Source organism: Hemicordylus capensis, chromosome 2 (assembly GCF_027244095.1).
Source record: "Hemicordylus capensis ecotype Gifberg chromosome 2, rHemCap1.1.pri, whole genome shotgun sequence".
Taxonomy (NCBI): Eukaryota; Metazoa; Chordata; class Lepidosauria; order Squamata; family Cordylidae; genus Hemicordylus; species Hemicordylus capensis.
The window spans coordinates 415,762,603-416,197,013 of NC_069658.1; the positions used below are offsets into that span (position 1 = coordinate 415,762,603).

Below are 434,411 nucleotides of genomic sequence, written 5' to 3' on the forward strand. Positions count from 1 at the left end.
GCTGGTCATGTGCCAACTACAATGCAGGAATTGTGCATGCAGCAGCATATCTTCCACATCCCTGTGATTGGTGCAAATGTACTCTGTAAGGCACAGGCCAATAAGAAGAGATTGGACTCTAGTGCTTCATCCCCCTCCAGCCTGTCTCTCCACTGCTGTCAGTAACCCTGGGTGTGCCACGGTGCCCTTTGGCCACTCCCCCTCCCCCTCTCCCGGCAGATGCCCTGTGCCCAATCCCATGACATTCCCCCAGAAGGAAGGCAAAGTCCAACCCAGCGGCCCCATGAGATCAAAGGCTTTCTGAGTCCACATTGTAGCCCTGATGAAATTGCTGGCATTGCTTCACTGGGAGCAAGCCGAAAGGTATGTGGCTATGGTGCTGGAAAGGCCGTTCAGGTGACTGTCACCAGATTTGCACGTCTCAGATTTCTCCTGTGGGCCCAACAAGTGGTGAGTCCAGTCTGGATGGATCCAGCATGTGGAGGTGTGGAAGTTCCGGGGATAGAGAGCACAATGGAAATCCTTTATCATGGGGGTGGCTGGCCCTGGGGAGGCATGGAAGAATCTCCCAAGTGTGCAATTATTAAGGTCAAGAGAATCAGTCTGGCCTGGAGAGCTCCCGCCAGTCCCTGGTTTTCATTCTGTTGGGTGCAGAAAAAGAAATTGCAGGTATTGGTAGGAGGGAGAGGGGCACCTTGGTAGGAATTATAGTCACAAATCTGGAATAATGCCCTGAACCCAGCATGGTCAGGGTGCCTGTTCTTTACATAACGATTACCTCTCTCTCTCTCTCTCTCTCTCTCTCTCTCTCTCTCTCTCTCTCTCTCTCTCTCTCACTGCTTCAGGACTCCTGGCAGCCTGTGAGATGTGCTGAGGCCGAAGATGCTGTATGTGTTCAAGGCACATCTGGTGAACAATGGCCAAGCGGCTATCGGTGGCTTTTGTCCTCTGGGCTCTGGGGGGCCCTGCTGGGCTCCACCATCTCTATCTGGGCCGGGACAACCACACCCTCTTGTGGATGTTGACTTTGGGGGGCTTTGGAGTAGGGTGGCTTTGGGAGCTGTGGCTGCTACCTAGTTGGGTGGCGCAGGCTAATAGTGCCACAGAACAGCACCAGGATGAGCAGCCACCTTTGAGCCCCGTGCGCCTCCTTGGTCAGGCCTTGGTGGGCATCTATTTTGGGCTGGTGGCCTTCATTGGCCTGTCATCCTTGCCTGGTTTCTACTTCCTAGCTCTGCCCCTGGCAGTGGGCCTTGGAGTTCATTTGGTGTCTGAAGTCGGTGACCAAGCTTCAGATCTTCAGGGTACCTTGATGGCTGCCTTCATAACTGCCCCCATTTTCTATGGTCGTCCTGTGGCCATCTTGCCCATCACTCTCACAACCACCATAGCAGCCCAGAGGCACCGGCACTATAAAATCCCCAGGGGCACCAGTGAGAAGCTTAGTGCACGACTGTACCGACTGGGTCTGGCTTACCTGGCTTTCACCACACCATTGGCCTACTGTGCCTTCTACAACACAGCAGCCACTGCCAGTTACATAGCCAGCACTATGGGGACCATGCTGGACTGGCTCAGTGTATTTCCATCAGTGGGCGGCATTATGGAATCAGTGCTTCTCCTTCCCTACCATGGCTGGAAGACATTGGGCTTCAGTGGTGGCTACTTCCAGGAGTGGGAGAAAGTGTTTGCATTTGTACAGTCTTTCCAGAGTGAAAGGCAGCGGATGGCATACCAGGTACAGAGCCCTTCCTTACTACTCAGCTCAGTATTTGTGAGAAGGTACACTGCAAGGCAGACCTCGCACTAGTGAGGTGGGATCACTATGTTTGTGTCGGGCTAAATTGTGCAGGATGCAGGAGATCCATGAATGGGTCTTGTTAAAAGAACCCACAGGGAGAGTGAGTGAGTGTACAGTTTGGATCAGGGCCACAGTACTGGATGGGGTCACAGATCCTCCCCACCGCCCGACCAATGCTACAGCCTGATTGCAATTGTCTTCCGGATCACCAGCTGTATGTTTTCAGGGGGGTGCTTTACGTTTGAGAAGCGGTATATAAAGAATATTCCAGAAGTGCAGAATTTGCAGGAGCGGGTAGAGTTAAATCCCTGTCTCCCAGTGGTGTGACTTTGGTGGTCCCACTTGGGACCCCCCCCCAAGTTGCTTTTGCGGGGGGGGGGTGGAGAGGATATCAGGAAGGCCATTCCTGGACCTCCTGCATCATGTGTACTTCACCCCTAAATGTATTGTGTTGGGTGAGAGAGGGAAAGAGATGCCAGATTAATGGATTCTTCAGCCCAAAGGGCATACTTAAAAGATCCAGGCCCTGGGCCCACAACCCCACTTTTGATAATTAAGCTTAATCACTCAGCTCAAGAATAATTATGTATGTTTTGTAAAGTCTCTAATATTACGTGCCACAGTATGAAGGTGGCAGCAGCAGAAGGCCCGATGAGGCTAGACGCTCCCTCCCATGCTCTGTGCAGGTGCCTCCACTGCTGGACTTCCTTTGTGGGAGGTAGCTGGCAATTTGGGGCTCTGAGCAATTCACTGGGGGCCCATGCCCCATGGGGCCACCCACTAATGATGCCCCTGCTTCAGCCCAACACAGGGATGGGAAAGGGAGGTTGGAGTGGGCTTTAGGGTAGGCAAGGCTCCTTGGCTGCCCCATTTTTCAAGTGGGGCTAGGAAATGGGGAGCCACAATTCATAGATCCTGACTCAGAGATAGATTTTACTAATTATAGAAGCCAATGGTGCCGTTATCAAAACAAAATAAAAACAAGACATTTGTAACCCAGACTAAATGATTAGACAGAATACAAGTTTATTAAAAAGTGACACAAGTAGTAGTGGGACATAAGAATCTAATTACAGCAAAAGAAATAGAAAATGGGAAGTCTTTGAAAAAGCTAGTTATTCATCTCATTATTTTTTCTTCTGTTTTTAGCATCTAAAGCATAAAATGTGATTAGGCTAGTAATTCTGCAGTCTTTAAATCATTAGTAAGTAATTTAAAATGTAATAATGTAAACATGAGACCATTCAAAACCAGGGCTAACTCTTTAGCTCTAACCAGAGAGCAGAAAGAGCAAAAAGGTAAACAGTGTGGTAACTTCTTGTAAGCTGTCTGCTGTGCATAGCCTGGGCCAAGCCCACACTCTGATCTCTTTCCTCTAGATCTTAGTCATTATTTTCTGAAATCTTAGAGGAGAGAATGCCAGCCTTAAAGGCCAGCAAGTTAAAACTGAAAACTATGGAGCAAAGACGTCTTTTTATGATTTGGCAGTTGGAATCCAAGGCACCCAGAGATTGCAAACAAGGAGGGAAGCATCTTCAGCTTTGATACTTTTGGGACAAGGAGAAGGGGAAAATGGGGAAACTAGGCAGCTCTGAATTGCACATGAAGGGAAGTGAGTGCAGAAATGCTTGGCTTCCCGAAGTCCTATAGAACTTCATGTGCTTATTACATATGCTGTGCCACTAGTTCTGTTAGCTATTTCTGTAGAACTGCTGTTGTGTCATTAGCTAGGTCTTTACCAGGGGTTCTCAAATTTGGGTTCCCATATGTTCCCATTACAACTCTCATCATCCCCAGCCACAATGGCTTCAACTATTGTGGCTGGGGATGATGGGAGCAACTCCAACAACAGTAGGAACCCAAGTTTGAGGGTCCATGACTTACACCAGTCTTGCAGCAACCCATCATAGCAGGTTAAGCTGGACCATTGTTCTTGGCTCTGCCTACTCCAGCACTACCCATGCTCATGTCAAGGGCTGCCTGATCCATTTGAATATCCCTTCTACCTCACAGCTCTGATAGATTTTCTGCCCCTCCCTTTCTTAGGTTTTAGGTCTCCATGATGATGCCACAACTGAGGAAATCAACAAAAGCTACCGGAAGCTGGTGAAGCTTTGGCATCCAGATCACAATCGTCAGCAGGCAGCAGAAGCCGAGAAGCGTTTTATTGAGGTTCAGGCTGCTTATGAGCTCCTTACACAGATGAAGAAATCGAAACCTGTATGACCGGACTCCTGGATGTCTCGCTGGAGATATAACAGCTCTGTGTAATATTCTGCTGCTGGGGGTCAAAGCCTAACTTTGGAAACCTTGGTGTTTTAAAATTCATTTTATATTGTTTTGTTTTATATTGTTTAAAATATGCTGTAAACTGCCTTGAGGATATATTAGCAAAAGGCAGTATAGAACTACAAAAATAAATCAAAATAAATAAAATAAATGGCTCTCTGCTGCAAGGGGCACTTCCCTAAGAAGCTAAGGTGCATGCTTAGGGTAGTACCTTCTTTATGTGTCAAATTGATCCAAAAGATAAATACACATGTGGCCAACCTGAGGCTCTCCAGCTGGGGTTGTACTACAGCTCCCATCATCCCCTGCTGCAAGAAAATGCCCCCTGGGACAAGGTTGATGGGCTTCTCCCCCACTCATCTTGATGGGCCCCTCCCCCGCTCACCTTGCCCCTCTTCTTCAGAGAGAGGCAAGGAGGAGAGCAAAGAGCAACATTTGAGCACATTTATCCCCTTTGCTCAATTGTTGCTATGCCCCTATCCAACACATAGATTCAGTTTGGAAGCTTCACATAGGTTCCTCACCTCCAGTACTGACTTTTAGACACCTGCCTGTTCTGTTTACCCAAGCTTTAACAGTAACTGGAATCTCTTGGTTTGGACTTCTATTTGTATTTTTATTGCTGGTTTAAAAAAAATATTTTGGATTAACTTTTAGTTTGTTTTAATTATTGCTGTTGGGTAGTTGTGATATTGCTTTTAGCTATATTTGTCAGCCAGCTTGAGGGCTTATATAGAAGAAAGGCAAAATACACATGTCTTTGAATAAATAAAAAAGCAAGCAAGCAATTATTTCTGGGTTGTGATTTAAAATGAATTTTCTTATACTTCAGTGAGATTCTTTCTAAACCTTTGCTCCGGAAGTAACTTTTAAATGTAAAAAACAAAGAAGAAGAAAATCCTTACGGAAACCAGATAGCTCCTGTCCAATAAATCAATTTTAATTGCTTCTCTTTGGACCTTCCAAATTCTTCTTTTGTGTGCCTTATGATTTAGGAAACATAGGAAACATAGGAAAGGCTTCATCCCCTGAAGGGAATATCTTGCAGTGCTCACACATCAAGTCTCCCATTCATGTGCGACCAAGGCAGACCCTGCTTAGCTAAGGGGACAAGTCATGCTTGCTACCACAAGACCAGCTCTCCTCTCCAAAAAAATTTTTTCCAACTGCCCCGGCGGGGAATCGAACTCCCCACCTTCAGCTTCCCAAGCAGACGCTTACCGCACTCTGACATTAGACTTGTTAAAATCTATATATAGCCATATACTGAGTCAGACTATTGGTCCATCTCGCTCAGTATTGTCTACTCAGACTGGCAGCGGCTTCTCCAAGGTTGCAGGCAGGACTCTCTCTCGGCTGTATCCTGGAGATGCCAGGGAAGGAACTTGGAGCCTAGATGCTCTTCCCAGAGCGGCCCCACCCCCTAAGGGGAATATCTTACAGAGCTCACACTTCTAGTCTCCCTTTCGTATGCAACCAGGGCAGATCCTGCTTAGCTTAAGGGGACAAGTCATGCTTGCTACCACAAGACCAGCACTCTTTTTTCTTCCCCCCCCAAGACCTTTTTTTCTTTTGTTTTTCTGTGTGTGCGTGCAGAGATGTACCTAGGTAATTTTGGAGTGCCCCCTGCCCAGCTGCTGGACGTTAAGCATCATTTCCCTACACACACATCCCATGACACAATATTTTTAACATGCGGGTTATTGAGGACACAAATAGCAAGTGAACTCACAAGAATATAAAACAGGTATGTTCATGCAAATATGCATTAGCAGAAACATTTCAACATGCAACTTAACATATTCCCATCCCACATATTTATTTCCCCACTCTCCCCTCTGTCTCTAAAGCAGAGGTCATGCTCAGCCGCCCAGCGCAGGTCACAGTCACGCTCGGCGGCCTGGCACAGCATGGGCCACCAACACAGCAACCACACCACCCGGGACAGACTAAAGAGGATTTGAGGGGTGGGGAGGCCCTGGACGTAGGCCTGGAAGTCCATGGGTAAGATTGCTTCTGTGTGTGTGTAAGTAAAAGACAGCTACATTTCACAGGATTCACATTAGGGATTTGTTTGATATACTTACAGTGCCAGCTGGGCCCAGCAGGTGGCTCTGTATGGCTGTTAAGAAGCAAAGAGAGAACCCAAATGAATAGAACCACTGTTTTAATGCAGGTTTCAAAAATCTCCTGGGGAAAGAAAAATGATCCTAATCCAAAATGGCTTTGGACATAGAAAATATGTGTATATAAGTTTCAGAACAGCAAAACCATTGTACATGCTGTGGGCATGAATGACCATGGGCAATGGGTTCAAATCTACAACAGTTCAGACAGGTTACCGGAGACCTGGAGGAGGATGTTTGGTTGCCACAAGGATAAATATAAATATTTTGGGTTGATTTCAATCATGCATGTTCAGATTCTTAGACTGACCCAGGATGCACTAGAACTCAGCTGTGGAACATGTTTGCAGCATCACAGCTCAGAAAAGATTTGCTAAGGAATAGAAATTCTGAGTATATTAAGACGCAATTACCTCACTCTCAAATAGCCACTGTCTACTGCTATTCAATGAAAAATGATATTCAGTGCAAAAGGCCAATTCCATGCTAGGGATTGTTAGGAAGGGGACTGAAAATGCATTACACTTGATCTTAGCCAAAAGGACGAAAATAAAAATCCTAATGCTAACGGGGCAAAGAGGCACCTTTTACCGTGGTGGTTCTCTTTATTTAGCAGGGAAAGAGTAACTGGCCCTATTCACCCCCAGCACAGTACTTCCAGTGACTGTTGCTGGTGTGTGTCTTATGTTTCTTTTTAGAATGTGAGCCCTTTGGGGACAGGGAACCATCTTATTTGTTTGTTATTTCTCTTTGTAAACCGCCCTGAGCCATTTTTGGAAGGGCAGTATAGAAATTGAATTATTATTATTATTATTATTATTATTATTATTATTATTATTATTATTATGCCCTTATATAAATCTATCATGCGGCCACATTTGGAGTACTGCGTGCAGTTCTGGTCACTGTATCTTAAGGCGGACATTGTAGAACTGGAAAAGGTGCAGAAGAGGGCATCCAAGATGATCAGGGGCCTGGAGCACCTTCCTTATAAGGCAAGGCTACAGCATCTGGGGCTTTTTAGTCTGGAAAAAAGGCGACTATGGGGGAGACATGATAGAGGTGTATAAAATTATGCATGGAGTAGAGACAGTGGACAGAGATAAATGTTTCTCCCTCTCTCACAGGACTAAAACCAGGGCTCATCCCATGAAACTTATGGCCAGGAAATTTAGGACCGACAAAAGGAAGTACTTTTTCACACAGCACATAATTAATCAATGGAATTCTTTGCCACGGGATGTGGTGATGGTCACTAGCTTGGATGTCTTTAAAAGGGGCTTGGACAAATTCATGGAGGACAGGTCTATCAATGGCTACTAGTTTGGTGGTTATAGGCCTCCTCCAGTCTTGGAGGCATGTGCCTCTGAATACCAGTTGCAAGGGAGCAATAGCAGGGAGCTTTCCAGATTAAACCCTACAACACTGTCACTATGGATCTGCTAAGTGTGCTTCAGTACTTCCACTGCAGTCCCTGAGCTGACAGCAAGGGGCCATTCACATTTCTGATGCTTTATTTCGGATTTTATCTTTGTGTTATAGTGCTATAATGTTGCAAGTCCATTGCAGAAAAATAGCTGTGTTTTCCCATTGTAGGAGATTCTGAGGATTGTTTTCAATACAATCCTGCCAAGCCGAAGCATTTTACCCCTGTTGCAGCAGCGGGTAATCTGGAAAGCACCCAGGAGAGAGGGTGTGTCTTCACTTCTTGCCTGTGAGCTGCCCAGAGGCATCTGGTGGGCCACTGTGTGAAACAAGATGCTGGACTAGATAGGCCTTGGGCCTGATCCAGCAGGGCTGTTCTTATGTTCATCTTTGACAGCAGAGAGTAGTGAGAAACTACTGAACACAATAGCACAGCTGCTTTGAATATCAGGCCAAAGACAGGATGTGGGGGTTTGGATGAGGAGAGGCATTTCCCATACACACCCCATTTATCCAGCTGGGGCCAATTGTGATCTGACTTCTTGCCTTGAACAGCTGTGCCCATTTGCAGCCATTTCGCCTACAGCCAGCCAGCCAGAGATATTGATGAAAGTTTAAATGTGTATATTAGGGTTGTGTGTTGTGTCAGATCTGACATTGGCTATGCCGGAATATAGTCATCCTTCACCTACCGTGGTTTTCCCAACTGTGGTTTTGAGTATTCGTGGCTGGGAAATTATGACTGGTCTTGCCAACTGCAGCTCGAGTATATGGGATTTCTCATGGAATTTTGTTCTGCAAGAAACACAGTTTATGCTTGCAAGAGGCAGGAAAGAGTGGAGGGAAAGATGGAGGAGTGAGAGAGACACTGGAGAGGAGGAAAGAGAGAGAGAGAAACACACACACACACACAGAGGAAAGCAAGAGAGACAGCAGAGTGGAGGAAAGAGACATGGAGGAGAGAGGAGAAGTAGAGGTGTTAGAGAAGTGTGTGCGTGTCCAAGTGTGCACACGTGTACCTGTCCTTTGCACAGTGCATGTGTGTGTGTGTGTGTGTGTGGAGAATGAGGAGAGAAGGGTGCTGTGTTTTTACTGTTTTTTTCTTTGCATGTGCTGTAGGGTGGAACTGGGGAGAGAAGAAGGGTGCTGCATTATGTAAGCTCAAGGGTGTTTTCTTCATTGTAGGTAGGGGTGTGCAATTCGGATTTTCGGGTGATTCGGCTCGGACCCGAGCCGAATCACCCCCGTTCTGTTTTGTGCCCGAATCTGGGTCACCCGAATCACCCTTGATTCGGTTCGGATTCGGATTTAATCCGAATCTGAATCCGAATCGATTTGGGGGGGTAAAAAGGGGCCCAGGGGCAAAATTTTGGGATGGGGTGGTAGTGCCCAATGGGTAGAGTCTACCACCCCAATTTCAGGGGGATTGGGCAAAGTCCTGATTTTTTGTGAATTTTTAAAGTTTTAGTGACTTTGGGGCAGTTCGGGGGCATAGCATGGGATTTGGGCAAAAGGAGTGGGGTGGGGTGGTAGCGCCTAATGAGTGCAGGCTACCACCCCAATTTCAGGGGGATTGGGCAAAGGGCTGATTTTTGGTAAATTTCTGAAAATTTCATGTCTTTGGGGCAGATTGGGGCATATTGGGGCAGAAAGTGGGGGCTGGGGCAGAATAGTGGGGTGGGGTGGTAGTGCCTAATGGGTGCAGGCTACCACCCCAATTTCAGGGGGTTTGGACAAAGGGGTGATTTTTTGAGAATTTTTGAAGTTTTGGTGACTTTGGGGCAGTTTGGGGGCAGAAAGTGGATCTGCCCCAAAAGAGTGGGGTGGGGTGGTAGTGCCTAATGGGTGGAGGCTACCACACCAATTTCAGGGGGATTGGGCAGAGGGCTGCTTTTTTGAGAATTTTTGAAGTTTGGGTGTCTTTGGGGCAGATTGGGGGCAGAAAGTGGATCTGCCCCAAAGGAGTGGGGTGGGCTGGTAGATAGTGCCTGATGGCTGGAGGCTACCACCCATCCCCAATTTAAGAGTGATTGGGCAGAGGGGTGAATTATGGTGAATTTATTTGTATGAGGTTTGTCTTCATAAGGTGAAGTGTGCTAAAGTGATTACTTCCTCATATTATTCATAGTAAAGGAAAGTGTGAAAAAGTGAAAGTGGGGTCATGAGAGTTGTTTAATTGAAAAAAATCTCATTTGCTATGATAGAATGAGAATTCACACCTCAGGTGTGAATTCTCATTCTATCATAGCAAATGAGATTTTTTTCAATTAAACAACTCTCATGACCCCACTTTCACTTTTTCACACTTTCCTTTACTATGAATAATATGAGGAAGTAATCAATTTAGCACACTTCACCTTATGAAGACAAACCTCATAAAAATAAATTCACCAAAATTCACCCCCTGCCCAATCACTCTTAAATTGGGGATGGGTGGTAGCCTCCACCCATTAGACACTATCTAGCAGCCCACCCCACTCCTTTGGGGCAGATCCACTTTCTGCCCCCAATCTGCCCCAAAGACACCCAAACTTCAAAAATTCTCAAAAAAGCAGCCCTCTGCCCAATCCCCCTGAAATTGGTGTGGTAGCCTCCACCCATTAGGCACTACCACCCCACCCCACTCTTTTGGGGCAGATCCACTTTCTGCCCCCAAACTGCCCCAAAGTCACCAAAACTTCAAAAATTCTCAAAAAATCACCCCTTTGTCCAAACCCCCTGAAATTGGGGTGGTAGCCTGCACCCATTAGGCACTACCACCCCACCCCACTATTCTGCCCCAGCCCCCACTTTCTGCCCCAATATGCCCCAATCTGCCCCAAAGACATGAAATTTTCAGAAATTTACCAAAAATCAGCCCTTTGCCCAATCCCCCTGAAATTGGGGTGGTAGCCTGCACTCATTAGGCGCTACCACCCCACCCCACTCCTTTTGCCCAAATCCCATGCTATGCCCCCGAACTGCCCCAAAGTCACTAAAACTTTAAAAAATCGCCAAAAATCAACCATGAACCGAATCACCCGAATTTTTTTTGCCCGAAATTCGGGTGATTCGGCTCGTGTCCGAAAAAATTTGGGGGACATCGGGGGTGATTCGGTTCGGCCCCGAATCACCCGAAATTGTTCGTTTCGGGCACAGATCGTTCTGTGCCCGAAATTTTTTGCACATCCCTAATTGTAGGGAGAGGTAGAGAAGCGGAGGTCGGGGTGGGGGGATTAGTGGTGAGAGAGAAAGAGACCAGAAAATGGGTCCAAAGCGTGCCAGAAAGGGAGAGGAAGGTGCTGTGGCCAAGGCATGTCATGTCCCTGCAGGACAAAATCAAAGACTTGGACTGCCTGAGGGAAGGCCAAAGCAACAATGTGGTTGGAAGATTGTTTGGGGTCAATGAATCGACCATTTGCACCATTAAGAAGAATGAGACGGCCATCAGAGGCAGTGTTGCCAGTGGGATTCAGTCCTCCGTTAAAGTCTCTTGCACGCCACGAGACCCCAACATTGAGAAGATGAAGACCATGAACATTTGGATGGAGGACCAGGCACAGAAAAGGTCCCTTCTTAGCACCTGCATGATCTGCATCAGGGCATGAAAAAATCTACAAGCACCTGGTAGAGAGCACTGGAGAGGGAGACCCTGAGAAGTTTCAAGCCAGCAAGAGATAGTTTGAGAACTTCAAGAAGCAGTTCAGCCTTCACAGTGGGAACCTTGTTAGGGAGACTGCCTCTGCAGCCACTTTTCCTGATGAGCTGAAGAGACTGATAGAGGAGAAGGGCTGGGCTATTTGCCTGACCAGATGTTCAATGAGGACAAGACTGGACTCTTCTGGAAGAGGATGCCTAACTGCACCTTCCTCACCAAGGAGGAGAGAGGATTCAAGGCTGCAAAGGACAAGCTGACCCTTCTGTTCTGCTCCAAGTCCTCAGGTGGCCTGATGGTGAAGCCCATGATCGTCTACAGGTCCCTGAATCCACAGGCACTGAAGCGGGGGAAACATGAACCACCTCTCTGTGTTCTGGAGAGCAAACACAAAGTAGAGGGTAATGTGCACCATCTTCATGTCCTGATTCAATGACTGCTTTGTCCATGAGGTGGAGCACTACCTGAGGAAGAAGAACCAGGCTTTCAAAGTGCTGCTGTTGTTGGACAATGCCCCAGGCGCATCCTCTGGATTTGCTGCATGCCCACCCCCACGTGGAAGTGGTTTTCATGCCTCCCAACACCACGTCACTCATCCAGCCTCTGGACCAAGGCATCATCCAGGCCTTCAAGAGCTATTACACCAGGCGCAACTTCGAACACATTGCTGACCTGATGGATAGCAACCCTGACATAACCTTGAAGGAAGCATGGAAGGGCTACAACATCGCACATGCTTTGACCATCATTAAGGAAGCGATGAACAAGATAAGGAGCAGCACCCTGAATGCCGGCTGAAGGAAGCTGTGGAAGGAGGCCGTGAAAGGAGGATAGTGGCTTCTGCCAGACAACTTGGCAGTGAAGGATTTGTTGACATCCAGTTGGCTGCTGAGCTCCTGGAGTCACACACTGAAGAGCTCACTGAGCAAGACCTGGAGGCCCTGATCAAATCATCCCGTGATCAGGAAGAAGCTGGGGAAGAAGAGGAAGACTGCAGGGCTACTTGAAAAGCAGAAAAGGTTCCTCAAACATGCCTCAGAGCTGGCAGACAAGGCAGTGGACATGGACCCCTTCATGCAGTGCAGCCTGACATTCAGGCGAGAGATTTCCATGGCTTCCCTCCTCCTTTGAGCAAAGAGTGAGGCGATCAAACTTCCCAGCCCCGTGCCAACTGGATACTAAATGAGAGGCCCACTTTTTATTTTATTGTAATTTCTTAAAAGATCAAAACTGACATCCAGTTCAATGGAATTATATCATCAAACTCTTTCTAGGGGTGTACAGGAACTTGCACTTTCTAATTCCAGTACTGAATAAACAATACAGTATCTATCTAGAAACAAAGTGATCTGTTGCAGTTATCTTCACTACAGTATTCTACAACTTTTTCTCCCGTGCACAGGCCTTGCATTTATTGTTCTTTTCGTTAGCATTGCAACCAGCTTTGGGAACTCGTGTTGAAAAACAGGATAAAACAAACAAAAATCAACAAACATTATAAAAGCATTTCAGCTACACATGATGGCCATTCTGATGCTTAGAAATCACGGGTGGTGGGGGAGTGCTACAGGAATTTGGCTGCACAACAGCATTGTCCCGGACGGGCTCCCGAGCCGCTGAAAACTGCGTGACAGGCAGAAATTCAATCTTTTCCGGAATATAAATGTAGCGGTGAGGAAATGGTATTTACTTATTAAATTTATATATCTCCTCTCAACAAAGCTGCACAAGTGGTTTACATAACAGTGAAATGGGGAGATGGTTCCCTGATGGTTTGTCACCCTGCGACAAACACGGGGCGGGAAGCTTCATCCGCTGGATTTCTGCCTGCTATGTACCAGTTCAAGGATAGGAAGCTTGCCAGAAAAAAAAGGTGGCCATCCGGTAGAGAGGAACTCCTCCCAAGATCCAGCTCTGATCTCCCATCCTTGGGTAAATTCCGTCTTAAATTCCATCCTCGACTCATTCCGAACTTCGGCTGTTCCCGGAAAGAGTTCGGATATTTTCGCCTGCTTAAGGACGGCCTGAGCCTTAATTCATCCAAACGGTAGAAAAAGGGGCGGGAATTGTTCCTAGGCGCTACGTTATTGGCCATTCGCAGCTTCTCGCCACACCCTTCGCTGATGGAACGGCTCGTGCTCCGGTGCCTTTGTCAATTGGTTGTCTGTTGCGCAGGGCTGTCGTGATTTGGTCGAAGGCAGCCTCTTTAGTTTTATCCGATTGGCCGTTCTTAACGCCCGGGCCCATTGGGTAGCAGGGGAGGGGGCTTGGGTGGCTAGAGCGGCCCCGTTGTTCTCGAGCCGAAGTCAGCCTTCCACCTCGACAGATCGCTTCTCATTTTCTCCTATTGGCCGAAGTTCTGAAAGCCAGAAGACCCTCCCCATTGGTTGCGGAGGAGAGGCTCCCCCTGCACGATTGGCTGCGGGGCTCGTGGGTGCTTCGTTGCTGCTTTCTCAGTCTCTCGCTGACTGGTGGGCGGGGCTCGCTCCCCCGGTGCTTTGCGGCTGCTGCGGCCTGAGGTGAGGCGGATGGGGCGGAATGTGGGGGTTTTGACTGTGGCTGAGTTTTTCGTTTGGGGTTAGGAAGGGAGCTTGTATGGTTGGGGGTGATATGAAGGGGGCGACGACCGGGAGAAAGGGCGGGGGTGGGGGGAAGACGGGCGAGTCGCCGCTTGGAAAGTGGGTGGGTGGGCTTAGAGTTGGGCCAGCCGGCAGGCCACTGAAAGGAAGAAGGGGTAGAATGGGCTAAGGAGCGCAGGAGGAGGTAGCTAGCCAAGCCTCAGCCGTCGTATTTCTCTTCGAAGCTGCGCTTAATCCTGCATCATATACAACAGGACTGTCTATTGCTATGTTACCTATACAGAGATGGATAAGAAAATGCCCCGAATATGTTATACTAGTTTAGCAAAGGAGTGTTGGGGGGGGGGGAGGGGAGGATGCTGGCCAGGGGGACATGATAATATGTACAATCATATATGGTGTGGAGAAAGTGGAGAGAAGTTTTTCTTCCTCTCTTATGAGACTCAGGATCATCCAATGAAATTTATTGGCAGGTGATTCAGGAGAAAGTACTTTTTCATACCATATGTAATTATTAATTATGGGATTCCTTGCCCCAAGATGTGCTTGCTAGCTTAGAGGGCTTAAATATATTCATGCATAACAAGACTATCAGTGGCTACTGAATATGATAGCTACAGTCCCTCCCAGTTCAGAGGTGGGATGCCACAGAATGTCAGTTCCTGGGGGAGCAAGAGTGGAGAGGGCTGTTGCCTTCATGATCTGCTGGATGGCTTCCCAGAAGCATCTGGTTGGTTGCTATGGGAAGCAGGATGCTGTACAAGCTGGACCTTTGGTCTCATCCAGTAGGACTGCGCTTACATTCTGAGTGCATTTCCCTTGTCATTGAATAAATGGAAGGAATTGCCACACATCAGGGCTTGGACTTCCAGATGCTCTTTTGTCCCAGGATCTTTCTAGCACAGAGGAGGGGGAATAGTGGATAAGGCCATGGATAAGAACAGTAGGGAATAGAAGAGCAAATGGGAGGTGGTGGTTCAGAAAGGTGGTGGGGTCATGCAGTAGCAGTTTCATGTTACTTTACTGCTGATTTTGTTCCTACTGCTGTTGGGTTTGCACCTCACCAGCAGTGAGTTTGTGTTCAAAATGTTTCCTCATATAAGAGTAGCAGTAGTTTTCTCCTGCAGCGGTAGTATGATCAGTACAGAAGTGAACTGCTGGAGGGAACTACTGCTGTCTTGAAAAGGTTGGTATAAATGTATCCTAAGTGTTATAGAGCGCTTGAAAGGATAGGGGGAAAGAACTTGTGGGAGATGAGGAAATTGGACAGAGTAAAGTGGAAGAAAAGGTTGTGTGGGAATGGGCTGTCTTCTTGTTGCTTTGTATGTCTACCACATATAATCCATAGTAATGCTACTGATTGAAAAAACAAAGTTGTAGTTCAAGCCTACGTATCTTAATAAATAGTCTGAAAATAATTCGGGTTTTGTACAATGGATTCTGTGTTTGTTTGGGACTGACATGGGTTCAAGTAATAGCTTGACTGTGAACTTGGATGATCTTTGGGAGGTCACAGTTCACTTCTCTAAAACGTTTATCAGCAATCTCCCACCATACAACAACCTGGTCTTAACCATGTTTAGTTTAAACTAAGTCCTGTTGATTTCAATGGAACCTTCTTTCAAGCAATAGTGTTTAGGATTACAGCCTGAGTGACATAAGGATTGCTTTGCACAATTAAAGTGCTGTATAAATAATTATATTTCAAATTCTAACTGTATGTATAGTTGGTTAAGTTAAAATATTACAAGCAAATACATTTTAATTTGGTTTTAATTCTGAAACTTGTACTTTAGTTTCTTGGTTACAAAGACATGGGCTGACATCCGGACTAAATTACTCCTGAATACTCCTAGTGAAATTAAGTAGTCCTTAAGAATAACGCAGCAGGAAAATGATTTGAATAGCAAGCCAGAGGTTCCCGGTTCGAATCCCCAGTGGTATGTTTCCCAGACTATGGGAAACACCTATACTGGGCAGTGGTGATAAAGGAAGATGCTGAAAGGCATCATCTCATACGGCGCAGGGAGATGGCAATGGTAAACCCCTCCTGTATTCTACCAAAGACAACCACAGGACCCTGTGGTAGCTAGGAGCTGACACCGACTCGACGGCACACTTTACTTTAGAATATCTATTGAGTAACTTAATATAAATATTAGTCATGGTGTATAACTTCTCTGGGGCACTTGGTACTTGTGTGGTAAACTTACTATCTTGTAAAATTGTGTATGTCTATGAGAATAATTGTTAAGTTACAAATTGTGCTCCTTGCAGAGATCTTCATGTACATGATCAACAAGACTAAAATAGCATAATAAGGGACTGGAGTACTCAAAAGCCAATTAGCCAGCTGCTGCTGCATAACATAGATGATGTTGTTCAGGCTTGGAAGGAAGAAAGGTCGTCCTCTGCATGGAATCTTAGAAAGCAAAATAAATTATAGATTTGTTCTCTAGGCTACAAGTTTTTCATGGTGATGGTAGGTGTAGTTCATGCAGATTCAGTGGAAAATTTAATAAAAACACTTCATTCTTGTGTGCCTTTTATCTAACCATGAAAACACATACTCAAGTGTGAATTTGTCACAGAATTCTTTAGAATTATTCAAAATCTGTTGGTAAAATCACCATTATTACTTACTTCATTCCGTCCTACCCTTCCTCCAAGGAGTGACATACATGGTTCTCTCTCTCATAAACTCACAACAACTCTGTGAGGTAGGTTGGATTGAGAGAACAACTGGAGGAAGGTTATCCACTGAACTTCCTGGCTGAGTGGGAATTCAAACCCTGGTCTCCTCCGTTCTGTGTGCTGACACTAACCACTATATGATGCTTACACTCCTCAGTAAACGCTCAAAACCATTGTCGTACTGAGTTGTGGAATAAGCACTGATTTTCCTCTTTATTAAAAAAGAGGAAAAGTTTATTTAAAAGAATATAAACTTTATTTAAAAAGTTTGCTACTCTTTGTCCTAGAAAGTGACAGGCCAGTTAATGCTTCAGATGATAGCCTCTGTTGAACTAGTACTGTTGGTAGAGGAGTGATATTTTTAGATTAGTAGATGCATTGTAGGTAAAAACTGTAAGCACAGTTTTGGGGATAGCTTAATAGTTGCAATTGAGGTGGTGTGGGGATGGAAAGGGATAATAGAGTTCTGTGTTAGAAATACCAGCATCTTTTAAGAGCCACCCCCCCACTCGTATGGACATAGACTGGCTGATGAGTTAGTTGGCTTTGCTTTACAGGAATGTGAAGAAATGAGCAAAACTTACCTACCTCTCATCATGCTGCATTGCTTCTTATCGTTATACTCTGCTCTCTTTCCAAAGAGTTCAGAGTGGGTTATATATGATGTCCTGCAGATCTGCATGGTTCTGGCTCAGAGCTAGACCTGCTTATTTTCAGCAGTAGAACTGCCCTATCTCTTCATACAGTGAGTATCAATGGATAACATAAAATCTTCCCTGATTTAATCTCTTCAGGGATACTCTAAAGGCCACCGCAATCTACAGCCAAGCTGCCATTTAAACCTCAGCCTCCCAGATTGTATGAGCCGGAACTTTTCCAGATTTTTAATTAGATTTGCAGGCCTAAACGGCAATTTTATTTTTGGACCAAAGATAAATGTAGCATCAAGTTGCTAAAAATGTTTTTAATTAAGAAAAACAAAATCCCTTTTAGTTATAGGTTTCCAAACTAAAATTCTGCTATGTTTTCCTCTGACAGTAAAAGATAAAGTTGTGCCATCGAGTCGGTGTCAACTTCTGGCAACCACAGAGCCCTGTGGCTTTCTTTGGCAGAATACAGGAGGGATTTACTATTGCCATCCCCTGTGCAGTATGAGATTATGCCTTTCAGCATCTTCCTGTATTGCTGCTGCCCGATATAGTTGTTTCCCATAGTCTGGGAAACATACCAGTGGGGATTAGGGATGTGCACAGAACTGGTTGGCCTGGTTCAGTTCGAGTCTGGACTGGACTTGAACCTGACCGGATCAGTTCGGTCCGACACCCCTTAGAACCCTTTCGGTTTGGTTGGGCGGGGGGGAAGTTTTCATTAAAACATTTTTTTTCTAAAAGTTTTTTTGTTTACCTTTAGCCCCTTCGGGGGGGCTTCCTCTAGGCTAAGGGGGGGATCTGCAAAGGTTCCCCCCCCCCCACTGGCCTCAGTCATCACCGCCGCAGCCTGTTCTGGCTTTTTTTCAGCCTGTTTGGGCCTTGGTTTTTTTGCACAGTGGCTATTTTGCCCACCGCTGCACACGTGCAAATGGCCTCTGCAAAGCCTGGCATGGCCCAGGGCCTCACAGAGGCCATTTGCACATGTGCAGTGGCCATTAAAAATTTTTTTATTAAAAAAATGGCTGCCGTGCTTGCGTAAATGGCCTCTGTGAGGCCCTGGGCCATGCCAGGCCTCACAAAGGCCATTTGTGCATGTGTGACAGCGGGCAGAATGGCTGCCGTGCAAAAATACAGAGGCCAGAAGGGGCCGTGGTGGTGATGATCGAGGCTGGCGGTGGGAGGGGGAACCTTCACGTACACACACACACACACACACACACACACCCGCCTAGAGGAAGCCCCTGAAGCGGCTAAAGGTTTTTTTTAAAAACCCTTAAAGAAATCGTGAAACCCCCAAACCGTTGGGCGGGTGTTGGTCCGAGGTCGGACCAAATGTGGGGGTTTGGTTCGACCCTGGAACTGTCAAACCGAACTGGTTCGACGTACAACCGAGCCCCGCTCGAACTGTTCATACATCCCTAGTGGGGATTCAAACCAGCAACTTCTTGCTCCCTAGTCAAGTTACATCCCCACTGCACCATTAGGTGCCTCCTCTGATAGCATACAGGTTATTTTTCTCATTCATTAAAGATAGAAATGGGGAAGTAACTTGCCTAGGGAGCAAGAGTTTGCCGGTTTGAATCCCCGTTGATATGTTTCCCATACTGCATGGGAGATGGCAATGGTAAACCCCTCCTGCCAAAGAAAACCACAGGGCTCTGTGGTCGCCAGGAATTGACACCAACTCAACAGCACAATTTTACATAGACTTGTAAATAGCCACTTGCCCAGTTGCCTGTGGTGAAAAAGATTTCCCTCCTGGTGGTCAGATGTTATCTTCTCAGCTATATGTCATTAAGGTAGATGCAAATGCATAGGTGGGCTATTTGTGTGTGTGGTTTAGTAAAATTTGCGGGATTATCTGCAAGGCTAGGATAGACTGTTTTGTAAGCAGACATGTCAATTAAATTTTTCTGTTTCTTTTTTAATACAAGCACTTACAAAAGGGTTGTCTTCCAGATGTTTATTTGGAAGTCTGGTGTTTATAACTCAGAACACACACAGTTCCCAAGAGTAACAACTTGTTTGTGCAGGTTGGTGTTTGTAAATTGGGGATGTCCTTAATGTAATGTTACGGAGTTCTATTTGTAAATTGGGTGTTTGTAACTCAGGGAGTGGCCTGTATGTATTTAGGCTATTCTTTGCCAATTATCATGACGACCCTATATTGCTGCCAATCTTTGATGTGTGACTGTATTCAGAAGTGCCTCTAAATATCTCTCTGCAGCTCTGAATTGTGTTCTTCTAGATATTATGCAGACTTTTCAACTGACATTAAGCCTCCTTAGTATATGATGATCTTGTAAAAGCTGTTCTGATATTTTTGGCTCACCAACATCCTAAAACACTATGCTTATTTTATGTTCATTTCTTCTGCTATGCTCAGTTGGTATGGATTCATATCCATTCGTTGTAATTCAGGTTTTCTTTTCTTTTATGAGATCAGAGGTCTTCCTGTGAAATTTGTGTTCCAAAATCTCATATTTGTTCACAGCTGTTCAAGATTCATTGCTTGGATATATGTATACTGTGTTGCTTTTGTTTTTCACACCTTAAAGCGGTGATCTTCACTATTTTCCAGGCAGGGGTCAGTTGGATTAAAAAAAACCTTTGATGTGAGGGCGATTTCATATCACTTCTGCTTTCCCCTGCATCGGGAAGCCCTTTAAAGGGTTCTGTCGAGCCCCAGTGACAGGAGACAAGTATAGTCCTTTGCTGTGAGGAGTCCTGGGAAGAACGACATTTTCTAGCACTCTGCACACACTTTCCAAAGTGGTGCTAGGGCCTGAGAGGGCTCTGTTTCCCTTAAAGGAGCCCCACAGCAGTGCATGGTGGGAAAGGTTGCTGCTGTGTGGTGCCAAGAGGGCTGTGTGGAGTATTCGTCTTTGGCTTTGCACAGGTGGCCTAATGATTAGGGCATCTCATACAGAGTTGGTGGGAGCTGCCACTGGCTTCCGGACCTTGAAATAACGAACACTACCTTAAAGTATAGTAGGGCTCATTTGTCTGACATTTAGATTAGTCATGATATCTTCACTTGGGTTTGCCTTGAAAGTGAGCAAGAGGAAGGTACACAGGTGTTCATAGGTGTGTTCTTTAGAGACAATATTTGGTGAGGTGCTCAGAAAGCAGTGAAACGATTGCTGCTTTCCAAGTAGCTCCAAAGCAATGTGAATGTTCAAAAAAATTCCATAGTCATTATTTATGACTGACCCAATTTACTAGTTCCTTTCTGCATGACAATAAACTTATATTATATCCTGTTTTTTTTAACCACAAGGCAGATAAATGATTTCACAGCATTAGCTAAGCTTCTGGCTACCATCTTCAGCCATTCATGATGAATGCCTTTGTGGCCAACAACCCCCACCCTCGCTTCCCACTACACGCACTATGCTTTATGTCATACTTTCTTTTTCTTTTTGCCTTCTCTGCCTCCACTCCTACCTTTGTAGAGGATATACACTATTGCCTACATTGAAACTGACAGTTGTGCATAAGGAGTGAACATAGGAAACTGCCATATACAGAGTCAGACCATTGGTCTATCTAGCTCAGTATTGTCTTCACAGACTGGCAGCGGCTTCTCCAAGGTTGCAGGCAGGAATCTCTCTCAGCCCTATCTTGGAGAAGCCAGGGAGGGAACTTGAAACTTTCTGCTCTTCCCAGAGCGGCTTCATCCCCTGAGGGGAATATCTTGCAGTGCTCAAACATCAAGTCTCCCATTCATATGCAACCAGGGCAGACCCTGCTTAGCTATGGGGACAAGTCATGCTTGCTACCACAATACCAGCTCTCCTCTCCAAACCAGCTCTCCTCTGTGATTCTGCACATGGAGGGGAGGGTTGATTTTTCAGCAGTTCCTTCCTCCCCCATGCAACTGCCTGTTGCTTCACAAAAATGTGCCCCTGAGGATCCCATAACCTTCATGGACCTTTTCTTCTGGAAGGCAACGTAAAGGCAGCTGCGGGGTGGTAGTGGTGGTGGTGCTTGTTGAAAATTGCCCTTCCATGCACGTGTTCAACTATTCTCCATGTGCAGCTTTTAGTCTAGATGTAGACCAGACTGTGTGTTTCTTGAGGGCATGGACCTGTCAATTTTTTTGCTTATGAAACTCTGTAAAGTGCTACTTATACTGATGGACCTGTATAATATTATTATTAATAATAATTCCCAGTAGTAATTTGCACCCTAGGTGCAATTCCAAAACACCCTGAAGAGCGCCTCAACACCATAGGGGCCACAGAAATTGCCATCAGCCAATTACAAAAAGCAACTTTATTGGGAACAGCCTATATTCTGCGATGATATCTATAATAATAACAGCAACAACAATGATAATAAAATTCAGCTGTCCCAGGTCCTTGGGAAGGATTCAATGTCTGGATAAAACAAACCAGTCAATAACACCTGTCTGACTGTGTAAACAAAAATAATAATAATACTATTAAATGCATTGCATGGGAAACACTTCTAGAACTGGAAGCTGCTTTCACTTGGTCACTTGTATCATGATTGGGCATTCCTTGTACATGATCCAGCTATGTTTGAAAGAAAATAATAGTTAGAATTGTTCAGTCTGAGCATATGCAGCAATTTTGCATGTTGTCATTTGGCCCATATATGAAAAGTTTATGATGACATGAAAAATTACAGGGTCTAATTGCAAAAAATATGTTCAGTCTTCCAACTTTGTGGAAGGGAGGAGAGCTGGTCTTGTGGTAGCAAGCATGACTTGTCCCTAAAGCTAAGTGGGTTCCACCCTGGTTGCATATGAATAGGAGACTTGATGTGCGAGTACTGTAAGATATTCCCATTAGGGGATGGTTCCAAGTTCCCTCCCTGGCATCTCCAAGATAAGGCTGAGAGAGATCCCTGCCTGCAACCTTGAAGAAGTCGCTGCTAGTCTGTGTAGACAGTACTAAGTTAGATGGACCTATAGTCTGACTCAGTATATGGCAGTTTCCTATGTTCCTAACTTCCCACAGGAGCACAGTTGGGTTCTGACAGATTAAACAGTCTCTGACTGTAGACAAAGTGGTTGCATGAAGCCTTTGCTTCCACATAATGCTTTTAGGGCTGGGCCGTTAGTTTGTTCCAGGACATTTGTTCATGGGCACAGACAAAATGTATTTTCATAGACATCTTATCCTCACGCATGTATGCGTATATGTGGTGTTTAGGACAGCTTTCCTGCTTATAACTGGAATTGCTGATCTGGGGGTCTGTTTCTTTTCAAAGCATAGCTTGTTCCATGTACCATTTATGTAAGGAAATCCAGCATGAGACTGGAGGGTCATGAGCCTGGAGGTTACTTTGGAAGGGCGGTATAGAAATAGAATAAAGAAATAAATAATTAATAAATACTCTGACTGGTGAGGGCAATCCAGTGTTTAGTTTTAACAGCTATTTGCTCATTGGCTGTGCGACCTGCAGCATCTGCATGCATGGTTCCATAATAGTAATGCTTTTAACAGAATGTTCTTAAAGCAGTTGGTCTCTTTGCTCTCAGTTTTAATATGTTCATACAGTATGACTATTTTCCTCTGTTTAATTGCTAAATGTATTGCAAGTGGAAGAGTCAGTAGTCCAGGGAAATTGCCTAGTGCCTTTAAGGGAGGCAATTAACTTGTTTTTAAAAGGCAAAGTTATACATTCTAGAAATATTATATTAAAAACATTGATTCTGCTCTGAGGGCAATGAAGTCTGAACACTCCTTTCTAAGCTGGCCTCGGTCCCCTGAACACTGATCACCTGTACGTTTTTCTTCCTGAGCATGTCTACAAGTTTCTATTTCTCTGAGTTCTGTTGCCAGCATGGAACAGAAAAAGAGAAGGGTGTGGAAATGAAACCCAAGTCACACCAGCCAGCACACAACTGTTAGGTGAAGCACCTGTTTGTACTGGCAGTGGAAATGTCTCCCCAAAGCCTCCTTTGTGCTTGATTTTTTCAGTGTGATTTTAAGGTATTTTATGGAATCTTTTCTTTTCTAAAGGCAGCAAGATGGGAAGTTTATTTCTATGTGTGTATACTCACCCTTTCTGGGAATTTTTGCTACCAGGGAAAGGAATTGGAAAAAACATATTTGAAAGTTCAGTGAGCCTTTATGGTACCAAAGTAGCACTTATAGCCTCCTAACCTTGTGCGTTGGGTTCTACAACTAGTAGAGTTCAATTTGGAAGCTCTTATTGGTATAGATAACTTAAATAAAAAAGTAGTTGAACAACATCTGTGGGTTGTGACTCTAATTTTAATATGTTGCTAATAATGACTATTGCTAGCTATAGTGCAAACAATATTGTGACATTTTGGAAGCATTTCTTTGCCAGTCATATTTGCCGTATCATATTTGATACGGCAAATATGCCACCTTGCCAGTCATATTTGCCGTATCTGGCAAGGTGATCAATAAAATTTAATATAGGCTTTGTTAAAAGATGTTGCTATTGGAAATGTGAAGACCTTTCAGATAAAGTGTAATTACTTATTAAGGAATATATATCTATCTCTCTCCACATACACCCCTTAGTAGTATGTGGCAAGCCCCGCCCACACAGTGCTTGACCAATCAGCAGTGATGTTGGAGGGCCAGTTGGGGGTGGGTGGGGCAACTGAGGCTAGTGGGCCATGGTGGTGGCAGCGAGGAAGGGCCTGGTCAACCGCTGCTACTGCTGCTTGGGGCTACTGAGGCCATTGATGGAGGGAGGGAGGCAGGTGAGGAATGGGTCCGGCCTGGGCCTGTCAGTGGCCTGAGGGGAAGGAGTGGCCATGGCAGTGGCAGAGAGGAAGGGCCCAGTCAACTACTGCTGCTGCTCTTGTGGGGATGAGCAGGAGCAGGGTTCAGGTGAGTGTGGGGAGGTCTCTGGGGTTAGGGGGCTGCAACTTGGCCAATCGGTACCGCCAGTGCCACAGAAGACAGAAGGGTGAGGGGGATCGAAGCAACGGGATGGGGGAGGAGGAGCAGGAGCACAGCTTGGGTGAGGGGGCTGTGGGGAGCAATCAGGTACTAGTGCGCAGATGCTCTGCGTGGGCGAAGCCAGTACACTTATAAAATGCATTGTTTTTGCAGAGTTTTTCCTTTACATTTAGTACCATGTATAGGAAATTCTTCTATTCTGAAAAATAAATAAATGAAAGGAGTCTCAATTAGTGCTGGAAAACCAGTGCTTTGTTTTTCTTGGAGAGTTAAACATTAAGAAACCAGAGTGGCTAGTCCTACATTAAGAATTACACCCCCACCCTCCCAGTCAGGAGAGCAAGATAACCAGAGAGCTGCTCTTGTCTTAACTATCTCCTGCTTTTTCTTTCCTTGGAGTGGTGGGTGGTGGAGTGGGGATGTGACTTCAGTGTGGAGCATAAGTGGTGGGTTCAGTCATAATGGTGGCACCAGTGGTTGTCGCCATCCCTGGAACACATGCTTCTTCCTCCCCGCAACCCCAGTGTGAGCCTCTGCTTCCATTGTCGGTTCTGATATGCCGAGATTGGCTGTGTTGTCCATACCCACCAGTCTCAGCATATCTAGCCCTACTTCACACAGGGAACCTGAGTTCTGTAACGGAAATTTCAAATAAGTGACAGGGGTCGGGTTTCTTGTGAGAAGTAGGGCAGAGTATGCTGAGATTGTTTGGGTTGGACAGCAAGGCCAATCTTGGCATATTGGAACTTTCAATGAAAGAGGCTTCTGCAGGGATGGGGAGGAGTGCATGCTTCTGGGGCAGTAGCAACCTCAGATATCACTATTATGTCTGAACACACGCAGGGAAAAACTGGTATGAGTTGCGGGAAACTAGGACCAAGCAGTTTTACAATGCTTGTAATGGACCAAAAGCACAGAAGTGAATGTGTTAATGTGACATTTCATTACCTGTAACTTCATATTAGACAGTATGATTTTGCTTTGAAACAAGTACGAAAGCACCAGTGTTAATTACTAGTTTTGTTTTAAAGGAGGTAGAAAAAGAAAGTTATACCGGCAAAAGATAACTGTACAAGGCAACAGAGCTGCCATTTTTCAAGGTAGTTCTTCTGTATCATGAGTTTCCATTTTAAATGGTAAAACGTGAAGTGCTTACAATTAAAAACAGTTTCCTTCTGAAAATGAACATGCCATAATTTCAGTAATACTTATTCTCTTGCTGCATGTTCTATTAGATTGTGTTGCTGTGCCTAAGAGGGCCAAAATTTCAAGATTTCTCCCATTCTTTTTTCCAGTTCAGTAAGTCCTTCCTTCGGAAAATAACATTTCTATTACTGGAAATGTTTAATGTTCTGTTGTTAATGAATCCTGAACATTCTCAGTTCTACTGTCTCTATATTTTGAAAAGTGTTTTACTAATACTGACTCTGTACCTGCAAATTCAGGGCAAAGTCTGACTGAGACTTTATGGAGTATCTAGATGGCTTTTTGTTGACCTCTTGTTCTGCTGCTCTTGTTAAGCAATGTGAACTGACTTCAGAAAAAAGCCCAAGCTTCTGAGGAATGCTTTTGCACAGAGACTACTAGTATGGCAGACTTCTTATAAATGAAATTCCTCTTGTACGTTTGTTTTTTCAGAATCTGAAAAACAGTAACATGAACTGCTGTATTTGTGCTTCCTGACAGAAGACTGGTGCTAAGAGGAAGGATCTGCAGTTTGGCTAGAAGGCTTTCTGGCAACCCTTTGGAGCTGAGGGTTTGCTGCCTCCAAGCAGATATTTGCCATTTCCTGCCTTGATGCAAAGCAGCACTTGAATTGCACCTGCCATCCTCTCTCACTTGCAGAAACCAATTTTTGTTTCTGTGCTATATAACTGAATGTTTTATACAGACAAGTTATTATGTCTAAGAAGCAAAACCAAAAAGGTAAGACTTATACAGGTTAGACATATAGTAAGATGTGTTGTATACAGGTAGATACTAAGCGTGGGGTTATGTCTGGTGGTGTGTTAATTGGTTGTAGAACAGAATCTTTGTAGGTCAGGGCTTCTCAAACTTTATCCCTAAATGAAGGAAGGAACAAACAAACCCACCCACACTAATTGAACCTTCTCAAATACAATTAATAAAAATGAATCCTAATGATATACCCCTTGGCATCCCTTCTCAACCTAAAAGGAGAGAGCCATGAGGGCTTCAGCTTGCTTTTAGATTCCTGGTGTGTTGGGAACGTAAACAATAAGAAGAAAATTGAGAACATTGCAAATTGTTTTCTTGATGCTTAGTGCTAACAGCTGGCAAAATGGGATGGGCAAATGGTCTCTTATTTAGCAGCAGGTCGAGGTTTTGCTTCCTGGGCCAGTTTGGAGAAGCGTACACCCCAGGGAAAAGCTGCTGCCTCTTTTGGAAATTATCTCTACCATACTTGGAGAACTGCTGCTATAAGTACCATATATATCTTTTTAGATCTGGTATAGTTTTCTCCCAGTAAGGATTATGCCAGGTGTTTCCTGATTTGCTTACCTGCATGAGCATTTCACTTGTTTGTTTCAGACAGTATGCCTAGTATCAAGGGCTTTGGGATTTGGACCTATCGAGTTACTCTTGTAAAAGGGATCTCTTAAGTTCAGAAGTAGATATTACATTAAATGTTTGGCTGCTGCCAAAAAATTGCAGCTGATTCCCACTTACCCATTTTTAACCTAACATTAAAGTTCCCTTGTCCTTATGGTCCAGTGTTGTGTATTTCTCTGCCTTTTGCCAGTGGCAGCCAATGATGTGAGGCAGGGAATTGCATAATATTACTATGTGGGGTCACAGGTAGTTTCTACTAGATGCTGCAGATGAGGAGTTAAATGTTTGGCTACTGTTTTCAGTGGCAGCCATGTATTTTAGTGCTAGTTCTGGGCTTGGTGGTGATGGCTTTTGTGTACTTTTTCAGTAGCACAGGGGTCGGTTTTAATTTATTAAAATATTTGTATCCTGACTTTCATCTAAAAAGAACTGCAAGATGGCTAACAGTTTAAAAATCCACAACAAACAAAAAAGCCCAATCAAAACAAAAAACCAAAAGAAAAACACACACAAAAGGAAACTGATAATTAGATATTTAGGGACCAATGGTAAAAGCAAACTGACAAAATGCCAAACTTGGGCTGAAAGATGCTGTTAATCTAGGTGTGTTGGATTTTTGTTTGTTTGTTTTTTGTGGGGGCACTGGTTTTGTCCAGCATGAAGATCAGAAGAAAGGAGATAACTTGACCCACAGGAAGTTCCCTAACTTTGGTATAAGTGCTGAGAAGGTGCTTTTCCTAAATGCCACTCCACCATAACCTTGATGGCTGATGGACCTGGAACAGATCCTGCAAGGAAGATCTTAAAGTACAAGCAGTTTCATATGGGAAGAGGTGGTTCTTAAATTATCTTGAACCCTTTAACGTTAAGTAATACTTTACAATGTGCCCAGAAGCCAACCAAGATTCAGCAAAGTTGCTTTGAAATTGGCATATGTTCTCTTCTACCTCGCTTGGCAACTGTCTGGTGGCAACATTCTGAACCAGCTGAACTTTCTGAAAACTCTTGAAAGGCTGCTCTGCCTAGAACACATTACAGGTTGTGTCAGTTCCACAAACCACTATAAGTAAATTCACCTGTCCTAGGCATAAATACTGACCCCATCCACTCTGAGACACCACAGAATTCCTCTCTAAAGAGGCTTATTAAAGAACAATTAAACAGGAAGAACGTGGGACAGTTTACATGGCAAAATAAAAACACAATCTTCTAGGCTGTTGCTACCCTAAGGTGGTACATTTCAGTTCCTCAAAAGCTGAGGTTACCCTCTTATGACCTCTGAAAAAACATTGTGTAAGCTCAGAGTTTGTGCCTTTATCTCTAAATATGTGCCTTGGAGCTGGCAGGGTGGGCCTCTACCATTTCTGCTGTCAGTCCTTCTCCAGCCCACTGAATCTGGGCACCATATGCTAAACCAGGGATAGGCAACCTTCCCTCTCCAACTGATGTTGAATTACAACTCTCATCATCCCCAGCCACAATTTATTGTGGCTCTGATGATGGTTGTTGTAGTTCAACAACAGCTGGAGAGCCAAGGTTGCCTACTCCTGTGCTAGAACAGAATTACTAAACTGGCCAGATTCCCCTTATTCTCAGCTGCTAAAAGGTTAGAAGAATGTTTTTCCACACTAGAGCAGTCGTTCTGTTCCAGATTACACTATTTTCCAGTGGACTGAAATGCTTAATTAAGGTTGCATTAATAGGCTGTGCTGTAATGTCTGGAAATAGGAGGCTCAGATGACGAGTTTATGCTGTGGTGTAGCATTTTTAAAAGTTACTAGCTAACTTGGATTATTTTGTATTCTTCAATTACATTTGTATCCAGGCAAAAGGATTGTGGAAAAGGCAGACCTAATTTTTCAAGCTATTAAAATGTGTTAACAACTATGTGTGTGTTACGGCCAAATTAAATGTGACATCAGTCACATATTTGACCCTTACATGTTCTGTGTCTCCCCCCCACCCCACCCCCAAGTAGAAATAGCTGCCCTTAGGGTGGAATTCAAATTGGAACTGTGGCAAGGTGATGGGCATTTTTTGGTGGTTTCTTTAAAATAAAAAAAACCTTTAGACCCATGCCACGGTCCTAGCAAAAAAATGCCTCTTCTCTCTCTCCCTCTCCCCACCGCCTTGGCTGCTATTTTGTCTTAGAATGGAAGCTGCCACTTACCTTTAAATCAAATCACCTTGTTCTAAAAATGCTTAAACCTAATGATTTGATCAGTGAAAAAGTTCCTAGTTTGATCTTGCTCAGAAAAGGTCTTTCTTGAAAGGAGACAAAGGTAGGGATGTGCAAAATGTTTTGACTCGAAACAGGCAGTTTTGAGTGTTTCGAGCTCGAGAAAAAACACCCTTTAAACAAATGGTCTGTTTTGAACTTGGAACAAAACACCACCATTTCGATTTGAAATGTTTTGACATTTTGAGAGCCATTTTGGAGACCTTCCCCGCCCCTTGCTGATTGGTTTTCTTGCACTGGCTTGTGATTCTATGGGGATTTGGGGGAAAGGTTAAACATTTGTTTAAAATGTCTGCTTGCCTATTTCTTTTGTGGGTTGGATGGTAGGTAGCACCCATCATGCTCTACAACCCAACCCACTTTGGTGTTCCTAGGAACTACCCATGGGGATCAATGGAGTGTGTTGTGTTTCCCCATTGTTCCCTATGGCTGAAACACTCAAAACATTTTATTTATTTATTTTATTGTTGCATTTATATACCGCCTTTCGTTAAAAGACAACCCCAAGGCGGTTTACAAAAGTTAAAACATACAATAAAAAGGCAATAAAAACATCAAGCTAAAAAATATAAAAACATATAAAATACAGGCATAAAAACAATACAACAGGTAAAAAAGAGCTTTAGAGCTTTGTTCTGTTGAAACAACCGGGTCGACCACTGTTTCGACAAAATGCTTTGGCCATGTGTGTTTTGTTTCAAGCTCAAAACCAATTGCAAAATCCGTTTTGTGTACATCCCTAGACAAAGGAGGTCAAATAGCCTTTATTGGGCCAGCTGTTGATGAACATCTATTATCATCCCAGAACATTTCTGCTGCAGGGGTCCAGGGGCATCTGACATGTGGGTTATGCGACCCCACGTGACTCCAAGGCAGGACTAAGCTAATTAGTGTAGCTTTTAAGGCTGGAAGGAGCAAATCCTCCTCAGTTCGTTTTAGTCCTGCAAGGCTCCAGGCAGCTCTCTCTCTCAGCGCTCTAGTGCTTTTGTTTCTTCATTCTCTCTCCCCTACTTTTCTTCCTTTTCTCCTGCCTCTTTCCCCTGTTTGGACAGACCCCCCACAGTACTCCACGTTAGAGTACTGAGGGGGTCTCAGCTAGCCAGCCTGCCTTCTCCCTTTGGGCCACCCGTGACCCTGCCTCGTAGGCCATGTTCGCCGGTGTGCTCCTTCTCCAACCAGAGGTCTCTGGAACATAAGGACACCACCAATAAGCTGTGTGGCGGCGTCCTGGAGCTGCAAAGGCATCAGGCCTACAGTTTTGGAGATGGGGAAGCTGCTCGAGCATCACCTCCACTGCTGCTTTCCCCAGTGCCCTCTTGCCAGCCGCCAGCAGCACCGGCATTCCCACAAACCCGGCTTGCCCATCAAGGCTTTCCAGGGTGCACAGACAGCCAAGCGGGCCCTCTGCCGCCGGCGATGGCATCTTCTGGCCAAAAGGCCCCGAAGAAGATGGCAGCGACCAAGTCCAGGGAATCTTTAGAGAGTGCTTCGGTGGACTCTTTGCCTCAAAAACAACCAACAGCTCCCCCCACGGTGGTGACAAGGAGTTCAGCCTTGATGGCGCCTACTGGTGAGCTCGGCCCATTCTGGGCCTCTGCGTTTATCTGACTGCCCGACCATGGGTTCTTCAGGGTCATCTAGTTTGACCCAGAATATCCCTGCAACTCAGTCCTTAATGGATGCTCCTGGGGATATGCCACCTACCTGGGTGTTGTGGTTTGAGGACTTATTGGCGAAGTCTTTCGAGAGAGATGATGCTTTAAAATCCAAAAAGCAAAAGCGGACCAGGTGAGCTTCCCCCTCCTTTTCCAGTTCCACTTCCTCCCCCTCTGAGACTCCAGCCCCTAAGAAAGTGAAGAAAAAAAGGAAGCATGTAAACAAGTCCCAAAAGGCCAGGTCTAGATCTAGACAGAGGGAACTCAGTGTTCATTCGTCTGATATCTCTGAACATGGGTCTCCAAGCTCTAGGGTTACAACTCATAGTGGTATGGGGAACTTAGTCACTGGCCCCTCACAGGAGGCCTCCCAACGGCCCCCTCCCAGCTCCATTCCGCTTGTCCCTCTGTATGGGGACCCTCCCTCACCTACTGACCCATTGGGTCAAGAGGATCTGGACCAGCATAGATCTGAGGGCAAATGGTCTGATGCCCAAGAATTGGAGTCATCAGAGGCACCCATTAGGCTTTTCCAGGTGGTAGATCTGGCACCACTTATGTCCAAAACCGTGTACGTCCTGGGCCTTAATCCTCCCACCTCTTAGGAGGTCCAACCAGTGGGGAAAAGTGCACTGGTCTTCCCAGGTTCAAAGCACTCTAGCGTATCCCTTCCACTACCAAAACAGTTTGTGGAAGTGGTCAAATCTGAATGGTCTCTAGCCACTTCCTATAAGAGGGCTACTGCTGTGGCTAATAAGCTTTATTCTTTCCAGCAAGAGGGGAGTGAAATCTTCACTACGCCCCCTACAAATGCGCCAGCCGTACAACTAATCTCTGGCTCGGTCCTGACCTAGAGACGGGGAATCGGCCCTTAAGGACCCCGCAGACAAACTCATGGAAGGGGCCCTCAAACGCATGCACGAATCAACAGCCTTGTCCACGAGGGCCTCAGCAGCAGCCTCTATGGTGGCATGAGCTTCCCTGATCCGGCGAGATGATTTATTTCAGGACCCCTCCCCCCGCCCCGGATCCAGTCAGGTTGTGCCAAATGCTATTAAAGCTGCACAAGGCGCAAGCATTTATTTCGGACACTACCCTGGATGGTCTCCATTTTCCATCTAGAGCTGCTATGGCCTCGGTGGTTGGCCGTCGCAATCTGTGGCTAAAATACTAGCAAGTAGATGCTGCATTCAAGACCAACTTGGCTGCTGTTCCACACGATGGTGAAAAACTATTCAGGAACGTGGCCCTAAATGACATCCTAGTAGAATCCAAAGATAAAAAGAAAGCCATGCCTCCTTCCACTAAAAGACAGGACTGCTTTCAAGGAAGGCAGTCTTTTCAACCCTTTCGGTCCCCCTTCGGGGGCAGAGATGGGATCAAAACCCCAACGTCCCTACTGGGGTAGGGCTAGGGCATCTAGGCAGGCTTTTTGAAGTAGGGCCTCCTTCAATGTCCAGACCAAGCAACAAGTGTGATGGGTCAGGAGAGGTGCCCCTAGGTGGTTGCCTCTCCTCTCATTGGCGCACTTGGGACGCCACTACATCAGACCTATGGGTGCTCTCCATCATAAGAGGGCTACTCCATAGAGTTGATCAGCCAGCCATATCACAGATTCTTGCCCACTCCCTCATCTTGCTGCAAACACAAACATCAGGGCCTGCAGGGGGTGATTCGTCACCTTCTGACAAGAGGAGCCATAGAACTGGTTCCGCAACACCAGCTGGGTACGAGAGTTTTACTTAATAATATTCACTGTACCAAAAAAGGACATTTCACTACGGGCGGTGCTGGACTTAAAACATTTGAACCACTTCATGTGCAAATGCACCTTCCGCATAGAATCTCTAAGATCCATCGCAGAGGCCCTACATCACCTGGACCTTCTCATGTCCATAGACCTCATGGAGGCCTACTTACATATACCTATCCACCAGGACAGTCGTCACCTCCTCCATTTTCTGTACTCGAGGGTACACTACCAATACAAAGCACTCCCATCTCCTCGGTTCCGTGCATCTTTACGAAGGTCCTGGCTCCTGTGATAGCACACCTCAGACTCCAGGAAGTGAGGATTTTTTGGTATCTAGATGATCTCCTCATCCAATTGAAGTCACATCAGACAGCCCAGAAAGACCTACGGACCACTATCCGCATGCTCAATTGTCACGGGTTCCTGATCAACGAAGTGAAGAGTCAGCTGCACCCGGTGCACCAGGTCCTTCATCTTGGGGTGCTCATAGACAGACACACAAGAGAAACTGTTCCTGCCACGGGACTGCAAACACACTCTGGAGTCAGACGTACACAAGGTTCTGGCTTGGGTGTCTCACCTCTTATGGACCTCTCCAGGCTTCTGGGCCTGATGGTGGCGAATCTACAGTTGGTCCCCTGGGGGCGTTTCCATCTGATACCCCTCCATTGGTTCCTGCTTCTTTTTCATGTGGCCATCGCAGTGAGGTCCAACAGACATGTATCTCTGCCGTGAAGGGTTCTCCACTCTCTACTCTGGTGGATCACTGCTCCACATTTGTTGGTGAGAAAGGAATTCCTGGACTCTCCCAGGATCATTGTTATCACAGACACCAGCAAGAGGGGCTGAGGGGCTCACTGCCAGCACTGGTCCGTCCAGGGCAGGTGGTCGCCACAAGAACGTCAGCGTAGTATAAACTGGTTGGAACTCAGAGCCATTTGCCTGGCCCTCTGAGAATTCAAGACCATGATCCTTCACTGCCACGTGCTCATTTGCACAGACAATCCCACGGCAAAGGCTCACGTAAACCACCAAGGGGGAACCAGGTCCAAGTCCCCGCAAGCGGGAACAGTATACTGGGCGGAACACCGTGTGGCATCCTTGACGGCCCATCATGTACAGGGCGACCTGAACACTGTAGCAGACTGGTTGAGCCCTCCTTCCAGGGGAATGGCATCTACAACCAGAAGTTTTCCTCCACATCATGGAATGTTTCAGCCTCCTGACGGTGGACCTGTTTGTGACTGCAGTGAATGCGCAAGTGCCTCACTTCTTCACAAGGTTCCCCTGCCACTAGGCGGAAGCGGTGGACACTCTATCCTCACCATGGCCAGAGGGGCTACTTCCCACCCCCCTACTAGTACGTGTTCTGAGCAGGGTCAGACTTCTGCAGGCACAACTCATCCTGGTGGCCCCGTTTTTGGCCTCGAAGGCCGTAGTTCGCAGAGATCATCAGCCTAGCCACGGAACCCCATCTGCTACTTTCCTTCACACCATCTTCTTCAGCTAGGGCTGGTCTGGCACCCAGATCCAGGCTGGTTAAGGCTAGCCGCCTGGAAACTGAGCAGCGCCTCCTTGGACAACATGGTTACTCATCTTCAGTTCTCAATGCGATGCTAGCATCCAGATGGCTGTCCACCAACAGGATATACCAGTATACATAGAGATCCTTCTTTCAATGGTTGACACACCACGGGGTTCCCAAGGGTTCCTCCTCCATGACTCACCTGTTACAGTTTCTGCAAGATGGACTAGATAAAGGGCTGTCCGCTAATACGTTGAAACTCCAGGCTGCCTCCTTGGTGGACCTAATTTTGGGGACCTTGAAAGGCGCCATGCTTCACCATCTTCACCTGGAACGTTTTCTGAGGGGTGCTACTCTTCTGTCTCCCCCAGTGGTTCATTGTTTCCCTACTTGGCAACTGCATACGGTTCTTAAGGCTCTGCAGGGTCCCCCCTTTGAACTCCTGTCCGAGTCCTCTCTGCATCTTGTCCTTCAAGTTGGCATTCCCCGTGGCCATTACCTCGGCACAAAGGGTGTTGGAACTCAGGGCCCTGTCTATCCACAAGAACCTTTGTATTTTTTCAGCAAATCCTGTCAAGCTTATTCCTGTCCCCTTTTTTTCGGCCTGTGGCTTCCCCCTTCTATGTTTCTCAGGACATTATTTTGTCCTCCTTTTGTCTCAAACCAGTTCACTCGGTGGAAAAGGCTTGGCGTAAGCTTGATGTCCGCAGGTGCTTTAAAATTTACATCAAGCGGACTGAACACATTAGAACCTCTGAAGCCCTTTTCGTTTTGTTTTTGCCAAGATCTGTGGGACAGCCCACCACCATAGCTAGGTGGCTGAAGGCATGTATAACTCTAGCTTACGAGTCACAAAACCTCAGGGCACCCACCAAGGTGTTTGCCCACTCCACGAGGGCAGCAGCCACATCAGTGGTGTCTTCTACGAACGCACCCATCCAGGACATTTGCAGAGCAACCACCTGGTGGGTGCCTTCTACGTTTACTAAGCACTATAAACTAGATGTCTTTGCATCTGCTCAGGCAGCGCTCGGGAGCAGGGTCATCCAGCAGGTCTTCCCTACACAGTAGTTGCTGGTTGGACTTAGGACTGTGGTATGTCCCCACATGTGAGACACCCTTGGACCCCTGCAGCAGAGAACAGAGCATTGGTTACTCACCGTGAATGCTCCTTCTTGTTGCGGGGTCCAAGGGCGTCTCGACCCACCAGCGCCTACTGTCTGGAGACTGGGGTGTGTTCTGCGCGTGCGCGCGCGCACACACACACACACATATATACAGCTTCATTGGTTTTTTGTTTGTTTTGACTTGTTACTATGCCTAGTCTCTACCAGGTTTCCTGCTTCATCGATGTACCTTTCGCCTCTTGTACTAAAGAACTGAGGAGGGTTTGCTCCTCCCAGCTTTAAAAGCTACACTAATTAGCTTAGTCCTGCCTTGGAGTCACGTGGGATTGCATAACCCACACGTGAGATGCCTTTGGACCCCGCAGCAAGAAGGAGCCTTCATGGTTAGTAACCAGTGCTACGTTCTCTCAAGCTGGAGCTTTAAACTTTAAATTTTTCACACTTAGAAGCAGAACATGGGCTGTTGAGACATCGGTATACCAAGTTTGTTGTCTGTTCTAAATTCCTATCCACCCCCAGCACAGTATATCCAGTGACTGTTGCTGGTATCTATCATGTTTCTTTTTAGATTGTGAGCCCTTTGAGGACAGAGTTCCATCTTATTTGTTATTTCTCTGCGTAAATCGCCATGAGCCATTTTTGGAAGGGCGGTATAGAAACTGAAGAAGATAATAATAGCAGAAGAGAAGAAAAAGAAATAGAAAAAATCACAAAATACAAAGATCTACAAATTGAAATTGAAAGGCTGTGGCAGAAAAAGACCAAAATAATCCCAGTGGTAATTGGCGCCCTGGGTGCAGTTCCAAAAGACCTTGAAGGAGCACCTCAACACCATAGGGGCCACAGAAATCACCATCAGCCAATTACAAAAAGCAGCTTTACTGGGAACAGCCTATATTCTGCGATGATATCTATAACAACAACAAGAACAATATTGATAACAAAATTCAGGCATCCCAGGTCCTTGGGAAGGACTAGATGTCTGGATAAAACAAACCAGTCAATAACACCTGCCTGACTGTGTAAACAAGACCTAATAATAATACTGCCTTAACTTGGTGGTGTGGGGGTGGCGGGAACAGAACGGAATAGGTCCTTCTACACCAGTGAGTTGTATACATGTTGATCTGCTTCAGCATTACGCATGCATTATTTACCTGACTCTGAAATTAAAACATCCTTTAAAAGGTTATGCCTGTATTTACCCCAAAGAAAGAGGCCTCTAAATGTAAGATGAATTTTTAATATTAAAGGGAAAAACTAGTCTTGGGTTCAGGTAAATACAATATTTGTCCATTCTAGTCATAGAGAACGTGAGAATGTTAACATATAATAGTCATACTTCCATTGACTTCAATAGGATCACATTTGGTGATGTTAGATGGTTGGGAGGCATTTTAAGGATGTTGAATCTCTTTAATGCTACACTGTGTTGTCCTGTTTGTTGAATATCCTGTAACTAAGAGAGAGAGACATAGTACTTCAGACCTGAGAATCTGCTGATTTCTTGGCTCAAAGGTGTTCAAAGCCTGATATCCCATCAACTGAAACAAGACATTGCCCATATATTTTGATATTTTCAAGATGACACACTAAGAACTATAAATGATTTTTAATGATCGCTGTAGTATTATTTACTTGGAAAACTCACTGAACTTGTATACTGTAATGGATAGCATCAGTGCTGCCATGATAGAGGTATATCCATGGTAACTACACCACTTAAGGAGTGATAGTCATGGGGCCCCATGCAGTGATTTTTTTTACCTGAGGCACTTGTGCTTTTCTACTTGCTGCAGCAGCAGCTCCCTTGTGCTGTATCAGAAGCTCTCCTTAGTACTCACTTAGTGTATGCATGCATTTCAGAAATTGTCTCCAGCTCTTCAGTGGAGCTGCTATTGAGAAACAAAAGGAGAAAGTTTGACTACAGTTGTGTATCTTGCAGTGGTCTCTATTGGATTGTGGCCATTTTGCAGCTTCAGATCTTGAGACTTCTGTTTAATAACTTGACTGACTTGTCTTGTTGTTCCTTATCTCTGGAATGCCCTGCTTCCTGGGATTAGAGCAACTCCTTCACTGTTTGAAGACATGTTCCTTTTCTCCTTTACTCAGGGACTGGTCAGTTCTCCATTTTCCTTCTTATTGTACCCCTTCTCTTTCCCTATCATCCATTCTCCCTCTGAGTCTAAGCCTGTGGGCAGGGTTTGCCATTCATTTTTATGCACAGCTTTTTCTTTTGAAAAATTTTAAAATACTGTTTCTGTCTTAAAAGTTTTTCCTCTGCCATTCAGATTTTTAAAGCAAAAGCCTCTCTTCTCAGTCCTTTGCAACTGGAAACACTCAACTTTCCTCTTCAAATAATGCAGCTATTTTGGAACCCATATTAGTCCACCTAATTCACCAATGAAATATTTAGAGAACAATTATGAAAATCTCTGAAAGTCGACAAGCAGAATTTGTCTTGACACTGTAGTTCCTTGTCTCACTACTCCTTTTGTTCCACATTCTTCTGTGTGTGTTTGAATTGTGACTCCTTTAATCCAGATGCAAGACTGCCTGTGGGTTGTTGTTGAATTATTCCTCTTTAAATTTATGACTAATGACTTCCCATTGGAGTTACTTCAAAACTCCATGGAAAAGCGCTGCTAAATGCCTGAAGAATGCTTCTTTGTGGTAACGATACAAGTAAACATTTTAAGACTGGCTGGTTCTGCTAATTCACTGCTGTCTGAAACAATAGCAACAGAAGCAGTAAATTTCACATAAATGGAATGCTTATGTACACAATCCAACTGTTCCTTTCTAGTCGATGGTAGAGAAGTGGGTTATGATGGCTCTGTGGTCGTCAGGAGTCAACACCAACTTGACATCACAACTTTACTTTAATAGATTATATCTTTAAGTATCTGCTGCAACAAAAGAAGCAAGATTTCTGCTTAGTCCTAGGCTAAAATTGCTAGCTGTGGCTGTATATTGCCTTTAATTGGACGGCAACCTTACTGCTAAGTGAAATTGAAGGTAATAACAGGATAAGTAATTAGGGCTGCCCTAAAAGTGTTTCCTGATAGCTCCTGGAAAGCAAAGAGCTCTTTATTCACCCAGTCTGCTTAGTCTGCATTTTATGGAAGTGTTAAGGTAGAAGAGTCACAACATGCTTGACATAATAGATGTGTTCCAGTTTGCTCCCTGTATCTGTTGCAGTGGACAGTTGGGACACTATAACGTCTGAAAACACACTGGGGTGGGAGGGAGGAGTTTCATGTAGTAAACATGAGGCTTGGAGCTGTGATTGATTGTGACGCCCCATCATCAGTCTGATGCGAGTCTCTACCTTGCATGCTATGATGGGCACTTGCTCTGTAGGCATGCTGGAAATACATCTGCTAGTGGTGTGCACGGAAACTGCGGAGGTGCAGTTTAACACCAGGGGTGGTGGTTCTTTAAGGGCGGGGGAGGCTGCGCTTCCCCCAGCGCGGCCGCTCGGTTTTTTGCAAAGCTTTTGGGGCAGCACCATCCCTCCCTGCTGCCCCTGCCCCCGTTCCTGGCCGGAAGCGGCCAGAAGTACTGTCTGTGCATGCGCCCGGTGTGCACAACATGCATGTGTGTGCGTGCGTGCTGGGCGCACATGCAGATGGTACTTCCAGCCAAGAACGGGGCAGCAGCGGCGGAGTGGGGAGGGGGGAAGTGCACCCTCCCCCACCCTTAAAGAACCACCCTCCCGGCATCGAACCTTTGAGCCGGCGCCACATTTGAACTGGTTCGGAGGCCTCTACAATGGCCTCCGGACCAGTTCATGCACATCCCTAACATCTGCTAGGCAAAATGTAAGTGGCCCTTGTGAGGTTGGAAGCAAAGACAAACAATTCCAATGGAAGACCTTTAAAAATGCCAGTGTGGCTTCACAAAATGCTTGCTGGTGAGCCAAAAAAATTAATGCAAACTTAATGGAAGGAAGGATAGGTCACAGAGGATGGATACAGATGATTAGCCTGGATTTATGGAAACGGTATGAGGAGAGCTAAAGCTCAGAACAAACTGAACCTGGCAAGGTATTCTTTCAGGTATGTTTGAAGGAAGCAGAAGACGATGGCAGGCCTGTTGCTCAGTCAGGATTACAAAATATTAGGGGGTGACACAGAATGTGGAACTGTTCAACACCCATCTTGCTGCTGCCTTGTTGATGTACTCTCTGTCTATCATCTATGAGTAGTCCTGAAAAGTGGGCAAAGTGCCAAAGATTGAAGACAGGCTGATGTCCCAGTATTCAAAGAGAAAGAAATGAGATTCTGGAGACTCAGACCTGTCAGTTTGACTTTGATACTAGGGAAGATTCTAGAACAGACGAAATTGGTCAGTCTATAAGCATCTTGATGATATCCCAGTAATTGATGGAAGCAAGCATGGATTTGTCAAGAATAAATCCTGCCATATTAACCTTTTCTCTCTCTCCTTTAAAAAAAAATTGAGTTACTAGCTTGGTTAATTGTGGGAATGCTGAGGATGTACTTTATCTTGATTATAGCAAAGTATTCGACAAAATTCATGTTTTGATCAGATGAGGATTCACAAGCGACTGAAAAGCTGTACTCCATTAGTGCTTATCGATGGCACCTTATCAAGCTGGAGGGAGGGTTTGAGTGGGATGCTGCTCAGTTTATTTCCAGAGTCAACAGTCATAAGACTTGTTCCAGCATGGTGGCTTTCCATGTGGGAAGCTAGCAGTGGTCATTCCTGAGAGGAGGACAATGTGAGTGCATTCTTCACTACCCCGCTCCAGATTTTCCTGCCGGAGCAGGAGCTGCTATCCTTTGTTAGGTAATATGTAAGCAGGTACAAATAACCTTTTACCCAGTTTATACAAATGGCAGAAGCAAGTGGTAAAGTTTTCCTGTGCACTGCAGCAGCAAGTGGTGGTTGCATGTTTGAATTTCCTTTGCCAAAAATACTCCTTGTGCAGCCTAGCTTTCTCCCCTGCATACAATTTTTTTGATACACATAATTTTATGTGCAACATTCAAACCCTTGGCACCTGCAGCCTAAAGTGGTACTGTCTAGGAAAAGCAGTATGGTACTAAGTTGTTGTTGTTTGTGCTGTCGAGTCAGTGTTGCCTGCTGGCGACCACAGATCCCTGTGGTTTTCTTGGTGGAATACAGGAGTGGTTTACTATTGCCTTCTCTCACGCAGTATGAGATGATGCCTTTCAGCACCTTCCTGTGTCGCTGCTGCCCGATATAGGAGTATCCCATATTCTGGGAAACACACCAGCAGGGATTCAAACCAACAGCCTCCTGCTCTCTAGGCAGATTGCTTCCCCACTGTGCCATTAGGTGGCTTAAAACTGGTTCTTAATTGGGAGGTTTAAAAGGCTCCCTGTGACAACTTGAGAGCTGCTGCTCCAGCATTACCTATGTTATGGAAACATTCTGTGCTGTTTTTATATAGCTTGGCAAAGAGAGAGCAAAATGACCCCGTTTTTGAAAATATGCACCCCTTCCTGAGTTAGTAAGTTGCTTGGGGGCTGAAAAGTGCAGAGTTTTGTAAGCAAAAGACAAGTGCCACCTAACCTGATGATGCTTTGTAAAGTAATACTTATCTTCTCCTCCACTCATCCCCCAATAGCCTAATAAACACTTGTCTAAATTGAAAGGACAGCTTCACTGTCGACTAGAAAGCCCAATGAATAATTTAGAGGGGAGTGCTAGTTTTTTTGCAGTGCTGCTTAAGATGCTTTGTTGAAGATTGTCTGGTTTAATCTTTCCAGAAGTTAAACTTTGTATTATAGCAGTTTCTGTTGCATTGATAGACTTATGCTGTCAATTCCACAATGAGAAGGTTTTAATTATGAACTTCTGAGGGGTGGATAAGCTTCAATAGCAAATACTTTAGTTTCCAACTTTCCATGGCTGTGTGAGACGGTTTGGCGTTCAGGGCGAAATGTTTGTGTGGGTTTGTTTTTGAATATGATAGACAGATATTAATCTCTTTTCGTTCCTTACTGTTGCAGTGTTTAGGCTGGGAGTTTGCTGCAAGCAATACCAGGGACTTTCTCTTCTTGGAGTTGGTGCCCTAGAGCCTCAGAACACAGGGTGGGCTTGTTCATTACTTATCTCTTCCCCATTGCCCATCACTGGGGCACCAGGAGTCTGAGAGGGTTCCTTCTTGGCCAAGTAATTGCCTGCCTGTTTCTTCTCAATCTGCACTGCCTTCCGTCATCTAATATGAGATCTTGTATAGGGTAGCACACATCTGGAGCTGGTTTGATCTTCCAAGGTCTTGTGAAACTTGAATTGACCTTGACATTCTCACCTGAGAATCCTACAAGATCTTGCCATAGCTGTGAACATAGGTTGCTGTGAACAGCAGCAGGCCATCTGGCTGGCCTAGAATTTGTACCTTTTACCTACTCCTCAAGTCTTGTAAACCTCTTTTCTCATCCAACACCCTTAAGCTGTGTCAGGTCTGAACAAATGACCTGACACAGCTGTCATAAATTGGAGGCAGCAGTGGCTTGTTCAGACAAAAGCAGGAGTAGTTGGGGATAGCTCCTCACACTGATGTTCTTCAGGGCTTTTTTACTGCTATCCACAGGTATTTCTGATGAGCCCTGCAATGTGGGACAGCTGGAGATGCTTATAACTGGAGTGTATTTGTGCTGTTCTTGGCTTGAAATTAGCTTCCATTGCTTAAATGGCCTTGATTTCCTACTAGCTAAGATCTGTTGACTATTGCTGAAAGAACTTGAGCAGTCACTGCTGACCTGAAAAGGCACTGAGCATATCATTGTTTCACAGTTAACCGGAGCTTCACTGGGCAGAATTTTAAGCACAAGCTTCAGAGAAAGCGCTAGCAATAATTCTATTTATAGTTTTGAGGAGCAATCTGCCACCATTCCTTAATCCATTGCTGTCTTCTCCCCAGCACCAAATGTGTGCGCACACAGTGTTTTTGGCAGTGGATTAGGCAAGGCTACCTTTTAGCACAGTGAGATTAGAACACTATGCAAGTTCATAAACTACAGCTTAACTTATTTTAATGGCATTTAAATAATATTTTCCAATATCTTGTGCAGGAATGGGGCCTGCACAAGGCCAAGGCCTAATCAGGATATGATCAGCCTGTTCTGGGTGGGTTTGCATTTACTCTGAAGGAGCAGGTTTGCAGCTTGGGGATTTTCCTGGACCCAGTTCTCCTAGAAAATCAGGTGGCTAAGAGTGCATTTGCTCAGCTTCGCTTGGTGCTCCAGCTGTGATTCTTCCTTGGGAGGGCTGATCTGGCCTGTCATCCATGCCTTAGTCATATCACGTTTGGATTATTGCAATGCGCTCTATGTGGGGCTGCCCTTGAAAAGTATTCAGAAACTACAGATGGTGCTGAATTTGGCTACCAGATTGATTTCTGAAGCCACCCTCAGTGTACATATTATACATATCTTGAAGGTACCACACTGGCTGCCAGTCTGTCTCCAGGTACAATTGAAGGTGCAGGTTATTACCGTTAAAGCCCTAATTGGCTTGGGCCCCAAGTACCTTACAGACTGTCGACTCCTAACTGAATCTACCCACCTGACTAGGTCATTTGGGAGGGCTCTGCTCCATATGCTGACACCTGCTGAGGCCTGTTGGTTGAGCAGGTGGGACTGGGCCTTCTCAGTTATTGCCCCCAGGCTGTGTAACTCAGCTGAGACCCACATGGATCCCTCTCCCATCCTTTAGGAAGAATGCCCTTTTTATTCAGGCTTTTGGCCAATGAGCTGTCCTTTGCCCTTTTAAATTTCTAGCTGCATTTCCTTTGGTTACCTGCCCTGGGCTCTTAGGATGAAGGGCAGTATATACAGTAAATATAAGTACATAAATAAAATATTGGTAATGTTACTGTAATAATTCTAGAAATTAAACTTGGAATATGAACGCCCTTGAGTTGGTATCTTCCAAAATACAATATAGGCTTAGAAGAAGGCTAGGGAAATATTACAACTCTTTAGCAGTCAGTATCTAGGTACCTGGTATCTGAGATCTTTGCCATCTTATTATTCCATCAGAGTGGAACATGATGCTTTACAGAAATAACATAAGCAAGAAAGACAGGTCTTTGATCTAAGGAATTTGCAGTCTAAATTTGGCTAGTGTGGGGAGAGTAGAGTACAGCAAAACAGAGGAATGAAATGGGAGGAGCAAGTATAAGGAGAGTTGCCTGTAAGTAAATGGAGTTGCATGTAGTTGGGCATAGTTTCAGTTGGTGATGTGGAATAAGGACAAGAGCCAAAGGCTTCATGGAAATGAGAGGTTTTGAGGAGAGATTTGAAAGGGTGAGGGTGAGAAGTGGATTAAGTTGAAGGTATAAAGTACAGCAAGGGAGAATGAATAGTATCTAAGAATGCAGGAGTGGTGCGAACAAAAGTTATGCGATGGCGATATTGCAGTGTAAAGGATGAGAGAGAATGGGGGCAAGGTTGTGGAGAGCTCTAAAAGAAAGATCAAAAGAACATTTGTGCTGGTTGGAGAAGGGGATGAGTTGCAAGTGTAGCATCATTCATGGAGGGAGCATCACACAGTCTGAATGATGAGAGAGATTAGTGGGTTTTGGTAACAGAATTCTGGATAAAAGCAAGAAGAATGAGGGCAGCGATGGGATCCACATATTTAGGCTTAGCACACTATCCAGCAATTACTTATGGTCCTCAATAATCCCTTCTCTTCTCTCAGATTCCTTTCTGGCATACAGGCAGAGAGGTCTTGTAAGAGAAGCAGGTCTTCTGTCATTTGCACTGAGATATGGAAATCTTATTAAACAGTGGGAGCCCCCTTCTAGCAGATGTCTGCTGTTTCTTACCTTCTCAAAAGTGGCAGTGGGGGCACACAGACAGAGGCGTGACCTATGACTGCTTGCGAGTTATAGAACCCAGACCTAAGCTGTTTCTGCTTTTTGATTTCCTGGACTTCACCAATTGCAACACAGCCCACTTTCTATCATACTAAACTGGAAGTAGATTGAGTTGCTATTGAACAAAATGTGTCCTTGTTGACATTATTGCAGTGGGTTTAGGAATAGGCTGAACTTCTATAGGGAACTTGGGGAAACAGGAACCCCTGCTTGAACTTGTTTATAGTGTCAGATGGTTGCTGTTGAATATTTTCTTGCTATGTGAGTGTGTGAGATTGATTATATGTATATCATTACTTAACCCACTTAGGTAATACTGTTAACACCCAATTGTGCTTCAAGGTCTGGATACTAAAACAAAATTACCGAAGTTTCCCCTAGAAATGAGGCAGCGGCAGCAAACAATGAATATGTTGATAGGTTGCTATGGTGGATGGGTTGCTTGCAATATTGCAGCTATTTAAAGAACCAATTTTGGTTTCTATGATAAATAGCAGTTAACATGACTTAAGGCTACTATACATCCTGCATATGCTTTTGTTTCTCTGTGAAAAGAAACTGGAACAATTTTAAGGTTGTTAACACTGTCTGTACAATTGGTCACATCTAATCAAAGGAAGAGCTGCAGTGTGCTGTGCCCTTCATTGAAAGCCACAAAGGACATTTGTAACCTCTTCTGCTCCTAATTGAGTTGATCATACTGTGAATGCATACTTGGTTTGGTACTCAAACTCTGGAATAGCGTGCTTCCTCTTGTGAAAGCAAAGCTTACATTGTTAGTAAGCAAGCGAAAAATTTAAGGACTTAAATAGGAGCAGTTAACTATTATCTGAATTACCTTTTCAACCATTTCTCGATAAATAAAGAGAATCTGGATTGTTCTAGGAGCGCAAATCTAAAAATTTCACACTAACTGATCCTGCATAGTTCAAGTCATGTAAACTCAAGGGTCACAACAATAAATGACAAGTTGTTCTGGTAAGAAATAATCTGTGTACTTTCCTTTCACTATAATCTTAATTGATGATTACCATCTTCACAAGTTAGTCCACTTCAGACTTAAACGTTCACATATCTGCCATCTTGAATTGGGGTGGATGACATTCAAACTACACCATTGAGGTGTCCCTGTATGTCACTTACTACAACTGCACCAAATTTGGTCCAAATCAGTTTGGCTGTCCACAAGTTACCCACTTGCGCCTCAAATGTTCATATGTCTGCCATCTTGAATCAGGGTGGATGACATCACAAACTATGCCGTTGAGGTGTCTCTGTGTGTCCCTATAGCTGTACCCAATTTGGGTCATAATTGGTCCAGGCATTGTGAAGTTGGGGGACACACACAAGGACTTGCACAGAATATTTGGGGTTCTCATAAGCTTACTTTCCTTAAGGAAAGTAGGCTAAAAAGGGAGTTGAACATATTGATCAGTCTTGTTGACCTTGAGATGCTTTTTAAAAATTCGCTTCCTTCGTGGACTTTGAATTTTAGGTATGGTGACGAGAAACTAAAACTAGAAAAAAGTACTCTAAACAATAAGGAATGGAGGGCGAACATTGGTCTTCTATAAAAACATAATTTGGCTCCCAGTAGGGTTTCCATGGACAAGATCTCAAGCTGGAGCAATGTGTTATGTATTGAGTAGTTTTTTGGAATTTGTATTAAAACAAATATGCTATAATAGCCAGTCCTGAATTGTAGAAATGTTCTTGAAAGGACATGATTCTGATCCATGACCTAAAGAGCTGTTCTTTAGGTTATGGATTTGTAGAGTAATGGACTTTACATGCATTCAAAACATGACACAGATCTTGGACATGATTCCACTCCTTGGCTCTCGCAACATTCAGATCTTGTGCTTCCTGGAGCCTTGCTCAGTAGCTGTTGAAAACCAGAGGTGAGCAGTTCTCTTGCAGCCGTGCTGGCTTCATTTGAGTCTAAAGCAATGGAGGTCCTCTTGTAGATGAAGTAGAAAAAACTGGCAGTCATGATGAATAGCTTGTCTCCCCCATGCTGCTTCTTGTAGGTGACAGGTGAGGGGTGATGGATTTTGATTAGTTTTTGAGGGGAACTGCCCGTTATTTCAACCTATAGGTTTAACAGGGATTCTCAGAGATGTGCAGACTCTTAGCTCTTCCTCAACTTGTTACTTTAGTCCCTTTAGTTCTGGGAATTGTAATAAATGGAAAGCAGTGCTGTAACCACTTGTGGTGTATGAGTCCTAAAGGCAGAATAAGCAAACATTCTGCTGGAAGTTATAATGGCATTAAACAGAACTAGCAGCTGGCAGATCTTGATAAATGGATTGCAAGGTTTGTGCAGTTTGCATATCCAGAAGGATAAGACAACATTAAATATTGAATAAAGGCTTGGTGCTGAGGTGGCTTACTCTGCATAGATTTGTTCACTGCACTTTAGCCTTGGACAGAACTACAAAAGTACCATAGGGTCCACTCTGGTTATCTTAATTGGTGTCAGCCTAGCTGTTACTGGCTACATTCCTCAGTGTGATGATTATCTGTGATCTTTCCACTCACTGCCTGATTTGGCTGATAAAGCAGAATTTAAGTAATGTGTTATGGATCTCACAAAACTGAACCAGTCTGGTGTAGCACTTTACTCCACAAATAACCACTATATATATTTTGCCCCCCACAACTTGTGGTTACCCTGTGGTAACTTTCAGCATTGCCTGCCTCTGGCAAGGTGCTTGTGTGTATGCTGCTGCCACATTCTGAGCTCAGCCCAGACTGGCAGTGGTGTGCCATGTGCTAATCTGGACTGAGTTCAGTGAATGGTAGCGGCCTCACCATGGACTGATGCAGCTGGAAGACTGCATGAGCCAACTGAAAACAAGAGCTGAAACAGTTGTGCGGGTTGGCCTCAAGAGTCTTGAATACGATACCTTTTTTCCTGTTTTGCTTCTAACAGCTTTGTCCAGCCCTCTAATGTTTGCTCTGAAAACGGAACTAAGGATTTACTTAGCCACACTGAAGGTGCATAGAACCTGATGATACAGGTGAAATAAAATCATGTTGAAAAGAAACTTCAATATATGTAGGGATATACCAGGCCGAGCTTTTAGAACTGTTCACTGGCAAGTGCTTTCCAGGCAGGCTTTGATTTGGAGCTGGTCTTGCCATATCGCTAGGGCTCTTTCTTTTCAGAGTTGTGCGTGGAGGTAATGGGTACCCATCTTGCAGCACCCAACAGTGGAACTGCTGTACCCTCTGCTACTGTGTAGGGCAGTGTTTCTCAAACTTTTTGGAGTCAAGGACCGCTAAATTCTTCGTGCAGAGTTTCAAGGACCGCTACATTCTTCATGCGCAGTTTCCCGGACCAGCAGTTAGTAAAGGGGTTTCAAGTCTGTCTATCTATCTATCCGACTTCTATACTGCCCAAAACTTGCATCTCTGGGCAGTTTAGAATGAAAATAATATAAGCATTAAAATAATTAAATTTGGAATCTTTTGCAAACATTGAATATTAGGGGTTCTTAACCTTGGGTCCCTCAGTTAAACTCCCATAACCCCCAACAACAATGGCATTTGGCCATTATGGCTGGGGATTATGGGAGTAGGTCCACCAATGTCTGGATACCCAAGGTTGAGAACCCCTGAATCTAAAAGCCTGGGTGAACAAATTTGTCTCCAGTATGTCTGGAGTAGAGGTGCTTGTGATTACTCAATGGAGAGGGGATGTTGGGCCATTAGAAAAATTCAAAAGCTACACGGGGCCAATGAAAACAACATACAAGCAAGCCCCACTGATGCAAGAGGGAAACAGTGTTCCCTCTCAAGGCGCCTCGACCACAACAGGCAGCTGGGTTTCAATCAACCAACCTTTGGCTGCAAACAATGAGCATGCAAGAACCAGCAGCCCTTCAAGTGGCGCCCACTGCCATACTTTTTCCTCCATGCCCCCGCATCGCATACAGTTTGAAGCTGTAAAGATAGGGAATAAGATAGCTGTAGGAAGATCTCAGCAGCACGTGGAGGCAAGGCACAAGAAGGGTTCCATGCCTCCGTGATACTCTTCCTCTTCTGTGCCATGTGCAAAATTGAGGAAGTGAGTGCCTTGATTTCAGTTGGGGGGGGGGTTGACTCCCAGTCAGGGACCGGCACTCAACCCTTCGGGGACCGGCAGCGGTCCAGGGACCGGTGGTTGAGAAACACTGGTGTAGGGTGTGTCTGCATGACATTGTCTTTAGAAATCAAATGCGTTCTTCTAGCATGATCTTTAGCCTGCTTATTATGATCTTTCAGTGTAACACAGACCATTCTGAAGAATTAGCCTATGAAAATTTGTATCTTGTTGGTGCCTCCTATTCTGAACATTTAACCTCTCTCTCTCTCTCTCTCTCTCTCTCTCTCTCTCTCCTCCTTCAGATTCATCAGGGTTTATTTTTGATGTGCAGTCCAATACTGTGATGGCCCAAGGAGGGACTTTTGAAAACATGAAAGAGAAGGCAAGTGATTCCTGAGCAGTTCTTTAGCGGGGGGGTTAAAATTAATATTATGGCTTGTGAGTAAAAGAGTGCTTCAGCTCCTGTGAGCAAGTATCTGTGGTGTGTGGAGGCTCTCCTGCATACTATGGGCATGCCTCAGCTCCTTTCCTGCTGCTATTGATTTCCGTGACCTTGCCGGTGGTTGGGAAAAAGTGGAATGCAGCAGCCCTCCATTTCCTTCCCCTCACCTCCCTCGCCTTTTCCTGGCAAGTTGCTTGGGCCATGCTTGGAACATAAACAAAAACTTCTGCTGTTCATTGACTTGGAGTAGGGTGGGGGGCAGGCTGGTCAAAATATAGCCATTTGGCAGCATACTGACATAGGCTTGATAACCACTGTGGGTTCATGTTGCTTCAAGCTATAGTATCTGTGACAGATGTGCTGTCTTGGAATAGGCTTCAAAATATAATGCCAGAGAAAACAGTGTCAGTGGGCTGATCCCAGAACAAAAACGAAACTGACTCCAGCTGGGAGAACAGAAACTTAATTTCCTTCCTATGTGAGAACTAAAGGGCAGTATTTGGTAGTTGGAAGCAGCTGGTTAATATGTGACCTGCATATTTCCTTTTTCCAGATCAGTGCTGTGCGAGCAATAGTCCCCAACCGCAGCAACAACGAAATCATCCTGGTGCTGCAGCACTTTGATAACTGTGTAGACCGAACAGTGCAGGCTTTCATGGAAGGTGAGTTCTTCATTAACAAAGCACTCTGTTCTGGTTGAGGTGTTGGTTTGCAGGCATCTGAATCCAACATTTGTAACTGGAGCAAGCAGTGTGAAGTAGGCCGACGTCCTGGTGCTTAACTAAATGGCAGTCTCTACAGAATTTGTGTGGTTACAAGCTGTGCAGATCTTGCTTATTTGAGGAGACTTCCACCCCCAGGAACTGGGAAATAGTATTTGGGTTATAGGTGGGCAGGGCTATCCCTAGGAGGGGCAGGGCTGGAGAAGAGTGGCACTCCTCCTTCACTGTCACTTCTATGTCCCATCCCCCCCCCGCCAGATATCCAGCACTCGCAGCACTAAGACGTTCACTTGCTTCCAGGTGCAGAGCCAGCTGAACGGCAGCCTGGGTCCGGTCCTGCCCGGCGGCCCCTCCAGTGACATCCTGTGCATGTGATGTCACACGCATGGGGTGTGGCTTGAGCTCTGGAAGAGCCCCAAGCGAACTCCCCACGCCTGGGCTCTGGAGAGCCCTGAGCGAGCTGCCTGACAGCCTTTATTTCCCTTTATCTTCCTCGAGCGAGTGGAAGTGCTGCCTGAAATGACAAGGGAGAGCTTGTTCAGGCTGTCCGGAGCTTGAGGCCATGCCCCCTTTGCACGTGACATCATGCGCAAAGGGAGCGTGGCCTCAAGCTCTGGAGAGCCCGAGTGCGTTCTCCCCTGTCATTTCAGGCAGTGCTTGCTGCCTGACGATCTCTTTCCCTTTCTCTCCCTCAGTGGAGGAAGAGAAAGGGAAATAAAGGCTGTCAAGCAGCTTGCTCGGGGCTCTCCAGAGCCTGGGCTTGGGGGCGAGGAGATCGTTTGGGACTCTTCCAGAACCCAAGCCACGCCCCTCTGTGGGCTTCGGTAGCTCTTTTCATTGGTGGCCCAGGTTCTTTGAACCCATTCACAAAATGATGGCTCCGCCCCGCTTGCTTCCCAGTGATGAGGGCAGTGACTGAACATCTCAGCACTGCGAGCTAGATACTAAAGAGGCATACATACACTCTTAATGCCTACTCAGGGTGCATGCTTGAATGCCTCATTTAGTATCCAGCTCAAGAGAGGCAACTAGTGCCACACAAGCTGGATACTAAATGAGGGCATGCACACGCCTCTCATTTAGTGTCCAGCTCAAGCAGCACTTGGGAAGTCAGCCTCTTTCCTCGTTTGAGTGAGGGGGAAAAGGCAGGCGAGAGGTGAACCTCCCAGTGCCATGTGAGCTGGATATCAAATAAGAGGCATGTAAGATGCCTGATCAGCACACATGCGTGCCTCTCATTTAGTATCCAGTTTGCATGGTACTGGGAAGTTCGGTCGCTAGAACAAGTGAAGCGATTGAACTCCTTAGTGCTGCACATGTTGGATATTGAGTGGGGAGAGAGGACAAGGAGCTTCAGCTGTCAATCTTTGGATCTGGCTGTGGGGCCTGGGTGAGTGCAGGACTGGGGGCAATCTCCTTGGTCACCCCACCCAAAGGACAGGCCTGTGGGTGGGAGTAATGCAGAGTAAATGTAGGGGGAAAATGGCTGAACTATGTAAGTTCAGGGTAAGTTCAATGTAGTTCAGGGTCACTTCACATCTGACTCCTAAAATACATAAACATAGGGTGGAGACTTCTCCCCACTCCACCACCACATTTGCAAATTATCATGCACAGTAATGGTGCGACATTAAAATAAGAATGATGATGCTTCCCATGTAGAGAAGAAAAACTTGCACAATTCCAAAAATCATTGTGTGAAAAATCTCTCAAGTATCTATCTTAACTGTGATTGTGGATTTGCAGCACCTTTCAGGCAAGTAGCATCCAAATGTGCAGTTGTGGCAAAATAGCCTATTCGTGTAGCTTTCACATGGCACTACACACTGGTATATGTGTATTCCCAAGTAAAGGTTATGATAATGTAGGAAACATGCCAAATGTAAAATGGCTCTAAAATGCTCCTTGTTTTGTTAAAAAATAAAAATTATGCAAAAACTGCCAGTACATTTTCAGGTTTTATTTTCAGCCGTAAGGACTAGAAACTTGTAGAGAGAGAGAAGCTGTTGGATTCTACATTCCACACCATGGAGCATGATGATGGCTATATAACTTCCCAGGCTTTCTCCCTGAGGTCTTTGAGTTTATATAGATTCATGAACATTTTAAATTTGCATTGTCGAACATGAGACTGGGTTTGAGCCAGTTTTGGTGGCAATCCAGGTGCACCTCATTGAATGGTATTGATTTTTTTTTATTTTTATGAAGAGGCCTTTTTGGGCAGCTTTTTTCAGAATAACTAAGCACATTAGTTTCATTCTTCTTCCTAAATATAGCTTTCTTCACATAGATTCTGAAAGAGGCTATTTTAAGACTTATGAAAGAAAATATTATTTTTCTGGTATATGAATGAGCCTAGAATTGTAGGCATAGGGTCTTAAAATGTAATCTTGTCACCATTAAGTAAAATTAGTTATGCAATGGCCTAGAAATATTAATTTAGAACACTCAAAATAGATTAGGCCATACTTCCCAGTGCCATGAATTACCCTTTTAAATGCCCATCTTTCCTGTTGATCCCTGTTCTGATCTGCATATCCAGAATCTTGTTCCTTCTCTTTTTGAGGTGTATTTTAAGTCCTCAGTTGTCTGTTCAGGAGCAGGACAGTCTCCAAAACACTGCCCTGGGCTATACCTCCGGGCAGAAAGGAATTTTACTGTATTTACCTGAATCCAAGACTAGGGTCCGTCCCCCCACAATTTTTTATATTAGAAAATGGGAGATTGCCTTAAATTCAGAGTCCTGTTCCTCTTGAGTAAATGCAGGTATAACCTGTATTTACCTTTTTAATGGGACCATTTTAAATTCAGAGTAGTCTTCGATTCAGATAAATACGGTACATGTGTTTCTGCCTTCTCTCTCATATACTGTTCTCCCCATAACAGTCAGTCACAAAAATCTAGGGTTCATAGTCTCTGCCTTTCCTTTTTAACGTCACTTGTTTTCTACTTCCTTTATCCATTCTAGCACCTCTAGACAACCACTTGCAATGGGGAGTGCAAGTCCCAGTCTTCTGCAATTCAGGTTCCAGCCTTTGAGCAAGTGTGTCTGCAGTTGCTTGAATACATCTTGATGGATTTATGCTCCTATATTTATAGCTTGGGAAGTGGGGGAAATACTGTTTAGGATTCAATGTACAATCATGTTTTCATAATTTCTGTGTTAAATTAAATATATGGCCTAGAAACTTGGAAAACCTATGTTCTCTAGATTCTCATAATCTGTATCTAGTTCATGGAAAGTGAACATTTATATCTAAGGTAGATTTGAAATTTTTGGTATATTGAATGGAATTCTTTCGCCAATCCTTTTTAAGATCTACATGAAACCACTGAGTGAGGTCATCTGGAGGTTTGGTGCTGGATCTTATCAGTATGTTGATAACACCCAAATCTATCTCTCCATGGCATCATTATCAGGAAATGACATTATCTCCCTAAATGCCTGCCTAGAGGCAGTAATGGGCTTAATGAGGGATAATAAACTGAAGCTGAATCCAAGCAAGATGGAGGTGCTCATGGGGGAGGGATTTGTAATCTGGAGGACAGGATAGAATCTCCCTATTCTCTGTGGATTTATACTCCTTCAGAAATGACAAGTATGCAGTTTGGGAGTGCTCTTGGATCCTAGTCTCACCCTGGTACCTCAGATTGAGGCTATGGCCAAGAGTGCTTTTTATCAGCTCGGCTGATGCAACCTGTTCTTTGAAGAGAATTGCCTCAAAATGATGGTGCATCAGCTGGTATCCTCCAGGGTGGACTACTGCCACACACCCTATGTAGGCTGCCTTTGTATGTAGTCTGGAAACTTCAGTTAGTCCAAAATGTGGCAGCCAGATTGATTTCTGGGGTAACTCGGAGAGACCATATTATGCCTGTTCTTGAACACTCCACTGGCTGCCAGTATGTTTTGGGTCAAAATAGGAAGTGTTGGTTCTTCTGCATGGTCTCTGATTTCATACAATAAGGCTCTTCATGCATGCATGGAGCCAGATGAACCCTATTGTGTGAAATCATAGGTGACCACTAGAAGAACTTGAGTTACAGGTAAGCAACCTGCTGTTATCACCTTTAAAGCCCTGAGTGATTTAGGCCCAGATTACCGGAGAATAGCACCTTTCTCTGCAAGATACCTACTGCTCATTAAGATAATCAAGAAAGGTCTGTCTCCAGGTGCCACGGTGGTGACTTGGGATAGGGCTTTCTCAGTAGCTGCCCCTAGGTTCTGGAACACGCTCCCCATGGGTATAACGGACCACTACCTGGTTAAGGTTGGTCTCACAGCTGCAATCCACCCCTGCAGGAGTGGTGGACCCATTAAGATGGTCCGTCCAAAAAGGCTGCTGGATCCAGCGGGATTTCAAAAGGCCTTGGAAGATCTTGACGTTGGTGCGGCTGGTGATTCTGTCGATGCCCTGGTGGGAACCTAGAACAGAGTACTCAACAGAGCAGTAGACATGATTGCTCCTAAGCGTCCCTTCTGACCTGCTGCAAAAATGGCCCCTTGGTATACTGAGGAGCTGCGGGGGCTGAAGCGGTTGGGTAGGCGACTAGAGCGCAAGTGGAGGAGAACTCGGTTTGAATCTGACAGGATTCAGCATGTGACCCATTTGAAAGCTTATGTGGTGGCAGTGTGCGCAGCAAAAAAGAGATTCTGGTCTGTGCGCATTGCAGCTGCAGGTTCACGCTCGGCGAAGCTATCCCAGGTTGTGAGGAGTTTGGTTTCTGCTCCTACTACTTCCAATCAGTCCCCAGGAGTTGCTCTGCGGTGATGTCTTTAATGGGTTCTTTGCGAATAAGATCTCCTGTATTCAGGCTGACTTGGACTCCACTATTTCTGCAAGGTCTATGGAGGAGGTATCCAGCAATCCCTCTTGCAGTATTAGATTGGATCAGTTTCAATCTGTGACTCCTGAGGATGTGGACAAGCTGCTCGGGGGGGTGCGGCCTACCACCCATTCTCTGGATCCTTGCCCGATTTGGCTGCTTCTATCTAGCAGGGAGATTGTTGGAGGTGGCCTAGTTAATATCATAAATGCATTGCTGAGGGAGGGTAGGGTGCCCCCCTGTCTGAAGGAGGCAATGGTTAGACCACTCTTAAAGAAGCCTTCCCTAGACCCCTTAGCGATGGACAGTTACAGGCCAATCTCCAATCTCCTTTGGTTGGGCAAGGTGATTGAGATGGTGGTGGCCGAACAGCTCCAGGCAGTCTTGGAGGAAACTGATTATCTAGACCCATTTCAGACTGACTATAGAGCAGGCTTTGGGGTTGACAGCCTTGGTCAGCCTGATGGATGACCTTTACCAGGGAATCGACAGAGGGAGTGTGACTCTGCTGGATCTTCTGGATGTCTTAGAGGCGTTCGATACCATCGACCATGGTATCCTTCTGGATTGCCTGGGGGAGTTGGGGATAGGGGGCACTGCTTTGCAGTGGTTCCGTTCCTATCTCTTGGGTAGATTCCAGATGGTGGAGCTTGGTGACAGTTGCTCCTCAAAACAGGAACTGTTATATGGAGTCCCTCAGGGCTCCATTCTGTCACCAATGCTTTTTAACATCTACATGAAACCGCTGGGTGAGATCATCAGGAGGTTTGGTGCTGGATGTTATCAGTATGCTGATGACTTCCAAATCTACTTCTCCTTTTCATCTTCAGGAAATGGCACTCATTCTCTAAATGCCTGTCTACAGGCAGTAGTGGGCTGGATGAGGGATAACAAATTGAAGTTGAATCCAAGCAAGAGGGAGGTGCTCATTGTGGGGGCTCAGAATCTGAGGGGTGTGTTAGATCTTCCTGTGCTGAATGGGGTTACACTCCCCAGAAGGAGCAGGTGCGCAGCTTGGGAGTACTCCTGGACCCAGGCCTCACCCTGGTATCTCAGGTGGAGACCATGGCCAGGAGTGCTTTCTAGATTCCACAGCTGCGTCCATTCCTCGGAGAGGATGACCTCAAAACAGTGGTGCAGCAGCTGGCAACCTCCCAGCTTGACTATTGCAATGCGCTCTATGTGGGGCTACCTTTGTACATAGTCCGGAAACTTCAGTTAGTTCAGAATGCGGCAGCCAGATTGGTCTTTGGGGCAACCAGGAGAGACCATATTATGCCTGTTTTGAAACAATTACACTGGCTGCCGATATGTTTCCGGGCAAAATACAAAGTGCTGGTTATTACCTTTAAAACCCTGAATGGCTTGGGTCCGAGATATCTTGGAGAGCACCACCTTTTACATGATCCCCACCGCACGTTAAGGTCATCTGAGGAGGTCCGTTTCCAGTTTCCACCAGTTCATTTGGTGGCGACTCAGAGGCGGGCCTTCTCTGTAGCTGGTTAGACCACTCTTGCTGGAAATGTACTCCCAGCAGAAATTCGTAATCTCAATTACTGACCTTCAAGAGAGCCCTTAAAACCCATCTGTTTGGCCTGGCCTTTCAGGGTTTTTAATTTGTTTTAATTGTTTTAATGTTTGCCCTGGTTCTCCAGGATTTTTAGCTGTTTGAATGTTTAATTGGTTTTATTCTGTTTTTATAGTTTTGATTTTAATTGTTAACTGGTGCAATGGATCACTATCCAGATTTGTTTTTATTCTGTTGTAAACTGCCTTGAGTCGTTTTGGAAGGGCGATATATAAATCAAATAAATAAATAACAAATAAATAAGAGCCCTATCAGGGGGACCTTCAAGAGAGCCCTAAAGATGCATCTTTTCAGTCTGGCTTTTAATAATGTTTAAATGGTTTTAAAATGAACTTTATGTTAATATTTTAACTGGTTTTATTTTTTTATTGTGAGCAACCCTGAGCAGTTTTGGAATGACGGTATATAAATGAAAAATAAAATATGCCACACACAAGTTGTGTAGTGCTAATTAAATGGAGGCAGGTTGCGTAAAATGTTGGCAAATTATAGTCCTATCTGTAGAAAGTTTCCAAAGCAAAAATAAATGGTTACCTCAGGGAAAACATGGAATGTCTCCTGCTCCCTGTATTCAGATGGACATTGCTTGGTTCATCTGTTTCTACATCAGATACATAAGGAGCTTATGAACCATCATCTAGTAACACCTATGATGTTGTCGCTTTTCCAGGAAGTGCCAGTGCAGTGCTGAAAGAATGGACAGTGACTGGCAAGAAAAAGGTAAGCATTGAGGTGGGCTTCAACTCAACCTGTGAAAGTGTATATTACCTTAGTTCAGAGATCCTCTTTAAAGACTCTGGAACCCACTAAACCCATCTGCCTGCATCGCTCCTGCTTTATTACAATGATACAGTAAAAGAATCAGTGACAGAGTCCACATCCTAGGATAATGGTTGCACATTACCTGAAAATCTCTGATATAAGAGACTGATGACATTGATTGCCAAAACCTTGTAGCTTTTGAAAAAAGCTTTAAAAACATAATTTTCTTTTGCTGTATAGTGCTGGTTATATGCAACGGTATCTTCTGTTGTCCAGCCTAAGCTCTCTGCAGTCATAGTTGTTCCTTTCTCTGCTGCTGCAGTCCAAGGGTGTCTCACATGTGGGTTATGCTCTCCATGTGACTAGAAGGCAGGACTATGTAAATTAAGCTAGGCTTTTTAAACCCAGGAAGAGCATGACCACTCCAGTTCTTTTAGTCCTGCGTAGCTCTAAGGCAATTTCTTCTCAGCTTTTCTCAGCTTCTAGTTTTCTTTCCTTAGGCTCTCTTGTTTTTCTGTCCCTTTTTCTTTTCTCTCTTTTCCTATATGTAAAAAACTCCTCCTGCTGTTTGCCTTTCTACTTTTGTTTCCCCCTCTGTGCTCCACTTGTTCCCTGCTCCTTCCGTTGCATGCAAAGAGCAGCCAGGATATTCCATGTGAGAGTACCGAAAGGCAAGCAACAGCAGGGCCTTCTAAAGGCCATTAGAGCAGCCAGGAGCCCACCCGAGATCCTTTTCACCGGCCTGCTCAGTGGAGCTCCTTGGAACGCTCAGCCCCTACCCAACAGCTGACGGGCGGCATTCTGAAACAAGAAGGAGCACTGGCCCCCATTTTTGAAGGCAGGGAAGCAACCCAGGCACAGACCTTGCTGCTGCTTCCTGCCAGCCCCATTGGCTGTCCACCATCCGCAGCTGCAGCCTCGCTACCCCCTTGCCGGGTGCATGGAGGACCACCAAGGCCCAGAAGTCCCAGCTATAGCCTTAACCAGCGACCAGAAGCCCCAGAGGAAACCGGGGGCTCAAAACACAATGGCAGTACCTGAAGGTGCGGGAGTGGGTGCAGCGACATCCAGATCTACAGTAGCGCTCACCATTCTGACCAGGAGTGCAGTGATGGCAGCAACTTCTCATCTGGTGAGCCTGGCCCAAATTGGGTCTTCTGGTCCTTCGGGGGCATCCATACTCTCCCAACCTACTCCAATGAGTGAAGCCCTCTCCCAGATGCCAGGAGATATGCCACCTATCTGGAGCATGTGGTTTGGGGACTTCTTGGCAAGCTCATTTGAAAAATATGACCAAGTAAGGTAAAAAAAGGAAGTAGGCTTCTTCCTCCTCCTCTACCATTTTTTCTTCCGTCTTTGAGGTGCCAGCCACTTAAAAAGCAAAAACTTGTTAAGAAGGACTTAGACCTCCTCTTTTTGGTGAAACAGAGGGATAGGAGCGTGCATTCATCTGAACTCTCTGACTCAGGCTCCCCCAATTGCAGGGCCCCACTTCCTAGGGAGACAGGAGAACTACCCACTGAAACCCCTCAAAGTCCTTCAGAAAAACCTGGGCAACCTGGTCCCCATTACTCCACTGGATGAGGAATCTACCTCACCAGAAAATCCAGGACTCCCTACCAAACCCATTGGTGGGGGAGAGGATCTTGATCAACCAAAAGAGGAGAGGGAATGGTTGGAGGGCGAAGAACCTGAGAGCTCAGAGGCTGTCCAGGCCATAGACTTGGCCCCGCTCGTAGCAAAGATGGTGCATGCCTTGGGGTTAAATCCCCCTGCATCTCAGGAATCCCAGCCACTGAGTAAGAGTGCACTGGTGTTCCCAGGTTTAAAGTCAAGTACTATGCCCCTGCCGATTCCTAAACAATTTATGGAAGTGGCAAAATGTGATTGGACCATTTCCACTTCCTCTAAAAGGGCTAAAATACTATAGCAAACAAACTGTATGGACACCCCTGTCGTGGCTATAATCTCTGGTTTGGTCCTGATGCAGGACAAGCAGTCTGTCCTAAAAGATCCTGCAGACAAATGCATGGAGGCTGCCATGAAATGTGCACATGACTCCACAACATTGTCAACACTCTGGTGGAGAATTGAAATAATCAACTCACCAGGGCAGTGGACACAATCGCCCCTAAGCATCCTCTCCAAGCCACTTCGAAACTGGCCCCTTGGTATACGAGGAACTACAGGGGCTGAAGCAGCATAGTAGACGATTATAGTGCAAGTGGACAAAGACTTGACTTGAATCAGACAGATTATTACATAGAGCACATATGAAGATCTGTGCTCAGGCAATACATGCAGCAAAGAAGCAATTCTTTTCCACCCATATCGCATCCGCAAGTTCACGTCCGGCGGAGTTGTTCAGGGTTGTGAAGGGGCTAGTGTGCACCCCCTTGAACCAGTACTTGGAACAAACAATAACTTGCTGTGATGTTTAATGATTTTTTTTGTGGACAAAATATCTCTTGTTTGGGCCAACTTGGATTCAAACTCCACAGTTGTTACAGTGTCTGATGCTGCGGTATCCTGCAGCTCCTCTTATGTGATGACTCTGGATCAGTTTCAGTTTGTGACTCGTGGGGATGTGGACAAGTTGCTTGGATGCTATGGCCTACCACCTGTTATCTTGATCTTTGCCCAACATGGTTTATAATATCTGGCAGGGAGGCTGTTGTAGAGGGCCTGGTTGTGATTATAAATGCATCTCTGAGGGAGGGTAGGATGCCTCCTTGTCTTAAGGAGGCAATCATTAGACCACTTCTGAAAAAGCTTGCTTTGGATCCCTAGGAGTTAAGCAATTAAAGGCCTGTCTCCTACCTTCCATGGCTGGGCAAGGTGATTGAGAGGGTTGTGGCCTCCCAGCTCCAGGCGGTTTTGGAGGAAACGATTATCTAGACCCATTTCAAACTGGCTTTCAGGCAGGCTATGGGATGGAGAGTGCCTTGGTCGGACTGATGGATGATCTCCAATTGGAAATTGACAGAGGAAGTGTGACTCTGTTGGTCCACCTGGATCTCTCGGTGGCCTTTGATACTATTGACCATAGTATCCTTCTGGAACATCTGAGAGGATTGGTGGTTGGAGGCTAGGTGGCCAGATTTGGCTCAGAAAAAGCCAAATTCTGGCTTACGGCCCATTTGACCCACGAGTATACCCCTTAGGTTCTGGCAACTCTGGGAGGCAATGCTTTGCAGTGGTTCTGCTCCTACCTTGTGGGCAGATTCCAGATGGTGTCTCTTGGAGACTGTTGTTCAAAATCTGAACTCTTGTATGGTGTCCCTCAGGGCTCCATACTGTCTCCGATGGTGTTTAACATCTATATGAAACCACTGGAAGAGATCATCAGGAGATTTGGTGCAGGATGCTATCAATAGTATAGAAACTGAATTAATAATAATAATAATAATATGCTGAAGACACCCAAATCTATTTCTGCATGTCAACCTCATCAGGAGAAGGCATAACCTCCCTAAATGCAGTTAGGGATGCAGTAATGGGCTGGATGAGGGATAACAAACTGAGGCTGAATCCAAATAAGATGGAGGTACTTATTGTGCAGGGTCGGAACTCAGGAGACTATTTTGATCTCCTTGTTCTGGATGGGGTCACATTCCCCCAGAAGGAACAAGTACGCAGTCTAGGGGTGCTGCTGCATTAAAATCTCTCCCTTGTGTCCCATGTTTAGACAGTGCCCAGAGGTGCTTTCTATTGGCTTCAGCTGATATGCCAGCTGCATCCATTTCTTGAGATGAACGACTTCAGAACAGTGGTACATATGCTGGTAACCTCTAGGCTAGATTACTGCAAAGCACTCTCTGTGGAGTTGCCTTTGTATGTAGTCCGGAACCTGTAGTTGGTTCAGAATGCGGCGCCCAGGTTGGTCTCTGGGTCATCTAGGAGAGACCATATTACTCCTGTGTTGTAAGAACTACACTGGCTGCCAATACATTTCTGGGCAAAATCAAGATGCTGGTTATTACCTATGAAGCCCTAAACAGCTTAGGCCCTGGGTATTTAAGAGAACGTCTTCTTCACCATGAGCTCTATCGCCTGTTAAGATCATCTAGAGAGGTCCGTCTCCAGTTGCTACCAACCCGTTTGGTGGCTACCCGGGAGTGGGTCTTCTCCGTTACTGGCCCTGAACTTTGGAATGCGCTCCCTATTGAAATAAGAGCCTCCCCATCTCTGGCAATTTTAAAAAAGGTACTGAATACATATTTATTCACCCAGGCTTTTAATTAGATTGATAGTTTTAATATTTTAATGTTGGGTTTTTAAATGATTTTAATGTTAATGACTTTAATGTTTAAATGTTTTTAACTGTAAACCGCCCAGAGACACAGGTTGTGTGCAGTATAAAGTATACTAAATAAATAAAAATGAGTCGCTGCAGCTGCCTCTATGGTAGCTAGAGAGTCAATAATCTGGCTAGATGACTCTATTCAGGAACCTCCCTCTGATCCAATCAGGTTGAGAAAAACACTTTTAAAGTTGTACAAGGCGCAAGGCTTTATGGTGGATGCTACTCTTGATTCCCTCCGATTTGCATCCTGGGCGGCTACTGCCTTCATGGTGGTCCGACTCAATTTATGGCTGAAATACTGACAGGTGGATGCTGCCTCCAAGACTAACCTTAAGTTCCCTTAACTGTTCCCTTAAGTTCCCTTAACTGCTGTTCCCTTCGATGGGAAAAATTTGGGGATGAGGCTCTAAAAGAGATCTTAGTGGAGTCAAAGGATAAAAAGAAAGCCATGTCATCCTCGTCACGGAAGCAGGACTGCCCCCAAGGACGGCAGCTCTTTCAGTCCTTTTGTCCCTTTAGATCACCCTTTGAGGGCAGGACAGGGGATTCTGGTCACAACACTCCTACTAGGTCAGATCTAGATCGGCCAGACAGGGTTTTGGTAGTAGGGCAACTTTCAGTCTAAGCAATCTAAGCAACAGGTATGATTTGGGTGGGGTGCCCCTAGGTGGTCACATCTCCTCACACTGGTCCGTTTGGGAGGCCACCACCTCAGACCTTTGGGTTCTCACCACCATAAAAAAGGGCTACTTGATAGAATTGATCAAGCCAACTGAGACTGGCACACCAACTTCTACACACAAGACAAATTGTTCCTGCCAGTGGAACGCAGGCGCACATTGGAGGCCGAAGTGCACCAAGCTCTGGTAAAGAGGTCTCTCCCCCTACTCTCCCTCTCCAGGCTTCTGGGTCTGATGGTGGCGAGTTTGGAGTCAGTTCCATGGGCACGCTTCCACTTGAGGCCCCTTCAATGGTTCTTGCTGCCCTTCCACCCAGAAATAGCAGTGAAGTCCAGCAGATGAGTGACTCTGACTCAGTCAATTCTACAATCACTGTGTTGGTGTATCAGTGTCCTACATCTCAGTAGGCAACACGCCAAGGGTCATTGTGACCATGGATGCCAGCAAGAGAAGCTGGGGCACCCTTTGTCTCCAGCAATCTGCCCAAGGCAGGTGATCAGCGGAGGAGTGTCAGCACAACATCAACTGGCTGGAGCTCAGGGCAATCCTCATGGCTCTTCGGGAGTTCCAGTCTATCGTTCTCCACCGCCATGTCCTTATACGCACAGACAACACCATGGCCAAGGTGCATGTGAATCGTCATGGGAAACCCAGTCAAGATCTCCTCTAGGTGAAGGCAGTCCTTCTGTTTCTGTGGGCAGAACAACATATAGCGTTTCTGGCAGCCCTTCACGTGCAAGGGGACCTAAACACAGTGGCAGACTGGCTCAGTCGTTTGGATATCCTCCCAGGAGAGTGGCACCTAAACCTGGAAATATTCTGCTTGATAGTAACTTACTTCGGCCAGCCGGTGGTGGATCTCTTTGCAACATCATCCAATGCACGTTCCCTGCTTTTTCTTCAGGTTCCCCTGCCCACAAGCGGAAGAGGTGGACACACTATCGACACCCTGGCCAACAGGTCTCCTGTATGCATTTCCACCCATGCCTCTCCTGGCTTGGGTGCTCTGAGTCAAGCTCCTCAAAGCACAGATCATAGTGGCTCCATTCTAGCCAAGCAGACCATGGTTCACAGAACTCGCCAACCTAGCCATAGAAGCATACTTCCTGCTCCCAGTCTCACCGGACCTGCTTCTCCAGGGCCCAGTGTGTCACCCAGATCCAGGCTGGTTAAGACTAGCCGCTTGGAAACTAAGTGGCACATCTTTGAAGCAATACAGCTAATCTGCCAAGGTGCTTAACACAATGCTCGCTTCCAGGTGCACCTCCACTAACAGAATGTATCAATATATGTGGCAGGCCTTCCTGTGATGGTCTACACAACATGGGGTACTACACGGATCGGCCAGCATAGTGCACATCCTGCAGTTTCTTCAGGACGTTCTTGACCAAGGACTCTCTGCAAACACCTTGAAACGTTAGGTTGTATCCTTGGTGGGGCTTATCTCAGGGACTTCTAAGCGATCCATATGTCACTCCCATCTGAGACGTTTCCTGAGAGGCGCCACTCCTCTCTCCCTTCCAGTGGTGCATCACTTTCCTACATGGCACCTACATCATCATCATCATCATCATCATCATTATTAATAATAATTCGATTTCTATACCACCCTTCCAAAAATGGCTCAGGGCGGTTTAAATAAGATGGCTCCCTGTCCCCAAAGGGCTCACATTCTAAAAAACACACCACAAGATAGACACCAGCAACAGTCACTGGAGGTACTGTGCTGGGGGTGGATAGGGCCAGTTACTCTCCCCCTGCTAAATAAAGAGAATCACCACGGTAAAAGGTGCCTCTTTGCCCAGTTATACAGTCCCGAAGGCGCTCCAGCGTCCTCCCTTTGAACTAGTGGCCACCACACCGCCACGCTTACTCTCCTTCAAACTAGTTTTTCTTTTTGGTATTACCTCAGCTCGTAGGATCTCTGAACTCAGGGCCTTATCTCTACATGTTAAAGTAGCATCTCCCTTCCACATGTCACAGGATGATATTCTTCCCTCATTTTGCCCTAAGCCGGTTCACCTGGCAGAGAAGGCCTGGCACAAACTGGACGAGTGCAAGTGCCTTGAGAGAGACACACACACACACACAGACACACACGCGCGCACACACACTTATTTTCTCTAAGCACATTAAAGATAAAGTGTGCTTTCAAGTCAATGTCGACTCCTGATGACCACAGAGCCCTTTGGTTATCTTTGGTAGAATACAGGAGGGATTTACCATTGCCATCTCCTAAATAGTAAGAGATAATGCTTTTTAGCATCTTCCTATATCACTGCTGCCCAATATAGTTGTTTCCCATAGTCCGGGAAACATACCAGTGGGGATTCAAACCGGCAACCTCTGGCTTGCTAGTCAAGTTATTTCCCCACTGCTCCATTAGGTGGCTTGCATTAGGTCTACTGAATCCCTTTTTGTTTCCTTTTTAGCATGCACCATGGGCCAGGCCGTCACTCCTGCCACCCTGGCTAGATGGTTAACAGCATGCATAGCCCCTCTGGGTGTCCACTAAAGTGTTTGCCCACTCTTCCAGGGCTGTAGCTACGTCTGCAGCTTTTTCTACGAACGCTCCTGTACAGAATATTTGCAGGGCAGCCACCTGGCGAGCGCGGTCTACCTTTACTAAATGCTACAAATTGGATTCCTTCGCCTCTGCCCAAGCAGCTTTTGGGAGGCGAGTCCTCCAGCAGGTTCTCCTTTCAGAGTAGGCGTGAGGCTCCCTCCCTGGTTCAGCTAGGGCTGTGGTATGTTTCCACACGTGAGACGCCCTTGGACTGCAGCAGCAGAGAATGAAGCATTGGTTACTCACCGTGAAGGCTTCTTCTTGCGGCTGCATCCATGGGCGTCTCGGCCTGCCCTACAGTACTGGCGCCTAATTTGCAGGGATCCTCTGAAAGTACCACTTTCTTTTTCTCAGACCTGCTCCTTCATGTTTTTATAAAAAAGAAAGAAAAAGCTCTTCTTTGTCCTACTTCTGCCTAGCCGAGGCTTCAGCCACAAGACTTTCCCTCTTTTCCATAAGTAGTTCCAGTTGGCCTGGACTAGTTTGTCCTTAGTTACCATTAGTTAAAGTAACTTTTTCTTCATAGAGGCACTCTTCTCCTCAGAGCCTAAAAACTGGAGGGGTTATGCTCCTCCTGGCCTTAAAAAGGCTAGCTTAATTTACGTAGTCCTGCCTTCTAGAGTCACATGAAGGCGCATAACCCACACGTGAGACTCTCTTGGATGTAGCATCAAGAAGTCGCCTCCATGGTGAGTAACCAATGCTCCAATTTGCACTATATCTATTGGCAGATTTTAGCTAGTGTGCCTATGTCCATATAAATGCCTCCCTTTCTGGCTGCAATGTGGTTGTCTTGCCCCTTACCCTAGTCCTAAGAAACGGTGCCTCAGGAGTCAGGACCTATATGATTTTAATCTGCCCCTTCCAGGAATATTTGCTGTCGTCTCTCCCCCACATCCCAAAAACTCTTTTTACTGAAGGATGTTAGACCAGCTGTATCTGCTTAATCAGGCCACAGTCTGTATGCTCTCTGTAGGCTGTCATTAGAGTCCCCATTTTTTCCACCACTGATGACCTCCTTCCTGGAGTGTATAGTCTCTGCTCAAGTGGCCTCTTCTACTTAATGTTGTCCCAGCTGAATTAACCTGGCAAGCTAAGAAGCCTGTTGCTCCCTTTCTTAGGTGCAAGTGCACCCTTTTCTCTCCAGCATCCAATACCATTGCTTATAACTGCTTGTCAATGGAGCAGGGCCATTGAGCCTGAGGTTAGAGAAGTTGCTTATCCTGGGACAGTTTTCTTTTGTCTCGGGATCAGATGCCTTATTCTAAAACTGTGGATCCCCAGGACAGATTGGTCTAAAATAAAGCAGATCTTGTGGCTTATTTCATATCCTGTGTGAATCAGTGGCTGACATGTTGAGCAGCATTACACAGATGAAGCATGTGACTGTGGGCTTTCAGTGGCGCCCCAGCAGTCTTCCACTTCACAAATCCTGTAGCATCATGCTCACACTCGGAGAGTGCTGGTTAAATCAAAAACATATCACTGGTCAAACATGCATGTGCTTCCAGAGTACAGGCATGCTACTTGAAGTGTTGGTGCTCTTGCACAAAAGCCATGGTTCCACTGCAAGCCCACAGTGCATAGGATGATCAGCACTGCCTGTCTTCTGCTGCTCAATGTGCCCACCAGTATTCCTTACTTCTGGTCATATGTACTTGTTCTTTCTGCCAGTGTTCCTTTTTTCCTCATTCCTGTAGAACATGATATTTTCCGGCTCTACTTTCCTAGGGTTTCTTAGCCTGTTAAGGCCCCTTGCCATTCTTAGGTTTCTTCTACCCCATATTCCCTGAGGTTTCTCACTTGCACAATCCCTCTGGAGGATCTGAGCAGCTCAGCTAGTGGCAGCTAAGGATGTGTACGAACCGGCAGGGGCCGATTCGCAGGCGGTTGCGGGGGGGGGATACCTTTAAGGGCAGGGGAGAGTGCTCTTTTCCCTCCCACCGTTTTCCCCCTGCCAGCACTGTACTCTAAAAGGGTCCGGCTGGGCAGCAGCATACCTCCCTGCTCCCTCGTCTCCTCATCTGACTAGAAGTGACAGGAAGTACCCGATGTGCACATGTGCATGGGTTACTTCCTGTCACTTCCGGTCAGAAGAGGGAACAGGGTGGCAGGGAGGTATGCCACCCTGCCGGACCCTTTTTAGAGCGCAGCGCTGATGGGGGGAAACGTGGCGGGAGGGGTAAGAGCACCCTCCCCTGCCCTTAAAGGTATCCCCCCCCCACCTTTGAACTGGCCAAACTGCCGGTCATTCGAATTTATTCAGAGGCCCATAAAAGGTCCTCCAAACAGGTTCGTGCAAATCCCTAGTGGCAGCCAGAGACTGTTCTGTCTGCCTTGCCCCTTTTATGATATCAGGGCATCTCAGTCAATCATTGCCAGGGGCTTCATCACCACTGCTACCACAAAATCCCTTAGTGTATTACAATATAGATAATTTGTCCTTGGAGCAGATCACAGTAACCTGAAGAGGTTGCACAATTTCACCATAGTAAGCAGAAAGTGAACCCACCAGAGTGCCCTTTGGAATGCTTATTGCCAATTGTTCCTGTACAATGTACAATGTTTAGGATGGAGATGGAGGAGGGTGTGACCTACTATGCAGCAGTTGAACCAGGAGGTAGAATTGCGGCATCCCTTAGTAATGCATTTGGAAGCCATTGCTTCAAACCAGTGGAAAGTCTCTCTCTGCCCTTTAACAGAAGGAAAAGTAACAATCCAGCATCTCCAGGCACTTCCCAACCTTCTGCTAGCCAGGTTCCAGCCTTGAGCAGTGTGTCAATTAGGATTAGAAAAGGTAGAAAACCCTGAATATATATTCCGTTCAGTCTGGGCTAGGATGTGATCACAGTCAGCACTATGTGTACCCTGGACTGATTGAAAAAAAGAAATCAGCTTGTGCCACTATCTCTCAAATTCTGCATAAAGAAAAGCTGTTTCTGTAAACACCTGTATCTGCTAAGCCATGTAAACAGTTCAAATGTAGCCTAGTTCATTCGGTTTCTCCTAATCATGTGGAAGAGTTAAGGTATGTGAGGTAATGAAGCCCCTCCCCTTGACCACTGGAAATCTCATCCAGCCACGTCTCTTCTCAGATTTCGGAAGGCACTTCCTTCACACTGTCGAGCATGTCTCTGCAGCTGTATGCGCTTGAAACTAAAAGCTGCGACTCTTAGGCAGCTCAATGCCACATTCTGTGCGTTCTCTGCATTTGCACAGGATCCTTAAGTATAGCAGTTCCTTCAGGCTAACTGGTAGTTGAGAACAGTACTCTTCTCCTGAACTGTTTGCCATGCATAGGATGCTTGAGACTGATCAATCTCAGTCTGTCAGTTCTAATTGTTGAATAAATCCATCCTACTTCTAAAGGATCAGTGAGTAGAACTTCTGCTGAAGCTTTTGTTTTTTCAATAAGAATGATTTTGAGTTTCGCTTCAGGAATTAAGCGTAATTTCTCCCCCACCCCCTCTTCTTGGTGGGGTGGATATGTTAATCTTTAGAACAAAAAGAAGAAAACCAAACCAAAGCCTCCTGCAGAATCAAGTGTCAACCTTCCTGACCCCAGCAAGCCAGCGTCCACTGAAGAGGAACAGTCTGCAGCTTCATCAGAGAAGGGCGGGATCAATGGTTACCATGTCAATGGCTCAGTCAATGACACAGAGTCCGTGGACTCACTCAGCGAAGGCTTGGACACTCTTTCCATAGATGCCAGAGAGTTGGAGGAGGGTGAGCCTGCTGTGCCTGAGGTGCCTGAGAGAGCAGGTTAGTTTTCTGTCAGATTATTACAAGAAGTAGAACTTCTGCATAAGTGTGTAAAAGTTGGGAGGGCCTTATTTTTCCTTCCATCAGCTGCTGTTATCTGCACACTTAAATATCTGTTAATAGCAAGACTTTTAATACTTCTGTTGCATTTTGCTGTTCAGTTTTTACAGAAATGCGGTCTAGTCCTATTCTGGACTTCCAGATAGGAGTGGGAGCAGCTTGGAGGAGACTCCAGGTGTCTAACTTTTGTAGCACAGTTTAAAGCACACTTGAAAATATATGGGTTGGAGGTCATTGACTCTAAGGACAGGAAACTAGGTACCACTGGCTAGGTGAGCATACAGATATATCTTGTTATCCATGAGGGTTCTGTTCCCGCTGTTTTCTGCAGGTAACGAAACTGCAGATGAGGCATTGAGTCGATGGGGATTGGGGTAGGGGGACGGGGCAGTGCTAAGTTCTTGCAGGGCAAAAAGGCCACAAACAACAAAAATGGTGGAAATGGGAGCAAAAAGCACCATACTGTGTTCTGCAAGTCTCCGACTGTCCAGTGATGCCCCCCAATTTTGGGGATTTTCCTCAAAAATCACATTTAAAAAAATACAGAAGAGCCACAAAATGGCTGCTTTAAATAAAATGGTGGCCAGAAATGACCTTGGAGGTCACTTCCAGATACCTGGAACCGCTGATACATGGGTATTAATGCTTTCAGTACCCGCATATACCAAGGTTGGATGCCTATTTTCAGACTGTGGATATGTGGAACCGCATATAGAGCCAGTGTGGTGTAGTGGTTAGAGTGTTGAACCTGAGTTCAAATCCCCACTCAGCCAAGAAATTCACTGGGTGACTCTGGGCCAGTCACGCATCTCTCAGCCTAACCCACCTGGCAGGGTGGTTGTGAGGATAAACATAACCATGTACTGGTTACCTCTGGGCTCCTTGGAGGAAGAGTGGAATATAGATTAAATAAATATTATAGCAAAGTCCACCTGTACTCATAGCATGTGCTATTTGATGCTATGGGTAGCAGTGTTCCCTCTAAGGCATGCACTCGCATGTTTTTTGATGTCTGCTCAGTTAATTTTAGATCCCGCTCAGGTTGACTCAGGAAAGTCCCACTCTGAATACATGTGCGCACACACTGCCTTGATACTGCTGCCCAGAACAAAACTCATTCTGCACACAGATGAAAAAAATCAGAGAACACTGAAGGGTAGAGAGCTGAACCAAACCTCTAAAGACGTGCCTGTGAGGAAAACAGTTTGGGCAACCGTGGCCTAGATTCCTGCCCTCTGCTTTGTAACATTCTGTTAGTTTGTCCCCGTGGAGTTCTTCAGATGTTTGAAACTTTTTTCTTTTTCCTCCTCAGCAATATTTGAGTTAGAAAACGGACTAGCAGACTTCAGTCCAAAGTCTGCTACCGTGCGGTCTTCCCATAACACCCAGCCTCCCAGAGTACAGCCTGAACTGAAGAGCCCTGGCAAGCCACTCTCCAGACCTGTACTGAGCAACCAGTCACGTGCGTCTTCATCCCTAGCAATGCTAGATGAGGTCCCTGTGTCTTCTGGAAACAAAAAGCTAGGTAGGCCTGGTTTGGATCTCAGGGTGCTGCCTGATTCTGTTGATCCTTTTTCTAGCTTTGCTGACCAGATCTGGAGTGGCTGCCAAAGCAAGTGATGTGCATTTGTAACTTAAGATTGTGGTGCAAGACAATGAGAACAAATGTTATTGGCCTAGTAATTTTTTTGTGTGCTTCTCTTTTTGAGTCACTATGGTGTAGTGACTTGAGTTCTGGATGTGGATCAGGGAGACCTAGGTTCAGATCCCTGCTTGGCCCTAAAGCTCACTGGATAACCTTGTGCCAGAACACTCTGTCAGCCTAACCTTTCCTACAGAATTATTTTGCAAATAGAACAAGAAGCACTAGCCTGTGTATTTGTGTATGCTGCCCTGAACTCCTTGCAGGAAGGGCAGGATAAAAATGTGATAAATATATAAACTTTGTCTACATCATTGAAATTTTGAAAACAGGGTATAGTATTTACTAGTATTGCTGGAATCTTGAAAACAGGATAATATAGTACAATATCTACAGTTTTATCCCTGGTTGCTTCTGAGGAAGCATGTAAGCCCATGGAGATGTACTGGATATCTCTTTTGTTCATATCCAGAACATCATGTTTAGGGGCACTATGCGTGATGGCCCATAGTTATTGATATTTCTATCCTCCCATTTTTGTGTTTGCATCAAGTTTTAACCTAAGAGTAAGCATTTAGAATACTTTCCAAGCAATATGATTTATAGCTGATGCCGCCTGCTAACTGAGCAAAGAGGCACCTTTTAAAACTTGTGGTTCTCTTCTATTTAGCAGGGGGAGAGCAACTGGCCCTATCCATCCCCAGCGCAGCATCCCTCCAGCGGCTATTGCTGGTGTCTACCTTAGGTTTATGAGCCCTTTGGGGACAGTGAGCCATCTTATTTATTTATTCTATGTAAACTGCTTTGAGAACTTTGGTTGAATGCGATGTATAAATATTTGTAGCAGTTAGTCCGTCACTGTTCTTTAACCTTGATATAATGTGAGCAGCATACCTGCTGCTATCTTATGTCTGGGTTGTGATCTGCCTGAGGAAGACTGCATCCGATTGCTCCTCACTCCCCTGCCTGCTGTAATGTCCAACAGCTGCTGCCACTGTACTTCTCGTCTGCTTTCTGCTGGCCCAGTAAGATCCCAGTCTTGAAGAAAATTGTCTCCTCACTGCTCTGCCAAAAAAGGAAGTCATTGGGCAGAATGCCTCTTGAGTTCCAACTCGGCTTCCATTTGAGTTGCAGAGAACTCTTGTGAGCACAGAATGTATTGGGTAAGCTGGGGATTAATTTGCAAGCACATTAGGCAGTCAGTCGGCTGAAATTGAATTTAATTAGATTGCCTAGTGGTGGGAGGATTATGAGCACTTTAATAGGAATGTTGTATCTCTGTTGGGCAGGCTGTAGATGACACCCTGTCTTCAGTCTGTCTGCCTCTTGCTGCTATAAAATGAAAACAAAAGAGTTGGTTGACCGAAACCCTACAGTTAGTTGACATCCCTATTCAGTAGCTGTCCACTTGTTCATTTCTAACCCACAACATGAACTTTTAGTGCTCTGCTAGATTCCCTCATCACAAAGCCATAAGTTCTTATCCATTTCTTTTTCCTTGGTATGAATGTGTTCCTGAGCCAGAATTTCAAAGAGAGTGCATGGCTAATGAGAAGCGGCAGCCTCTTGTGGTTTCTTCCTTGAGTCTCCTCTTTTCCTGTCTCCACCTGTCAGCAAGAATGACCTCCAAGACCTTTATTCTAAACATGGTCATTATCTATAGCTTTGGAGAGACGTGAACATCTGCCTCCTGGCAGTGGTGGTTCACCTTCTTACTATAACAAGGGCCATAACAAGCAGCCAGTAGTTTGGCTTAGCAGGGGGTGAACACTTCAGCAAGCCTTGGTGATGGAAAAAAGCATGAAGACATGCTCTGCTAGAGATCTGAGACTGCGAGGCTAACCTCTGTAACTAGCAGTTAAATCTAACATATCTTCTTTTAGAGGAAACAGCTCTCTTGTACAGCTTTGCTTTTATTAGAGAGAGACCCTCTTGGAGAAATGAAACAAAAACAAAAAACAGCATTGGATTATACAGGGAGAATGCAGGAATTAAATTTCATGTTACCTTTGGGAAGGTATTTCCTTCTAGTGAATATTTGGTTTTCAGCTTGAAAGAAATGGCATTAGAAATTGCCAAGTCTTTCCAGAAGCCATCATTTTTTCTAAATGAGTGGATATTTTGTGGCAAACTTAAACAAAGTTAAACTTCAGGATGATTTATTGCAGCTTGGAAAACTTATATAGACTAACATTATTTTGGTGTGTGCGTGTGTGTTTCTCTTTGGACAGGTTCCAATATTGAAAAGTCAGTAAAAGATCTCCAACGATGCACCGTGTCATTGGCTCGGTATCGGGTTGTAGTTAAAGAAGAAATGGATACCTCCATTAAAAAAATGAAGCAAGCCTTTGCTGAGCTGCAGAGTTGGTATGCTAATACATGAAGAGGTGGAAGTATTTGTATATGAATACATTTCAGGTGTTTTGATAAAAAGGGAACATTCTAGCTTTCTGGTAGTTAAAATGTTCCACATATTTATTGCCTCATGGCATGTCTACACTCTAAGATGCAATCATGTGACTAGTGTGTGGTGGGCTGTGTCTCCTCATTGATGGATGTTGCTTTGAAATAATGGGAAGGCTCTACCAGCAGTAACTAAAGGAGGGAAGCTTCAGATATATGACTGCTTCACCTTTAAAAAGGGGAACATATATCTCTACATATACGCTTGAAGCCACTGGAGTTTGCATATCTTGGGAGGTCAATAGCTGCCCTAAGAGGACAACCTGTCTCATCCATTTTTTAATTCTGGCATTTGAAGTCTCTGTGTTTTTGCTCAGGAGGGACACCATATACCAGCATTACATGGCTGTCCCTCCTGAGCAATGCAGAAGTTGCTCTCTTAGAATCTTGGCCGGGGAATTTCCTTCCACTTTCTAAAAGGAGGTTCACTGGCCACTTAACACCTGTTAGGAATAACCATAAATGTAGGTGCTAAACTGTTTCTGATCCTATGCGTGGTAACTTGGAAGTAAGTTCAATGGGATTTGATCCCAAGAAAGAGTGTGTGAAATTATAGCAGTAGCATATATGGGAGACCTGTGTAGGGAAGCTGTTGGTTCTCCAGCACTCTAGAATACTAAAACAGAAAAATAGAAGCCCTGAGGGAATATTGGCTCTTTATTTCTCCTGAATACTATCCCGTTATCGCCACATGTATAAGTTGCTTTCTCAAGTCAGGGATCCTCATCTTTTGAGTGGGGTGTGTGTGTGTGTGTGTGTGGTGGGTAAGAACATCTTTACCCCTAATTATTATACTAATGATTATACAATCTGGTTAATAGATAGTGGTGCAGATTTGAAAATGGCTTGTGTAATACTGAGTCTTTACTTTAAAAATCACTTTGAAATCTGACTTGGTTAAAACAAAAGACTGCACACAAGGAGCTTTCCTTCATATCAGCCAAACAAAACAATTTTCATGTTCAGAGCTCAGCAACTTGAGCTCACAGGGTCAACTGTAGAAATGTGTCTAATGAAGCCCCAAGAAAAGGGTTTTTAATGTTGCTTATTATACAGCTGTTGATAGTGTGCTGCTGTAGAATTGGGTGTCTGGGGGTATAGCTAAAAAAATTGCACCATTGGCTCAAATACTTAGTATGGTGCTCTGTCACTTGTTAACACAGCTGTAAAATGAAGTTGATGAAAGCAAGATTCTGATTCAAGACTACTTGAGTCTCTGTACACACACACACACACACACACACACACACACACACACACACACACACACACACACCTACCTACCTACCTACCTACCTACCTACCTACCTACACACCCCACATCCCCCCACACATGCCTCAAGTGTCATAGGCTTGCTGGAATGATGCAATGTTGTCCTGTGGGTGAAGTTTGAGAGTGTTCTGCAAGAAGAAATCTCAAGGAGATATTACCAGACTCCCTGTGGTTTAGAATTAGAGCTGGTTTCAGTTATTGGATTTTGCATAGAGTATAGTAGACCAGTATTTTAATTATCTGGGCAGCCTCTTGCCAACAGTGGTTCACAGCAGCCTTGCTGTGGTGGTTATCTCTGCAGAAGGCAAAGGAAGTTGTAGTTTGCTCGCTTTAAAATCTATCCTCCTATATAAATTCTTTGCTCTTTGGCTTAGTTTATTATTCACAGCCCAGTTGCATCACAATTCAGAAAAGGTTAAGGACCCCAGTGTGGTTCCACAGGCTTGCCCAGATAAGTCTCTCCATGCCCCAGTTACTATGGAAATGGAGAGGGCAGAAAGCAGGAAGTGCAGTTCCGTGACACAGGGATATGAAGTGCCTGTTTGGAACTCAGCCAGTGGAACCTCCTTCAATAAATGCCAGGTGAAGAAGGTTCCTGCAGTGAGGCTTTGTGCACAGGACTGATAAAGCATTGAGCCTGTGCTGAGGTCAGCTCAGTATTGCTGCCAAGGTTACTTGCACTTTCATGAAGATGACGCAGCTGCTAGTCCATTAAGAAGCCATCTCTTCAGAATTCCTTGTGGGCCTGGTTTCAAGGAACCATGGTTATGGATCTTCAAGTCTGTGTACACAAATCAAATCCTTTCCCATTCCCTACCAGAAAACCAGTTTATGTCCTTATGCGGGTGCAAAATAGTCATTATTATTTCTTGTTTACACAGTCAGACAGGTGTTATTGACTGGTTTGTTTTATCCAGACATCGAGTCCTTCCCAAGGACCTAGGATGGCTGAATTTTATTGTCAATTGTTATAGATATCGTCTGAGAATATAGGCTGTTCCCAGTAAAGGTGCTTTTTGTAATTGGCTGATGGTGATTTCTGTGGCCCCTATGGTGTTGAGGTGCTCTTCAAGGTCTTTTGGAACTGCACCCAGGGCACCAATTACCACTGGGATTATTTTGGTCTTTTTCTGCCACAGCCTTTCAATTTCAATTTGTAGATCTTTGTATTTGGTGATTTTTTCTATTTCTTTTTCTTCTATTCTGCTATCCCCTGCTATTGCTATGTCAATTATTTTCACTTGTTTTTCTTTCTTCTCGACTACAGTTATATCTGGTGTATTGTGTGGCAGATGTTTGTCTGTTTGTAGTCGGAAATCCCATAATATTTTTACATCTTCATTTTCTACCACTTTTTCAATTTTATGGTCCCACCAATTTTTGGCTACAGGTAGCTTGTATTTTTTGCAGATGTTCCAGTGTATCACCCCTGCTACCTTGTCATGCCTTTGTTTGTAGTCAGTCTGTGCGATCTTTTTACAGCAGCTGATTAGGTGGTCCACTGTTTCATCTGCTTCCTTACAAAGGCGGCACTTGCTGTTTGTTGTGGATTTTTTGACTTTTGCTCTTATTGCATTTGTTCTTAGTGCCTGTTCTTGTGCAGCCAGTATTAAACCCTCTGTTTCTTTCTTCAAGCAACCATTCTTAAGGCATTGCCAGGTCTTGGTGATGTCTGATTTTCCACTTATATTGTGCAAATATTGACCATGCAGGGGCTTATTTCTCCATTTTTCTGCTCGGTTCTTGACGTGTTCTTTCTTGTAGGCCTGCTTTGTTTCATTGGTGTTGAATAGTTTCTCGTTCTTGACCATTAGAAGTGCATCTTCTTCACTGTCCTTGATATATTCTTCAAGGCCTCTTTTCTCCTCCTCTACTGTTTGATGGACTTGCAGCATTCCTCTTCCACCTGAGCTGCGAGGGAGGTAGAGCCTATCGATATCACTGCAGGGGTGCAGAGCATGACTGATGGTCATGATTTTCCTGGTCTTACGATCTACCTTCTCTAACTCTGCCTGGGTCCAGTCTATTATTCCTGCAGTGTATCTGATAACAGGTATAGCCCAGGTGTTTATGGCTTGTATGGTGTTCCCGCCATTGAGTTTGGACTTGAGGATTTTTCTAACTCTCCTGATGTATTCACTTCCAATTTTTCTTTTAACTTCAGTGTGTGCGATGTTATCAGCCTGGAGAATGCCCAAGTATTTGTAATGTTCTTTCTCTTCCAGGTTCTTGATCTTGCTTCCATTGGGCAGTTCTATTCCTTCTGTTTTTCTTATTTTTCCTCTGTTCATTATTAATGCAGCACACTTGTCTAGTCCATACTCCATTGCTATATCGCAACTGAATATATGGACAGTGTTTAGCAGTGATTCAATTTCTGACTGTGAATTTCCATACAACTTCAGATCGACCATGTACAGCAGATGGTTGATTTTACTTGATGTTTTAGATGTTTGGTATCCAAGGCTTGTTTTGTTTAGTATTTGTGAAAGTGGGGTCATGGCGATTACAAACAACAGAGGGGATAGTGAGTCCCCTTGGAAAATGCCTCTTCTAATGCTAACCTGTCCAAGTGTCTCGCCATTGATTGTTAACTGTATACTCCACATGCTCTTTGCTTTTTTAAAATAAATATCTGAATGTTTTTGCTGACACCAGTTGTTTCTAAACATTTTAGTATCCATGTGTGAGGCAATGAATCGAAGGCTTTCTTGTAGTCAATCCATGCAGCACTTAGATTGGTTTTTCTTCTCTTGCAATTTTCTAAAATTATTTTGTCAATTAGCAGCTGGTCTTTTGTGCCTCTGGTGTTTGGGCAATTTCCTTTCTGTTCACCTGGAAGCTGGCTGTTAGTTAATAAGTGTTGCATGACTTCATCTGCTATTATTCCAGTTAATAATTTGAACATGGTTGGCAGGCAGGTTATCGGTCTATAATGACTTGAAACTGCACCTTTTGCTGGGTCTTTCATGATGAGATGAGTTTTCCCAGTTGTTAGCCATTGTTCAATATCACCTCCTTGCAAAATGTGATTGAACTGTTTTGATAGTTTTTTATGAAGGCTTGTTAGGTGTTTAAGCCAAAAGCCATGCAGTTCATCATTGCCTGGCGCAGTCCAATTTTTAATTTTCTTTGCTCCTTTCACTTATTAATTCTGGTATTATTATTAGATCTTGCATTTGTTGGTTACATTTTTAGACCTCTTTCATCCAGCCTGCTTTTTTATTATTATTCATAGGATTGTCCCATAATTTCCCCCAGAATTGCACTGTTTCTTCTTTATTTGGTGTTTCTACATTTCTTGCAGTTTCTCCTTCTATGCTTTGGTAGAAACGTCTCTGATTCGACTGGAATTGGAGGTTCTGCCTGTGTTGTGTAATTCTGGTTTCTTATCTGCTAATCTTCTTTGACACTGCTGTTATTTGCTGCTTTATTATTTCCAGGACTTCTCTAATTCTCCTTGAATCTAAGTGGTATTTTTGGATCAGATACTGTTTGGTGTTTTCATTCTTCAGTTTCTTGTCTTTCATATCTTTCAGTTTACTAGCATCTGATCTAAGCCTGGTGATTTTATTTTCTAATCTAATCTTCCATTTAGGTGATGTACTGCTTTCTTTTTTTTACAGGTCCACTGATCTTATATCCGAGCTCTTGTGGTGTTATTGTTGCTGCACTGTACATTAGTTGGTTTGTTTCTTGCAACTTCTTGGTTGTTATTTCTGCAAGTGCAGCATTGACATCTTTTAATACCTGAGCAAGTTGTTTTTTGGCAACTGTTTTTAGAGCTGGAAGTCGAACCCTGGTGATTGTTTGGTTCATGTGCTCAGTTATTTTTTGCTTTAGTTCTTGTTGCTTTTCTGTTAAACAGCATTTGGGTTTTTGAGGTGAAGGCAAAGGGGAGGTTGCCTGGTTTTGATTCTGAAACAGTTCAGCAACAGTGGCATCCTCTATTTCCAACACCTCCTCCACCTGCGCCTGAGCAACTGCTTCAGTTGGTGGTAATTCTTCTTCCATATCTTGAGCCTGTGTTGCTCTTTGCAGTTCTTCCAGCTCAACTCCTGTGAATACTTTATTTCTTATTATGAATCTTCTCTGGTCTGCTAGCCTTTGTTCTGTTATTTCTGTATCTGTATGCTTCTCTTTCCAAATTTGGTACATTCTTTTTAAATAGCCTTTTCTAGTTGGACTAGACTTGTAATAGCAGATCATTATTTCCTTGTTGGCGTTTTTCGTACATTTTTTTCGGTTAAGCAACGTTTCTTCCAGTAGCCTTGCAGTCTCCAGCCCTGGTTACTCAACTGAAGATCCTGAGTCCTGTTGCCCACTTGCCACCAGATGTCCAGGGACTACAGCACCTGGCACGGTCCTTGTTGACCCGGGCGACGACTGGTCCGGTATAGATTTATTAAAGTTACGTCTCACCATATTGTTGATGGGAGAGGCACTCTTTGTCTGGTTCCTCTGGTGAGAGCTGTCCAGTATGGTTGGACCTCTGGCATAGCTCTCACCTTCCTCAGAGCACACAAGCCCCACAACCATGCCAAGGTAGTGCCTCACTGGGGGATGATGATGATGATTACATTAATATCTCACTCTTCCTCCAAGGAGCCCAGAGTGGTGTACTACATACTTAGGTTTCTCCTCACAACAACCCTGTGAAGTAGGTTAGGCTGAGAGAGAAGTGGCTGGCCCAGAGTCACCCAGCTAGTATCATGGCTGAATGGGGATTTGAACTCGGGTCTCCCCAGTCCTACTCCAGCACTCTAACCATGAAATCTATGAAAGATGCCAGGCAAATAGCAGAAGAAGCCAAGCCATTTTGATAGATAGATAGATTTTACATGCTTTGATCTGTAAGAAAACAAGCTGGTCCCAATCGGCTACTAAGAGGGGTGTAGAATTCTGAGTGATGTGACACCAAATAAGTTACATTCTTCTCACAACTTCATAAACCCAGATTTGGTGGCGCAGGGGAATATTGGTATATTAAAATAGGTTTGTGATATTAAATTATGATTTTATTACAAGTTGTCAGCTACTTGGAATGTCTCATGACAAAAAAAGCAGGATATTACATTTTAATGTAATAATGTATGCTATGCTTCAGAAGTTCTGAAGCTGAATAATACACAACACCCGTTCAGAACTGCATGGAGGTGGCTTCTCCCACCACACCTGTTTCTGCACAGTACTGTGCACTTGCAGTGCGTGTGTGTGTGGCGGGGGTGGGTGGGGGGTGATCTTCCTTTATGGGAAGCATAGTCCTGTACTACCCCATTGATGGCTGAACACTAGAAGGCATAGCTCTTTCCTCATGGTGACACTATTTAATTACCAACATTAATTCCAATGGGGAAAGAGCTACACCTCCCAGCACTCCCCATGTGCATTCTTAGCTATTGTTAGGGCAGTTCAAGGCTCTGCTTCCAGTTGAGGAAGGAAGCTTGCAGTACTGCACAGAGATGGACGCACTGGGAGCAGCTGCTTCTGTGCTGTTCCAAAGCGGTGGTGTATATATTTGGCTTTTGGCATTCTGAAGCACAGCCTATCCAAGACATTGTACCCCATTCCCCCCAGAGTGCCACCTTGTAGCCTAGATTTTGTGTAGTTTCAGAAAATACCTCATTATGTGGTAGACTGAGGACCATGTGGCTGTTCTGAAGGTTCTCTCCCCCTCCCCAACAATGCACGCACTCACTCTTCAATACCTCTGGATCAAAGTATTTCAGCTGACTGTTCTGATTTTGAAGAAAGCCGTGCAACAGGAAGTCAAATTTAAAGCAGCTTGCCAGAGCATAAATGGTTACTGCTGCCCAGAGGCTCTTCCAATGCAAAGGATTTGCTAGCCTTGGTTGATTTTGTTCTCGTTGGCTTTTACAGGACTCTGAAGTATTCAAGTGCCCATGAAAGTCTTAGAAGCTGCTTTTTAAGTTGTTGTTTTTGTGTAAAGGACTGTGAATTGGCAAGATGCTTTGCTTTTTTTAAAATATAATGCTAAGGCAGCCTCACTTCTTGATGCATATGGTTTGTTCTGTAAACCATCCCAAGCAGTATGAAGTGTTGAGGTAATTGTGAGAATCTCTAGATGACCTTCCATTGGCCTCTTCCCTGGAGAACCAGGCACCATAGTACAGATACAGTTACCTTCCATGATGGGATGCCAAATCCTCTTGTTGTGCTGATCTCACCACACCTCCCCTTTTAAACCATACACTGCCTTCATGACCATTGCTGGATCCCACACAAGTTCCTGTTCTGTCCCGTCAAAGCCCTCTATGGCTGTGCTCCTCCCTATCTCAGTGCGTTCATAGCTCCTCCAGCACGGTCACTCTCAAGCATTCAAGTGTCCCCTCCTCCCCCATACAGCTCTACTACCCATTCTCCCTTGTGCCTAGAACCCCCTGAGGTCACCTGCATGATGCCTCCTCAAATCGTTCCTCAAAATCCACATGTTCTGCAGACCCTTTTGCACAACCCCTAGTCCCTATACATGAAATAATTGCATATTCTTCCCCCTTTTATCCTCCTTTTCACTCCCCTCCCCTCCTTCTGCCTCCCTTGTGTCTGTGTCTAGATTGTGAGCCTTTCAGGACAGGAACCTGCCCTCTCACCTGTTGTAAAGCACCATTTATTGACTATTCATCTAAAGCAGCTTAGAGAGCCCTAGATTTTGAAGATTCAGAACCTAAAAAGCTCAATATCAAGGTACCTACAGTTTCCAAGGAAAAGAGAAGACAGTATTGTGAAGGCCCACGTTGGGTTTCTTTTAGTTTATTCATTCAAGACAGAAAAGAGTGCACCTGAAACTTGGCAGAAAGGTTTGCAGCTTTTTGCTGCCATCTATTGGCGCTCTCTCTCTCTCTGCTGGTACTGATTCTCTCATTTTTAAAATGTAACGAACAGCAAGAAGCCGTTCTCATCTGGAAGAGTGTCTCCTGTTAGCTTCCCACCATCTGATTAGTCGCTAGCTTATTTTTCTGTCCAGACTATGTATAAGTGCAGTCAGCAGGGTTTCATCACACTTGTGTCTCTTTCCCCTAGCCTCATGGATCGAGAAGTAGCCCTTCTGGGTGAAATGGACAAAGTGAAAGCAGAAGCAAGTAAGGCACTTACATTTGTTTTTCTCATTAAAAAAAAAAAAAATCTCAGTATCAAGCAGTGCACATAAAAATGCAAGGTAGACCTTCTATTTTTCCATCTTGTGTCCCTTTCAGATAGACACATACATTATATGTTGACTCCTTTTGAAAAAGAACAAAACTCATGGTCATTTTTGTAGCCACATGGCATTAAATTAATCAGTTATGGCTACAAATTGCAGAAAGTCTTGCAGCTGTGTCAAGGTAACGAAATTTCTGTGATGCCCTCTCCCGCTTCCCCAATTTGCACATGCACTTGTTTCATTAATTGAGCCTCCATTCTGTGGAGGAATAAAAACTATGCTTGTGTGTAGAATAGTACAAATATGAAGAATATCTGTATACCGCTTTTCAACAAAAGTTCCCAAAGTGGTTTATATCAATCAGGCCTGGTCAACTTAGGCCCTTCAGCTGTTTTTGGACTACAACTCCACAGTGGCCAATAGCTGGGGCTTATGGGAATTGTAGGCCAACATCTACTGGAGGGCCAAAGTTGAGCAGCCCTGATAGATAGATAGATAGATAGATAGATAGGCTCCCTGTCCCCAAAGGGCTCACAATCTAAAAAGAAACATAAGATAGACACCATCAACATTCACTGAAGGGATGTTGTGCGCTGGGGATGGATAGGGCCACTTGCTCTCCCCCTGCTAAATAAAGAGAGTACTCTTAAGTATAATAACAATAATAAGTATAATATTATTGTAGATGTATAATAACAGCCCTGCTGCATTAGATCCAAGGCCTATCTGGTCCAGCATCCTGTTTCACATAATGGTCCACTAGATGCCTCTGGGAAGCCAACAGGCAAGAGGTGAGGTCATGCCTTCTCTCTTGCTGTTGCTTCCCTGCAACTGGTATTGAGAGGCATCGTGCCTCTGAGGCTGGAGGTGGCCTATAGCCACCAGACTAGTAGCCATTGATAGATCTGTCCTCCATGAATTTGTCTAAGCACCCTTTAAAGCCATCCAAGCTAGTGGCCATCACCACTTCCCATGGCAAAGAATTCCATAGATTAATTATGTTTGAAAAAGTGTTCCCTCTTGTTGGTCCTAAATTTCCTGAACTTAAGTTTCATGGGATGGCCCTTGGTTCTAGTGTTTGTGAGAGAGGGGGTGGTGGAATTCTCTGTCCACTCTCTTTACTCCATGCATAATTTTATACACCTCTATCATGCTTTCATGCAGTCACCTCTTTTCCAAACTTACCAAGCCCCAGATTCTATAGCCCTGCCTCATAAGGAAGGTCTCCAGGCCCTTGATCATCTTGTTTGTGCCTTTCTGCACCTTTTCCAGTTTTACAGTGTCCTTAAGATACAGTGACCAGAACTGCACACAGTACTCCAAATGTGGCCGCACCATAGATTTGTATAAGGGCATTATAATATTAGCATTTTTATTTTCAATCCCCTTCCTAATGATCTGAAGCATGGAATTTTCCTTTTTCACAGCTGCCACGCACTAATTCAATAAGCTGTCTACCATAACCCCAAGATCTCTTTCCTGGTCAGTCACTGACAGCTCAGACCCCAACTCTGTATATGTAAAGTTGGGGATTTTTGTCCCAATATGCATCAATTTACATTTGCTGACATTGAACGGCATTTTCCATTTAGTCACCCGCTCCCCCAGTTTGGAAAGATCCTCTTGGAGCTCCTCACAATCTGTTTTGGATTTCACTACCCTAATTAGTTTTAGGGTAGGGTACTTTTTAAATGAAAGTAACCACACATTCTCTGCCTGAGGAGATTGGTAGCAGTGCAGCAATGCGAGAGAGAAGGGGTGTGCACGGCCCGGTCTGGAGGCCATTCTAAAGGCCTCCGGACTGGTCCAGACACAGGGCCTTTAAGGACAGGGGAAGGTGTACTTACCCCTCCCGCTGCTTTCCCCCCGCTGGCACACCTGTTTGTTTGTTGTTTTTTTAAGCATTTGGGGTGGCATGGTACCTCCCTGCCACCCCTTCCCCCGTTCCTCGGCAAAAGGCTTCATAAAGCCTGACTGTGCATGTGTACATGTCTGGCATACGTACGCATGCACGTGATGCGCAGTCAGGCTTTATGAAGCTTTTTGCCTAGGAACAGGGGAAGGGGCGGCAGGGAGGTATCCTGCCACCCCAAATGCTTTAAAAAACAGGCGTACCGGTGGGAGGGGTAAGTACACACACAAAAAGCGGTGGGAGGGGTAAGTACACCCTCCCCCGCCCTTAAAGAGCCCCCATCCAGTGCCAGACCGTGGAGGTGCAGTTCCGTGCACACCTCTTAAGAGAAAGAGAGAGGAAATTGCTCTCCCCCCACCCCCGCCCTCAGGTTCTTCCTTCACTGGCTGTGGAAATGTGTCCAAGATGAATGGCAGCACCCTTGAGACAATTTACTGGACCCTGTAGACAGCCAATACTGTCTTGGAAAGTTTTCCCAGATCAGCAAAAGAGAAATGGGATTGTAGTGATGGAGGCTGTAGTGGGAGAAATAGATATCCCCATCCACACAACTTGCTACCTGAGGCTGGCCATAGTTTTTCTCAACATGTGAGCATATGGGGTTGGAGAAAAGAAGCTAGTAAAATGCAAAGGTCCATGCAAGCATCACCTAAGTGAAATAATGGGGAAGTTAATGCAGGAGGGAAATTGCATCTAATTACTGTCGCTTTCAAAAGGCAGTTGCAGATACAAGCAGCAAAAATAAGCTGGCTGAAGAGCATTTTTTAAAAAGCTGCTGCACCGTTGATTCAGACTTGACTTCAGGGAATGAAGCCTACGAGGAAAGAGTAAAAAATGAACAGGTTTCAGTCTAATTTATCAACTGCTTTTCTTGACTGCTATGGTTCACAATAAAAAACATTAAACAATAAAAATCTTGGAAAAATGTCTGAGCAGACAAATAACGTTTCAAAAGACAGTTATGAAAGAGGATAAAGATCAATTTCCCCTCTTCATCCTTACTTTGTGAGATACAGCCTTAACTTGGAAGCTTTGATCTGGCAAAGAATATTGGATCTTTGTCACTTAAGCCGTGAGGGGAAATACCAAGTCTGGTACTCTAGAGCACTATACTCTTCCCACTTGAGCATATGTGACTTGATAAGTCTTCTATATTTGAAAGATTGTTGACTGAGCAGAAGGAAGGAGAAGTGGAGGCTAGTATCAAGACAACACGGAGCTGACCGCTGGAGTCCTGTCATTGGTGGGATACTTGATTATGAAACATGTTGAGAGTGAATAAAAAGGTTCCAGGAACACTTTCCACCAAGTCTATCAGCAAAGAAAGCTACATATTTTGTTGTTGCTCAATGCTGGTGACCAGATCTGCATTCATGCCTTGACCCTCAAGGCAAGACTACTATAATATACTTTGTGTGGAATTGACTGTGATGACTGTACAAAAACTTCATCTGATATAGAGTGGGGCATATTGCCTTCTGAGAGGGTGGATGAGACCCTTGCATCATGTTAGACCAGCACTGTAGTGATGGCACTGGCTGCTGCTTGTATTTTGGGCATAGTTCATTTGTCTCAATGGGATTTTATATTTGTTTGCTAATAGGTTGCCTGCAAAGTACCTTTGGGGGCAAGGGGATGAGAGGGAAATGTAATAGCACCAGGCATAATCTATTGAGCTCCACTTCTTTATTTTTCAGTGGAAATCCTAGGCAGCCGACAAAAGAAGGCAGAGGCACTGAAGAAGATGACTGATGTGGCGGTCCGCATGTCAGAGGAGCAGCTGGTAGAGCTCAGAGCTGACATAAAGGTGAACTTCAGACTTGTTTTAGCTTTATGAGCCTTATTCTGTAAGACTGGACAGCTGAGGCAGAGATCTGGTCAAAGTGGAGCTAGCACAGATAATCAGAACCTGCAATCCCTAGTCTTGAATACAGGCCTATAGCCCCATATGAGCTTAATTCAATTACCTTTACAGAAGAGCCATAGCTCTTCTGTAGATCATGAGTTCTGTATATAGGTGGTGTCGGGTTCCATCTTGAGCATCTCAGGTTAAGAAAGGGTTGGTTGGTTGGTTATTTATTTATTGAATTTATACCCCGCCCAAACCCACGTCCCTGGGTGAAGAGCGACATGCCAATAATAGATTTGATGGCTCCTTCACCTATAAGGCATCCTCTGTATATGCAGTGCAAGAAATGTTCTGGTGCTCATCTCAGTTGTGATAACTATGCAAAAAGCCTGGAAATCTGCTCTTTCTGAAATATTCTTGAGAACTGGAATTATCGGGTTTTTAAAAGCATATTTCTGGCACTCATGGTTGCAAGGAGAAACTTTAAAAGGGGAGGTAAGTTTCTGCTTGATGCTAGGGACTGTTTTGGTTGAGCTCTAGAGCTCAAGTAGTAGTGGTATGTCATCACTCAGCAAATGTTCCCACCTTCCTAGCTCTACACATCCCTCAGAGTCCTAAAAGTGTTAACATTTAATGTGTACATGCAGTGTATTTCAAACACTGAATCTGGCTTTTTTCAGATGTTAGACCGCAGCATTTTTTAGCAGTCTCATTCAGAGGGAAATCTTCTACCTGTACACTTCAGTGTAGACAGGACTCTCCGAACAACTAAGCAGGAGCCTCTAGCTTTATTCGGATATTATGTCATAAGGGTGTTCAGATGTCTGTACACTCATACATATTTTTGTGTGAGTGACTGTACCTGCATTCATTTAAAAAGTGAACCATACAGATAGGAAGTGTACTGCTGTATCTGTGTTCATGTGAATAACTGTGCCTGTGTACATTGTGCACTCATTGTACAACTCTTGAGCATAATGTGTGAATGAGGCTATAGTCTGAATTGTTCCTTGGTATTTCTTATTCTCCCTTCCATCTAATCCTCTTAGTAGTAATCTGTGCAAAGACTGGTAAACTTATTGGCTTTGTTCTATGACCGTGTCGCTCTTATACTCCACCACCAGAGGGTAGAGCAAAGTTATATAAAGATCTCATTAAAATCCCAATGAACTCAGGTATTCTACATGCAACTTTCAGCGATTCCATTTCTAGACCATGCTTGTTTTTCATCCCTTGTAACTACTGCTGTGATGATGTATGAATTAGACACATGCAGACAGCTGAAGTTCTTTGCAAAACAAAACAGAGGTGCTTAGTTGTCTATAATTGTGTAAATGGTTATCCTAGCTGTCGCTCTGCAAGGCTTTGCAGCACTGGTTGAGCGTAGAAGCTGGAACACAGGATTGGCATCGGATTCATGCATTCACAAGAAACCATGTTGACAGAGCCTTAACATCCCAGCATTCTCTCTCCCATACAGCACTTTGTTAGTGAGCGCAAATATGATGAAGATCTTGGCAGGGTGGCTCGCTTCACTTGTGACCTCGATGTGTTAAAGAGGAGCATTGAATCCTTTGGACAAGGTGAGAAAACATAGACATTTGGTGAAGTGGGAAACCCACATAAGCAATAGTGTCTGCTGTCGGATAATTCTCTGAATGCTCTGGGACCACCTTTGCATGGTTGGTTCAAGTTGTAGCTGGCAAGTGGGCTAAGCTGTTCTTCCACTGACAGATTCCACTCTTGTGTGATGGTAAAGCTGGTTTGAGTGAAGCAACCGCCACGGATACAACAGCCACACAACATTTCCAGTGAAATATGTATAGGTTTTCTCTATGGGCCTCAGCTGAAAAGGCCCTGCTCAGAATCCACCTATTTTCTAGGTGGACTTCTACTTACTAATGAAATGGGGATTGTAGTACCTCCGCATAAGAGCACTGGAAGAAATTTTGCTTTGTTTTTTAAATTTGGTATCTGACCTTGATTTAAGTGGTGCAGAATGCTGCAGCCAGAATGTCAACTGGCATCAGGTATAAGAATTGTGTGACCCTATTGTTATACTGTATTTTCTATGCTTGTTGCCTGTCTGCTTCCCGGCCAAATTTAAAGTCTTTATTGGCATTTAGGGCCAAGGAACCAGAAGGCCTACCTCCAGCCCGTGTGTGTGTGTGTGTGTGTGTGTGTGTGTGTCCTTGAGGTCATGTGATGAGCCCTCCAGAAGTATAATTGGCAGAGACATATGAAAGGGCACCTACCTTTTTATGGAACTACCTTTCATATGAAGACTTTTCTATTTCAGAAGGCTTTGTCTTCCTAGGGCCAAAACCTGCTTTCTCTTCACTGATTCATTAGATTTATGATGGTTGTCTTACCATTTTAATAATCAGATTTTTAGTTGCCTTGAGCATCCTATCACTGGGATCAAAAGTTAGGACATACACTTCAAAAATAAATTTGTAGAAGGCTTTATGAATCTTCTGTTGGTTTCCAGAGAACATACTGAGTCAGATCACTGGTCCATCTATATCAGTGTTGTCTACACAGACTGGCAGCGGCTTCTCCAAAGTTGCAGGCAGGAATCTCTCTGAGCCCTACCTTGGAGATGCCAAGGAGGGAACCTGTAACCTCAATGCTCTTTCCAGAGCGGCTCCATCCCTTAAGGGGAATATCTTAGTGCTCACATGTGGCCTCCCATTCATATGCAACCAGGGCAGACCCTGCTTGGCTAAGGGTGGAAGGTCACACTTGCTACCACAAGACCAGCTCTCCTCCCTGTATGTAAATTCTTTTTTCGCTACAATGCAGAAGATGCATGAAGTGACCATAAGTTAATATAGGGGACTTTATAAAAGCTTGCTTTGTGCTCCTCTTCCAGTTTCGCATCCAAAGAACAGTTACTCAACCAGGTCACGGTGCAGCTCCATTACCTCTGTGTCTGTGAGCAGCCCAAATGATTCAACCACCACAGTGTGTGCCTCTGCTTCTGCTCCAAGCCTTACAACAGCCAATAAGAAACCACCATTCCCAGCAGAAACCCCCACCAGTGCAACAAGCCGTCCGTACCAGCCCTACCGTGAGGTAACTATCTAACCTTGCTTCCTGCTCTTGATGGTGGCATTGTAACTGTGTGGTGTTTAGTGGCCTTCACTTCTAGTGTGAGTGTGTGCGTGCAGGCGCCCCTCCTGTTATGCTTTCAGCTAGCTACACACACTCCTAGCCCCTCAGTGGAAGCTGCATAGCAGCATGGAGACTACCACAAAAAGAGCCACTTCCTGCTTGCTTTCCCATGAAGAACTTGTTCCTGCAACATGTATCCTATTTGCCATGGAGTAGACTGATTGGAAGAAATGGGGCTGCTTTATTATTGTTTGCACAGCAGCAGTACTGAGTACAAGTTTTTTCTGAAGTGATGCTTAAATCCATATTGACATTTTTAGGCCTGAAGATATAATTTGAGGGTGGGGGCTAATTAGTGGGTATATTCCATTTTTAAAATGGCTATCTATCTATTTATTTATTACATTTATATCCTGCTCTTCCTCCTAGGAGCCCAGAGCGGTGTACTACATACTTGAGTTCCTCTTTCACAACAACCCTGTGAAGTAGGCTAGGCTGAGAGAGAAGTGACTGGCCCAGAGTCACCCAGCTAGTTTCATGGCTGAATGGGGATTTGAACTCGGGTCTCCCCGGTCCTAGTCCAGCACTCTAACCACTACATCACACTTTTCCCCACTTGCTGCAGACCTGTTGCTAGGGGCCAGCACCTGTGGAACCTGACAAGAGGCTCCCCTTCTATTGGTGACATTTGTGACTCTTAGCTTTATACGGAATGTGGCCAAGATAGATGCTTTCCATATTGATCCTCTCTTTCTTTCCATTGCAGGGGTTCCAAGGTAACAGAAGACCCAATCAAGGTTATAGGCCCCAAGGACAACGCCAGAATGGGCCCTCTCACCCCAATTCAAACCGGTACAGAAATGGGTCTTGGTACCAGTCCAACTCCAGGTCCCGGCCTCCTCCTGGGAACACAAACAACCTCAGCCAGACTTGTGCCACAGGAACCAATGGAACTGGTCCTGGTCCTGAGGCAGGTCCACCAGCCCCATCTGCACAGGCGCAGTTGGGTACACTCAGCAAAGAAACCAAGGCTCTCCCACAGCGGAAACCTAGGTCAAGCCAGTCTGAGGTGGCCAATCCTTGAGGACCATGAACTCTGCCACTTTCCAAAACTGGCTAACAGGATTGTAGGACACACCTAGCTAGAGATATTAACAAAGGAAAGTTTACACTTGCTGTCCCTGTGCCACTTCTCTTCCCCAATCATTCCTTTCTGGGAAAGCAGCTTCCTCTTGCTTCTCCTGTCCTTGCTTCCTGCCATGTGACATGGGTTAGGCTTTAGTGGGAAAATGCACACTCATGCTGTAAGGCGTGGCCTTGGCAAACCTCATGGCTGCCACCTCCTTTGCACTCTGGCTCCTCTTGTGCTGGTGCCATCCTTCAATGTTGGCCGAGTCTCTCAGCCTAAGAGCAAAAGGGTGAGGAGGGGGATGTCTTCCAGGAGCCCCAGCCCTAAGCCTCTACTCTTCCCCCTCCCTGAATGCTGCTAGCTAGGCCTTACTCCTAACAGCAAAACTATTCATGCTGGCAATGAAACAAATTGCTGTGAACTGTGAGACCGAAGTCAGAGATCCAAATGGGAGGAGCCATAAGAGAGATTGCTGGGATGGATTTCTTTTTCTTTTTACATCTTATCTAAATACTACACTTGGGGAAACTGGGCTTGTATGCTTCTTCCACCAGAGGATGGGAGAGATCCGGTCCTCCTGAGAGAAGTAATGTTCTGTCTGTACGTCACGTATACATAGATGTTCCCTACTTTTAATGTTTGAAGGATGGGAGGTTTTATTTGTTTCCCTCCCAACCACAATCCCATCATATGATCCTAAACTAAATTTCTAGCAGATTAATTAGCAGTTCTAATCCTAGGTGATCTCAAGTAAAAATAAATTGCTACAGTCTATCTCTGTCCTTCTATAAATAAAAATGACGTACATGTTTAAAAGGTGGTGGTTTGTACTTTTTCTCATTAAGAGAGGGCTTGTGGGGAATGGATTCATGGAGATATGGACTGATTAGATGAATTCAGCGTCTACTTATACAAAACAAACCAGACTTGGGCTAGCTAAAAAAATCAAGTGTTAAGTGTGTAGCTAGTGGAACCGGTATATTTTGGCTCAACTCCTATAATCTAGAGGTTCTTGAGCTTAATGCAACTGTGACTTACAAGAGGAAAATTATTTGAGACCATTCAAGTATAAGGCAGATGGATTATATGAAACCTTACAATCACTATGTGAGGTAGACCAGCATTTGTTCCAGCTGAGGCTGAGAGAGTGCAGTATGACTAAGACCATACAGTGCACTCATGGCAAAGGTGAGATTTGTACTAGAGATTTCCTGATTTGGAGCTGTCTCAAAGCTACTATGCTAAGCCAGGCTAAGTAGAATTAGCATTAATGGTATACAAGTATGGACCTGCAACAGAATGTTGCAGTATATCCCTGGTGTGCCTGCCAGTATCTGTGTTATGCTGTGCCCTGAGCATGGTGAAAAAACAAAAGTTAGCAACAAAGACAGAAGTCCCTGCTGTAATTTGGGTCTTCCTTCATATGCAAAAGAGGTTTTTCTGGGGGTTTTTTGTGGCGGAGGGCACAGGTGCTCTTTCCCAGTTCCTTTTCAAATTCCTTCCCCCTCAGTCAGGAAATGGAAACGGGTTGTGACTGTCTTGAGGGAGTATTCTTATACAAGTCCTCCTCCCCCTGCATTCTCGCCACAAAGTTCCATTAGCTCTGCCCACCTGCTTGTCTGTTAACTACGCTCACCCCTTGACTAATATGGGGGCATTTTGGAGGGAATTCAGATTTTTAAAAAACACTGTCAAATCTGTGACTCACTCTGTGCCTGCCAATATCCAACTCTCCCGTAGGCACTTAGGTTATTCATCCATAAGAATCATAACATTTGCAGCTCTTTCCGAAATAAATCAAAGATGTCTAGGTGGTTGACCACTTGTATGATGAATATACAGTTTGTGTGAGAATACCCACTGGTGGATGGATCTTTGGCAGGCAGGTTGTCCTCATTGAGTAGGCTTTTCAGAAACAAAACCCACAATATATTAGAATTGTATGGGGAAGACAGTGTCATTTTTAGAAACTGTGTTTATTATGACTATTTATATATAGTGCCATCCAGGTTCATAATGCCATTTTATTACATAAGCTTAGTTATAGTGGGAGGGCGGCGGAGGGGAGAATACAGACTGTGGGATGGGATGGCAGAGGTTTAATGTCAAAGGTGATCATGAGGAATTTGAAAAGAGAGTAGAGGCATCACAAGGAATTCTGGGAGACCGTTTCAAGCACAGGGCAGCAAGGGTGAAAGAGCAGAGATGTTTGAGGGGGCAGGAGAGGTTTGGATGGCTGAGAGTGGTGGAGGTGGATATAGAAACATGTCTTTTTAAATGTATTTGGATCTACATTCTACGATCATGTAATACAGTTGGGAAATGCAGTGTAAAACCCCATCTCCTTTGCTGATTAACTATGATCTTTGACATCATGTATCCAGTGTCTCCTATAACCATTGAAAACATGGGATTTGACAGTCCTGCAATTCATGAGATATGGAATTTTATGAAAATGGTGCCATATTTCCCTAAAATTCCATTGCATTTTGGGAATGTTGGGGGAAGCCTGCTTAATGACAGCAACTCACCAAAGATGACCCATCAGTGACATGTTCACACAAAAGGATTGTAGTAGTCCAACTAATGATAATCACAGAACCACAGCTTGGTTATTCATAGCTTTATGTCATATAGAATTAAGTAGATACTGCTTTCTTTCCAAAGTTGTTACTACTTTAAAATATTAAATCCATGTACAAAGAACATAAATTGCAGATAAACAATTAACAGCATAAAATCGAGCGGTATCCAGGGCGGGGGTGGTTGGTTGGAGCGGACACCAAAACTAGTTAAGTCAAATGGAAGAAAATGTTATGAGGACCTGCTTAAAAACAGCAGGTTTGGAGAGGTCTAATGTACTTATGGCAAAGAATTCCACAAATGCAGTGCCATAAGAGAAGACCCTGTCCATGGTTCCTTCCAATCTTATCTGTGTTGATAGATCAGAAACCAGAACCAGACATGGTGAATTTGGAGCCTAAGCAGGTTCATATGGGCACAGCAGTCCTTAAGGTAACATGGTCCCCGGCTGGATATAGCATGACAGATTATAACCTGCACCTTGAATTGGGCCTTGAAACTGATTGGCAACCAGTGTCATTGGTACACGGGTGTGATATGTTCAAGGTAGGATGGGAACATAAGGTATAGTTAGGATTTTTAGCAGAGTCCTAGGCTGAGGCAACAAATGGTGATGCACCCAGTTGAAACGGATCACCAAAGGAAGAATAGTCAAAATATCACAGTTATTCAAAAGGTAAGTGTATGAAAGATCAGTATTTCTTGAGTCTGCCAATAAACTGTATGAAGGAGAGCAGACTACCCAATCACCCAGAGAAATATACAACATGACAATGTATTCAGCCTAATGAAAAGAATTAATGTACCTTATGGAAATATAGGAAACAAGGAAGATACCAGCAAGATGATCTTTCCATATTGCATTGTTTAGAGGGTGTGTTTGTCTCTGCTGTCAGGCTTAATCCATCCACATCAAATACTGGTTTGAGAAGGAACAGACATGGACTGATGCCTCTTCAGGTCATCCACCACATCCATTCAAATTTGGTCTCAAAACATTAACACGGGGTAGCATTCTGTTGACTGCAACACTTCTGTGTGGTGTTCTAATACATGCTCTTCCTTATAAGAACAAGCAGGTTTATTGTTGACTCTAGATGTGTCAACTTCCCATTGCTAGTATTCATCAATAGATAGAATTGCCAAGAGCTGTTTCAAGGAACTCTGGGTCCAAATTGTGCCTCCAGGTTTAGGCTATTTCAAAATTTAGCAACTGATTTTCCAACCTTCTGGTTTTCCACTTCCTTCCATTGCTAGGGCAGGAATTCAACAGAGATGAGTTTGTGGATTTCAGGGTAGAGAAGCACAAGGGAGCTCTACCAGTTTTCCCAGTGAAGGCTGTTAGTACCCTCATTTTACCACTATGTGGAACATGAGTTATCACATTGGAATTAAAAGATATCCACTGACTCACTTACTAGGAAGGTGTCAAGAGACGGTGAGATATTTACCACAGTGGATGTAATCCCCTGGAGTGGCTTGTTTTGGTTTAGCTTAGTATAATTAGGGACATGCTTATGCTGAAATGAAGATGAGCTGCTTGGAGAGAATCTATCAATTAAAAAAAACCTGTAGTTTTGTGAAGAGGTGTTGGATAATCCTGCCACACACAGTCCTTGATAAGGTTACAAGACCTGAACTCTGCTGAGTTTGTGTCTCTATGTTGGCCAGGGGCCATTTGGCTGAACCCTAGTCCTCTTCCTTGAGCAATGCCGCCTCCTGGTCTGTTGCTATGCAGAGACTGAATGACAGGAAGGATGAGTGGATGAACTGGAATGCTGTAGTGTGGCAGTAGTCAACTTGAAAACAGCAGACCATGCTCCCATCACAATCTCAAACTATTCTGGTCAGTCAGGATAGGACAGCCATTACTCTTAGAGTGATTACTACCATAACTATGGCTGCAGTGTTATAAGGAAGTGTGCGTGTACTTCTCAAACAGAAAAGCAACCTGGCTCCATCAGTGCAAATGGCTGCTGCAACAGACATTTCAAAGAACTGTGTGCAGGCACCTCCCTCATGTACATGTATTTATTCAACTGTGGCTTCTGCCTCATACATGAAGCAACCCAGGACGATTGAGGCATATTTTGAGCATCCTCTCTTATAGTGGTGATGATGTGCAGTGAAGGAGCAAAACTGAATTGTGGTGCTCAAATGCTTAGCAAACCCAGCATTAATAGGTGTATACAATCACACATGGATACTATATCTCAGACAACACATACCAAGTCCTGCACCTCACTTTCCTGCTTAACCCTGGACAATCTATTGACATACAAAAACCAAACAGGGAGTCTTTAAAAATGTAAAGTCTGCATCAGCTCTTACAATAGATGTTGGGTCGCCTCATGAAATTTAACTGTAAAAGCTGTTGCATGAGTACTTAGGAGAGAAAAGAGTTGGCATTCATTCACTGTAGTGTAAGTGCTGGTATTATGTTGTGGTAAAGAGCATCTAAAAGTTCCTGACTGACTGAATGTCACCTCATCAATGCACTTGCTAGGTGGCCTTACGTTAACTTCTATTCTCTCACCCTTAGCCTCCACAACAGAACAAGACTACAGAAACAATAACAACTAGCTTGGTGTACAGTGTGGTAAGGATTTGGAAATAATGTATGTGAAGTGCATTGAATGTTTGAAATGCACTGTTCAAATGCTACATTGTTCTTACCCTATCTTCTCATTGTCAGCCAGATAAGCATTACAACTAAATCCTCTCTGCTTGCTGGTGTAACTCCAGTTTACAATGGCATAGTTAAATTGTTAGGCAGTCATAACCTTAACTCAATGTGATGACCTTGCTGGTGCAGCTGTGATGATGAAAGTGAGAAGAAACTGATGGGCTGAGGACCTGAAGAGCGGCTAGCTTAGTCTGGATCCTGTCCTTCCTTAGTGAAATGTAACCCTAACCCTAACCAGCATACAAGTTTGCATGAGATCCTGTCTCCAGGGAGCAAGTGGGCATGACAACTCATTACAACGGATACCCTCCTACACTGGGGGAGAAAGAAATATTGTACATATTCATTGTGGGATTGCCAATCAGCCTCTCTCACAGTCAAAAATTGTGCGCATTGCAATTGCCCTGCCTGTCTCCCCTTGTAAGATGTAAATTATAGTTAAGAACATAAGAACAGCCCTGCTGGATCAGGCTCAAGGCCCATCTAGTCTAGCATCCTGTTTCGCACAGTGGCCCACCAGATGCCGCTGGAAGCCACAGGCAGGAGTTGAGGGCGTGCCCTCTCTCCTGCCATTGCTCCCCTGCAACTGGTACTCAGAGGCACACCCTTGAGGCTGGAGGTGGCCCACAGCCCTCTGACTAGTAGCCATTGATAGACCTCTCCTCCATGAAGTCATCCAAACCCCTCTTAAAGCCATCCAGGTTGTTGGCTGTCACCACATCCTGTGGCAGAGAGTTCCACAAGTGGATCACGCGTTGTGTGAAAAAGTACTTCCGTTTGTTGGTCCTAGACCTCCTGGCAATCAATTTCATGGAGTGACCCATGGTTCTAGTGTTGTGTGAGAGGGAAAAGAATCTCTCTCTCTCCACTTTCTCCACGCCATGCATGATTTTATAGACCTCTATCATGTCTCCCCCCAGTCGTCTTTTTTCTAAACTAAAAAGCCCCAGGTGTTGTAGTCTTGCCTCGTAAGAAAGGTGCTCTAGGCCCCTGATCATCTTGGTTGCCCTCTTCTGTACCTTCTCCAGTTTAACAATATCCTTTTTAAGATGTGGTGACCAGAATTGTACGCAGTACTCCAAGTGTGGTCACACCATAGTTTTGTATAAGGGCATTATAATGTTAGCCGTTTTATTTTCAATCCCCTTTCTAATGATCCCTAGCATGGAATTGGCCTTTTTCACAGCTGCCGCACATTGAATAGACACTTTCAACGAGCTGTCAGTCACAACCCCAAGATCCCTTTCCTGGTCCGTCACCGACAGCTCAGATCCCATCAGCATATACTTGAAGTTGGGGTTTTTCGTCCCAATGTGCATCACTTTACACTTGCTAACATTGAACCACATTTGCCATTTTGTCGCCCACTCCCCCAGTTTGGAGAGATCCTTTTGGAGCTGCTCACAATCCGTTTTGGATTTCACTACCCGGAAGAGTTTGGTATCATCTGCAAATTTGACCACATCGCTGCTCACCCCTGCTTCCAGATCATTTATGAATAAATTAAAAAGCACTGGTACCAGTACAGATCCCTGGGGGACCCCACTTCTTACTTCCCTCCATTGTGAAAAGTCTCCATTTATACCTACCCTCTGTTTTCTGTCTTTCAACCAGTTAGCAATCCACACATGTACTTGTCCCTTTATTCCATGACAGCTAAGTTTCCTCAGGAGTCTTTGATGAGGAACTTTGTCAAAAGCTTTTTGGAAGTCCAGGTAGACTATGTCAACTGGATCACCTTGATCCACATACTTGTTGACACTCTCAAAGAACGCCAAAAGGTTGGTGAGGCAAGATTTACCTTTGCGGAAGCCATGCTGGTTCACTCCCAGCAGGGCCTGTTCTTCTAGGTGCTTTACAATTTTATCCTTGAGGATGCTTTCCATCAATTTGCCTGGAACGGACATTAGGCTAACCGGCCTGTAATTTCCCGGATCGCCCCTGGATCCCTTTTTTTAGTTTTAGGTTTTTAGATCCCTTTTTTTAGTTTTAGTTTTTTACTTTTTTTAGTTTTTTAGTTATCTGGCACTTGTCATCTTTGCACCTTTCCTCCCAACCTCAAGAGTGTTGTTTCTGAAGGTAAAATATTTTCAGCCTGAACTGTGTGTTTAAATGGAACTAAGTCAGGCAGACCTTTTCTTTTCTCTCTCTTTTCTTTTCTTTCCTTTCCTTTTCAAAAAGCCTAATTTTGAGCTTTAAAAGTTCTGACATTTTTATGCTTAAATAACTCTGGGTTCCTTAAACTTCAAGCTTGCCTTCAGGCTATTTAAGAAGCCACTGCTTTGCTAAGATTTTAAATCATGTTAATAAGTAACCTACTTTAAGTGTGTGAGTGTAACTAATCTACATAGAGGTCTAGGCTGAGTTCTGTAGCAATTTCTCGCGCCGCCCCACCTCATCCGTAAGGACCATTGTTCCATCTGAAGAGTTTTGTGACATCTCATATGTAACAAAGACTTCTCTTCTCAGATCCACATTGTCTTGGTGCTCATTTTGATCAGGTTGTAATAATAAGATACTTGGCAATGCAAAACATATGTCCTCTGACTGTAGGGACAAGTTACATATTTTTGCTAGGAGATCAGCAATTTCACATTTGAGTTCCTTCAGAACTCTTGGGTGGATGCCATCTGGCCCTGGCAATTTGCTAATTTTTATTTTTTTTTCCAATAACTAAATGATTATGACTAAATGATTTAGAACATCACCTCAAATTGGCCCAGTTCTTCAGCCTCCAAGCCTGAGAAGTTCAGTTCTGGAGAAGGCATATGGTTAGTATCCTCCACCATGAAGCCAGATGCAATGAACTCACTCAGCTTCTCTGCAATCACCTTATCCTCCTTATAATCCCTTTCACACCCTCACCATCTAAGGGTCCAACCACCTCCCTGGCAGGTTTTCTGCTTCTGATATATTTAAAGAAGTGTTTGTTATTTCCCTCGGCACGCCTCTTATGCTTCTCACATTCTATTTTTGCATCCCTTATGTCTCCTTGCATTTGTTTTGCCAGAGTTTATGTTCAATTTCGGCAGGACTTCCATTTCCCGAAGGAAGTATCCTTCTCTTTTATAGCTTCCCTGACTCTACTTGTTAGCCATGCTGTCAGTGGCATCCTCTAAACTTGGTAGTACCTTTCCTCCTTCTTGGTATCTATATTATTCTCCTGTGGAACAACATCAGCTTCCCCTTTCCCCTTTTGTTTTTATAGTGCATTTGACAGTCATATGCATAAGGGATTGGAACTAGGGTTTCTGTTGTGTGTCTTGCTCTTGTATGCAGCCTTTAGTCATGATGCTTTCCTTCTTAATTCTTTTTTCAAAACACAGCTTTGTTTAAACATTTGGCTTTGTTTGCTTTAGTAAAAATAAATGAAAATCAGTTTAAGAAAAGCTGTAAAGCCATTTGGAATTGGAAAGTAGGTGCTGATGTTGAGCTTGATCCGAGACAGGGAGTTGTGTCTGTGAACAAATGTGCTTCTACAGTGACTTGGCTGCTCAAACAATGTAAATCTGTACATATCCTCACTGAGTGGCCTTGGGCAAGTCACTTTCTCTCAGCATAATATACTTCAAAAGGTTTTTGTAAGAATAAAATAACCCAGCACAAGGGCGCTTTCCACATTAGATCCTGAAACAGGGTCATGTCATATCTCGGAAGTATGTTTCTACACTTCCTGTGTTGCGACACCGCAGACCCTACGCAGACAGCAGGGTGTCGTTCACATTTCCAGTGCCTTGTTTCGAATGATATAGTGCTATGGTGTTGTCTATCTGGCGTAAAGAAGTTGCTGTTTTTTCCAGGTTGTTAGTTTCTGCGAGACTGCCCCCCCCCCGCTGTTTACGTTTTTGAACACAACTTGCCTGAATAGAGGCATTTTGCTGCTGTTGAGCAGCTAATCTGGACAGTGTCCAGGTATGATACCTGAGCTTCACCTTGGATGACCAGGAACATTTCCAGACAGTAGGCTTTATCATGGGTTTACTACAAGGGTTTATTGTGAGTTTGAATTTGCACCCAAAAAACCAATGCAAAAAGTGGATTTGTTTACCCTGGACAAAAATCGCGCTGCACTCTAACAGGCAATGAAAAACATGAATTGTGTGTGAAGTGCTCCCTGATAGCTCACAGGGACTTTGGGGTAAATCTGTCCAATATGTGAACGCACTCCCTCTATTCCCAAGGAGAAGCGAGCTAAAAGCCCCTTCTGGAAATGCCCCAGGTGCAAAAGAGGAGAAGACCGTATGAATGAATGAATGAATGAATGAATGCTAAATTGAAGGCAAGTTTCGTTGTTATCTATGGTTATAGCAGAACCAAAGGACCATCATTAACTTGAAGTCAGTTCACCCTGCACTCAATTAATATATTATTATGTGCATTGGTGAAGAACTCTTTCATAATAGGTGTTTTTATTTCCTGGACAATAATGTTTTAGATAGACTAAAAGACTAGAAAGATTAATATGAAAGCTAGACCAGATATTTATATTAAAGCTGAATAATAAACTATATGTTAAAAAGATCAAGCATTTTTGTTTTAAAAACTGAACAGAACTCGTTAATTTGATGTGGATTGTATTTGTTGGATCAGGTGGTGGAGGTTTCTACTTGGGTTTAGTTTTTGAGACAAAGAGCACTTAAATCAATTTTGTTTTTTGTTTTTAAATGGTAGTGGATAGATGGTGATGATAAAATTCACGGAGTGTGGTTTTTGAGGGTGTGTGCACTATGTCTAAAGCCATCTTCTTGCTCATGCAGCCTCAAAGAGCTCATGGTGGAGGCTTAACTTTACAGCAAGGTTAACCTTCCTTGTGAGTGGCTTGCCTAAGAGCTTCATGGCTGAGTGAGAATTGAAACTTGAGTCTCCTACCTGCACTCTAGCTGTACTTTCCTGTGTGGGATAAAAGAAAAGCCACAGCTCAGTGGCTTAGCACAAGCTTTGATTGCATCAATCCCTAGCATCTCCAGTTAGACAGGATCTCAGTCCCAAACCAGTTCTGACATGGGATCAGCAGCAAAGTAAACCCCTCCCTCAGCATCCCATTCCTAATCCTATTTGGGCCTCCTCTTAGTGGCTAGCCAAAGCAAAAAGGTGTCAGGAGGAGGAGATACAATTGAGAACCATCCGGACCTCATCTAGTCTGGCCCTCAGGTAACAGGGCCTGAAAAAACTTAGCCCTGAGATCTTGGAGAGCTGTGACAGCCAGTGTAAGCAGTCCTGGCCCAGATGACGGATGGTCTGACTTAAACCATTTTCACCATCTGTGGTGGTGTCAGAGTTGACAAGATAGGGATGCTGTGAAAATGAATCCCCTTGCCAGCTGGGATCTGGAGCAGGCTTCAAACATCCACAATAACACATCTCATGAACAGCCCGGTTGGGGAGACAGCCCACCCCCACCCCCCACCCCATTTCCCTGCTTTGTAGGGAGTCTCCGGGGATAAGCTTCAATTTCCAGGTGGCTACTGAAAACAAGCCTGGAGATCAGTGTTCCCTCCTAATAGGGATTCCCAGATGTTGCTGACGACTACTCCCAGAATCCCCAGCTGCAATGGCTTTTGCTTGGAGATTCCGGGAGTTGTAGTCAACAACATCTGGGAATCCCTGTTAAGAGGGAATATTGCTGGAGATGCTAATGGCTTGATACAGCTTCAGTATGAACGCAGCCATAGTGGTGACTGTTTTGGAATCACTGTTGGAGCCAAGGAAAGAGCTATGCCTATGGACCAGTTCACACGTACACTTTTAACTACAGTTAAAGCTGCTAGAGGTTGTAACTGTAGTATGCCTGAACATGCAAAACCGCAGTTAAGGGTCTAAAGTTAACTCCAGTTTGTCCCACAAAACTCCAATTGGAACCCGAGGTTCTCTCTAAATTTTGCTTCTGACAACCATGGTTTTGCTGCTGAAGAGGTACGTCCAGATGCAGCTGTAACTGCCCATTTCCAAACCCCAACCATAGAGGTGTTGGTGAAGACCTGCCTGAAGACGTGGCTGCTCCATGCTTTTGGCACTTCTCGCTGGCAGCCTCTCAGAGAATCAGCCACATCCCTCCTGTAAGTCATGCAGCTATGGAGCAGCCAGTCAGCAGGGACACCAACACGCCCCCATCCTGGCCAGCCTGTTAAGCCACACAGCCATTTGAGGGCAACAGTCATGGATGTCCACAAGCACTCCAAGTGGCAAACCCCCATCACGGCACTGGGAGAAAGAAGCCAAAAGGCAGAACCAAGCAGAGAAGCTGGAGCAGCCAAGTTCTTTTTTTCATTCAGAACGAGTGGAAAAGGGTTGGGGGCCAGCCCCTTCTGGGGGTGGGAATATTTGCTCCCATCGTCTTCCTCAAGAGCCAGTTGTGGGGCACAAATGCAAAATGTACAAGACAGTACTTGTGCTGTACGAGCTGGTGCTCTTGTCGCATGCTGCTGCAACATTAGCCCCTTAGTCCACGGACCACTCTCTCATGAGAGTGGCAAACTAAGGGGAGTGTTGGAGGATGCTCTATGCAGGAAAGCTGCAGGGATGGGCACTTGGTCAAGTGCTGTCCTGGTCTTGGCAACCACCGCCAAGCCACTGTCAAATTCTGCACCCTGCCAACCCACCGGCCAATGTGGAGATGCACATCCCAACCCACGGCCCCCATGGGCAATGCAGTCGCCCTGGGGAAGCTGGAAACTGGGGCTCTCTACTCCTGGTAATCACTACGCCTGGAGATACACATATGCCGCAATGCCAGTCTTGACCCAGGAATTTCAAATGGATGGGTCTACTCATTGCCCTTACCACCCATGCAAATGATTTGTGTGTGGGGTGCTATGGGCAGGGGTTGAAAGGCTGCCCCCCCAGAAGGGATTCCTGAGCAGCCAAGTTTTATTATGTTCTCAGAAAAGTTGGGAAGGGGGGCCTCAGTCCCTTCCCATTTGGGGGGGGGGTTCATGCCCCCAGAGGCTTGCTCATGATCAGGGCTAGTCTTGGGCCAACTGAGATCCTTCTTCAGGGATCTAGCCACCCGACCCAGGACTCAGTGGCTGGGTATGAGAGTGACAGGCCACAGGGACACCCCCGGACAGCTTATGAGATGGACCATCAGAGTGGAGAGGAGAGTATTGCCCGGAAACAGCAGACTTGATTCAAGAGGACAATCCATCCCCTTCTTCACCCTCTCTCATGAGAGTATCAGGCCATGGGTGCCCTGAATAGAGCAAGGGTGGTTTCTGGTTCGCAGCCACAGGGAGTGCTATCCCAGGGAACACTTTCCTAGTCTTGGGGACTGCAGACAAGCTGCTGCAATACCATGTCCCCTGCCGCCCGCACATCCACGTGTACTTGTGTCTCCTTGCCAGCATCCCAGAACGACCACTCAGCTCTCCAGCAATGTCTGGAGAATGGGGGCTCCCCGCTCCCATCTATCCCTGTGCCTGCAGATCTGCATCCAGCAGGAGGATGGACCAGGAGCAGGGAGTTTTGAGTGGGTGGAAATATCCGTGTCAGTGCCCATCACTCCACCAACACTGCGCTCGAGTGAAGACAAGGGAAGAGTGTGGGGAGGTTTGGGGGAGATCTGCTCTATTTTTACAAAGAAAGGGTGGGGAAGTGGGGCCTAGCCACTTCCCCATTGGGGGGGGGTCTACAACCCTGGCTTACTCATGAGCAGGGCCAGTGGGAAAAGAATCACTCCAGTTCTTGGAGTGATATTTTCTCTATAACAAGGATGGCTATCAAGGCCCAAGCAGACTATGCCCACCCACAAGACTGCCAGGCCATGGGTGCTCCAAGTAGAACTGTGTTGCTGTGTGTTGGGAAGTAGTGGGCTGGGGTATCCTGGAGATGGCTTTCCTGATCCCGGAGATGGTGGCTGAGCTGCCTCGGAAACAAGCCCCCTGCCTGGCCATCTGCACCTGTGCACAGGTACGCCCTTGCCTGTGGCCCCTGCTGTTGCCCCAGCTGCCCCAGGGTCGGGGGAGCAGAGAAGAGTGCCCTCTCTCGCGATGCCCCTGCTTACCTGCATACAGACCAGACCCGGGATTTTAAAAACTTGAGTGAATGTGATTTCCCATTGCCCCACACCCATGGCTGGGTGTGTGGCTCGGCTGTGGCACATGGGGTGTGAGGATGTCTTCTGGAGTACGTGCAAGGCTGAAGAGGGATTTGGGGAGAGGGAGGTTGGGGTTATCCCCCCCCTATTTTTATCAAAGATAGTTGGGGGGCCCCTTAGATTCCCTGGTGGTTAAGTGGGCACCTCAGATCATGAGCTTGAAGTCCATGGGTGGGGATAGCACCTCAGCGGGCACAGCCATATCCCCAGTAGACCGGCCCTCTCATGAGAGTGGGAGCCTAACAGGCAGCAAGCTGCTTGCAGCGGCTTTGTGATGGGTCTGCCTGGAGTGCGCTGCCGGGTTCTCCTCTCATGACATCTTCCCTGTGTTGGAAGTGAAGGACTATGGGCTGTCTCTTGTCTCAAAGACAGTGGAGGGCAAACTAGTGAGTCAGAGGGCTAGAGGGTCAAAACATTGGTCATCCCTTCTCTAATGCTCTGACACTATCCCTTTGCGATGTAGATTGCTACTCTTAGGGACTAACTTCCTTCCTTCCTGCTTTGCACTTCCTCTTCCCTTTCTCTTCCTATTCCTTCTACCTTGCAACATGTAAGCTCCTCTGCCCTGCACCATGTGTGCAGAGATGCAGAATCCAACTGCATCCAGCTAGTTAGCTAGCTAGATTAGAGACCCTCACTCCTCACTTTCCTATCCAGAATGGAGTTCTCTAATAAATATCATTTATATTGATTTGAAACTATGAACTGGCTCCAAGTTACTTTACTCTCAGCATACACACATGCCTAACCAAATTCCGCTGTGTTGTGCCTCTGTGCACTCTGCTATAATGAAAAAGGGTTTCTCTTACCAGAGAGAATTGCCAACAGGTTATGGGAGCCCAGTATTTTGAGCTGCGTGTACTGCAACTAAAGAGTTAGGTTTGTTCCAGGAGATCCAGTGAGATCTAGCCGTAGACACTTTGAATTTCTAATCTACAGGAGCTGCCCTTTCTTGGATCTCAGTGAGGATGGCAACTTACCTAGAGGGAAAGCTCAGGCTGACTATCCTGAATCAAGACAATTACTTGGAATGGAAAACATGACTGAGGCTTGCATTGAAAGCGGAAGGACTCCAAAAGGTAACTGAGGAAGACCCCCCCCCCCGCAGATGGAACCACAGCTGCTGAGAAAACTGCTAAAGAGACATGGCTGCTCAAGGATGCAAAAACTCAAGCTTTGATCATGGCTTCTGTGAGTAAAAATTATATTTCTACTATATTATTGTTGTTGTTTCTTGTTTACACAGTCAGACAGGTGTTATTGACTGGTTTGTTTTATCCAGACATCGAGTCCTTCCCAAGGACCTGGGATGCCAGAATTTTATTGTCAATTGTTATAGATATCGTCGCAGAATATAGGCTGTTCCCAGTAAAGGTGCTTTTTGTAATTGGCTGATGGTGATTTCTGTGGCCCCTATGGTGTTGAGGTGCTCTTCAAGGTCTTTTGGAACTGCACCCAGGGCACCAATTACCACTGGGATTATTTTGGTCTTTTTCTGCCACAGCCTTTCAATTTCAATTTGTAGATCTTTGTGCTTGGTGATTTTTTCTATTTCTTTTTCTTCTATTCTGCTATCCCCTGTATTGCTGTGTTGATTATTTTGACTTGTTTTTCTTTCTTCTCGACTACAGTTATATCTGGTGTATTGTGTGGCAGATGTTTGTCTGTTTGTAGTTGGAAGTCCCATAATATTTTTACATCTTCATTTTCTTCAACTTTTTCAATTTTATGGTCCCACCAATTTTTGGCTACAGGTTGCTTGTATTTTTTGCAGATGTTCCAGTGTATCACCCCTGCTACCTTGTCATGCCTTTGTTTGTAGTCAGTCTGTGCGATCTTTTTACAACAGCTGATTAGGTGGTCCACGGTTTCATCTGCTTCTTTACAAAGGTGGCACTTGCTGTTTGTTGTGGATTTTTTGACTTTTGCTCTTATTGCATTTGTTCTTAGTGCCTGTTCTTGCACAGCCAGTATTAAACCCTCTGTTTCTTTCTTCAAGTTGCCATTCTTAAGCCATTGCCAGGTCTTGGTGATGTCTGATTTTCCACTTATATTGTGCAAATATTGACCATGCAGGGGCTTATTTCTCCATTTTTCTGCTCGGTTCTTGACATGTTCTTTCTTGTAGGCATGCTTTGTTTCATTGGTGTTGAATAGTTTTGCGTTCTTGACCATTTGAAGTGCATCTTCTTCACTGTCCTTGATATATTCTTCAAGGCCTCTTTTCTCCTCCTCTACTGTTTGATGGACTTGCAGCATTCCTCTTCCACCTGAGCTGCGAGGGAGGTAGAGCCTATCTACATCACTGCGGGGGTGCAGAGCATGATTGATGGTCATGATTTTCCTGGTCTAATGATCTAGCGTAACGATCTTACGATCTAGCGTATTAATATTATTACTATTATTATTTTATTTTATTTTAATTCGATTTCTATACCACCCTTCCAAAAATGGCTCAGGGTGGTTTACACAGAGAAATAAATAAATAAATAAATAAATAAATATGGCTCCCTGTCCCCAAAGGGCTCACATTCTAAAAAGAAACACAAGATAGACACCAGCAATAGTCACTGGAGGTACTGTGTTGGGGGTGGATAGGGCCAGTTACTCTCCCACTGCTAAATAAAGAGAATCACCACGGTAAAAGGTACCTCTTTGCCTAGTTAGCAGGGGATCTATATGTGATCTTGAGACCTCAAAGGAAATGCTAAGCAAGCTAGATTCCTTGCATATGAAAAAGGGGTGGGCATACACCTTTAATTTGAGAAAGAAAATGTAGAATCTCCAGTATAAAGATGGAGGCTGTTTTACCAAGCATGTTGGACTGCTATGGGACTTTTTTGCACAATTTAAAGCTGCAAGAGAGGAATTTACAGAGAGTCAGAAGCTAGAAGCTCTGTTCCTAAGCATGCCTTCCAGCTATAGCAATATAATTGGCCAAACTGGAAACCCACACTGCTCTAACCTTTGAGAGAGCTGTAGAGGCAAGCAGAAGAAAAGTTTTGAATTCTTGATATGAAGGTGAATTGGCAAATAACTTTGCTCTTAAGGCAACAATTGGCCATACCAGAGGAGGAAGCCGAAGGTGGGGAGGGAATGCTGCAAGAGGAAACTGCATGCCCCCCCCCCACATTTGCATACAAAGAGGTCGGGCTCCGTTGCCAAGGGAACTCAGTCCAGAACTCAGTCACATGACCGCCAGCATGGAGAGTGCTCCTAGAATGAGGCCAACTGGGACTAATGCCTTTAGATGCTTTCTGTGTAACCAATTTGGCCACAAGGTGGCGAACTGTCCCAAGAATCAGACAAGAAGAGTTGATTTTACTGAGAGAAATTTAAATAAGGACTTTAAGATTGCTGATTCAAATAAGAATTTCAGTGTTTCCCTGTTTCAAGGAGATGGAAAATTCATATTAGACAGTGGTTCCACAATTCATATCTCAAATCGTTTGGATTTCTATATTGAACTGTTTGATATTCCTGAAGAGATTGTTCATTTGGGTAATAATACTACAATTAAAGCAAAGAAGAAAGGTGGAGGAATTTTGTATTGCAAGTTATTGGATGGATCAATTAATGAGTTTTTTGTGAGAGATGTTTTGTATATCAATGACTTCTCAAGCTCCTTGCTTTCAATATCCAAACTAGAGAAACAAGGCTGTGAACTGTATATTAGAAATGGACAATGTGTTGTTACCCAGAATGGAGAAGTTTGCCTTATAGGCTCTGAATGCAAAGGCCTGTACAGCATGCAGGAGCAACCTGTATCAAAGACAGACAGAGAAAGACCAGCCCAGTCCAAACCTGAAGCATACCAGCCCAATGAAGTGAACCTTGCTCAGTCATGCCTGGATGGAAACTGCTTGCAACTGTGGCATAGACACCTAGGACACAGGAGCTACGAGTCAATCCAGAACATGAAGGAAAGGGGATTAGCTGATGGCATTGATTTTGTACCATGTGACATTGTGACTAACTGTGTTTGTTGTCTTGAGTCCAAAGCAGTTAACAAGCCATTTCCTAAGCAGAATGAAAGGAAGACCAGAAGACCCCTGGGAGCTGATCCACAGTGATATATTTGGACCACTACCAGCAACCATAGGTTATTTCAAATATTTTCTCACATTCATCGATGATTTCTCACAATACATGTGTGTATTTCTACTAAAGGAGAAATCACAGATGCTCAAGAAACTCCAGGATTATGTGGCCATGGCAAGCAACAAATTTGGGCAGAAGCCAAAGATCCTGCGCACAGACAATGGAGGAGAGTATATGCCCAGCGCCACACAGCAGTTCCTGAGAGAACATGGAATCGTGCATCAAACCACAGTAACTTACAACCCGTCCCAAAATGGAGTCTCAGAAAGGAAAAATAGAAGCCTCCTGGATATGATAAGATGCATGCTTGCCGACACCCACCTCCCACAGAAACTCTGGGGAGAAGGCATCATGACTGCTACATACATACAAAACAGAAAAAAAGCCTATAGGAACAACACCCTATGAACTTTGCATGGTCATAAGCCGTCCATGACACATTTGTGTGTCTTTGGAAGCACGGCTTACTCATACATCCCAAAGGAAAAAAGGACTAAGTTAGGGGCTAGAGCCACAAAAGGGATTTTTGTAGGTTACTCAGCGTAATCCAAAGGCTACAGAATTCTGGGTCCTGACACCAACAAGATAACCATAAGCAGAGCGGTGTATTTTGATGAGAATGAAAGAGCTACGTCTTCAGAGGGGGCCTACACCGAAGCAAGCAACCAGACCAAACACCCTGACAACTGGATTATGCTTCCTGATTTCAGCGGAATTGAGGAGGAGGAGACAGCAGTTCCAGATCCAACCACGCTCAACACAGAGACCCCCAGTGATCCACCAGACGCACCTGAGATAATGGAAGGGACCACAGAGGGTGAGGTAAGGCGATCAACACGCTCAAACAGAGATGTTCCAGCCCCGAGACTGTCCTACCTCGCAAGAATGGTGGAACAACCAGAACCCTCATCATGGGAGGAAATATCTCAGTTACCACAACCAGAAGCCCAGAAGTGGAAACAAGCTGCAATTGAAGAGCTTGAGGCTCTACAGAAAAACAAAACCTGGACTCTTACTAAGTTACCTCAAGAAAGGAAAGTTATAGGCTGCAAATGGGTTTTCAAACTCAAACATGATGCTGAGATTCAGCGCTACAAAGCCAGATTAGTAGCGAAAAGATATTCACAGAAATATGGAGAAGATTATGACGAAACATTTGCACCAGTGGTTAAACATACCACAGCAAGGACTCTGTTAAGTATTGCTGCTAGCAAAGGAATGCATGTTGAACACCTAGACGTGAAAACTGCATTCTTGCATGGCGAAATAGAAGAGGACATTTACATGCAACAATCACCAGGTTTCTTAGAGAAAGGCAAGGAGGACCTTGTATGCAACCTGCAAAAGAGCATTTATGGTTTAAAACAGGCTGCCAGAGCATGGAACCAGGGGCGTAGCAAGGTTGGAGTGGGCCCAGAGACAAGATTTTAAAATGCCCCCCCCCCCAAAGTCCAGGGCCTCCGCACACCCCAGGCCCCCAAGGATTTAAGTCTGATATTCCAAAATAAGTATGCTGCCTGCAAATACATTTCACTGAATACACACACATCACAATATATAGTGATATACATTGAGTACTATACATTTGTATTACTTTTAATGCCTAGAACACACTAGAAAGATGAATTATTAAAATGGGCCCCTCGCTGCAGATTAGCAAAGGAGACTTTCAACCATGCAGGGTGAACCTATGTTTGTTTTCCCAGAATTCTGAACAAATTCAGTCAAGTTTGATTGCAGGAGGTTTTTCACAGGAGGCTTTTAAAGCCCTTTAACATACCTCTCCTCTGGAATGGAGGTGCTGCATTCACATGTTGGCCAGATTTACCCTGAAGTCCCTGCAAGTTATTGGGGAGCAGTTTACACACAAGAAAAATAAAATAAAAGCACAAGACATGCTTCACAGTTCTCACTCAGACCTTCTGGGTTGCAAAACAACTTGAACATAAGTGCATTTATAAATGAATGAATGAATAAATAAAATTAATAAAATAGTGTTCCAGAAGTTTTTGCAATTTTCTGCCATGAAACAAGCCACTTATAGGACTTTTTAGATAGTTTTTTTTTAAGTCAGCAAAATTTCCAAGCGGTTTCAAAATAAATATTCAGAGACTTCTCGGTCCCTCCCTGCCCCCATCCAAGCCCTATGGGAAGCAGATCCCTATATATGGGGGGGGGGCGGGAAAGGTAACCACAAAAAGGAGTTCACACTCTACCTGGCAAATGCTGGTCTGGGTTAAGCAGGGCAGCAAGGGGTCTTCTGCTGCAGAGAACACTCTGGCTGCCTCCTCCTTCCTGGCTGGCTTGGGCCCTACTCGAGTTCAGGCTTCACTGCGGCCTACACGGAGGCCTCCGTGGAAGCCCCGCCCACCCGCCGATCAGCTGAGAGGCGGGAGAAAAGGAGCTCTTGGCAGCTTGCCTGCTGCTTCGATTGCGGCCAGCAGAACAAGCAGGAGAGACAGCGAAGAGGGCAAGTGGCTGAGAGGCTATGGGGCTGGGCAGGGGGCAATGGGGAGTCACATGAGGTGCCCCTGGGGTGCCCCTCCAGGCAGTGGGGCCCCCAGACAACTGTCTCCCCTTGCCCTATCATTGTTACGCGCCTGCATGGAACACAAAACTAAATGATATGCTGCTTCAAGCAAACTTCAAAAGGAATGAAGCTGATCCCTGCCTGTACACGAAATTCAGAGATGGCAAATGGACTTACATTTTGGCGTATGTTGATGATTTGATTCTTGCCTATGAGAATCCAGATGACAGCAAGGAAATAATGCATCATCTGAACAGAGATGTGGAAGTCAAGCAACTTGGCAACATTGCACACTTCTTAGGCATTCAGGTGCAAAGAGAGAAAGATGGAAGTTTTCTCATCAACCAAGAACAGAAAATTAAAGACTTGATAAACCTGCTCAGACTGGAAGATGCGAATCCTACACCATCTCCAATGGAAGTGAACTACATAAAGCAAGATCAAACTGAGCCACTATCTGACAACCATAGATATCGTGAAGCATTGGGTAAGCTTCTACACATTAGTACACTCACTAGGCCAGATATTAGTACAGCAGTTGGCTTACTTTGCAGAAAGACTGCATCGACAACAGTCAAGGACTGGAATGCGATTAAAAGACTTGTTAAGTTTCTAAAGGGTACTGCACACTTTAAGCTCAAGCTACCAGCTAACAGTCAACCAAAACTAGAAGCATACGTAGAAGCAGACGGGGGTGGAGACCTAACAGAAAGGAAATCCACCAGCGGTCACATAATTTTCTATGGAGATGGAGCCATAAGCTAGTCAAGCACCAAGCAAGACACAACAGCATCATCAACCACTGAAGCAGAATATGTATCAGCTGCACACGGCTGTCACGAGATACAATGGCTGTGTCAACTACTGAAAGATCTAGGTATAGATGTGCCACAGCCCCTACCAGTGTATGAAGACAACCAAAGCTGCATTCAACTCTCCAAACAAGAAGATGTAAAGAGGCGTACCAAGCATATTGATGTGAAGTACCATGTAGTGAGAAATCTGCAAAAGGATGGACTAATCAAGCTGATCTACTGCCCAACAAATGAAATGCTTGCAGATCTACTCACTAAGCCACTACCAAGACCCCGCTTTGAAAAGCTGAGAGAGAAAATGAATCTTGTGAACGGACTCACGAGACATCGAGAGGGGGTGTTGGAAGTGAAGGACTTCGCTGTCTCTTGTCTCAATAACAGTGGAGGACAGACTAGTGAGTCAGAGGGCTTGACCCAACAGGTCAAGACATTGGTCATCCCTTCTCTATTGCTCTGACACTATCCCTTTGGAATGTAGATTGCTACTCGCAGGGACACTTCCTTCCTTCCAGCTGCTTCCTTCCTCTCCTCCTTTCTCTTCCTGTTCCTTTTACCTTGCAACATGCAAGCAAGCTCCTCTCCCCTGCACCATGTGTGCAGAGATGCAGAATCCATCTGCATCCAGCCAGCTAGCTAGATTAGAAGTCCTAACTCCTCACTTTCCTATCCAGAATGGAGTTCTCTAATAAATATCATTTATATTGATTTGAAACTATGAACTGGCTCCAAGTTACTTTACTCTCAGCAAACACACGTGTCTAACCAAATTCTGTTCTGTTGTGCCTCTGTGCACTCTGCTATAATGAAAAAGGGTTTCTCTTATCAGAGAGAATTCCCAACACCCTGGTCATGGTGGGGCAGACCATGACCTTTGCCCTCTTCCATCTGCATATCCCATTCTAGCCAATGTAGGTTTTCTCCTCCTCTCCAGCACTGGAAGCGGGATCTCCCCTCAACCAACAACCCACCCACCCCGGAACTGGAGTTGTATTGTGCTTCCAGAGTGCAGGGCCACTGGCAGGGGGCGGTGGCAGTGGCATGGCTGGCAGAAGCAATGCTGGTATTGCAGGGCATTTAAAGGGCTTCCGCTTCGCTTCCCCGGCCGAGGATGGGCGGAGTGCTCTGAAAATGTATGGTCGTGCTTGGCACATCCTGCAGGAGATCATAGCCAATTGTGGCCAAGCAGCAGATGGTGATGCTTTGCCCACAGTTTTGCCGTGGAGCTGGCTGGGAGGTCAAACAGGAGAGGGGGGGCTCCACTTTCCTTCAACTCCAATTAGGCTAATGGCGGTTTGCACTGGCAGTCTGCGGTGTAAATTGGAGTTAAGAATTCTAACCCTAGTTTGAGTTAACTGCACTTATATCAATCAATTTTTATTACAGCCATTGGCCAGCCAAGAAATAAAAATCAGAATAACAAATATAACTAAAATATGCATATAGTAACTGATAATAACACACAATAAAACAGTTGTAGCTGACCCCACACAGAGCATCTTTGCAGTTGTGCACTGAGCCTGTGGCATCCACCCGCCGCGCTCTCGCCCGCTCTCCCTCCCCCTGCATCTCTTCTCATTTGGTGGGCCAGGGGGCCAGGCCATCCCGCCACCGCCTCCCACCTCCTCCTCCCGACTGGTAGGGCTTTGCCCGCCATCTGTCCACCTCCTCGCCTCCGCCATTGTTTCTCCCCACTACCATCTCCTCTTCCTGCCCGGCGGGGCTTTGCCTGCCGTCCACCCACCTCTTCTGGCCAAGGGGCTTCATCTGCTGGTCCTCCACCTCTGCATCCTGGCCGCCTCCATTATTTCTCTGCGCTTCAATGCTGGAACTCTTGCACGCTCTTAAGCATCTGTGCGTTAGTACTTGATTGCTCCCCTCACCTCAGAGATCTTCCCACCCTCACCTGAGCTGCACTCCTCCTCCTCCTCCATCCCGTTACTTCCACACACCCCTTGCCCTTCTTGGTTGTGGCTACAGCATTGCTGCCACCTATTGGCCAAGCTGCAGTCCCCTATCCCCAGAGACCTCCCCAACCTCACCTGAGCCCCGCTCCTGCTCCTCCCCCCAGGAGCAGCAGCAGTGGTTGAATGGGGCATTCCTCGCTGCTGCCACCACCATGGCTTCTCGTTCCTCTCAGGCCGCTGACAGGCCCAGGCCCAGGCCCATCCCTTGCCTGCCTCCCTCCCTCCCTCTGACAATGGCCTCGGTAGCCCCAAACAGCAGCAGTGGTTGACTGGGCCTTTCCTTGCTGCTAGAGCTGCCATGGCTGCTTATTCCCCTCAGGCTGTGTTCTGACAGGCTCAGGCCTGTCCCTTGTCCTTCCTTCTGTCTCTTTTCCCCCTCCCTTCTTTTTCTCTTTTTCTCTCCTCCACTCGCTCTTCCCCACTCTTTCTTCCTTCTCCCTTTAATTTTTTCTTCTCCCTCCCTCCCTGAGTTATTTAATTCACACAACGGCATCCTCCTTCTCCTGAAGGGGCTCTTTGCTCCCTCATGACCCATCTTTTTGCAGACCCCTGCCTGCTATCCTTTTATATAGAGAGATTCCTCTCCTCTACAATCAAGAACATCTTCCAACTAGTAATAGTTGCATTCCAACTGACCTTAACCATCACAGGCTCCTCCTCCTTATCTGCATATGGAATCCCCACTGCCCAATCACCATGGTGCTTCTGCTCTCACAGGCTCCTTCTCCCTATCTACATATAGAATCCCCACTGCTCAATCAGGTGCTTCTGCTTGCAAACTCTGTCAGCCAATCGCCTCCTTTCTACCACATCCCCACGCATGGCCTGTCTTGGAGAATTAATAAGATAGATAGATAGATACAAGCATCCAGAATAGATTACTTTAAAAACAGTAAAACAGCTCCTAAAATTGAGACCTTAATCTCATAGCAATACAAAAAAATTTGGCCACCACTTTTGTGATCTTACAGCTTGTAACTGCAAGGCAATATTGTGTATTAAAAAAGCTCACACCTTCCAGGAAATCTAACTAACGGGGGGGGGGGGGGGGGATAAGTTCTTCTCGGACACCTCAATACAAAGAACAATATAACAGAACATGGGTAACAGTTAACTGCAGTTATAGTGGAATGTGTGAATATGGTCTATATTTCCAATTTGATCCTGGCAACTGCCATATCAGCACAGCAGTGCTCACAGGATTACAAACAACAGACTTACAATTTTTCTATTGACCGATTTAGCTGCCAGTCTTTTGGGGCTAATTTGCTTTCCTGCCATCGTGGCAGTGCCCTGGCTTGTACTGAGTCAGTGGGGGATGGGGTGGGTGGGTGGAGGGGGTGGGTTGGCGAGAAATGCAAAGCGGGACCCCCCTGTGCTCTAGCCAAGTTTGCTCCTCAGACACCTTCCCGTCTCTTGCAGTGAGGCTTGTCACTCCCACTAAAGTTTACTGATGCAAAAAAGACATGAGGGAAGGGAGGGAGCGTCACACTGCTCTGCTGGCATTAGGAAGAAATCAGTCCTGCGGTGAACCCACAAGGAAGCCAGGCCGGCTGGGGAGGCTTTCTGTTTACATGAGCAGTTGGAGTGAGGACATCTTTGGGCGGCTGTTCAAAGCACACTCCCGTCTTAGCACAGCATACAGTTTCCAACTATTTTCTTTCGCTAGCCCTGTTCCTGTACCTTTCATTCACATCTGTGCACCTGGTGTCCCACCAAAACGAACACAACCTCCTGACTATGAAGAGCAGTTCACCTGAGAAACTTTGGGTTTGTTGCTTGGAGTTTTGTGCTTTTTTAAAATTCCACAATGCCCTGTTGTCAAACACCTGGCAGGCCACATGGCTGCATATGAGGTGGGTCATAATTTGAACAGGCCTGTTTGAATGACATGCAGAAATCATGCAGGTGAACTCCCCCCTTCACTTTATCTCCAGGCCAGGAAAAGCAGAACCTGCTCAATATAAAGGTCTACCACCCTCCATATGATTAACACTGAGGTAATCTGAGGAGGCTGTTTTACAGCTGCTCCCCTTAAATACACAAGGAAATCTTATGCAGATTTAACTAAAGGTGTATTCAGCAACAACTTCATTTTCTCCTCCTCCTTTCTGACTCCTTCCCCACATCCCTACAGGATCCCCCTTGGGGAAAATGTCCAAAAACAAACAAACTGCAAAAGATTACTGGATAGAATAAAACAGATGCCTTTCCTGCATATTCTACTACTTTCTGAAATATGGTTGGTGGTGATGCAGCAGCACAAGAAGGCCATTTTTGTTATGGGGCCAAAGAACATAGGAAGCTTAGCTGCCATATACCAAGTCAGACCATTGGTCCATCTAGCTCAGAATTGTCTATACAGACTGGCAGCAGCTTTTCTGAGGTTGCAGGCAGGAGTCTTGCTTAGCCCAATCTTAGAGATGTCAGGGAGGGAACTTGGAACCTTCTGCTCTTCCCAGAGCAGCCCCACCCCCTAAGGGGAACATCTTACAGGGCACACATGTTGTCTCCCATTCAAATGCAAACCAGGGCAGACCCTGTTTAGCAAAGGGGACAATTCATGCTTGCTACCACAAGACCAGCTCTCTGCTACAAGTGGCTTTCCATGGTTCCAGACAGGAGTCTTTCCCAGACCTAACTGGAGATGCCAGAGACTGAACCGGGGACCGTCTGCATGCCAAGCAGATACTCTATCACTGAGCTAGGGCTCCCTGCCACAGAGGGTGAGAGTTTGTCCCAGCCTTTGCCCATTTACCTCCACCATTTGAAAGCATAGCTTTCCCATGCAGCTTTGAATGCTGTTCTTTATCTTTTTTTTCAAAGAAAAAAATGATTTTATCTTTTCCAGTTTGTATTTTGAATTATTTTTGTTTTATTGATTTGCTTTCTTTGTGTTGACTGATTTTGATGCAGCTAAAAAGCACTCGAACATCTCCCTTTTGGAGATGGAAATGCGGTGTGTGTGTGGGGGGGGGGGATCCCTTTAGCCAACAAACTAAGTAAAGTGTGCCGTCAGTTAGTGTTGACTCCTGGCGACCACAGAGCCCTGTGGTTGTCTTTAGTTTACAAAGACAATTAGATTACAATTGCCTCCTCCCGTGCAGTATGAGATGATGCCTTTCAACATCTCCCTATATCATTGCTGCCCAGTACAGGTGTTAGGAAAAGCATCACCTACTCACCTCCTAATTTATTTTATTTTATTTTTTGCGGGGAGGAGATATGGGTTATTAGATGAGTGGGGTTCAGTAAAATGAGAGGGGAATTCCTCAAATGCTAGGGAGGGACCTTCACTCCTGAACGAGTTAGCCCATTAAAGGTTTGGGTGACATGAGAAGGCCCTGTAGGAAGTGAAGTCCATGTGTGTGTATGCAGAAACCTCTTCTGCTTGTTCAGTGGGTCCTTCATGAATCTGTCCGCTCACCTCTTGCCTAGTTAGAATAGGACAGAGGGCTTAAAATGTGGAGCCTCAGATAATTCATCGGTAGGGCTGCTGATAGGGTCGTCAACATTTTCCCTGGCCACTGCAGCAGATCTGTGCTGCTTGATCTGCAGCAATTAGCAGAGGACAGCGATTATTTGCATCAAGCTGCTAATAATAAAGGCAGATCAGGCTGGTATTTTTCTGGGGAGCTGGCAACCATAGCTGCTGACATCTCATTTCTGTAACAGGGTTGCTTCTGACTTGTATTTAGTATATGATGTGAAAGGCCTTCAGGCAAAACCTCCTCAAGTGCAAAGTGTCTGAAAAAGAACTCTTTTTTTTTACTTCTCCACGGGACATATTTGAGTACAAATGACTGAAAGTCTTCTTGAGAGAGAGGTTCCTAGAGTCCAGATCCTTCTGTCTGCCAAATGAGGAGGGGGTGGGATGGAGGAAGAAATACAGAACTTTGATTTCCACATTTAACCTGATCTCTAAGGCTGGGAGGTGCAGAATTGTGCATATACCGTTATGCTCCAGACTTCAGGTAAGCAACAGATCAGGATTAAATGGCTACTAATGTTGCCAGCATTTCTGGAGAAGGGCTCTTGTGTCTTCAGGGCCAAAGGCAAACATAACTTCTACGCAAATGCACATTTGATCAATCCTGTGTGACAAGCTGCACAAGCCAAAATTTCCTCCTTCTGCACAACTGTTAGACGGCATGGAAATCTTGTCCTCCTTTCCACTTGGTCACTCTATCTTCTCATTTCTTCAGAATGTCCAATTTGGGAGGAGGAAGAATATTAATGTAGAGATCCAACCTAGCGGGGAAAAACCCTTGGATCAGGCCCTTCCGCTGCCCGGTAGGGACCTAGATAAAGATACTTTCTGGGCAGAGGTCCCTCCTACAGTTTTATTTCTCCTGGGGAGAAGACTATTATTATTATACAATGGGGAGAGGCGCCCAGGGCAAGCGCCCTGAAATGGCGCCCCCCCGCGCCCCCACATACCTGGGCCGGCGCCGGCGCCAATGTGGCGGGCTCGGCGTCGGCGTCCCAACTGCGCAGAAGCGACGCCGGGCCAGAAGGCAGGCTCGGCATCGCTGCCTGCACTCCGCGCCGCCGCTCGGCCACTACAGCTACACTGAGGAGGCCATCCCATCGCCGCCAGGCCAGCCACTGCTGCACTTGGCGGGCGACCCGCCGCCGAATTGCTGCCCGCATGCCCGCCACCACACTCGGCGGGCGATCCGGGGGGGGCGGCGGGGGGAAGCCACTTTTTGGCGCCCCCCACGTGACCCGCAGGGGTGGCGCCCGGGGCACATGCCCCCCTGCCCCCCTATAGTTACGCCCCTGCAACCACAGAGTCCTTTGGTTGTCTTTGGTAGACTACAGGAGGGGTTTACCATTACCTGCTCCCATGCAGTACGATATGATGCCTTTCAGCATCTTATTATATTGCTGCTGCCTGATGTAGGTGTTTCCCATCATCTGGGAAACATACCAGCACGGATTCAAACCAGCAACCTCTGGCTTGCTAGTCAAGTCATTTCCCCACAGTGCCATTAGGTGGCTTACATGTGTTTAGGCCTAGTTAAAATAGGACAGAAGGCTTAAGAGGTGGTGTCAAAGGTTTCATTGATTTTGAGGAGAGATTTGAAAGGAAGTAAAAGATACGGAATCACATGGGTATACTGGGAGACAGTTTTAAGGGCTACAAGGGGCAGCAAGGGAGAAAGGGTGGAGTTGTTGGAGGGATCTGGAGGCCTTCAGCCAGCTGAGGGTGGCATTGCTGAAGGAGAGATGGTTGCAGGCAGGAATATGCCAGGATATGTGTGGGGTAAGGCCATGGAGGGCCTTGAAGATAAGGACAAGGTGCTTACAATGGATTTAGGAGGAGACAGGAGACCAGTGAAGGGATTTAAGGGGTATGTGTGACATGGTTGATGAATGATGGGGCAGCAGAGCTCTGGACATTGATGAGGGAATCAAAACGCGGCAATGATGGAAGCCCAGAGCAAAGAAGATCGCCAGGGTAGAGGTGACAGATAGCAAGAGCACAGCGGCCAGTGCTTCCATCTAGCGGTGAAAAGAGACTCAGAGCCCGAATTAAACCCTCAACAGTTCTCCATATACATCATGTGTAGGAGGAGCCAGTTGACCCATCAGACCAAAAGGACGTTGGCCCTGCTGAATATCTGTGAAGAGGGAACATCCATGGCTGAAGCTGCCTTTGTAGAGAACAAGTCCCTCCGTGGAGAGCAAAATGCGGCATGGAAGAAATGACATGGGGTGGCCCTAGCACGGCTGGCACCTCAATCTTTAGAGTCCGTTTACTCGGAAGCCAGTTCCACTGAGGTCAGTGGCACTTATCCCATGCCTACATGCAACAGAGGCCAGGGTACTGTGCTTTTAATAGTTGTGCAAAAAGGCAGGGGCTTTGGGCAGTGTTTCTCACCACAGCATTGTTACAGCAGCACAAGCTTTCCAGACATCCTTCCCAAATCCTTCTGATGTCCCTAAGAAGCCCCTTATAGGAACACAGGAAGCTGCCTTATGCCGAGGCAGATCAATGATCCATCTAGCTCATATTGTCTACAGTGACTGACAGCGGCTCTCCAAAGTTCCAGGGAAAGACTCCAGCATTACCTGGAGATGCTGCCAGGGATTGAAACTTGTACCTTCGGCGTGCGAAGCAGATGCTCTACCACTGAGTTATCAATGTATCTATTTCCATAGACTAGCCAGATGGAAAGAAGACGGCGTATTAGCTCCCTCGCCTTTCCATAGCAATGCTGAAGAATAGATGTGTGTGGGTGGACCTTGTCTTGCCTCTTTGTGACAGGGATGCACCTGCCAAAATCCCTCCTGGGCATCTGGTCATACTGTCCTCAACACCTTTCTGGTCAGAAATATTAGCTCTGTGGGAGAAATGTGTTGGGCTACAAGCCTACACAGCCACAGCAATACATGGAAGACACTTGGACTGAAGCCAGTAAGTTACGTTCTGTCGCTGTTTGGACTGCATATTGATTTGGGCCGTCATACCTCAGGATGTGCAGAAAGTTCTAATGGGTAAGGGTGCTACACTTTGCTGTGGGCGGGCTCCTCCTTCTGTCTTGCACCTCCATGCCTGGAAACAGATCAGATTATATATTTTTATACCGCCCCATCTGTTAGCTCTGGGCGGTTTACAGTCAGTAAATGAAAGAGGACAATCAGTACAATACAAACCAGTAAAACAATCAGAAACTAAAACAATATAAAAGAGTTTAAAAACCTGGGAAGGCCTGACTTAAAAAGTAAGTCTTGAGGCTTCTCTTGTGGGCCAGTAAATGTTGTTAGTTAGCCCTCAGATGTTGTTGTTATAGGCACAGGAACTTGTCCATAGGTGAGAGCGAATGAGTGCAAGCAGCAGTGCACCTAGATAATTTTGGAGCCTGGACCTAAAGGCCTTTGGAGCTCCCCCACCTCCTGCTGCAACTTAAGCATAATTTTTTAACACGTAGGTCCTTGAAGGCACAAACAATACCCAGGATGTGGGGGCCCCCAGGGGGTGTGGAGGCCCTGGACTTTGGCTCCAAAGTTCAGGGGTAAGAGCGCCTCTGAGTGTAAGGCACCCGGAGCCGGTGTTATTATTATTATTTTACATTTTATATCCTGCTCTTCCTCCAAGGAGTCCAGAGCCGTGTACTACATACTTAGGTTTCTCCTCACAACAACCCTGTGAAGTAGGTTAGGCTGAGAGAGAAGTGACTGGCCCAGAGTCACCCAGAAAGTCTCATGGCTGAATGGGGATTTGAAATTGGGTCTCTCGGTCCTAGTCCAGCACTCTAGCCACTGCACCACGCTGTCTCACGCTGGTTAGAGTGCCCAACCATGAAGATCACTCACTGGGTGACCTTGGACCCATCCTTCTGTCTCAGCCCAAACTACCCCACACAATGTTAATGTGAGGATCAAAATGGGAGACTACCATGTGTGCTGCTCTGAGCTCCTTGAGGAAGCATAGGATGGACACGAAATAAGCCAATGCCTGCCTGACATAGTTAAAGGCAGAGGAACACATCCACAGGGACAAAGTGGCAGTTCTGTTGGCAGTAGGGGATATTTGCTTCTCCACATTTACAGTATACTGAAGCATGATTTTCCAGGACAATTTGTGGTTTCAAAAATCACCTGGAAAGGTGATGCCCCTATCTTGAATTCTTTGCATTCTTAAGCCAGGTCAAGCAAGCCATCACTCTTGAACAAAAGATCATGGTTATGCGCAAATGTGACAACAGGAGATATCAAACCCAGAAGGCATTTCATATTTGCTGAAGCCCCTGTCATGCTTGCGTAATAATGAGCAAGAGAAGGTAACTGTGGCAGAACAGAGGGAAAGGCACATTCATTCATTGGGCAACATCTAGACTAGTTAGTCATGACTAAGCATCATTGGAAGCAATCACACAAGTTAGTCATGACTAACTGAAGTCTCATTAATTTCAGTGAGATTTAGTCATGACTAACTGCATGCAGATATTGCTCATTGCGTGTTTATATGTTAGCAGAACTCAGTGGTGGCTCAGGATCTCAGGGTTCCTGAGGTAGGGCAGGGCACCAAATGCCGCTCCCCTGTATGTATCCTTCCCCTCCTCCCCCTTTTTTTTTAAATGGGGGGGGGCAAGAAGACATCTCGCAGCCTCACTGGCACATCAATAATCTACTGTCTGAGGCGACTGCCTCACCTTGCCTCATGGAAGGGCCGCCCCAGTTTCAGGCAGGTGTCCTTCCCAACCCTACCTGGAGATGCTGCCAAGGACTGAGCCTGGGACCTTCTTCATGCAAAGCAATTCATCGCTGCTACTGCAAGACCAGCTCTCCATTGAGTTAGGGGGTTGTGCATATCCTTCCTCAGTCTTCCTTCCCTCTGTTGTTTCACTCACTGTCAACATTTACCTTGTAGGCTTCTTGGTGGCAGAAACTTGTCTCTTTTTGCTGCTATTACCCTGTAGTGTGCTGTGCACCATGTACATTGATGGGGCCATAGAAATCATACCTCTACAAGTAAGCTTGGGTGGGATTGGGCTGTAAGTGCCATTCTGTACACGGCATTTAGTTATATTTTGCTTTCAGGAAAAATTGTCAGTCAGTAGTTCCCTGAGGAATTGCAGGTAAAGAATTCTTTTTCAACTCTGTGGCTTTAGAATGAATAGGCAGAAGGGGGGGGGGGGGGCCAGGGTGGCAGGGGGAGCACTTTTGAATACAGCTAGAACTTTTCTCTGCCACCTCCAATTACTAAATTTGTTGCTTTTAAGTGCCGGTGTTTTTCTTCTTCTTCTGCTTTGCCGATATGTTTTTCTCATATCTTTTCACAGCCCTCCTATAAGCACAACAATAATTGTCAGTGCATCAGGCTTTTAAGCCATGTTTTGTTCACATGGATAATGAAAGCTCATCAATGCTCTTAAAGTGCAAACCCCAAATATTCTGGGGTTTTTTTTTTCCTTTCTCTTCTCCACAAAATCACTCTTACTGTGGGTGGAAGGGGTTGAACTATTAAAAGCCACACAGATTAATCCCCCCCTTCCCCAAAGAAACTATGCTAATGAACCCTACATACTAGAGGGAGGCATATTCACAAGTCTCTCAAATGCTTCACATAGCTGAAGTAGTGTTTGCTTCACTTACCCAAGGACATAGTCAGAAGAGGCTGTTATATCTTGGATTTGCCCTTTCAAGCTTATAGTCCTAAGCACAGCACTAGTGAATAGGTTCAAATGGGGCATTCTCAATAAACATGCTTAAGGTTATGATGGCACAAAGAAATACCCCTTTCATGGGCTGTTGCCACAATTGGGTATCCTGAAAAAATGACTGAAAGTCACTCTAATGTCATTGTTTCTCCCCCCATCCCTTCTAGAAAGACTCAGAGGCTGGAACTAGAGTAAAGCCATTCAAAAGTCACTGCCAGGATTCAAGGGCTTTTAACTCTCCTCTCCTTGATTTTAGGATGATGCCATCCAGTACAGGTTGTAATGGGAGTAAACTATTACTTCTGAGTAAACTAGTTTAGGATTGCACTGCCTGTGATCTTCTAAAAAGTGGGGTGGGGACGACATAGCAAGGCTGTTTATCTCAGATGTGACTACCCTACTTGCCATCTCATTGTGCCTCCTCTCTGACCTTTGGTCTAATCCAGCAGGGCTCTTCTTATGTTTTGAGTAATTTACAGGTGATCATGTTTTTCTATAGAACTGCAGTCCTATTCACACATTTTGTTCAATGCACATTCAGTCTATGAACAGCACATGCAGTTATTCACACATTATGTTCAATGCACATACAGCACTACATGTCCTGTCTTCACCCTGCATTTGGGACTTGTACCCAAGTTCACTTGTGAAACGAACACTAGTACAAACATTCAGACACAAACAAGAACATGTGTACAGACGCCTGTATGCACAGCATAATAGCTGACCAGGACTTTAAGTCCTATTGATATGTTATTTCAATGTACAATGTGTACACAGTGCATGCATGTACAAATCTGTACATAGGTCCAGTTATTCAAACATGTTGAACTCATGTACAGCAGTATATGTTCAGTCTTTATCCTGCATTTTAATGGGACCAGTCCCCAGGTTCACTTTTAAAATGAATGCATGTATAGTCATTCACACAAAAACACCAGATATGTGTACAGATACCTGAGCACATGTACAACAAAATGTCTTAATAAGACTTTAGTGTTATGAGAATGGGAGAAAAACAGTCCACATTCTTTACACTGCACATGATTTCTGGTGGGACAATGTTATGGGGTGGGGGTGGAGAGATTTAAACTTCCATGCTGCTCTTGAAATCCAGATTATCCCCTGCTGCAGCTTTTTTCTTTGTTATTTAAAAAGAGAGAGATTGCCAGACTTAAGCACACCTCTTAATGACACGAATCATCACAACTTAGAAGCCTTAGACCCCTGTTAACTGGGCAAAGAGGCACCTTTTAAACATGGTGAGTCTCTTTATTTAGCAGGGGGAGAGTAACTGGCCCTATCCACCCCCAGCACAGTACCTCCAGTGACTGTTGCTGGTGTCTATCTTATGTTTCTTTTTAGATTGTGAGCCCTTTGGGGACAGGGAGCCATCTTATTTATTATTTCTCACTTTGGAAACTTTTGTTGTAAAGTGGTATATAAATATTTGTTGCTGTTTTCTTCAACTGCTCTTGTGAAACTGATGTGGCCTGCTAGGAGGGAAAAGGCTTGTTTGCCCAGTGAAAACACATTACAGTTTGACTGTTGGGGAACTACAATACTGTATATGTGAATCAGAAGCACTTTCTTAAGGGAAGGTGTCTGAATACCACTCAACAAATAAGCAACAACTGTGCCTTTGTTGCTTGATAAACTGACTTGTCAAGAAGGCTCATAAGTCTTATTCTGAACAGTACCACAAACAGAAAAAACACACAGATTCAGCCATTGGAAAGTCTTGATGAATGAACCTGAATCGCCTTTCAACTCCTGTGATTTATGACCTGCTTTTTATTTGCCTTCCAGTGGCTGATCCCTCAGCACCACATTTTCCAATATATCTCTGCTGTGATGAGGGCTAGAAACATACGCAAGTTTAAAATGAAAGCCAGATTCTAAGATGATCATGCAGGATAAACAAACATGTCCAGGGCATGGCATGTTGCCCCTGTCTTACCCTAAAGCCTCCTCACTTTATTCCACCTACTTTCACTGATGCCTTTTCTGCCTTCCCTTTGTACCCAGAGAGCATGTTCACAGTCCATCCCACACATGCTGTGCTCGAGACAAAGGCTTTGCTTAATAGGTCGGGTGCTCGCCCACACAAGAATGGGAGATGGTACTGGAGAAGCAGGTACACAGTGAGATAACACCCCCAACTTTGTCACTCTGTCATCTTGAACTGAAGGGTATGCACCAAGTTGCCTTTAAGTCTATTACTGCAAAAGATTCCTTTGATGATTTTAGTGCTGCGGCTTGGAAGGGATGACTCTAATCAGCTAGGGCTTGCCATCAGGAAACAGATTGCCAAAAGTAATCAATGGACCCCATGTTTATTCTGCTGCAACTTTTGTTATTGACTGTGCTGAAGAGTTTATTCTTATCACCAGGACTGTGTGATTCACAACACCACATAAGTACTGAAGTTAGTTTTGGTTAAAAATTCATATTCTAAGAATTTGAGCTTCCTTTTTTTCATCATTTTAGGCAAGTTTCAAGTGCATATGGTTATACAAAAAGGCTTGTCTGTGAGTGAGCAACATCTTGGGAAATCGGGGGAAATGAAGGAGTAGGCAAAGTGAGATTGCCAGTAGTCAAGTGTGGTTGTTTGGGGTAGAGAAGATTGGTGGGGAACTTCAGTCTCCTAGTTAGCTGCTTGACCTTCTTTATGGATAGCAGAAAAAGTGATGCAAAAAGTAAGCACCTACATACAGCCCTGCTTCGTTTGTGCATTTCATATACATAACAGAATCCAGCTTTTCTTGATGTAAAATTTGAGTTACTTGGAACTTTCAGGGCTTTTCACATCTCCACTGGAATGGAGGGTGTGTGTTCACATATTGGCCAGATTTACTGCAAAGTCCCTGTGAGCTATGAGAGCATTTAACACACAAATTGGGTTTTTCATTGCATGTTAGAATGCAGCCTTATTTAATATCCGAGCTTTAAAAATCCACTTTTTGCATCAGTTTTTAGGGGCAACTTTAAACTCACAATAAAGCCTCGCAGTAAACCCTGCTGTCTGAAAATGCTCCTGATGAAAACAGACTTTACACACAGTTGTGGTTATTGCTCTCTCTGTGATAAGCTGCTCCTCTGCAAACAAATTTTTGCATTAAAGGTAAATATTTGCATCTGAGCAACAGTCAAAGAATCTATATTGCACTGCAATTTGCAAGTGGTAGTTTGCCCTAGTGGCGCTAACCACACCAATATCAGAAACTGTCACTTTGAGGCCAAAGCAAGCAGGATTGTGGCTCAAATGAGGAGTTCTAGCTTAGTGGCAGAGCACCTGCATTGGACACAGAAGGTCCCAGGTTCAATCCTTGGCATCTCCAGATAGTTAGGAAAGACGGCTGTCTGAAACCTTGGAGAGTTGCTGCCAATCAACATATACAAGACTGAGCTAGGTGGACCAGTGGTCTGACTCAGTATAAGATAGTTTTGTTGATCACTTGCTGTTTCAAGGTTTTTGCCACCCTAGATAACAGAATAAAAAATGCATCCCAATGTCCCACAAGATCACAGGGGTTTTTGTAAAGAGACGGTTAGCCATGGCAGAAATAGCAAAAGAGCCCAGATTTTCACATTGCTCCCTGCAAGAGAAGAGAAGAAGTGTGCAGCTTATAACATAATGCTTATATTCTGTTAGAATTACATTCAGAATGCTATATTCTGTATATTCAGCTTATAACAGAATGCTCAGTTTTTGCCAGTTAGTGGGCTATGTAGTTCCCTGGGTGGGGACTGGAGGCCCCTCTTAGATATGAGGTTTCCCCCTTGGGGTGGTATGGCCTTTTGAGTTTTGATGTTGTTGCTTCACAGTGGTCACTCATTTGAGTTATTTGAGTGTTGTTCATTATGATTGTGGCTATTACCACCTTATGTGTGATTTCTCTGTGTCCCTCTGGAGCAGTTGACAGGCTTCACGGCATTGCTGAGTAGTGCCTCTGTTAGCTTTCTGAATTAATGATTGGTTATCTGGTTTGGCTAAATAGTTACTGTTATCTTGGGATACAGCTGCAGAGGTTTTTCTGCTAATCAGCATTCTGTTATAAGCTGTGGAGTCTCTTGGAGAGTTAGTATGCTTTTAGACTTCTACTTGGTTGGAGGAACATTGAGTGTTACTCTGGTTTGAGCTTGCATATGTGAGTATATTTATACATTACCTTTGATATTGACCAGCTTTTCTCTTCATGTATAGTAATTACTTTTTATGTGTTAATTGTGACTGTATTATTGTTAATATAGCAATTCAGACTGATGAAATGTGCTCCTGAAGAAGCATTCAGTGAAACATCTAGTTATCCTGGGGCAGCTGTAGTGTGCCTTTTCCAGTCTCGTACCTTTTCCAGCCTCTTCAGTCAGCATTCAGCAGACTACAGAGCATGTACTGTTTTCCCATTATCAACTTTTGAAACCTTGATTACATCCCTAATCATTGCTTCCAACTATTAGACTACAAGATAACTATAAGAGCTGTTATTGTGAATGTGAGTGAATTTGGAGCCACATATTGATGCCAACTTCTGGCTGTCAGGCTCTTTTGCTTCCACCACACTTGGGGCTCCTAGTGGGAGTTTACTATTTACTCTCTGTTTATGTGCATTGTATTCATTCATTCATATATGCTGTTTAATAGAAGTTTACTTGAATGGTTTTGTATAGTATATTTCAGTCATATGCTTTCTGTATATATACTGGTTTTTGGTATATCTTATATTATGTTTAGTATGTTATTGGATTAAATCCATTCCTATTTAATTGTTTTAGATTAATTGTCCATGGTCTATTTTTGGTTTTCTCCTTGGGATATTGTGGATCCCTCCTTTTTCCCCACCTCCTGTACCCTAGCAAGTTCCTCCTCCACCATCTTGCATGCCCCCTTGCAAGTCCATCCACCACCCTGCCACTGCTTCCCATTTCTTCAAAAGGCCCTCACTATCTCACGAGTTGTTGCATGTCCATTTTCCACCCCATCGCTTCTCTTGTGTACCCTCATGTCCATTTGCCACCCTGTTAACCGCATTCAAATAAGTTACTCCCTGTATTTGTCATTTGAAATGGTAGACTCTATTCTACTACCTCCAAACCTCCTTCTCACCTTATTGAGAACCTTATGTAGAGCCAGCCTTCCTTCCCTTCCCAGGAAATAAGGAGGGGAAAACTGAACATGAAATTCCAAAACCACAACTCCTTCTCCTCTTCTTCTCTGAACAGTTTGTACAGGGATCAAAGTCGTGCCAATTTATCCCTTTTATATAATGGATTTCAGCTCCAAATCTGAGGTTTTAAAAGTGCAGAATTCTGAATACAGGTACAAACACACAACATATCCTTACAGAGTGATCACCACAGAACCACTGGGCCTGGACTAAAACAAATGCTGTCCAATAGTGTTGCTGCTTGTGAAGTGTCCCTTGTCAAGCCAAAATGAAATTTCACACAAATCTGAAGGCTGAACAGACTTTCAGAAGTTAATGTTCAGAATTTCACACCCTTTCAATTGTTGCTTTTGAACTGTGACTTCAGAGGTATATTTTAAAAAACCTAAATTAACTCTTGGAGGTTTTCTGTTTGTTTTTACAAGAAACCATTTCTAAATACAATACTACTTTTACATCTTGGTTTTCTTTAAAAAGAAGCCCTAGATCCAACCAATGGGCAATGAAGGAGGGGAAAAGTCCATTAGTCTAAAATACAAATACAAACATATTGTGAACTGCTACCTGAGCTAGAAAAATCAGCTGGAAAACTTTCTCCTTCCCAGTTCCCTTATTCTCTAATCCCTTGTTAGGTTCAAGAGCCACTAAGTAACTTCTTTGAGAAAAGAGTCCTTGGCTCCAGTCCCAAACCATCCTGGAGGGAGCTGGTTGTGCTTCTCTTGTGGGACCTGTTGCTGAGAAACAACCTTGAAGTCCAAGTCTGTGTCTTTGTCATGCAAGAATAGAAGCAGGTGAGGCAGCAGAGTGAGACAGCTGTAGCCAACCACAGTGATAAATCAATGTTAGGATGGACATGTTTTGACAATGAGGTTGTTTATATAAGTAGATCTATTTCATCTTCTGTGATTCTGCCAATTTACACAGGGCCCATGTAGAATCCATTATCGTTGCAATGGCTTGGATAGAACAACCTAGCTTTAATTTTCTTTAAATAAATAAATAAAGAGGTCTATGCCCTTCATAATCGTTGAAATATCCTTTATAGAGGGTAAAAAAATGGTGTGCAAAACTCTAGGACCTGTTCACTGCAAACAAGATGGATGACCAGTTTGTCGCAAGTATGGAACAGCCTCTGCAGCTGCAAGCAAAGTCATGTGCATGAACCTTGAGTGAGGCTAAGAACTGGCAATTGACAGACTAGCTCTGTCACACCTCTGAGACACCAACTGGTGTATTATAATACCAATGAGGCTTTGGTTTGGGGCGGTATATGCACTATATTGTGGTGCATTATTGTACCAAGTGGTGGATTACATGCATTTTGTTTCAAGCACAAAACAAAATACAAAGTGACCAAAATGTTTTGTTGAAACAGCACTCAAACGGGCTGTTTTGACAAAACAAGCCCGAAACGTTTCAAGTGTTTTGGCCATAGGGAACAATGGGGAAACTTGAAACACCTCACTGTTCCCTTTCAGTAGCTTGTAGGATCACAGAGGTGGGTTGGGTGGTAGAGCATGATGGGTTCTACCTACCACACAACCCACAAAAGAAATGGGCAAGTGGATGCTTTTCAACAATTTTTTTTAACATTTTCCCCCAAACCTCCATAGGATCCTATGTTTCGGGGAAAATATTTAAATGGGCAAGTGGATGCTTTTCAAATTTTTAGAAATATTTTCCCCAAAACATAGGATCCTATGGAGGTTTGGGGAAAATGTTAAAAAAAATTGTTGAAAAGCATCCACTTGCCCATTTCTTTTGTGCGTTGGGTGGTAGGTAGCACCCATCAGGGCCTACCACCCAATCCACCTTGGTGATCCTAGGATCTACTCATGGGGAACAGTGGAGTGTTTTGAGTTTCCCCTTTGTTCTCTAAGGCCGGAACAAGCTGCACTCATAGAGTGCACACACAAGTTTTGCACTGTAATTTGCAATGCATTTTGAAACACTGCAGAAGCACACATTAAAAGGGAGTCTGTCCCTCCCAATACAGAACACACATTTCAAACTGCCCAAAAATGGCCCAAAAAGAATCACTGACCCAGAATCCACAGCCAGCCACAGTGCCTGTACTACAGTAACATAATTGGCACAAGTTGCTCACACACACAAAATTATGACTCCTTATGTCCCTAGCATTGCAAAAGCTGCCACAGCAGCACCCTTAGCAGCAAGCATAGGCATAAGCTCAACTAAAGCAACTTCAGCCACATTTGACTGAGTACACCTTGCAATGTACTTTGCAGAGCAGACCAGAACAGTGGGTGAAGCACAAGTTAGACTCAAAGCCAGATATGGAGCTCATCACAGCAATCACCAATAAATATTACACACAAACACAGAGCTGCCACTGTCAATTTCTCACCACAACACTATCTCACAAACAAAACAAACCAGAACTCAAGGAAGGTGGGCACCCATGCTCTGCCTTTGTCAATCTGAGATCCAGCAAAACCAAATAGTTATAGTAGCAATAGCACAGCATATTATACTCAGTGCTAAGAAAAGAAAACATAAAATCAAGCCTACCTTCCTCCTCTCCTGATGTATCCCCCTTAACTCAAGAGAAGCATACTATAAGGGCTCTCTCTACCTCCCAGTCCCTTTGAATACATTTTGAAATTCCTTCCTTTTGTGTTTCCCTCCCCCCAGCCAATGGGGGCACAGTTGCCAATGCAACACTTGATTGGTATGATAAGCCAGCCAAGAAGCAAGGAGATCACAAGCCAATCGGAAGCCAGTGCCAGAAAGCCAATCAGTAAGGGAAAAACAGGCCTACAAAATGGTTCTTGAAACATTTCAATCAAAACAGGATTGTTTTGTTCTGAGCTCCAAGCAGGCCCTTTATTTAGAGGGTGTTTTGTTTCAAGCTTGAAACACTCAAAATAGCCTGTTTCAAGTCAAAACTTTCTGCACATCCCTAGCGTGAGCGCACACACACCACAATTTGTGCATGCCTTGCCTAACCCCTGACATAAGAATAGGGTACAGGTAATACACTACAGCCCAAACATTCTAGAAACTGTTAGGGACCTGAGCAGGTCAGTTCTTCCTCTTCTCATGTCCTTCTTTTTCTGATTTTTTTTTTCCAGCTGACATCCCAGGAGTTCAAGCCCCAACTTCTTTCAACCACAGACAGAATTGATTGTTAGGTTCACATAGCCTGCCCAAGTTCTGATTCTTTCAGATCCCATTTGCAGAAGTGAAAGCCTCCCTCAAGGCAGAAGTGAAAGACAGAAGGAGCAAGTTAGGATTTTAGCGTAGCTGTGACTGGATACCCACTCCCAAACAAGAGATGGCAGCAAAGACAAGAGTTCCCTCTCGCCAGACACTGAGGGCAACTTCATCAAGCCCCTTCCTGCTAGGATCCTCTGTGTGGCAGGGGCAGTCAGAGCTGCCACTGACAATGGCCAGGCAGAAAGTCTGGCAACTCCAGAAAGGAGAGACTATCCATTCCAGACTATCCTTAACTAGACTTCAGTATATGAACTTGAAACAATCACATATTTTCCCCTGGATGTGGAAAGTGTCCCTTGTGTTGGAAGTGTCCCTTCTGTTGTTTCCCATACATTGGTTTTAGATTGTAAGCTTACTGGGACAGGGACCTATTTTTGCAGTAAAAAGCCAGGTGCACAAATGGCACTATGTAAATACTAATTATCTCTATATAATTCTTTTAAACGTACCCGTCGCTAATCCCATGCATGGCAGCTCTTGCGAGAGTTTCTGAGCAAGCTGCGGGGGGGGGGGCGGGGAAGCAACGGCCGGATGGCCGAGAAAAAGTGGTGCTGGGGGAAGCGGTAGCTGGGGAGGCGAGGAAGTGGTGGTGGGGGGGGAAGCGGCACAGGAGAGGAAGTGCTGGTGGCTGGGAGGAAGCACCAGCAGGGGGAGGAAATTGGGAAGCGGCAGCCAAAAGGGGCCAAGAACAGGGGAAGAGCTGAGGGGGAGAGAAGGGGAGAGGGATGAGAATGAGGGAGGGGGGAGAGCCAAGAGGGATTGGGGAGGGCTGACAACGAGGGGGGGAGGAGGTGGGAGAACTAGAGGCACAGATGCTCTGCACCCTGGCCAGCTAGTCGTTATTACTTTCTTATTTCAATGCCCTTATTATTCCAAAAAATCCTAAAAACTCCCTGGTCCATTTTATGGGATTTTAAATATTTATTTTTATTTCATTTTACAAACACATAATACTTCTCCGTATCTAAGGGGGAGTCCTGAGTTTGCAGAAACTACGGTCTAGTTTTTGAATAGTCCTGTTTTGCTTTCAAACAGATAGGCACTTGACTATTTAAGTTTGCTATTGGGATGATGATGATGTACATTCAACAAGGTAGCATAATTGCATTGTTCTTATGACCACAGCCATTGCCCTACCGGCTACTGCAGAATTCAGAGGCTGACATACTGCACAATGTTTCATCTGCCTTGTAACAGAACATGTGAACAGTTGTGCAACAGCACTCTTGTGCAAAATGCAGGAATTGGGTGGATGCAGTTGTGCAATGGGTGGCCACATTTCAAATGGCCATTCATCATATGACTACATTTGTGCAATTCTTGCAACTTGTGCAAGCACACGCTTGCAGAACTGCACACGTGTTCTGTTACAAGGCAGATGGAACGTCATGCAGTATGTCAACCAGAATATTTAAGAAAAGGATGAGGAAACTTCAGCAGTGGCAGCTGCATGCATTTATAATGCGAGCTGGTGCCGTGTGGTGTAATGCATAAGCTCTGAACTGGTGGTTTCCTGATATGAAAGTCTGTTATGAACTTACTGGCCACGGGCAAGCCACTATTTCTTAGCCACAGGACTTCAGCACCCTCTGTAATATGGGGATGATGATATTGGCTTATGTGACTGGATTGTTCAAGAATTACTGAGATGGTGTATGTAGAATGCTTTGAGCACTTAGGAAAAGTAGTACATAAATGCTAAATATTAGATACATTTATTAAGCCCATGTTTTTAATATGTAGCATCTCAGCATGGTATATGGCTCAATGTATATACCATGCTGTATATACCATGCATGTATATACCATTCTCAGCATGTATATACCATGCAGTATATACAGTACCATGCTGAGATGCTACATATTAAAAACATGGCACATCAATCCATTAGAGATAGATTGATGCTGAGCAGGCCCCATTGAAATAACCAGGAGGCATACAAGAGCACACCTGCTCAGGACGGAGTGTGCTTGTGGGAGGCTGTGTGTGTGCGCACCTTTTCATCTGTGCAGTATCAACAGGAGCACAATGGGGCAATGATCTTTGATGACATTCCTACCTTTTGCTTTGTTGGGTTTTTGAGTCAAGCGGAGTTAATTTAAATGCAGGTGTTGCCTTTGAAATTTCTTTCTATCAAGTGCAAGAGTGAGGAGGTGTTGGATACAGGCTAGGGCCTGCACTAGGTATTATTCCACAAGAGAGAGTGGAGGGCTTTCCTGCTGAGTTAAAACGACTCTCTCTAGGAGAGCAAAATAACAGCTGTTGACTCTCCTTCCCCCCCAAACACTTCAGGGCAGCCTTTGCAGGGTGAGCTTCCTTGGGAGGAGGGAGGAGATTTCTGGTGTATTTGTGATCAACTTCTATACTTCATAAACAAACTGTGCGCTTCTCGTGTACAGGTTGAGCAGGCATATAGCCAAGCAGTGCTAGCAGGGGCGTAGCAAGGTTGGAGTGGGCCCAGAGACAAGATTTTAAAATGGGCCCCTCGCTGATATACACACACAAACACACTTCACAATATATCGTGCACTCACACTCACATCCCCATTATGAATACAGTGAATATCTAGTTCACATTGAATCTAGTTTTTTTACTCTCTGCTCCTGCCGATCTCCAAGAGACTCAACATAATTCATAGGGGGTGCAACATGGGCGGGTGGGGAGTCATGTGATGTGCCTCTGGGGGGCCCCTTAAGGCAGTGGAGCCCCAAGACGACTGCCTCCCCTTGCCTAATGGTAGTTACGCCCCTGAGTGCTAGTCAGACGAAGCCCTCCAAATCTAATTCAGCTCTTTGCCTGCCAAATCCAAAGTGGCTTTGTTCAACTCTTCTCACGTGCACCAGATTCAGACTGGCCAAACCAGTTTTTTGTCCCCTTCCATTATGCAGGAGGATGCAGCCGAAGATGCAGTCTAAGGTGGCTTTAAAGAGCATGCAGCTAAGGGAAGTATAATTAACAACATGACTCACAATGGAGGCAGTTTTTATTAGATTTGGTTCAAGCAAAGTATAGGGCTTCCACATATATGCAACAGAATGAGCTAGTAGAACAAATGATTCCACTGATGAATCTCCAATTAGAGATTAGAGATGATGGAATACCATTTTTAATGCTCCTCTGCATAACAAATTTCCCTGCAAGTAGAAATCTAGCACATCAGGGAGAAAAGGTTCTAACCCAGCTTGATTTCTATTGTGCTGGTTTTCTACTTACAGGAAGTTGTAAGGGAGCATTCACAAATGCGACCCACCACTTGTGGTTTGACGGCACAGTCCATTTGATCACCTCATTTTGCTGCATGTGTAGACAAGGCAAAACTTTGCTTTTTGCAGAATCAAACATAGAGAGGCAAACAAATAAGCAGGCACTAATCTCTTACACAAGTGCCTTTGCCAACACCATGACTGAACAGAAGAATTGCCATCCTGCCATGCGTGCAAAATTAGGAGCGTGGGAAGCTGTTCCCAAATATGGAAAGGCACCACATCTCTCACAGAATTGTAAGCCGCCCCAAGCAGGAGTCTGCTAGGGGGCAGTGTGGGAATATTTCAGATAAATAATTGAAATGCATTGCCCTGCCCAGATGGTGGTTAGGTCAAATGAAGCCTGCTCAAGTGGATCCTATGCTTGTAGAGTATGAAGAATGGTGAATGGGATGTGAGTGAGGCTAGTAGGGGCTTGAAGATGATCCTTTTTTAAGATGGAGGCACCAGCAAATACTGCCACTGTCTCCCTGGTCCTGTGCCAGGGCTGCTGTCAATACAAGGCACCCTTGAGAAGCTGTGAAGGACCCAGGACCCTGGGGAGGGCTGCTGCTGACCCCTACACTGACCCCCCTGGGGAAACTGGACTCATCTGGCAACTAGAGGCTAGGTGGGATGGGCCCTCCTTATAGTGCCCCCCTTTACTCTGGCAGTGGATTAGGTTTTCTGTCATTCTTAGTAGAGCAGCAGCCACAGCATTAGATCCACCACCAGGCTGCCCACCATGTTTTCTTCCCTCACAATGCTCCTTGTAGCATGGCAGCTGCCAGCCACCACAGACAAGGGCAGGAGAGGAGGGAGCCACCAGAGGTCACCTGGTGGAGGTCCCCCTCAGACTTGGAGCTGGCTGTGCCTGACATACTGAAATGTGGGAAGCTTTTCATGGCATGCAATTCAATGGAAAACACTAGGTGTGGGGGTGTTTTCCAAGGCCCAGGCCTAGAAATGTAAGGCCTTTTTTCAATATAAAAAGTGCTAATCCTCAAGTTAAATACAGTAATTCTGTCCAATTGAAACACGGTGGCTTCCAAGTTGAGGCAACCAAAACCCACCTCCGTGGGGTGGCACTCCAGGGCGTTTTCCACACAGGGCTTTTAGCTCGCATCTCCTCTGGAACAGAGGCTGTGCGTTCACAAATAAGCCAGTTTTACCCCGAAGTCCCTGAGAGCTATCAAGGAGCAGCTCACGCACAATTTGGGTTTTTCATTGCACGTTAGTGTAGCCTGATTTATATCCAGGGCAAAAAAATCCACCTTTTGTGTTGGTTTTTTGAGGCAACTTGGAATTCACAGTAAAGTCTTGCAGCAAAAACTCGTGGCAAAGCCTGCTGTGTGAAAAACGCCCAGGCAGCAGTGTGGTAATATGTGAAAACAGCTCACCAGCTCATGTGGAGCTTCCACCAACACTCAACGATATCCCTGTGTTTTCCTGCTGCAGCAAGCCATTTGTGTCGCTGCACTGGCTGCCGATATGTTTCCGGGCAAAATACAAAGTGCTGGTTATTACCTTTAAAGCCCTGAACGGCTTAGGTCCAGGTTACCTTAGAGAACGCCTTCTTCGGCCTGATCCCCACCGCATGCTAAGATCATCTGAGGAGGTTTGGCTCCAGTTGCCACCGCCTCTTCTGGTGGTGACTCAGAGGCGGGCCTTCTATGTAGCTGCTCCTAGACTGTGGAATGTGCTCTCTGCAGAAATCCATAATTTGAACTCTCTAATTTGAATTGGCATTTAGGAGAGCCTTAAAGACCTACTTGTTCAGCCTGGCCTTCCAGGGTTTTTAAATTGTTTTAAAGGGTTCTTAATGTATTGGGTTTTTATAAGGTTTTGAATTGTTTTATCTTTTTAGCTGCTTTATTGTATTTTAAAATCTTTTTTCCCGATCACTGATGATTTTAACTGTTTTGTGATATTTGTGAACCGACCTGAGCTATTCTGTAAGGGCGGTCTAGAAATCGAACAAACAAATAAATAAATTTAAGACTGCATGCAGCAGCACCACGGCTGCACAACTTCAGCTCTTCTGCAGATGTTGCACTACAGTTCCCATCATCCCTTGGCCACTGTGGCTGGGGATGATGGGAGTTGTACTCCAACAACAGCTGGAGGGCCAAAGTTGTGGAGCTCTGCCACTGCAGGAAGCCCTTACTGTGGCATGGAGTGATGATGCCTATAACGGTCTACATTTTCTGGCAACTTCGACGTGAAGGCCCTAATGTTTGTACTGGCTTTTGGTCTATTTCAAAGTAACCAATAACGCCGAGTGTCTGCGTACTTGGATGAAAACTGTGGTCTGATATTGGACCGGACCGGGTACTTTCTCGCCTGCACACAGGGCGCAAAGCAAAAACAGCGAACCCCGCCCCCGTCCCCCCGCCGACCAAACTCTACAGGTTGGCTGTTCCTTTAAGGGAGAGCCACAGGGTGTGCCTTGAGTAGCTATGGCAACTTCCAAGTTGAGGATGCTGGGCCATGCTGCTGGGGCTGCTTGAAATGGACGAAGGAGGCTGCTCCGCGAGGCGAGTCTTCTTCGCCACTTCTTTGCGAGCAGCCGAGTCGCGGCCAAGGCACGCAGATGCCGCGCTGGAGCAACTTTCGGCGCGGAGACGCTCTTCTTAGGGGAGGCCCGTCATCATCATCACCACCACCACCACCACCGCGGCGGCGGCGGCGGCGGCGACGACTCTGCGCTGAAGCAGGCGGCAGCAGTGCGCTTGGAAGTATGGCCCGGGCGCCCCGGCTTGCTAGCGACGGCCGCCGTCAGTAAGGGCTGGTGGTGGGACGACCTGCCGTCGGAGTTGCGAAGGCAGCAGCGAGCGCGAGGCGAAGGAGCTGTGGGCGCTGCAGCAGATGGGGCAGCGGCAGCAGCAGGGGCGGCGGGGAGAGAGCGGCAGCGAGGGGCAGCAGAGCCCTGAGCCCCCACGGCTCGGGGGATGGCTCCGGCAGCTCCGAAGCAGGAGGCGCCGGCCGTGGGGGGCTTCTACTGCTGCCGCCGCCGCCGCCGTCACTGGGCGTCTGCGGGAGATGAGGAGCCGCCGGCTGTCCTCCGTCCTCGAGGGCTGCTGCTGCTGCTGAGCTCTTGCCGTCGTCGGACTGCGCGCCAACTCGGGCCAGGAGCTTCGCGGGAGCAGACGACGGTCCTCCTTCGCCCTTGGAGTTGATGCTGCTCTGCTCCTTCGGCGGGCTCGCCTGCCCGCCCGCCCGCACTTCTCTCCCGCTGGACGCGAGCGCCCCGCCGTCTGGGCACCAACGAGAGCTGCAGACTTGGCCCTCGCCCCCCGCACCCCAACGCCGCCCCCTAAGCAGTGGGTGGCTGGGCGGGCTGACGACTTGGGGAGGCGAAGCGGGGCCCCGCCGCGAGACTCCTGGCTCTTTCTCCTTTCTTTTCCCCGCTGGACGACGATGGAGAGGTCCTCGAGCAAGTCCTAAGATGCCGGTGATGAGGGGCCTCCTGGCTCCCCAAAACACCTTCCTGGATACCATAGCAACCCGCTTCGATGGCACGCGTGAGTTGGCTTCTTCCCACTCTTTTCTAGTCCTCCCTCTGTCCCCCGGGCTTCTGGGCCTCCTCCAGGCGGAAGCTCGAGGGCTGTGACCTCCTGGCAGTGCTCTGCAGAAGCAACCCCCCCCTCCCTGGGGCCTTTAAAACCTCCCTCCCTCCATGGAACAGCAGATCCCCCCCTCCCGGCCTTCTTTGTTGGCCCATTGCCCATGAGTTCCTGCCAGCGATGTTCCGCCTGGGACGACCTGGAGGGGCTTCTGTGATGGTGGCTCACACCTCCTCAGGCTCACAGGCCTGATGCACTTCTCACTGTGGAAGGAGGTCGTGAGGAGCAGATGCCCTGCAAGTGGCCGGCCCATTTTCAGGTGTGCTGAAGGCACCTGTATGCATGCAGTGTGCACAGGCTGGGCATCTGGATTCTGGAACTAGCCAGAGTATGCACACAGGGCAAAATACACGTGTGTGTTTCTCACATGTGACAACGCACTTATGGGTTGAAAGTAATTTCAGATAGCCTGAAAAGGTAGCCAACTTATCTTCCAGAGACAGTATAGACCCCACAAACCTTCTACACAAGCAAGGTTCTTTTTGATACCCTACCACTAGGGGTTGCCAGGTCCAGACCCAGGGCTTCTGCACCTGTAAGAGTTGTGCTAAAAGAAGCATTTCCCCAGGTGCAGCTCATGTTGTACAGCTAGAATGGTGTCGTTGTTAGAGTCAGACTAGGGCTCAAGAGAACTGGGTTCAAATCCCCACTCAGCTGTGAACTTCACTTGGTGACCTTGGAGCAGTCATTATCTCCCTAACACAGGGGTTCCCAGTCTGTTGTAGCTGGGGATGATGAGAGTTGTAGCTCAACAGCATGTTCTTGTAGCTCAGCAACATCCTGGGGGAAATGCTTCCTTCTAAGTCAAGTCCAACAGACACCTGGCAAGCCCTAGAGATCAACTCTCTTTTAGGTTAGGGGTTCTCGGTGATAGTTGGCTATATACACCTTCACCTTAGCATGTAAACTAAGGAAAGCCAGCGTGGTATAGTGGTTAGAGTGCTGGACTAGGATCGGGGAGACCCGAGTTCAAATCCCCATTCAGCCATGAAACTAGCTGGGTGACTCTGGGCCAGTCACTTCTCTCTCAGCCTAACCTACTTCACAGGGTTGTTGTGAAAGAGAAACTCAAGTATGTAGTACACCGCTCTGGGCTCCTTGGAGGAAGAGCAGGATATAAATGTTAAAATAATAATAATAATAATAATGATAATAATAAACTGTAGATGCAACACTGCAAATAGAGAGCTCAGCAGGTGCACTCATTGGGTGCACTCCTAAGGTACTAAGATGGACTGTAGCTTCCTGCCACATGTATATTTGATGTCAAACCTGGATTGTATAATCTGCGAAATGGGCCTCAGGTCTTCTACATGCACACCTAAAATATGTGAATGTGACAATTAAGTGTTGGCAAAGAGGTGAGCCATATAGGTCATAGTCCCTTACTGAGTCTATCCTGGATGACAAACCTGGATTCATCTTCCACGTAATATGTGAAATGAATCTAAACGAGACACTGGATGGAGCATATCAAGAAGAGACAGTTGGGGAATTAATGCCCTGAAATGAGGGGCAATGAGCATTACCACACTGGTCTAAACCACAAAATGACTTGATGCTTTTTGGAGAACTGAGTAAAAGGTCTTTGTGTGTAACTAGGTTTTGAAATAAGTTCAAATGATGTTTTTCTCACAGGACTCTTGTAGGGAAAGAAAGAGGTCTTTTCTGTGGGGTAGAAATAGTCCCAAAGAAGCTAAATTTTTGAATCATTATGCCCAACAGAAAATAATAAGGATGAATTGAATTGTCTGGATGTGTGTGGGCTGGAGCAGGGAGCAGGGAGTCCTTTTGGAGGAAAAGTACTTAAATTATGGGAGGGCCAGAAGGACATGACGGTTCCTTTAGCTGCCATTTTTTAGAAGGTGATGATGGTGAGCATGATTTGGCTAAAATGGAGGTGGGATCAAGGAATGGAGCCTGTGGATTTCATTAAGGGCCCACTAACTTTTCCACTATCATCTGAACATCAAGGAAGTGGCTCGTTGTCTCATAATCCAGCAATGACTTAGAGCAAAGTTCTGATTCCCACCCTTTTGAAAGGAGGCTTTTCCCGACCCCAAAGCTGGGTTGGCTTTTAACTCTGTCAACTAAACTTTGAACTAGCATGTGAAGAGAGGTCATCTGAGGGCGCATTCTCCCGATGATCCAGGCAAGTGAGAAAGCAGGAGCCTTGGATCCAAACAGTGTGAGCACTCCTCATTTTGTGTCGTCATAACCTGGAAATAAAGGACTGGCCATCAACCCCACAGTAACCACCCCAGATCAAATTCTAAATCACCAATCTGGGGTCAATATGGACTGGGTATGATTGCAAGACCTACATTTCCGGGTTCCCATGACATAAAATCAGGAGCGCTTGGATCAAGAATCCCCACTTTTCTGCCAGCCCAGATCATCATGAAAATGTACCTTGAATATGTTCATCACGTCTCCAAGTGCTGTAATACCTGTTCAAGCCTGTGTGCAAACTTAACCACACTTCATGTACTCTACAATTCTGAGACAGAAGCTACATCCATGTAGAGAATAGTGTGCATTTTGGATATTTGTAGATAGTAACCTGTGAAGATAGCATACCTGCAAGTTTTGCTGCACTGGTACCCACTAAGACTTTTGTGCTTGGATGTGACTTCCTATTACAGGTGGCTTCCCATTTCATGTATGCATAGTAAAAACGTCAGAAGAGCTTTGGTGGATCAGACGAAAGCTTCCCCCACCATAGATAACACCTCACCTTCTGTTATTTCCCCACTGTGTCTCCATCTGATTTTTCTCTTTGGGGAAAGTGAGATTATTTCCATTCTTCCTTCAACCAGAGGAGGGAAACACAGCAATACCTTTGCAGTCTATCTTGTATGATACCAATAGATGGGGTTTTGATATTCTTCTTTTTGGAGCTAACAAGTGGGAAAATGGAAAAGAAGAGGCACCAAATAAGCATCAAAGCTTGTTCTGCACACATGAAAAGCTTATCTTGGAGTAGAGGAACTTCAAGGCTAGAAATGGGATCCCTCCTTTGGTTAAGATTGTTTGGTTGGGTTTGACTTGAAAGGGAGGAAGGAACTCGCTCATTAGTCTTCTCTCTATACCTTTATGCATAGCCCTTGAGAGGGTGTAGGTTGATTTGTTTAGGGTGGTGGGGGTGGTGGCAGTCTGCAAAGTGTCCCTGGAATGAGATGGGTTGAGTGAGTGAAATCTCTATAAAGGATACACAGGCTCTGGTGTTTTCTAGAGCATTTTTCAGGTTTGGTGGCAAGAGAGGATTTTATTTCCCTGTCATGTCCACCCCCCAATATATGGTTTAGAGCCATATATTAATAATAATCTTAGCCAAGAAACTGTTGGCTTTAACTGTACCCATAATTTGTGAATTCATCAAAGCTTCTTTCAAAGCTTCTTTAACTGAAGGGCTTTAGGAAATATCAAAATGTTTGTTCACTGAAGAGGAATCCCGTGTTGAGTTACTTTTGTGAAATATGATGGAGACAACCTTTCCACAACCCAATGATTTTGAGTAACTAGGAATTGTTGATAATGAAATTTGCATAACAGAGACTGTATTGAAGTAAAGGATCTCAGACTAGTTCAAAAACATGTGTGTTGACCCTTAGAATAACATTTGCAGAGACAGAAAAATAATGGGTTTTTACTAGGACCCGTCCAACTTAACAAAATAATGTTTGAGCTTTCTAGTTACATGGAACTCCTTTAAAACAATGAATCTGGGGAAGACACGATAAGCAACTGTGCCTTAGAACAGCTGGTCGCAGAACCAACAGAGAGAAGGAAACCTTGGACTTAATTCTGAGGGGTGCCCAGGACCTGGTATGAAATGTCAGAGTTATAGAACCATTGGGGAACAGTGTAGTGTGATCCAATTCAGCTTATATGTGAGTGGAGTATTGCCAAGGAAGTCCCACATGGATATGCTGGACTTCAGAAGAGGAAACTTCCCAAAAATGATGGGACTGGTAAAAAGGAAGCTGAAAGGGAAAGTCAGGAGGGTCAAATCACTCCAGGAAGCATGGAACCTATTTAAAACCACAATAATAGAAGCTCCATTGGAATGTATATTGAGAAGGAGGAAAGGTACCACCAAGTTCAGGAGGACACCACTGCCAGCATGGCTAACAAGTAGAGTCAGGGAAGCTATAAAAGGGAAGAAGACTTTTAGAAAATGGAAGTCCGGCCCAGATGAAGAGAACAGAAAGAAACATAAACTCTGGCAAAAGAAATGCAAGAAGACAATAAGGGATGCAAAAATAGTATTTGAGGAGCATATAGGTAGAAGTGACAAGAGGAATAACAAAAAACTTCTTTAAATATATCCAAGGCAGAAAACCTGCCAGGGAGGTGGTTGGACCCTTAGATGATGAGGGTGTGAAAGAGATTATTAAGGAGATTGCAGAGAAGCTGAATGAGTTCTTTGCATCTGTCTTCATGGTGAAGGATACTGATCATATCCCCATTCCGGAACTCAGCTTCTCAGGCTTGGAGGCTGAAGTACTGGGCCAATTTGAGGTGATGTTCTAAACTGTCTTGAAAAACTAAAAATTAACAAATCACCAGGGCCAGATGGCATCCACCCAAGAGTTCTGAAGGAACTCAGATGCGAAATTGTTGATCTCCTAGCAAAAAAAAGTGCAACTTGTCCCTACAATCGGGCCCTGTACCAGAGGACTGGAAAGTAGCTAATGTAACTCTGATTTTCAAAAAGGGATCCTGGGGGATCTGAGGCAACTACAGGCCGGTTAGTTTAACTTCTGTGCTGGGTAAATTGATGGAAAGCATACAAGGACAAAACAGTTAAACATATAGAAGAACGGACCTTGCTGAAAGAGAACCAGCATGGCTTCTGCAGGGGCAAGGCTTGCCTCATTAACCTTTTGGAGTTCTTTGAGAGTAACAGCAAGCCTGTGGATAAAGAGGATCTGGTTGACATAGTATACTTGGACTTTGTCAAAAAGCTTTTGACAAAGTTCCCTGCCAAAGGCTCTTGAGTAAAGTTAGCAGTCATGCGATAAGGGGATAGGTTCATGTGTGGATTGGTATCTGGTTGAAAGTCAGAAAACAGAGGGTAGGAATAAATAGACAGTTTACACAATGGAGGGGAGTAAGAAGTGGGGCCGCCAGGGATCTGTACTGGGACCAGTGCTCTTTAACTTGTTACCCATAGAAGCTTGAGTTAAGAGAAGTGGCCAAATTTGCAGATGACACTAAACTATTTAGGGTAGTGAAATCCAAAGCAGATTGTGAGGAGCTCCAAAAAGATCTCTCTGAAGTGAGTGACAAAATGGCAAATGCAGTTCAATGTAAGGAAGTGTAAAGTGATGCATATTGGGGCAAACAACCCCAACTTCACACATACACTGATGGAGTTTGAGCTATCGGTGACTGACCAGGAATGGGGTTGTAGTGTGCAGCTCACCCCCTTGCACATGATAAGGGGCCGTGGCCTGGGCTGCCGAGAGCCCGAATGAGCTCTCAGCCCGTCATTTCAGACAGCGTCAGCTGCCTGATAGGACGTTTCCCCCTTTTTCTCCCTCCAGAGAGGGAGAGGAAGCAAAAAACATTATATTGGGCTGTCGGAGCTGCCTGAAATAATTGGTGAAGAATTTGCCCGGGCTCTCGGCAGCCCAGGCATGGGAGGGGAGAGTTCGCTCTGGGCTCCTATGGAGCCCGAGCCATGGGGCCCGGCGGCCTTTTCCCATTGGCAGCCTGGGTTGTTTGAACCCGTTTGCCCAATGGTGGCTCCGCCCCTGGGGCAGACAAATTCATAGAGGACAGGTCTATCAATGGCTATTAGTCTGGTGGCTACAGTTCACCTCTAGCCTCAGAGGCAAGATGCCTCTAAATACCATTTGCAGGGAAGCAACAGCAGGAGAGAGGGCTCGCCCTCATCTTTTGTCTGTGGGCTTCCCATAGGCACCCGGTGGGCCACTGTGCGAAACAGGATGCTGGACTAGATAGGCCTTGGGCCTGATTCAGCAGGGCTGTCCTTATGAGTTCTGTGCAGCCTGAAAGCTCTAATACTACGCAGATAATTTGTATGGTTTCAAATAAAGCCATGATGGTGCAGTTTTTAAAGAATCCTAATATATGTTCCCATCTCCCGCTTCCATCTCACCTTTCAGCCACCCCCACACTTTTGTTCTTCCAGCCCCAGAGGGCTTTTCATTTTGTCAAGGGAGATGCCACCACCTTGCAGGAGCCCCTAGAGTGTTCCTGCCATACAGCTTGTTCCCTAGGGGCTCCATTGTTTTACCTACCTCCTACACCACCTCAAACGGGAGAGTCAGATTATTAACATGTGTAGGCTAATCCAGAGTTGGGGCAGTTTTACCATGAGCCAAGGTAAGACTCCACCATAGGCAAGACATGCTGGGCACCAGTGCGGGAGATGGGCATAGCTAACTTGTAAGGCACATGACACGGAGAGGTTCTCCTGCACAAGCCCATTGCAGTGAATGGGGGCTGCACAAGAGCACCCCTCGTTTCAAAGGAGCTTGTGAATTTGTGCCTCCTACTTGGTGATTCTTGTTTGTTTGAGAATATTTCCAGAATCCCACGAAAGACTGCATCTGAGCAATGTTCTACGGTTTACAGACATTAATAATATCAAATCATGCCCTAGCCAAGGCCACCCACCCAGCTCCCACTCAGAGACCTCTTACAAAATAATTATAGTATTTATATTGTTTACTTATATTCAAATAGATGTGTATACAGTACTCAGAAAATATATAGAGGAAGACCATAGATACGGGATAAAACAAAACAACTCCTTCAGAGGGGAAAAACACAACGGAGGAGTCACTCTCCAACTGTATGTTCCTTTCTTTTCAAAGCATACCCCCCTGCCCCCCCCCAAGTATTCCAGACTTGAAGAATTGCATCTTCCTTGTTTATATGTTGCATTTATATGTTGCTTTGCTTCCACAATGAAACAGGTAGCATGCATGGAGGAATTCCCAAGCAGTCTGCCATCCATACACTTCCCGGATCGAAACATATTTAGTTTCAGCAAGGCTGCTGCATTGTGTGCCATCAGACTATGCTTGTGATTCCGGAGCTGTTTGTTTCCTGTACACAAAATAAATGTTAATCCATGATGATGTGGGGAGATTGTGTCAGTGTGCTCCATCTAGCATCCGCTATTGTGTGTCCTCCTCACAGATGTGACTTGCATAGGTTTAGGGTGATATGAGAGGGAGGCAACACACAAAAGTATTAGATAGCTAAGAAAAATTACAGTCTTGAAGTACCTTAAGGACAGACATCTTTATTGCAGTACAAGCTTTCATGGACTACAGCTCAGTGTACAAGACTCCTGAAGTGTTACCCACAGTTAGCTGTATGGTGGACTGCACTCCACAAAGGCTTGTGCTACAATTAATGTGTTCATCTTTAGTGTGCCACAAGATCCTTTGTTGCATTTGCTGCAGTAGGCGAATACAGTTAGCCCTCTGGACGATAACTAGGAGCTTCTAATACAGAACGACAAAGAGACTGGTGGCTTGCAGCTGGAAGGCAAACAAACTTATGTGATTCTTTGTAGACAGCTGAGTTCAGAGAAAGCACTCCCACCCAGGTGAATGATAGAGATGGTTTATCAGAACATCTAGAGAGGTATGTAGTGATATTAGCCTGCAGCAGCCAAACCAGCAATGTGGTTTTGTGGCACCTTGAAGATGAACACATTTATTGTAGCATATACACTTTTGTGGACTACAGTCCACTTCATCAGATGCATGAAGCATAATCCTCAGTAGGCTAGTATACGTCAGTATATATACAGAGAGAGAGATAAAACTAGAAAACCTCAGAATCCAGTGCAAGAGGAAATGTGAGGGGTTTGGCCTCATGACAGCTTAAAAGTATACAAGGTAAACATGGTAACGGTTCACAATTTGTGGAAACAACCTCCTCTTAGCAGTGCTAAGTTTATTAATACTTTACTGTTGTTTAAAAAACACACCACCCAATGTCAATTCAGGCTTGCTGTGATGGTGTCAAGTCTTGTTATATATTCTAATTCAGCTGCTTCATGCGCTAGTCTCCTGAAATAATTTGGTTGAAGAATTGTCACTCTGAGTTCTGCAGCAGAGTGTCCCAGAAGATTAAAATGCCCTCCCACTATTTTCTGCATGTTGCTACTTCTAAACTCAGATTTGTGTCCATTTATTCTTTTGTGTAGGGAGACTGATGTGTTTACCCCATGTAGACAGCAGCAAAACACTATCGGCAGGCAATAGCATATATCCTGTTGGAGGATCAGCAAGTGAATGAGCCCCTGATTGTTTTGCTGACATTATTAAGTCCCTCAAAAGTATTGCCGCCTGAGTAGATATGGGTGCAGAGCTGGTGCTGGGGTTTGCGGCAAGGAGACTGGTCCTTATGTTTGCATCTCTGTTACATTGTTGCTGAGAATAAAGGTTTACAGACAAGATCTTGTGCATGTTTTTAAAAACTTTTAATTAGATTTGTATTATTATATTCTGATTTAATATTTTTGTTTTGTAACTGTTTTATAGTTTTAAATGTTTTGTAAACCACCTTGAGATTGTTTTAATGAAGGGCAGCATTTTTAAAAACTCTTAACAAACAAACAAATAAATAAACAAATAAAATATCTTAAGACTTGGCTGTAAGCAAGGGCAGACTTACCATCTGAGGCCTATGAGAAAGTAGTATGTTGTCGGGGATGTGCTGAAGATCGTCCATTCCTTTCATGAGGAAAAGTGAGGCAGTTGCCTCAAGTGGCAGATGATTGGGGCGCTGGCAGGGCAGCATGATCTAAAGAAGGGCATTGTAGAACTGGAAAAGGTGCAGAGGAGGGTAACTAAGATGATCAGGGGCCTGGAGCACCTTCCCTATGAGGCAAGGCTACAACACTTGGGGCTACTTAGTTTAGAAAAAAGACGACTGCGGGGAGACATGATAGAGGTCTATAAAATCATGCATGTTGCAGAGAGAGTGGATAGAGAGAAATTCTTCTCCCTCTCCCATAACACTAGAACCCGAGGGCATCTCATGAAATGGATTGCCAGGAAATTTAGGACCAACAAACTGAAGTATTTTTTCACACAACAAATAATCAACTTGTGGAATTCTCTGCCACAAGATGTGGTGACGGCCAACAACCTGGATGGCTTTAAGAAGGCTTTAGATAACTTCATGGAGGAGAGGTCTATCAACGACTACTAGTTGGAGGGCTATAGGCCACCTCCAGCCTCAAAGGCAGGATGCCTCTGAGTACCAGTTGCAGGGGAGTAACAGCAGGAGGGAGGGCATGCCCTCAACTCCTGCTTGTAGGCTTCCAGCGGCATCTGGTGGGCCACTGTGCGAAACAGGATGCTGGACCAGATGGGCCTTGGGCCTGATCCAGCAAGGCTGTTCTTATGTCTGCTGCCACTGCTATCAGAGCAGCTCTTCAGGACCAATCTGGCCATTGCAAGCTCTGTACAGAGCACCTCTTTTCATACTCTTGCAAGAAGCATAAAAGAAGAGGAGGCTACAGCAGACTTCCCTCCTCCCTGCCCCCCATTCGATTTTTAGAGTTTGCAAGCATCAAAGGAGCTGGCCCCCATGAGGGTCATGGGGAAAGGCGGCAATGAATTCCTTGGGCTACTATACCTTGGGCCACCCCTGCATTTATGGTATATTGGTGTGGTTTTAGCTGAGAGCTGAAGGTGACAACCAGTGACAACCACTGTACCCTTCTGCTGCCCACCAAGGACAAACCGGTCAGTCTTCACACAGAAGTAGAGACTGTAGACAGAAAAGTCAGCTACAAATCGGAAGTTAGAAATGGCAAGATGCAGAAACCAGTGGAGTGACATTTTAATTTTCCAAGACACTCTGCTGCAGAACTTAGAGTGACAATTCTTCAACAGGATAATTTCAAAGAGAGGCCAATGAATAAATTTAACTTCCCTAAATGCCTGCCTGGAAGTGGTAATGGGCTGGATGCAGAGGTGCTCTTACCCCTGGTCTTCCGGACCGAAGTCCAGGGCCTCCACAGCTCTTGGGGGCCTCCAAATCTTCTTTAGTTTGTCCAGGGTGGTGTGCTCACCTAGTGATGCTTAATTTTCAGCAGAGGGAGGGCCGCCAAAGGCCTTTAGGTCCAGGCTCCAAAATTACCTAGGTTCACCTCTATCTGGATGAGGGAGAACAAACTGAGGCTCAATCCAAGCAAGATGGAGGTACTAGTTGTTAGGAATGTGCAGAAAACCGGTTTGGCCCGTTTGGTTCAAATTCAAACCAGCTTTGAACCAGGGTGGTTAGATTTGGTTTTGCTCGAAATCCCCCGCCCCCAGTTCGATTCAAATTCGAACTGGTTCTGCATAGGGTATAATGGGAACTTGAACCAGCCCATTATTCCCTATGTGGAGCACCTAAGGGCAGAAAACCAGGGTGGGTGGTAGGCACCCAGGGTGCCTAGCACCCACCAAACCCCAAAGCAATCAGACTCTCCTGTGATTATTAATGAATTTTTGAAGATTTTTTCAGTTTTTGCATTTATCTCATAGGGAATAATGGGGATTTGAGGATGCCCCATTCCCCACATTTTTGGGGGGTGCCTGGGCACCCCAAATTGGGTCTGGGGGCACAGCAGGTTGTGTCAGAACACACACCCCCGCCAGGCAACCCCAAGTCAGTGGGGTTTACAGGGTTTTCCCCAGGAATGTTTAAGTTCTGGCCTCTCTTAACAGTCTATCTCAGAGTGGATTCTCTGGTTTGTATATAATATTATGAAAAAGTCTTCAGAAGGGCTGCCTGGGGGGAGTTCTGGCACAACCTGCTGTGCCACCAGACCAACTTTGAGGTGCCTAGGCACCCTCAAAAGTGGGGGAATGGGCTGGATGGGCCACCTCAAACCCCCATTGTTCCCTATTGGAGAAATGAGAGAAAAAAAGCAATTTAAAAAATCACAGGCGTGCCCATTGCTTGGGGGTTTGGTGGGTGGTGGACACCCATGGGTGCCTACCACCCACCCCGGGTTTGTGCCCCTAGCAGGCCACACTACCACCACATAGTGACACAATTAAAAAGACACTGAGCTAAGAACCAAAAAAACCACCACAGAAACTGACCTGCTGCTGCTATGCCCGCACAACTGCAAAGCCAAGGGAACCAAACCAAACAGCACAGACTACACAACAGCCACACAAACCAACAAGAGACCTATCAAGACTGCGACACAAGGCAGTAAAACCAACCCGGCATTACACAAACTGCAAAGAAAGAGGGGCAAGGCAAAAACACACCATGGTGAAGGCGGAGAACTTAAAGTAACACACACAAAACTTTTTTTTCCCTGATCTTCTCTTCTGGCATGCGTTTTGCAAAAATACAGCCAGGTCTGCCAAGCAGACTCTCACCAGCAGCAGGCCAGAAGGAAGCCAGGGAAGACTGCAACCACAATGATTTTGCTAGGCCAGAGGCTGGCTCTGGTGGCGCAGTGGTAAAACTGCCGCCTTGTAACCAGAAGGTTACAAGTTCGATCCTGACCAGGGGCTCAAGGTTGACTCAGCCTTCCATCCTTCCGAGGTCGGTAAAATGAGTACCCAGAATGTGGGGGGCAATATGCTAAATCATTGTAAACTGCTTAGAGAGCTCGGGCTATAGAGCGGTATATAAAATGTAAGTGCTATTGCTAAGTGCTAAGTGCTTTAAATAGGATTTGAAACTCCCTCCTTTGAGAGCCCTCACCTTTGCCATCCCCTCTGGCCAATAGGGTGCCAGTTTTCAAGGACTGGCACCACTCCAGAGCCTACCACAGAGAGACGAACTCATCTGACCAATCCGGAAAACATGAGCTCAGCAAAGGAAAACCAAGCAAAACAAGTGACACAAAATGGAGGATAGGACCTAAAATGTCATCTAGAACCTTCAAACTGGTTCAAACAAGTTTGAATTCGAACTGGCTCTAAAAGGTTTTAAATAGGGTACAATGGGGATTCTAACCAGCCCATTATTCCTCATGCGGAGTACCAAGGGGCACAAAACTGGGATGAGTAGTAGGCACCCAGGGATGCCTACCACCCACCAAAAACCAAAGCAATCAAACACTCCTGTGATTATTAATGATATTCTGAAGGTTTTATCAATTTTTGCATTTCTCCCATAGGGAATAATGGGGATTTGAGGAAGCCCCATTCCCCACCTTTGCGGGGGTGCCAGGTATGGTCTCAACTCCCCCCAGACAGCCCCAAGTTTGGAGAATTTATTGTTTTTTTCCCTAAAAATAACTGTTAAAAGTATTTTTTCCTTTCATTTCAATGCATAGGAGTCTCTCCCTATTCATAAGTAGAACTGTGTGTGACCTTAATTGCTGTGAACTCTGAGTTCACAGAATGAACCCCTTGGTGCCTACCACCCACCCCAGTTTTGTGTCCCTAGGTACTCCACATAGGGAATAATGGGCTGGTTCAAGTCTCATTATACCCTATGAGAAAAATAATAAAAAAATTCAAAAAATCATTAAAAATTGTATGAGTGTTCGATTGCTTTGGGGTTTGGGTGGTAGTTGGCACCCATGGGTGCCTACCACCCAACCCAGTTTTGGAAGCTTGAACAATTTCAAACCGGTTTGAACAGAACCAGGCTCTGTTAGGTTCGAACTCGGACTGGCATTGCAAGTTCAGTGCCCTGTTTGGTTCGAGTCTGAACCTTCGAACCAAACCAGTTCAAATTCAAACCTGTTTGCACATCCCTACTAATTGTGGGAGGCCAGAACTTGGGAAGTGGCTTAGATCTGCCTGTTCTGGATGGGGTTACATTCCCCCAGAAAGAGCAGGTACCTAGTCCGGGAGTAATTCTAGATCCAAACCTCTCCCTGTTCTCTCAGGATAAGGCAATGGCTAGGAGGGCTTTATTAGTTTTGGCTGATATGCCAGCTATGTCCATTTCTAGAGACAATTGTCGTTAAAACAGTGGTCCATTTGCTGGTAATGTTCCAGCAAAGACTATTGCAGTGTGCTCTGCGTTGGGCTGCCTTTGAACGAGGTCCGGAAACTGCAGCTGGTACAGAATGTAGCAGCCTGGTAGGTCTCTGGGGCCGAAGAGATCATATTACACCCATTTTAAAAGAACTACACTGGCTGCCAATAAATTTCTGAGCAAAATATAAAGTGCTGGTTATTTCCTATAAAGCCCTGAATGGCTTGGGTCCAAGTTATTTATGAGAATGCCTTCTTCTTCATGAACCCCACCACCTCTTAAGATCATCTGGGGAAGTCCAGTTGCATTTGCACTGACTCAGTTGGTAGTGACTCGAAACTGGGCCTTCTCTAGGGTTGCCCCGGGACTTTGGAACGCACTTCCTAACACAATTAGAGCCTCCCCTTCTCTGGATGTTTTAAAGAAGGACCTGAAAATATACCTGTTTAGTCGGGCTTTTAGTTTATAGTTTCAAGTTTTAGAGGTTTTATCTGTATTTTAAACTGTTTTAATTGTACAGTATTAACGTATCTTTAGACTGTGAATTCCCCAGGCACTTTCGTATGGGGCAGTATAAAAATGTGTTGAGTGAATAAATCGACTGATTTAGAATGTATGTTGAAGCTTAATACCATCACAGCAGGCCTAAATTGAGACAAGGGGTTTGTGTGCTTTTAAATCAAATGACGATATTAAACAACTTAGCATTGCTAGGAGATTATCACCAATTTTGAGTGGTCACCTTGCTTTTAAGCTTGTCATGAGGCTGGACCTCTCACATTTCCTTGTACATTTGATTCTACTGTTTTCAGTTCTTCCTCTCAATACCCATATATGTATCGTATATTGGCCTGTTGAGGATTACACTACATGCACTTGATGAAGTGGACTATAATCCACAGAAGCTTGTGCTACAATAAATGTGTTCATCTTTAAGGTGCAATAAAACTCATTGGCTTTGCTGTTGTAGGCTAACCTGGCCATCCCTCTGAAAGTTCTAATAAAGCCATCTCTATAATACACATGGATGGGGGTGGTGGTACTTTCTTGGAACTCAGTTATCTACATATACACCTCCAAGAGGCTTATTTCCCCTTCAGTCAAGTTTGATCTTCCAGTTCTGAAGGAACTCTCATGTCTTATTCCCTTAGAGGAGCTTCCTTGACACGGTGGCAGCCTTTATGGCATTCTTGTGAGGGATCCTACCCCTTCCCCAGGGAATATGCTTTTCTCTATTTCCCACACCACAGTGGACAAAAGGTATCCTGGCATCTCTTCATATCCTGTAGTGCTGGCTCATATCAGCCTTTGTCTTTGTTGGAAATTCTCTGTGGTGAGAGAATCCCTTTCTCGTTATAGCAGAGTGCACAGAGGCACAACACACAGCGGATTTAGTTAGGCATGCGTGTATCCTGAGAGTAAAGTAACTTGGAGCCAATTCATAGTTTCAAATCAATATAAAAGGCATTTATTAAGGAACTCCATTCTAGATAGGAAAGTGAGGATTTAGGATCTCTAATCTATCTATCTATCTGGATGCAGGTGGATTCTGCATCCTCTCTACACATTTGGTGCAAGGAGAGGAACTTGCCATGTTGCAAGGTAAACGGCCAGGTAGCAAGAGAGAGAAGGAGGAAGGAAGTTTGAATCCCTGAGATTAGCAATCTACATTTCAAAGGGATAGCATCAGAGCAGTGGAGAAGGGATGACAAATATCTTGACCCTCTAGCCCTCTGACTTACTAGTCTGTCCTCCACTGTCTGAGGCAAGAGACAGCGCAAAGTCCTTTAACTTTCCAACACCCCCTCTCGATGTCTCGTGACTCAGCTCACAAGATTCATTTTCTCTCTTAGCTTTTCAAAGCAGGGTCTTGGTAGTGGCTTAGTGAGTATGTCTGCAAGCATTTCATTTGTCGGGCAGTAGATCAGCTTGATTAGTCCATCCTTCTGCAGACTTCTCACTATATGGTACTTCATATCAATATGTTTGGTACTCCTCTTTACATCTTCTTGTTTGGAGAGTTGAATGCAGCTTTGGTTGTCCTCATACACTGGTATGGGCTGTGGTACCTCTGTACCTAGGTCCTTCAGTAGTTGACACAGCCATTGTCTCTCGTGACAGCCCTGTGCAGCTGATACATATTCCGCTTCAGTGGTTGATGATGCTACTATGTCTTGTTTTCTGCTTGACCAGCTTATCGCTCCATCTCCATAGAAAATTATGTAACCACTGGTGGATTTCCTATCTGTTATATCTCCACCCCAGTCTGCATCTACATATGCTTCTAGTTTTGGTTGACTGTTAGCTGGCAGCTTGAGCTTAAAGTGTGCAGTACCCTTTAGGTACCTAACAAGTCTTTTAATTGCATTCCAGTCCTTGACTGTTGGTGATGCAGTCTTTCTGCAAAGTAAGCCAACTGCTGTGCTAATATCTGGCCTAGTGAGTGTACTAATGTATAAAAGCTTACCCAATGCTTCACGATATCTATGGTTGTCAGATAGTGGCTCCGTTTGATCTTCTTGCTTTATGTAGTTCACTTCCATTGGAGTTGGTGTAGGATTTGCATTTTCCAGTCTGAGCAAGTTTATCAAGTCTTTGATTTTCTGTTCTTGGTTGATCAGGAAACTTCCATCTTTCTCTCTTTGTACTTGAATGCCCAAGTAGTGTGCAGTGTTGCCAAGTTGCTTGACTTCCACATCTCTGTTCAGATGATGCATTATTTCCTTGCTGTCATCTGGATTTTCATAGGCAAGAATCAAATCATCAACATACGCCAAAATGTAAGTCCACTTGCCATCTATGCATCTTGTGTATAGACAGGGATCTGCGTTGCTTCTTTTGAAGTTTGCTTGAAGCAGCATATCATTCAGTTTTATATTCCATTGTTGTTGCATGTAAATGTCCTCTTTTAGTTCACCATGCAAGAATGCAGTTTTCACGTCTAGGTGTTCAACATACATTCCTTTGGCAGCAATACTTAACAGAGTCTTTACTGTGGTATGTTTAACCACTGGTGCAAAGGTTTCATCATAATCTTCTGGTTGTGGTAACTGGGATATTTCCTCCCATGATGAAGGTTCTGGTTGTTCCGCTGTTCTTGCAAGGTAGGACAGCCTCTGAGCTGGAACACCTCTATTTGAGTGCGTTTATCGCTTCACCTCACCCTCTGTGGTCTCTCCCATTACCTCAGGTGCGTCTGGTGGATCGCTGGGGGTCTCTGTGTCGAGTGTGGTTGGTTCTGGATCTGCTGTCTCCTCCTCCTCAATTCCTCTGAGATCAGGAAGCATAATCCAGTCATCAGGGTGCTTTGTCTGGTTGCTTGCTTCGGTATAGGCCCCCTCTGAAGGTGTAGCTCTTTCATTCTCTTCAAAACACACCGCTCTGCTTATGGTTATCCTGTTGGTGTCAGGATCCAGAATTATGTTGGCTTTGGATTGTGCTGCGTAGCCTACAAAAATCCCTTTTGTGGCCCTAGCCCCTAACTTATTCCTTTTTTCCTTTGGGATGTATGAGTAAGCTGTGCTCCCAAAGACATGCAGGTGTGTCATTGACGGCTTATGACCATGCCAAAGTTCACAAGGTGTTGTTTCTATAGGCTTTGTGTGCATTCTGTTTTGTATGTATGTAGCAGTCATGATGCCTTCTCCCCAGAATTTCTGTGGGAGGTGTGCATCAGCAAGCATGCATCTTACCATGTCCAGTAGAGTTCTGTTCTTTCTTTCTGCGATTCCATTTTGGGACGGGCAGTAAGGTACCGTAGTTTGATGCACGATTCCATGTTCTCTCAGGAACTGCTGTGTGGCGTTGGACATATATTCTCCTCCATTGTCTGTGCGTAGGATCTTTGGCTTCCAGCCAAATTTGTTGCTTGCCATCGCCACATATTCTTTTAATTTCTCCAGCATTTCTGATTTTTCCTTCAGTAGAAAAACACACGTGTATCGTGAGAAATCATCTGTTATTGTTAGAAAATACTTTTGATTACCTATGGTTGCTGGTAATGGTCCAGATATGTCGCTGTGGCCCAGGACTATTGTGCATTTGAGACAGGGTGTGCCAAATGCCACCTGTCCTTGTACACACCCTCTTACCCTTTTTAGCCTACTTTCCAGTAGGCTTATGAGATCATCCAGCATTCTGCGTGTGTGTCTGTGTGTCCCCCCACCTATCAACTTTGCAGCACCTGGAACAATATGAACCAAATCAGGTACGGTTGTAGGGACACCTCAGTGGTGTAGTTTGTGATGATGCCATCCACCCCGATCCAAGATGGCAGACATGTAAACTTTTGAGGCACAAGTGGGCTAACTTGTGAACCACCTAACCAATTTGAATCAAATTTACTACAGTTGTAGAGACACATAGGAATGCCCAAATGGCATGGTGTGTGATGATGTCATCCACTCCAATTCAAGATGGCAGCCACATGAACTTCTGAGGTGTGAGCAGGCTAATTTGTGGACTGTCTACCCTATTTGAACCAAATTGGGTACAGCTGCAGTGAGTGACACACAAGGACACCTCAGTGGCATAGTTTGTGATGATGTCATCCACCTCGATCCAAGATGGTAGACGCCTGAATGTTTGAGGCGCAAGTGGGCTAACTTGTTGACTGTCTAACTGATTTGAACCACATTACGTACAGTTGTAGTGAGTGGAAGGCAGGAAGAGCTGTTTCTGGCTGCGCTGCGAATGCAGCACTGGCCCCGATCTAGCTCCTCAATGGGGCCGTGCGGCCCCATTCGAGAGTTAAATGGCCAGGAGTGACTCTACCTGCCTTTAAGGCAGGGAGAGCCACATCTGGCCACACTGCGAATGTAGCGCTGGCCTCAATCTAACTCCTGAGCGGGCCTTGTGGCCCCATTTGGGATCTAGACCACGCTCCTGCAGCTGACGTCAGACATGTGGGGTGTGTCTTATTACCTGCGTCTGATGTCAGATGTAGGGGGCAGGGCAAGGGGGGCCACCGCAGCGGCTGGACATGGGCCGCCGCTGGCCTCCCTCCGCTAGTGATGTAGAGACAGTGAAAGGAAAGTAGGCTGATTAGTTCTAACTAGAACAACTTGTTTCTTCTTCAGATGACAGCAGTGATAGTTATTGATTTCATGCATGTGCAGGCACTCACACAAACCTACTCACCTCCGCCTCTTTTGTGGCAGTGATAGCTGCCACCACATACTACATGCACCCTCTTCTACCTCCTCCCTCCCTCACACTGGGCTGATTATGAAAAGGAGGTGGAAGCAGAATTCACAATCCGCCCAGTAATGCATAAAGAGGGAGGTGGAAGGGTGTGTGCTGTATATGGTGGCAGCTCGTATGTGGTGGCATTATGCCCCACTCCAAGGCCGGTGGCACTAACAGAGAGGAGGCGGAGGTCAGGAAGAGGAGGCAAAGAGCTGCTGCTGTGGCTGGGAGTGGCGGAGGAAGGCAGATGAGGTAGCAGAGAGCAACAAAGATCATCTTGTCACTTGGCTGACACCCCAATAATCCACTGTCTGAAGTGACTGCCTCACCTTGCCTCACAGAAGGACCACTCCAGCACAGGGTCAAGACAAACTATTCCCAAATGTAGTCTCTCTCATACATTCTGATCTAGAGCTGTTAAGCAACAGTTACGTTTTTTGGGTCAGGGACGGGCAACTGAAGAGGTATGAGAAAAAGCACAAGCAGGCTGAGTGCAGAAGAGAATGACAAGCATTCTCTTTTGTATCCGGCTTGCTTGTTTGTATAGAGAAAGGTAGTCTTAGGAGACCTTAGAGAGAGGGCTCACCACCAGATTGTGGAACAGATTTGCTTGTGGGTTGAAGTGTACCAACTCGTTTCTCTCTCTCTCTCTCTCTCTCTCTCTCTCTCTCTCTCTCTCTCTCTCTCTCTCTCTCTGCCTCACTAAAAAGGCAACTTGGACACGCAAATGGTTTGTGTCCAAGTTGCTTTTGTAGTGGGGGGTGGGGGAGAGTGAGTGAGTGAGTATCTCTTGTCTGTCTGGTCAGGTCAAGAGGATATGTTCAGAACTTCTGTTCCCCTGTCCTAAGCACAGGGACCGACCTTGCAGAAGAGATATTTGTCTTGTATTCCTCTGCACCAGGACTTGGGAATTCCTCAAAGCTGGTCTAGTAGTGGACTTCCTGAAGGTACCTAGCTGACCACTGTCGGAAGTAGGCAGCTTGAATCAATGGATACTTGGTCTGACTCAGCAGGGCTGTCTTTGTTCTGCCAACTTCACAACTCTGTTTTGTGTCTCTCATTCCAACCTCATTTCTTGCTTTTTGTTTTGAACCAAGAAAGGCAGATATAGTATCTTCTAGGATTTGTGTCAAACTGCCAAGACCCAAGATTTCCTGCAGCATGTAAGATCCAGTTTTCCCATTTCCTGGAAGAAGTTCTGTGCATTTAAGAGCCTTATGTTAGGCAAAAATCCAAAAGGTGTGACATTTCATGGCATAGAAATGCAGCAGTAAAGACAGTTGCACCTGTTGGATTTCTGCCTACCGTGCTGCTGTTAAAGGCACTGGGGTGGAGGAGAACTGGTAATGCTACTTGCATCCTGCTGCTAGTTGGAACATCCTAGCACTAAAAATAGCACTTGTTCTCTCCTCCCACAATAATGATTGTTTCTAAAATGATAATCCAAATCTGATTCTCTTATATATTAAAATATCAGGGCACGCCTGATATCTATAGCATGTATTGGGTTTAAATCAGTTTCAGCATTTTTACAGACAGGCCTTGAGGGAAATACATTTGGAGATGTCTCGAGGCTTGGAAAGGGTGGGGGGGAACAACGCCTGCATCAGTCTATAAATAAATGATCCCTCCATGTGGTACTTAGTAATATCGCTGCAGTTGGGCTGCTGTGTAATTTGAGCATTAACTGAGCCAATCTGGGTCCATCTCTCTTTCTCTTCCAGCCCCCCCCCCCATCTCCTGCACCCCTTCCTGTTATTTCGAGTGCAATTAGAACTACAATATGGTGACATGCACACTCAGCTGAACTCTGGCATTCTCTGCCTGCTTTGAACAGTGTGCTCTGTAGTTAATGGTCTTTCTGGGTTTCCCCCCCCCTTAAACAGAAAGAAAGAAAGAAAGAGTCTTGAATGAGAAGAGCTCTAGCCAAACCTGTTGATATATTTTTAAACCTTATGAAGATCAGAGCAGAAGAAGAAAAGTACCCAGAAGTGGAAGCTTTGGGATTTTTTCTTTCCTCCCCTGATGACATATCATTGTTGCAGAGGTTAAATTATCTGCTAGATGAAGAGGGATGACCCCTCATTAGTTTATTTATTTTATTTATTTTTATTTTTACATTTATATACCACCTTTCATTAAAAGAAAACCCCAAGGCAGTTTACAAAAGTTAAAACATACAATAAAAGGGCAATAAAAAATAAAGCTAAAAAATATAGAAACATATAAAAACAGGCATAAAAACAATACAACAGGTAAAAACACACAGAAGCCACAGTAAAAACGATTATGTAAAAGCCTGGGTAAAAAGCCAAGTCTTTACAAGCTTTCTAAAAGCCGTGATGGAGTCCGAGGAACGAATGGCCACTGGGAGAGCATTCCAGAGTCTAGGAGCAGCAACAGAGAAGGCCCTGTCCCGAGTGCATGACAGCCGGGCCTCTCTCATTGTCAGCACCCGGAGCAGGGCCCCCTCAGATGTCCTCGTCAAGCGGGCAGCAACCCTTGGGAGCAGGCGGTCCCTCAAATACCCCGGGCCCAAACCATTAAGGGCTTTAAAGGTCAAAACCAGCACCTTGAATTGGACCCGGAAATGAACCGGCAGCCAGTGCAACTCTTTCAAAATGGGGGTGATGTGTTCCCAACGGGCAGTTCCGGATAAAACCCTTGCTGCCGCGTTTTGCACTAGCTGCAGTTTCCGGATATTCTTCAAGGGCAGCCCCACGTAGAGCGTGTTACAGTAATCCAGCCGCAACATGACTAAGGCATGGGTAACCGTGGCCAGATCTGCCTTCTCGAGAAAGGGACGCAGCTGGCGCACCAGCCGAAGCCATGCGAAGGCACCCCTGGCCACCGCCTCCACCTGAGCTTCCAAAAGCAGAGCCGGGTCCAGTAGTACCCCCAAGCTGCGTACTTGCTCCTTCAAGGGGAGTGCAACCCCATCCAGAACCGGTAAAATCTCCTCATCCCGATTGGCTCTCCTACTGACCAACAGTACCTCCGTCTTATCCGGATTCAATTTCAGTTTGTTAGCCCACATCCAACCCATCACGGCCTCCAGCCCCCAATTCAGGACATCCACCGCCTCCCTAGGATCAGATGACAAGGAGAGATAGAGCTGAGTGTCATCCGCATATTGCTGACAACTCAGTCCAAAACCCTGGATGACCTCTCCCAGCAGTTTCATGTAGATGTTAAACAGCATGGGGGACAAGACCGATCCCTGCGGGATCCCACAGGCCAACGGCCACGAGGCCGAGCCGTAATCCCCCAGCACCACCTTCTGGATCCTCCACTGCAACGCAGTGCGTCCGATTCCCATACTCGAGAGGCAGCCCAGAAGGATACCATGGTCAATGGTATCGAACGCCACCGAGGGGTCCAGCAGAACCAACAGGGACGCACCCCCCTGGTCTAGTTCCCGGCGTAGGTCATCCACTAGAGCGACCAAGGCAGTCTCAGTCCCATACCCAGGGCAGAAGCCAGATTGAAAAGGGTCCAGATAATCAGTATCATCCAAGACCCTCTGCAGCTGGGACGCCACCACACGCTCCATCACCTTGCCCAAAAAGGGAAGGTTAGACACAGGTCTAAAGTTATCCAGGTTGGAGGGATCAAGGGAGGGCTTTTTAAATAGTAGTCTTACCACCGCCTCCTTGAGGCACGATGGCATCCTGCCCTCCCTTAATGAAGCATTAACGATCACCTCCAACAATCTGCCTGTCCCCTCCTTGGCAGCTTTTATTAGCCATGAAGGGCAAGGGTCAAGAGCGCACGAAGTCGCCCGCACACCGCCCAGGATCTTGTCCACATCCTCAGGCCGCACCAACCAAAAAGAATCCAACACAACGGGACCAGATGGTACCAGAGGCACGTCTGCCGGAAATTCCAAAACTCTGGAGTCCAGGTCAGCACAGATGCGAGCGACTTTATCTGCAAAGTGACAGGCAAACTGATCACAAAGAGCTGTAGATGACTCCTCCCCCACTGTCTGGGGGGAAGTGTGGAGCAAGGTTTTTACCACATGAAACAGCTCTGGTTGTCTGCACTGAGCAGACGCAATGGAGGTGGAGAAAAAGCATTTCTTTGCCGCCCCCACCGCCACGGAGTAGTCCCTAAAATGGGCTCTAGCACGTGTTCGGTCGGATTCGTGACGACTCTTCCTCCAGCATCGTTCCAGCCGTCACCCGAGTTGCTTCATTGCCCTAAACTCCGAGGAAAACCAAGGAGCAGATCGGGCTCCACCAAGCCGGAGAGGGCATTTAGGAGCAACCATGTCAACAGTCTGGGCCATCTCTCCATTCCAGAGATCAACCAGGGCCTCGACAGGGTCACCAGCTCTGGACACTGGAAACTCCCTGAGGGCCATCTGGAATCCAAGTGGATCCATAAGCCTCTGGGAGCAGACCATCTTAATCGGCCCACCACCCCTGCAGAGGTCAGACGGAGCAGTCAAACTAAACCCCACCAGATGATGATCTGTCCATGACAAGGGAGTGGTCTCAAATTCCCCCACCTCCAGATCATTTATTTCCCGGTCGGCAAAAACCAGATCCAGAGTGTGTCCCGCCACGTGGGTAGGGCCCGATACCAATTGAGACAGGCCCATGGTTGCCATGGAGGCCATGAAATCCTGAGCCGCACCCACTAGGGGGGCCTCAGTGTGGACATTGAAACCCCCCAAAACAATAAGCCTGGGGGAACCCAAGGCCACCTCCGAGACCACCCCCGCCAGCTCAGATAGGGAGACTGAAGTGCAGCGGGGTGGTCGGTACACCAGCAGAATCCCCAGCCTATCTCGGAGGCCCACCCTCAAGGACAAACACTCAAAATTCAGAGATTGCCTGACCGGGCACCTGGAAACGGGGAGGGTCTCTCGAAAGATGACTGCAATGCCTCCTCCACAACCCTCGAGGCGGGGCTGTTGCACGATCTGGAAACCTGGAGGGCAGAGCTGAGAGAGACCAACCCCGCCCAGCGCATCCAACCAGGTCTCCGTCACACATACCAGGTCAGCACGCTCATCCACAATCAGATCGTGGATGAGAGATGTTTTTGCGTTAACTGACCTGGCATTCAGCAGCAGCACCCTAATCCTGGAGGGAGTGTTCTCAGAGCTCCCTGGGGTCAGAGAGTTGGGAGAAGGGACGGAAAAAGCAACAGGCCTCAATTGCCTGGACCGGTTTCCCCTGTAACGGCCTGCCCAACTCCCACCGCCATACCACCCTCTGCCCACTACCCGTGATATTACTGCCCCCACTCCATACCTACTTTTTTGCTCTCCCAGACACATCCCCCCCAGACTAACCCACCACGGCTTCTTGGCTTAATAAAAACCAGAACCAGACTTGTGCAATCTCTTGCTGGCTTCTTGATTGCAGGAAGAAGGATCTTCAGGGCAGAAGGAGAAAGATCTTCTGGGCCCCAGGCAGCTCACCCCACGGCTGAGAGCCACAAGGACGAGAGCCCTTGGGCCAGCCAGCCCTATATAGCAGCAGAAAAGCCCCAGCCACAGCAACAGCCCAAGGAGATCTTACACACCTGAGGAAAGGCGGGGCAGAGGCAAAGACAACACAGTCAGTCAGTGCCCCACCCAAGCTGTTCCTTCTGTCTTCTTGCTATGCAAAATCTGTTTTAGTTTTGAGATGAGTTGATAGTAGCTCACTTTTTCTTCCTAATCACTGGATAAATTAATCAGACTTTTGCAACACTGATCATTAGATAACTACCATGCCTCCCTACATGATTAAACTGATTCTGCTATATAAATATGTCTGTGTGCATGTACACACATCATCATCATCATCATCATCATTTCAATTTCTATACCGCCCTTCCAAAAATGGCTCGGGGCGGTTTACAAAGAGAAATAACAAACAAATAAGATGGCACACGACTTGTAAATGAATATTCTCCTGCATTACTTAGCATAGGAGAGAATATTTTGGAGAATTATTCTACCCATTCTATTAAATGTATTGGAGAATATTCTTTTACTACTACTACTACTACTACTACTACTAAAGGTGAAAGGTAAGGTGTGTTGTCGAGTTGTTGCCAACTCCTGGAGTCCACAGAGCCCTGTGGTTGTCTTTGGTAGAATACAGGAGGGGTTTACCATTGCCGTCTCCCATGCAATATGAGTTGATGCCTTTCAGCATCTTCTCTATATTGCTGCTGCCCAATATACTACTACTACAAGTCACACACACACACACACACACCCCTACCCCTCTGTTACAATGATGGTACAAATCAGAAGCAACTACTGTGGATTAGTTGCCACTTCTATGTATTGTGCCAGAGGTCAGATGAAGTTAACCTCTCAAATACAGTACTGTAGTCTGTTCTTTGCCTCTAGTGACTGTCTTACTCAAATTTGTTTAGGGCAGGGTTTCTTAACCTTGCGCCCCCAGATGTTGTTGGACTACAACTCCCATCATCCTCAGCCACAAATGCAATGTCTGGGGATGATGGGAGTTGTAGTCCAACAAATCTGAGGGCCCAAGGTTAAGAAACCCTGGTTTAGGGCTTGTTTTTGCACATTGGAGTTCAATAGTTTGGTTGATGCACTCAGCAGTTAACCACTGTCTTTAGGGCAGATCACACAAATCAAGAATAGGTATAGGGTAGGAGAAGCTTCCTAATGTAGTTTGGGAACTGTACATGCTCCTGATACTTGATTGTCTGTCAGTTAAAACCAAGGACTGACACAACGTCCATGCCCATCTGCTAAGCAGTAGCCAGGTCAGGAGTGCTTTTTGTCCTGTCTCATTCAGCAACTGGGTAGGAGGGAACCCTTTGACCCAGAATCAGCGGAATCATGCTGCTTCGTGCATGATTCTGGACAGTGCCTCCGACCTTGTTTTTAACTGACTGACAATCAAGTATCAGGAGCACGCCCAGTTTGCAGACTAGGGTAGGAAGTTTCTCCTACCCTGTTCTTGATTGTGTGAATGGGCCTACTATCTCTATCAACATAGGAAGCTGCCTTCAGCTGAGGCTGTTGGTCCATCCAGCTCAGTATTGTCTACACCAGGGATTCTCAACGTTGGTTCTCCAGATGTTATTGGACTTCAACTCCCATAATCTCCAGTCCCAGTGGCCTTTGGTTGGGGATTATGGGAGCTGAAGTCCAATAACATCTGAGGACCCAACGTTGAGAATCCTTGGTCTACACTGTCTGGCAGTGGTAGCAGCTCTCCAGAAAGGGGTATTTCTCAGCCCTTCTTGGAGTTGCCAGAGATTCATCATCACCAACATTTATTACAATCTTAGATTAAATACAGACATCAATTCATAATAAAACCATATCAAATCACATTCCATGCAAACAGATAAAAGGTGCAATCCACATTTTGCCAGAGATTGAACCTGGGACCTTCTGCATGTGAAGCAGATGCTCTTCCACTAAGCTATGGCCTTTCCTGATGCTTATAAAGATACTTTGGAGCATTGGCTAGAGAGAACTCCCTAGAAATAATTAAGCCTACATCAGAGAGTATCTGTAGCCTACATCTAGATGATCCAGGCCTAGGAGCATATCCTTCCAGTTGTACCTTCCTGCTCCCTCAGATCTGTGGGGGAGGCATTGCTCCATGTCCCAGCTCTTATGGAAATGAAAACTGTAGCACAGAGCTGCACCTTCTCTGCCCACACTCGGAACAGTTTGCTGACGAAGGCATGTCTGGCCACTTCTCTGCTGCCTTTCCGGTATTTTGTTAAAACATTCCTTTTTTGGAAGGCGTTTTACTCTGACTGCTGATTGCTATTAGAACTGTTCTGTTCTCCTGCTTGGAATGCATATTGCACTCTCTTTAGTTGTGTTTTAATTGTGATTCGTCTACTTTTGATAGTGGCTTTAAATTGGAGGCTTTAGGTTCTGATTTGTTTACTGTTGTGATTTGCTGCTCCTATCTTGTTTGTTTGTTTGTTTTCCATCACGGTTGCACATCATTTTAGGTGCTATCCTAATAGAAGAGAAGATAATGTGGCTGTTAAATAACTAAATACACATTCTAAATACACATCCTCCACTTCCATTGTGTGAGCGAATATGCAGGTAATCTACAATAGGTTGTTAGTCACTTCTAATGAATTGCATCCTGCAATTGCATTATGCATCCGTCATCTTGAATCGGGGTGGATGACAACTTCACAAACTATGTCATTGAGGCATTCCTGTGTGTCACTCTCTACAACTGTACCAAATTTGATTCAAATTGATTAGACGGTCCACAAGTTACCCCACTCGTGCCCAAACATTCATGCTTTTGCCATCTTGAATTGGTGTGGATGTCATCAGCATGAACTATGCTGTAGAGGTGTGCCTACAACTGTACCCAATTTGGTTCATATTTGTCCAGGCATTGTAAAGTTTATGGGGAGAGGCACACATGGAATTCTGGGTGATCTCAGAAGCCTACTGGAAAGTAGGCTAAAAATGATTATATAAATTTAATTTAAATTCAATTTTAAATTTTAAATTTAATTAATTAAAAAAATCTGCACATAGAAAACTGATATATCATGAAGAAGGGTAGCCTAGAATATGACAGCTTTATATGTGTGAGGAATTATTCCTGTATGAATGAATATTCAGTCATGTGAGCCTCCACCTGCAGTCTGAAGTGCAGTCCAGAAACCGTGAATTCCATCAGCTGCTGTTTATGAAAACTAGGCTTAAGCCAACTTTTTAAAAATTCCCTATGATCAGTTTCATCACCATATTTGGGTCTGGAATAAATGGTTTTCTCCAGGTCGGAATAGCTAATGTTTCTGGGTATTACTTGCTTTGCCTTACGCTGTGGTTTGTGGCTTAGCTTACTCGTTTGCATAATCTGAAGCCACTTCTTCTGCATGTATCCTCCTGCAATGCTCCTTTTGTCTGCTTGCGGTGCCAGCTATGTTGGTCTAGTTTAAACATGATATTGACAATGTAAAAAAAAAACAACAACCCATGATTCCCCTTGTGATTTGGGGAAGTTTTACTTTGGTATTGCTGGTCTTAAAAATAAACCATTTGTGGTGATATAATGAATCTTTCTGGGACTGTATTGGCAGCTGGCCACATAAGCGAGTTGCATTTTCATGCAATTATCATGGTGCTGTATGCATGTGAACAAAGTGTTACTTGAAAGGACAAAAGGAGTCTGCAATAGTTGTGCCAGTGAACTGAACCAAAGTTGCTTGGGGACCTTGGCCTTCCAATTCTAGGTCCCCCAGTTCTCCCATGGCTGCCTAGCTCTTACTCTGCCCTTCTGTTGTATTAAAGCAACTAGGCCAATGGCAGCTGGAGAGGCTCTTCCCAAACCCACTTGCTGTGGCATCAGGCAGATCAGCCACTTGCTGCCAGTTGACACTCACAGCCCACAGGCAATGCACATTCTAGCAGATCTATATATTTTTGTAGCAGCCGTTAGAGAAACAGAGGGTATGCATGATAAATATAAATATCCGCAGCAAAGTCATGGTGTGGGTGTAAGCATGCACCTCTAACTTGGTATAATTTATGTGTAGAACTTTAGATTCAAATGCACCATGATATATTTCTACCGTCAGGCTGGATAGCTCTATTATGTTTGTTTAATTGTTGTTGTTGTTTATTTTTAACACACTTTTTAAAAATCACAACTGATGTTTTAATTCCAACTGCTGTTAATCACTTTGAGGATCGTTTAGTCAGAAAACAGCATATAAATAGACAAATATAAATCAACCAATCAACATTACTGCATAGAAGACCCAATAAACCAGCTTGACTCAAGAAAACATTACTAATTTTTTTAAAATGTATGTAGCACATTTGTGTTCTGACTTTTCACCCATATGAGACTCCAAGGCAGCCCTGAAAAATACGTATATATAATTTAAACATAATGCATTAACAATGACAGATTGTTAATAAAACACAAGGTATTAAACACATGAAATAAATAAAAAGAAGGAAAATAATTGTCCGCTGCCATTGAAAGGTCCCTTTTACAGCCACTGCTTCAGAGTGGGGGTGGGGGTGGGAAACATGAAGTAGGTGCTCTGTTGATTATCTAAGTGCTCAGGCAGATTCATCCTGGAGGAGACACTCCTACAGATAGTTTAAGCCAAAAGACTATTTGTTTGTTTGACTGTTTATGTCAAAAGACTGTTTGGGAAGAGAGCTGGTCTTGTAGCAAGCATGACTTGTCCCTAGCTAAGCAGGGTCTGCCCTGGTTGCAAATGAATGGGAGACTAGAAGTGTGAGCACTGCATCCTCAGGGGATGGAGCCTCTCTGGAAAGAGCAGAAGGTTCCAAGTTCCCTCCCTGGCAGCATCTCCAAGATAGGGCTGAGAGAGATTCCTGCCTGCAACCTTGGAGAAGCCACTGCCAGTCTGTGAGAACAATACTGAGCGAGATGGACCAATGGTCTGACTCAGTATATGGCAGCTTCCTATGTTCCTATATTTATATACCCCCTGATGTGTGTATCTCTAGGCATTTGTTGTTAAAACACCAAATATAAAACATATACATGTTTTATTTTTAATAAAAGCAATTAAAACAATTCACAGAATAAAAAAGTTAAAACAATTTCATAGGATAAAAACAAACAGTTTAAAATCAATTTTGGTTAAAAGGCTGAGAAAACAGGTGCGGCTTGAGGGTCTTTTAAAAAGCAATCAGAGATGGAGATGCTCTTATTTTGATAGGGAGTGCATTCCAAAGCTATTGGGCAGCCACAGAGAAGGTCCCACCAAATGAGCTGGTGGCAACCGTACCTGGACCTTTAGGGCTTTAATGATCAATGCCAGCACTACCAATTACAGTACTGTAATTAAACAATAGCATGAATTAGCTCTCCCTCTCACTGAAGTGCCTTCCAAATAGGACTACTGGATCTCATCTGGTATCTTCTTCTACTTCAACACCCTTGCCCCTCCCACTCCAGAAATGGCTGCTAGGAAAACCTGGCAGGAGGTGACAGTTCCAGGAACAGGAGTTCTCCATCTGGCCACAAATGAGACCTAGCCCCAGCTGCTGTCCCTACCTCTCTGCTGTGGCTCTAAGGGGCAGAAAGGGCTTAGTGAGGCTGACAAGGGAGTGTTGTGTTCATTGTACATGCAAACATTCTGTTCTCCATTGTTAACAAGAATTTATGTAATCACATGCATTATTAGGTTCACCCAGTCATGTAACATATCTCTCTCTTAAAAGTCACACAGCTCTGCCAGCGCGTGTCATGTTTGTATTTCCATATGTGGACAGCTGCACAAAGTACTGTATGCCTCTGTATGAATACTTATGGATTAAGGTAAAGTGTGCCGTCAAATCGATTTCGACTCCTGGCACCCACAGAGGCCTGTGGTTGTCTTTGGTAGAATACAGGAGGGGTTTTACATTGCCTCCTCCCTTGCAGTATGGGATGATGCCTTTCAGCATCTTCCTATATCGCTGCTGCCCGATACGGTACCAGCGAGGATTCGAACCGGCAACTTTCTGCTTGTTAGTCAAACATTTCCCCACTGTGCCACTTAAGATAACACAAATGGATTAGCAACAGTTTATAAACATGTCATTGCTGACTCCATTAGAAATCATTTGAAAGGCAAGATGCACTTCCACATCATTTAATTGAGGCCAATGTCACCATTGCCAATAGCATGCTAGTAGTTTCTTTTTACATTTTGTGTTAAAGAAATGGGATCTTTGTAAAGGAGCTGTGCCTCAGAAGCAAGAAGCCTCCCCCACTCCTTTTGAAGCACCCCTCAACAAAAGCATACAGCCTTGTTCAATAGAACACATTCAGCACCTTGGACAGCTACATCTCAGCATTCTTGAATACTGAAACTTGACGAACGAACGGACCTCTGAAAAGTATAAGCATGCATATATATTCAGTACTTGGTTTGGGCCCCTTTTGCAGCAATTACTGCCTCAATGCGGCGTGGCATGGATGCCATCAGCCTGTGGCACTGATGAGGTATTATGGAAGACCAGGATGCTTCATTAGCGGCTTTCAGCAATTCTGCATTGTTTGGTCTCATGTCTCTCATCCTTCTCTTGGCAATGCCCCATAGATTATCTATGGGGTCAGGTCAGGCGAGTTTGCTGGCCAATCAAGCACAGTACACTGTATACTTTTCAGAGGTCCGATATTGTTCTATTCTTCAATCCTTGTCTTCTTGGTTCCATGTAATATTCTAATTTTCTGAGATTGTGGATTTGGGGTTTTCATGAGCTGTACGCCATGATCATCACAATTATAACAAATTAAGGCTTGACTTATCTCACTTTGCATGTAATGCGTCTGTCTCATATATCAGTTTCACCTTTTAATTTGCATTACTGAAATTAATGGACTTTTGCACGATATTCTAATTTTCCGAGTTTCACCTGTAGTAGCCCTTGATAGACTTTTCCTCCATGAAGTTATCCAAACCCCTCTTAAAGCTTTCCAGGTTTTGGGCTGTCACCACATCTTGTAGCAGAAAATTCCACAAGTTGATTATGTGTTGTGTGAAAAAGTACTTCTGTTCATTGGTCTTAAATTTCATGGCAATAAATTTCATGGGATGCCCCCTGGTTCTAGTGTTATGTGAGAGGGAGAAGAATTTCTCTCTATCCACTTTCTCCACACTATGCATGATTTTATAGACATCTATCTCTAGGTCCCTGATAGGGTTGGTAGGTACGGTTGGGGAAGAACAACTCTTGCCTGAAATCCTGGAAAACTGCTGCAACTCACTGTAGGGTAGACAGTATTGAACTAGATGGACCAGTAGTGTCTGGCTCAGTAGAAGACAGCTTCCTTTGTTCTCTATGACTCATGTTCAGCTTGTGAGCCACTGCAATCCCAAGATAGTTTTCACATTTGTTAAGACCAAGCCAGCTATCCCTATCCTATAACTGTGCATTTGATTTCTCCCCCACCCATGCAGTTCTAAATGCAGAGTTTTGCATTTGTCTGCTGAATTTAATTTTGTTAGTTTCAGCCAAGTTTTCCTTTCTGTCATGGTTATTTTGAATTTCATTGCTGTCTTCTCATGCATTACTTATCTCTCCCAGTTTCATGTCAACTGAACATTTGATGAGTCCCTCCACCCCTACATTGATAAAAATGTTGAAGAGGACTTGACCCAGCCAGGACAGAGCCCCGTGGCACCCCTCTCAAAACCTCCCTCTAATTTGATGAGGAACCATTGATGAAAACTCTTCTGAGTATGATTGTCCAACCAGTTGTCAATCTATATGACAGTATTATCACCCAGTTTGCAAAGCAAAATGTCACAGTGAACTTGGTCAGACTTTTTGCTGAAATGAAGATAAATTATATCTACAGCATTCCCACAATGAGGGGGGGGGATTAGTCAGGCATAATTTATTCTTGACAAATCCACGATGGCTTCCACTAATCACTACATTGCTATTAAGATGTTTACATCTGCTTTGTAATCTGTTCAAGATAATCTCACTTCCATTAATGTATAAAATGATGCAGATGTTGAGGCTCTGACACTAGGGAAAATATTTCAGTTCAATTAATTAAGCAATTAATCAGTTAAAAGGCAAGCAATTAATTAACTACAGTTTTAATTAGCTGACAACCCTCCTGGTTGGCTGAAGGATCTTCCAGGACAGGTGGCTCTTATGGAGCACACTTTTCAATGATTTTGCCCCCAGTATTTCAGTGTATTCAATCCTAGCAGTTCAGATGTGCTAGCATATGTTGGTACCCATCAGTCAATATCTCTTGCATTGTTTGCTGTGAACTGTATGTTCCAGGCAAAAAGATACCTGCCTTTCCTCAGGACACTTCCCACTCTTGTTGGTGCATTACAGTACTGAGTCATGAGTGGGGAAGCCATTGTCTGAACAAGCCCTTTAGAGATCACTTGTCTTCCTATGCATCTTCATGGGAATGAACACTTGGGACTATGATGACACATTTGAAATAAACTTGGATCTGGAAAATCTCATCAGATTTCCAAGCTTGGAACTGTAGTAGGTTAGCCTCTCCCCGGCAAATCAGATATTTTGCACTGGTTCAGATGTTTTGTTTTCCAAATGCTGAAGGCAGTCCTGTGTCGGCATACAACAGCAAGTGTATGGTATGAATTAATAACATGTTGATGCAGCTTGCCAATAGCTTTGTCTAACAGATTTCTACTCATATATAATTTAAACATACAGTATAACCCAGTTAATAAACTAAACGGGGCCATTCTGAAGGTCCAAATATTATGCATTTGTTAGTGAGTTACCAATTCATACAATACTGTTACCAATTCATACAGTATTCTGATCGGAGAAGAAGATCCACATCTGCAAAATAATTGCATCTGTGTTGGATCTTCACTGCAGGTGAATGGCAAACACTGGGAACAGGCAGTGCATGTCCCTGCTTATAGATTTCAGGTGAAAATATTCAGGATCCAGAAAAACCTCTATGGAGAAATTCTCCTAAAGCAGCAGTGCCTGGGAGAAGCCGTAGAGCAGGGGTTTGCAGCTCTGGCTCTCCAGATGTTGTTGAACATCTGGAGATGGTCAACATCTCCCATTCTCCCCAGCCATCATTTATTGGACAAGCATCTGGAGAGCCGAGGTTGCCTACCTCTGTCACAGAGAGTGCTGAAGGGTGTCGGACCAGTGCATATGCACATCCATCTGCCATTTGCTCCCTATGAAAATAAGAGCATCTCCAGCTCTGATTACTTTTTAAAAGACCCTCAAGACACATTTGTTTTCTCTGGCTTTTAATTGAAATTAATTTTAAACTGTTTAATTGTTTTTATTATTCTGTGAAATTGTTTTCATTGTTTTTACTTTTATATTTATTGTTTTAAATTGTGTACACCGCCAGGAGATAATACATGTCAGACGGTATATAAATATAGTAAATAAATTTGACGTTTTACACGGCACAGCCTTGGTTTTTAAAACAGCTGTGGTATGGCCCCTGGAAGTGATGGCCATCCCATTGCACAACTGTGCTTGCACAATGTTCATTATCGTGCAAGATCACTCTTGCACAACTGCACGCTACATTACAAGGTGCATATAACGTTGCGTAGGATTTCAGCCAAGTTCCAGGATGGATCCTTTGCTTACATTAAGTCTGGAATTCACACTCCTTTATGCACATGTATGTATTCATGCATGCATATATCATGTACCTCCCCTACTTTGTAACCATTTAATCCCCCCACTCTGAGCTGGATTCAAAGGCAAGTTCTCCCTCTTTCCCTCCCTCTCTCCCTCTGCTGAACTCAGTACACCCCAGTGATCTGGCATGTATATTCTCCTCCTCTTGCACACCCACACCCCAACTCACTAATAGCAACTGCTCCCCTGAGCTGCACTCTCAGACAGACTATTTTCCCTGAGTAGGCGAAAGGACACGGCAACAGGCAGGAGCACACAGTGTCCTCGGGTATAAATAGCTCCAGCCGTGAGTTGTAACAATAGCTGTGCCACCTGTGCTGGGAACAAATTGCCTGCATTTGGGGGGGATTCAGTGTCAGACCCCCCCACTCCCACTGCATTTGCACATTTGCACCTGCAGGAATAGGTAATAGTGTGTATGGGGTGGGAGTGGTGTTCATGTACAGGAGGAAACTTCTTTGTCCTTGCACAGGTTTGCACTGCAGGTGTTCAGAATTTTATGTGTGTCTGAGACAAAGTTAGGGCTGGATTAATTGTTTTGTTAGGAGTTGGCAACCTTTGGCACTCCAGCTGTTTTTGGACTACAACCCCCATCATCCTCAGCCATAATTTATTGTGGCCAGGGATGCTGGGGATTATAGTTTAACAACATCTGGAGTGCCAGAGGTTGTCTACCCCTGCTATAGAATACAGTCCCAGCCAGATTAGAATCCCTATAGTGAATTATCTCAGGATGTGCCCCTGTGGATAGTGGGCTTACACCTGCTGCCTCCAGGGAACTAGTTCCTGCTAGTTCAGAATATGACAACTGTTCCCTTATCGGGTAGGTTTTTCTGAGTAGATGAAGATGAATCACTGAGATGGGGAAGAGCAATTTTGTAGCATGGACACTGTCCATATGAATGCTCTCATATGCCACTGATGAGTGGAAGGGCTTCAGTTTGTCACCTTCTGCCTCAATGCAGATTTCAAAATAAATTCCAGGAGCTGTACTGCAGTCTCACCATTTGGCTAAAACATTTCATGCAGACATCACATTAAAAATAAATAAATCACCCCATGATAGCTTACATTTCTCGGTTTGAATTCACCTTTTGACTCGTCCACAAGAATATGGTCAGCCAGCTGCCGAGATTGCATAAAAGCCACAGCGACTCTGAAGCTGGCACTCATTTTATGGACTTCTTTTCTTCAATCATGAGACCAGACACTTTCTTTTCAAAAGGAATAAACAAAGTCTGCCTTTCCCTCAGTTTGTATGAAGGGTTGAAGGGAAAGTGATGCATTCATGTTGGGGAGAAGCATAAGAGTGGCAGATAAAGTTGATGGTCTAATCCAGCAGACCTGAAAGCAGAGACAGAATAATATGGAGAAAATCCTTTGTCTCAGTTTTAAAAATCCTTCAAACAAAATTTCTGGGCTGGTACTCTTAAGAATTATTTTGCACTAGTTATGCATTAGGTACTGTGTTTGGTTGGTTTGTTCATTTTCTGTTTATAGCCCACTTTTCTACCAGGTATTTTACAAATGTACCTGTGGAACAGCCTCTATCCAAAGAGTTTACAGCAGATGGGGAGAGGTTAAGACTTGTCAAATGGGCCAGTGAAGATGTGCTGTAGCAGTAGCAGAGAGCCAGGTGAAACGAAGATGGACCAAAAAAGGCTTTGCCAGAGGCAGGGAGAGAGGCTGGATGCAGGGAGACAGAGAAGTACATGGAATAGTATGGCAAAAACTACAGAGACAGGAGTAGGAAAAGAGCCTTTCTGTTGCTGCATTATATGTAGTTAGACCATTAGTCCATCTAGCACAGTATTGTCGACACAGACTGGTTGCGGCTCCCCAGGGTCCAGGCAGGGTCTTTCCCAGACCTACCTGGTGATGCTGCCTGAGACTGAACCTTGGATTTCCTCCATGCAAGGCAGGCATTCTACGACTGAGCTACAGTCCCTGGGTGTCGGGGTTGGGGGGATGAAAAGAATGTGTGTGATGAAAGAGGAGGAGGAGGAGGAAGAAGAAGATCCCTTAGATCCCTGTTCACATTGTCTTGGGGCCTCTGCAGGCCCATTTTCTACACCAGACCAGCACGCCTCTGAACCCAGCCATGAATTGTGGCCCACCTGAGACTGGCTGATCCTCTGTTGCTCCTGCCTGCTCTGCCAGGGACTGTGCTGATGGGCTGCACAGCCTGTTCAACCTGGTGGGTCACAGTCACTCAGGCCTGTTCCCTGCACACTCTCCCCTTTGCTTTCCCCTCTGGACTTAACCAAATTGCTCCCTGAGGACCCCAGAAACCAACTGCTCTATAAATACCTAACCCAGCCCGCAATGCGAATAGTGGGTAACAACAGCAGGCAAATTACAGAGAAGGTCTCAGCACGCTCAGCACCAACTCAAGCAGATCTAACGGATGCACACAGAGTCTGAAAGCTGCTGTCACCCTGGGTATAATTAGAGGGTAGCGAGGAGCTGGGGAGTGCAGTTGAAACAGCCAGGAGAATGCGGGGGCTCCTGCCTGCCACCCCCCCTGTGTCTTAATTGCCTTTTAATTTCAAAGAGCTGCATCGTGGCTTCGAATGATGTACAACAGAGCAGTGGGGAGAAGGGCTCTCAAGCTGGCATTAACAGTTTGTTAACATAAAGCAAGCCCAGGGACCTCTGGGGTGGGTTGCTCTTGCAAGGAGCAGGCATGCTGGGAAAGGGGGACCAAAGTGAGCTTGTGGAAAGAGCAGCTGCAGGGTGGCTGCTCCCTCAGCCTTGAGAAGCTCAACCAGCCTCACTGTGATGACTCCCTGGAAGAGAGAGACGACCTCATTTCACCTTCATGAGCGACTCACCCCTGAGGCTGGGGCTTTTTTCACTTTAAGGGGCTGTGTGTATTTCCTAATTCTGTGCAAGCACAGAAGAAGTGCACAGTGATTTGGGAGCAGAAATTAATTCCTTCCTTCCTTCCTTCCTTCCTTCCAAACATGCATTCCTATCAGGGGCACCATTAGGCATGAATCTGGAGGCCCAGGTCTGTCTGCCTGCTCTCCTGGAGGGCCCCATGATTCCCCCCCCAAGGAAAAAGGGGGTCCCTTTTATATTTCTGGAATGGCTTGGCCTAGAGTTCTGAAATTTGGCATATATGTAGGGCAGTTTATCAGGACTCTGTGTATTGATTTTGAAGCTGTTCAGTCAATTGAGTTGTAATGATTTTTTGAATTAAAAAAAAACTTCCAAAAGAAAGTCCTATAAGTGGCTTATTTCATGTCAGAAAATTACAAAAACATCTGGAACTGAAGCCCCTCCTCCCCTGCTTTGGAACATCATTCCAACCCCATGTGGAGGAATCTGCCTGCTGACTTCATAAAAATGGTAAACCACCCCTCTTTTCACACACCCCTCTTTTCACCCCTTTATATTTCCAGAATGACTTGGCTTAGAGTTTGAAATTGGGCTCAGATGTAGGACATGTTAGCAGGGCTCTGTGTTTTGATTTTGAAGTGGATTGGTCAATTTTTTTATTTTAAAAAAACTTCAAAAAAAGTCAAACTCCTATAAGTAGCTTGTTTCATGGCAGAAAATTACAAAAATGCCCGGAACTGAAGCCTTCCTTGGACCATCATTCCACCTCCATGTGAAGTAATCTTCCCCTTGCCTTCATAAAAAAGTGCAACATCCACCCCCACTCACTTTTTGCCCAACCCTTTACATTTCCAGAATGGCTGGGCTTAAAGTTCTGAAATTTGGCACACATGTAGTCCAGGATGGCAGGATTCTTTGTATTTTTATTTCAAGAACATAGATCAATCCTGTATTTTCTAATGAATTTTTCCCTACTGCAGTAAAGCTGCCAGAAAGAGTTATCTTTATCCATAGAGTACTTCACACATCTAGTGAAAGTGGATCTCTTACATTTGAACAAACATGTTTTTTTAAATGCACTATGCTCAAGTTGGTTTGTGATCCAAAAGGTCTGCAAGATAACTGTGAAGCAAGGGACGTGTGCTGTGGTTTTAATTTTTTCCTCTTACGAGTGTAATATATGTCAAAGTTGGTTTTGTGTTTGAGCTGTGGAGCAAGAGACATGTGTTGTGTCCTAGTTCATTTGTGTATGGTCAAGAAGCTATGTGAATCCACTGGGGCTTGCGTAGTCTGTTGTTTTTGGCAGATGCCCTCTGGCCCAGATCTGAATGTTTGTGGTGAACGATCAAGAAGAGATATGGATCCTTTGAGGGTTGTGTAGTCCTTTTATTTTCAAATGCACTTTGGCCCAGACATATGGGTCTGTTGTGAAATGTGTATATATACTGAGTGATGCTTATTTTGCAGGGGTACTCCTGTAAGCTCGTTAGGTCCAGGATCCAAAATTACTTAGCTGATCCTCTAACTCCTACAATCCAAAACTAAGTTTGGAAGCATGCAGATAAAGCCTGCTGACATCACAGAAGGGAGGCGAAGCAGTATTTCCATTCGTCAGAGGGCAGGGCTCCAATGCTTGCTACCCCTCCCACTAACCAGTAGAAGCAGACGAGGTGCTGGAGATCAAGTAAATTTGCAGTGGTGCTGAATTCGCATGCTTTTGAAAGATTTCAGAATTCTCCTCCTCCTCCTCCTCCTCCTCCTCCTCCTCCTCCTCCTCCTCCTTCTTCTTCTTCTGGCACAGAGTTTGAATTACCTTGGCACTGAATGTTGAGAGTATATTTTTCTTTTAAAGCACAGAGGACATGTAGCTCTGGCTTGCTGTGAACTGAATCAGCTTGTGGAATCTTTTTGTAGCAGGGATTCTTCCCCAGTGTTGAGGTATCGCCATCTCTGGGAATAAGGAGCAGCTATTTATAGGGGATTTCCTCATCTCGTACCGTAATTACAGTTGCAGACCAACTGCAGTCATATGCTGGGGTTCTCAGACTTGAGTCCTGAGATGTTGTTAGACTAAAACTCCATATTCCCAAGCCACAATGCCTGGGGATGATGGGAGTTGTAGTCTAACAACCTCTCCAAGACCCAAGCCTGAGAACCTCTGGCATAGGTAATTGTCGACAGCTGCTTCTTCTCAGTGCCACTTCATGCAAAGAAAGAAGGAAGGATCACTGTACAGAGTTAAGGGGGTGCTAGGCAGCAAAGCCTCCTAATGGAAAGGCAAAAGGTGTGAGTAGAAGAAAACAAGAGGTTTTAATGAACAACAGGAATTTCTTTTCACAAGGTGTTCAACAGGCAGCAAAAGAAGGGTATCCGAGAGCCATCCCTCCACAAGCACCGGCACCCTTGAAAGCTCACACTCTGGATGAGATGCCTAAAAAATGGCCAAGAAGTCATTCCCCACACCCTTTTTTTAAAAAGTCAGTCTGGTGTCACTGTAGTGCCAAAAATTCAGGAGGGGAGTAATTGCAAACCAAAGATGTGGACTGAATGATGAGTAGAATAAAGTATTCAATATGAAAGACAAAGGCCACAATCCTGTGCACCTGACTTGGAAGTAAACTCCATTGAATGCCTCGGGGGGGGGGGGCTCCTTTCTGAGTCAGCATGCACAGCATTGTGCAGCTTTGATCTGTGGACTTTGTTTTGCAAGGCTCCAAGGTCTGGGGCAGCAGGAGAACTGAGAGCCAGAAATGTGGAGGTTGCCATCCCAAAGAGTGCTTGGCTTCTGTAACTGACAAGGATCCTGCAGGAATTCTGTGCAAGTTGTCAGATCTTCCTGCAGCTGTCAAATGACCATGACAGTTTCCAAATACCGAGAACACTTTTGTGATTTGCAAAACTTCAGAACTTGCAGGACTCAACTTCCAATGAATGTCTAGCTAGGAATGCTATTTTTAATCTCCTGCTCTCTCTGGCTCTCCTCGTAGCTGAGTTTTGAGAAAGCGTGTGCTTTACCCTGAATGTGCCAGCTGAAATCTGTACCTGATGGACTAATGGACAGTATCCTCTGGAGATTACCCCCTGGTGGGGCTGTCATTCAGAAGCAAAGGCCATTAAGTGTAGCAGTAACAAATGACAGACAATTGAAATAACCTTAGAGAAAGTCTGTATGGCTCAAGTTCTAGAAGGAGGCTCTTTAGTAGCAGCCGAAACACAGAGCAGAGAGACAGTTTTACTGAATCAGCTGGCTTAGAGAATACCGGCTTTTGAGTTATTTGGAACACTTGCTGCATGAGCCAGACAACAGTGTCAGTCAGAATTATATAGAGCAGGTCTGCTCAACTTTGCCCCCCAGCTGTTTTTTGACTACAACTCCCATAATTCCCAGCCATGGTGGTCAATAGCCAGGGATTATGGGAGTTATAGGCCAACATCTGCAGGAGGGCCGAAGTTGAACAGGCCTGATATAGAGGAATGGGTCCTTCAGGTATGCATTTGGGAGCAGTTGCATCCTACCTTGGCAACAGTCCTGAATTGATAGAAAAAGAAAAATATCTGGAAACTACATGCTCTGTCATGAAATCGTGATTAATCAGAGCAGGAAGTGCATTCTGTACAAGCTCAGAGGTGCTCTAACCAGCCTGCATTTGCAAAGAACAAAAAAAGGTCCCCGGGGGAGAGGTTCCAGCAGCATCAGTGAGCCATGACTGAAATTAAGCACTGAACATATTTCTATATTCAGTTATACATTTCAGAATATATTTGTATTTTGTATTCATTTTGTATTTAGCACAAACATGGTGCAGTGAACAGAGGCCTGGGCTCAAATATCTGGATCTCCCAGAGAAGGGCAAAGTTAGAAATCTTTTAAAATCAAACTAAAACACAGCCATGAAGCCTCCTGCACAGCCTTGGGCAGGCCATGGTTTCCACCTGACATAACTGATGCCAGGATAAAATGGAATTGGTTTTGTGCCTGCCACCCTGCGCTCCTTGGAGAAAGGGCAGGGTTACAAATGCAAGGGCCATGTCCAGGCTGGAACTGCACACCCTAACGGGTGCATGTTAAGTTAAGAACTGTGGATGCACTGATGGCTTTGGGGCTGTGATTAGTCCCCGTTCTAATTAAGCCCTGGATCAAACTAGTGCTTGAAGAGCCATTCCTTGAAGTAGGTAGTGGTGTCTCAAGCCCTCTGTGTGCCTGAGGCAGGGTGCCAAATGCCAGCCCCTTCTGTGTACCCTTCTCCCCTCGCCCCTCCCCTTTTAAAAGGAGAAGGCAGAAGGGCATCTTGCCACCCAGCTGGTGCCCCACTAATCTGCTGCCTGCGGTGAGTGCCTTACCTGGCCTCATGGAAGGGTCGCCCCTGGAGGCTGGGGTTCAATTTTCATGCAGATCTGGCCTATATGCTAAAGGATTTTCTGTATCTGGTGTTGTTGCAAAGACCATTGGTCTGTTTCTCTAAAAAACAACAGATGAAATGAAAGTGCAGAAGGTTTTTTTAAAGTATTCCTTCACACTTTTCTCTAAAAGGCAATAAATGAAATGTATGCATTTCAGAAAGTTTTTAAAAAGAGATTATTTTGCACGTTGCAGAACTGACTTGCAGAACTCACGACCAATGGAAGTAATGGAATAAACAGTTTTGTGGAAGTAGGAGTAGCAATACCAACAGCTATTAGCTAAGGTGATGAGGGGATAGTATTCTTAAACAAGATGCAGGTAACAGGAAATGACAGAGCCAGACCCAAGGGACCCCGTGCTGAACCCAGAGCAGCACTTTCTCAGAACTGCTTCACACCTTACATGGCAATTGTTTTTCCCACAGCTACGCCAGAGTCGTACAAGTGTTTGCTGCATAGACTGTGAAAGGATGATGCATCTCTCCAAACACTTGCGTGTGGGCTGTGACCTATAAATGTGGTAGGATTCTAGAAAGGGGAGATATGCTTGGGACATACTTTGAGTGATCATGTGGAAGGACTTGCTGTTGTCAGAAATTTTAAATAAGGCTGCTATCAAGATCATGGGTGCTTTAGATTAGCATACCTTCAGAGAGTCAAACCACCACACATACCCACATCTGACTGGTCCCCGCTTCTGGAGATTATTTAGCATACAGATTAAACCAGCCTCGAATTCTCTAATAATGCCTTGTGCAGTTTTGTAGCACTATCCTGTGCACTATCCATTATTAGAGGCAGGATACAAAATGGAGCAAAAGTCTGATGTGTTGGAGTCTTTTTTGAAATGGATAATACTGCATTCCTGCATATTCTTATCTGGGAGTAAGCCCCATTGAATACAATGGGACTTGCTTCTGGGGGGGAAATAAATCATAGGATTGTGTTGTAAATCTCTCTTTGTCCCATTGTCTACTTCTTGATTCAGATCCTGGCTTTCTGACTCATTTTTGCAATCCCAAATTTTCTGCCATTGATAAACCCCAATTTTGCTTTAATTTTGTGCTGCAGAGAAGTATCTGCTGTAATGACAGATCTGGGAAAGCCATCTAACTGGCTTTTGTTCCTTCCAATGATTCAAATATTGGTACTGATTAAATGTGTAAGACAATGATTGTATTGTTTGTTCTCCAGGTAAAGAGGATTTTCTTCTTGGCTGTGAGATTTTGTAGAAGCCTGCTAACACTTGAATTTGGATTCCCCACTTGGAACAGTTTTCAAGCCAAGGATACCAGCTTAACCTATAACGTAACCTAGATCCTTTCTCTAAAGCAGAATCCCTCTTGAGGTATTGCTGCATTAAAAACTTATTCCCATTGAACTGTCATAGCTTCACCAAGGAATTCTGGGACTTAAAAAAAAATTATTTATTTGTTTGTTTATTCCTTCAGGTTTTATACTGCCCTTCCAAAATGGTTCAGGGAGGTTCACAATTAAAACAAAACCATTTAAACCAATGAACAGTTAAAGCAGAGATTATAAAACACTTGGGTGGGCAAGGGTGCTGCCAATTCCCTGTTAGAGGTTCTTTAAAAACATTCTTCACAAGACTACAGTTCCCAAGATCCCTTGGAGAGAGGGAATGGCTGCTTCAAACTTTGAAGTAGCCATTCCCTCTCTCCAGGGGACCTTGCCAATTTCAGTCTGTAGCCCAAATGCACCCTGTGAGTCTCTTCAGCCAGGACTCTGGGAAATTACAGGCCGGTTAGCCTAACGTCTGTTCCAGGCAAATTGATGAAAAGCATCCTCAAGGATAAAATTGTAAAGCACCTAGAAGAACAGGCCCTGCTGGGAGTGAGCCAGCATGGCTTCCACAAAGGTAAATCTTGCCTCACCAACCTTTTGGAGTTCTTTGAGAGTGTCAACAAGTGTGTGGATCAAAGTGATCCAGTTGACATAGTACACCTGGACTTCCAAAAAGCTTTTGACAAAGTTCCTCATCAAAGACTCCTGAGGAAACTTAGCGGTCATGGGATAAGGGGACAATTACATGTGTGGATTGCTAACTGGTTGAAAGACAGGAAACAGAGCATAAGTATAAATGGGAGAGTTTTCACAATGGAGGGAAGTAAGAAGTGGGGTCCCCCAGGGATCTGTACTTGGACCGGTGCTTTTTAATTTATTCATAAATGATCTAGAAGCAGGGGTTAGCAGCGAGGTGGCCAAATTTGCAGATGATACCAAACTCTTCCGGGTAGTGAAATCCAAAACGGATTGTGAGGAGCTCCAAAAGGACCTCTCCAGACTGGGGGAGTGGGCGACAAAATGGCAAATGCGGTTCAGTGTTAGCAAGTGTAAGGTGATGCACATTGGGACGAAAAACTCCAACTTCAAGTATATGCTGATGGGATCTGAGCTGTCGGTGACTGACCAGGAGAGGGATCTTGGGGTCGTGGTGGACAGCTCGTTGAAAGTGTCGACTCAATGTGCGGCAGCTGTGAAAAAGGCCAATTCCATGCTAGGGATCATTAGAAAGGGGATTGAAAATAAAACGGCTAATATTATAATGCCCTTATACAAAACTATGGTGTGACCACACTTGGAGTACAGCGTACAATTCTGGTCACCACATCTTAAAAAGGACGTTGTAGAATTGGAAAAGGTACAGAAGAGGGCAACCAAGATGATCAGAGGCCTAGAGCACCTTTCTTATGAGGCAAGACTACAACACCTGGGGCTTTTTAGTTTAGAAAAAAGACGACTGCAGGGAGACATGATAGAGGTCTCTAAAATCATGCATGGTGTGGAGAGAGAGAAATTCTTTTCCCTCTCACACAACACTAGAATCAGGGGTCACTCCATGAAATTGATTGCCAGGAGGTCTAGGACCAACAAATGGAAGTACCGTTTCACACAACACGTGATCTACTTGTGGAACTTTCTGCCACAAGATGTAGTGACAGCCAACAACCTGGATGGCTTTAAGAGAGGTTTGGATAACTTCATGGAGGAGAGGTCTATCAATGGCTACCAGTTGGAAGGCTGTGGGCCACCTCCAGCCTCAAAGGCAGGATGCCTTTGAGTACCAGTTGCAGAGAAGTAATGGCAGGAGAGAGGGCATACCCTCAACTCCTGCCTGTGGCTTCCAGCGGCATCTGGTGGGCCATTGTGCGAAACAGGATGCAGGGCTGTTCTTATGTTCTTATGACTCCTACTGAAGCCCTTTTACAATCCATTCCATGTGCCAGCTGCACATGTGTATTCCTGGAAACAGGTTAGTTGCACTGTGTGCACTGGCTGTATCTTTTGTTTCCCAGGTGGCTCATTGCCTTGGTAGCCACACATCATCTCCTTGGAGGGTTGAAATCTTGCCTTCTGTAACAGGCTTGGGAACAAGCCCAACCTTTAGCATGAGGTCAGGAAGTGCCAAGTAGTACCACCCCATTTCAAACCATGAGGTTTGAAAAAGAAAGAAGACAGAATGATCCCACTGAGCCCATTACTTTATGTTTTTGCCCTGGATCCAATCCTGATCAGGATTCAGAGAGAACCCTGTCTGAGAGGACTCACGGTCTCGATCCCTCCACCCTGCAAGATCTTCCTGGGAGGGAGGAGGAGGGAGAGCAATGGGATGGCAGAACCACCTGTCCCCTCAGAACCATATTCTGAGTTTAGGGTAAAATTTGTAGCTCATGCTGATGATGTTACATTACCGTTATCAGATGAACATGAAATCTCTGTTATACTGGACCTCTTCTGGGAATATGGCAAGATCTTGGGCTCAGAATTAAGTGCTGACAAAAGTGTACTTGTTTAAATGGACCCCGAATGCCAGGAACTCTCATGCCTACCCATCTCTGAATGTAAAAGCAAAGGGGCCCCAGAGTCCAAACTGAAGTGGGTAGATACAGTAAATATTTTGGGGATCGAATACGGGATTAAGGAAATAATCGGCGGGGGGGGGGAATGGACAGATTGGGAAGAAAAAGTAATGCTTAAAATCGCCATGTGGAAAAAATTGGGCCTTGCCTTGTACCAGAAAGCGGTTTACATCCGGACTTACCTGATACCCCCCCGATGCACAACTTGGTGGTAGTCTACCCTCTCCGCTCGATTTTCTTTGGAGAGTTGAAAGCCAGGTCTTCTGTCTAGTATGGCACGCGGCGTCCTTCCCTTTGGCCTGTGCGGTAGCATTTAAGGAGGTTGAGCAGGGAGGCACAGCTCTACCCACCCTGCAACCCTATTTTGTGACTGAATTCATATCCTACAATTTTGGAAACTGGTTTTTCGTGAATGTCCAGAACATGTCCAACCTCCTGCAAAAAACCTGGGTTTCACTTTTCGCTCTATGTTGGCTAAAGACAACATGGGGCATAGCGTGGTGGGAGAAAGGATCTTTCAGTGGTAATATTACACAGGTATTTAAAAAGGACCACCTGGACTACTTGAGAGATTTGTTGTTCACACTAAAAAAATGGAAGGTTGAACCAGATCTGTTTAAAGGACCCTCCTTGGTTAAGCAGCTAAGGAAAACAATTTTTGGAGAGATTCTAGAAGTGGCCTTTTTAGACCCGGTTTTGAACGTAAATGCTACAAACACCGCACTTCACAGTACTTGTTGCAACCCGATCACCCTATCACTCTCTTTAAGGAGAAAAAAGTCCCTTTCCATTTATGGGAAACCAGGTGGTGTTTATACCACCAAGTACTGCTGCTTAACGCGGCTAAGTCATGGCTCCCAGAGGACCAGCAAGAGTGTCCCAAAATCACCTGCCAACAGAAAGCTAGTGAACTAGGCATGACATTCAGGGAAACCCACTCACATTTCTTAAAAGAGTGTGTGGTAGCTAAAAGAGTGTGGCAGGGAGTAAGCAAGCTGTTAGAGTGGCCCGATTTGGAAAAACAGACTTCAGAAGACCTGATCTCGGGTTTGAGCAATACAACCTTTTCTCGGGGTCACAGGAAGAAGCCCTCAAGGAAACGGGATGGAACGGGTGCCCTCATACTAGGGAACTGGAATGTTCCCCTTCTTGTACTCAGGTTAGTAAACCTGTATGTCATTTATGCAATGCTCCTGCATAGGAATAGGGAAGGAAGACATGACCAAGAGGTTCATGTGGATAAGACAGTAAATTTCTTCTGGAAAAGTTTGTATGGTTATGTGCAAAGAGACAAGTGTATCTCTTCTAAACAGCAATGGGACAAATTGTGGAAATGGACGTCGGATGTAACCCCCGCCCCCTGCCGATTACCTGATGTGCCTTGAAATCCTGCCACCCACCCACCCGAGTTACAGTGCTGCTTGCATATACTTTATAACCCTGTTGGTTACCAAAACCTTGTGTGTAAATCTTTGTATATATGATGTACAAACAACCACTTTATATATAAATATGCTTTGGTAATGTACTGTATGCTTTGGTAATTTGTTGATTCAATTAAAAAAAATGTTGTTGTCCAAATAGATAGATAGATAGATAGTTGTCCTAAGCAGGAAGGAGAAAGAGAAGTGGCCGAAGGGAACAGACTGGGACAAGGAGGAGGCTGCAGCCTTTTGCCAGCTATATCAAGTTCTCAGAAGGGGAAACAAACTCTGATTTTTTATATCTGTATCTTGGGTTGCCACCTTTTTAACTGGCTGCCTTTCTGTACCTTTAACTGCAACCTGACACACAGCAATTAACCAAGCAACACTTCCCCAATCACTTATTTCCCAGCCACAGTAAGAAAAGAGTCAATGGCTGCATTTCTTAAGGAGGAATTCAGATTTTTTTTAACCACTCAGGAATAAGGCCAGAAAAAAGTTGGCTACTCTGTCTATTACATTTAATTGGGTATAAAACAATAGCTTTAAGGATGAGGAAAATTACTCAAAGTAGTCCCATTGAAATGAAAAGGACAGTTAGACAATACCAACTTGTCTTTTTCATTTCAGTGGGACTACTTTGAGTAATTTTCCTCATCCTGTCAGCCACTGTATTTTTGTGAACTTTCTTATGAACCTTCCCCTTAATAAGCTGGAAGTTTTGCCATTGGTTTAAGCCAGGATAAAGAAGGTAGAATTACTTTGTCCTATTTGCGGGGTGTTCGTAAATTGCATGACAGCTAGTCTCTCTCCCACTTTTTCCTTCTCCACTCTAGCCACTAGACCTCGCTGTCCTGACAGGGCTGGCAGAGCTCTGGGCCCTCATTCTTGTCATCACTGCTGTACTCTCTAGGACAAATTCTGATAATTGTTCATTATACTCTGAATATAGTAGGGACAAGAGAAAACGTCACCCCCAGCATCGATTACCCCATCTCAGCTTGCTGCTGTTCCTATTCAAATCTATGCAAATGATTCAGGACTGGGGGTGGGCTCTGGCTCTCTCCTCTGGTGAGAAGTTGGGGGTTTGAGTCCAGATGCCGCAGGCGATGACTAAACTCTGCACGGAACAAACAGGGTAAAAATAGTCAGGAACTGGAGATGTACCAGATGGAGCCAACTCCTGGGGAGACGATGGGACTAGGAATGTTGCCTTCCCCCATGCTGGGCATCTGGGAGATGGGACACAACTGAGCAATATTCTGACACCCTCACTGAGTCCAACACCTGTGTTGCTCCACCTGCACTTGCACCCCCTTTTCCCCTGCCAGATGGTTCCTGCACTGATGCTAGGGCTTCTTGTACCTTTGAATTTCCAACTTGACACAATTCTCAGGGCACCCATCCCTGTCCTTCCTGCTTTTCCTTACATCTCCTTCAGACATGCATTTTTAGTCATCACAGTTTATGCATCAATGTTGCATGTCACTCTGGATCCTTGCTGCCCTACTCTTTTTGCATTGGACAAAATTTTTTTTGAAATATTTGTTAAACTATGTAGTTCATATTAATATAATCGTAATCATTTATTTCCATAAGTTCAAGGCAGTTTACAAAGGGTGGGAGAGGGAAACAGGCTTAAAATGACCAAACAAAATGGAAAATAACTGCCATACACTAAAAAGTGAGCTTGCTGTCCTAAAAACTAGACAGGAAAAGTGTATTTTGCACCCCTTCAAAAAGCATACAGTGGAGGGGAGTTCCGCATCTCTTTAGAGGTGAGCACTAGCACATTGAAATGTACCCAGAAGCAAATTGGCAATCAGTGTAGTTGAAGCAAAAGAGATTGCAAATGTTTTCATCTTGCTTATGTCCACCTTGAGTTGTGCAGCCAGCGTTCAAATTATAGGGGGCCAGAAGGGATACCATGGCCAGCCAGTAAAACAAACAAATGGATCATAGAACAAATCAATCCAGAATTTTCATTTGAGGCACAAATGACCAGGCTCAAACTAGCATACTTCGGACACATTATGCTGGGAAAAGTTGAAGGAAAGAAAAGAGGATGACCAGCAGCAAGGTGGATGGACTTGATTACAACAGCAATGAATGCACCACTGAGAGAACTTAAAGGCCAAGTTGAAGACAGATCTATCTGTCGTCACTAGGAGCTGACACCGACTTGACGGCACTTGATCAATCAGAAGGGATCCAGTCCCCTTAGCTGTTGTGTTAGTCCCCTTATTTGCTGTTTTTAAAAAGCTGTGGGGGTGATTTGACTGAAATTGGGGGTAGTTGAGGTAGAGCTTGTGGATTTAATTCAAGGCCCTCTTTGTGTGTGGAATAGCATCACGCCTAATATTGTCTTCAAGGGCAGCCCCACATAAAGCATGTAACAGTAACCAAGCCTGGAGGTTACAAAAACATAGATTCATGTAATGAGGTCCACATCTGTCTGGGCAGAGGCAGAGCCTGCACAACCAATGGAACTGAGAAAAGGCATTTCTAACCATGGTTACCTGCTTCCTGCTTATCAAAAAGGAAAGCTAGATCAAAAGTACTTAAGGACTCTTTTCCTATTCTGATGGGGATACTGTTATTTTGTTCACTTAAGAGTGCTTCACAGGGAATGGAATTTACAAACACATCCTGTGTATAACCTATGTACAGTTTACCCTGTTGGATCCATACTGAGGCACATCTCTCTTATTTTTTGGACCACATGTCTACTGCATGCCTATACTGTAGACACCTAGGGCTAATTGCAGCAGGTACACACTGTCACAAAAAGACGTGTTGAACTTTCACACATTATAAGATTCCGTGTGTGTGGTATGTAGATCTGTACCAACTGAATTGTGTGAATGTGCGGAACAGTTCTTAGACAGCAATTCTAGCATGTCAAGTCCTCACTTTATCTGCCTTCATAATATGCTGTAAAATAAGGAACTGATCATTTCCATGTAAAATTTGGGAGTTCAGGATCAGTTACAAATGCATGTTGACTTGAATATGTGAATGAACCATCACAGGTTAATCATTGCAAACAGAACTTTCGTATCATTATGGAATGTCTGTTCAAATACAATATTAATGGCATGTCTGTTGCTGACAAAAATCTTGGGAAATTATAAATAAAAGACTACCATGAGCACAATACAGCAAAAGTTGGGTGCAGCTAAGCCAATTGAAAGTAAAGGAATGTAATGTGCAGCCAGATCCGATAGATGTTTTCTTGGAAGTAAGTTCCTTTGATTTCAGTTGATTTCCAATAGGACTACAGACATGAAGAAGCAGCAGCATGATCCTAGGCACAGTTACTCGCAAATAAGTCCCACTCTGTCCAATGGGGCTAACCGCTTAATAAGTGTCTTTCAAATTGCAATCAGCTTAGAAGCCCATCCTAGACATGTTTTCTCAGTCCAACTGATGTTCATCCAACTTGCTTCCTGATAAGAGCCCTTAGATAGCAGTTTTAGTCATAACTAACTTATCTATCTCAGTGGGACTTGGCAAGTAACCTTTGTGAATGCTTTTCAGTTGTGACCTTTCAATTCATACATTATTTGAGAAGTGTTAGATCAAGTGACAGTCCTTGCATGTGTGAAGCAGCTCACATGCTAAAGGGATAATGGCTTGTGAGGGGCTACTCCTCTTCTCTTTATTTAGCAGGGGGAGAGTAACTGGCCCTATCCACCCCCAGCACAGTACTTCCAGTGACTGTTGCTGGTGTGTGTCTTATGTTTCTTTTTAGAATGTGAGCCCTTTGGGGACAGGGAGCCATTTTATTTGTTATTTCTCTTTGTAAACCGCCCTGAGCCATTTTTGGAATTATTATTATTGTTGTTATTGTTATTATTATTATTACTCCATGATCCCATGGATTTGAGTCTGGGGCTCACTTCTCCCCAGGACCAAGGCCACTCACTTGGTGTCTCTTCCTTTCTCTCTTGCAGACAGTAATTTTGTATTGGGCAATGCCCAAGTCCGGGGGGCCTTCCCCGTGGTTTATTGTTCTGATGGCTTCTGTGAACTGACTGGCTTTTCCCGGGCGGAGGTCATGCAGCGTTGCTGTGCCTGCAGCTTCCTCTACGGGCCTGACACCAGCGAACTTGTCCGCACCCAGATTCGCAAGGCCCTTGATGAGCGCAAGGAGTTTAAGGCCGAGCTCATCCTCTATAGGAAAAGTGGTGAGTTCTCTTCCTGCAAAATGGAGTTCACTGGCAAGAATTCCAGGGCTTTGTCGATTTTCATGGGATGGGGCTGGAAGGCTGAAGTTTAAGTGCAATAATTTCTGTAACAAGAAGAAAAGGGGGATGCTGGGCTGAAGTCTGACTGGAAACTGTGGTAGTTATCAGAAGAAGAGCTGGCCAGGCCTTGGCAATAGAAGGCCAGAGGTATCAGGAGCCCAGCTGGAATGACAAGGAAGAGCCTTGTGGGTTAACTTCCCCTCTCCCTTATTTATGTCCTGGTAGGCAGCTCTGCAAGGGATAAAATAACTGGAATGGAAGTGGGGTTGTAACACCTTCCCTGAGGAGAATCACCCAACTTCACCCACATCACATTTTTTAAGAGTACACTTAAGATATTTTAAGTGGACTCCTAAACATGTGTGCAGTAGAAAATTCATGGCACAGGTGCACACACGTAGGTTAAGTAAGAGGAGAGAGTTGAAGGAAGAGAAATAGCTCAGTTAAATGCCAGCTAGGGCTGAGCCGTGGGCAAAGCCCTCTCAGCAGTAGGTAGCAGGAAGGAACAGGTGAGAAATCCTGTGGGCCTAGAGCCAAACATGAGGCAGAGATTGAGTGAAGAGTCTCTCTACAGGGCCCTGAGAAAAGAGAGCAAACGAGCTTTCTTGGCTAGTAGCCTATTCCAGGTCTCTTGGAACAGGTACAGGTGGCCCTGTTGGGGGATAACAATCCACAAGGCCTGGCAGTGCTAGCACTGATGGAGATGGGCAAGGAGGCTGTACCGAGCTCTCTTATCCAGGTGGGGACACAATAGGGCAGGGATCACTTTCAGTATTTTGCTTAGAAGTCCAACATCTTGTAAAGAGCTGCTGGGTCCCCTGCCCCCCCAAACCTTTTCTTTCTTTCTGTTCCCTAGTGATCCCAAAGGAGATTGGTATTTGGTGTGTTAAGGCAACAATGAGGGTGTTTCCCTGAGATCAGTATCTCATCTGCCTCCTTATCTTCCAGGTGTCCCCTTCTGGTGTCTCCTAGACGTGGTGCCTATCAAGAATGAAAAGGGAGAGGTGGCTCTTTTTCTGGTCTCCCACAAGGACATCACAGAGACCAAGAGCAGAGCATCTGCAGAAAGCTGGAAAGAAGGAGGTGAGAATTAGTTTGGCCTAGATGGTGGAAAAGATAGCCCAGATGGGGCCTCTCTAATCTGGTAGCCTAAGAGCAATAAGAAGATTGCGTGGTAGGCAAGGGGTCTCCTTCAGTTGCTGGGTCTCCCATGAGATAATGGTTTGTGTTAACCATAATTCAGAACCCAGAGTGTGGGTTCCAGATGTACATCAGGCAAAACACAGTTTAGAGTTGCTTGTCTGCTTTCAGGGTTGATTTGATTTAAATCACAATTTAAATCGCTTCACAGAAGGAGTCAATTTTAATGATTTAAATCACAATTTAAATTACTAGTGAGGAAGATTCTATTTTTTAATCAACATTTTAAAAATAAAAGTACATTCTTCTTGTCTAAAAATAAACTTAGTACAAATTTAGAGATAGTTGTAGTTTTCATTTTTAGAGGGTAGGTACACGCTATCATTGGTACACCCTTCTGATAATGCTGTTTCATTCGGGCAACCAGGCCTTGCATTTCATTGTTGCACTGTTTGCATTTTGCATGTATGCCTTTCTTACCCACAGGTACAGGATCTTCATTGAAATATTACCAAATGGGGTCTTACAGCCTACTGCCATGAGGTGCTCCCCTTAAACAATAGAGGATACACTCCGAAATAATTTTCCTCAGGGACTCCATTAATATGTTCTGTTCACTTTTGGTTTCACTTTCTATTCTCCTCCCCTCCCCATCCCATGCATTTTTATCCAGACAATTCCTCCTTGCTTAGATCTACTCTGTCCCCCCACCAATCCTCCATTCATTGACCTTCTTTGTCTTTGCACTTTATGGGGGAGGGAATCAAGGGCTTGATTGTGTGTCTGTGCTGCATGTACACTACCTGCAGAATAGGACTGATCAGGTCTGTTATCTTTCATCCCCATATACTGCTGTTATTTATTATTTTACTTATTTAGTACATTTATATACCACCCCATACAAAAAGGACCCTGGGCGGCTCACAGTATAAAACCATTAAAACATTAACATTATTAAAACAATTTAAAATACAATAAAAACTCTGAAACCAAAGCTTTGAAATGATAAACTAAAAGCCTGACTAAACAGGTATGTTTTGGGGTCCTTCTTAAAAACATTCTGAGATGGGAAAACACTAATTTCATTAGGAAGCACGTTCCAGAGTCCCGGGGCCACTCTAGAAAAGGCCCAGTTTCGAGTTGCCGCCAGTCGAGCTGGTGGCAACTGTAACCGGACCTCCCAGATGATCTTAACAGGTGGAGGGGTTGATGAAGAAGAAGGTGCTCTCTTAAATACCTCGGACCCAAGCCATTTAGGGCTTTATAGGTAATGACCAGCACTTGGTATTTATTCCGGAAACTTATTGGTAGCCAGTGTAGTTCTTTTTAAATGGGTGTAATATGATATCTTTGGTTCATAGAATAGAATTGTGATTAATGTTCATGGTGGTATCTTTGACTAGATTCTTTATTTTTAAAAAATTAAAAATCAATTTTAAATTTTAAAATCCAATTTAAATTTAAAACAGATTTTTTAAATCATTGATTTTTATCAACCCTGTGTGCTTTTTTGTTTGGGACTCAGTTTTTACTGTATAAGCTCAGTCCCATATCCTTAGTGCAGCGGCCATCTTAAGATGGAGCAATGGCCCTAACTGTTGGGTTGTCAGTAGACTGTGAATTCAGACATAACAGCCAATCCCAGTTAGTAAAGTTGTGGTTTATCCTGGGTTGTTGACAGGCTTTGGCTTTATTAAACTATATTAATTAATTAATTAATTAATTAATTAAACTTAATTAGACTATAATTTAATTAAACATTAAACTAACCATGGTTTAATTTGTTAAAGTTTCACATTCCATTTCAAACTTGTCAATAACAGCCTCCCCACCACCACCATTCTATAAAAAGCACATTCGCATTTTTAGCCCACGATTCTGAAAGTGAGAGGCAGGCAGTCTTGAACAGATGTTAAGGAGGTGTGAATGAGGACAGGTAAGCAGTGGGGAAGCAGAGACGGAGAGAACAAAACTGTTCCAAAGGCCTGCTGACTTTACCAGTAACGATGCATTTAACAGCTTATTTTTCTGGGCTTCTTTGCCTTTCACAGCTGCGCAACAAGCAGAAATTCATCGGGCCAAGTTTCCTCCACCACTACATCTCCATGCTGGGAGAAATGGCCCCTTTGGAATTTCCCCCTGTCATGCCCAGGACTGTTAGGCACAGGAGTCCTGAGGAAAAAGGCAATGCTGTTATTAGGTGTATCTGTATCTCTCTCATCAAATCTAATGCATAAGTCATTGGTGAAAGGCATCATCACATTCAGTATTTGCTCATACAGGGTTCCCTCCACCTTTTTGTCACTAAGAACATGATTTTTTAAAGTTCAGCTTTCTCTTCTCCCCTTTCAATTAAGTTTCTTACATTACATTTTGAGTGAATAAATGGAGTAGTGTTTTTTGGATTGCTTATGGCCCCAGCAGAATTATTAGCCATGCTGGCCTTTGATAATGAGTAGTTTTCACCCCCACAAACAGCATATTGTGTAAAAAAAATGCTTTCTTTTTTCATTTATAGTTGCCAGTCTGTTACTTCAGACAGAAAATATTGGAATAATACAGTTGTTGCACCCAGACCCAAGGAGACACGGACACATAATGCATTTGGTGAAATTGGCCACTTTTATTAGGGGTAATAATTCCAATAGTGATTGGCGCTCCATCAAGCAACAGTGCAGTCCCTAACAGGTCAGCCAGTCCTGTGGCTGCCCTGACTTAAAAGCCTGTGGCGCTAGCAGCTTGGCTCCAGGCGGCCCGCCGTTCACGGACGGGGGCGCCCTTCTTCACCGACCTAAGGTCAGGTCTCTGTAATTAACGCCACCCGTCCGACGCTGTCAAGCCATACGGAAGGATGTCGTTTGCAGAGAGGTAGGAGCAAAGCAGCATCCCTGATCTGCCAAGCCTCAAGGGATCCGCCCCTCCTCCTTACAGCCAAAAGCTTACCTAAGGTGCCACACTGCTTTCTCTCTGTTCACAGCCGCACTGTGCCTGCCATGGCGGGCGTCAGCCCAGCTTGACGCCCCGCACACCCCACAAGCCTACCAATACCGTGGTCAATCCCAGTCGCAGGTCATCCACAAAAAACCTCATGCCCATAGGTGACAGATGCACACCGTCACCTCTGTATAGCAGGGGCAGTGAAAACTTGATATCCTCATGCAGAATGCACCCGCCACCCTCAGAGGCAAGGAAGCGTGCAATTGCTGCGTTTACCCCCCCTCTGGCCCTATCCACTTTGTTCTGCTTAACGGCTCCCCTCCATACTCTCCGCTGGGTGATATCAGACCAAATAACGATCAGCCCTGGGCACCAGGAGAACACGACTGCCAGGTCTTGTATTATCTGCTGGGAGAGAGAAATGCCAGACTGGCTAAGTAGGTCATTACCCTCAAAAGGTAGTAGCAGGATATCCGGTGCCGGATTTTCCTTGAGGAATTCATGCAGCATTGGCAACAGCTTGGCTCTCCACATGCCCCGCCGACCATGCCAATCTACCGTGGCCCAACGCCCTAGGCCCATTTGCGTTCCCGGCTCAGCGCCCTGCGCCCATTTGAGTGCCCAAAAAATGAAAGAGTAGCCCAGTATGAGGACTCTGGCACGCCCCTTCGCCGCCTGTGGCCCTGCTGACTGCAGCCCTGCGCGAGAGAAGAAACATGATGAGTGAGGTGTAGCAAAGGATAGCGGTGCGGAGGCAGTGAGTTGGTGAGGCAGTGAATTGGTGGGGCAGCGCCCCATTTAGCGCACATACTTCCGGTAAGCCCCGGACCGCCACCTGCCCAGACACTGAATCGCAGGGCCTGAGTAGCCCATGTGCGTGGCAACTGAGGCTGCACCGATGCGGAATGAATGGGAGGATAAGTGATGCGTGGACACTCCGGCCGCCACGAAAGCTCTCCTCATCACTGCCCAGAATTGGAATTGAGTCAGGTGGCGTCTGTCGGCGTGGACAGAGGCACCCCCTGGCCTCCCCCCTGGCCGCCAGGTAGACTCCCAGCGCCCGTACTGGGCACATGCCCTGATAGTCTGTCACATGCAAGGTCACCCTTTGGCCCCTGCCCCTCTGGTCCATTTTGGAGAAACGAAGGTGAAGCACCACATGGGAAGCCCGCATGGTAAGGTCATCAAATTGCAGCACCCTGCCCGCCGGGCCATGAGAGCCCCTAGGGAACATCTCGCCCACCCTAAAGGCTCTGAAGAAAGCCACCAAGGCTGAAGCCCGGAACAGGGCTTCCTCATAGGGGGATGAACAGACCCCACCCAGCTGCCGTAGGGCACGCTGTAGCGCCCCTGGTGTGACTGGCCTACGCTGGCCAGGCTGGGCGCGTGTCTCCCTCACCCAGCCTTCCAGCATGTGTCTCACCCTAAAGTCTCCCGAATGGTTGGTGAGCCCCCTGGCCTTTGAAAAGAAGGCCAGTGCAGCCAGGTAGCCGGCCAAGGTGCTTACCGCCAACCCCCTTGCTCGGAGATGCACCAGATACTGCATAAGGTGCTCCGGCGGTGCCGGCCAGGCATGCTAGAGTCCTACCTGCAATCTAAATTGAAGAAAGGCCCTAACCCTTTTGTCGTAAGCTAACCAAGTCCTGGGCGCTATGGAAGCCTGAATGGCCCTAAACGCTTCTACGCTCCAAGGCTCCACAACCATTCGGGCACCTTTTCTGGCTGATTGGTGGCTTTGGGGGCCAGCTTCCGGAAGTGCTGCATCTGGAAGCGAGACAGGGCGTCCGCCACTTCATTCTGCACTCCGGGAACATGCTGGGCAGTAAAGAGTGTGTTATGGCGTAAGCAGGTTAACACCAACGCGCAGACCAGCCCCATAACACGCTGCGACTTGGAAGTTTGGTTGTTAATGATCTGGACAACGGCCAGATTGTCGCACCAGAACTGCACCACTGAATCCCTAAAAAACTCCACCAAGGTGTGTGCTGCCACCACTATGGGAAAGAGTTCGAGGAACATGAGGTCCCTCGTGATTCCCTTTTCGGCCCACCCGCTTGGCCAGCACTCCGCGCACCAACGCCCCCGCAGGTACAGGCCGAAGCCAAGGCCTCCAGCGCCGTCTGACTGTACCTGGAAGTCAGCTTCTAAAAGCTGGGAGGACCACCAGAAGGATACCCTGTTAAAAGAATCCAGGAATGTCTGCCAGAGCCTTATGTCTTCCCTCATGGTGGCTGTCACTCTGATCAGGAAGTGAGGCTGACTGCACCCAATCGTGGCATCACACAGACGCCTTAGAAAGGGACGGCCGGGGGCCACCACTCTGCAGGCGAAGTTGAGGTGGCCCACCAATGACTGCAACTGGCGTAAAGAGACCTTCCAGGCCCTGCTGCACGCTTTCAGAAGCTCCCTCAAGGCACTGAGTTTGCTGTCAGGGAGGCGTGAGAGCTGTCCTACGGTGTCCAGCTCTATTCCCAGAAAAGTTAGCTTTGTGGCTGGCCCTTCGGTCTTGTCCTTTGCCAGGGGCACCCCCATCTTGCTGCAGAGAGCCCCGAAGGTGTGCAGTAAGTGTGAGCATTGGTTAGACCCAGCCCTTCCTCCAAAAATAAAATCATCGAGAAAATGAGCCGAGGAGCTGAGCCGGGCCGTGCAGCGCAGTGCCTACTCCAGCATAGTGCTAAAAGCCTCAAATGCTGCGCAGGAGACGGAGCATCCCATGGGGAGTTTGATGTAGTACTACTTTGATGTAGTACCCTATTGATGTAGTACCCCCCATTAAATGCGAAACCCAAAAGATCAAAGTCGTCCGGGTGCACCGGCAGCAGGCAAAAGGCGGACTCATTATCGCACTTTGCCATGAGAGCCCGTGGTCCGCAAGACTGGATCATGGCCACCGCCTCATCGAAGGATGTGTACCAGACCGAGCAGAGCTCGGTTGGTATGCCATTGTTGACCGAGCTGCCCCATGGATATGACAGGTGGTGGATGAGCCTGTATTCACCTGGCACCTTCTTCGGTACCACACCCAGCAGGGATACCCTCAAGGTTGGCAGCGGGAGCTTGGTGAAAGGGCCTAAAACCCTCCCCAGTGCAACCTTTTTAGCAATTTTCCTAGCCACTATGTGTTCCATTCCCTCTACGGATTTTAAGCTGCGGGCAAAACTATGGGTACGTCTGGATTAACATGGTATTCTAAAACCCCTTACAAAACCGTCTTCTATATCAGGATAGTTGTGCAACAGCATCCGGAACACCGGAATTTTAATTGGGCTGGGGCCCTTTTCCTGCACCGGCCCCGTGGGCGGCTGTGGGATTTCCCCCCCTCCCATGTGCTGGTAGCCCCCCTTCCCCTGAGGGCTTTTGTCCTCTGACAATTGAGGCCTGCGTGTCGGCCACCGCAGAAACCAGAGTCATGCCTGTATTTGCACGGGGAGCATGCACATTTCCCATTCTTATTAAACTCCCAGCATACCAGGGGACTTTGAACCCCCTGGGCGCCCGCGGCCGAGGCTGCTGATGCTGCTGGTGTCCTGGAAATGAGGTGACCGCTGTCTGAGCGCTCGCCGGCCAAAGGCCTTGCGGGAGTCATGATCTGGAGCCAGAGCTCCAGGTGTTGCCTCTCCCAGGAGATCGCTGTGTTGTTAGAAGCGCATTCCCGGAACGCTTGGTCATAGCGCTCCCAGGCATTACCTGCAAAGTCCATGAAAGCCCTATGGATAATATCAAAGTACTTAATGAGCGCAGGGCCCTTCTCGGGGTATTTTTGCATGACCACGCCCATGTAGACCGTAAACCCTGAGACCCAATTGGCCCAGTTATGCTCAATGGGCTTCCTCCTGGTCTTCTCTTTGTCTTTTCCTTGGGCCCCGTCCTTGTCTATTGGCTCGGGCTCCTTGAAAAGCAACTGGAATATGTCCATGCACTCACCCCTCCAAATACGCTCCTTGAATGCTGGCAGGAGGTGGTCTCCCAGCGGAACTGGTACATCACCAGCGTGCCCAGTAGCGCACGACTGGGCTGCTGCCCCATGGGGGGCAGAACTGTCAAAGGCCCGCCCACAGGCCACCCCTCCCTGCCAAACCTGGTTACAGGTGGCGTGCGGCGACGCCCAGTTCATAGGGCCAGGATACCACCCATATGGCCCAAAGGGGGAATTGTAAGGCAAGCCCCAAGGCCAGACCCCTTGAGGCAACTCACCTGCGCCATTCTCGTCGCTCCCGGGGTCCTCGCTGCTGTCGCCCTGCACATTTTCGACTTGGAGTGGCTTGCTCCCTCTCGATTCGGGTGTAGATGGTCCCGCCGCTGCCTCGAGCACTTCCAAACATTCAGCAAAACCCTGCATTAGCTTAGCCTTTTTGGCAGCCCTGGATGTCCTTTGATAACGTGATGGGACCCCAGAAGGCCCTCTACCTGTTTCGTCCCCCGCTGGGGCAGAGCGCTGCTTCTCCAGGGCTTGGAGGCGCGCAATAAGCTCCCTGATGGCCCCCAGCTCAAGATCGCCTTCATCGTCAGATGAAGATTCGACCGGGATGTGTGGCCTCTTAGTAGGCCTCATGGGCTTGCCGCCCTTCTTAACTGGGGCCTTCTTTGGGCCCATAGTAGCTGTGAAAGATGTACGCCCCACTCGCCCCAGGGAGAAGGGGGGGTAAGCTGATACCGCCCACTGCTGGCTCAGGGTGCCCCCTCGTCCTTCTTAGGCTCTGGCACTGCTGCTATAGAACTGTAGGCCTTCACCGAAAGCCCCTCACTGAATGCTTTATTTCATTGATTTTATTTCATTGATTTTTATATACCTGCGCCTCAGAACCCTGTGTCCCCTCCACCGTGGATTCCTACGCAGGACGGGTCCCCCCCGCCTGCCGCAGCTACACTGCCTCTGCTGCCTAGAGCAGTGTTTCTCAACCACCGGTCCCTGGACCGCTGCCGGTCCCCGAAGGGTTGAGTGCCGGTCCCTGACTGGGAGTCAACCCCCCCCCCACTGAAATCAAGGCACTCACTTCCTCAATTTTGCACATGGCACAGAAGAGGAAGAGTATCACGGAGGCATGGGACCCTTCTTGTGCCTTGCCTCCACGTGCTGCTGAGATCTTCCTATAGCTATCTTATTCCCTATCTTTACAGCTTCAAACTGTATGCGATGCGGGGGCATGGAGGAAAAAGTATGGCAGTGGGCGCCACTTGAAGGCCTGCTGGTTCTTGCATGCTCATTGTTTGCAGCCAAAGGTTGGTTGATTGAAAACCAGCTGCCTGTTGTGGTCGAGGTGCCTTGAGAGGGAACACTGTTTCCCTCTTGCATCAGTGGGGCTTGCTTGTATGTTGTTTTCATTGGCCCCATGTAGCTTTTGAATTTTTCCAATGGCCCAGCATCCCCTCTCCATTGAGTAATCACAAGCACCTCCACTCCAGACATACTGGAGACAAATTTGTTCACCCAGGCTTTTAGATTCAGGGGTTCTCAACCTTGGGTACCCAGACGTTGGTGGACTTCTACTCCCATAATCCCGAGCCATAATGGCCAAATGCCATTGTTGTTGGAGGTTATGGGAGTTTAACTGAGGGACCCAAGGTTAAGAACCCCTAATATTCAATGTTTGCAAAAGATTCCAAATTTAATTATTTTAATGCTTATATTATTTTCATTCTAAACTGCCCAGAGATGCAAGTTTTGGGCAGTATAGAAGTCTGATAGATAGACAGACAGATAGACAGACTTGAAACCCCTTTACTAACTGCTGGTCCGGGAAACTGCGCATAAAGAATGTAGCGGTCCTTGAAACTCTGCACGAAGAATTTAGCGGTCCTTGACTCCAAAAAGTTTGAGAAACACTGGCCTAGAGGCCTGCAATGCCCCACCCCCACCCCAGCCCGCACTCCAAACCTCGGGCCGAGTAACCGGCCTGTTGTGTCTTGCTGCTCCGGAGTGAGTCCGCTGCCAGGCCCGCCACGGGCCCAGACGGGCTTCTTTAGAGCAGTGGTAACCGGCTGCAGCCACCGCGCGTAGAAGCCAGCTAAGAAGTGGGCTTAGAAGCCCTGTGCCCTCAGCGGCGGGGCTTAAGAGCCCTCCTCCACAGCTACAGCTGTGGCCGCCGCCGCTCTGAAAAAAGGGGGGGCGGCCGGGCCCGTCCAAGATGGCGCTGGTGCCCTCGATCGGCCGCCCGCCCTTGGCAGCGGGGCTGAAGAGCCCTCAGCCACCTCTACAGCCCCCGGCGCAGCCACAATGTGTTTGGAGCCGAGGGCTGGGCTTAAAGCCTGCCCCGGCGCATCCGTGCCCGCGGTGATGAAGGAGGCGGCCGCACTCACGGAGACGAAGGAGGCGGGCCGCCCTGTATCCTCGGCGGCAGGGCTTAAGAGCCCTCCACTGCCTCTACAGCTCCCCGGCGCAGCCGCTCCAACCAGGCCCGGCCACGTGCTCGTGACCAGTCTAGGAGCTCGCTGGCAGACGTCCTCTCTCTGCACGATCGAGAGAAGGACTGAGCCGGTGCAGGCGCGCAGCCGGATCACTCCTCTGGGCCCCACCCAGGAGGCACATCAGGGCCAATGGGAGCTGGCTCCCAGTGCCACGTGTCCCTCCCAGGTGTGGGCTGGGGGCAAACGAGCCACGCCGCCTAGAAGGGCGGCAATTGGCTGGCTTTGGCCACCATAGGGTCACTGTTGCTTATTATGCATTTTTAAGCTATTTTACACAAAATGCTGGGCGGGGTTGGGGTGAAAGCTACTCATTATGAAAGGCCATTATGACTAATAATTCTACTAGGACCATAAGCAATAAAAAACACACACATTACTCCATTTATTCACTCAAAATGTACAGCTCAATCCTTAAGAACATAAGACAAGCCCTGCTGGATCAGGCCGAAGGCCCATCTAGTCCAGCATCCTGTTTCTCACAGTGGCCCACCAGATGCAACTAATGTGGTTACACATAAGAAACCCCACAAAACATCATGTCTCGTTTAGCCGTCCACCATAAGGACTAGAAACTTAAATGATAGAGGCCTAGGGTCAGTCCAGAAACATTTGCACTTACAGAAGTCACTGGCACATAACTAATTTACTTTGCATCTAGATCCCATTCATTTCAAGTTTGCCAAGTTTTCTTCAAACTCTCTGAATTGCACCCCTGGGCTTATGGTGTGGATGGAAGGTTTGTTCTCCCACACTGGAGAGGCATGTATAAAATACTGTGTTTATATTCTTTTGAGTGTGGATGCCACACAGATGAATTACAGCCAATTAGTTCTGCTAGCTAGCAGAGCTACTCAGCTAGAGGAAATTGCTGACAACCCTTTGTGTGTGCCAAATGAATGCTGTTGCCTGTACGATGTCACAACTAGCAGGCAAAGAAGACAAGATGCATGCCAGCACAGGAGGAGAATATAGTCAGGACATGCAGCAAAGGCACACAGATCTCCAGATGCTGAAGCTGAAAATGATCAGAATTTACTCAGATTCTGGTAAATTCCAGAGTTGATTACTGCAGTGTATTATTTGTGGGGGTGCCTTTTGAAGATTTTCATTGGTTCTCTTTGAAGGCTTCTCTAAGAAGGCTTAGTTCAGAATACAGTTTCTAGGCTGCTAACTGGGACCTGTTCTAGGGAACATATCAGGCTAGTTTAGAAACAGCTTCACTGCCAGTCCATTTCCAAGCACAATGCAAAGTGCTGCTGCTCCCCGTTAAAGCCCTATACAGCTTGGAACCTGGGTATCTGAAGGACTGTCTTTACCCACGTGCATCTGCCTGAATGTTAAGATCTTTGTTGGAGGTCCTTTTCTTGGTGCCTTTGCCTTCGGAAGTTAGGCAGCTGGCAACCACCAACTGGGCTTTTGAGGCTGTGCTGCCCCATTTAGGGAACCTGACCTCGGGGATTTGTTTGTTTGTTTGTTTATTGTTCGATTTATATACCACTTTTCATTAAAATAATCTCAAAGCAGTTTACAATATAATTAAAACAATGTATAATTAAAATACAGAAGTACAAATGATCTCCAAGCAGTTTACAGTATGATGCGTAATTAGAATACAAAAGTACAGATAATATAAATATAAACATAATATCTCTATTTAAAAATTTAATAACCCATTAAAAGCAATAATGCATAGAACACAAAGCAGCAACAGCAGTAGAAACAATTCTTTCATTTAAAAGCCTGGGTGAAGAGCCTCGTCTTTACATTTTTCCTAAAAGCTGTCATGATATGCCTAGCACCTACTCCCATGTCTTTCAGGCACCAGGCAAAACCAGTTTTGTTTCCCCAGACATTAAAGAATGTCAGGCAGGTCACTTTGGCTCACCTCGTTGTCTGTCCTGTTTTCCATCGTCTATCCCTTGTTTAGTCCCTCCCTGCCATTGTTTTCTTCTTTTTTTGATTTGTTGGTTGTTTTACTGTTTTATTGTTTAAATTGTTTTTAGGTGATTGTAAGACCAATTTGGGAGTAATTTTGACTCAGGTTGTGGGGGATGGATTAAATAGATTTCACATGAATTCAAAATCTGGCAAATTTGAGCAAGAGTTTTCCTCCCACCATTAGCCTCAGTAATTGTAAGAATATTGGTGTATCTGGCAAACAACATAAGAATTACTCTCTGTTTCTCATTGGCAATAAGGACACAGCACATCAGAGTAGTATCGTTATTGGAAAAGCAATGTTTAAGAGTTGAGAAATTTGATATTTGAGCTTCAATGCTTCCTTTTGGGAGGCCGAAACTCTAAGCCATGTCACCAAAATACACAGGTTCACTGGAAGTAGAAATCCACTCTGAAAATGGAAAATTCACCCAGAACATAAAACTTGAATCTTATACTTGGAATTCAGATTGTGGATATCTTTTCAGCTGGAAATCTGAGGGTTGTAGCTTCCGTGAGGATATCGGTGAACTTGCTTTCTAACCCACCTAATGCCACCAACCTCTTCTGCTCTTGTCAGGAGGACGGCGTCGCTACAACCGAGCTGGGGCCAAAGGATTTAATGCCAATCGTCGGCGAAGCCGGGCTGTGCTCTATCACCTGTCAGGCCATCTCCAGAAGCAGGGCAAAGGAAAGCGCAAACTCCACAAGGTAGGTGGTGTGGGCAAGTGGAAGCAAATATTTATACCCCTTCTCAATTAGTGTTCCCAGAAAAAAAATAAGAACAATCAATAAAATAAATAATTAGAACAGTATGGTCCAGCAATAAAATAATGGCATGAACACAGCCACTTAACAAAGCCAACAAGGTGAGCAGGAATTGGCGCTTAAAAGCACAACAATCTTCAGCAGTCCGTGGATTTCACAGTCTAATGAAGAACCTGTTCTAGGGCCACCACTGCAAAGGCCATGCTTCTTATGGCCTCTAAACAGGAAAGTAGTTGAAGCAGAGTATTATAAGCTACTCTCACCATTTAGGGAGGCTCAAATGGGAGGAAGCGCACCAGAGATACCCAGACCATAAGAACCCTGCTGAATCAGACCAGAGGCTATCTAGTTGAGCATCCTGTTTCCCACAGTGGCCAAACAGATGCTTCTGGGAAGCTCACAAGTGGAAGATGAAGACAGGCCCTCTCTCCTGCCATTGCTCCCCTGCAACTGGTATTCAGGGACATAGTGCCTCTCAGCTTGGATGCACCATATAGCCACCATGATCCATTTGAGCTCTGAAGGTCAAAACCAACATCCTGAATTGACCTCAGAAACAAATCGGTAACCAATGGAGATGTTTCGGAATTGATGCAGTATGACTTGTGCCTGTCACCACTTGGACAGTGGCATTCTGTACTGATTGAATTTTCCAGACCGTCTTCATGAGCAGCCCCACATAAAGTGCATTTACAAGAGTCTAATCTGGAGATCACCCAGGCATGAATAACTGTGGGCTGCTTGCTATGATGCCACTTTTTGCTCCCCACTTGTGCCCCATTGTTGATCCGTGAGTGGCTGATACTGGAATAGTCCTGCTTTGTGAAGGGAGATTGGAGCCAATAGCATTCCAGCCCTGTGGTGCTAAGTGGTTGTCTTGCTGCCCTCTAGGGTGTCTTTGGGGAGAAGCCAGCCCTGCCAGAATACAAGGTGGCCGCAGCACGCAAGTCACCATTCATCCTGTTGCATTATGGAACATTCAAGGCTGGCTGGGATGGGCTCATTCTCCTGGCCACGCTGTACGTGGCCGTTACGGTGCCCTACAGTGTCTGCTTCAGCGGCATCAAGGATGAAGGTCTTCCAGAGGCTGCCCGTGCACCCCCCAGCATCTGTGATCTTTCTGTTGAGATCCTCTTTATCCTAGGTAAGTAAACTATGAGGAGGCAACCAAATCTACTTCTGCATATAATGGTTATTCCTGGGAAACTGTATATTGTACTATCCTTTGATTGCTGCTGGGTTTGGCGAGTGGAACTTTACCCCCGTTGACCTTTTTGTTTTCTCCGCTTCTCTGACAAGTAGGAAGCTTAGCATGACCTTTCAAGAGCTGGTTGCCTTTGGTGAAGAGGACACTGGAGACTTGTGCTGGTGTGTCTCTGTGAACATCTCTTAGCGTACACATATAATGACTCCAAAGGAATTCTAGGGAAACAGCTGTCAACACAGGCAATGATAGTCCCAAAGCTGAACTGATGGTATCCCCAGGGCCCTGTCAAGTTTTTGAATACCACATTGCTTCTGCCAAGCCTCTGCCTCAGCGTCCAACATAGCTAGTTCAAAAAGACCTGCTTTTCCCTCAGCCTAGCACATGCTGTCCCTGTGGTTCATTTTTAGGAAACTCCATGTGGCTGGTCAGGAAAGAATGTTCTGGCAGGTTGTTCTTCATTGTGAAGTAGCCACTCAGGGTGATTTCACCCATGTACATTTCTCACTCAGGGACTTCAAAGCCGAGTGGCAACTTGCATGTAGAGAACACATACTACCATCATTGCTTCAGTCAGTGAGGCAGTTTGGAAGGTGCAAGTGCCACATGTTGGTGCAGTGATCAAAGTGGAGAGGGGAATTCCCCTACTTGCCTCTAAGTGCTGTGTGGAGGTGGCAGAGGCTGGAAACACTCCACTCCACACCATTCATGCACACAGTTGCTGCAGGGGCGTAGTTAGTGGAGAGGCGGCCCATGTTCATCCCTCTCTCTGGTGGCCCCCCCAGAGTATTGGATAACCGTCCTCACTGACGGCCCCAGCCGATGTTTACACCGTACTAACTGAGTCACTTCCCTGCCATCTCCCAGTGCTCACAGGAAAGGGCGGGAATTCCCCATCCCTCTCTCTCACCATGAAGCGGTTCTGCCTAGGAAGCAATTTCATTGACTGCCGCTGGATTCCATACCTCTTATCATGGTGACCAGGCCCTTTTTCAGATAGCAGGGCAGTTGCCCTGGGGCCTTGCACATGGATATTGACAAATATCAGTACTGACAAACAGGACACTTCAGCTAAGGAAAAAATTGAATTGTTTCAGGGGGAGTGAAAAGAAAAGGGTAGGCAGGCCTCAGTGAAAATTCAGCCTTGTCATAAAAAGGGCCTTGTCTTAAACGGGCCCTGCCTGCCCCCTCAGTTGCAGTACTTTCCAACAGAAATAGTACTGTGAGTAGGGATACATCCAAACTGTGGTTTGAGCATTCTGAGGGAAATTAGAAAGGGAAGAAAACAGAGAACAGGTGCTCTCCTCCGCCCTTTCCAGCTTCCTTCTGGGGTGGCATGTGTCCCAAAAAAGCTGCACATGCCATCAGCGCACACAAGATGTCCGCACATGCACGGGCACCATTTGCATGCTCAGCATGGTGTTGCTGACCACGCAGTTGGTGCCTGTGCATGCGTGGACACCATGTGTGTGCTGATGGTGTGTGGGGCTTTTTGAGACACTTGCTGTCCCGGCAGGAAGCTGGAAGGGATGGTGGAGAGCAGGTAAGCACCTCCTCTCTGTTTTCTTAAATTTTCCTTTCTAATTTCCCTCAAAGTGCTCGTACCACACTTCAAACCGTGCTTCACGCACATCCCTAGTTGTGAGTCATACAGTGATCATTCCTGGGGTGGTGGATGGGCATAGGTGATTTACTACAGTCGTGAATTGCTCCCATTTATCAGGTGGAACAATTAAGACAGAGCCTCCTTGCTCACATTGCAGCCCTCTTTACTATTCCAGTACCAGTATTTGGGCTTAAAGGAGGATGGTCAGCTGTTTTTCTTTTGGCATTAGGAACTCCAAACCCACTTCATCAGCAACCACCTGTATAGTGGGTGGTCTCACTGCTGTAAACTCCATTTTATACTTCTGTCCTCTCTTTCCAGACATTGTGCTGAATTTTCGAACCACCTTTGTCAGCAAGTCAGGGCAGGTGGTTTTTGACCCTCACGCCATTTTCCTGCACTACTTGACCCGCTGGTTTGTACTGGATCTTTTGGCCGCCCTGCCCTTCGACCTCCTCTATGCCTTCAAGGTCAATGTGGTGAGTTCTCAAACATGAGGGAGTGGTAAAAAGGAAGCTGAAAGGGAACATCAGGAGAATCAAATCACTCCAGAAAACATGGAAGCTATTTAAAACCACAATAATAGAAGCTCAGTTGGAATGTATACCAGGAAGGAGAAAGGGTACCACCAAGTTCAGGAGGACACCAGCATGACTAACAAGTTGAGTCAGGGAAACTATAAAAGGGAAGAAGACTTCCTTCAGAAAATGGAAGTCCTGCCCATATGAAGAGAACAGAAAGGAACATAAACTCTGGCAAAAGAAATGCAAGGAGACAATAAGGGATGCAAAAAGATTGAGGTTTTTTGGGGGGTGTTTTTTATATTTGTAGACCACCCCAAACTTCCATCTCTGGGTGTTTTACAAAAACATAAAACAAATTAAAACAGACATAAAAACCTTAACATGATTTAAAACCATGTCTAGTTAAAAATCTTGGGTGAAAAGATTGTCTTTAACAACTTCGTAAAAGTTGTCAGAGATGGGGAGGCTCTTATATCAGCAGGGAGTATTCCAGAGTCTCGGGACGGCAACAAAGAAAGCCCGTCCGTGTGTAGCCACAAGATGAGTTGATGGCAACTGCAGACAATCCTCTCCACATGATCTCATGGTGAAGCAGACATTCTCTTAAATACCCTGGGCTTAAGCTGTTTAGGCCTTTATAGGTTATAACCAGCACCTTGTATTTTGCCCAGAAATTTATTGGTAGCCAGTGTAGTTTTTTATATTACAGGAGTAATATTGTCACCTCACGATGACCTGGATACCAAACTGGTTACCACATTCTGTACCAACTGCAATTTCTGGACTACCTACAAAGGCAGCCCCACATAGAGTGCATTGTAGTAGACAAGTCTGGAGGTTATCAGCATATGTACTACTGTTTTGAAGCCGTTTATCTCAAGAAACAGACACAGCTGGCATATATCAACTGAAGCTGATAGAAAGCACCTCTGGCTATTGCCTCATCCTGAGACACCATGGAGGGATTTGGATCCAGAAGGACTCACAGATGATGTACCTGTTCCTTTTGGGGAAATGTGACCCCATTCAGGACCAGCAGATCAAATCTGAGGAGAATATAGCTACAAGTATCAAGGGGAATAGCAAAAACCACTTTAAATCTATCAGAAGCAGAAAACCTGCCAAGGAAGCAGTTAGACCCTTAGAGGAGGAGGGTGTGAAAGGGTTTATTAAGGAGGATAAGGAGATTGCAGAGAAACTGAATGAGTTCTTTGCATCTGTCTTCACGGCGGAGGATACTGACCATATATCCACTCTGGAACTGAGTTTCTCAGGCTTGGAGGCTGAAGAACATTCAAGAGGAAGTATTCTAAACTGTCTTGATAAACTGAACATTAACAAATCACCAGGCCAGAGATGGCATCCACCCAAGAGTTCTGAAGGAACTCAAATGTGAAATTGCCGATCTCCTAGCAAAAATATATGACTTGTCTCTACAATCAGTCTCTGTACCAGAGGATTGGAAAGTAGCTAATGTAACTCCGATTTTCAAAAAGGGATCCAGGAAAATGCAGGTGGTTAGCTTAAGTTCTGTGCCAGGTAAATTGATGGAAAGCATACTTAAGGACAAAATGGCTAAATGACAAAAGCATGTAGAAGAATGGGCCTTGCTGAAGGAGAGCCAGCATGGCTTCTGCAAGGGCAAGTCTTGCCTCACTAACCTTTTGGAGTTTTGGAGAGTGTCACAGAATACTACTTGGACTTCCAAAAAGCTTTTGACAAAATTCACCAAAGGCTCTTAAGTAAAGTTAGCAGTCATGGGATAAGGGGACACATTCAGGTGTGGATTGGCAACTGAAAGAAGGACAGGAAACAGAGGATAAGAATAAATGGACAGTTTTCACAATGGAGGAAAGTAAGAAGAATCTTTAACTTATTCATAAATGATCTAGAAGTTGGAGTAAACAGTGAAGTGGAAGATAATTAATAATTTAGGGTAGTGAAATCCAAAACAGATTGTGAGGAGTTCCAAAAGGATCTCTCCAGACTGGGGGAGTGGGCAACAAAATGGTGACAAAATGGCAAATGCATTTCAATATAAGCAAGTGTAAAATGATGCATTTGGGGGCAAACAATCTCAGCTTCACATATACACTGATGGGTTCTGAGCTGTCGGTGACTGACCAGGAGAGAGATCTTGGGGTCATGGTGGACAGCTTGTTGAAAGTGTCAACTAAGTACACGGCAGCTGTGAAAAAGGCAAATCCATGCTAAGAATCATCAGGAAGGGGATTGGAAATAATGTTACTGTCATGATGCCCTTATACAGATTGATGGTGTGGCCACATTCGGAGTACTGCATGCAGTTGTGGTCACCATTTCTGGTCAAGAAGGACATTGTAGAACTGGAAAAGGTGCAGAAGAGGGTAATCAAGATGATTAGGGGCCTGGAGCACCTTCCTTATGAGGCAAGGCTACAGCATCTGGGGCTTTTTAGTTTGGAAAGAGTCAACTACGTGGAGTCATGATAGAGGTGTATAAAATTATGCATGGAGTAGAGAGCGGACAGAGAGAAAATTTTCTCCCTCTCTCACAACACTAGAACCAGGGGGTCATCCCATGAAACTGAGGCTGGGAAATTTAGGACAAAACGAAGTACTTTTTCACACAGCATATAATTAATCTATGGAATTCTTTGCCATAGGATGCTGTGATGGCCACTAGTTTGGATGTTTTAAAAGGGACTTAGACAAATTCATGGAGAGCAGGTCTATCAATGGCTACTATTCTGGTGGCTACTATAGGCCACCTGCAGCTTCAGGGGCATGATGCCTCTCAATATCAGTTGCAGAGGAGCAACAGCAAGGGAGAGGGTATGTCCTCACCTCTTGCCTGTGGGCTCCCCAGAGGCATCTGGTGGGCCGTTGTGTGAAACAAGATGCTGGAGTAGATTGGCCTTGGGCCTGATCCAGCAGGACTCTTGGATCAGTTGTTCTGAACCAGTTCTTAAGTTCTTGTCTGGCTCTCAGTACAGCCATCTGCCTTCTGCTGCCAAAGAAGGTTGAAGTGGCCTCAGAGTTTTCGGCCAAAGGGAGCTTTAAGGATTACAGACGGGACTTGTCCCATTCACCAGCCCCACCCTAGTGTTGCTACCCACAAAGCTCAGTCAGATTCCTTCTGCACCAAGCCCTCCTCCTGGACTGGCCCCTCGTCACTGGCTAGTCCTCCCTTATATAGTTCTTGACAGCTGGGGCAAGTCTCATGAGATCTTGCCTTGAGATCTTGTAAGAGCTGCACCCGATCCTGTGGTGCTACGCTGTTTGTTGATAGTGAGGCAACATCTCCCTGCATGAATGCTTCCAGGTGGTTGTATTGATATCTACTTCTTCCCCCGCCCAATAGGGTCCTCCCTGCAAGACCCGGATGGGGGAAGCCCCGACATGAAGCTTGCCGCATTTACCCATGGCGATCAGCTCCACTTTGGGGGTTCCCCTACAGTTCTTATTGGCTTCTTATGAGTTGGAATGGGGGCCTCACAGAAAGCCTCACATGGAGGAGGATGAGGCACAAATCAGGCTTGGCCACTGGCCCAAACCCTCATGGCATAATCTGCATACCAAAATTGAACCTGGCTCCATTTTTGAGAAGTTTCAGCCAGCGCTGTGCTCCCAGCCTGGACAGGGTTGCTTCTCCATGCCTTTACAAGCAGGGAAAGGCGCTCCATCCACCGCAGCACTGGCTGTAATTGACTGCTTACTTGCAAACAGGGTGTGCAGCCCCATTTGCAAATGCAACCACACCCCCTGCATGTATGATGTCAGGTGCAGCCCCTGGGCACAGCAGCCTGGGTTCTTTCAAACCACCCCCCCCCCCCCACACACACACACAATGGTGGCTCTTCCCCTGGTGGCAGCCATTGCTTGGACGACGATTCCTCTTCCTGCTGAGCTCTTCTTGCTCCCGGCTGGTGAGGCAGCCTGTGGAGGCAGCTCTCTCACTGGTTCAGGCTAGCCCTGGTTCAGAAGCGTAGTGGGATCTCTTGCTGGCATCTCAAGGCCAAAGGAGACATGATGTGGGACTTCTGTGATCTGAGCTTCCAACCTATTTTTCTTGTTCAAAAAGCAGCCTGGGAAGGTGGCCATTTTAGTTCAGGGCCTTTGCTGCCACAGTACCGCCCCAATCCAATTCGTTCCTCGAAGCTGCTGTTGGTCGCAGAAGGGAATGTTTACAGGCCGAAATTGTATTTATTTATTTCATGTATTATTTATCATATTTCTATGCCACCTGATATGTACATCTCTAGGCGGATGTACACATATGTTTTAATAATGTACACATATGTTTTATGTTGGATGCACACATATGTTTTAATAATAATACTTGGCATTTGTATGGTGCAAAGCACTTTGTATTGTATTATTTTGAGGCAATCCTTAGAACAACCCCATTAACTCCCTGTCGCCACTGGGGAGGTGAGGCTGAGAGCCTTGCCTTAGGCCACCTAGTGAGTTCATGGCAGTGGTAAGATTTGAATTGGGGGAGTCCTGATTTGTACCTTGGTTTCTTAGCCATCACACTAAGCAAGCTCTCTAGTTTTCTGCTTCCCGTCTGACAGTGGCTTTGTGGGGGGCAACTTATGCTGGGGAATCAAAGGAAAATAAAAGGATGTTGGGAATTCCAGTTACAGAACCCCCACATACACTGCATCTTGTTTGGACTTCAGTGCCATTCAAGATAGCAGGAAGTTGGATAAGCTTAGTTGGGCAAAGCTGGCATGAAAACTCAGAACAGGTTTTTTCTCCCCCTTTCCCCCTCTTATCACTGATTTGACATCTCCCTCTGTTCTTATTTTATGTGATAAAAAGATGCTGGCACTCCATTTCTGCTTCAAAGACCCATCGTCAAATCTGGAATCTTTCCCTTTGAATCTCAGATACCTGAAATCTGGCTTCCTCTAGGGAGTATTTGTAGGCAGGGATGAGGGGAATAAATTCTGCATATGTTCAGAAGGAGTCTCCACTTGAGAAAGAAAACCTGTCCAAGCTAATGCATGCTATGGGATGTGTCAAGTTCTAGCTCCAGGGTCTAATGAGAGCTAACTGAGCTGAGGGATACAGACCTGGTCACTCAGATCTGGATGGGGAATGTTGTATTGTCCACCACCCAGGTTAGAAAAAGTCTGATGGATGGGTAGTTTCATGATTTATGGACCCTACAATGGACCCGTAGTCCATCTCATCATGGCATCTCTGGCTTATAGGCCTATCGCTAACTTGGAGAGCAAGTGCTAGGAGGTAAAGCCTCAAACAAAACTAGCTGCCAGGACAACTTTCCAGTGAAGGGGAAGGTGTCAGGGCTTTTTAAGAGCCAGGAAAGAGTTTCAGAATCTTCCACCAACCATGCCAGCCCTGCAAAACATGTAGCAGAATATTCATTTCAAAGTATAACCCACATAAGGGGTTATGAAACTCTTTCCTGGCTCTTAAAAAGCCCTGACACCTTCCCCTTCACTGGAAAGTTGTCCTGGCATCTAGTTTTGTTTGAGGCTTTACCTCCTAGCACTTGTTCTCCAAGTTAGTGATAGGCCTATAGCCAGAGATGCCATTGATGAGATGGACTACGGGTCCATTGTAGGGTCCATAATAAGTCAATGTGGAGTTGCACAGCTGTAGATGTGAAATGTTTAAAGTTAATCAAATCAGACTGAGAAGTCTTGTCTATCTTTGAGATCCTCCTTTGTCCACGACCTTGGTTACTGAAGAGAAAGCACTTATCTCATTTAGTGATGTGCACAGTCCGGAGAAGTCCGGACTGGCACCGAAGGGGGGCCTTGTTTTTAGGGCGGGGAGGGCTTGCTTAGCCCTCCCGCCTCCTTGCCCCCGCCAGCGCCCGTATTTTCTAGTATAGGGGCGCTGGAAACCAGCTGCCCCCCCGCGGCGGCGGCGAAAGAACTCCCAATGCCAGCCCTCCCTCCCTCCCAGCTAGCTGCCCACCCGCCCGCCCGCCCGCTCGCTCACCCGCTCACCGCATAGGAAACGAGAGGAGCTCTGGCACAGAGCTCCTCTCGTTTGGAAGGCCTCCGGCATAATGGTGTTTTGCGCGCGCATGCGCGCACCGCAAAACACGCCGTTCGCCGGAGGCCCGGTCTACCCGCCGGGAAAGGGCCGGGTAGACCGGGCCTCCGATCGCTGGGTAGACCGGGCCTCCGGGAATGGCCGCCGGACCGGTTCGGGCACACTACTAATCTCATTATCCTTACAACAACATTTTATCTAATCGTATTATTAATTATTATTATTTTACACAGTCAGACAGGTGTTATTGACTGGTTTGTTTTATCCAGACATCAAGTCCTTCCCAAGGACCTGGGATGCCAGAATTTTATTGTCAATGTTGTTGCTGTTGTTATAGATATCGTCGGAGAATATAGGCTGTTCCCAGTAAAGCTGCTTTTTGTAATTGGCTGATGGTGATTTCTGTGGCTCCTATGGTGTTGAGGTGCTCTTCAAGGTCTTTTGGAACTGCACCCAGGGCGCCAGTTACCACTGGGATTATTTGGGTCTTTTTCTGCCACAGCCTTTCCATTTCAATTTGTAGGTCTTTGTATTTGGTGATTTTTTCTATTTCTTTTTCTTCTATTCTGCTATCCCCTGGTATTGCTATGTCGATTGTTTTAACTTGTTTTTCTTTCTTCTCAACTACAGTTATATCTGGTGTATTGTGTGGCAGATGTTTGTCTGTTTGTAGTCAGAAGTCCCATAATATTTTTACATCTTCATTTTCTTCTTCTTCTTCTTCTTCTTCTTCTTCTTCTTCTTCTTATTATTATTATTATTATTATTATTACTACTACTACTACTACTACTACTACTATTATTATTACTACACCATCCATGTACATGATGCTGTACAAAGAATGAGAAGACAGGCCCCTGCCCCAAGGGGTTTACAATCTGCATATTGACATAAGGCAGACAACAGAGGAAAGAAACAGTAATGGAGTTAAAGGTAAACAGGGAGCATTGCAGTCCCTCTTCCTTTGCTCTACCCAGGGGTATAGCAAAGGCAGAGAGGGCTCGTGTTCAATCCCTGGGGGCACACACACACCCCGCCCATTGCTTACCTGTGGCCCACGCTCCCTATCCCATCCCTGCTGCCATGGCAGCCAGCTCTCGGGCCTTGCTACCGATAGCATTGCCTGCCCTGCCGCTCCTGCTCCTCGCTGTCACTGTCACTCCCACCCGCTGCCACTGTGCCAGCTGCGGCCAGGGCTTTCTGGCAGGCTCCAGAGTCTGCTCAGAATGGAGAACGTGCATGTCTTCCACTCTCAGCAAGCTGGAAGCAGGCAGCAGGCAAGAGCACCAGTGGCAGCAAGAAACAGGAGTGGCAGCATGGGCTCCAGGAAGGCTATCACAGCGGCGGGGGAGGCATGGGCAGTGGAAGCAAAAGCAGCTGGCCAGCAGGGCAATGAGCGGTGGCTGGAGGGGGAGGCGAGAGGCAAGCAAGGGATCCCAGACCCCGGGTGGGGGGGACCCGTGTTCCACAGACACATTTGGACATGGGTAGCTCCACCATTCCTTTTGCGATTTCCCTCTGTGGTAGTGGGGGTAGTGCAGGCTGGCCCAACCTTCCTTCCTTCCCTTCTCTTTCTTCTCTACCCAGTACTTTGGAGCACACCTACTCAAGACAGTGAGGCTCTTGCGGTTACTACGGCTGCTGCCCAACCTGGACCGGTACTCGCAATACAGTGCCGTGGTGCTCACCCTGCTCATGACGGTCTTTGCTCTCCTGGCTCACTGGGTGGCCTGCATCTGGTACTTCATTGGACAGCGCGAGGTCGAGAGCAGCCCTTCACAGCTGCCAGGGATAGGTAGGGGTGTGTGTGATGGCATCTTTTTCTCCTGACAAGACACGCTGTTGTGCAACTCCGTGGAGCGTGAATGTGAAGAAACACTGCATTGTGTGTGCAAGCTAAAGCATTGGATGCATATGCCACAACCAGTCAAATAAATAAATAAATCCACACCCACTCACTTCTGCTTGGAGGCAATGAGCTCTTCTATAATTACTGTTGTCTCGCAGGCTCCAGGGACTGCACAGTGACAAGTTAACAAGTAACTGCTGTGTTTACCTCTAGGTAGGGTTGCCAAGTCTCCTGAGGCTCAGAGTCTAAGCCTGAGACTCGGGGTAGAGCTTGGGTGCTCCAGCGTGGTGCCTTCCAGCACTTGGTGAATATTTTCAGGGAGAGAGAGAAAGAGATCTTGAGCTGCCCTTAACTCATCTCCAGGGCAAGGCTTATTGAGCTCTTTCCTAGGTGTTTTCAAAATATTCTTAATTTGCCGTATTTGTGTCTGTCTTTTACTTATGCTCTTGCCCAGAAAAAGGAGTGCAAACTACTGATACTGGAAAGGGGAAATCGTTTCAAGGAGGGAAAGGGTGGGGGTGGGGGTGGCCTTGCGTCATTCTGGCTTCTCACCCTGCGAGATTTGACCGTTTTCCCTAGCCACTCTGAAAAGGGGACTAAAACCTTGGCATGTCAGGTCAAACCCTGGCAAGTGGCAACCCTACCTCTAAGTAGCTACAAGCCTGCCTCTAAGAGCAGTCAGAGAAGAGGCTTTGTGTGTACCAGTGAAGAACAAAAACAAAGCACCACCACCACCCGTGGGAGAAAAGCTCAGTTCCACAATGTTTATAAATTACGCAAATGAAGCACAATCCATATGTTTGCTTGTTGTTAGAGATGCAAGCTGTAATCCATATAATCAGTAAATTAATCACCTAAAGCCCCAGTCCAACTGTGTATGCAAAAGGCAAAAGCCCTGTCAGGCAATCAGCAATCCCACCATTTGCTCTGCTGGTACCATCGTGTGGTATACCTGCTGTCTGTGGTTTCCATGTGTTATGAGTATTGATCTCTATACTAAGCAGATGATCCATAATTAACTTAGAGAATTCACTATCTTAAGAAGTGGTGACAGCCACTAACTTTGATGGCTTTAAAAAAATAATTGCAGTCCTCATCAGACGTTAGGTCTGTCAGGAACTACTGGCCCTGCTAGCTGCATAGAACCGAATGCTGGACTTGGGTCTGATTCAGCAAGGCTCCACTTGTGTTCCTAGGAACTTCCTTCTAGCAGAAGACTGGAGCCCTATTCAGACATTATGTTGTACATGTGTGCAGGTGTCTGTACACATGTATGTGCCTTTGTGTGAATGACTATACATGCCTTTATTTTAAAAGTGAATCTGGGGACAGGCTCCCTCAAATGCCGTGTACAAATAGGAAGGGTACTACTGTACGTGTGTCGATGTAACGTGTGAATAACTGTACGTGCCCTACAGATCTGTACCTGCATTGAACCTAGCCTTTGAATCTGGCTCTGGTGCCTCCGTTCTGTGACTGGGAGTCTTTTAGTGGTTATTCTGTGCTCAAGTACTGTGCTTACCCCTGCTAACTGGGCAAAGAGGCACCTTTTACCATGGTGATTCTCTTTATTTAGCAGGGGGAGAGTAACTGGCCCTATCCACCCCCAGCACAGTACCTCCAGTGGCTGTTGCTGGTGTGTGTTCTATGTTTCTTTTTAGAATGTGAGCCCTTTGGGGACAGGGATCCATCTTATTTGTTTTATTTCTCTTTGTAAACCGTCCTGAGCCATTTTTGGAAGGGCGGTATAGAAATCGAATTAATAATAATAATAATAATAATAATAATAATAATAAATTAATAAATTAGAGGGTGCTAAGGAGCTGCAATTCAGGGGAAGAGGCGTCATGCCGGAGATCCTTCTAACCTGGCTCCCCTTGTTCCCTTGCTGCCAGGTTGGCTGCAGGAGCTGGCCCGACGCCTAGAGACTCCCTACTACCTGGTGCAGAGGAATAGCAGTGGCGAAGAGGACTCTTGCAATCGGACGGGTCCCCCCTTGAATGGCAGCGCATGGGAGCTCTTCGGGGGGCCCTCGCTGCGAAGTGCCTACATCACCTCCCTCTACTTTGCCCTCAGCAGCTTGACCAGTGTAGGCTTTGGCAACGTGTCTGCAAACACCGATTCTGAGAAGATTTTCTCTATCTGTACCATGCTGGTGGGGGGTGAGTGAAGCCCTCAGCCTGGGGCAGCCGTGGTCTGTGGGCCTCGGCAGTAAGACTACAGTGATCCTCTCTCCTTTGGTTCCCACAATCTCAGCTTCTCACTTAGGCTCCTGTTATCATGACAATGGGGCAAGTGCCTTCTATTGTTACAGGTTTTATTTGGGTGCAATACCTACATACAGCAAGGTGGTGGTCATGTCCCCGGGCCAGTCCTTGTGGTGGAAAACAGGACTGGATGGATTTTGGCTTTCTGGTCTATAGAAGATGGGTGAAGTAGCTTGTGGAGAATGAAACGTGCTTGTTAAATGTAGACTTAAACCAAATCATTAGACGAGAGAAAGGACACATAAAAGAAGAAGGGAGCTGAAGGGAAGAGTGAGGATTTGACATTCCTATGCTCTGCATTGTTGGCAGCCAACCTGTAGCAAGGATTTCTTAAAAGGGCTAAGCAGCAGGGGCTGTGGCATTCAAAGGCCTAGAGTTAGGCCTGCATTTCTGCCTGCCTCGGTCTTGTAAAATGCAAGCTAGGAATCACAGAATGCTGAATTCTGTACCTGGGTTCAGCTTCTTACTTCAGTGGGGTGATTACAAAACCATAAAATAGCCACTGCCAGGGCTATAATTTATTTACTGGAGATAAGTGAGAGGCCAGTCTTTCTAGGACGATCACAATTTGAGAATTATTAATTAATTAATTAATTAATTAATTAATTTGTTTGTTTGTCATCATCTTTTTATACTGCCTGATTACTATTTGTATCTCTAGGCAGTGTACACAATTTAAAACACAACAAAGATCAAACAGTAAAAACAACTAAGACAATTTCACAAAGAACAAACAATTTAAAATTAATTTCAGTTAAAAGTCTGAGAAAAAAGGTGTGTCTTGAGGGTCCTTTTAAAAGCAATTGGAGATGGAGATGCTTTTATTTCGACAGGGAGCATATTCCAAAGCCCTGGGGCAGCCACAGAGACGTCCTGGTCCCGAGTCACCACCAAATGAGTTGGTGACAACCATAACCGGACCTCCCCAGATGATCTTAATAGGCATCTGGGTTCATGACAAAGGCGGCACTCTCTTAAGTACCCTGGACCCAAGCCGTGGAGGGCTTTATAGGTAATAACTCACACTTTGGATTTCGGTCGGAAATTTATCAGCAGCCAGTGCAGTTCTTTTAAAATCGGTATTACGTGGTCCCTTTTGGGTTGTCCCACAGACCAGTCTGGCTGCCACATTCTGTATCAATTGTAGTTTCCGGACTACGTACAAAGGCAGCCCCACGTAGAATAAAATAGGTGACACATTTCTGTGGCAAGGGATGCCGGAGCTGGGTTTTCAGGGTTGTTCGTTTGCAGTGGGTCTCTTGGATGGACAGCTTGATCTCAGGCTTGATCTACAGGAGGCAGTACCACTTCAGATTGTGCGGGGGGGGGGGGGAGGTGTATTTTTTTCCTAATGTTCCCCTGTGTGAAAAGCACTCTGCCGGGAGAAAGCTAGCCAAGTGAGCAGTGAGCCTTCTTGAAATTTCTACCCCAGGTGCTAGTGTTCTAGTTGTAGGGAGAATTTTGCATGCGGGGAGCATTCCAAAATGCGGCTCACCAGCTCCAGCTGCAGTCTGTGACAGCCCAGCCCAGCCTCCCAGTGCCGCATTTTCTTCCCACAATTCTGCTGCATGCGTAAAGCAGGCCAGAGATTAATGTCCAGGGGCAGGAAGTCCCAGGGGTCTTGGCCCTGTCTTCTTGCTCTCTGTTTCGGAGCGTGTCTCTTGCTTGCCGCAGCATGTGAACTTGCCTTCGTCTGCCTGCCAACCGAGGCATTTGCCTCACCATTTCTCTCACCATACGGGGGGGAGGGATATTCTGCTCCACACTGGCCACTTCTGGAAGACTAAGTTTGGTCCCATTCTTTCTTCCCCCTCCCCACCCCAAGCCTTGATGCATGCCGTTGTCTTTGGGAACGTGACTGCAATCATCCAGCGCATGTATGCCCGCCGTTTCCTCTACCATAGCCGCACACGTGACCTGCGCGACTACATCCGCATTCACCGCATCCCTCCGCCACTGAAGCAGCGCATGCTTGAGTACTTCCAGGCCACCTGGAGTGCCAGCAACGGCATTGACACCCGGGAGGTGAGGTCAAAGCCCACGAAGGGGCATGCGGGTTTAATGAGTAGGCCTTTTCCAGGGGTTGACTCTTCCTGAAGGGGTATTTCAAGAGGGCAACAACCTGGGCAGGGAATCAACATCTGCACCAAGCACAAATGCATTTATCTTCTGTTCTGCCTTCTGCTGCTCCTTGAGATGGGCGTGACGAGTAGGGGGATCTCCCTTGACCACAGCGGGAACGTTGTTCATCCTCAGCATCATCATCCCCTCAGCTCGGGCTGGTGAGATTTCACAAGGGCTTCCCAGCATCCTTTCAAGCCTGTTTTTGACTAAAGCTTTAAAATCAAACTAAACTGGTAGTCTCAGGACACTGAACTTGGAGCCTGATGCAAAAACCTCTTCTTTCTCTGGCTTATTTGGAAACGGGGCAGAAAGCAAGCCGTTCACCTGAAACCTAGGAAGCTGCCTTATACCAATTCAGACCCTTCGTCCATCTAGCTCAGTATTGTCTGAGGTTTCAGGCAGGAGTCTTTCCCAGCCCTACTTGGAGATGCTACCAGGGATTGAAACTGGGACTTCAGATACACTTCCACTGAGTTATGGCCCCATCCCCTAAGGGGAATATCTTACAGCAGACAGTGCTCATAGGTCAACCATCCAAATGCAAACCAGGGCAGACCCTGCTTACCAAAGGAGACAATTTATGTTTGCTGCAACAAGACCAGTTCTCCTCCCCTGGCCTGATAAGAGTTAAGTTCTAATAAGGGTTAAGTTCTCATAAGATAAGGACCAGGGGAGAGCAGAGGAGAGCTGGTCTTATGATAGCAAGCATGATTTGTCCCCTTAGCTAAGCAGGGTCCACCCTGGTTGCATATGAAAGGGAGACTAGAAGTGTGAACACTGTAAGATCTTCCCCTCAGGGGATGGAGCCGCTCTGGGAAGAGCATCTAGGTTCCAAGTTCCCTCCCTGGCTTCTCCAAGATAGGGCTGAGAGAGATTCCTGCCTGCAACCTTGGAGAAGCCACTGCCAGTCTGTGAAGACAATACTGAGATAGATAGACCAATGGTCTGACTCAGTATATGGCAACTCATATACTCAGTATATGGCAACTTCTTATGTTCCTATGTCTGGCTGTGGAAAGTGAAACGAAACACTGTGTTTTCCCCTATTTTCATTTATTGGTTGCTTTTCTGTACCACCTTTCTGCCAAGTCTTTTGAGGCAGTTTATCATTTAATCCTAAAGTAAACAAAAGTTGCATAAGACAAAATAACACAAGAGTGGACTTGTCTTAGACCAAGGGTTTCCCAACCTGTGGTGCTTCAGATGCTGCTGAACTACAACTCCCATCATCCTCAGCCACAATAAATTGTCACTTGGGGTGATGGGCATTGTCATTCAGCAACATCTGGAGTACCACAGGTTGGGAACCCCTGTCTTAGACCATTGGTGGCCTCTTCAGGAGCTGATGGCATGAGCACCTTGGGCTGGGCCTCCCTTCTTCTGCCTTCCCCACAGGGCACACAGGTTTTAGGCTGCGCCTGTTACATTACCCCTTTCCTTCAGAGCAGTAAATGGAGTTATCCCATTCTTAACCTCACAGCAAGCCTATAGGGTCGGGGTGGTGACCGGCTGCATCAGCTCAGCTCCCTCCTCTCTGTCTAGGATGGAGCCTTGACTCTCTAGCATTCAGGAGGAGGATCTGCTGGTCCTTTTCAGCCATGGGCTGCGTGGCTCAATGTATCCTAGCATCTCGGGAGTCTTCCCCACAAAGCTGGGTTGTAAGACAGAACTACAGTTTGGAGTCACAGACAGTCAGTATCCCATGGGGGGGGGCCTGTGGGGGAGAGCAACACCTCGGTAAGGAGGACAGCCTCCATGGAATCCCTGCCATGATTTCATCTAAACATCTATCACAGATGTTTCACTTTTCTCATCTCGTGAGATGCGATATCTATTCCTCACTTGGTGTTTCCTGTGGCAGCTGGGTCTTTGGGGTCCATTTTGAATCGGATTGTTGCTGCTCTGTGTTGTGGGAGGAGTGACCGTCCCGCAAAGCATTTCCCCTGGCTGGTGGCAAGACCAAGGCTTCCACAGTAACAACGGTCTGTCCTGTCCTCCCCTCCCTTCCTCCAGTTGTTGCAGAGCCTCCCTGATGAGCTGCGTGCTGACATTGCCCTGCACCTGCATAAGGAGCTGCTGCAGCTGCCCCTCTTTGAGGGGGCAAGCCGGGGCTGCCGACGCTCCCTTTCCCTCAGTGTTCGGACTTCATTCTGCACACCTGGCGAATACCTGATCCGGCAGGGGGACGCGCTCCAGGCCCTCTACCTTGTCTGCTCCGGCTCCATGGAAGTGCTCAAAGATGGCACTGTGCTCGCCATCCTAGGTAGAGTGAATGCCCCCCGTGGGCTGGCTTCTGCTGCTACTCTCCTCCTCCTCCTCCTCTGTCGGTTCTCCTTCCTCACTCACCTCACAGGGCTGGGGAACTAGATGGCATGGGAAGGGCCCAGCCGTCCTGGTTGCTGCAAGCCCCACTTAAGACATCTGGTTTCTCTACAACCACCACCACCACTGGACATTTCTTTCCTCCCGCCCCCACCAGCAACTTCACAGCAGAATCCTATGCATATGTACTCAGAAGTGAGTACTAACCTGCTCACTGGGCAAAGAGGCACCTTTCAACGTGGTGATTCTCTTTAGTTAGCAGGGGGAGAGGAACTGGCCCTATCCACCCCCAGCACAGGACCTCCTCCAGTGACTGTAGCTGGTGTCTATCTCGTGTTTCTTTTGAGACTGTGAGCCCTTCAGGGACAGGGAGCCATCTTATTTATTAGTTATTTCTCTGTGTAAATTGCCCTGAGCCATTTTTGGAAGTGCGGTATAGAAATCGAATAAATGAATGAATGAGTAATATAAGGAAATTGTGTAAGGAAAGAGTGTAGTTTCTATGGATGTGTGAGAGATAATGAATTTGTTGTCCAACAGCCAATGAATGCTGAGCACAGGCAGCCAAAAGAAACACGTACGTAGTCACACAGGAGAGTAGATTTCAGATGGACATTAGGAGAACCTTCTCAGTGGCAAGTGAAGTTTGGGTTTCAGTCAGGGGCTTGAACTAGATGGCTTTTAGCATCTTCTCCAACACTACACTTCTAATACAGCATACTTTAGTTGAGTTTTGCTGAGTAGTCAAACATGCTCAGTCAGGAGGATCCTAGTCTGTTTAGTACTTTGGGAAATGTCCCCATGCAAAGTTCTCCAGAAAACCGACATCACTGGATACAGTACCACTTGTCTAGGGGTCTCCTATCTTTGAATGATGCACAGCCTACAAATGCCTGCACATGGAAAATTACAAGTACTATCAGGAAGACTAGGCTAAGCTTTCTCCTTGACATACTAGTTTTCCACAGGGAAGGAGTTGATTTTTTTACATAAGGGGATTGTGCAAATATGCAACCCAGCACCCCCACCCCGTCCAAGCACCTTAAGTGGTATGCTTCAAAGACCACTGTATCATATGCCTTTTTCCGAAAACAAAGGTCTTCCTACAGATTTTGTCCTGCTTCCAGTTTCTAGTTTCCCCAGCCCTGAGTACAGGTCCTATTGATGTTCCTTTCCAGTCGTGGGTCTTATTTGGCTGTTTCTAAAAACCAGCACCCATTCTGCTCTAGCAAAGGAGATCTGGGTACACAGCTCCTACTGATCCAGATGTTTATTTCTATCTTCCTTGTGATGCTTATCCAGCCAGTTCAATGAGGCCTGGATGATCTCTTAGATGCAGATGTGCATCCCCATCTAGGGTTACTGTTTGTTACACAAGACAAATGGGGGCCCACCCATTGCCTTTTGTTCTTTTTTTTTTCTTATAGGAAAGGGGGACCTGATTGGTTGCCACATCTCATCCAAGGAGCAGGTGGTTCAAGCCAATGCAGACGTGCGGGGCCTGACCTATTGTGACCTGCAGTGCCTGAGCCTCCCTGGCCTCCTTGCCAGCCTGGAGCTCTACCCAGAATTTGCCAGCAAGTTTCGCCATGAGCTCCCCTGTGAGCTCAGCTACAATCTGGGCGGGGGAAGCATCTTCCAGGTCAGTGGACAGCTGCGGTGGCAGCAGCAGAGATACCCCAAGAAGGGGCAGTGGTTGTGGATGGCCCTGTTGAAGAGTGTGGAGGCAGCGGCTCCTCTGTGGTGACAGAGCTCTGCATCTTGGGCTTCTGGGTACTGTTCTCCCAGCACCTAATTTGTCATCAGTACAAGTCCCAATAATAGTGACCTACCTTACAGGGTTTTTGTAAAGCCGGCAACAAGAAAAATGGACTTCTAAACTCAGATGGTGGAGTGAAATAATTATTTTTCTGCCAAGAGACGGGAGTCTGCACTCCCCATCTCTTGTAGATGCAGGGAGGGAGGAGCGGAGAGGAGGTCCTGGTGTGGCTAACAGAAGGAATATACTAGGTTGGGAGTTCAAAGGCCCCTCATTTTTAGTCTGCTTTCCAGAGGGGCTTATGAGCTCATCTTATCTCTGTTTGCCCCTTCAAATACCTTTTGCATTTACAGTTAGAGACAAACCCGATTTCACAGCACATGGAATGGGGGATGTTGTTTTGCCAGTCTGCCGTCTTTCTCCAAAATGGCAGCTGCATCAAGACAGCACCCGTTTGTAACCCATCATGTGCCAACAGGTGAATACAAATCCAATGCACAGAGCATGGGAGGGAGTCCTAGGTAAGAGCCCCCATATTCAAAGAAGTGGGGGAAGTAGGCTAAGTTCTACTTAGAATGACTTGGTTGGGCAGTCTCCCATTTTTCCACACCACCTGGGAGTTCGGGTGTGTGTGTGTGGGGGGGTGTTTCAGAGAATGCAGCAGGTGGGGCATTCAAGCTTTCCTTGTGTCTTGCATTTCTTTCTCCTGGTCCCTGCAGGCGGAGTCGCCCTCACTGCACAGCAGAGAGCCCACCACCTTGCTTTCCACAGCGAGGAAAGACACCGAAGCCTCATTCCCTCCACGCTGCAGAACTCCATGCCTACTCCCAGAAGCTGTGGATGAGCCCTCCAGTCCCTTGCTTCCCTCTTCCTTGGGGGGCCACAGTAACCACCCACCACGATCAGGCTTCCCACAGCGCCACCCACCCTCTGAAACTTCTTCACGTCCCACAGCATTGCGACTACATAGCGCCCCTTGCAGTGGCCCCCCAGATCTTAGCCCACGGTAAGGAACAGGCAGAGAGGCAAGTGAAACCCTCTAGAGCAGGAGCGAGCAAACTTGGCCTTCTCAATGTTTTTGGATGACAGCTCCCATCTTCCCCAGCCACAATAAATTGTGGGTTGGGAGGCTGGAAGTTGTAGTCCAAACACAACTGGAGGGCCAAGTTTGCACACCCCAGCTCTAGAATGAGCAGCAGTGCTGTAGGATAGTAGTTGTCCCATTCTTTCTCCTCTCTTAGATGAGGCGGTCCTAGTGTGTCTTGCAAAGAATGGATAGGGAGACTCTCCTAGGTGTCCTGATGCTATCAGAAGTGCTGCTGGTGGGAACGGAGGAGCAGACCGAGGCAGAGATCTAGCAGACTAAGGAGGACTAGATGGGCCCATCTCCATTTTTTTATTTTAACTATTTAAGATAGTATGTCCTGCTTTTCACTCTTTAACAAAGCAGATTACATTGATTAAAAGGCAGCACAAGTAATAAAAAAGCGGAACAAAAACCAATTAAAATACTAAAATAAGCCTGAAACACTAAAATAAGCAGCAAAAGAAAACTGAATACAGCAACTAAAACAAACACATGTATAAAATCGGATTCCAGAAGTATAAAACACCATCTGGAAGAAGAAATTAATCATCCATCTAAAGACAGTAGCGGGGGAAGTGCTTTGTTGACTTCTGAAGACCTTTTTGTTCAAGCAAGCATTTGGCCTGCCAGATAGCTGGATTTTTGCTCCTGCTGTGTTATACCGTAGTCTTATCTGCTGCTTGTCACTGTCCTGTGGTGATACTGTTTGCAAGTTGATCTATACCACCTTCAGCTCTTGTGGAAGTGGAAAGGCAGGCTAAACATTATGATGATGAACATTTTTCCTTCTATTCTTGAAGCATTATATATGTATACACACACACACACACACACACAAAATAAAGCATATATAGATGTTTTAAGAAGTACACAGACCTGTTTGAGATCAAGCACTAGAAGGGGCTAGGAATGGAGGAGTTCTTGCCTGCATGGTTACCTCTCTCTGTAGCTCAGACAGGAAATCAGGAATGTCCCTACCCCACAATAGGGATGTGCCCGAAACGTTTCAGAGGCCATTATGAAGGCCTCCAAAACGTTTCGGCACTGGGGGCGTTTTGGTGCCAGCGGGGGTAGCGCTTTAAGGGCGGGGGAGGGTGTACTCGCCCCTCCTGCCGCATTTCCCCCACCAGCGCGTTGTTTTTTGTAAGCCCCTCGGGGCAGCAGCGTTCCTCCCTGCCGCCCTGTCTTCCCCGTCGGCCGGAAGTGGACGGAAGTCGCGAGTGCACGTGCGCCCACCGCGCGCACACGGCAGAAGGGCGCGCGCACGCAACAGGCGCACGCGCACTTGCGACTTCTGGCCAACAGGGAAGACGGGGCGGCAGGGAGGAACGCTGCCGCCCCAAGGGGCTTACAAAAAACACACCAGCGGGGGAAATGCGGCAGGAGGGGCGAGTACACCCTCCCCCGCCCTTAAAGCGCTGCCGGCGCCGAAGGTTTCTATGCACATCCCTACCCCACAACCTTTGTTTCCTCCCTAAAGTATCTGAGCCATCCAAAGAGACAGGCCCTAAGTATTTTCCCTGCCCTATTTAATCTTCTTTTCCATTGTGGCAGTCAGCTGTTCCTGTTTTCTTAAACATATGCATGCAAGTTTGACTGTTACTCTAATGGTAGACTTTAGAATACAGACTTCCCGTCTCCCATTCCTTGGCTTTGAGATGCTGTGTCTCTCCTTCACCCTCTGCAGGGTCGTGGATGGCATTGAGGATGGATCCAGCGCTGACAAGCCTATGTTTAGTTTCCGTCTAGGATCCTCAGGCCCAGACTATGGCAGCCCTTCACCTGGCACAGGTAAATATTCTACATAGCATTGTATGTGCATACGTACATACCTGCATACAGAGGGGGGAAAAGGGTAATAGGGATGAGGTGGCAAGTCTCCGGTATACTACTCCTGCTGTAAGCTGAATTGTTCACCTCTTTGCCCACCCAACCTGTCTTGTTTTACAGACAGTGGCCTGCTCACCATCCCCGCTGAGCTTTCAGGTGCTGACACTATTGAGAAGCTACGCCAGGCGGTAAGTTTTCTGGCTAAGAGATTATATGTTCAGCAGTAGCAGCAGCATGTAGTCAAACTCTTCCAGAACTGAAGGAATGGTACAGGGAAATGTTGCACCAGTTCCATGGCCACAAAGAAAAAAAGCCAGTACTTTCTGCACACAGAAAATGAAGATGTCATGGGAAGGGGCGGCTGGGCTGAATGCTCCTCCTTTGGCAGAGGAGAACGTTCAAACGTGCAGATCAGTTCAGGAAACTGAAAAGAGTAGGAAGAGCTTTAAACTATTCTACTGAATGTATGAACTGGACCCAAGAGCTCTAAGTCACTTTTACACAGTTGTTTTATTAACCCCCTTGAACCGTTCTGTCATTTAAATGAGGGTGGTAAAGAATGCCTTTTTCCCATTCTCTAAATTTATTTCTGGGGACTTTAGTCCAAATTAGTGACTAGCCCAAAGTCTAAAAGGTACACAAGAGAAGCCAGCCCATTCAAGGGGCAAAGACAAATTCCTTCTCTTCGGGATGAGAAAGCTAGACTTGCTTCTCTCTTTCCCTCTCCAGTATTGGCCCTGCAGATTTGCACTGCCTATGCGGAGGCTTCTAGTAACGGGCTGTCATGACCAGAGGAAAGAGTATCCTGTCAAAGAAAGTCAAGAGGGAGGGTGTTTCGCCTCAGCCGGGGAAAGAAACCAGTCACTCTGCTTACCTGCCTCCCCTTGTATTCTCTCCCACCACATCCATGGCAGGTGGCCGAGCTCTCTGGGCAGGTTCAACAAATGCGTGAAAGCCTCCACTCTCTTCGCCAGGCAGTCCAGCTCTTCCTTCTCTCCCAGATGCCATCACAGCCCCATGTTGAACCTTCAGCCTATGGACCCTGCCCACATACAGATGCTCCTGCTACTCCTCTGCTGAGCCCACTTAGGGTGGACACCGGACTCTCGCCAAACTTTTGCCCCCACACTGTACCCCCAGCCCCCTGTCCTAATGGAGCCTGTGGCAGGGTCCAATGGGTATGGACTCCACCACCCGGACAGAGCTCCCCCTGGCCAGGGACACTGTGGACATTGGGGCCAGGCAAGGATTCAGAGGTGGTGGCCGTTCCACCAGGGAGCCATGGCTCCAAGGACCAGGGGAGCCACACGCAACTGCCAAGCCAGAGCCAAAGAGAAAGCGCCCTTTCCCAAGCTTCCCCTGCCACAGATCCAGCATGTGCTATAGGCCTCACGGAAACCAAACCTTCTTCCAGGACTCAAACTTGTGATTCCTCAAGCCTCGAAATGGTGCTGATTGGCTCTGGGGATGATGGGTCAGCAGGCAGTGCCCCCTGCTGGCCACAGGAGGAAGGGACAGGCATATAAACCAGTTCTACCTGTCTGCTTCCTTGATCAAGACTGACCCCTGGGATTTTTCTGGTCTGGAAACGTCAAGGAGAGTCTCTTGTCTTGCAGGACTGGGCATGGTCCCATTTTGGAAACATAATGTAGTGTGTGAAGAGAAGCCAGAAAGCCCTGTGTTTCAAGAGGGACCTGCAGCACCAGTCATTGGAGGGACAGAAGGAAAAGGGCTAGAACTTTAGGAGCTCTCTCCAAAACCTGGTCTGCAGAAGGATGGGGCCAACTGTTTCCATGGGCAAAATCAAGCAAATGGGAACTGCTGCTAAGAGTCCCTGCTGCTTAACACTGGACCCATGCTGTCTGGATTCGTGTGTAGCTTGGGGAGAACATCCGCTTCAAACTCAAGAAAGATGCCTGAAATATGCAAATTATATATCCAACCCTATTTTAACTACCCTTCTTTCAGATGGCTTGAAGGTTGGGCATTGGCTTGGGGGTAGAATGGGAATCCCACTGTGCATGCCGTTCCTTTGCTAGGGGAGCAGGGTGGAAAGGTAATATTCCCTGGCTCCCAAGGATAGTGGGGCTGGGTAAAGGCGGATACGCTTTTTATAAAATAAAAGGTACATTTTGGACCCTGACCTCTTGGTGTACAAAATTTCTGTCATCATCGGAAGTTGTTTATCCCTGCTATGGAGCAGTGAGGAGTAGAAAAGGAAGATCAAGAGAGATGATCCCTGGACTGAGAAGAGAGAGTGTAGCCTAGTCTAGCTTATTATATCAAAAGACACAGCTCCTGTTATATCATTGCTGTACAAACCTACTCCCCCCACGTGAAATCCTATTGCAGCCTGCAACAGTTATGCAAAATTAGCTTTAACTTTGTTTACATAATTATCCAGGGAGTGAGGGGGTTGCTAAAGATCTGGCAAAGAGCTGCTTAGCCAAGTGGGGATTGGAATCTGTTTCTTGGAGACAAACAACTGGCGAGAAAATATTTATTATGAGTTTCTGTGCCCCCTTCCGGAAGATGTTAATGCTCATTTAGAAGCAAATGATAGGGCATACAGTAATCTCACAATTATTGTCACTATTACCATTTTTGTTGGTGCTGTCTCTATGGTCTGATGATACCTCTTCCGCCTAGAAACTCCCACATCAGCCGTGGGAGTTCCATTCCCATATAGCAATTACTTAGTAAGTGTTAATGTAGAGCACTTTTTGCCAGAAAGGATTCTGAGATGTGTCTGAAAGGTAGCAACATCTATGTATAGACTGACAAATATTATAGTTCTCATTTTAAACCACTGTGAGTTTGCTCTGACTTCATCATTGGCACATATGATGTGCAGTGTTACAGAGACGGAACTGCTGTGGCTTGACTAGGCAGTAGGGATGTGCACAGAACTGGCGACGGGGAGGGGGGGCTACCTTTAAGGAGCAGAGAGGGTGCTCTTAACCAGCCCACCCCGCTGCGCTATTTAAAAATGGTCCTGCAGGACGGCAACACACCTCCTTGCCACCGCAGTGCATGTCAGACCAGAAGTGCCCAGTGCACGTGTGCAAGCGCACTTTCGGTCTGACACAAACACACGGGGGCGGCAAGGAGGTATGCTGTCACCCCGCAGAACCATTTTTAAACACAGTGCCAGCGGGGGAAATCCTGGGGGTGGGGTGGGGGTAAGAGCACCCTCCCTGCTTCTTAAAAGTTAACCCCCCTGCCGGACCTTCAAAGCAGTGCAGAGGTCTGTAAAAGGGCCTCCAAACCAATTTGTGCACATCCCTACTAGGCAGCCCTGATGCTATTGGGCAAGCAGCGCCCCCTTTCCAACACTGGGGGAACTGCGGTAGTGCTGCTTCAGCCACTGCTGCTTCTGAACAGCACCAGGGCTGCCTTACAAATCCACAGCAGCCCCAGGGTGGAGTGTTATGTCTCTGTAATGCTACACCATCATGTAAGCCACTACTCTGAACCAGACAGCAACCAAATTTTGATAACTTTTGCACACCCATTCTTCATATTGTTCAGCTTCCAGAAAGGGAGCTGTCCTAGTCTACTGCAGCAACAGTTATTTCTGTCGTTCAGATTCTTTTACCAAACATACATCTTGGCATTACATAATGCACCAGTTTTTCTGTAGTCTCCTTCTCAGACCCAGCTCTAGAATAGTTTGTAGTTACAGCCAGGCAAAGTAAAATGTTAATCAAACTTGCAAAGGTGTATAACGAGAATAAAAACGAACAGGCCCCGTCTTGTTAAGACCCTTTGCTTCAAATCCAAAGAGAATTTCCACACACACCCCAGCACTAAAACTATTTTTAACAAGATCTGAAAAGTGGTCATGTACAGAAACAGGGGCACCACTGCAAAACTGAGCGAGACTAACAGTTTTATTTGCTGACTTGCTACTTACTCTCAGCCCACCTCTCCTTCCTGGAAAATCGCTTCACTCTTCTGTCCCAAAGACTTCCAAGCCCCCACTACTGTAGTCAGTAAAGGTGGTGAGGCGCCTTCCCACATAGCCCAAGCCGCTTTCGTTGTCCAGAGGTCTCCATTCACACCTCTCTCACACACAGCGGCTGAGTGAGGAGACAGGACCCATCTTTCCACAAGAGAAAGGCCACTGAGAAGTTTCAGTCCAGTCTGAGGGCAAGGCAGGCCCTAGGAAGCTGCATGAGCAGCAGAGAGCATGGAGATCCCTGCTGGCAGAGGGAATGGGGTGGAGAAACCCACACACAGGTCCAAAGATGCCTTTAGCTTAATCCAAACCTCAGGGCTGGGCAATTTTGGCAGCCTCTGCCTTGATAAGCGCAATCAGGTCCTGGTTGATAAGGAAGACAAAGCGCAGACTGGCAATCTAGGGAAGGAGGGAAAAAGGAAGAGGTGGTCAATTTAGTGGGGGGCAGGGGAAAGTTTTGGTTTTAATATATTCAGCTACTTTCCTACCTCCCATCAAAACAAGAACCTGTCATCACTCCAACCAGGAAGAGAGCTAAGAGCCTTAGGATAACCTCAAGCCTGATCGCAGCTGTAGGGTTTTGCAACAACCTGCTCTCATCAGGCTCAAGTGACCCGCTCCACACACATACACCCTTTCACGTATGATGTGCAGGATCATCTGACTCCTGGAATCATGGGAAGCGGGGGTAGCCAGGCACTGTGTGTCACAGAGGCCTAGCAGACCTTGAATCAGGTGTATGTGACCTCAAGGAAGCTTTGCTGGACACTAGCCTGGTCTTGTTATGTGGCCAGCAACCTGGAAGACAACCCTAGGCCAGACACTTTTCATACCAGAGCACAGCTGTCCCTCATCCTACAACTCACCTCTACCACCGAGTTGTTGCTGAGCTTCCATTTGCTGCCGCAGAGCACAGGGCGCCCATCAACATAAATGGGCCGTCGGCCTTCATTGGCCAGGAAGAAGTCGCCATTGTTCTTCAGTTTGATGACACCTGTGAAAGTGTAGAAGAGAGGAAAAACTAGACTTCCAGTGAGCAATAAGGGGAAGTAGCCAGAACAGCCTGGAGGGCATGCCAGTGGAGGGGATGTGGTCAACATGCATACTTTGAAGTATTGCTTTCATGGCAGGGTGGGTACATTTTTATGTGCTATTCTTACTGGAACCTGTTATACCCCCCAAAGTGTAACACCTGAGTCTTCCCCCCCGCCCCCGCCCACAAGGCTGTGTATTTAACAACAGCACAAGCTTTAACACACCAGTGAAATGGGCTTTTTAGATGTTTTTTTAACACTAGGAAGGCTAGTAAGTTTACTGGAGTTTACAGAATTTCAACAAATGCCTTGAAGATTTAACACATGGCCATCAGTTGACCACTCCTGCTTTAGTAGGGTATACTACCCTGTCCTCAAATCTAAAGGCCTCTAATCCTCCCAGAAGAAAAAACACAAGGATCACTAGGTACACGTGAACCCCATTATCCGTGGCGGTTCCGTTCCGCCCTACAACCGTGGATAACAGGGCATTAAAGTCAATGTAAAGAGGGGAGTTAGGTTCCTGGAGGGGCAAAACCACAAAAATAGCAAGATAAAGTGCCCCACCATGCTCCAGCAGTCCAGGAATGCCACCCCCAAGTCTCAATTGCCCCATTTTCCTGCAAAAAATTGCAGGGGGGGAATAACCATTGCTTTCTATAACAACGAGCCACAAAATGGCTCCTTTCTCAAACTGGTGGCCCACCAACTCAACAGCTCTTTCTCCAGGACCTTGTTTGCGGGATATTTTCCAGGCTGGCCCCTCCAAAGCTAGGTCCACATCAATCTGATTGTCTTTGGTGGCTCTGCCAAGCGTGATCTGGAAGAAAAAATTGGCACAACTGTTCAAACTGTGTGCCAAAAGAACTGGCAAGTTTGCTTCAATAAAATTATAAATCAGTTATCAAATCAACACAAGGCAGTTCCATATTTTGCATTAATGTTTGCAATCGGCACAATGTATTCTAAAGTGGATACTGAGGTTGCCATTTCTTGGTAAAGGTGGTATGACGCCAGGAAAGAAGATGCAGGTAAGTGATAAGCAGCAGAAGTATATGGTTTTTAAAGCTTGGGAAACCTGCTTTAAAAATAATGAATGCTTGAAATATCTCAGGATGTTGAATTCTGCACCATATACCACATACTCATATAATGCAATTACAGATATATGGAATACAGGCAACCTTGTCTTGCTCCAAGATAGTCACAACAGTCCAGTAAAATTCCAGTTATGTCCTGAATTTAAATTGATGCCTTTTTTAGCAGAAGGGCTAAAGTATATATGGGAAACTATACAGAGATTCAGGCTGCAATCTTACGCCTGCTTGCTTGTGAGTAGCCTCATTGAACTGAGTGGGACTTACTTCTGAGTAAACATATGTAGGATTGTGCTGTCAACCTCTCAGAAGCATGGACACAATGCTCATAAGTACTCATGAGAATTCCCTAACCCTTGAAACTGTACGTGTGCACACATACATTGTGTGCCATCAAATCAGATGCTATTATTCTTTGTTAAGTATTTGGGGAGCTCCAGGGAGAATGGCACCCATTTTCTCACACACTGATCAGAGGAGAGCTTTGATTCTGCATAAAGACTAAAGGGGGAGTGCAGGAGAGAGAATCTTGCCAGATACTGATATCAAATCTGTTGCTGGCAAAACTATTCAATTTCTACAATGAAGTTTTTTGCATTCTCAGAGGTTAAGGAGCTGAACCAATCACTTGACTTACTTCTCGGGAGCGCATCAGGTAACGCACCATCCTCCCACGCAACACAGCCAATGTCTGGTTATCAAAATCAGGGGAGCTCATTCCTGGAAGAAGGTAAGGAGAGATTAGACAGGCAGCGCCTATAGAAGGAAGTGCAGCAGACTTCCATAGATAAAGCATGCTGGGTTTTTTGTTTTAAATACCATCTACTTGAAGTGCAAGCCTTTTAGTAATGCCTCAGCCCTACACACACACACACACACACACACACACACACACACACACACCCCTCCTTGTCAACACTGGCTTCCAAAACAGCTTACAATTCTAATTCCACCTCTTTGTGCACTTCAATCAGGATAGATGGAGATCTGGGCCCTGCAGCTGATGACAGGGATGTGCAAGGGAACCGGTCCGTGCACTCCTGGGAGGGCAGGGATAGGGAAGGTGCTTCCTACCTGCCTATCCCTTCCCCGCCACTCCCCCCACCCACCCCCCGCTGGCACTCTCCTAAACAGTGTGGGTAGGGGGCTGGCAGCGTTCCTGTTCAGTGTCCCTTAAATTGAGCCCACAGACACTCCGAAACCAGCTCGAATGCAGGACTTTCGGACAGGTTTGGCGCATCCCTAGCTGACAATGCAGTCGATTTTAGACTTCTCTCAGAAGAAAGAGCTGCAGATGAACTCAGTAGCTAGCTGATGGCAAGAGTGTCAATTCCCAGAAGCAGCCTCTCTGCTGACTGGCAGAGGTGTCTTGGCCCTGTCACTCGATGACACTGTTCAGGTTCCAGGCCCTGGAGTCTATTCCTTCTTCCTCCAAGCCTCACTGAGTTGCTCACACCGAAGGAGTGTGCTCACTCGCTCTCTCACCTGTTATGCTGTCCACCAGCACCTGCCACTTGTGCAGCTCTTGTTCCAGCTGCCGGATTTCACGCTTCTGCCTCCGGTCAGCCACAGTCAGTTCTGCAAGGAGAGGGCGGCAAGTGGGAAGAACAGGCATTTGATGGAAAAGCAGGATAACTTTTTAAACAAACAGGCGAAGAGAGTGTGGTGCTCTTGGGACTGGCATATCCCGCTGTGGGGAAAGCTTGCTTTTGTCTAAGCGAGGCCAAAGGGGGGAAATCAAAGGAGAAGGATATGCCACTCTTTCTGCAGCAAGAGCTGATTCTCAAGTCAATGGAGAGAGCTTCTGCACAATGAAGGGGGAGCATCCCTGAATAAGGAGTCTGGATAGTAGGCAGAGCAATGAGGCTCAGCCCTACTTCTCTTCCACAGGTGCCCAATAAGGACTCTAATTCCTACAAGTGGGTTCTGCTTGGGATTTTAAGAGAACACAGTTTGTGCCTATTCCATAAGAATGTAAGATGATAAGAAAAGCCCTGATGGATCAGGCCCAAGGCCTATCTAGTTCAGCATCCTGCTTCTCACAGTGGCCCACCAGATGCATCTGGGAAACCCGCAAGCAGGAGATGGAAGAAGGTCCCCCTCTCCTGCTCTTGTCCCCCTGCAACTGGCCAGCACTTTCATTCAAGTGATGGCCTTTCTGGATATGATAGCTAGGACCACACAGAGCCTATTATGTGGAATTGCTTGGGGAAATGGCATTCTTCCTGATCCTCACAGAAACCAACAGAATCCAACTCACCATGCTCCAACACCTCATCTCGTACATCCCTAAAGGAAAGAATAGAGGATATAGTTCAGAAGGGGGAGGGGGAGTCAGGCCGATCTTGGATTGCTAAATGACCACTCCCAATGCCAGTAGCTCATTTCATGGCTGCTGGCCCTACCCATCTCCCTTTCACTTACTTTAGTTTGCTGTCATCTATCATGTCTTCAGCATCAGAGAAATTCAGCACCTGGTCCCCTTTGGGCAGTGGCTGCACTGAATGTGACCAAAAGAGAGCCAACAGTAGGTTAGAATCCTGGCACAAGCCTTGGCCTCAGGTACTACCAGAGAGTAGATATGCTGGCCTTACCAGTTTGGTCATCCAGGAGGTAATACTGCTTCATGAGTTGCCAATGAGTTTGCAGGACCTTGGCAGTGCGTGAGGGGTAGAAAACCTCTGGGTGTTTGTGCAGCAGGTCCTGGAAGGTATCGAGAGTGGGCTGGCTGGTCTGGGAGTGGGGGAGACACGAAGAATCACTACAAGGGTTGCAATGTTTATGAATAGGAAACTTAAGTTAGGTTTACGATAATTCTAGAATGGTTATGCATGTCAAGTTCACATCAACTGCAGGTTTTCTTGAAAGACCACAGGAGTGAAATTTACAAGCAAGGGGCATGAACGTTAGAATGGCTACATTATTTTTTAATTATTATTATTTTTTACATTTATATCCCGCTTTTCCTCCAAGGAGCCCAGAGCGGTGTACTACATACTTGAGTTTCTCTTTCACAACAACCCTGTGAAGTAGGTTAGGCTGAGAGAGAAGTGACTGGCCCAGAGTCACCCAGCTAGTATTATGGCTGAATGGGGATTTGAACTCGGGTCTCCCCGGTCCTAGTCCAGCACTCTAACCACTGCACCACGCTGGCTCTCAAAAGATTGTGCCATCAAGTCGGTGTCAACTCCTGGCGACCACAGAGCCTTCCTCCCGCACAATATGAGATTACAGGATTTGAACTCACAGCCTCTTGCTCCCTAGGCAAGCTGCTTCCCTGCTGCGCCACCACATGCTGCTCTTGTAAAAAGACACACCACAAAAGGCAATGCACATAGAGACTATATGCATAAAGAGAAAACAGATCTATTTTACAGGTGCTATCAAACAAGCCAACATGCGCACTACCGCAAAAAGAAAACCCCATCGGATGGCAACGCGGCTACCTCAACCCCTGCCTTGCCGCTTCCCAAGACGACTAGATCCAGGGCTCAAGTATCCACTTACTGATCCAACTTTGCTTAGCAGCTGTTCCTCTGCTTTGCTGAAGAGCACTTTACTCTGCATGGAAGCAATGGCTTCAGGATGCAGCTGCCGCATAGCCTGACAGGACAGCCTGAGGAAGAAAGGGGGGAGAGGAATAAACCTCGCAAGTCCGCAAGAGTCAGTGGGAGAAGGTGCCCGTGGCCCTCACCCAGGAGTTACACCCATCCACTTCAAAAGGGAAAGGGACATACAGCTGCTGCTCTAGCCCCACTTTGACCCACTGGGCAGGGAGGGTGCAATCAGAAGGCAACAACCCCCCAACTCCTCACTCCCTTTAAGGCGACATTTATGTCAGGGTTCTTTTAGTGCCCAACAGAGACCTTTCTATTTTCCCAGACTGTTTAAAATGCCACGTGATTCTGCTTTATCTTGTTCCTGATGCTGTCTTATTCTTCTGCTGTTTTATTTTTGTCATTGTCAGTTTTCATGGTGCTGTTTATGGTTTTAATTTTCTTATTTGATTGATAAGCTGACTTGAGAGGAGGTTTTCTTTGTTTGGGTTTTTAGTAAGCAGCAGGATAAAAATTTGCCAAAATGAATGAATAAATAAATTGAAACAATGTTTATAGCCACATACATGCATGTCCCTCCTTCAGCATCATAAAATGTCTTGCCTGCAACCACAGGCTAATCCACTCGTGGTCCTGAACTGGAGATAGCCTATGGCTGCCAAACTGAAAAGGAAACCCTCTATCACTTCCCCGCACCTGGAAACAGGATGCTCCTCTGACAGAAGCTAAGGTTGTGAGAGATCAGAAACCAGCTCAAGCCCCAATCTACATCTGTCCCATACCTCTGACTGCAAGAGCCATAGACTTACTTGGAGATCACAGGGTCATACAGCAAAGCATACCACCTCTCCTGGATTTCCCGCAGGTTAAACCGACAGCTAAACTTCACCCCCAGATGCACAGATGTTAGGTCATTTGTCTGGAAAGAAGGAGAGAGAGAACAGGATCTGAATCCTGGGGAATAATGACTTTCCATTTCCTTTCCAGCATGTAACAAATGTCTCTGGGTTTGTCAACCCAGGAATCACACTGCGACACATGGAGAGATTACCAGCGCTGAGGTATGGCAGTAAGGTACACCTACACTCTGGTCCAAAGCAAACAGACTGTTTAAAAAAGGCAAAGCGGAGCATTAATGGCATCAAGTGCACTGATACACTGAAGGACTGCGTGTGAGCCAAAAGGGAATCACAGTGGGATACTGGGAAAGACACAGTTGGAGTCAGAACATGTGGAGATGCAAGGCCCTCAAGCTTCATATTACAGCTCCTGATAAACATGTCCAGTAAAGGTCAGGCCATATATGGGCCCAAAGAACAGTATGGAGGCACATGATGATGTTACTTTGTTAAAGATCTACAGACAGGAGACTCCCCAAGAGCCCCATCTTAGCCGACCTTCTCAGGCTTCTTGAAGCACCAATGGCCTTCAATAATGAACCAACTGCTGCTCCAGGTCAAATACGAATCTTGATTTTAAGAACGCATGGCACATATCCCCAGGCTACCCCCACTCCTTTACCTGAAGCACGGCGTTGATCAGCAACAGATCGTCAGTGGGTTTCCATCGGCCCAAATCCTTGGTCACCTGCAAGGGCTGCTTGCTCTTCTTCATCCGCTTGGCGAGGCTGGGATTTGGAGCTGGGCTCGGAGTGACAGGGGCAGAGATGGATTTGGATACCTGAGGAGGAAGCAAATATGTTGGCGTACAGACCCTGAGGAAGGAGAATTCCAATGGCACCCAGATCAGCTGCATAGGGGTGGCAGGTGACCGATTAGGTGTCAAGGTCCTGGAGGCACCCCCATTGTGCTTAAAGTCCCAGGAATCCTGCATGTTCAGGTGCCAATCAGCAGTTAAAATGGGGGTGGGGGGAGAGAAGAGCAAACACAGCACAAATTTACCAAGTATGCATAAACACTGCTTTGACCGTGGAAGAATGGGTGATGCAGACGGGACCCTAAAGCAAGTCAACCAATTGAAAAATAATCATCTGTGCTCATTAGCTGGACAAGGAATATCGTCAGACACATTAGGATTCAAATCTTGAATTTGGACAGAAACATTTAATGCTTCAATATCACCTCTCTCTCTCTCTCTCTCGTGTGTGTGTGGTGTGGATTTTGCATTTGGTCAGAAGTCATACAATCCCTCCTCAAGGCCTATTTTCTTCAGGGGGCTGACTGCTTGCTCTGCTCTCACAAGAACATGCATGGTGCCTGACATGGCTCTCTGTGGGCAACCTTCAGATGCAACACCATGGAAGAGTTCTACAAGCTTAAAGAAGCCATGATCAACCCCCCACACGTCCCGCCCCTCCCCACGGCCGGCATGCACAAGAGGAGGAGAATGGAAGATTTTGTGCTCACTTTTATACTACAGGTGAAACTCGAAAAATCAGAATATCGTGCAAAAGTTCATTAATTTCAGTAATGCAAATTAAAAGGTGAAACTGATATATGAGATAGGTGCATTACATGCAAAGCGAGATAAGTCAAGGCTTAATTTGTTATAATTGTGATGATCATGGCGTACAGCTCATGAGAACCCAAAATCCACAATCCCAGAAAATTAGAATATTACATGAAACCAATAAAACAAGGATTGTAAATAGAACAATATTGGACCTCTGAAAAGTATAAGCATGCATATGTATTCAGTACTTGGTTTGGGCCCCTTTTGCAGCAATTACTGCCTCAATGCGGCGTGGCATGGATGCTATCAGCCTGTGGCACTGCTGAGGTGTTATGGAAGACCAGGATGCTTCAATAGCGGCCTTCAGCTCTTCTGCATTGTTTGGTCTCATGTCTCTCATCCTTCTCTTGGCAATGCCCCATAGATTCTCTATGGGGTTCAGATCAGGCGAGTTTGCTGGCCAATCAAGCACAGTAATCCCATGGTCACTGAACCAGGTTTTGGTACTTTTGGCAGTGTGGGCAGGTGCCAGGTCCTGCTGGACAATGAAGTCAGCATCCCCATACAGCTCGTCTGCGGAAGGAAGCATGAAGTGCTCCAAAATCTCCTGATAGACGGCTGCGTTGACCCTGGACTTAATGAAGCACAGTGGACCAACACCAGCAGATGACATGGCTCCCCAAATCAACACAGACTGTGGAAACTTCACACTGGACTTCAAGCATCTTGCATTGTGTGCCTCTCCATTCTTCCTCCAGACTCTGGGTCCTTGGTTTCCAAATGAGATGCAAAAGTTGCTCTCATCAGAAAAGAGGACTTTGGACCACTGAGCAACAGACCAGTTCTTTTTTTCTTGAGCCCAGGTAAGACGCTTCTGACGTTGTTTGTTGTTCAGGAGCGGCTTGACAAGAGGAATACGACATTTGAAGCCCATGTCCAGGATCCGTCTGTGTGTGGTGGCTCTTGATGCACTAACTCCAGCCTCAGTCCACTCCTTGTGAAAGTCCCCAACACTTTTCAATGGCCTTTTCCTGACAATCCTCTCCAGGCTGCGGTCATCCCTGCTGCTTGTGCACCTTTTTCTTCCACACTTTTCCCTTCCACATAACTTTCTATTAATGTGCTTTGATACAGCACTTTGGGAACACCCAACTTCTTTTGCAATTACCTTTTGAGGCTTTCCCTCCTTATGGAGGGTGTCAATGATGGTTTTCTGCACAACTATCAAGTCAGCAGTCTTTCCCATGATTATGATTCCTAATGAACCAGACTGAGAGACCATTTAAAGGCTCAGGAACCCTTTGCAGGTGTTATGGATTGATTAGCTGATTGGAGTGGGAACACCTGGAGCCTAGACTGTTGAACCTTTTCACAATATTCTAATTTTCTGGGATTGTGGATTTGGGGTTCTCATGAGCTGTACGCCATGATCATCACAATTATAACAAATTAAGGCTTGACTTATCTCGCTTTGCATGTAATGCGTCTATCTCATATATCAGTTTCACCTTTTAATTTGCATTACTGAAATTAATGAACTTTTGCACGATATTCTAATTTTTCGAGTTTCACCTGTAAACACTACACTACAGTTTTACACTACATACTAATTCAGGGAACTGTGGTTTGTTAACTAACTAGAGTTAAAACAAAGCCAGGATAGTTAAAAATAAGCCATGTTTCAATACCCTGGCCTTTTCTAACTGTAGTTAGTTAACAAACCTGCAGTTAACTAGTTCCCGGTGCTTATGTGTATCATGAAACCGCAGTTTGTTCTTGGAGTGAAAGCAAAAGCTTTCCTTCTCCTCTCAAAGGGAAAACACAACTTTAGACTCATTCACCTAGCTTTATATCATGGCTCAGTGTTGCCCCTGAACCGAGATGGTACAAGGCAGCTTCATAAATTCACACTTGTACAATGACAATTCTAGTTTCACTTTACTTAGCATCTAGCTCTCAAAAACTGCAGACAAAAGTCTGAATAAAAATGAGTAGCATGTTCAGAAACCAAAGAACTGACACTTCCAAGAGCCAAATGTTCACCTTGTCCCTTTTCAAAGCAACCTCTCTCTCCTATCTCCCTTTCCCTATTCTTTGGCCTGTCCTCCTCCAACCTCCCCCACCCCCAACTTCATGCTCCCTACAACAACATGAAAAAAGTGTTTTATTTTCATTTAAATCTTAGTGATGAAAATTATTGACATTTAGTATTATACCCATTTTCCCAGTCTATTTTTCTGGCTACTAGATTTCTGGTTTTTAAAAGCATGAAGTTTGAGATGACCCAGCAGTGGGTCCACTGAGATTAGCAGTTGTTCGACACAGTCTGTGTGCCAGCTCTTCCTGCCACACACAACTCACCTTCTTCTTCTCACTGGAAGAGGGCTCACTGCCAGAGCAGCGCCCAGGCTCAACCCCACTTGGGCCCTTGGCCCGGCTGGATGATTTGGCGAGGCTGCTCTCTACCAGTTCATCATCAAACTTCTTCCGCTTGATGAACCTGGGATGAGGAACAAAAGCCGAACTCTCACGATCCACACCCTACCCTACTGCAACGCAGCATATCAGGTCCAACGGCCTCATCAGCATGGCCACAAACAATATCAGCATGAGCTGTCAAAAGTAAGATGGCCACCAAGGAAGATCCTGAAGGCTGGATCTACACAGAGATTCAGAATTAATGCTGTTTCACTGAAAGGAATTTGTTCTCAGCTCCAGAATGAAAAGCCTGGGTCATTTAATAATAATAATAATAATTTGGGGAAATTATTCAGGGTCCAGGTCATAACTCTGAATGAGGCACATTTGGTTTTTAAATCGACAGCCAAATTTTGGGTCACTGCCCATTTGACCCACAAGTAATACCCCTTCGGTTCCGGCAACGCCTGGCTAGTGCATTTAATAACAAACACAAAGACAAAAAGTGGGCAAGGGTTTATCTCTGACCTTTTATTGGGCTTTAGAAAGTGCCTCTGAAGTGCAGCACAAGACCCCATCCCTCCCCCCAATCTTAAAGAGGAATACAGTTGGTGGCAACCAGAGATTCTGGCTGGCCACTGAAAGTCAGGCGGTTTTGCAGACCACTGCTTAAATCGGTTGAACCTAACGCCAACCAACAGACTCCATGAATGCAAATTATTGCTCCCATAATTTAGGCAAATTATGTCTTAAATAAGCAGTTCAAATAATGTTTCATGCACATGAACCTCTTGGTTGTCCTCAAAACAGGTAGCAACCTCTACATACGAAGGACCAGACAGTTTATCTGTTCTTCAGCACTACAAGGACCTGACCTATACTCTACCCAGCTACTTGAGTCCCCAAGCCAAGTACAGTTATTCAAATGCCAGATAGCCTCTTTCCCCCTGGGCTCTCTTCCCAATCACATGCAGCATGGTACCTGGATGAACTGCGTCGTTTTGGAATGGCACCCGACACCTGAGATGAGCTCCTTTTCTGTCCTGCCAGAGACTCTTCATCTTCAGAGCGGCTCGCTGTGCCCGACGCCATCAGTCTGGAATCCAGCACGTCTGCCATGGAAAGCGGAACACCAAATCTACTCAAATGGCTCTAATTTCCAATCCCATCCTAGATCACTTTAGCTATGTGGCCAATACTGGACATTTCAGAGGATAATAAAACAAGCCACGAAGTGACTATGGACTGACACAAACCATGGAAGCCCCAGAAGTTCGGAGATACCCCAAATTTGAGGCTGCATTCACCAAGAACCCTTCAGGCATCTGTCTAATTCTTAAACACCTTTACTTAGAAACCAGTGATGTGGGCTTTCTGGGAAATTTCCCACTGCCCTAAATCAACTGGGACCCAGAGCGTTTACGTGACTGATCCTTAGTAAACAAAACCAAAATAACTGTATCACATTAATTTTAAGTGGTATATAAATATTGCTCAAGTTTTTTTTACCAGCAGCCAAATGTATCTGAACTGAAATATTTATTTGGGGGGAACCCAATAAAGCACAATTGACACAGTTTACATATTACAAGCAAATTTAAGTTTTAAATGGAAATTATTTTTATTGGAATACAGATGAACATAAGCAGCAGCCTTCTACTGAGTAAGACCCTTGATGAATCTAGGCCAGTACTGTCTGCACCAGTGTTCTCAGACTCACACACACCTCTCCCTCCCAGGCCATTTGGAAATCATTTGGGGTCTTGGTGAATCACTTTATTATTATTATTTTTGGTTCATACTGAGGCACCTTGGCAGAAGAGCCGTCAGAAAGTTACATCCCACCAGCATGCAGCTGCCACGCAGCAGCCACTAAGGACTCCTCCGCCCTTTCTTGTTCTCAAAGCAGGACAGGGAGGAGTGGAGAGTGCCCGCTTGGCAAAGCACGCTGGGGCGCAGTGCGTGAGTGGCACTTGGAAGGACATGCTCCAGGCCTTTCTTCCCCGTTTGGAGAAGAGAAGGGAGGCAGCCGGCTTTGGGGTTGCTGCTCGACCAAAGCATGCCGTGCCTCTGGACCAAGCAGCAGCCCCCAAGGCCATTCCCCTTCTCTCCTCAAGAGCAAGAAAGGGAGCCATGGAGCTAGTCTGTTCAGCTGCCACTCTGCCCAAGTGCTCTGGGGCGCTTCAGCTGAGTGGGAACCAGAAGGCCATGCGCCACACCTTCTTTCCCTGCTTTGGAGGAGAGAAGGGCAGTGGGGAAGATGTGGAGCAGTAGCGGCATCTCACTGCCCTCTTTCGAGCTCTGCCTCATGGTAAGTGGAATTGCACACTCAGACACGAAGAGGCTTTGCTCTCAGGTCAGCCAGCTGCTTCTCCTCCCTCTCCCCACACTGTGTTATGCCAGGGCAAGAAGGAGATGTAGAGAAGCAGCACTAAAGTGAGTGGAGGAATGAGCAAGCAAGCAACATTTTTTTACTTCACAGCCAGCTTGCCCCACTGCCCACAGTTTGAAAACCTGTGGTCCATGCTGCCTAGAAGTACCTCTCCAAATTTCAGATGGATGTTTCCCAGCTCTGTCTGGAGATGCCAAGGATTGAACCCAAGATCTTCTGCTTGCAAAGTATGTGCTCTGTGATGGAACTCTGGCCCTTCCCCTATACTGGTAAATATTCAGTATTACAATTCAATAGCATGGACTTCCCTTACATGCTTTAAATGTTAAAGAAAGAAAATGAATGCACTAAAACCTGTTAACATGAAACTTCAGCAAGTCCAAAAAGCTGTGCATTACTTATATAGACATTTACTAGGATAAATCTCTAGTGTTTGTATATTGCAGCAAAAATAACATTTTCAGGGGGTGGGGGTGAAATTGTCCAGTTTGACTGGTATTGTATCCATTCATTCATTGTTGTTATTATTGTATCCATTTATTCATTGTTGTTATTATTGTATCCATTTATTTAGTGAGCCAGTGTGGTGTAGTGGTTAGAGTGCTGGACTAGGACCGGGGAGACCTGAGTTCAAACCCCCATTCAGCCATGAAACTAGCTGGGTGACTCTGGGCCAGTCACTTCTCTCTCAGCCTAACCTACTTCACAGGGTTGTTGTGAAAGAGAAACTCAAGTATGTAGTACACCGCTCTGGGCTCCTTGGAGGAAGAGCGGGATATAAATAATAATAACAATAACAACAATAAATGTAAACAACAACAACAATAATAATAAATGTAAAAATAAATAAATAAAAAATAAATTTATGTTACTAATTAATGTTATGAAATAATGCATTTTTAGAAATTGAATATTTTCTGCAGAAAAATATAGGTATGGAAAATGTTCCACCCCACATCACTGTTAGGAATGTCTTATTGATCTCAGTGGAACTTTCCTCTAAGAAAATGTATTTAGGATTAGAATCACTGTTATTATTTGAGAGATGATGCCTTCCAAGGCAATGACATCAGCACAGTATAGCAAACAGAATTTTAGTCTAGAACATAAATTAAAGTTCTGCTCATTGGAACCACCGCATAATCAATCAGAACACTCAGCTTCAGTTAGCCATCTGTAAAAGAAGTATAAGAGACCCTTCTTTATGGATTCAAAGGGTAATTTGGTTTATTTTTGCATATGGCTGGAAAAATATTCCATGTTCTTAAGCATCAGCAACACATTTTTAAACAATTAGAATGTTTCCAGTCTTGCTATAAAACTGCTCATAACTGCAAGCTGTGTGAAAACAAGCTTCCTTTCCTTAGTAAGCTAAACAGCTGCCACGCCTACAGAAATATTCGCACACTAGAGCAACTTGCACGTAAATCTGGCTGAAGTAGGTGGCCAACAGGCACAGCAGTGTTCTGAGGACACAGCAAGACACAGCAACGACACATCCTTACAGGCAGTCTTCCTGCGCAGCAGAGCATAAATGCGAGGGAAGTGGAGGAATAATTTCTGCTGATCTTCCCTGCCGCCATATGTGTTCCTTCCTTCCAAATATACATCCCTGAGGATTGCACAGCCCTCAGGGACATACTCCTGGAAGGCAAAGAGCAGAGGCAAAGGAATCAGTGAAAATCACTCCATGCTCTTCAACGAGCGCACATTGTGGCTCAGGAAGGCTCTGGCTGCATTAAGAGCAGCTTCCCATTGCAAGGACACTGCTCCTGCTGCATCCTCAGAACACTGCACAGCACAAGCCTGCTAAGACAAAGGCTGCAGGAGACCTACTTGGGAAGACAGCATTTGTTTTTTCAAACATACCTAAGTTTTTTTCTTTTGATGCATAAGATGGAGGAATCTCAAGCAAGTGAAAAGCAAGAGGAGTCAAGGATCTGTGCTGCACAAAGGCTTTGCCATCATGTTGCAGGGGCAATATGTTTGACCAGCTCCCAAGTTGCACTCCCACACCTCTTAAGGTGTTCTGTGTTCTGAAACATCTGGAAGTGCTTTTCCTTCCTGGTCCTGAAAGTACTGCTTTGTTTAGTAGTCTTATTTTTTAAAAAGTTGCCATGAACTCATCACTAAACTCACTATCTTTGAAACTAGGATCTGAGCCAGCAGTGTGAACTGGCTGTATAACAATTTTCTTCTTGTGTGTGTGTGTTGTTGTTTTTTACAGCTTTAAGGTATTTCAGTCACCATTGCAAAACATAGGAACATAGGAAGCTGCCATATACCGAGTCAGACCATTGGTCTATCTAGCTCAGTATTGTCTTCACAGACTGGCAGCACCTTCTCCAAGGTTGCAGGCAGGAATCTCTCTCAGCCCTATCTTGGAGGAGCCAGGGAGGGAACCTTCTGCTCTTCCCAGAGCGGCTCCATCCCCTGAGGGGAAGATCTCATAGTGCTCACACTTCTAGTCTCTCTTTCATATACAACCAGGGCGGACCCTGCTTAGCTAAGGGGACAAGTCATGCTTGCTACCACAAGACCAGCTCTCCTCTCCTAAAAGACAAAGTACTTCAGAACATGATGGTTGTCTCCACTCCATCACAATTTTTGATTTTTCCATTTCAGACCCCATTAAAAAAAACAACCACCCTCTCTTTCCATATGGCCAGTTCAGAAGATACTTCACCTGACCAGCTCACCCCATATGATTACGAAGTGAGTGTTCAGAGAACATGCACATCTCTCCACCCTTGCATACAATATAATTTAAAGTACTATTTGGTGCATATACTCCGTAGAGGAGTATTTTGGATGAATTGTGACCCCCACACAAGGAGTAACACACACATTTGCTGGAGCAAGGCTTCTTAAATCACATTAGATGGGACAGTCGGCTAAAATGTTGTCTGAACTGGCACCTAATTATTTCAGGTCTTCAAATTGCTACTCAGGACCACTTTATTCAGATTGGTTATAATTTATCTGTTAAGGGACCCTAGGTATCCACTCCTGCTTTGTAAATTTAAAACACATCAATGGACCACAGCCTCTCTAGTTTTTAAAAAAGGTGACCATGAAAGATTGGTTAACCCACCCCTGCTTTTAACAACCCCTTCATGGCTGACTGCTAGAACCCACAAACATTTTCCTTAGTGGCATCTGCTACAAACCACCCAACTTTGTATCTCCCTTGGATCCTCTGCAGCTCACTCAACTCTGGGAAGTCTGTAGGTGGGTTCCATCTTGTGCCTGTGGGCTTCCCAAAGGCATCTGGTTGACCACTATGTGAAACAGGATGCTGGACTAGATAGGCCTTGGGCCTGATCCAGCAGGGCTTGTCTTATGTGCTTATTACACACACTTGTGCCAGCTCTGGGCTAGGAGAAGACAAAGCTTCAAGACCCCGCTTCCGAGTCTCAGTTCCTCATATATTTAGATGAAAACAGTGATATCTTTTTTATATCTTCTTCTTCATATATATTTCTCTTAGATGTACCAGTCACTAATCCCATGTGTGGCAGCTCTCACGAGAGTTTGCAAACAGCTGCCGATAGCAACAGGGACGGGCGAGAGAAAGAATATGGCAACGGTGGAGGTGGCTATCCCACTGGCCAGCTGAAGAAAACCATGGGGTGGGAGGGGGCCGCAACCAGCAGCCGGCCATGACTGCTAGCTGGATAGCCGGCCAGCAGGTGAGCAGCCAGAAAACGGTGGCTGGCAGGCGTCAGAAAAGAAGATGAGGGCGGGCAGGTAAGAGGAAGAAGGCGGCAGCTCTGGGCAGGCGAAGGAGGTGGTGGTGGTGGGCCAGCAAACCAGAGGTGCAGATGCTCTGTCCCCAGCCCATCTAGTATCATATAAAGCACAATCTTATGTATGTTTACTCAGAAGACAGCCCCACTGCATCCAAGTATGCCATGATGGCTGCCTTAAAATACAAGTTAGTACCACAACTGTGGTGCAGGGATTAGAGCAGGGCTGCACAACTTCAGCCCTCCAGCTGTTGTTGGGCTACAATTCTGATCATCCCCAGCCACAGTGGCCAATACTCAGGATGATGGGAACTCTCGCTCAACGCCTGCTGGAGGGCTGAAGTTGTGCAGCCCTATATCAGGGCGTCAAACGAAGAGCTCCAGGTTCAAATCCCCACTTCGCCTTGGCACTCATTCCCAGCCTGACCTACTTCACAGGATTCTTGTGAGGATAAACAAACAGGGGGAAGTGCTCTGAGTTCCTTGGAGGAAAGGAAAGCATATGATAAATAAGCACAGGTTGAAGGGCTGGCAAGCGCGAACTACGCCTGCTCAAGCCACGCCCGCGCACCAGGCTGTCGAGGTTTCGTCCTCAATGTATCGGCATTCTCAGCTATCGAACTATCAGAAGTGGGGGGTGGGGATACAGAGACAGCCGCCGTGCGCGTGCGCGATTCTACCACCCAGTCTCCTGTCGCGCATGCGCTTTCCATAAATCCCAGCCCTTTGCGCCTCGCAACCGAAAGGAGAAAAGGTTCCCTGCGGCTAATCTCAAACTCATCTCCGAGGCGGTAAGAAGGGCTTTAGCAATAATGTCTCACCATTCCCGAGCGCTACAACGACTCCTGCCTCTGTCCAGCGTCCGCCTCGGAAACTCGAGAGAAAGCTGAATCACTTCCGGCAGGGCGAGGGGGGAAAGAGAATCAGTTCCGGGTTCTCAAGGAGAAGCGCCTCTCCCTGACCTTTGTGCAGGGCGGCCATCTTAGTTAAGGGCAGAATTCCAGTCAGGTGCGGACCCCCCAAATTTGATACACCTGGTTGTCATGCCGAGGCACCCTTTTGGCTACGGCACCCTGGCATTTTCTCAACATTCTATAGGCCACCTCCGGCCTCATAGGCACGATGCCTCTAGACTAAATACGGTACCAGTTGCAGCCTGGGAGCAACAGCAAGCGAGAGGGCATGCAGCCCTCACCTCTTGCCTGTGAGTTTCCCAGAGGCCTCTGGTGAGCCACTGTGTGAAACAGGTTGCTACACTGGATGGGCCTCGGGCCTGATCCCGCAGGGCTGTTCTTATCACTCATTTCTTGAATAGTTTGTTTGCTCTATCATCTGGTTAGGATGACAGTTTTGAATGGCAGTGGATTTAAGACAGAAAAAAGTAACTTCCTGCCACAAGCAGTGGTATGGCCACTAGGTTAACTGACTGTTTAAAAGGATTAGACCAGGCCTGCTCAATTTACACCCTCCCCTGGCAGTTTTTGGACTACAACTCCCATAATCCTCAGCCACAGTGGCCAATAGCCAAGGATTATGGGAATTGTAGGCCAACATCTGCAGGAGGGCCGAAGCTGAGCAGCCCTGCTTTATGTGATACTTAAGCCCTTACCTCAGGGGTGATTTGTTTTGGGCACAAATTGAATCAAAAAAATTGATTTGTGTACATCCCTAATGTGAGGTCATTGTATCATAGTATTTTGGGCCAGATTCAGTATGCAAAAGGTTTTGATCGGGCTGCACTTTAAAATTCTGAAGCTTTGCTTTTCACCATTTAAATCTTATCTTCTTGATCTCTGATCAGGGAGGAGAAAGGGGTAAAAACGGTATTGCAAGCACATACACATATGTTTGAAAGATACAACATTGTATCTATGAAGAGTAAAAACAACAATCATTGGAGGGATCTGAGAGAGAGAGAGAGAGAGAAGATTAAGCAGGGGAAGGGGAGAACTCTGGGGTTGTAAGAATGCTGTTGCACAAGAAGAAGAGCAATATATAAAATATTTAAAAAGGGGGGGGTGAAAAATCACTATATTGATTGATTATGTGGGGAATGCACCACACAAGGCAAGAACTGGAAGAAAGGTATTCTCAGGTGGAGAAGTGAGGGAATGGTAGGAGCAGCCAGCCCTGCCATATGTCACCCTCTGTGCCTGTAACCACTTCTCCACAGGTTGTGTGCTATGGCCATCCACACCTTTTCCTCCATGTGCATAATTTCACACTGCACATTCACATTAGAGAAAAGGTAGTTTTGAAAAAATACTCTTTTTTCATGAGCTGAACTGCTAATTGTGGCCAAAAAGTCCAGGAGAGGCTGTATGTCATCTGAACCCACAGCAACATTCCCTTTAGGAACTAGCTAAAAATATTAAGGTGCCATTCACACAACCAGCCCTATCTGAGTAAGGCAGGTCATGTGGAGCACCAGGATCAGAACTGATACTGACATGTTCCTGCTGGGTAGCCCAGGTTTTCTTCCCAATCTAAAAGTGAGGTCGGAGGGCATGCACACGCCTCCTGCTCCACCACCCAGTCATGTGGCAGCATGCCCTGTTCAGGCTGCTGGCAGCCCGTGCTACTATAAAGGCTGGGGGAAGGACTGTCCTGGCCACTAGAATAGTTGCAATACACTGTGTGAGCAGTGCAATGCATTGTGGACTTTCTGTAGGCCATATGTCCTTCCCCTGGCCTCTCTCTCACCACACTGCTCTCCACAGCAGTTGTGTGGGGGAAAGTAGGACGGATCCTGCCTCTCCCCTCCCTCTTCCTCCCCAGCCTCAGGTGTAGTGGTTGTGAGAACAAAGTCTTTCAGGGAGGTGCTGGTTTCCCACTGCCCACCACCCACTGTACATCTAAGATGCTTCAAGCATACCCTTAAAAATGTAAAATGTGAATGCAGGGATAAAGACAAGACTAATATACAACTCTGCCTGTCTAAAAGGACAGGCTAGGTTACAACTTAAAAAATGTTTTAATTACAGTGACTTATAATTACCCTTACCTTAAAATTGCTATAACATATCTCTTCAGACAAGCAGAACTAAATATATATATATTACATATAAGCCTTGTTTATTTTTGGCCACATGTCACTGTGAATTAGTCTGAGCATATTTGTGTCTTCACAGCTTCCTTTAGACTTGCTGCCATTGAATTTCCCCCAACTCCCACTCTTTTCATTAAATTGCTATTACAATCTCCTTCTGCTAGGATAAAGTTTCCTTAGTATTTAAAAAGTGTATTCTGGGAAGCAAACCCATGAAATAAGCAAGTAGTTTTTGTCCTTAGGTGCTGCACAGGGCTTTAATGGAAATCTGGAACTTTTTTTATTAGAGCCACACTCTCATTTTACAATAACTCTGTAAAAGCACTCAGGACTCAATCACAGATGTAGGTTATTACAGCAGACAAACTGTTGCCGTACACATATAGTCCAGTATGCTCTGAATACTAGAGACTACTGGTTACTACCTCTTTTCCTTGAAATCCAAGAACGTTGTGTGTCTTGTAACAGCTGACAGCACTGCTAAGGAAGCCAGGGCACAGGCAGGGAAGAAAATGGGGCTGTAGGAGTTCCAAATTAATTTAATTACTTAATTACTAAAAGCAATACTGGAGAGGTGTGTGGGGTGGGGAGGGGATGTTCTTGCAGTGGCAGCCAGGAATGTACCTAGGACCATATAATGTAAGCTCTATTTTTCAAGTATAACAAATACTATCAGTGTTGCTTCCTGCACAGAGGAAGACCAAAATGAAAGTGAGCCATTGGGAATAAGCTCTGATTACTCAAGTCCAAGCCTATGTTTTAGGATGGCATGTCAGCCTGAAGTGATGCCATAATGTTTTGTGACATTATCCCAATTCAGACATTATGCTGTACGAGTGTACAGAATGTCTGTGCACTTGTACATGTGCTTGTGTGTGAATGACTGTACCTGTATTCAGTGTAAAAGTGAACCTGGATACAGGCCATCCGTACAGGCATGGTAAAGATAGGAAGTGTACTTCTACACCTGTGTACACTGTACACTTGTACAAGTGTTGAATGTAACGTGTGAATGGGCCTGTTGTGCTGGACTGAAGCAAGTTGTGCATCCCACCCTAAGCATCTATGTGCTGGCACCAATCTACAGTTGAGCTGTAAACAATTTCCTTTGTTTAGCAATCTGCACGTTGCATAATACTCTCACCTGTCATCATGGCAGAAACGAATCCATGCTGTGGGTTTGGAGAGAGATTCCACTATTAAGGATGTGCATGAACCGAGCTTTGAGCACAGGTTCGGCGCTATGGGGAGGGGAGTGGTGAGCAGAAGCTTTAAGAAAGAGAAGAGCAGACCTATTTGTCCTTACACCCACAAATATGCTCATGCAGTGTGTCGGCCTCTTCTTCATTTGAGCAAGGAGCCAAATAAACTGTGCAGAAAATTTGGTTGTTTATGACATTTTCTCCCTTAGTTACAATAATTGTTCCTTCTGCACAGAGTGGTATCTGCTAAGAAGTGGGAAAGTTCACTCTTGTTCTTGCAATCTCTTTAAAAGTTTTTCCAGTCATTTGGTTCTCTGTTGGCTCCTGCTAGCGGTGGCCAGTGTGGGTGCTGCTGGGGAGGGGGCTGCTTGAGGCACCTTTAACTGTAAATTAGTAGGTGCTTCTGTGACGGAGGATCAGCTCTGCCACTCAGCTGGCGGAGGCCATTTGCGTGGCAGAGCCGATCCTCCACCGCAGTGGGTGATGGGTGGCATAGCGCTGCTCTGAACAGCTTTCAGGTGCGGCAGGAGGAGAGGTAAGCGCATACTAATTTACAGTTAAAGGTGCCTCCCGCTGGCCGCCACTGGTTCCTGCTACACTTTTCCTCAGGCACACCCAGTCTCTGCTTTCAGATTGTCCGGCAAGTACACATCAAATACAACATCACATTTCTTGTACTTTGTATAATATGTCCACTATGCAGAGCAACATCCTTTCAAAGGCAATTCCTGTTAGGGATGTGCAAATTGATTTGGGTACAAATCGATTTGTACCCAAATCTAGCTGGTTTGGGTGATTTGGAGACAAAACAAATCACCCCTGTGGTCCATTGGCTAGTTTCGGGTACAAATCGAATTGCGCCCGATTAGACCGGAATCGATTTGAGATTCGTATCCCTCCTATTAATTCTCCCAGATTCCCAGCTTTAATTTTTTAAAAAAAGCTAAGCTCTAGTTCTTGTGGAAGTGGAGTTATGAAGCAAAATGTGTAATCACTATTTTTCCAGTGTTTGGATTCTTTGGTGTATAATAACTTTCCCTCAATGAATCCCTATTAGGATTCATTACACACCTTCATTTCTTCTATTCATTTTGACTGTCTTTTCGACAGTTCTAACTGTCAACTACCATGTGCCAACTACACCCCACTCCCACCCGCAAGGCAGTGGGGTACTACTCAGTTTATGTTCTAGGGTTTTTTTTTTCAAGTGTTTAGGCTCTTTGGTGTCTAATAACCTTTCCACATAATGAATCCCTATGAGGATTCAGTACACACCAAAGAGTCTAAACACCTCAAAAATTCCTAATTAATTAACTGAGTACTCAGTGGGTTGTGGGGTATTTGGAACATGGGATGGCACTAATTCCCCACCCCCACCTGCAAAGCAGTGGGGTAAAAATGAACAGAAGAAATGAAGGTGTGTAAAGAAGACACCAAAGAATCTAAACACTTCAAAAATACCTAAAAAATAAACTGAGTACCCCAGTGTGTGTGTGGGGGGGGGGTAGTTGACACATGGCAGTAGACAATTGGCACAGTCAAAATGAACGGAAGAAACGAAGGCGTATAACGAATCCTCATAGAGATTCATTATGAGGAAAAGTTATTATACACCAAAGAATCCAAATATTTCAATATTCCTAAAAATTAAAATGAGTACCCCACTGCCTTGCAGGTGTGTGTGTGTGTGTGGGGGGTAGTTGGCACATGGCAGTTGACAATTGGCACTGTCCAGTGACAGTCAGAATGAACAGAAGAAATGAAGGTGTTCAATGAATCCTCATAGGGATTAATTATAAGGAAAAGTTATTATACACCAAAGAATCAAAACACTCAAAAAATAAATACTGCACATTTTGATTCATAACTCCACTTCTACACGGGCTAGAGCTTAACTTTTTTAAAAAGATGAAAACTGGGGATCTGTTTTAGGGTTAGGATATGGCAACTTCAAATCCCCATTGTTTCCTATGGCGGAAATGTTCAAAATCAGTAAAAACTAAAAAAGTTCATTAAAAACCAACCAAATGTCCCATTGCCTTGAAATTTGGGTGGTAGGTGACACCCATGGGGCCCTACCCACCACCCAAATTTTGTGCCCCTCGGACCTTGTTAAGTGGTCTGAATTGGTCCAGATCAAAATTGAATCAAAGCAAATACAAATCAAATCTGGGGTGCTTTGGAGGGGGTAGATTTGGATACAAAACAAATCAGGGGTGATTTGTTTGTGGCACAAAATTGAATCAAAAAACCAATTTGTGCACATCCCTAATTCCTGTTCTCTGCACTGATAGGCTATTCACCATTACTGACCCATCTACCATTTTATCATCTGTTGGGTGTTTCTTTCTGCAGCACTTTTATATTAGCTTCAAGAATTTCAATCATTTGAGACTTCTCACAGGTGTGAAATTTCCCACTGTCACTGAGTGAGGCTAGAGAGAACTGATTTTCAGACTTTTGCAAATTCAGTTGTCTCTTGTGACAATAGATAATGAGGTCATTCACACAATCAAAAACCTGGGTTTGGGAGCTGTGTGTACTCCCAATTTTTGATTGTGTGGAAGCAAGGGTGGACGAAACCCTGGCTAGAAGTGATTGTGTGGAAGCAAGGTTAGAGGAAAACCTGGGTAGCTTTTCCTCTAACCTTGCTTCCACACAATCACTTCTAGCCAGGGTTTCGTCTACCCTTGCTTCCACACAATCAAAAATTGGGAGTACACACAGCTCCCAAACCCAGGTTTTTGATTGTGTGAATGACCTCAAAGAGTTGTGAGAAAAGGTTGCAGTCTTCCTTTATTGTAGTCTGTGGAGCAGCAATGTGCTGCTTGAAGAAACCCAACTTGTTTTTCTTAATAGGTCGAGAGAAGAGTTTTTCATCTTCGTTGTTTAGCCCTACCTTGAATGACACACTCTCTATCCGTGTTGTAGTGTGTAAAGAGTATGTCGGCAAAACTCTGCTCTGTAATATCTTTGGGTGTGGAAACAAGTAGTTCTGTCAATTCTTCTGTGAAAGGCTGCCCCACTTCCAGAATCACATTGGTGAGCTTGCACACTCAATCGAAGAATGTTTGTTGAGCTTGCTTGCCCACACTCTTTGTGGTGACTGCTATTGTTCCCTAGCTCTTTGATATCAGAGACTGTCTACCAGAGATGAGTGAAGAAGGAAAGAGAAATAATATAGCAACACAACCCCACCTGCCCCCAAATTCCTTGTAGCTGACTCCAGCTCACCCAGGGATTTTTGAATGCAGTCTCCATTTTATGGACATCTCCAGTCAGGGAGCCATTTTAGAAAGACTATGTCCAAGACAGTTGCATCTAAGAGGTTTTCCTATCTGTTCTCTTGCTAGAGATAGGGTCAAATCTGAGTCATCTAATTCTAAATGTGAAGTGTATTGTTGGGGGAAAGAAGTGTATTGTTGGGGGAAAGTAGTTCCAGAGCATAGACAGAGTACAAACCAAGAAGTTAGAAAAAAGAATTTTAAAAACTGTTATATGAGGGTCAGTTGGAATACTTTGAATACAGTTGTCCTATTGCATTCAAAGGTGCAAAACAGAAGGAAAATGTATGCTTTCTGCACACGTGTTAATATAGCAGCACCATATTTATTTTCAGCCACCACATTGGATTTTTTGGGTGCCAAACATTACTTTCTAAAACTACACATATCTGACAAAAATTCTGCCAAATCACATGCTTTGTAGAACAAAGTGCACAGCGCCATCCACCAGCAGCTGCCCCACTAGAATGACTAATAGTGTGGGGGTGGTTTAACAAGCCCTCTTTAAATAATAATCCGGTCTGTAGCTAAGCCTGGCCAAGGCTCTGCCACAGGGCCTTACCACAGGACCCCAGCCACTAGCCCCAGTGCCCAGCTTCATATTTTGCTAGTATGGAAGGAGCAAAAAGGAGCCATTAATCTTCCTCTGAGGGCAGAGAAAATGAAACAAACACACACACCTGTGTATGCATATGAGAAAACATTGTTTGAAATACTGCACAACATTTGACAGGTTGGACCTTGGACTTTTGGGGCCCTACAGAGAAACGTTTTACCTCAGCATTGCAGCTATCTCTTACAAAAAAAAGCCCCAGCCAGGGTAAGTGAAAGTTTCTGGATCACTTCCTTCTGAGTTTCAAACCTTCTCCCTCTGTATCTACATTGCATGAGTCTTCTTCACTGTCTGTCCCTTCATACATCCAATCCCAAGCTTCTATGGGCAATGACTGCCTTCAGACCATCCCCCACTCTCTGCCATATGCCGTGTTGGGTGATGCTGATGTTGCTATGGCAACTGATTTTATTTATGGCTAAGTGCAGTTACTCGTGAGTATACACTAGTGGTGTCGATTGCATTTACTTTTGCATGTGTGTTAGACACAGATCTGATACATCTGCGTGGGAGTATTCAAACGCACTCCCACACACAGGTGTTAGGAAGCACAATAAACTCTTACACAACAACTTGGAATGTGTTAAATAATTTACAAAGAGCAACAAAAATCTGGATCCTTGGGACACAATCCTGTCTGTTCAATAGTACTTGTGATACTGTTGCCTGAGGTGAGGCAGCAGCTCTTGTGTCATCGAGGTCTCAAAAGAGACCTCTTTATTTCCCCGAGTTGCTTTTTATTTGGGTCTAGTGAAATGACCATCATTAGGAATGGGATGGAGGGGATGGGAATGGGAGGGTCTGTGGGTCTCTCCGAGTATACAGGATTATCCCTAGTGTTGCAGGGAGTGGCACAGGTTTCACGCCAGTGATCTTGGCAAGATCAGTGCTTCTCCTCAGTGAGACAGACATTCACTTCTATGGCAGAATGCAGAACGCAGTGCATGTATATCCTTTAGAACAGAGATTCCAACTTTGGGTCCCCAGATTATGTTGGATTCCTATCATCCCCTAGGTGATATTCAGACATGGCTTCATGCTTCAGGGTATCCAAAGAGTGAATCTGCTTCCGAGTAGATTCACAGATGTTTAATTCAGGTGATTAGATGAGCCGTTCACATAGGGTTGGTGCTTGTTGGCATTTCCTGTGGATCTTTTTCCTGTGTGCATTCCCACAGCTTGCTCCAGGTTTTTTCTCCAACCAATCACATTCCACAGGAGGAGGCGAGATACGTTTTTGTTGTTAGTTTGACTGCTGCGAGACAAGTAGCCAAGCAGCTGGATCAAACAACAGAACGCTTAACCTGAACCTGCTGAATCTGACCCAAATCTTTGCTGATTTTTATAATGAACTTGCATTTGTGACTGCCTTCATCACCTCATGTTCCCCCATCCCACCCCAGACCATTTAAGAGGCCATGGAAGTCTAAAAAAGAAATCATTGCTTTTCCTCCGTGATGAAGAAAAATGCAGCCTCATGGAATCAGCTCAGACACAAAGGGCTTAGGTTACATTGAACCTGTTTCTCCATTGTTAAGTTCCAGGCATCCTCCAACAGCATCTGCATATGTAAAGCCTATGTTCCTATGGTGACCAGGCTTCAATAAGATGAAGCCAGAGACTCATATATGAATTAAAAATAGCCAAAAGACTAGAAGCACTAGCAAAGCTTGTGCTTAACTCAGGAATTTCTCCCTCCCCCTCCCCTTCTGGACTCCCTCCACAGAATTTCACCAATCTGCCACAACCCCTCCCCCCCCCGACACCAGCGCTCACAATTGCAAATCACTCAGAGCAGACCATACCCAACACAACTGTTAAACTCTCCTTCATTTAGCCCCACGAAAGTGCGCATTTTGAAAAATGACGAATTTTTCAATGTGTAGAGAGGCAATGGCCCCTCTACACATCGCGGGAGAAGCGGTGGGGCATACCAAAAAGCTCAGGTTAAAAAAAAAAAAGGCTGCCTCACGTAGAGGATCTTTTTACCCCGGACATAATTCAGGCCAAGCTAGAATGCACAGCAGTAATTTGGGCGAAAGCAGAATTGGGTGTGTACTGGTCCCTGATAGCTCACAGGTACTTTGGGGTAAATCCAGCTGATATGTGGACTCACACCTTCCATTCCAGAAGGGATGTGAGCTAAAAGCCATGTGTGTAAAAGTCCCTACTGTGGCCAAGGCAACAGTAGCGAAGGATGATGGGAGTTGTGGGCCAACAATATCTGGGGATCCAAGGTTAGGAACCCTGCTCTAGAGCAAAGGTGGCAGACCCATATTTACCGGGCTGTAAATCTTTGTCCTTGAGGGCGGTTGCAGGTACGTCAAGAGGCAGGCCCCATGGTGGGCTGACAATTTTTATTTTCACTGCCCTACCATTTAAATCTAACTCTTTGGAAAATTTGGACCATCGTGCCATGGCGACCCGGGTTAACTTTGGTAATATATATTTCATCTCAGTGAATGTTTACATTCCTCCTGTTAGAATATATGCTGAAATTAGGTCAGTCTGGCAAAAATTAGAATCCTATATAAATAAGATCCAACTAGCCCAGAGTGATGCGTACTTAATTGTGGCAGGGGACTTTAATGCAAGGGTGGCTGAAAATGATCATGTTTTTTTTCACAAATTTCATCAGCACCCCCTGCCTTATGGTACTCCTTCCCCTCTCTTTTTTAGGAAATCTAAGGCTGCCGTGGGAAACTACTCAGGCTTAAATCTTACTCAGACCTTTAGAAGAGCAGATCTTCATTTACTTAATGGAGCCATAGCTTCCGATTACCCGGCAGAATACTCACATTGGGCAGGTACCAAACCATCCCTCATAGACTATATGGCGGTATCTAGAAATGTATTACCTTATTTGGGGGATTTTCGAGTGATTACACATACTGAAAGTGATCATTCACCTCTAATGTTGACTTTGGTATTAAATGAAGCACTTTATTTAGAGTTTTATCAGCTCCTTGTAAGCAAGGAGAAATTGGTCTGGATTAGGGCCAGATGGACACCAGCTCTTCAACAACGTATTGAAAAAATACTGTACTCCCCTGTGATGTTTGGCCTCCAGGCAGATATAATCAATGGCTTGTATAATGGTACGTATAATGGCTTGTATAATGGTACGGAACCATCCGCAGTTGATCGTCCGCAGTATAATCGTCTGATCACTTCTCTTACATCAGCTCTAACAAGCTCGACCTCCATACCACTTAAGAAATGTAATCACACTTCGCATACCTGATTTGATCAGGAATGCCTCAAGGCCAAGAGGAAATTAATTTATCACTTTAAATTGTAAGGAAAAGGCACCTCTAATGTTGCACCACAAACTTTGGTAACCCTTAAGAAGCAATATAAGAACCTTATAAGAGATAAGAAACTCCAAGCCAAAAAAGAGGAATTGGCTGACCTCATTGCCACTTCTAAACTTAAAAATCAGACTAGATTCTGGCGGCTAATTTCATGTCCTTTAGGGAGGGCCCCTTCTATTTTTAATTTGGCAATTCCAGCTGGGATATGGGAACATCATTTCTCAATACTATATCAAAAAGAGGACTCCCATACGGCTATAATTGATTATAACCCAGACCAACTTCCAAGCTGGAGCCCAGTCACTGTCTCGGAAGTTGAAGCATTGGGTAAAAAATGTAAGACGGGTAAGGCTTCTGGAATTGACTGTATTACAATTGAAATTATTCGCAGCAACCTTGATTAGTGGGCTCCTCTTCTTGCTTCCTTATTTACCTTCATAGATACTACTGCAAAAATGCCCGAGGATTGGGGTGTCTCAGTAATAGTCCCAATTTATAAGAAAGGATCAAGGGAGGATCCTAATAACTATCACCCAATTAGTCTCCTCAGCATTATTAGTAAACTCTATGCTAGACATCTCCTGGGGAAATTATAGGAATGGCTGGATACTCAGGATATCTTATCCGCCGAACAAGCGGGATTTCGTGAAGGATATTCTACAACACAGCAAGTATTTATTTTACAATATTTAGCTGAGAAATATTCCTGCTCGCCTAAGTCCTCCCTGTATGCTACGTTTATAGATTTTAAATTAGCTTTCGATTCTATTTCCAGAGATAGACTTTGGACGAAGTTAAAGGAATCATCAATAGAACCACGTTTACTTTTATTAATCTACAATCTTCATCAGAACACCCGCCTCAGAGTGCGGTGTAGTAAGAAAGGGCATCTCTCAGCTGAGATACCTACTTATAGAGGAGTATGACAAGGTTGTATTCTTGCCCGTTTAATTTAATTTTTATATACATTCAATAGTTTCTCATCTGAACGACCTTGCTCTTCATCCCCCTAAACTTGCAAATAGGCATGTTTCGTTACTGCTTTATGCTGATGATGTTGTCCTGTTATCTCAAACCAAGATAGGGTTAAGCCGTGCCTTAACTTCCCTGAGTGTCTATACTGTGAAGGAGGCCTTGGAGGTAAACTATACCAAGACTAAGGTGATGGTTTTTGCAAAACGCCCCCAAACCCATAAATGGTCCATAAATGGACATAATATTGAGCAAGTCAAGGTTTTCAAGTATTTAGGGGTTATATTTCATTCCAGCGGATCCCGGAAAGCTCATCTTAGCTTTGTTTCTCACAGTGCCCAACAGATGGCAAATGTGATTAAATCTTTTTACTTCTCTTTTTAAAGATTAAATCTTTTTACTTCTCTTCTACTTTTTGTCCCAGCGGCTGTCAAATTATTGAAGGCTAAAATATACCCTCAAATTCTTTATGGCGTGCAAATTGGGCCTTTTGATAATTTTACAATATTAGAAACAGTTCAAATTAAGTTCTTAAGGGCCATCCTTCAAGCCCCCAGAGGCTTAGGAACCCTGGTTAGGAACCCTGCTTTAGAGCAAAGGTGGGCAGACCAGGCATGTAGCACCTACTTTTGTTTTGTACTAGAACCCTGAGGTTTCCCAACCATAACCATGTGCCAAACAATGGTGGTGGGGGACTCAGAATGAAGAGACACAAGGTGCCTCTGAGCACATGCTAAGCCCTGAAATTTGTTTTCAGTGCCAGAACTAAGCTCATCGCAAAAAGTTAACCCAATCCTGATTCTCCCCCCGCCAAGTTTTCTTCATTTCAGCAGCTTAATTTGGAGAATGAGGACTGAAACCTTTTTGTTGTTGTTACTATTGCTAAACAACTGAGGATCATCAACAGCAAATCACTCAGAGATCTACCATTAGATCATGATTTGTCTGCTGCCCATCCCTGCTCTAGGGAAAGGGACCCTGGAAGTCCAGTGTGAGCAAAGCACAAAAGCCAAGGAACTGGCTTTGATATACGCATGCAGGAGGCCTTCATTTTCCACAGGGGGGTTAGGTTCCTGGCTACTACTGTGGATGGCAAAACTGCGGCTGGGCATGCGGGGGCGGGGGGACCTTGAACCTATGGGAATCTAGGGGTCAGGTTCTTTGGAAAAATTTTAAGTCCCAAATATCATCCAAAAGTGGGTGGTGGGGAGAGAGAAATAAGTGAGGAATACAGTACTGAACCTTGGCTGCTTCAGCTCCTAAACTCTCCAGCTACTGCAGTAATGAGCAACTTAGTCCCCTTTGCTAAGCAGGGCCTGCCCTGGTTTGCATTTGAATGGGAGACTACATGTGAGCACTGTATGATATTCACCTTAGGGCAGGGGTGGGGAACCTTGGCCCTCCAGCTGTTGTTGAACTACAACTCCAATCATCCCCAGCCACAATTATTGGTTCCCCACCCCTGCCTTAGGGGATGAGGCTACTCTGGGTAAGGTACCTGCATGCTTGCATGCATAAGATTCCAGTCCCCTCCTGGCATCTCCCGAAAGGGCTGAAAGAGACTTCTGCTTGGAGTCTCCTTGGAGAAGCTGCTGCCAGTCTGCTGCTGCCAGTATAATATAGTACTAAGCTAGATGGACCAACTGTCTGACTCAGTACAGTACAGGGCACAGTACAGTACTATATTGTCCAATACAGTATTGTCCAAAGCACACACACACCCTGAGGAACAATCCCAAGGATGGCCTGGATTTTACTTTGCGCTGCAGCTCCAAAAGGCACCCCCAAAACACAAGAAACTCCAAACTCTTCCAAAAAGGCACTCCAAAGCACTCCAGACTCCTCCAAGACACACTCTCCAACCTTCACCATCAACTCCAGAACAACCACCCACAAAGCTCCTCCCTCAAACCACGCCGATATAAGGCACATGCTAAAAGTGAAACTAAAAGTCATGCCTGCAAAATCCTTGAAAAGCTGAAACCCTATACTGTGGAAAATGAGACCCTGTGTATGTTGGTCAATCACGAATAAGTGAAACCACAGAAAACAAATCTATGGAAAATGAGGGCCTCCTGTAATCATTTTTATCATGAACCCTTTGGGAATATAGTACTGTGTGCTAGAGATTCCTTTTCTTCTTTGGGAGGATTCCTGTACCTTTAACAACTGCATGACAAAATAGAAATTCAACAGCTGTAATTTCTCTATGCCATCTCCATTTAGGAAAAAACTACCATGATTGTATTTCTGCTTGCCATGCAGCTAGAAGTGGCTTAATTTGCTTATTGGCTATAAAAGGTACATGAGGATGGCTAGGGGGAAAAGATGTAACAGACCAAGTTAGCCCAGAGTCTTTCACACTGGGTGGGTTGACATGTACAGAGTGGCTGGAGCCTCAGGAATGTGTGTGTGTGTACCCTACTTCTAGTCTCAGGAAAGATATGCCAAGATTGGTTGTGTCATACGAACCCACCGGTCTTGGAATATTCTGCCCTACTTGGCGGTATAGAATCTGACGTCTGTAGCTAAGATTTGATGTGAGAGACATCTCTCAAGTTCTGGACCACAAGTAGGGTAGGTGCCAAGACTGGTAGGTTTATACGACTTGCCCAGTCTCAGCATATCCTTCCTAAGACCAGAAGTAGGGTGTGCATGTGTGTTCCCCAGACTCCTGCTGCTCCACCAAACCTCCGGTTCAGCACTACATGTGAGCCAGCCCAATGTCATGTGCAAAACTCACAGCTGAAAGGTAGCATGGGCTTTCTGTGTCCAAGGATATTGAGAAGCTACAGGCTCTCTGCATTATTTGCAATAGTACAGGTTTGATTTGAATCCTCCAATGGTGCCTTCTGATCTTCCAGGCAGCAAGCTGGAATTGTAGCCAAAGAGAAAGAGCTGTGCTGTTTTCTTACTCCAGGCTTGAGCTGCTAAGCATTTTCATTTTGCTGCCAGGCTACTGGGAAATCTAAACAAATAAACAAAAAACAACACCCTGGAGTCTTACTCTTTCTACACTGTTTGCAGCCGGGGAGCTTGGGAATGAAAGCAATGTGAGACCATTCCTTTCGCATCCTCCAAAATACTGAATTTGTCTTGGGACTTGAAAATTGAGTGGGGTAGAAAATCCTTAGCAGTGAGGTGGAATCATATTCCACAGGGGCCAAACAGAAAAGCAACAGAGAATGTATGAATTGCCATGGCGGATAAGAAATATGTGGTATGATCTTCTCCAGTAGAGAATTCTTCCCAACTTCTCACAAGCAGTCCTGTCTGCATTGCTATAGTGATGATTTTAAAAATCTGATAGCTCTCAGGAAATCAGACCCTTCTGAATTCCACTACAGTCTAGGCCTTGACCGCAGCCACCATCTAACCGTGAGTTTAATAGGGTTGCTGTGATGCCTTGCTATTGATCCCTTTGGAGTTAGCCATGTGAATGTTCTAGGAAGAGCAGTCTTTGGTCTGCTTTTTCTGCACCCTGTCCTGCCTGTCGGGCTTTGACCTCAGTCTTTGAGATGCAAGGAAATGTGTCTGTGTGTCTGCTTTTGTCATTGCATATTCCCACCCAGTCTGCTTTGTCTCAGGATGAAGGTGATGGAGATGAAGGGGGGAAAGTTTATATTTAGCAGTTACCAAGAGTAGCTCTGGAAGCACTGGCCTTCTGTCACAATGTATAGGGCAGAGGCTTGAGGAGATCCACAGGGGTGGTCTTCCCCCTTTATCTTTTCCTTTTTTGTTAAGTCCAGACCAGCCTCAACACTTCCATACAAGGGAAGAAGGCACAGCCAGTTGGAAAACATGGATCTAGATTTAGGAGCTATGCGCAGCAGGATATCTGTCCTCCCTGAATGGACTCCAGCCATCTAATGAGCTCCAGACACCTGCCCTTCCTGAAGCTCATTAAATGTGTGCAGAAAGAGTTCCAGAGGAGGATATCCATCACTTCTGTTGCATTTGCTCAGTGTGCCCCAGAGGAGGCAAACAGATTGCAGCTGTGTAATGGCACACACAGCAAGGGAAGCTGGAAGACTCAATGTTCAAGATGCCTCAGGTATTTAAGAAAAACACACCTAAGTGCCAAAAGATGTACATCTTGGGATAAATCCAGCTTAGTTTCAAAGGTACTAACAGTAAGGGGCAGCAGGTATGTCAAGCTGACCTCACCTCCCCACACCAAAGGATTTCTATACTAGTCACTTCCTGCTGAGGGCAGAGATAAATCAGCATCTAGCTTTTTGTTGTTGTTATTTAAAGCACTACTATTGGGATGATGGGATGTGACACAGTGAATGAAGTCTATGTTCAGAACTCTGCTACCCTGTTAAAACCAGTGGATAGTCTAGGTGGGATTTTGGAACATGTAAGTAGCAAAAGTATTTCCTAAGTTTGGTAGGAAGCCAGGTTTTTCACATCCCTGGTATTTTATTTGTGGTGGTTTAAAGAAATTGATTTACTCCTGCATGGAGCATGGTGTCAAACAATATGGTTCAGTGGCTAAAACAGAGGGCTTGTGCTTGGCTTCGTCTTTTAAGCAATTCTCTCTCTCTTGTTTTTACTATTTATTTAGCTGACATTCTCAGATTAGGTATTTTTTTTAGGTTGTTCATCCTGGCACCCTTGTAAGTTAGGTCAATGAATTTCAACAGTACAGAGATGGGGACTTGCCTAAGGCCATCCAGGAGATCGCAATGTGACATGCTCAACACAACTGAGGCTGCCATAATCATGTGATGATCAAGGATGTGTGTGTGTCGCTACACAAGGCTGCCTGGTGACCAAGAAGAAAATAGAGGAGTTAGGAAATGCCCTGTTGCAATTGTTGCAAGCAAGAACATTCTCCACTGTTTGTGGGTGAAGGCAGCTTTGGGCCCATTTGGTTGCCATGTGGGACTCACTCTCCCATGCTGTGCCTGCCAGCAGGGTGGCCAGAACCTAAGGGGTATACTCGTGGGTCAAATGGGCCGTAAGCCAGAATTTGGCTTTTAAAAAGCCAAATCTGGCCACCTAGCCTGCCAGTGCACGTTTGTGAGTAGGCAAGGATGTGACTCCAGAACAATATCTGGGCCTCACTTACTTTGGGGGAAGAAGGCTAGAGAGCTACTGAGAGGATCTTTTGGTGCCACCCCTTTAACAACAGTAGTAAGAGCCTCCATTACAAAAGTATGTCATCTCAGATCCAATGCAACCCTTAGCTTCAGGCATCAAAGGTCTCTGATATTATGTAGACAATATAAGTTACCAAAAAAAAGCTAGCAGACAGAAAGTGATCTTGCTGAAAAGGCAGCAGTTTTTCCTCACATCTTCTCCATCACAGTAATTTGGCTTTGAAATAACATATCCTGAAACACACCAAGGAATCGAAGTTTTCCCCATGCCTAAAGAAACAACTCTCCCAGCAAATGTGTGCCCCGTTCATGTGGAGTACGGTAGGTGGTGGTGATGATGATGATGGACAGTTCCATCTCTCAACAGCAGAATGCACTGTTCTGTTTGCAGCAGATGATTCTGCAGGAAACCAGAGAACGAGGTCATCAAGGGAAGCAGAGGTCTTGTTCTGGTGCCAGTTCAGTCACATTGGATCCTGTCCAACTTTACAAGAAGTGGGGCGGGGTGGGGGGGAGAACAGTGCTGGAAAAACTCTATAACCTTTGGCCTTGAAGAATCTGTCAGCATAAATCCCCCAGTGTGAAGCACACCTCCCTTGAATCTCTGCTGAGTCCTTGCAGAAAGGGGCAGCCGTCCCATATCTGCAGATTGTCCGTAGAGGAGAGCAGGCAAGAGTCCTGCCATTAGCCAGTCCAGCACCACCACCACCAGAGAGCTCCCTCAAGCGGCAGCTCCTTGCCAGTCAGTGGCTTGCCACAAGCGGCCAAAGTGAGGACGCATCTAGGCTGAGGCAGGAACGTGGCCATCGCTGTCCCCGCTCCAATTGGTAACCCAGTCCTTCTTGGTGATGGTGCCTGTTTTCTCTTCACGGAAAAGCTGGCGCTCCTGGCGAGGGATCTTGACCGCATGGTACTGTGGCACCTTGGCTTCTTGGTAGTGGGTACGTTTGAAGAAGCCAAGCTGGAAGGGAAGAAGCCATGGTATTAAAATCAGTGAAGGTAGTCCACAGGGCCACCACATCATGGATGTACTGAAAGGCAGGATTGTTGGCCACCAAGCCAAGGGCTGCATCCCCCAGCTACAGCCAGTGGTGGGCTGCCATGATGATGCCACTCCAGCTCTCATTCTTCATCTCTTGGAGTGGAGCCTACCCATCACACCACCATGCATCTGGGACACACTGCATAGGTGATACTAGGCAGAACTTGGTAGTTCTCCCTCTACTTTGGAAATGGTGTACTGGTTTACTCTGCAATTGTGATATTAACTTGCTGGAGAAAGTGACAGATATAGTGAATACTTGCTATTGAGGGTGTGTGCAAGTTTGTAGACTTTGGCTCTGAAACTGCAGAAGACTTGAAATAAGCCAAAACACATTAGGCAAATAATTTACTGTTGTGAACTTATTGTACAAACCTCCAAGTCTCAGTCATTATTTCAGTATTTGTTATCGTATATGCAGTATTTGAATAGTCAGCTATTTTTGATAAGCTATTGCTTTGGGGGATGTTTTAATTTGAGAATATTTGCATTTTAAGCATTTTGTAAATACAGCATATTTTTGCAGATATTTTGGTCCTAGTCTTAGAGTGTTCATGAACTTTATTTTGGCCAGATCCTTATCAGGTTGGCTTTTTGGTACAGATTGATAAACCTACACATCTGGACTGTGGGAGATCAGAAATGCTGAAAGAGCATATCTGAGCCCATAAACTGGAACCACCGGGATGTGCCTTTATATCATAGTTCCTGAGCCTCTTGCACACTCATATTCCCTCACACACACACCCCAACCATTTATCTGGCCCAGGAATGTTGCATCCCATGTGCACTTTTGAGCACATGCCAGAGGAGTAGCTACTATTTTGCACTCTTGTGTTGTTTTGCACACATACACTTTACTCCTAACATATCTGCAGAATTGTGTTCTGCTGCACACTTGTATATTGTCATTCTCAACAGTATCTTAGCACTTCTAGACTCCTAGTGCCCATCACTAATGGTCCCTAAGGGCCCTGACTATCCATGGATTATTCCGTGATAATCATGCATTGTTACGATCCATATCCTTGCAACACACATGCACACAAGCACTGCAATTACTCTTACATGTTATGATCTGCAGAGTCCTGCACACATACTGCCCATGTGCACTTACACACACTTGGAAGTGCGCTGGTACCACTCTTTGCTTACACATGCACTAGTATTCTTAGTGACCTCACACTAATAGCACTCAGTTGCTCACTACTGCCACTCCCCTTCCGCATCTGAGCTCTCACTCTTACACACGTACAAGCAGAGGGTCAGTTAGGTGGGTGAGGCCAAGCATTACCACTAGGCCTCCATGGCCTGCCTGTCAGCATCAGATGGCTGTATGGCCAGCCGAGCTCGATAATAGTTTGTGGAGTATTTGGATTCCCGGCTGGTCCTCTTGAAGAAGCCACACTGGCAGTGGGAAGAAGCATGAATGGAATGATCAGCCTAGCCTGATGTCTGGTCACCAGCAATGGAGTCTAAAGACCTGACTGGCAAGGACTGCTGCCTGGAACCTAACGACATCCTTAGATCCACCGTTATCCCTTGGGCAGCCGCCTCCTCCCATCATGCACCACAGCATAGAGTTTAGGTTCCTGTCACCAGATAACTGTCTCCAAGACATGAATCTTGGCTGATATGGTGCCACTGTTTGAGAGGCTGTGACTTCAGGGAATGGCCTCTAGAGGCTGGACTCCTGTTGCAAAAGTCAGGAGATGCCATTAATCACCCTTGGTATTCTGGGTCTTGGGCTTCTGTTGCCAAGGGACATATTTTACAGAGCGGAATCATCCTTATGAACGCTACTCCAGTGTCAAAACTGGTAGCTGGGAAGAACTAAACTAACCATCCCACGGCCGGTAGAAAGGACAGAGTCGAACGGGGTCCCACAGAACCCTCCCAGCGGCCACGGCTCTTTCCTCCAGGCCAGCTCACCTTCCACAGAATGAAGACCAGCAGGCTCAGCACGAGGATCCCAGCCAGAACTGCAATGAGGATGATCCACCAGGGCACCCCTCGCGCCAGAGCCACACTGTCATCCAGGTAGACAGTCACAGGGATCTGGGAAGGAGAATGCCGCAGTAAGTCAAAGAGCCATCCAAATGTGCAACAAGGGATGAGGGCCGTCACAGAATCTGCAGAACATGCAACCAGGAGCCAAAACGTCTCAGCTGCCCCGCACCTCCTTCCGTGGAAGACAGACAATTAAGGCAGGCTGTTGCTGAACCGCAGGCTCTGACCAAACTAAGGGTGGGCTGGGCTAAGTCGAGGTCATTGGTGTGGAAAGGAGGTGTACAGGCCATACGACATCCCAGGATGTTGCTATTTGCACTCATGGTTTTTTTTAAGGACAAAATCTTGTCCAGAGGAACCTTGATTTTCCAGGCCCCAATATTCCAAATTTCTGATTTTCCACAGTGTTCTCCAGAACCAGGAGTTCAGCCATTTTGCTTCCTCATTCTGTTCTCGATTGCTGTGCTAGGCTTTGCTGTGCATCCTTGTGCAGAAAAATCACTTTCCGTGTCCCAGAGCGTGTTTTCTGTGGTAGTGTACAGTACAAACTTTTTGTTGTTGTTTACCTCCTAAAGCTGTGTATTTTGTGTTGTGAAAACTTATTTTAGCTTATTTTACTAACTTTTGTGACCATGTGCTTCTTGCCTCCATTTTACGGGCAATCACCTAGTCTAGAAAAATCAGGGTGTATCTATGCCTCCTTTAAAAAACTGGTCTGCACAAGAGAGTCTGGTCCTCTTCTGATCAGCAACCTACTTCTTCTCCTTCATTTTCAGATCCTTTCTTTCTCTCCCTCCCTTGCTGTCTCCTTGCATTCTCATTTCCCTTTCCCTCTTTCTTTATGTTAGAAAAATTCTGAGTGATGCTTGTGAGTGTGGGAGGTGGGCTGCGCTTGGGCTGGGCAGTGGGAAAAAAGACTTAGAGCAAACTTTGATCTGTGCAAGTTGCCACATTCTTTCACCACATCATCTGTGGTACAATGGAGCATCCCCCCACTATTCATCAGAATTCAAAACCTGCTCCAGCAGCCTCTCCATTTCCAATGTACATACACACTGACAAGACTGGGTTGTTGTTTTTTAAACCTTCCTTTTTTGTCTTGTGACTTTGAGAAGCTGTGATCCATACACGGGAGTTCATGATTTCAAGATTTCCCTTCCCTCTGACCAAGCAACAAGTAATGGAGGGAATAGTTAGAGGGTACAACCAAAGAAGTTATCCAGGGCTGCAAAATATCAAGCATTGTATTAGCTGAGCTGTGAAACCCTGGCACCTGTGTTGTGGCATCCTTCAGGACAAGGTTGCGGATGGTGGATTTCACTGTAATGTTGGCCCGAACAATCACTTCCACCGATTTCACTTCAGAGTACTCCTAAGAGTGAGAGAGAACAGGGCTCAGAACAGCCAAGAAGAGTCACCTGGGCATCCCCCAATGAATGGTAGAGTCCACCGTAAGAAGACTTCAGTGTGAGTGTTGCAAATCACACTTGGTCCCCATGCATCAGCTGGTGGGTCACATGTGGCTCATCAGGGCATTTTCCAGATTAAGCCCTACAACAGCATCACTACGGATCTGCTAAGTGTGCTTCCTTACTTCCTGTGTTGTGACACCACAGTCCTTGTGCTGACGGCAAGGTGCCATTCACATTTCTGATGCCTTATTTTGAGTTTTATCTTTGTGTTATAGTGTTACAATGGTGCACGTCTGTTGCAGAAACCAGACCATGAGCTAAGGCACATCAGCCCCATCAGGGCAGATTCGCTCCCAAATAGCAATATACTCCTTTGCACACATTCTTCCCATTCCTAAACTGGTTGTGTGCTGGTGTGAGTCCCTGCATAAGATTGCTCATAACCCATCCCAGAGATTGACATGTTGCTGTACCACAAATGCCCAGCAGGTGGAGCAAGACTCACCTCCAGAAAGGTACTGTTCCAGAGGCGGCCCCAGATGGTCAGCACGGCGGAGCGGTCAAAGCTGTAGAGTGGACACTGGTAGTGCTGACAATGAGCAGTACCCCGAGAACAGTCCTAACATAGGAGGCAAGAAAGGAAGCAAGGCTGTCAGAGCCAGCCTGGGGGGAGTACAGTGCAAAGCAGTTGCACCTTACGCAGCCCCAACAACTGGAAAGCACAAAGATGATCCTCCCTTCTTACTCTGTCTAGACGAGGGGCCCCTCAACGCTCTTGTGGTGCAGAGGCTGTGTGCGCATGGGGAAGTCACCAAACGCAGTGGCTGGCTGTGTAGTGAAACTGACCTGAGGGGTAAGCCACATGCTGCACACAAATATGTAATGATGTAATATGTGTAATACTATTTTTAATGAAAAGCAGCCTTAGGAGGCAATTTTGCCTTGAGGATCAAGCGGGGAGGGGGAGGAGTTTTACTCTTTCACAGCCAGCTGTTTTTCTATTCGGAATCTACCATGACCCCAACTGCCCCCCCTTACCCACACCATGGGATTCCAGGTGAATATTCACTCTTGTAATTGCAGCCCTCTGAGGCTGCTTTTCATTAAACAGAAGCCAAATGGGCTTGTTGTGCACATTTGCCTATAACATGTGGACTGACGACACATGCAGAAGGTTCCAAATTCCCACCCTGGCATCTCCAAGGCACTCCCTTGAGAGACACTCCTGCCTGCAACTTTGGAGAAGCTGCTGCCAGTCTGTGTAGAAAATACTGAGCTAGAGGGACCAATAGTCTGACTCTGCATAAGGCAGCTTCCTAGGTTCCTATGCAATTGTTCCTCTACCAGGAGTCACAGAATGCTAATGCTACATTCCGCACCAGGAACCAGCTTCCATGCCTGCAAGCAATCTCATGGAAGTATGGAACACACATTGCCGTGACAAAATCCTTGAGCACAGATTCACTTACCAAGGTAACATTTTTTCGCTTCTCCCGGTAAGTCCATGGCCAGCTGGGCACCTCTCCCCGCTCAGCCTCTCGCTTCTTCCTGCCGTGATGAAGAGACTCCTGAAGAAGAGAGTGAGGGATTAGGGATGTCACAGATATCTGTAGTTTTCTGCTCTCCCAATATTAACTGCTGTCTCAAACAAGCAACAGTTTTTTTCAAAGAGTTTTCATGAATCAACAACAACAAAAAGCAGCTACTTCATACATGCTCGGCAATGTTTCAGACGGCAGTAAAGCTGTGATTTTGAATGGGGAATAATATGAAATGAAGCTATGGCTATGGTTTTGGATGGGAATATGCAATAGCCAAGACTGTACTTTTTCATGTGCAGCAATGTGAAATATCTAGTGCTGTGTTTTTGCATGGGGAAGAATGCACAGCAGGATCAAGTCTGTGCTTTGGAATAAGGAATAGTGTGAAATGCATAGAGCTGCTATACTGGGGAACAATATCCGATAAAGCCAGACATATGGAGAGTGATGCACAATAAAATCCAATCTATGCTTCTGAATAGCAAGCTATACACAATTTAGCCACCTATCCATGTTATATTTTGTATTTTAATTACGTTTTATATTGGTTTTATTGTAACCCACTCTGAGACCTTTGGGTATAGGGCAGGCTAGAAATGTAAATAATAATAATAATAATAATAATAATAATAATAATAATAATAATAATATAATAAAAATTAATAATAATTCCTAGACCCTTGGAATGGGGTCGATAATTATAGACCAAATACAGTCAATAATACCTGGTAGACTATGTGTAAATAGCATTATTATTATTATTTATTTACACAGTCAGACAGGTGTTATTGACTGGTTTGTTTTATCCATACATTGAGTCCTTCCCAAGGACCTGGGATGCCAGAATTTTATTGTCAATGTTGTTGCTGTTGATATAGATATCGTCGCAGAATATAGGCTGTTCCCAGTAAAGCTGCTTTTTGTAATTGGCTGATGGTGATTTCTGTGGCCCCTATGGTGTTGAGGTGCTCTTCAAGATCTTTTGGAACTGCACCCAGGGCACCAATTACCACTGGGATTATTTTGGTCTTTTTCTGCCACAGCCTTTCAATTTCAATTTGTAGATCTTTGTATTTGGTGATTTTTTTCTATTTCTTTTTCTTCTATTCTGCTATCGCCTGGTATTGCTATGTCGATTATTTTAACTTGTTTTTCTTTCTTCTCAACTACAGTTATATCTGGTGTATTGTGTGGCAGATATTTGTCTGTTTGTAGTTGGAAGTCCTATAATATTTTTGCATCTTCATTTTCTACCACTTTTTCAATTTTATGGTCCCACCAATTTTTGGCTACAGGTAGCTTGTATTTTTTGCAGATGTTCCAGTGTATCATCCCTGCTACCTTGTCATGCCTTTGTTTGTAGTCAGTCTGTGCGATCTTTTTACAACAGCTGATTAGGTGGTCCACTGTTTCATCTGCTTAATTACAAAGGCGGCACTTGCTGTTTGTGGTTGATTTTTCGACTTTTGCTCTTATTGCATTTGTTCTTAGTGCTTGTTCTTGTGCAGCCAATATTAAACCCTCTGTTTCTTTCTTCAAGTTGCCATTCTTAAGCCATTGCCAGGTCTTGGTGATGTCTGATTATCCACTTAGATAATGATGATGATGATGATGATTATGTGCAATAACAATTCTGGTGCAAAAACTGCCTAGCTGCACACAGATTCATGTCCCAAACATGAGACGCCAGTGATTGGGAAGGAAGAAATATGCACAAAAATAAATGAGTATGTTTTAGACATCCCTAAAAGGAATCACACCAAGGTAGGTGAGCTTTTTCAGTCACACGCTGCAGAGGCTGTCAAGAACATGGCGGTGAGTTGCCCCTGTGTCACAGCAGTGTCTGCCCAGAAGAGGCAGGATACAAAGGTCCACCCTGTCAGCACTGTACAATGCGCTCTGCATATGCTTAGTTCCACTTACCAGAGTTAGGTTTAATGGGTTGGGGACAGGGCTGCAAGTTACGCTGGGCTGAGACTGGGTTGACAGCTCCAGCTCCAGCCGCACGGGGTAGAGAAGCCACTTTCCATTGCTGATCTCATGGGGCCACATGAGATTGAGGAAGGCTGAGCCCAGTGTGTTCAGTGATTGACCACTATTTGCGACCTGGGGGGTGAGGGATGACAGAGAGAGAGAGAGAGAAACTGCACATGAGCCAAGGTGTGTGTGAAACCCATCAGCAAGGAAACACTCCTAATCCGTTCCCTTGGGAGTGATACAGCACATACACAAGATCTCAGCTGGGTGCTCTGAATTCATCTGGGATAACTAACTGTAATGGAGAATTAGGAGCACACAGATTAACCTGTAGAAATTACACATAATATGTACTTCTGACCAGTGTTCCCTCTAACAGGGATTCCCAGACATTGACTACAATTCCCATAATCCCCAAGCAAAGGCTATTGCAGCTGGGGATGCTGGGAGTTGTAGTTAACAACATCTGGGAAATATCTGTTAGAGCAGGGTTTCTCAACGTGTGGGTCCCCAGATGTTATTGGACATCAACTCTCATAATCCCCAGCCCCAATGGCCTTTGGTTGGGAATTATGGGAGTTGAAGTCCAATTACATCTGGGGACCCAAACGTTGAGAATCCCTGTGTTAGAGGGAACACTGCTTGTGACCTAACCTGCCCTCCTGTATCAAAGGCAAACATGCATGTTGCTAAATTTTGCCACTGTCCTATATCCTAAAGCAGAATATGCCAGTGTGTCAATTTTGCAGGCAAGCCCTGTAAACATATAACCAGGTCTTTCAGGAAGAGTCGTCAACCAGAGTTGCAGAAGATCTGCTCCCCGAGCTGCATATGCTGCAAGGCCTTTTTATTTCTAGCAGGTGCCTATTGCCTCGGTCTGTGTGGTCCTGCTGGAACCAAGTCCCTGCCCATTCTATCAAGCTAGGGCAAATATTATAACCAACCAATTACCGTTGTTGTTGTTTTTGTCTATACTTTTGCTTCTTTGTGTTTGTTAATAAACCTAATGTTTTGGTTAATTAAATGGGTGTGTACGGATCTAGGGAGTTCTAAATGATCTTATCTACACTTTTGCATTCATCTTCTCAAGCAAGTTACTGTTAAAGAGTGTTTGCTCTCTAAGAGAGGTGACTGGGCAGAGACTGGAACCAGAACCTAGTAGAGAATTATAACTTGGAACCCAATTAGATCTTTCCCCCATAAGAATCCTACTGTTCTTTAATCCAGTAGTTGATGGCAGCTACTGATTAGATCTTTCCCCCATAAGAATCCTACTGTTCTTTAATCCAGTAGTTGATGGCAGCTACTGATTCTTTGAATAAAAAGGCAGAGTTGTGCTTTGAATAGAATAGGATTAATTTAGTCCCAGGAGTAAAACTGGAGCAACTACTAGACAGCCATCTGATTTTGCTTAGATGGTCACCTAGTGTGACCCCCTTAAGTTCCAGGATAAGAAGAAGGATAGAAAGTTACCCCAGTGACATACACTACATATGTGAAATTACCACCAGCCATTAACTGGAAGGCTAGGAAGGTGATTTTTTTTTTTAATCACTCCTAAAGTTCTTGTAGGAGAGTTAAGGGGTAAATACTATTTCAGTTAGAATAACTGGAACAGGAAGCTCTCCATGATATCAAGAAGAGACAAGGATAAAGCACAGTGTACAAGGATTTGGATGTCACCACAGAAACCTAGCTCCATCTCCTCAATTTGACTCCCAAGATCCCAGTCTCCCTATTCAGAGCTGGTCATACCATCCAAGTGTCCTGGCTTCTAGCTCCCGCCTGACTTGTTGCTCTCTTGCAGGTCTTAACTCACAAGGCTGCTCTAGAATTAGCAGCAGGCACTACAGGAGAGGTAGACAAGGGCTCATGCCTGTGAGATGGAGGGGCGACTGCAACTCACCGTCACCTGGTAGCGCACAGGACTGCCCACCTCATTCTCGTGCTTCATGGCACTCTCACCACGCACCTCTCCACTGAAGAAGAGCTTCTGTGGCTGAACTACTCTGCAGAGAGAAAGATGGATTAGACTGGGTATGTGGAAATCTCAAGAGGCAGGAAAGTGGGTAGTTTGAAATACATCAATCTGCAAGTTATTGCTTGATATGCAGAGGCTACCGTGGCTCTCAGCACAAGCAAGTTATTCCCAATGACCACGTCAACAGGGTCTCTGGTGCCAATGATTCAGAGCAGGAACAATCTGATCTGACTTGCAGTTCGCCATCCAGGAACATTAGTGGCCGAGACGGGCAGGGATGTTCTGGCTGTGCCTGTGCTGCAACACTGAAAAACCTGCTACATCAAGGCAACCCAAAACCTTGCCACATGAATAAAGAACACATCTGAGTATTTGTGTTTATCTGCAGTGATTAAGCGGGCCACTGAAGCCCCACCCCTCATGTCCAAAGAAAGTCCTGGAATCTTTCCAGCCGGTGCTTTATTCAGCAGGACTGCCAATACTTACAGGCAATGTTGCGAATGGTCCAGAAGACATTTTGCACATCCTGTAACTTCCTTGCACGATCTGCCTGCCAATCCATGGAACACCATGGCACTTTCATTACTACATTAACTCTAACTTGCTCATGGAAGGAGGAAGTATTGCACAAGGAGGAAACAGTGCTGATGGATCACAGTGCAACCTGCAGAGGAGTGGTTGGACATGACATCCGGGAGGGTTGGCTCCCTCCCCTCACTTCCACACTTGAGAGCACTTAACTTCTGGTTTCACTTTATGCAGTCCTGCTCCCCACCACCCAAGGCCATTGGGTCAATATTATGATCCTTTGGTCCCCTTTTATTTTAAAATATTTTAATTGACTTTTTCCACAAATTGTGGGTTGGGTTTTTTACACATTAGGAAAAGAAACCTCCCCTCCCAGCCTCCTCCTCTCCAAATGATTGTTTTTACTCTTGATTCAGTGTTTCAGGGAACCAGGGCGCTTTCCAGATTACACCCTGCAACAGGGTCACAGCAGATCTCTGAAGTGGGCTTCCACACTTCCTGTGTTGTGACACCGCAGTCCCTACGCTGGCAGCAGGGTGCTGTTCACATTTCCAATACCTTGTTTCAAATTGAATCGCTGCAATATAGTGCTATAATGTTGTGTATCCGATGTTAAAAGGTTGCTGTTTTTTCTGGTTTTTCGTTTCCGTGAGACTGCTCCCCCTGTTGCTTACATTTCAAATGCAATTTGCCTGAACGGAAACATTTTGCTGCTGTTGAGCAGCTAATCTGGAAAGCACTCAGGAGACTAAACCACATCAAAGGGGCATTAACAACAGTGTTTCCATTGTTCCCAGATGACCGTTGCAATTGTGTGTGGGGATTTAAATGGCAAGACACAAGGCTTTAAAGTGTGTTTGTAGACAAGACTCAGGTTGTATCTACATGAAATTCATATGGTATAATGACCACACAAGGGTCTACCATGTGTGCTATTTTTCATCCTGACACAAAACTATTTATAAGTATCTTAATGATTTCCCATTAAAGTCTATGGCTGAAATATCAGGGAAAGAGGTGAGGACAGCAGAATGTAGCAGCACCCATGCCTTGCTAGGTAAAAGTAAAGTATGCAATCAAGTCCTGGCGACCACAGAGCCATGTGGTTGTCTTTGGTCTAAAGTGATCCACATCCTCCTCCTCTGCTCCCCTATTTCTTCAAGCTAGCACTCCTCAGATGGAGAACAAATAGTGTGGGGAGGTAGGAGAACTCTGAGTACCCTCTGGGAGCCCTTCAGGTGGCCCTTGTACTAGATTGGGAACTCCTGGGTAAGAGGAAAGAGGAACAATTCAGGGTGATTTCAGGAAGTGATTAAACTAAAATTTCTGGGTGGCTTATTAAGACATCAACAACAAGGACACACAGGGCTGGTTCTCACTATCTGTTGACCACCAAATGTTGGGCAGAGGAAACACACATGTTCCTAATAATTGATCATGTGGGCAGCCCAAAAGCTGGCTGGAGGATTGGGTGGTGACCATGTGCAAGGCACAATCATAATTTGTCAACATGGGCAGCTGACATGAGTAATCTTACACTTGATCTAGGTAGGAAGTGATCAGCTGCCAGCACTAACAAACTATGATTGCACCTCACACATAATCACTTCCTAGTTCTCCGCCTGATTTTTTGGCCGCCCACACAATCCATTACCAGGAGGGCACGCAACTCCACTGCCCAACTTTTGGCAGCAAATGAATTGTGAAAACCAGTCCAAATCACATTCAAATAGGGTTTCTCTGTGGGAGATCTCCGCAGATGTGAGATGGGGAAATGCGGCAGAAGTTTGGGAAGCCAGAAGCATACTAAACCCAGTTAATTTTAGATCCAGCTCAGGTTGAATCAGGAAGGCCCCACTCTGAATGTGCATGTGCACACACTGCCTTGATACAAAACTCATACAAAACTGCCTTGATACACTGCCCAGAACAAAACTCATTCCGCACACCGATGGGGGGGGGGGAACTACAGAGAACACTGGACCTCAGAAGAAGAAGGGACCTGGCCCCACAGTGTTGTGCAATACTCTGCCCTTGAAGTAGACAGAAAGTAGTGGGATGAGCAAACACAATAACTGCTTGGCATGGACACCCGATGGAAAGTAGAATAGAAAAATACCGTGTATTTTTACCTATTAAATAAATACCTATTCTACTTTCCATCAGGCATGGACACCCAGCTACGACTCCACATGCAGTTCACTGTGCAAGTCCACAGAACACTGTGCGAAAAAGCCCTCTGCTTGAAAACATTCCTGACTATCCTCCACTCTGGTTTTGAACTACCCATGCATTTGTGTGTCTATTTCTGCAACCATAAGAATTAGAAACCTACTTAAAAAATAAACAAACGCTGAAAAGGATATTCTCTGGATGTAGAACTTTGTGACATGCATGCACTAGATGCCGCAGTCTTGCATGATGCAATCATAAATATGCAAAATGTGCTCAGCCCTGAGGATGCTGCTTCTTGTTTGACAGTGTCCCCAATCCCATAGGGATATGATATAGTGTACTAGAAGCAGAAAGGTTGAAGTTCAAACCTCCACTCAGGGCCACACGACACCCTACATTAATTGCATGACTGGCACCTGCATGTTCATATTTTATATGCAAAGAGCATCCATGCAGGACCCCAGTCCAAACTGGGACCATATCAGCGGCAAAGGGTTAAAGCGTGGTCCCAATCTGGCCCACAGCTGCCATTTACATTTTCGAAAACAAAATACAAGCCCCAGTCACCCAATTGCTACGTCTAGTTTGGCCCTCAGCCATGGTGCTCACTGGGTGACCCTGGGGCAGTCATTCTCTTTCGTCTCACACTCTTTACAGAACCACTGTGAGGACGAATTGGTGGCGGGTGAATCTGCAGTGCTCTGCTCTCCTTGAATGATGGGATGCAAACATGCAATAAATGAATAAAACAGTGTCCAGCAATCTGCATGGTTACCATCACACTGCACAGAATGTCATTCTGCCTTCTAATATAAAATGCCCCTAGTTTTTAAAAAGAATTCCAAATAAGTTGTGTGTGGTGTTTTTTTTAATTCTGACAGCAAGGCTGTGTCTGTACTAGGCAGCTCCAGTTTCAGTAGTGGCTGACGTGGGAAGAAGGGCCACTTCTTCCTTTTAAAACCAGGGACTGTGTGGCACAAGGCAGGCGCTGGCAACAGTGATCCAAACAACATGAAGACTCTGGTACCCTGATGGCACTCGTCTGCAGCACAGATCACTTGGGGCAGTTGCTCATCAGCACAAATCCAGAGTAAAATGACCTCTACATTTGCACGAATGCAACCCAAGGTTCTAGCTCCCAGGTTTGTAGAACCTGTGCAGGAAGAGGATGCCCAGCCAGGGAACTTGGCGTGATGTAACTTTTTCCTCGCATGTGCGTGCTTTGGAATGATCCTCAGGGAGGAACAAATTATGAGAAATGTTGCATCAACACTGCAAACCCAAGTGGATTTTTTTCAGGCAAAATCTGTGAGTAGGTATTAGATATCTCTTTACAATACATCTTTCCCGATTCCTCTTCCCAATCTGGATGTGTCCCATAACAGAGAGAGCAAGCTTTTCTGTACAGCTGAGCAGAGCACCTTTGGATTTTAGCCTGACAAGGAAGTCATATTAACTTGAAACTGAATGTGAACGCTTCCCATACAGTCCTTACCCTGTAACAGAGAGAGGAAGCTCCATGATCACATGGGCGAATGCTACCACTGGGGCCAACCCAGGTTGTTCGGAGATCCTGCAGGGGACAGAAAAATGGGATTGAAGGGGCTAAGTAGGGATATGCTTGGTTACTACCACTTTCCAACTTCTGACATCCATACCATCCCCTCCCCGTACCTCTGTTAACTGTCTGACACCCTCTGCAGCCTCTAATCCAATTAATCTCTATAACCCCTTGCTAATGACAAATATTAGCAAATTACAGTAAACAGTTGTAAAATCTTAGCTAAATCTGAGATGTTTGATGGCTCAGATCAAAGGTCTTCCAAGGTCAGCTTGCAAAAGCAGCTCATGTTTAGCAAATTAATCTTAATTTATATCTGAGGTCTTGCAATGTGCTTTGTTTTGATCTAGCAAGCACAGTCCTTGGAAGGAAGGGAAGCACTACTCACGTGGAAAGTTCTAGCCCTACTTCCAAGCTTGTGGTCTCCAAGGTAATGCCTGAGGTATCCAGAACAAGGTAGAACCAAACCTGAGGGGAGAAGCAGGATGGGGAGGGGAAAGGATTTCAAGATGTGAAAAAGCATACAAAGCGTTGTGTGCAGTTGTGGATGGTGTTGGCCTGCACTTCACCTGTGCTCCACGTTTCATGGGGTTCCCAAGCTCACATTCCACATGTGAGGTAGTCTGGTTATACACACAGGATGATGGAGCCTTCTCCTGTGAAAGACAAAACATCATGAGGAGAGTTCGTGAGTGCTCAGTGACTGCATGTCCTCTCTTCACCGTCTTCCTCCCGCCCCACATCTAAATTGCAATTGGTGCAAAAGGTGGCAGCCAGGTTGGCCCAAGAGACCACATGACTCCTATATTAAAAGAACTACACTGGCTACCAATAAGTCTCCAGGCAAAATACAAGGTGCTGGTTATAACCTATAAAGCCCTAAACTGCTGAGGCCCAGGGTATTTAAGAGAACACCTTCTTCATGATGAGCCCCATCGCCCTTTGAGATCAGCCAGAGAGGTTCATCTGCAGTTGCCACCAGCAAGTCTGGTGACTACACAATGACGGACCTTCTCTGTTGCTGCCCCGAGACTCTGGTATGCGCTCCCTGCTAAAAATAAGAGCCTCCCCATCTCTGACAGCTTTTAAAAAGTCATGAAAGACACATTTATTCACCCAAGCTTTTTCACTAGACTTGTGGTTTTAAATTGTTTTAAAGTTTTAATTTGTTTTATCTTGTGAACCACCCAGAAACATAAGTTTGGGGTGGTGTAAAATATAATAGATAGATAGATAGATAGATAGATAGATAGATAGATAGATAGATAGATAGATTCTGCACTAAGACACTCAAACGATGTGATCAGAAAAAACCAACTGCTTACTGGATTAGTCTGCATGATTTCTTTTGCTTCCAAGAGCCAACTCTTTAACAAATTTAGAAAATGTTTGCAAGGGCTGGGGCAATGGGAAGATACAGAAATTGTGTACTGGTGGGCTATATCTATCAGTAGAGGGGCAGAAGGAAAGCTGTGGCTTGCACTTCTCTGAGATGCTACTGCAAAGTGCCCAAAATGAGGCAGAACGTGTGGGAGGTGACCAGTCACATGTTTCTCTTGGCTGAATTGAGGGGCAAGGAGAGAGGGGTGCCACTATTGGTATGTGTTCACAAGTACAGTTATTAGCTTATTAATACAGTGTACACAGGTAAAGTTATTCACACAATATGTTGAATACAGCCTATCTGAACCATGCCTTTGAGGGGCCTGTACCCAGGTTCACTCTTCTTAAATGAACACAGTTACAGTCAACCACACAAATATGTAAGAGTGCACAGACATCTGTGCACTCATACAAACACAATGTCTGGCCTGATGTGCATCACCAAGACTTGGCTGGACAAGCTGGGTGAGGATGCCCTCTCTCAGCTTTGTCCTCCAGGTTTTGGGATGCTGCCTACAAGGCTGAGAAATCATCTCTCATGAATCCATTCCCCCATTTAGGTTGCTCTTCAGTGGTCACTTGGGCATGAGCGCCTGTACCTAAAGCTGGGTATTTGAACAAGAGAGGGATTCTGTTGGTGTACTACACACTCTGCTGCCCAACCTCCTTGCCCGAGTTGGCCAGGGTGGGTTCTGGCATGGGTGGTCTTTGGCATGGCATTGAGGGCCTGTTCAGGCTTTTTCTACTGGATGATCTCAGCCTTCATGCTGGAGCTCCTACCCTAGGTGTAGGAGCTCAGGATTTCATGGTTGGCATGGCAAAGATGGGCACGTCCCAGCTGACAGGGGCTCCTACTCATATCCTTGGCCTAGTGTTTACTGCAGAGAGCATAGTCTGGTAGTGGAGGAAGCTGCCTGATGTTTATAATTCAGTATTGTGTACACTGGCTGGCAGTAGCTCTCCAGGGTTTAAGACAGAGGAGGGTCTTTCCCAGCCCTACCTGGAGATGCCAGGGATTGAACCTGGGGCCTTCTGCATGGAAACCAGATGCCCTACCATTGAGCCACACCTTCCCTTGGTGGCATCTCCACTTGGCCTCCGAACCTCAGCAGCATCGGCTCCCTTACTAGAAGAACCACTCTGCATGCCACCTGGCCGATGGCTGTTAATCCCATAGACCAGCCCCTTTCCTTTACTCCTCCTGAGATGCTCCCTCACAGCAATCCCTACAGCGTACCGTGGCATTGTAGGGGCGCACAGCAGAGTAAGGCAAAGTAGGTGGCAGATGGACAAACAGAGTGGCTTCATGGGCATCATCACCATCCCTCTGTGGCTCAGCTGTGTCTGAAGGGAAATTGCTGACGTGGATCTCAAGGGCTACGAATTTTTGGTCGCTCATGGAAAAAATATCAAAGCCATCATCACCCCTGGAGGAAAGGAAGAGAGGCGACTGTGAAGGTCCAGCAAGGGAAAGCAGCAAGCATTCTTGTGTCTTCTGCGCTGCTGGTGCTAAAGTACTGTTGGGTACTAAGGTCAACATGCCCACCTCCAGGGAATACCGACACCCTGTTCCTCATACCTGGGCAGGGGGTGGAATACAGTATCGTTCACACGAGAGCAGAAACGGGAGCTCAGCTGCAGGTTGCTCTGACAGATCTTGTCTTCCCCACATCCCTGCTTGAGGAAATTCACCTGTTGGAACACAAGGCCCAAAGATATGGGGACACGCTGGCCACAGGCAGATACCCCTCTGGAAGCAAGCAGGACTGCTCAAGAGACAATTGACACCTCCAGCACAGACCTGAAGCACCGCAGGGATTCCTGGGGGGAGCCCATGCACAATATACCTGGCATAAAACCACCCAGAGAAGGACGTTTGGAGTGGCATCCAAATTTGAATAATAAATTAATTAAATTAAATAAATAAAAAGTGACCATGCAAACACAAGGCTATTCCAGAGATTCTTCTCTCCCCACAATAAATGTGCCTTTCTTGCTCATGCACTGCAGGGCATCTAAACATCGTTCCTCAGGAAAGCACTTCTGTTGCAAGGATACTGCATTCTCCCATCACTTAAAACTACACTATTTTAGTTTTTTAGTGAGGTCCAAAGTCATCCCCTCCTTCACAGGGAAGTGAATCCCCATGTGAATTCCTCACGGGAATCCCTCCTCCACGTGGCACATCCAAGTGTAACTGTGAATAATGTGTAGAATATAACCTCACCATACATCAGAGGCAATAACTGGCTAATCCAACTGATGTTACTAGATCATTAGCAGAGCTCCCTGCCTGTGTCACAATATAGATGTCCGTGTTATTTTGTGTGTGCATGAGGGGTGGTCTGAGAAACATACTGCCACCAAAAAAATTGTTTTGTACATTTTCTTGGGTGTGGCATTTTGTCAGAAATGTGGTATATAAATACTAAAATACTAACGCATAGAGAAAAAAGGAGAACATGCCGCAAAGAGGCATGTTCACTGACTGGAGAACATGCCCCAAAGACGACGTTCAGGGCTTGCCTGCCTCAACCAGTGGACAGCGACAGTCATAGCCATGAAAAGCACAGGATTAAGGGCTCACCGGAGCTCGGACTCCAACAAGTTGGAGAGAACTGCCCCAGAGCACCCTTGACCCTGTCCCACACACTCACCTCTATTCTCTGGGTGCTGGGTGGCAGGGAATTCAGCACAGGCATCAGTGGGGCTAGAGTGGCACCCTGGGCCTGGCGCCGGCTGCGGGCATGCTTGATGTTGTAGTTCAGCACCACCACGATGGGACGCAGTTTGTCGCGGACTTGGTCCTGCAATAAAGGTTGTCTCGTTAGGGGGAGAAAACACCTGCCTCCTCCTTGCTCCTCCCCTAAACTGTGTTCATGGATGTGTTCTCCTGCCACTTAGAGTCCTACTACCTGTGCTTTCTCAGGAAGCTCTTTGGTGGTTTCCAAGTGGAAAGAAGCTGCAATTCTGAGCATCAGTATCACTCTTTCATGTAGGGGCCCCTAACAGGCCATCACCAGAAATGTGAGGTGGCTTAGAGCATATTATAGTGGGTGGACTGATAAGGTGTGGTCTGTTACCTTGTTTATTTAATGGCTTTGAATACAATAAAAAAACATGGAAAGTGCTCATCAGTCATCCCAGTGCCTTTGCACTCACTGGCCAGAACACTGCTGGGAGGATTGTGCTCAAGAAAGCAAAGGGGTCTGCAGAAAGTCACCTTGATGCTGCACCAAATTCCCCAGCCCAACCAGTGTTCATGATCGAACAGACCACTGTCTGAAGAGTCCCTACTTCTTAAAATGAAAGCTGGAAAGTCAGAGAGGCTCCCTCTGCCCATTTCTGAGCCACCACCTGTCCAGTGGTAGAAAGACCCTACAGGATTATTAAAACAAAGTTGTTTTAAATCAAGGAACTGTATCCCACATTGCTATCAGCAAGCTGGCTTAAACACACAGGCTTCCTTGTGTCCCCTTCAAACTGTCGAGTTGAAGTGATGACACACATGCATCAAGCCAGTCCTGACAACTGTGCAGTGTTGCTGGGGGGCTGTGCAATCTGAAAAAGGGATTATGTGACTTTTACGCCTTGTGCTTAACCCTGGTATTCATAAAGTCCACAGTCTCAAATTCCATGGTTTGGGGCTAACATGATCCACAGCATTCCAGAGATGGAAAGCAGTGTGGTGGGGCTGCTGCAGAGCTACAAAGCAGGCTCTAGTCTGGTAAGAACAGGCAGGAGCACAAGCAAATGCTTCCACAGTTTTCCTCCTTTGCGACAATGAGGGAAACCGTGGAAGCGCTGCTTGTGCCACCATCCGTTCTCACCAGTGTCTGGACCGCCTTACGGCTCTGCAGCAACCCTGCCACGCAGTGTTCCATCTCCAAAATGCTGCGAATCATGTCAGCCATTGTTATTTTATTATTCTCTGAAAATTAAAATACCTCCATTATCGCTTTCCCACATGGCTGAGCTAGTGGCTGCAGGAGACCAAGAGTCCCAACACTCCAAGGGGCCCAACATCAGGAGTGGGCCCTCAGCTCAGCAACAGAGCCTCTGCTTTGCATGCAGGAGACCTCAGGTTCAATCCCTGGCATCTCCAGGTAAGCCTGAGCAAGACCCTTGTCTTGGACCAGAGCCACTGCCAGTCAGTGTAGACAACGCTGGGCTAGAAGGACCAAGGATCTGACTCCGTATGGCAGCTTCCTATGTTTATGTGTGCAACGAGCTCTGGGCAAGACCCACCTTCAGCTGGAGTGTGGCCGTGGAACAGTTACGGACTTGTTGCCTGGGCAGCACCACAATGTCAGAGTACTCAGAGGGCTCAGTGTCTTGGGTCCTCTGGCTCCAGAAGGCAACTCGGGAAGCATGGCCTAACTCCCGGCGATTAGTGTCAGCATCCAAAGTGTATTCAAGCACTGCACCGGGGGGGGGGGGGGAGAGAAGAGGCAGAATGGTGTGAGTTGAGTCAGGAGAGAAGGTGAGAGAGAGAAGAGGCAGAAATCCCCTCCCACTGGCACCAAGATCCAGCCTCCTCTAGGGAGGAGCCAACTGCTCAAACAAGGTTTCCATGCCTGGTGCTAAAAGATAGACCAACGGCTACAACGTTCAAGAGGCGAGAAAAGCCACAATCCACTGATTGTAGCCAGGCTCTTTTTCAGACACCCAAAGAAGGGCAGAAGAGACCAGCCCCACAAGGATCTATTCAGCAAATGCCCTGGCTAAGGTCCAGCCGATACTCACTGAGAGAGGGGTTGTAGCTTGGAGGATTGGCCGTGTAGCTGAAGCAGGCTTTCACATACACACTGTGGAAGGAACCGCAGAGGAGACACACTCAGCAGCTGAGACTCATGAACATGGAGCCACCGACTTCCCCCACTTCAGGGATCAACAGGGTGGCAGTCTCAGCATCCCTGATTGCCTTTAGGTGTGAGGAGGAAGCCCCAATTTCCAGGATCCAATAAGACTAGTATTGGACTGCAGCAGACAGAGTGAGATGTTTCACTTTCCCCAAGGCCCAGAGTGTAAAAGGGATCGTCTCCAAATCAGGCAGCAGGTTAGTTGTGCATCATAAGATATACCTTCAAATCCACCTGCACGGCAAGTTTGCTGCATCCTTGCTTTAGGAACTACGGAGTAAACAGCTTCATTTTAAATAAGAACAATAAGTGTCCAAAGCAAAATCACTTGAGTAAAACTGCTCTAGTGATTGCACCCCATGGACAGGTACATGACACAGGGTTGGGCCACATGGTCAGAAATACTTGAATATGCACTGGAGGGTTTGCAGCCAATGAGAATAACTCAGGGGTTCCAGCTCAGCTGAGAAAGGGAATGGGAGTGGTGGCGAAAGCAAGGAGAGACTGTGATGGAAGATGGTTTCTCACCAGATGCCCTCACGGTGGCGGCAGTTGACGTTCTCCAGATCAATGTTCTGAGGGGAGATGGTGATGGTTCTGGAAATGTGGACGACAGGCCGGGATCTAAAACAGACATGGAAGAGATTTGGCCATCTGGATCACACGACAGCCAAGCCAATGTGTGTGGAGAGTCAGCAGAGGAGCCAAGGATGAGAGAATCTCCCAGTAAAGGAGAAGGGACCCAGGTCTACAAATATTCTGGCCAAAGAATCCCTACTTAAGAGAAAGCAGTAGCGTGAGAAAGACTATGGTTTAAAACAAGAAGGGGCATTTGGGGATACAGTCAAGAAAGATCCAAGTAATCAACAGGGCTAGTATCTGTGCTTTGGGCCTTTCATATGCAGCTCACCTTTTTTGTTTTTATACTCACCTATAAAGAACTACTGTGTTGGAGAGTGATCCTACAAGGAGATCTGGGTACAGGTTGCCATCAATATCCAGCCCTCCAGAAAATGAGTATCCAAACATCTTGATGCCAACACTCTCCCCAGTCAGGATCTACAGTGGGGGTGGGGGTGAAGAACAGGGAAATGTTGACACACACAAAGGAGCATGATTGGGACAGAAGGGAGCAAACAGGAGGCACCATAACCAAGAGAGCAAAGAGGCAGGATGCCTCCGAGTACCAGTTGCAGGGGAGTAACAGCAGGAGGGAGGGCATGCCCTCAATTCCTGCCTGTGGCTTCCAGCGGCATCTGGTGGGCCACTGTGCAAAACAGGAAGCTGTACTATATGGGCCTTGGGCCTGATCCAGCAGGGCTGTTCTTATGTTCTAAAAGAGAGAAAAACAGTAGGGCTATGTTCCTCAGTCACACTGCCCCTTTGTGGTAGAGAGTGGCAAACTCACCTGAGCAGGTTTGGTGACAATTCCCAAGTTGCTGCCATGATAGATGTAGACTTTCCCATCACCATCCAGTGGGGCACCTACTGCAAAGTCTGGAAGGAAAGAAATAGCCATGGGTGAGATCTACACCCTCCTAGCAACACTCTTTACCTCCCACTTTCTTAGGTTTCATGGGCCAACATTCAAGCACCAAAATGCCAGATGAAGTGCCACTTGACAAACTAATTCATGGTGGTACAAAACATGCACACATCCCTCCATCTGCATCACACTCTGCAGGACCTTCAGTATCACATAAAGCAGGGCTGCTCAGCTTCGGCCCGCCTGCAGATGTTGGCTTACAATTCCCATAATCCCTGGCTATTGGCCACTGTAGCTGGGGATTATGGGAGTTGTAGTCCAAAAACATCTGGGGGGCTAAGTTGAGCAGGCCTCGCATAAAGTCAAAGAAAGATACACACATTCCCGAGATCATTGCCTTATCTTGCATTTTGCCTTCATGCTTATTCAGGAACTTGTTTCCTTATAGATGCCAATGGTTTTCTTCCTGCTTAATCCTCAAGACCTGAACACCACAATCCTACACATGAGCCTTTAGAAGTAAGTCCCAAAGATATCAAGGAAGCCTACTTTCAGGTGTGGGCACTTAGCTTAGTCCCTAGAATTCCCTGAAACACCACCACCGCCACCACAAACAAGCACTTCATATAGTTTAGCTCAAGAACACACACACACACAAAGCAGCAGCAGGTTTCCCTAGCTCTCTTACCTTGGAAGCCATCTTGGTTGAGGTCACCAACAGCACCCACCGTAATACCGAACATGGAATCGTAGGTGCCGTTGAGGCGGATGGGGTGGATGTTCTCCCAGTGCCCTGCCTGGTTGATGTAAACATAGGCTGCGCCTCCAATCCCTTGCTTGCGATCAAAGAGGTTTGGTGCCCCAACTACCAAGTCCTTCCATCTAGAGACAAAAAGCTGCAAGTATGTGTTGTGGCTATTTTGCAATGGACTGTGTAATAATAACAATTATTCTTATCATTGAGGGCTTCATAGGAAACATAGGAAACTGCCATATACTGAGTCAGACCATTGGTCTATCTAGCTCAGTATTGTCTACACAGACTGGCAGCAGCTTCTCCAAGGTTGCAGGCAGGAATCTCTCTCAGCCCTATCTTGGAGATGCTGCCAGGGAGGGAACTTGGAACCTTCTGCTCTTCCCAGAGCGGCTTCATCCCCTGAGGGGAATATCTTGCAGTGCTCACACATCAAGTCTCCCATTCATATGCAACCAGGGCAGACCCTGCTTAGCTATGGGGACAAGTCATGCTTGCTACCATAACATCAGCTCTCCTCTCCTCTTCCACCTGCCCTGAGCTGAAAGACATTCCAAGGTCTTTCCTACAATGGTTTGCTTTCCTTTGGAAGAAAGAGCACTGAAAGCTTAAGGGGATCTGAGTAATATTTGCTTTATTGACAAATATACCAGTAAAGTGTAAGGGAAGGCAAGCAGCAAGTGACCCACGACTCCACATCAGACCCCCAACAAGGGATCTCTCTGAATCCCAAGGTCCCTCAGCTTTCTGTTCTTTTTCTGCATCCGCCTCAGAGCCAAACTGCATGTTCTATTAAATGTACCTTTGGCCCTAAGGTGCTTAACTTTTCTTAAACTCTAAGGCATGGGGCAGGGGCTTTAACCACTGAGCCCCTGGTGGCGCAGTGGTAAAACTGCTGCCCTGTAACCAGAAGGTTACAAGTTCAATCCTGACCAGGGGCTCAAGGTTGACTCAGCCTTCCATCCTTCCGAGGTCGGTAAAATGAGTACCCAGAATGTTGGGGGCAATATGCTAAAATCATTGTAAACCGCCTAGAGAGCTCCGGCTATAGAGCGGTATATTAATGTAAGTGCTATTGCTATTGCTATTTAACCTTTTGTTCCTGCCATGGTGGCCCCAATCTGGATTGGGTCCCCTGCGGCTGCTATTTGCCTCAGGAGAAAAGTACTGGTTGGGTCAAATAATGCCTGTGGCTAGGGCTGCCAACATCCCATTGCCTGAATATGGGACACAAGTGTGGGGGGCGGGGGGGGGGTTTGGGAGTGGGGTCATCTGTGGGTGGGGGTCATCCTAGAAACCTGAGTAGCAATGCATTTGTAAAAACAACAACAAAACAAGCCCTATGATGCCACAAAGCTTCTTCTTCACACATACCATCCCACGTAGACATAGAGCAAGTGTCAGGTAAAAAATTAAGAGAACCCCCCAGGTTTACACACACTACATCCCCACACCTGCCCCACTGAAAGCCTCACTGAAAGGCTTTTTTATCTGCCAGAAGTGGTGAGTCAGTTAACAGGAGTCTGTAGGTCCATTTACATTTGATAAATAAGCAATTAGCAACTTGCAAGACATCAGTAAAACCAGGCAATTCCTCCTGCAAGTTTTCAGAGCAATTGGGGCGTCTTTTGTGAACTTTGTTGTTTCTTTTACATTATAATTCACCCAGACTTCAAAGGGCTCAATGCAGAAGCATTGAGGGATGAGGGAGAACTCCAGGCTCTGCCAATAATATGGGAAAACAGCATCCCATTCGGGACAAGAGATTTTTGCCTCAGATATGGGACTTCCCGTATAATACGGGACTGTTGGGGACGCTACCTGTGGCTGCTATTGGCTAGTAAACAAAAGTTCACTGTGGCCAATGTTGCACTTAACGCAATGTGTAGTTTGGTTCCCAGTCTGTTACAAAACTGCTGTTTCTTCTCCCCTCCTGCCACAACCACCACACACCTTACATCAGTCCCTCCCCTGTTTTATACTATCCAGTTATCTCTTGTAGTTTGTTTTTCTGGACATTTGTCCCAAGGGGAGTCCTGTAGAGAGTGTGGGGGAGAAGCAAAAGGGAGGAAAAGGAGGAGGAGAAAATGAAGTTCTTGCTGAATAAAACTTTTGTTAAATCCACAAAAGATTTCCTTGGGTCTATGAGGGAAGCAGCTATAAAAAAACTCCCTTAGCTGAGGCAGGGGTCACCTCCTCCAAACTCCTCTGATAGCTAACACTCAAGAGAGATTTCCAGATCTCTCCCAGCCATTTGTTGCCTCTGAGGAAACATCAGGCAGCCATTAATAGCAATATAACTGACAAAGCAATGGCCATAACATCAGGGGCGTATCTGGGGTGGGGCAGGCAGGGCACGTGCCCCGGGCGCCACTTGAAGGGGGCACCATTTTGTAGAATTAATTTTTTTTAAGGCTGCCAAAAACAAAATGACCACTGTGCATGCTCAGATGGTCTCTGTGAGGCCCTAGGCCATGCCAGGCCTTGCAGAGGTCATTTGAGCATGCACGGTGGCCATTTTGTTTTCAGTGGCCATTTTTTAAAAAAGATTATTTTTAAAAATGGCTACCGCACATGCTCAATTGGTCCCTGCAAGGCCCTAGAGGCCAGCGGGGGGAGGGAAGACCCCTCCGGCCTTTAGGAAGCCCCCTGAAGGGGCTACAGGTAAAAAATTTTTTAAAAAATTAATATAATATAAGACACTGTACACATATTCAGATTGGCACTATGTACAGAGAATCAGGGCTTGTGAATAATGAGCTGAAGTTTATGAGCTAGGATTGTATTCATTTGCTCTTACTTTGCTTCTTGTGATAAGTGAGTTAAATGTGATGTCTTAATAATATGGTTATTAATTGTGAGTTCGTCTCTGAATCAGTGTGAAATCCGTATTATTAAGGCCCACTGGGAGTTTCTTGCTCTCTTTCTCTCATTTTAACTGTCTTTCTGAAATACTAGAATATATTCCAAGCAGTGACTCAGTTTACTCTGCATATCCTTTAATTATTTTCAGAGTATCTGGGAAAAGTCAAATTCTCCATTGATTTTTAAAACTTATGTAATGGTGATGCTACAATACATAGTAGAGATACAGGCACTTCTGTTTAGTTTTCCAAGTACACCTCCACATAGTATTTGGGTATTTCATGAGCCCCAGAATACTGAAATTTGTAGTTTTCCAGCATTTTTTGGTCTGGCTACGTCCACTGCTAAATAGTTTTTGAAATATTAAAAGATTAACAAGCTTGACTTGTATTTTTGAGCTGATATTATGGTGAAGTTATCTGAAAGATGGGTGTCAGATGTTTGGACAAGGGGCGCAATTTCAGTGTTTGCCCTGGGCGCTATGTTCCCTAGATACGCCTCTGCATAACATTATTTTCACCAGGTACGTATGGACAATTTTTTAAGCTTGATCAACCTCTGGACTAATGCAGCTAAAAAAGGGCAGTTAAAGAAGATGCACAGTGCTAGCGTCCCTACTTCTGAAACATGTGTGCTGCTCACAGGTGGTGGGGAGCAATTTTCACCAATCCCCCTTTCCCCAGAACTGCTCCATGTGACCTGGAAGTAGTTTCCTGAGGATTGCATGAGGGAGTACCTGTTAGGGGTTGCCATATTCTGGCTTTCCAAATCCATGTGCCTAATTTGTAAATTTATGTAAATTGGCTTGAAAATAATTTTTGAGCAGAATAGTGACTCCATGTTTTGCTCCATAACTAGGGCTAGAGCTTAGCTTTTATTTTATGTTATTTTTTAAAAAAAATGAAAGCTGAAATCCAGGCAAATCTGGATGGGCTAAGCAATCCAGGTGAGATGCTTAAAATCCGGGTGAAACCCAGAATTTCGGGGGGCATGGCAACTCTAGTACTCGTACATCACTATAAAGGAAGACAACCACACTTTCCAAGCTGCACAATGATCCATCCCATTTTTTCTTCCTTCTGGAATCTTCTACCTTCCACATTCATGTCAGCGTAAAAGCACAGTCTCTTTTTTCATGGATTGGAGGGCTAATTGTGACTAAGAAATCTAGGAGAGACTGTGCATCATTTGGATCCCCAGCCACATTTCCCACAGAAATCAGCAACAAAAAATTGAATATATCATCATCTGGAAAGAAGATTGTGTGGTCCACAGGGACCGACATCAGAGTCACACAGAGTGCTTCCTTCTCCATAAAGTGAAAATTGCCCTCTCCCCCACTGTGCACAAGCACCCATGCTTCAGAAGCTGGGACACCTAGCACTACCTTTTTTAGCTGCACATGTGCAACCTTAGTCAGGATGTCGGCACTTATCTTTGCAGTTGCAACAACTAGATCCTGCTACAGAAAGAGAAGGAATGCTAGGATGCTGAATTCTGCTGCTGTTACTGAATGTTTCACTTGTGGGGTGCAATCACAGAAGCATACTGTAAGCACAACTTCTCCCATATCCCTTATCCCCCCCCCCCAAGACTGTAAGTTCCATTATCCAACTTACTCCTGCTAGTAAGTCCGGTTACCCAAAACACAGGCCCAAAATGGCTCAAGGCAACCAGGATAGCATCTTCAACAGAGAATAGGCAGTGTGCTCCTTTCAGTCATCCCAATGGGACCGAGTGGGTACAAGAAAGACCCTGTCCTCAGAAGATATCCAAGTACCATTCAGGCAGAGGATACTCTCTCTCCATCTCATATTACACTCACCCATCGTGATTGAGGTCCACCACAGCGACAGAATAGCCAAAAGAGGAGGTGAGTTTCTCTCCTGGGATGATAACCTCAGGCACTAAGCGGTTGACATTGTCCTGGTGCAGGATCACCACTGCCCCAGTGTGGTTGGCCCGGGGTGCCCCTGTTACAAAACTCAGCTCGTCCTTCCGAGTAATCCCCACTCCAGAATCCAGAGAAAAACCTGGAGTAAGAGAAAAGCACATTAGTTATTGGAGAGAACTGTGTCATTGCTAACAGCGTTAGTATTAGCAGATTGCCCAAACTTACAGTTACCAAATTATAAGATCAGCTTAAAAATCAGGATAAATCAATATTGTTTCCGCTCCTGATTTCCACAATCAAGACACATACAGAAGACAACTTATAAGCTCTACAAAGGCTTAAAAACTATTTGTTAGTTTAAATGGAAGTTGTGATTAGTTTCACAATGACTCATATGAGGGAAACCACTCAAAACCCACATGCAGATGAATAAAGAAATACATTTCCATGACATGGGCAAACTTGGTTTGTTTTCCTTCTTCCCCTCTTGCTTTCACTCATCCCAGGTGGCCTGGGTGGGAATGGCTGTATCATCAGCACTCTCTGCTGGTTAGATTTGGAATTGCACATCAGGTTCCTTTATGGGAGGAGCTAATGGGCAGCCAGCTTATCATGTGGGTTTCATCAGCAGCTGGGGTCTGTGAACATGCCTATTCAGGAGCAGGGAGTGTATGTGGGCCTGGCTATGGCATAGAGACAGAACAAGAGACTTGGCTGCCTTTCCAGTGATGCAATACTGCCTGCTTTCTGACTCCGTGAACTCGGTAGGCTGCACAGGTACTACTACAGTGTGCACTACAGTGCCACTTTCTCATACTCTGGACTTGACTTGCTACAAATCTGCCACAGAGATCAAGTACTAGATGGTCCGTTTGTAAATTCATAAGGAGAGTGTGAACTGATGGCTAAATGGGCAAGGCAATCATGATGAGGCATAGGGGAAGACAAGAAGACAAGAAATGGGCTTTTTCGGGGGGGGGGGGGACTCTAGCCAGGGATCAGGAAACACCTACAAACTAGAAGCAGGTGTCTACTACTGGCCAGTTTTAACATAGCCCATCCTTCTGATTTGTTTGTTCTTTTGTGGCCAAAGATCTGCTGTTTTTGTTAAACCTCAGTGCTGCAAAGGGCAGTTTAAAGTCTGGGTATATGTCAATCAGTTGACTTATCCAAATGAGAAACATTTGAGAGGGCCCCCTTTGGAACAGTCAGACATCTTAATTACCTGCAGAAACAGCAGGAGAGAAAGGGGTTGCCCCCGCCCCCATGGCTCACCAATCTATCTCAAGGGTGAATTAAGGACAAGTTAAAATCAAATGATCCTGTGTTCTCTCTCTCTCTCTCTCTCTCTCTCTCTCTCTCTCTCTCTCTCTCTCTCTCTCTTTCCCTGCCTCCAGGGATGTGGGAGAAAGTCCAGGGCTGAGGGATGGCCTCTAGCCAAGAATGTAAACACTCCTAAATTATGCAGCCTCCCCTTGGACCCATAACAGGGATGGACTGGGGAGCGGCAGGATGGGGGTCTGCTCTGAAATCTGGAGAGGAGGAGGAGAAAAAGGGGGCTTCTGTTCTTGACATGGCCCATGGGAGACTCTGCCCAAAAGCCAGTCCTTGGGCCTTACTGGGGAGGGGGCTCCTTGACGGCAGCTCCTCTCTGCTCCTTAGTCTTTCTCCCCTTAGGGTCAGTTGGATTCCATTCTCTTAGCCATAGCAGTGCATGGAACTTGAAATGGGAAGGAGAAATGAAATGGAAAAGCCTGCGTCAGGAGCCTTCCAAAAGCCACAGAGGGCAATAAATACCTTCATTAGGACCAATTAACATGTTGCATAAAGTAGTGGGCAAGCTTTTGAATCCCCCCCGGAACTATTCTTCAGGAACAGCAATGAAGCGTAGTGGATTGGTAGGGTGAAAACTGTACTGCAAGCCATTGGATACCTCTAAAATATCTCTTAAAGAGCCAAGATCAAAGCTGGAGGGCAACTGAACAGCAGAGAAAAAGCCACTTGCGGCCCCAAAACTAGAAACTGCCCAACTCTGGGCATAGCTTCAGGCAGGGATCATCCAGTCTGGAGGTGGGAGAAGAGTGTGATATGTTGTGAGGGGCAGAATAGGGAGCTCTGAGAAGCAAAGGGACTCCATGCAAAGGAGTGCATACTTCTGGGAAGGAGCAGGGAGGGAAGGAAGGAAACCAGATCTGGAAGCAGGCAACTGAAGAAGTGGTAGCACTGGGGGTGGGGGGGACAGAAGGGGCAAAGTGCATTTCTTGGGTGGGTGAGCTGTGTTCCACATGTTAGATGTCTGAAACAGAAACAGGAGGGCAGATCAGGGGGGCAAACTCTTTGTCTGAGGGAGGGAGTGCCCTCCTTGCCTCCCCCTGGAGCCACCTTTGGCCAGAGGAGAGCTGGTCTTGTGATAGCCTTGTCCCCTTAGCTAAGCAGGGTCCGCCCTGGCTGCATATGAATGGGAGACTAGAAGTGTGAGCACTGGAAGATATTCCCCTCACGGGATGAAGCTGCTCTGGGAAGAGCAGAAGGTTCCAAGTTTCCTCTCTAGCTTCCCCAAGATAGGGCTGAGAGAGATTCCTGCCTTCAACCTTGGAGAAGCCGCTGCCAGTCTGGGTAGACAATACTGAGCTAAATAGACCAATGGTCCGACTCAGTATATGGCAGCTTCCGATGTTCCATCTGTGAGAGACCTAGGTCAGGGATTCTTTGGTCAGGATGGCTTTCTTCTTTTCAGTATCCCGCCAACCTCTCTTTCTGGCCTCAGCCAGCAACTGAGCCCTACGTCTAGCAGATTTCTGTAATTTGGGCAGAGAAATGAGATTCTGATATCCCATTCCTTTTCAGCATCCAGTATGAGGATGGCGTCCAGCCCTATTTTGTTTGGTGATCAGCCCACTGAAATTCCAGGAGGGTCTGATGCATTCGGAGGTGGGGAACATATGATGGGCTAAACAAGGAATTGTGGTTTTTTTTGCATAGGGCACAATGGGATCAGCAGTGAACAACAAATGCCCTTCCCCCCACTTTTAGTAGCAGGCATGCAAGCGAGCACAAGCAGCACAGAGACCATGCAAAACTCAGCACAAACACCATGCAACAAGGAAGGGACAGGCAACTGCAAAAGGGCTGCTCCCGGCTCCCCTAAGGGCTAGTGCCCACAGCATACACTCTGCCTCTTCCCCCACCACTCACAACCCCTCCGTGTTCCTCCCCGCCTCCTCTCCTCCTCCTCCTCCTTTTAAGCTTTCCTCTCTGTGCTCCCCAAAGAGAGGCTGCACAGAGACTGGTGGCAACATGTTCCCTCAGCCTTATAAACAGCCGTTTCCCCTCCAGCCTCGGCTGCTGACCTTCCCAGCTCCTGCCCTCAGCCTGCGAGTGACCCACCCAGCCACACTCCGCTCCTTGCAAAGGAGGCTTCCTGCTCAGGGTTTCCGGTAGGGATCAGTCAGCCACTGGTGCTCTGAGGCCAAACCTGGCCCTCGGAAGGACATGGCCTTCTCCACCATGTCAGCACCATGGCTGGCTGTTGCTAAACATCCCTCACTGCCCTCCAGTTGCCCCCAGCCGTGGTTGAGGGGAGTGGGGGGAGAGACCCGCCCACCTCCACATGTCCTCCACCTTCCCAGATATTGAAAGTCGCACACAGGAGAAGCAGGAGAGGCAGCTGGACTTGGTGGAAGGGCCTCTTGGAGGAGGTAACTGGCTTTCCACTCATTGCCAGAGCCAGTTGCCAAAGAGGGACCACAAGCTGAAGGACATGAGCCCCCTGAAATAGGGGTGGGAGGCAATCCCCTTTCACATTTTTTTATTAGTTACATTTGAAAAACCCTGCTCTTCATCCCCTGCTAACTGGGTAAGGAGACACTGCTAAAGTGGTGATTCTCTTATTTTTAGCAGGGGGAGAGCAACTGGCCCTATCCAGCCCCAAAACAGCATCCCTCCAGTGGCTGTTGCTGGTATCTGCCTGATGTTTCTTTTTCTGTTGTGAGCCCTTTGAGGACAGGGAGCCCTCTTATTCATTGTCTCTTTTTCTGTATAAGCTGCTTTGAGAATTTGGTTGAAGAGCAGTATACAGATATTCGTAGTTCGTAGTTCAACCGCAGTGCTTCTGGTACTGGGAACCAGCACAGACTTCAAAGGCAGTCACCCATGCTGGTGCTGGCCAAGTCCAAACGTGCATATCTTCAGAGACAGGAGTAAATTCCGTGTCCACACAGAAGAGTTTAAACCACTTTTGCAGTCATGGCTCCGCTTCCGACATTTCATTGACACTGGTTAGCTAATCCTTCAGCCTATCCTGAAACCCACCAAGGATGTGGATGTCCCAGCCACCACCCATGCCGAGAATGTTCTCCTGATGCCTGCCCCATAGACACAGGGATGGGAATGGTGGTCACACACATGGTGGAGACTGGAACAAAGTTGGGGCTGAAGGTTAATAGGGAATGACATGGGGGATCTTGGCAAGAGCTACCGAGGGAAAGTATTCACTCAAAACATTAGCACTCAATGTCGTCCAATGTCAAAAGCAAAAGGGGGGCAACTTTTCACTGTGTGGAATTAGTGTATGGCAGGGCCACTGAATGCTAAGAGAGCACTCAAAGGGCATGGGCCTATCTGTGGCTGTTAGCTATGAAATCAAGAAGTTGGCCCTTTACAGCCAGAAACAGTGGCTGACATCCTGACTAACACAGCAGGGGTGCTGCTAACACCAGTGCCAATGCTGCGCTAGTCCCCACACTTCCAAAGTGCAGGTACTCTTGCACAAGCACGCAAATCATTTTGGAGCTCATCTGCACTCCAGAAGCCAGGAGTATAGCAAGGTTGGAATGAGCCTTGGGACAAAAGGGGAAGATGGGTCCCTGCCTCCCCCACTTCCACCCAGCCAGCAGGCCACCAACCCTCAGGGGCACTGGGTCATTTGCCCCTCACCCCTCCACCCACCATGCCCAATTGTAGCTATGCCCCTGCCAGAAGCACTCAGTTATAAGTAGAAACACATTGCTAAGGGTGCCTGAGCTCCTGGACAAAGGGATTAGATCAAGAAATGCCATCAATAAATCAGTGACTCCATTTGGGATCCGGTACAAACAGCATGGGCTAGGGAAACAAGCTGAAGCCAATGACAGGTATGTTTAGGGACTCTGCCTGTGATGGGGCTCAAGCTCAACCTGCTTTGTATGCTCTGCATGCTGGAGGAGGTCTCAGGTTTCTCTCCCTGCTGCATCTCCAGGAAGGAGATGAAATGACTGGGGGAAAGACTTTTGTCTGAAACCCTGTAGAGCAACTGCCAGTCAACTGGCTGCTCAACTTCGGCCCGCCTGCAGATGTTTACCTACAACTCCCATCATCCTTGACTGCTGGGCATTGTGGCTGGGGATTATGGGAGTTGTAGTCCAAAAACAGCTGGAGGGCTGAAGATGAGCAGCCCTGTACACCATTCTGAGCTAAATGGGCCAATGGTCGTTTGACTCAGTATAGTTTCCTAATTTCCACTTCTTGGCTGGGGTCATCCACATGGTAAATCAATTTCAAGCATGATGACCCCCACTCGCTGCTCCACTATGTGGAAATGTTCTCCATTTGGGAAAAAGCACAGTACAGTGATCCAGGGGCTGCCCCATTTCAGGCTGGGGATCACATGCCAGAAATCTCCCCCAAGTTAGACATCCCCTTTGTATGGGAACTAGAATGGTGCTGGCCCATCTTTCTTCCTCATGTCCCAACTTCCCACATGTGAGCAGTTTATGATGTGGAGAAGCATTCAAAACGCCATCTCTTCTCTGTGTTTTGGAGAGTTACACTCCCCGGACCACTCTACCACATGCTCTCCCCAAACATTCACTGGCTCGGAGTCTGTGTACAATGTTTGTGTAGGGGTGAGCATGTGAGTGCATGTGTGCAAAGCTGCTATTTCTATCCTGGGCAATTTGCCTGCTGCCATTTCCTTTGTGCAAAATGTCATGCATCATCTGGAATCTGACACAAATTCCCAAGGATCTCAGCTTTCATTTCTTTAGCAGCAAGAACACAGTCCAGTCAAAGTTAAGCACTCGTAAGTGAGGGAACGAAGCATGTGCTCAGATCTCTCACATTGCAGACTATGGGGCCTAAAGGTGCTTCACTTTGACTACATTGTGCCCCAGGTTTCAAGTTCTCACGGCTGCTGCAAGGATTTGTTTTGCAATAGCAATCCCTGCAAAAGGTGTTAATGTGAGCAGGGCAAAGCGCCTGTGACTAAACCCAGGCCTCTCCTTCACTGCTGTCTGTCCCTCCTCCATGGATCCATGCTATCCTCCTGTTCCCATGCATGTTTACAGCCTCTCACATAATAACTCTCTTTCCACTTCCAATGTGCTCCTTGGTAAAAACAAAAAACAAATAAATCCAAATTTCCAAGCTCTGGTATTGGGTATAAATAAAACATATCCACTGAGAAAAACTGTGCAACACAAGCCTATCTGCAGGAATATTGTAATTTCTTTTGAGTACATTTGGATTTTTTTTCCCCTTTAGTGCAGAGCAGGTGATGTCCTCCTATGCAAAAAGCCTGTCATATTTCTTCACTTCTCCTTTTCTAAGTTTTTGAAATATAGAATTATACTATTTATTTTTATCTCCACATCACTTTTGATGCCTGAGTTATTGATGCTAATAATGGTTTCTGAGACAAATTGAAGATATAGGTCAATCAGTACTAAGCCATGTAAAGAATTGCTTCTCCCAGATCTTCCTATCCTAGCTACTGAAATAGTGTGCCTATTGCAGGAGCAAATCTGCAGCTCTAGACTCTGCCCCGCTGCACCCCAAATATTCCTGCCTTATTACTGCAGCCACTGTAGGAGCTGTGAACAGAGCCCTCTGCTGGTCGAGAGGAGCAGGACTCTTTAACTCCACTTGTCTTCTGGGAAAGAAGTAACAAAACACAACAGAGTGGGGAAAACAACAGAAACTAGCTAAAGATTGCTGGGGAAGGGGAGGGATTTCCAGGGGAAGGGGCGAGAGGCAGAAATCACTGAGACGGGCACACCAACACCTTACAAACCTAAGTAGCTATTCTGGGCCACGTCTCCAACATTCCCGGGGACCCGTTCACTGGGCTCTGGCGTTTTATAGACCAGCTGGTCAGGGTCTGAGCTATCAATGTTTGTCACAAACAATATCCCTGCAAGGCCAATGAAAGGAAAGAAAGAGAGAAAGAGAGAAAGGGTTAGCACTATAAGGACTCTTGACACCCAGCCAAGGGAGCACCACAGAGCACTGGACAGGAACAGGGTCACGGTCCTATGACATCATCCCCTAGCTAGGTCCCTTCTAGCACGACCTTTCTATGGCTCTCCGTCAGAACTATTGCCAATGAATCCCATCTGTTTTGCCAAGTTTTACCCCATGAGGTCCAGAGCAGAGAAGGAGGGTTTCAGCTGAGGGCTGTGTTTTCAGCCAACTGCTAATGGTTTACTGATTGCATTTATAGACATTTTTCAAACCAGAATCCCCTTAAGATATGTTCTTAGTTAGGCTCAGGATCCCACTCACCAACACTACTACTACTACGACTTATAATACCCATACCTGGCCCTGTGGTGGCCTATCTGGTTGCTCTGTGGTGCTTGGCCCTGCTGGGCGCAACCCCATACCAAGGTAGCTGTTGGCAGGCAAGGGGATGAGCGAGGGATCCTGGTCCTTTTCTCCCCCGGCTTCATACGGCCCATCGTCGTAGCGACTCAAATTCAAGCCACTCATCTCTGCCCTCACGGTCCCTGCCAAACCAAATACCTGTTAATGGTTGGTAGGGTGAGAAGTTTCAGGGAAGATACACAGCCTCACAGCACGGTCCAAGGGCAATGCCTCTCGGATGAACATGTGATTCAGTTTGCCTCATACAAGATAGGGATGTGCATGAACCTGTTCAGCGTTCTATTCTTAGAACGCTGAACAGGTTCGGAACCCCCGTGAACCGGTTCGTGAACCCCCGTTGAACTGGTTCGAACACGGGGGTGGCTTTAAGGACGGGAGAGTGCACTCCCCCCACCACCACCGTGCTGCCCCCTACAGCGCTCTGTGCATAAATAGTCCAGCAGGGCGGCAACATACCTCCTTGCCATCCTGTTGTTTCCCTGACAGAAGTGCTGTGCACATGTGCACATGCCACGGGTGGGTGCACACATGTCACATGCATGCACAACGTGCGCCTGCCCACCCACAACGCACGTGCATGGCACTTCCAGTCACTTCCGGTCAGAGAAACAATGGGGCGGCAAGGAGGTACGCTGCTGCCCCGCTGGACTATTAAACACAGAGCGCCGGAGCGGGAAGCGTGGATGTGTGTGTGTAAGTGCACCCTCCCCCATCCTTAAAACCACCCCCACCCCACCATCGGCTTGAAGGGAGCTGGTTCCGTGCACATCCCTAATACAAGAGCGGAAGTATCTATTGTTTTATGGACACATTTCTAGGCACTCAGAACTGGGATGAGGGTGATGTTTGGCATATGTTATATTATTTATATATTATTTGGCATATATAAATAATAAAATAAATGATATGCTCATTGGATGCTCCAAGTGGTCAAGAGATGGCGCATATATGACCATGCCCATCAGTGTAGCCCAATGTCACAAATGGTGGATTTGCTTCTGATATACCCACCAGCTCCCCTGCCTGCTAGGGAGTCCATGATCAATCCTGCTAGCCTTCCCAGGGAGCACTTCTAGGTGGTTATGCTCATCAGCAACACAGGGGCACACACACTGTCTCTTCCATCTGGCACAGAAGTGCAAGTCTGCCTGTAGCGGTCAAGCATGTCACGTGTCAGGAGCCACCCAGAATCCAACCAGAAGGAGACTGTCTTGGAGGAGGGGAGGTCACACCGCAGATGAGATCCATGGCCCTTATGAAAGGGCCCTGGATTCAACAGACCCAAAGCTCATGTCCCCTCCTACAATTACCTCCTCAGAAGAGCCCTGGGGGCCCAGGTGCTCCTCCAGTGCAGCTCCTGCCCTGTCCCTAAAATCCCCTCCATCACCCTTGAGATCCAGGAACAGAGGCAACACTATGCCCAGGCCAAACTCCAGCACTCACCGCTTGCCATTGGGCTTCTCAGAGGCATTTGGTGGGCCACTGTGGGAAACAGGGTGCTGGACTAGATAGGTCTTGGGCCTGATCCAGCAGGGCTGTTCTTATGTTCTTAATATGCTCGCCTGACTGCTCAGGACTTCCCTCACAGTGGGTTTACTTGGGAGTGGGAGGAGGCCAGCTCAGACTCCTGCTTTGGATCAGGGCCAAACTAAGCTCCAGAAAGGGGTGGGGCTCGGGGCTCTTATACAAACCCTCCATTCAAAGGCAGCCTAACATTGTCGGTTCAACAGCTCCTTCACAGAGTTCTTGGCTCCAGCTACCTGGACACAGACATCCTATCGGGGCAAGACGTGTAACTTGGACACCTTCCCAAGGCAAAGATGTGGACACAAGAGTGCCACTTTATGATGACAAGAGTGGCGCCAAGGGCCATGATGCTCCATTCCCCACCTCTGGGAGAGTTGGTGGGCCTCCATTGTCCGACCAGAGGCTACTGCAACTTCCAAATACAGATGCAGCATGGCTGAGCTGTGTGGCCAATGATAAGGCTGGGTGCAATTTACTAAACCCGCCCCCCTGCCCTCACCCTAGGCAATGTTTGCCAGCTTACCCTTCCAGTTGTAGGTGCCAGGGGCCCCAAAGATGATATAATGCCTATCTGAAGTGAAGCCAGTTGCCACCCCCTGCTGGCAGAAGCCAAAGCGATCATGCCCCTGGGGTCGCCCTTCGCAGAATTTCCACTCGCCACCATCCAGGTCATCAGCGACTTGAAGTCCCTCGCTGAGGACGTAGCAGCGGCCAATCACATCCCTGGTCTCTAGAGATTCATTTACTCGATTCCGTGCTTCATACAAGTGGGCGCAGGTCTAGGATACATGGAGCAGGGGAAAGGACAGAGTAGGGAGTTGATTAAAAAGTATCCTGCCTACTGGCATTCCTGCACAAAACTGACCTGAAAAGGTTGACAGTCACATTAAACGTTAACTGCTGCTGTGATGACTTAACTGCTCCCTTGCTGTATCTTAGCAGAAATGAATTCCGTGCCTCAGCATATGACCATATGAACCTATTTATCCCTGGGTAAATCAAATCTGGGGTAACATTACCTGAGGGCAAAAGGTCACTGGATAAGGGTTTATGGGATTGTGACCAAAATTTGAAGTGTCTTACATACTGTCTTACATACTCAAGATATGCCCATGCTTTGCACAAAATAAGATGAAAGTGAACATTCCATGCTGAGTACGGCCTCTTTAAGAGGCAAGCCCAGAGGGCCTCAGGATGCAACAAGCCATGTGAGGTACTGGGAAGAACAGTTTCACTTTTGCAGCAGAAGCCTGTGTTGGGCCTCACCTCAGTGAGCTTCAACAGTCGTAGACCCAGATGGACCTAGGTAACCAGAGACAATCATTGGATCTTGTACTTGTTATTTCACCAATCTAAGTTTTTCCTGTGGTGGGTCTTTCCAGTGCATTGTGGGCAATAAGTAGCGGAATTATTTGAAGTCTAGTATGTGCTGCTGTTCTCACGTATCCAAATAATGAGAAACTAAAAATGACTTTGGATATTTTACAAAGCAGAGAAGGGGACCAAGAATATACAAGAAAGTTATGCTTCCTTGATCTTTCCGCTTGTTCAGAACGTCCAAAGCTCAACCATCAGAGATGTCTGTGCTCCATTTGCAGAGATGGTGCTTTCATATCACTATGGGAGAGAGACATGTGAGCTAAGCACTGGACATTCTGGACAAGCGTAGAAAGGGTCCGTTTCATGCTGCAGGTGAGGAATTATTTATGCCAGAGGCAGGCCACTGTCCAGGGCTATTGCAGTCATGCCGGGAAGCAGACTCAAGGTCCATCTTCTCCAACCTAGGGCCCTGCAGACAATACATGGAACTGGAGCATAGACGTGGAGACTAGCAGGTAGGCAGGTTCTGTTTTGACCAGACAAGGGCAGAAGGCCAGGATCCTATTGTTTATGCAGGCATAGCTAATCCTGAGGCCTGATTCCGCTGGGATGTTGCTGGGATGTTGGCTGAAGAGGGCTTTGGGACCTGAGTGCACACACAGTCCTGGATTGCTCACTAGGCCTGATCCCTGATTCAATGCAAGCTCTGGACCCCCTGATTCCATGTCTGAATTCTCCCTTTAAAATAAAGCTCCCTGCATGGAAAGCAAGCATATCTGTGAAAAGAATTAGCCTATCTTATCTATCTGTCTATCTATCTATCTGTTTGATTTCGATACCCGTCCTTGCAAAAGTGGCTCAGGGAGGTTTTTCCATCGCATGCTAGCAGGACATATCACAAGGTTTTTCCAGTTGTGTGAATTGGCTCAGACAGAAGCTATATTGATATGAGCAGCTATTTCTGATTAATAAGCCTTTAAAACACATTGACACCTGTATTGTTCTCTCCGAGACATGAGTCAAAGTGATGAGAGAGCACAGAAGTACGTATGCCTCTGTATAAAATCACAACCCCTTACTCTGGAACAATTTATTCATAGGGAGCAGAGCAGAGAGCCTCTCTTACTGATCCTTCTTATGTGAAAGAAGTGGGGAATGTCTTATTGCACATGAAGGATTGTGTGAACAGTGCAGAAAGAAGGCACACCCTGGATAGCTCCCTCCAGGAGTACCCAGCCCTGTTTTCCTTTTGTTAAAAACACAGCTGAGAAAGAACTCCCTGCTCTCTGCCAAACCTCTCCATATACACACACCTCAGAGCCTACTTCCTCTCTCTGCCACAAACAACTTGAAATGGCTCCTTCCAGATCCCTCTAGGCAGCCCTGCCCACCAATTCATCACTTCCCACATTAATCCACGAAATGTTTCCCCAAACCCTGAGAACAGAACTGAGCAGTCTACCACTTTGCAACAATCCAAACCCCAAGGGATGAACAGAGTGACCACCCACCCATCCAGCCATGGCCACTGACCACGATCTTGCCGCCGGGGCCCTGGCTCTTGACGGTGACGCCCAGCCATTGGTTCTCCTTGCTCTCCCTCTTCAGATCAACTGTAAGGTGTGGGAGAAAAGATCAAGAGAGTCAGTCCCAAGTTGGAGCGGAGGTTCTATCCTACCCCGCCCACTGCACAGGACACACAGGACGTGCTCCTTTAAACCCTGTGGCCCAAGAAGAGGTGAGCAAAGTGATGGGCAGCTGTCGGGAACTCCTATGTAACAAGAGGACATGGTGCTCTACTACAGGTAATATGCAGACTCTGTGCTAGGATCCAGAGGTGTCTACAAGGATACTCCATATCAGTGTTTCTCAACCACTGGTTCGTGGACCAGCGCCGGTCCGTGAGGCATTGGGTACCGGTCCGTGAGGCATCACTAATAAAAAATCATGCCCCCCCAAAAAAACAATTTTGGGCTGGCAGGTGCCACCGGAAGCTCTCCAGAGCTCATTTCCAGGCAGCCCTTGCTGCTGGATAATGTTCATTTCACTTCCTAGAAAGGGAGAGACCCCCTTACTAACTGCTGGTCCAGGAAATGGCGCATGAATAATGTACCAGCCCATGACTCCAAAAACGTTGAGAAACACTGCTCCATATCATCCCCCCAGTTGGCACAGGTTGTAACACAAGTGATGCAGAAGAGAGTTAGAGCTCCTAACTTAGACTTGTTTCAGTATGACATGCTAAGTTTCTGAGGTGCTGGTGCTCAAATATATTTGGAAGCCATGCCATTTGTCTGTGATGCCAGAACGTGAGAACAGAGGGTGGTTATATAACAGGAAGGGGAAATTAAATAATTTATTATTATTATTATTATTATTATTATTATTATTATTATTAATTCAGTTTCTATACCGCCCTTCCAAAAATGGCTCAGGGCGGTTTACACAGAAATAACAAATAAATAAGATGGCTCCCTGTCCCCAAAGGGCTCACAATCTAAAAAGAAACATAAGATAGACACCAGCAACAGTCACTGGAGGTACTGTGCTGGGGGTACTCAGTCATTTTGCATGTGCTCAGAGGCATTCTTTTGATGATTTGATATTGATGATTTGATCCCACATATTCCAGGCTCAGGCTCTGGCACTGGCTGAGAATAGGTGAGAGGTTTAGACTTTGGCAAGCCTGGAGAGGCTCACATGAAGCCATGCAGGTCCTTATCCATCCCAGTTTCCAAACGAGTTGAACCCGGATATAGACCCAGACAATGAATAATCTAGTATGATGGCATGGGAGGGGTTTGTTTCACCCGGGCACAGCCGTGCCACTCCCCTACCTCCCTCGTCGATGTTCACGCGCTTGCAGTCATTAATCTCATGGGTGAGGGGGCAGGCATACAACCCGCCAGTCCTGCTTGCCTTTTGACCGGGCAAAGCGGCAGCCTGTGGCGCTCCAGCTAGCAGCCTGAAAGAAAGAGAGCAAAACAGAGTTTTAGGGGGGGCGCAGAGTTGGAGCTCGGAGGGTATACAATACCTATCACTTTCCTGGAGGTGGCCATTCAATGTGCAATCTTTTTCCGTTTTGCACATTTTCCTGCATTCACATTCAGTCCTCCTTGTGTGTAAATCTTTGTATATATGATGTACAAACAACCACTTTGTATATAATTGTGCTTTGGTAACATACTGTATGCTTTAGTAGTTTGTTGGTTCAATAAAAAATCTTGTTGCCCTAAAAAAAAAAATCTTGTTGTCCTAAACTAAGCCACATTCAGTCACATCCACTACAATTTTCTCTTTTTCTGACATTTATATACAAAGGCAGGCATGAAATGCATGCATGCCAACACCCACCCACTCACTCCTCTCATTTGGTTCTGTTCAGCTCATAGAGGCCAGTCCCTGAAATCATGTGCCGTATGGCAGCATTTTGTACCACCCAAGCAGCCCTTTATGCCCACAAGAGATACTCCCCCCGCCACCCAGTTCATGATGAAGGAACAGCCACTATGGTCTCTTTTTAAGAAAGAGGGAGCAAGATGAAAACTTGTCACACTGAAATAATTCCAGATAATCCCAGTGTTTCCCAAATGGTATTGCTATACTGACTCGCTTTGAGTCAGCGCCAAAAGACTGCACCGTTGAGTCGGTGTCAACTCCTCCCAGTGCACAAGGGTGAAAGCTAGTCTCTGTTGGGAAGCCATATATATTATTTAGGTTTACCACCAGATTTTAAAAATTTTGGGAAACAATTTATTAGATGACAACAGGATTCCTAGTTTAGCCTTCAGCATATTGGTTAATCAGACTTTGTTGTAAGACGCAGTAAGGGCAATATAGGAAGAAGGTAAATATTGTACAGCAGATAAGAATGTATAGAATACAGAGATAGTCTATTCAGTTGCAAAGGGTCAGTCATGATGAACACAGCCTCGAGAAAGTCACCATCTCTCCGCCTTACCGCCTTGTAGTGATCAGCCTCCCCTCCCTCTAAAGAGTTAACAGGGAGTGAGCCCTTGTCTCGACTGACAGGCTGGTGAACTCCAGGGCAGTCAATCAGTATACCAGGTAGGTGGGACCTAGAGAGCAGTTGCTGGGAATTCTAGGAACAAGGGTGGTCTTTGTTGGAGAGAAATGCATGCTGAAAGGCTTAGTGAGGGGCATGGAGTTTTTGCTCCCTCATGGGCGCTTTCCAGACTAGCTGCTCATTAGCAGCAAAATGCCTCCACTGGGCAAGTCGCATTCGGGCCGTAAACAGCAGGGGGAGCAGTCTCACAGCAACTAACAACCCAAAAACCCCAGCAACTTTTTCACGCTGGATATGCAACGTCCTTGGTGTCCTTGCTCTAAAAAATAGTGATTAAATTTGCAACAAGGCATTGGAAATGTGAACGGCACCCTGCTGTCCACGTAGGGACTGCAGTGTCACGACACAGGAAGTGTGGAAGCACATTTCTGAGATTCATCCTGACCCCATTGTAGGGTCTAGTCTGGAAAACACCATGGTCAAAGACAGCATGGAGGTTTCTCACATGGAATAACTGCAGACCCTTGAGAGACAGGATCGCAGGAAGCTTGTTTCTCATCAGGTGTTGGGTGAGTTTTCAAGGAAAAGGGATGATTCAGCATTCCCCCCCCCCCAACAGTGAGCTGCTTTGAGACAAAGGCTTTAATTAACTACACTCCTTCACAGGAGATAAATGAGATAAGAATTCATTTCTAAAGGGAAAGTGTCATTAAAGTGATTTGTAACAGTTATCTAGGGCACTTCTCTGTTAGATTGTCCTCCCAAGGGAGTGATTAAGCAAGATAAAGCTCTGAGGCCTTTAGGGGCTGAGTAAATATTTTGTGCAAAAAACGCTGTGCCCGGGTAATTAAAATCATACTTGAATAAAAACTGGATTCCATGACATATACATATATAATTTGCATGAGGCCAACTTTTTAGATATGCACTTATTTTGCATAATGTACGCATTGTTTAGATGTTTTCCCCTGTGGCTAACAGTAGCTTCTGAGGGTGATTTAAGTCAAGAAATCAATGTGAGGCAAAGAGCTGACTCCTTCTCTCCCTGCACCACAGTCCTAATATAAATTGGGCCCGCCTGTGGTTGCCTTTGCAAGAAGAAAATTACACTGTGAGTTCCAGTCGCAGACCTCTAACGTAAGATATAGTTTAACTTGCCAATGCATTTTCAAGCTTATCCTCACAGTTGTGCAGCACAATTCTATGCATTCTATGCAACTCACCATCATCATCATCATTATTACACTTACATTTACATTATTACATTATTACATCATTATTACATTATTACAACTCAGAAGTAGTCCCCACTGTGTTCAGTGGGACTTACCCACAAGTCAATGTGTGTAGGATTGCAAGCCGAATACAGGCATATTTAATTGTTTCATAGTCCATTTTAAGCTTCTTTATCATTGCACTAACATTATTTATATGAAGAAATCCTTCTCTCGGGTTTTTTTTTTAAACAGATATTTATATAATAAATAAATACAGGAATAATGAGGAGGGGATTGGGAAGAGTTAACTGGAAACTGATTTTTAACGGTCCAGGGAAGAGTTTGCTGTGGGTTAAACAGACTTTTGAGAAAGGAGGTGAGGGCAGCAAATTACTTTCCAACACAAGGATCATACAAATAGGGACAAGGGAAAAGGAAACAAAGGAGGCTAGAAAGCATCAAGGGACCCAATTTCTGCAGAGTCAGTTGAGCCTCCCTGACTCCCCTCCCCATATGCTGTGCCGGAGTGACCTTGAATTCTGGTGAGAGGATGACATTAATGTGCTTAATGAAAATACCAATTAGTTCAAGAGGAAATGAAAGGCAGTTTTGTGGGGAGTGAGAGGGGAAGTAGAGAGCTGCAGAGAGGGGGAGAACTTGCAAGCCCTCTTCCAGCAACTTAATGTGCAAAGCACACGCTTCTTCCACTGTAACAAGTCTCTGACCACAAAGTTTACATGCATCACCTGTTCCTGGATGTCCAGTGCAGCTGTCACTCCCTCCCCAGTTCCTGGCATTCTTCATCAGGGTCATGATGTATACTTGGACCAGCTCACCAAAGCCATTTCATGCTTGCCTTAATGATCAAAACAACTTTTTCCTCATAGACAAGAACTAGATTCAATAACATAAGATCCCATGCTGAACCCATTCTTCTTGAAGCCATTAAATTTTACACTGTTCTTTGTCAGCAACCACAAGACACATACTCAAGCTTGCTTAATGAGGACTAGCTGTTTCTTAACACTCCTTGTCCACCCTGTCATAACCATCATCAGGCTTCTTGAATGACAGAAGAGTGGGCTTCATTCCAATTTGTATATACCCTGTTGACAAACATGGAAACTCTGATCCATGTGTACTAACACGGAGTATACAATATATTACTATACCAGCTAGTAATATCACCAGTGGGCAATCACTGTTAATTAAAATGGAGCACAATGATATGATTTTGTACATGTGCATGTGCACAGAGCATCATCAACAACAAAATACGTATAATTTCAAAGTATTTGTTTATAAAAGTGAGATGATTGCACAATGATGCATATTTTATTATAAACTGTTTTGGTTATCTGTGAGAATAGTGGAGTAGAAGCTATTGGAACCCAATTGCCCAAGCAACATTTATCAGTTTCTTAGCAAACGTCCCAGTATATGGAAAGTCACTACATTACTTTCCATATACTTGGAAAGCATGATGGAAATCCGGATGGGCAGATACAATACTCCTAAAAGGACTAGAACACGTGTGTGTGTGTGTGTGTGTGTGTGTGTGTGTGTGTGTGTGTGTGTAGTGAGACCTGCTGCAATGAGGCCCTAAGAGGGCCTTTTCGGTGGTGGCACTCTGTCTATGGAATAGGAATAGCCTCCCCAGTGAGACTCGCCTGGCATTGACACTTTGTTCTTTTAGATACCAGGTAAAGACCTTTCTGTTCACTCAGGCTTTTTAAAAAATGATTTTTAAGTTTTAAAATGTTTTGTATTATAATTTCTATTGTAATTTTTGTGTTGTGTGTTTTAATTGGATGTTTTCACTGTTGTGGTGTTGTGAGCCACGCAGAGAACAAATTTTTGTGCGGTGGCTAACAAATAAAGTTTATTATTGTTATATATATATTTTTAATTATTAAAGATTTACTGCTGGCTGGACTCTAAACACTGTAGAGAAGAACAAGCTGCACTCATTACTGATTTAAGCCCTCTTCAGGCATTTAGCCTCAATCCAGGGAGAGAGGAAATGGGAGAACAGTGGCTAGTCACACACACACTGATGCGCTGTGGCTGTGCCTCCTACTCTCTCTGCATTCAGTGCTTGTCTGCAGGCCATTCAGAGAGTTCCAAACATAGGGAGAGTTCAGGCTTGCCTCTGCAGATAAGCCTTAAATGCAGGAAGAGCAGGGAGGTATGAACCAGGAGCATTTCGGTGGGGGTGGAGGGATGGGGGGCATGGCTAACCAAGCCAGCCCCAGCCCCCACTCTCCATGCACATGTTTGAACACCTGAAGAGGACTAGAAATAGATCAAAGCCTAGAAAGGAAAGTCCCCTTAGAGAGGAAAGGTTCCATCCAGACATTCCTTATTGGATGCTCTTGTGCACCAGTTAGAGTTGAGCCCTCAGGTGGGAGCCAGGGTCAAGCCAAGGAAGAAGACAAGAGCCAGGAAAGATTATCGTTGCCCAGGCATAGTCTCTGCCTGTGCAGGAAACCGTCCTGTTGAGGAGAACCAACAGAGTCAGCCTGGGAAGACACAGTCACTCCCCTTCAGTGCCCAGGAAGGTGCTCTAGCCTGTAGTTCTGGTGTCTTACCACAAGGGGCAGCTGCACACAGAGCTCTGGGCTTCCCGTTCTAGCCCTGGCAGCCACACATGCTTTCAAGGGATATCTCTCTATCCCAGTCCCCTGACTCTGCTGGACCTTTGTTATCTTACCCTTACTGCCTAAAATAGAAACTGAAACCAGAAGAATTCGCTGTTGTAACCCTCGTGATCCATCCCCCACCACCACCACCCTACTATGGCCCACAGGGCTCCATGGTGAATACTGATGTTTCAAAGGGCCTTCGCTCTCTGCCAACCCTTGTGAAAATCCAAGCCTTTGGGGAAGGAAGCTAGTAGAGGCCTCTTCTTTCTCCCCGCACCCAACATCCTGCTTTCCCTCCACAAGGGCCAGATGCTCTTCCCACTGGATCATCATGGCTTCTGGGCAGATTTTTCCATGAAGATCGCCAAAAGGATGGGATGCAGCAGTGTGTGTCTTTTCAAAACGGGTTTCCCCAAGAGAGTCAAGCAGAGTGTCGGATTCCAACTTATTGTGCTTGCCAGGACAGGGACTTCCCAGATAGGGGTGGCTTTCCCAGATAGGAAAAGACCTAACAATGGAATGTTTTAAAATGGCAAAGAGTGATGGGTTACCACAGGTCCTGGCAATTCCCCCTTTTTTTCTTGGAACAAGGCATCCACCTACGCACAATGGCCAATACAATAATGTGCATGCTGAACAGCTGCAACCACACCGCATCCAGTGCTAACTTTTGCCAAGTTTCCTGGCTATTGGGCACAAGAGAAGCTGGAGGCAAGGCTCATCTGAATCCCCCATCTCTCCGTACTTGCAAAGACATCTTGATTCCAGATTAGTCACACACACACACACACACACACACACACACACACACACACACACACAGCCCATAAGAATTGAGGTTGTCCAGTGAACATAAGAGCCTTGCTGGATCAGGGCTATCTGGTCCAGCATCCAGTTTCTTACAGTGGCCCACCAGATGCCTCTGGAAAGCTCACAAACAGATTAAGGCATGCCCCTTCTCCTGCCGTTCGTTTCTGCCTTGCAACTGCTATTCAAAGACACCCTTCACCTGAACCTGGAGGTAACCTATAGCCATCAAGAAGACTAGTAGCCATTGGTAATCTATCGTTCATGTATTTGTCCAAGTCCCTTTTAAAGCCATCTAAGTTAATGGCCATCACCACATCCCATGGCAGAGAATTCCATAGATTAATTATGCACTGTGTAAAATTACTTCCTTTTCCTGGTCCTAAATTTCCTGTCCATCAGTTTCATGGGATGACCCCTGGGGTTCTAGTGTTGTGAGAGAAGGAGAAAAACTTCTCCCAATCTCTCTCCACATCAGGCATCATTTTATAAACCTCTATACAGAGGTACTCTTAGCCACAGACCTTGGGGATCTGGTCTGTGGCCTCCTGCGGGGCCTCTAAATGTTCAGGGGGGCCTCCCCAGAGCCCTGCTGCTGCCCCGCCACTGCCCTGCACCCAGCACGTAGCTGCTCCGCTGTGCCGATATTTGCCATTTGTGCGGCTGAGGAGGTGAGAGGTGAGCTGAGCAGGCCTCCCCCATGGTGGCGGCAGGCACAGGCCTGTCTGTCCAGGCACCCCTGTAGGAGCAAGAGCCAGGAGACCAAGCTGGTCTCCAGCAAGGCCGTGACCTTTCCTTGCCAGGCCCACCAGCCACTGCGCCCTCTGCCGCCACCACGAGGGAGGCCTGCTCGGCTCATCCCCCACCCACCCCTGGCCGTGCAAATGGCAAATATCAGTGGGGCAGTGGTGTGGTGGGCATGGGGCAGCGGTGGGGCTCTGGGGAGTCCCCCCTCCAGAGACAGGAGCAGCGGTTGGACAGCGGCAGGTATTTTTTTAAAAATTAGGGGGGGGGCTCACTGCGGAGGGGGCCCTCTGGAGCCCTTCCGGTCCGGGCTGATTTTCGACCGAGGTGCGCCACTGCCTCTATAATGTCTCCTCTTAGTTGCTTTCCCCCAAAAAACAAAAAAGCCTCAAATATTGTAGCCTTACCTCTCAAGGAAGGTGCTGCAGACCCCTGATCATTTTGGCTGCCTTCTTCTGCACTTTTCCCATTTCTATAATACCCTTTTTGAGATTGATGAGATGAGACAGAGTCTCTAATAACTAGTCTGATATCCCATGCAAAAGACTAGAGAGGGCAGATATATAGAACCAGAAGTCATGTCTAGGACTGCTAAACAATTGAGATCCCATGCAAAAATCTTGCAGCTGACACAAAATTTGGATTACTGAAGTTTTCAGCACACACACACACACACAAACTGCACCTTAAACAGCATTCCTAGGATAGTTTACAAAACCGTCATAAAAACACACAGAAATAAAAAGCCAAAATAAGCCACAATTACAAGTATTAAAACAGCAGTCAAACTGGCAACTAAAATGTATAAAACTATAAAAAGCCTGGGAGAATAACTAAAAAAACTTTTTAAAAAACACTTATGGGCACCAAGCAAGTCTCCCTGCAGACAAAAATCTATGAAAGGGGTGACACCACTGAAAAGGAGAGGAGAGCTGGTCTTGTGGTAGCAAGCATGACTTGTCCCAATAGTTAAGCAGGGTTTGCCCTGGTTGCATATGAATGGGAGACTAGAAGTCTGAGCACTGGGAGATATTCCCCTCAGGGGATGAAGCTGCTCTGGGAAGAGAGCAAAAGGTTTCAAGTTCCCTCCCTGGCTTCTCCAAGATAGGACAAGATTTATTTATTTTTTTAATAGGACAAGATTTTTTTATTGAACCAACAAACTACCAAAGCATACAGTACGTTGCCAAAGCACAATTATATACAAAGTGGTTGTTTGTACATGATATATCTACAAAGATTTACACACAAGGGTTTAGAAACACACAAGTTATGAAGTATATGCAGGTTAGTAATCAGGTTAGTAATAGTACTGTAACTCAGGGGTAGGGGATTACAAGGCACATCAGGTAATCAGGGGGGTTACGTCCGACGTCCATTTCCACAATTCGTCCCATTGCTGTTTAGAAGAGATACTCTTGTCTTTTTGCACATAACCATACAGACTTTTCCAGAAGAGATTTACTGTCTCATCTGCGTGAACCTCTTGGTCGTGTCTTCCCTCCCTATTCCTATGCAGGAGCATTGCATAAATGACATACAAGTTTACTAACCTGATTACGAGAAGGGGAACGTTCCAATTCCCTAGTATGGGGGCACCCGTTCCGTCCCGTTTCCTTGAAGGTTTCTTTCTGGGACCTTTGAAAGGAGGTTCTATTGCTCAAACCCGAGGTCAGTTCTTCCCAAGTCTGTTTTTCCAAATCAGGCCACTCTTAACAGCTTGCTTACTCCCTGCCACACTCTTTTGGCTACCACATACTCTTTTAAGAAATGTGAGTGGGTTTCCCTGAATGTTTTGCCTAGCTCACTAGCTTTCTGTTTTCAGGTGATTTTAGGGCACTCTTGCTGGTCCTCTGGGAGCCATGGCTTAGCCGCATTAATAGCAATAGCACTTACATTTATATACCACTCTATAGCCGGAGCTCTCTAAGCGGTTTACAATGATTTAGCATATTGCCCCCAACATTCTGGGTACTCATTTTACCGACCTCGGAAGGATGGAAGGCTGAGTCAACCTTGAGCCCCTGGTCAGGATCGAACTTGTAACCTTCTGGTTACAGGGCGGCAGTTTTACCACTGCGCCACCAGGGGCTCTGGTAGTACTTGTGGTAGTGGTAGTACTTGTGGTATAAGCGCCACCTGGTTTCCCATAAATGGAAAGGGACTTTTTTCTCCTTAAAGAGAGCGATAGGGTGATCGGGTTGCAACAAGTACTGTGAAGTGCGGTGTTTGTAGCATTTACGTTCTAAATCAGGTTTTAAGAAACCCACTGCTCCAAGATAGGGCTGAGAGAGATTCCTGCCTGCAACCTTGGAGAAGCCGCTGCCAATCTGTGAAGACAATACTGAGCTAGATAGACCAGTATATGGCAGTTTTCTATGTTCCTAAAAGGCACCTCTCTAGGCACCATCTTCCTCACCTCAGATGGCAAGGGCACCTGGAAGAGGTCCTCCAAAGGTAATCTTAGGGTCAAAACATATATTTGCAAGAATACACGCCCAAAGAGGTATGTTTCCACTTGCAGGTGCCTCTACATCTAATCACAAGTACCAAAAAAGCGGCATGAGGTTGTGAACCTATTCAGGATTGCAAGGCATGGGGAGGGGAAGGCTAACTTTTTATCATTGCAGAATTTTCCTGCTGAAAATTTTGGCAATAAATAAATAAATAAATAAATAAATAAATAAATAAATAAGAAGCATCGATTGGAAGCATGCCTCTTCAGGATGTGTGCCCATGAACGTATATTTTGATCCTGTCTGAGTACACAGACAGGCTGATCTCTAACTGAGATCTCAAATGGCGCCAGTCAAAGTAGACAATAATGGGCTAAATGCATCAATGGTCTGACTCAGGAAGTTTCCAGACAGTATTAAAATGACACTTTTCCAAGCACGCTTTCCCTCACTTTCCATATACACCAGCAAGCCTCTGTTGCTGAGCCTGGGTGACTTTCAGGAGGGTCCTAGCACAAATTTCTCAGTGCTACCTGCTGGGCAGTACTGTACTTGCATTTCATTTGCACTTCATTTGCAGAAAAAGAAGTAATCAGACCAGCAGGTGGCGCTGATAAAATTGTGCCAGGGCCCTAAGGTCCATGTGCACAAAACATCCATTTGTGCAGGCTGGCTCAGACAATAGAAGCCTGCTGGTGTGTGTGGAAAATGAGTAAAAGCATACTTGGAAAAGTGCTTTTCCAGTGCTTTTTATTGTTGTCTGGAGGCGGTTCCATATGTTCACATGCCTCATGTGCCCCCTGCACATCCATCCTTACTGCCCTTCCTGTACTCCTGCCTCTTCTGTCAGTATTTCTTCAAAGTGTCTTTCTTGTTTATCTCCTCCCAAGCCGCTCTGGACAGCTGTCACCACCTTGCCACTTTTCATGCCTCACAAGACTTACCCTAGGTAGCTTAAGCAGAGAGCTGGTGACTGCCCAAGGTCACCCAGTGAGTTTCACAGCTGAGTGGGGATTTGAACCTGAAGCTCCCTAAGATCAACACTGCATTATTCCCACTACTAAAGAAAGCATTCATATTTACAAAGCTTACTTTTCTTGTTTGGTCATTTTATTTGCACACAAAAAACAACCCTCAGAATGTGTGCAAGGTCATTGCTCATTAGCAGCAGTAGAGCACATGGTCGGCTGAGACCATAGAGAGACACTACATGACAATACCAAACAAAATGGGCCAAGAGACTGACATAGTGCAAGGCCTTGCATGTGAAAAAGGTCTCCCTACAATCTTCCACCACTTTATTTCACATGCATTTACTCTCATAGGACATCCATGCACAGAGGTCTGCACAGCAGAAGCTTTGTAAAAGTCACAGAGAGAATGTGCATTATGCAAATTAAAAGCAGCCCCTGCAGCTTAGGCATCCCCCTGCACAATTGTGCATACACAAAACAAAAAAGAGCCCACGAAGGAGTGAACAATCTCAAAGCTGTTCTCTGCTGGAATGAGAAAAACCCACACAATCCTCCCATGCCCGGTAGTGCCAGCAAGATTTGCCATCCTCAACAGGGGAGGAATGAGTCCCCAAGCACATGCTAAGTGGACTGAATTGCTTTTTGGCAAAGTAAGTTTTTTAAAGGAGACATTCGTTTAGTAAACTACACATTGCGGCTCATTGGGAGCTGGTTGTTCTAAAAACCACAACATGAATTGTTTCAAAACCATGGTTTTCAGAAAAGGGGGTAAACTTCCTTAGGGAGACCTGGAAAGTTGCCAGAGAAGTGCAAACTGTCCCCTGACTTCTCAGCATAGCCTTTATTTCTGTTTTAACTTAAGTAGCCCAGGATGGAGAGGATGCATGGTCTGTGTCCCCCTGCATCTGATACACTGTCACGGTGCTGGGTAGAATTGCCAGCTCTCAAAACATAACATTTTAGTTCCTGGAGAAGGCCCTATTGGAGTGGAGGCTTCTGGGACCAGCAGGCCCAGACCCCAGAGGAGGTTCAGAGGTGGTGTCAGGGGTGCAGACCAGACCCTAACCCAATTCAAAAGCTGACTACCTAAAGCAGTGGTGGCCGACCTGAGTCTCTCCAGCTGTTGCTGGACTACAACTCCCATCATCCTCAGCCACAATTTACTTCTTAAAGAGAACAAATTTTAAAGGGAGTGGTGAAACATGCCTTGTATCTCAAAGTTTCGTGGCAAATGGTTGCTTGGCAACCCTCACTAAGACCAGTTGGACAGCTCTAGTGTTCCCTCTAATTTTTTTCATCTGTGTGTGGAATGAGTTTTGTTCTGGATGGCTGTACCAAGGCAGTGGGTGCGCACCTGCATTCAGAATGGGGTATTTCTGATTCAACCTGAACGGGATCTAAAATTAACTGAGCAGATATCAGAAAACTTGTGAGCGCGTGCACATGCTCACACCTTAGAGGGGTCATGGACAGCTCTTATTTTTCTCCTCCCTTAGCTTGCTTGCTTTCTTTCTTTCTTTCTTTCTTTCTTTCTTTCTTTCTTTCTTTCTTTCTCAACATTATTTAATTATTTATTATTACTTCTTCCCCTTCCTTTTAGGCTGCCTATCCTCAGAGAGTGATTATCCAGAGAGCAGCACTATTTGGTTCCTTCACAGAGGTGGCAGATCATACAGCAGGGAACTAAACCAGAGTGTTTTCGGGCGATAGACTGCTGTATTCAGGGGACTCGGGAGATCTGGATTCAAACCCCAGCTCATCTCTGGAGGATTCACTGGGTGACTGAGGGCAAGTCACAGTCTCTCTTGTCTCCTGTAAAGCAGAAATAATCATGATCCATCTCACAGAAGGGTGAACACAGATGATAAAGTGCTGTGCATATAAAAATGCTAGAGGAAAGAGTAAGCATCATCATCATTCTAATACTGCTACCAAAAAAAAATCTCAGCAGCTGGATAGTTGTTCAACATTAACCTTATTCTGACATTATTGTATGTGAATTCGGATGTCTGCACACACATAGCTGTTTTTGTTTGGATGATTTATGTACATTCACTTTAAAAGTAAATCTGGGTACACATCCCACAAATGCATGGTAGAGATAGGCATACCTGCATTCAACACAAGGTGTAAATTGGGTTGTTTTTTAAAGACCCTTAAGACACACCTGTTTTCTCAGGCTTTTAATTAAATCTAATTTTAAACTGTTTGTTTTACTCTCTGAAATTGTTTTAAGTTTTTTACTCTGTGAATTGTTTTTATTCTATGAAAGTGTTTTTAAGTGTTGTAACTTGGATTATGTGCACTGCCTCTGTGTGTGTGTGTGTGTGTGTGTAGCTGTATATAAATATGATAAATAAGTAAATAACTGTAAGTGCATACAGATCTATACATGCACACACAGTACACAGATTGTATTTGCATTGAATGTAATATGCTATAAGCCGGTATCAAACAATGTAAGGGCTATGCACCCCTTTCTCATTTCACACCAGGGCATTCCAACAAATCATTAACCTTTGTAAATAATATTCAGGCAATACAGGGCCAAGCAGCAATAAGAATGGCAAAAAAGAGCTTTTAGGAAATCTCAAGGCAAATTGGGTACTTTTAAACAAAGACAAGACTTATATAGGAAAATAGAAATGAAATATACACTCAGACATTTAAGAAAACCAACACCAAAAGATTAATACTTAGTTGAACTTTTTCTGAGTTCAGCTCTTAAATGCTGAGTGTTATGTTTCATTTCTTTTTTCCAAATAAGTCTTGTCTTTGTTTAAAAGTACCAAATTTGCTTTGAGATTTCCCAAAAGCTCTCTCTTGCCATTCTAGTTACTGCTTGGCTCTGTGCTCTCCATTCACTGGAGAGGGCAACTTGCTAGATATTATTATGGAGGTTACACATTATGGAGGTTACCAGCAACCCGTTTGTTGGCAAGCCTTTGTTTCTCTCAGCCAGGGAAAGCACAGGGAGGAACTACAGTTCCCAGGTGTCCCCACACACCTTCCTGGTGTTCCGTTCACAACTTCCCAGCATCCCTGCATGCTTTCACAATGTCCTGTTTGAAGCCTTCAGTTCTGATTAAACGTCCTCCCCTCCCCGCCTAGAAATAACAAGTACTGCCTGGCACTGGCCACATCAGGAGTGCCCACCTCCATGTAGTACTGAGGGACTGGTGCATTTTTGCCAGAGATTCTGACACACAGGTGTACCAGGTGAGGTCAACAAATGCAGAGTCTTATCTGCCAAGGAACACCACACAGGATACTATTATGATCCATGGCCTAAGTGTAAACATTGTGCTGTACACACTGCTGAGAAAAGGCCGTCTCTGAAATCTTGACTCTTAGGCTGTCCTGACAGCTAAAAATATGGCTGCACTTTGGTCAACAGAATCATCAACAAAGATATATACAAATTATTCTCTTAACCTCAGTTATAATGCATTTGGTTTTCTTAATGGTGAGCTGTTGGGTTTTTGTACTGAGACCAGGTGATGGCTGTTTAAGGAGAGAGGAGAACATGCCCTTTGAAATGGCCCTTTGTTCTTGTATCTGGCATAGGGCTCTGGCACTGGACAAATGACGTGCATAAGAACCTCTTGATCCTGAACTCTTTCCCAGATGTAATATCTGAAGCAGCAGCACGCCTTTCTAAAACGTTGTCTCTGGCAAACTTTGTAGATTGAGTGAGGGTGGGGGTTAGGGTGCTCTTCCTCCAGCTAGTAACCACTCTATAAGGAAAAGCTCCCCTCCCCGTGTTCTTGTGCTGTGACATGGCAAGGAATACAACAATTACAATAGCTCAGGCACTGATCTGGAACTAATGACAAACTAGTCCAGGGCTGTATTTGTAATGAAGGAAGAATGATGTCTGATGAGCACAGCTGTGGCAATGCCAAGAATTGGTACATACAATAAATAAAACAGCTCTGAGTAATTAATCTTCCAAGACAAGATGAGCCATCAAAAGTGACCAAAGAGATGGTGGGGTCAGATTAAGACCAACCCTGCCCCCTCTTAAACCAAAGCTCTTTTGGGTCCTAGCAAAATGAATCATCTGGTCTTAGCACACTCATAGAGGAGCCTTCATAGCTAGTGAGTACTCAGGACCCATTCTCATTTCAGAGGCCGTTCTGGATTTAATCCAGTGTGAGCTAGGTCATCCAGCTTGTATGGCTGGATAAACAACGGAAGCTTCCATCCAAGGTGTTAAGCAGGGGTGTCCTCCATAGAGACCCCTGATGGGGTGCAGGGCCTGGGGCAAATCAGCCAGTGCAGGGGCCCCTTCCAGTTAATTTTAATGACAGCAACAAGAGGCTCTGTGCCTCTTAAGAGGCACAGAGTGCTGGTGCCAAGTATCTACAGCAATAGCAGCAGGCAAGGAACACCTTGGTACAATCACAGTAGCTTACTGCGAGAGTCAGGGTCAGCCCTTCTATAAGGCAAGGTGGAGTGATAGCCTTAGGCATGGATACAAGGAGGGGTGCAGGGAGTGACAAGCACTGGCCCTCCACCACCACTAGCACCACCCTATGGGCCTCCAGGCCACCCACTGCCACCGTTCTTCCTCACCCCTGCTGTTCATTCCCCCCTTACCCCAGTATGGCCTGTCCCTTCTTTCCCCTCTTCCCAGCTCCAACATGAACTAGGAACACACCTGCCATCACACAACTGCCTGGCTTGGTCATGGCATAGTCTGAGAGTGCTCATGTGCGGTCACCACACCTCAGCAGCATGGCCTGAAAATGCTGAGTACCTGCCCACAGGTGCAGGGAGCGTAATCTTGCCCTTTGCCTCAGGTAGCAAGATGTCTTGGGCTGCCTCTCAGGAGAGTCCTGCAGAAGGAGCAAAGTGCCTTCCAGCAGTAAGGAATGACTGGAGCGCAGAGCTTACAAGGCAATGCATCCTAAAGGACCGTGGCCCACACCAAACTGTTCCTTGTCCATGTTCCAGGCAGTGGGCTCTGAAAGGGAAGACATTTTCACAGCAGGAAGGGTGAATACTGAGCTCACCACAATGGCTCAACTGCTGAGTTCTCTGCACATACAAGTAATCCTCTTTAGTACACTCTTTTTCTTTCATACAACTATGGTTATGGGCTGAAATCAGTATAATTTGCTTTTTCTAGTAGATTTACAGTCCTGTGCTACATCCAGATTATGATACAACTCATCCTGAGAAATCATTGAAAAGTAGGTAAAACCTGGATCTGTCCTGTTCTGAATCTAAATCAGTGATTCTCAAACTTGGGTCCTCAGGTGTTATTGGACTTCAACTCCCATAATCCCCAACCAAAGGCCACTGAGGCTGGGGATTATGGGAGTTGAAGTCCAATAACACCTGAGGACCCAAGTTTGAGAATCCCTGATCTAAATCAAGAAAACCATTAATTCTTCAGTCCAACAACTGCAGCTTAATGAAAAAGAAGTAAATTTGAGTTTACTTCAAATTGGGGGGCGGGGAAAAGGAATGTAAATCTGCCCACACACCACTGGTAAACACTGGTGTGGTGTGTGTGAACTGTTGCTTTCTTATGTTCCTTTGCATAATTCCACCCACAACATTCTAAAAAATGCAGACATGCAACGGACATGTATGTTTTTGCACATGCAGGTTCAGGCACCTCTCTGCACAGTTGTGCAAGTGGTCCTATGGAAGAGTGAATTTGCATGCCATCTCAAAGACTCTGCATGTCCTTTAATAGACAAAACTCTACATGCAGCCAGATCCTTCACTATGTACACAAACGACATGGATACAGTCTGGGAGCCTGCAGAGAGATCACTCGTACGTTAAAAGATCATGAAACCGAATGTGGTTCAGATCAATTGATAGAATGGATTGAATATATCAGCCAGATATCTGGGCATTGTTTTGTTGTACTGTGTGTGTTGCAGGGGGCAGGGGGGAGTCTGAGAGTGATTCTAGCCAGATAAAAGGTAGTGCTATGTTCAGGTTTCCCTCCCCAATGGCTGGTATCTCTCTGCCTTACTGCTGAAGCCCCTTGGACATCCCCCAGTGCTGGGATGCTGGGAAGATAATTTCACTTGTGGGGGTGGTGCAAGCTCTCCTCAGCCAATGCACACAGGGGGAGTTGTGATATCATTGCTGAGGAGATGGTCTGATTCCCAAGCAGCTTTCTTAGGGGAGATCTGACATTCAGGACTGAAGAAGTTGGCCATCTCAATATCCAAGCAGGAAGTATAGCCTTGAGTCAAACCATTCATGACACAGATACCCATGACTGACAGAGATATTCCCAGGGTTGGGTTTTGTTGTTATTGGGCTTGTTTTTGTAAATAAAACCTTTAAAAACACAAACACTTCTGATAGTGTTCAATCTACTATGGAAACGTCTCTGCCTGCCAGTAGGAACTGCACTTTCCCTGGGGATTATATCCTGCAGCAGTTCTGGACATCTTTAGGAAACCAGACCAGAATCCTTAAAATAAAATAAAATAAAATAAAATAAAATAAAATAAAATAAAATCCTGATTGTTTCAGGACTGTCCTCCTCTTCAATATAAATATCTGGGTGGGATGTTGTTTTTCAGCTGCAACACTACTCATTACAAGGGAGCATGGGACAGTCACCACATCTCAATAGGAAGTAGACATGGGACTATTAAAAGGAAACAGAACTGCATATGTCTGCAGACACTGTAGATCAGGAGTGACCAAACTGAGGCTCTCCAGCTGCTGATGGACTACAATTCGCATCATCCCCAGTTGCAATTTGTAACCAGGGATGAGGAGAGTAGTAGTTCAACAACAGCTGGAGAGTCTCAAGTTGGCCATCCCTGCTGCTGTGATACAGTTATTAATGCTGAAGCTACCATGGGAGTAAATTCAGGAGAGGGTGTGTTTGTGTGTGTGTGTGCGCTCAGTCTATGTATGAGTAATTTGTTACATTATGGCACTATATAGGAAAGGGCAGAAACCTGTACCGAGGAAATGCTCCCAAGGGAGCAGCAGGAACAGGTTGCCGGAATTACAGGGCTAACTGGGACTCTTGCTGTCTTATTGCGGTTTCATCTTGGACACAAGGAATGGAGCTGAGAGACCGCCCTGGTGCCAAGTTGCCCCATCAGAATGGAGTACCCCTTAGGAGCAGTGCTCTTTCTAAGGCATGAGCATGTGTGCCCGCTCATACAATTTTATGTCCACTCAGTTAATTTTAGATCCCTCTCAGATTTGATCAGCAAGGTCCCACTCTGAATACACGTTCACACACACACTGCTTTGATACTGCCACCCAGATGAAAAAAATTAGAGAGAACACTGCTTAGGAGGCTTAAATGCACCTATCCGTTTGTCTCACACTAAGGCTGTTCTCATGATGATGAAGAGGGTAGGAGATGTGCCTCCTAGCCTAGTTTGGGAGCTGTGCATGCTTCCATTTTCTACTCATGTGTTAGTTAAAAACAAGGTTGGAGGGGAAGGAAGTGATCACCTGTGAGGTCTGTGTATGATTAGAGGGCTTTTTCCTCCTACCTCACTAAACAGCTAGATACAGCTGCTGGGTGGGAGGATGGAGCCCTCCGACCAAGCACAAGCCTTGCAGACAATCACTTCCTCCCCTTTCTAACTCACGCACGACACGAACAGGAAACAGGGGTGTGCCCAGCTCCTACACTAGGGTAGGAGGCATCTCCTACCCTCTACATCATTATGAGAACATGACAGAGCTGGGCTAGGCTGCTCATGAGAACTTGTCTGAATTCTTGTCTGAATGGGGCTACATTCAGGTTCTAAGAAAGGAAAGGAAAAGGTCAGCACAGTAGGTAAAAACAATGTGAGCAAGTATAGAGAAGCCATGAAGTGCACATGGAGGGGCAAACCAAAATAGATGGTAATTGTTCAATTGCAACGGAGCTGAATATGTGTTGATACCTTGGATGCAAATCATGTAATGTCTGATATTATTGTAATGTCCAAAAAATCTGTGTTAATATATCCACTTTAATAATAAAGATTATAATATTTATTCAAGCATCCCATGTCAGGGGAGCCTGGACTGGGGTCAAGGTTGATCAGCTGGGGTCAGCTGCCCCAAGCAGCCACATGATGGCACAGTGTGCCTCAACATCCTCTGTGACGTCGCAAGGCATCTTGGGACACAACTCTTAAATGACACACAGCTTCACTGAAGCCCCATTACTGTCAAGAACGACTGCTTGCCTTGGATTGCCTGTGCAATGAGGCCAGCCTCGAGCTTGCTGCTAACACTTCGCCTCCTTTTTATCGTGCCCTTGGCTGTGAAAATAGTAGCCAGGAAGCCCTCCCTCTTCCTTCCCCCGCAACCCACAATCTGCCTCTACTCTTTACAGCATTCTTTGCTGTATGACTGGCCTAGCCAGGAGTTCCCATTTCATCCTGCTGCCATAAATCTGGCTTAGGGAAGAGGGTAAATCAGAGGCAGGAAGGAGCCTCGGAGGCGGAGAGAGAGAGAAAGAGAGATGGTAAAAATAAACAGGAATTCACTCAAAATAACTCAGCATCCAGCACATCCAAAAAAGGAGGGGGCCAGAAATATTCATGGAACGATGTGTCTGCTGCCCCGGGGGTATCACCAGTGCCAGTCCCCATGAGGGGCATGCATGGAGCAGCCTGGATAGAAGGCCTCTAAATTTCTCAGGGGAGGCTGCATTCGCAAAGAAGCCCACTAACCTTATTTTTTTCCCCCTCCAGCTTAGAGTGCCCACATCCAGACCCCCTTCCAAACTTTCTGCAAAATTACTACCAGCATTACCTGCTTAAAGACACCCGTTTCCCCCTCAGCCTGGCCCAACCGAATGCCCTCCAGCAGTCAAGCTAGTCCTGCCATTAGACAGGATGAGACAGTTCACCTCAGGCAGCAGATTCCGGAGTACTATTAAAGGCAGCAGGTTGTTCATTCACTTGGTTTATTCATGCATGTTTTCCATGACGTGAGGAGATACTGTTTGGATTTTCTGCCTTAGGCAACAAAATATCTTTGTGTCTTGACAGCACCCCCAAACAACCCCAGCTCCTCTGAGCTGGACCTTTCCCAAGTCCCAGTACAGCACTGATAAAGGAAAGTATAGTGTGCCATCAAGTTGATTTCAACTCCTGGTGCCCACAGAGCCCTGTGGTTTTCTTTGGTAGAATACAGGAGGGGTTTACCATTGCCTCCTCCCATACAGCACTGATGCTTGTAGGTAAAAAGAGTGTGCTGCCCCCCCCCCACCCACCAATGCCATGAATGAGCGAATGACAGAGATTACAGAAACCCCTGCCACAAATACCAGCGTGAGACAAGCGCAAAAGACAATCAAAAATAACCAAAGACATGACAGGAATTTGGAGTGCTTGTTTGCTCAGCCCTGGTTAGATTAGGCACCAGCTTCTCGCGGAGTGTACAGGAATGAGTTGGCAGAATGATACTGTAGGACATTTTGGATGGCAAGGGTGCATCTAATTTAACTCTGGCTCCATCCAGTCAGTGAAATGGCATTAAAGAAGTTCATTGCTGAACAGGGAGGGAGATTCATAACTCTGCCCAACTGCGCTTTCCTAGTTGCCTTTTGTGTTCTCCTTCATCCATTCTGTCTGTTGGATAAATGGATAGTTTGTCCCAGAGCTCTGAGGGCCAGACGGGACATTGTGCAGTAGATGTGTAAGAGAAGCTTCTGAAGCTTTGTTTTATTTTGAATGAAAAGCAGCTATGGGAGGCTGAAAATCTGACTGAAGGAATGGCAGGAGGGTGGGCGGCTGTTTAACCCTCCCCTGTTTGGCCATTCCCCCCAATCAAAACCCTTCTTTCCTTTTCTACCTGTATAAAAGAGCAGGGGGGAAGAGAGAAGATTGCCACTGTGAGGCAACCACAGAATGCACTCCTCAATCACCTCAGTGTAGCCCTATGAACAAGCTTACATTTCCCCCAACCTTGACAACATGGCCAGTGATGGCAAGAGAGGTGGGGAGCAGTTAATTCAGCAAAATTCAGAAGTGCAGACGCTCTCCATGACAGCCCCCATGGGCATGCCCACCAGGGAAGTCGAGAAGTACTGGCGCTCTGTCCCTGCGTGTCCCTGCCCCCCCCACACACACTACACCCCTGGTGGGGAGATAAAACCCAGAACTTGCCTCCTGGTGCCTGTATGCACATGACTGGCCTTGCCTTTAATCATGGGCTGCGTTTTCAGTTTTTCCCAAACCAGCTGGCAATGTTTGAGACTACTAAGGGTCCAGAGGAGCAACTCTTCTGAGAGCTGGTGTAGCATGAGCTGTGAATCAGGAGATCTTGGTTCATAGCTCAGCTACGAGCTTACTGGGTGGCTGTGGCCAAGATAACCCAACCCACGGCCTCAGCTCTCCATCTGTAAGACAGGGGTGATACCTTTGTTGTTGTTTTACAAGTTGTAAAGATAATGTAGTAATTATTTATTATTATTATTATTATTATTATTATTATTATTAAACAACTTTATTTGTTAGCCACTGTTATTGCAGCTTACAACACAGCATTGAACCATTTTAAAAAGCACATAAAATCACAACACGGTAAAAAAAAATACAAATACAAAATACAATACAAAACAATTTAAAACTTTTTTAAAAGTTAGTTTTAAAAATAAAATTTAAAAATAAGAACTACGTCAGGTGTTTTGGACACTTCAGAAAAGGTCTATGTCAATAAGCATAAAAAGGACTTTGTCAATAAGCATAAGTAGAGACCCACAAGACCTTCTGGGGGATTATAATTTCCCCTCCCTTCATAGTTATTTTGGCCTTACCTTTCCCTTCACCCCCCAGCTAGGCATAGTGGCAGAAATCCACTTTGGAAATAGACAATTATTTGATTGCTTACTATTGTTATTGTTACTTTCAGAAGACCTAGAATGGGAGTGGGCCTGACCGTGATAGATATGAATAAATAGGGCTGCAAGTACAGAGACACCATACCTGCCAAGATGTCACAGGAATATAGGAACATAGGAAGCTGCCATATACTGAGTCAGACCATTGGTCTATCTAGCTCAGTATTGTCTTCACAGACTGGCAACAGCTTCTACAGTATTGTCTTCACAGACTGGTTGCAGGCAGGAATATTTCTCAGCCCTATCTTGGAGATGCTGCCAGGGAGGGAACTTGGAACCTAGATGCTCTTCCCAGAGCAGCTCCATCCCCTGAGGGGAATATCTTACAGTGCTCACACTTCTAGTCTCCCTTTCACATGCAACCAGGGTGGACCCTGCTTGTCTAAGGGGGCAAGTCATGCTTGCTACCACCAGACCAGCTCTCTTCTCTAAAAAGGGGGTTTAGGAACATAGGAAGCCGCCATATACCCACCACCCCTACTGGCTCCATGACAGAGCTGGTAATCGTGTGGGTGGCCAATCCAGCCACCCAGGGACAGCTCCTTGCTTGTCTGCTCTCCCTGCAGACGCCCTGCAGGCTCCACACACTGATCGTGTGTAGAGCCTCACTGAGTCAGACCATAGGTTCATCTAGCTCAGTATTGTCTACCCAGACTGGCAGTGGCTTCTCCAGGGTTGCAGGCAGGGATCTCTCTCAGCCCTATCTTGGAGATGCCAGGGAAGGAACCTGGAACCTAGATGCTCTTCCCAGAGTGGCTCCATCCCCTAAAGGGAATATCTTACAGTGCTCATGCTTCTAGTCTTTATTTTCCCATTCATCTGAAAGGTATGAGATGGTTTAGGGTAGGCAATGGGCAGATTAGCTAGTCATCTTCAAAAAAGGCAGCATTTCAAAAGAGTGTTACAAAGTGCATTCATCCATGCCCGCAATAGATCAACAAATCACTCCTGCACTGTTTGCTTGAACAAGAGTAGAGCCTTTCCCCTTTCAAATCAGGCTCTGTAAACCAGCGTATCGTAACTGTTGGGCAATGGTCCCCAAAGGAGTGAGGCAAGGAAATGACAGCATAGCATACTATGTACCCACACTTCACCTATGATCATTAGTCAGGCTGGCTCAACTCTACACATTCAGGCACACATCAGGATTTCTATATCAATCAGAGGTTAACCCTATTTAAGAGAGACAGAGAGATGCCAGGGTTCAAATCTGAAAGCTACTTCCCTTGATGTATACAAATGTTTATATAATCCCAGATGTGCAGTCTGGTTCAGTTACTCAATGGATAAGGAAATTATTTATTATATTTCTTTATTAATTATTAATTATTATTATTAACAAATATTTATATACTGCTTCTCAACAAAAAGTTCTCAAAGCAGTTTAGACAGAAGAAGAAATAAAAAGGCTCCCTTTCCCCAAAGGGCTCACTGTCTAAAAGGAAACATAAGGTAGACACCAGCAACAACCACTGAAGGGATGCTGTGCTGGGGTTGGATAGGGCCACACTCTCCCCCTGCTAAATATGGAAGTCACTACTTAAAAGGTGCTTCTTTGCTCAGTTAGCAGGGGGTGTGTACTCTACACATGCCCAGAAACACTACCAACTTCCTTATTACTTAACAAATGCCAAAGCTATGTCCTATCATTCAACACAAGTTTCAGGGCTAAGACCAGGCTCAAATCAAGCCCTGGAAGTTTTTCACACCTGGCTATTAGTTCACATCTCCTCTGGAATGGGGGGGTGCGTTAACATATTAGCCAAATTTACCCCGAAGTCCCTGCAAGCTATCGAGGAGCACTTCACACACAATTTGGGTTTTTCACAGTCCTTTCGAGTGTAGCTTAATTTATATCCAGGCTTTTAAAAAGCCACTTTTTGCATTGGTTTTCGGGCGGGACAACTTTGATCTCGCAGTAGAGCCTCACAGAAAACCTGTGGTAAAGCTTGCTGTCTGGGAAAGCTCCTGGTTAGAGGCCTGTATTAAGACGTGGGTAAACCATAATCAAATATTTACATGAGGACAAGTAACTGGCAGATAAAATCAGAAGAGTATTTTACCCACTTAAGAGGATGCAGAGGCCCAGAGAAGAGATAGAGAACTCCCTGTGAAACCAAAGCCAATCACATGGGAAATGACCACTCTCTTGAGCAGCTGAAGTAAAAATAGAACACCAAGCCTGATATAAGAGGACGTGATGGAGGGAACCCTTTCCAGGCCTTCCTGGTGCATCTGTGCTCTTTGCAGAGAGTGCGGAGGACATTTATTTATTTATACTAAGCTGCTTTCTCCTCTTTGGTTAGTTGCATGGAAAGTCTCAGCAAAACCTTTCAAGAAGGAAGAATGCAGAGAATGTTTGTTAGGGATTGATAATGGAGAAAAATAATAACTGACACTCCCTTATATACACTACACACACACACATGCAGTGAAGCACAAGGGAATTCTCTTGATTCAAAGCTTCTTGCTAATGTTGACATTCTTGCAGCCGAAGATATTAGCCAAAGTAACAGACTAATAAAATCACAGACTGGTAGGCAGCCCCAACTTGGAGGTGAACATCTGATTTTCTTAGAAGCAAAAACAAAAAACAAAAAAAAAGAGGCTCACAAAGTGAAGGGAAGCAACCCTTTTATATGTTATCCGTGGAAGGACTTGCAAGAGCGTATATGGGGATCAAGGTACTCTCTTGATTTCCATATCTGTAACAAAACCTCAAAGGCTTCTCATTAGACCACAACTTTGTATAAAAAAAGAATCTTGTGTCACCTTAAAAACTAAACTTACTATGTTATCTTCAGTTGGCTGGCAGAGATATATAATAATATACAATTAAATACAATAATATACAATTACAATTATGTGACTGTGTTTGTGTGTGTGTGTGTGTGTGTGTGTGTGTGTGTGTGTGTGTGTGTGTTCAGTTATCTGAACAGAAAATAACCCTGTATCTGATAGAGTGGGTGTAGAGAACTTAAGCCATAATTTGTATACATTTGGTCAGCTGTGAGCCACTTCAGATGATACATCGCCTGACCAGCTAAAATAAAGACTTGAGTGAACTGTGAGTAGGGTTGCCATGTCCCCCAGAATTTAGGGTAGCCCACGGATTTTGGCTCCTCCACCCGGCTGCTAAATTCCACCCAGATTTACATGGATTTCAAATGCAATGCCCAGATTGCCCGGATTTTAATCTGGATCTGATCACATGGGAGAGCAGAGAAGGAGGGGAAAGCAGACAAAACTGTCAAATAAATAAATAAATAAATACAAATTAGTTTCTATTAGGCCCCCCAGATTTGGGAAGCTTGAATATGGCAACCTTAATTGTACGCATGCATCTCTTGCCCCACAAGGTTGTGCTCTTTAATTTTGTTGGGGGTGATTTACCTGAACCGCTCCTCTACATTCAGCCCACCCACATACTACTTTAAATTAATATTTGAACTGCATGTAAAAGGGTCTGTGGCCAAACTGCACCCCCACCCAATTAAGGAACAGCACACTTATAGGGTGGGCCAATTGTGCAAAATATCTTCAAAAGCTGTCCTCCCTGTGTCTCAATTCTGAGGCCTCAGACCTCATTTCAGCAAACCCTCTGATTTTGTGTGTGTTTTGTCAACTGGCAACAAGTGTAAAGTGGTCTTAAACACTTTTTGATTGCTTAAGAGGTTTCCCAGATTACTCCCTGCAGTGTCTGTCTTCCTGTAACCCAGATTTTGATAGCTCAGAGCTTCACACCTCTATAATCCTATTATTTATTCTCTCTCCTCTTTTCAAAAAGAATGTTTTCTACCTCTAAGAAAGGGAGTTAGTTCTGAGGAAAAAAACTAACAGGGAAAGTTTGTGTCTTAAGACTATTGGGAAGATTCTTCCTCAGGAGCCACTTTGGTCCCTTGAAGGTCCACTAGGGCTTTGCAGCCCTGTTCTTTCAAAAAATGGTTTTAACTTTTAAAGGGTTTGCTTTAGTGAGCTGTCCTAGTTCAAAGGAAGTTCCTTGACCAGTGTTATTTTGGGAGTTTTACATTAGGTCGTAGTGGGGGGAGGGGTAGTGGGGGGAACACACAGGGACAGAGCGCTGCTACTTTGCAGCTTCTCTGGCTATTGGGGTGGCATGACCACGGGGGGGGGCTGTCCCAGAGAGCATCTGCACTTCCGATTTTACAACTACATCACTGAGTTTCTCTCCTCCTTGGGTGTGGGCAGCTACAAGGAAATCATGTTAGAGCATGCTTGTCTTGAGACCCAAGATTTCAAATCTGGATTCTATGGTTGCCAACTCTGACCAAAGCTATTCCTGGATATCCCTCCCCCCGCTCCCAATATGTTTCCAATATTTTTTACAATATTAAATCCAACTTTAGAATATTGGATTCAATAGCTCACAAGCTATTAAAATCTCCAGGACTGCTGTCAATAGTCACCTGGAGATTGAACCTGATTCCTGGAGACTCCAGGCCAATCCTGGAGGTCTGGCAACCCTAATTAATCCATGAGACTTGATGCCACAAAAAAGCTGTTAAGTCTGAAAGCCTCGTCTCCCAATCTTTGTGGCAAGCCTCTTTATTGTTTTTGTGGCAGCAGACTAAAACGGCTGCCCCTCTGACAGGCTCCACAGTCTTGCATGTGTTGCCTGGCAGGGGTTCATATTAATTGGTGTTGCATGAAGGAGGTGGACAGCTGTGAGCATGATCTGGGGACTAGACAAAGCTTACATTGCCAGAGTCCACGGCCAAGGCAGTCCTACCAGGAAGCCAGCTAATGCCATCCTGGAATCTCAGTGGGTACTTGCCCATTCCTGACAGCTGACCAACAAAGAGCCTACACATGGAGCTGGGAAGACCAAGGTGTCCCTGCAGCACATTCCTTCCAGGGCTGCCTGCTCAGCCTCTGAGTCACAATAAGCAGAAGTGTGGGCACAGAGGGCACGCTTGGTGCCTTCTCTGACTCAGTTGCTGGCCAGCAGTTGTTCCTTTGGCTTACGAGAAAAGTAACATTGAGCCTCCTGAGCCAACAGCATACACACCTCTCCCCTGTGAACACAGCTGTGCCCCTATAGCCAGGGCATTTTTCACTGGGCAGCTATGACATTTCCCCAGTAGCGGAGCACTTTTCAACAGTAGAGGAAGCAAAGCAAGAGGGAGTTGCAGGCTGTACAGCAGGGAAGCAGAGCTAAGCTCTACCCACCGTAGGGCCCTCATCCAATGTGGGTCCCAACCAGGGGCGTAAACGTCATGCAGGCAGTGGGGCTCAAGCCCCCACCAGGATTTCAGTCCTGTGTTGTCTTTGTAGCAGTTCAGCAAGTTCTTAAGAGGCTCGGCTGCCTCTCAGGGCCCCTTCACTCTATGATTCTCTGATTAGGAGCAATATAACAAGGAAAAAAACCTAATGGTGCTCTATGCATGCAGGTAATCTGACCAGAGCGACCCCATTCCCTCAGGGGAATATCTTACAGTGCTCACATGTAGTCTCCCATTCAAATACAAGCCAGGGTGAACCCTACTTAGTAAGGGGACAATGCATGCTTGCTACCACAAGAACTCTCCTCCCATGTGCCCCGGCCATACCCCCCGCAGGGAAATTGAGAAGTCTACGCCCCTGGTCCCAACCCTGGTCACTTTTAAGTTTCTAGGGGGGAAATTGAAGATGTGATCATGGATCTACTGTGTCACGTTTGTTTTGTCCCTAAGAGGAGTGCCTCCTCTTAGGGACAAAACAAAAGTGACACAGTTAATCTATGATCATACCTTCCAATTTCAGGAGTGGTGTAGAGCCACAGAGAAGTATAAACAGAGCCCTGTAGTAAATGGGGCATGTGGGAGAGGAACCCAGCCAGTGGGGAAGTCCGTCGCTTTCTTCAGACATTCAGACACTCCTCTGTGTCATAGGAACATAGGAAACTGCCATATACTGAGTCAGACCACTGGTCTATCTAGCTCAATATTGTCTTCACAGACTGGCAGCGGCTTCTCCAAGGTTGCAGGCAGGAATCTCTCTCAGCCCTATCTTGGAGAAGCCAGGGAGGGAACTTGGAACCTTCTGCTCTTCCCAGAGTAGCTCCATCCCCTGAGGGGAATATCTTGCAGTGCTCACACACCTAGTCTCCCATTCATATGCAACCAGGGCAGACCCTGCTTAGCTAAGGAGGCCAGTCATGCTTGCTACCACAAGACCAGCTCTCCTCTCCTTTATAAAATATCTGATGAGGGCTAATATTTCTCCAGTTTAACCTCTCCTTCTTCACAGAAGCATTATTAGGGGGGAATAAATAAGATAAGAATTTCAAAGCACTCTGTATAGTGAAAAGCATATAAGAAACAAGGAAGTGAAGAAAGAAACAGAAGCCTCATTATTTATTTATTTAACACATTTTTATACCGCCCATAAGCAAGTCCATGGGCAGTTCACAGTCTTAAAAAACCAATTAATTAACAGTTAAAACAATGTACAAAACAGATAAAAACGCTACAACTTTAAACTTTAAAACTATAAACTAAAAGCCTGACTAAACAATTATGTTTTTAGGTCCTTCTTAAAAGCATCGAGAGAAGCGGAGGCTCTAATATCTAATATAAAGCCATGCCTAGGACTCCTGCCTATTACCAACAAAGCAATCACCCAAAGAGAATGAGCTGCAAGTTCTCCCCATTCCATGGTGGGTGAGGGAAAGCTATGATCTGAGCCACTAAGGGGAGGGGGAGGAGGAGGAGGAGGAGATGCAAGTATCTTAGATAATTTCCTATAGCATTTGTTGCAACTGGGCAGAAAGGTAAAGTGTGCCGTGAGTCTGTGTCAACTCCTGGTGCCCACAGAGCCCCGTGGTTTCTTTGGTAGAATACAGGAGGGGTTTACCATTGCCATCTGCCACACAGTATGAGATGATGCCTTTCAGCATCTTCCTATATCGCTGCTGCCTCTGGCTTGCTGGCCAAGTCATTTCTTTCCAAAAAAAGTGTTGCTACTGCAACTAGGTGTACCTCAGAATAAATACGGCAGATAAGCTATGGATAGAGAAATGGCCACATACTTGTGTAAGATATTCTTATCTGTATCCCTTTCATCTAAGATTTCAAATGAGTTTATATTATTAATTATTGTTCTCAATAGCTGTCCCGAAGTTGTGGGATGAACTCCCCATGGGTATAAAAGAGTTATCATCCCTGGAGATTAAATGAAAAGAGAACCATAAAAAAACAACTCTTCAGCTTGGCTTTTAATAATAATCAAGTGGTTTTAAATGAACTTTATGTTAATACTTTAAATTGTTTTATTTCTGACCGTACACCACCCCAGCTATTAGATGAATGGTATATAAATGAAACAAACAGACCAATATAATATTGCTGTTATGGAATGGCAGGTTATTAGCCTAGCTAGCCAGTTCTTTCATAAGTAATCGCAGTTATTAGCTCTGTATCTGGGTGTTTTCCGGACTACAAGATTTGCAACGGTTAATGCGTTGCAAACTGTGACGGAATAGTGTGACGGTTTCAAAACAAGAGTAAAGGGTTGCTTAATGCTTCCTTGTAAGCTGGTGGCCATTCACATTTTCCATCCCTTGAGACGTATTTTCCTCTCTTCCATGGCGGTGGCAGCCAGCAGCCCCTCATCTCCCGGGCACGCGGGCAGCCTCGCCAAGCGGAGCAGGCTGCTCACCACTCACTGGACACCACTGCTCCCCCCCAGAGCTGAGGCCGGCACGCGGGCAGCCTCGCCGCTCACTGGCCACCACCACTGCTCCCCACTCCCAGAGCCAAGGCGGGTGCACGGGCAGCCTTGCCGAGCGGAACAGGCAGCTCGCCACTGGCTGGCTACTGCCGCTCCCCCCCAGAGCCGAGGTGGGCACAAGGGCAGCCTTGCCGCATGGAGCAGGCCCTTCACCTCTCACTGGCCACCGCCGCTCCCCCCTGAACACATGCCGGTGCCCATACCAGCCACTGGGAGCTGAGGCAGGCGGGTAGAGCAGGGTGCTCACTGCTCGCTGCCTTGGGTGCCACTCGCTGCCCTTTCCCGAATGGCACAGCCAGCAGAAGGCTGGAGCCAAGCGATCAGTGAGGCAGGCTGCTCACTGCTCACACAACCGCCACGGCACTACCACCACGGGGCCCCTCCAAACGCGGTGCCCAGGGTGATCACACCAGTTGCCCCACCCTAAGGATGGGCCTGCCTTCCAGAGCCTCACAGCTTTCTCCTCTCTGCCTTCACCCTCTCTGCTTCCCTCTTGCTGGGCCTTCTCCTGAGGAGGGAGGATGAGGCGCCAGAGAAATACATAAAAAGGAGGGAAGAGACGGAGGGGAGGTGAACGCTAACGCTTCTCCAGTGAGGGCTGTGGGATTGCACAGAAGTAAATGAATCATGATTCAGTTCATTGGGCTTCCTTTTAAGTAAGTGACTTTCCTCTCTCCCTGCCCTTTGCCTTGTAGTATTTATTATTTATTTATTTAACATATTTGTATACTGCCCAAAATGCAAGTCTCTGGGCAGTTTACAACAAAACAGTATAAACAACAAATAAAAAAATTAAAACATTGCAATAATTTAAAATTTAAAGCAAAGTTAAAACTATTAAAAATCATCAAACAATTAAAAACAGTATCTAATTAAAAGCCTGGGGGAACAAATGTGTCTTGACTGCCTTTTTTAAAGTTGTAAGAGATGGGGAACGGGAAGCTCTTAAGCAAGTGGGATTGCACAAAAGTAAATTATTTAGTTCAATGGGCTTCCTCTTCAGTAAAAGTGCACGAGAAAGGGTTGGATTCAGAAATCTGCTTAGTTGCACTAGTATGAGTCTCTGGCCAAAGTAGCAAATTAAAGGGGGGATGCACAAAAAAAACCCCGTGGAATAATTAATAAAATAAATAAATAAATAAATACCCTCCGATCTCCTCCCTCCCTCTCCCCTTCTGTGTTGAGAAGCTCCAGTTATGTTGGGGGCATTAAGGGGAGGAGGAGGGAGGTGTGTGGTGCTAAGGTTTCTCTCTGCCTGTTTCTCTCCCCCAGGCAAGGGGACGAGAGGAAGCAAGCGGGGTGGGGGCACACAATGAACTGTCCACACTGCAAAGTGCTACAATGAATAACATGTGGGGCAAAGCTCCCTACAAGGGAAAAATACAGCTATTTTCCTGCAGCGTATTTTCAATGTTGTAGGGCAAAAACGCATCATTAAAATTTGAATCAAGGCATGGGAAATGTGAACACACCCTGCTTACAATGCAGATGTGGAAACACAGGCAATATGGAGGGGCACTTAGAGGATACGGTGTAAATACGTTCCAGTGTGTAATCTGGAAAACACCCAGGAACCTTGTGTCATGTTTCTCCCACCTCATGAAGTATAGGGTGATGCCTCACTTTTGCGTTCCCTTGCAAGAGGAGTGTCTGTGTGGTGTGAGTGGAGAAAGGCCAGGCAAAGAGAGACACAGAGAGACAAAAGGACAGGAGAAGAGCCTGGAAGATGAGTATGCCAGGCCCAGGCAGAAGTCTGAAGCATTTAGGAATATAGTCTGGGCGCTCTGATGTAACCTGTTGCTGTCTTGCAGAAATGTTCTGTAGTTTCCAACATCCAGTGCTCAACTTGTACATTTGTGTAAATAAACAAAATATTGCAAAGCTATATAAACCTCCTGTCATCTTCCCTCTGAGGGGAACCAGAATCCAGGCAAAGCAGCAATTCTCAGCACTTGGGAAAGTGGGGCGGGCAACGAAAGCAGGGTGGCATTTATTATTGTTGCTGTTGTTGTACCATGTGCATGGCACTAAGTGTAAAGTATAACAGGATAGGTCCCTGCCTCGCGGAGCTGGCAATCTAAAATCTGACATAGGAGAGGGGGTGGAAACAGAGGAAGATTGTGCATTTATTTCACTTGCACGTACTTAGGCTTAGTTACTGTGGGCCATGGGGACAAAAAGTAATTCCACTTCATTTTCACGATCAATCAGTTACCTGGGAGTGCTGAAGATCCCTCATTTGAGGTTTTCAAACAGAGGCCCGGCAGCCATCTGCTGGGGCTGCTCTAGCGCTCCCTGCATTGAGCAAGGGGTTGGTCTAGAAGGCCTCTAAGGACCCCTCCAACTCTGTGATTCTATGATTCACTAGTTGGGTGAACACCACTGAGGATGAGCGATGCATCCATTACCACACAGCAGGGGAAGGGGAGATTCTCAGAGGCCAGGTAGCTGTACATTCCCAGTAATGGTAAATACCACAGCCATCTCTGGGAGTTGACAAACCGAAGGGCAAGGCAGTAAATGTTTTAAATAAAATAAATAATGGGTATGTTATGATATACTATAACAAACCCTGCCCCACCTAATGGCAGTCAAGGCATTTTACAGAAAAAGAATACAATAGACACATATTACAATTACCATAATACATAGTTATTACATATATACTTATGAGTCAGATTGATTTTCCCATTTCCAGCTGGATTATTGATTTCTGCTGCTTTTAAATAATTGAGGTGTGTGTGTGTGTCCCCTGTGAAATGACTGCAGCAATGAAGATATGAGGGGTGGAGGGAGCTTCCTAGGTTGCTAAACAGGGATTAATTTCACTCCCATGGAGCCTCCTGGTGAAGGCCAGATTGAGCATATGTGTATAGAGAGGAGGGAAAGGGGCTGTGAATTTGAGTGTGCCTGCTCAAATGTCCCATTAGTAATTCTACATGCGGTCAGTGGCTCAAGGAATTGTGCTATAAATATTCATCAGGGCATCCATTCAGCCTCTTTCAGTACTATGATGCTCTTTCCTGGGAGGACTGAGTGGGCAGTAGAAGTGATCTGATCCCCAGGATTTCCCTACATAGAAAGATTTATGAGGGCGGAAAAGACATAGAATCTGTGTGTAGATTGTCAAGAGTGACCAATGAATATAAAACCTTTCCTGAGAAACTGCAGTTGACTGTCCTTCTTCAGTATATGTGACCACTCAGAAAGAGACTCACATGCAAGTATTAACATTGCCATTATTTTGCATCAGGAGTCTCAAACGGTGTCCCTCTTGCAGATGTTGGCCTACAGCTCCCATCATCCTTGGCTATTGGTCACTGTGACTGGGAATGATGGCTGATGGGAGTTGTAGTCAACAAGAGGTGGAGGGCCACAGTTTGAGACCCCTGATCTATATGTGGTTTCCTACACCAAAGAGTTTTCTGTGTAGAAAAACTATAATGTCTGAAGGAACTCTAAAGCATCAGTGGACCGAAATTTAAATATAAGAGTTGATACACAGTGGGGAAAGTAACCTGCCTAGAGAGCAGGAGGTTGCCGGTTCACATCCCCACTGGTATGTTTCCCAGTATATCAGGCAGCAGCGATATAGGAAGGTGCTGAGATGGCAATGATAAACCCCTCCTGTATTCTACCAAATAAAACCACAGGGCTCTGTGGTCGCCAGGAGTCAACACCGACTCGATAGCACACTTTACCTTTATGAAGGAGCTACGAAGTATCACAGCTCATTCCCTGTGACATCCTCCCTATCCACAAGGAAATACAGTATACTGTAGTTACCACATGAGGAAACTCTGTGGTGAACTGAGCTTCACAATGAGATAAATGGCCATCAACCATCTAAACTAATAAAAATAATGTGCAAAAAACCCCAAAAACCATCTGCACTATCCACAGCAAGTTTTCAAGTTGCAACAACCTGCCTAATGTCTGTCACTCTATTCCCGCATAGCCAGGTTGTTCACACTAACACATTCCCAAGTGATTACTGGCAGCCACATGGCTGAAAAAGTGAGTCATAGCCGCTCACACATGTGAATTAGCCCACAGTGTCATGAAGTGAGACACATGAGTAGTCACATTTGAGGGCATGGCTGACCAGTGAGTGGCACACAGATGGCGGAAGTCTGCAGCAGGACAGGGACTGAAAAGGAGGAGCCAGGCCAGTGGCTGTTCCCACTTGCCTCTCCAGTGCTGTGTGGCTGTCTGTTCCCCAGCACAGCAGACCAGAGGCAAAACAGACTATGGCCACCCTGGGGCTTTGAAACATGCTCCCTGTCAGAATAAGAGCTTCCCCATCTCTGGCTGCCTTTAAGAAAGTCCTCAAGACACACCTATTTCTTCAGGCTTGTAGTTACATTTCCTATATATTGTGTTTAATTTTTGTTTTATTTGTTTTAAATTGTTGGTTGGTTTTAGATTTTTTCCAAATTTGATGTAGACCGCCTAGAGAGCTTTTATTAGGTGGTTTATAAATAAAATGAATAAATAAAAACCATACTAACACATAGGGAGTCCCATACGTATTGTAACAAGACGCTAGAGTGGCACTGTCTCACACTACAGACTTGACTTACATAAGAACAGCCCCGCTGGATCAGGCCCAAGGTTCATCTAGCCCAGCATCCTGTTTCCAGCATTGGTCTAGGAGATGGTGATGTTCTGGGAAAAGAATCTGCATCAGATTGAGCAATCATTCAGACTCAGGAATGCACCTCAGCATAAGAACCTGGCAACCCCATTTCTAAGGATGAGGACTTCCCCACAGGATCCTGTGGATCCTGATCTGGTGCCTCAGGACACTCCATGTGAATGGCTTTGAGGGCGATGAGCACAGTGCCAGTCAATTGCAGAGAACTGCTGCAATGGCGGGGGTGGGGGAGGGGTGCCAGTCTGAGGAGTGGTTCCCATTCCAGTTGCTGTTAAACCAGACAGACTAGCAGGATTGACATGGGACACAAAACCACCAACACACCAGAACCGTGGTGGCAGCCCTAAGCCTTGCAAGGGGAGGGTTGTTACAGACCTCTTCTTATGAGGTGGTTCCCTGCTGGAGCACAGAACTGGAGGCTGCAACTCTAAAAAGAAGACATGGTGACAGACAACATTCTGTGGACTCATGTTTCTCCTTCCTCTACCCACAGTCTCCTATTCCTGACATCTGTCATATGGGCCAGAAGGCACATCTGTATATGGAAGATTCCCACCCCCACCCATGCAATTATGTTCTAACACACTTGTGTTCTCCCTCACTAGCATTTGGCTGCTATTATTACCCTTGGAAATACCTTTACTCGTGTATGGCTCATACCGTTCCAATAGTAGTGTGGTATTAAATCAGAACATTCAGAAGTAGAACTGGATCAAGTAGACCAGCATGGTATTTACGGAAGCACTTCCTCCCCTCTGTGCCTTCTCCCAGTGATACCAAGAAATGAAGCCTTTCTTCAAGTGTCATCACCCTTTGGTGCGAGACTGGTTGCCACAAGAAACAAGGCAGTGTCCTTGCCCTGTTTACAGAATATCTACTCAACAGAAATATACCCAACTAAATCCATTCTACTGGGTCCTTCAAGAGGGGAATGAATTTATTTTTTTTAACCAGGCCTTTGATCTTTAAGTTGCTGGAAGCTGGAATGGGTTTTTTTTAAAAGTGTTGTTTCTGTTTTGCTATGAAGCAGATAAAAGGAGAGAAAATGCACATTGCTCAGTTAAAAACCAGAAGTCTTAATCTGATAACTAAAGGACACCAGTATTGTGTTTCTCAGCCCTGGCTGGGGAGTGTTCCATCAACAGGAGGCCATCCACAGCCGCTGCAGGTGGAGAATTTGGTGGAGGTGGCATAGCCTCAATGATCACTTCACTGACTCTCAGCAATGCATTTCCATTCTTACAGAGCGCTTCCGGAATGCAGACGTGCTTGGAAATATTCGTGCTCTTACACAACAGTGCAAGCACAAGAGGACTGGGTGAGTTGCACAAGGGTCTCCGACTGCATCTCTGCAGACCCTACTAATGTACACACGGTGTTAGTCAGGACGTCAGCTCCTGTCAAAAAGCAGGGTATAAATCCAGAAAAACAAAAGATGATGCAAATGGAAACGGATATTCAGAGCAACCACGGCTGCCAGCCCAAGTAGAAATAATTGGGAAGACCACCAATTTAAGATGCAGCTCTTTCCATGCTCACTCACTGCAAGGAAATATAGGATGGCTATAAGTCTCAGCATGATGTGAGCGTCACAGGGCAATCCAGGGGGAAAGAGGAGTGATTAGGTTATATAGGAAAACAAAATGCAGACACCACAGAAACGGAATAGATAATGGTGACATTATTATAAAGGTCTTAACGAGAAATGACATCATCTTAAGGCTATGTCATCATGAGGCACACTAAACTGAGCCTCCACCTGCGTCATCTTGAGGCTCACTGTATCATTTTGAGGGTCACAAAAGCTGCATCATCCTGAGGCTCACTAAACTGTGGGGTGTGGGGCGTTAAACTAGGCTAACGCCCGCAGTGACAGGTACAGTGCGGGTAAAAACTGGGAAATAATTGGTGCAGCACCTTAGGTAAGCTTTTTGGCTTCAACTAGGAGGTGCTGATCCCCTGAGGCTTGACAGATCAGGGATGCAGCTCAACTCCTACCCCGCTCTAGGCGGCTTCTTTCCATATGGCTGGACAGCATCGGAGGGATAGCGCCGATGCCAGCGCAGGTGCCAGTGTCCTAGGCCTTAGGGGAAGGCAGCCACGCGCGTGGCCAACCTGCGAGTGCCCACACTTTGGGGGTAGAGCGCCAATCCCAGCTGAATGCCTCAACAAGTCCACTGCAATTGGAATGTTAATAAAGTGGCCAATTTTACCAAAAGTAACTGTGTCCGTGTCTCCTTGGGTCTGGATGCAAGCCAGCCGATCGCCGCTGCTCTAGGCAGCGCGGCTCATTTGCCCCAGCCCCCTATGGAGGAGCACGTGACACTGGGAGCCGGCTCCCATTGGTCAGGCGTTCCTCCGGGGGTGGGGTCAGAGGAGGCCTACGGCCTGCACGCAGGCGCCCGCCCAGTCCGCCTCTCAGAGTTGCACCCTCCCTCCCACCCTAGGATATAGACTGGGCTTGGCTGGTCGCCATTATGGGGCCGGGCAGGAATTTTTTGGGCATACACCTGATTGGCAGTTGGTGTGTGTCTTTTTTCGCCTGCCTCTAGGCTGTGGCTGCTCTTACAGACAGGTCAGTACTCTTGCCAGAGAAATAGCATCATTATATTAGAGAACGTTCCTATTCAAGCAGCAGAAGCACAGCATAAAAGAACCCAATACCAGCACTGTGGAAACCCCACCACCACCACCCTCCAATCCACAGTGCAGGTAGAAAGATGGGGAGTACTTATTGTAGTGATCTTGGTTAATCCATTCCTTGATCCAGGCCAGCTTTTGAATGGGGCTTTAGTTACTCATATTCCGGTCCTGGAGTAGAGGCAGGGCTAACCAAGAGCCAGCAGCAAGAGCACTGAAGGCAGACTGCACTTATCTCTAGGGATGTGCAAACCGGTTTGATGTTGAGCTGACTCAACATCGAACTGGTTTGGTGCAACAGTTTGGGGTTGAGCCAAACCACCAACCCCGTTTGGCTCAACCCCAGACCACATACCTCCAGCCCTGGGTGTTTGGGGGTGGGGAGGTTCATGGATATTTTTAATATATATTCCACTTACCCCCTCCGGGGGTTTCTCCAAGGCCACAGGGTGTGTGTGTCATTGGAGGTTCCCCCTCCCCCTGCCGGCCTCCATTATACCATAAATCACCCCATTCGGGTGTTCTTTGGCCCTTCCCTCTGTCGCAGCAGCCATTTTGGAGGCTGCCAGACATGCCCAGTGGGCCTCTACATGGCCGGATGACCCAGGCAACACAAAGGCCCACGGGCATGTGCAGCAGCCTCCAAAATGGCTGCCGCAAGAGAGGGAAGGCCAGGGAAAGGCTGAAGAATGCCTGAACGGGGCCATTTACACCATAACAGAGGCCGGTGCGGGCAGGGGGAACCTCCTTGGGACACCCCCACCATGGCCTCAGAGAAGCCCCCAGAAGGGGTAAGTGGGAAACTTTTTTTAAAAAATTGCAGCCCCCCCCCCAAGACAGAACCGGAACGGGGGGCGGGGTTCGATGGAGGGCAAACTGAAGTGGCCCTGTCCAGATCGGGTCCAGTTCAGATTAGAACTGAACCGGGCTAGCCAGTTTCATGCACACCCCTACTTGCCTCTCTGTATGTAATCTCTATTTCATTAAATGGATAACATTCCAGATTCAACTCCACTGCCTTGTCACTGCATACCACAACTCCTTCCCTTGGGTTCTACACCTATTATAGCATAGCAAGCAGGGCACAGGCCTGCTGTATCACCTGCACACTGGATAGACATCTTCAGCCGCAAGCACAACCTTTCATAGCGCAAGAAACATCCTGTCTTTCAGAAGGCGACCATCTCCTCTTCTATGTCTACCACATTATTGGCGTGATGGCCTGAAGCAGGGCTGCACAACTTCAGCCCTCCTGCTGTTGTGGACTACTACTCCCATCATCTCCATCACAGTGGCTAATAGTCAGAGATGATGGGGACTGTAGTCCAACAACCGCTGGAGGGCCGAAGTTGTGCAGCCCTGGACTGAAGGCATATGATGGACCTCTGCTGCTGCTCAAACTAAGCAGCTTTGGTCCCCATCCTGGCTGCCATGCTTCTTGATACAAAAACTATAAACAGCTGCCTGTAGAAACCCATCAACAAAGGAATCAAGGGCCAAGGTAGAGAAATACCCTTTATTAGGATATTTTAGTTGGCTGTAATAAAACTATTACCCTGCTTTTGGATTTAATGCTTCATAGTACTGTACAACATTCAGAAATGTCATATAAAAACAAGGTGGCAGAACCCAGGGAGAACAGCAACCACAAGCAACAGAAACATGTGCAGCATTCATGGGAAGGAGGGTGGAAGGATCACCCATAGAAGCTCAGCAGGACTAGTGTGGCTGCCTGTTGAGAAGAAGAGGCTTAAGAGGGCGTGTGCAGCAATTAGGAGTGCTGTACTGTATGGTACCCCCTCAGGGCCAAGTTGGAGGACAGACAGCTCCTAGATCACAACATCCCCATCAGAGCAAAGCATGTGAGAAATCAAACACTTAAGAGAGTCATCAGAACTCCACCACTCCTCCCAATTAGAGGCAGATCCTCTCACCCCAGTCATTTGGGACTCCTGCTGCAACTCTCAGCCCAGCCTTCTTAATGCATTTGCAAAACCGATATGATGTGGGCTTAATATGCCCACAACCTGGCTTTTCTGTGCTATTTGCTTGCCACATGGTCTGCTTTCTCTCTGCTCCAAGTGATGCAGTTTCCATGTACAAAAAGATAACTCAGTTATGCCAGCAAGGCTCCACAGGCTTCAGCACAGAGTACTGACTCTGCCTTTACCCTGGAGAAAATTAACATCATAATAAACAACAGGTTTGTACCTGCTGGGAAACTAGGGTTAGAATCAGTTCCTGGGTCTGTTGCAGTTGGTGGCTGGCTATGAATTAATCTCTAGAAAACGAAGAGCCCCAATTCAGCATGATTAAGCTGAAATGGCCGAATGAGTCTGCATTCATCTTTGGAAAGTGATCAGAATGTTGACCTTTCATATCTGCCAGTTTGATGAAACAACAAGGCACCTTTCAGAAAATAGCCCACATGCATGGAATAATACATTATTTCAAAATCTACTCGCTGGTTTATTAATGAAATCCCTAACAGCATGTGAGGATGCTGCAGGGAGAAGAAAAATAGCCTGTTAGGACAATAGTTAGCAAGACAATAATGCAAACTCTGGCAACATACACTGCAGGTCAAAGATTTTCTTCTCTCTCCAGAAGCATTATAAATATGTAGGGCTGGGCAGTGGAGAATGTAAAGTGTGTGTGTGTCCGTGTGTGTGTCCACCTTTCCACCCTGCAAATAATGTACTAAAAGCATCATAAGAATGGAATTTAAAAAATAATAATGAACACCCACTACAGGGTCAAAGGAAACACAGTATTGCCAGCATCAGCACCTTTCATGGATCCCTACCACAGCCAGAGCAGTGAGCAAGGAAGGAGCACCTTGGGGGAAAAACTTATAGCAGCAGCGAAGGAAATATGACAGGTTACACGCGGCTTCACACATATTTCAGTCCCAGAAGGGGAGCCACAATAACTGGCATATATTTTAATCACAACAGCCAGGGAATCAGGCAGAGAGGTTGAAGACACACACACACACACACACACACACACACACACACGGGGGTGGGGGGAGGAAGAGAGAGAGAGAGTTTCAAAGCCCGAACTGACAAGCTGAGTTCCGAAGACCTAGTCCAGGTAGATCCTGCCCTCATTCTGATCAAGTTTAAGCGTGGGGAGACGACTTTCCTGCCTGCCGCTCACAGCCTTGCGGGTGGATCTCCTTCACTACTGACGCTCACCATCTCCTTCATACCGCGAGAAAGGCAAGGTGCCGGGGGGGGGGAGGTGTGTGTGTGGGGGGGCACGGTCATGCAAAGCCCAAAGAGAAGAAAGCCCTCACCAGCTGGCAGGTTGTGGTCGGAGCTGCTGGTGCAATGCCACCGAGAAGCCAAAGAAGCTGCCGTTGTCTCCATACTTGAGGATGGTTTCGGTCACATCCAGATTGAAGGCTGCGCTCCTCCGGAGGGAGAGGCTGAGGCAGCAGGACAGCAGGCAAAAAACGCAGAGCGCCCGAGACATGTTGGTGCCCTGCGGCGGGCAGCACAGGGGCTGAGGGCTGCTGCTGCTGCTGGTGCCGCGGCGGCAACTCTTCCCTGCCCTCTCCTCCTTCTGGGAGGCTGCTGCTGCAGCCAGTGGCTAGCTTGGCTCTGTCCCACGCCCTCTCACTCTCGCGGCTGATTGCCTGCCCAGCCTGCTGCTGGAGATTGCAACAATCCTCAGGCAACCTTGCCTCCCATCTCTCCTTCTCTCCCCGCCCGCCCGCATTCTGTATTGCAGCTACGAGCAGCGGCAGCCGGGCTTCCAAGCAGCAGACACGCCCCCTTCCTACAATCTACTACTGCACACATGATGGAGAGAGAAACGGAAAGAGAAGAGCAGGTGCGACTGAGGCCACAGAGCCAGGCCCCCTGTCTCGTGCAGGTTGTGAGTAAAAGGTAGGATGGGGAGGGATGGTTGACTGGTGCTCCCCAGATAATACATGCCACAATCGTATGGGGACAATTACACGGACCTTGCCAAGTTATTGCAAAGATCACAAGAAGATGATGCATGTGAAATGCGTTGAACGCTTGCAAGTGCTATACAGATGCTACCTGGTGTCGTGATTTTAGGGCGCTGGGCTAGAACTGGGGAGACCCAGATTCAAAGCCTCACTCAGCCATGAAGCTCACTGAGTGGCTTTGGGACAGTCACTCTCAGCTTAATCTGCCTCGTGGGGTTGTTGTGAGAATAAAATGGGGAGATAATCTTATATGCTGCCCAGCTAGAAGAGTGGAATAAAATGTCACTATTTATTAGATTAATAATAATAATAATAATAATTTATTAGTTAATTAAGTTCAATGATTAATAATTATTAATTATTAAGTGCCTCCCTAGTCCAGTCTCTAGTATGATGGAGATCTGGCTGGACAAGTTGAGAGGGATAAATCTCTCCCAGCTGATCCTTTAGCAGACTTGCCTTGGCGGTTGGGGAGATGGAGTCACAATGACTTTTCATGAATTCATTCCCCTTTAAGATACCCTATCTGGTAATCCCACAACTTTGAGTGATTCTGTTAATATACAGCCCACTCTGCTGCACTTCAGTTTTCCTGCCTGAGCTGGGAGGTGGTGGTCTTGGAGATTGCACTGAGCTGAGCTCCTCTATGCCTTTAGAGATGTATTTTTCATACATGTCGAGACAAGGCCTTCTTGCTTATTGCCCTCAGATTATGGAAAGTCCTCCTGGTGGAGATCCATGCTCAGACATCTACACATCCACTTGCCAGCTAGCAAGTGCTCTCAGAAGCAGCACACTGTTGAACAGGACACCCAGAAAAGGATCTGAGAGGGGACTGGTGGCAACCACAAATAATGGCTGGCTAGTGAGCTAAGCCTACATTTGTGGATCTCTATCCATACTGCTCCTTCCCTGTTATCTCTCCACAAGCAACTGAAGACTGTTTTGTTTACCCAGGCTTTTCTGTCTGATTTTCTGATGGCTATCCTGAAACTCTCATTCTCTCTTGGCAATTCCAATGGAAAGATTCAGGATAAAGGATGCCACCTCCTCCCTGTGGCATGAGGCCAACTCATATGAATGATTCCTAGTCACATCATCTAGAATTGCCTACCACATGGGTTCCTGAATGTTTTACCCCACAAGGCAGGTAACAGCTCTGGAGAAGCAATTTGGCTTGGAAGAAATGGCCCTGATCCAAATCAGGATCTCATACAGCTGCATTTAGCCCTTTAAAAAACAAATGAACTGTGGGAAAGCCGATCATGGGATTCCTGTCATCAAATCTATCTGTACCCCAAGAATGCACAACACAGCAAACATTCAAACCCTCTACATGCAGCATTTTATACTGAGTCCGGAGCAGACAAGGACTTCACTCAGAACTATTGCTCTTGGCTTGCTCCCTACTTCTGGAGTCTGACCTGCACCCTGGAAGTGACACAGCCACTGCTCCTATCTCAATCAAGACAAGGATTGAAAGAGGCTAGGTCAGAAATAGAGATCTCCTTCCCCACCCACTGGTATGCCTAAACATGTGCCGGGCAGTGCAGATAGCTTGCACTGGAGGAGGAAATCTTGAATCTGAACAGTGGCTTGAGAATGCAGAATTCATTAGATGTTTCTAGTCCTCATGCTCTTGGCTGCAAAGGAAAAATTGTATCCATCTGAGCATAAATAAATAGAGACAGGCTTTCAGTAGCGAGGAGAAAGCTACCTGACTTCTACAGGCCGCTATCTAAGTGCATGGTTCATGGTCCTTTTCTTGACAGTTTTATCCCCAAATAACTCTCTATCTGAAATAACCCCCCTTTCCAAAATAATATTTAAGGATTCTGATCTCTGCAGTTTTGTTTTGTTTTTAAATTTCCTTGCTAAATTCAGTCAGTGACCCTTTACAAAATCTGAGGATTTGTAATAGCCTGCGTGGGAGTCCTTGAACTCTTCTCCTTACTATCAATTTGTGAGTGATCAACACTTAAATAAATACATATACAAGAGCTTAGACCTGCTGGGAATTACTGTCACTGCACTGGATTATGGGTAGTTACCCCACCAAGAGGGGCGGGGGGATACACTCTGCACATGCTGAACAAAACTTCCTTGTACAGGCAGAAATTTTTATTATTATTGTGACTTTGTAACAGATTTCTGGGGTTCAACCCAGAAAGGTATGCTCATTTTAGATTGAAGATGGTGTTTTCTAACTGTGAACATGACCTGACCAAAAAAATCTAGCAGGAGCACTTCTTGCATTATCTTGGCTGTATTATGGGACACATCCATTTTTGAGATGGATTTGGTGAGTGTTTGCTCTCAAATGACTAAAAGAAGTTAGAAGCAAGCCTAAGTGGAGCCATCTTATGTATTCTTTATGTCAGTGTCTGTGTTTTTGCTGAAGTAGCACTTCTCATTTTGCACTTTGTGCATGGCTTTCACCCATGCCCTCCCAGTCAAAACAATTGGATCATCGGCACTTAAACATCAAAACATGATATCAAGATACAAAACTTCAAGTTGGTTTGAACTTGAACTGTTCAACTGTTCAACTGTTGAACCAGCCTCAAAAAAGGCAGCTGGTACGAGTTTGGACCAGACCAGTTCAACCCGGTTCGAGGGCTATGCTTGTAAAGGGAAATCCAGTAAGGATTCTCCTTTATAAGGAAAGGGGTGGGGGAATCCTTTAAAAGTTTTCTGAGGGCAGCCAGGGGAGGGGGGGCATGCCATGCTTGAGTATTCTATTTTATATACAACCTTTCTTTAAGTGATGTGCTTTGGTCTAATGCCAATGTTTGTTTTGCTGACAAATAAAGAGACACTAGAGCAGCAACAAATCCCACTTCTTTTTTAACTTGTCTGAACAACCATTGCTTTAGCCTAGCCTAATACCACAGACGTTCATTTTGCTGGAAGAGGAAAAGCCTAAGTCAAGATAAAATATACGTTCTCAGCAGGCACATGTATCTCTTTATCCAAAGTGTTGTACCGTGATAACTGAGAGGACCAACTTTAGGATGGGCGGTTTGTATTCTGTTTCTCAGGATTTCTCTTAAAATGCAAGCAAGGTCTGGAAATGTTGCTAGCAGGGACTTCGTTAGCTAGGTTACCCAGGACTTGACAATCCCAGGTGCCTGATTGTCCATGCTCCTAAAAAACCTGATGCTTAGCCATTTGAAGCATGTTTCTAACCTTGGATGTATCAATAAGGATGCATTTAGGGGCTGAGCCCTGACACTGAGAAGTTTTGGGGACCAGCCCCAGTGGACCTTCGTTGAAAGCACGTTATCCCAGATTTGCCCATACACATTTGGAAACAAAGTCCAAGAGTACTATTAATGCAACCCCAGCCATGAGCCACATACAGGAGCAAAAGCGACCGTCACATTTTCCAATACACGGGGGCTATTTTTAAACAGCTGCGAAAGCTTTAAAAGACATTGGAGTGTTGGCAGAGGCCCCTCATCCCTCGGAATCCAGATCATTAGCTGGACATGACACGACACAACAGCACAAAACGTTACAGAGACTTGGAAGTCTTCAGTTCCACAGGATTCCTCTTCTGCTTTTACCAAGATTGCTCTTCGCTCCATTCATTTTGCAGCTTTACTGGCCAGAAGGTAGTGGTCTGCCACTTTGGGAACCCCTTCTATATCCTTCCCAGTGTCCTGCTTCTGCATCAGCATTTCTCCTAGCTAGCTGTCTCCCAATGTTTGCTATAGCTTACCCATGCTGTCGTAAGCAGGGCACAATCATTACTGGGAACAGGATGCTTTATTCCGAACAGAATCTGGGAACAGACCCAATCACTTATGAAGACCTCAGGGAGTGTGTATATGTAGGTTGTTGGGGTTGTTTCTTTTTAAAATTTCCTCAGTCCACCACTTTACACACACACCACATACACTCTCTGAATAGAAACTCAGTGCTATATCTGGCTGCAGGCTTAGAAGCAAAGATTCCAGCCTGCATGCCCTTCCCACTTGGTAATATCTTTTAAAATGCCCCTCTGGGAAGATGTCATGGGTCAGTTTGAATAACTATATACAGAACCTGGAGTTAGGAAACACTAGAAAAACAACAGGCTGTGTTGGGACCCGCAGTGGGATTTGCTGAAGCAATTGGGCTACAGTTGGATTTCATGCCACTGTCTGTCAGCTGACCTATGGCTGCTATGACATCAGCCCTTCTGTTAGCCATATTTCAAGCTTCTAATGCCATGCCCAAGTGGTCCGACACATTAGCACACATGGATCACAGTAATTTACTTTCAGAACATTTCTGCTGGGAATACATCAGCCCAGAGAAGAAACAGGACAGAAGTGTAGCCTATGTTGCAGTCATACTGTGCTATTTACTTCATTTTGGAGTAGGTGTTCAGACCTAAAGAGCTTGGGTCTCAGAGAAGACAGGTCAAAGTCAATAATTTAACAATTTCTTCTTAAAGGAATGGCAATCAAACATTCAGAATCAAGAGATATTTGTGTGTGTGTGTGTGTGTGTGTGTGTGATGTTATTAGTTTTAATTTATCTTCTTGTCTTTGGTTTTTCACCTGTCCTCTCTAACCTCCACCTTCTTCCTTACTGCCCAGCCAACAGATTCCTCCAACTCTCAAATCATAACTCTTTCTCCCCAGTATTTCACCCTCCAAGCATCTCCTCCTCCTTCCCCCCTCAATATTCTATGCTCTGAGTGATTCCCCTCTCCCCTCCAGACACGCCATAGTTCACTATACCTAAAATTATCTGGTGTTCTGTCCTGTGTAATGCAGGTTGTTGAGTTCTTTCATTTACTCTGAGCTTATGCCTGCTAATTTAGACCTACCTTTTTCCAGAAAGGAATCAGAATTTAACTCATGCAGCCAGATCCTGTGCACGCTCATTTCTGAGTCCCTTTAAATTCAATTTGACTTACTCCCAAGTAAGTGTGCATAAGATTGCAGCTCTGCAGCTGAATAAACATGCACAATCCTGTGCATGTTTTCACAGAAGTACATTGTTCCACTGTCTTCTATAGGATCTTATTCCTGCATAGGATTGCAGCTTTAGGATGTTTACACAAATGATGTTAAGAATCTCTCTCTAGTGGTGCATGTGAATTACCAAAATGACATGACTTTTTTAGGCACATGTTCTACCACACATCTGCACCTCAGTTGTGGTAAAACCTTCCTTCCTTGATGACCAAACTACCTACTTAGTTGAATGCTTGAGTCAATAAAGATGAATTCACTTTTGCATTTGTTGCTTGATATATAGGCCCCATTTGGATATAGCATGAAACCTCAGGTAGACGAAGCTATGGTTAATCTGAGAAGCCGAGAATCATGCTGCAGATGATTGACTAACCGCTATTCGACAACCTCCAACTTCTGGGCAGAAGATCCCTCTTCCTAGTCTTCTCAGGCTGCATCCCAGCAAGCTCAGTTCTGCTCACATCGCCGGACTGTTGATAAAGTGTCAGTGAAGCTGCAACCCTTGGCCGCAATTTTAGCAGAGGTGTACTCAGCACAACTGTGCCTTTTTGGCAGTGTTGCAAAGACATTTTAACCCTTTCCTCACACCGCTCACACCACTGTCTTCTGCAGGTAGGGAAGGAGGAGCTTTTGGTCCCCCTCTTCCCTTCCCTGGGAAGAGAGGACTGGGACCTCTCTTCCCATTTGTACTGGTTAAACTTAGACTGCACAAGCATTCCCTCTACTTTTTCTGTGTCCACAGAATGAGTTTATTACCGGCAATGGCCATTGGTGACACACCCACACTAACCCATTCTCATGGCAGATATGCCATGAGACACATGCCCCTCCCCATTTCTCCAGGGACTTTTAATTTTTCCTCCCCCTAGACCACCATCCCTATACTATGTATGAGTACTTATATATGGATAGATAGGATGAGACTGCTAAGAACAGGTTGAGTTTACTTAGGATTTGTGCCTTTGATTTTTGGTACAAATGCTATATTTTTGGTACACGTTGGTAGGGGAAGGGGGCCCCGTTCCCTTCCTCTGGGTGCAAGCATGCTTGGTCTCAGCCGAACCTCATGAGAAGAACTGTCCAGCTAGGATTAAATCACAAAGAGATTCTCCTTGTGCAATGAAGATGGATCCTGTTCTGGAGCGTGCCTGGCCATTGAGACACACGTGCGAGCTGGAGGGCTTTTACCGCCTGGCTGACAGTTCCACCAAAGCTCCAAGAAGGGTCTCCCAACAGCATTCTTCCTGGTCTCGCAACTGCTGGGAACCAAGAACGTCAGCACCCTTTGAAAGAGTCTGGTCTCCCCGCAACACATCTTCGTGCTTGGTTTTGCTGCTCATGCAATAATCTCCATGCTTGGTTCAACTCCGGGATCGTGTGTGAGTGCAAGCTGCTTACAGCTCGTGCTGACATTGAGGTGTCTGTCCCTTGGGGGAATCCCCCAGTGTACTGTGCTCAGTGCACGGGAAATAGACTCACAATGACCAATAGATTTACATTGTGATTGTTGGAATTGTTATAGATTGCAAAATTTTGGACATTTATAAGAGAGTGTTTAGGCATTACTTAAGCAGTCTACATCAAAATGGTTTCCCAAGAAGGATAAATTCAGGTACACTCCTAAACAGTTATTTTGACCCCAGTGCAATTGGTTTTGCCTCTTGGATCAGCCTCTGGTTGAATTGGGCTTGGCTTGAAAATGCAGGTCCATATTCTGCTCATTCTGTTCTGTTCTGAATTTATCCTACAGGGTTAAAATGCCTAGTACTCAATAAAAGAGATTTACGCTCTGTCGCTGTCAACTCTTAAGGTAATCATTCTCCAAACTCATATCTATGCCCTTATCATCCATCTCTTATACTTTTTATAAAGACATACTGTGCACTCAAACAAAATTGCCATGTTTGGTATTATTAGAGGGCACCGCATGCTGGTGAGTAAGGGGATTGCCCTCTAGCTGGCCCCCTTTTGAAGGCGGTGGTGGGGTGCGGGGGAGGGGGAGGGAGCATTGTATAAATTGTAGTTATTCTTATTACCTCCAGATGAGAGCAAGTGTGTCTATCCCTCTTGGAATGGATACAGTTTTTCTTTCTTTATGATTTTGTTACACTGTAAGTGGATTTTCTTTGGAATACAAGTGTCTACTAACTTCCAAATTAGGATGAGGCGAGCTCTCTCTCTCTTTCACTCTCGCTCTCTCTTACACACACACATACACACACAGCAGCAGCAGCCTTCCCTAACAACTAAGATGAAGCAGGGAGGAAATGCTAGTTTAGGAGTAGAATCTGACACGTGAGAATAATTTATTCTTTAGAAGATTCAGTTAGCTCCCAACTTCCCAAGTCCTTTCCCGGTTGACAAAATCTAGAAAACTCAACTTCCTATCACGTTGGTTTTTGAGAGGCAGCCAAGCTATCTGATCAACCGTCAACAGATTACAGTGAGGGAGTTTGACAGCCAAAACAGCAGCCAACCCTGAATTTGTTCTTTTGGAATTTCAGAGCAGCCTGTGGGATATGATCATTCCCTGCCTATTCCAAGTTACAGTAGGTAGGGCTAGTAACACATGTGGAAGAAATGGGTGCAGAGGAAGCTGAGTTCACCGGTTTCCATTTCCAAGCAAATGTAGTGGGCAGAGCAAAGACACAGAGGAACAGTCCAGAGAACTACACCCAAAATAATTCCATTAAGGGTCAAAATCCTTCTTTAGCTATTCCACAGAGGAGCTTCCAGCCATTGCAATACAGACAACAAAAGAGTAAACAGTGGATAAGTTGGAATTCAAATATACCGGGGAGAGAGATTCCTTCTTCTAGAGAGACCAAGCTCTTAGCATACCATGGCACCCTTCCCATATGTTCATCAAATGATACTGGAATCATTTGCAACCTAGCCTTACAACACACTTTTAGTCATGCAAGAACTCTGTGCTTGCAAAGTTTGTGAATCAGTTGTCCTCCCGTTAACTGACTATTTGATTCCCCCCAACCCCAGCCCTATCTGAGTTTCAGTACTGTTGACCTCTTCCCTTCAGCTCCCCCCAGAACTTACCAGCAACATGTTCTTGTCTATTTCTTGTGCTCTTGCCTTCTCCCAGCTCTTATTTCCTATCTTCCTGCAAGCAAAGATCACTCAAAACTATAAATGTGTGGGTATCTTCCCACTCTAACCTTTGAAGAAGCAAGATAGAAAAAGCATTGACGCTTTTGAACTTTGGTGCTGAAGAAGACTCTTGAGGATACCATGGGCAGCCAGGAAAACAAACAATGGATCATAGAACAAATCAATCCAGAATGTTGACTGGAGGCACAAATGACCAGGCTCAAAATATCATACTTTGGACACATTATGCAAAGACCCAGCTCCCTTGAAAAGTCCATAATGCTGGGGAAAGTTGAAAGAAAGAGAAGAAGAGGACAACCAGCAGCAAGGTGGATGGACTTGATTACAACAGCAATGAATGCATCACTGAGAGACCTTAAAGGCCAAGCTGAAGACAGATCATCCTGGAGAGAATCTATCTATGTGGTCGCTAAGAGTCGACACCGACTTGACGGCACTTAATCAATCCATCAATATTCCCATTCAGCTGTAGTTGCTCCCTTTGTACTCTGACTGCCATTTTGAGAGCTAGAGTCTATGGCAGAAGGACAGGGGAAACAACAAAAGTCATCTTCAACATTGCAACAGAGAGTGAAAGATAGAGTGTGTGATACAGTACCTCTCCACCTCTTAGGAATGGTACAAGAGACTGAATTGACTTCCCACCCATTTGATTGCTAGATGATGCACACCCCTGACAAATTTCTATAGCTAACATCAGAAAGGCTGGGCAAGCATGGAGCGGACATATAGTAAAGGCTGAAAATATAACAGCATTTAACCAGAAGCTGTTACATTGTCCAAAAAAAGTTGAAAGGGATTGAGTGGTTTAGTTAGTTCAGCCCCTTGTCTTGAGGCAGAGGACATTCTAGAGAACTAAAGCTTTCCCAACAGATGTTTCTTCAACCTTCTCTCGACCACCTTCAAGAACACTTTCAAACTTCCTAAGCAGCCTGTCTCATTGTTTCTATGTTTATACCACTAAGAAGTCCAGTCAGAATGTTTAACCTCAACCCACTCTTTACATTTAAAACCGTTGTTCCTTGTCCTATCTCTGTTAGAAAAAATGAACAATGGTTCACTCACCCATTCTTCTGTCTGGCAACAATGTCTTAATGCTTTTATGTGAGTCTAATGATCACCTTGCCTGGAGCATAATTACAGAGGCAAGAATTTCCAGAGGGGTAACCATGTTAGACTGTTGCAGTAAAAACAACAAAGAGTTTTGTGACACCTCACAGAAACTTACAGCTTCGTGGATTTGAGCTATGATTGGCCTCCAGTGAAAACAGTAAAACAAAGACAATCACAGAGAAGAAGTGACAGTACAGCCTGACAGCATTTCTCAAACTGTTTGAATTCAAGCCCTTTTCCAAACTTACTCTGCCTTCTGGAACTCCCACCCTGTTGTCATGTGGATGACAACAGTTGTTGACCTGCCTTCAACTTGGTATCTCATTTGATCAGCAAGTTTCCTTTTTTTTAAAGTTACTAAAGTATCTACAGAGTGATTAGAAAGTGGCTTAAATATTTATAATAATAAATATTTATAATTGTTTAGTTTTGTGATGACTATAAAAATCTGATTGCTAAACATTTGCATATTATTTATATTTCATTACATTACAGAATACCCTTGTAAATATGTCCTTAATTTTAAATATGCTCCAATGAATAACATATTTTAGCTGGAAACATGTTGGGTTTTGTCAACAAACTCTACTGTTTGCACCTTTCACTTATTTCCTTTGGATCTTGGGTGAACAAGCTACCCACTTATTTTGCCACACATGGAAAGGCAATGAAAGAGAACATAAGAACAGCCCTGCTGGATCAGGCCCAAGGCCTATCTAGTCCAGCATGCTGTTTCACACAGTGGCCTTATAAGGCAGATTGGATAGTAATCAGAGGGAAAGGATGTCTCAAGGGAAAGTTTCTTGAAAATGGGAAGGAGACACTGGCATTGAATACAGTGGGGAACAGAGCCAGAGAAAAGGAACAAATTCATAGAGAAAATAAAAATAATGGTAGTGAAGATGATGCCCAAGAGTCTGAGCAAGTGGAGAACGTTGGTGTGTGTGTGTGTGTGTGTGTGTGTGTGATATGACGATATTAGGATGACCATCTCCCGAAGAAATGTACATGGAAGTAAATTCCATTGAAATCACTGAGTCATTTCTAACTATGTAGGTGAATTCCTCAAGATTCTCACATGATTAATCAAGATCATGCAGATTTCAAAGCAGCATATCCATTGACCCTTCTTCTGCCAAATTAACCCCATTCTTCTTAGACATTTTTTGTTGACCTTCTTTATGTTATCCTTTGCCTCCCACTCTATGGCCATCATAGCCCACAATTTCCCTTATGCTCAAGATCAGCAATTTCTTTTTCATCATCCAGGTCCAGTTCTGATTCACACATAATCACTTGAATGAGATCAGATGCCATGTCATATTTTGAGGATTCATCCTAACGGCTCACTCCATGACTATGCTATGGCAGGACACTGCAGACAGTTATTAATGACAGTAATGCTCTTTGGCTCTCTTCGTACTAAAGCCCAAGTTTATCCCTGCACTTTCAGATTGCAGCCAACTCCTTCAGATTTTAGCTCATTATCCCTCCAATCTGTGGTTGAGGAAAATGGCAAAATATCAGTAAATGGCATCTAAAAGAAAAGTTGCTTGTGAATTTCCTTCCTAATTTCAGCTGAGCAGGAACTTAGAACATAGTCACTTTCCTATAATCCATAGTAAGTACAGGCTTCATATGCATCGCTGAGGGATGTGTCTTATTTAGCTTATTAAGAGATGGAGAAGTAGGGTGTGTGGCTCCTCAGCAGGGGGCAGCTATTTAAGTGACACCCCCAAAATTTGCCTCAGGCTGCAAATTGTTTTTAAAAGACCATATAAACTTACCCCTGACTTTTGTGATCCCCCTACCCCCGGCAGACTTTGAGGCTGGCTAAGATCCTGAGTGGTGATGGGGCACAGAAAGATAAAGAGCGTTGGCAGGTCAGCAGGCCATTACAGGGGAAGGGAAAATAGAAGCTTAATAGCTGTTTCCCCTTCCAACTGCCCGGTCAGATCTTTGACCTTGGGGAGCAGTGCCAACTACCCACAGAATCTCACCTTGTTCCTTTGCAATGCCAGGTCAGTCCAAAATAAACCAGAAATTATCCATGATCTGATTGTGGATGAGGGAGCCAAACCAGCATGCATTACAGAGACCTGGTTGGGAGAGGCTAGTGGCCCAGTCTGATCCTAGCTTCTCCCTACAGGATACTCTGTTGTGGAACAGGTGAGAGGATGTGGGTGGGGATGTGGAGTGGCTGTGGTTTATAAGAAGAGTATATCCCCTGACAGGATCCCTGTCAGAGCACCTGCCTATATTGAGTGTGTATACTTGAGTCTTAGAACCAGGGACAGATTGGGACTTCTGTTGGTGTACCAATCACCCCGCTGCCCAACAGAATCCCTAACTGAGCTGTCAGATTTGGTTGCAGAGTTGGTGCAGATGCCCAGGTTGATGGTGGTGGGTGACTTCAGTGTTCACTTTGGAACTGTTAGGAGCAGCTTGGGAGTTCATAGCAGCCATGACAACTATGGGCCTTTCCAAAGTGGAATTCTCTGCCACAAGATGTGGTGACAGCCAACAATCCGGATGGCTTTAAGAGGGGTTTGTATAACTGCATGGAGGAGAGGTCTATCAACGGCTACTAGTCGGAGGGCTATAGGTCACCTCCAGCATCAGAGGCATGATGCCTCTCAGTACCAGTTGCAGGGGAGTAACAGCAGGAGAGAGGGCATGCCCTCAACTCCTGCCTGTAGGCTTCCAGTGGCATCTGGTGGGCCACTGTGTGAAACAGGATGCTGGACTAGATGGGCCTTGGGCCTGATCCAGCAGGACTGTCCTTATGTTCTTAAGTGGTCTCAGGGCCAGCACATGGCCCTGTGCTGAAAGCCAGCATGGTGTAATGGTTAGAGTGCTAGACTAGGACCGGGGAGACCCGAGTTCAAATCCCCATTCAGCCATGATATTAGCTGGGTGACTCTGGGCCAGTCACTTCTCTCTCAGCCTAACCTACTTCACAGGGTTGTTGTGAAAGAGAAACTCAAGTATGTAGTACACCGCTCTGGGCTCCTTGGAGGAACAGCGAGATATAAATGTAAAAATAAATACATAAAAATAAATGTTGCTGGTCACATGTTTGATTTGGTATTTTGCTCTGATCAGGGAGGTGTTCCATGGGTGGGGACGCTGATGATTTCCCCATTGTCATGGAAGGACCACCACCTGGTGAAGGTTCAATTTACATCCACTAGTCACCTCTGCAGGGGTGCAGGACCTATTAGAATGGTCAGCCCGAGGAGGCTATTGGATCCAATAGGATTCCAAGAAACCTTGGAGGGCTTTAATGTTGGCTCTGTTGGTGATCTTGTTGACACTCTGGTGGAAAATTGGAATAATGAGCTCACTAGGGTGATGGACTCGAGATTGCTCCTAAGCGGCCTCTCTGACCTGCTACTTGTTGGAAATTCTCTGTGGTGAGAGAATCCCTTTCTCAATATAGCAGAGTGCACAGAGGCACGACACAGCGGATTTAAGCATGCGTGTGTGCTGAGAGTAAAGTAACTTGGAGCCAATTCATAGTTTCAAATCAATATAAAAGGCATTTATTAAGGAACTCCATTCTAGATAGGAAAGTGAGGAGTTAGGATCTCTAATCTATCTATCTAAGTGGATGCAGATGGATTCTCCATCTTCTCTGCACATATGGTGCAGGGCAAGAGACTTGCCATGTTGCAAGGTAAACGGCCAGGTAGCAAGAGAGAGAAGGAGGAAGGAAGTTGAATCCCTGAGATTAGCAATCTACATTTCAAAGGGATAGCATCAGAGCAGTGGAGAAGTGATGACAGATGTCTTGACCCTCTAGCCCTCTGACTTACTAGGGGCAAGAGACAGCACAAAGTCCTTTAACTTTCCAACACTACTAAATTAGCTCCATGGTATATGGAAGAACTACGGGAGCTGAAGCAGCTAGGCAGATGACTAGAATGCGTGGAGAAGGACTTGGCTCAAATCTGACAGATTTCAGCACTGAGCAAAGTGTGTGGCAAAGAAGCTATTCTTTGCTATGCATATTGTGTCCACAGCTTCACGTCCAGTGGAATTGTCGAGGGTGGTGAAGGAATTTATATAGGCCCCTTTAATCAGTTAGCCACTGTGAAATTTTTAATGAGTGTTTTGTGGACAAAATATCTTGTATTCAAGTTGAACTGGATTCCATTGCTGATGCAGAGTCTTTAGTGGGGGTATCCAGAGTAAGTCCTCTTGTGTGGTTATATTGAATCAGTTTCAGTTTGTGACTCCTGAGGTCGTGAATAAGCTGCTTGGAACTGTGCGTCCTACCACCTGCTCTCTTCTTTACCCTTGTCCGACATGGCTTATATTATAAAGCAGGGAGATTGTTGGAGAGGGTCTGGTTGAGATCATAAATGCTTCTCTGAGTGAAGGTAGAATGCCTCCTTGTTTAAAGGAGGCAATTATTAGACCTCTTTTAAAGAAGCCTACACTGGATCCCTCAGAGTTAGGCAATTATAGGCCTGTCTCCAATCTTCTGTGGTTGGCCAAAGTGATTGAGAAGGTGGTGGCCTCTCAACTTCAGGCAGTATTGGATGAAACAGATTATCTAGACCCATTTCAAACTGGCTTTTGGGCAGGTAATGGGATGGAGACTGTTTTGGTCGGCCTGACAGATGATCTCCAAAGGGGAATTGACAGAGGGAGTGTGACTCTGTTGGTCCTTTTGGATCTCTCAGCGGCTTTTGATACCATCGACCATGGTATCCTTCTGGACTAGGTGTAGGGGGCACCTCTAGGGCAGATTTCAGAAGGTGTTAGCTGGAGATTGCTGCTCTATGAAGTGGGAGTGTTTGTATGGAGTCCCTCAGGGCTCCATTTTGTCTCCAATGCTTTTTAACATCTATATGAAACTGCTGGGAGAGATCAGGGGATTTGGTGCAGATTGTTATCAGTATTCTGATGACACCCAAATCTACTTCTCCATGTCAGTTTCATCAGGCAATGGCATAACTTCCCTAAATGCCTGCCTCGAGGCAGTAATGGGCTGAATGAGGGATAACAAACTGAGACTGAATCAGGGGCATAGCTATAATTGAGCGAAAGGGTTCAAAGAACACGGGCCCCCAGCTCTTGAGGAGCCCCCAGTTCCACCCCTCCCTATTTTCTTCATTATCTCCCTCATTCTGGGGGGCCACCAGAGAGAGAGATTAACATGGGCCCCCTCTTCCCTAGCTACGCCCCTGGACTGAATCCAAACAAGATGGAAGTGCTCACTGTAGGAAGCCGCAGTTCAGGAAATGGGATAGATCTGCTGGTTCAGGGTGGGGTTACACTCCTCCAGAATGAACAGGTTCGCAGTTTGGGAGTACTTCTGGACCCAACCCTCTCTCTGATACCTCAGGTGGAGGTGGTGGCCAGGAGTGCTTTCTATCAGCTTCAGCTGGTTCGCCAACTATGCCCTTTCCTGGAAGTGAGTGACCTTAAGACAGCAGTGCACATGCTGGTAACCTCCAGGCTTGACTACTGCAATGCATTCTACATGGGGCTGTCTTTTTATGTAGTCTAGATGCTGCAATTGGTGCAGAATGCTGCTGCCAGATTGGTTTCTGAGACATCCTGTAGAACCCCTATTCCTCTGATCCAAGAAGATCTACAATGGCTACCAATAGGTTTCTGGGAAAATACAAAGTGCTGGTTATTACCTATAAAACCCATAATGGCTTGGGCCCACAGTATTTTAAAGAACACCTTCTTCATTATGAACCCCACTGCCTATTAAGATCTTCAGGAGAGGTTCGTCTGAGAGTGCCACCAGGCCCAGGGGCATAGCAATACCTCCGTGCACCAGGGGACAAAATCTTCTTTGGTGGCTTCCCCATCGCACGCAAAGCATGCATGCCCCCAGCCCATAAGCCATGCCCCCGGCATCTGACATCAGATGCAAGGGACAGGGCAACAAATCTCCCCGCCAGCACCTCTGCCCTGCCGCCAGCGCCCCTGCCCTGCCACCGCTATTTGTGTTGGCCTGGTGGGGTAAGGGGGTGAGCTGGGCAGTGGCAGCGGGTGCTGTGGCCAGCCGGCTGGCTTCTCAGTTCAGCCTCTCTGTCTGAACTGCACACCTGTGCAGTTTTATATGGAGTTGCATTCCTGTGATGTCACAGGCATGCAGGCACACAGTTCTGATGGAGAGGCCAGTGGAGAAGCCAGCCGGCTGGCCACAGCACCCACTGCCACTGTCCAGCTCACCCCCCAAAAATAGCGGGAGTGGGGCCAGGGCGGCAGGCGTGCATTTCAGCCGGAGAGGCCAACAGAGAAGCCAACCAGCCACAGTGCCTGCCGCTGCTGCTCAGCTCACTCCCCACCCCTAGAAGCCAACACAAATAGCGGTGGCAGCAGGGCCGCTGCTTGGTCTGCTTGGGGGCCCCTGACCCTCTGGGCCCAGGGACATCTATATTATTAATTCTCCAAGATGGGCCATGCGTGGAAATGTGGCAGAAAGGAGGCGATTAGCTGACAGAGGGGGAGGAGGTGATTGGCTGACAGAGGGGGAGAGAATTCGGAGCAGCAGGGAGTTTTGTGGAGCAGCTGGTAAGCAGTTCAACAGTTGGCTCAGGGGCACCATGAAGCGGCAGGGAGCTCGGAGGCTGGGGTGGCTTCGGAAGCTGAACAGTTGGCTCTGGGGGCTCCAGGCAGTAGACAGTTGGCTGCGCTGAGCTGTGAAGCGGAAGGGAGCAGGGAGGTCAGAGGCTGTCAGGTGAGCTGCAACAGTCCCTGGCAGTGGCAGGGGGAAGCAAGGACTGCAAGACAGAGATAGAAAGACAGAGGGCAGAGGGGGGGCAGTGGGGAGAGCGAGCGAGAGAGTTGTGGGGAGAAAGAGCGAACGACAGAGTTGGGGGGTGGGAGCGAGCGAGAGGGTTGCGGGGGTGGCGAGAGCGAGCAATACGGTTGCGGGGGGTGGCGAGAGTGAGCGAGAGGGTTGCGGGGGCGGTGAGAGCGAGCGAGGGTTGCGGGGGCGGTGAGAGCGAGCGAGGGTTGCGGGGGCGGTGAGAGCGAGCGAGGGTTGCGGGGGTGGCGAGAGCGAGCGAGGGTTGCGGGGGTGGCGAGAGCGAGCGAGAGAGTTGTGGGGGCGGTGAGAGCGAGCGAGAGAGTTGCGGGGGTTGTGAGAGCGAGCGAGAGAGTTGCGGGGGCAGCAAGAGCGAGCGAGAGAGTTGTAGGGCATGGCGAGAGGGAGCGAGAGAGTTGTGGGGGTGGCGAGAGCGAGCGAGAGAGTTGTGAGGGATGGTGAGAGTGAGCGAGAGAGTTGTGAGGGATGGCAAGCGTGAGTGAGAGAGTTGCGGGGGTGGCGAGAGTTGTGGGGTGTGGCGAGAGAGTTGTGGGGGCGGTGAGAGCGAGCAAGAGAGTTGGGGGGGATGCCACAGGCTCTGTGCACGACCGCACAGATGCTCTGTGCAGGGTCAGCTAATTGGTCCCTGTTTGTCAAATAGGTGCCCATGCCACCAGATCATCTGGTGGTGACTTAAAGGCATGCCTTCTCTGTGGTTGCCCCGGGACTATGGAATTCACTTCCTGCTGAGATTAGAACTGCTCCATCCCTGTTGACTTTTAGGAAACAACTGAAGACACTTCTATTCAGCCAAGCTTTTGAGTTAGTTGGTGTTTTTATGGATATTTTAATCTGGTTTTATGTTTTCTGTTAAATTCTTGGTTTGTTTTATGCTGTAAACTGCCTAGAGACTCCGGCAGTAGGCAGCATACAAATTTATTAAATAAACAAACAAACATAATTTTGGACAGAGGATACACTTTATTTTCAGGTGTAACTCTAATTTGAATTTTTGAGCTACAGTGTAGATCCCACAGGATAGGGCTAAATGGTCACGTCCTACACATGGCCAGATGTATCTTAATTTAGAATTCGCTAATGATAAATATCAAAAGCAAAGAATAAAATATGGAACTTCCATATTTAAAATGCAGCTTTAATTGTGGAGGTAATTGAGGCTATTGATCTGGTGACAGAAATAACTGTTGTAATACTCTTTTCAATAAGAACTTTGTAAATATTCTCATGGGCCTTAACATTCCAGTGTGTACTTTTTGTTATTTACTTTCAGAGTCCTTAGTGGAACTCAAACATCTGTCAATGTCTGCGGAATCAAGAGGGGATTTCACAATGTTAGCAACATCTGAAACCTGACATTCAACAACATTAGACTGTGGGCATATGAAAACTATACCAATATTTTAAAAAGGATGCCTACATTAATCTTCGTGTCCAAAAAAAATCAAATGTGTATGATGGAAATATAATTATCAGGAAAAGTTATAGAACAGAATATGAAACATGAAAAATAAATTAAACACACTAAATTTAAATTCTTGTGATAAAATTTAAAAGGGTGCAGGGTTAGCAAAACACGTAGATGGCTTGCAAAGCTCTATGATGCACCCTATTAACTTTGCTAAATTAATCCTCAGAATTTTTGTTTTTAAAGAACAGGGAGGTATTCCAAAAGCAGTTACAAACTAGAATTACAGAGTTGCTGTGTGGATGACAGACTGACGAGGTGAGGGAGGAGGAGATATATAGTGTGCTACTGTCAGAATAGCGTTGCTATCTAACCAGCTACATAGCATAAATTCAGCAGGTGAAGCATTTGCCTTCTCTTGGTAAGAAATCAACTACCCCGGTTAGTCTTTTGGCTGCACTGCAGCTGTTAAAAACAGAGCTTTATAAGAGCAAGAGCAGGTGACGAGTGTGGCCGAAGTTTATATTAACGCCTACGTAGGGCACGTTTCCACGTCGGACTCTCTCACCCCGCCATTCGCCTGATATAGGAACGGGGGGGCGGGGCACGCGAGAAGGAAGGCTAGGGAGTCATGTGACCTTGCTGGAGAGTCACATGACAGGAGGAAGCGAGAAAGGTTGGTCTTCAACAGCCCTGGTGCTGGCCGGCCCGTCGCCTTGAGGCAGTCCTAGCTATGCTTTCCCGCCTGCTGAAGGAGCACCAGACGAAGCAGAGCGAAAGGAAGGAGCTGCAAGGTGAGCGGCCTAGGGAGTCCTCTGAAGCCTCGTCCTCGAGTGGCTTAATGACCAGCTTTGAGAAAGGTGGAAGGAAGGAGTCTATCTCGGAGGGTTGCGGGCCGTGCTCCAAGCATCACCATAACAACCGCCCTCCTATTGGTCCAGAGAGCCAGGGATGGGGGAAGGAAGGAGGGGCTGCACCAGCCCACTGATGTCGGGCATGATATAAAGGAGTTGAAGCCTTCGGCTCCTCTGATTTAGCTTAGTGGGGCCCCCTGTTTCTAATTGCCTGCCTCAAGTTGTATGCATTTGAGTTTTGTGAAGTAATATCCCAGGCTGTATATCTGGTATTTACTGTTTACATTCCCCACCCCCATGTGTGGTGTAGTGGCTAGAGTGCTGGACTAGGACTGGGGAGACCTGAGTTCAAATCCCCATTCAGCCATGAGACTTGCTGGGTGACTCTGGGCCAGTCACTTCTCTCTCAGCCTAACCTACGTCACAGGGTTGTTGTGGGGATAAACTTTAATATGTAGTACTGGGCTATGAGTACTGAGTATGTAGTACTCTGGGCTCCTTGGATATAAAATGTTGATAATAATAATAATAATAATATGTGTGTGTGGTCTGTTTTGAGAAAACACCATACATTGATGGGGGCTGTGAAAAATGATGCTACATTATAATGGATATCTTGTGCCAAAAGCTTTAATAGATGCCATCAAAGACATATAGTATTATTCTCAAACTAACTGCCTTTTGAGTGCCACAGGACTTGTGCATGTCCATCTGCCAATCTAGAGGAGGAAGCACATATATGTGTGAAGACTAGTTCTAGGACAGGCAGCAACAAAAGTGAAATGAAACATACCAAGAGTGCTTGTGGGGATGCATTCTTACTTTGTGTCCTCCTCACAAATATTATGACTCTCAAGATCATACTGATTCTAAGGAGGTTTCTGTCTTCCTCTCTAGAACGGCGGCGGCGAGAGGCCATTGCTGCAGCTACTTGCTTAACTGAAGCCCTGGTTGATCACTTGAATGTAGGGTAAGTGGGGAGTGGTGGCTTCACACACAAGGCTTTAGTGGTAATTATGTGCATGGATGCCATGTCCCAGCATGGCTTCGGGTCGTTGCCCAAATTGTTCCCTGTCAAAGGACAGATGCTGAGAACCAATGTAGAGTAGTAAGCTGTTGAGAGTGTAAACTGCTGATCTCCCCCCCCCCCGCAACCCCAGTCTTTTGCCTTCACTGTTAACTCTTTAGGTGACCTTAAACAAGTCTCTCTGCTTCAGCTGTCCATTTCCAATCTAGGAATACTGACCTATCTTATGAGGCTCTTGTAAGAACTGCTAATGTACAAGCACATCTAAATACTCTACAGTGATACTGTATATAAATACTGGATAGTATTATAGCTGTGAGTACTGGTTACTCTGTACCAAAGCTGGCCTTCTTTGGGTCTAGAATCCACATGACAAAACAAGGTGCCCTGAGGGATGTACATGGGAACCTTTCTCTCTGCTCCGTGGCTGTCCTTTCCTACTGTCCATAATGAGTCTGTGGATGTCCTAATACTTAATGTGGCTGAGCCCAAGTTCTGTTAAATAATCTTAATTCCAGAACTTGAATAGGGAGTTTTGCCAAGCATGGAGGTAGGATATAAGGCACCCTTTCTTGTTTGGTTACTGGTTCAGTCTTGCTTTGTGCAGAGCTATTCACTAAATTCTCTGGGAGTCTGCACCCCTTAAGAACATGGGGAACTGCCTTATACTGAGTCAGATCAATGGTCCATCTAGCTCAGTATCGGGTACACTGCCTGGCAGAGGCTCTCCCAAGGTTTCAGACAGGAGTCCTTTCCAGCCCTACCTGGAGATGCCAGGGACTGAACCTGAGTCCTTCTGCATGTGAAGCAGATGCTGTACTGCTGAGCTATGGCCGCAACCCCTGGCAACTCTGCCTGTGACCAAATACCTAGACCCACAAGTTCAACCTACATTGTTACTACTGTCCCAATGCAAACAACTTGCAGCTGCAATTCTTAATTTACAGCGCAAGATAAGCTGACATAAGAACAAGGCACTGAGCTTCCAACTTGCATATTGTAGACACTAGTAAAAGTTAACTTAGATCATGTTCGCCATGTGATGGCTGCCACACCCCCATATATAACTTAATGCTATCATTGTAGCAGATGGGCTGCAAGCCAAAGTGCTGCTTTTGCTCCTCTTGTAAGGAGAACAGTCAGAATTGTTGATTTCTCACTGCTGCAGTTCCCACAGGCAGTAGCATATGCCACTGTTCAGTTTTAACAGTAGCTTGACTATTCCCTGTTAACTGAGCAAAGAGGCACCTTTTTAAAGTAGTGATTATCTTTATTTATCAGGGGGAGAGCAACTGGCCCTATTCATCACTGGCACAGCATCCTTCCAGTGGCTGTTGCTGGTGTGTGTCTGTCTTAAGTTTCTTTTTCTTTCTTTCTTTCCTCAGATTGTAAGCCCTTTCTGGGACAGGGAGCCATTTATTTATTTCTATCTGTGTAAAGCACTTTGGAAACTTTTGTTGAAAAGCAGTATTAAATATTTATTGTATTGTATTTTGGCTAAGGGAACTACAGTAGTGAAAAGTGCAACAAAAACTGGCTGTGTGTGGTTCTTGTGGAAATAGCTGTGGATCCCGGCCGGTGCTGTTGGGTCACAAACAGAACACTAGATATTTCTAAGTTGGGTGTGTGCTTTGTAGGAATGGGACCACATATAGGCCTTGCAATTTTCATTTGGGGTTCAAAAGAAATTGGAGGCACTGTTTATATAGACACAAAGGGCAAAAATAGTTCTACATCATCTTAAATGAGGCTCTTGGATACATCTTGAAGCTGCTGGCAGCTGCTAATATTGAAGATTGTGTCATAGAACTTGTATCTGCTAATTCAGGCCTTGATACATTTTCTTTGGTTCTAGGAGCCAGCCCAAAAATTTCAGAGCCAGACAATGGACACTTGAGAAAATTACCAGACTATAAGGCTGTTCTCATGACCAGCCCTAACCGGGCTAGCACTACTATACCCGGGTTGGGCTGGTTATGAGAACCGTCGGGATGGCACTCCATGGGGTAGCCCAGGTCTTGTACCCATGCTAAAAGTGAGGTAGGAGAAAGCGTGCACACTCTCCTATCTCACCGCCCAGTTGTGTGGAAGCTTGGGTTGCTGGCAGCCCGATCTTCTGTAGGGTGAGGCAGAAGGAGTGGCCCAGCAGTGGGCAATCCCCCAATGCACCAGGCTGCTCCTTCCTTCCTTGTGCAGTGCATTGTGGGATACAGGAGGACGCAGCCTTCTTTCCCCCTCCGCACTCTGGGATTGCTCTCACACTGGTTGTGTGGGCACGCAGTGTGGCAGGGCCCAGGAACAGCAACGATCATGTGTGGGAAGGTAGGTAGTGTCCAGCCTCCCCCACCCCCAGCATGAATGGTCATGCAAATGACCTCTTAGTGATGGACATTGTGAAGGGGTAAATGGGCTTCTTTTTATCCCTTTTACAAGTACTACACTTAGAACAGAAACAGAGCTTCCTGGGACAAGTAAAGATGTTATTAAATAACTCTCCCTCTGAATATCCTAGTCTAGGTGTCACAGTTACATTTCTAGGTGCCATGGCTCCCTGGTGCTGGTGGTTGCCTGTGCTAATCTACCTTGGCAATTCCTTCAGCTGGTGCCTTAACCAGAGCTCTGTATTGCCCCAGGAAGTAGTTGCCTTGGCCTGAGAATACATGATATCCTTGTGAAAATGGTTACTTTGAACACTTAAATTTCTAGCCCTCTTTGTTACAGAAGAAATCTTGAATGGGTGAGTTAAGGTCCACAAAGCAGAAGGCTTGTCCTTTGAAACTGAATCTCTTTTTTTAAAAAAAATCTTTAGAATAATTTATAGCTCAGTACTGGCACAAAGGGTTACTTCCTTGCCAAATTCTTGTTTTGCCAAGAATAATACAAATGTGACGACAAAATGTCCCAAGGCTAGAACTCTTTACATCGGCAAGGTCAAACATGCTAGTCTTAATTCCCATTTTTGGTGATTTGAACTTGTGGCCCATTTCACATTTTAAATATGAAAGACTTCCCTATTGCAGAGTACATCCATTTCTGTCCTCTATGTCCTGCTGCCTGGAAAGTAGAAGTTGCTCTATTCTTAGCGCCATCTGGCAGAGGAGTTTGCCTCTGCCACTTTACTCTTCTCCTCCGCAGGTCTACAGCAGCTTTCAGCAGCTCTATGACTCCATTGTGATTGTTAGGAGTGATGGGAGAGAGAACTTGGCAAGTCTCACTTGTTATGTGGTATAGATTGGAGGAAGGGACGTAACAGGCTATAAGCAGGGGCAGTGTATGAATCTGAAATAGTGGCATGGCTTCTGTGCAGAAAGGATGCATCCTGCTTATCTTCCTGTTTCCCGCCTGCTATTTTAAATCAGAATTGCCATGGAAAGTTATTTGGATCCCAACTGTATGACTTCCAGGGCCTGAGGGGTGGCTGATGTGACTGCTTTGACCAATCAACACTGCTAGCTCTGTAATGACACAGATGTTGGAAAGCAACATAGGGTTAAAACCTGAAGCTACTACTTTCAGCTTAAATGGATGTGTCCAGACCAATCCATTTTGTAATTTGATCTCTGCCCCCACAGATCCCTCTGTATCCACCCTAGACACACATGCATGTGTGTGAATGATGGAAGGAATCAAAGTGAAGTAGCCAATGCCTATAATGGAAGCAGGCAATCTTAGCTCTCCAGATGTTGCTGAACTACAACTCCCATCATTTCCAGCCACAGTTTATTGTGGCTGAGAATGATGGGAGTTTTAGTTCAGTAACTGCTGGAGAGCCAAGGCTGCCTACCCCTGGTCTATAACATTCTCCCCATGTCTATAACGGTAACCCCATGAGTACTAAAGAATAAGGCTGAAAATGGGCTGTCTTTGCACACCTAGGGCTGCCAGGAGACTCAAACACTTTACAAGCATACACCCAGGGTTTGGCATGAATTATTGATGCAGACAGCTGTCTGATTTAGTTGTACAAGTTGCTCTCCATCTGGCTTGTCAAGAGCTTGTGGTAAAGATGGCCACTTCTGTTACTTTAGAAGGCTGAATCCTATGTCCAACCTCGGGAGGAAACAGATTTCTAGTGGCTTAGAATAAGAGGGAATATGATGCTGATACCATGGCTTCTGCATTCTGTTTCTTTTGACTTATCTGCCTCTTCCTCTCCCCACCCACCCTGCTGCCATTTGCTAGAGCAGATGGGAGACTAAAAGCCTTGGTATCTCAGATAGCTTATTGAAACAGAATAGGGCATTTATGCATCAGCTGACTGAACATAGGTGGAACACAAGCTAGTTAAAATGTCACATCCTAAACCAGTTGTTCTGATAGAGTTGAGTGCCAAACATTTGAGTTGCCTATTACTATCTTTCAAGAAAGATTCTGTAGCTTGCTTCTTGAAGCACAGTTTTGTGCAACCTAGAAACTTGCTGCTTTAAAATATATTTGACCTAATAATCCAAATCCTCTGAACTACTTTGGCATCTCTCTCTCTCTCCCACCCACAAACCAAGGCAGCAACCAGTTTTTGAAATAGCATGGCTATCCAAAGGCTCTCTTGTCTCTGACCACTTCCTATTGTGTTTTTTTGGTGACTGATCAGTCCCCTTCCTCAGCTCCCATGTGCCTTCATCTTCTTTGGTCAGGGAAATCGTGCACTCCCTTTACCGTGCCCAGCCCTTTCCCTACCTTTTCCTCAAGTGTAATTGGATCCAGATGTTCTTGACATTGCATAATGATTCCCAGATGTTGCTGAGCCACTCAATCCACTATGGCTTGGGAACTTACCCAGCTGCAGACTCCCAGCGCTTGCCTTTGCCCTCAAGGTTAGCTTGTTCCAAGCTGGGAAGCTACTTGATTCAGAGAGGGCTGAGCAGAAAATATGGTGATGAAGGGAAACGTTTTCTGTTCCTCCTCGGCTTGCTTCAATTTGTTGTTGACTCTTCTTCCTACTCTAGGGTGGCACAGGCCTATGTGAACCAAAGAAAGCTTGATCATGAGGTGAAGACATTGCAGATCCAGGCTGCTCAGTTTGCCAAGCAGACAGGCCAGTGGATTACAATGGTCGAGAACTTCAACCAGGCTTTGAAGGTCAGTGGGATTCCTGCATGAAGAGTGGGATGGTGGGGAGGCACACTTGCACAACAGCCTCGAGATCAACCTAAAAGGTGGTGGTTGGACTTGGGTGGGAGGGCACCACTGATAGGTTTACACAGATAAAGTGCTGGCATGGATTTATGGGAGTATACAAGACTAGCTGTATTCCAGGGCTCTGTGCAGGAACAACTGAAGTAACGAGGCTTTGAGTATGTGCAGAGTGCTATTTCCCTCATCAAAGAGTAACCTCCGTTGTGATCAGAGGGTGTGGCTTCCGGAGAGGTTAGAGCCTCATGTGCATGCATGTGTGTGTGCACGCTCTCTCTGCATCCCAGGATAATCAGAAGGATGAGTAGCAATGCATTTGTAAAAACAACAAAAGCCTCATAATTTCATGTAGCTTCTTGTTCACACAGACCATCCCACTTAGACATGAAGCAAGTGTCGGGTGATAAACTAAGATAATTCCCCTAGGCTTTCTTTCTCTCCCCACCACCCCTCCAACATCCCCAAGCCTCCATCTTGTCATGGCTGTCACTCAATGCCTAATTGAAAGGCTGCTTTATCTGGCAGAAGTGGGAGAAGAGCCAGAAGGAGAGGAGAACTGGCCTTATGGTAGCAAGCATGAACTGTCCCCTTTGCTAAACTGGGTCTTCCCTGGTTTGCATTTGGATGGGAGACTACATGTGAGCAGCAAGATATTCCCCCTAGGGGATGGAGCCACTCTGGGAAGAGTATCTGCATGCTTGCATGCAGAAGGCTCCACGTTCTCTCCCTGGCATCTCCAAGAAAGGGCTGAGAGAGACTCCTGCCTGCAACCTTGGAGAAGCCGCTGCCAGTCTGGGTAGACAATACTGAGCTAGATGGACCAAGGGTCTGACTCGGTATATGGCAGCTTCCTCTTCCTAAGTGGCGAGTCAGTTAGCAGGAGTCTGTGAATCTATTTACCTTTGACAAGTAAACTATTAGCAAGATGTAAATAAACCCAGTCCATTGCTCCTGCAAGTTTGCAGAGCAATTGGGGCTTCTTTCACGAACTTTGTATTTTATTTCACATTATAATATGGACTTCACCCAGACTGAAGTCTGGGTGCAATGCAGATGCATTGAGGGATGAGGGTCTGCCAGTAATACAGGGGAAACCAGCATTCCCATAAGGGACAAGCAATTTTTGTTTCTAAAATGGAAATTCCTGTATAATACGGGACTGTTGGCAACACTACTACCAGAGGGTCTTTTTTGTACCCTCTTTAATGTTTGGAACAGAGCACTCTGCACTACTCCAGAGCCTCTTCCCCGTTCAGCTGTCTTCCTGGCAACAGCCAACGCCAGGCAAGGACACATATCCACTTGCTTAATCTGCCAGAAACTGCCCATACCAACTAGTTCTTCCATTCCCAATGAGGCTAGTCTGCTTGCTTCTACCAAGGCTGGCTGTATTTGCCCTCTTCTCCCGCACATCGTATATATGTGTATAAGTATGTACATGATGAATATTTATGTCCCACTTAGCAGCACAAGTTCCCAGAGTGGTTTGCATAGCTACAAATATATAGGCTCCCTGTCCCCAAAGGGCTCACAGTCTAAAAAAGAAACATAAAAGAGACACCAGCAACAGCCACTGGAGGGATGCTGTGCTGGGGACAGATAGGGCCAGTTGCTCTCCCCCTACTAAATAAAGAGAATTACTACTTTAAAAAGGTGCCTCTTTGCTTAGTTTACAGGGGTTTAGTATTGTCAGTGACATAAACATAATGTGCTCTTGGTGTACTGGCTTTTTTCTTGCTCCTCTGAACAGTGGTGCTGCGAAGAAGTTGAAGTTGCGTCAGCTGGGTGCTGGTAAAAATTCAGTAAACTTACAGGCGAGAGAGCATGGAATTATTGTCTGGAGGTGGCACAGGGGCGGGGAGCACTCGAGCTGGGATTGTTAGGAGGCACTGAGCCACCTGAGAAGAGCAAGAGCCCCTGTGTTTTGATGGAGAGCTATTTGCCGAAATGTACAATTGGGACTGGTAGAGGTGGCCATTAATTAAAGTCTTGGAGGACTTTTATATCAACTGTTTTTAAAGCGGCGGGGGGGGGGGGGGTACCCAACTTGAATATCATATAGACTCCTTGGTATGGTTCCAATCATGCAAATGCACTTTCCCCCACTTCCGGCTACAGGCAATGCTAACATTAACTAGTTGGAGAGCACCACCTCCTGGACATGAACTACCTGAACTATTAAGTGCCAGAGAGACAACTTAGTCTCGAGTCTGTTTGCTTAATAACTGCACTGGTCCCATTAAGCGACAGGAAGGACGACTGGGGATGTTATGTAAAATGGAGGAATGAAGGGACGGGGCTTTCATCATGCCTTCTTTTCTCTGAGCAGGAGATCGGTGATGTGGAAAACTGGGCCCGTAGCATTGAGATGGATATGCGGACCATTGCCACAGCCCTGGAGTATGTTTACAAAGGACAGCTTCAGCCCTCCACCTCTTGAAATGGGAAGCTGCTACCTGCACAGCTTGGATTCCTGTCCCTAGTGACACAACTGATACCGCTTCTTTCACTCCATATTGGCAGCTTGGGGCAGTAAAGTGATGGCAAGCTTCTGGCCTGCCAGGCCTTCTTTGAACTTCAGTGCCTGCCTTTGCAGTGCTGAATGAGATCTCTCCTCCCAGCTTCTGCTGGGGTGCTGCTGGGCTTCTGGCTTTGACCTCTGTTCCTGCTGAACAACTGCAAGTGGTATCTGGCTCTGAGGGATGAAAAACTAACTGGGAGGAGAAAAGAACAGCATGCCACAAGGAAAGGAGAAAGATGATGTGGACTATGCCCCTTCCAGACCAGCTTTTGTTGCTCTCTGTTGTGAAGCTGGAAAGGAATAAAGAGATGATTCAAACCTATTGCAAGTGTTTGTGAGAGATGCAGTTGTGAGTAAAGCTTATGCACTGCTCAGCCCCACCTTTGGGAGTGGGGAGGCAGATCAATCCAGTCCCCTTCCTAATATGAGTACAACAAATATTTATATACTGCTTTTCAACAAAAGGTCCCAAAGCGGTTTACATAGATAAAAATAAATATAATGGCTCCCTGTCCCCAAAGGGCTCACAGTCTAAAAGAGAAATGTAAGAGAGACACCAGCAACAGCCACTGGAGGGATGCTGTGCTGAGGATGGATAGGGCCAGTTGCTCTCCACCTGCTAAATAAAGAGAATCACCACCTTTTAAAAGGTCCCTCTTCTGTTCAGTTAGCAGAGGTCCTAACAAGCCAGGATTGCATTCCAGCTTCGCTCATCCAAACAGTGCTGGTGTCTGGTTTGGGGCTGTGGAAACCCCATGGAGTTGAGAGTCCTTCAGTGTGGTTTTGGCCAATTGCCTGTTATGCCTCCCTGACTGGCCTCCTCATCCTCTTTAGTTCTTAATCCCTTTCTGAAGGTCCTTTTCCAAGCCTTAACAAAGGAACCCTTCTCAGGCTAGCTTGTCCTAATCTACGGTGATTCAGCATGCAGTATGTGTTTGCGAAATGAGAGAAAATAAGGTTCAGCCTTCCGTTCCAACCTCTCCACTACTTGCCCAACCCCACTGCACAGGATTCAGAACACTAAAATGGCCACAGGAAACCCCTTTGTTCAAGGAAGCCCCCTCTATCTCATTCCACTCGTATCTTTTGCCAGATGTTATTTCATATATTTAGTCTGAATTGCACAACCTTCCTAAAACAGGTTGTAGCTGGCAGATCCCCTGTCTCCCTACAGATGTTTGTGCAGACATTCTACTTCTATATTCTTCCACTATGGATGCAGATAGGAGGGAATGCCTCTTCGGCCCACCTGGATAGATGAGAATACTGAAGATCACAAGACTTGAGGGCAGAGTTTGGCAATGGCCTCCTGGCCTCCTATGCGCTCCCTCACTATTCCTACTCCTACCCATTAGGTAGAGTAGGTGGGTGGTATCTAATTATCCAAGTCTTCCTCCAAGGAGTTCAGGGTTCCAACTAAGGAGATCTACAGAAGGAAGCACGCACGCGCGCATACACACACACGTTTCACTTCCTAGATCAGAAATCCCATCCCCCCTGGGAAGGGGAATACCTGGGAAGGCAATTGTACTGATCATCTTTATTAGCTGTATTTATATTGCTGTTTCTACTGATGAACTTTCAATTACAAACAAACATTTGAGGGTAGTGTTCATGGTTCATATTGGATTCCTGCTTATAAATGCACACACTCATGTCTCTTCGGTCTGCAAGGATCCCCGCCAGGCCTGCCCTTCCCTTCTGTTTGGGCGCCTAGCACAGCTGCACATGGGGTGCCTGTTTTCCAAATGGGGGCTGATCTGCAGGGAATTCAAGTTCTCTTCCTCTTTGCCCACAGGCATTTCAGTGGGATGATTCAGACTGCTTATCCTGAATCTTGTGATGAGTTGCTCTTTTAACAAAGGGACTCTTTTACTTTTAAGGCCTCTCTTCCCCTCTAGTTATTACACAGGGCCTTTATCTAGTTCTCAAGTTGCTTCCATTGTGTCCCTCACTGGGTCCTTTGCCTATCTAGTAATGAATGAGCTTCCCATGAGGTGCTCCCAGCTTCTTTTCTGATATCCTCACTAATGGCTTTGGCTGCAATCAGTCCTGCCTGGAAATAGCAAGCGACACTGGAGGGTCTTTGGGACAAAGTTCAAAGAGACTTGGACCCTTTTGTCACCTCACCTCTCTAGCGCGTATTTGCTTCACCAGCACAGCCTTTCCCTAAACCCTTGGTCCAATCTCGATCTGACTTTTCCCTTCCTCCAGCTCCAAAGAGATTTCATTGGAATTTGAATGCAGGGAGATGGATTGGGCAGTTTTCCTTGCAGCTGCACCAAGAGTTAACACTGAGCTGAGTCCCTGCCCCTAGGCGTCCTTCATCGGGGAGCTGGTTGGGGCGGGCCCTGGCTTCTCACCCTCATGGACTTTGGCAGAGAGTAGAACTCCTGTCTGCTCTGCACAGCAGAAGCCAAGCAGGGTAAAGAGTCCCAGCCACAGCGAGGAGGAGCTGCCCCTGTTGCAAGGATCTGCTGAAGCCATCCACACCCACGTCTAGTGAGGAGGTAAGAGTGGCATGGGGTGGCTGGCATTGCACGGTTTCCTGTCATGGACATATTAAAAAACTTCCTCTGCAGGGTGGCTGATGCCTTATCAGTGGCACAACAAAGCTAATCTATCTGGCAGGGGAGGAAATGTAAGGGCAATGATCAGAGCTGAGTGTGGTTTTGACGACTGAAGAAATTTCCTGTTTCAGTTGCTCCAAACTAAGTAGATGCTGTGCTCTGCTTCAGAGAACTGAAATTTTGCATGTGCTAGTGGACGGTGATGTTAACCATTTGCAGCTCCTGAGCTCCAGCTCTAGGAAAATACAGTTGGTTAAAAACAAAAGAGGTTCAGATTTGAAATCCTGACTTCTGCATCTCGTGGTCTCTCTAACTGAACCCAAGCGCTCTCACTCAGTGTCTGTTTCACACAACTTTCTTGGGTGGCTTGGAGTGACTGGCAACCCAGTTTTATGGATGTTTCTATACACATTCTCCCCTCCCCCCCTCCCCCTCCAACTTATATTGGACCATAATTCAAATATCTGTGAGCTGTCCACAAGAACTGGGGGTGTGTGGAGATCCTCATGCAGGGTGACTGTAAAGTGGCATTCTAGAGGGAGATGAGCTGTTCCTACACCACCTGTTTCCCTAATGGGAGGGAGGGAACAGATTTTCTATGATGATGCTTTGAAGAATACAAGGTAGTCCTACAGCTAACTGATATGGTTGGATGAAAGCCATTCTTTATGCTGGAGTAGGGGCCACTGCCTTGCTTTAAGGCAGCTGCTGCTGAAAGCTATGGAAGTTGCACTGCTTAGGATATACTATAGTACATTCTGTATCAACGAAGAACAGAAGTCCAGTCATTTCTATATCTTGCAGACATTGTTGGGCATAATTAGCCATCCTTGGCCCAAGGTAACAGTGACCTCTCATCTCTCTGCTAGATGAAGTGTTCTGTCCCATTTAGGATTGCTACCTGGCTGGTAAAAATGCCAATCTGAGTGTGGCATAGAACAGTTCTATCTCTGGGCTGCTAGTGCGTGGGTGAATGTGTATATATTTGAGGGGATTATCACATCTGAATAAGAATAAAGTTCTTTTTAAAAAACAAACTCAGATGTGGTAAACTTCCTTGCAGAAATATTCTAATACTAGCCCCAGTTGTGGTGGTCTAAGGACACTCATCCAAAGTCTCCATCTCCCATTTGGCCCATCCAGAGGAATCACATATCAGTGCAATTGGATTGGGTTTTTTTGCCTTGCATGCTGTAAGAAAAAGGGGAGCTGGACCTTAAGTAATGCAGGTTATATAGATCCTGACCCTGATTGGGATCAGGCCAGTTACAAAACTGGTTTATGAAAAAAACCCTGATCCTAGGATTCTGGAGCCAGGGTCTAATCCTCTGAACTAATACCCAACCAGCTGAGTCTCAGCAGCAAAGACTGAGATTCTATGTGAGAAAAAGCTAAGCGTCAGTTTCCCAGGGTTCGGACTGGGATAAATAAATCACTGCAGTCCCATAAGGTTTATGTGGCAGATATCAAGTAGATGCCTCGTTCAATGCTGCATTTGGACTTCATTGATGGGTTTTGAGAGTGCCAAGATCAGAGCCAGGGCCCCAAACCCTGGGTGGACCATTATACCTACTCTCAGATAGTTTTGCAAAGGCCAAGGTGACTTCTGTATTTGCGACTGCTTCTTTTCATGGTCTCAAACTTCCAAGAGTTAGCCAAGGAGCAAGAATGCTTTTGATCATTGTGGCTGGGGATGAGGGGAGTTGTGGAGACCCAAGGTTGGAAACCCCTGTAGGAAAGTGGGGTAAGGAGTCCAAGCCACCACATATGTAAGCTCATAACCTTGTAAAGTAAAGGTAAAGTGTGCTGTCAAGTCGATTTTGACTCCTGGCGCCCACAGAGCCCTGTGGTTTTCTTTTGGTAGAATACAGGAGGGGTTTACCGTTGCCTCCTCTCGTGCAGTGTGAGATGATGCCTTTCAGCATCTTCCTATATCGCTGCCGCCCGCTATAGTACCAGCAGGGATTCGAACCAACAACCTTCTGCTTGTTAGTCAAGCATCTCCCCACTGCACCACTTAACCTTGTAGTCACCATTAATTCGGGTAGAGTGGCTTTCCCTGTTTAGCTCCATACACTAAACTGCCAGCACAGATTAGAATCCCCTCTTTACCCATATACATGCATTGAAAAGGTAGATCCACACTGCAATTATTTAATGACACTTTGTGTGAGTATGCGGCCCAGTTTACACACATACCCTGTGGGGTAACTTTTTCACCCGCACAGAGCTGGGTGAAGACCTCTCCACTACCTCTCCACTTGTGGTCACGCAGATGGCCTCTGTGCATCTGCAGAGGCTGGAACCGTGCCACCGCCGTGTGGGCTGCACTGCTGGGGAGAGGGCTGGAATTTAGAGGAGCTGCCACTGGCGGCGGTAAGGTGCCCTCTCACCCCATTCCAGATGCCCTTAGAAAACTTTTAAAGGCTGTACCACCCCCCCCCCCGCTAGTAAAGGGAAGTCCTCACCAGATTCTTCTTTACAAGCATCGCCTGTTGACTGGGCCTGGTTCAATTCAAATTTGGACTGGCTGCCTCAAGTACACATTTGGAAATATTTTGGTGGTGCTGCAGCAGCAATTTTCTTTCCCAGTGTCCATTCCAGTCCATGCCAATCTTGTGGGGGATGCAGCTTGATAGTTTGGGTGCTATTCTGGGCTGATCCGCTTGGTTGCGCCATCCTGGTCTATTTGTGGCACTGAAGGGCTTCATAAATGTTCCAGATTGGAAATATTTCAATGCTACAATATTCTTATCCAGTTACTGCAACCCATTCCACTGTCTTGGGAATGCAGCTTGACTATTAGGGGGCTGATCCAGACTCTTTCAGGTGATTGTACAATTCCAATCCATTCCTGGCACTGAAGGAGTTCATAACAATGCAAGACTGGGAATATTTTAGTGCTGCAATACTCTTCTCTAGTGCCTGCAGTTCATTCCACTGTTTTTGAGATGCACACTGACAGTTTGGGGGCCATTCTGGGTTGTTTCATACCCTTGTGCCATTCCAGTCCATTCTTGGCACTGAAAGGGTTCGTTAAAGTGCAAAATTGGAAATATTTCAGTGCTACAATATTCTTCCCCAGTGTCAGCTCATTCCACTGTTTTGGAACTGCAGCTTGACTGCTGGTTCTTGACTGTTTCAAGCGGTTACACCAATCTGGCTCTGAAAGGGTTAATAAATGTGCAATAGCCCAGGGTTTTGCACTGCGTTCTGGGCTGTTCCAGTCCATTTTTATCTCTGAAGGGATTAATAAAAGTGTAATACTGGAAATGTTTCAGTGCTAAAATATTATTCTCCGGTGTCTCTAACACATCACTCTGGTTTTGGGATCCAGTTTGATATTTAAAAGGGTCATTCCGGCCTGTTCCACCCCGTTCTGGCCTTCCCACAGACATGGTTGTTTCCAAGGACCAATGCCCTATGTGGGAAAGAGAGGCTGCAACCCAGTGCATACTTACATGGGAGTAATCCAATTGAAAGCAATAGGACTTTTGTGTCATCATGCACAGATGGCTGTGTGTGTGTGTGTGTGTGTGTGTGATGTGCGTGTGTGAAAAGACAAAACAGGACTAGGCATCTTGTCCTCCACATCTCTTCCTTCCTCTTCCCTCTCACCTTTCCTCACATATTTTGCTGCCCTCAAAACTTTCTCCAGACACAGTAGAACAAGGACAGGAAACCTGCTACAACTTACTGACTGGTAAGGGGGGAAAGACAATCAGAGTAAATCTTAGGCTTCTTAAAATGTCATGCCTTGTGTTCAAAACTTGCATCTGTGTTACTGGAATTGGGTTGGGGATAGTGAGCAATGGGAGGAGGGGAGCCAGCAAAAACAGGCTGCTGCACCCCAGGGGCGGCTGCTGCACCATGCGCTTGTGTTTTCCTCCCTCCCTCCCTTGCCGTAGTATTTCTTCCCCCCAAACCTCTTCCCAAGAGTGATGAATGCGGTGGGTCTCCCTCACACCCTAATGAGTCCCCTTCCTTCCATATCTAAGAAGTGGTGATTACCATCCCCTGTCTCTATGTAAATGGGTCCATGGGTCTGTATGTGTATGAGTAAGAAGGGTCTGTGTATGCATGTTGGTATGTTTGTATGAATGTGTTATTGTAAAGTAAAAAAAAGACTAAGGTTTCATTCCTGAGGCTGTACATTCTTCCTTAAGAATATTATTTATCTATTTGAAATATTTATATTCCACCTTCTGATACAATACCGCTCGGGGTGGCTTAAACAAGGAAAGTAATATAAAATTTAACACAATAAAACACAACGTGGGATAAAAACAAAACAAGCCGAATTAAGATTTTAAAAATCCACCAGGCCATAGTAAAACACATTTTAAAAACTCTCTAAACAAGTAAGTTTTAAGATCTGTTTTAAAAGTCCTAAGGAAGGGAGCATGGCGAAGCTCTTCTGGGAAGGCATTCCAGAACCGAGGAGCCACAACCGAAAAGGCCCTGTCTCTCGTCCCCACCAACCAAATTTCAGTCAATGGTGGGGTTGCAAGCAGCATTTGAAATGATGAGTGAAGGGCCCTGGTAGATTCATATGTGTGACTGCTGTCTGACAGATACCCCAGCCCCAAGCCATATAGGAATTTAAAGGTCAAAACCAGCATTTTGAATCTAGCCCAGAAGCAAACTGGCAACCAGTAAAGTTGCCGCAGGACTGGTGTAAAACCTGAGAAGCAGCTAGCGCTTACAAACATCCTTACAGCAGCATTCTGGACCAGCTGAACCTTCCAAACTGTCTTCAAGGGCAGTCCCACATAGAGTCCATTGCAGTAGTCCAATCTATATGTTACCAGTGCATGAATGACTGAGTGTATGAGTAAGACTTGAACTTAGTGGCGCTAAAAACATGCATAGGTTTGTGCTGTGATAGTGAGAGAGGAGCTGTATTTGTCGTCTTAGGCCACAATGTTGGTTTTCTCTTGTCTTTGCAGGCCTTTGGTGAGACTCAGCGATGTGGTTCTATGTGCTGCTCATCAGTTTCCTCTGGGCTGTAATTTGGCTTTTCCGCGACCGCCAAACCTTGAGCTCCTTCAAAGATAAGTATGTCTTCATCACCGGCTGTGATACGGGCTTTGGGAACATGCTGGCCAAGCGGCTTGACAAGAAGGGCTTCCAGGTGCTGGCAGGTTGCCTGACCCAGAAAGGGGCTGATAATCTGCAGCGTGCCAGTTCGTCAAACCTGCGCACCACTCTGCTTGACGTCACCAACTCCGAGAGCATCGGCAAAGCAGTAGAGTGGGTGAGGGCTGAAGTGGGCGAAAAAGGTGAGGCTTTCACTCCGCAGGGAGCGAAGCGAAAACAGTCTGGGAAGAAGGCTGTGGTTCTGAGAACGGAATCTCACATCCCCCAAGCTCAGTTCCCATGTTTAAAATAAAGCACATTTCTAGGCCTTATGGCTGGGAAGCTATGCTTGAAGCGTTGCCAAGATTCTGTAACTTCAGAAAGTCTAAGGGTGGCTGAAAATCTTATATTATGTTTTTATTGCAACTTTCCCTACAAGGAACTCAGCAGTGTACATGACTGTCATCTTCCCCCCCTTTTATCCTCACAACAACCCTGCAGTGCTCAACTTCGGCCCTTCTGCAGATGTTGGACTACAACTCCCACAATCCCTGGCTATTGGCCACTATGACTGGGGATTATGAAAGCTGTTATCCAAAAACAGATGGGGGGCCTAAGTTGAGCAGGCCTGCTAAGGTAATTAGATTGAAAGAAAGAGAGCTTAATGGAAGTCAGAGGGCATTCAAACCTGAGTCTCCTTGGATTTGCGTGTGCCCCACTACATTTCCAGAAGCTGGGACTTCACTGTCTTACATTATTATTATTATTATTATTATTATTATTATTATTATTATTATTAATTTTTACATTTATATCCCGTCTTCCTCCAAGGAGCCCAGAGCAGTGTACTACATACTTAAGTTTCTCCTCACAACAATCCTGTGAACTAGGTTAGGCTGGGAGAGAAGTGACTGGCCCAGAGTCACCCAGCAAGTCTCATGGCTGAACGGGGATTTGAACTCAGGTCTCCCCAGTCCTAGTCCAGCACTCTAACCACTACAGCATGCTGGCTCTCCAGCTACATAGCAGCTTACATAGCTCCTGCTCTCTTCCCATTAATAGCAGAACCAGAATAAATCATGGAAATAGTAATAAATGATGGGAAGCAACCTCCCGCCCCCGCCATAAAAAAACAACCAACCCCAAAGCTATACAAATTAAGCGGCTTTGCTTGGTTTACATAATTTAGATTACATTTTACTTGATTTTACTTGATTAGATTACTTTACTTTACTTGATTAGATTAGATTTTACTTGATTTTACTTTTAGAATTAGATTTTACTTGATGGAAAACTTGGGCTTGTCTTTCACTCTGTTTTAACTCTAAGAGCACGGAGGATGCATAGTCCAGCCTGGGCTTAATCTTTCCAGCCCCTGCAGTTCCAGCAGGGACTGAAAGGGCTGCTGTAGAGAGCTGAGCTGTGCCTGCAGGGAACCAGAAGGATGGGGCAGTGCAACGGTATCCACACCCATATGCCAAACATGGCCGGTTCTAGAGAGTGTTTGGAGCCCTAGGTGAAAGTTTGATTTTGGAGGCTCCCCAGCCGAGAAGTGCAGAGCCCCGGCTTTAACTTGAGTCACTCAGGCTGCTCATTGGTGAGATTGAATGACCAGTACATGATTAGCCTGTGCTGGCTTGAGGATCCAGTGGAAGAGAGTCCCCAGTCTGTTAGACGGGCAGAACTCTTAACACTTCAGAGATGAAAAAAGGCTGCTCTTACTTTGGAAATCCAATCTGAGAATTTCATTTTGGAAATGAATGCTGAGAGGCCATTCATATTAAAAAAAAAGGGAGTCTGGCTTATGAAACTGGCTGTTTATTGAGGGCTGAGGTGCAATGAGCAAAGAAGACTGTATTCAGTATTCAGGGGTGCAGAATATACAGGCCCTTTGGGGAGCAGTATTACATATATTACATTACATATTGTATATATATATATATTTCTGTGCAGTACTTCAGGGGTGCAACATGAGAGGGAGAATAATTATGCTATCTTCTAGTGCTGTTATGCCCCCTCCCCCAAATTGGTACCCTAGGCAACTGCCTAGGCCTGCCTAGTGGACGGTCCGGCCCTGATGCCAAAGAATTCAGACAGCACTACAATTGCTAGTGTAAATCAGTGTTGCTGTTGAAGAACTTCAGAAACCTAATTTGGTTCTTTGGAGTCAAAGTTCTAATCTGCAGTTTATTATTTTTATACCATTTTTAACAGACCAAGTACTGAACTGCCTTTATTGTGAACACAATATGGGTTGTGCTTGTAACAGTGCTATGGCTGAAAAGCAGAGGCTGACTTGCCCAGGGCCATACATTAAGTTTGGGACCCTGAACGGAGGTGCCCCAGCTCCAACTATAGCACACACTGGTTTATAATCCCATGGCAGAGCACAGGTTTTTCATGCCAAAGGCTCCAGTTCAGTCCCTGATGTCTCCTGTTCAAATCGGAGTAGATCTAGGAAAGAGCCACTGTCAGAGCAGCATGCCTTCGTACAGGCTAGAAAAGACTTAGGATCTGGCTGGTATAAAGTGGGTTCATTTGTTTATATAACAGCTCCCGAATTTTCCGTGCACTGGAATGCTGCCAGTGTAAGATGCATGAATGCTAACTCCATAGTCCTCTTCAGACATTGTACAAATGGCCCGCTGTAGCCATGTACAGTGGGGCGAAGGGGGAGGAAGTCCCACCCCTTCTGTGCATCCCGCTGCTCACACTTACACTGGGGCTTGTTTGATGGGCACTCACATGATTGCAGGACTGTCCACCCTTAAAATTAAGGGGATGCCCACCTGTGATGCCCTCTTCAAACAAGCCCCAGTGTAGGTCTGAGCGGTGGAGCACACAGGTACAGCAGGGCATTTTTATAATGTCTGAAGCTGCCTAATGTCTATTTCAGTTCCAGCAGAGAGTATCATAGAAGCTGTTGGTTAGAAGAGGGGGCAGGGAACGGACGGACACACACACACACACACACGCACACACACACACGTACGTCTACAGGAGTTTAATCAGGGCAGGGGTGGGCAACCTTGGCCCTCCAGCTGTTGTTGAACTACAACTCCCATCATCCCCAGCCACAATTGTGATAATTGGACTGGGGATGATGGGAGTTGTAGTTCAACAACAGCTGGAGGGCCAAGACTGCCTACTCCTGCAACAGAGTGTGCTGAAGGCATAAGCAATAAGCAATTCCACTGAGAAAGGAGCCTTTTGTGGTTTGTGCTATGAAAAGCAATGTGAATTCTGCCCATGCTGCTCCTCCCTGCCCCTGTTAATCATCCAGTCTCCTTCCAGGGCTGTTTGGGCTGGTGAACAATGCAGGAGTGGCCAACCCCATTGGCCCCACCGAGTGGATGAATGTGGAGGATTACCGCAAGGTAATGGCTGTCAACACCTTTGGGGTAATCGAGGTATCTTTGGCCTTCCTACCCCTGCTCAAGAAGGCGCGGGGCCGTGTGGTCAACACCTCCAGTGTCCTGGGCCGCCTCTCAGCCAACGGTGGTGGTTACTGTGTTTCCAAATACACAGTTGAGGCCTTCTCTGACAGCCTCAGGTAGGAGGACAGGTAGGGCTTTCCTTGTGCTCATCCTCTGTGATCCCATTCTAGCCTCACTTCTCACATCCCTTTGCTTCCTGACCTTCTTCATTTCTTCCAACTACTCCTCTCTTTTCTCAGGTGCCAGCAGTGAACTCCCTACCTGCATAACTCCTGGCTAAGGGGGGAAGAGTGGCTCAGCTCCCACACACCTTTACATGGCTAATGCCCATCTTTAGAGGTCTCTTATGTTCAAAACTGAGCAATAGGCCAGAAAAGGGCTGAAAACCCTGAAAGGCACTGATAGATCTGGCCCCTGGGACTGGGACTGTCCTACACATTACTGTGTAGGGCTGGTGGACGGTGCTGAGCACAGGAGTTATTTTTCCAGCTTCCCCCACACACACCATTGTTTGCTGAAGTAAATTAAATTATTTTACAACTCCAAAAGGTTGTTTTTGCCTTGCAACTTCTAAGTCATTCACATTCAACAATCGTGTGTTGCTAGCATCTCCTTATTTCACTCAGGTTTAACAGTTTTTGTTCTCATAAGACACATTTTAAGAAGAAAACTAAAATGGAGCTTCTCCCTCATCTCCGCTTGTGGAATTTAAAAAAAAAATGCTTTTAAGAATTTATGGAACTTGAAATCCAAAGCACTCAGCTTCAAGAAAATGTGTTTCACACTTGTGCAAGTTTGGGAAACTCAGGACAGTCTTTATAACTTTTGTCCCCAAGCAACAGCAGCTCAGCACCCCACTTTTCTATGTCCAGCAGAAATGAAAAATGAGATTTAGAAATTCAAATAGCAAACTACAGCAGTTCACTCTTCTTGCACGCACACACTCTGTCTATGGAAAACAAAATTCAGTCTTGTCTAGGGGGTGTGTGAACTGGTTCGAGTGCAAACTAGATTAACATTTGAACCAGACTGGCCCTCCAAAAAGTGGGGCTGGTCTGAGTACGAGTCAGATCGATTGGTTTGGATGGTTGGAAAGGGGAATCCAATAAGCATGGGGGAGTGGGAGGTTATCTTACTCACTTGTGTGTGTCTCTTCTGCCGTGGCAGCAGCTCCCCTAGGTCCAGAAGGTGCTCCCCTCCCATCAGCCTGGGCTGGTGAGAGCTTGGTTTGGGCCTCCCCCCATGTGTGAATATCACTCTAATGGCCCTTAGCAGTTCTGTGCACACTCCTAGTCTCTTTCCATTCACAGGTGAATGTGCTTTGCCATCACAAATGGAGCTGTACTGCATACAGTTCTGGTCACTGTATCTTGAGAACAACATTATAGAACTGGAGAAGGTTCAGAAGAGGGCAACCCAGGTGATCAGGGGCCTGGAGCACCTTCCTTATGAGGCGAGGCTACAGCATCTGGGGCTTCTTAGTTTGGAAAAGAGGCAACTACGGGGAGACATGAGAGATGTATAAAATTATGCATGGAGTAGAGAGAGGAGACAGATTTTTCTCCCTCTCTCACAACACTAAAACCAGGGGTCACCCCATGAAACTGAAGGCCAGGAAATTTAGGACCAGCAAAGGAAGTACTTTTTCACACAGTGCATAATTTATGCAATTCACTGCCATGGGATGTGGTGATGGCCACTAGCTTCGATGGCTTTAAAAGTGGCTTTGTCTAAATCATGGAGGACAGGTCTTCCAGTAGCTACTAGTCTTTTTGTACTTTAACATCTAGTCATTAAATTTAACATGTTTATACACAAGTTGTATGTTGATGGTGCCTAGCACATTTGCAGCACCATAAACACATAATGCTGACCTATATGCTGACAACTAGTATGTGATCAGAGTCCTGCGATTTTCCTAGGTTCTGGCATACCTAGGACGATGCTAGAGAGAATGGGCACTATCTACTGTAATAGGAAACAGGTGCAGGTGATAACTGCAGACTGTTAGAACATAAGAATTTAGTTTCCTTTAACCTTTTTGACCTCTTAGGAGCTAATAAATGCAATCCCTCCAGAGTTTTAAAATTACTTTAATACAACTTTTTTTTTTTAAAAAAGCACTCTGGTCTAAAATCTCTCCCATTGATCTAGGAACAAAATGTTTGCATGGACAATTTAAAAAAAAAAGTATAATGTGAACATTTTAAACCAGTTAACATCTGAGGAGCACATATTGTAACAGGTGATAGAGAAAAGGAGAAATTAGTTAATTAACTAGATGAACATATTTAACAAAATATTTAAAATGTGTATTCCACTTTCCACAATTAAGCAGATGACACACTCACACACACATCAGTATATGTGCCAGCTGTATCCCTTTCTTGAGAAGGCAAATTTGGCCACAGTTACCCATGCTTTAGTTGCAGCTGGATTACTGCAATGTACTCTATATGGGACTTCCCTTGAAAAAATATTCCAAAACTTCAGTTGGTGCAGGATGCAGCTGCCAGTGTTCTCTCTGGAACTGCTTGCTTGGAGCATATGACACCTATTCTGAAAGAGCTGCACTGGCTGCCAATCTGTTTCCAGATTCAATTCAATGTAGCAAGCATGAACTGTCCCCTTAGCTAAACAGGGTCCACCCTGGTTGCATATGAATGGGAGACTTGATGTGTGAGATATTCCCCGAAGGGGATGGAGCCGCTCTGGGAAGAGCAGATGGTTTCAAGTTCCCTCCCTGGCTTCTCCAAGATAGGGCTGAGAGATTCCTGCCTGCAACCTTGGAGAAGCCGCTGCCAGTCTGTGTAGACAATACTGAGCTAGATGAACCAACGGTCTGACTTGGTATATGGCAGCTTCCTATGTTCCTGTGACCCTATGTTATTACTTTTAAAGCCCTTGACAGTTTGGGCCCTGGATACCTGAAGGATCACCTGCTCCCAAGGGTTTCTGCCCACCAAGCAAGGTCATCAGAAGGGCATTTGCTCCATGTGCTGAAGTTGAAAATTGTCGGGACACAGGACAGGGCCTTCTCTGTTGTTGCCCCCAGGCTCTGGAATGGTCTCCCAGTGAATTTCTGCTCTTTGACATCTGTGGCTGCTTTTAAAAAAACAAAAAACTAAAGACCTTTTAATTTGTTCAGGCTTTTACCCCTTCAGGGCTGGCAGGTGTCTCAGCTTTCCAGCTTCTGTTTCTCTTTTTTTATGGTTGATTTTTGGAGTTTTATGGTTTCTACTGTTTAACTGATTTTAAGGGTTTAAATGTGATTTTTTTATGGAGTTTTATTGTATTTTAACTTTTATAAACCGACTTGGGATGTCTTATAAAGGTGGTATAAAAATTGGCTAAATAAATACATATACATTAAAAACCAATTAAATCTTTAATACAAAAGTTCCTAGTGTAAAAGCTAGAGGCAGGAGGGGGAAGCTGAAATTATGTTATTGGACTCCAGTGACAAAGACAGTAGCCAATATGTTCACCTATCAACCATGTTCCAATCACAATAGACAGCATATACATACACCATCTGCACTGAGAATTGAATATTTCCAGATACAACATGCACACTTAATAATGGGGGGAAGTGGTCTTTGTGCAATAGTGAGTGAAACTATCCAGATCCTAACAGACAACATGGGTAATTATACAATTGTTGCATTACAAACTGATGGTGTGAAAAGGCTCTTTTTATGGGTGGAATGTGGTCCTAAACGCATTGCAATTGTAAGTATAGGACACCTCTCTTGCAGGAGAGACATGTACCATTTTGGGGTCAAGGTATGCATTGTAGAGCCAGGCTTCTTCAAGACTGCAGTGACCAATCTTGACTCCATAGAGGCCTCCTTGAAGCAACTTTGGGACCGAATGAGCCCTGAAGCCAAGCAGAGCTATGGTGAAGACTTCTTTCCAAACTGTGAGTACCAACATGGCCACAGCTACAGGAGAGGGCTGGAGTGCAAGGGAAAAGGATGAGTCTCTCTGGAAAAACAACTAAATGGAACATTCTTCACGTTGCATCTCTGCAGGAGATTTAAAGTAGGCACAGAACAGCAGGAACATCCAGTAACTTGGTCCAAATCCTAGTGGCTTTTATTATTTCCCATTAGCAATCCCAACTCTCTACATAGGCACACAGGAAGCGGCCTTATACGGAGTTGGACCATTGATCCATCTGGCTCAGGACCAGGCAGGAGTCTCCCCCAGCCCTAGCCGGAGATGCTACCAGGAATTGAACCTGGGACCTTCTGCATACAAAGCAGAACCTCTGCCGCTGAGCTATAGCCATGCTCTGTAGTCCAGTTTCAGCTGTTCCTTCTAATCAGTACTTACATTTTATCAACACAGTCCAACAAAACTTACTTGAACTCCACACTATGCATTTTAGTACCATTGTACTAAACCAAGAGACCAAGCACCAGTGGGACAGCCATGTGTCTACTGCTTCCACTGCCACCACTGGCAGTCTGTCAGGCATTAGGATGGCTGGGCTTACAGAGTTCTTTCTGCCTTTTGCAATAATAATAATAATTTTACCTTTATATCCTGCTCTTCCTCCAAGGAGCCCAGAGTGATGTACTACATACTTGAGTTTCTCTTTCACAACAACCCAGTGAAGTAGGTAAGGCTGAAAGAGAAGTGACTGGCCCAGAGAAACCCAGCTAGTTTCATGGCTGAATGGGGATTTGAACTCTGGTCTCCCTGGTGCTAGTCCAGCACTCTAACCACTACACCACGCTGGCTCTAATGCAGCTTCCACTGCAAGCAGGGTGTGTGACCCAGCAAACGTGCCTTTGGAGGTTTGTAGCCTGGCACCTCAGGCACAGAAGCAGCAACCAGTTTCACAACTAGCTTACAGAAGGCTCCAGGACTTCTGTAGCTATTCTGTGTGCAACTATACTATTTAGAATAGGGCTGCACAACTTTGGCACATGTGCAGATGTTGGACTACAACTCCCATAATCCTTGACTACTGGGCACTGCAGCTGGGGATGGTGGTAAGTGTAGTCTGAAAACAGCTGGAGGGCTGCAGTTGTGCAGTCTTGATTTACAACTAGAAAGGAAGCTCATCAGATCACCCAGCATTGAAGTTGACCCCCACCATAAATTTCACAATGGCTGTACCAATATGAGCCAAATTGGGTACAGCTGTAGGGGTACCTCAATGGTATAATTTGTAATGTCGTCATCCACTCCAATTCAAGATGCAGATGCATGGAGACGCAAATAAGCTAACTTGTGAACCACCTAAATGGTCTGAACCAAATTTGGAACAGTTGTAGTGACACATCAACAATGTAGTTGGTGATGTCATCCACCCTGATTCAAGATAGTGGACACATCAACATTTGAGGCACAAGTCGGCTAACTTGTGGATTGCCTAACCAATTTGAACCAAATTTGGTACAGGTGTTGTGAGTGGCACATAGGAGCACCTCAATGGCTCAGTTTGTGATGTCATCCACCCCAATTCAAGATGGCAGACATGTGAATGTTGAAGGCTGAAGTGGGCTAACTTGTGAGGATGGTAATTATCAATTAAGATTATAGTGAAAGGGAAGTAGACCGATTAGTTCTTACCAGAACAACTTGTTTGAAATAGAGGAAGAGGCAAGGGGAAGATGGGTGGACTGCACAATCCTAAAGCCATCAACACATGCAAGGACTATTGTTTTAATTATTTGTTAAAGGGATCACACAAACTAGTGCCCCACACTCTCTCTCCTCTCTCCATGACTGAGGTATCTGAGTTGCAGGAAAGGATAGTGGGTGGTTAAAAAAAATAGTTTGATTATAGTAACCCTTTCTGCTTTCCTCTAGACCTGAAGGTTCAGAAGTTCATCATGAACATCATCTGTGATGGAGACCTCAGCAAAGTGACCAGCTGCATGGAGCACGCCCTGCAGGCCAAATATCCTCGCTCCCGTTATAGTGCAGGTTGGGATGCCAAGCTCGTATGGCTGCCAGCTTCATACCTACCTGCCTTCATGGTAGACATTGTTCTGGCTATTATCCTACCAAAGCCAGCCCATCGGGTCCGCTAGCTTCCACAGTCTCTTTCTTTACCTGGGACCAAGCCTTTGGTCCAGCCATCAAGCAAAATAAACAAACAAACAAAAAAACCAGACCCCATTGTCCAAGCATTGTGTGGAAATAAAGATAATTGTTAAAAAGAAGCTACTTGGAGCCACATTACTTGCCTCAGACTATTAGAAATCAATATTGCAACTCTGGCTCTCATACTACGAGTGTATGGTAGTATTAGTTCCTCCAGGAAGATATAAGTGGTATTTAAGTAGGGCACCTGATCCTACAAAAGGAAACAAATCTGATGGGATAGGCCAAGGCTAGATTTGAAGGTGGCTGTAGGTGCCTGTAGCATCTATCTAAGCCTGCTTGCAGAAAAATATATGGATGGGACAAAAAATGCCAAAAGTAGTAGACAACATGCAATATAGTTTGGGGTGAGCAGCAGGTGCTTCTTTAAGGGAGAAGCTTATCAACTGGTCTGGCAAGGGCCATCTGTGAGATGGAATACCTGCATGGTGCAAAGAGTTCTGGAGCATGTTTTAGGGTGCACTTTTCATGCAGGGCCTTTGCCAGGGCTATTCTGTCACACCCACCTGAACTATACACACACCCCTTTCCTACACACACACACACTGTGTGCAGAGGAGAACTGGTAGTGCTGAGTGAACAAGCTGCCTTTCAGGGAACCCAGTCTGTCCCTACTGATAAGCATATTGAGGAAAGCCCCAAAACATTCCTGAGGAAGTAGGTTTCCTAGGCTATAGCCAGCAAGTTATTAGGTCACTCTTTTGCTGCAGCTGACAAAAGTGAAGCTACAAGGCCATCCTAAATGCTGAAGAGAAAGGGACAGGTGAATTCAGTAGTCTGATACACAAATGAAGGTAACTATAACTCCAGTGGACATGAGCAGCTGAAAAAGGTAGGTTTCAAGGATGTTTTCCTTACCATAGGTATTCATATCCAGAATTGAGGGCAGAGGGGAGACCAAGTTTTTACAGGCAGGCTCACGTTCCTTACACCTCCCTCAGTTGTAGCCATGGGGGTCTTAATGAAAGGTGTGAAGACCACAAGGACAAAGTTCTGAGAGTGTGCGAGACACAAAAGAGGAGAATGCTTTGGACAAGCAGACCCCTTTTCTTGACATTGGTCTCGAGCAGCACTTCCCAGCTAGAGCACTTGGAACCCTGGCCAGTGAGCTGTGTTTACTTGCTCTTTCCAAGAGCAGAGCATTTAAATTCTTCATTTTTGCAGCTGACTCATCCCATAATGCACCAGCGGGGACACATCGTTCGTGGTGCAAAGCTCCAAAAGCAAGGAGCTTAAACTCCCTGCTTTGGGAGCCAACTTGCTCCCTTGTGCGCCAAGAGGGACACAAGGTTGGAGGAAGAAAGGAAACAAAACAAAACCTGACCACTTGGCTGCTGCAATTTTCAAAAGGTTCTATGATGGGGGGTGGGCAGTATGCCCCATTAATATATTGCTGTCCCCTCACGACAGCCCACAAGGAAACAAGCAGTTATGAGGACTAATGGAGCCTATCCATGTGGTTTTCCTGGTAAGCTACAGGAGTGGTTTACCATTGCCTTCTCCCCTGGAGTATGAAATGATGCCTTTGTTGTTGTCACCAAAGTGATCATCTGCCTCCAGAACCTTCCTATATTGCTGCTGTCCAATATAGGTGCCTGCTTGCTTTAGCTGGGCAACTGGGATGACTCTCGGGCTTTAAGTGACCCTACTGAGAGTATATCTCCTGGCGTACTTCACTCATCCCTCCCAGGAACACGCCCTCGCCCCCTCGCCACAATGAGGCAGTGGCCAAGTTAAAGACAGATCATCCTGGAGAGAATCTATGTAGTCACTAAGAGTCAAGACTTAATCAATCCATCAATGAAGCCTACTTTGAGCTGCTTTTGACATGACTTATCTACTGTGAATCTGGTCTATATTAACTGAGGTGCGTTGCATATATTTTGAGTGACCAACTTATTGAACCAACATGGTGGTTCAGCAAAAGTTACCCCCCACACACACACACTGGTATCCCTAGGACCTCCCCACTTTATGTGCTGTGAATTTGGTTTGTATCAGACTGTAAACACAGATATCCTATAAGCCTTTAAAATGTTTTGAGGCACATTAGAATGCTAGGAGAAATATACTGCCTGCAATGCTTGAAGGACTGTGGGTAGGGCACAACTACATGTTCTTTATATGCAACGCCAGCAAGTGGGGTGGCGGGAGCTTCTGTTCTCCCAAATACTTCTAGGTGCCTTTCCTAAGACTTCATTGCAGGGGGAGTGTCAGTTTTACAGAAGTTCCTCATGACAGACTGCAAACTAATTCACTACAGCATAACATAGCCCAATTTTGCAGACTAGGTTAAAGTTCAGGATAGCAACATCCTGCCCGAACTGACTTGTGCTCACATTAACAGCAACTAGAACACAGATTTAGAGGAAGCCCTCCCCACTAGTTTCTTGCTATCCCTCCTTCCATGGTCCAGGACAGGACTTTGGAGTATCACTGGAATCTTTTACCCTTCATCGTGGCTTCTAGTACCCTCAGTGTTCTATTAGCAGTTGCCAAAGATTAAATGAAAGCAGGGGTGATGGGGGAGGGAGAGAAGAAGAGGAAGCCAAGGAGATGGTAGAAGTGTAAGGTTAGTACTATGTATATATAAAACAGAATGCCCTTTATGTTTTGCCACATATGCTACATCAGTTTTCCTCTGACTTGGTTTCAGCATGAGAGTAGAGGGAAAGGAAAGGTGCACAGTGGAAATGCCACAAGAATAGACACTGCAAACCCACAATGAGGATGGGGTTTAAAAAGAGTGACAGCACACTCAAGGGAAACAAGTGTCTTTATTTTCCAAAAGTGAGACTTACTGGCTAAAAAACCCAAATCCTACAATTCTCTCATATTCCTCATGACTTCCCAAACAATAATGCCTGTGTGATTCAAGAACTTGCCTTTGCAAATGAGGGGAAGAGCATCCCTAAGTTAGAGGAGTGTGATATCCGGCTCTAGCCTGAAAATCTTTAAGGAAGTTGAATTTGGGGGAAGCTGTTGGAGGGTGCCTGCATTGATTAAGGGTACCAAGAACATCTGTGGGAATACAATATACTTTTGCCTGCCATGTGGCAGGAGTATAACATATGGGGCAATGTACATTTTAAGAACCATCAACAGTGTGTTGGGGTGAAGGATAGAAAGCTGCAGCTCTGAAGGCAAGCTAATGAAGGGCTTGATCTTCCTATTAGAGGGGTGGGGAGAGAGTCAAGGCAACTTGAGGGCAGCATATATTTTTGAAAAAGGCAACAGAAGGCAGTACCCCACTAACCCCATCCCACAGGCACACAAAAGCCTTGGAACCTGCCAGTTGCACCCCCAGGAAAAGGAGACACGCAGAAATGTGGTGTGATTGCTGTTGCAACAACCAGATGTTCAGGACAGAGAGGCCGCTACATAACCTCGTAGCCGCTGCGGATTCCTTTCATGAGACAGCATGCAAAGGTAATGCCCAGGAGCTGAAAGAAAGTTACAAAAATTGCATCAGTCATGGACTTTTTGGGAGGTAGTCAAGGAAATGCACCACTCTGTCCCAAGGCTGCACAACCTTGGCCCTCCAGCAGTTGTAGACCAACAACAGCTGGAGGGCCAAGGCTGTGTAGCCCTGCTTCTACACCATGCCACCAGAGGGCAAACAGTCAAGGGACTGAAACCAGGCTCTCTTTGCTACCACTTCTCCCACTCTTTCCCCAGAAGATGCAAGAGAACCATGCATTCTGCAACTCTCACTTTTGCTTAGCGCCCCCCCCGTCCCCCATTTAACTCCAAAGTTCTGTTCACCCCTGGGCTATTACACCTTAAATCGCTTCCAATAAGTGTCCTAAAGTTGGGGCATATATTCCTATTTTGGCTGGAAACCATTTTTCCAGAGAGCTAGAAGCAGTATGATAGAAGCAGAGGATTTTTCACAATCATGCCATTGTCTGTTTAGTTTATTTTTAAATAGTGCACTAAAACTTGCAAGATATGGCTGAAGATGGCCAGGAGTTAAAAGAAATGTGCCTGTACACACAAGAAACTATACCTCTATCATAGCACTTCCCAATTCTTTGAATTCATTGTAAATCTTCAGCCTAAAGATTTGCAAGAGGGTTTTTTGGGTTTTTGCCAGCCACATATGCCCAAATGGAACCACTCTACCATAAAATGAAGGTGAGCCAGTTTCACTCTGGCTAGGTGTGCAGATCAAAAATGGCAAGGTGTAGTGGCCAGTTTTTGCTTCCACAAACAGCTAAAGAAAGAAGAAAGGCTGCTTATCTAAAAAAGGGGCGGTCACTAAAAAAATCCCTTGTTTTTAGTGCAAGAGATTTTCAGAAAGCTCTTATAACTGTAATGGCTTCCTTGCCTCCAAGAAAACTACAGTTAAGAAGTGCTTGAGCAGAATGCGGTTGGCACTGTAGCACCACTTCAGCTAGGAGCCTTCAAGAGCCAGCTTCCCAGCTGGTTTCAAGGCAGTGCCGAGTACTCTTCTGTAAGGTGCTTCTGCAGCCCTTGAAGAAGTCCTGCACTCCCACAGCTTGGGGCGGGGAGGAGTCTTTTTTTGGAAACGCTCCAATTGGGCTGATTACATATTATATAGCCTTAATCCTAAGGGTGGCGAAGCTCCTGCACTCCTGTTTTGGTTCTGTAGTGTACAATTAGGAACAGCGGGAGTATTCAAGAGTTGTTCCAAGACCTTCATCCCTTGTGACAGAGCAGAGATCTCACACAGATGCATTGCCCTTTCATCTCACTAACACTGTCTAAAGAACTGTGTGGGGGTGGGGTGGGGTGGGGGAGGGATACAGGGAGATCAAAGGAACACTGAACTCCTGAAAAGCTAGGAATCTAGCAATCAGTTCACATCACTCCATTTGTAGGAACATAGGAAGCTGCCATATACCGATCCGGCTCAGTGCTGTCTTCACAGCAGCTTCTCCAAGGTTGCAGGCAGGAGTCTCTCTCAGCCCTATCTTGGAGATGCTTCCAGGGAGGAAACTTGGAACCTTCTGCTCTTCCTAGAGTGGCACACTGCCCCACCACTTTCAACCCAATATCCCCTCACATGCGCTAGTCCTGTCTGACCAGGTGATTACAGGCAAAGCTTTTTTGTTGGACAGATCCACATCTTCTCCTTCTGAAGGGCTCTGTCAGTACTGGTTATTCACACCCCTTTGCGAACTTCTTTGGCAAATAGAGTTCCAGTGAACTTTCATTTCAAAACAAAAGCCCGACAATACAGAATATCCAGGTCAAAGCAGACATCTTTGTTTCTACCTCAAGCACTGTACTTTTGTGGGCAAGGGAACAGGGGGAGATCCAAAGCAACATCATCCTCTCATAGTCCAACTATGTACTGTACTGCTTAAGTCAGGCCTGCACAGCAGAAAACATGGGGGGCTGGATCCAGCCTGTGAGGACCATTTTGCTGGTTCCAGGGATGGTCCAAGGTTTCGTGGTGCCTGAGGCAAGATGTAAAATGCTGCCTTGTCCCATGGACCTGGGGGGTGGGGTGGGGACAGCCCTGTTTAAAAACTAACTTTTTCAAGCTTTGAAAGTTCACTAGCAGCCTCATCTTCTCTCCTTATGCTCTGGGTGAACTAACACATTAATACTTTCATTAAATGTGCTGAAAGTTTACCTTGGCGCCCACACCCCCAGCCATGGTTGGTAGCAGCCCACCAGAGCATTTGAGTTGTGCACCCCAGCTTAAGCCCACAGTGGTCCCTGCTGAACCCATTTGACAGAAGCCAGCTGCCAAGTCCACAAGGGTAGTTCCACTAGACATGCTTGGTGGGAAGTAGCTGCTTCAGGACAATTCTCACATCCCCAGCTCTCCTCTACACTACCCAAACAACACGGCCCACCAATATCAAGGCAGCCTCTGACATGCAAGCAAGCAGCACTGAAATATTTCGCTAACAGATGTTATCTGCATTGGGGAATCACAACTGTGGCTCATGGTTCTGCTCTCCACAGGAAAGATCTCGCAGACCAGGGAGTACTCTGAACTGAGCCACAGATACACCCCGTTGTAGTAGAATAGTCTGGCAAGTAGCTATGCACTAGATCTTGAGAGGACTGGTCTGAGTTCAGTCTCATTGCAGTGAGGACACTGGAGGGTGCCTACCCTGCCACTAGGTCATAATTTGCTGCTCTGCCCCACCCGCACCCTTTACATGTTCCAGCCAAAAGCAAGACTATGAAATAGGTCTTTCAATGTGGCATGGAACGCTCTTATGCAACAGCAATCTTGTTACTTTTCCCACTGCAGTCAACTGTCCTAAGGCTGCACCATGCAGACCGGTCTGCAACACAGATGGGCCATGGGCCAAATGAGATACTTTGTGGAGCGAGCACAAGTCACAGGCACACTGGGACACTGAACCCAACAGCCAGTGCGTGGCTCTGTGTGGGGACAGAGCAAATCGCTCAATAAATGAAACACTAACAGGGCAAGGCATGTTCTACAGGCCTCCTGCCAAATCCAGGCACCTTCACCATCCTGAGAGCTTCAGCATTCTGGGGAACAGGGGAGTTATCTAGCCTTCATAGTGGTGACAAAGCACTGGAAGTGTGCTGGACCACGCTTGGTGAGATCTCAGAAGCCAAGGGCAGAGAGCCAAGTAGGATTTCTAGTGGTCAGGGCTGCATCTGGGTTCTGTATTAGTTCTCTGCCCCCCACCCCCATGTCTAGCAAAGTTAGGAAATTATTTAAGCGGAGAAATGCATCTATGTTGCAGGATTCCGCTTCTCAAGGGCAGAACAGTTTAACGAGTCATAGCACACACACACATACTCTCCAATTGCTGATTTGCCTCAGGAAAATAAGAGTTTGCAGCAAGCATTCTTCCACGCCCCCACCCCACTTGTAACTTGTGGTACCTCAAAGAAAGCGATGCCCAGCGCCACTCCAGCCACAATTACAATGCTGCTCCTCACCAAGGCTTCCAGTTTTGGCACACAACCCTGCAGGAGAAACGAAGACGGGAACAGTCAAGCATGAGACCCAAGGTAGGCTCATCTGAGCACAGGAAGCTGCCTTCTACCGAGTCAGCCCATGGGCCCTTCTAGGTCAGCGCATGCCCCACACTGACTGGCAGTGGCTCTCCGGGGCTTCAGGCAGGCGTCTCCCCCAGCCCGGCCTCACCATGCCAAGGACTGATGGGTGCAGCTTTCCGCATGCAGTGCCTGCGCTCTACCATGGCCCTACAGCCCCACCCTGCTGCCCCAGCACAGGCACCCTAGAATAAAGCCCTCCAACACTCCCCTGCCCATACACACCTCAGCGTAGACGTTTCCAAGTGTTTGATTGTTGACGCAGCTAGTGTCATTATGCACACAGCATGACGCAGGCACACGCGATGGTTCAAACGTCTTTATGGAATGCCAGTCTGAGTAGTTAGAGGCTCCACAGCAGTGAAACTACAGGCAGGGCATAAGGAAAGAGAGACGGGAGGATCAGAGAGTTTTGTTCCTAGCCTGGCCCAACAGGCTTAGCATACTCGACCATTCTGTGACGCGAACTATGAACACTTCCATTTTACAGATCAGGAATAGAGGCCAACAATAGTACCTATACCCAGGGCTAGCCAGCAGCTCAGTTAATTGAGGTCAAGGCCAATACTCCATCCACTAGATCACACAGCCTGGCTGCACAAGTGCTGGAGAGCTCCCTCTGGAGTGAGGCAGGTGAACTGACACTCTCCAGGACAGACAGCAGTGTTGCTTTAACCAATGCAAGACTTATGGAACACTGCCTCAGGAGGCAAGGATGGACAGTAGATCCCATGCCTTTAGAAAGGGAATTAACCAATTCCTAGAGGAAGAGAAGCTTATCAATGACTAATAGTCATGTCCCAATAGAACCGCCATGTTTAGAAGTAGTATACCCCTGAACACCAGACGTTGGCACCTTAAACCAAGGAGGATTGTTCCCTTCCTATCCTGCAGTGGGCTTCTCAAAGTCATCTGGTTGGTCATTGTACAGGACTGGGTTTTGGGCTGGGCAGATTTTTCAGCCTGACCCAGCAAGCTTCTTTTTATGCTTCAGTGGAAGCCATCTAACTAGTTCCGTGCCAAGAGGGCTTTGGGCTGATGCTCCTGAAGAGTCACTCCCCATGCTGCTTGCTAGCCACCTTTTGAAAGAGTGGACTTGCAAAAACAGGTTGTGAAGCAAGGGTCCTCCTGAAAGCCAAAAGGCCCAGTGGGCAGGCCCAAGTGCTTCAACATGCCAGGAGTAACTCTTTGGATCCTGGCTCATGAGTTTTATTCCCAGTTCTGGTATGATACATTGTTAGAAGTCGAGGATTCCCTGCCACCACTGCCTCCCCAACCAATTTGGTCCAGAAGATAAGAGGCTATGTTGCACTTACTTTCGACTGCCACTCATCCAGAGTCGTCTTAGCGAGTGTATCATTGCTGTACACTGCCATATAATCCCTGACTTGCTTATCCAGAATTCCATTGAGCTGAAACAGAAAGCAAGAGCAGACAAGTGGCAATGGTGTTTCTCTCAGCATTTTGTCAGGACACAACGCCAGCAACTGGGCATCTGAGAAATGCCATTCCTTTGTGGATACAAGGACAGCTTCCAAGGTCTCACCAAGGATGGCCATGGCCACGATACTTGGGGCCAGTCCAGTGACTCAAGTAAGGCTGTTTTCCTTTCAAGAGCCTCTTTGTTTCCCCTTTCTCTATAGCCTTTTAGCAAAAGTCTAGAGGCAGCAGCCAGAAGCATCCCTTTAATCACAATCACAAGATGCAGACACCTCTCTCACTTACCCGATTCCTATAGATGTACCCAAAAATGGCAGCTGCAATCTCCACTATGAAAATCAGAGTCAGCAGGATAGCAAACTAAAGGAAAGAATAAAGTCTTTATTACAAGAGTGATCAACCCCAGTGTCCCTTTATTTTAGGCCAAGTGGTTAGGGAGGGAAGTAACTCCACCTCCCAAAACCCAAGATTGCACCCACTCAAGGGGCCACTCTATCTTCAAGCAGGATAACTTCTTGCCTACAGAGCACCTCAGTTTTAAAGTCTCCCATTATGACCCACTCAATCAGGGAATACATTATTCAAAGTCTACCAAGATTTAAGACCAAACTAGCAGTTCCTCTATTCCAACCTCCCAATATTCAGGGTGGACTCGTGTCTTTATATTCTTCCCTAATCTTCACCACTGCTCTCCAGCTCCCACAATCCTTGGTCAATGCAGGTCCATTTGAAAGTCTATGCCAATGCCCTTCCAGTCTTTGCCTCGTTTCCTTGCTACATCAGCTCCCAGTTTCTACCATCACATCCATGCATCATGCCACCAAGTCAGTGGGGCCCCCCACTGCATTTATGACTGACGGCACCAAGGAAAACCACCCTACCCATTTGGTGGTCACTTAAACTTCCTCCAGAGTCACAATACATCTGGTACATCATGCCATTCTTATTGAAAACCCATCAGATTAAGCTGAGCAGCACTAGAGTGCCATCAGGTTATTGATTTAACTGAGCACAGATAGGAGCTATTGTTTTAGTTAACTGCTGTCTCTCTCACAGTGGAACTAACAGGCAAGTCATTGCAACCCTGCAGGAAGCTTTCTTCCATAATGCAAGAAAAGGGGAGGTCCCTAGACAAAGATACAAATATGTCCGGAGGGATTATATTGCATAGAATGTGGTAGATCTGCCACTGCCCATGTACAACCTATATCTGTCCCTCTCTGGACCAGGCATGTGTTATGATTAGAGCAGGATTGTGCATATCAGAGCTTTACTCCCAGTATATTCCACATCTAGGCAGTGTTGTGGAAGCAGATACTTCAGCTTTCATTTTAAAAATCCCCAGATGTTTCTTGTCCTTGTAGCTATCATCAGAGCCACAGATTTTATGAGCAATGCTGGGGAAAGCAAGGGGTGCAGAATTCCCTGTGGTCAGGACCCTGCACAACTCCTTGCTCTTCCGCCATGTATCAAACACAAGTGCACATTATGCAAAACAAAAGTGTACATGTTTGTATGGTTTGCATTAGATGAAGTTGCTCTTGGCACAGAGAGAACACATAGCCTTGGCCTGGGGGTTGGGGACTCAATCCTAGGGAAGTGCATGAACTTGATTGAGTGGAGATTCACTCAAATTGATTTGAATTTGTCCACAGGCAAATCAAATTCAGTCAGATTTGACCAAGTTCAACTCAACTGGGCAAATTCAAATCAATTTGAGTGACTCTCCATTCTATTAAGTGGTTTTGAACTCTAATTGATTTGAGTTAGATTCAGATTTGAATCTATTCAGGTAAGATTCATGCATTTCCCTACTCAATCCTGTCCCAATCACACACCATAGTATCAAGCTCTTTTGTATGGAATTTATAGGAATTATTGAATCCCAAGCATCTCGATTCCCTCCTTCCTCCCACTCCGGCATGATTTTAGCCCTTCTAGTTGCACCTCCGGGTATGGCCACCCTTTTCAGGAGACCCAAACATTGTAGAGGGCTTTTCACAGACTGAGTGTCCTTCTCTTCATGCTGGTGCTTTTCTCCAACTGAAAGAGCATTAAGAGGCTACTTATGGACATAACTAAATGGAGGAGCACTGCAGACATCTGTTTCAGTCTTCAAAACCTCCAGCAAGAACTTTAAAAGTGGCATCTGCCTAGGAAATGGCTCGGCCGGGTGGGGTTAAAGGCTGCAGCCAGGCCAACAGTACAGGGCTAGATCAGCCATAGGCAAAGTAGGACCAGCAGGGTGCATACTCGAGTCAACTGGCTTTCCCCAGGGTTTTTGCCACCCCAGGGCACTTAGAAGGGAAGGACAGCAGCTGGTGCCACGGTTCAGATGCCCGTGGATTAGCTGGAACCTGACAAGTCCAAGCCAGATCAACAGGCCAGGCTAGCTTCCTCGGCCCCTAACTTCCAGCTGCCACCCTGGTCTGCCAACCCTCCCTTAACAGCTCCACCTCCTCACCGTGGTGACCATGCAGTAGTTCTCCTTCCATGCTCCACAGCAACCGAAGAAGGAGACGAAGAACACAATAAGCCCCACAACCAGGATAACGATGGGAGCGCCTGAAGCACCGGTTGCCACTACTGTTTTGTTGACCCCGACCAGAGCATAAACCCCCAATGCAATGAGAGCAATGCCGCAGACCTGTGCAGGAGAGAAATCAACCATCAGTGGGGCGAGGGGAAGGGGAAGTATCTTTCCAACACATGTTTAACTTAAATTAAAAAAACCTTAACTTTCAGACCCACAAATCATCAGATCTTATCACAGGAACTATTCTACGTCACATGTCTGTAGTATTTAGTACTTTCCGCCTCAGATTCTGTTGGGGATTGTGTCTTGTCCAGTACTGGGACACTAGCATTCCAACAAGTTGTCTTTAAAAAAATATGTCATTTTACACATTCGTATCTACAGAATCCAGAGGGAAGAGTTGCAAGGACAAGGCAATGGAGTAGAATCAGGAATATTAATGGTTTATTGAACTAGATATTATTTACAGAGGCAGCAAGTGCAGTCTGCTTTCAGTGCGCTTGCTGCTGGCTGTTTGTTAGCCCCATGGCTGATCAGTAAGGGCAGGAGGGGCTGAGACCCCCGCAACAAAACACAAAACAAGTTAGTAAAAGGTCAGACTTACCAGCAGCCAGGGAGACCTTCAGAGCAGAGAGCTTCCTCCAGCCCCTCCTCCCCTGCCGGTAACTTCTTGTTTTGGTCTTACTGGCTGGAACAGCTGCTACTCAAGCTGCTCCAGCCAGTCTGATTCCTAGGGGGCTCCTACTGGCACTGCCCCCAGGAAGAACTAATATAATGGGTTAAAATGCATTTCTTGGTTCCTTCAGAGAATATACTTTTAATATGTCTTTTCCCTTCTTCCTGGGGGCAGTGACAGACAGAGCCCCCTAGGAATAAGATTGGCTCCCACAAACAAAAAATAAGGACACATTTGTCAAATTTCCAGTTTAGACTCTTTAAATCACATTTCTATACCGCCAAGGACAGAGTCTCATGGCAGTTAATATAAACTAAGCACACTTACACCACTAACACAATTAAGCAGTTCAGAGCTAGGAGCAGGGAGACAAGATTTCAAATCCCCATTCAGCCATGAAAATCACTGGGTCATTCTCTTCTCTCTCAGCCTAACCAAACCTCACAGGGTTGTGTGGCTAAACATAAGCACATACACTGCTCTGAGCAATTGGGAGGAAGAGTAGGATATAAGCGTAAAAAGTAAAATAAAACAGAAGCCTGGTCAGACAGGTATGTCTTCACAGCTTTTCTGAAAGCTGCCCGAGATGTTGAGGCTCCTACTTAGAGAGGGAATGCATTCTAAGTTTACTGCCCTCCCCCAATCCACACATGGATTTATGCAACAGTAAACACTTCTCCACCCTACTTGCTGTATTCATTTATCCTGTCCTGAGGTAGCTTCTGAAGCCAGGTATATTAATGAGGTAACTGAACTCTATAAACATTTAAAGGACATTACCAGGGCCGGACTGGGGGCACCAAGAGGACGGTGGAATGTATGTGGGGAGGGCACCTGGTTTTGAGCAGAATGGGCACTCAAGGGTGGGAGTATTCACTGCTGCCGAGTGCGGCGGGGCGCAGGGGCTGGGTGGGGTGCGCTGGGAATATGCTCTGTTGCCCTGTGGGCCAGTCCGAGCCTGGAAATTACTCTCACAAGGGATCCATTTGCACTTAAAAACTGCAACTATTAAACACATCCAACAATATTAATTGTTGGGATAGGTGGATATGGAAGGGAAGCCGCACACTGTCATTTTGCCTGGGCCTGCTCACCTATTCTAGAAGCTTATTTGTTCTAGAGATATACTTATCACCAGCTATGTGACAGACCAATTAACAGTTCAGAATGCAGCACATGAGATGGCAAGCTGAAGAATGGCAGCTATTGCATGTGCATGAACACCATTTAAGAAGTCATGGACAGGGACAAATCCAGAGCAATTATCTATCAGGGAGAGGTATCCTAGAAGTTAGGGGTGACCCTAGTACTCCAGGACCACTGGAGCACATGCGCAATCAGACGGAGACACCCAGCACAAGAGACTGAAGCAGCCAGGCTACAGGTTTAAAGAGAGGTACAGATCCCTTGACCCCATTTCTCCAAAGCACAAAATCCCTTCCTTCTCTAGCTGGTCTCACCACCCAGTTCCCAAACAGCTGGTCAATTTCCTGGAGCTAGTATTTACCTTGCCACCCAAGGCAAAGAGACCCAGCCCATTGCCAGATGGCACACAGCTACGCCCACAGTGACCCGTTCTGAGCTTAGGAAGCAGAGATCACTTCCTCCCTCTGTCTATCAGAGACCAATTCTGACGAAATGAACCCTCATCAGAGGCTGGAGGTTTAATAGCGGGCTTAAGTGGATATGCTTATTAGCCAGATACAGGGGCTAAGATGAACTTCACAGATCTGAGGTGAGTGGGGCAGAAAAAGTCACTCGCACACATACTATATAAGCAACAGTCAACTTTGTTTCAATAGCCCAATTCATTTCTGCCTTGAACAATAGCTCCCCAACCTACAGAAGAACAGCCTTGCTGGATCAGGCCCAAGGCCTCTCTGGTCCAGCAGCCTATTTCTCACAGTGGCCCACCAGATCACCACCACTACTACTACATTTATATCCCACTCTTCCTCCAAGGAGCCCAGAGCGGTGTACTACATACTTAAGTTCCTCCTCACAAAAACCCTGTGAAGCAGGTTAGGCTGAGAGAGAAGTGACTGGCCCAGAGTCACCCAGCAAGTCTCATGGCTGAATGGGGATTTGAACTCTGGTCTCCCCGGTCCTAGTCCAGCACTCTAACCACTACACCACGCTGACTCTCAGATGCCTCTGAGAAGCCCCAGGCAAGAAATGAGGGCTTGCTCTCTCTCCTGCTGTTGCTCCCTTGCAACTGGTATTTAAAGGCATCTTGCCTCTGAAACTGGAGGTGGCCTATACTACCCTTAGACGTCTAGCAGTTGGTAGACCTGTCCTCCATGAATTTGTCTAAGCCCCCTATTAAACCTCCAGCCTCTATCAAAGTTTATGAGAGTTCACACAATTACATGTGGAATCTCTGGGGAGCAAGTAAAGATGTAGCATTGGAAGGCTGCTATGCACAAGAAAGAGTGCCGTTGGTTTACCTCGGAGGAGAAGTTTAAACACATTTTCCCTGCCTGTTGCAGTACCCCACCTTTTCCTACCTGGAAGCAACAAGTCCACACTTAGCTCACAAAGATTTTTGCCGCACAGCAAAAAGGAGTAAAGAGCATAGAATATTGATTTAATAGCCTGTGTTACTTATTGGGGGGTGGGGGGAGAGAGAAGAAGAGAGAACCATGCTGATTTAGGTGCTTCCAGACAATCCGTTCTGTGCATCACTACCACTCAATTTGTTGCTGGTTTGAACAGGCTATTTGGTGTAACCCCGGTGAGGACATGCCAATCCCCATGCTGACTGCTAGTCCAAACAGATCAGCACAGATGGCACAGCAACTGTAACAAAGCCAGCAAGCATTACATGAAGTACCCACGTTAGTTGGCACGTCTTCTGCAAACATGCATCTTTCTCAAACCCCACCATGGTAAGCGACTGCCAAAGGGAAGATGCTATCTGAACACAGCTGTAAGTTTTATCTAATTTATTGTTAAGATTTTTATACCATACCACCTTTCATTAAAACAATCTAATTGCTTCCTAGGACAGAGAGTTTCTGGAACAGAAGCTGCCACCACCAGAAAAGAACCTCTCTTTCTTATCTGGTTACGGTATATGATGTTAGACCAGGGCTGGGCAAATTTGGTCCTCCTGTTGTTGAACTACAACTCCCATGATCCCATTGGGATTGATGGGAGTTGCAGTTCACCAACAGCTGGAGGGCCATGTTTGCCCAGGCCTGTGCTAGACCAGATCATCCCACCAGCTCCACATCCCCAGCTAGAGAGAGGCAAGCTTGCATCATGTTTTCCAGCCAGGGTTGGGGGGGAAGCCACCCCACTTTACTAAAGCACAGGAAGCTGAAAAGGGAATGATAGTTCAGTCCACATTCAGCTGGTAGCTCTCACAAGATTTCTCCTCCTCTAAAGGAGCCTGAGGTGTATTCTGAGAACACATTTTCACACCTCATCTTTCCTGAGTCGGATGCCAACTTCAGGCCATTTTTATACCATGAGCTTATTTGGGGCAGTTTTCAAGAGCAATGCCAAGGCACTTTTCTCCATTTCCTACACTGGAATGGAAAGAAAATGAGGCTCTGGGGCATCATATTTACGGCCTCACATACAAGGGTGCAGCCAGAAGTGGCAAGAGATCTTTTGACAAAGTGAAGCCTGAAGGCCTTGAAATACAAATTATATGTGGGTAGAGCACAAAAGCAAACAAATGCCAATCAAGAGAGTAAAGATCCAGACTGGGTGTGTCATGCTTTCCACTGGCGATAGTCAGTAAAGCAAGAGGAGCTGTTCAAACACACACCTAAAGAGAGGGAGAGAACTACTTTATTATACGAGATAGGCACTCCCAGTGCATGCTGAGCATGAGAGGATGGTGTTGGGTCTGCAAGCAATTTCCAGCCAGCTCAGCAACCTTCCTGGATGTGCATGTGTGCTCAAGACAGTTTTTTGGTTTTGTTGGAGCAGATCAACAAGTCCTGAGTGGAAGTCACTCACTGACCATTTCCTATGAGGGTGGCTGGGAATTGAAGGCACAGTGGCAGTTCGGCCATTTATGAAAGATATTGCAAGAGTGCACAAAATGGCCCCATGTGGGTTGGGGTCTCTGCCATGCAATGATCTCTTCCTTCACACTCATGTTCTGCTTCCTCCCAGGCTGAGATAAAGGAAGGCAAAGCCACATTTAATCAGCCACTCCCTGCTTAGTATCGTACAAGGATCAGTAGTAACCAACTGCAAACTGATGAGCCTCCAGGCCATCCAACTATCCTAGCCATGTGGGGGCCCAATTTGTAGAATTCAACCCTGGAACTTTGAAAGCTTAGAGTTTTATATGCAGATTACGATATGCAGAACAATCAATCTCTGTTTTGGTCTTTGACCAGCATATATGCAAAACTGAGATTTGAAAGTTTGTGCATTATTGCTTCTGTCCTAGCTGAAAGACTAACAAAACACCCATCTTTTCAGCCTGGCTTTTAATATTTAATTGGTTTTTAAAAATTAGTTATGTTAGTTTTAACTTTTTTATTTTATGTTTAAAAAATTAAATGTTATATTAAATTGGTATTAATTGCCTTGAGCCATTCTGGGATGGGCAGTATATAAATGAAATATCCAGATCACCTTAAAATTTCACTCTCTATCCTGAAAAGCCTAGAATATAAGTGCTTTGTTTAAAATGGATTTGGGTTCTAAGAACATATGTCATTTTCTCATCAAAGAGAAAGCTGGCATTTATAAGAAGCTGAAAAATTGCATACATGCATTCAGAACTCACAAATATCACATTTCTAGAAATCCAATTTTGATGTGTAAACATGGAACAGAGAACACCCCCACCCCCATCCTGAATTCTCTGTTTGTAGAGACAGAATAGAGCAGAATCTGGGATTCTCTAGCAGAGTCACATCATATACAGCCTCCTCTCTCCATCCCACAGTGACTAAGCACGAGAGGGAAAGCAAACATATGGCTAACTTGCCTTCACTGTGGTTGGCAAAACAAATGCTGTCTGATGCCAGGAGGGGTCAGTATTTGGGCTCACTTAGTCATCTGTCTTGTCCAACACTAAAGCCATGTTTAAAAATGATAACCAGGAAAGCTGCGCAAGCAAGAAAATTAGCAGTGAGAGAAGCTGTAGGAAGAGGGTATGGGATAATATATAGCAGGCAGATATGGAAGTACCAAGACTGGTTATCATCAATACAAGACATTCCTCATCAAAAGAGGATGTCATTTAACTGCAGATATTAATGCAATTTGAACAAGTCTGATAGCATCAACAGGATACAACTGGCAGGATACATTTTGACCCAAGTGAACAAAGCCATGATCGCTCCTCTTGCTTGCTGCACAGCTCTGTGTACTCCCTCTATAACCAAGATTTAGAGGGGTGTTTTGGACCAGTTCAGTCCTTCAGGGAATACCATTTGTCCTGCCCATCCTCAGCTACCAGCCAAGGGGGTGGGGGGTGGGGCAGGGAGGGCAAGGATAAGTAGTCTGTGATTTTGTAGGAAAGCATTTGCTTTGCACTGCACTTGGTCCAGGGCAAAGGGAGCAAGTGTTTTGCTTTCCCTGTTAATTTGATTAAGAGGTAAATATAGCTGTGAAAAGACAACCTTGGGACCTTGTCACTGTGATACGAATGGAGAGAGAAGGGCATTTTCTGCAACTCTGCAAGAGCAAGAACTCAGGAATCCTGGCTCTCAGCTTCTGTTCTTGCTGCAGAACCAGGAGACTGGCCTAATGTGTACCCTATCTTCCCACCCCAACCCTTCAAGGCATCAAGGACAGTTGCTATAGATCTACTTCCACTGGCACAGCTGAGTTCATTCACTAGATTCATTCCCCTGGTGTGCAGCCCTCTCCTTGGTGATGCACTGCTCTCTAGTCCAGCACATGGCTCCTTCATGGCAGGGCATGCTTGCACATGCACAACCCTCCCCCTCCACTCACCCAGTGGCCACCATTCCTGCGGCTTGCCAGCCCTTGCTTCCTCCTTCCAGCTCCTTGGCCAGAAGCAGAGAGGAACAGCAACTGAAGGCAGGCAGGAAGGACAGGCATGCAGCAGGAGTGCACAGGTGGCAAGAGCAGCAGCAACAGCAGGAGCAGACAGCCAGAAAGGGAGGAGCACAAGGTCTTGTGTTCCAGGGACACTGCAGAGTAGCCCCACCCCACTACTTCTTAATCTCTCTCCACTTTTGTTCTATCTCTGGTGTTCCTCATAGGCTCTCATCCAAGTCTGAAGATTTCCCCCACTTCTTATAGCTGCCATTTGGAATTATCTAGTGACACAGTGCGGGGGGTGGGCAACGAGGAAACTATACGTTTTCCTGCCATACAGAACACATCTCAGTGCGTCACTTAAGTTATCTCCGATTCTTGGAACTAGAGAAAGGACTCTTGAGATTCTTTTTCGTCCACTTCAGGGACATCCTCTCCCTTGCCCCACTATCACATTGCAGTCCTACGCAACCCAGAATTTACAGAATAAACACTAGTTAACCGTTGATAGCCAGGCATGTTCCTCTTGTTGAGCAATAGAGCAGCATATGCCATTTCAAAACTTTACATGGGTGTGACTCAGGCAAGGTCCTTAAAACAGTAGTAAAAGCCTAATCCCGCGTTGCACCAAATGCAGGAGTAGCTTCAAGACTTCCAAGTCTGGCACAAAGGTGGACCATCTGCTTTATTTTATTATTAGTATTTTATTATTATTATTTTACATTTTATATCCCGCTCTTCCTCCAAGGAGCCCAGAGCAGTGTACTACACACGAGTTTCTCCTCACAACAACCCTGTGAAGTAGGTTAGGCTGAGAGAGAAGTGACTGGCCCAGAGTCACCCAGCAAGCATCATGGCTGAATGGGGATTTGAACTCGGGTCTCCCCGGTCCTAGTCCAGCACTCTAACCACTACACCACGCTGGCTTTATATATTCAACACATTTGTATACTGCCCAAAACACAAGTCTCTTGGCTTCAGGACCACTGGTGTCGCCCCAACTCCACCCTGCCTGCCAGAAAAGAGAAAGTCAGGGCAGGGGCTTGTGCTACAAAAGCAACAGAAAGGAGTCATGCTGAGCTGTTCCAGCTCAGCACAAAGAAATAACTAGAACCCATGAGTTCTCCTGAGTAGTTGTGTTGGGCAAAGCGGTTGCTAAAGTTGAAAATAAAACCTCAGAACAGTTAGGTCACTTGAGAGTTTTTCACTTCCCTAAATGGCATATGCCATTATTTGCAGTTACAAGGTGGCTGGTTTTGTACTAAGTTGTACAGAGATCAGTGTCTACCAACTGCTAGTTAAGGCACCTCAGGGTCAGCCGCCAAATGCCTCGATGCATCCTTAAGGAAGTGACAAAATACAGGTACCCCTTGCTCTAGGATAACAACTTTTATCTCCCTATTGAACCACCAAGGGGAGAAGTTCAGCAATTCCCCTTAACCTGGCAAAGAAGCATCTTTCTAAGTGGTGATTCTCTATCTTAAGCACGGGGAGAGCAACTGGCCCTGTTCAACCCCAGCACAGCATCCCTTCAGTGGCTTTTGCTGGGGTATCTCTCACTGGGGTCTCTCTCACTGGGGTGTGTGTGTGTGTGTGTGTGTGTGTGTGAGAGAGAGAGAGCGCGCCCTTTAGGGACAGGGAACCATTTTCTTCCTACTATTCGTTTACCAAGTGCTTTGAGAACATTTCAGTTGATCAGCAGTATATAAAAGTAGTAGCAGTATCCCCACGTTTTCATATTCCAAGTTTTTAGTTTCTTTATTAATAGGAACACCAAGACCATTTATCAGACTCTCAAACCTTGGAGAAGGGGTGTGTGGCTAAAATGGCTACACCAATTTGAACTGTTATGGAATCACAAAACAGTAGTTTTGAATTGTGATGTTTTACTGATTATGTTTTCCACTATTGTATATTGCTCCCTCCCCCATGAGCTTCTCAAAACAGAAAAAGGCATACTGGGAAGAAACCAGTGATTACTTCCAAAGATACTAGGTTCACCAAAATTAAGTTCTCAGCATCCTCTGGGGAGAGACATAACAGTTACTTGTTTGAGGAGCTTAATTAAACCAGAGATATAGGTGTGCTTCAGGTTTTACTACCTACAAACATGTCAAATAAAAGCATGCTGCAGGAAAGGAAACCCACTCAGATGCTCCAAATTTGAGGGATGGTGTGATGGGAGCTTAGCTTGCTAGACACTACAGAAGCCAGGTGGGACTATACATCTCACTGGTCCCAGCTACCATGCAATGAAGTGCATAAGTAAGCCCATCCTCCTGGTACATTGTTCCACCATCACTCAATCACATGGCAGGCAAAGCACCCAAGCCACCCTTCACATAGGTTTAAACACTCCTGTAAAAATAGTAACTTTGCACAGCGAAGGATGATTCAGATGTTCCTCCCACTATATTGTGCAGCTATGCAGCGGTGGGGCAACCAGGATGTGTGGACTCATGTCCCTGACTGCACAGTAGACAAGGCTGGTATTGGCCAAGTTGGCCCAAGATGCCCTTGCAGTGCACACACTCAAGTCACCAAGGAAGATAAAGCAGCAACCAGGTTTAAAGTCAGTGGCCTGAGGAGGCTGTAGCTGGTTATCCAACCTTCTCTGCTACATAATCGGTAACAACAGCCAACAGATATGTCCTTGCACAAACCCTGCACAAAGGTTCAGAGGGCAGGGAAACACCCCCCATTTCTCACTATTTCAGATGCCAACGCTCATTATAAAAACTTACCCAGAATATTAAGTTAAAGAAAACTACCAGGAACTTAATACACTTCATGCCACCGTCAAGACCCATTTTGAATCTCAGTGCCTGTAGGAAAGAGGAGCAAAGAAAAAATACAAGGCATCAGACATCCATAGTTTAAGAAGTGGGGCACAAGAGAGAGGGGGCTAGGGAATGCTAGTGGGAAAGGAGACAGGCATTGTTAACACAGTTGGGTTGGGAAAGGAAACAGGAAATCTTCTAAGCGCAGTCATGGTCTGTGGCTGGTGGGAGGAGGCCATTACTCTGGGCAGAGCTTCCTCTAGGGAATGAAATCCAAGTCCTCCTAAAGAGACATTCAAAGCAAGTTGTTCCAAGACAGGAAGAAGACTAGGTTCAGCATACTGGCCAGAACACAACAGAGGTCAGGAGTTCAACTCAACCATCCTAAACTGCACTCAGCCCTTCCTACTCCTTCCTGGCCACCTGAACGAGTACATACTCCTTTCCAGCAGGCCAGTCCTGAACATCTGGGAACAGGGCCAGCCAGAGAGGGGAAGAGGAAGGAGACCCTTTTCTCCCCCGGCACGGCCCAAAGCCCAGCCCCTTCTTCGGAAGTCGGCCTTTGGTAAGTATTTGGCCCCTTGGGTCATCTCAGCAGGGCACACACTTTCCCCACCACCCCCTCCACGTTATTAGGCACAGCCACATTTCAGAGCTTGGGTAGGGTGCGGGGTGGTGGGAGAGAAGGAAACCACGAAGTCCCAGGAAGACAAAGAGCTCTCCAAATCGCGCAGGCCCTTGAATCCGAGCCTCTTCACCCCAAGTGCAAACCAGCAACGAGCTTACTTTTCAGTTGCCTCCTCCCGAAGTCGAAAAAAGTCCCAGCCTCGCAGCGGCCCAACTGTTGCGCTCTCTCGCCTTCTTCTTATACTTTGTCCCTTCTGCTGCTGCTGCTGCTCCTGGCTGCCACTCCTCTCGCGTCACTCCTCTCGCGCTCCCCACCCCAGCTGCGCAATCCCAGGCAAAAGCCCAGCTGTTAATCATGTGATGGGAGGGAAAGCTGGGCAGGCAAGCAGGGAGGGAGCGGCGAGGGGCGGGAAATGACTGTGCTCACCCTCCGTCCACTGAGTCAACAGGAAAGGGGGTGGCTGCGGTGGTGTCCGGTGATAGCAGCAAGCCCTCGCATCGCATGCGCGCCACGTTCTCCTGCGGGGGACTTTTCGGAGGACACTCCTCCCCCCTGTGGGCTTGCCTCTGGGCGGGTAGGGGATTCCCTCCACCACCACCACCACCCCCCTACCCTACAAGTGATCGATTGCTTTTTCCTATCAGGTGGGGTTCGCGGCAGCAATTGTTATGCCCACCCCCTCGCTTGAAATATTTGTTTCCCGTAAAATAAACAGGAAGGAAAGATGGAGTGGAACGCGGGTGGGGGAGTTTGTGTGTCTTTAAATAAACCAAAGTGCGGTTCTGGTTTCAAGCTGCGATCCCCAGGCACGCTTACTTCAAAGTAAGTCCTACTGAACGAAGTCGGACTGTGCTGGCTGCGGAGACGTGTCGGACCGTGCTGTATATTGCGGCAGTCCCTTACACGTATTTATAGCATGGTCCTAAATATGTTGCTCGACATTGTAAGTCTGGGGGCCGGTGTTGCTTTCCATGTTTGTATAGCGCCTACCACTTCTCGGTGTCTTCTCAATGAGACGACCGCAGTAACAAAACGTGTTTGCTCAGAAGGCGATGAGGCTGCTTCTTGTTTCCTCCTGTGCGCAGTGAATCTGGGACTAAGTTTCATTGGATTCAGGGGGACTCGCTTCTGAATCAACGGGCATAGGACTGGGCTATAAAGCACAACTATTAGAGAGAACGTCTCTGGTTGAGCCCAGTGGAACTTGTAAGTACTACTAGGAATATTTATAGATATCTTTTCAACAAAACTTCTCAAAGCGGTTTACATTAAAAAGTAAGAACTGCAGCCTGATTCATTGGGGGGGGGGAGTTGCTCCCCTGGATTGAGCTAGCCCCATTTAATTCAATGGGGTTTACTCCGACTTCCAGCTAAAGGGGTATAGGATTAGAAAGGATTAGGAACATAGGGAGATGTCTTGACACTCTGAACATTATTTACATAGTTTGTTTATTTATTACATTTATATCCTGCTCTTCCTGAAAGCCTCAGTGTGGTTTACAGCATTCTTTAGGATTCTTAATCCTTTCCCAAAAGGGTGCACAATCTTTTTTTTTTTTTTAAGTTGCCATATGCATTTTTGTAGCATCAACTCTAAACATAAACTCTAGGTCAGAGCAAATGCAAGTGACTTTATTTGCAGCGTGCATTGCAAATTGGTCATAGTGGCCTCCTTAAGTGACAGTACGCATGTAACACATAGAGGGGATGTTGGAAAGCAAAAATTGCTTCCTATGTTTCCTATTAATATATGCCTGTTGAGAGATGCAAAGCATTCTTGAACCATGTACAGTTATATAATATGCCTTTAGCACTATATAAGCTTACTTTACATACACATTACTGGTTCAGCCTGTGACAAAAGTCAGTATGTCTTGGAACTGACAGTATGCCTTGTCTGAAAACGATAGTCTCCTCCACAGGTTCAAAAGGTAAATTGGCTCTCAGTATGTTCTGCACATCTTGTGCCTGTTAACTGTGCTTCCTCCTCAGATGCAGCCTAAACCATATCAAGGTGCTATCGCTACCATCCTCCACAGTTCAGTGTTTTACAAGTGCAGTGAACTGCATTCTGGGATCATATCCAGGAATTTGGACAGGGCATGAAAAGAAAGAAATTACAGACCTGAGATATGGATGATGGGGGTGAGGGGCAAAGGTTAGCTTTTGGGGTGTTTGTTAACCACACAAATTAAATACGTTAAATGCTTTGCTATGGAATTAGTGTGTGATGTATAATAAGCAAACTGTTGCTACTTAGATAAGGCCATGTCTTGAATTAGTTCCAAAGAGTAGAGGTTTTGCAGACTGTTTGCATACCTAGCCTAGTTTGCTCTACCAGATAGTAAAGGCATGATGAGTGTAGCTAGGAAAGTGAGACTTGGGTTTTCATTGCAGACAACACAGAATACAAAGGCTGAAGTCAATAAGGAACACCAAGAACACCAAGCCAGTGAAGCAGAAGGATTTTCTGTGCCACTGTGATCGGATGGTAAGCTGGTAAACCAGCCTAACGAGCATGTGATTTAAACCTCCAATGCTTTGTTTCAGGAAATTTACTGCACTGCTTTTTAAGCCACTGTGAAATGTGTGTTTTAGGGTAAACTGGTAACTGAGGTAGGGTGTCAAGGTGATACTCCATGTTCATCAGACACGTAGCTATAATTGAACAAGGTGGGACCGAAGTCCCCGGGCCCCTCTGAGATGGAGGGCCTGCCAGCTGGGTGATAGCTCTGTCTTCACTTTCCCCATCCCACCTCCCTGACTCACTGTTGGCTTTTGATTATCTCACCTTCGAGTGAGACAAGTCTTCTCCAGGACAGGAGGGGCAGGCAGTATCCCTCCCTCTTCTTCTCCTCCTGACTGGCTGGTTCAGCCCACCCCTTTAATTTCAATGGGACTACTTTGAGTAATGTTCTTGTCAGCCACTTTCATTTTCTTGTTCAAATATACATTTTGTAAGGAATTAATTGTCCCCTGATTATCACATTCTTTTGCTTGCCTAGGGAGCAAGAGACTGTTAGTTCAAATCCCCACCGGTGTGTTACCCAGACTGTGACTTGTAAATATATGTTTGTAGTCATCACCTATATCAGGCAACAGTGATATAGGAAGGTGGATGCAATGGCAAAGGCATCATTTCATGCTGCACAGGAGATAGGCAATGGCAAACCACTCCTGTATTCTGCTAAGGAAACCACTTGGCTCTGTGGTCACTAGGAGTCGACACTGACTCGATGGCACAATCTTTCCTTTCCAATAGCATCATTATGTCTTCAGATCTTCTCTTTGTGCCTGAGGCCTACTCCGTTTCTTTGTTCAGCTTTGATAGTGGCAGAAACTATTGTTTAAACTTATGCTGCCAATGTATGGAATTATGTTCAGTCAACATTCCTACCGCGCAGATATTCGTCTCTCTCAAGATATGCTACAATTCTTCCTTCCTTCCGATCCAAAAAGGAATTTACACTTGAAAGGGGAGAGGTTTGGCAATTGGCCTGTTTATTAATTCTCCATTTGCCTTTGGAAATCCTGTCTGTTAGCAGTGTCTTATTGATCTTTGGTTACTGAATAATTTTAGAAGGTTTGATGTTGTCCACATAATGTTAATCATTTAAAACATTAAGTGCAACTTGCTTGATAAGGCTCACAACTTGTGTGATGGAGTCTATTTATCATCAACATTTCTAACTACAAGCCTTCCGGATCTTATTGTAATGGGAGGCTCAGGTCTTTGGCTGTTGTTGTTTTGTCAGATTCTGCAACGGGAAGACAAATGGCTGACCTGCTACCTTTCTGCACTCTCAACTTAACTGTACCTATTCATGCTGAATGACAGGTGTTCTTTCCTCAGTTGCTTTGCAGAGAAATCCAGTGTTGTTCCTGAGGTGGCAAGAGTCCAGTGGGGTAGAACAAATGCACTGATGCACTCCCTGCCTTCCAAATATCCTCCAAATTGCTAACGCATGTCAAAACAAGTAGGGCCACTGTTTACTGTGTGAAGTTGTAGTAGATTAAAGCCTTTGTCTCAGAGCAAGCTCAGGTGAGGGAAATAAATGCTGAGTCATCCCTGCTGAGCTGACTGGCTAGGCTTCTTCTAAAGCTGTTCTGTATTATCAGTAGGTTCAAAATGCTGCCACCACCACCCCTTTTGTCTACAGAAACTCTCTGGGCTTGGGATGGAATAACCCAGAAAAAACCTCACTTAATTTGGCTCTTGGACAGGTACAAAAATCTTCCACGTGCAAGCCTACATGTGTTGAGAAACCCGGTAGCTGCTGAACATTTGAGGGCATGTTTGCACTACAGAAATCCCCCCACCCTTTCCCTGAGTTAAAAACCAACACGGAGAGGCCTGTAAAAAAGAAAAGAACTAAAAAAAACCTCAAACCCTAGTTTTATTCAATTACTACAGACTGCTTCCATCTGAGACTTTCTCAGCTTTTAGAAACAGTTAAGAATACTTAGCAGGATTACAAAAATAGCTTGTCTTAATGCACCCTTAAATGTTTATAGAGTCTTTTGCAATGCCCAAGGTAGGATGGGCATAGGCTAGTGTTTCTTATTTTAATTATGTTACAGGTAAACTATAATAGAACAGTATCCAGAATATGCAGAGCACACACACCAAATAAATATAAGATCCCTAATGCAAAGTCTGACTAAACAACTTTTCTCTAGACTAAACTTCCCTTTTTCTTGAACTCACCAACGCCTGATGAGACTTCAAGCCTCCTGTCTTCCCAGGCTTTACAGTTATCCTCCTATAGTCAACCTCCATGCCACATGTCTTCCTGTGCACCTACAGCCTAGCTTCTTCTCACAAAGAACTCCCTTCCTCCTGGCAACAGCTGTCTAGGTCCCACCCACCTGGTGTGCTGATTGGCTGAGCCCTGGAGTTCACCAGCCTGTCAGACAAAACAGGGTTCACTTCTGGTTAACAGAAGTGAACAGGACCTTCTCCATGATGGTGCCCTGTTTGCAGAGGAATCCTGCCCCAGAAAACATCAGCTAGCAACTGCTTTAGTAGCTTTTCAGCAGCGAGCAAAGACAGATTTGTTCTCCTGAACCTTTAACAGGTAGCTTAATTTATACTTGTGCTGTGCTTATATTGACACTATGATTCATGAATGCTTTTTATTTAATATTGTTAGCTGCATCAAAGGTCTTTGCTGAAGCTACAATGGATATAATAATTTGGATCCAAACTCTGGTCTTTCCTCATGGAAAGAGCTTAAAATTGTGTAAAAGTGGATTGTTGCCAATCTCCTCTCCTGCTCTAGCCACCCTCTTTCCCATGTTCCCTTTTAAAGCTGGAGAAGGAAGGAGAATATGTGAAAATAGGTGCCATCAGGCCGAAACAGAAAACAGGATCTGGATACCATCTTTTGTAAAATAATAGTGTCAAATGTTTGCTTTCATTCCAGCTAAGGTTGCTTATATTCCTCCAAATTAATTTAACTTGCATTGTATGAAGATCGGTTGCAGACATACCAGCCTGAACTTTATATTTTTCTCCCCTCATGACATGCCCATTGTGTCTGATCAGGCTCCCAGATACAGAACACAATCAGTATCATTGATTTTGCATTCCTGGTGCCTTAAATATAACAAGAGTTAGAATAGGTCAGGAAGGACCATAACTGTGCCACAGTAGGCTGAAGGTATGGCCAGCTGCATAACAAGGCTAAAGATTGTGATACATGGGTAGACATATCAGTCTTGAGCTAGCTTCCCAGCTTGGAGGAGTTTTCAAAGACTGGCACAATGAGAGTTGTTGGGGAAATACTCAAGGACAGACACCTCCCTTATGCAAAAATTAACAAGTTCTAGTAAGAACTAATCAGCCTACTTTCCTTTCACTGTCTCTACAACTGGACTAAATTTGGTTAAAATTAAGGTCCACAAGTTAGATCTCTTGCACCTAAAATGTTCATGTGTTCGCCATTGTAAATTGGTGTGGATGACATCATCACAAGCTATGCCATTGAGGTGTCACTCACTGCAACTGTCCCCAATTTGGTTCAAATGAGTATGACAGTCTACAAATTAGCCAGTTTGCACCTCAGATGTGCACACATTCACCATCTTGAGTCAGAGTGGATGACATAACAAACTACCCTGTTGAGGTGTTCCTTTGTGTCCCTACAGCAGTTGCAATTTTGGTTCGGTTCAGTTAGGCAGTTCACAAGTTAGCCCACTTGCACCTCAAACGTTCACGTGTCTGCCATCTTAGATTGGGGTAGATGACATCATCACAAGCTACACCATTGATGTGTCCCTGTGTGTCCCTATAGCTGCAGCACATTTGGTTCAAATCGGTTAAGTGGTTTACAGGTTAACTCACTTGTGCCTCAAAGGTTTACGTGTCCACCATCTTAAATTGGTGTGGATGACATCATCACAAACTATGTCATTGAGGTGTCACTCACTGCAACTGTCCCCAATTTGGTTCAAATGGGTATGACAGTCTACAAATTAGCCAGCTTGCACCTCAGATGTTCATGCAGCTGCCATCTTGGATTGGGGTGTATGACATCATCACAAACTACACCGTTGAGATGTCCCTACAGGTGTAGCAATTTTGGTTCAAATCAGTTAGGCGATTCACAAGTTAGCCCACTTGTGCATCAAATATTTCTGTCCGCCATCTTGTATCGGGGTGCATGACATTATCACAAGCTATGCTGTTGAGGTGTCCTTTTGTGTCACTCACTGCAACTGTACCTAATTTGGTTTAAATGGGTTAGGAAGGCCACAAATTAGCCTGCTTGCATCTCAACTGTTCACATGGCCACCATCTTGGAGTGGATGACATCAAACACCACACCATTTGGGCATCCCTATGTATCCCTACATCTGTAGCAATTTTGTTTCAAATCAGTTAGGCAGTTCACAAGTTAGCCTACTTGCGCCTCAAAAGTTTATGCGTCTTTCATCTTGGATCGGGATGGATATCACAAACTACCTTTTCCTCGCAAAGTGTGCACGATTCCTGTATGTGGACCAGCTTGTATGTAGTGTTCTTTCTAAAAAAAAGTGTGTGTGCGGAATGAGTTTTGTTCTGGGTGGCAGTATCAGGGCAGTGTGCGTGCACATGCATTCAGAATGAGGTTTTCCTGATTCAACTTGAGCGAGATCGAAAATTAACTGAGCGGGCATCAAAAAACATGTGAGTGCACACACATGCCTTAGAGAGAACACTGCTTGTATGATGTGTCCCCCTCCCCATCCCCCTTGGACACCTCAGTGCACTGCAAGTTTAGCAGGCGCTGGCTTACTCTTGCGGGACTGGTAGCCTTTAGCCAAAGTTGTCTTTTCACTGCACCAGGAGCCTCACAGACTTCACACCTTCCCTGCAACTTCCACTGTTGATGCTTCCTTGAAGTCAGAAGCATACAGGAGGAAAAAGCACTATGCCAACAGGTGGGAAGGAAAGAAAGAGGAACAGTAAAATACAATTTAAAAGAGTAGCTCCCAACACGCTTTGAGTAAAAACTCTTCTTCAGGGGAAGTGGTTTATAGGGCACAACACTTGACTTCTAAACAGCTAAGCAGATCTATTCTTTAATAAACTATATTGCATTGTCCTGGTTTTCCTGCTTCTTTGAAGTCAATCAGCATGAGTTTTACACTTGCATTCCTGAACAGTTCAAGACTTGAGCACTTCCATAATCCCAAGGAGAGCTGGTCATGTGGTAGTAAGCATGAGCAAAGTCTATCCTAGTTTGCATTTGAATGGGAGACTGCATGTGTGAGCACTGCAAGATATTCCCCTTAAGGGATGGAGCCACTCTGGGTAGAGTATCTGCATGCTTGCATACAGGTTACAAAGTTCCCTCACTGACATCTTCAAAATGGGGCTGAGAGAGATATTCCTGCCTGCAACCTTGGAGAAGCCACTGCTAGTCTGTGAAGACAATACTGCGCTAGATGGACCAATTGTCTGACTTGGTATAAGGCAGCTTCTTATGTTTTTAGCAGACAATCCACCTCCTACTTCCAGGACGTTTCCATCAGTGCACACTAGCTATGGAAAGCAGAAACTTGGAACAGGTATATTGACTGGGATTCTATTTTTATTTACTTTGTCACCCCTGATCTCCCTCCCATCCCTCTACATTAGGATCCTCTCCAGCTTGCATTAGTTAAAAATTTAATGCACTGCTTAAGCTCTAGCATCTTGCAGTTAGCTGCTTCTGACTGGCTCCCCAAGATGTTACCAACTACCACTTTAAACTTCTGTGCTTCTTTAATAAACTTAACCCTTCTTTTCAAACAGAGTTGTCTTGACTCAGTTGCTTCCCTTTTGAATACTTTTAACTCTGATCCTGCCTTGACCCACGGCCAGCTTTCCAGCTACTTTACAAACCATTATTGACAAAAAGCTACTTTGAGTCCTCATCAAGATTGCTGCCTGCCATGTAGCATGAATGGTCTATTCTCCCTGGAAATCTTGCAGAATTAGTCATGAGACTACTGGGCCATGAATGAATGGTGGGAGAGTGGAACAACAGTAGTAGAAAGCACATTTTAGAATGTCACAGATAGTGCTTCATAAATGTAGAGCAGGAAAAACTGAGAACATCTGTAACATGTGAACCTTTAACTTGAGAGAAAATAAGGGCACATATCCAGACTAATTTTGGGAGGCACAGTGGGCTGCAGAGGGAAGAGGAGGATTGGCAAGAATTGCCCTCTCTGTTGCATGCACCAAATGCTTTGGTGCCATGATCTGGATGTCAGAAACATGGAATTCTAATTGCAGGTCATCTTCAAAGAACTATATGTCAAATCAAGAGACTCCTTCAATCTGCCATCCAGACTGGTGATGTGCAAATGATTCAAAGAGATCCCTTTCCCCTAAAAGGGATTCCAAAATTGCATTGAGTTTTTGGATTATATGCACATTCGAGCCATTACCATTATATAATAATATGGGGAGAGAACCAGAGATGCCACAAGTCATTAAGGGGGTATCTGAGGTACTATTAATTTTTGCTGATGCAGCATATCCATTGTGCTTCTGGTTCATATAACCATAAATGATCTCTAGCCTGATTTCAGCTACTTCCTTAGCAAATATAGGGTGAGCTTTTAGCCACCTAATGGCACAGTGGGGAAATGGCTTGACTACCAAACCAGAGGTTGCCGGTTCAAATCCCCGCAGCTATGTTTCCCACCTATATCGGGCAGCCGTGATATAGGAAGATGCTGAAAGGCATCATCTCATACTGCACAGCAGGTGGCAATAGTAAACCCCTCCTGTATTCTACCAAAGAAAACCACAGGGCTCTGTGGGCGCCAGGGGTCAACACTGACTCAACAGCACACTTTACTTTGTTGGTCATTAATAAAGACAGAAAATACAAACAAGTGGACTTTGAAAAAGACAGGGTAGCTGCTTGTTGTGTTCTACACAGTATTTGTGCTGCTGTTACTGCCCTTTCCACAAATGCCTGCGACATTTCCTGCCCCAAGAGGAGAAGCAGAGGCAGCATCACATTGCTAGTGGCCCGAAGGCAAAACTCTGCAATGCTCCTTTAGCATCCCACCCCACCCCGTACCTTCTCCATTTCCAGCTGACTTGAATGGGTAGGGAGGAGAGGAACATGGGTGATAGGCAAGCCGTGTTCCCCTCCCCTTTGCCAAGTACCCCAATAGTGGCCCCTCCTTTTGCACCTGGTCAATGAATGGGCCTTCCTTCCAGGGACCCCCTGCAGCATTATTACAGGGGAGTGTGGGATGGAGTCTCATTATGGAGGAGAGCAAATGAGGCAGCAGCACCACATCTTTCTCATGGCCTTGTTGCCTTCTGCCTGCCTATCTACAATCCCTCCCCACTGACCCTTGAACAGGGCCCCAGTTGGCCAACCCCGATACCAGCCCTGGATAGAAGTTGTAGTAGCTCATGCAGTTATTCTGACAAACATCACTATCTACACAGAAATTCTGTAGCTGATACTTGCTCTGCTTTGACTCTATTATTCACACAAAATTTCATTACGTTTTATACCAAAGATATAATGTATTACGTGCTTACCAACAGAAGAGAAACAAATACAGAGAAGAACAGTGGCTTAAGTGGTAGAGCACCTGCTTTGCATGCAGAAAGTTCTAGCTTTGGTCCCCGGCATCTGTACATAGGGCTCAAGAAAACTCTTGAGTCTCTGACTCTGGAGAGTTACTGCCAGTCAATGACAATGTTGATCAGGGATCTGATAAACAGTCTCTCTTGTGGACTCATGTGCTTTTAGAAGACTTTTCTCACATATATTACATCAAATTTGTTTTAAAATGTGCTCCAACAGAACACACACCTATGTTACAAGTACTTAGTTGGTACTAACATATTTGGAAACACTTTGCAAACACATGTTTTTCAGTAATTTTCTCTTAGTTCCCAGTACTAAGCTGGGTCTAAGGCTCCAGAATGCTTGAAAAATAAACCAGCAATAAACCAATTTTGGAAACGGGTAAATATGTAAACTTTGCAAAGGACAATTTTTACAGCTATTATGACAGAATGAGAAAACATCTTCTTGGACCACCCAAATTGAGAGTTACGTTTCATGCTCAACAAGGGTGAATGGTAATTATTGGAAAAATACAATACGCTAAATGTAGTGTCCAAACATCATTTCTCTAAGGCCCAGTACAAACTTGACTCCACTTCCCCACCGCCCCTGCAAGGCCTTATCTGTTTTTAAGATTTGGAGGATTGATTGGTGTCCTTGAGCTTTTTTAGGTCCCTTTGTTGAAGATGTTTACGCTTCTGGTGGCTGGATTTGTATTCCTAACCAGACGTGCCATATAGCATGTATAGCTTTAACCCCTGCTACCTGAGCAACAGAGGCGTATCTAGGGAACATAGCGCCTAGGGCAAGCACTGAAATTGCGCCCCCTGTCCATACATCTGACACCCATCTTTCAGATAACTTTACCATAATATCAGCTGAAAAATACAAGTCAAGATCATTAATCTTTTAATATTTAAGAAAAAAATAAGAAAAATAGAAAAATAAGAAAATAAGAACAGCCCTGCTGGATCAGGCTCAAGGCCCATCTAGTCCAGCATCCTGTTTCGCATAGTGGCCCACCAGATGCCGCTGGAAGCCACAGGCAGGAGTTGAGAGCATGCCCTCTCTCCTGCCATTACTCCCCTGCAACTGGTACTCGGAGGCACACCCTTGAGGCTGGAGGTGGCCCACAGCCCTCTGACTAGTAGCCATTGATAGACCTCTCCTCCATGAAGTCATCCAAACCCCTCTTAAAGCCATCCAGGTTGTTGGCCGTCACCACATCCTGTGGCAGAGAGTACCACAAGTGGATCATGCGTTGTGTGAAAAAGTACTTCCGTTTGTTGGTCCTAGACCTCCTGGCAATCAATTTCATGGAGTGACCCCTGGTTCTAGTGTTGTGTGAGAGGGAAAAGAATCTCTCTTTCTCCACTTTCTCCACGCCATGCATGATTTTATAGACCTCTATCATGTCTCCCCGCAGTCGTCTTTTTTCTAAACTAAATAGCCCCAGGTGTTGTAGTCTTGCCTCGTAAGAAAGGTGCTCTAGGCCCCTGATCATCTTGGTTGCCCTCTTCTCAGGCGCGTAACAATGATAGGGCAAGGGGAGACAGTTGTCTGGGGGCCCCACTGCCTGGAGGGGCACCCCAGAGGCACCTCATGTGACTCCCCATTGCCCCCTGCCCAGCCCCATAGCCTCTCAGCCACTTGCCCTCTTCGCCGTCTCTCCTGCTTGTTCTGCTGGCCGCAATCGAAGCAGCAGGCAAGCTGCAAAGAGCTCCTTTTCTCCCGCCTCTCAGCTGATCGGCGGGTGGGCGGGGCTTCCACGGAGGCCTCCGTGTAGGCCGCAGTGAAGCCTGAACTCCAGTAGGGCCCAAGCCAGCCAGGAAGGAGGAGGTAGCCAGAGTGGCCAGCACTGCTCTCTGCAGCAGAAGACTCCTTGCTGCCCTGCTTAACCCAGACCAGCATTTGCCAGGTAGAGTGTGAACTCCTTTTTGTGGTTACCTTTCCCGCCGCCCCCCCCCACATATATAGGGATCTGCTTGCCATAGGGCTTGGATATGGGGGGGGGGGGGGAGGGACCGAGAAGTCTCTGAATATTTATTTTGAAACAGCTTGGAAAATTTGCTGACTTAAAAAAAACTATCTAAAAAGTCCTATAAGTGGCTTGTTTCATGGCAGAAAATTGCAAAAACTTCTGGAACAGTATTTTATTAATTTTATTTATTCATTCATTCATTTATAAATGCACTTATGTTCAAGTTGTTTTGCAACCCAGAAGGTCTGAGTGAGAACTGTGAAGCATGTGTGGTGCTTTTATTTTATTTTTCTTGTGTGTGAACTGCTCCCCAATAACTTGCAGGGACTTCAGGGTAAATCTGGCCAACATGTGAATGCAGCACCTCCATTCCAGAGGAGATGTGTCTTAAAGGGCTTTAAAAGCCTCCTGTGAAAAACCTCCTGCAATCAAACTTTACTGAATTTGTTCAGAATTCTGGGAAAACAAACATAGGTTCACCCTGCATGATTGAAAGTCTCCTTTGCTAATCAGCAGCGAGGGGCCCATTCTAATAATTCATCTTTCTAGTGTGTTCTAGGCATTAAAAGTAATACAAATGTATAGTACTCAATGTATATCACTGTATATTGTGACGTGTGTGTGTGTATTCAGTGAAATGTATTTGCAGGCAGCATACTTATTTTGGAATATCAGACTTAAATCCTTGGGGGCCTGGGGTGTGCGGAGGCCCTGGACTTTGGGGGGGGGCCATTTTAAAATCTTGTCTCTGGGCCCACTCCAACCTTGCTACGCCCCTGCCTCTTCTGTACCTTCTCCAGTTTAACAATGTCCTTTTTAAGATGTGGTGACCAGAATTGTACGCAGTACTCCAAGTATGGTCGCACCATAGTTTTGTATAAGGGCATTATAATGTTAGCCGTTTTATTTTCAATCCCCTTCCTAATGATCCCTAGCATGGAATTTGCCTTTTTCACAGCTGCCGCGCATTGAGTCGACACTTTCAACGAGCTGTCAACCACAACCCCAAGATCCCTTTCCTGGTCTGTCACCAACAGCTCGGATCCCATCAGCATATACTTGAAGTTGGGGTTTTTCGTCCCAATGTGCATCACTTTACACTTGCTAACATTGAACCACATTTGCCATTTTGTCGCCCACTCCCCCAGTTTGGAGAGATCCTTTTGGAGCTGCTCACAATCCGTTTTGGATTTCACTACCCGGAAGAGTTTGGTATCATCTGCAAATTTGGCCACATCGCTGCTTACCCCTGCTTCTAGATCATTTATGAATAAATTAAAAAGCACCGGTCCCAGTACAGATCCCTGGGGGACCCCACTTCTTACTTCCCTCCATTGTGAAAAGTCTCCATTTATACCTACCCTCTGTTTTCTGTCTTTCAACCAGTTAGCAATCCACACATGTACTTGTCCCTTTATTCCATGACAGCTAAGTTTCCTCAGGAGTCTTTGATGAGGAACTTTGTCAAAAGCTTTTTGGAAGTCCAGGTAGACTATGTCAACTGGATCACCTTTATCCACAGACTTGTTGACACTCTCAAAGAAGTCCAAAAGGTTGGTGAGGCAAGATTTACCTTTGCGGAAGCCATGCTGGCTCACTCCCAGCAGGGCCTGTTCTTCTAGGTGCTTTACAATTTTATCCTTGAGGATGCTTTCCATCAATTTGCCTGGAACGGACATTAGGCTAACCGGCCTGTAATTTCCCGGATTGCCCCTGGATCCCTTTTTGAAAATCGGTGTTACATTTGCTACTCTCCAGTCCTCTGGTACAGAGCCCGATTTCAGGGATAAGTTAAATATTTTAGCAAGGAGGTTGGCAATTTCACATTTGAGTTCTTTGAGGACTCTTGGATGGATGCCATCCAGCCCTGGTGATTTGTTAGCTTTCAGTTTTTCCAGACAGTTTAGAACATCATCCCTTGTCACTTCTATCAGACTTAGCTCTCTAGCCTCCATCCCTAAAAAGCCTGGTTCAGGAACAGGTATATGCTCAGTATCCTCTGCCGTGAAGACAGATGCAAAGAACTCATTCAGTTTCTCTGCAACCTCCATATCCTCCTTAATAATCCCTTTCGAGTGATTATTTCGCCTCCCTGGCAGGTTTCCTGCTTCTGATGTACTTAAAGAAGTTTTTGTTATTCCCCTTGATACTTTTGGCTAAATGTTCCTCAAACTCTCTTTTTGCCTCCCTTATTGTCACCTTGCATTTCTTTTGCCAGAGTTTGTGTTCCTTTCTGTTCTTTTCATTTGGACAGGCCTTCCAATTTCGGAAGGAAGTCTTCTTCCCTTTTATGGCTTCCTTGACGGTACCCGTTAGCCATGCTGCCATCCTCCTGGACTTAGTGGTACCTTTACTCCTTTTGGGTATACAATCTAACTGGGCTTCTAGTATTGTGGTTTTGAGTAAACGCCATGCACTCTGGAGCGAAGTGACTCTCCTGATTTCCCCCCTCAGCTTTCTTTTAAAAACTATTTAGCAGTGGACGTTGCCAGACCAAAAAATGCTGGAAAATGACAAATTTCAGTATGCTGGGGCTCATGAAATACCCAAATACTACATGGAGGTGTACTTGGAAAACTAAACAGAAGTGCCTGTCTAATTCTCTTCTGTGCATTGTAGCATCACTATTACATAAGTTTTAAAAAATAAATTGAGAATTTGACTTTTCCCAGATACTCTGAAAATAATTAAAGGATATGCACAGTAAACTGTGTCACTGCTTGGAATATATTCTAGTATTTCAGAAAGACAATTAAAATGAGAGAAAGAGAGCAAGAAACTCCCAGTGAGCCTTAATACTAAGGATTTCACACTGATTCAAAGACAAACTCACCATTAATAGCCATATTATTAAGACATCACATTTAACTCACTTATCACAAGAAGCAAAGTAAGAACAAATGAATACAATCCTAGCTTATAAGCTTCAACTCAATATTCACAAGCCCCGATTCTCTGTACATAGTGCCAAACTGAACATGTACACAGTGACTTATATTATATATATATTTTTAAAATATTACCTGTAGCCCCTTCGGGGGGCTTCCTAAAGACCATGGGGGTGTGTGTCTGCAAATGTTCTGCCTCCCCTGCTGGCCTCTAGGGCCTCACAGGGACCATTTGAACATGTGCGGTGGCCATTTTTAAAAATAAATAAAAAATAAATAAAAATGGCCACTATAAACATAATGGCCACCGCGCATGCTCAAATGGCCTGTGTGAGGACTGGCATGGCCTAGGGCCTCATAGAGGCCATTTGAGCATGTGCAGTGGCCATTTTGTTTTTGGTGGCCATTTTTTTTAAAAAAAATTAATTTTAAAAAATTGCGCCCCCCTTCAAGTGGCGCCCGGGGCATGTGCCCTACCTGCCCTACCCTAGATACGCCCCTGCTGAGCAAAGAGGCACCTTTCAATGGGCATGTTAAATAGATTCTCTTCTATTTAGCAAGGGGAGAGGAACTGTCCCTATCCAGTCCCAGCATAGCATTTCTCCAGTGCCTAGTGCTGGTTTCTACCTTATGGTTCTTTATAGACTGCGAGTCCTTTTAGGATAGGGGACCTTCTTATTATTTTTCTATATCCACCACTTTGAGTACTGTTGAAAAGTGGTATATAAATATTCATAATCTGTAGTCAATATAGATCTATTATACACAAGTGACAAGCATCCTTTAGACACTGTTCCTTGTCTTTGGGATCTAGCATAAATTCTTCCATGGACTTTGAGGTTTAAGGATAATTAAATTTATTCACATTTGCTCTGGGCCTCTACATCCTGTCAGCAGCACTGGCTCTTACTATCCCTGGTTTTCTTATAGTGTTACTTGCCCCTTTCTCTCTTGCTGCCAGCCACCACATGCTGCTGGTTCCTCCTACCTGCACACAGGCAATTTTCATGTACAAGCTCTTGGTCCTGTCCAGAAAGAAGTGGAGCTCCCTCCGGACATCGGAGTGGAGCATTCTAGGGGCGAAAACTGGGTGCATAAGAAGGCATGGAAGATGATATCCTGGTTAATGTGGAAGTCTGACACAACTTTGGGTAGGAAGGCTGGCTCAGTTCTCATAACAATCTTTTAAGCAGGAAAGGTGGTAAAGGGAGCATCAGCCCTTAAGGCTGTGAGTTTGCTAACCTTCCTACCGGTAATTAAAGCAATTAGGAAGGCCATTTTAAAAGAGAGCAATTTAGTTGATATAATGGCGATGCAATATATATGATGGAGCAATTTAATAGAGACTGAGGACAAAGGTTCAAAGGGTTCTGTGAGGGTGGAGAGGACTAGGGACAGACTCCAGGGATCAACCAGCTTCTTTACCAGAAGGTAGAGATCGTTAAATCCCTTCAAAAATGGTTTGGAGTTGGGGTGAGAATAAGATTTTAGTTTGTGAAGCAAGATTGTCTAGAAGTACAACTTCCAAGCAGTCATGTTCAGTGTTCTGAGGCTGCGATGGAGGATCTTGCCATTCTGGGAGAGGTTGGTACGTTGGTGGAGGCAATGATGGAGGTCCCGAGACAGCTGCCTTGGCCACCATGGCATATTATGCACCTTGTTTTGAGCTGTAGAATCTTGCTGACAACCTTGGAAAGGAGGGGAAGAACTAATATAGATGGGAGTTCCAAGGAATTTGGGAGACACTCCCCAGGGATCCGGTCCCCATTCCCACCACGGAGAAGAAAGGGGGCACATTGTTGAGGTGCATCACAAAGAGGTCCACTTGGGGAGTCCCCCCCCCATGTAGAAAGACATTGGATAGCACATCTGGGTTGATTTCCCATTCATGTTGACATGAGAGGTTTGTGTTTCTGCTGAGATAGTCTGCCAACATGTTTCTGCTGAGATCGTCTGCCAACTATGTCCTTTATGTGAAGTGCTATGGGACATATTTGATTATTTATGGACCAGTCCCAATGTTGGATAGGTTGCAAAGGGATTTGGAGATTGTGCTGCCCTCGCGGTTGATGTAGGCGATGGCGGTGCTTTTGTCCAATCTGGACTGTACTGCTGCTTAGCCTGGGAAGAAAGGACTTCAAAGCCAAGAGAACTGCCAAGAGTTCCAGAAACTTTATGTGGAAAGACAATTGTTGAAGATTCTAGAGGCCTTGTGTGTGGAGTCCTGTACAATGAGTGCCCCACCCCTTGAGTGAGGCATCTGTAGTAACGGTCATTGAGGTGGGTGGATGCAAGGGCATGCCCATTATAAAGTGTTGAGACTACCCTCTCTCTTTAGATGATCAATTATTGAGCTTGCACATTTTGTGAAGAAACAAGACGCTTTGGAAAGTCCAAAAGGAAGGACTGTATATTGGAAAACTAACTCCCTGACAGTGAATCTATCTAATTAATTCTCTTAGCCAGAATAAGTGTCCAGGATTTGACGGTGGAACTCTCGCAACACGCTGCGAGAGTTCTGGCAAGAGGCCCGGCGGAGTGAGGAGGAGAGAGGGAAGAAAGTGGCGGCGGTGGGTGGGCGGAGGAGGGGGGGAGAGAAAAGCAGCGGCGACAGCGGGAGGGGGGGAGAGAAAAGCAGCGGTGGCGGGTGGAAGGGGGGAGAGAAAAGCGGAGAAAAGCGGCAGCGGGCGGGCAGAGGAGAGAGAAAAGCTGTGGCAGTGGCAGGCTGATGGGAGGGAGAAAAAAACAGCAGCAGCGGGTGGGCGATAGGGCCCTCCTTGGCCACCCGCCACCCGGTGAAGCTCGGGGGGGGGAGGAATGGGAGGGGGGAGGGCTAGAGAGCACGGGGCTGGAGGAAAGGGGAAGAGAGGAGAGACCGGGGCAGGAGGGAGAGGAAAAGGGAAACAGCCGGTCCCAAAGTACCGCACAGATGCTCTGTGCGGGGTCAGCTAGTTGTAGGAATTTCTTGTGTTGTCACATGCCCATTTGAAAATAGGCACCTTTGAGGTATAGCATGGCAAGCCACTCTTCTTCCATCAGGAGGGGGAAGGGTTGAAGAATGAGCATGCATAACTTTCTCATCAAGGAAGCGGAGATCTAGTATAGGGTGGAGAAGACCACCATCCCATTTTGGTACCTGCAAGTACCTTGAATAAAACCCTGCCCAATGGTGCTTCTGCAAGTCTGGATCTATCACCCCCTTGGAAAGTAGCTCTTGAATCTCTGTCAGCTGAGGGTGGGTGTTTTATTCCTAGGAAAGGGGAAATAGTATGGAACTCTATGGCATAGTCAGTTGAAATTATACCAATAGAGATTATAAGATATACTTAGCCAGAGATCAGTTGTGATAAGATGCTGGGTGGAAAGGAAAGGGGTGAGTTTGGTGTGTGCAGAAGCTCCAACAGGTAGTTAAAACCATCAAGTCAAAAGGTTCTGTTTGGACTGGTTCTGATGCTTGGTCTTGTTTGGTTGTTGTCAATGTTGAAAAGTGCGTAAGAGTACTGGAAGGTCTTCCTACTGACTTTAAGCTCAGACCAGTTGAACTGGTAGCTGGGCCTGTCAAACTTCTTAAATTGTTGAGAGTAGGACTACGGGGTAGAGGAAGAGGTGAACGTTCTTGCTGTAAAGTGAGATTTTTTCACTCTCAATGGTTTCATCCATCTGAGAACTAGAGAGACCTTCTCCATTGAAGGGGAGGTCTTTGATTTTGTCTCATATCCAGATATAGAGAGGACCAATGGATCCAGGTGTGTCGCCTTAATGAGATGGTGCTAGCCAGGGTACAGGATTCTGTTTCCATATAATGATTGGCAGTGCTCAAATTTTGGTGTGTTATGTCCGCCGACTTGGCAAGCATCTCCTTGAACCTGGTTCAGATCGGTCCTTGAGGTTGTCTGCATATCCTTCCCAAATGAAGTAGTGGTATTTGGCCATGCAGGCTATATAGTTAGCAATTTTCATTGATTGAGAGGATGAGGAATAAATTTTGTAACTAACAGAATCTAATTTTCGGCTCTGTCTGTTGGGGTAGAGTGCTTTTTGGCCTTACTTGCTGCCAACTGCGCAGTCAACAACGAACGAATTTGGAGGATGGTGCCTCAACAGGAACTTGCAATCATCCTTTTAGATCCTGTAAAAAAAAATTCAAATCATTTGGAGGTAGATGTGGCAGTTGATGGAGCACTCCATGCTGACTTGGCACAAAGCATTAATACTGACAATATGGGTAGCACTTCAGCATGGGATGTCATAGTGGATGCAACAAAATCATAGACAGGATCCTGAACATTAGGAACTGGAGACTTCAGTTCTAGGCCAAGGCATTTCTGCAACGTGAATGTGGTATGGTTTTGTCTTTTCTGTGGGAGGGATCTGATGGAGTCTCGGTTTGTGTAGACTCATTATCAGAGTCTGAAGAAGTGGTCATTATTGGAGTCTGGTTTTTCTGAAATGGGAGCTGACTCTCATTACCACAAGTAGTAGTAACAGAGGAAGGAATCTGAGTATGAGGAGGCAGTTGGGCCGGTTCAACAGGTTGCAGTAAGGGAGGTTGAAGAAAATGAGGGCATGGAGCTGGAGGAGGGTTCAGGGGACGAAGGAAGGCTACCCTGTAGGAAGAGAAAGTTGTCTTTGATAAGTAGTGGTGGGGATGTGCATGGAACCGCAGAGCTGCGGTCCAGCACTGGTGTGTTGGGCTCTTTAAGGGCGGGGGAGGGTGTACTTACCCCCCCCCCCCGTCGTGTTTCCCCTGCCGGCACGTTCGTTTTGTAAAGCTTTTAGGGTGGCAGGATACTTCCCTGCTGCCCCTTCCCCCAGTTGTCGGCAAAAGGCTTCAAAAGGCCTTTTGCGCGTGTGCACGTGACACGGAGACGTGACGTGCACACACACAAAAGGCTTTTTGAAGCTTTTTGCAGACGACTGGGGGAAGGGGCGGCAGGGAGATATCCTGCCGCCCAAAAAGCTTTACAAAACGAACACGCTGGTGGGAAAAACGCGCCAGGGGAAACACGGCGGCGGTGGTGGGGGCAGTAACCCTCCCCCGCCCTTAAAGAGCCCCCCACACCAGTACTGGACTGTCCTCATGTCCGGACCGGTTCGGAGGCCTTCAGAATGGCCTCCGGACCGGTCCGGGCTCATCCCTAAGTAGTGGTGGATTTCATCTTTTTCAATTTCTATAGCCTAAATTCTTCATAATCATTCAGAAGAGATGGGGAAGAATATTTAAGATAGGTCCTTATATCTCCCCAACCTTCTAATGTAACCTGGGCTCAAGGCCCCAGGAGTGCTCTAGTCCAGCTGTCTCCAAAAAGGGACAAGTCAGGGAGTGAAAAGTGAAGGCTTTCTTTCTTTTATTAATTTTATTGGTTTTAAAGATACAAAGATGAGAGAGAGAAATGAAATTAATATAGGATCAAAAGAATAGGATGCATCTCCAAACTTACAATATCCACGAATAAACACAGTTTTGCATACTTGTTTAGTAAATTTATTATCACATCAGAGTTGTCTAATCTGACCAAATGTCCTTTTAAAGCAAAATCTAAGGGGAAAGGTATGATGACGAAAAAGTGGCAGCTGTATCAGTTATGAACTTCAAATTAAACCTGAATCTCATTGGTTTTTATGTCATTCAGGTATCTAGCATATTATCTCCCAAAAAGTATTGAATGATTGCATCAAGGCAAACTGAAAAGAGAAAGAAAAATAAATAAATAAATAAATAAATAAATAAATAAATAAATAAAAAGAAAAAGAAAACAGCGGAGTGAAGTAATCTGTATTTAAATACAGTTTTTCTCTAAACAATTTGATTTAGAAAAGAAATTAAAGGACTACCAAAAATATGGTAAAAACTTTGTTTAGAAGCCTATCAGATTAATTGGAAATGGAAAATACCAAAGCGGAAAAATAACAAAGATGTTCAGATTAGTAAATATAAGAAACTTATTTCCTACTAGGCAGAGGAAAACTAGTAAACTAAAACACTGTAATAATCTATAATGGAATTGGGGGGGGGGGAAGAGCCTTTTATAATCAATGAACCAGGCCAATTGGTAATGCTATTAAACTAAAATAAAAATAAGATGCAGGAACAGGAAAAAGCCATAACATAAAGTTATCAAAGACTTTGTCAATAAACCAGTCCAATTAGTAATCCAGTGAAAACTGGATTACTAATCTGGAATATCTGGTATCAACGATGTAGAACAATGAGCGGTGTTGGTGGAAGGCTCAACGTTGAAGTTGATGGTCATGTTGATGGTTGTGTTGACATTAGTGATGTTGATAGCAAGGTGGATGCAGATGGGCTTTCACAGACTGAGTGGCAGGTCCAAGAGAGGTCTGCTGGGGTGAGTGATGTCAGCGTCGAGGAAATTTTTCGATGTTTGGAGAGGGGAAAAAATCTTCCTCCCGATGTTTGTGTTTATGATGTCTATGCCCATCCTTAGAGACATTCTTAGGTTTCTTAAAAGAGGTTTGGGCAGCAGATAGAGAAGTCCCCAAAGTCAAGCCCGACTTCAACATCGCTTATGTCGATAACAGGGAGTGTGGCATTGGAGTTGAACCTGTTCGTAAAGATCCACTCAATCACAATTCCCTGCTTTTCTAAGTTTGGAAAAGGAGAGCCAAATTTTACATGTGCAAATATTATGGTTTTGCCCAAGACAAAAAAGAACCCTAAATGGAAACTAATGATCAGTATATAAAAACAAATTTAATCAGCTGTAGATATAAAATGTCATTTCATCAGTATTAAGAAACTGATCCCAATTGCTAAAAAACCATCTAATAAACACACATTAAAAAAACACACATATACATATATAAACAAAGTCTCTTTAAAAGTCCAGAAATTCCATTTGAAGGTGTATCTTGAGTTATATAGTCAGAGTCTATACATGGACCATACTCTAATTCCATGTATCTGTTCCAAGTTTCCACTATGCAGTGCCACCAAGTGTTGAAAAATGTGTTTAATGTTCTTTTATATTGGGGCATAATCCATGTGAAGATAAAACTTCTCTGATGGAAGTATAGTTGATGCTTCTTGGAGCTACACCAGATGCGTTTCAGAACCTTTGCCTTCTTCAGTGGCATTATAGAGAACCCTTTCATACAATCTACACAATAAAAAGAGTTGCTTTCAAAAACATCCAATAATAATGTACCAATACCATGTGCATGTAGTTCACCCCCCATATCATTCTCACTTATTATGTGCTGATCATATGTTGCTCCTGTATCACAAAATGGAGACATCCACTCCATTTGTTTTGATAATACTGCTGTTTCTCAGCTTTTAAATAGCATTCTCACAAGTATGTTCAATTAGGATAATCTTCACAGTTGTTAATCATAAACCTCTCTCACATTCAATATACTCATTCTGAAGAGACTTAAGGTTAACAGTGTCTGTTGCCTCCTTATTGTCTACTATATCCATGTGTAATTCCATATCGATAATTCTATGGGGATCAGATAATCAATATAACATACATACATAGTGTAAACATCCACATTTTTATCTTAAAAATATTTATATAAAAAAGATATTTACTTGTGTGTAACCTCATTAACAACAACAACGGCCAGAAAGTAAATCAATAAACAGTAAACCAGTTCACCTCTTCATTCAACCCATAGAGTGCCCATGTTTTGAGTGTATGTATCCAAAAAGGTTCTCGGCATGTTAGAGAATTATAAATGTGGTTGTTGCTATTTCTGATCTATTCTATGCACCAAAATTTTAGGACTTCTACTTTGTGATTCAAAAATGTTTTACTAAAAGTGCTTGTATCTTCCTTCTCTTAATGCAACTTTTGTGTGCAATTATTCTTGTCTTGATATTTCTTGACGTCATTCCCACATACTGCAACCTACAAGGGCACTGGATAACATAAACCACTCCTTTGGTATTGCAATTGAAAAAGTCCTCATTTTGATACTCTTGACCATTCAAAGGGTTCCTGAATTTTTAAAGTTTCTCACAATTACTGCAGACTGTGCAATAGCTGCAGGGGAATTGGTCTATAAGATGGTTTCCCATCCAATATACTTTGTTTGTGAACCTCCAAAAGGTTTTTATTGTATTGTGGTCTTCCCCAAGACAAAGCAAACAAAGTTTGTGCTTGTTGGAAGAGGGAAGAGTCCCGTGGCAAGAAGAGCATAACTTGAAGGTCTTTGCTTCCAGAGTCCATTAGAAACCAAACCCAAGCATTAGGGAAAGAGTTGTCAAAGTCTGGAGGGGCAAGATGGCCAAAAAATCTAACCAAACGTTTTCTTCCAGGAACCAGACAAGGAACAAATCCTAAGGGAAGTGTTCACCCAGCAGTTGAGAAGGAACCGTGATAAGAAGAGCTCTGCCACCCAAGATACTGTGTGTGCTTCAGACGCAGTAGGCAGAGTCTCAGATCACTTTGAGGAGCCTGGAATCCTTCTGCATGGACTATTGCACCGGCGCAAGGCCCACATTATGGAGGATACCTGATCACCACGAAGATCCACTAGTTAGCAGCCAGCCCATTCCAACACAAGTCATTTTTTCTGTCCTCCTTGCTGCAATCCCATCTGAGGGCCAAGGTACCCTTGGCAACGGCATTGCATGTGGTGCAGTGCAGATGGCTGAAGAAAGGAAGCTCCCAAAACTGGGCAAAGTCTCCTTCCTCAAGCGGAGCAAATAGAGCACTTGAATCTCAGGCATGACTTTTCAAGGAGTTGTGAGAAGCAAGGGTAGGGGATATCTTATGCTAGTGCTTTTGCTCCGAGTGCTACCACTGGCCTATGTCTGCCTTAAGAGTAGGGGCCATAACTTAGTGGTAGAGCACTTGCTTTGCACACAGAAGGCCTCGAGTTTCATCCCTGGCATCTGCAGGCATATGAGGGGAGAAAAACCCTCTCTGAACCACTGGGAAAGTCCACCAATGCTCCATTCTGCCCATTAAGACCTACCTTATGCATTACTGCAGAATAGCAGCTACCCAAAATGCACCTCTGTGGGCCCATATCACAGCTGTCACACATGCAAGAGGCAGTAACACTGGTAGTATAGTCCAGGGATTCCTAACCTGTGGTCTGGAGGGCTGAAGTAGTGCAGCCCTGATCTAGGAGCTCCTTTCTGTCACCAGTACTGCACCTCCGTGTGGAAATGATACAGGAATTAGTCACATGATCCTAGTACTCACACAGCATTTGCATTGTCATTAATACTGACCACACACAAGGATCTTCTCTTCCCTGGCAGACAGCCACGTTAACTGGACCATTTCCTTGTTTACACTTCTTGGTAAAATGAGAGAAGTAAAGGTCAGCTCAGTAAAGACACCATGCTAGGCTGGAGTTATGAAAAACTTATGCCTTCTCTGGAAAATTAACAATTGCCAGTTTTAAGGAGAAGGGTACTTCATTCATAAATAGCCTAATCCTATTCTTCAGAGTACACAAAAGTACTCTGCTAAAAGCTTTTGCAAACATGGAAGTTAACTAAGTTAACTAGTTATAGGGTAACTAACTAGTTATAAAGTTAAAAAGTTAAAGAAATTACTTTTCAGCTGTCAGCTCTTAATTATTAACTTTAACTCTTTAAGTTGAAATTTTTATTTCCCAATATTTGACACGCCCACTCTCTTAAGACTTTGCATGAATCGTTTTTCTTTAATCAAACATTAGTACTCTGAAAAAGAGAAAATGCCTTCCTATAGGACATGATGTTTCAGAACTATAAGTACCAGAATTTCTTAGTTGGCATTTTCTGTGCGCTTGCAGGAGAAGTCCATAGGGTACGGCAGCCAACTGTGCTTCTCCATAAGGGATATTGATCCCAATATGAGTGGAGCCATCGCTTCTGACCTACCTAATGGTGCAGCGGGGAAATAACTTGCCTAGCGAACAAAAGGTTGCCGGTTCGAATCCCTGGTGGTATGTTTCCCAGACTATGGGAAACATCTATATCAGGCAGCAGCAATATAGGAAGATGCTGAAAAGCATCATATCATACTGCATGGGAGATGGCAATGGTAAACCGCTCCTGTATGCTACCAAAAGAAAACCACATGGCTCTGTGGTCACCAGGAGCTGACACTGACTCGACAGTGCAACTTTACAGCATTGCTGTTAAATTTACAGGCCCCAGAACACATGTGAGTAAAAAAATGTCTTAGACTTAATTTAGAAATTTGCCCAAGCTCTTTTTAAAGAAGCAACTTTCAAGCCATCAACAGATGAACATTTTCCAAGTGGTTTCTCAAATATGCTGAACTTAGAGACGGGAGATTCCCAGGGCTTTGGAAACCATGTTGACCGCATAAGAGCTGGATGCTGTTTTATCCAGGGGTGGATCTTCCATGCAGCTATCCTCTCAGATGGCCCCTTTGAGGGCCTTTTGGGGGGCAGCAGAATGCACCCCCTACCTCTGGAGGCCCTGGTCACTAGTTTGACTCCATGGCACAAGCTAGTGTTGACTGTGCCCCACACTGACACCCAGGCACCATCCTCTTCCTTCTTGCAGAGTGAGCAGTTGACTGTTTACAAAGTGTCGCACAACTTGAATGTGCAGGTGGTTGCCTGCTCTCTCTTTTGTTGACTGCTGTGCTGTTAAAAGGTTGGTGTAGAAAGATGTTTATTGTAGTATCCCAGTGTTTTTTGAGCTATAAGCTCTTATATGGTAAGGCAAGAGCTATCTTTTGGAATACTATAATATCCCTCCCACCCTCCCGATGATGAAAATATAGGATTGTATCCAGAGCTGCCCGTTGGTATCATATTACGCCCATTCTGAAAAAGCTGCACTGGCTACCAATTTATTTCCGGGTCCAAATCAAGGTGCTGGTTTTGACCTTTAAAGCCCATAACAGTTTGGGCCCTGGATATCTGAAGGACTGCCTGCTCCCAAGGGTTTCTGCCCACTTTACAAGATCATCAGAGGGGACTCTGCTCCGCCTGCAGACGGTGAGAGGGCTCAGTTGTCGAACATGTAGGACAGAGCCTTCTCAGTCATTGCCCCTAGGCTTTGGAATGCTCTCCCAGGGCTGGAATCCGCCCCTCAGTCTCTTGGACAGTTCTTAAGGGAAAAGTAAAAACGTGGTTCTTCACCCAGGCTTTTGAATGAAAGTATTGTTTTTACTGTTTCTTTTGTGTTTTATGTATTCTAAATAGAGACTTATATTATATATACTTTTATATTTTAATTATCTGTTTTAATTTTTAAGATCATCTGTACCTTTGTATTTTAATAATGCATTATTTTAATTATATTGTAAACCAAGATTATTTTAATGAACAGCGGTATATAAATCGAATAAATAAAGCTCCAAATGTGTTGTGATTCCACAATAAATGCACATTTTTCTGCACCAACCTACTATTCTTTTTTGGCTTAGTTTTGGGTGCTGGCCTTCTTGTTTTTCCTGTGTCATGCTGCTAAGCCCCCAACAGCAGCACCTCTTCCCCACCCCACACACTGTCCTCCCTACCCTCCAGCATCAAACTTGTCAGAAGCAGACAAGAATAAGCAACTGAACAACTTGCAAGTAAGATATTCTGCAAATTACTGTGCAAAACATGTAACATATGAGTTGGGGTCCTTGTTATGTATAGTGGTAGCCAGCAACAAGGAAAACTTTCACCAGAGTCAAACTGTAGAGTTATCTCCTCTTCAGGATGTTATTTTCAGTGCTTTAATTATATTATATGGGTGCCTAGCCTCGTAAACTTTTGTGATGTCCCCCTTTTCTGAAGCTTATGGAAAAGCTATCATTTTGGTTAAAGTGATAGTCATTGGAGTTTCATTAAGATTTTGTAGATTTCCTTAACGGCCACCTACCCTTTCTCCATTATTTGGAGTGCCATTTATTTCTAACTGACTCCCAGCTGTAAGAACTACCACTAGCTTGTAGGCCAAATTGATAAGAGCACTGCCTGTCCCTATTTTTAAACCAGATAAACCTTTAAAAGATTTCTTGCTAACCCCTTAGCCCCACCAGCACACAGACCTCCAACATATCCAGACTCTAAATACGTCCACCACGTTCCAACCCCTTCTGGTATAGGACCCTGGAGGAAGATTCACAGGCTAGAGTTTTGGTATTATTCCTACCTTTACACTGAATCAGTGGTTCATTTCTTTAAAAGTGCCAGAATTCAACCATGCCCACAGAGCAGATTCTGGCTTGGAATCCATGCCCCCTAATGGCAACAGTTATTCTGTGCTGAGGGAAAGACTCTGCATATAAGGTCAGAGATATTCTAAAGGTAAAGTGTGCCGTCGAGTCGGTTTTCACTCCTGGCGCCCACAGAGCCCTGTGGTTTTCTTTGGTAGAATATAGGAGGGGTTTACCATTGCCTCCTCCAGCGCAGTATGAAATGATGCCTTTCAACATCTTCCTATATTGCTGCTACCCGATATATGTGTTCCCCATAGTCTGGGAAACATACCAGCAGGGATTTGAACCGGCAACCTTCTGCTGGTTAGTCAAGCATTTCCCCACTGCGCCACTTAAGGGGACTTCAGAGGTATTCTACTACTCCATAAATATTTGAGCAACTTCAAAATTAAGTGAAATCACAATTTTATAGGGCTGTGCGAATCAATTCAGGTACAGAATGATTTGTACTGGAATCTGGCTGATTCAGGCAATTTGTAGACAGAACAAATCACCCTTGTGTTCAATTGCCCAGATTCAGGTACAAAACAAATCACCCAGCTTCAGACCCGAAAAAATTCGGGGATTTAGACCTTCATTTTGTGGTCAAAGTGGGTTGGGCGGTAATACCCAATGGGTGGAAGCTACCACCTAAATTTCAAAGTAATTGGACAAAGGGGTGATTTAATTTTTTTTAAAAAAGTTGGTGTGTCTTTAAACTTTTCCCCATAGGGAATAATGGGGGATTTTCACAGCCTTAGTTATAACTCCACGTGGGAGGCACCAGGGTGGCCCAGAGTGGGTTGTGGTGGGTGGTAGCGCCCAATGGGTGGAAGGAAGCTATCCCAGATTTCAAAGAAATTGGGCCAAGAGGTGATTTTTAACATTTTTTTGAAGTTGGCATGTCTTTGTGGCAGATTCAGGGCAGAAGAGTGGGTTAGGTGGTAATGCCCCAATGGGTGCCTGCTACCACTCAGATTTCAAATAAATTGGTGAAAGGGGCGATTAAATTTTTTTTTAAAAAAAAGTTGGCAAGTTTTTTGCCAAAAACTAAAAATGCTTTTTTTTAAAAAAAGTCTTTACGCTTCCCCCCAATAGGTTATAATGGGGATTTCAGGAGCCCCATAACCCCACCTGGGGGGCACCAGTGTAGCCCAGAGCAGGTTGTAATGTCATGCACATAGGGTGCCAACCTCCCCCCAAACCACAAGCCCATGGGGCACTGGGTTTCGTTGTTTTCAATGTATGATGGTGTTCTGAGAGTAGATTCTCTGGTAGGAAATGAGAGCAGATTCTTTCCAAGTCCATTCATAAGTTTGCACCAAAGATTATGAATGAACAAAGATGAGCAGTGATAGGTGATTCTAAATTCTGCTCATCTTTGTTCATTCATAATTCTCTCTGTGCCCAACTTCTTTGAAATCTGGGTGGTAAGTTCCACCCATTGGACCCTACCACCCACCCCACTTTTGCCCCTGGAACCCCCTTTTTGCCCCAAACATTCAGAAAATTTGGTACAAATCTAATCTGGGGTGATGGGGCAGATTCAAACCCTCCCCCCAAAAACAGGGGTGTTTCGATTCGGGTACAAATCTAATTGAAAAGATTGATTAATGTGCATCCCTACCTACAAATACTATTCCATTGAGATAAACAACTTCTTTTCATTTGTCTTCACATGCTGAGAAAGATATTAGTGTCTACTCCTATACCCAGTGCTTTACAATCAGTCAGTAAGAGTAGAGAAAACATTGCATATGAAAGGACAGAAGGCAGGCTTACAGAATCTGGATTTCATCTTCAAGTTGCAACACTAGGTTGGGTTCTCATCAGCAGCTTTTTAGAGGCCAAGGGACTGAACTTAAGGAAGATGACACTTCAACAGATTCCAGGAATGTGGCGTGGAGTTCCACTTCCTGGTTTCTTCCCACAAGGTAATGTTCTTTAAGAGTGTTTTGACAGTACTGTCCATCTTTTATACAGAC

At 45.7% G+C, this 434,411-nt stretch overlaps 9 protein-coding genes, 4 long non-coding RNA genes and 1 other non-coding gene across 26 annotated transcripts; 9 read left to right on the plus strand and 5 right to left on the minus strand.

Moving 5' to 3' along the window:
• Positions 1-893: 893 nt before the first annotated feature.
• DNAJC22 (DnaJ heat shock protein family (Hsp40) member C22) lies at positions 894-4,878 on the plus strand. Its single transcript, XM_053289753.1, has 2 exons — positions 894-1,738; positions 3,848-4,878. The coding sequence occupies exons 1-2, from the start codon at positions 917-919 to the stop codon at positions 4,025-4,027; spliced, it is 1,002 nt and encodes a 333-aa protein (XP_053145728.1). The 5' UTR covers positions 894-916; the 3' UTR covers positions 4,028-4,878.
• Positions 4,879-13,436: 8,558 nt separating this feature from the next.
• SPATS2 (spermatogenesis associated serine rich 2) lies at positions 13,437-89,037 on the plus strand. 2 transcript variants are annotated; one of them, XM_053300228.1, is made up of 13 exons: positions 13,437-13,794; positions 25,754-26,041; positions 48,262-48,341; positions 48,955-49,063; positions 56,209-56,258; positions 67,353-67,614; positions 68,987-69,199; positions 71,548-71,683; positions 80,094-80,152; positions 83,824-83,933; positions 85,456-85,558; positions 86,851-87,053; positions 87,859-89,037. In XM_053300228.1, exons 2-13 carry the CDS (start codon positions 26,017-26,019, stop codon positions 88,174-88,176), a joined length of 1,668 nt encoding a protein of 555 aa, XP_053156203.1. In that variant the 5' UTR covers positions 13,437-13,794; positions 25,754-26,016; the 3' UTR covers positions 88,177-89,037. The 2 variants fall into 2 exon arrangements, with proteins under 2 accessions (XP_053156203.1, XP_053156204.1); XM_053300229.1 differs by lacking the exon at positions 25,754-26,041.
• Positions 89,038-124,254: 35,217 nt separating this feature from the next.
• KCNH3 (potassium voltage-gated channel subfamily H member 3) lies at positions 124,255-223,429 on the plus strand. Of its 3 annotated transcripts, none has more exons than XM_053302548.1 (15): positions 124,255-124,313; positions 185,218-185,451; positions 186,460-186,594; positions 198,512-198,642; positions 199,591-199,843; positions 201,831-201,988; positions 209,636-209,843; positions 211,793-212,059; positions 213,990-214,189; positions 216,302-216,551; positions 218,038-218,252; positions 219,089-219,375; positions 221,144-221,247; positions 221,407-221,474; positions 222,201-223,429. In XM_053302548.1, the coding sequence occupies exons 2-15, from the start codon at positions 185,322-185,324 to the stop codon at positions 222,810-222,812; spliced, it is 3,018 nt and encodes a 1,005-aa protein (XP_053158523.1). In that variant the 5' UTR covers positions 124,255-124,313; positions 185,218-185,321; the 3' UTR covers positions 222,813-223,429. The 3 variants fall into 3 exon arrangements, with proteins under 3 accessions (XP_053158523.1, XP_053158522.1, XP_053158521.1); XM_053302547.1 differs by lacking the exon at positions 124,255-124,313 and adding an exon at positions 134,244-135,338 and having other exon boundaries at positions 222,016-222,510; XM_053302546.1 differs by lacking the exon at positions 124,255-124,313 and adding an exon at positions 134,246-135,338.
• Positions 142,171-142,558, plus strand: LOC128347633 (uncharacterized). The gene is made up of 2 exons (XR_008317629.1): positions 142,171-142,269; positions 142,394-142,558. It is a non-coding gene; the product is annotated as an uncharacterized LOC128347633 (long non-coding RNA).
• Positions 188,553-194,417, minus strand: LOC128347628 (uncharacterized). The gene is made up of 3 exons (XM_053302559.1): positions 193,783-194,417; positions 190,038-190,286; positions 188,553-188,823 (listed from the first exon to the last, which is right to left on the minus strand). The coding sequence occupies exons 1-3, from the start codon at positions 194,180-194,182 to the stop codon at positions 188,747-188,749; spliced, it is 726 nt and encodes a 241-aa protein (XP_053158534.1). The 5' UTR covers positions 194,183-194,417; the 3' UTR covers positions 188,553-188,746.
• A 1,610-nt stretch (positions 223,430-225,039) lies between the features above and the next one.
• Positions 225,040-242,825, minus strand: MCRS1 (microspherule protein 1). The gene is made up of 14 exons (XM_053302558.1): positions 242,728-242,825; positions 236,748-236,877; positions 235,709-235,847; positions 232,457-232,615; positions 231,745-231,854; positions 230,886-230,994; positions 229,973-230,111; positions 229,803-229,878; positions 229,639-229,667; positions 228,864-228,956; positions 228,016-228,098; positions 227,014-227,101; positions 226,114-226,241; positions 225,040-225,646 (listed from the first exon to the last, which is right to left on the minus strand). Exons 2-14 carry the CDS (start codon positions 236,855-236,857, stop codon positions 225,560-225,562), a joined length of 1,350 nt encoding a protein of 449 aa, XP_053158533.1. The 5' UTR covers positions 236,858-236,877; positions 242,728-242,825; the 3' UTR covers positions 225,040-225,559.
• Positions 242,632-271,511, plus strand: LOC128347631 (uncharacterized). The gene is made up of 3 exons (XR_008317627.1): positions 242,632-242,697; positions 250,175-250,261; positions 269,238-271,511. It is a non-coding gene; the product is annotated as an uncharacterized LOC128347631 (long non-coding RNA).
• ITGA7 (integrin subunit alpha 7) lies at positions 259,608-339,646 on the minus strand. Of its 8 annotated transcripts, none has more exons than XM_053302551.1 (27): positions 339,457-339,646; positions 300,245-300,372; positions 298,941-299,020; positions 296,611-296,866; positions 294,560-294,682; positions 293,968-294,087; positions 286,851-287,058; positions 282,095-282,288; positions 281,329-281,417; positions 280,852-280,979; positions 280,449-280,544; positions 279,805-279,866; positions 279,307-279,479; positions 277,716-277,865; positions 276,638-276,750; positions 276,296-276,485; positions 274,245-274,331; positions 274,064-274,143; positions 273,610-273,687; positions 269,337-269,439; positions 267,377-267,559; positions 265,382-265,480; positions 264,418-264,531; positions 263,774-263,872; positions 262,423-262,548; positions 261,785-261,897; positions 260,271-260,409 (listed from the first exon to the last, which is right to left on the minus strand). In XM_053302551.1, exons 1-26 carry the CDS (start codon positions 339,633-339,635, stop codon positions 261,787-261,789), a joined length of 3,369 nt encoding a protein of 1,122 aa, XP_053158526.1. In that variant the 5' UTR covers positions 339,636-339,646; the 3' UTR covers positions 260,271-260,409; positions 261,785-261,786. The 8 variants fall into 8 exon arrangements, with proteins under 8 accessions (XP_053158524.1, XP_053158529.1, XP_053158528.1 ...); XM_053302552.1 differs by having other exon boundaries at positions 260,272-260,409; positions 261,746-261,897; XM_053302549.1 differs by lacking the exon at positions 261,785-261,897 and having other exon boundaries at positions 259,608-260,409.
• Positions 276,060-276,132, minus strand: TRNAG-UCC (transfer RNA glycine (anticodon UCC)). Its single transcript has one exon. It is a non-coding gene; the product is annotated as a tRNA-Gly (tRNA).
• On the plus strand, positions 310,773-312,486 carry LOC128347632 (uncharacterized). The gene is made up of 2 exons (XR_008317628.1): positions 310,773-310,927; positions 311,878-312,486. It is a non-coding gene; the product is annotated as an uncharacterized LOC128347632 (long non-coding RNA).
• A 206-nt stretch (positions 339,647-339,852) lies between the features above and the next one.
• LOC128347630 (uncharacterized) lies at positions 339,853-342,119 on the plus strand. The gene is made up of 2 exons (XR_008317626.1): positions 339,853-340,051; positions 340,829-342,119. It is a non-coding gene; the product is annotated as an uncharacterized LOC128347630 (long non-coding RNA).
• A 15,983-nt stretch (positions 342,120-358,102) lies between these two features.
• On the plus strand, positions 358,103-367,392 carry BLOC1S1 (biogenesis of lysosomal organelles complex 1 subunit 1). 3 transcript variants are annotated; one of them, XM_053288491.1, is made up of 5 exons: positions 358,103-358,329; positions 359,287-359,359; positions 364,363-364,495; positions 366,300-366,363; positions 366,879-367,014. In XM_053288491.1, the coding sequence occupies exons 1-4, from the start codon at positions 358,269-358,271 to the stop codon at positions 366,342-366,344; spliced, it is 312 nt and encodes a 103-aa protein (XP_053144466.1). In that variant the 5' UTR covers positions 358,103-358,268; the 3' UTR covers positions 366,345-366,363; positions 366,879-367,014. The 3 variants fall into 3 exon arrangements, with proteins under 3 accessions (XP_053144466.1, XP_053144464.1, XP_053144465.1); XM_053288489.1 differs by having other exon boundaries at positions 358,104-358,329; positions 366,300-366,340; positions 366,879-367,392; XM_053288490.1 differs by lacking the exon at positions 366,300-366,363 and having other exon boundaries at positions 358,116-358,329; positions 366,879-367,392.
• A 2,068-nt stretch (positions 367,393-369,460) lies between these two features.
• On the plus strand, positions 369,461-384,338 carry RDH5 (retinol dehydrogenase 5). The gene is made up of 5 exons (XM_053297640.1): positions 369,461-369,580; positions 374,590-374,922; positions 378,014-378,272; positions 381,915-382,078; positions 383,983-384,338. Exons 2-5 carry the CDS (start codon positions 374,610-374,612, stop codon positions 384,204-384,206), a joined length of 960 nt encoding a protein of 319 aa, XP_053153615.1. The 5' UTR covers positions 369,461-369,580; positions 374,590-374,609; the 3' UTR covers positions 384,207-384,338.
• Positions 384,339-387,037: 2,699 nt separating this feature from the next.
• On the minus strand, positions 387,038-405,777 carry CD63 (CD63 molecule). Its single transcript, XM_053297641.1, has 8 exons — positions 405,503-405,777; positions 404,681-404,761; positions 395,207-395,389; positions 393,028-393,102; positions 392,619-392,714; positions 391,528-391,668; positions 391,129-391,212; positions 387,038-387,722 (listed from the first exon to the last, which is right to left on the minus strand). Exons 2-8 carry the CDS (start codon positions 404,744-404,746, stop codon positions 387,657-387,659), a joined length of 711 nt encoding a protein of 236 aa, XP_053153616.1. The 5' UTR covers positions 404,747-404,761; positions 405,503-405,777; the 3' UTR covers positions 387,038-387,656.
• Positions 405,778-434,411: the final 28,634 nt, after the last annotated feature.

Bases quoted from the DNA above. Each gene is read 5' to 3' on its own strand.
- SPATS2 (XM_053300228.1), top strand. From the start codon at position 26,017: ATGTCTAAGAAGCAAAACCAAAAAG. The intron at 80,153-83,823 runs GTAAGGCACTTA...TTTATTTTTCAG, and splicing joins CAAAGTGAAAGCAGAAGCAA to TGGAAATCCTAGGCAGCCGA. The intron at 83,934-85,455 runs GTGAACTTCAGA...TCTCCCATACAG, and splicing joins AGCTCAGAGCTGACATAAAG to CACTTTGTTAGTGAGCGCAA.
- KCNH3 (XM_053302546.1), top strand. From the start codon at position 134,993: ATGCTGCTCTGCTCCTTCGGCGGGCTCGCCTGCCCGCCCGCCCGCACT. The intron at 212,060-213,989 runs GTGAGTGAAGCC...CCCCACCCCAAG, and splicing joins CTGTACCATGCTGGTGGGGG to CCTTGATGCATGCCGTTGTC. The intron at 221,475-222,200 runs GTAAGTTTTCTG...CATCCATGGCAG, and splicing joins TTGAGAAGCTACGCCAGGCG to GTGGCCGAGCTCTCTGGGCA.
- RDH5 (XM_053297640.1), top strand. From the start codon at position 374,610: ATGTGGTTCTATGTGCTGCTCATCAGTTTCCTCTGGGCTGTAATTTGG. The intron at 378,273-381,914 runs GTAGGAGGACAG...CCTCTCTTGCAG, and splicing joins GCCTTCTCTGACAGCCTCAG to GAGAGACATGTACCATTTTG. The intron at 382,079-383,982 runs GTGAGTACCAAC...GCTTTCCTCTAG, and splicing joins TGAAGACTTCTTTCCAAACT to ACCTGAAGGTTCAGAAGTTC.
- LOC128347628 (XM_053302559.1), bottom strand. From the start codon at position 194,182: ATGGGCCCAAAGAAGGCCCCAGTTAAGAAGGGCGGCAAGCCCATGAGG. The intron at 190,287-193,782 runs GTGAGTTGCCTC...TCTCTCGCGCAG, and splicing joins GAGCGACGAGAATGGCGCAG to GGCTGCAGTCAGCAGGGCCA. The intron at 188,824-190,037 runs GTAATGACCTAC...CTTTTTCCTCAG, and splicing joins CCTGCTACTACCTTTTGAGG to GACTCCTGTGCCTAACAGTC.
- ITGA7 (XM_053302549.1), bottom strand. From the start codon at position 339,635: ATGTCTCGGGCGCTCTGCGTTTTTTGCCTGCTGTCCTGCTGCCTCAGC. The intron at 287,059-293,967 runs GTTTGTAAGGTG...CTCTTACTCCAG, and splicing joins GGCCCAGAATAGCTACTTAG to GTTTTTCTCTGGATTCTGGA. The intron at 274,144-274,244 runs GTGAAGTGCAGG...TTCTCCCCTCAG, and splicing joins CCATGAAACGTGGAGCACAG to GTTTGGTTCTACCTTGTTCT.
- MCRS1 (XM_053302558.1), bottom strand. From the start codon at position 236,857: ATGGCGTCGGGCACAGCGAGCCGCTCTGAAGATGAAGAGTCTCTGGCA. The intron at 235,848-236,747 runs GTACCATGCTGC...TCCTCATCCCAG, and splicing joins AAACGACGCAGTTCATCCAG to GTTCATCAAGCGGAAGAAGT. The intron at 228,957-229,638 runs GTGAGTTGGATT...CTCTCCTTGCAG, and splicing joins AGATGAGGTGTTGGAGCATG to AACTGACTGTGGCTGACCGG.
- DNAJC22 (XM_053289753.1), top strand. From the start codon at position 917: ATGGCCAAGCGGCTATCGGTGGCTTTTGTCCTCTGGGCTCTGGGGGGC. The intron at 1,739-3,847 runs GTACAGAGCCCT...TCCCTTTCTTAG, and splicing joins GGCAGCGGATGGCATACCAG to GTTTTAGGTCTCCATGATGA.
- BLOC1S1 (XM_053288489.1), top strand. From the start codon at position 358,269: ATGCTTTCCCGCCTGCTGAAGGAGCACCAGACGAAGCAGAGCGAAAGG. The intron at 359,360-364,362 runs GTAAGTGGGGAG...TTCCTACTCTAG, and splicing joins GTTGATCACTTGAATGTAGG to GGTGGCACAGGCCTATGTGA. The intron at 364,496-366,299 runs GTCAGTGGGATT...TCCTCTGAACAG, and splicing joins ACTTCAACCAGGCTTTGAAG to TGGTGCTGCGAAGAAGTTGA.
- CD63 (XM_053297641.1), bottom strand. From the start codon at position 404,746: ATGGGTCTTGACGGTGGCATGAAGTGTATTAAGTTCCTGGTAGTTTTC. The intron at 395,390-404,680 runs GTAAGTTTTTAT...TCTCCTGCACAG, and splicing joins TCTTTAACTTAATATTCTGG to GTCTGCGGCATTGCTCTCAT. The intron at 393,103-395,206 runs GTGAGGAGGTGG...TCTTTCCTTTAG, and splicing joins ACTACTGCATGGTCACCACG to TTTGCTATCCTGCTGACTCT.